This window comes from Cuculus canorus, chromosome 14 (assembly GCF_017976375.1).
Source record: "Cuculus canorus isolate bCucCan1 chromosome 14, bCucCan1.pri, whole genome shotgun sequence".
Lineage (NCBI taxonomy): Eukaryota > Metazoa > Chordata > Aves > Cuculiformes > Cuculidae > Cuculus > Cuculus canorus.
The window spans coordinates 17,497,765-18,030,229 of record NC_071414.1 but is presented as its reverse complement, the minus strand read 5'-3'; the positions used below and the strand labels follow the sequence as shown (position 1 = coordinate 18,030,229).

Sequence of the window (532,465 nt, the reverse complement as noted above, 5' to 3'; positions counted from 1 at the left end):
CCAGGCAGAGTGCCACAACCCTTGTCCTGCTTATTGTCCCTTCTCAGCCTTGGCAAGGGGAAATTACTGCTTTGATTTATGGGTCCCCTGCTCGCTTTCCTGTGTGGAAGCAAACCCTGCAAAACCGAGGCACCGTCACACGGCAAGCAGGGTCACCCACCAGCTGGAGCATCCATGAGCACATCACCCACCCATGGGATGCCACAGACACCCACGAAGGGCTGTCGAGGATACAGCGAGGGAGGAGAAATCCAGGATAAGTACCCATCATTGCTCATCTCAAATTTCTGAACATTAGGCAGGAAAGTGGGAGCTGGGCTTTGATCATGAATGTTCCACGCTGGAGGGGATGGCACGGAGACCTGAGCGGTAAGCAGCGGCTGTCTTCACCATACATTTCCTTCATGAGCTGAAGCAAACCACTAAATAACATAATCACAGCTGTACGATTAACACACACCTATAGCGCTGCATTATTGCCAGAGATCATGTTGGCTCATCACAACTCTTTGCATTTCCACTTTGCAATAGCCTGAGCGTTCAAGAGCAGAAAACTCTCCCAGAAGCTCTCCCTCCTGCACCCAAACACATGAAGCCCAACCTTTAAACACAAGCCTCCAGAGACACCTTACCATGAAAAAGCCTCCAGAGACACCTTACCATGAAAAAGCCTCCAGAGACACCTTACCATGAAAAAGCCTCCTTGCTCAACCAGGCTGAGCTGCTCCCTGGCAGGCACAAGGGGAAAATCTGCCAGATAAAGCTGTCACCACACCTGCAGGGCTTTAACATGCAAATGGACAAAGCAGGTGTTGATATGTGGGAGAAATGAGTGACCATGGGGCAAAGCCCTCAGGAGGGGGAAAAAAAAAAGCAAGAGCTGCCCCTGCAAACCAGTAGAGAGATGCCACTAGATGGTGACAGTGCTCACAGAAATTAAACTGCCCAGGAGAGAGAACTCCATCTCTGGGACAGGGACACAGTGAAATGGAAGTATTTTTTGGAATGAAATGGTTAGCACTTGTTGTTTGTAAAAGAATGAGAATCCATTTAGGCAAGAGCACAAGGAGGCGGTGATTTAGTGATAAATAGAAAACTGAGTGAATTCACCTGCTTGGTGCAAGTGTGAAATGAGCTATTTCTGTATAGTCCACGTCAGCGGGAGATCGAATCCATTTATCTTCATTTCCTTGTGCCCTGGTACCCGCAGGCTGAGATCAAGCATAATCTGGGCTGTGGGATTCACCCTTCGTTCCCAATTGGAGCCAATAACCTTCAATGAGGCAACTTCAGCTGATCCTTCCCTTGTCCCCAGCGTGGGAGGAGCCCACGTGTAGGAGGTACTGCTGTCCATCTGCCCGGATACTGCCCCTGCGCTGCTTTTGCAATATACACTTATGTTTGAAGTTATCACTTTACAGCACGTTCAAAGTAACATTACAGCAGCGTTCTGGCAGCCCCTTAAATCATGCTGAATTCAGTCAAAATGGGTGGTTTCAGACAATCCATAAAATCTGTAAGCACCAGCACCAATAAGCAGGAATCGGATTGAACAGGATTCCTTGGTTTGCTTTGTGTGTGAACATTCCTGGTAAGGGATGTTTTACGCCTACGAAAGCCTCCGTATTCACTTTTTTGAAGTCAGAGTTGTTTAAGAACGGACAAGTTCATTTACCTGCTTCATCTACGAGTGTGACACATGAGAAGTTCCCTAAGATTTATCTTTCATTTTGTATTAATCACCTAAATGATGCGTTCAAGAGAGTGCAAGTTTTTCAGTAAACGAGTGACAGAGGAGAAGCTTTTTCCTGGCATTTAATAATCTTTGTCATCTCTGATCAAATAAAATTACGGGCTCATTTGCATTTGGCGGGTTATCTTGTTCCTGTAGCGCTCTCATCTAAAACACCAGTTAAAGGAGCTCAGCTTGGAAAAAAAGCCTACGATACCCAGGTTTTTAAAAGCTCCACGTGCGTGTTGTAACCTGCTCTTTATGAGCCTTGCGCTAGCTCACAGCTCGCTGCAGCGCAACACTGAAGCGAGCACCGTAATTCCCGCAGAGCAGACAGCAAATCCCCTTTTTTCCCCTTCTGTTCCACGAAGCCACAGCCGTGATGGAACAAGGGAACGGCTGGAAAGGTCACGGAGCTTGCAGAAACAGTGAGGTTTGTAGAAGTGTGGGAAAGACAATATTATCTCAACGATGGAAAGTTAAAAAAAGCCTTGTGGGTAATGCTGGAAAATCAAATTATTATTAGCATGTATTAATAAGTGACTTTGGGCTTTGTTTAGCTGTTCCTTAAGCTGTCAGAAGCTGCTGTGTCTGAGCGCAGCAGCCCCGTCGATCATCCTGTGTGGGCACTGCCAGTCAGGGCTCTGAGTCACCGGAACAAGAGCAAACAGAGGAAAGCTCTTGTCAAGTTGAAATGTGCAAATGAAGAGCAAATCAGATCATTTAGACCACAAATGTAAATGCTGCTCATTTACTGAATGAGAATTCATTTACAGAACAGGATACTAGGGAAGGTGGCCAGTATTCTTGCAGTGATGGAGTATTTTCGCTGCCCAATTAGCCAAAGAAAAAGACATTTAAAACAACAAAATTTAAGTGCATGTGAAAAGAAAAGGGTATCTTCTCTGATACAAACAGGTGGCAAATATAACCCCTGCAGAGCATCTTCACAACCCCTCTTTGGGTGATGCTGCAACCACCGTGGTCCAGCTTTGGTTTTCTGTTTTGTCAAGGGAGGGTTCTCACACAGGAACAAGCACACACGTTTCACTGCATAAACCAAGATATTCCCATTGCAAATCCCCTTTGCTTAAAGATAGGACAAATTTTAGTCATTTCTAAACAAAGCTTCATCTCTTTATTCGCAAATAACTCATTGCTAAATGGAAAAAAAAAGAACACCAGTGAATTTTATCATTAAAAAAAGAAAATCAAGTTTCGGTTTTACAGCAAGTGTGAAATACCCAATTCTGACAATTTTTCACTTTTATTATACATTGCATTTGTTTGCACAGCTCTTCTCTTACCCAGGCCAGTAAGAGGCTGGAAAGTCAAGGTTTCACCTCTCCTAAGACCACATAACTCTGAGAGCAGAAGCTGCCGATGCTCCTGTTCGGCAGTGGGGTTCCCTCCCTGGTGCTATCCGGGAGGGAGCAGCCACCGAGGGGACATCTGACGTGGGGGAGGCCCTGCGAAGGGATGGAGGGGGCTGCAGGAGACCTCCCAAAGTAGAGGATATCCTCGGCTCTCAATGCTTCATGGTGGAGCCACGGGCCTGGCTGCAGGAAAAAGTTCCGTTTTAGAAGGTGCAAACAAAACACGTCTGTTCTCAATGCTGGCTGTACAAGCATTCGTGTGGAAACTGGAGTCCAAAACTCTGCTCATGTACGCAACCACCCACCCTCACCTTGGAAACAAAGGCAGCAAAGAAATTCAGAAAGAAAGGAAAATTGCTTTGTGTTCCCATCTTGGGGCCTCGGAGGGGCAGGCGGGTGTTCCTCTGCTACAACCCCTCTTTTGAGCTCCCTGTTGGTGCCTGCCCAGGGCACGCGGCGCAGTTGCCAGGCGCTGAGCCAGGTGGCAAAGCGAGAGGCGCGCGGATCCCAAATTGTGGTTTCCTGGTAGAGTTCTCCGAATCGCCCCTCGTTCTAACTGTGCTGCTTCTGCACTCCAAGACCTCGACAAACTGTCTGAGTGCTAGAGGTGACCCCTGAGCCTGCCCACTCTCACTGCCGAGCCTCGCAGCAGCTTTAAAAACCCAACGGGAAAACATTGTACCAATTTACAGACAAGAAATTAGCGCTTGGGGTCAGTGCCCTATGGTCCTTCTCGGCAAAGGTGCAGGAGGAAAGAGGCTGATGTCCCCAGGAGCATGAGCCGAGCTTGGGGCCAAGCAGACACCTCATGGAGGAAACCAGAGATTTGGGGAAAATACCTCCAGTCTTTCAAGATTAAAGGCAGGGTTTCAGGAAGAGCCAGCAGGCATCCTCAGCATCCGTGGCTCCTCAGCCTGGCCCCACGCCGAGCCGGGCACAGGATGGTTCCCTGGCCGGGGCTGAGCTCTTGGACCCAGAGCCCCATGGCATGTTGGGGTGCAAGATGGGGGTGCGGCAATGGGAGTTATGTGGCGATGCAGCCCATTCCTACCGCGGCGCAGTAACTGAAGCGCTTAGAAACAAACTGCCTGTGGTTAGTTAAATGGAAAATACGCAAGATCATTCCCTTCCCCACTATGTGGTTGCCCTGAGCCCAGTCCCACGGTAGAGGCCAAGCTGCTCCTGTGCCCCACGCTTTCGGCGGGGCAGGAGAGAAGCCAGCACCTCCCCATCACCCTCTCCTGTGCGTCTCCCAAGGATGTCCATGAACAAAGAGGTCTTGTAATTTTACTCAATTAATAATCCCCATCACTTGCATCGTGGTGGACTCCAAGATTCCCTTCAGGACCACTTTGGTGCTGAGCAGCTGTAGGAGAAGCCTTGTCCTCATAGTAGTTCAGCTAAGTGGAAACTAATCTCGATGTTGGAGAAAACTGTTTTCCACAGTGGCCCGAGCTCAACCGCGATAACAGGAGGGCTTTGTTATTGTACCCCGTGCCACCAAGATGACAATTATTTTTCCAGACTTAGGAAAATTAGAAACCATTTAAATATTGCATCACACAAACAACCTGATTCTCACTCATGGGCTCATTTGTTCCATCCCAAAACAGATGTGCAGTGGAAGAAGACAAAGCAAATGAAAAGGACCATCAAACAAACGTTTCCTACAAGCAGAGAACTTATCTAGGTTGAATTGAAATAATCTGCTGTATCCCAGCACCGAACACTGCAAACTGTCAATGGTTTCCATGTTTCCCCGGCTTTCTGGCACGCACATGGAAATATGTTGTTATAAAACATAAGCAAAAATTTCAGACTAATTAAAGGGATTTTATCTGGTTAAAATCATACCTTGTTTTTCAAAAAAAAAAAAACCAGACGTCTCCTTGCCTCTGTGTTCTAAATAGCATCGTAGATTATTAAAGCAGAAAGAAGTTTTACAAAGCTAATTTACATTACACTGTTTATTGTCTTCTGTTTATTTTTGCATGTCTCCCAGTACAGTCTAGTCGGTGCTACCTTTCTTCACCAGCACTTTCTAATCAATGGCATTTTCAGACTCTCTCGCCCGAAAGCAGGAGACAGGATGGTTCAGTGGTTAGGGCACTAGACAGAAATACAACTCCCTGCTGCCAACATCCCGTGGGATCCCGGGCAAGGCGCTCACCCGCTCTTTGTCTCTGCTCCCCATCTGTAAAACACATCATTTTCTTAACTCATAGGGCTGTCCCAAAGTGCACAACATTTGATTTGAGTGGGGTAATGAGGAACAGACCGAGCTGGGATATGCCTCTGTGCATGCCACCACTGCTTATCAAAAATAGCTACAAAATGACTGATGGGAGCTGTACGTTTTAATTGCAAGCAGTAATGAAGCTGTAGGTAGGGCATATGACTTTCAAGAAAGAGACATGAAAGTGTGCAAGGGCGCTTCAGTCCCTGCGGTGGAATGTAAATACCAGCTTTCCAGGCAAACACCCTGCTCCAAAATTGAAGTAATTTTATTCAAGGCATAAATGCTCTGCTTTAAATAGCTCTGCGATGCCTTATCTTCCTATCTCGACTATTAAGGAACTCTTTGTTTTTCAGCAGACTGCCTCGGTGATGATCTTGCAGCATGTGATGGGTCTGGTTGATATTGGCCAAAGCAGGACTAGGCTCAGCAGCAGGGAACGTCCACTTCTCTCCAGTGGAACCCTCGCACATTGCAGCCAACCTGCCCAGGTGTGGCTGGAGCTGCACAGATGAACGTGGAGGAGAAGAAAAGGCAGGATCATCTTCTCCCCCACCTCACACCATCCTTACATCTTAGACCAAGGTTATGGCCTTGAAGACACAGCACGAGGCTGCTCTGCATCCTCCCCGAAGTGCATCCCAACGCAACCAAACTGGCACAAGGTGGGCTGTGTTTGTCCCCTGTATTTCCCTCTACCCCACTGAGCCAGTGTAAGGGGGGCAGATGCAGTGCTCTGCGAGTCCCTCCCCATGCTGATGCGAGCACAGGTACCATGCTGTGACCTTGGCAAAATGAAAAACCCAAGCATGAAAGAGCAGACAGCAACAGAATCACCATGGATGGAAGACACAGAGGAGCTTAACAGCGCTCCCTCCCAAGGGAGCCCACATGCGGCCACGGAGGTGCCAGCCCTGGTCCCTCTCTGAGCTCCCTTGAAGGGCACAGGGGATCCCCAGGAAATTGCCTTTTGTTACCTGGTGGAGTCTGAGAAATCAAGCAAAGGCTTCACCGTCACTCGTGAGCAGAATCTGGAAAACATCTGATTTAATTCAAGCAGCTGATCTCTGCCTTCTGTGCTGTGAAATACTACGGGTAGCTCAAGGGAGGGATCTGGGTGTATTTTCCATTTCAAACATAAAATCCAACCTAGAGTCCAAAAGAATTTCTACCTAATGGCCAACATAACCAAGTTTGTGGCACTAGGTTAGCTCCTTCTCTGACAAACGCAGCATCAGGCTGCGGCTGACCATGCTGCGGCTCTGGGAGCACAGCAGAGGGAACCACCAGTGCCAGAACACCTAGGACTGACTTGAGAGACCATCACCTGGACAGGGTGGCAATTTAAACTCACAATGACCCCAGTAAATGCATGAAGCATTGTTGCAAGCAGTCAGTTTTTATAATAACTGAATTCCCAGGGCTTCGCCTGTGCTGGTGGGAGCTGAATTTGGTGGCACATCCATTGCACATCACAGGGGGTCAGCAAGATGCACCACTCTTTGGAGTGTGTTGTTAATTCTCCATACTCCTGTTCAGTTTAAAACTCCATAAATCCAAACGCATACCTTTATCACAACTGCTATGGACACTGGGTTACACAAGCATATGCTCCTAAAGCACATGCTATGCTCCAACAAGGTGAACCTCTTGGTTTTCTAAATATTATGGAGTGATCCATCCTCCTATTTGTGACAGAAGCCATAAAAAAGAAAAAGATTACCTGTTTTCTCGCTGATTTATAGGCCAGTAGCAGTAATCAGTCATTCAGTTCCTAGCAAGCTTTTATAACCATAAAAATACATACCACTATATGCTTACTGGTAACTGTAATACTTCAAATTAATGGGTAAAGCTCATTTCCCCCTAAAACAGTAGTTGACTGTAATTACTTATATTTACCTAATTGTAGCTCATCACACCCCTGACTAAGTGGGGATCAGCAGCACTTTCATGAAGATACCTCTGAATATGGTGGTGCACATGGAGCACGCAGTTGCCTTTGGGGAATGTGAGCACTGGGAACTAATCCATTTAAGCAGTACCCAGGGGACACCAGCCGGTTCCCAGGGTCGGCCCATCGCTTGCCATCCTGCCCAACATCGCCCTGCAGCGAGGGACGCCCAATCGGCCACATCTGCAGGATGTTCGTGCACCAGCATCCTCAGAGTCAGGCTCAGTCCCTGGGAAATCATGGTCAGTAGGTAAAGATCCTATAGGCAAAGCGGAGCAACAACCAAGCGGACACATACTGGTATTTTGTAAAGAAGAAGGCAAATAATTAAGAGCTTTAATACTCATTTCTGATACAAGCTGCTGCTCTGAACCACGGGTACTTATTTATTCAGCAGGATGTCACAGCACGTACTCGACTTCAGCCACGTACCCTATGTACATGTTTCTTTTCTGAATCGGGCTTACGAGTAGCCCATACTTGGAATTTTAAATAATTAGAATGAAAACTAGAAAGCAAAGATTTCTTTTATTAAATGCAAGTGATTCCTTTTTTTCTTGCCATGTATCTGTAAGGGTTTAAGGGTTGGGCGAGTGAGAGGTGAAGGTCTTTTCAGGTCCGCAGCTGAGCAATGGGAGCGTGCAGGGCACCAGCACCACCACTGCCAGTTTCTGGGAGCTTTTATAGGTCAGATTTTAACTCCTGGGAAAAAAAAAATGCAATGGAATAAAAATAACTTAATCATTTGGGCAGAAACCCGGTCAGAAATGTAGAAATAAAGAGCAAACAAAGCACATTACCAGAAGGACCTCGGTGTCTTTGGGGGTGCCCATCTCAGCGGTACCCACTATTGCACTCGCACCTTCCCCAGCTCACAACCAAGAAACTCCATGACCCCTCTTCCCTCTGCATCCTGCGAGTCTGTAGCCATCATTTCAGCACACATCACTCATGATATTATTACCAGTTATAATATTATCCAGCTGGTTGATGGGTTTTAAAAAAAATATCAACTATCATATTTAACTTTATGGCTATTTTGCTGTAACAAGGCTTTACCAGATGTTCTGCCCCTTGATTATGCATGCCACAAAGGCATATTTTATAATGACATAAATACAAAACAAGATGAAAGCCGTGGAAATGCCTGTGTGTTCTTTTCTTAACGCAGCTGTATGAGATGGGGTTTGCATCTGTCAAACATAAATCAAATGGGGGAAAAACTATCCTCAGAACTAGCCCATTCCTTGACAGAGTCAGTGTTTTCCATCATAAACGTTATCCCATGTCAAGAATTATTTTCAGTTATTAACTCCCACTTCCCACATTCATGGTGAGGCCAAGTTAAATGATTCTAAAGCATTTCCAACCCTGGACTGGAAAGTGCTGAGAGTTTCAGGTTTGACTGCATTTATTGATGAGTATTATGAAAGATAAGTAATGAGTACAGCTTAAGGGGATGTATAACAGCTACAATTCCCAATTTCTCTTCCCAGCAGTCCCAAAACATACGTGAATGGCTGCAGCCAAATCTCTGACCTGGGCATGAGGTGTTTTACGCTTTTTGGGGACATATTAGAATTGGAGAATGGTTTGGATTGGAAGGGAACTTAAAGCCATCCAGTTCCACCCCCTGCCATGGGCAGGGACACCTTCCACTGGATCAGGGTGCTCAGAATCCCATCCAACCTGGCTTGAACCCCTCATCGTGAAGAATTTCTTCCTAATTTCTAATCTAAATCTTTTCCTCCTTCCTATTTAAAGCCTATCACTCCATGTCCTTGGAAAAAGACCCTCCACAGCTTCCTCGTAGTCCCTTTCCGTACTGGAAGCTGCTCTAAGGTCTCTGTGGACCCTTCTTTTCTCCAGGCTGAACACCCCCAACTCTCTCAGCCTGTCCTCTCAGCAGAGATGAGGTAGTTGAGATGTTTGGATGAAGCTTCCTCATCAGCAATACGAATATTTGTTCTCTTTAGACATGTCACACAAGATCACTGGGGCACTCAGGATATCACATAAATGACAAACATGCTGAAGCAATAAAAGGTGTTATCATGTAAGCACAAAATATAGCAGTACCAGGAGAAAGAGTACCTAGGTTTTTTTCTGACCTTTCCCAAGCAAAGTATGATTTGAAGCGAGCCCTCGGCTGCGCGTTGCCCTATATCCTGTATGAATGAATTCCTTTTTTGTGTGATTGTGCAAAGCCAATAAGTCCGTTTCTATAGAAGCACCCACAGGATCACCGAAAACCACATATTCAGCTCTTGTTAATGTCAGCAATGACGTATCAGAGCAAGTACTTGTTTGTCCTGAAGAAACACAGGACTTCCACGGCTCGAGAGCAAGCCTGCTGCCGAACGCCTGCTCAGAAAAAAAAAGAAGAAGAAAAAAAAGTTGTTGACATGAGAGGAAAAACCAGGTTTCCTGTTTGAACTCTGACAGGTACTGGAAGATATGAGTAACATCAAATCTTGGTCTGCTCTAAAGGCAGTCTGTGGTCAGGGGGTTCTCACATTTGTTTGTGTGGAACAGCTTTGAATTGTTTGCAGATACCGCGCAGAAGAAACTCAGAGATCCTTATCGGGGCGCAGGGCCTGTTATGAAATATATGCATTTGTGAACAGGTTACAGGAGATCAAAACGGCTCCAGATGATCTGCCTCACATGCTGTAAAATGTGGTAGATGCTCCCGAGATACCTCCAAAAATATCACCTGTTGCAGCGTTGTCGAGTACAGGCCGTGGCCACCTTTCTTTCCATTTCTCGCTGCGTGGCAGGCGAAAGGAGCCTGGGGGATTTTTTTTCCAGATCATTCTTCTTTTTTTTTGGTGTATGCAAGCCTGACTGATAAATTAAAACTTGCCTTCGTTATGATTTTCACCAACAGAACTACCCAAACAGTTGCAGAAGAAACTAAGATGCTGGATAAAAGGGTTTGAGAGGTCCTGGGTTTGCCCTGGCCGCGCGCCATGCTCTCCTTCACAGGTGCCACCACTGGAGGGATGGGGGACAATGCCAACGGGACTGCTGGCCGGCTCCTCTGAGCTGCAAAGCCCTGTGTGGAAACCTGCAGCAAGGAGAGCCAGAAGGGATTCTGCAGGTGTGCAGAAGGTTTTGCAGCAGAAAAAGGAAAAAAAAAATCAATTTGGGTGGGAATGCTGCAGGCAGACCCCTCAGTGAGCCAGGAGGACGGGACCAGACCTCAACACCCAGCCTGGCTCTAAGAGGAGCTGGAAAGAATCTTCTCATTTGTAAGAGAAGTCTCAAAATCCGCCAAAACTGCAGGTGAAAGCCCACCTCAGCCCACCAGCCTACGGCACACTGCTTCCTCCCATCTCAAAGATCAACCCCTACAAACTTCTCTTTACTCATAACTTCAGACGAAGTCTATCCAGTTGACCAAACACCTTCCAAGGATCTCAGATACCCATGGACCAGGAGCTCACCCTCCATCCCAGGTCCCCAGGTGTGAAGAGCTTAAAGGGCCCTGTTCAGTCCCTCCCTTGTGACGAGCAGATCTCCAACGCCGACACCCACAGCTGCTCTCACATGCTTGAGACACCTTCTCCTTTCAACCACCTGTAAGGTCACATTATGGAGCCTTTGTATACACAAAATTAAGCCTCAGTTTTCCTTATGCTTTAGTGCAAACCATCTCTTTCAAAAGCTCTACTAATAAAAGTCCTCCCAGATCTCTGCTAAGCCCAGGCCACGCCAGGGGATACAGCCAGTGCATAGCTCCACGTTGCAATGTAATGGATGAACAACTTTGAGCTGTTTTACTCAGCCACTGAGGCAAAACTCCCCTCAAAACTGTGGATCCCAGATTCATGCCACCCAACTAAGTCCACACAAAGAACTTCTACCGAAACCAGAGGCAGTTCTGCATATCCAATGAGGTTGATGTGGTCCTCCAGGAAGAACGCTCTTTTTGGAGAAGACCACCACCTTGATCCATTACCATAAAACTGCCACACAAAGACACTACCAGAAGACTATTTGAACTTCTGTCTTGGGCTGTGTCCTGTGCAGTGATGAAGACCCTCCGGCTGATGGGGGACAGTACTCAGTACCACACAGACCTTCAAAACTGTCAATTTTAGAGCTACCTGCATGTAGCCAACGGAAACCCATAGCTGATGAGATGGTAGCAGAGAGCTCCTCTGAAAAACCCGTGGTCCCTCGGAGCTAAAGGTTTCACCCCCTTACAAGCGGCAGACCCAAGCACTGGAAGGTCACTGCTAGAGACTCACCAAAGACAACACAATCAGATCTGTTACTGTTTGATCCTGTCAGTCCTCATGGATTTATCTTGCATTTTCTTTTTTCCAGCTGCCATCTGTCATCCTCTTCTACAGCAGTGAATGCTCACAGAAAGCAAGTTTTCTTTTTGTGTGTTGCAATACACATGGAAGTCACTTGAAAACTGAAAGCATTTCATTGAGGAAAAGAACAATTCCCTACGACAGAGCTAGCCAGTCGCAGCTAAATAACTATCAGGATTTGGATCCGGACTAGTCATGAATTCACTTAACTTGTAAAAGTCTTCCTTGAGCTCCTTGTAATAACGAACAAGCTCGAAGCAGCGGAAAAGCTGCAAGTTGCTTAGACACCTGATGCACCGCTCAGCCCTCAGAGCACACAGAGGAACAGAAGCTCAGCAAATTATCCCCTTAATACACTGGGTATTGTGTTAGTCTTCATTTCTGAGCAAGAACCCTTTCAAATCAATTCATTATTTTCTATATTTTTTTTTTTTTTTCAAATTTAGTGAAGGTTTTTCCCCGTAAAACAGATTTCGCCAGCTGGATTTTAACTGGTTGTTCCAGTGCGGATGACAAATGCAACAGAAACAATAGGTTCCCAATGGTCTGACACTGAAATTCCCCTGAAATCCCTGGGACCTAAAAGTGAGTGGTTAACTTAATACCTGTGCTTAAGAGCTTTCCTGAATCAGGGCTATAAATCACAAGAGAAAGCTGGAGGAATCCTCCTGTCACAGAAATCCTTGCCCAGCCATTTATTTGAGGATACCAGAATTAAGCCCTTAATTTTTTTTGTAGTAATAGATACCGATGTCATTAGAAATGGACTTAGGTAATTAAAAAGTGCATAAGATAAAACTTAACAGCATCAAGAATTAAAAAAGCCGGTAGAAACCAGAAATAATATTGAATTAATTGAGTATTACATGACAGCAGTGAAGAAAAAAAAAATAGGAACTTTGATGGTTCATGTACAGCACTGCAGCATCAAACACTTACAAAAGAGAAGGATTTGGTTTCCCTGAATACTAATTTATGGCAATTTTTTTTAATAACTTTCAAAGTGAAGTGACTTAAAATAACCCATTACAGGTCTTTATTACTGTGAGTCTTCAAGTACTGTTGTGAATTCTTACATTCAAAGTGCTGTCTCAGTTGATTCAGTATCCTTTCAGCAAATAATAAGGTCAGGGGTGCTCAGACTCTGTAGATTTTGAATATTAATGGACAATCTGGAAGATAATCAAAGAGAGAAGAAAACCAGATTAATTCAATTGTTAAATACAATTGCTGTTCATTTGGTACAACTTCACCAAGGAATTTTCCAGTTTTAACTCTTTATGATTCTACCAAATGTTTTCATAACATCATAGAATCATTTGGTTGGAAAAGATCTTTGAGATTGAGCCCATTAAGGTGGATTCTTATTTAAATAAAATAATTACAAGGAATAGTCCTCTTAACTCTTTTTTCTTTTCGATTTCTCCTTTCAGTTTGGATTTCGAGACAGTAATAAGGTGCCAGAGGGCTCTGTGTGCTCTGAGCAGAAGGTTCATTTACTATATCCAGACTTTCCTGGTACCAAGCACACAATCCAGCCCTGCTGTCAATCCCAGCATCTTGCTCTTCAATCCCAACCATCAGGTGCCACACACAGACTCCGGCTTTGAATTAATATTTATCAGCAATATCACCCAATTTTATATTATCAAATAGCACTGAGGCTGAGAGTGAAAATAGAGCATTGGCTTGTTAAACCAAAAAAGGTGTTTTTAACTGATTTTCAAAGTGTCTAAGTCTTTTTGTCTTTTTCTCTTTTTCTTTTTTAATTCTACACTTTCAGAATATCTAACCACAAGCATTTGAGCAAACTAGAGAAAAGAAACTGTTGGTATTTTCTGCAAGTTTCAAAAGCCAGCAGGATATACATGCCGGTTTATGTTTCTATCTATAGAGACCTGCAGGCAAACGTACAGTGGAACAAAGATAGACATCTAGATAGATTCGTACCTGCCGTTCTGGTGCCTGTATGGAGATAGATTCTTAATTAGATAAGTAAACAATGGAAACTTTCAAAATTCATAGTTTGAGTGCACTGAATTCTATATTTCTCTCCCTTCTTTAGTAATAAACGTGGTATATACTTGCCATGAGTTACAGCTGATGCTGCGCTGCCGGTGTGTGGGACAGCAGCTGTGGGCTTCTGGACCTGCCTTTAGCCTGCCCTGAAGCACAACCAAACACGTAAAAATGAATTAACTGCCTTTGATTCAAATATTTTTGTGGCATTCGGCACATGGTTTATTTGTTTTTAGTAGAAAAATGATTTCTAGACTACTGAGTGAGGCTATTGTGACGTGGACAATCTTAAGCAGAACTCTAGCAGCAAGATGAAGTTGAGGAATATGGGTTTATAATGGGGTTATGGCCAGGGTCCTGTACGGGACCAGCCCACACCCTCCCGAGAGGTCCTGTTCTCCATTGTCCCTTCCCCTCTTCTCACTGCTATTGGGTGAATCCGTGAAGTCAGGGTCATTCTCCAACTAATTCTAGATGGGAAGAGACAAACATTTTCCAAACTGGAGGAAACAGACAGCTATGAGATAAATTTTCAGTCCTCCCTCTGTCATTTTTTTTTGCCTCTCCCTGTCTTTTAGTACTGAGCTGCTGCTCTGATCCAGCCCCAAGCTCGTTGATGGCAACCAGCAGTAGTCGTCGCTGCTGCAAGATGCTTTGATGCAGGACTCTGCTCATACACCCTGAAACCAGTGGCCTCAGCCGAGTTAGATGGTAGTGCCCCCAGCGTGGCTGGAGACTGATCCCCATAGGCTTCACCTTTCACCACGGGGTCCCACTCTGGGGACCGTGCCCTTGGACAGGTGGGGTTTCAACTAAACCCCAGACCTCAGTTTAAGCCTGCAGCGAAGGTGCTCCTCTAACACACCTAATGCCTCCATTTATAGAAAACTAAACACTCATTTTGGGGGAAAAACAGACTCTGTCATCATTCCCATGATGATGACTCCATTCCTGCTCTGGTGGGAATCAGTAAAGCTCCGTTGAGTTCAACAGGACCACAGCAGCTTGCACGAGACTCTGTTCAGACCATAGGACTCTATTCAGAAGCCCATGAGATCCACACGGCAGTTCCCCAGCAGCGCTGGAAGAGCCATTCAGATGTCTGCAGAAATCAATCACTTATGGCAAACTGAAAAGCAATTTTCTTATTAAGGTTTCTTTTCCCCTATACCGGCAAGGCTTTAAGGAAGCAAAGATATAAAACAGAAATATTTAAGAGAACATTCATTAATTTGTAATAGCTACAACATTGTGTGTTTCAAAACCCCATCTCTCTGGGAATCGTGTGTTAAATATTCATCCCAATACTTACGCAGTTCCAAAGGGGTTATATATTTCTTTGCAACCAAACTTTAAAAATTCATCAAGTGAAATAAATCCAATAGAATCAAAAAGATTACTCTAACTTTGCCATCTTAAAGAAATCTGACAGCTTCAAGAGCCTTCGCCATTCCTCATAGTCAATAGAGTTTGGTTTTAACTATAGCTGATGGTTTCTTGATCTTTGTAACAAAGGATTAAAAAGCACAGCTTTGATAACAAAACTTGTCTGCGTAACCAAAACGTGAACCAGAAAGCAATTAATAGGCTGAAGTCTTTTCCACATTGATCAGTCCATTCTCCAGTAAAGTCCCCCAGGTAGAGGAAGGGTTATATGGCGATGGGTTAGGGAAAGAAAAAAATAGAGGATACCCCTGGAGAACAACAGAAAAAAAAGGAATGTGATCCAAATTGCTGTAAAATACCCAACCTGCCAGTGGGTAACAAAACTGTCTGGTGATAAGCAAGATTTAGCGATGGTTAAAACGCCATCCAGTACTCTGGCACAGAGAGTTTATAACCTGTTTAACCAAAGCTTTCCTTGAGATGGAGGTGGAAACCCTCCAGGAGGTTTGAAGCAGTGCTCTGAAACCTCAGTACTTCTTGGACATCTAAAATAGCCTCCAAGTGCGGGGAAAAAAAAATCCAACACACAGCCAGGTACACAAACAACAAAGTCAGCTCTTTTAATATATCCTCTGGGAGTGTTTCATCTTATGTAAAATACAAGTTTGGAGTGTTCACTAGAAGCAAAAGTTGGCACTCAGATGAGCCCACCTCAGTATCTGCTGTTCATGTCTGTCTTCAAACTTCATATGAGCTATAAAAGCTGCACAGATTTTGTGACAATCCTTCGCTTTATTTGATTCCAGCCTGGAAGGATGTTATAAATCAAAAAGGAGAAAAATAAAGCAAAAAGAAGAAAAAATAAGCAAAAAAAGGATTCATGATAGAAAAAAAAAGAAATCCCTGCTCTTAAATGCAGAAGGTTACCATTAAGTTGCAAATGTCACTTTTCAATTGATGAATTTCTGATTCCTAGCAAATGTTTCTGTGATTTTCACTTTCAAGGTCTGTGTTGTGTAAGTATTTTAATTCTGGCCACAAAAGAGGGTGTTCACCACCTCCTTGATGTGTTCCCCCTATTGATGCTATTAGGAGTTTCGTTATCACAACATATTTCTTGCTAATTTTATCAATATCGGTTTTATCGAGCCTATTGTGTGGCTAGTAAATTTGTGAGCACTGTATGAAATCCAGTACTAGAAAATCACTGTGGAATTCTACCTCCAGAGTTCTAACCTAGGTGGAAATCCAGGCTAAAAGCAATAATTCTTTTCCTGCGCTATGATAACCGTGTGTAAGTTGTTCTGAGTACTGCTATTTTTAGCCAGTACAAAGCTTCTACTTCCCCAAATCAAAAAAAAAAGGCAGAAATGAATGAGAATCAACATCCAAGTGTGGGCATCTACAATCCTCTAAGCACATTTGCTCTAAGTGCGTTTTGACAGTCAGGATCATTCCAGTTTTCTGATTAAAATCCACATCAGCTTCACACATCAGGGTGCTGCAACTTCACTTTTTTAGCTTTCTGGCTATGAACCAGCTCTCAGCCACACTTTTTTCTTGGGTTATCTTGACTTAAACTTGACTTTCTGCTTCCAATCCTGGTTCTCGCTTGGCCATGACCACTGAACAAAGTGCCTCAAGCCAAACCCTGCCTCACCCGTAAGGTGGTACCTACGGTACAGGATTCCTCAGACCCAAAACTACTTTGGGTGCAAACTTTCCTAAACCCTTTGATGACAGCAATAGAAAGTGGGACTGCAAGTGCTGATGCGATGCCGCTTGCTTGCGTTTCTCATTACTGTAACAAGCATTCAGTCTACAGGCTTTAGAAACCAAATAGCAGCCGGGGACTAATTCTCCTCCAAGTGCTCCCCTGTTGAGGATAAAACATTACAGTACAGACAAATTCTGTCCTCAGACTTTCATACAAACACAAGTACACATGCAGACCCACAAAAGGCACCGACAGCACCACTTTTAATAGCAATGAGCAAGGTAAGACAGGAGGCAGAGTATTTATCTGTCTGAGGAAAATGCTGCTTCCAACCAGCAACATCACAGCACGTTTGTTTGAATGGGAGAAAAAACACACGAGTGAAGAGGAGAACGGGAAAAAAGCTACGTGGCAGCAGGTCCTGAAGACACACAAAGCCCCCAGCTCCACCGTCCCCGCTGCTGGTGGAGCCCCAGCTCCCACGCTGAGGACACCTGGGCAGTTCCCCCTGTGGCACCAATGGTGCCCTCACTACACAAACAAGAGAAAGTAAGTTCTCAAAACAGAAACGCTGATGTGGGAAGGCTGGCACACAACACAGTTTGGTTCAATTTTTCTAAATTTGTTGATTTCTCTTTTGTTTTTGTTCTGTTGCACCTCCTCGCGCTCTTTCAGGTCCTGTGTTATCATTATTACTTAACTGGAAAGGGCTTTCTCTAAACTTTTCCAGGTAGCCTTTGGAAGAATATCTTTACACAGCCCTCAAAGTTTCTACAGAAATGTGTTTTCCTCTCCTATCTTAATCTCTGCTTCAACAGTTTATTTTTTATTTCTCCGCCCTTCCTTTTTAACAGCCCTCCACATGGCCATGAGCTACCAGTCAGAGAGTTTCCATTGACTTCACCATCCCTTGGTTCACGCTTTACATTCAAAAGTTTTCTGCCCCTTCTTATCTTCAGATTCCTTTACCACAATGCTTCCTACCCACACAAAAGCTAGTTTGTACAAACTGGAAATCTCACAAGACTGTGGCTCTCTGGTTGTTTCCAGTTCCCAAAGAAGGCAATGTTTTTAACCTCCAGTGGGTTTCAGTAAGTCCCATGCTGAATTGGCAACAAACTTAATTTTTCAGGCACAAAAGAGCCTCTGATTTGGCCAGATTTAGGTAGAGCAGATGGGGGTAACTGGCCACATTTAGCCTTGTAGATTCAATAAGGTTTGAGTGATTCTTCTGCATGGGTGCCAAAGTGACTACCCAGTCCCAGATACTCGGGTATCCAGCCATACTCAGAGGGTGAACATCAACAGCTCATTACCAACTGATTCATCAAAGTTCTTCAGATCCAATCCTGTTTGATGTTTCCCTTAAAATCAGCGATGATAAAACAGAAAGGGCACATTTAGATTTTCAGATGGTGGGAATGTGGAAACCATTGATAACAAGACTGAACTTGACCTTAATAATAACAAAGGATGAGGTTCAATATGGACAAGTATCATAGATGAAAGGAGCAACCGCTAATACGCATCAGCAGATGCACCTTTTGAAAGGGTTATCGTGAATAGGAGTCAATAACCGCAGGTTGTTTCCAAAAAAGTAAATATTTGCTATTTCCTGTAGGATACACAATGAAATGCAGCAGCTTCATTCAGCATCGCTATGGTCTCAGCTGCACCGCTAAGCCACTTTGGGGCTTCAACTTCAAGACAGATGTTGAGCAGTCAGAAAGAGTGCAAAAGTCAGAGAGGAATCATCAGACAACCTGAAAATATAGCCCATAGGGGAGGAATGGGAAAATTGGTGTTTCTAAGCCCAATGCTGCACTCAGCTCAATGCTGAGCCCCTGCTCACCAGCATGACAGCAACATGATCACAGTCCTAAAAAGCTACTGAATATCAAAAGAGTTTATTGTGCACATCCACAGAAGACACAATGAGGAAGATAGACAAACTTTCACTAAATAGACTTATGTTAGTCTTCAAGGAAAGCCGGTAGTGAGACAGAAGCACTGAAACAGACTGACTGGAGAAGCTGCAGAGCTCTTGTCATGGGAAGCGTTTAAGAACAGACTAAAAAGTTTTTCACTGGAATGACAAAGGTAGTTTTTCCTGTAGTGGTTCAGGGGATGGGTCAGAAAACTTGAGACGTCCTTTCCTGCCCTATTAAACAGCTAGCTATGGTTAGGTTCTGCAGGAAGATCAAAGCGAATACTTAACCAAGCACAATGCAACTGCAGCTTCGTGGATGTTGTAATGACACAACTTTTCTGGATTTTTAAGCCCTCAACAGTTAGTGGCCAACCTTGCCCAGAAGGTCCATAGAGATGATGCAATCCCACTGTGCTGACAGAGATCTATGGTGGGAACAGGGAACAGTCCACCTTAATTGCTTTTTACTTCCAGACCCACAAATTCACGAAGAACTGGCTTGGCTTGAGGAAGAAGGATGGATCTCCAGTGACAAAGCACTTTTCCCCAGAAAGTTCTCCATGGCAAGCTTGGGCTCGTCTTTTCTGTCTTAGTATTTGTCTAACAACAACAACAACAAACACTGGCAGATCTCTCAGGCCTTATGTCATCCTGTTTCCATCCCCATCCACCATCTGACTGTCCTTTACCTTCTCCCACCACCTTCCTCCATCACCATAACATCTGGGCATTGACAAGAACAGTAAGATTTTGTCCATTACAGAGAGTTAATTTCTGAGATCAGCCTTTCCAAGCACTAAGAGAAAAGAAGAAATAAAGTAGCAAGAAGATGAGGAACAATAACTGCCAAAAAGCAGGCAGATTTGCATCTTCTTTGAGTTAAGTGGCTGGTGTTCCTGGAGCTCCTGCCTTCAATCCATATCCTTCCCTCATTCTCAGCACTGGTCGAGGCAAAAGTAAACAACCAACAGAACATCCTGCACTTCAACTAGGAGCAAGACTTCATAATCATAATCCCTGAGCCAAATCCTCACGTTATGCCAATGACTTATCCCAAAGGAGGGTCTGGCCACCCGTTCCAGTCACGGTCTGACTTATTGTTCAAACACGCTGCGTGCATGAAGTTCTCTCAAGTTTCGCTCCCTTAACTAGCTTGATATTTACTGCCACGGTTATTTCATGTAGCCTTATTGTTCAAGCCTGTTCTTCTGTTCTTGTAAAGATTAACTTTTCAGAAAGATGCTCAGCCAGCAAAACAGTCTGAAATACAATTCTCTGGTGGTCTATTTTCAGAAATGGAATACTTGGTGGTCACCATCTTTCACTACTAGCACTTAGTGGTTTTAAAAGTTGTTTTCTGTTCTACATATTAACATAATTTGTTTACTATAAAAAGACTCCTAAACATATATTTCTCCCATCTTCCTTGTCCATTACAGAATGAAACCTGAATGTTATGTCAAAGGGACGAAGGCAAAATCAAGTCTCAAAATGTTCTTACCCCAAACCAACTTCAGTTGCAGACTGTAACTGCTTATTTTCTAGATAAGCTTAAAAGCCCTTAAAACAACAACAGAGGCACGTACACCACACCCCATCAGAAACGTATCACATTCCATTATTGTTGCAAGAAATACCATGACAGCAAAGAATCCCAGCACGCAGGAGGCAGACACGCTGCAAGCACAGACTCTGGCCTTCTGCGTTCAGCGGGCAACGTCGGTGGAGGATAAACAGCGGGTTTAAAAGCAAATTACATGACTTATAGCTGCGTCTCGGCAACTGCTTCTGCCTGCAAAAGAGTCAGGAAAGGAAAGAACTCCAACACCAGAGGAGCTGTCAGAAAAGAATTTTTAAGTGATCAGGAAAAAAAGTCCTTTCCCTCACCAGTCTTGCTTACCACCAAATGTTTTATTCTGGGTAAATATTTAACTGCAAGTAGTACTTAAGGCATCATTCTCCCATTTGCAAAGCGCGTGATTACATGGTGGGACAGTGCATTCTCTGGTTGTGAAAGCTTCCTTAGCTGAGAGAGTGGGATCAGCCAGGGCTGTACACAAAGCACGACCTCTGGGGACTGCGTGTACACCGGGAGAGGGAAGAATAATGCCAGGAAGGCAGCATGAGCGGCTCCGAAATCATCATAATATAATATTGATAACTGAGAAGCAGTTCAGAGCACAGCTAGCAAAGTAATGAAGAGCCTGAGGGAACGGATGGTAGAGGGAAGATTAGAGGAATTGCATATGTATAACTTTGACCAAAGGAAACAGTCCAGGGATATCTGACAGGTATCAGCTTCACAGAGAGGAGGCGGCGTTCGGTGTGGGGTAGGATGGATAACTGAGAGCAATTATAGGAAACTGAAGAGAAAAGAAATTTAGGTTCAATACGAGGAAAGAAAATTAAAGAAGAAAATTAGAATACGAAATAGTTGGGGGGCAAAGGGGTCATTTATAGAAACTCCTTCACTGAAGAATTGAAAAGCAAGCGCGATAAAGCCCTAATATATATTCAGCAGGGAGAATCATCCTTTGCGAGGCAGGGAAATTGTCGAGGTCACCCACTAATTCTTTGCCAGCTCTAAGATCTCATGCTCTATTTATACCTGACCACACCATGGGACACAATGCAGTGAAGTCCTGGTATCTCCAACTCCACAGGGTCAGTCTCTGATGCGGTTCCATAGCCTCAAGCTTTTGTTGTGCTCCAGGACACTTGACCGCTACTACTAGCAACAGCAGGTGCCGAGGAGAAGCAGCGCCACTCTGAAGAGCAACCAAGGAGCAGAGAGCTGCCACGTGCTGCCCTCTCCCTAGAAGGGTAGAACTCTGGAGCAACGCATGCCACTAGGTTATTCTTTTGCTGAAGTTTACATCTATGACACAAACACAATAGTCTTGCCCTGACATTTACTTCAATGAACACCGGGAGAGCTTCCAAAAGCCTGCTGTAGACAGTTATGAAAATTAAGAGGCATTGAACTGTTATATAAATGATCTTCCAGGCTTTCATTATTATGGTTACTATTGCACAATAATGAGAATTTGAGGGGCTTCCACCATGCAAAGTCTTGGTTTTGATCCCAAAGGCTTCTGGCTCAGCTTCTCCTATTCAAGCACACTAGAACTACTCCAGGTCTGACTGAATTGCAAGACACTGTGGGGTTAAACCCAAGCATTGCATCAAGATTAAATACATCTGTTATGCAAACCTTCTGTGTTTTGCATAAATGATTCAGTAAAGAGTCTTAGCAGGATAATTGTTTTGCCCAGGCTATTAACCGGAATTTTCTCCACTTTTTGTTTTATTCCTCCTCAGAATAATGTTTAAGATAAACAACTCATAAGTGTGCAAGAATTGCATGAAGAGGAATGCTCCATCCTGAGTGCCCATTCCTGGATGTTATATTCAATTACCAAAAGTCACCTTGATACTAGAAAGCAAATTTTATATTCCAAGAAACTGAAGTCAGCACATGTATGCAGAACAACAACAACAAAAAAAACCCTGGAAATTAAATCCTGCACATCAGAGGTGATGTCAAAGTGCAAATTTGGTTTGTGTGAGACCTGAACTCATTGAATGTGAGCACCTCCCATACGAGGACAGGCTGAGAGAGTTGGGCTTGTTCATCCTGGAGAAGAAAAGCCTCTGAGGAGACCTTATAGTGACCTTCCAGTACCTGAAAAGGGCTACTAGAAAGCTGGGGAGGGACATTTTACAAAGGCATGGAGCGATAGGATGAGGGCCAATGAGTATAAACTGGAGAGGGACAGATTTAAACTAGACATAAGGAGGAATTTGTTCACCATGAGAGTAGTGAGGCACTGGAATAGGTTCCCCAGGGAAGTTGTAGCTGCCCCGTCGCTGGAGGTGTTCAAGGCCAGGTTAGATAGGCCTTGGGCAGCCTGAGCCAGTGGGAGGTGTCCCTGCCCATGGCAGAGGTGTTGGAACTACATGGGGCTCTATGGTCCCTTCCAACCCAAACCATTCCATGATTCTATGAATGTGTCACCAGACACAAGCCCAGATTTGCACTTTGCTCCTTAACTGCTTGCAGCAGGGAGTTCCTGCACCCACAGAGAAGCTGGGATTTGCACTTTGCTCCTTGACACTCAAAACGGGAGTCTCCTGCATCCCCAGAGCTGAATTCTTGCAGGGACAGCCAGTGGTGTCCTCACCAGGGTTTGAGCCCTGAGCCCAAAGCCAGCTCACACGTGCCCCACAGAGTAGCTGTGGGAAACAAGCTGTGAAGTCCTATCCACCAGCGCTCCCCTGGTGTCCTACAGCTGAAGCATGTCCAGAGAAAGGGGAGCAGAGCTGGGGAAGGGTCTGCAGAACAAGTCTTACGAGAGGCAGCTGAGGGACCTGGGGTTGTTCAGCCTAGAGAGAAGGAGGCTGAGGGGAAACATCTCTGTTTACAGCTGCCTGAAAGGAGGTGTAGCTAGGTGGGTGCCTGTCTCTTCTGCTAAGTGATAGGATGAGAGGAAATGGCCTCTAGTTGTGCCAGGAGATATTTAGACTGGCTATCAGTAAGAATTTCTTTGTCTAAAGGGTTATTTGGCACTGGAACAGCTGCCCAGGGAGGTGGCTGTATCCCCATCCCTGGAGGAATTTACAAGACGGGTAGATGAGCTACTCAAGGATGTGGTTTAGCAGTGGACAGGTACGGTTGGACTATCTTTGCACCCGAGCAGTCCCATCCTCTCCACAACCTTATCCTCTCGCCTTCCAGGTGGGGAGTGCCCATCCACCAGGGGCACCTCTGGGCAGCAGGAGCAGCAGCAAGGGAGCCTCCCTGTGTCACCCTGCGGTACCCGCTTGGTCTTTCCTACTTGCAAGCAGGGCTCAAGCTCTTGAATCTTGTTTCTGTGGTTTAGTGGAATCCTATGGAATCAGGGAATGGTTTGGGTTGGAAAATACCTCAAAGCCCATCCAGTTCCACCCCTGCCATATGCAGGGACACCTCCCACTGGATCAGGGGCTCCAAGCTCCATCCAACCTGCCATGAAACACCTGCCATCTGCAGCCTCCCATGGCAACCTGGGCCAATGCCTCACCACCCTCATTAGGAAGAATTTCTTCCTAATCTTTAATCTAAATCTTCCCCTTTCCAATTTGAAGCCATGTAGGACTTCAAATAAATAACTGTGTTTTGAGATGAAGGCAAGGGTGTGTTCAGGGCGAGCAAAGTGGACTTTGAGCATCCTGATCCAGTGGGAGGTGTCCCCGCCCATGGTAGGGGGTTAGAACTGGATGGGCTTTAAGGTCTCTTCCAACACAAAGCATGCCATAATTCCATGGTTGAATGATTCCCTGTAGTTTAGGTCACCCAAAAGATCATGAGTGTTTTTGTTCCCAGGTGACATGGAGGATGTAAAAAGCCTGATGGAAAGAGAAGCTTGAAAATTACAGACAAATAAGGAACAAGATGCATAAAGAGGGACTAATGCCAACTTTAAAGCCCAACAGCCAAAACAGTCGTATTCAAAATCCCTCTCCATTTTCAGTTACAAACACAACTCTGACCAGGCCAAACCATCTCAGACTCTAGCTCAGATCTGAGCCCTTAAAAGCCACATCACGCTGGTTGTTATTTTTCCTGGAGGCTTGATCCAGCAGAGTTGTTGGAATATACTCACCAGCTCAGGCACTGGCAGCGTCCCTCTCTTTCCCATAGAAGAATATGGAGGTAAGAACATTGACCGGGGCTGTTGGGAGCATTGGGCCGTACACATCACCTCCACAGGCAGCATCTTGGCTGCCAAGCTGCAGGTTGGTCTGATGGGTGACAGGAGGCTGCACATAAATCCTGGTTTTGATGTTTTTCCCTTACCTAGAATGGAACATTTCCAGACTGATTGGACTGGAGAAAGGGAACAGGATTGAGGAAAAAAAAAAAAAGGAGCATTTCTGCCAATGGGAAATAGCTGCAAAGTGATTTATCCTCTGAACCGAAAGGCTCCAACACCCTCTCCTGTGTTCAGGGAAAACTGCCATTTTGCCAAAAGCCCAATCCCTCACAAGCGTTGCTAGAGACGTCCTACGAGTTTCAGCCCTTCTGCACAGACAGGCAGAACTTTGCCTACTCAACAAATCCTGCCGGGGCAGAGGTGCTAAATAACTACCTTGAACCCCAGTGTCGCAATACTCCCTGTCCTTGCTCAACTGTCACCCAACCTCAGAGACTTCTGGACTGCTGATGCCTTTCTTGACAAACGTAGCTCTCCTCAGAACTTAAATGACCCAAGAACGTGTCCTGCAGTGCTTTGGAGAGGCGCTCTCCCAAACCATGTTTCGTTAAGGGTCATTAGTTGAGTAGCCATAAGGGATGAGATGGATAACTGGGAACGCCACAGCCAAAGCTGAGAGTGACCACTAGTCAGGATCGCAGTCTTTCGACAGAAAACACATTGTTTTCTGCTATGTGGTCAAACAGGTTGGACTAATTACCACATATAATCATTATTATTTATGCTTTACAGACAGAGTTTTGTCTTTAAATGAATTTATAGAGGAGAAAAAAAATCACGAAGCTGAATAATCTCTTTAATTATATGCTTAAAAATCCTGAATGGAAGAAATTAGGAGACACAAAGAAACAAACAAACTAATTATTCCTTGTTTTGCAGCTAACGTATTTCTATGGAAACCACTACAGTCTTCGAAGAAACTCAATGATTTTTTTTTTTTTTTTAATCAGTTCATCAGGGAAGTCACTCAGTGAAGCCACAAAACAAAAATCTTTTAAATAAGTCTGGAGAAGGAGAAAAGCATGCATTTCTGCAGCTGGTGACCATTAGAACTACGAAACAGCATTTTCATTAAAACCATCAAGTAGATTCTCTTTTACATGCTGTGTGGGGAGCTCGGAGGGTATCTGCATAGGCACTCAGGCATATCAGGGTATCGTGTGCCAACACGGCAAAGAGAGCAGAAGACAAGGATGGATGTTTTACAATAGTTGCACTTTCTGTCACACACATTTTTCTGAGATTGAAAGATTCCAACTTAATGCACACAACCTCAGTTTTCCCGCACAACTTCAACTAGATTGTCAAGTATTAATTTAAATGTGGAGAGTCCCAGCTCTCTCTCCAGTACACGGAGAAGCATGCCAGGCAGGTACCATTGTGGTAAGTCAACAACACATGGAAAGTGGTACAGTATTCAGGAAAGACCAAGTTTACACATTTGTTGCCCTTGAAATGTAACGAATTAATGTAAAGCATGCGTTTAAAACCTAAACCAGCCTGTCACCAGCTTTACATTATTCAACTTTAGCTCAGAGGGTGCATTGCCAGAGGAATAATTCAACCGGAATGGTCCACGAAGCAGGCAGATTCTAACTCTGTGGGAGGTTTGCTTCTTCGGGCTGTGCAGAGCTTGTTAGCCAAAAAGACAGTTCATGCAGACATGCCTTACTCCTCATTTGACCACACCACCAAAACCAATGGTTTCCCTATCGCATCTGTGGCCGTGCTGGCAGCTACAGATAAAGAAGTTAACTGAATAGGCGCATACAAAGGGATCCGCAGGTTTCAGTTAAGAGGGAAGTCCCTGCAGTTGAAGCTAAGGATCAGAATTCAAACCTTTTCACAGAATTGAGAACTTTTTTTTTTGCTGCAGGCTCCGCACGGCACTTTTACCACCCACCCCTCTGTGATGCCCACCTCCCTTCTCTGCGATAAAAACAGGAGCTTCACTGCAGAAAGAGGTAAACTGAATGCTTTTTTTCTGTATTGGGGTAAGTTGTCACAAACAGGAGAAATACCAAGAAACTTCAGTGTTCGCAGGGAGTAGAAGGCTGCCCAGCTCCTCACACGTACTGTTTTCTACCCAAAAGCCATCCTCGCTTTTCCACTTCACTGGGATGGCTTTTGCCACAGCTTTGTAAGGACACAGAGACACGTCACATATCCCACGCACAGTCCAGCAAAAGATTCATTCCTGCCTTTCGTTAAGATAAGATTATTAATATTCTTAATAATGGCAATAGAAACTCTTATTAAGACATCCTGCTGGCATTGGAGAACAGGTTTCTATTCTCTTCAGATTCTAATTATAGAAGCTTCTGGGGACTACATAAATACGTGAGCTAGAAAAAAGAGAACCATGTAGATTATTTGCTGAAAGCACGGGGTGGGTGATAAGACCCAAATATCCTGCTGTACTGAAGTCACTGCCCAGGACTTTCACAGATCTGCGGAACACAAAGTACAACGCAGAAACAACAGGGTCTGGCTGGGATGCTGCAAAGAAAAGGGCTTTACCACCTATTTCACTGGGAAACAGCAAACTTAGGACAGATAGAAGTGTACCAAGAGTGGTCAATGCTGAGCAAACACTATCAGGACTGGGGAAAGGCGACAAGAAAACGCGTACATCCCTGTCTGGTGCCTCGCTGCAGCAGGAGAAACTTGCTCCCACTCAATGCAGGACTCCTCAGCCCTCTATGCTCTGCTAGCTGTGGCCCATTCTGCATCTGCTCTGCCAAATCTTCGCACCCACTGCTACGTTTAGAACAAACCGTAGGGGTGAAATGCTGATTTTGCATTTGTAGTAACAGTTTTCTTCAAAAGATAACGCAGCTTTTCACACAGAGAAATCTCTAAAGTCAAGCCCATTTATACACCATTTTTCTTTCTCATTAATACAGCAAAAACATCAAAACCACACGACAAATTTCATCCCACTTCTAACAGACAAAAGAGCTTGAAAAAACTTCATGAGATTTTTTCAGCTCTTGATTCTACAGAACACTTCAGCAGGAGCTTAATTTACTGCAGGTAAGTAGTACGCGGCTCCAGTGGGACTACATATCTGATTAAGGAATAAATGTAATTATCTCCATAGATCAATGCCATAATTTATTCCTACTCGAGTATCAGGTGGATCCTTATATTGTCTGTGATAAACTCATGCAGTCTAAAACATTAAGCGATCCAGCCTATGAAACCACACACACATTGCTGGAAACCTATAAGCAGACACATTAATATAATTGTTCAGGTATTTAATTTCTATTACATATACTAGTTAAAATCCTTGCTTTTTTTTTTCAGAAGTCTATATAAAGATCCCATGGAAGTAACCCCTCACCTTTGGCCACAAAGTCTAGACAAATTCCACCAACAAAAAAACTCCATTTATAAAGTCAGATTCCTTTAGTGAGGACAAGATTTCAAGACCCTGGAAAAATAAGGTATTTAGAAGAACACAAAAATCTCATAGATCAGCTATAGGGTATAAAATTGGATAGTGGAGTTGCTTTTGTTAATAGCTGGTGCTTTGGAGACAAGTTTCTTTATCTGCATTTCAGGAACCATTATTTACTAATTCTGAAAGTTAGCGCATCCATCAGATTTATGATTTAATAGCCTTCACAGCAAACAGTGACCCTACAGGAAGAATAAATGAGTATGTGTTGTTAGCTGAAGGCGAAGGCATGTTTTGCACACATGATGTCACTCTTGCAACTCAGGAAGAACTAATTGCTCGCCTTGTTGTAAAGTCTCATACTTGTTGGGTTCACTTGCAAATTATAGTCGTCTGGAGAGCTGCAGTATGTCATCAGCACACAACAATGTTGTCTGAGGCATAATTAATATCTGTCTTTCTTTTCAAGTTCCTTATTTACCCCTTTTCCCTCATGACAAATATGTTAATGAACTCTCCCAAACCCACAAGTTGTCATTTTCAAAGAGCCCCCGTCTTTCTGCCTTGAGCTGAACACTTTAGACTAAATCACGGTGAGCCTGTTCTTGCCCCCATTAAAGCTATTGAGGGTTTTGTCAGTGACTTCAGTGTAAGCAAACTCTCACAGGCTCTAATGGGAGAGGGACCACAGACCTATTTTGCTTTGCACCTTCAGCCAGAGGAAAAAGAAACAACACACACCAAACAAACAATAGGCAGGGATTTCGCAGGATTTTGAGTTGAATCAGATGCCCAGAGCAACGCGAGGATCATCAAACCACTCAGTCTTACGGGCTGCAAAGTTTGTGTTGAATTACAGGGTTCGAAAAGGCTACTTGTTTTGCCTTTGGTTTTAATTTTGAGAAATTATTTTAGTTCTTTGAGGTTATTTTCAGCAGTATTATCTGCTTACCTGTTTCTCTTTTAAGTACTTATCTGCAAAGGGTAAAATACTGCCCAGAGTTTAATATAGTTGCATGTGAAAACAGACTTACAGAACCTGCTTATCAGTGACAGCAATAACTGAACTGGGACCCAAGATGATTACTGTGGAACATTTTCATTCCAGCTCATGAAGCACTGCTCAAACTCATACAAAGACTTGGATAAATCTAAATGCGTGCCCATTTGGTACGTCTTCACGAATGAGTCAGGTTTACAAATAATAAATGCATTTACACTAAAAACAGAAATAGGATCTCCTGTATTTAATTACCCGCATCCGTATTCTACTTTTCCTTTTTTTATTAAGAAAAAAATCCCCTGATTAAATCACCCGCCATGCAGCAGAAAACTCCATACAACAAAAAAGTACTGTTTCCACTGCTACATATCTGTTAGTTTCACATGAGAATAAAACATTTCTTTTTCCAAGATTTAACCACGTGGCAAGTCCCCATACCATATTTATCAAGTTTTCACATGTTTCTATCCTTTCAAAATTAGCAAGGTTGATCTTCTCGAATTCTTACCATATTACTAATATGAATGTACTTGCAGGTAAAAGACTACAATATAAGTAATAAATTTCTACTTCTTTTGTACGTAGTGCTGCAAAACACGCTTTACACTTGACCATATCCTAATTGCAGCATTAGCTGAAATAAAGTGCACCAGAACACCTTGGATGAGCACAGCCTCCCGGGACCATGATGCAAGTAGGTATTTATTCATCCCTAATACCAGCTCAGCCTCAGTAACGTTCGAGCCCATCAGTAATGGTGCGTTAGATGATGAAAGTCGCATCTGAGGGACACCGTAAGCACAGAACTCCAGTGTCGATGGAGAACCAGCAATGGTGAACCAGGAGGCAGAGCTTTATCTTGGTGTCTTTTGGGGACAACACCTATGGAGAGCACCAAGACCAGCCTCCCAACAGGGATTTGCAAACCCGGGCTATTCTGTAAGCATAAAACACACACAGATCCCACATCTACCCCTTACACTGAAGGCTATGATACAAACAGGTCCTCAGTCCTGCTGACCAGAGGTGAAAGGAAGCCCGTGGTCTGCGAGCAGTGAGGCACAGCATCCCACAAGCCATCTACATTTTTTAAAGGCTTTTATGTTACATAGGTAGAACAGCAAAAAGGAAGCACAGAATATAAACATTGTTGAATGACAGGGAAAAAAATAATCCATTTCAGCAGGATTTTTTTTTTTCTATAATGACCTATATTGATTCTCATTCCATCATGGTTTAGATGTGTTTCTTCAGCATTATGTTAAAATGCTCCTACGTTCATCATTTAATAAAGATAACCCTGCTCTCTGCATTTAAAAGCCTGTATAAGTTTCTAAAGTCTGCCAGACAAGCCCAGTGGATTTTAATGATCTTCTCGTCTAACAATAAAAGGATGGCTCTTAGAACAGGGGCTATGATTCAGGATTCTTGGGTTCTGGTCTTCGTTTTGCAATACCATTGCTGTCAAGCTACATTTGACACCTCTGTGCCTCAGCTTGCCTGGTTCATAAATGGGCCCACAGCAACACCTCCATCACATGGTCTTAAAAGGTTTAGTTAATTGCTGCTCATAAATCATATTGAGAGCCTTGAAAAGGAGAAATACATATATATGCAAAGGAGTTTTGATGTTGTAATAGAATTGCATTGCTGTCAGATGCAGTGTTTGAAATTAAATTCTTAGGAGATTCATATTTCTTGTATCACTCTGCTACGCATTAGCATTAAAGATTATAGCCAGAATATTCAAAGCCTAGGTACAATTTTTGTGCAATTCAAGATGATGCTACTCATGACACTCACAGAGGGAGATACTGGAATAGGAATAACTTTATTTATCCATCTCCCATTGAAGTTGAGTGAGTTTTTGCATTCATTTCAAGGGCATTTCAGAGGACCCAAATCTATTCACCGTTCCTAATCAGCCTTGAAAAGAAACACTGCCACTTTATAAGGCAAATCCTACATTTAATAGCTCAGTTACAAACAAATGCTTCTCCATCCTCTTAACTAGTACATTGGGTGGCTGCGGGATTTAAAATTAGGCACTTGATCTTTGTGAAGTGTTTTGAGATCTGCCAAGTAAAAAGTACAGCGTTAAGATTACCATTTGCACTTGGATTTCCCCCCCCTCCCATGAATTACTTGCTATCAGCTACAGCAGCTTTGGGGACGGGGAGCAAATAAGGGGTTTAGGAACAAACACTGTACCTTTCAGGGCACCATACGCACAAACGTAGTTTGCAGTAGCAGAAATTGGATCAAGCTATGAAATGTTCACATTAGATGAGAGATTCCCTATTTAGACTTCAATGATGTTCAAAGCCTCAGTTTTCCTTCTGCCCGCTAGAAAGACATGGGAACATTACAAACTTCCAATCCATGTCCAGAAATCAACAGAATCCAGCAAAGCTGTCTTGGGCTTTTGGCTAAAGCCAGAGTAAATGATTCCTGTGCCTTTTCCATGTTGCAGTAAAGTGGCATGAAGGGCAATAAAGATTCACAGATGGAGGTGCCTATAGCAACGTGACTCCATCCCTACACATTTCTCCCACTGCTCCCGTGGGTTGGACACTCCCTGTGCTCCAGGCAGAGAGCGTACGCGACCACAAATGGACCTTCGGAGGAGAGAGGAGGACTTGAATCCCTGCTGAGCTGTTCCATCCTAGTACAATTTCTAACCACACAACTTACGACAAAATCCCAGACGATGAGACATTTAGACTCATCCTTCACCCTTACCCAGGGCACCGGGGAACACGAGCTCCATTCCCAGAGCAGCTTAGTCTGTCTTACGACTCATGTCAAACAGACAGGCGAAAGATTTGTGTTTGTTTAATCATTTTTTTTAACCATATTAACCTATTTCTGGTTCTTTCACAGACTGGGTGAGCTCCACCAAGGAAACCTGAGGTTTGCCATGGGGGTGGTTCTTATACACAGGAAAAGAAAGAAATTACTAACAAGCTGGAAATACTTAGAAGTCTTCACCAAATGAACCCAATGTCTTGGCAATAGTGGGGCAACTTGGCTTTGGTGCTAAACTTCAGCTTAACAGAAAGAGGCAGGTGAGGGTATCTTGAGATTTTAGTAGCCACCTACCACTGTATGAACAAATCGAGCTACAAGAGCAGATTTCAAGCAAGAAATATACTACAATCAAGAGCAGCAGCAGGTACACTGGATTGCCCAAATTCTGACTCAAATTAGAAGGAACCAGACTTTACAAGAAGGGGCCTGGATGCTGAATAGAGCTATCAATGTGCTAGAGAACAGAAACAGGGAGAGAGGTAATATAAATAACACATGACTGCAGGATCCGGCCCTCGTTTAGGGGCAGAACACTGAAACTATAATTGCTCTTACAATGAATAGTTGATGAATGAAAACAATTAGTCATTTTATTTAAGCTGTTGTTAGCTCTGCCAACACCAGTTTACAAAAGCCATCAGTCAGACTGCACACAAAGAAAGGAAAAATAGAGATTTGATTAAAAAAAGAGAAAGCATGAACTTAAAAAAAAAAAGACCCAAAACTGATAAAGATTTTCCTTCATTTCTGGCTGTGACATCAGGGTCATTTTTTGTGAACTTTTCTTTGGAGCCATTAAAACTAGAATGGTTATTATGGCTTTTTAACAAGATGGAAAGTAAGCCAAGCCTTAGGACTGCAGGAGCAAGGACTTTGTAGGTTCTCACATGACTCGGGATAAAATTTGAAGTATAGGAGCAGCACAGGATGGGGCAGAGGTGATGAGGGAGGGAGGCACAATGCCTGCTGAGGCATGGTCACCCCACAGCAGCAGCTGCCAGCCCCACACCAAGACTCAACAGCCCACCAGATGGGTTGAGTGTGGAAGAAGGCCAAAGCAAGCATCACGGAGGCAGAAGGAGGGGTTAGAAACAGCTCAGCTCATCCCACAGCAGGACAGAAGGACAGGACTGCCTCCAGGCCTCCTCCTCTGCCAGCCCCACAGGGACAGGTGGCTCCTCAGCACGCGCTGCCTTCCCAGCGACCTCACCGTCCTGCCAGCCCCAGATGTCAGCCAGCATTAAAACCAGTAAGAAACACCTCGCTTTAGTGCATTGAGCTTGGGAAGGTTTGCAGAAATAGAGCTGCCACAAGCACATATTCTCAGCCCTCCTCCCGCCTGGCCCTCAGCCACTTTGCCTTCACACTCAGGGGGTGGCGGGCGCTGGCCTGGAGGGGAGAGGCAGCTATTTTGCCAATCTCAGCCTCACACACGACCCTATGAGGTGGCAGTGCCCCAGCTGGATGCCACACAGCCGACAACAGCCTGTCCGAGGCAGGTTGACCACAGACAGCAGCGCCTGGCACCACTGGGTGCCCGAGCCCCACCACGAGACCCGCCTGGAGACGGCAGAGGGCTGCTGCCACGGCACGAGGCTTACTCCAAAGCCCTGCCAGGAGTCTCCTACTCCATTAAGACAAACGCTGACTGCAAAGAACAAATGGACATTTTATGCCTCAAACGCTCTGTACCTGAGAAGATGGGTGGGAGAGGGTTAGCAGAGCAGGGAGCGCGGGAAACGGGACGGCCCCGGCTCAGAGCTAGCATGAGTCTCTGCAGACTGTCTCCCCATTGCCAAGAGGCTTTCAGCATCAGGAATAAAAATCTGGCGGAAACTTTGCGCTTTCCAATACCTTGAAAGAGAAGAGTTTATGAAAGTTTTCCCTTTTTCTGGGAATATAAGATAGCAGCTCCAGGTTTGTCTCACAGCTATTTGTGGCATCGAAAGCATGCTCGTGAGCTTGTAGTGAGCTACAACAGAGCACCAGCTGAAGAACAGCATGTGCTTCTCTCATTATTACTTCTAATAAAAAAAAACACCAAAGTTTACCAACCCAGAAACTTTGAATTTTTGAAGTGCCACCAACAGAAAAATGGGAAAAAACCCACATGATCACATTCTGGCAGATGTTGAAAGGGACCACATCCCAAATGGTGTCTGGATACAGGCATGTACTTGTTTAACCACGAGGAACACACACAGTTTCATAGCAGATATTTCTATCATAATAGACAAGGTGATCTCGATGTACTCTCTGAACGGTCAACTCTGTATGACTGGTCACCTATATTGCCTCGGATGCTCCAGTCTCCTTGCTTTTCACCTCTGTACTTAGTATTTGAGAGAGTCATTGTGCTCATATTTTCCTAAAGAATACGGTGTCTTGTTACAAAATACACCATCAACTGAAAAGTTACTGGCATTCCCAGCAAGACCTGCACAGAACGCAGATCTCGTCTCGCTCCTCTGCGGCGGGGAGGCAGCGCACCAGTAGAGGAGGCGCACAGTGGTTACAGCTGCCACGAGACCATAGCTTCTCTTCGGCTAAAGAAGGGCAATGAAGCTGGAGAAGAGTCTTAAGAGGAGCGGCTGAGGGAACAGGGGCTGTTTAGTCTGGAGAAGAAGAGACTGAGAGGAGTCCCACCTTATGGCCCTCTAACAACTACCTGGAAGGAGGTTGTGGTGAGGTGGGCATCGGTCTCTCCTCTCAAGTGAGAAGCGATAGGATGAGAGGGAATGGCTTCAAGTTGTGCCAGGCAAGGCTTAGATTGGATATTAGGAAGAACTTCTTTACTGGAAGCAGTTACCCAGGAAAGTGGTGGGGTCCCTATCCCCGGAGGTATTAAAAAAAGATGTAGACATGGCACTTCGGGACTTAGGACAAAGCCTTATACACCACCTCGGCACATGGCGACAGTCTTTTAGTTCATTATAAAGGAGAAAACTGGGATCCAGTTTTTCATTCAGCAATTAAAGCTGCTGCTGAGGAAGAGGTATTTCTCCATGCCCATTAAGAATTACAGCCTGGATGTGGTTTGTTCAGTATACTATGAGGTATTCATGATCTCTCTCCTCTGTCCTCATGCACACATTGTTCTTGCACTTTTATTCAGTGTGCCTCAAAGCCTCAACCTAGATTTTTTCCTAAGCAGAAGTTACAGTTAAGTAGAGATTAGTAGAGCAAAATGTTTAATGCGTTTAATAATAATAAAGAGAAGATTTTGTTAGAGCCTAAACGAGACCCTAAGTCTTAATAGGTAAATGCAACTAATGATTCTTTGCTTTAGCTAAACCATCTCGAGTATCATAACAAATAGCTTAAGTAAGGATGCTTCAGATTATTCCATCTTCTGTGTAAATGGTACACACAGATCAAGAAAGTCACTCTATAGGTCATTCCTTGGCTGTATTTCCACATGCCATATGCTCGGGAGCAGAAAGGAACCTTTCTGCGATCCTCTTGTTTGAGTGAATGCCTGCAAATCTCTTTTGTCTGCCTGGATCTCCAGGAAGCAGCGTTGAATCTCCTCAGCACTGTTTTAATTGGCAATGTGAGAATATGCTGTCATCACCTGCCTTCATTTTCTAATGTATCTTTCCAAAATCACAATGCCTACTTCTCTAATTGTTTTATTTGGCAACCTGGAAATAAGGGTAATTGCAGTGTTTGCTATTAGCTTGTAAGAAGAACAGAGGATCAGATCATTTGGAGGAAAGAAAAATCAGACCAGTAGGTCTCTGTTATACTGAAATAGGAGTTTCCAGAGGAAATGTGTGGCTGTCTGTGAAGCATTGCTAGCAGTTTCTCTTTAGACCAATACTGAACCAACACTCCAGCATGATAGCAGAGGCACAGTAACTCTGGATATGCTATATTCCCAAATGAGATGTTGAACAAATGTCTTTACCACATGTAGTCATTAAAGATTTGATGTCAAGATGAAAGGTGTTAACCTTGGAAACCTGGCCAGCCTCCAACATGGGTAATTACATTCTGCCTCCCTAAGCAGTTCTCTGTAGAGTTTCAGCTGGACATTTCAGATCTTAAACCGTTATGTAGCCTTGCTGTGAGTGGCTTAAGAGAGGGATTTTGTTTGATCACTGTGACAACTCACTGATACTCTGCATCAACGACTCGTATTATAGAGCCACAAAGCTTAGAGGAGTCACAAATCACATCACAGAACAACTATTCCAGTTCCTGTGCATGGCTGCAGCCCTTTCACAAGTGAGCAGCCCTGGGAATGCAGTGAAACCTACTGTGCCGGTAACTTTTGTGGGATGGACCTTTTGCAAAGGAAAAAAAGTAAAGAAAAAATTGTATTTTCACTCGCGTCCCCCATGGAAGAAACTCACACAGGCTGATTTACAGGAATTAATTGTTCAAGTTTGCATTGTGTCACTGTTTCTCTTAAAAGCAGTCCTGCTCGGATCTGTGGGGTACAGGAGAATTTTGCAGAGTCTTATGACGCCAATATCTACTGTCAGCGTGGCATTTGCAGCCTGGCCACTGGATGCTACCAGCACGTTAAATACTGTAGCACTGAGACCTGCTCTGCAAGCAGAGCACTCACACTGCCAGCCACTTCCAAAGGTCCCCTGGAGGCAGTATCTCCATTGCTGGGCTGATGCTCTCCGCAATACACCCCGCAATCCTTGTTCCTGGGTCCACACCCTCACCCTACGCTGTCTGTTTCAGGAGATCCGCGTGCGCAGCTGACCCCCAAGTGCACCAGTTCCCTTTGTAAAGAAACCAGGGCACGCCTGGGGACGGGAGCCAAGCTGAGAGGTCCCCACTTGGTACGATCTGGGGACCAGGGCGGTGGCAGTAACGAACTGCAGCTGCCGACAGCACAGCCATCAGAGGGCGAGCAGAAAGCAGCACTGAAATATTTAGCATAAGTCCCCCCAGTGTTAACAAGGCTGTTGTTATTACCATCCTCATTATTACCATATGCATCTTCTCCTTAGCTAAAATAAGACTCCCTTTTGCAAAGCAGATGCAATTCCTGCGAGTCCCATATTGAACAACATTAGTTCCATGCAAAACCCTGACGCAGAGATTCACTGAAGTCTGTCACACGACTGATTTATACGCAAGTAAGGACTGCAAACTCAGAGCATAGGCAATCATTGTGAAATGTGTTGACCATCTTGTGAACATAAGAGTAGAAATAAATCCTTATTTAGTTAAAAAAAATCTGGAGCCTACCTGATCTTGTCTCGATCGCTGTGCCCTCTCAGATGCACTCACTTCAGAAAACCTTTAATAATACTGTGCAATAACCACAGACAGCAATGATCTCTTTGCAGTTAAATTTCTGACACCGTGAAGAACAACGTGGATAATTTTCAGATATTTTCCCAGTGCTCAACATGCGACTTTATCAAATTCCCTTCAAGCGTTCATCACACCCATGCAAATAATTCATTCTTCCCCACAGAAGCTTTGTGTTTGATCACAATGACAACTTAGGGCTGCTACTCTGAAGCAAATACATCATGGAGCTCCAAACCTCTAAATCACATGGAGGAAACCTGTCGAGGTGAATTTCCATTCCTTGTACACAATTATGCCTCATGAACTCGGTAGGATTTAGTTATGTCAGCAAGGTCTGCAGAACTAAGACCACACTTTGGGAGAATGAGTTGTTAATCCTGAAAAGGATTAACACGTTGGGAGATAAGCAAATAGTTAACTCTAGGTTATTGTTAGAAGAAAGGCACTTTGACTATAAACTACATTTTTATCATGTAGGAGTCACTTGTCCTGCTAATACGCATACACTAATTTGTCTATGAAATCCCTGGGAAACCACAAACAGGTTTTAGAATCAGCTGAGCAGTGTAAGCAGTCAGATTCGCTTTAGCAAATAAAAGAAATGCAAACTACTGAAATGTACCTAGAGGACAGAGTCTCCTGGCTGAGTAGGATTGCAGGCTGACACCCAAATAGTTGGTAATTTAGGGTGGAATGACTTCTACAAATCAATCAGTACAGAAAGGCAACATCACACAAGCTACACATTTACCAGGCAGTGTCTGACAGCAAGAAACAAGCTACAGCACAGAAAATTTCCGTGTGTTTTAAGGCTCCATCCCAAACCTACTCCTCATACAATTCATCTGCAGGCTGTAATTTACTAAATCCATCTGTTGTTCCTACAGCTCGCTTTCTGGAAATGCTGCTTTTCAAGGGTCTGCTTGTTAGAGAAGGTCAAAGAGTAAAGCAGGCCCTTTCATTTTAAGTGACTTGAAAGAAAAGGAAAGGAAATTTATATTTAGAAATAGCAATGATTAACTAGGGGAAATATTAGAGTATTAAAATAAAAGACATAGAATAGCTCTTACTTCCAATTAGGCTGACTTTACTTCAAGAAAAATATTTATATAGAGATATAAAAAGCTGGGGAATGCTAACCTATAGCGAGATGAAAGCATCTCATAACATAATTCATGTTTAGCCATTAAAATGGGTGATCACATTTGTACGCATTTTACTTCTTGTCTTTCTGAAGTCTCTGCCTCTGCGCTTTCTTCTCTGATCACCAAAACTTCTATTTATCCATTACCAAGCTGCCTATCGCAACCGTGCATCTTCCACATCTCCACAGCCTTCAGAGACACATTATCTGCTACTGCTTTATCATTCCTGGATTCATACACACCACAGACAACTAACAGATTCACCACAGAATTAAAGACAGAAACTCTCATGCGTATCAGTCCAAACCTGAGGGGCTTAAGAGCTAAAGTCTGGACCAGCATGCACCAAACCGTACCCTCTGCTCCTGACTGTATTCAGGGCTTCTCTCATCAGCTCACTCAGTTGACAAGATAGGGAGCATCAAAACCTCTTAAGCAAAACAGAAGAGAGCTGGGGGTAACTCCTGAACGTACCTCGTGATTGGTGAGGTGCTGGTGGCATAGCAGAGTCACACGAGACGGCCGAGTCAGCCCAGAAACCCAAAGGTGTGCCTCATCCTGAAGAGTGAGTGAGCTCACACCAGCGCTGCAGCCATTATCAGGGGAAGGAAGGAGCCTGAGATCCCTGCCTAAATACTGAGCAGCTGACGCTGTCGTTACCCAGGTGTTGCCTTCCAACTAACTAGTTAAAGGTGCATCACAACCAGCTACAGTCATCCTTCAGGGCTGTGGTGTGGACTGTGGTCATAGCCTTGGAGGGCGCAATAACTGACACCATACCAACCAATTGCTGAGGGGTAACGCAACTAATACAGCTGGATTTTGATCAAGAGGCTGGAATCGCCATCTGTATGAGCGCAAAAGTCTCCCAGGCCCCTTGCTGTCATAAGCACTCGGGCTTTCAGTCTGAAAAAACACCCTACTCCTTGGGTGTGCTAAGTCATGCAAGAACACTGGTTCAGTCCTGACTCAGAAGAACCCTTGTCACCTACTGAGTCACCAAAACCATCCCTTGCAGCATGACTTTCCTCGGAGTCCCTTTTGTAAGTCCTGCTTCGGCCTGGCCCTGTTTTGCCTACAAGATTTAATGATTGGAGTCAAAAGTCATATGATGTAATAAGCTGCATAGTTTGTTTGTTTGTTTTCTTAGGGGCTCCCCCTCCCTCTGCCCGCAACCCTACCAAAAGGCCTTTCTCTAAGGAGCAGAATAAGGAGCACAACAGAGCGCTCGCATTTACTTATAGAAGAGCTACTCCAGCAACTCCTCTCAAGCCTCTGAAGTCGTCTCCAGAACAGTTACTTGGCTTAAGTTTAGATGAACTAAATGGGCTGACTTGGTTCAAATATATTGCACAACCAAATGATAAAATTGGGGGATGGGTGAGGGGAATGACTGGTGATGACACATGTATTTAACACTGCATGTCTCCTCTTTCCAGATTAGGAGGAGCTGGCAAGCTTCAGTCTGTACACATGCCAACAGCGGATGTCGGCACATATACAACACTTTTCAGAACAACATACTGTTGAAACATGTAGTTCAACTCAAAGGCACCCCTTCTGTTCAGCTAGCCCAAAACAACTATAAGAATTGTCTTCCTTAATATGGTAGGATTTGTAGCACAGCTTTTAATGCCGCTTTAATCTGGTTTCTTTACAGCCACTTCAGAAGTACAGAGAAGTAGGAAGGAGCAACCATGCTGTACTTTGCACAAGGCCCCCCACATCCACTTGAACTGGGGGAAGTGATGAAACTGTTGGCAAGAGGGAAATGACAAGGATGAAGGGGTGGCATAAATGATGCAGGAGCACAAGCCTCCCTTCCGCTTTTACCTTTCCTCACTTCTCTTTCATTTCTCAGTCTGAAGTATAGAGTATGATGCTGACAAGCTCACCCCGGCTTGTTGTCAGCGTGTCTCGAGAAAGACATTCAGTAAAGATCTGAAAGAAATAACATCTGCAAAATAAATAAAAATACATTCCAAGCGGTAAATGAAGTGCTCTGCATTCATTAGCAGAAAGCTCTGCCTTGCTGAATTCAGATCTGTGAATCTGTTCAGTTCTTTCCTCCTCTCCCTTTCAATTATTTTAGAGTGAACATTTATAAATTCGGCATTCCCCCGGACTTCCATGTTCTTTTTCCTGATTCACTTTCCCCCTCATCTTCCCAGTTATTTTTCTTCTTTCTCACAGCACTCCACAATCATCAACTAAAAACAATGCAGGAAAGAAAAAGCCCTAATAAGTGCAGACACGGGCACTTTTGCCGTGAGCCTGGAGTGGTGCTGAATGCATCAGAAGTGACCAATACGCCCCACACGGGTAGCTTTTAGACATTGGAATCATTTTCCTTTGCCTTTTGTGGGCCACCCTATCCCACCACCATTATCCTGACAATCTCCTTTTAGTCTCACTTCCTACCAGCTGTTTCCATTTCTTTCCCCCTTTCCTGCTGCGTAGCACCCGCATTGGGCAGGAGGCGAGCAGACTGCAGAGGCTCAGGGAGGGCTTCTTGCCATGCGACTCGAACGCGTGTTCGTGTAAGGCAGGAGCCTGCCCAAGCCTCCAGCTCGGCTCTGCAGGAGTTTGATGTGCTAATGTGGGGATCACAGAAAGAGCTGCAGTCAAGATTGTCATAATCACCCTAAACCCTTTTCGCTTTTCCTCAGCAGCACCAGTCCCCGCAGGTACCTCTCAGCAAAGCAGACTCCAGTTTGGGTCTCATTCCTTTCACTGCCCTCTTGAGCATCCAGAGACAGTGGTTCTCCATTCATATGTCCCAGGTCACAGCTAAAACCAAGTTAGCAGACCACTCTCTGCAGCTGACCGCAGTAGTTCTTTGCTGCGGTCCAACCCTGTTGTCGATGATGATCCACAGTTAGATTTGTCTAACCTGTTTTATTACAACAATTCCCGTTAGTGCTCTTTTAACAGTAGGGCTGTCTTTTAGAAACAGGCTCATTTGGACAGAGGGCCCTACACGTGAAAATGTAGGGCCTTTTTGCACCAAAAGGGTTCTCAAGCGCTGGAACCAGCTGCCAAGGGAGGTGGTGGAGTCACCACCCCTGGAGGCATTTAAAAGATGGGGAGATGAAGTGCTTAGGGATATGATTTAGTAGTGGACAGGTACGGTTGGACTCAATGATCTCAAAGATCTTTTCCAAACTAGTGATTCTATGATTCTATGAAAATGTACTGCCTCATCCGATAGAGCACAGTCACCTTCAGTAGGAGATGTGCAAGAAGGGAAGAAGCATTGGAGGCTTCCTCGGGATAACCAGGCTCAGCTGCTGCCTGGGTAGCACATCCGACTGGAGCCTAGGCTAAAAGAGCAATATTTGGATTTCCCCTGAACTCTCCTCCATCCAGTGTACAAAGAGGAATCCCAGGACAAAATGTACGTTATGTGAATTGTACCAAATGTACAGCAAGAGGCTACTTCCATGGGCTTGTAAAGATTCTTTTAAAATCTAGAGGACACTGTCAGAAAGAAAAGGAACACAGTACTTTGGTAAAAAATAAGGCTTTATAGACCCCCAAATCAACATACTTTTCCCTATGCTTTACAGAAAAACGGTTGTGGAAGCAGTGAGTGTGATTCTGCAAATCCATCTTCGCGGGTCCTTTCAATTTAGAGGCAATGCCTCATCGGAGCAGGGACTACTTGGATGGTTGTATGACCACAGGATGCAGCCCTGGAAAAGCGTTGTTGTAAACAAATAAACATGCTTCTTCCTGTTTGAGACTCAGATCTTTCAGCATCGGGCAGGCAGATGAGAACCTGACAGTGAAAGCACTAAGAAAGCATTAAACACGATGCCAGTTGTTTGGTCCAGTTCCAACGACGAGAGATGAACAAAACACACAGAGTGAAAAATAGATGAGTCTCCTAAAGTCCTTTAATGATCTGAAGTGTTGCTTGTATTAGGAACAAAGAAAAGACTTTTTCAGTGAAAATTGCCTGAAGAGACAGTCTTACAGCCTGACAAAATTGAAACAGAGGGTATCTTCTAAACAAAGGAAAAAACCAAGGAGTGTGCGGGGAGATGTGACGATGGCTTGTGCCACGTTGAGCTGTACACGCGGGGAGTTGTCCAGAGATCACAGTCTCCAAAATGGATTTCACACTATGGCTTTTGACATCTGATGAAGTCTTTTGAGAGAGATTATCCTCTTTTCCTGGAGCAAGCAGGATGCTGGCCCCAGTCAGCAGACGGCAGTGCCTTCAATACTTGCCTCTCAAGGGGGAAAAAAAAATAGTCTGCAGTCCTAACAGCTGGAAACATTTCCAGAAAAGCATGTAGACATTCAAAAGCAACCTAAATATTGCAATGTCAGGGAGTCAATTTTCTGCTGATATTTTAAAAGCAGTCTTTCAGCAGCTGCCAGTGAATCCTTTAAGTATGTTTAGATCAATGCATGAAGTCAAATAAACACTTAAAATCGTGCAAGATTACGACGGGCAGAGTAAATCAAGCAGGAAAATGGCTGAGCAACTGTTTGACCCTTTTTTCTATCACAGACCAACAAAACCAGAGGATGCTCCAAACAGACCCCAAATCCTGCTGTGGCCGAGCGTGCATGGGCGAAGGAAAAGCCAAAGGAAAGAACACGGGGCTTTGTGCCTGCCTTAGCTGGGTCAAGATGTTTCAGTTGCAAACGATAGATCTATTTTACCTATTAGAGCTTGTCTAGACTAAGGAAATGTTCCTGCTATGACTATGCTGAGGTAATTATACCAGTGTAAACCCCTTTGGGCAAAACAGAGCTTTCAGTGGCCTGATTTACTCTGGTCACTTGCCAGGATTAGTTCAGCTGGTACCAGCCTATCCTTCAGGAGCTCCTGCTCCCAGCTCAAACCCCACACAGGAGTTCTCATTGTCCCATTCCAAACAGTCGCACTGCCAACCCATCAATCAAGACATCCTTATGAGATGATCAGCAAACGTTTTTCTCCTAAAGAATAGTAAATATTTAGAAGGTTGCTCTATTAGCAGAGAATTGATAATTTGGCTACAAAAAAAAGCCCATGCTGAAAGAAATCTGTTTTTAAATTAAAGCATACTTTGATTTCTGTACGCCTGTCAGGGAAATATTTGTTGCAGATACAGCGAACTAGGAAGGCAGACATAGGATGTTCAACCTGGCAGGGATAGGTGGGTTCCTTATCCACATTAAACGAACTTGTATGAGAGGATAAAATGTGTTCAAAGAGGGGAGAATGGGAGCTGCTCCAAAGTGACCCTCTTAAATGGACAAGCAACTGAGAAAAGCAAATAAACTCAATTAAATAAATCCAAGAGCTTTGCTCTGAAGCCCGTTCTAAAGGTGAAACTCTCACCTAAGTTAGTAGCAACATCTACGTTGACTTTAAAGGAGAGTCTTCACTTAATCTAACGTGTACGGTGAAGTCAGTGTGGTACAAAAATGCATGTGCTGAGTTTCACACACAGCATTCCAAGAACGTGGTGATAAATGCAGGGTGAGGAACAGACAGACTGACAGACAGACAGACGTGGTTATAATTTAATCTGGCTTACTGTTATCTGCAGGTGTTACAGTCAAAATGTTCTAAAAAGTTAGTATACACCTTTAATTTTGAACAGTTATTGGAAGGACAGTTAGAAACTCTAATTGTGAAACAAGTGTGCTCCTTTAAAAGTCTTTTTGTTATAATAAAAGAGGGGGGGAAAGTGTTTCTGAAGCACAAAGATGACATCAGAAAAGTTCCTAAACTCACAGATGGCTGCACCTTTCAAAAAAAATTAAAATAGGAACCCTAGATTGATTTAATCACCCATACAAGCGAAAAAACGTAATGAAGATACTTAGTGCCAAATTGGTTTCTTGGGACCTTTTCCATGTAAATAATACAAATCAAACCTTGAAGTTCAGCGCAGATATGATCTGACAAGTAAGCCAGGCTTTTTGTTTTACTTTGATCCAGGTCCAGAAATATTTTATCCAAGGTGAAGTTGTTTTTAAGTGTTTTCCATTAGAGTTTTTAATTTTGGATATTCATCATATAGGAAACTTGCTTATAATGCTTAAAACATCAGCCGGGCTGAACTGACTCACAGCACCCAACATAAAGATTTCCTTATATTTGCTGCTACGAAGGAAAACATAAAGAGCTCCCGATGTGACACGGGATCACTTTCAACTCGCTCTGTTATTTTTAATGGTACAGTGAACGTGGACAACCTGAGTTGAATATTCCCAGCCGACTGGAGCCGACTCCGGTATTTTTAGCACTGTTCCACTTCTCATAGGTGTGTTGGGGAATAAGACTTTGGAAAATAATAAGATAGGCAGACCTTTGGGTTTGGAGTGTTTCCTCAAATTTTCCACACAGTGCCATTCCTTCTAAAAGTCCTCTGGGAGCAACAGTGCCTTCTCTGGGAAGAAAATCTCCACATGTTGGGCTTATTCTGATTTTTTTAGTGTTTTACTTTTACACTTCTGTTTGTTAAAAACTTTAAAAAAGATAATAATTTTTTTTTTCCTCCATTCCCAAACCAGGATGAAGACTCTGCAGTTCAGAAAACTACATTGACATAAAAAAACCAAACCTTGTTTGATATTTTCAGTGTGCCTAGCTATGGATTTAGGCACCTTGCTGTAGGCATGGAGTTTGCAAAGATTCAACTCCGGTGAATAACGTAAAATCCACCGGATTCTTTTACATCCACGAATTGGTATGGAGTATATTTAGAATTACCAGGGCCCCTTTTCCCTTTTCACTCAAATATGCGGCGCAAGGTTAATGAAAATAAGATGGATCTTTTATTTTGGGTCTTAAATATAATATTATTAAATGTGCCCACCAGAAATGTAGGATAAAATATTTGCTCTGCTTGAAGATTATGTGATATTTGTATTCTAAGCCTCACCACAGTGGGTTTCTTTAAATAGAAGCTATACTTTACTCCTAAATTGCTTAAGGCAAAGGAAGCAGAGATGATGTTTTTATGAATGTTTAAATGCAAATGGAACTGAGAGTGAATGCTATGCTAGCTAACATCAAAGGCTCACCAAAGTCTCTGCATTAATGAGGCTCTTTGTTTCCTGGATCACAGATTACAACAGGTTTCCAACTCATTGCCAAGGCTTTATCTCCATTTGGGAGGGCTGTAAATCTCAGACGATTTTTTTCACATGCAAAACAAGAGGATCATCTGAAAGGAGAGAAAAAAAAAATCTTAAAGTAGCAAATATTCCATTCAAATGATTATTACTCAAAGTGGCTGCAGCTTATTTTATTTTTGTGATATTTAAAGGAATAGAAATTTGCAGGTGGAGTTTCCTATGGGGCAGCCTGCTTGTTCGCTTGGATGCGAGAGCTGAGCAGGACAAAAGCAAACGGCATCCTTTCCCTCTCCCGTCTCCTTTAGCCCAGCATAAACCGTGCCCCCTAAATCAGAACAATAATTCTATGTCATGCAAAATCAGCAATTAGCAGAAAGACGGATTTTGCTTCATTTAAATATATTCAGTACTTTTCAAAGTGGCTCCAACTAGTTCTTCTCCTCCCCAAAAAGTAATGAGATTATATCCCTAGTAATAATACCCTAATTAACAAGAAAAATAGGGACTGAGATTTTTAGCTTCCTATTCAAGGCCTGAATGTGACAATATGTAGTATATTGGGTCATAAAAAACAATTTACATGGCGTCATTACAGTCTGTAGAAAAGTCTCCAGGACCCAGGGCTATCTTATGCAATCTTAATTAAGGAAAATAAATATCGGTGTGTTGTTTTAAGCTACCAGAGACATACACAGGACCTGTCGTATGTGATCAGAAGAGATGAAGAGTTTCCTTTTCCATGGGAACTGCTTAAAAAGAAACTCCGACGCTGACACAGAAGTGCCTAGTGTCTTCGAACTTGGCTGCGAAGATGATAATTTCATGTTTCTTGACCCTCGGGGCCAGCCAGGAAAACCAGTAATTTTCTACGATCCGACGTCACGTCTGTGAGGATGGGGATGAGGGAGCGATGGTGGGGAGGTGGGCGATGTGGGCATCACCGTGTGCCCTGGGGTGCACTCCGTGGCCACCAGCGTCCACATGCTCCTCTGTACATTGGGTTTTCCCACAGCGGCGAAGACACAACTGCTGGGTGCAGGCGTGCACCCAGCAGTTGTGTCTTTGCCGCTGTGGGTGCATGCACCACATCTAACTCCATGGACAGACTTCTGTCCTCCACATTTAGCTACGTTTGTTCTCTACATGTGTTCACGCGTGTTGACGAGGGCTCTTGTATGCTCACTTATGCTGGTGGGTTTGTGAACGCGTGTGGATCCCACCAGTGTGCGCACCAAGTTTGGGTGCTCGTGTGTGACAGAAGTGTGCACAGATGTGTGTGCAGATGTGGGCGCAGAGGAGTGTGCGTGTGCAAAATCATAATCATAGAACCACAGCCAGAATCATCAGGTTGGGAAAGACACCTTGGATCATGGAGTGCAACCATTGCTATCTGCCACTCAACCATGAAGTGTGAGCGCACAGATGTGCGAGCGCACGGAGGTTGATGCAGGTGTACACGTGTACAGATGTGTTTACAGAGGTGTGAGCAGAGACACGTGCCTGCACAGACGCACACGCACAAGTTTCTGTGTACAAAAGCACTCAATGGGTTGCCCAGAGAAGCCATGGCTGCCCCATCCCTGGAGGTGTTCCAGGCCAGGTTGGATGGGGCTTGGAGCAACCAGATCCAGCAGGAGGTGTCGCTGCCCATGGCAAGAGGTTGAACGGGGTGATCTTTAAGGTCCTTTCCAACACATACCATTCCACGATTCTATGATCCTACGCACCGAGCCCACCGGGGGACCCCACACCCTCCACCTCCTGCATCCCAGCTGGCACCGTGGGTACCACAGCATCCCTGGCTGCCCCACGGGGATGCGGATCCCGCTGAGGGCGATGCCTGAGCGGGGTTGGCTGTCCCTTTAAGGCTGAGGAGCATGTGTGTGTGTGTGTGTGTGTGTATGTGTGTGTGTGCGTGTGCCCGCCCGCCCCCGGCCCCTCCCCGCGCTGCCAATCACGCGGCGGCCGCTTTGATGTCGGCAGCCCTTGGCCGCCGCGCCGCCGCGATCGCACACAGGCACCGGGCGCTCCGTGCCGCCGCCGCCGCCGCCCGCTGCTCCCAAACAAACTTTCCGGGGCTCGGAGGGGGGGTGGGGGGCGGCACAGGGCCGGGGGGGGCCCTCCCGAGCCCGGCATCCCGAGCCCCGCATCCCGGCATCCCGCAGCCTGCCGAGCCCCCCCGCGGAAAGGAGGGGAAGGAAGGGACAGGAACTGGTTTAAGAAGGAAAAAGAATTGTGAATTTGGTTTAGGAGGGGAATTCGAAAAGGGGAAAGAAGGGAAAAAAAAGTTTAAAAGTTAAAAAGGAAAGGGGGAAAAAAACTTTGAAAAGAAAAAATCAAGAGGAAGCAATTTTTTTTTTTTTTCAAGAGAGAGGGGGGAAAAAAAAAAAGAATTGAGGGAGGAAAGAAAATAATTGCGAAGGGCCCGATCCGGGAAGAACAATACTCGCCGGGAAAGTTGCTGCTTGGCTCGGGAGGGAGGAAAATGCCGCAGCTGGGCAGCGGCGGGGACGACCTGGGCGCTACGGACGAGATGCTGGCGTTTAAGGACGAGGGCGAGCAGGAGGAGAAGATCCCCGAGAACGCCTTCACGGAGCGGGACCTGGCAGACCTCAAATCGTCGCTGGTGAACGAGTCGGAGGGCAGCGGCAGCCCCGCGGCGGCCCCGGACCCCGAGGTGAGCCCCTGCCCCGCATCATCCCCCCGCATCCCCGCATCCCTCCCGGCATCCCCCCCCCAGCCCCCGCATCCCCTCCCGGCATCCCCCCAGCCCCGCATCCTCCAGCTCTGCATCTCTCTCTCCTCCCCATGCAGGCCATCAGGAGAGTGCAGGATCCACAGAGGGTTTATCAGGAGAAGCTCCCGGACCACATGGATGATGGTTAGTCGCAGCGAACACCGCGTCTTAGGGAGAGAGTCCCCATCCCTGACCCCCACTGTTTTTCCCCAGCTCGTCCCATCCGGTGCCTGCCATCCCCAGGGTGGGTGAACTCCTTGGTCCCCTAACCTTGCAACCAGGATGCCAGCCTGGATGCCACAGCCCCCCTGGAAGCCCCTCCAGCGAGGCTTCCCACTGTCCCCCCTGTGGGACCCCACACCCCGGGGTTCCCTCGCAGCCTCCCAACACCTGCCCCAAGGGGTACGGGGCAAAAAGACTCCCAAAATGTGCTGTAACCTCTTCATGGGGTCCCCGACCTGCAGAGGAATCGCCTGTCATAAGGCAAATCTTGATGGGGAACTTTAATTTTAGCAGGTATGAAGCATCAGGACCCAGGGATGTATAAAGGATCTGCGTATTCTGGCTACCCTTTCCTAATGCTCTCGGACCCTTATCTGCCAAATGGATCTATGTCACCTCTGGTGAGTTCATCCTCTCCGTATGGAGAAGTTTTGTGGCCTCTGTCACGGCTGAAGTTTGTTGCAGGTATCGTGCTGGCACCTACATGTGCTTTCTTCCTGACAAAGTGCAGCCTGGTTTCTAAAATGCTCTGTTCTGTCCAGGCATATGGAGGAGTGGGAAAGGGGGGGAAAAGTGCTCGGAGCAAGCGCCTACTTTGCTTCAAATTCACTGCAGTAGGTTCTTTTCCGATCTCCCCGTCTTCTACGTTTGCCTTTACTCCTCCAGCAGTCGGGCTTACCTAAAGTAAGAACGCCTCTTCCTTTTTCTGGGTCGCAGGCTTTGGAGGCGAGCAGCTTGTGGTGTTTGTGTTCAGGGATATGTCCTGCAGCTTAACTTTAGTTTGACACTATCTGCTTGTAAAACAGCCAGGTTTTGGTCTGCCTTTGATTAGGGCTCTGTTGTGAATGATGGTCCAGAAAGTGCGTCTTGTGCTTCTAAATGGCAATAGAGGTTTTGGGGGAAAGGCTTAATGCTGCTGGAAGACTATTCCTGTCTTCTTCCAGTAAAGTTTTTCCCCCTCGGGTCAAATCAGCTTTAATAATTCTGTGTATTCTAATGCTTATAAATGTTGCTATCTGAGTAGTTAAACTAAAGGCTTCTCTACAAAAGCTGTCTTTTCCCGTCACCATCTCTACCAGAACTTAAGAAAACAATGTCCCGGCATTGCAGCGGAGCTGTGCTCGTGTCGCTCCCGGAGCCGGCATTGCTGCATTCATTTCAGTTGTTATTCTTCATTTGCAGCGTGTAAACGAGAACAGAAAATAATTGGTTTATTTCGGGTTTAGCTTTTAACTTGCAAAGGGATAAGGTTTAAAAGAATGTATCGTGCCTGCCTGTTTGTTCACTAGAGGGGTAGGATGTTAAACTGGCGTTAAGAAAAATTGATGGACAATGGGGTATGAGACAAATCGAAGTGTGATGGAGTGTGTTCGTGGGAATCGCTGCCGTACCGTCCTGCTGGACCTGGCAGGAGACAGGTCCCTCCTTAAGCCTGTCCAGACCCCTCTAAAATATTAAGCTGTACTCTTCCTGACAAAGTTTAAATGATTATATTAGGTTTGTCTTCTTTCAACACATTTCGTTTGCTCCCTGGTATAGAATTTGGGGGCGTTCAGAGTTGCGTTAGCCCAGCAGCCATTTGCTGTAGTGGAATATTTCATTTAATCTTAAACCCTTCCTAGACAGGCAAGAAAGTGCAATAGCCTATTTATTAGCAATTAAGCTAAAAAGCAGATTGTGGTTTGTGAATTGCCTTTTCCCCCTGATAATGCAATACAAACCCAAGATGTTACTGTCGAAGCAACGGACAGGAGTAAATAGTTTGCAGGACTGAAGGGGACAAAATTGAGTAGCAGAGGAGTGATCCCGTCCCCTTGAGAGCCGCAGAAATCACCCTCTGCCTCAGCCAGCTTCTCTCAGGCCTGTTCCGATCCTGCGGTGTGGTGTGGTGTGTGATTTTGACAAGTTAATTTGATATTTTCAGCTAAAAATCTGTTAACTAACAGACACTGGAAGATTTCTTCCTTGAGTTGATACAATAGCTATTCTGATAAATCTTTCTGGGCAATTTTGAGTTGTGTTTATATTGACTGTGCAAAGGTTATCACAGTAAATTATGTATTGCTGCCATCCAGATTTATTGCTGCTGTGTATTTTATATAAAGTGTGGGCTGTAATCTGGTGGCTGCTGCCAATAATTGAGGAGGTCAGGTCTGTGCCCGAAGATTGCAGATATTTAACCATCCATAAAAGTGTGTTTAATTAACACTTTAGCACAAGTAGAGTCGGGGAGGAGGGTTGCGTGAGTGAATGGGATTACATATCACAGTCATCCGTGCACTTGATAGTGGAGATTGTATTTTGCTTAACGAGGCTTCCTGGAAGCGGTTGTTTGCAGATAGGATTAATTTCAGAATCTTCAAAAATAAAAATCAAAAAGAAAATTAACCCAGGAGTTCTTTGGCAAACCGTCAGGGGTTTGCATTTAACTGATTGAAAAATTGAATGCAGCTCCCTGAAAGACGAAGGGCGGCCGGCACTGAGGTTGCGGGTTGAACCCCTGCCCTGCCACGCACTGGAAACCCATATTTTTATTTCTATGGGCTCCTTCTGAACCCCATCCGGGTGCTGCGAGCGGTGCTGGAGCCGGCCCGGAGCGCCTGCCCGGGTGGGTGTGTCACCACTGGTGTGCTGTTCTTTTTTTCTTGCTTATTTTCTCAGCAGCATCACTTTTGCTTTGTTTCCTTCAAGGTGGTTGTAGCCCGCTGTTAGGCTGCTCCCCCAGCATCCTGCTAGGCTGCCCATATCTCCTCAGCCAAAATTGCCTCTTTTTACCAAAACACCCACTTGTGTTATTTACATGCTCTGGTGTCGCTCTGGAGTGATGCACTGCTCGTGCACCACCGCCAAGCCCGGCTGATGTCCTGGGCAGGCAGCAGCATGTGGCACGAGCCCCAGCGGCTGTTGGGCTTGGTGGCCCAGCCTTGCTGCAGGTGGCAAGGGCTGGTTTGGGATAATCCAGATGGATTGGGCATGCACAAGTAGCCTGGACTGGCAGGAGTGCTGTCAAAGAGAGAAAAGAGGGCTGAGGGAGGCCAGGTTGTGAAGGTGCTCCTGGAGCTGAGCCCATGTCCCGTGTTTGGGGAGCGAGCTGTGAACAGGGGAGGGCACGCGTTTGGTGGAACGTGTCGGGAGCGTCTCTGTGCAGATTGTGCGTGACTCTGAAATCTCAAAGCTTTGCAAGGCACCAGGAGAACCGTTTCTCACCCGGCTCTCGCATCATAGAATCCCTAGGTTGGAGAAGACCTTTGAGATCATAAAGTCCCACTGTACCTGTCCACTCCTAAATCGTTCCCTGATGGTTCATGAATCTGCTTTGACTCTCCCAACTCTTGAAAAGCCCAGCTTTTCCCCAGAGTGTGGTTTATAGGATTTGCTGGTTAAAAATCTGCAAGAAACTTCCAAAGAATATGAACAAGTTGAGGAACTGTTTTTCTAAATGAAATATAAAATCATAAAACTATATCCTTTTTTAAATAGTACAAATGACTTTAAATCAAATTAAGGTACATCCTTAGTAAGAACATCAGCCTTTTAGGTGGTTACAAACATTAGAGGTCAGACATGGTCAAACATGTTAACACTTTGATCAGATTAAAATATTTTTCTTGCTACAGTTGTTTAATTGAGTTTAGACCCGAGGGGTTTTTCTGAACATTGTTATATCTTGTACCATGTGGTAGTTAAATGGTAGAAGGAGCAGTTATAAGTTGCTTTAAGTTCCCTCTGTAAATGGGTTTATAAAACAGGGGGATGAGCTGTGCTGTCCCGTATGTAGGGCACAAGCTCTCCCCACTGCCGTCGGTGGGAGAGCTCTCGCGGAGCTCTTCTCACCTCCCGTCCACCTCTGTGCGTAGCGAGCACGTGAGGTGTGTGAGGGCAGGATTAAAGTGTTGTGTATATAAAGCTGAGGCACTGGACTTTCTGTCTGTGTGAGGAGCAGAGGTCTGAGAGCCTCTGTTTCCTGGAAAAACAGACACTACCCAATTTCCTTAATTATTAAGTTGCTCAACCAGAGCTGCTGTTGGAGCAGAAGGGTGGTGGTACCTTCCCAAGCTCTGCACACCTAATGTCCCCAGATCAGCCAGCAGGCCTACGAAATAAGGCTGCTGTTCAGCCCCTGGTCCGTGTGGTCCACAGGGCTCCATGAGCTTGGTTTCCATTCAGAGCGTTCGAAATGTCCCCTTGGGCAGGACAAGATGAAAGGGCAGTTACTGCTGGCCTAGAGCCACAGGTCCCAAATGTCTGACACGAGGTCCAAAAGCATGGAGCTGAAAGTCCCCCGCTCCCTTTGTGGGACAGAAGCTCGGGCAGCAGCAGCTGAGCCCTGGGACACAGCTACTCGTGCTGCACCCTCTTCACCAAGGCTGCTCCATCCCTTTGCAGGAGGCTGTTGCCCCCGCAGCAGTTGGTGGAAGGAAATCTGCAGCTCAGCTGCTTCTGCATAGAAGTCTCTCTGTCCTAGCTTGCATTGTCAGGGTAAGAGTTTAGTATTGCTTTTTCCTGTGCTGAGTTCTGATCCTGTTGAAACCGGTGGCAAAGCTCCCTGGAGTCACTGTGTGATGGGGATTTGTTGCCATGAGAGGGCTGCTGCATCCCTCTCCAGATGTTGTGGATAGACGGAGGGCAGCTGCAAGCAAACTAGCTGTGCTCCTTCCCAGGTTCCGTGGCAGCCACAGGACCTCGCTGGGAGAGTACTTTGTCACCATAAATTGTTATATTCCCAACAAAAAGCATTAGGAGTGCGGTGGCTGTTGATGGACGTCCTGGCAGACAGACAGATGAGTAATTTGTTCCCTCCTGACCAGAGCGAATCCACTTCTCCCAGCTCTTCTACCTAGCTTGAAATAGGGTAGTGGTGATTTTTTTTTTATATTAAAGCCTAATGTTGGATAGGTGGAGGTACCCAGGCATAGGGCTTCCAAGGTCATTTATTGCATGTCTGATTCAGCCTTGTTCCCCCCCAAGGAAAATTCTTGTGTTAATTTCTGAGTTCATATCACACCCTCAATTTTGAAGCAGAACTTCCCTTTGAAATAAATTAGAGTTCTGTTTAAGAAGCAGTGACATGATACAGCTCTGCCTGTGTGTGGTCTCATATAACCTTATTTTTAAAATTGTTTGGAATGAAAAAAAGCAAGAGAAAAATGTCACAGGGAAACAAAAGCAAGTTTTATGTAAATCCATGCATATGAATAAGCGTGCGTGTGATTCAGATGGTTCAACAATATCTGCTATCCCACTGGGATTCCTTCGCAGGCTGCCCTGGAACTGGCTTCCCAGGCACAGGATGCTTTGTCGGTGGGGAGTTGCTATGAGATTATGTACGGTAAAGGCACCGTTCCTCCAAGCTTCCAACTGTTGCTGTTTCTGAAATGTTATTAGCTCAGTCGGCTGAGAATTTGGAGAGAGAAAAGCAAAAACCTAACATCAACCCAAGCTCCCAAAGCTCATCCATGTTAATGATTAATATTTTTGCAATTTTAACTGTGAAGAACAAAGTGGTTTGGGGGTTAGCGGCGCACGACGTGTCCGAGATGAAAGAACAGAGCTGGTCTGGTATCCAAAGCTTTAACTGAGAGAAGGGGGGAGCAGTGGGAGGGCAGAGAGGAGCTCCACAACATGCTCACATGTCACCTCCAGCTTGCAGTCCCTCTCCTGCCGTAAGTCTGTGGGCACCACTAAATTCCTGTGCTTGGGTGGAAACTCTGACAAATCTGTACTGTCGGGTGTGCTGGCATTTGCTGTTCGACGGTACCTGCTCAAGTAACCACGCGCCTTCCTGTGACTAAACAGTCATTGCCAGCTCTGTAGGGATGACTCTGACTGCCTTCATGGATCATCTGTGAAGGGCCAGACCCTAAGTGCAGGCTGAATCCTTCTCTATCTGTAGCGTGATCTGCAAGGGAAGCAGGTTTTCGGGTGGTGTGAGCTGCACACCTAAGATGCAATCTGGTCTGGACTGTATGTGTCTGTGTGTGCATGACATGATAGGTGTTGGTAGAGTACAGTCAAGTGCTGAGAAATATCAACAGTTCTGAGGAAACATCTCCAGCTTGCCATTAATTTCAAACCCACAGTACTTCATCTGCCCTTTGGCCATGAGTGATTCAGGAAGACTGAATTTAGTCTTCGTTTCATACATGTTGGCCTTTGAGCCCCCTCATTAATTTACTGTAGAGAAGATGAAGGAAGGACCCGTGCAGCTGCGAGCATTGTGTCTGCTCACGGGGAGGCTGTGCTGGGCAGGGTGGGTTTGGGTGGAGCACATGCTGCCATTCAGTTACTAAGATGTCCTGCACCATGTGTGAGTCACAAATTCCTCATGAAGTCCTCAAGGATTGTCTTCTCCCATCTGTTGCATAGATTTGAGGAGAGACTTAGTGCCAGGCATCCCTTTTGGAGAGGTCATTGCCGCTGAGGGAGCTTCTCTCCATCCCACCCCTCTGAGCTTTGGGCTGTCTGCAGCCATCACCTAACGACTCTTCTTTGCTGCTGCTTTTCCTCAGTTTCCCATCCTGCTCCAGCTCGCTGCTCTTGCTGCCGGGAGATGGCTTACATCAGCATCTCTCCCAGCCTGATGTATACATGCTCTTACCTCATCATTTACCAACGGTGGGTGGAGGGCACAGAAATAGGAGAGGAGGTACAAGTTACTTCCTGAACTCTTAGCAGAGCCGCTGTGGCAGGGAAAGCTTCTCAGCCTGACCAAATCCCAGGCTGGTGCCAACCTGGGATGTGTAGCTCTGTCCTGTCCTCCCCTCAGGCTCTTTCATGTGCTGTTCTCCAAATCTCCCTTTGAAAACTAGGCTATAACATGATACTTGGTCATTGATCTCTGTGTCTGGAGGACGAAACAAAGGTTCGGTAGGAGGACGGGTGACTCAGAGGGTTGGTAACAGGATACAGAGCTGTTTCTTTCCTAGTTTCCAGTTTTAATCCAGCTGAATCGGTAAAGACGGAACACCTGGTCTGTTTGCTGGCTTGTCCAGGAGGGCTCATCCCTCCAGCCACCAGGGCGAGTGTTTCACGGTGTGGGTGATGAGATGCCCCGGGAACCTGCAGAGTCTGTACCAAACCCACTGTGAGTGTCACCAGAGTGTTCACTCTCACCTCGGGACTGCCAGTTCAGCACATGCCGTTGGCTCACAAACCCACCTACTTCATTTCTGAAAGGAAGTGATTGCAACATCATGAGCATCTGTGCCTTGATTACAGCAGGATCTCTTTCTTGGTCATGTCCCAATTATCTTGGACAAAGAGCTCTCGCCTTTAGCTTCTTATGGAGCAGCTTATCACTGCTTTGTCCTGTGGCCCTTCCTCCAATTTTTGCCTTTGGGTCTTTATAGTCTATAACTATAGTCTTCATAACATTTCAGATATATATAGTCTCTATAGTCTTCATCTTCATATATATTTCAGATATATATAGTCTCTATAGTCTTCATTTTCTTCATATATAGTCTCTATAGTCTTCATAACATTTCAGAAGTTATGAAGGACTGTTCCACCACTGCTACCTCTGTGAGATGATTTCATGGAGAAAGTGGGACTTTTGGTCAATACTGAGGATGAGGAGGGTTAGGAAAACTCGACAGAACTAGGAGTACCCATCCAGAGCATTCTGCTGGCTGAAGGCACTGGGCAAGAGGTCACCAAAGTGGCTTTAAACCACTGCTTCTCTCCCATCTGCCACTTCTGTGCTAAACAGAGCTCAGCTGCGAGGAGAAGAATCTCATTCATTGTGTTTCATGGGGTCCCAAAATTAGTATTTTGTTAAACAAAACAATAAACTCAACAATGCTGTGGTAAGTTTTTCAAAACCAAAGTAAAGCTGGATACTAGAATCTGGAGCACTTTTCCCCTCCGGTTATAACAACTTTACGTTTGATTAAATGATAGGCAAAAAAACCCGTCTCAACAGTATCTCCTTTGTTCCATTGAGAATCGGGAACTATAATATACAAAGTACACGTCTGCCTTGAAGAGCTACACAGTAATCATGGACTGACCAGAAAAAGAGACTCTTTTTTAGTGATGCAGTTTGTGTTCTGTATGTTGCATTTGTTTTCTGCTGTGGTTTGCTCTGAGGAATGGCATCCATGAGCGTAAACAGAGGTTCTCCTCTGATTGGACTTAAACAAGAGCAAAATGTGAAAGCCCAGGATTGTAAAGAATGCTTGGTTCAGCACGAGGGGGATACAAGTATAAATGCACTCGTGGATGAGTTCCTGGGGAGATGTTCTTCCCAGGAAAGCACTAAGAAAGGATCAGAAGTGTGGAGTTTTTATACTAAGGCTGAGGAGATGGCATTGTGGAGATTGCTTTCATGTTTAGGAAATAAACCATCATAAGATCTACCACATGAGAACTTGTTGCTCTTAGAACGGATAGGATGATGAGTTGGTTCTCATTATGTTCTGCTGCCCTGGAATTACTGGCACAGGAGCGGAGAGAGTGAGGAGGAGGCATCATCTCCTACAAACCTCCCTTTGTATGGCTTTGCCCTCAAAGAAGAAAGGCTGATTCTGAGAGGGGAGACAGTGCGCAACCTCTGACACCAGCAGAGCAGGGGGTGAAACTTGGCCTTTGAACTTTGGCTTCTTGATGTAACTTACCCAAGGTGGCATTGCCAGCTTTGAAACCTGGGATGTGTGGATCCAGAAATCCAGGTGATATTTTGCAGGATCACATTGTGCTGTGCTGAGCATCCCTTTGGGACAGCCAGTGCTGTCACAAAGGATAAATTGAAGTACCTGTGCGAACCCTAAATCCAAAACAGAAGCAATAACATAAAATAAGCAATAAAAATTAAAAAAAAAAAAAACAAACCAAAAAAAACCCAAACCTTTTTTGTTAACTTTCTCTGATACAAAGCAATTTCGGCAGGACTGTACGCCATATGAAACACATTATAAATGCTCTTGTAAAATCCACATCATTATACCACATGAAAGGCTGGGTCCTAAAAATAGCCATTCAGAGAGGATGCAGGGTAGTAGCAATTTCGGTGATCATGAAATAGTTGTGTTGACATCTCTATGCATGCACACCCACAGAACGCTTTGACTTTTGAATATTCTTAGCAACATTTTTGCTTTATGGAATTTTCCACGTTCTGGTCCCATGAATAGTCCCTTATCCAGGGGTGTTGCTTTCTGATCTTATTCTGGTGCTTCTGACCCTGATTTAATTGAAAAAATGGGTAAATTATTCTCTTTTTTTAAAAAAATTATATGAAACTCTTTCCTTGCTATCATTTTGACAGCAGTTGACAGTACCAGCAGTATTTCTCTGTCTCCTATCAATAGAAACATTTCTGTTTTCTTCAATGGACACCTTCACAGCTGGTGTTTTGGAGGGGTAACTATCAAAATGTAAACCTAGAATGTTAGATGATAACACAAGGAGATGCCACATCTACCCAGCCTTTGTATCTGCCGTAGGATTCAAAAGAAAGTAAATGAAATCTGCAGTAATTATACAGCAATGTATCCACAACAACACCAAAAAAAAATCTCTTCCTTGTCCCAGCGATCAGAACTTGGCTTTTGGTTTGCGATATGAAAGGATGCAGCCTCCTGGCGTTGGTGGGTTTGCAGCAAAGCCCTGGCTGGGATAAACTGCCGTAGCTCTGGGACAGACAACAGGCTCCTGCCAATTGATATCACTTGAGATCTTTTTGAAGAGCTCATCAGATTGTATTTTATTGCTGTTGTGTTTTGGTTCTAGCTTGTTATTTGTTTGAAATCATTACTATAGGGGTAGTTTTCTGAAAACGGTTGAATCTCCAGTGCTGATCTCTTGTTTGCATTTTCCTTTTATAAGTAGAGCTGGGGATGCTGGACGTGTCCACCTTCACACGGGGGTGTCTGAAGGTTGCAATTTAAGTCTGTCCGGGCTTAACATTTAAGCCTGTCTAGGGTTTGTAAATGTGTGGCCCCTCTGAAGCCAGCTGGAAACAGTCTGTTTCCTCAAAGTAAGTTTGCTTTAGGAATTGGAACAAAATCTTTGGAGATAATGAATAAAATAATAGGGTGTTGAAGAAAATGACATTGCTTCTTAAACAGCTGGCATGAAAATCATTAAGTCTGGAGTTTCATTCAAATCGGATGTAGTTGTGGTTGTAATGAGGCAGGACACAAGCTCTGCGAGCACTGCAACTCGGAGTGATTCACACCAAGACTTAGAGTCGTTCTCCAGCTTGTTTTAACTTAGGGCAGCTCTTGTTCCGTGTTCAGCTCTGTCCCATGGAAACAGGCTCTCAAGTTTTTTGGTCCATCAGTTGAATTCTTGCAGGCTGTTAGCAACTTCAAAAAATCAAATGCTGTCAAATGGCATCGCAGGAATGTGTTTGCAGCGGCGAATTTAGCTTCCTGAAGCGACTGGACGGGGGGACGTGGGAATACCTTGACACGGCAATAATTTTATCTACGCCTCGTAGAGTAAATGCATTCATTTCTAAAGGCAGTCAGCAGTAATTTAAGGATAAGATTTACAACTGAGTGCTGAGAAATGTTGGCTCATGTTGGCACACATGCTCTGTCTAATGCAGCAGATACTGGTGTTTAGAAAAAGCCAAAAGTTAACATCATGCCTAAGTCCTTTTATGTTTTCCGTAATTAATTTGATGTCTGGAACCAGGGTTATATCTGGTAATGCAAGTTTTTTACTGTTCTGGTGAGCTCTTTGCTTTTCCTGCTAGGAGCAGAATTAGTGAAAACACTAAATGTGTGCTGGCTGGGACTTCTGCACTATTTGGACACAGGAATTATTGTAGAGAACATTTAATTTCTATACTCGAAGAACAGAAAATTACCTAATATGTCAGGTGCTTGGTTACTGGCATTTACTGGAAATAACATATGACTACAGGCATATATTAAAACTTTGCAAAATTATGTTTTTTGTATTATAATACACTAATTGTTCTGATCTAATGTGTGGCTCTGCATAGAAATGCATAGTGAGGGATGAGGCAGGATGTAGTGAATCCCCGAGAGATCAGCTCCTGCATCCAAAAGCATCGCTCTGCATCCAAATGTTCTTCTGCCACCAGTGCCACGGTCACTGTCTGCCTCCTGGGTGGGTGCGTTGCTGTTTGCCGTGGGTGGGAGCTGCCTCTCACCTGCCTGCGCCCTGGGGGTTCGTTTGATACGGAGCCAGAGAGCACCAGGTGCCGTGTCAGACGCGTGTAAATAGCCAAATAAACAGCCATTAGTAACAGCAGTTGTTTATGTGTTAACACAGGATGTTCTCAAAATCAGGTAAGAAGTGAGGCATGTTACCAAGCTTTATAGCAGAGGAACCGGATAGTCTTGTAACTGCCGTGCTGGGCTGCGGCAGAGGAAGTGCGGTTTTATCCCATCTTCTGCTCCCAGTCCCCCAGGAGCTTATTTTCCATGACTCGGTTTCCCCCAGGAGCATTTTGAAGCTTTATCGTTTCATATGTAAGCGATGTTCGGAGAGCACTGCCAGGAAAGCCACGTTGATACTGAAAAAAAGCCCCTAAAATGCAACACAGGCTGCTTTGAGACGGGATATTTCAGAGAATGACCAGCGAAAAGGAATAAGCTGTGCTGCTTATTAGACCATTTACTTCAAGATATTAAACAAATTGCAATTTCATTGTCTTTTAGCAAGTTGCAGGTGGCCCTAAAACCACAACTCCTTCAAGGCGGTTGGCACCGTGTCTTGCTTTAAAAACAAATTTTCACTTTTTCAGACTAAACGGTAGTTTCAGGGAGTGGCATTAGTTGGATGGGAATGATGACTGGATGGTCCAACACGTTGTTTCAAATACTCCTGCTGCACAAATCCACGCTATTAAACCGAGGACAGAATGTCTTTTCTTATTTACTCGCTTGTAATATGCTGATGAGAACAGCCTCCAGGATTGCACGGCATAGCTTTTGGACACAGGTACCGAACTCTTCGATGCATAATTCAGATTCCTTGTCATGAAGAATGAGTCTATTTATCTTGGAACCTTTTTCACTTAAACAGTGATCTCTAGGAAATCATTTGTTAACAGTAGTTAGCTGCCAGTTTGTCAGTTAATGGCTTGAGGCGAAGTCAGAAGCGAATGAAATCTTTCCCAGTGAGATGCTGCTGTCGCATGTGGTGCAGAAAGGTTTGTAACAGAAAGATTAGAGGAGGCAGTCAGATGAGCTCAGTCCAACTTCTAGAAACATGAGGAAACCTGGCACGACGGGATAGAGATGGCCGTTTTGCCAACGCATCCACTTGTAACGTATTAAAGCCATCAATCGTGCCCGTGTCAACTTCTAAGCCTAAATTTTCTTTACTGGAGGCTCAGGTGTGAGCGTGCGGAAGCCAAAACCACATGTGTTCCTGGTGGCTGGGGCTCGGCCTTGCATCCCAGGCATCTCTGCATAGAATCCTAGAGTGGTTTGAGTTGGAAGGGACCTTAAAGATCATCTAATTCTACCCCCCTGCCATGGGCAGGGACACCTCCCACTGGATCAGGTCGCTCCAAGCCCTATCCAACCTGGCCTTGGTCACCTGCAGGGATGGGGCAGCCACAGCTTCCCTGGGCAACCTGGTTGTGAAGAATTGCCTCCTAAGGTCTAGTCTAAATCTTTCCCTCTCCGATTTATAGCCGTTCGCCCTCTGCCTCGCAGGCACAGGGCAGCCAGGTGGGATGGCTGGGCACAGCCCCCCAGCTCAGCCAGGGCGCTGCGGGGCGGCTGCCAGGCAGCAGAGTCCTCCAGCTCTCAGACGTTAGAATTTCTCTATAAAAGTCTAGCATCAAGTTTCAGTTAGGTAATGAGAGTTATCTGATTTCTCTTTAATCTGAGCAGCATCTCTACATCACGATAACCTCAAATCGCTGTTTATCTCACGCTCGGTGCTGCAGGGAGAAGAGTGGCAAGAAGGGGTGAAAATTGACTGGAAAAGGAGCTGAGAAAAGTCCTCCTAGTCTAGACCAGATCCCTCCTTCTTGCAGCAGAAGCGGGTGAGGAATAACTGCCCCGAGTAGAAACTCTCCCATGAAGCCACAAAATCCAGCTGAAGTAAATACCACTTCCCTGCAGCATTATCTCCCACTCTGTGCTGTCTGCCCACAGAGGATGGTAGGGTGTAGGAACTGGCAGGGGATTAATGGCAGCCTGGTTCATAAAAAACTCTGCTGCCAGAAGGACGTGGGACCCAGACAGAAGTAAAGAGGGGCTGGTTCTCTCTGCAGATGCCCCCAAGTGCTATTTGTCTGAGAGCAGATTTTCCCACAGATCTTTGGCCTTCATATTATTTGAAGAACCCCCTCTGCAGCTGCAATCCTTCCCTCCCCCGAGGGAAAAACAGGGTGGTAACTTTGTGAACTGAATGGTGTGGAGGTTTAGGAGTACTGCCATGGGAGGGGAAGATTTGGCTCATTAGCGTGGAACATTGTGTTGCCAGGAACAGAGTTTTGGGGCAGAACTAATAACATGGAAGCAGATGCAGTCAGCTTTTATTAAACTGGTTTGTAGATGACTTAAAGTAGGCAACAGTTGGATCTGGGGCTCTCCTGGCGAAAGGCAGAGTGGCAGACCCCAGCAGCAGAGCCTGGCTTAGATGTGAACAAGTACAGAGAAGCCAAATGAGCCTCTGAATGTAAGGAAAAATTTCTCCCAAGTGTCTTTTTAAAAAAAAAGACCAAAAGGCTTTGTGGTTGTGTTATATTCTTTAAAACTCTTGCAGTCCACACATCTCACTTGGAGCAAGGAACAGCTGTAGAGTCATAGACTTCATAGTCTGAAGGACCTAATATCATATCATCTGCTCTTTACCACGATGTATCGCCTCCTCTGTGCTGTGGACTCCTGAATTTCCCTCAATTACCCCAATAACTGGACGTATCATGAACTGCCTGACAGTGCTTTACAGGTAGGGATGGATAAATTAATCTCCAAGACAAGTTTTGAAGCACATCTCCCTTGAACCACCCTTTCTGTAGCGCTAATTAACACTGTAACATTCATCTGCATTAGTGATGGTTGGGTGCTGTTTCCTGCCACATGGCATTCCATGGCCACCAGTAACGATGGGTTGAACTCACTGTAGCTGCCTTACCCGAGTAGACAGGTTGGAATGACCATGAGCCAAATACAAATTGCCCATCTCAGCCGGCTATCAGAACTGAGCAAGGCTATTGTTGCCTCTGAGAAGTCACCACAAAGACCATCCAGTCCTCTGCCAGGCCTGGCAATGGCTATTATGTCTTTCTGGCCCTTCACCACATCTGTGTAGCCTGGACTGACTGTCTGGCTTTCATCAGGATGTCAGGAATGATCAGCCTCTGTCAACCCAACCGAGCCTGTAGATCTCTGCACAGGTTTCTGTTGGATTTCTGACTTCTCCGCAGATGTCCATTAACTGTTACCTCCTTCTACACCAACTCCAGCCATCATTTCATAGAGCAAAGAGCCCTGTCCAGAAATCCTTTCTCTGCTCTGCACATCCAGGAGCAGCCTGGCACACGCACCAGGCCTTCATTGATGTGCTCCTCACAGCCTCGTCATCCCAGACTCACTGAATAAGGCATAAAGAATCCCATTTGAATCCTGTGCTCCGTCCTACCTTTGTTGTGCAATACTTTTTTCTCAGGCAGTTTCTAATCTAGAGATTTTCTGGGATCCATGCGTGGCATGAAGGGAAGTCTCCTCATCACCTCAGGTTCTATCTTTCAGTACCAAGTGTTTAAGACATAATTCTAGGCGTCCAGGGCTTGCTTTCTCTTTGTGTCTCCTTTGCTGTTGCTTTCATTTACTAACATGTTGAACTTCAAAGTCTATTCTTTCTCCTTCCTAATTTTTATGGAAAAAATGGTCTGAACCCCATTTGCATTTCCTCCCTGAGGATACTGGCAATCCTTAATCCTATATATTAAAGAATCTCAGTTTTCCCAGCAGCCTTTTATTCTGGGACTACTCTTCCACTCTCTTTTCTCCTTGAAATCCTCTCCTGTGGTTCAAAATTGCTCTTCACGGTGCCCCTGACCGCTGTCACTTTCTGTTATGGGCTATTTTCGTGCATGTTTGATCACTTTTAAGGTTTTTTTTTCCATTCCTATCCTCTCCTTCGCAGGTACTTTGTGAAGTTTTTGTGCTCGTGGTGCGTGTTTGCCCTTGGTGGTTGCAGTGTGGGGCCATATGCTCTGCAACCCACTGATCTCCAGGGACCTGCTGGAATTTTTCAGAGCCAAGAGATAGCAGGATGAAAGCACATATGGTGAATAACTTGGTGTTGGTTTATTAGGGTGATTTTAGTTTCACACTGATGTCTCTACGTTTCAGGAGAGGACGTTGGTCCCAGTGACCACTGGCATTTACCTGCTTGAGAGGTGATTGCCATCCTTCCCCAGCTGTGGTGTGGGAGAGCCCCAGGGCCACCGTGCCTGCCTGTCCTTTGTCCCTCTCCCTGCTTCCATGCAGGGACAGTCGCAATTCCCTCTGTGCTCCCCAGCTCACAGGAGCTGAGGGAAGAAGGTAGGGTGTCGGCTGGCCATGCGGATCCGGGGATTTTAGATCACGCAAACCCAGTATTCTCTCCTGCAAGTCATTCTCAGCTATGTGCTCGGGTAATTAGTATGTGCATAAACACTTTGTAATCTTGTGATCATGGCTTGCAGATTAGCTCTTTTGCCAGCTTTGCGATTTCTTTGCCAGTTTTAGTTTTAATTGCAAATCCATTACTGCCAGCTCCCTTGCATATTGTAGCAATAGGCAAATTAAAACACTTGGACACAGTTGGGCGGGTTTCAGTTAAGAAATTAATTGTTACTGCCAACCAGTGCTTTTTAATGTGAGGGTGGCATTTGAGCTTGTTTTTGAGGGCATAATCTCCGAGACTTTCTTTTTTCCCTTCTCCTCCCCCCTCCCCAGACTGCGTTGCCCTGTCGAGCAGCTCCACAGATGGCATGAAGCAAATGCTTCCCTCTTTGATCTCCTAGTCAAGAAATTTGGAAGTCGTTCTGAATTTATGAGAATCCCGTCTGAAATAAATCTGTCTGTGCACAGGGCCACGCTAAGTCAACCCAGAGCTGCAGGCACGGCTCACCTGAACCTCCCGGGAAAGCGCAGGATTACATCCTACAAGAGCATCGTGTGATGCTGTAGTGATAAAGAGAAACTTCATGCATATTGTTGAACATGAAAAAGTCTAGACAATCTACAATTTGCCAGTCGGGGTAATTGGCTAAAGGCTTAATCCGCCCTGATAATCCAGTAATGGTATTGTTGGCAGGACACTGATGTAAATATCTGTCAGCAGCGCTGGCAGCCGCTGTCTCCTGTGATTGCTGCCATACCCAATTCCTTTTCCACAGTTTCTGGGCTGATGGGGAATTTGAAGAGTTCTGCAAACTTCTTGTCTTTGCTATTCTTCAAAAACTGCCCATGCTCAGTTGATGGTTTTCACTCGTTGTTGAAGAGGTACATTTTTTCATCAGCTCAGAATTTTCAGAATAATATTCATCTTTTTATTTTCCTGATTTTTTTTTCCCTGATGTATTTTCCACATAGCTCTTTCCAGCCTCCTGATGCTACTGTCATGCGGCCTCCAATCTCCCTTCGATAGCATCTGGTTTGGCAGCGAATCTGTGCCAACACTGTAAGCCACCTGCCACCTCCTGTGTCACCTCCAAACCTGGAGGTGATCCCTGAACCTTTAGTGGCATCGCTCTAGACGAGCCCGAGCCCTCACGGGCCACCAGCGTGAATTGGGCTGCAAACATGGGGGGCATTTCTGAGGTCAGTAAGTGGAGCAGGGGTTTATAAGTCCCCCCACACCCCCGTTGTGCAGGGGTGTTTTTAATACATGTCCATTTGCCGTGTGGGGGTGAAGGAGGAGGAGGGGGGGCGCACGCCCTGTAGCAGCAGGGAAGGATGGATGGATGAGTTCCCCTCCAAACATGGGTCTCTCACCACTGCAGCGTTTCATCCCCTTTGGTGACCTGTTGATATTTGGCTGAGATGTGAACAGAGGCTGTCTAAAATGATTGTCTAATTGTGCATGAAGCCGGTTGGTAGGATCAGCTATCCCATTCCTGTTACTTCATTCTCTTTAACTCATTCCCTCCTTTTACCTTAGTAAAAGGGGTTAATATCAGCTGAAGGGCTCTGGTCCTGTAAGCCTGTGCGGTGCCAGGCACAAATCAATCCTGTCGTCTACGGGAGTCTTCGTTTCAAATAGAGTCAGACTTGCTCACGGGACAGCACTCGCTTGTTCCGGATTGCTGGCCTTGCACGTTTAGTCCAGGGATGGAGAGTCAAGTTAGTTTTGTCTTTTTGTGCATCACCACCAAGTTATGCCCTTAGCGTTGTCTCTACAAACGCCTTCAGTCAGGTCAAATTGATCAAAACTCCAAGAACGATTCTCCTGATGACCAAAGCAGGAACACCCCAGGAATTACTTTTCTGCAGCAGAATTGATTCTGTGCTGCCAGAAGGTGTTTTATAAAAAACTTATATGATGATATATATTAACTTTTTCTGGTCACTGAAACCACCTGAGATGGCTGTGAGCCCTTATACTGTTTTCAAGGCAGCCTGTAGTAGCTTTTGTGAACATTGGGGGTTTTTTTCTACTCAGAAAACAATGGAAGAAGCACAGTTCTGCTGCAAACAAAACCTGAACACACTCGAACTTACATGCGAAATATCAAAGAGTGCTTATTCAGTACACATTGCCACCCTTCCGTTTTACAGCAAACACCTCGTCACGGCCGAGAGGCTTTGGGAAAACTATATATAGCGTATTCGGCCGAATGTCTCCCTTGTAATTATGCCATAGCTCTGGCTCCACGGTGTTGTGGCGAACAAATCCAACTTTAATTGTTCGTGATCTCTATCGGAGCAGACATCGGGTTTGAGTTCAGCTGGTATGGAGTCAGGACAAATAAACACGAACCTACAGTAAGATCAAAGGAGCGCAGAGGTGCGCATGTGCTAATAATAATAGCTTATGAAAGCTCATATGTTCCTTCAACAACATCCTGTCATTTGTGTATTAGCTTTGAAAAGGGGAAAAAAAAAAAATTCAGTGTAATTTACTTCAGCAAAAAATGAGATAAGGCAGATACTGGATTGCAGCAGCTCGTGTGTGGTTTGCTGCAAGAACTGTATGTGCACCGCGTCCTCCAGTGCATGTGTGCATGGAGTGTGCAGAGGCTGAGCTGGCTGTGACCGAAGTACCATTGTTATCTGATTTTTATATACAGTCGGTGACAATGTGATGCAGAAAGGAGGATGAGGTAAACAGTCTCAAAGCCGGTAACCGCATCCACACCTGGTGCACCTCGATAAAATGTCTGTAAACAGTTTGTAGAGAGTGAGGTTACGGTGAGGCTGAGGACGTCTAACGGCTCCTGGAGACCCAGGCGAGCGCACGGAGGGAAGCGTAGAGCTTTGGGGATGCTGTTTCTGTCGGGGTGGGATTGCCTGGGGGCAGCCAGTGCCATTGAAATCAGGATTTTACCTTTCCATGGAGTTGGGTCCACGAGTCACCCTGCCGGGCAGCGTGTGGGACCAGCAGAGCGTGGTCAGGATGGCTGTGGCCAGGGAAGCGCTTTGGGACAGCTCAGTGACAGCAGGGTCAGACAACTGGGAGTGCCCTTCCATATGATGTGACCTACTTAGGAAGCACTGGGCAGCCCTCAACCTTGGGCACAGCGCTGACCATTTCCTCTGGCCTCTTACTTTTCATTTTCACCGTTGGCTTTTTAATCCAGTGCAGCAGCTTACACCGCTGGTGGGGTTTTGCCATGCCTGGCACTGGGATGCCTGGTGAGCTGTGGGGGATCAGGACCCGAGAAACTGCAGGAGGAGAGCTGTGATGATTGATGCTGGCCACCGGGAAGGAGACAGCGTGTGTTTTGAATCCGTCTTTCACATTGCGTGCAGTGGTTGTTGACATTGGTCTGTGCCTGTAGTTCTCTCTGCAAGCAGGAAAGGGTTTGGGGTTTTGGTGAAGGAAGGAAGGCTGACCATAAAAGGTGACAAAGTAGCCCACTAAGTACCAAAAATGAGCTGGCTGAGGAAGGAGAAGGTTGTTTAGGGAGAAAACCAAGGGGAAGAGGACAAACAGGAGCAGGTACGCGCATGGTTGCCGTCTCTGCTCTTTCTGCATCGGTGCCGTGTCTTTAGGTACCGCCGTCTCCCTGGGCAAGGTGGGATGGTGGCTGTAGGGTGATAGTAACATCCAGCAGTCACTGCGCTGGGAAGGTGTTTTTCAGGGTTGCCAGGCTGAGCTAGAGTCTATCCAAATTCTGCAGCGGCTGAAGTGCAGCAAACAGGGACTTGTTAAGAAAGTGGAGCAAATAATAATGATCCGTCTGTTTAATGCAGCTGAAAGGCGTACTTCAAAGATAGTGTTATCCTAAAAAAGCCCAAGTATAGAGGGGAATATACTTGATCGCAGCTTCCAAGTTTTGATGGTAGCTTTGTAAGTAGGTCAGCAAACGGTAATATTTAAATTAACTCCTCTTTCTGGCAACTAGATGGGAATGTAGGTCTGGAAATGGGTAAATGTAGATTCTCTTCCCAGCTCTGCCACTCTGACAAGTCACTTCATCTCCTCGTGCCTAAGGGAAGAATACACCTTTGGGCTCTGCCCAGTAATCATCAGCCAAATGCTTCCCCACCTATCTAAAGGGTTTTAGAATATGTGATTGAAAAGTGCAAAGTGTTATTAACATTGAATTAATGTCTGCCATTACAATATGTAATGGAGTATTTCTGCACACACCCCATTTCCTCCTGCTCAAATGTTTTGTCAGACGAGTCCAAGTGTTTACCAGCTTTATAGCTGCCCTAAAACGAGCCAGCGAGCTGTGGCTGCTGGTAGCTAGTGGAGCCGCCAGGCTCCTTTGCAGGATGGGATATTCTGGGTGCGGGAGCCGGCAGCAGAGCTGAGCCACCAGCACCCAACCATGGCCTCGGTTGTTGGCAACGGGGTCGGGGTGGCCTTGCTGCCCCATCACCAGCCGCTCCAGAGGTGCCGGGCACATCTCGTGTGAAGCCTGTGTACCCATAGCACCGTACCGGAAGGCAAGGTGCCTTTGCTGCGGGGTGCACGGCGGGTGTAGATGTGCCCTGCTTCCTGCCGAGGGTGGAGAGGACCGAGCTGGTCTGAAAGCAGGGGGGATGCGCTGCCAGAGCACCTCCCTTCACCTCTTTTCTGGGAGCTGAGAGTCACAGCCCTCCCACCGCCTGCACATCATCGGCCGACAGCAGCGTCCGTGTTTACCCGGGCAGCGCAACAACACCCCGTGCAAACTGCCTTAGAATCATAGAATAGTTTGGGTTAGAAGGGACCTTAAAGATTATCTAGTTCCATCCACCCTGTGATGGGCGGTGACACCTCCCACTAAATCAAGCTGCCCAAGGCCCATCCAACCTGGCCTGGAACCCCTCCAGGGATGGGGCAGCCACCACGGCTCTGGGGAACCTGCTCCAGTGTCTCACCACTCTCATGGTGAAGAAGTTCTTCCTTATGTCTAGCCTAAATCTACCCCTCTCCAGTTTATACCCATTGCCCCTCATCCTATCACTCCAAGCCTTTGTAAACAGTCCCTCCCCAGCTTTCTTGTAGCCCCTTCAGGTATTGGATGAGTACCTTCAAGTACTCATCTTAATATATTGATTTTCTCCATGCAAATAACAGCTGTGTGGTTGTTGACCCACATCTGTATTTCAAGATATAAACCCAGAACTCTCAAGACAGCATTCCTCTTTTTTTCAGTTGTCTGCTCTTCCCATCAGACAGAAATTCCCTTTCTACCGGTTGCTCTTGCCCACCAGCAGTGGGTTCACACACAAGCGCTCAGCAGCACTGCCTCGCTTCTCATTATCACACCCTGCACAGACATTTCACTTCTTTACTAAAATATTTTAACACGTGGTGTGGGGTAGCGTCTAGACTGCATCACTTGAACCAAATATATTCACTAATATAATATATCATTAGAGCTCACTAAAAGTAACAAACAAAGTACATTTCTTTGTTCGCTCCTTAATTGTTTGTTCATTAGCTAGCTTGCTGATTCATAAAATATGAAAACCTCCAATAGGGTATCTAGTCACTAGTGCAAATTAGCTAGTTTCTAATGTACATAAATAAATTATAACCCTGCATTTACAATTTGCCTTTAGTACAAGCGCTGCGTGGAAGGGCTTTATCTCATCAGGAAAGAATGGGATTTGCTGCTATGCGCACAAAATGACAAGTAAAGGCAGAAGCTGCGAGTGCTGCATCCTACACTTGTAAAACACTTCAGCGGCAGAAATGACCTCTTTGCTGGTGGAAGTCTGTTTTCTTTAGCTTCGAAGCTGGAAAATGACATACTTGGATACCTGCGCTTGTAGCTAGGGCTGGACGTTCAGCTGGTGTGAGTTGGCATGGGTACGGGCTGCCTGCTGTCGGCAATTGGGACAACCCTGAAGTGTACTTTATCTCAGGACTCCGTGTTTCCCTCTGGTTTGTGTGATCCACTTTGGCTCTTTCTTTCCACCAGAAGCTCTTCCTACTTTTTCTCTATTCTTTTTGCTTATGGAACGATTCCCGTGTCCTCAGATTCCTCAGAAACTTCCTTCCAGGTAGAACGTGCCCACGTGCAAGAGGTTCTAAGATCATCTTTTTATGGTGTGCCTTTTCAAGCGTACAGAATTCTGTGGCACAGAGTGCAATTCTCTAATACAATACAGAGAGAGAATTCTTCACTCCTTTCTGTACCACAATTAACATGCTCATCACAAAGGGTATCGTTCTCTAAAAATAGTGTAGGTTTTTAGACAAAATTCTGAAGGCGGCTGTTTAATGTCTGCGTATTTTATTGGTTTAAACCCTTTTCAGTTCTGCAATTCTCTTAAATAATGAGTACAGGCTATTGGGGTTATACTTGTGATACGAGTTGTGGCTTACACTGCACAACCCGGCTGCGAGAGAGGTTTGTGCTAGTGCAGCTTCACCATCAGTGGGTAAGGGTCCCACGGAGAAATGACCAAAATCTGAGCAGCACAACCTATATTTTTGTTATTAAAAACTCAGGTCTTATCTGATTTGTATGGACACTAAAGATTTTTGGCCGTAAATGCTTCATGTTGCTGAATTGATGATTACTGCCTCTTCCATGAGCAGTGTTCCCAAAGTGCTCACTGTGGGTAAGGTCCTGCAAACGCTCACATAGGTAAATGGTTTCACATAAATGGATGATTTTGTCAAAACCAGCCTAGCAATTTGTGCTTAAAATTATTTGTATGTATTTGTATTTGCAATTGTTGGATTTATACATGCAAGATCAAGGGCTTAGTTTGTAATTTTATTTTTGTTTTGATACATAAAAGCTTTGTTGAGGTCTCTGCTGCATAAATCCTGTTGAATTTCAATAGGAACCACTCCTATGCCTTGCTTGAGCACACCGAGGTATTCATAAATTTTCAAAATCTATGATAAACTGAAGGATGTTCCAGCAGGTTAGCTGCCTGTGGGATGCAACATTTCCAAGGATGTGTTGCCAGCACTGTAGACTCAAAAAATGTATGGTTTTGACAGAATAAAGTATACGCTTTCCTCAGCTTCTTTCACCGCAGTTGATGAAACAGAGATTAGGATGATGTGGGGTTCGAATCTTCAGTTATTTCACCTCACTACTGTACCATTACTTTAACTGACTTTACCTCAAAGCCTGTCAAACTTCCTTTTCTTTGCTAGATTGGTTCATGAATTCTCCATTTGTTCACACGCCCAACTCCTCAACCTCTGACAGACATGGAAAAAAACCTGCCCCAAGCACCATCATTGGTTTCTTTATCACTGTATGTCCAGGTTGTTGCCAGGTGATAACCCTGGTGCACCTCATCACCGCAGCAGGCCAAAGGCTCCTCCAAACATTGGCCACTGGCACTTGGGAGTGGACTTCATCCACAGACAGAGTAGAGAAAGATAAATCGTAGTCCTGAAGACATTTTTAGGACCTCCGTGGTGTCAAAAGGGGTCATTTTTCTTGGGTGTTTTGAATTTGGGAATCCTAAGGCATGATTTATGTGGTCTGGGAGCTGGCAGGGCTTACGCTGCCATCTCCAGATTCACCAGGAACCCCCAATCTGCTGCGCTGGACGTGCAGGGCAGTCAAATCATCAGAGTAAAGGGAATCTTGCTTTGGAGAGTCAGGGGCACCTTTGCCCCCAGCTTTGAATCTCTCTGCATTTCAAATGGCTTTTTGCTTCCTCAGTCAATCACGGATTTCAGTCATTTTGTCAGTATTGTGCTTCAACAGTAAAAGAGAATTAGTTCTAGTTAATTAACCCACAAATCTCTAATCTCTAGTTGATGAAGGAAGAACACACAAGCGGTAAAATCTCGTGTTCTGCCATTGGAGCCAATGGGTACGTGATGCTGCAAAGGCCTGCAAAACGACTCCGAATGGCGTCATTCAGAAATTCTCTTTCATCTTCATCTCATTCTGCTTGAATTTCTTCATTTAATTGTTCAACTCATTGGCTGCGCTCGGGTTCTTACATCGGTGGTTTGCCGTGTGTGTAATGCTATCCAGGTCTCTTTGCAGATGACCAGATTAGGTAAAAGAAAATGAATTATGCTTATTTCTGTGCTTTAGGTGTTTTTTTCATGTGTACTGCCTTATGCAAAACAAGGATTCTTTAATGTTTTCTTTAGATCCTAACTCTAATCCAGCCTCTCCAGCTCCACCTGAGTTACATGTGAACATAATTTTCTTTGCTGTACAATTTTTCTACTTGGTTGAAGGTAAAGAGGTAGAAAGCTCTAGATCGACAGCTCTTCTTTTAGATTGCAATCACCTTTACTTTTTCTGCCCATGGAGTTCTCTGCCTCCCTCTTGGTGTTAGGAGTAATTGTGGTGCTGGTATTTTCTGTTGGATGAATTTTTGTGAGCATCACAAATTGCTTTCAAAGGCCACCACACAGCTCCTTGAAGAAGACGACTTTCATTCACTGCTGACCCTGTCTGGGTTCAGGACACGCGAAGGCAAAATATTTTGCTGCAGATACCAAGAGTTTTAAAGTCCTCAAGCAAGCTTGCATTTAAAAGGAAGAGTTGCTAAATTCAACATACATAATTGGCATATAATTTGAAATAATAGCTTTACGGCAGTGTCTGCGTAGAATTTGACCTATATATTCCTTAGAATTGGTGACTAGGTGGAGGAAGGAGAGAGCTTGACCCAGCTTGACATTCAGATCCCAGAGGAAGGCTACATGACTAACATTAAAAAAACAGCCATTTAATTTCATACTGGGAATTGCATCATGAAATCACAAGCTGACAACCATAGAATGCAATCTGGGTACTTTTAGGAGCCATTCCACGTGAATTAAGAAAAAAGAGTTAACTAGTGTCTTTTGGAAAATGACTGAATGTATCTCCTTTTAACCACTTGGTTAAGGGCACCTCTTCTGCAGATGAAGAGGATTTCAGATGTACCTTTGACTCACACTGTTGCCAGGTGCTGGTGATCCTGCTTTTTCAAAATACCTCTACATAAAATTATCCCAATCCCACAAACCACTCCGTATTATTTCATTGATGTTCTGGTTTTAGAGTCTCCAATGGAGGCAGGTGCCTTTTTTGTTCTCCAGCCTTCCCAGAAAACCTAATGATGCTGTGGGGTTTCCTCAGTCCTTGGAGGAATTCCCCCCTTGGAGGAAGATACGGGTCAGGGTGGCAGTAGGGGAATTTATTTGCATCTTCCTGGTGCAGAAGGACTGTGTGTCCAGCGCATTCTTCTCCTGCATCCCTGGGCCACCTGGTGCTGAGCCAGAGTGCGTTCCCGGGCCACTCTGCCCTCTCCATTTTCCCATTCCTGGCACAGCGACAGCAGATAGATCATACATGAAGGGAGGAGGTGCAGCAGCACAGTGGTGCTTCCAAAACAGAGAATTAAGCCGGTGACACCAGTATCCTGAGCACCAAACTCCCCAGGGAGCCTAAGGTGCCTAAGGAGAGCAGCATCCTTGGGTACCACACTAGGATTCTGCTGTTTCCACAGCACCACCCATTGCCCTGCATTGTAGCATAGCGTGTTCTTGATCAGCTTTATGGAAAAAGTTTTATATCACTTTTTTTCTGTATCTGTGTTTCATATGTGCGTAATGTCCTGACTTCCCTATGCAGTAGAAATGGCCTTCGGGTTTGTTACTTTGGTTGTAGGAGGTAGTGCGCTATTTAAGGCGATTCACTGGGCTGTATCACCCTGCCCATTGATGTGCTCGGTTCAGATGTAGCACATTCCATGAGCATCAGATCAGGAGAGAGCAGAAAAGGAGCAAAACGTTGTTACTCTGATGTATTGTTTAAAACGCTGGTTCTTAAATGGTGAGCAGAGGACGCTGAGAGCTGCTGGATGTCAGTCTTTGCTCTCCTGCTCCCTTCAACAACAGGTTCACAGAGATTTGGATTTTCTTTTGCAAAGGGGATGAGTAAAATCAGCTGAAAGGAGGGGGAGTCAGCCCAGCTGTGTGATGGAGAGAGCACAGGTGAAGTGTTCTCCTCAAGTGCTGGGGCCACCACCAGCTGTGGAGATCCCAGCTACAAAAACATGCCCAGAGAGAGGGAGGGGAGACGCTGGAGCTGCTGTAATCACAGGCAGGAGTGGAGGTGCCTGGAAATGACCCATCAGCAGCGGGTGGGCCTTTCCTCGAAAAGGCTGGGAATAACTCCTGTAACCTCCTGGCAAATGTGTGCTACCATGGCCTTGCACAGTACTTTCCTTTTCAGCCAAGCTAATCATCTCAGCAACACGTTTAGGTAGATATTTATATAAAAATCTGGTTTTATGTTTTGTTTCCAAGCCACCAAGCATGGATTTACTCGTGAGTAATGGATGAGTCGGCAGGGTATAATGCTCATTACTCACAGGGAGCATGCAGGGAGGTACTTGGAGCCGTGGCGAGGGCCGGGTGTATCCCAGATTCATCCTGTCCCTGAACGCTGGGCATCACCGCCTGGAGCTGCCGCACTGCTGATGCTGCAGGAGCTGGGACAACAAGTTCAGCTCACTTGTCCCTATGTATTTTGTTTGCTTCTGTCAGGGTAAACTAAGCCTTGACCATGTCATAGAGTGCAAGGCCAAAATCAAGTCTTAATTTCTGCATCTTCTACCTTCCACTGCTATTTGTGGAAGAGAGGTGACAATTGACGTTGGATAGCCACAAACTCTCTTAAATGAGGATTACATTAGCTACAAAGAATGTAGGCAGGCCAGACTGAGTGGTGCAACTTTCTGAAGACTTGCAGCCAGCGCTAATGAGAGTATCTGGTCATTCACAAGTGGATTCACCTTCTTTTCCCTCTGTCAAATCTTTCTGTTTCAAGCACTTGCTGTAAAGGCAGCAATGTAATCCGGTGTCTGGGTAGTAAAGAGTGGTTTTAGAATCCTGCTTTTGCTTCCCCTTCTTTAGCCAATGTACAGAACAAAGAATAGGCTCCCTTAGCATGGGAAGCCAGGAGCAGGGATGGGGAACTGGGATCTGTGCCCTAGAGCCTAAGGTACCCAGCCTGCAGAATCTCATGCTGTGGGTTGGGTGGAAAGCAGAGCGATAATTGAAGTGGAGAGACTGAATTTAGGAACAGAGCAGAACAAATTAATGTGCGGTCCTGGAGGGTGATTATTCCTGCTCCGGTGCCTAAGAACGCCAGGGCTCATCCCCTATCACAGAGATGCACAGAGGGAGGGAGGTGAAGGATTGCCTTCTCCTTCTGTTCAGAATACAGTCTAGACCAACCCCAGCCAGACCAGAAAGACAACCTGGCATGGAAATCAAAACCCAGGCTCCTCTTCCACTAATGGTGCACAGAATACAGCGGGGCCAGTGAGAGGTTTTTTTTGCTTGTGGTTGAGAATTTAACTTTCTTTTTTTCTGAATGCGCTTTAACGTAAGGCACTTTGGGGCTGAGGGTTTCAAATGAAACAGGATTCTGTGCATGCAGAAGTTGCTTGTTTGCAAATACAGTGATGTAAACTTAAACCCCTTGTGGTTTACCATGGAAAATACAGACATGGTGTTTTTCACCCAAACTTTGCTACACACAGACTGAAGGCAGAGGAGATCATGTAGCTCAAGCAGTGAAGAATTTCAGATGTGAAACTAAAATTAACTTCCTTGGTGTGCGCGTAGACAAATACAGATAAACACCAACGCGCAGACATGCTGCTGTAGGGCAATTGCCTCCTACCATTTCTGTTTGCGGGGCGGTTGGGTTGGTAGCGAGCAGCAGCGCGTGGCCACCTCTGACCGGTGGGTGAGTGGGGCTCCGGCACCCCAGACGCAGAGTGAGGGGTTTGCGTGGTAGGAGCTCACTGGAGCCGTGGAAGGGAGTCAACACTCGTATGAAGATGGCCTTAGCCGTATTCAGTGCAAACCTGAATAGGCCACTGCATGTCTTTGTAGACAAGTTCAAATCTCTGTAAGTCTTTAACCTATAAGCGCTTTCCCAGAAATCAGGCATTAAAATCTTCTTTACCTTTGGTCATACAAGACCTATACAGTTCAGCATCCCACATGGATGACCGTACCTTCCCACCTTGGACATGGCAGGGAAAAGGCAGGACCCTTCCGCAGGAGATAAGAAAGCCGGGAAGAGTTACTTGTGCACAGGACTCATCCAGGCTATCTCTGCCCTTCTACCAAACACGTTGAAGATCAAGATCCAGAGAGTAAAGCCTGAAAATATAAGGAAGGTCAGGAGTTCTTTCGTGTCTTGTCCCTTAGCAGGACAATTAGAGCTGTTGCTGGTTTTCTGGTGGCTTGTGCCTGTGAAAGGAAGGGTGGGATGTGAGTCCTAGGGGTGGTATTATTTGTTACTCAAAAAGTAAGGGTGAAAAGTGTGGTTGACCAGATCTACAGTGCATAATTTAAAATGGAAAGTTTCTGCTTTGGGACTGGGAATAATGAGCGGTATCTCCCCATATAGATTCTGTGCTTGGATGTATTTATCATTATGCATTAATGGGATGGGTGAGAAAATTGCCTTCCCCATTTGTAATTGCTTTTACTTTTGATTCCTTCTGCGGTGTTGAAGGTTTACAGTCTGTAACATAACATACTCAGTCAACCTGCCCTGGAGGAAACAGATTTCATGTGTAGCTTCTCATTCTCATTTACTCCTTGTATTCTTCGTTGGTGCAGAGATGCACAGTGAGCTGAGTACAGAACGTGAGCCACAACTGGGAGAACCAAGACAGGAGTGTTTGTCACATGACAACAATTTTGTGAGGATTTTTCTTGAATGTACAATTTAGCAAAAAAAGTAAATCTGGATTTCAGTTAGGATGAGGTGTGTTAGAGTTAAGGTTTGGGCTGGTAGAGACCTATGAACTAAATGAGCATAAGCTACAGGTGAAAGTGAGCCTGGGGACCAGACAGAGCACTGATGGGCACAGGGTTTAGGGCTGCGGGGGACACCAGGGAGGAAAGGAAAATTTTAATGTTAAGATTTGGCTGAGAAAAGCCATGAGACAGTGTAGCTGCTTCTGAGTTCCCATAATACACTGTTCAGTTGGCGCTTTTCCTCTGAGCTTTGCCCAATACCTTGAGCGTTGGTCATCAGTGCCTTGCTGGCAGTGGTTGGCAGCATGGCCCAGGGGCACTCAGCAGTTCTCAGGTCACTTCCGTGATCTCCTCCGTAGTGCAGTCTCAGTGGTTTCTCCTGGTTCAAGCCCTAACCCTACACTCATTGTCCGCCCAGCCCTAGGAACGTGTCCCTGTTCCCAAACTAAATATACTCTGAGGTTAATAATGGCTCCAGATGTGGCAGCACATTCAGAACCCCTCTGCTGGACTCAAACTCTAACCCTCACCTCAGCCTCAGCCCTTTCACTCTTCCCATGTCTCCTAGTGACCCCAGACATCAAAGGAGTCACAGATTCAGTCAACATGAGCTTTCAGTTTTGGTGCTGTCTCCACCAAATCCCTTTATTATCCTATCCCATCATTTCTTCTGATATAACTGCAATTCTGGTCCTTCCCAAACTCACGTAGCCAATGCCAGTCCCAGAAGAAGCTGGTCTCAAAGAGCAACGTGTCTTCACCCCTTACTTTGCTCATCAGCCTCTGCTGAACCTTCTCATGACCTGACTTCATCTGCTCATCCTGGTTCATAATCCTAATGCCTAACCAAAGGTCTCACCCAAGCCATAAAGATGCAAGCTATGTTCAACCTGTCTTAAAACAGGATCCAGATGGGGCTGCTACTATGGTTTTTTGCTTTTTTTTTTGGTAGAAGCCATGCTGAGATTCCTTCAGCTGGGACTGGCACGGGGTCCGAGGTTAATATTTTTTTCCAGATTAAGTTTAGAGTTTAGTTTAGGCTCATTTTTCACAGGAGCCATAAGCCAGGAAAAAAAATGGGAGAGTGCTGATGATGCCGAACGCCTCCAGTCAAGGGTGCTGCTTTCTCAAGCAAGTGGGCCAGGAAGCGTCCTGTCCCAGATTTCCCTGCCTGCTGTCACATGGATAAAATAAAAATTGGTACTGTAGGTGCATGGGCTGACAAAAGACTTCCTTGGAAAAAACAGGCTTCAAGGAAGAGTATCATCACTGATGTCATCACTGTGAGATGACTGGGCTACAACAGTTTCCTTGGTTAACCTCCTGTAAATAAGGTGTTTTGATGGACTGCAGCTCAGCAGTGGCACAAAGATCTGTTTCTGAGGAAATTCTTCTGAATTCCAGAAGAGGTAAAGGTGCTTTGACTGTAAAGGTACTGTATCCAATAATAGCTCTAAAGTTCGCAAGTAAATCTTTGATCTCTTCTGTTTCATGACTCCGCATCGCTTTTGAAAGACAGCTGAGTCTTCAACCCCCACAGAAAAATTCACCTTTTTTTTTCCTTATCCTGCTTACAACACACGCAGGCAGGTGGCGTGTCCTGAGGGAACGACCTTCCCTCCTTTACAGCTTGGTGAGAAATGCTCAAGAAATAGGAACAGAATCGGGTAGAGCGGGGTAAAACAGCGTAGAGTAGGGTAGGATAGGATGGAGTGGAGTGGAATGGGATGGGGTGGGATAGAATGTTTCGTTTCAGTTGGAGGGAGTATGACAGCTACTCGTAGTTTACATATAAAAATAAGGTTTGAGATTTAAGTACTGAACAAAAACTATTGAGCAGAGGCTCCAGGCTGTTTTCATGCTTGCTCATAACTGAACATGGAGCAAGTTGAGGCCAAAGTCCACCCCAGGGAGCGCTCCCCCGTGATGCAGGCCACCCCGATCAAAGCTGCGTGAGGATACGCTGCTCCATTTCCAAGGCTGTGCTGAGTGACAGTGGCCCAGCGGTACGGGGAGCGCAGCCATCTGCACGCCTCTCCCGAGGGCTGCACACATCTGTGAGCACATCCTTTCTCATTTGACGCATCACAGCTGAAAAGTGGAGGCTCCTATTCAAACCCGTCCCTGCTGTGCCTGTGGCCACCAGAGAATAAAGCCGCGTACTCAGAAGTTAGTTCAGAGAAGCAGGCACAAGTTTTTCCATGGATTTCCATTCAGACTTCCAAAGGTACTTTTTTCTTTTCTCTCTGTTTTATAACGCACTGCATACACCTACTTTCAGCTATAAATAAAAAATAATCATGTGCATTTAACACTTATTAAAATTCTTTTTAAATTTATATGCAAACGAGGAGCAGCCACAGGCTCCTGGCAGGTTGCCGATAAAGCCCTTTGTTCTGCAAAGATTGTACACCACCGATGAGGCAGATAAATTTGTCTTCAGTGCCATAGCCTTGTCTTTGCTCTGCATCTTTTTTATAACTACTGGAAGGTGTAGGTTGAGAAATGCTGGTTTGATTAGCTGGGCTTGTGGTTGGTCCCTTTTCATGCCAAAATCATTTAAGTGTTCCAGACGTGGCATACACCCATGGAATCTACAAATATATCTCTCCCCAGTGCGTCATAATTCCTGGGGTAGTAAGTGATGAATCATCAGGATCTAATGGGGAGATAAGCTAATTAGTATTAATCAGAGCTCCTGCCCGAGGTGGGAAAATGCTAGGTGAGCAGTCTCTTGGCTGCCATCGGAGTTACTTAATTATTTTATTTTCATTTCTTTCGATTTTACGAATCGGGCTCTTCAAAGCTCCCAAGCTCAGGGCCCGGTACTCTTCAGTGCCATGCAAAAGTTAGCAGCCCTTTCGTGTCCCTCAGTCTCCATCCTGCCCTGATCTTACCCGTTGTCTCGCTTCTTGCATCGCCCGGGAGTCCACGGGCTGGTGTGGGATGGCTGCTGGACTGAGAAGCTTCTTTCTCCCTGCAAGAAATCTGCCTGCAGCCCCTTCCCATTAGAGCTGTTAAGTGACTATCTCCAAAATTTGAATTACTCTTAACTGATTGCAATGTCTCAGAAGAGAGAGGTCTCGTCCTACATAGTAAGTGGTGATGGGAAGTGTTTCCCTTACGTAGAGGAAGGTATCAGGCCGTGTCCCTCTCTTCCTCCTCTGGAGACTAACTTTTTGTAGACATTGAAAAAATGCTATTACAGTGTTTTTCTTCTAGTAATGTACCTTCTAGCAAAGAATCTCAAGCAACAGGGATGTAGATACTTCCTTACGTGTCTTCTGGGTGCCAGCTGTCTTAGCCTGGTCGGGGCAGGGGTGTTGCAATCAGCGTTCACGTCTGTGGTGCAGAAGGATGAGGAATTCAGTCTCAGCAAAAGGCACCATCCAACACCGCCCTCTGTGACTGGTGGCCAGTTTGAAGGATTGTTTATGACAGATTCCTTTCTGTATTGGCATCTGCAGTGTGCCTCTGGATTTTGAAATCAGAGAATCATGGCGTGGTTTGGATTGGAGGGGACCCTCAAAGCCCACCCAATTCCAACCCACTGCCATGGGCAGGGACACCTCCCGCTGGATCAGGGGCTCCAAGCCCCATCCAACCTGGCCTGGAACCCCTCCAGGGATGGGGGAGCCCCCACTGCTCTGGGCAACCTGGGCTGAGGCCTCACCGCGGTGAAGGTGAAGAATTCCTTCCTTCTATCTAATCTAAATCTCCCCTCTTTCAGCTTAAAACCATTCTCCCTCCTCCTATCCCTGCCCCCAGAGCAAGAAAAAGGAAAATATTTTCTTGTTTTTGGGCTCAGGATTCCTGAAAAACTCAAGTCTGTGTGGTCCTTTGCCGTTGTGTCCAACGCACGTCTTTGCCACCCAGAGTCAGAACTGAGGTTATCTTTCCCTGAAACTGCTGGAGATCTGCCACTGGGAATGCCTTTCTTTGCTCTGGATTTTGCCATGATCCCGTAGCTTATAATTACACTGACTCTTCCATTCTGATGAAACCCGCCCCTTCCTTTTTTAACCGTGGCACCACGGGCTTCTTAGAGAAACCACCGAGAAGTTTCGGAGCAGCGTTGTGCTCCGTGGACTGCTAGGGTGGGTTTTACCTCTCCTTAAATGTAGTGTAGTTATTCCTTTTGACATAAATACCATCCCATGGCTCTGCACTGAGCTGGGAAAAAGAAACCCAAACAACAGAAGCAGAAATGCAGGAGTGCACGGCTGCTGGTTTTGCTGTGGTGAATAAAAATCCCTGGGCCAGCTGAGAAGGTTTGTAACCACCAGCAGATGTCATTGCAGCCAGCGCAGCTTAGGACACGCTGGGTGAGAACGGAGGCACTGCAGGTGTTCAGATAACACCCAGTGGAAAATGGAAATCAAAAACTAACTCGTGTAATCTCTGATTGCCAGGCAGCTCATTCTTAGATCACTGGTAGCGAGTTTAGAGTAGATAGAGTAGATAGGAGGGATTAAATTCCACACTACAATTTGTTTTCTGCTGAATAATTATGATTTATTAGTCCCAAGTGCAAATTAAAGTAATTTAAAATATTAATACTTTTTTTAAAAAGGAACTTGCAAGCGGATTGTGTTTAATGGGCATAGTTGGTTCCTGATAACCTGACGAGCACAAGGATTAGTGAGAGGAGCTTGCCTTCTGCTTCACAGTGCCTGTGCTTGGGGAGTGATGGGGTGAGCGTGCCGGTGGCACGGGACGTGTTCCTCCCTCCTTGAGAGCTGAGATGTTCCCGGATCACGTTCTGTAGCCCATGCTCCAGTGCTGCCGCCCACGCTGGCCCCTCCGAGGCGAGCTGGGGGCTCGGGGCCAGCAGCACGCGGGGCCGTGGGCTGTGCTGGGAGCTGGGCTGTTGAGTAGAGACGTGACTCAGTGCCAGTACGTGTTCTCTCGGCTTCCCTCCTTTGTTATCTTCTTGGGTCTCCAGGACCTGGAAGTTTGTGCACATCCCCCTGTTGCAGTCGTGTTGATGTTGGTGAAGCCTCGGCAGGAATTTGGTCTCGTGGCCAAAGCACCCCCTGGCTGCACCGTCATCCCACACCTGCCCAGGCAATGATGTGCTGCCTTTTCCCATGCGGCACTGCCAGGTGGCAATGCTGCTGGACATCGGCCATCGAGACCTTGTCTTTGTGTCACCTCCTGATGTGGGGTTGTGTTTAACGTTGTACTGGAATTGTGCTGCTGGGGGTCACCGTGCCTTGTCTGTAAGCAACAGGTGATTTATTGCCCTTTTCTCACTGGTTCAAAAATGATTTCATGCTTCCTCGGTGCAGGTGCCCTGCAGATCCAGCGTGTGCAGCAGGGCTGGGGTGGCTGAGGGAGGTGGGTCATGGTTGCACCAGCTCCATGTTTTCTCTTAGCATGGAAAACATGGTCCCCAGCACACAGTCAGACTGCGGTGCTGCAGTCGTATGGAAACGAGCCCACGGAGTGGTTTGGCTGGGCATCTCTGTGCCAGCATCACATCTTCTCCAGGACGTGGACCACAGGGTGTGAGACTTGTCTGCACAAAACCGCTGCCTGCAAGCTGGAGATGTGCTGTGACTCTTACTGGGATGGAAGGACGGTGTTTGAGCCATGCGTGTGACAGCTGTGATGTGTTTGTGCATGCGATTGCCTTGACATGCATATATGTGCACGTTTGTGCTCTTTGTAACCCTCATACCTTTTTACGCTAAAGGCTATAGAGTGCCAGGCAATGCGGCTGTTGAAATCAGTGGCAAAATTCACTGTCATAAAGACAAAATAATGAAAAATGCTCATTATCCTCTGTTCCTCAGTAATTTCTCCGCTCCTCTTCTCTCCCTGGGGTGAGGAAACAGACAGGGAAACACCACCGAGCTCAGCGTGAGAGCTGGGTCAGTAGCTGGCAGTCATTATTTCACTAGTGTATAAAATTTATAGCAATATTTTATGTAATATTTCCCGTTATAAGCAATATTTACTGTTTGTGTGAAGCTCACAACCAGAAGTGAGTCTTGTTCAGATGCAGCAGATAACAGACCTCCACCCTAAAAACATTTTACAGTTAAGAAATGCAATAGCTGCTAAACTCTTGCTCTGAATACAGCCCGGTATGAATACGAAACAGTTGTGCTGAGGCAGATAGATGTGAAGATAAGAGAGATCGACTAAAGGCAACGTTTTGCGGGCCGTGTCACCGGTCTCCTTGTAACACAACAAACATTTGTCTGGTGGGAAGCTGCGGGAGGATGCTTCCCACAAGCTGAGGGTGGCTCTCGCAGGAACCCCGAGCACCGGAGGTAACCGGTGATGCTGCGCTGTGGCCTTTACGCAGCACACAGCCCTTCCAAAAGCCGTCGCCTTTCATGCGGTGGGGCTGGGAACCAGGATCGGGGTGGTTCTGCTGCGGTTCTGCTGCGGAGCCAGAGCTGGGAACGTTGCATGGGGCGCCTGCAGCTGCGGAGCCGGCGCGGGCAGGTGCCTCCTCGTGCCGCGGAGTGCAGCCGGGAAGTGAAGCGGGTTTCTGAAATGAGTAAATTGGAGTCGAAGCAGAGGTGCTAAAACACTGCAGAGCTCAACAGACTAAAATTTCCTGCTGTTGTTAAACTTGCAGTTGAAGAGTGATTTTCTTCTCTATGTATTGTGTTTCTACTGTGCGCAGTGTTGCAGAGTGGGTGTCCCTGGCAGGCTGAAAGCACCTTGTGTTGTTCGTGCACACTTACAGAGAGAAAATGCAATAGATAAAACACCTGAAGTCTCTCCGGCCAGGGAGTTCCAAGTGACAGGGGACAGGACAAGAGGGAATGGCCTGAAGCTCCATCAGGGGAGGTTCAGGTTGGATATCAGAAAAAAATTCTTCACAGTAAGAGTCATGGGGCACTGGAACAGCTGCCCAGGGAGCGGGTCGAGTCACCTTCCCTGGAGGTGTTTAAGGAACGGGTGGATGAAGTGCTGAGGGACATGGTTTAGGGAGCGTTAGGAAGGGTTGGACTCCATGATCCAGTGGGTCCTTTCCAACCTGGTGTGATTCTGTGATTCTGAGTTATAGCATTTCCCACATCTACAGTCCCTCCAAACCTGAATGAACACCTGCCAGCACAGGAGATAACGGCACATCTTTGGCCTTAGGTGAGAGAAATCACTGGGAAAACGTTCACTGACTTTGGCATGGATTGAATCTTATTTTCTATCCAATAAATCTAATATCTCAGTTGTTACCCTCTTCCTAAAAGAGATTTAGAGATGTGGTGTGACCTGTCCCTGCAGAGATGCGAGTGCAGGCTGGGGAGCAGCAGCCTGGGCACAGAGGAACTTCATTCTGCCCTTGGGAGGGTCACCCGCAAACACTTGAACTGGAGATGTACGGACTCACCTGTTCTGAGACGGAGTTTCCTTCTAAACCCCATTGGCTGGATCTTGCCTGCATTTGGGGATCTATTTCTTCCGAATGTCCCAGGCTGCTGTATATCCTGAAAGAGTGGAGAGAGCCAGACAAAAAAACGAAAGGGAGGATATTATGTTAAGCATGTGTTTTAAGAAGAAATTGCTTTCTTTGTGTAGCGTCTCGGTTAAAAATAAGAGAGGTGTAAAAAAAGCGTAATTCTTTATAATCTATATGGCTTTTACCTTTTGCATTCTAAGGAGCTTAGATGATGGCCGCAAGATAGATGGGTTTATTTTTTTAAATGCAAACATTGCAGGGAAAAATGTAATTCCTAATCCAATGGAAATAGTGTTTTAATTGGATTTTTCAGCAAATGTACAATCCACTGGTTATGAAGAGCGATTTTACTTTCAAAAATAAAATGCTAGTGTAGGATTTGATCGTGTAGTGATGTCCTGAAGCGAGGAAAATTTTTTTTTGCCGGTGGCTCATTGTCCTGATAGCAAGAGAAGTTTTTCTTTCCCAGGCTTCCAGAAAGCAGATGTGGCACACAAGGACTTCCAGCTCAGGCCCTAAATGATACCTAAGCTAAAAAATTGCACTGTAGGCCTGGGGAGGTGGTGTGCGTGTAGGTGTGGTAGCTATGTTTTTTTGGTATAATTGATGTGCTGTGTAACCTCAGTTTCAACATTCAGCTGCTGCTGCTGTCGGTTATTGTAATAGAGCAGTGGATGTTACCGAGTTAAAGTTAAGTTTAAAAACAGTCTTTATTACAGAATGACCCACCGTTAAATAGCCGATCCCTGGTAGTGGGTTATATTAGTGAATTGTGTGGGAAAGATCTATGCCAGAAGCTTGCTATACTGGTGATACCCTGGGTTATCTTCTCTTCTTCCTCCTTGAATTCTTTCTTCTTCATTTCATTTCAACGGGTGGAAACGCTGCAGCAATTGTAGTGAATCAGCTTGTACTTCATGGCAGCAGCAGGCACAGAATAGGACCCAAATGAGTGAGTTCAGCGAATGCCTCCCTGCAAACCCCAAGGTTTTTGCCGTATCAAAGAGGGCTGAAGGCCCTACACTTTCCCAAGGTGACCCCAGGGGAAGCTGAGAAACCATCGTCCACTTCCCAGCAGACCCCCCAGAATGAGGTGCCTAAAGGGAACCAATCAGCTGCCTTGGGGACATTTGGCAGCGGTGGCATCGTGGGGTCTCACGGCGCAGGCAGGGACAGGCGGTGCAGAGGCTGGTGCACGGCGGTGTTTGGCGATGCGCTGGGACGCAGGCGCCCGCTTGCCGTTCAGCAGCCCTGGTCCCTACCCGGCGTGGGACAGCTGCATACACACCCTTCTGTTTGCTCAGTTCTGCTTTGTTTAACATTTCTGGAAAACTTTTTTCATGGAGTCCCGTGTCACAGCTGACCACAGGGCAGGGCGAGCTCCCAGGGCAAGCTGTTTCGGAAAACAAGTCTGACCTCAGCCAGAAAAGCTGACAGCTTAACATTTTTCCTCTTTACCACCTGCATGAAATCATAGTATCTCAAATTTGTGGTGGTGGGAATGGGCACGTTCTGCCAGCCACCACGGCTGGGCTGCGCTCCCCTGTCAGGGTTGGACCACCAGGACCTTCTTTGAGGTCAGCCAGTGTGGTTCACTTAAAGCAGCACAGTCTGGCAGAAGATTGCTGTTGCAATCATAGAATGGTTTGGGTTGGAGGGGACCATGAAGTGCGTCTAGTCCAACCCCACTGCAGTCAGCAGGGACATCTTTAACTCTGTTGGGTTGCTCAAAGCCCTATCCAACCTGACCTTAAATGTTTCCAGGGAATGGGGCACCTGTCACCTCCCTGGGCAACCTGAGACAGTGTTTCACCACCCTCAGCAAAAAAAATTTCTTCCTAATATCAGGCCTAAACTTCTCTTTTAATTTAAAACCCCTTGTCCTGTTGCTACAGGCCCTGCTAAAGTTTTCTCCATCTTTCTTTAAAGACCCCTTTAAGTACTGAAAGGCCACAATAAGGTCTCCTCGGAGTCTTCTCTTGTCCAAGTGCAAGGACCCCAAATCTTAGCATGAAAATAAGCATTCAGGATGAGCATGGCTTGCCTATGGGTCTTCTGCCTCCCAGAAGGCAAGTGCATCAACCAGGAGGTGGCTCAAAAGTCTGTCCTGGACCTGAACTTCTCCCAACAAAACACCTACAAAGAGTTGTGGTGTCCATTGTTTGTCTTTTCTGACAAAAATAAGTAATGTTGCTTAAAATTCCTGACCCCGTGCAGTCCTGGAAGAAGTAGTGAGCTCCCATAGTAAGAACCAGACCATTAAAACTGTGCTAAGATCCCAGCCCTCGTGAGTTTGCGCCCATGGCTTCTTCTATTCAGATGAACCCCAAACTCAAAGCAAAACCAAGTTGAAAGAGCAAGTTTCATCAATTATTTTTCTCATCAAAACCATATGAAATTGTGACTTTCTCGTTTTTTCGACGTGAAGCCTTTGATCAGTTCTGCCTTGTGAACTTTTCATCAGCCTGGGTTAACATGAAATCCAGGACCGAGCACATTTTGTGTGGTCTCTGGTTTCGAAGTGAAAATTTTTTGTGTTAGTACTAATGTGTTATTCCTGGGCTGTTTCTCCCAGTCGCTCTCATAAAGCCATAGCCAAAAACTTACTGGAGCTCAAGAAATTTGCTGAGAAGCCAACCTGGCCGGAGCAGGGTTCATTTATTATTTATTTCTTAGCATAAAGCACAACATTTTCTGTGTTTCATTACTAGTGCAAGTTCTAATCTCCCACTACAGCACCTCCTTGGGCTGTATTTAGGGAATGAGACTTGCAGACAGGGTCTGAACTTTGGCAACCAGCTCTCTCAACACTGTTTTCCATACTCAGACCCAAAGATGAAAATCGTCTCATGACAATCCACTCCCGTAGTAAAATCTTATGCAATTAAATCTATGAATCTCAATACCTGAAAAACAGGATTAGATGACACATGACAAGAGCCCAGTTAAAATATGTATGACTTAATACCGGCACGGTAGGTAATCTTTATCATCACGAGTGTGGAGAAGATGGGATCGAGGCATGGAGTGGGAATGGCACAGGGCTGGAGTTGCCTCATTTATTCCCATCCTGCAAACAAGCCCAAAAAGTATTGCTAAATAGATTATTTTGACAATAGTGGAAAGAAAAACATGGTAAAAGATCTGTGTGAGCCGGGCATTGCTGTGGTGCTTGGTGCATCCCATCTCTCTTGGCTTGCTCTCTCTCGTTACCTAGTGCGTCGTGGCGAACTGGGAAATTTAGCCTGCAGAGCTGCACCTTCCCTTTCGGTGTGAATGCAGCTCGCTGCCAGGATCAGGCCACTCAGTCCCAAATCTGGTGGCCCTGGTGCGGGAGGCGTGGGGAGCCTTCACCCCATGCCACTGCTGACCCCAGCCAGAGCAGCTCCTCTCCGCTCTGTGCAGGGATTAGCTGGCAAGCCCTTAAACTGCTCCTTGTTTTACATCTCACTGGAGGTAACATTTAAGGAACTTCTAGAAGTCAAGTGGCAGGACAAGATTAATTAGGATTCCTTTCTAATCCTAATTACAATGATATTTGCTTCCCACGATAGGAGACATTCATTACCATATGTATAAGTTTGTTTCTTTAGTCTGTCTGCTTCCCTCCCCCCAGCAAAAATAAAAAAAGGTTAAATAATATTTAATACATTTTTACATTCATTAAAAAAAATCAACTCTTTTTAATCTGGTAAAAACATCAGATGAGCAGAGGAGAAAACCATTCAATTCCCTATTAATTTCCCTTGCTCTCTAATTATATGCAAATCCACCAAGCCCAGGTTTTAATTCAGCCATTCGCATTAAGAGATCAGAGAAAGATTCAAACTGGGAAAGCGGAGTTTGACGTATCGTCGGGGGCTCGTACAAATTCGGCTGGAAGATAAATTCCACATTTTAATTAAAATGTTTATTCCGCTCTGCACAATAACGCTTGCTTGCTTTCAGAGGAAAAAGGGGGCATTAAGTATTAAAGGAACTAATTCCTCCTATCAAGAAAATGAGGATTTCTCCCAGGCAGACACGGGGTATCATCCAGGATTAGCGGCTGTAGCATTCTTTGTAAACACGTCACCCTTGAAAGTGAGCAACAAGGGAAGCTGCTATCGCCTTACAGCTGCAGGGTGTCAATAGAGCATCCCTTCGGCTCTGCTCCGAAGGGGATTATCTTCCCTCTGCGTCCTCCAGAGAGCTGTTTATTATGGAAACTGGGAAATAAGTGCGCGCCCTGATTTGGATGGTGCGGGGTCGGCTCTGGGCTGGGCAGCAGGCAGTGCTGCTCTCTCCCGCCTGGGGTCCCCAATGGTTTCGGGGGTCACAGGGGAGAGGGATGGCCCTCAGCCCAGCCCTCACCCCTCAGGCTTCACAGCCAGGTGGCAAAACGAAGCCACGTCCCGAGCCGCAGGCAGCCATCCCTGTGCTGTCCTAGCAGCGATGCTGTGGAAAGGGCTGGGACAGAGCCCAGAGGAGCCTCGGAGCAGCCGCGGTTCATGCGCTCCCATCCATCCGTGTCAGAAATGTGCTTGACATCCGTATAAATATCAAAGGATTTCACTCTGGCAGGAAAATGCATTCACAAGAATGGTGATAACTATTACAAATTGTCGTCCCCGGTTGTATCATCTTATCTGTTAATTAGCCGATGGTTTGTGCTCGGGCATGGCTGCATCTGACGTGGTAAAAGATCTTCTCTTGGTGTAGTCTGCAAGCGTGTAGCCTCAGCGGTCGCGTACCACGGGAGAAAGCTCTCCCCAAACAAGTCAGCAGCTTTACCGTATCATCATTATTGTTATTGCTGTTATTACTATTATTCTTCCACAGCACAGTCACCGAGTGGGGGATTTACTTTCAGATGGTGTGAGACACTTAATTTGTCTTTTTTTTCAACCAGTAACGTTCTCGCATGGTGAGGTCCCCCTGAGGGATGAGCTTTGAGACTAGCGGATGGAGATGGGATGGGGTGGGATAGGATAGGATAGGGTAGGATAGGATAGGATAGGATAGGATGGGATGGGATGGGATGGGATGGGATGGGATGCGATGCGATGCGATGCGATGATAGTGCCTGCCAGGAGGGGCTGTCAGCCGCCCCATCCTAAGCCTAGAGGTAGGAACAGAAGTTCTGTATAATTCTTCTGTCCAGGTTCCAGAGTGGCGGTGGTGACTCCCCTAGAGCGGTGTCAACCCACGGTGGCCGTGCACCCCTGTACTGCTGCGGCGTGAAGGGGCAGGTTTCACCCCCTCTGATGTTCAGAGAATCGAAACACCTTAAGTCACATCAGAGTTTTTTTGTGTTTTGTTAACTCCCCTGCGCTCTTTCAAGTACATGGGCTGGTTTTGTTTTCATTTTAAATGGAAAGAACAAACCCAGCCAAGCAGCCAGGGGCCCACTCTGGATGCCCAGGGGATGTGTAAGCAAACATCTGCCTCCAGAAAACTGCGCGGCACTGACACCTGGAGGGTTCCTGGTGGGCTGATTTGCTGGCAGTTGCACCCAGAAATCTCATGGGATTGTCCATCTGCTGCTGCAGCGCATCCTTGATGGGGAGGAGTATGACAACCAGATGCCAAAGCCATCTCGGTTCCGATCCGGGACTCAGCTAGGGCTGAGGTTTGCAAATGGTTTCTCAAAACTGATGAAAATCCCCCAAGCTGCCTGTGTCTGAATCTGGGATGTGGCTGTCACAGTGCAAACTACATTTCACTCAGCCACCCGTGTCCTGGGCTGCATCCAGAGCCGTGGGACCAGCAGGGAGGGGATTCTGCCCCTCTGCTCTGCTCTGGCGAGACCCCACCTGGAGCCCTGTGTCCAGCTCTGGAGTCCTCAGCACAGGAAGGACATGGAGCTGTTGGAGCAAGTCCAGAGGAGGCCACGGAGATGATCCGAGGGCTGGAGAACCTCCGCTGTGAGGACAGGCTGAGAGAGTTGGGGTTGTTCAGCCTGGAGAAGAGAAGGCTCTGGGGAGACCTTAGAGCAGCTTCCAGTGCTGAAAGGGGCTCCAGAAAAGCTGGGGAGGGGCTCTTGATCAGGGAGGGCAGGGAGAGGATGAGGGGCAATGGTTTTCAGCAAAAAGAGGGGAGATTGAGATGAGATCTTGGGCAGAAATGTTTTGCTGTTCAGGTGGGGAGGCCCTGGCCCAGGGTGCCCAGAGCAGTGGTGGCTGCCCCATCCCTGGAGGGGTTCCAGGCCAGGTTGGATGGGGCTTGGAGCCCCTGATCCAGTTGGAGGTGTCCCTGCCCATGGCCGGCAGTGGAACTGGATGAGCTTTGAGGTCCTTTCTGACGCAAACCATTCCCTGATTCTATGATTTTTCCCCTGAGGTTCAGCCAGTCCCGGTGCTGCCCACGGGCTGGGCACGTGGAGGGCGAAATCTCTGGTCCTTTTGGAAATGGTGTCTCAAGCCCGACTGCAGGGCAAGCCTTGGCTCGGTGTCATACTTTTGTTTTGCCTTCCTCCCTTGCCCTCTTGGACATTTTCCTGATTAATTCTGGGTATCAGACCAACCACTCATCTTTGAGAAGCCGAACAAAATAAAGGAGGTCAGATATTATCAGCCTCTGTGGGTCAAGTAAGTGCCTTCTCAGTTGAAGTGTTACCGGTAACTCCAGGGTTTGCAGCTTTTGATTCAAATTCGCAGAACCAGGGAGCACAAAGGGGACAGAGATTATTTTTTCTCTGTAGCCCAGAACACGAGAGAGGCGATGACCAGGGCTGGATGTTGCAAAGCAGGGGGAATAGCTGGGGAGGTGATGCAGCCCCGCCGTTATATTGCCCTGACATTTGTTTCCATGAAGCCAGATGTCACCATTGCCTTTGTGGCAGCCCGTGCATGGGGTTCAGGGGGGTGTTTCTGTCCCCTCCTGAGGCAATGCAGCACTGAGAAGCTGCTTTCGGCATCCCAGCAGCATTTCCCGAGCAAGGCGAGCACTGGGCGAGGGGACTTTCTGCATGGTTGAGGACACTTCTGGAGTGAGGTGGCTCTTGTGCTGAATGTGACTGTGAACATTGGGCACTGATGCCAAAAAAGTTCGCTTTTGGGGGAGTTTCCTCTTTCTGGGATGAGGAGTAGTTGCCTCTGTGCTTGCCCCCTGTCATGGTATGAGGCGGCCTCTGGGAGGACTTTTGACCTTTATTTTTCCATGCCTTTTTTTTTCTGTTGTTTCATGAAGAACCTCCTACATCTTTCTCTTAGAAGATAAATACTTGAGAAGTGAAACGGCTCTTCCTGTGCCTGTAAGCGATGAAAAGCTTAGCTATTTCCCTTGCAGAGTTTAACTTAAAAATAATAACCATCATTGCTTAAAAACAGAAACCAGCAGCAGCACAAAAGATCACTGAGAACCTGTAAAAGGGTTTGAAGTTCTTTCCCTGTAGTTGTCCCCATCGTGTCTGGAGTGTGGCTGTCCCTCTGAGTGCCGGGGCAGGTAGGGTGTTAAACACTGGGGCATCTGTCCCCTGCTGCAGCGGGTCCTACTCCAGCGGAGTCCCCGAGCGCCGCTGTGATGCACATCCGAGTTGCAGTCAGCATCACCGGACTGGGTTTTGCCTCTAAGGTGAGCGCATCCTCTTCGATGTGCAAAGAGCAGCGCTGCTCAGGTGCCTCATTAGCAGTTTCAAAGCAGAGCAGGATTTTGAAGAAGCTGAAAGAAATCAGAGGGAAAAGGAAGAGTGGAAGGAATAACACTTCTTCAACCACAAGATGTAGAGTGCAGGGATAAAAACATGAGCACAGACAACGTTTGGATGAAAACCTGAGCATTGACAATGTTTGGAAAAAAAACCTGAACGTGGACAATGTTTGCTTATATCTGTGGTTTAGATCTTGAACCGATCAGCTCCTTACAGCAATTCATATGCAAAATTGATGCAAGCATTAATAGCTGCAAATTATTACTTTCCTCTTTGTTTGCTGCTCTAAGCACTCCCGGGCCAGCCAGAGCTGGGGTGCATGGGCCAGCGGGGCTCTTCTGCTCGTGGGAGATGTGGCTTTCTGGTCCCTGGAGCAACTCTGGATGGTGCTAAGAGTAAAGGCCAGATCAGCCCTCCGTGCTGCAGCCACGCTGGGTGACCCAGCAGGGGCCAAGAAATCGCTGCTGCTGCTAAAATTCGGCTTTACTGGAGGGGTACACGTCTGGGAAAGGGCAGCACCTGAGCGTGGGTGGCTTTAACTTTCCCTGTTTCCTTTCTGCTGCAGCAGCGGGCTGGGGTGATGTGACTGAAGCAAAAGTGAGAAAAGAGAAAAAAGCCTGCTGAGATGAGAAATGAGTCGACGTTGCCTTCACCCGCAGGCTGCCGAGGGCTCCAGCCCCGATGCTTGCAGTGAAAACAGTCCGCAGAGGGTATTTGGGGTGATCTTTTATCTCAGCATCTCCTGGTGCGACACCATGGGAAAATGGGGGATGAAGTTGTCTCCCGAACTGGGAGATGTTGTCAGAACCTGGAGGTACCCTGAAACTGTGCAGAGCTGGGTTTGGGTCACGGGCTGGAAGTGTTGCCCTCTGAGCCATCCCCAAAGCAGATACGATGCTATGGATGTACCTAATTTCCTTAATGATTTGCTAATTTGAATTAATTGTTGGATAAAGAGCGAAGTCCACATCCCCCTGGTAGCGGGTACCTTCCCCAGCAGCGGTGCGTGTTCAGTGCAGCCTGACCTTATACCTTTCTTTCTGTGGCACGATGACTAATTTTGCAGTGAAAAGGAATTAATTCCTCATTGAATCAGCAACAGCAAAACTTTGTAGGTTTTGTTTTTCATAGCTGGTGCCTCTACTCATCTCGCCTTCTCTGAGAAGTGACGTCAAAGCAAACATATTTGGGGTGACTTGGGGTCAGACTGCAGCCTGCGGCACTGTGTGCTGCTCCCAGGGTTCCCACTCTGGAGGCACCCGAGTGGGGCAGAGGAGCACAGAGATGTGCTTGGAGCTCACCCCATCCATGCCAGCTCTGAGCTGGCCCCCAGGGCTGCTCCCAGCAGCCGGACGCAGGGCACAGCTGGTGGCACGGGGCTCTCAGGCTGCTGAACTCCCGCTTTGCCATGGTGGTGACAGCCACCAGCGTGGCACAACCGCCAGCCCGAGCTCCTGTCCCTCAGCCAGGCCCCTCGCCCCACGCCAGCCGCTGCCAGGCTGGCCCACGGCTTTTTCGTTTCGCTATTTTTGGGGCCACCAGTGTGGGAAAATTTGAAAGTGATGTGAGTAATCTCGCCTCGCCACGGCTCGGCTCCCCGGCTCGGCTGGAAACCACAGCGCTTCCCTGGCCGCCGGCTCGTGTGCCGGGGTGCTTCATGCGGCTGTGCTGTGGGGGATGGATCCTGCACCTCCAGGGGTGCTTCCAGCCTCCCCTGGCCCAGGAGAATGCTGCCAAAGCATGGCCAGGAGTGATGGGGCCACCTTGCTCTGAGCATCACAGAGGGATTACAGGGCTTTCCTCTCCCTGCACACTCCTCTGCATCCATGGAGGGGCTGCTGGGATGGATGGTGGCTCCCACAATGCGGAGCTTTCCGGCAGGCTCATCCCTGCTTGGCTTGCTTTTGGGCTGACCACACGGATTCCAGCCCTCCGGGGTGTTGGCCGGTGCTTTTGCACCAGCGAGGTGTGCTTGGTGGCTGGGAGCTGTGCAAGGGGCAAGCAGCACCCCGTTATCCTTCACGGGGAACGCAGTACCCCTTGCGGTCACCTGCCAAAGGTGCTGGGCCCCAGCCGCACTGGTGCAGTGCGTGGTCCTGACAGTCTGTCCCTCTTCCCTGGCCTGCACCGTCCCCATGCACGTGGGATCCCCTTTGTGCGTGGATCCCCTATGTTGGGGGGCATCCCGGAGGGATTGAGGGCACCCTCAGCAAGTTTGCCAACAACACCAAGCTGTGCGGCGTGGTCGACACGCTGGAGGGAAGGGATGGCATCCAGAGGGGCCTGGGCAGGCTGGAGAGGTGGGTCTTTGTGAACCTCATGCAGTCCAGCAAGGCCAAGGGCAAGGTCCTGCGCCTGGAGCAATCCCAGCATAAACACGGGCTGGGTGGAGAATGGGTTGAGAGCAGCTCTCGGAGAAGGACTCGGGGTGATGGAGGATGAGAAGCTCAACATGAGCCGGCGATGTGTGCTCACAGCTCAGAAAGTGCCCTTTACTCTTCACCTTTAATGTATTAAACAGCTCACCGTGGTGCAGGTCGTGTACGTGGCCCCGAGTGCCTGGTGTGGGGACCGATCCTGGGTGCTTGGTGCAGCCATCAAGACATTTAACAAAACCTTTTCCACTGAATGGGACACCAAGTGTTGGCAGGGGCTGCTTTATTTTAGTTTTCAATTGTTGTCTACCAGAAAATGAATGAAAACCAATCCCATCCATAGGAGCAGCCCAGCGCTGGTGGGATGCTGGGATGCCCAGCAGCTTGGTGTGGCCACTGCTGCTCTCAGTTGTAGCCAGGAATAGTTTTCGCAGCTTACAACACATTCCCTTCTTTTATTTTGTTTGTTTCTTTTCCTAAACTGATTCAAGCAGAAAAAAAATCTTTACATTTTTTTTCTCATATATTCACAGAGCAAAAAACGCGAAGAGATTTGCCAGCCATGGGAATTTTTTTTTGATCATTTAACTCCAATTTTGACTTTTGACCTTCTGTGCTACATTTTGCTAGGATTAGCTTTAAACTTTAAAAGAAAATTCCTCGTTCAAGCCAGCAAAGTAAAACTGCTCGTTTTGAGCGTGTCACGACTAAATAGTCTTAAAAAAAACATGAGTCAAAATGCTCGCTAACACAAGGTGCTTTCCAGATAATGTTTGATTGCAATCTTCCGTCATTTCCTAATAAAACCCCTGCATTTTATTTAAAACTAAACTCATTTCTAGTTGTGAACAGCTGGCACCATGCTATATGGGGTTGGATATATCCATGAGGTTGGATAACCCCACGGCTGCCCACGTCCGAGGATGCTGCAGCCCAGCTGGGCACGTGTAAGGTAGGGTGGGAGCAAAGGCGAAGGATGCTGTGCCGGCTCCGGCACCTCGGAGCCAAGTACCACTGCAGCTCTGATCGTGAGGATGATCCTCCTGTGAAAGACCTGCTGGGTTTGTGTTTGCTCAGCGAAAGGAGAGGTTTCTAGCTAGCCTCGAGCTGCTATCGCAATCAGACACTCATGCGTGAGCAGTGAGGTCTCCTAATTTTGCTTTGCCAACAATTAGTCTTTCTTAATAATTAATGCCACGGCTTTTTCTCTTTGCTCATCCAATTACCTCTAGTTATTAAAGTCACTTCTTGGCTTCGAAGTGGCGGCTTCTTCCCTCCCAGTTTTTTTTCGTTTCATTCTTTTCAGGCAGGTTGGTGGGGGTGGGTCGATCCCGGCAGGGTGATGCGCTCTGGGGTCGGTGTGTGCACCAGCGCCAAGTGCCAGCACGAGGCATGTGGAGACTCACCACGGAGGTGGGCACTCAGGAGAGTGGTAATTTAACAAATCTGAGAGGGGAAAAAGGCCCTTTAGGCTTGCAAAACCTATTCTGCTGCTCTGTCCCCACTGGAAATACCATTCTGGTGTTGCTGTAAATGCACCTCTTCCTTTCTGTAGCGAGGTTGTGGCTGCACAGCTCGTTCCCCAACCTGCCCTCAAAGGGCTGTGCTGGGAGAGGTGAGACAGAGCTGTCCTCAGAGCCCTTTCTTGTGCCCCCAACAGCTGCTGACAGGCAGGAGGTGACCTGGGGTGACTTTGGTGACGCTGGGCATCAGCTGTGTTATTTCAGGTGGGTGGGTAGCCAGCAGCTCTGTCACCGCCGCTCCGAGCTCTATTGAGATGTGCCTTTGGGAAGGAGACTGTGAGATGCTTCACCCAACCACAGCATGTCCCCGTGACCACCACCACCCCGTGTCCTCCTGGGCGACCTGTGAGAGGGCAGCAAACCAACTGCCCTGATGTTCAATCAGTCTGCTCAGCAGAAAATATTTACCTCAGGTTAACTTTATGACATAAGGCATAGTCAGCTGGTTAGTTCTGGCTTTGAAACGCCTCTTCAAGGTTCATGTGCTGCAGCTGATGACAGAAACTAAATCTAAACCTTGTGGAAAAGAGGAATTGATACAATTTCTCTGGTGTGTAGAGTTCTATAAATGAGGTGTGATTTCACAGCAAAGATGCGCGTGCAGCAGCCACTGGGCATCTGGTGAAGACCAGGAGCTGTGGACAAGGCCATGGGCTGTGACCGTTGGCAGCTGCAGTGTTTCATAGAATCATAAATGGTTTGGGTTGGAAGGGACCTTAAAGCCCATCCAGTTCCACCCCTGCCATGGGCAGGGACACCTCCCACGGGATCAGGGGCTCCAAGCCCCATCCAACCTGGCCTGGAACCCCTCCAGGGATGGGGCAGTCACCCCTGCTCTGGGCAACCTGGGCCAGGGCCTCCCCACCCTCACAGGAAAACATTTTCACCAGGTCTCTGTGCAACGTTTCCTTCTTCCATTGGTCTGTTTGCTATTGGAGATAGGTTCCTGTAACAAACTCCCAGCTGGAGGAAGCGGGAGGGGGATGAATAGCCTCTTGCAGAAGTTTTTGCCACACCTTCCTCCTGAGCATCCACCCCACCAGCGTTCTGTGGCTTTAAAGAGTGGGAGAAGATTTTCAGCAAGGCAAGTGCACGTGTAGAAGTGATGTGGGGAAGGGCAGCTATTCTCACCGGTGCAACATCTTGTTTCCCATCTGAACTGATGGTAAATCTGAATAACTGGGCTGCGATCTATTTTACCACCAAGTTACCATGTTCTGCTTTGATGGGGAAGAAGGATAGTCCGTGCCTTTGCTGTAACCACATGTGCTTTGTGCTTTTCACTCTTGAGGTATCCTGTGGATCAGCATCAGGACTGTTCACTTGCCTTTGTAGTGGTGTGTGTCTTCCGTCACTGCTCTGAAAGCTGTTAGCAGTCGTCAGGCAGCAGGGCCGGCTGGTGGACGGTGCTGTGTTTTGGATCAGGCACTGTGGGAAGGAAAAATCTGCCCCACTTTGAGCAGCAGAAATGCTTAAGTCAAGGTTTTCAAAACAGCTCAGCATCGAGCTCGTTCTGCTCTGGTGTCATGATAAAATATACACGTAGAACTGCATGTCCTTGATTTAGACTTTCTGGCTCTTAAATAAGCTAAACCATAGCTAATTTTAGAAATATCACTGAAAAGCTGTTCTTCATCTCATTTCATGGGCAAGAATAGTAAAAGCCCAAAGCGGCAAATGTGTTTAACTAAGCCGGATCCAGCCCAGCACCGCTTTCGATGGGAAAACCACAGAGCCCGTGGCCCTGCTGCTGGACAGGAATGTCCGTACCACACCAGTTTGCGCTGGGGATGGGGGTTACATTCCCAGTATCATGCTGTATGCAGTAAATCTACACCTGGTAAGCGTCAGGAATTCAGGTTTTCATTAATTCTTAAATGCAAACCAGCATGCCTCTTGGGTTTTATTTGCATGAGCAAACCTTTGCGGGAGAGACGGATGTAAAGCAGCATCTCCATCGGTCTGTTTTGCTTTCCGCTTTATGGGTTTGCTCCTCAGAGCAGCAATGCAAAACACAGGACTTGCCCAAGGCTCTTGAGCTGCTGTACAAACATCACGGAGCAGCAGGGAGAGGTCCAGGATAGGACCTCTGGAGACATCGATTCCAGCTGCAGCACCTCCACCAAAGCCAGCTGGCGTTTTGTGCTCGCTCTGCCTGAGCAAAATCATTACCTGAGTGTAGAGCACCAGTGAATCAAGACCAGAGATCATAAGTGACTTGTCAGAAGTCATGCAGCAAATCATCTGTAGATGTCCTGGTGGGACACAAGAGGTCTGGCTAGCGATACGCAGCTCCCAGCCCCTGGAGGGCTCTCTTACCTGCTCTGTTCTCATTTTCTCCTTGTTTTTGGGATGTTCTCAGTCCTGTTTCTCTTTATGGATTTATCTGGGACAAATCCTAACATTCCACCACCAAGGCGAAGTCAGTTTGGGTTTAAAGGCAACCATGGGCGAAACCGGGCATGTAGGGAGCAGCTTGAGACGCTCGAGGCGAGGAGGCTGGCGGTAGACAGCAGTGTGTGTGTGTGTTTTCCTTACAGCTCTTTTGAACAGGTTCCCCTCTCTCTGCTCCGACACGCAGACGTACTCGCCATTGTGTTCACAAAAAAGCGCCTTTTACAAAGATGTTGGGCTCCGATGGCCTCGCCATGCTGTAGGCGGGAGTAGCTGCAAGAGAAGACTGGATTTTTCTTGTTTAAGTTTTCCTGGGTTTGTTGCATGCTCAGCAGTGTCTCAGCTCCCTCCTGACCTTCTCCCAGCATTGGAGCTTGGACCGAGAGGGGTTTCAGCCCAGGAGCTCACTGGTGACCACAACAGAGTTTTGAAGGCATTGCCCTCAGCATGGCTTGCGCCGCTTGAGAGCCCCGGTTAGGAAAGCCCAAGCGTGGCTTTCAGAGTGAATACGCAGGATGTGAAAGTCCAGATCTAGACCCTGTGGTAGCCCAAGGCAGAAAACAAGAGCACTGAATTGGGTAACGTGCTTGTAGCATTCATCCTGGAATAAAAGGTACTGGAAATGAGTGAAAAGAACTTCTGACTTTTGAAAACTTCATGTTGATCTGAGCTGGTTTCCAGCTACTCATACAGTCATCTCCAGGTGTTGGGAACTGCTTGGTTTCTGGATTTTTCCTGCAGGATGCTGCAGTGTTTATTTAAGTAGGGAAGGGCATTGTCTGCCTTGCCCTTGAGAGACACTGGGGACTCAGTAATTCCCAGCCTCACTTGTAATGGCAGAACTGCAAAGGGCACCGGCCCTCCTTGCTCATGGAGTTTGGTGACTTCTGAGCCCTCTCCCTCCTTGTGTCTTGCAGTCCAACAAAGTTCCCGTTGTGCAGCCATCGCATGGAGTCCACCCGCTCACCCCACTCATCCCTTACAGCAACGACCATTTCAGCCACGGCTCCCACTCACCCCACTTGCCCGCTGACATCAACCAGAAACAAGGTAATGGAACCAATGGGGACCTGTGTGGTGGGAAGGGGATGGTGTCAGAGACTGCTGGGACCAAGGTGGTCACCTTTCTGGTCCCAAATCAATGGGAAAAGTCAAAAGCTTGGGTCAAGTGGGGCATTGCTTAGCAGCAGGAGTTTGTTTAGCGTGTTGGCAATGCTTTATAGTCCTGGTCAAGAGGAGTTTGATATCAAAAGTGCCATCCCTGCTGATCAAGTGAGCTTAATTCTCCATGTAAGCTGTCCTCTAGCTTGAGGCAAGACCAGAGCCTGCAAGATGATGCGTAAGAGTCAACCAGAAAATGGAAAGTAATCTTTCCTTTGACTCATACCCAAACCTGTTGTCAGGTTGTCATTTTGAGAAAATAAATGCTTGAAACAGGAAATATTGTGACTAAATAGGATCGATGTCTGATAGCTGATAGGATTGTTATGTGTGTGTGTCCGTAGCCACACGTTATGTGGTTGTCACATGGTTTGGCTCTCTGGGTTTCTGTGTGAGTCCAGGACACAGCAGTCGACTGTGGAGGAAAGTACAGGAGGTAGAGGTTAACCCTGAACTGTAAAATATAGGTGTGTGCACAGGAGTTCACCCCAGCCTATCGCTTTTTGAGGTTTACAGGCAAGCTGAGTGTAAAATCAGGCTTTTCTCCGCCTTGCATTAGTGCAACAGAATCTTTCAACATCAGTTCAGATTACGCAGGTTTTTGCATAGATGTGGTCTTGGTTTGACATGAAAGCGAGCAAATTGACAGTTTGTTGTCAAAATACATTCGGGAAGGGGTTTGGGGTTCATCAGAGCCCCAGAAATCAGTGCAAAAATGGAGGCACAAAACCAGCTGCTTGCTTTGGGCAAATGCCTCCACCCAAGAGTGATGCAAACCGACCCAGAGACATCAGGTTCACTTCTAAAAGGATGGGGTATCGAGGGTGTGCTTGGCTGGAGGGCGTGCTGGTTATCCCTGGTCTGAACCCAGAGGCCACGTTCTGGACTCCTGGGGTGCTGATGGGGAGCATTTAGGTCTGGTGTAGCAGATACCCGGCCACATCCTGGTTTTCTTCCAGCCAGCACATTGCTTGTCAGCCACCAGAGCCTAATGAACTCAGCAGAAAAACATGAAGAGTTAACAAAATAAACCTATTAAAAGCTCAGCTAATGGCAGATTTCCGAATCTCAAGAGGGAGCGTGCAGATTTCTAAGTCTCCAGGGAAAGCGACTCGACACACCTTCCTTCACGCTGCCTTTGCAGATGCCTTGCAGATCACAAAAGCCCCTCACGGTGAGCCGCCTCCAGGGACTCACTGTTCGCCTGGAGAGCCTTAAGCAGTACAGGAACAGCTCACCCAAGGGATGAGCTGGTTTTATCTCTCTGTGGAGGCTACAGTCGGCACTGGAGTAGTGCCAAGAATTCATCTCTGCTGTGGGTCAGTAATTCTGGGAAGCCGTCCTCTGGCTGCGCACCCCTCTGCACCCTCAGTGCAGGCACTTTCCAGTCTTCCCTTTCCCATTTAGCTTATAGATGTATGTCGGAGGCAGGAGGAGTCCGTCCATCTCGGAGACCTCCCCAGGTTCTCTTTGTGGAGAGGTTCAGACCCTAATCCTCAGCTGGGACGTGCCTCCTATGCTCAGCTTTGCATGCCCCATCCCTGTGCTGCTGGAGCAAGGGTTTCCTTCCCCGTATATTCTGGATGTGTCCCATCTCTCTTTTCATCACTGAGATATCTCCCATTATCACCTGGTGTAAGCGCTTGAGAGTCACCATCGTACTCATTCTCCCAGCATCCCTTTAAAGTGTTTCACAGTAGCCCAAGGTCATGCAGACAAGGAAATACAGGTAGGATCTTCTGAGTCAGCGGCTGGTGCCCAACCACCGGGCCAGCGAGAATAACTTGTGCTCTGGCTTACACAACTGGTATCGTTGGAGGGTGAAATCTCAGGAAATCCTGGCAGCTGCCTGACGTGGATGCTGGGTTGGTTTGGCCTGCGTTGAGCTGTTGAGCACGGCTGCTGTTGTGTCCCACTTGAGCACGGCTGTAGGTAAATCTCATACTACACTGTATATTCCCTTTGGTTTGGTTATGTATTGATTTTAGCTAACTCAATAAGATGCTTGGAATCTGATGGTGTCATTCCTGATTAATAATCCATCTTTAATACACCTGGGAGAATAATCCAGACTTCTGAGTTTGCTTGTGACTAATCACTGATTTAGAAAATGTATTTATTGTCTGGGATAGCTGCTGGACAACTCTGCACAGGATTTTTTGTCTGGGGCTCATTAGCGGTCAGCGCAGAGCTGGTGCTTTACACTGCAAAGTCCTGCAGGCTTAGCTGGGTGCAGAGGTGATGCGGCGAGGATCCATCCCTGCCAGGGATCAGGCTCCGCATTACACGATGAGAGAGCATTGCTTCCCTCCAGTTTTCAGTGCAGGGATCAGCCAGAGGCTGCTTTTGCCAGCAGCGCCACGCTTGTCTGAGTCTCACCCACAGCCCTGGGCTCCGTGGGCTGGTTTTGAGTCTGAATAAAAACTGAGATGCCGTGGCTGCCTTCTCTAGCCGTGCTGCCTGTGCCAGCAGCTTTTTATTGCAGAGATTCCCCGTGTGGAGGGTGAATTCCCACCTGGCACCTTACCCACCTCCAGTGTTCTTTGGCACCCACAGAGCCCACAAAACAATTGCTTTGCAAAGGGACTCAAATTGATTAAAATCAAGATAACAGTGATGCCTGCTGGAGCATCTCCAGTGCCTGCTCCTGGAGCATCCTGGTGAGGACCGATAGGAAGGGAAGGTAGGAACGGCTTTAACCACCAGCTGTGCACCTGAGCAGGCTCTCTGGGAAGAGCAGAGGGTCCGTCAAATCCTTACCAAAGCAAGCTGCTGCCTGGCCCCAGAGTGGCACAGAGCAGGGATGATGCTTGTACAGGAGCAAGCTGCCATCCCCACCCAGTTAGATGAGTGTTTGTGATTCTGCAGCGATGTGGACAACCCACCACATCCCCACAGAATCAACCACAGCAAGAAAAAGGGCAGTTAAAATATCCTGCCGCTTGCAGACAGCTGTTTCACAGATATTCCCTGCTGCCCACAAGTGCCCACAGACGAAGCAGCCAGGGGTTTTGGAGCAGTCTGGCTCAGCTGGGCAGTGTGGGGCCAGATCCAACTCATCTCCTTTTCCCTTCTTCTAGGAGTGCACCGTCCTTCCCAGACCTCAGACATCCCAGGTTTCTACCCTCTCCCTCCCAGTGGAGTCGGACAGATCACGCCGTCGATGGGATGGTGAGTGTAGAGTGCTTGGCCCCACGGGGCCTCGCTCGGCCGCTCCATATGTGAACAATTGATTGAACAAACTGCGCGCAGCCGTTCTCCATAACCTCCACGGTGCTTTCCCCCACCTGCGTGCTTCATCCCTCCTGCGTGCTGTGTGATGGAGAGGGGAATTTAACCCTGGCTTAGAGATGGGGAGCACATTCATGGAGAGGCTCAAGGCTTTGCGGTGGCTGAGGCACTGCTGGAGTGGGGTTAAAGTCTGCCCAATTCCAAACCACCTCCTGCCTTACATCTACCTGCCTGTGCGGATTAGGAAACCCAGGGAGAGCTCCCTATCTATCCCTCCTAATCACACCAAAAGCCTCTCTTTTTGAGTAGGAGCTAATTTTCCCCCTCAGTGGGGTTTTTAGTACAAACAGGGCTTTCCTTGAGCGTGCTGCCGGTGTGGCGTAATCCAGTGGGATGCTCCATCCACCAAGCCATGGTGCCTCTGACACACAGAGACAAAATACACTGTGACAGAGACCAGCGAATGACCCCAGTCCCGGCAGCCCGGCCATGGCACAGCCGGCTCAGCAGCGCCCGCTGCCCCAGGAGGGACGGGGAAGGAGGCACCGTGAGCTGGAGCACTCCTGAAATGTCCTTCCTGCATGAGCCAGCCTCAAGGAGCATCCCACAAAGCACAGCCTGTTGGGAAACCTGCCCCCAGGACACAAGTTAAAAGTACACCGGTGTGTGCTCCGTGGTCATTGCCACCCAATTTTGTCACCAGGTCTGGCAGGCGATGCTGCGTGGGCATCAGCACTCTTCAGATTGATTTTTAATCGCAGTCAGTGATGCAGGGACCTTGCAGAGACTCACGGGGAGGCTGGTGGTGGCCAAGAGAGGAGGACAGTGCAAGGAGGACAACTGCGGGGGCAGGTAACCCAACCCTGCTGCTAGAAGTCCATCAGAGCCCACCAGATACAGGACTGTATTGCAGAATGGGAGAGGTGAAGCATATTAAAACATAAAGTAAAATGTTAGCTTTTGGGTTTGGGTTGTTTATGAATTTGTTGTTCCAGATATTTAACCACAAGGAGACAGAGGCTGAGGCCTTTGATATAGAGTTTGGCTTCAAAGAGATTACATTTTGCCTTCTGTGCTAAATCTGCTACTCTTGGGCGATGATTTAGCTCCTCATACGATGTGATTCATCCTCAGGAAAAACAAGTACTGGGGCGACATGAAAGAAAAAGTTGGGGTTGAGAAAGGACCCTGTTTGCCAAATGCCAGGGCCACGCTTGGAGTGGGATACTGTTCAGAGCAGCCCTGGGTGCGCAGAGCGGGGAAAGTCTGGTTTGCGCGAGGTTTTGCCGTTTATTTGGTGGCAGAGGGAGTTGGAATTGCTGAGAGCTGCTCCAGCATCTGCCGGGCTGGGCATCCTCAAGCAGCCTCGTCAGCAGAGCTCATTAGTGACTAAGAGAGCAGATAGGTAAAGCAACAAATGGCCCAGAGTGGAGAGCAGCATCTCAGACTGCGTGTGTCTAATGGAGCCTTTGCTCATCCACTTGCCTGCCCAAAATTTACAGGAAGAGCCCCAAAACTTCTTCTGGAGGGCCCAGGCCTCAGCTGAGGCTCAACATGTTGGTGAGGGTGGGTGCAGAAGCAGCAGCGTTGACCTCATGCAGGAGCAGTGGGCAGCAGGGGCTGCGGGCTGGGGATGCTCCGGCCAGGGATGCTCCCACGGGTACTGCCGAGCAGGGGCGGCCACATGTGGGAAGCAGCTTTTCCTCTGCGAGCTGTCGGGCAGGAGCTGGGCAGAAACAGGCTTTGTTCTCACCGGGTGCTTGGGGAGGAGGAGCTGCAATCTTTCTCTGTAATTAGCTGGGATAACAGTGGATAAAAGCCTCTGATAGTCCAGTCGAGTGAGTTTCACTCGCAGGAGCCTGGCAGCAAACATCGGCCAAGAGGCTGCAAACTGTGTTGCTCACCCAGTCCCTGGGCCGAGCAGCAGCGGTGCCCTCACAGCCCCTCCTCAGCCATCCCATGCCTTTTTTCCAAGCCACCCTTCATCATCGGATGATACAGGCTGGAATCATTCATTCCCAGCCATCAAGGACTGAATCTGCAATTGCATTAATTTGCATGTCAGAATCACTTTGGGTGAAGCCACAAGTGCCCGACTCCTTTTCTATCCCAGTATCTCAGCCTCTCCAGTAACGCATGTCACTTCTGGATTAGCTCCGAGTGTTTTCTCAGCCCTGAGGCAGCCGTGTTCAACTTCAAAGGTTGTTTCGGTAGCACTTGGCTGTTTGTTGGTGTGTTTATACCCACTGACATCTAAGGGGTGGGAGAGGGCTTCTGCCTGGCAGGGTGTAAACAGAGCTCCGCCACCTCGCCTGCCTTTTCTACAGCAGATTTTGGTCAAGCCGAGGCACAGCAGCCCCTTGAGCAGCAGCAACAGAAACCTCCTTCCTCCCCAGCCCAGCTCAAGGATGCTGTTGCTATTCCTCTTCGGGGCAGAAACTGTCTTTAGCCCTAAAAAATCCCTGGCATCCAGGAGTGCCTCTGCAGGCCACTGCACTTACTGATAAACAGGCACTTTTTGGCTTATTAGAGCTGAAAATAGCTGGTGCTGGTGTTAGGCACAGCCCTGTGCAGCCTGGCTGGAGGAGCAAGAGCATCTGCACAAGTTTAAGCACCCCATTGCATCCTCCTCCAGCATCTTGGTTTCCATGCGCAGTTTTAGGCTGGGAACATCTTCTGGCAGGTTTGAAGAACAAGGCAAGGTGTTTCTGAGCTGTTTCCTTATGAAAACAGGGTGGGGGTCCCTTCCTAGGAGCAACAAGGAACTTCATGCATAGTCGTTTTACTCTCTCAAAACTCGTTTTCAACTCCAGGTCTGGTACATGCCTGGTCCCCAGTGTGAAAAAACTTTCAAAAGAGATGTAGGATCAAGCTTTTGGCTTGGTTAAAGGTAATGAACATCCTTTCAGGGACGCACTGAGGAAAAGAGAGCATTTTTGAAGCACGTACAGGGGCAGAGCAGGTGCTTTCTTTCTGGACACCAGGCGGTTCCCGTGCTTGGGGATCCTCCCACTGCATCCCGCGACTGCGCAGCCTCTTGTGCATCACACAGAGAGACTTTCGCCAGGCTTTAGGTTTTTGGGTTAGTTTTTGGTTCAGTTTTTTGCTCTTTTAAACAACATCATCTGTGCAATAGCAACATCTCCTAATTTTTCAGCTCACGGCAACATTTTGCATTCTAACAGGATCAACTCAAAGCTGCCGTGTTACTCAACACCGGGGACAGAGGGGGGGTCAGAGTTGGATCCAGCCCTTGCAGGGAGACCCAGCTTGCCCCAAAATAAAGCCCAAGTCCCACATTGCCCCTTGAGCCCAGGCGACAACCCGAGTATCCCGCTAGGCAGAGCTCCTGGCGCATCGGTGCTATGTCCCCTTAGCAAAGGGTATCTTTAGGAAACACCACGTAGCGGTGGATACTTTATAGACTCTTTCTTCCCGATCCCAGGCAGAGCCAGTCTGTCTATCCGCTCCCGTCATGTGGATTTAGACAGCCGTATTCGTCAGCGCTTTCTGCTGGGGCTTCTTTCTCCAGGTGAGTATGAGCTGTGTGAGGCAGGGCAGCAGCTCAGCTGGTCTCACCGCTTGCAGTGTGTGCGGTAGGAGCTTGCAGCAGACCACGGCCGCCCAGGGATGGCCACGCACCTTCCCCGGGCGGCTGCAGGAAGAGAAGGAGCTTTCGGCAGTGCCTGGTCCAAAGAGCGGTCAGGGGAATATTGAGCATCCCGGGAGGATGCACAAGGATTTGGTTTTAATCGGCAGAAGTCTAAACAAAGCCAGAAACCTCTGCCTTCAGCCTAGCTTTGAGTAAAAGAGGTGAAATCCGTTGCTCGGGATTTTGCTCCTTGTCACTAACCCTAATCCTGAATATATCCGTAGCCCTAATCCCTGCCGCCACCACCACTGAGTTTTGCTCTACAGAGAGCGATCCTTTTCATGTGGTCTCAGCCTCAAAAGCAGGACAGGCAGCGATTTGCTGTCCTCCCACAGGTACAGCTCAGCCCTCTGAGATGTAAGCACAGCTCCTGCCTCCCCAGTCCCTCATCACTGCCCTGTGGCACAACTAACCTTAAATATCCTGTGGGTTGAGCCCCGCAGCACAGCCCTAGATCATTTGTACTGCAAGCTTATGGTCACCCAGGACAAATTTTGCCCTCTGTAAATATACCCAGATTCCAATGATGTCCAGTGAGCAAAACACATCCCCTGTGGATGGAAGTCACAGAGCCCAGCCCCTCCAGTGGCTCCAGCGAGGACAGCAGCACCACAGGGACACCCATGCTTGCTGCGTGTGCTCACGCACCAGCTTTTGCTTCTGCTTCGTGTTGTCCTGAAGAGCTGTTAGTGGAGGATTCCCACAGGAAAACCATGCAAACCCTTACCCATGCAAAAACCTCCATCCATGCAACCTTCGACCCATGCAAACCCTGGTCCCTGCAGCAGAGGTGAGGGAGTGCTGCCAGCTTTCCTGGCTCTCCTGCGCTCAACCTGGAAGGCGAAGGCCAGGGCGGAGCTGACAGTTCCCTGCAGAGACCCAACAGCCTCCCTGAGCCTGGTGCAGCAGCTCCTGCTCACAGGATTTTGGGGTGGATTTTGCAGCGCTGCTTCAGCTGAGAAAATACACCTGGTCAGATAAGGATCAGACTGTGCTGGTGGATTAAATTAAACAGCTTTTCTTTTTGTGCCAGCATATCTAATGAACACTTCATCTCCCATGGGCAATTCTGCCATCTCAAGGTGCAGTCATAAAGTGGCAAGCTTGGCAAAGCCGGCTGCGCTGGCTTCACCCTCTAAAACTTGAGAGAGAGCTAATGAAGCTTGAAAGCTAGTGAGACCTCTCGTGATCTCAGTCCCGTGTTGGTGGAGAACATTGCTTAGGCAAGGTGCACCTCCTACAGTTGCAGTTTGGTTCATGTTCAGACTTATGCTGTTTCTGTTAAAAGAAAGGTGCAGGGTGGTCCTAATCTCTCCCATCCAAAGCCTGCGTACAGTTTGTTATTCCTTTCTGCAGTGCAAAGAAGATATTGTAATAACAGAGACCGGAGTAGCTGAAATTGCTGGTTGAAAGCGCCCTTGATCTCGGTCAGGCTGGATCCTAGCGCAGGATGGTTTCCTCGTAGCGGCACCCGGATCCTTTCCATCCGCGTGCCTGCTGCCGGCGTGGTGGGGGTGACCCAGGGGTGGTGGGCACTGCCTGCCCCGCACCGGCCTGGAAGCACCCGCAGGTTCGCTTTCCATGTCGTCTGCTTCTGCCCCGTCAGAGTGCCATCTCGTGAGACGCGCCGCTCCCGCTGCCCGAGCATCCCAAGCATCCCCGGCGCAGCCCTCCCGGCACGGCTCATCTGCTCTCTGTTGCAGGTTCACTCACCCGCTGATGCTGGGCTCCGGCATGCACACCACCGGCATCCCGCACCCTGCCATCGTGCCCCACTCCGGCAAGCAAGAGATGGAGCACTATGACCGGAACATGTAAGTTGGGAGTGCCCGCACGGCTCCTCAGCAGCGTTAGCTCCTTAATGCCCGTTTCATTTATCCCTATTAACGTTGGCATGGGAGGAAGCTGGGTGAGCACCGAGCTCTGCCTGCATCAGGCAAAAGCGTGTGTCCAAGGTGCAGATCTTGCATCCCCCATCCGCTCATGTGTGGGTTTGGCATCGAGTCTTCTGCTGAGCTTTGGTGCCACCAAGCAGCCGGGCTCGAGGGTGGCTCTGACACTGACAGCTCGTCTTTTGGTCCACCAAAGGAAACCTCAACCAGAACCAAAGAGAGAGAAGGAAGCCAAGAAGCCCACTATCAAGAAGCCCCTGAACGCTTTCATGTTATATATGAAAGAAATGCGGGCGAAAGTCATTGCCGAATGCACCCTGAAGGAGAGCGCCGCCATCAACCAGATCTTGGGAAGGAGGGTAAGAGCACACAGGGCTCAGCACCATCATCCCAGGGCATCATCCCTGTCTTTTGCAGCTGCTCTTAAGCGTGTAACAAGCATCTGCTTTCAGAACTGGGTGCTCTTAACCTTTAAGCGTACGGTCTCAGGTGTGTGGGGTGGCTGTGGTGGGGTTGGGCTGAGAGAGGACATCAGGGCTACATTTCACACCCGTGCTTGTCCTTGCAGTGGCACGCGCTGTCCCGAGAGGAGCAGGCCAAATACTACGAACTGGCTCGCAAGGAACGGCAGCTGCACATGCAGCTCTACCCCGGCTGGTCTGCCAGAGACAACTACGTGAGTGGCTGCTGCGGGTCGGGCCCCCTCCCCATCGCATGGCCGGGACTGAGCTGGGGGGAAATGGCAACTGGTGTTGGCCAAACATCCCACCAAAAATGTGTTTTGGTTTCTATAGAGAGCTGACTTGCCTCTACACCTAAAATAGTGGCTCTGTTTGGAGCGGGCTGTGGTGGACTCTCGTTTGGAGAAGCAGGGGCAGCTCCTGGGCTGGCCAAAGGGACAAAGCTGCTTCACGGCTTGTGGTGGTAGGGCCAGCGCTTGAGAAGCCTCCAGGCTATTCCATGGCACATTTAAATGTTACTCTTAAAGCAAAAATCATTTCCTTTAGCTATATTAATCACTTCAGCGGCACTGTGTTAAACGGGGTTGCATAGGTGTAGCAGAGCCCCAGAAGCATGGGATACACTCTGGGTCTTTTCTAGTGGCTTTCTCAACTGTTTTGATCTCACATGCCTAACGAGCTCATTAGAGACCTGAAGCAAAGCACACCTAAGTCTTTAGATGTCTGTCTATCCACTCGAGGGCTCTGCCCTTTGATCTAAGGCTCCAGCAGTTCCCTCGCAGCCACTTTCTTTCCCCTGGGAGCCACACAGTAAGCACCCATCCAGCTCACCCTGACCCAAGCCCTCCTTCCAGAAAGCCCAAACTCCACCAACGGCAAGAAAACACCCTTAAACAGATCAAAAATAAAACAAAAAAAAAAAAGGAAATCAAAAGAAAGGAAAACAGAGGGCAGAGGTGATGCAGAAAAGCAGAGGTTACAGGAAGCCCCAGCCCGTGTGTCTCTGCAGCAGCACAGACATCGCTGCCTTCTTGCAAGTACAGACCAGGAGCTCAGTATCCATATGCAGTTTTGCAGGATCAGTGCTGGATGCTGCCACTCCGGAGTTGCTCTTAGGGACACCAAAGCAGCACCTGGGTTTCTCTAAGGGCAGCTCCGGAGGGCAGCAGGATTGGTGAGCAAACATCTGGAGGGCAGCAGCATCTGGCAAGCAAGGCACCATCTTCTTCCAAGACCAAGCACACCCTCCATGGGAATCTTAGTCCCGCAGCATCCTTCATCTTGGCAAGGGCTGGCTCCTTTCTCCAGAAGATAAAGCAGACAGTGGGCTCCAGCGGTGCTCCTTGGCTCTCCCAGCACGGCAAGCAGCTGCTTCGGGTCTTGTGCTCGTTGCAAGAGATGCTTTTCTGTTCAGAACTTGAGCAGGGAGGAGGAATGTAGGTCACTTCTGCAGCACGTGATGCTGATATCGGGCAGGAAATACAGTTGCTCCCACACTGAAGAAAAAGCTTACCGCAGCTTGGAGCGTTCCACCTTCACTCAAACCACAAGAAGTCATATAAAAAGTCACAGGTCAAAGGCAGCCCTGTGAGCTGCCTGCTCTACACAGGCCACGTTTGCTCTGGTGCTGCTGTGCCCTCGTTAATAAGCTCGTTAGGAGATAAGGAGAGTTATTGCCTATTGTGAATCAGAGGCAGTTTGGGGATAAAATTGGGTGTTCTTGCTAGTGAGAGAAGAAAACAGAAGAACGAGGAGCGAGTCCAGAGATGCAGAACTACTGAAATAGATAAGTATTATTAAAAAATAAAGTTGGGGGAGTTTCGTAAAACTTTCTTTTCTGTTTGAAATCAAGGATGCTCCCCTTGGTAACGCAATATAGAGCAATTTCTGTTCAGCTATAAGGCAGCACATTAAAGCGCATATTGGAAAGAGGGAAGATGCTAAAATGGGCCAAGTGCCTTTTAGAAATGTAAAGAGGGGGGAGGAATAAGAACAGGTCAGGAGGATCAGCTGTTGATCACACTGCCTCCGTTGAATGCAGTAGATTGTTTCTATTCATCTAGTTAATTCATTAAAGTGGTAATGGGTGGGATTTCCAGGTGAGATGCATCAGAGTGGACCAAGGAGGACTGGTAGGAGGTGGCAGAGGTGCCAAGCAGAGTGAGCACAGGAGCTGGGTTTGTTGTGGTTGGTTTGCATCCACTAATGTTTTCTCTTGTGCCTTCTTATGCCACCTGCAGTGTAAAGCAGAGTCTCAGCTGCACATGTAGTGTGGTTCTGGACTCCTAAAACAGGAGAGCAGTGTGTTGGCAAGAAGAACCTGCAGGTGCAGGATGGGGGGGTGGCGAGGACGTGGCTGCCAACTCCTCTGAGTTTCTGTTGCTGTTGCATTTCATGCAGAGTGGTTTTGGGATGAGGCAAAACACCAGTGGTGCCGGATCTGGGGATACTGGAAATGAGAGAAGGTACCTCCTGAGAGAAGGTACCTGCCCAGAGCAATTTGTGCCATGTAAAAGGCGTGTGTGCAAACACAGATTTAAGTGTTTGCTTTAAGAGTTGCTTCTGGGTTTCTTCTCGGGAGCAGCGGGCTGGGCAGCTGGGAAAGGAAAGGGCTGCCCATGTGCACAAAGCTGAGCAGGTGCCCTCGCGGTGATCCCCAGTTCATCTCTCACTGGAACAGCAGAGTTGACGGTGCCGTGGCTGTTGCAGCCGAAGCCCTGGCCGCTCACCCAGGCGGCTGCAGCCTTCCCCGCAGCCCAATCCAGCCCCAAAACCCCTGCACAGCACTCTTGGTCTCCTGGGAGCACAGACTAAATGGCTTTTCTTTGATTTCCTAGGGGAAAAAGAAGAGACGAACGCGGGAAAAGCAGCAAGATTCCAACTCAGGTAAATGCGTGCGGCTCGGTGGCTGTCCCTTCATTTCTGCTCAGAGGGGATAACCCAGAGGCAAAGCTGGTGTCGTGTTTTACTGTGGTTTCTTTTGTTTTCCTGAGTTTAACAAAAGAAATGTGCTGGGTTTTTTGAAGGTCAACATTTTTGTGACTTTTTCATAGACATGTTTGAATTAGAACTCGGGTAGTTCGTGAAAATGGAAAATGTGAGGTTTTGGCAAGTGTATAACTTCATATAAATAATCACTAAACTTTGTCCATTCAAAACATCCGGGGTGAACATATCCCCATCAGCCCTACAGATACTGTTAATTAAAGCAAACTCCTTTTGGAGTGGACCAAATGCAGAGACAGGATTGAAGATCAGCCGTGGGATGACCCCAGATTTGGGTTTCATTTCAAAGTAACCTAGAGTTCAGGCAAAGTGATATACAAACCAGTCCCAGCTGCCTCCTTGCCCCACACTGTTTATTAGAAAGAGCCCTTTTAATAGATTTCAGCGGGTCACATGCACATTCCCATCACCCGAGGCTATTCCTGCACTGGTTTTTGAAGTATTTCTACCATATCAGGAATAAATAATATCAGTACCACTGAATATTCATTATAAAACAAGAGCCTGTCCGTGCCCGCTGTGGCATCATGTGTACATGAAGTTAGATAGCCTGTTTTTTCCAGTATGTCCATTCTGTGATTGACTTACAGAGAGCTTTTCCCACTCTCCAGCCTACCAGTTCATCACTGCGCAGTGCCCTTCTTTACTTTTGGATGAAACTTGGCAGCCAGATGATAGGCTCTGGGCTTTCTAAGCAACACACAGTTCTCTCTTCCTCCCCAGGGAAGGTGTCGGGCCAGCCCGCTGCTCTCCTGCCCTCGCACACCCACGCAAAGACCTGTCCCACCTGAGCTGGGAACCCAAGGTGCACAGTTGGCCACAGCTGGCTACATCTGGGCAGTTCCATTGTTGGTCAGGATGTGGGAGTCCAGCTCTGGTATTGCTGCTGTGGATTACACATCCATGCAAGCATGAATCCTGCAGCCTAACATTAATTCATCGAGATTTCTCATTATTTTAATGAATTGCTGCTGGCTGACCTCTTTGAATTGTCCATAAAAAGCAATTCCATGACTCTGTCCTAGTAATCTCTTCAGTTTAGTTAACACTGTTGATGTCATTCAGTGTTTAGACCGATACAGGGAATACCAGCTTTTAGGCTTATATGTAGAATATGTGTGTATATAGATATAAAAAACATATAAGGTATATATATGTCTTGTCTGGAAAATAATAATTCCACCCGTTATGGACTGAAAAAGCAGCTGCTGGTTGTACACAGCAGCGAACACGGAGGGTGGCTGAAAGAGGGAGTGTGACTCCTGCACAGAAATGTGCTGTAAACCCCATTTACAGCACCAGAGCAAAAAGATCAGGTGCCAGCAAACAAATAGGGCTTCACCCTAATGAGCCCCATAATTATACAGTGAAACTGCAACATTTTAGGAAAGGGCATAGAGAATCGCTTTCCCATTAGAAGTGGGAGGGGAATGGTGAGCGGCAGAGTGGAACAACCCGGGCCTGGGTCTCCTTGGTGCTAACTCTGCTTTCAGCCCGCTTCTGCAACGTTTCCTCCTCTTCTTTTCCGTGTGCAGTCTGAGCTCGTGGCAGCCCCGTTCAGTCGCTGCTGGAAAGGCAGGGAGCAGGTAAGGATGCAGGCAGCGCCTCTGGGATTCAGCAGCTTTTCCAAACTTAAGAAATTCAAAGAGCTGTGAGTTTCCCCGTGGTTGCCCATATTTCCCAGAGCTGAGGCTGGTTCCCAATCCTCCTTCTTCTCCAGCTGCCAGCAGTGATCACTGATATTTGCCTAACGATCACTTTTTTCCAGGAGAAGTGGTGCCGGCACCAGTTTGTTGCAGAAACCACATTGGATTGTAGTCTGTTAGTCGTGTGTTAAAGTGGCTAAAATGATGTTGCCTCTTTTCTTCCTCCTGCTCCTCCTCCTCTTTGTGCCTCTGCCTTGCCCATTCTCCGCCGCGCATGCTTCTCTGTTCAGATCCTGCCTCTCCTAAGAAATGCAGAGCTCGCTTTGGCCTCAACCAACAAACGGACTGGTGCGGCCCGTGCAGGTGTGTATCAGCATCTCCTTGCTGCTGGGGTGCTCCCGGGCGAGCGGGTTCGGCTCCGTGCGTGCTCCTGCAGCCATCCCAGCGCCGGCGCAGGCTGCTCGAGCCAGGTGGGGATGTTTTTTTATTCTGGGCATCAGCAGGAGTCGTTATCCGAGCTGCAAGGGTCACCTGAACCCTGGGGTTCTCACCCTGCCAGGCAGTGGTGGTGTAATGCTGTGCATGTTCCTCAGCTCATGGACTTCCCTGGTGTTAAAAGCTCATTTCCAGGGTGGAGACATCTGCAATGCTGACATGGGGGTTTTTTTCCCCCCTGTTAAGAGATTTTTTTATTGCATAAATAGCACCCGAGAGCCATAAGTCTTTTTTTTTTCCCCCATTTATACTGGTGCTAACCATGTATTTTGAGATACACCTCTTCTTGGCCCCGAAGTCTGGCAGTTTGGGGAGACCCTCAAGCGCTGAGACATTTTGCGAGCACCCTGTGCCTTGGGCTTCTTGGGAATGGACGTGGCCAGGCGATAGTAAAGTTTAGTGCGAGAACCAAGTGCTGCCTGGTGCAGGGGGGCTGTGAACGCATCCAGGCAGAAGAAGCTCCTGAGGGGCTTCTGGACCTGAGCACCAAAGCGGGGAGAGGCTCCAGCCTGGACAGAGGTCTACAATTCATAGCACATTTTGATACCAGTGCCTTGAGGACTCAGGCAGTCTAGCAGTAAAGTGTTGCTTGATGTGCTCACCACAGCCTAAAGGGACTGAAATCACTTAGTCCACCCAAACCTGAGCTCCAAAGCGCAGCCCCGATGGTGCTTGGCCACGGACCTGACGGGCAGCACCAGTGGCTGAGCTGGGATCCCTGTGGCTGCGCCCGGGGTGAGCTCCCCTCCCTGACACCGTGTCCTGCAGCTCCGGTTGCTCTGGGACAGCAAACTGGGTGATGCCATCAAGCCTTGTCTTTATACGGATTAATAATCTGCACAGAGCCCCCTTAACGTCTCATTAATACTTTACCTTGCACGTCCAGCGAGGGGTTTTGTGGCCCTGGTCAGTGACCCAGCAGTGCCACCGAGCCGAGCGCCCCGTTGCACGCCTGCAGCTCTGCGGGTGCTTCCTCCAACTCCACTTTGCCTTTGGTTGAACTCTCTTAATTCAGCTTCTCCTCTGCGCCGCTTCCCCATTAACCCAGGCTGCTGAAGTGCTCGGAGACCTTAGCATGCTTTGATTTTTTACCCTTTGCCTCTCGGACGCTGGGTAGCCCCAGCTGTTCTGCGATTCCCTGTACTAACGTGCTGCTGCCGGCTCAAGGGCTCCATGCTGTGTGCTCCGGTCACTTGCGGAGAGCAACTTCCACGGAAGGGTTTCCACTCCACGGGAGAGTTTTACTCGTTAAAACCGAGTGTTCCTGCTCTAGAGCTTTCACCCTCCTCCTCTCACCTGAGACAAACCGCTCAGGGTGCTGTAATTCCTAAAGAGAGAGGGATAACTCTGTGTAATAGCCACGTCAACCATAGCCCACTGACCAGGTCGCTAGCAGCAATCTGTAGTATCTTCTTTCATCGTTATTTTAAATCAGTGAATCAATGGATGGGTTTGTATCATCTTCAGCAGGTCCTTGCAGCTCCTCATCCTGCAGCTACTCTGGACACGACCACGGAAAATAGAGCATCTCCTCAGGCTCGTCTGCTCTGGGAAATTACAGCCCATGTAAAATAACCTCCCAGTTAAATATTCAGTTCATCAGGGCTGTCGTGTTCCATATCGTGTTAATTGGGTCACCACGGCTAACGATGGCACTGACAGCAGTAACAGCGCTTCTCTTGTTCACGTCCAGTGCAAAATCATGTTTAATACTGGGGCAGTTAATATATATTCTAACGCTGTCTAGTTCTTCATTAGTCAGATCAAAGGAAGGTGTGTGCCCGCATTAGCAAGTTCTGCATTTGATCTGTTTTCCTCAAATGAGGCAGGGAGGAAGATGTTCTTCTTAGCTGATTTAGCTGTCAAGTCATTAATACCATCTCTAGCAGAGGAACTGGTCCCTCGCCTCTATCAAAGTGACATCTTGAGAGCTCTCTCCTTTAAAACTGCTGAGACGCTCCAGGACCCAATGCAAGTGACGTGAAGTGAAGGAAAACCAGCTCAACACAGAGTATGTAAGGACAACGTGAGACGGTGCGAGGGACTGACTCCAGAGAGCCTGGAGTGCTTAAAGTAATCCGGGCATCTGGAGCTCAGAGTAAATATTCCCATTTTCCATACTAAACTACAGAATTGTCAAGGGATGTGGAGGAACCAAGCCCAAAGCCAGCTGCAGCAAGGATGATGTATGACTTGTAGTTTTGTTAACAACCCCCCTTCCCAAATCATAACTTATGAGTAAGGAACCTGAATGTCTTCTCCAGGGGATCAAGGGAGGCCGGTGCTGGTCCCCCGGCTCTGTTGTCATCAGGACCTTCCTGGTCCCAGCAGGGTGCTGCTTAGCGCAGCATGGTCAGGGGTGGAGAGCTGCCACTGACGGGGTAGTTTCCTGTAAAAAAAACTTCCAGTGAGTCCCTCTTCCCCATCCCTGGAAGTGTTCAAGGCCTTGGGAAGCCTGATCCAGGGCGAGGTGTCCCTGCCTATCGCAGGGGGGTTGGAACTGGATGATCTTTAAGGTTCCTTCCAGGCCAAACTATTCTGTGGTGCTATCCAACGAGCTCCGTTTCTTGTGCTCCACAGAAAGGGAACGTGGAACTGAGTCTTTCACAGCCAAAGTCTGGTTGCAGTTCATTCAGGCCCTGCTTCTGCCTCGTCTCTCTGTCCTGTGCCTGCAGAGTGTTTTGCACTTGTGTCCCTGCTTCCTGAGGGAGAGATCACTGCGAACATTCCAAGCCCAGAAGAGCCACGGGCTGAAGTGTCAGAGCTGGTTTTTCCTGAGCTTAGTTAGCAGGTTAAAAGGTGACCTATACCTTCCAAAGACCAACAAGTCTTCTGACCAGCTCAGGGCAGGTCTGACATCTGAAGCAGGACCTCAGCCACCCCTTAGATCATGGCTTATTAGATCTTAGACCAGCAGCAGGCTGTTTTCTTCCCAAGTCTCTCTTGAGCACCTGCAGCTCTGCTGCGGCACCGAGTCAGGAATGAACGTGTGTTCCGAGATGCCGCGATCAGAGGCTTTTGCTGCAGATAGAAGAGCTCATTAGATGATCGTGCATGATTCCAGGAGAGCACTAGGAGATGGACCACAAGATGTTCTTAAGACCTTAAGATTATCAATTTTACTGTGTTTTTTCTGATGATCCCTTGTAGCAATAGGACAGGGGGTAGTGCTTTGAAGCTAAAATAGAAGTTTAGACTGGATATTAGGAAGAAACTCTTTGCTGGGTTCCAGGCCAGCTTGAATGGGGCTCAGAGCCCCTGAGCCACTGCAACTGGATGGGCTTTGAGCTCCCTTCCAACCCAAACCACCCCGTGATGATTTATTTAATCGTTTAGGATTTTTTTATTATTATTCTTTTTATTTTTATTGCGGTTTGGTGTTCCCCTGTGTTCCCCATCCCACTGCCCCGGATCGGCGCCGCCTGGCGGTGACCGCGGGGAACTGCAGCCCCACTGCAGCCGCAGCCTCCACCCGGTTGCATTCCCAACCAAAGCCCTGGTGCAGCTGCAGCCTCAGCCCCGGTTGCATTCCCAACCAAAGCCCTGTCGCAGCCCCAGCCCCGCTGCATTGACAGCCGCAGCCCCGCGTGCAGTTCCAGCTGCAGGGGAGCCCCGGCTGAGGCCGTGGTGAAAAGGGGGTTTGCGAATCCCCATTGGGCTGCGGTGCCCCCCAGCACAGGCTTAGGGCTCGTGCGTGCCCGTGGATTCACGGATGCCTCTCTCCACTGTTCCTAGGAGGAAAAAGAAGTGCATTCGGTACTTACAAGGAGAAGGACGCTGTGCCAGCCCAGTTTCTTCCGATGGAAGTGCTATAGACTCCCCTCCCTCTCCTCTGGACGCGCTCCAATGCATCTCCTCTGCTTTCCCTTCAGCCAAGCTCGCAGCCCCCGCTGACTCCGCACACAGAGAACAGCCAGACCCCTTCCCCGGCTCTGCTCGCCTCCCGACCACCGCCAGCTCCTCCAGGCCTCCCCCCCGGTGCTCCCCTGCGCCCACGGAGCCCCCAGCCCCCAGCCTGGCCCCCACGGGGACATAGTCCCGCGCTCGGGGTCGCCCTGGCTGGGACACTGGGCACACCGCTCGCTCCCACCTGGTTTGCCGCCCACTGAAAAGGACCAGAGCACAGCCAAATTCCCCATCTCCCTGTCAAACGTGCAAAGTTAGGCACCAGGATGACTTAAGGATGCTGGGAAAAAAAAAACTCATTTGGTTTTTGTTTTTTTGGGGGGTGAGGGTTAAAGAGAGAAAAGTGATTGCAAAAAGGAAAAAAAAAAAAAAAGGTGAAAAATGAGTACTTGCCAAAATTTGAAGTGCTGATGAGTAAACAAGCCTTTTGTCCCTGCCCTGTGCTGCTTTTTTTTGTTTGTTTGGGGGTTTTCTGTTTTTTATTTTTACTGCATTATCTTCACGTTTGGCAGAGCGCAGTCGCCTCCCGGCTTGCTGCAGTAGATGGTAGGTGCTATTGGTCTGACTTTGCCTTCCACTCCCTCCGCGCTGCTTTAAATGAAGGCGCTCTCACAGATCTCTCGGAGCTCTTTCATCACAGGGCTGGAAAAGCTGGACTAGGAGCGGTTTTAAAAAGTCAGTATGTCTGAAAATTAAACGTAGCGATGAGAGCTTCCTGATCCAACCGGATAAATGAAATAGCTAAACCCATGAGGTGAATTTTTTAGACTTCTTGTTTGAGAAGAAGGTGGTGGTGTTTGCAAGCAGGCGGTCTGCGTGCAGCCCCAGCGCGGCAGAGGGATGGGGAGCGCTAACCGGCCAGCGCTTGCTTGGTCCATCGGGTGCAGATCTTCCTCGCTGTTAGGGATTGTCCACTGCACACCTGGACAGCCAGAAACCCACCAGAGATCTGGCCCATGGGCGGCGGCCGGGGCAGAGAGCTGTGCCCGCACCGCGCTGGGCGACAGGCTCCTCTCCGCACGCACCCACAGCACCATCAGAACCCTTCTTTTCCTGATTTGGTGCAGAACTTCTTAAAAAAACCTCACTCTAGCTTCTTCTAACAGATCCTCCCACCACTCCCAGGATGATGCCAAATGTTTATGGATTCTCTCCAGCCTGACAACCTTCACCGGTTTCTGGTATTTTATTTATACTTGGACCTTTGATAAAGAGGAAGCACCGCGGACAGATTCTGATCTACCTGAACTGACGTAAATCCCAAATTAATCCAAGTCCTTGATGTCCCTCAGGTTTACAGACTGCTCAGAGACCACAATCTAGTCCAGTGCAGGGGCTTTTCCTGCTTGAAAGAAATATATTTGACTGCTGAAGAGAAAAATACCACCACACAGGGAGAAAGGGGCTATTTTTTTCTACTTTACCGAATAGGTTTTAAAGTACTGAATGCAAATTATGTAGTAATGTTATTGCAGAACTGCAAGAAATTAAGATGACCTTTATAATGTACAAAATATTTTTATATTTTTTTGTTCTTAACGCAAAAAAAAAACCATAATTTTTTTACATTGGACTAAAAAAGAGCTTTTTAAACAAGTTTATGCTTCAAAGATTCAAAACTTAAAAAAAAAACATCAAACCTGATCAGTTTGTAGAGCAGCTTTGGGTTTATTCCTTTTATTTAGGTACTTTTGCTTACAGTAGCATAGATTTTTTAACTCCAGTTTTAGCTTAGAAGATCTAAACCTACTGCTTTACGCCTCTCCTGTGTAAACGTAACTCCAGAAGCACTGAATGAAAGCAACGTGCACAAACCCAAAAAGACTGAAGAGTCATTTTGAAGTCTGAAAGAATTATTTTAACCCTTTGAGAAGTAGCATTACCTGAACTGGCTGCCAACTGTACACTTGCCCGTGTACTTTCTGTGCTCAGAGGGGTAATTACAGAGCACTAGAGCAATATGCAACCTGCTCGGGTTTCAATTACTTTAGCAAGCTCCAGTGCTGACCAGAGGAACTCGGCCGACTCCTCCTCATCTGACACCATCTCTTTTTATCACTCAATTTTAAAAAAAACAAACCAAAAAAGATTGCTAAACACCCCCGGCTATGTCTCAGCTCAGTGTGTGCCCCCCTGAGCTCCTCTGCTGTAGGTGCTGCACAAGTGGCAGCTACTGCAAAAGCCACCGATGACAAATCGGCCACAGTGGCCTTGCATAACGCAGACCTGGGTGCAAAGCAGACACAACTTCATATCCAAGTGTTGTTTTGTGGCTGGATGTTTTCACAGAAAAAGAAAGGCAGGGATAAAAGGAAAAGCAGATGTGTCTAAGGAACATCAAGGGAAAGTCCCAAACAGTATTAAACTGTCTTCTGACCAAGGCCTACATAGCACTAGTGCAGAGAGAACAACCCTCAGTCATTTCAGAACTCACCAGGATTTTTACGCGTTATTTCAAGGCTCTTTTGCTCCTCTGCAGCAGCGTGGGCACCTGACTGTTCAGGAGTCACCAGCAGAAGGCCCAGCTGTATCATATTTGCATTATTCCATCCCAATTCCTGCAAAACCTCTTTAGTGAAACCTGCTGCTCCCTCCCCAGGAGCCTTTCCTCATGTGTTCCTGGGATGGAAGCACTTCCACAGCCCCAGCACTGGAGCAGTTACACCCAATCTCCATCCTGTGCTCAGCAATATACACACAGGTTAAGCCAGACCTTACCCTGTGCTTCCAGCTGCCACAGTATAAACCTAGAACATCCCCTCAGTACACTGTAAGATGTTCAATTTATACTGGTCTAACTGGGAAAAGGTAACCTTTTTTCCTTCCCACAAAACACTCAAGAGAACTTCAAGCTGCCCCTTTCTAGGACAGAACAGTGAGAAAGAGCAGCTTCTGCCACACACCCATGGCTGATAACCAATGCCAAAACAAAGTTACTTAATGCCAAAAAAGTGTCTTTAGAAATGCTATATGAAGTGTTGCTATTTTGTGTTAATAGTTTTTTTTTTTTTAATAGAAGGAAACCTTTACCCTTAAGTTTTTATCGCAGCAAGGATTTTTTTTGTTTTTAGTTCACAGCAATTTCAACTCTTCTTGAAATACAGATTTGAGTTCCTGGCATCAGTTTGAATGTAGAAGTCATGGAAGTACCACTTCATTAAACCAAGTAAAACCACTGTATGTATGTAGCAGGGATAAATGGTTCACAGCTGTACTTTCATTTGTCCAATGCCTATCCATCATTTGTTGTAATTTTTTTACTTCATTGAGTTTGTATTTTTTGGCTTTTATGTTCAAAATATGTTTATAGCTTTATAAATAAAGTAATTGCCAGACTGGCTATTCAAAATAGGCCACTGGAAGTTATAATCCTACCAAACTGTCAAATAACTATTTTTTAGTATTCAAGAGTATTCCTGTCTCGCCCAGTTTGGGTCCAGAGGAGGCCACAAAGATGATGGAGGCTGGAGCACCTCTGCAGTGAGGACAACCTGAGAGAGATGAGGTTGTTCAGCCAGGAGAAGAGAAGGCTCCAGGGAGACTTTAGAGCAGCTTCCAGTGCTGAAAGGGGCTGCAGGAAAGCTGGGGAGGGGCTTTTTCCAGGGGCCTGTAGTGATAGGACAAGGGGGAGTAGCTTTAAAGTGGAAGGGGGAAGATGTAAACATTAGGAAGAAATTCTTCACAATGAGGGTGGGGAGGCCCTGGCCCAGGCTGCCCAGGGAAGCTGTGGCTGCCCCATCCCTGGAGGGGTTCCAGGCCAGGTTGGATGGGGCTTGAGGAGCCTGATCTGGTGGGAGGTGTTCCTGCCCATGGCAGGGGGTGGGACTGGAGGGGCTTTAAGGTCCCTTCCAAGCCAACCCATTCCATGATTCTATGATCTGTATGTATGAAGCTTGTAGAATAGTTTCCAGCAATCCTCAGTGGATAAATCTGAAATAGCAAACCAAGACAAAAAAAAACACCTTTCTCTTAGAATCCCCAGCCAACTCCTTGCCTTCCCTACCCCACATTTAATCACTTTAGCTAAGAGCAGCTATCCCTGATCATGCCATGACTTAAAAAAAGGGTTAAGGTAGCACCATACAAGTTAAACAGCAACACAAGTGTAACAGTGGGAACGGGGACAGTTTCTCCCCATTTCAAGAATTTCAAAGTACAGAGCAGAGACTGTACTAGAGAGGAATGTCAATAAGAGAAAGGAAGCTGCATGGAATCCTAACTACCAGGACTACTAAGGATGTTGGAATCTGTCAAAGCTGGGTACTGCTTTGAGCACCCAGACCAGCCCCTTCTCTCACACACTGCCACACTGTACCTCCACGCTTCCACCACGATACCAGACCTTGGGCAGAAGCGCCACCCTGACAGTGTCTGACCGCCCAGGGCAGTGTTTTCAGCAAGCTGTTACCATTAGCAAGTCTCAGGATGGAAGGCGTGCATTAGGCAAGGAGGGCAGAGCAGGCAGAAGCAGGGGAATGAGGAAAAGCAGCTATGCATTTGTCTCTTCCTCATCCTACAGCTTAGCAAGGCTCAGCATGAGGCCACAGCTGCTAACACAGATCCCGCTCCGATGACAGACACCCAAAGGAATGGATACAGGCTTCTACCATTGAACACAACTACATTAAAAGCTTCTATGTTAGCAACACTGCACACCCTAGGTGCATTCCAAACACTAACTTCACACAGATTATTTCTTTCTCTTAGGAATCCAAGACAAGCTAAATATCACACTACAGTTACAGCCACAGAGAGAACGGTAATCAGATTTTCTCCAGCAGCATTTTTAAACTGAGGTGTATTGTTTGCAATATAGGATGCTGGAAAGGCTCCATCACATCCAGGCCTGGCACCAGTGTGCTAATGCTCACTGACAAGAGAATATCTCTAACACCCATATGACATACACATCAGCACAAAGGCAGGCCCAGCAGCCTCATGAATGAGCAGAGCTGAGCAGCAGCTGCATCCAAAGCATGGGTTTGAATGCCGCCTTAGAGCAAGTGATGAATGCTTTCATTAAGGGTTACGCAGATTACCTAAAAGCTAGTAAGCCATCAAAAAGTATATCCAGCTGGATTGCTTGCATCTAACTTCCAACCGAGTCTGCAAAGTTGCCCCACTGCATCTGACTAGTGGCTTCATTAATCACTGCCTCAGTGCTGTTATCTGTACCCTCAGTAGCAACAGGAAGATTCTCTGGTTTCAAATAACTAGAGCCATTTGCAAACAAAAGTTTAAAAGCCCTTTATTAATGCAGAAGTGAAACACTGATATTTGAAGTGAGATAAGTATGTTTATTCAAGTTCGTTCTACTCTAAGGTTTATACAGAGAATGGAATGCAATACAAGCTAAGAGCACACCTCAAAGATCTACCACACAACCATCTCCTACTCCCTATAAGGGAACTGTAAAAAACAATAAAAATCAGAAAACCAGTTACTGTTTAACTAGTTGCAAGTGGCTTTGTCCAAAGAAGTTAAGCTTCATATTGCATTAGCTTTGTATGCAATAATTAAGTCTCTACAAGCTGAAGTATCACGTACAGAGGCATAAGATTTCCTGTGGACACACAGAACCATGTTTTAAAGAGCTACATCACAAGGGTTGTTTAAAATTGCCTAAAAAACAGCCACTAATGGCATGCACAGGTCAAGAATATTAACTTTGGTAATGTCAGTCATTTTTTGGTCAAACTTGGATTCCATTTCTAACTAACATATAAAAACACACCAATCCTGTGCATAAAGCAACACTTCATCTGCTACCAGCAAGAGGCAGGTCTTCAAGACATGGTTGAAGTATTCAAATCTGTCAGGAGCTTGCTTAGTCCTAGATCACATCTGTCACCAGTCTAGAGGGCAAGGCTACCAGGACAAGAGAGTGGTCACATTTTTCTTTGTTTAGAAGCAGGACAAGAACCATCTTGAAAGTTACCAAGCTCTAAGTAACATTAGCTCTCCACACCACATTTTTGGAAAAAAAATCCAGTAACTTTTTACTTTATCTAGTTCCCCAAGACCCATTCTAATTTCCCTCATGAAGCTATCAATACCCTGTAAATACCAGCATGTTGTTCTTGAGGAAGTGGTCACAGGTGGGTTTATTTACAATGGAGTCAATCCTTTAGCATTGTAACTTGACTTGAAGAGTTCAGAAGCATAATGAAAATGATAACCTTAAGTGTTACTCTCCATACAGAATCCACACTTAGTTGTTTTATTCATTGCAGAGTAAAGTAAAAAGACATCCAATTACACTAGTAAAAACTCAGATTTGAATTTGTACTCAAAAAAAAACCACTACACATGCAAAGGGAACGATATCCTGCTAACACAACTTCATTTGCTGCTGCATTTGTCTAATATTAACAATTATGAACAGAGCAGTGCAACTAGTATTTGGAACAATCCTTACAGTGTTCGTGTCAGGCACAAACTTCACTTCTCTTCGCACCACTGATTCTCTTTGCGTACCTGAAAAAACGGTTTAACTATTAATATGTTGCAGTGAACTTCTAAAGGTTAGCTCTAAATTCACATAGGTGTTGAGGATTACTTTTCAAGGAAGGCATAAACCTGGAAGCCGCTTTAGTTTTCCATGCAAGGTTTGCAATAAAAAAAAGTCAGCCTTCCAAACCAACCTGTTTATGAATATAGACTACAGAATTTATTCTCATGCCTGGGTTTGACCAAAAGTGATTTTTTTTTTCCACCCCAAGTAAAGCATATGGACTCCGCTTCAGATTGAATTGCTCATTTCATGACAGACCTGGAGACAAATGCAAGTGTACAATTCACTGACTTTGTATTTAAGGAAGGCCTTTCATTCTGATCTTTCCCAACTCCGCCCTTTGGCAGTTGGTTTGTTGTTCAAGTTTTAAGATCAATGAGTTCATTAAAGACAAGAATCCAAACATCTTACCTTTCCAGTCACATGCATCAATGCACCTTCAGCATTCTTACTACATCTCCAAAACAGGTAACTAGAGCTGCCACAAACCATCCCATACATTTTCTTAACGGACGTGCATTGAGCTAGGAAGTCAATATGCTTTGCTTTGACCTTGCCGGGTAATGTGCTGCAAGCACTGCAGGCACTGAAAGGTCTTCCAGCAACAGCAACCCAATTATAAGGAGCTGATGCATCAGTTTACATTTATTGTTCACAAACCAGTCACATCACACACTAAATTATGAAGCACCACATAATTCAGCACAAAACCAGCTAAATCATAATTAAATCTAGATCAAGTACCTGTGCTTCTTCCTCCTCAGTGAAGTCATTCTTAATATTGAATGTCTTGCGAATTTCTTCTGGAGTCTTCCCCTTGATCATGTTTGCAACTGTCTTGCATGTGACATCAAGCAAACCTTTGATGTCCAAGTAATTTGCAGCCTGTAGAAGAGTTCCCAAATTTAAGCCTCTATATCAGTATTCCATCTCTGCAGACATACTCCCACAGTTAAGCTTACTACGTAGAATACTAACTGCAAAGAGCCATCTCCACTTTGATAAGCCTCTTAACTAGAAGCCTGAAGTAACGGTACCTAAGACTTGCTTGCCAAATAGAAGGGGAAGTCATTTGTACCATGAGAGACAGCCCTACTTTTCCTTGTAAAGAAGGCTTTCGGAAGAGCCTGCAAACAACTGAGACTTCCAGTTAAGTGCTGTTAACTAGCTAAGACACATAATATTGGCTCACAGTACCACATATGGTGCACACTTTTTAAGTTTTTAATTTGGATGCAAACATCAAACTCCATTTCTAGTAACAATCCCTCAATTTAGACTCAAGAATCATAAGAATGGGAGCCCCATATTCAGAAAAGCATATTAATTAATAAATCAGCAAGTTTAATCTAACACCCAGCATTAGATTAACAAGCATTCCAACATCCTCAACAATTTTAGCCAGTAGCTTACTGGAACTACTAGCCCTTCCCACATTCACCCATGAAGAAGTTATTCAAGAAGCATAAAGACTTGTGTCAAGTGCATGAAGCACACTTCAGAGGCACAGCCTTCACACTCCATAAACATACTTACCAGGATAAGTTCAAAAAGCGTCCCTTGGTCTACTTTCAGAAACTCTTGATCCCACACAGGGATGTCATCTGTTCTTTTTTCCTTGTTCTCATCATCCTCAGGAGGAGGTGGATCGTCCTTGTGATGGGTGCACCACTGAATCACCTAGTTACGGATTTGATATTAAAGTTTTATCCAAGTTGTCCCATTAGGCCCTAACTGTAACAACTTCATTTCAGAGGAACCATACCTTTTTCTCTAAGCTAATATTAGAATCCTGTACAAACATCCTCCATTACCCAGTACTTTCATCTTAGAACAACTGATCCCCAATCCTGAAGTACAACAGCCTTCAAGAATCCCATCTGAGACAGTAGGTACTGACTTAAATTCATAAAAGCCAGCTGCTGGTGTTGTAAAGTTATTAAACCCTGTGCTGACACACAACACTGTACAAAGGAAATGTAAACCTCGTTTTGTTATGTTTAGTAAGAATTGTTTCTGCAAACAGATTAAGCAGAATACTACACAGGGCATGAGTGCAGAGTTTTAACAGCTACCAGCAGGACATGCTCACCACAGTACAAAGTTCACCTGGCAAAAGTTTGCCTCTTTCTAAGCTGGTTTTTTAAAAACACCAACACCACACCATCTCATCACCCAGACAATTAAAGGAGTAGGGTCCTACTGCAAGTAAAATCCTGTTCCATTTTGCCAACCCAAAAACCTTCAAGTCTGAAGTTTTCTATGTGTGTTCACTAGGAAGTAACTCCTAACCCTATATTTACCCCAAAACAGTCCACTGCTTATTTTGGCACAACACTTTCTACTTCAGAGCAAAAGGCATCTTCAACAGCAACATTCTTTCATAGTGCCAGTTACTCTCAGCATTGCCTGTCCCTTAATCCTTCCTCCTAACATTTGGATCTCAAAAAGCCACCCAAGTTCACACAATCCAATTAGTGTGCACAGATGTTCAGCATCATTTCAACTTCTGGCCTCGAGCTGCTGCTCCAGGTGGTCACACCTGTAGGTGACCCTTATCTGCCCCCCAGCCTCAGGTCAGTTCTCAGATACCCTGGATTGATGCACCTCTCAAAGTGGTTAAACCCCGAGCTAGCACATGGAAAGTACCTTTAATACAACAGTTCATAATAACCGCAAAATGAATTCCACATTTTGCTACTGCCACACAACACCGCGCCATTCAGCATCTTACCTTCTTTAAGATGGCTGCGTTAACATTTGGAAGAGGGACTGGGTCATCATCACCTTCATCATCCATTCCCAAATCTAATAAGGGAAAGATGACTAAGCAATTGGAAGGCAAAACCATTCAGTCTGAACTGAGCCACTTCACCCATTTTCTACCATTTTAACACCAAGGCCGAATGGATTGGTAGCAAAGGCTAACCACCTGGAGAAGTCAAAGTTTTCAGAAAGCTTCAAGGAGGCCTTGCAGAGCCAAGGCTGCATTATACCAGGTTATAACAAGCATAGGCCAAGTAGCTAATAAGGCTGCCTCAAATGAGAGCATCAAACCACCAGCTAAGCAGTCAGTGACTTGTAAGAGCAGAACCTGCTACTGGGAATAAGATATGTCAAAGAACCAGACAAATATTAACATATTTTTACCCCTTTCTGGAGTTCATATCCCATTCAATTTATTTAATAAGTACTCCATTCTACTGCAGTAAGTAGACAGTTTGTTCTATACTGTAGCCAGAGATGCTAGTTAATCTGACCTCTTAAAACACTCATACCCATCTTTGCCAGCTGAAGAATGCTAAAGGTGACACACGAGCTGTCAAAGATTAACATCTTTTAATTAGTTGTGTAATTGAGAAGCTAAACAGACCTTCACTCATTACATGCATGGATGAGCCAGTTCTACTTCACCAAGGAACTTGATTTTTAAAAACAGATGATTGTCACCATCACTGACCAAATTTGTACACAATTAAACTAGCATGTACTTCTGTATTTAGGCAAGTCAACTACTATTATTAGTATTACTTTTCATTTGGAAAAACTAGCCTCAGACCCAGACTAAAATAATGACATTAAAGTGTCCTGCATGTGTCACCAATTAATGGAAACTTTAAATGCATGCTTTGAACATGGTGGCAGATACCTAGGGTACGAAGTGTCCAAAACTGTTGGTACAGGGAAATCAAGCGATATCTCCAGTTAAGGGCAATTCTGCTCAACTTGTCCCCACCACCTCCAAAACAGCAATTCTACCCATTATCAGAAAACTGATGTGTCATTGGTGTGATGCTGGACATAACCTCACCTTTAAGCACCAGCACCTGACACTGTTCATTAACTGATGCTTAAGCAGCTGTCCTGCAAATGCATTTCACCTGTACTACTAGGAGACTGGTTCCCACCCAGGTTAGTAAGTAGCTGGTTTAGTGTCTGACTTGCAGCACTTGCCACATGTAGCTTCCCTTTCATCAACAGCCAAGTGTCACTGAACACTGGCAGTGACAGCTCCTGCATGAGGAAACTGAGAAGAATTGTGCTCCCTAATGTATTCCAACTGATTACTGTTTCCTGCTCATGTTGCTGGTCATGTACAACAGCATCTTAGTAACAGAAGGCAAGTGTTCAACAGTTGGAGTATTTCCACCTTTTTTTTATTGTTCTTAAAGGTGTCACAACCAAAGACTTACATCCAAGAACATAATTTTAAGTGCATCTACAAAGATTTTTTTCTAAGCAGACTAATGAATGCACCCAAAACCTGGAAAAACAGACCTGCACACAATGGGGATTTGCACTAGAGGGATTAGACAGTTCATTCTGCATCTGAGCCATCTGGCACACTTCCCCTCCCCCAACACAAGTCCTATTGTTTCAAATTTATGTCAGCAGGAGATCAGAAATAAGTATTTATCCCCAATAATTTAACTGTATCCAGAAGCTTGGAATATAGGCTTCACTTTAGCTCTTTCTTCATTGGACTGGTTTATGATCTCCTGCCCCACTTAAAAGCTATCTACATTGTAAGGCTGGTTTGTATGATTAACTAAACATAAGCTTTAGTATTATTGCATGTTCTGTTTGCTTAGCATACGAAACTGAGGCAGGCTGGAGGCAAGGCAGTAGGGTGCTTATGTTTCACTAGCCTCCCTGAAAGTGCTCTTGATGAGAGGCCTGAACTTTAAGCTTTCTGCAAGAGCACATCCACCCAGAACAGTTCCAGCTACAGCAGCTATTGCTCAGCTATTGTGACACTAGACAGCAAGATGCCTCTCACAGGCCTGGGAATCCTTTTTCAGCACAGTACCAGTTTGTCTCCTGTGGTCACAGTTCCTGTCCTCTTGGACACACTGCTATCTCTGCACAAGACAGTGACCCTCAAAGGCTTTGTACTCTTACCTTCCAGCATGGTCTTTATAGTCACAGACTGCTTTGCAATTTCCACATCAACTTCAAAGATCTCTCCATCTGAACTCTGCAGTTTAATCGAAGGCATCTACAAGAGAAGAACAGTTATTTCCACACAGTCAGCAAGCATTACTAGTTCAGCTGACTCCAAGTTGTACCTTACCTTCACTACAGCAGACAGCCCAATGCCACTTACAGGACACTCAGATTATTCACTGCTTGAATCAGACCTAAATTCATTAATCCTCATGCTTAAGAAACAAAGACTGAAAGAATCCTAAAACCAATTTAAGAAAACTTTTCTCCTAATCTGAAAGCTTAAAACATCAAATTTATTAGTTAATAGTTTTTTCCACTGTGCAACACTGGAACTATCTTTCCCTTGAATTCACTGCCAACATTTCCAAAACACTACTTGTCTTCAAACCCAAACAATCACTACTCACTTTGATACTCAAATGAAGTCAGATCTCAAAAGCAGTTTTCAAACAGTAGTCTCTGAAACAGAATCACAAAGCTGAGGTGGGAAGGAACCCCTCTAGACAGTCTACTTCAGCTGCCTTTACTCCAAACAGACCAGGTTACTCACGATCAAAGGCTTTCCTTAAGAAGTGTTTGGTTTTCCGAAGAGATTAGAAAGCCATTTATCGCTACAAGGAAGGCTTTCAGCACTCAATACGGTTCTTACACAGTAGGAAGTCAGGTTAGCACTTTGTTAGCATTAAGAAAGGCTAAGATGACCACATATTTTAAAGTTCTCCATATCTACAACAGAAGCAGAGTTCAAAGATGTCACTAGCAGAAAAATAACCAAGCTTCAAAAGAACACACCTTTCCAGGTATTTAACAACTCCAACCTGGAGTAATACACTTGATACAGTAGGTAGTGGGTTACAGCTTCTGTCTGAAATTACACATGGAGTTTGTTTGGGTACCACTGCACTTGAACCAACTGACCTGAAGGACACAATAACAGTAACTGCCTGGCCACATAAAATTTTATAAGTCTGTTCTCAACAAACTAGTGGGAATTGTCATAGCTTACTTTACCACTCAAAATATGTTAGCTGCAAGCCTTTGCAAGTTTTATTTTCTTCCTCAAGTTGTAAACACAGCCTGCAAAGCAGCTCTAGAAACAAAGAATTTCAAATCAATTTTGATTAACTTTCAAGTGTCCCCTCCCCATTAAACTTAGGAGCTATACATGCCAGTTCCTTAAGGTAGAACTTGAGCTATCAAAACTGAATTAACTGGACCACTTTCAACAAACTTACATTATCACTCTTTAAGAGCCTTCTGCAGCTCATCAGTACAGCCAAGCCCAACAGTACTGCAACAAACCCAGCCCCATGGAGGCCAGCCAAGGCATATTATTAAGCAGCTCACAGCAGCCCGAGGTCCTCATTGCTTTAATTTCCATTTGGCAGAGCAAGTAGCTAGTTAATGTTTACACAGATACCTAACCCTGCATGACAGTGCTACTTCTAATTAAGATGGCTCTTCTGGAGGGACACGGTCAAGACTGTTCCAAAGATATAAATATATATACGCAACTGCAAAGATAAAATTTGGATTAAAATGTAGTTCTCAGTTGGCAGTTTGAATGTGGCCCTGAAAAAAGCAATCTAGGCATACATTTCCGATTTAATGCATCTGTTCTCACAGTGATTGTTAGAGCACTCAAGAACAAACCCATCTTTACATGCCAGCCTCCTTGTGCTTGTGCCTAGCATTACATAATGCTGTACAGCATAGCCAGCAAAGCAGGGATGCTGTCTCAACCAGTCCAGCCCCCGCAGGAGCATTTGCATCCAGACCCTTCTACCACCCAAACCTGCTTCAATCAAGACCTTTCAGTTACTGTTAACAATCTGAATGAGGCAGAATGAGGTTAAGTTACTGCCTGAGCACTGGTACCAGATCAGGATTTCATTATACCAGAGTTCAGTCCCCCAGAGAAAGAAGAAAAAAAGGTGTTTTTAGCAAACTGAAATACAGCTCTGGAAACAGCTGGGCCTTAGACAGCAACACAACTGGGTGACTAAGCAGTCAGTCCTGAAGGCTTCATTAGACAAGAGTAAAACAGGTTGAGAGCTAGTCAAAAGGCACACCTGAATTACAGCAGCAATTTGCATGCACAAGGCTGACTCGCAGAGCTCAGCCACCAACCAGCACTGTGAGGCAGCTCCAGCCTTCCTTCCACATCTCCTCCATGTTTCCCCTGCTCCACATCATAGAATCATAGACTAGCTTGGGTTGGAAGAGAACTTAAAGCCCCTCCAGTTCCAACTCTCCTGCCATGGGCAGGAACACCTCTCACTGCATCAGGGGCTCCAAGCCCCATTCAACCTGGCCTTGACCACCTCCAGGGATGGGGCAGACACAACTTTCCTGGGCAACCTGGGCCAGGGCCTCCCCACCCTCATTGTGAGGAATTTCTTCCTAATGTCTAATCTAAATCTTCCCCCTTCCAGTTTAAAGCTATTCCCCCTTGTCCTACCACCACAAGCTCTTGGAAAAAAACCCTCCCCAGCTTTCCTGGAGCCCCTTTCAGTGCTGGAAGCTGCTCTAAGGTCTCCCCAGAGCCTTCTCTTCTCCAGGCTGAAGAGCCCCAACTCTCTCAGCCTGTTCTCACCGCAGAAGTGCTCCAGCCCTCGGATCATCTCCCTGGCCTCCTCTGGACCCGGCGCAACAGTTCCACCTCCTTCTTATGTCGGGGATTCCGGAAAGCAGGGCTCCAGCCGAGCTCTCACCAGAGCTGAGCAGAGGTGGCTGAACCCCCCCCCCCACCATCGCCGCTGCCGGCCACGCTCTGCAGCCTCACCTGGGCCGCTCTGCCCATGGGGAAGGAGGGCTGGGGGTGCCCCGGGGTAAGGCCCGGTGGCTGTTTACCGCAGACGGCACCGCCCCCACCTCCCCCACGGGCGCTCGGCCCCGCACTGACGGGCTCGGAGCCCTCGCCGGCCCCACCGCCCCGGCCGCACCGCCAAGCCCGCCTCCCGCCCCCGGGCGGCTCCCCGCAGGCCTCACCGTGAGGCGGTGACGTCCGGCTCGACGGCAGATCCGGCGGCGGCGGCAGCAGCGTTCGGGCCCAGCCGCGGCGGCGCCTTTATACGGCGGGAGGGGTGCGGGGCGAGGACCCGCCTCCCGCTGCCTCGCAACCGTTGGGCTGCCCACCCGAACGCCTGTCTAAAATACCCAGTTCCCCCCCCCAACGGCGCCGAGCGCTGTGAATAGGGAAAAAACGCACCAGCTCTGCCTTTTTCACGGTGCAGAGGGGTGAAGTGGAGCCGAATTGAGGTGAAAGGGTGAGGTGGAGGCTGTGGGGTCTTTCAGGCAGCGCCGCGGGTGCACCAGGAGCTGCAGAGTGGGCGGGGGCGGCGCGCGCGGGCCCAACGGCTGCGCGAGGGTGGGAGGGGGAAGCGGGGGAGACCCGGGGCGGGGGGGATGAGCCGTGGAGGAAGAATGGGGATGGGATGGGATGGGATGGAATGGAGAGAGATGGAGATGGAGATGGAATGGGGTCGAGATGGAGATGGGGGGAGGATGGGGATGGAGAGCCATTGGGGGAGGCTGGGGAGCCCCTGGTCAGCGGGGAGTTGGGGGGTGAAGGCTGGGGAGCCCAAGGGAGGGAGATGGAGGAGGAGTATGGGGAGTCCAGGAGAGGAGGTGGGAGAATGGGGAGCTCCACGGAAGGAGGGGGGATGGAGGACGGGCAGCCCCTGGTTGTCGTGTGTGCTTAAACCAGTAACGGGGAGTAGCGCTGAAAGGAAAAGCCCACAGCGGGTGGGTGCCGGGTGTCGCGGGGTGCTGCCAGCTCCCCAGGAGGAGAGTTGGGTCAGACTGCCTCGGTTAGTGCCGCAAAATCCCATCCAGTGACTGCTCTGAGGCAGCAGGAAGCATTTTAACTAAAAAACTACACTGAAAAACTTGTCTAATTTCGAACGGTTGCAACAATGGGTCGCTCTTCTTGAGGGGCAACACAGCTGAGGGCGGTTCACGGGGCTGGAGGTAGATTTAGGTCTAACTAACTGAACACCTCTCTGGATCCCACCAAGAATTTCAGACCACTACAGCTCTGGTTATGACCAAAGCCTGTTAAAGCATCTCCAGAGCAGCAGTACAAGGAGCCCACAGGCCGGAGGGGCGGACCAGAAGCTAGGAGCCACCAAAATGCAGCCAGCGCAGCGTGTAGTCCGCACAGCCCACCTGAGCATCATACCCAGCGTGGGTCACATCTCCTGAAGGTCAAAAGCATGTGCCAGGCAGCGAGAGGCGTTAGGTTTTCAGAACAGGAGGGATCTGAAGGGTTTTGCCTAGTGAGGAAGACAGACTGGGGTATGACCACCAAAGTCACCCGAGGGTGTTCAGGGTGCTGCTTGCACTGTCACGTGTGGAACTCCCCTGCCGAGCCAGTTTTTCATCAGCTGTCCATGGCAAAGTGGCTTTTAAGTAGTTATTTACACAGTGACAACCCATTATTATGACAGTTTGCTTTACTTTTAATTTAAAATGATGTTAGAATTGGCGTATGCTTTCAGAGTGCTCGGCGCAGACGTAGCCAGGCCACCCAAAAGCAGACTGGTTCTGGCCCCAGCTTTGCACTGCAGAGGACGAGTCCAGCCTAAGTCACAGCTTTCCATATCCTTGGGGTCCCAGAGGGACCCAGACTGTGCGCTGCATACCTTGTGGAACAAATGGTCATCACACCTGCTCAAAAATATCTTCTAAGGTAAAGCATTTTCCTGAGATTCAGGAATTCTCAGTTCAGAGCCCACAGCGCAGGCCAGCAGCCCGGCTGCTGGAGTGCCAAGTACCCAAGTGACATCACCAGTGAGACCACAAATATCAGAAGGATTTAATGTTAGATATCCTGTTGGTTAGGGCTCGCTCTCTGGAGAGACGGGAGACTCCAGTACAGATTCTCAGCCAGCAAGAACCTCTTAGGGCTCAGGTGGCAGTGAAGCTGTTCAACATCAGGTCCCATCACTGAAATAGGTTTCTATATACATTCCAAAGTGCCGTTGGAGATTACTGCCTGACATGGGAAACTTGTTTCATGGGCTTCAGGATGCTGAGCAGCTCATTAGCTACAGCACACGTGAGGATGACCCTGAGCAACCTCATCTGCCTTTGGTAGATGGCTCTAAATTCAGTGTGGTCCAGAGGACCTCCGTGGTCCCTCCCAGAGTGGGTCACCGTACACTTCTCTGACAGTGGGACGCCTGTAGCAGCCGAGGGAGCATCCAAAGATGTCAGGGGCTGCTTCCACAGCGGGCTTTGACGCTAACAGAGGCTCTGCAAAGATCCCAATATTGGTAAATAAAGAAGCCGTTTGTTCACCATTTATAGGGCCTAATTATAATAGTTTAATATATATCTCTCACATATGCCTGTGAAGGTTCCCGCCTCTCCCTAATCTGAGTTTTTGATTGTACTATCATTACATTTCCCTCTTCCCTCCTCAGTCACTCCATCTTCTGCTCCAATGTTGAGAACCACACTCACTGCACTGAAAAAAAAGAAACACCACCGCCTTTATTTTCCTCAAATGTTCTTTTTTAATTATTATATTAAACCTCCTCCATTTAGAGGCTCAGATGATGACAGAAGGTGATCTGTGGAAAACATATCTGCAAATCCTAAATCGCCTTTCCCGGCATTGCCAAAAATGAAGGTTTGTGATTTGGCTCACGACCAGCGAGCGCAGGCGCTCTGACTGCAAAGCAGGCTCGGCAGAGGGGGATGGGTTTGCTCTCGGCACAAGGCAAATCAAATAAAATCTAGGAAGAGGCAGGAAGCAAAGTTCCACGCTGAACCATGGGCTGCGTGCGAATGTAATTGCAAGCAGTATTATTGATGCGCTTTATGTTTGATACAGCTCCCTAAAGGAGAACGTTCAGTCCCCGGTGGACTTCGAATTTAGCTGTTGAATTACAAGCCTGGGAAAGTCAAAACAACAAAACCACCTCCCAGGCAGAAACGCGGCAGGCGGCTGCGGCAGATAGGCTGTAATCACAGGACAGCCGCCTCCCGCTGCGCCCTCCGTATCGGACGATGAGTCCCACCAACCGGACCAGATGCTTTCTGTTATCTCTGGTGAAAAAGCAGCTGCTGCAGCGTTGATAGCCCAAGTCCTGCCAGTCAGTCGGTGCTGATAGCACTAAAGGCCCCCGTCCTTCGCTAAAGCTGCAAGGCAAAGAACCAGATTTTTCAACAAAACGGGGGGTCCTAATTTCAGTCGCTATGCACACAGGTAATCATAGAATCATAGAATCACCAGGTTGGAAAGGACCCACTGGATCATCGAGTCCAACCATTCCTAACACTCCCTTAAACCATGTCCCTCAGCATTTCATCCACCCGTTCCTTAAACACCTCCAGGGAAGGTGACTCGACCCCCTCCCTGGGCAGCTGTTCCAGTGCCCAATGACTCTTTCCATGAAGAATTTTTTCCTGATATCCAGCCTGACCCTCCCCTGGCAGAGCTTCAGGCCATTCCCTCTTGTCCTGTCCTCTGTCACTTGGGAATCACCGCAATGCAAATAATCTTAAACCTAAGCACTCCCCCCTGAGCCATCCGGACGATTGCACGGATAAATTACAGTTAAGGGCCTTTTCCCACCGAGGAAGTAGACGAGGAAGGGGGAAACTGAACCCTAAAGCAAACACCTGGAAAGACTGGAGCAACCAAGATCAGTGCAAGCTTGATTTAATGCTTATCACATCCAGAAGAGCTCTGACCTACATAGTTGCAGCATCCCCAGGGCTGCGGGGAAGGCAGCTGAGCGGTGGCGCAGCCGCAGGGGAAGGGGATTCGAACCGCTGAAGGTTGCAGAGCAGCCGCCCGGACGCAGCACTGCATCTGTGCCACAGCCTCAGATTCTCTTCCTCGCTGTTACTCTCAGGCAAACATCACTGTGCCCCTACCCCTCCAAACACCTCACACCCTCCACTTTTATAGAGAAACTGAGAGTTTTATTTGCAGCTGGTGGAGATTTAGAGATGGGAGATAACACAATACCACAAGCATGACATGGAATTGTCAAAGCCTAAGGAGAAACGGGTTTGAAAGAGCTCAGCTCTGTTCCTTCAACAAGTTGGGAAACTCCACAGAGCTCATCCTGGATCCTCTGAGCCGCGGGGACGGGGGACAGCAAAGGCTGGACTCAGGGGTCCCGAGGGCAGAGCTGCTCTAGCAGAGAGAGCCAGGGGGGATTTGCAAGGTGTGACCCTCGATCTGAACAAGAACCTAACCCCCATGGAGGGGAGGATTGGACTTGCTGCAAAACCCCTCCTTTTATTTTCAGGAATACAAAAGATGAACTTTCTTTAGAACGAACAGCCACATCAACGAGTTAAAAAAAAAAAAATAGAACTGGCTGGATCGGTGTAAAACCAGAAAACATCAGAATTATTCAGGTGAGGGAGGTGGTAGAAAGCACTGCTGAGCTCAAAGCTTGTGCCACTGCTGTTTAAAGAAACCATTCAGCAACACAGCAGCAGCAGCAGAGGAAAGTTCTTGTTCTCAGAACAGCTCTGGAAAAAGCTAATTACTGCATTTCCACTTCATCCAAACCTGTGCTACAGAAGCCTCCTTGAGAAGGCGTCGCTTTTCATCCAAGCTTTGCCCCAGCAACACAAGACAGTGGGTGGCAGAGTCCAGTGGTTGGATGGATACAATTAACACCGACAAACTCAATAAGCAAATCACATCAAGGAGGCATTGATGGTATTTATCAGCTTCCGTTCCTCCCTCTAACAAGATCCACATTGCCTTTACATAACTGCAGGGATTCAAGAGTTTAGAATACTGGAGATGAAGAGGGGAGAGAGATTAAAAATAGAAACACACCTACCTCAAGCATATCTGCAGCAGCTACTTCCTAATCTCAGCCTCGCTCCACCCCCGCACACTTAAACAGGCTGATTTGGTACCAGTTGTGCCCTAGCATCCTTGGAAACGGTTGGGACTGCTCACAAGGAGCCAGGCTTGGATCCTGTGGTTCCTGTGGCTGTGCCTGTACTGGGAGTCACCCCATTCAGCCTGGTTAGGCTGCCAAAAAACAGACAGCGCGGAGCCAAACCGATGGCAGAGCGGCTCTCCAGTCCTGCTGGGTCACGGCACACCATCAGCCACAGTGTGCAAGGAACAGCACACTGGGTCACGGCATGCTGCCAGCCACGGCACACCGCCGGTGATGGCACACAGGTCATGGAGCACCACCAGTGATGGCACACAGGTCATGGAGCACCACCGGTGATGGCACACGGGTCATGGAGCACCGCCGGTGATGGCACACGGGTCATGGAGCACTGCTGGTGATGGCACACAGGTCATGGAGCACCACCGGTCATGGCACACGGGTCATGGAGCACTGCCGGTGATGGCACACTGCTGGTCATGGCATAGCATCAGGTAGGGCACACCACTGGTCACAGCAAACCAGTCACAACACTGCAGTGGTCACAGCACAGCACCAGTCAGGACACTGCACTGCTTCAGACAGAGCACTGGTCAGGATGCAGCTCCAGTTGGGACTCAGCACTGGTCAAGACCCAGGACTCATCAGGACCCTCTCCGGTTGGTCCTGGTGGTGCAGGGTTCGCTGCAATTCCTGGTGGCTTTGGAGAGGCAGGAGGGGACTGGTCCACAGGGCTCAGCCCAGAGGTGATGTCCTGTTGTTTATTCCATGGGCTGAGGGAAAAGAGAGGAATTGCTCTAAACGTTCTGGAGAACTACTCTGAGAGGTGATGTATGAAACGGTGACCATCCTCGACAGCCGTGTGTGACAGCACTGCTTAATTTAAAACCAGAAGTGTTATTTCAGCCTTTTCCCCCTATATATATGCTGAGGAGCTGTGGTCCTCTGCTCAAGAGAGCAGTCTGCCCTTATACTCCTCCAAAGGGAGCACAGCCAAGTGAATTAAAGGGTCGCAGGGCACTGGGTTTCAGCCTTGTTGCTGTTCAAAGTCCAAAATAGCAGATGATTCTGAGCTGGTTCTGACGCCACAGACGATAAAGAGCAGTTGCTTTAAGGTTTCAAAGTCCATGGGAATAAATGTGATGTGTTTCAGAAGTCGGGCTGGTTCAAAGAAGCTTTAAAAGAGAAAAGGGACAGTCCCAGGCTGTTTAGAGCTGCTGAGCTAAACTGGAGACGCTCGCCACCAGACACGACGCAGAACCCATCCCAGCCTTTCTCTGAGACGGGGAGGGAAGGAAAGCAGGATCCCGGGGAGCCACAGCATCCCCCCTCCTGTGTCTGGGTCCCTCTGCCCTAAGAACAAACGCGGCGGTGGAAAAGGAGCGAAGCCGCCTGCAAAGTGGGTCAAGCGTAGAATGAGCTCCATAAGATCCTCTCAAAGCTCCCCTGGGGCCTCCTCTGTATAAAATGAGAGGACAGAAGAGAGCAGCGGTCATTGACCACTCTCGCGTTGATAGCTATGAGAAGGAAGGGTTTTCCACAGAACGTTTTACAGTCAGGGAGGATGGGGTAAAGGTTTTTATTTATTGAGGAGCAGCTTTAGCACCAGCTCAGCCCTGGCATTTTCTGTCCCAGCCTTGCAAGCTCCCCGGACCAGACGCTCTGCAGCCTCACCAGCGAACCTGGCCCAGCGCTACAATGCTCTCCTGTTCTAAAACTACACTGTCCAGCCTGCTTTTAGGTTTCTTATCTGTTGGTTAATTACTTATATACAATAATTTTGTCCTAGTAGCCATAAATATTTTATATTCCAGCAACAATCAGTTTAATCTTCATCCAAAAGCAATTCTGTGCACCATAATTAAGAAATCAGAAGCTGTATTTCAACCCATCTTAAAGCATTTAAGCCACAGCACAGGTTTTAAAAGGCCAAAACACGCAGCGCTGCTTTATTTAAAACCAGAAGTGTTGTTTCAGCCTTTTCCCCCCTATATATATGTCAAAGAGCCCTGGTCCTCTGCTCAAGAGAGCAGCCTGCCTTTATGCTCCTCCAAAAGGAGCACAGCCAAGTGAATTAGAGCACCAAAATAACTCTCAACCAAACCACAGCAGGCTGACTCAGGAGCTGCTGCTCTGCAGGGCTTTTCTAGGGTACGCACGGGGACTGCAAGGGTTCTGCACAGCCCAGTGCAACTTTTATTTAATGCTTTACCCATTTCCAGCCTTCTTCTGGCACTTGCAGGGAATGAACGCTCCGAGCAGAAGTCACCCTGTGTTCCACCCAGCTGCAAAAACTCATTGCCTGCAAACTTTCTGCTTCAACATGAGCTCGCATAAGCCTCACGTACAGCTGCAAAACACAGAGCGCTAAAAAGCCATTCCTCAGTTTGCTTTCAACTATGCGAAACCCCCTGAAGTCTACACCAAATGTTGAACAGGCCACGAAGATGATCTGAAGGCTGAAGCATCTCCCATAGGAGGGCTGGCTGAGAGACTTGGGGTTGTTCAGCCTGGAGAAGGCTCCAGGGAGACCTTAGAGCAGCTTCCAGTGCCTGAAGGGAGCTACAAGAAAGCTGCAGAGGAGCGTTTTCCAAGAGCACGGAGGGATAGGATGAGGGGGAATAGCTTTAAATCAGAAGGTGGAAGATTTAGATTAAACATTAGGAAGAAATTCTGCACGCTGACGGCGGGGAGGCCCTGGCCCAGGCTGCCCAGAGCAGCGGTGGCTGCCCCATCCCTGGAGGTGTCCAAGGCCAGGTTGGATGGGGCTTGGAGCAACCAGCTTCAGTGGGAGGTGTCCCTGCCCACGGCAGGGGGTGGAACTGGATGGACTTTAAGGTCCCTTCCAACCCAAACCATTCTATGATTCTATCCTGAGTTTCCAGGAGTGCTCAGACAGAACAAACACCGATTAGAGAGCAAGCAATAAAGGAGTGTGTGACAGGCGTGAGGAAGCAGTGAGCGGAGGCCCATCCTCAACCAACTGAATCTGGAGCAACGTTTAATTTGAAATGCAAAGTTGTGATTTGATCACATATGCTCTTCTTACAGACCATTTTTCCAGAACTAACAAGTGCATTTGTCTCTCAGCCCCCTTCTGCTCCTTAGGTCATAACTCCTCCCACAGCAGGAACTGCGCTCTGGTATCACCAAGGAAATGAAGGGTCAAGGAGGGGAAAAACAGACGAATGCGTTATGGAACTGTGGAAAAGGGCCCCAAATAAACCCAGCACTTGTGTAACAGGCTTGGTCTGTACTGTCCAGGAAGAAATCCTTGCCTTTAAGATCAGGCTGAATTTCTGAAATGCCAAAGACAATGACTTCATAGAATAGACTGTCAATGTTTACCACTGTAAAAAATACCCCCCTCAGGTAGAACACAGAAGCATGGACTAGCAGGTTATCCGTATCTCACAGAAATGCTTTCTCAAGCAACATTTCCAGATGGACTTTGATACCAACCAGGCTGAAACGTCAGTAGATGAAACGTCAAAGCTTTCAGCAGCATCATCAACCCTCGCTGCAGTTTTCCCAAGGCAGCATTTATTCCATGATCATTCAGATGCCCAGGGAAGAACTGTGTCACTGGCTCGCTCTGTCTTCGCTCACCCATGCGTCGTGTCCTTTTTTCAGGGTAGTGGCAGAAGACCTAGAATAGGGAACGCTGCCCAGGCGTCCGAAGCAGGGAGACTGAACGTGTATGCGTATCAGCAGCTGGAAAACCTGCCGTCAGCTCACACCACCCAACACAGTGGCTGATTCGCTTCGCAGAACACACCCATCCCACCCCGCAGCGCCCCTCAAGTGCCCAGCAGAGCAGGGGCTCTGCAGAGGAACCACAGGGATGGCCAGCAGCGAGGTGACAGGCAGAGGAATCCATCGGAGGAAGGAATAGAGCTCAGGATGGGAACAGGCAACAGAAAGTTGTAGAGAACATGAAGGGGGGGAAAAAAACTGGCAAATTGGTACACTTCAAATCTAACCCATTTTTCCTTTAAAAAACAAAGTTGCTGGATGGCTTCCTGTCTAACAGTGTAAGATTTTGTCTCTCAGTGACTTAAACCTTTAGGTCAGGACAGGCCCCCACAACTGAAGTGTGCATGCTTCAGTCTGATATCCAAATACAGCTACGCGTCCAAGTGACAGGACATCATCAGGTGTGGTTTAGGTGAAATGCAACAGAGAAAGCTCTGAACCCTCTCTCATCCATCCAACAAGAGAGTTCTATTGACTCTGCCCAAATTCTGATAAACAGAAGAAAAGAGGAGGAGTTCCTGGAGTGTGGAGTTTCATCCATGGCTGCCCTCTAGCAAGTCAAATCCCAGCACCAGCCCTCCTAACAAACACTGCATTTAAAGCTCCTGCTTTAAAAATACTGAACAGAGGATCTCTGGCTATTCCCGTCCCATGCTGCGTGGAACCCACCAGCTGGTCGAAAGGGAAGCACCAACGTTGATCTCCAAAATGAGTACAAACCCTAGTTACACTCACTTCCTTACAGCTGGCTTTTGCTCACTCCAATACTAATAAATCAGTCGTTCTCACTTGAGGTTTTCCTTCTCTTGAACCTTCCAAACCAGCTTTTCACCAGGCAAGTACTGCTGGATGCCAGCCTCCATCACACCATCTGTGTTTTGTACACAGGAAGCTTGCTAGTCACAGTGAAATCTAACAGCACAAGGATGGGGGAAACTATAAAAGCTGGAGGTACTTCCAACATTTTCAAACTTTACTGACACTAGAACAACCAAAGACTGCTCCTCTCCGAGAAGGAGATGTGGCATGCCTAGTAAAGTACCAGAGAAAACAGAAAATGGGGCAAAGCGCTCAGTCTTGAAGGAATGGTGTCACCTAAGGCACAAAAACATTTCCAGAGCATGGCAAGCAAAGGAATTTGAATAGAACTGCTCTCTGTAGCAAAGGGGTTTTTAAAACAGTGATCAAAGCAAACATTCCCCATATACTAAAAAAAGACACTTCAGATGCACTTATTTTTAGGATGTGCTTCGCCCTGGAAGAGATCAAACCGTGAAAGAGGGAGTGCTCTCCAGAAACTATCCTGTATTAGAACAGCAACCAGGTGTGTCTTTAAGATATTCCCAGTAAGTTTCAGGCACAAGCCTTAAGGCAGCATAAAACTGGAATTTGTTTTTGAACAAAATAAGCACATCAGGATTCAAATTCTGAAACAAATTAGTAGAAAGGAAATATTTTACCAGCGGTAACAGAAACCACATCACTATTTTTCAGAAGGGAAGCGTGGGCAATACACGTAGCACTAAAGCTCAAGTTATTTCCTTTAATATTTAGAAAACTGGTTTTATTCTCAGTTTTTCAGAAAGTGACTTTAATTATTAGCACCTACATAGTAAATGACTTAAACTCAGATTTACACATGAAAAAAAAGCCACGCTCAATCCATTAAGTTATCTTATATCTTATAGTCTTCCATTTTTGAGTATTCCAGTAGAGCACAGAGAGGGAAAGAGCAACATTGTCAGTAACAAGCAAGCTCTGTTCAGCTGCGTGTGACATCAATGGCCAGACACCACCCCAGGACAGAACGCAGGAGGGCAGAGTTTTCCAGCACACTCCAATCACCTCAGTTTTAGTTATTCAAGGTGGACATTTCTATGCAAGTTGATATAGTCCATTCAGCTACGTGTTAGTTTAATAAACCACAGCTGACCTGAGATGCAATTAGGATTTGACATTTTTCCATACTTAGTTCACAAGTTTATTATGAAAAACACCGCAGCTCTGTCCTGCAGTAACATTGTTTTACAGAAAAAAACAGCTCTGTTCAAAGTAATTCACTATCCTCGGACAATTACAAGGGACAATATGGCAGGGCTGAGAGTGGAGAAGGGAACTGAGTGCAGACAAAAAAAAAAAATACAATTAAATTAAAACAGTATTCCCTGAAAATAAAACAAACAGTTTCAGAACAAATATGAGGCCTTGGTACTTATTTTAAAAATGTTCTTTAAGCTTCAATGATTGTTTGCTGCTACCCTTATCTACAGTCATGCTGAATAAAGCTATAGCTAAATGGAAAGTTAAATGTATTCACGAGGTGTTAATGTCTACATCTTATTATTTGCAGTCTCTCAGAGAAAGCAAAAGTAACTACAAATAGCGCTATGCCAGAAACTGGTTTCTTGACCAACAATGTTGCTTCAGCATGCAAAATGAACTGGTTCATTCTAAAGTGGTCACAGTTGTTGACGACAAGAGGCTCTGTATTTGAATATGGCACGTCTTTTGGTCCATGTGAAAACAAGTTTGAACGTTAAATATTTTCTGACACTTTGGAGTTACTGTTGCTCTTCCCGTTTTCCTTAGGTCAACGTATGGTTCATGGCAATACTGTACAGGTCTAAAATCTCTTTACAGGAAGTAGTCTGGGGTGCGGCGAGTAACATGCGGTTCACCTCTGCGCGGCGCTGGATCAAACTGCAAACTGGAAAACCACAGAGTTAACAGAACCGCAGAGTTTTATACGTGAAATACAGTAGCAGTGGTCTTAACATAGGTAAGTCTTCCCCTGTTCTGTTCAACCAACTGAAGTCTTCTAGAACAAGCATTCAATTTCTTCCACTCCTATTAGTATGTATTTATAATGCCTGTACTTTAAACTCCTCTCACCATTACTGCTAAGGACTGGAGAGAAATCGATCTTAGCTTTGAGACTCACAAACTGGGCTAACATTAGTATGCATTTAGAGAGTTAAGGTCTCCAGTAACTCTCAAAGTGGGTAATTTACGCAGTGCCGTTGCCTCCTTTTCCAGTAAAGCTGTTGTTGAGGAAGTCAGAAACAAAGCCAACATCTTAACATCTGAAGAACTCCAAGATTCCAAAAGCCTCCTGCCCTGGACTGACTGGAGGGCGTTACCTCAGTGGGGACAGAGTACTCCTACTCGCAAATCACATCCCTCCATAGTATTTCATTAAACTCTAGTTACAAAAACAAACCCAAGGAGCCTCACTTTGATCTGACAGACAAGATGTAAACAACCAGTGTTCCAGGTGTTTGACTCCAAGACTTCAGATGCGACTAACCCAACAATTCCACATTCACTTCACCTCCCAAAAAAGTACAGGGAAAACCTGTACTTTAACAGAATAATTAAGAGGTATCTCCCTACACCAACTACCTTAAAATCATGAACAATGTACATCTGATTTTTAAGCATACTTACAAGGAGTATTTTAGAGTATCATCAAGTTCCATAATTGCAGCCTGGTTGCCACAACGGTAACAGTAATTTGGAGCACTGAAAATCGTTACTACATTCCGATCGTGGCACCAGTTGTACCCCTAGGGAGGAAAGAAAGCGTAATTATGACAGCCAAGTCCTGTACCCAGGTAACCATCTGAGTACTACACTGAATTTTTAACATACAAAAGCCTACGTGGCATTTGTAGTGTCATTTTAAATAAGATTAAGGCTATATATCTGTCTCCTTAAGAGAAAAAAGGTAAAAAAATTCTGGCCTTCACATGTTGCTTCTTATTTGTAAGAACAAGCTAGAATTCTTTTAAAAAAACAGCAAAAATTCTGTATTGTATTAGCGTTAAAAAATTAAAATGGCAATTCTGAAGTAGAGTCTCTTCTGAATCTTCAGTTGTCATCACCTAAACCAGAATCCTGACATACATTCAAAAACCCTAACTGCCAGGAATAACTGGAGACCAAGAACAAACCCAAACATCTGAGATAAAAAGGAAAAATACATCTTTTTTCAAGGCATATACATTTGTGTACCTTTTCTTATCACAAGACTTGGCATTTATCCTTAAGAACCTTTTTATCTACACAGAAACACAATACCACATCTTCTACTGAAGTCCACTTTGGGTTGTCACTATAAATTTTCAGGAAAAAGGCAAAAATAATTACTCCACTGTCAAATTGAGAAGTTCCTTCAGCAGCACAAAAATACTGTTAAAATAGAGCTCCTAGAAGCCTCTCAGCTGGATCCCCAGTTGTCACAGCAGAACAACACACATCTCAGAGCACAATATTCATGCCTCAACCATGAACCAGAAGCTTGAACAGACAGGCTACCCTGCTTACCTCCATTACCAACTGATGAGCTCTGGAAACCAACGTAAGGCCGTTAGCGTGGTTAAAGGTTTCTGAAATGTCCTGTCCAAACGTATAACCTGCACCTCGAGGAGAAATGCCCCAGCCACCACGATCATCTGGGTCTGACCATAGCAAGTCACACATTGGACCCTAAAAAGAGATTTGAGACATTTCAGAAATTGACTGCAAAAAAAACCTACACCATGCCACAACCCTCCCTCCTGATGTTGCAGCATCTCCAAGACCTAAATAAATCAACTACAACAATCGACTACAACAGCCAGTGCGGTTAACACTGGAAATACACCCAAGAAGTTTATCTGAACAAAGAATCCTCACAGAAAGAGTTCTCACCTCTGAGGTCATGAAGTGGCAATACCTGCAGAGATTTTGGGCACACTAAAATGTTTCCTACTTTAGGTAAGAACACGGTCCTTAGCTTTCTTTTGAAAAACCCCACCAAAACCAAACCAAGCAACCCAAAATATCCAGTACAGTAAGACTGGCACTTTCATACTGCTATGTTGCTTTGAATTTCATTTTCAGTCTGCATATTCAAACACCCAACAAACGCTGAATCACGAACCCCACCCCGAGCTTAGAAAATTATTTGTCAGTACCTCGTGAGGAACTTCCTGCAAGCGATCAAGTGCTCTGATGTGATCCAGTGTATCTATCGACGGGGAGAGGCCACCATGTAGACAGAAAATCTGGAAGAATCAGATATATGACATTCATCTCATTTGTTTACATTAATTATATCAGTAGAAGCAATTATAATTTTTTTTAGCATAAATGAATAGGAGAAAACCTGCAAGAGATTCTTTCAAAGCTGAGGGACAGAACACAGTATCAACTGCTCCATTTACAACCAGTAAACTGAACGTTGTGGAATTTCAACATACCTGGCCATCCACCAAGGCAGTTAAAGGAAGGTAATCAAAAAGGTCTGTGAAGTATTTCCAAACATTTGCATTTCCATATTTTCTTAAACATTCATCATAGAAACCATACACTTGTGTGATTTGCCTGCTTTCATGGTTCCCTCGAAGAATTGTGATACGTTCACGGTAACGGACCTAAACATAACAGTTTATTTTAGAGTCATCAAAATACACAACTTCCCAAACCCAGAATTTGCCACCCAGCAATCAAAATCAAACTCTAAGACAAAGATTCAATTACAGCCTTTGAGAAAAGGGATAATTCACTCAAATTTTCGGCTGCTAAATGCTTGTAAGATTAATTCCAATTTTATTCATGGTTACCAGTGGATTGCACAACACCAGTGCATCGAGCTGATCTCTCTAAGCAAATTCTTAAAGATTGCTACTTAGGTAAGCAAAAAATAAAAAGAAACTAGAGCACTCATTAAGTTATAAAGGCTTGCAGCTGAACATTAAGTTGTTTTCAGAAGCATCTTCAGAAACCAAGAGAGCCCATATTTCATTTCTCCTATCTAAATCAACGTAGATTTCTTCTACAAAATCGATGTAGAACAATCCATAACAGATAAGTGTAGTCAGGATAGCAATTATGTATGTTTTACACAGAACGGTACAGCTGAGAAGGAAAGTTACCTTTAGAGCTACAAGCAATGTGACTGTTTCGACTGAATAGTAGCCTCTGTCAACATAGTCCCCCATAAACAAATAGTTTGTGTCTGGTGATTTGCCTCCAATTCTGAACAGTTCCATGAGGTCGTGAAATTGTCCATGGACATCTCCACACACTGTGACAGGACATCGCACTTCTTGTACGTTAGATTCTTTTGTCAAAATTTCTTTAGCCTATAAAACAAAACCAGAACACACAAATTGGGAGTCTGTCCATGAACAGTTATTTCATTCAAAGTGTGCTCCATCACTTCCAGCTTTCTCCTACCTGCCCTCTTCACCATCTCTTGTCCTTTCCTTATCAGAAGCACTCAGGATTAAGAGCTTACCCTTACTTAAAACAAAATTGTGCTTTATGTAATCCTGTGTCAGTAGCGGAATTTTGTTTTACAGATTTTTCCCTCCCCAAGGGGGGTACTGTAGAATTGATTTTCATTGTAGAAAAGACAACCCAACCCTCAGATTTTCTATAAAAATAGTTCCATGAAGCATAAAACAATGACCGTCACTGATGGAACTGAAGAAGTTCCTAAGGATTTGGAAAAATTAAAGCTAAAAATCAAGGCAATATCTTATATCCAACCCTTCAAGAGCTTGAACTCTGAGAGGGCCAAAACCAAGACACTCTCTAAGGGAGGAAAACAGCCTTATCAGCTGACAAAGCCCCCCAGGGAGGTCTACGTTTCTGATGTCTTGCTTCAGAACACAGTTTGCCACCATCTGTACATAATCTACTAAGGCAGAGTCCTACATGAAGTAGAAGCTGGAACAGTACTAACATCCAGTGGTATCATCATTGCAGAGCAGGTGGACTATTTGCATAGGCTTTCCAAACAAATTTTTTTGTTTAAGTATGTGTCAGTAACACAAAAGTTGTCTTTGTAAATCAATGTAGAGAAAGATCTTTGCCACCCTCATTTTCTTCCCACAAAATTGTGTGCATAAAAGTTGCAGACAAAAGCAGTTCACATGAAGAAGCATCAGCTAAATATAGCTCAGAAAGGCAATTCTGAAATAATCCAAGAATCCCTTAATCGTACCACCACGCTGCCAGTTGGTACAGTTTGTTCTCAGAACAGCCCCCAAACACATCACAATTCTTTTCTAAATCAAGAGGCTATTAGAAATACAAATAGTAACAAGTTTAAAAGTTGCCATCTACAAAGATTTGTCTTTTAAGTACCAATGCTCCTCTTCAAAAAGTATCCACTTTTTGCCTAATCACCAGAACAAGAAAACAGATGAAAAATATTCTATTTTATAACCCAAGCTGCTTACAAAACTCACAGAAACAGCACCAAATACCAGCTATACGCAGGCCATACTGAATCAAAAAATCACCTCAAGCATATACCAGTATGAGACAGATGTAAAAGTAATGCTACGTTCATTTTAGGGTCACTTCACTTTCTCAAACCCAACTACAGCAGCATACTCATTTTGGGGCAGTTCTGCTAAGCAGAGAAGAATTTTGAGACAGTGGAAAGAACTCATTATCATTTGAGGAGCATTAGATTTTAAAACGAACAAAACATTTGAAGTTACTGGGCAGTGACTGAGCCCACCCCAAGAAGAGGGTCTTGCTCTTCCTGCACATTGTCCAGCCTCATCACCACAAACAGGAGAGGTGCCAGCAACGCACAGCTTAATTAAGGAGATTCATTAAATTCAACAACTTATTCAACACTGGAAAGAAATGCAAACTGGCAATCATGGTTAAGCACCCTGCACAACATGGAACTTCAGCTATTACAGCACAAGCACCAGAGTGACGCGACTCTGCAGACATATTTGCTTAAAAAGTCAATCTCATGTGACAGTTTCCACGTGTGGCCTGTCTCGTAATTAAAGATAGGTCATTGCTGGCTTGTGGTAGATGCTAAAAGTGTAGATTTATTTTAAGATAGCTTGACTTAAGTTCATTTTAATGCAGTGACACTCACCGGATGTTTTGAAAGTGTTTTAGCAGTCTTAGCCTCTTCTAACATGCTGTAACTCAAAAGCATTAACCACCTTAATGCTCTTTTTGACAGAGCACATAACAGATACTTATAGGGCTTCAATATAAAACACCCTACCATTAATTACAATGCTTTCTACGGCCGTATGTTCTTAACATACAGGAAGCATTGCGCAGGGAATGCAGCATTCATTTTTCATCAAAGGCTTGAGACACTTACACTGACTCAGAATAAAACAGCACGGTTCTCACCAACAGAGCTGTTGCTTCCTCCGTTTTTGAAATACTAAATCACACAGATATGCATATGACCAAACACGTAGGTAAGGCAGACAGCTACCCTAATGTGAAAAGACTGTTCCAGGTCAACTTGCAAACCAGCAATCTCTACTTAAATCCTACAGCAGAGGAATGCTGGTGAAGGGATTTCAGCATTTGCATGTTCTGAAACAAGTTGCATGAAACACTGTCTGATGAACTGTTCAATCCATTTACAGTCTTGTCATGTCCCATAGCATCAAGTGGCATATACTGAAGTGCTTAAGCAGTGTATTTGCCTCTACAAAAGAGCTCCAGCAGAGTTGAAAGCGGAAAAAAGTAACAGCCTGAAAACAAGACACCAACACATGGTCCATCAAACACCCCCCAAATTTCCACATTAAATCAATTCCTATAAAACAGTAAAGTAAAAAAAATGTTTTACTACACTAAGATAAAAGACATGTTTGGTAAGGCAACAGTCTGTGTCATAGGACAGCTTCAGAATGCAAGTTCCACGAAGTTAAGCTAGCACTACTGTTACTGAACTATCTGTGACCTGGACTTTGCACAGGACTACACACCAACTTCTGCAACCTCAACTGGTTCCACTCTCTCTTCATTGACCCTTTCCCCAAGACCCACAATGATGCTACTTGCTCAGCCACACGATGGAACGCCCTCCTGATCCATCTCTCCCCAGCACAGTGGGCTTCACACGTCACAGAGAGGAGAGGAGGTAGAAGACAGAGCTCCCTGACCAAACCACCTGATGAGGGAGAGAGGTGCACAGGTGCGCATACACGCAGGCAACATTTTGGAACATCCAGGTTTCGATGCGTATCACTAGGATAAACAGTTGTGCAACTGTGAAACAGATTTAAACACTTACTGCTTTTATTTCTTAGTCTTCATTCAGTTCATAACAGTTCTTAATACTGCAATAGACCTGAATTTCTACATGTCTTCAGTTCTCAGAAGTACCCCATGCCACAGGAAGTTTAGCTTGTGATGGTATTCCACAATTTAAAGAAGACAAATAAACTGAACCAAAAGCTTGACATCAACAGTGTATTACATTACAGTTTTTAAGACCCTACCTCCAAACTATCTCTTCAGCACTACACTCTCAGGTTTCAAAACCAAGGCACAGATTAAGACTGAGAAGAACTCATTATTTCAAAGTAACAAATGTTACATTTACAGCAAAGTACCAATAAAGTCTAAGGCAGAAAAAACACATTGCTGTAAGAGAACTGTACAAGAAGAACTAAGTAAAATGCTGTCTTAAACAATTGTCAAGGTGGAAAATCACATTTTGCTAAAAACAATCTCAAAGTTCAAACAATAAGCATATATCACTTCAGCATAGTCATAGTGACTGGAATTCATTCCTTCTTGGTATCTGAAATAATGGCTTACTTGGCTGTTTCGCTGGAAAGAGGCAGCTTTTACAACCCCAGAACACCCAAAAGACAAGAATAAACCCAATATTGGTTTAAACACACAAGGAAACAACAAATTTTCACTTTATCATAAAGCAAGCAGTACTGCATAAAAACACACTCTTGTATTTAAAAATTAAAACATTCCTGGACCACTGCACATCTTCTAAATGGCCCAACAGTAACACACTGTTTCACTGCCTTTGTTTACAAAGAACATCTTTTATGCACAACACTCTTCTTAAAAATACAAACATCAGCTTCATTGTTTTAAGACAACGCAGGATCTGAGTGTAAACTCTACATTTTGTAATAAGCAGTCAAGGATCAGTATAAGAGAAGCGTATGACCATTAAAGCTACCACATGATTTTCAGATCTTCAGCTTTATTTAATGAAATGCAGGGGCTGTAGGTATGCAGAGGTAACTCCTTCTCTGGAGATACCCAAACCCTGCCTAGACACATTCCTGTGCAACCTGCTGTAGGTAAACCCTGCTTTATCAGGCAGGGTTGAACAGGGTGAGCTCCAGAGGGCCCTGCCAAACCCCAGCATTGTGTGATTCCGTCTCTCCTATTTCCCCTATCCCCTGCATGTATTTCTATCCTGTACGCCACAGATTAAGGCTCACAGTCACATGCTGCAAGGGCTATAATTCATCCACTCTCTCTCAATTCACTCCATACTGAGCACAAGCAAGTTCCCCTCACAAGCAGAGTTCATCATCAACTTCACCTGACAGAGCTAGTTTCAAGTGGTCCATTTCTGAAAAATCCTCTGAACTCAACTGTACCCAAATTCCTTTCTGTTTCCAGAACATACCAGTTATTTCTCAATCACTTCTACGCCTACTGAGATGCACACATTCCAACAGCTCATACCAAATATCTACCCTAAAGAACTCCAGGGCAGATGGTAGTCAGGGGAGAAGCGGCAAGCATTACCGCAGCTTTGTAGAATTGTAGAACAATCCTTGAACTGCTACAGAGCAGCAACGCGGTGCTATAAAGTACTTAACAAAAGACTACCACTAATTCAGGGAAGGAAATACAGCCATTATTTTAATTAGACAACATCATTCCAAAGTCATGGTTGCAGACAGTGATGTGTCATGCTTGGAAGAACAGAATCCACACCTGCAGCCCACCATGCCGTCCAGTACATTGTGTTGAGAAGCATCCATTGTAACCAAGGAAAAAAAAAAATAGGTATTTGCAGTTACCATAAAGATATTTTGATGAGATCGAAGGCTTCAACCACACCCATAATTTCAAGATGCACAGGATGTGACTAAAGGAACAATGATCAGCTAATTGGGATGAATACTGGTTTTAGCTGGCCAAACATTGTGGCCTTGAAGAGATTCCAGTTCCAAGCAAAGTCATCCATTACAGTCAGCAGGTCTTCTGCTGAATGCATGCATTTGTTTCCTCAATTTAAGGGCTTCCCTCCACCCCTTACTTGCAAAGGAAAGAGAACATGTTTAGACAAAAGATGGGCTCACCATCTTCAGTGCAAAAGGCATTTTCATTCACTGTCTGACATCTTAAATAAAAGTAGATAAATGAGGGCTCCATCACCTTTCTGTGAAGAAAGTCCGACAGCAGTCAGATTACATGACACAAATGGGAAACTGATTTATGCTGAACTCCAGAATCCCCTAAGGAGTTCAATGTGAATGTGTAAGTAGGAACAAAATTAAAATGCAAAGCTCCCCACTGACATTTAATTATTTAGCATTCCAAAGTAAGTAAAATTGGCATTTCCATCCACACAGACGCAGCCACAGCAGCAAAATACTCTTTTCTCAGTACTGAAACCAAAGATAACTGATCTGCTTTCTGCCTGGTTTGGGGACTAGCGTCTGTACCTCTGCTTCTAACCTCTTTCACTGCCAGTGATACTCAGGGTTTAGAACTCTGGAAGGGAAACCAAAGTATGCCTGGTCAAAGGGTCACGCTGCAGCTCCTCTGAACATGTGTGTCATAACATGGTCACTACCTTTGTAGCCCTTAATTTTCTCAAGACAGTGCAAACAGAACTAACAAATGAACTCAGAAGTTTTACTTTAATTGAAGTGCACAAAATGAAAGTTTACTAGCTTATGTATCAAAAACTACCTGTCAGTGAATAAGAACAGGAAATTAACTAACAAAAAAAAAAAGGCATAAAATCCACTCAGCTTTGGATTTCGCAACACACAGCAAACGACCCTTCTTCACTGCTCCATAACCCAGACACAGTTGTTCCTCTACTCTTTTAGCCATTTCCACATAACTAGGAGAGAGATTAGTTAAACACAAGATGTTAACCAACAAAAGATCAATCCTAATGCCAGCAAAGCATACAAGATTGAACGAGACAATCACCTTTTTCTCCTGTAAATTCTAGGAGCTCTACAAGAAAGCAGGAAGGCAGTAAACTTTTGCAAAATGACTGATTCCTTTGGATTACAAAGTAATGACTGACACCATTTATGGCCTTGACAGTGCCCTCAACACTTCAATTTTGAAAAATCATTAGCAGTCTTACACACTCAGCAAAGAGTGTTCTTTCCCTCAGAAGCAGACCTGGAAGAGGGCAAGGGGAATTGGTATTTAAATATCAGCAGTCGAGAAGACCAGATAGAAAATGAGGATAGGAAGAGGCTCCTCTGAAAGAACTCAAAGTCATTGTTTCACTTAGCACAAAAGATCAGTGTCTAACTTCAAATTAATGGAAAAACAATGCCTAGAAAAACCTATTTTAAAACATATAGGAAGTCAGATTGCTCAGGCAATCCAGTTGCCTTCCACTGGTACACAGGAGTTCCAAGAAACACAGCCACATCAGTAACGCCCAAAGCTGACCACTTACATAGAGCTCGTCTGCAACCCCCTCTGTAGAACAAGTTGCATGCACTTTGCACTCTTCAAGTTGTTAAAGGAAGAAATAGGCTAAAGCTATTCCCAAACTAGTTATGCCCAATACCTGCAAGCTCAGCTTCACATAATGAATTCCACAGGTTTCCAACTCTTCTGCTCAAAACTCTCCAAACACAGCCAAGCACGTCATGTTGAATGTACAGCCAGAATACCAACAGAGGGATGGGGTACGCATGTGTATCAAAACTCAGGAAACGTGCTTCAAGCCCAGCTGGGAAGCATGTAACACCTGTATTAGAAGGCATGTTCAATACAACCAGCAGAAATATTAGCGACCTGGCTACTGAGCAGTTGAGCACCAGTACTTACTCTTTAGCCAAGAACAAACTACTCTTCCAACTTGAACTACCTAAAGAAAAGGAACCAAGGGCAATGACTCTTACTGAATAAAGGTGCAGTGTTAAAGGGTCCCTAAGCAAAGATGGAAACAGAATCACTGCTCCTCCAAACCTCTTTGCATGGCCTTTTGTACAAGGCCTCTACTCACACCAGACACAGACAGACAGGTTAGGTTATGACACCATGTAAGCCACCCTGGATGACAAACTGCAAATGGCAAAGAAACATGGCCAAGCAGCACTGTCATCAAATCCGAAGAGACAACAGCCTCACCACAGGCAGGGTTGGAAGAGGACATCAACCTGCAGTCTCATTCGCATCCTGAGCCTTACTTTGGTAGAACTTAAGAACTTGCTCTGAGTTTTTACTCCTGTTACCTTAAGCTATGCTCCAAATAACTTCTAAAACAATGCAAGAGTATCTTTCAGTCCTATTTGATCACAACTAATGTCATAATTAGGAAAAAAATACCCCAAACAAACAACAAAACACACGCCTAACTGCCAGCACAGCTTGATTTTACAGACAGAATTTCCTAGAATTGAAAAAAAATAGAAAGCTGCTGATGCTACAAAAACTGGCACATACAAGACTAAATTCTCATAAGCACATGAAAATTTTCTAAGCAGATCAGGAGTAGGTAAGAAGGCTGGCAAGGTTGATGCTTCAAATGCCTTTTGTGAGGAGAGACAATTTCCATTTTATATTACCAATCATCACAACAGAACACTGTGAGTGAAAGGATCTTTTTGTGTGGATGTGTTCCAGAATAATCTAAAACGCAGTTATTAAAATATCACAAAAAGCTTTTCTGGAACTCTGCAGAGACGGAAGGTATAACTGTATGCACTCACCAATGGCAGGATTCCCAGGCAGGTTTAACAAGGAACAGCAAAGGAGCCTTAACCCATCCTCTTGGTCTCCCACTGCCCCTGGAACCACTAGAGAGGGCCCTTCTGTCACTGGACATAGCTTAAGGGTTCCCTTGTTAGTGAACCCAGAAGTGAATGCAGCAGCAAGGAGGAACTGAAGTGCTGTGCCTTCCAGACCCACGTTCTTTTTCTGCCAGGGGTGTAGTGGAGGGAGTAAAAGATGTAAAGATGTGGGAATGTAAAAGCTAACTAATAGAAAAGCCCTTGCAAACACAACTGGAGACAGTTTAAAACATTCATTTCTGATCAAAAATAGTCAGCTAAGAAAAGTAACTTGAGAACAGCAGAGGAGGCAGAAGGGAACATGGGTGTCTGAAAAAGAAGCTGGGCAGACATCTTGGGGTAGTAGTTGCTTAACACAGGAGTGAGATCCACAAAACCTGCCAGTCCTAGGCATCAGAGGAACTCAACTTTGATACTTTGATTGCAGGGGGTTGTCTGACCCAAAAGAAACCTTCACCAGTAACACACTGTCCTCCCAGAACTAAGGCAACTTAAAAGCAGAATTAGTTTCAAGCAGCTCCCACAGCTGCACTGGGTACGTGCATGTTTGGTTAGTTCTCATCTGCAGTCTCACAAAATTTAACTTGGAAGATCTGGTGCTAAACAAAGGTGGAAGTTCTGCAACAGGAAAAGACATTAGGAAACTACACCATTAACAAGATACATAAGAGAAAACAGCATGGCCCAGAAACATTGTCATACTATGAAAATTAGCTCTATGAAAAGAGCAAATGTGACTAAGATCATTGTTAGGGATAAAAAGTCGCAGGAGACAAGGCTTGAATCAAGGTTTCCTGAATGCCTTTACCACTTGGTTTAAAAGATTCTGGACAGCAGCACTGTCTGTTCAGATGTATTTTACCTGTAATTCCAGTACATGGGAAGAGAACTCTGAACACTCCTACACAGCATGAATAACCAAACTGTCATCTTTTTGAAAAAACTGGATGCCATATTCAAATCCATTGAATTACAAACCAGTATTTCCAGGGGGGAGACTGATACCTCTCCCTCCATCTGCACTACATACCTTCTGAAATAAACAATGGTGACTTTATCCACAAATTCAACTCATTCCTTTGTGCATTTTTAGACTGTCGCCCCACGTCCTATGATAAAGGGCGTTTACACACAACAGCCAGGAGACAAGATCATTTCCCTCCACCCTCACAAAGTCTGGAAAACAACAGTACTCCAAACCAGCATCTTTTCATCCTAAATGGCCAGTGGAAAAACCCTCACCTGGCAATAAGTGACCTCCTTTCTCCTCTGTTCACTGATAACAGTCGATTAACAGTCTATAAACAATTCAGTGTTAACAGCACAAACACTGCTGACAAACTACATTTTGACTTCTTCAGAACTTATAATTGGTCACACATCGATCTAACATAAAACACACAGCACACATTAAACCTTGAATAACTTAATTGCCACTCAGAGGTTCATATTTTCTCAAATCATCGGTGAAAGCATTATGCATTATTCATGATTACAAATTATTCTAAGACTTAGGAGACATGTATGTCACCACTACCACCCAGGGAACCAGGCAGAGCACAAGATGCACTAAGAAAGTAACTGGGATGCAGGAATGGCCACACTTAATTAGCATGTTTGTAAACAGCTGTTATGTTCATTAGATATCAATACTGAAATACAAGAGAGCCCTTAGGCTTATTCTTGTTACACAGGCACCAGTCTGTACACACAGAGTTCCAGCAGATCAAGAAATACCAGTCAGGAAGATCATCCCATCAAACAGTGTTACAGGGGAAAAGCCCTAGCAAAGATTTATTTATTTGTTTATTTTAACTAGCCCTAGCTACATCCCAGGGTGGTGAGAAATGACGGTTTCTACCTAGTAGGGTCTTTATCTGTTCTTTCTACCTAGTAGGGTCTTTATCTGTTCTTTCTACCTAGTAGGGTCTTTATCTGTTCTTTCTACCTAGTAGGGTCTTTATCTGTTCTTTCTACCTAGTAGGGTCTTTATCTGTTCTTTCTACCTAGTAGGGTCTTTATCTGTTCTTTGGAACAGGAACTACATTTGATACTGTCCCCAACGCATTAAGCTGTTTACAGAAAAACATAACCTTTGGGTGTGATTACATCCACAAAGCTACTTGAGACAATTCAAACATGAAGCACAACTTAGCAAGGTTTCAGTGCTGGAAGCATGCAAACATGTTAAAGCAAGCGCTGTCCCTCAGCAAGAGGGCACTGAATCCAACTAATGTCCTGCTCTCACCAACACAGCCTCCCATCAGAGAGGGCTTGATCAGAGAGGGAAAATCTGACTTCAGGGGCCTGCTTTCAGTTCCTTGCATCAGCAACCATATAGAAACTTAACTGCTTTTAGCAGGAATTCACAGTAAATGCATCTGTAGTTATCAGCAACAAACCACCTCTCCTTAAGACAAACAGTTCTACACAAAAGAAAAAATACTGACTGCAAACCAGTCAGAGATCAGGATTTCAGCACCAGCACAGTATCACGCTATCTGAAGAAATCCCACCTTTGTCCTGCAGCTGGCTCATATACCCCCAACTGGAGGCAGTTATTGATAAGTGATATTTTTCAGGCAGCCTTCTCTCACATTCTTGTAGTCTCTTGTCTCAAAACACAGCAGTCAGACACACAAGTTTCCATAATTTTTCCTTTTATCTACCATCACTTTGGTGACAAGCATTATATTTATCCAGAAATAATTCAATGCTTCACAGGGAAAAAATGAAAATCTCATCTTGTGCAACAACAACAACCGGACTACAGTCTCTTCCACAAGGAATTTCTATTGGTGTGCCTGCTCCTCACCCATCAAAAACTTCCAGTAAATGGAAAGCTTTTTGTATATTCCTCATGTTCCTGCAAGTTACCACACAAACACAAAACACAGCCGCTCAGGCTATGTTCAAGACCCTGCACCAGGATTGGTTTATAAATTATGGCAACTGGAATACTTGCTTCTCCAACAAAGGAACACAGGGAGAGAGTCGGGTCGCTGTCACTACAGACGCATGAGAAACAGTCTGGCAGCGATGCTGCCGCTTGTCTGCAACACAATTTAAAATGCACAAAATGTATCAAATTGTATGGTAACAATTTCAACTTGCTGGAATACCAGTAAACTAAAATTTGGACTCAAGCAAGAACCCTTGCAGCCAAAGCCAGTGCAAGTTCTTTAAGAAGTTCGTAGACAGCCCTCTGGAAACAATTTGCTTCCACAACAGCATGCTGTAGCATCTGAAGGCATGACACTAAATTTGAAGTATTCTAATTAAGTCTCATAGCAGCTATGCTGGCTTCTTTGGAAGCCCATACATCAATAACTTCCCATGTTCCTTCATTTCCAGGTCCCTAGCAGTCCACAAATATTACTTCCTTCATCCTAGAAATGAAGGAATACATAAAACCTTCAGTAAACAAAAAATCTGCTCAGCTATTAAACTACGTCCTGAATTAGAATCCATTTGGAAAACACAGCTGGATGCCATTAGAACATTTTTGTCCTTGAATTTCTGAAAGCCAATCTAACCTGGGCTGATTTTAATACCTTTCTAAACTATAACTGCCTCAATCAACATGGCAATCCAATATCCCAGTCACATTATCAATCTAAATGCCCAGACGGGCTCTCAACCATTCAAACCCAAAAATCATAGCTGTTATGTTCAAGCGACAGCTCCTTACCCTGTGTAACAGCCAACCGATGGCCACGAGCTTTTGTTTTCACTACAATTACTGCACTTTTGGGGCCGCTTTAGGATTGACTGTGTCCTCGGAGCACGCCGCGCCCACCCCTGGCTGCCCGGCTCGGGCCCGGCCGCTCCGCCAACCGGGGCGCAGCACGGGGGGCGGGCAGGGCCGGTGCCCCGGGATGGCGGGGGTCTCTCCCGAGGATCCTGGCGGCGGCGCCATCTTAGGAGGCGATAGAGAGGCGGAGCCAGGATCGCAGCGCAGCGCGGAGGGGACCCGGCTCGCGCGGCTCCGCGGCTGCTCCCCCGGCTCGGTCAGCCCCGCCGAGCCGCCCCGGCCCTCGCTCTGAGCGGGACCACGGAGCCGCCCGAGTCCCCGGCTCCCTCCCCGCTCTACCGGGCACCGGCTGTGGCCCCGCGGAGCCGCCCCGGCTGCTCCCCCCGCCGCCAGCTCGGGCACCGGCTGCTTCCCCGAACCCCTGCCAAGCCCTCCCGGCTCGCTCCCCCGGTCCCAACCAGCCCCGCGAAGCCGACCCACACGCTTGCACGGCGGGGGGTGTCTCCGACCCGCACCCCTGCCGGCCCTACCGAGAGGCACCGGCTCGGGCCCCACGGAGCCGCCCCCGGCCCCTGCCCGCTCCCCCCGCCCCAGAGGCCCCGCGGAGCCGCCCAAGGGGCCGCTCTTTCCCGGCCCTTTGGGGCCCCACAGAGCCGCTTCCGAGGCTCCATTCCGCTCCCCCCTCACCGTCCCGGGCCCCACGAAGCCTCTCCAGGGACCCCACAGCCCCACCCCACAGCCTCCATTCCTTGTCCCCTAACACCGACCCAAGTCCCACAGCCCCAGAAAGCCCTCCCCGACACCCTATTCCACCCCTTCCCCCACCGACCCGGACCCCACGGAGCCGCTCGAAGGTCCCCACAGCCCGACGGGGCCGCCCCGGTGCCCCCATCCTGCCTCCCTACCCCCACCGTTCCGGGCTCCACGGCCCTACGAAGCAGTCCCAGACCCCCTTCCACCACCACCACACCGTCCCAGGACCTACAGCCCCACTCCCGAGATCCCATTCCTTGTCCCCCAACACCGGCCCAGGCCCCGCAGCCCCACAGAGCCGCCCGCAAGACCCCATTCCACCCCCCCACCGTTCCAGGGCCCACGAAGCCCCCCAAGGCCCGGCCCCACCCCACCGCCCCGGGTCCCTCAGCCCCGAGGAGCCGCTCGAAGTGTCCCTGCCCGCCCACCTCCCCCGGCACGGGCAGCGCTCCTCGTGCCGCCCCCGCCCCGCAGCCCCTCACCCCGCGGCAGGCAGCACACCCCCACGGCCGCTCACCTTTTCGCAGAGGCTCTTCACCTGCCCCTCGGAGAGCTGCTTGCACTCGTTGAGCTGCTCCACCCACTGGTCGAGCTCCTTGGTGAAGACCTTCTCCTCCATCCCGCGCTCTCCCCCTCCTCCTCCGCCCCCTCCTCCTCACCGCCTGCCGCACCACCCCGCGGGCTCGCTGCGATCCGCGTTCCCGGCGGTGGCGGCGGGTGGGGAACCGGCTACTGAGCGCTGCGAATCGATCACTGGCCCCGCCGCTGCAGCTCTGCCGCCCGCTCCCTCGCACCACACCGTGTAATGGCCGCCGTGCGTGACGTCACCGCCTCGGCTTCCACGGCGGGGGGGAGGGAAGCGCTACGGGAGGCAACAGCGCATGCGCAGTGTCTGGGCGGGACCGCGCTTGCGCATATGGCCCGGGTGGCGGGAGGGGGGGTTGCGCATGCGCAGTGTGGGGAGCGCTGGGCAGGGCTGAGTGAGAGCGGTGCGTGTGCCATTGTGGAGGGAGGGGGCGGGGGTTGAAGTGGGGGGGGTGTGTGATCGCCCCGATCGTAGAATCATAGACTCTCAGAATGTCAGGTTGGAAGAGACCTCTAGGATCACCTGGTCCAACCTTTTTGGGTGATTTGTAGTTTAAATCAGAATGCCCTGAGTTGGGGCCCAAAAGGGTCATCGAGTCCAGCTCCTGTCCCTGCGCAGGACACCCCAACACTCACACCATCTGCCTGTCCACACGCTGCTGGAATATTAGAATCACCACAGAACAGAATCATAGAATCACCAGGTTGGAAATCATCGAGTCCAACCACATTGTCAGGCTTGGCGCCGTGACTGCTCCCCTGGGGGCTGCTCCAGGGCTCCACCACCCTCTGGGTGAAGAATCTTTTCCTAATGTCCGACCTAAGGCTCTCCTGGAGCATCTTCCTGCCGTTTCCTCTGGTCCCAAGAGAGGAAACCAGCCCTGCTGCTCCTCCTTCCCCTGTGAGGAAGCAGTGACCTACAATGAGGTCTCCTGTTAGTCTCCTCCAGGCTGAACAGGCCAAGGGACTTCAGCTGATCCACACAGGGCTTCCCCTCTAGACCCTTCACCAACTTTGTGCCCCACTCTGGATGCTCTCCAGTAGCTTAATAGCCTTTTTATACACCCCAAACTGCACCCAGTGCTCGAGGTGGAGCAGCACCAGTGTGGAGATAGTCCCGCACCCCATCAAGCTGAGCTCTAAAAGTGTCGCTTGTGGAGGAATCTACCACTTCCTTGGGGAGTTTATTCCAATGTTTAACTGTTGTCATGGTGAAAAATGTTCTCCTGGAATCCAATCAGAATCTCTCCAGCAGCAACTTATACCTGTTATTCCTGGTCTTTCCCATATGACTCCTTGTGAAAAGGGAGTCTCCGTCCTCTTGGTGGGCACCCGTTATGTACCTGGTATATGGGAATAAGGCCTCATCTGAGCCTTCTCCTATCAAGGCTGAACAAACCCAATTCTTTCAGCTTTGCTTTGTATGGTAGGTTTCCCAGTCCTGGGCACCATTGTGTGGTCCCTCTGGGAATGAGGCAGTGGAAGGAATTTGCTGTTAGATGCTTAGGAATAAATGAAGCACTGGCATGGGTTGCCCAGAGAAGTTGTGTCTGCCCCATCCCTGGAGGCATTCAACGCCAGGTTGGATGGGACTTTGAGCAACCTGATCCCGTGGGAGGTGGTTGGAACTGGATGGGCTTTAAGCACATAATTCTATGATTCTATGAAATCTTTTCAGCTCAAACATGCATTAAATGTTATCTGACTTTCACCACCATGTAGTGGTCAAGTTAGAAAGGCTGTGTTGCATTTCTGTTCTTTAAAACAATTTATACTGTAGGAGTTCTTGGAAAATCTGGGTTTATTATGACCTCCTAAGAGGAATAATTGAGGTGCAGCATAAGCTTTCAGCAAAGTACAGGAAAATCATGCTGGACCTCAGCTACCCCAGTATACTCAGGCACTGGCTTTCTCCCTAAAGGAAAAGATGTCAGTAAGGTAGAGATGAATAAAAGAAATAAGGACATAAATAAGACACAAAAGGAATGAAAGAAACATGCATCTGTGATGTGTAATGGGTTATGTATTTTATTGCAGTTTGTATGCTATAGAAGTATTTGTCAATGCAATATTTCCCTTAATGTACTTCCAAAAGACATTGAATCAATTTAAAAATAATAGTCTTTCAAATAAATGGGTCAAAATTCAGACAAAATGTACCCTGTTCAAATTATCAAATCAACAAGGGCTTTCCCTACTTAATAGGTGTTATTTGTCTCCGTCAGGGTTTGCCTACAGTGTCTAAAGTGCTGAATGCTTTGCCTACTATTGAAGTGGATTAACAATGAAACAGTGAGCAAGGGGAAAATAATGTTTGCTTTTATAGGTCAGTCTCGGTTTCTTGGTGTCATACTTTCCTGGTAGACATCAGTTTGTTTGAATGACCTGACTCAGGTGTTTTGTTTTTCCTCCAGAGTATCTTTGCACTATAGATTTCTTAGTTTTGTGCTTAAAGTTGTAGAAGGAAAATTGTTATTCATTAAATGATAGTGTTCAAGAATTTGCTTTGTAGCTATCTTCCTTAAAACTCCCAAAATGATCTTTAACAAATTAATGCAAAGAACATGAAATAGTAACATCCCATGCGTAACTTGCTGAGCAAGAGTTTATTTGCTTTAATAACAGTTGACTTTCTGGCATAGTCAGATGTTTTAAGACCACATTTAGCTCTGTTTTCCATACAGATAGTGAAATTCTTGGTGAAACTCAAGTAGATTACATCTTTGAACTCTAATGGTATCAATTTTACATGTAATTATGCTTCAGTCTACAAAAAAAATTAACTGATTACTGTTATATTTTACTTATTTTCCACAATATTTGGAAAAATCTGAACCTACAGTTTTGCTATGCCGTGCCTCAGTGTCAAGAGATATGAGTGCTTCAACACTTTGCCAGAGTCTAACTGTAATCCAGAACAAGGTGTTCTCAGATGATGGTCATGGTCACTTTAGGCTGACAGGAGGAGAGCAGTGCTGGCAGTCTCCTCTCAACATTGTTCCCTCTCTGTTGCCAGCAAAAATGAGTGTTCAAAAAAACCTGCTTTAGTTGAAAAAGTGTTCTTTGCTGAATTTGTACCATTGTCCACTTCTTTATGGGCATTGCCCACTGCCGTCTATGTTTCTGGAATAGAAAAGATGGAGTGAGAGAGGAGAAATAAAACCTTCTCAGCAGCAGGAAACTACTAACCTGGCTTGTTTGCTTATGAAACTACAACCAAAGTCCTGTGGTGATTTAGCTGATAGGTATGGGGAAGGCACAGTGGATTAGACAGGGCTCCTTACAGAGGGCAATAACAATCGCTGCTGTCTTCAGAGCAGTTGTGGTGGTTCCCAAACCCACTGCTGATTCACAGGAGCACCTGGTTGAAGTGCTTACCCCTTTTTGTTTGAAAAGACTCAGCCACAGCTCTTGACTGCCACTTTGGAAAGGACAGGTGATTCAGCACTCCTTGCTTGCAGCTGAAGCCCTGCCATTGACTGGGAAAGAAGTCCAGACTCTGCACAAGAAATTCAGGATTCAGTTATCTGGATACTCACAGAAAAGGAAAATTTTTATTTCCATCTCCATCCCAAGCATTAACTCTGTATTTTAGCTTCATATTGTTTTGAATAGTCTGCGTGTGGATCATAAGTCAGATCTTCATTCCTCCCTCCTACTTGAGAGGCATAGTCGGTAGGTTAGAGAATCACGGTTTCTTTTCTCTTCTTTCTTAGATAGTTATCAGACCCTTCAAAGGAGAGTGAAATAATGAAAGAATACCTGCCATATTGCATCAGTTAGGAGTTTGTCAGCACTTCAGATATACAGTAAGATTAAACTGTGAATTGTGAGATGGCAGTAATACTATTTCATATTTAGTATGTGAATTTGTGCCAGGCTTGTTTGTATATGTGTGGTTTGTAACCAAGGAGATGGCCTGGGTGTGGCTGCTGTGATGAGTCAGGGTTAGTCCGCGCTGCTGTGCATGATCCTGGCACTTGAGTTGGTGACAAGTGCATGCTAAGCAGGGCATTCCTTAAAAAGGTTAACTGTTCAAGCTGGCTGCACCTATGTTTACACACATGGAGTTGGTAGGTTATTCAGCTTTTTTGCAAAACCACCTAGAGTGCCAACTAATTCTGCAACGGACTGAAATGAATCTCAAACTCCTTGATGTGTGTGTTATCAACAGCAATCATCTTATCCATTCCTGTTGTAACACCAACATTTCCATTGTAGTATGAGATATACCAGGCAGTGTTTAAACTATGCAGATTTATATTGCCAGGCATCATACAGCTATGTGAATGTAGTGCTGATTAAGCATTGTAGAGTGAGGAGCACGTAAATTAGTTTTCTTCACACTTATCTCTCTCTGAATATTTTACTGATTCTAAGTTATGTGTCAAAGCATGTCTGAGGTGTCTGTTGCTATGGTGTTTCAATATTAAATGCAGAATTAAAAGGCTATACAATATTGCAGTAATGGGTTGCCACCTTTTGATGTAGGATTGCCTTCTTTAATACATTTTTTTGTAAGCGAAGAGTATAGACACTATTTGGTACTTCAGTGAAGAAGTCAACTGTTTCTGTGGGGAAAGGGACTTTTGCTGATCAGATGAAGTTAGAAGTATATATAATGTAATCTCTGGCATATTTGGATGCTGGACAGTTACTACAATGACATATTATATGTTCTGTGTCTTAATAGTCCCATTAAGTCAGGTAAATCTAGTCATCTTTAGCAGGACAATTGCAAAAGATGGGAACCAAAAGAGAAGCTATTTACGTTGGATATTTGTGTTACATCAGCAGCAACAAGTATTATTTGTGTATATTTGACTCATTCCGGAGTCTAGATAGTGCGTGACAAAATCAGTGACATCAGTAACACCATTATCAACACAGGCCTGCTCACTTTTAAAGTTCAATTAAATGGTGTAAAGGGTGGAATCTAGTTATTAATCATCGTCCATACCACAGAACACATTACTTGAAATTTGCTTGTCATAGTTTGCTTTGTTGTTGTAGAGAAAGCAGGAAGTGTATGGTCTTATTGAAAGAAGTTACACGGTAACTGTGAAAATCACATTTTTCAAATCAATATGGATATCGATATTTCATAATCTAGAATCTTTAAAAAAAAAAAAAGGTAGTAAAAGAGCGCTCATTCGCAGATGGTAGGGGTTTAGTATTCTGTGTCCTCCACTCTCCCCACAAGAGTGGCACCGCACACTGCTCTCGGCTCGTGCGTCCAGCCTGGCACTGTCTCCTGGCTGCCTGGGCAGGAGCTGTGGGAAGCAGGTACATCACTGTGTACTCCTCAGTGCCTCCTCAGTGCCTCCTCAACTCTGAAAATGCCACCTATCATCTAACGTCTTTAATCTGTATGGCACTTGACAAATGCTACCACGGCCAGGACAAACTGCCACTGTTGAAGTCAGATAGACAAATACAGGATTTCAGCCCCATTGAGGGAACAGATAGTAAACTTTACTGAGTGGCCAAGAGTAGAGACCTCAATTCAGTAGATACTTGGGCACATGCTTAAATTCACAGAATCACAGAATCACTAGATTGGAAAAGACCACCAGGATCATCAAGCCCAACCATATTTCCTTCCTTCCTTTTAAACACGCACCTGTGAAATGCCCCACTAAGTTTGTGCAAGGAGGCTTTAGGCTTGCCAATTGCATAGTTACAAGCACTTTTCTTTGGAAAAGCTTTCCTGTTGTCCAGGCTTCTCCATAAGATACATCTAAGCACACAACACATTAATTCATACAAGCAGTTGTCATGAATATAATATGATCCAAGGGTTTTTTTTAATAAATCACACAAACTTTGTACCCCCCACATGCCTCATACTGACAATTCCTACATAATGTTTCCTGGATTAGGCATGGGATAGATGCATATATTTTCTTTTCGTGCCAGCACTATATGGACAAACGACTCTTTCTGGCTTCGAGATGGCTGGCTTTAGGAATCTGAAAAAGGTAGGACTTAAGAGGTGTTTCTTTCAAGTTGCAGCATCTTATTACAGGGCTGAATTAGGGCTAAAACCTCTGCAGGATGTATTTTCTTTCCTCACCTAGGTGCAGAGACTTAGGGCAAAACACAATAACGGATCCAAAAGAAGGCAGCTGGCTAATGTACCTGGAGAGGCTTCAGGGCCATAATGAGCATCGTTTTGCTCGGAACAAGACCGCAATCCTGCTAAATGCCCATAAATCCAGAAGGACCCAGTGCCGTACCTGCAGACTTAAGGTTATTAAGCCTAAGCTTTCTGAGACTTTTTGCCCTTGCTTGTCATAATATTTCTGTTCCATAACTGTGCCCTTGCAAAGTGCTGACACAACGGAGAAGGACAGTGCACCTTCAGCCAAGAAATAGGACTGTGATCTGTGCCTCTCTTTCTTGTCTTGTGCTGGAGATCCTGTTACAGTTAAGCCAAGCAACACTTAGCCATTCTGTAGCCTATTTCTTTGAGTGAATGAATGAGAGTCTCTGCATGTAATAGCCATTGCTTTGCTCCCCCCCCCCAGATATTTACTGTTCAGTCAACACTACTTCGCAGTTATTGTCATAATGACCTTCACCTGGGCCAAGCAACTAGAGAGTTAAGCTATAGAAAGACTGCAAAACAGGTTTGCAGCAATAAAATGTGAGGTATTCTTCCCTCACTCTCCTGCCAGGTAAATGTATGTTTTCTTCACAGCACTGCCTGTATCTTATAGTGGAGGAAGCATGAATGCAGTTGGGGAGTACCCGTGACTTCTAGAAGCGTGTTACTATAAAATCCGTGTTGCTTAGGAAATGTCAAAGATGCCTTGCATGAGAAAATAGGTAGAAACAACCTGCTAAAGATGCCTTGGTTAAAGTGCTACCTTACCCTCCGGCTCCGCCTGAGCTCTCAAGCTCAGTTCCAAGCTGTGCTGTGTCCTGGCTGCTGCTTGAATGCTTCCTCTGAATAGAGAGGCTGGGGAGGGAAAATTTCTTTTGAAATCTATTTGTGTATGTGCTAAAGGACAAAGGAGAACCATGATATACTCACTGCATGGACACGCTTATTCTTAGATCATGATTTCTTTTCGCTGTAGTTAACAAGTATATTATTAGTAATAGCTAGTTACAACTAATAACCCGACTTTATTTTTAACCCACACTGAATCAGATTTCATTGTAAAAGGTGAATTCACTGCTGTGGTTTGCTCTTTGAATATTATCATTCAGAATTTCAGTGCCTTCCATCTTAGGTATTAAAAATAGGTGGCAAGTTGGATAATAATTATTGTTCCAAATCTCATTTCCAGCCTTACATAACAGTGTTCTCACCAAAAGCCTTATTTTAAGGGTGGAGTGGAAGAACATGCTGTAGCAACCTGAAATTATTTGCAGTGCTCTAGCTGGGTTATACAGAGCCCAGATAAAAAAGAAGAGGCTGTTCCAAGGAAAGTTTGAGACCCAGTTTAATATTCATGAAAATGAAGATATTAATGAAAATAAAAAAGCATGGACTGGCACAGGTTTGGCATTATCAAGCCACGTGTTGTGAGCACGTCTCAGTCCTGAGCATGGGCATCTGTGGTAATCCTGCATTGCCCAAGCAGAAACTACTACTCATGCCAACACCGTGACAGTCGAAATATTTGTGAGTGTAATAACAGTAAATATATAAGCATGCAAAATGAAATAACAATAGTAAATTACTTGGAAATAGAATATCCTCAGGTGGATGGAGCTGCACTTGATAAACCTGAGCTTCCTCATTAGTAACACTGTGCTCATAGGCAAAGCACTGTCTCTGGTTTTACTAGCTAAGGATATTTACCCTTCCAGCCCTAAGATGGGTCACCTTGCCTCATCATCTCCATCACTCATGTGACGTGGGAAGGCTGAACAATGGTTGGGACGAGGCTGTGGTCAATCCTGAGAACATTAGATACCTCCTATCAGCTGTAACAAACTCCCCACCTCTGCCGGTGATCACAGTAACAACAAACCCTGATTTCTTCCATTTGAACAATAAAGTGTTATTTTGTCGTCTCCTGTGTCATTGTATGCTGTGGCCTCCCTCCTTGATCGATGTCTGTTTTCCATCAACACTAGCATTGTTCTTCCTGATTGCTATTCTTCTCCTCTATCCCTTTTCCTGTGCGTGGTTTCCTTTCTTCCCCCTTTTTCAGCCTCACTGAATTGGATTTAACCAAGTGATCCACAACACCTCATAAGCTCTTGAAACACCATTCTAAATGGAAAAGCTTTTCTCCCTGAATTTGTGTATAAGATAAATATCATTAAAATAAATAAATAAGACACTGTTATAAAATTGACTAATAAACATCTCACATTTGGCAAAAGAGCAAGAAATGGCCACGAAGGGTGACCTGTTCATCTCACTGGGAGGTGGTAATGCCAAAACATCTTGGCACTTCAGCTGAGGCTGGGATCTTACTGACAGAATGTCTAACTTCTTTTTTGATGGAAATAGAATTACTGGTGACTGCTGAGTGTGTTCACTATCCAAGTAAAATGCTCCACGTGTTAGCCCCACCATGCACGTCCACTGTATTGTGTTGCATGTCTGTCATTCATACGCTACACACCCTCAGCCGTTGGAAGCCCAAACCATCAAATCCTAAACACTACACGCTGAACTTGAGCTGTGTTGGCTGAGTAACTGGTTGAATTTCACACATAGGTACTAAGTGCATCTCAAAGCTGTCAGTCCATATGTGTTGAAAGCCAGGAGTTCACACTAACCTTGCTTTCTGCTGTGATATACAGAGATTTACTCTCAGGAGTACATATCTAGTACAAGCATAATGTTAATTTGTACACTTCTCCAGTGTGCTTTTCCTCCTCAGATTACAAACTGAAAAGATTCATGAAATGATGAGTGGTGTTTTCATTGGAGGAATAATTACTCCATAATTAAATCATGATATCAGGTGTATTATCAGAGAGAAGAACTGGTTTCGGAAAACTGTCATTAACTCGAGCAATAAGAATTTTTCAGTTCCATAATGGATGTATATTTATTACAGGACTGACTGCGTGGAGAGGTGAGGCAGGGTCTGTCCCAACAGCGGCTGGTCTCGGTCATGCTGAAGAAGAGGGAGACGCTTGCCCATCTTCCCAAGGAAGGCTCTCCATCATGGAATCACTGTCCCAGTGCTTTGAGACACTGCACAGCAAGTGTAATTTCGATTCACGTTTTATTAGCAAAAACAAGCTTACAAAAATCTCACTGGACATCCTCAGAAGAATGTTTCTTTCAGGAACAGCAGCTTCTGGGGCACAGAAGCTGTGGTACAAATCAGTCTCAACAGCCTAAATGTTAAACCTCCCCTTGTGTTGCCGCTGTTTCTAGATGAAGTCCCTCAATGTACCTTTCCATAAATTGCCCTCTCTGCCTTGACTGTAGTTGCACTTTCCTTAAAAATGGTATCTATTACAGCGGAAAAACATTCATATTCATTCTTCTAGTAGCCCCAGACCCTTTATTGATTTAGTTGGTACTTTTGACAGTGTCCAGCTGGAGACATTCAGCCAAATGTACCAGAATCTATCAAGAATTACTCATGTGTAGATAATCTACCAAGTGAAAGAATTTCCACAATAAAGGTGTGTGCATTACAGTAGCCTTGAGATAGGGCTGGCTCCTTCCAAAACAAGTTCTTCTGGTTTTATGTGGCTATTTAATACAGTTCTGTGTTCAAGAAAACTCTTGCTCTTACTCTATGCTATGAAACCAGCATAGCAGGAGGCACCATGGGCTGGTGAGCAGATCAGGAGACAGGAGGTGTCTCTTGTATCTGTTAAGGATTTTCAGGGCCATTTCAACTCCCACTTCCCCTTCTGTGAAGTGTTGCAGCTACTAAGGATTTTGCTAGTTATACGAGCAGATTTTTTAAACTGAAATATGCTTTCTTCAAAGTAGAAAGAAACAGAAAAGTCATAACTATTACGTGAACAAACTCGTTTTCTTGTGCCTGTGAATGAAAAAGCTTCTGGGCAGTGTCGCAGAATGCAAATACTTGCATTTTGTTCATCTATTTTAAATGTAAATGGTTTCTACATACACCTAAGAGGAAAAAAGCTATATGTTTTTTTTTAAAGAGGATAAAAGGTAACCACTCTAAAAAATACTGACAAAGAGTATCTATAATGTGAATTTTCACTTATCGCATCCCTGTGCCCTCTTTTGCCCCAAAAGATTGTGCAGTAGTCAGTGGCTTGTGGGCATAAAGGTAATTTCAGGTATCCTGAAAAGCAGCTATAGCTGCTTAGAAAGAATCACAGCACCAGACAATAACATTTCTGGGTGAGGAAGGACTAACATTTATCCCCTTGAAACTGCCAATACACATTTTTAAAGTAGGGGTGCTGCCAGCAAAGCCGTTACCCCTTGTCCTATTGCTACATGCCCCCGTAAAAAGGCCCTTTCTGGATTTCTTGTCTGTGTATAATACGTTCCTGTGCATCCAAATCACTTCTAGTCCCCATTTTTTATGATGGGATTGTGAATTGTACTTTTTTGGTTTTGTAATTAAAGGGTGGAACAGGTGGTGAGAACTTGAAGAGCCGCATCCATTAAATTAACATAGAGAATGTCTCCACGTTATAATTTAATATAATGGGATTTTACTTCAGTGAAATGAAACTATAGAGCCTAGTGCTTGGGAATGTTTACTATATGAGAAGCTTCACTGTTAAAAGATTTCACTGAGTCATGCTGTGACTCTCTGCCAAATACCAATCATATGACAAACCCGGTTAAAAAAGGGTGTTTCTTCATGCCAATATATTTCACATACCACCCTACAGTGAACCTTTTTTCGACTATACATCCGCGGATTTTATGCAACACTGAAGAGGGACAATGTCATCTGACTGCATGTTTAGAAACCAATTATTATTAACAAGCACAAGCTAGCTGGTCTTGGATTAAGAATGATGTGACAAGAGGGGATGGGTCCGACGTGACTTCAGAGGCAGAGTTAAGGCAGACAATCCACACCGAACAGTGATACTGGTAAAAATCAATGGATGCTTTGCCAGTTCCAGGAATCAAGATGCTTCTCTTCAGGTGGCAACTGATTCCAAAGGTTCAGAGAACAAACCTTCTCACTTCCGTTGAGTCAGAAGTTTGAGTAACTGTAGTTAAGACAGATAAAGAAAATCCAAAAGTAAAGGCATGAATTTTATGAGCAGCGAAGGGCACTGCTACGTTTTCCTAAATCTCAGAAAATATTTACAGTTAACTGTAAATATTTGAGTGAAACTTGTCTAAGCTGCATTTTGGGAATCCCATGTTTTATTACTGAAATGGTTTTTATCCATGGAAAGTTACAGGACACGTGTTGTCCTGGTGATTTGTTACTCCATCAAGCTCCAGCTGTAGATACATAATACTCGTGTCCCACGCAGCTCCAACCAATATATTGTCTTCTGCGTACAAAGGCTATTCCTCTAATCATCAGACACTGGGATAGGGATGAAATCATTATGGAAAGCAGTCCTAGAAAGAACACAAAGACTCACAATGAGCCCAAATGTCTCTGCTGCAACCCCGGCTCCAGCTAAAATGCACTACAGATTAACTCGTCTCAGTGACCACTGAGTAAGAAAGTCAAAAGGACAAGCACACCTACCGTAGAAAGTTTAAATTACGCTTCCCTTCAGCGTCATCTGTGAACTCACTGTTACGCTGCGTGGGAATAATTGAGAGGTCATAGGGGATTATATAGGTATTTATGTTTCATTCCAGCTCAAGTGTGGTCAACTCCAGTGGTAGCAACAAAATTGTTTCCGTCTTCAGTAGTGCTGCATTTGCTTCTAGGACTTAATGAAAGAATAGCACATTGATTAACTGCACGTATTTATTGCTCGCTGAGATGTCAGGTTTTTAGTGCATGGAAATGAAAACCAGGATGGTTTGTAGTTCAGAACATCCTCTCATCTGGAGTATTGTGTCCAGTTCTGGAATCCTCAACATAAGAAGGAGATGGAGCTGTTGGAACGGGTCCAGAGTAAGCTACAAGGATGATCCAAGGGCTGGAGCACCTCCTGTTAGAGGACAGGCTGGGAGAGTTGGAGTTGTTCAGCCTGGAGAGGAGAAGGCTGCGAGGTGATCTTATAGTGATTTTCCAGTGCCTGAAGGGGCTACAAGAAAGCTGGAGGGAGACTGTTCACAAAGGCTTGTGGGGAAAGGATGAGGGGCAATGGGTATAAACTGGAGAGGGGCAGATTTAGACTGGATATAAGGAGGAATTTCTTCACCATGAGAGTGAGGAGGCCCTGGCCCAGGCTGCCCAGGGAAGCTGTGGCTGCCCCATCCCTGGAGGGGTTCCAGGCCAGGTTGGATGGGCCTTGGGCACCTGATCCAGTGGGAGGTGTCCCTGCCCATGGCAGGGGGTGGAACTGGATGATCTTTAAGGTCCCTTCCAACCCAAACTAATCTATGATTCTATGGTTGTATGATTCTATGACATCCCACCTCTCTCAGGACAAAGCAGAACATTGCTTTAATGGCAATGGGTTTTGTCAGGGAACCTGATACCTGGTGCTTAAGTGTTCACCTAGTGCTGCATGAGACGCGATGTATCACTCCCTTTTCCCTGTTTCTCTTTGCCAAGGAAGGAAAACTTTCCCTTTATTCCCTCTATAAGCTCTCAGCAGAGGAATGTGTCCTGCACTGGCTGATTCTCTGCTTTAACCATTAGCTTATCCCACCTCCCTTTAAAGAGGTGGGGACTTCTGCTTTGGAGAAACATTCCCACGGTTGAAGTAAAGCCTACGGTGTTACGGCACGGTTTCTCCTTTGGCACCACACGCTCTTCAAACTGCAGCAAAATCCATTCTATGGGATAATTAGCGGTTGTATTCAAGTGACTCAAGGGGAGATTCGAGTTCGGAATTTTAAGAGGATGTTTGTATATCTGATGTAATTTTGTCTCATCACAGACTGCGTAAGATTTCTATGCAGAGAACAAAGGAAAGAATTAACCAATGAGTCCAAAATACTTACACGAGGAAAATAACTATTTTGTTTCAACAGCTGGTGCAACGTTTTCTCTGTTAAATCTGAAGAACAGTGTTGCACAGAGGTTTAAGAAGCACAGCTTTTACCATCAAACACCCCACAACCAACAAGAAAGGAGATCTGTTTGCAACACCTCAAAATAACGCTTGATGTAAGTAAAGTACTTTTTGGTGTAACGCAGCCTGTGAAAATCAGACTTTTCACTTGGAAAATACATTTCTGCCGTTCAGCGGACGAGCACACCTACCACAGAAAGTTTAAATGGTTCTTAAACATTTCTCCATATACGCAATAGGACACTTGATAATTTGAATATTTATTCCTCTCCAGAAAATCATTAAAAGCAAACAGAAGCAGATGGCAAAGAGTGGAACTGTTTAAGCTGAATGGATGCTGTGACTGTAGATCCTCTCGCTGGTGGTGCTGTGATCTGGCCGTGCCTTCAGCTGCATCACAAAGTACAGCAGGTGCTTCTGAATTGAGTAGTTATTTCCCTATTACTCACAGGAAGACGTTTTTATTTTCAGTTTTCTTCCTGCAAGGAGGTCCTGCTTGGGTTAGGATTTCCTCTTTGAGTGGTGTTACATTTGCTGACTGTGCAGAGCAGCAGGAGGCACACAGCGTACAGACAAATATTACTGATTTCCCAGGGGCAAAAGATCTAACAGCAGACCTGATTGTCTGGTCTTCTCCGTCCACCCTTCTAACACCTGGGAATTGTTTCTATCTGAGCATATTTCTGAAAGAATTCAAATACCTTTTTTTTTAACAGGGAAAAGATAAAATTTTAATGCCAACTCTAGCACAGTGTTTTCTACCAGTAGCTCTCAGCAGGCTCTGCAAAACTAATACCACTTCACAGAGGAGGAATCTGTAGCCTTCAGCAATGAGGTTATTTACCCCAAACCATCTCAGCACAGCAAGGAAGGAACACGATCCAGATATCTTCTAGGCTCGTGTCAGAACCGCTTGGCCACTTTAAATGGAAAATACTTCACTGTTTATTCTTGGATGATTTGTTAGCTCTGTCTCCCTGTCACGCTGTTTGTTTTGAGCCGCGTAGGTAATGTTTTCCTTTCTGGGATCATCAAGTTACGCTCTTCCATCTCCTGAGCTGGGATGCAGTGAATGAAATCTGCTTTTCTGAGCTCTGCCTCTCACCCCTCACCAATGTAAGCTTTTTCTGGATTCAGTGACTTTAAGCCCCCGGTTGCCTACTTACCCTGAGCCCTCAAAATAAATTTTTAGATAGGATTATATGGGGAAACGCATTAGGAGAGGAAGAGATTTCAAAAATAGCCTGGCATCTAAATCTCAATGTAATCTCTTCTAATTGTCCCAGTATTTGAGAGCAGGACGTGGAGCTGTACCAGCCTAGTGTTGGTAAGGATGAAATGTATAGGGTAGGCACTGTAAAAATACAAATTTATGAAGCATTCCAAAGTGCCGGTTACACCCTGTGATGTTGTTAAAGGCTTATCTACAGTAAATCTGCTTCCTCCAGAGGGCCAGCACGGCTTTTTTCACATCCACACGTGATACCCCATAAAAGCAGCTCTTACAGTTAATATCTGTCAGTTGATGCTTTATCAATCCTGCCACGGCAGGGGCGTCGCTCCTGCGTAAACGGGCTGCCAGCAAACCACAGGCCAGAGAGCAAAATCAGAAGGAGTGCGCTATCCTGATGCTTAAGTTTAATAAACAATGCAAGATTGAATAGAAAGAAATTAAGATGTACCCGAACCGTCCTAATCTCAATGATGTGACTTTTTGTTGCCATGAAATGTTATCCAAAATGCTATTTATATTTCAAGATTTTAGATCGTAATTGCTGCACTTAAGTAGTTACCATAAAATAAAAGAAATATTTATTTAAAACATAAGCACAGAGCTCTTTATTTTTAACATTCCAGGCTTTTCATAGCTTTCCACCGCATCCTGCTATCTCGCTTGGGCTGTCTGTACGTTTTTTCCTTCCTAGCAACGTCAGTGACCACCTGGGAAAGACAATAGAGGAAAACTGGTGAGAAATGTTAACTATGTGACAGTAAAGAGGAGAAGTTATCACAGTAAGAATTGGAATTTGCTTCCTAATTCCTACAATAAACAAAGGCTTCTAGAAGTCACTGCTCATAAGCTTTTCTGGTTTCCTTATTGTATTTGCTTTGCTGCTCAGCGAGATTCTTCAGATGTTTCACAGATCCCTTGCAATTCCAGATAATGTGATGACCGGGCAGACATTGCTTCCGTCAAAGTATACAGGATGGACAAGAGAGCTCCAGTGACACTTTCCCTATAGCCCCAATAACACCATTTCCATGTAACCCAAAATATCAGTTTCGATTAAAGCTTGGAGCAGCAGTTTAGCTCACCTCCATCAGGTATTTTTCTGGTTCCAGTTTCCTTTAGTGCCTCTGTGGGTAACGTATCCTCAGTTCACACCCAGTTGATGCCACCAATCGAGGATGCTGCCTGCTCCGTTGAATCCCGCTGTAGTTACTTGGCTCTTAATGAGTAATGTTCGTCTTTTGGGTGTTGTTGTCTTCACCCAAGTGATAGGATGCGAGGGAATGGCCTCAAGCTGCGCCAGGGCAGGTTCAGATTGAACATTAGGAAAAGCTTTTTCACTGAAACAGTTCTCAGGCACTGGAACAGCTGCCCAGGGAGGTGGTTGTGTCCCCATCCCTGGAGGTGTTTAAAAGACGGGCAGGTGAGGTGCTCAGGGATCTGGTTTAGCAGTGGACAGGGACAGCTGGACTTGATCTCTAAAGTCTTTTCCAACCTAGGGATTCTGTGACCTTTCTGTAGACCCATCACCCATCAGGCCTGGCAACAGAAAACAGCAAGATAACTGTAAAATATCTATTAATTTTCTGCTAGGTTTTTTTTGTGTGTAATTTATGTTCTCTAAGGAGATTTTCCTCCCAGAAATGGATGTTTGCCTGTTTTCCCTAATCCTACATTATCATGCAGGTTCCTCGTACGTTATCTATGTTTTCTAATCCCTGTAGCATTAATTGATAGTACACTCAGTCAATTTAGACATGGATATTGGAGAAACTTAATTAAAACATGACTATGCAATTACTTTTTTATTATTATTATTATTTTTTCATTAGATACTGAACAGACCAAAGTCTTTGTAGGGGGAGTTCAGTTTGTGAAGCCGAGGCTGCCGTTCCACATCCTGGGTGAAGCAGCCCCTCTTTGCCCTGCTCCTCCTCCCTTCCCAGGCTGCTGTCTCACTGGCCGTCATGCAGCGAAGGGATCCAAGTTCAAAATAACCCTCTTTGGTGAGTTTATTTTAGTGCAGATCAAGTCCTTGACCAGGTTCACTGCACAACCCCACGTGCAATTACCCCAGCAGAGCTGCGGGAAAGATATGGGGCTGGAAACAAACAAGAGGACTTTGGGCTGCGTAAGGCAGTGCTGCTGCCAAAAGAAACATTCACCAAGCTGGAGGGAATGTTTGTTTTGAAGCAATTTTGAAATAAAGTTTAAGACGGAACATGTTTCGTTGTTGGGATAAACGGCTGCAGCCAAAGCTAAATACGGTTTTTAATTATAGAGAATAAACAGATACAAAATTAGACTCTATGAAGTCTAAATAGGTAATTTCACAGTGAATATTCAAATACAAGGTATTGAATAATAAAAATATGAAATCAGTATTTTTAAATCCTTCATACCTGTCCTCCTGCTCGCCAAGCTACAGCCTGGTTAGGAGAAAAGGGATTTCCAGGGCAATGCTGGACCACTATCTGTCGCATCTCCTCACACCACTACGAAGTTCAACAAAAGCAGTTGTTGGCTGAAATGTGTCTTCTTACTTTTTCAGATTACCTTTATTTTTGCTAATGACGCTGAGGCTGCAAAACTTAAGAAACAGAGGTAGCAGAGGAAACGTAGCCCGTAAAAATCTGTTGCTTAAAGTTTAGCACATAAAGAAAATACCTTTTGTTTAAACTTCATGTTTGCCATCTGGCAACTTTTTTTCCTTGAAATGATAAAACATTAAAACTTGAACTAAAAATAATCCCGTTGGCTGCTCCATTTCAGGAAATTTCTGAAAGCCAAGTTTTGTTGTTTTTTTACTGACTGTTATTCCAGAGTAACTCAACCCGGCAGTTGCTGACTCCACAATCATCACTGGTTTCGTACAATTTTCATTTACTTTCTTTTATTTTTGGAAACCACGACAAAACATCAGCTGGAACACTCAGTCCAGCATTTTCCTAACATTCCTGGAATAAAACAGCAGATGATCAAGAGAAACGGTTCGTAATAATGCCCAGACCCCCAGAGCACATCCCATATTCCAGTGCTGGCAGATCCTTTTACAAGTGAAGGAGTGTTTGATGCTGGTGTTTAAAACCACCTATAAAAAAGGAACACCAGTAGAGAAGAGAAGTAGGAGAGTATCAACACCATCAGCCCTTTCCCCCTGCACTTGGTGCAGCTCCAGCTGTGCAGCCTCGAGCTCAGCAGCGGGGTCAGACCTGCAGCCCCGTCCCGCCACGAAGCGAGTAAGTGTGTGCTTCAATCCAAGGCTGAATACGTGCTCGATTGTTCTGCTCAGTACGGATGAAACACTGCATTGAGGTCTGATCTAAAATACAAGACAGCAGATGAAAAATCTGCAAACTGTGTTCTATTTCATTTTTGGAAATTCTCCCTTAAAATCACTGTTCAGTTTTCCAGGGCAGTGGTGCTGATGAGGCTCAGCCCCATGGCAACACATCGGATCCAGACCCAGGGGGTTGTAATTACAACAACTGTATGCAGCGAGAAATATTTTAAGGAAAGTGGTTCTCCTTCCCAAATCCTGGACCATCCTCATAGGCATTAAAACCAGCTCTTCTCATCTTTTGGTAGTTTTACATCTTCGTTATTCCCTCTGCACTTGGAAGGAGAATTTAATTTTGTTTCTTGTCAGACTTTGGCTTTAGGTTCTGATAAGAATCTCAGAGCAAAAAGTGATCTTTTAAGTTGTATTAAAGAATATTTTCTCTTAATAATATATACCAACCTCTAAAGCAAGTGTTATTTAACATCTCCAAGAACAAAATACCCTGTGAGTGTTTCCAAGGATAACGCCAACCGTATACATTAAAAATGGAGATTGTCAGCAAAGGACAAACCGATCGTTCCAAGTCCTTTGCAGCAAAAAATACTGATGTAAATGTCTACATAAGAGACACCCGTACCTATCACTCGTGTTTACAGTTACCCTGGGATTTCCAAGGCAAACAGGAAGCATCACTCTGTCCTTGGCAGCAGTGAGTAGAGTGGTGATATCCCTCTGGTGCCATCTCAGCCCTGATTCAGCCTCTGGACCGATGGGTTTCCAAAGGCACCACAGCCACACCTGCTGGCTGGCGGGCTCAGCTCAACAAGGGTGAAGCCAACGGTGCTTTTGAGAGAAATCACTCCAAAACACTTTAATGCTCTGTCACACCGTGATGCTTTCACTGTGTCATAGAGAAAAAACGTTAACCAGCTTTTAAAGTACTCTACAAAGTGCTGTCTGGAGGTAAAAACCTCTTTGTGGCCAAGCACTCAACGAGTTAGAAACCAGAAATTGCATTTTCTAAGCTACCATAACCTATTGGCCTCTCTTTAGTCACTAAAAGGCGACTGCGTGTTATCTGCTGGTTCGCCTGCGGAGTTCCCTTCACTCAGTCTCTGTCTGGGTGGCAGCAAAATGGGGTTTGTTCGCTGAGTGATTTCTCCTCCCTCTGCAAAGGGTCAGATCTGGTGCTATTCCATGATAATTTTATGCCTTTTGAGGAGCAGACTTAGCAGAGTGGAGGCTCGGCCAGTGTCTCTGAATCATCTCTTGTGTAGGAGAACACATAGTTAACATTTTGCGAGAGATCTCTTAGAACTTTAGGGAAATACAGGCTTTTGGGGACATTTGGGGACGGATTCAGTCTCCTCTGAATATCCCTGCTTTGCTGCACACACAGACTGAGCACAGTTTGCAATCGACAGCAGCGACTATTTTACCAGCACATAGTTATTAATTTCTATCTGTTCATATCATTAGATTATTCATAAATTCATGTCATTATGTTATTAAGAATTTTTTTATCTGATGCTCTTAGGTGCTTGTTCTCTGCTTAAATTATCCCATCGCTTTTTTGTCATTGCACCTACTTCAGTAACATCTAGGATGTCTGGATCTTATTCTGGTGCTGCGTAACCTAGTTCAGGATTTTTGGCTCATCCTTCTGAATCGGTACAGCGGGTGGGTGGAAGGTGAGTTATTATTTTAGGTCCCAGTTCTAGGGTAGGTAAGGGCCCCAGAGCTTTATCTCAATTATACTGGAGACAATATTCCCTTTAGGAGCATTCTGCTGGACGAGGACTGTCCCAAAATACTCCTCTAATTTGTTAGATAGGGGTTATGAATGGACTGTCAGAGTAGCTCTGGCAGCGGTCCATCCACTCAAGGCTTTTTCACCTCCCAGGCTGCCCCTTCCTCTCTGTAGTAAACGATTAGCACGGGAAGGACATGGATCTGTCAGAGCTAGACCAGAGGAGGCCACCAAGATGATCCAAGGGCTGGAGCACCTCCCGAGAGGGCAGGCTGAGAGAGTTGGGGTTGTTCAGCCTGGAGAAGAGAAGGTTCCAGGGAGACCTTAGAGCAGCTTCCAGCGCTGAAAGGGGCTGCAGGAAAGCTGGGGAGGGGCTCTGGATCAGGGAGTGCAGGGTATGGTTTTCAGCTGAAAGAGGGGAGATTGAGATCTTAGGAAGAAAGGTTTTGCTGTTCAGGTGGGGAGGCCCTGGCCCAGGCTGCCCAGAGCAGTGGGGGCTGCCCCATCCCTGGAGGGGTTCCAGGCCAGGTTGGATGGGGCTCGGAGCCCCTGATCCAGTGGGAGGTGTTCCTGCCCATGGCAGAGGGTGGGACTGGATGGGCTTTGAGGTCCCTTCCAACCCAAACCGTTCCATGCTTCTATGATTCCCTAATCTGTCCCCATACCTTTGTTTCCAAAGTGCGTTTACATGCCCTTATTTTGAAGGGCTACAAAGACTTCTGAGGAATCGAAGTAGCCTAATGGATAAACTGTTTTCCCTTTCTTCCCTCAAAGCTCTGTTTCATTTTAAGTATTAAACTTAGCAGTCATAACTTAAGACCTTCTGAGTACACATCTGTATCACGAAGTCAACTCGTCATCAACAAAATAAGTGACTCTGGAGATTTGAACACATTTCCCACTCCAACGATCAGACTGGGAAGGATGTAACAGAACCAGAGAGGGGAAGAGTAAGCTCTCTCCAATCCTGTAATTCATCTGTGGGAGGAAAGTTTGGCCCCTAGTCAAATTTTCCCTGTCTGTCAGGAATGAATGAGCTCCTTCATTTCTCTTCAGCAACTGTATTTTCTGTTGCCGGAGACAGAAGGAGTCGGAAGAGCCTGCGGCTGGTGGGAGCTTTGCTGGTCACAGCATTTTGTGTTTGATTCTTCGTGGTGTTAATAGGTTACAAGAAATGCCTGGTATCACCACCAACATTCTGGATTATGAAAGAGCTTTTTGCTTGCCATTTATTTTAAGACTTAATGAACATCATCTCTTTATGGAAGAAGACATTTTAGGTGCGCTCTTAAAAATGAAATAGAGAGAGCTAGTAAAAAAGAAAATGCATCTCAATTAGATTATTCTTCCTCCATCTGCTCCCTCGGATCTTTTTATGACAGGAAATTGCCTATAGGATTTTTGATTTTGCTTAATGGAAACGGCGAAACCTAAACCTGTTCCCATTTCCACTGAGAGCAGGGAAACAAGACTCAGTGTCTGAACAGAACATGTCTTTTTTTAAACCATTAGTTTCTGCAACTGCATCTCGGTGAATGCAGTAATTATATCGTCAGGGAATTGACATTAACTTAAATACTTATGAAATTGTGGACTGGTGCTTACGCTCCTGAATCTCTTTGGCATTTCTGAAAATCCCAGCTTCTCTAATTAGCAGTTTGTGATGTGCCACATTCTTCATGTGTGGACGTCCCAATTAAACCCAATTAATTCCTCATACGAGTGAGGGTGCAGGTTCTAAATGAACGGGTATTCTAAGAGGAAATGCTCTCTAGCATCTCCAGTGAGGCACTGAGCTGGGGAAACCTTTTCCTTGTATTTTTTTGGATGCTGGAATTCAGGAGGTGCCATCCCTGAAAACCCTGGGGTCTTTATAAAATACTATGAAGAAGAGGAGCCCAGAAGGACATTATGAACAGGTAACAAATCAGCTGGGTAAACCAGATGGAAAAATGTTATGCCGCATTCTTATTCTAGTATCCCTATGGAGATGGCTGAAATACATTAAAAATCTCTCGCTGGGAAGTCTGCTGTCTTCAACATGAAACGAATCCAACTACGCGACGCTGCTGTGCTCCTCCCCTGCGCTTCCTCTCTTGGAGAAGGCAACATGAAAGCAGATCCTTCCTGCTGACTCATTCTGCACTATACAGTATATTTGAGGTTTGAGAACAGAGGAATCGTCTTGGCTTGTTAAAAAGCTGTTTGCCTCCATGTTTATAGTTCAAATAAACTATACAAGTTGACCAGAATAACTACGGCGCTGTACTGTTATTATAATTACTGAGAATAATAGCAATCAATATTGCTAAGAGCGTGAATGACAGCATATGGACATCACTACCCTCTGCAATTCCAAACCTTCTCTACAGAATTTCGCAATAGTAGGTGGGCAATAACAGAATTTTATAAAACACAGAATAAAATCTTCAGGGGGAATTAATCTCAGACTTGGAAAACCCCTCACACTTCCATTTGCCATGTTATTAGCCATGTGTGCTACATCGCCCAATCTCCAAATCTTTCTTTCCTCTCTTTTATAGCATCTTCTCTTGCACGGCTTCTTAGGGCTCTTCAGACAACCCGTGTCACTGATCGTCATAGGGGCTCAGCACTGATTCTGCTGGACATTTTTGATATGGAAACCATGGAAAATCAGCTGCAGGGCAAACGGGCACAGGTTAACTAGGAATAACAGATTACCATCTTCTAGATAATCTAAAGAAATTAATTTATGTTTGGCTTACACAATAACAGCTCTGTGAAGAGAAATCTTGCACTGCTTTCATTGCATCTGGACCAGATCACAGTGGTATCTTTGACCCACAACAACAAAAATACCCTGAATCGGTTTAATAAGCAGTGGGTTCTGTTTGTTTAAAAAAAATAAATAAATAAAAAAAAAAGGCAGATCTCAAGGCATGAAAGCATGGACTGAAAAAACCCTCCAGTGGCTTCAGAAGTGCCTCTGAGGCACAGAGCGCCCTCATTTCCCAACGTCATTGATGTCCTGATTCTACTACAATTAGCAACTGCTTAATGTAGGTGATGAGCACGAGTGCGCGGGGGTTCTGCGCACAACCCACCCGTCGGCCGCAGGACGAGCCAGAAGGGACTGAGAGATGACACAGCCCAAAGGAGGAGGACAGGATGGGAGCGGGGAAGGAGAAGCAAACAGCTGCGCCAGCGGGGAGGAGAGCTCCTGGGGTCGTTCCTAACCCAGTGGGCTGGAAAAGTGCTAAATATCTTCAGCTTTTCAGCATTTCAGAGATGGTCCAAAAGTTCTGCAGTGGTGCTTCTACAATCCGCATGCTCCTCTGATTATCTACTCCGACACCTCTTTCTTGTTTCAGTTCTGCAGATCATTTCAAGCCATTTGGAAGTCTTAAACTGTTACTATGAAACCAAACCTTTTTCTCAACAAAGAATTAACACTTTCGATCTCTGTATGACAAAACACTACACAAAAGAAAATGTGTGATCTGAAAGCGCCAACATTTTATTTCGGTTCAGTCTTTCAGGTGAGTTTTTACATCCCTGTTGTGATTGCCTGGAGTAACTGGAAGAGGTGTTTTTGAGCCTTTAATTATCCAATCCATGGCGATAATGCTGCAGCTCATCTGGAATTGTATGATGATAAATTCAAACACCAAGTGAGGTTTTTTTCTGCCTAAATACACGGCAATATCTTATGATGACATTGCTGTTGGTAAAAGAAGAAAAAACACTTTCTACCATGGCTTTCTATTTCAGTTCATGCAGACTTACTCTTTAAAAGGCTGATTAAAAAAAAACCCCTATCATTTCCTTAATTAAGGATTTACATTACTTTGAAAATAAGCTAAAAGACTCTATTTCTGCTCCATCCACCTTCCTCCAGTATTCAAACACATTTATCAAGTTATTTCTCACAACACATCTCCAGGCTCTGAACTCGTCCTGCTGAGCCAGGAACACAGCAAAGAACTGAGCTGCTCTTCCCACTACCTTAAAAAAATATCCTCTTGGATGAGTTTTACTTACACCAACAAAACACGGATAAGAACTCGCATATTAAAAGACTGACACTATAAACATGTACCATTTCAAATTGGGGCCATTGGATTTTTACATTACTATCTGTTGATTTTTTGAAGCAGCTTTAGGTTAAAATCAAAGCTTTTTTGAACTCGGCACAGAAGTACTCGCCCTTTTAATCGCCATAATCTTGGGTTTTTTGATGACTACGCTCCCTGTGGTACCACATCTCCTAAATGCCACCGAGACCCGGGACATCGGTCTGCATTTAGAGCTGAGGTGTCCGCAAACACTACCTTCAAGAAAAGCTGAGGGACCCATGTGGCAAAATGTGCCATTATGCCTCATTAAAAATTGATAAGAACTAAATTTTTAAAACATCCAGTTACTGCACAGAGTGGAAGTGGGCTGAATATGCATCATAAACGTAAGAATCCAAATGTATAACCTTGTAATCTGTCTGCAAGTTATGGTTCCCATGATTTGCAGAAATTCGATTAAATCAGAGTAAGCTCATTTAGAGCTGGTGCTTCTGGCTGGGAGTAAATCCAACCCAACCTACGCCCAGACTAAAACTCTTGCAGTGTCTTCATAGAATCATAGAATCATAGTTTGGGTTGGAAGGGAGCTCAAAGCCCATCCAGTTCCACCCCCTGCCATGGGCAGGGACACCTCCCACTGGATCAGGGGCTCCGAGCCCCATCCAACCTGGCCTGGAACCCCTCCAGGGATGGGGCAGCCACAGCTTCCCTGGGAAACCTGGGCCAGGGCCTCCCCACCCTCATTGGGAAGAATTTCCTCATGTCTAGTCTAAACCTTCCCCTCTCCAATTTATGGCCATTAGACACGGTTCTAAATTCAAATATTGCCATTGAGCTTTTAGGGGAGATCTCCCCGCTGCACCGTAACAATGCTGAAATATCTTTATGAGGAAGTATTCGCAGATAATCCCTCTTCTGTTTAGAGGTGGCACAGAACTGATATGATAAATACACCACCCCTTCCGCAGCCAATGCGCTGCTGGGGATCCAGGGAAGAGAGCCAAGCGAGTGATGTGACGACATCTGGCAGGAACAGCCACCTGGGGAAGGCAGGGCAGGACACAGCCTGAGCTGCACGCTGACCTTTGGGCTGCAGACACAGGAGGGGAAGCCTTCCTGCCCCTCCTGCCTTTCCATTCCCATGTTCTGATGGAGCTGAGGACAGGGAAGATCTCTGCCACAGAGGTACCCAAAGCAACAACACCCAGGAGAGGAAACGATAACTCACCAGAACTCACACATCTTGTGTGAGGCTTTGAGCATCTGGATCCAGTGGGAGGTGTCCCTGCCCATGGCAGGGGGTGGAACTGGGTGGGCTTGGAGGTCCCTTCCAACCCAAACCATTCCATGATTCCGTATTCTTCTGCTTCATTTAAACTAGGACTGCTTCCACCAACATAATTTCCAAATCTTGCCTCTACATTTTAAATTCACTTTAGATGCTCGATTTAATCTGGCAGGAGAATACTGTAGAAATAATTTGTCTTCACTCTGCTTTGTGCATGAAGCAGAGTCACCACATCCCCTGGCAGTGATGCAGGTCTAACTCTCAAGCCATTTACTCCTTATTTTACACATTTCAAGATGCTAACCTGTCAGAACGTTACGGCTTTCACTGTGGTTTTGTTAACAGGTTTTTCTGGTTCCTCATTGCTGTCTGGTGCCCTCGTGCTGGCTCCACACTGATATTCCTTAACTCCCTGTGAGACAAACTCAGGCAAAGCGCAGGAACAGCCATAAAGCCACGGATAAAATGAAAAGAATAAACTTATTGCCATTACCTCAGAATCTGGGGCAACTCTGAGATCGGCACCTCGCAGAGGGAACGCGACGCAGGCACCATGCAGCTCGGTCCTTGCTCATGGTCCAGGGGCTCTGGACACTCGGACAGAGATGCAAACGCAAATGGGAGAATGCAGGCACCGCCGAGCCCAGCAAGCGTGAAAGCGTGAGCGCAAACTGCTGCTTTTCCCCTGCTTATCAGGGCAGAGGCGAGGCTTTTGCCCTCTTTCCTGCCAGAGCTGGAATCTCAACACGTTAGAGTTTCTCAGGCCAGCGTTATCTAAACATAAGAGCTCTGCTTGTTAAACACAGAAGGCAAAACAACAATTAGTACAATATGTGTGTTTTTCTACATCCCAGCTGCAAGGCCAGTTGAGCGTGCTCATCGTTGCTCCTCGCCAATCTGCTGTTATATTCCCACCCTCCCACCTGGTTAAGGACCTCGCACATCTTCATCGGGTTTTATTTCTTCACAGAAGGACAAAAGTTTGAATTACTCTGAGGCACATACGGTTCTTCAAACATGTATTAAAGATGGTGTTTCAAGGGCATTAACACCTACAGACAGCAGCACTCAACGTTATCCTCAACATTCCTGCAAGCTCCTGAGGCTCCTGGTTTTAAACACATGTGGAGCCGGACAGGAATCAGCTTCACACACACACGGCATCTCCAAAGCCACCTAAAGCCATTTAAAAGGCAGAACGAATCATAGAATCATGGTATCATCAAGGTTGGAAAAGACCTCTGAGATCACCCCATCCAACAGTTTCTATCCGATGATTTGGCTCATCCATTTTCCCAGTTTTGGAGTCTTGGGGATGACTGATGGTAAATAATTCTTCCCAGATAGACACTGCAGCAGGAGAGGGTGAGCTGGAAAAAGAATAGCTTATTAGAAGGAGGGATTGTTTTAACATACAGAGAGGCAAGTAATTTGCTTTCACTGTTAATTCTTTAGCATCTCATCTTACAATGAGACAAGGTCACCTTAGTAATGTTTTGGGTTTGCAAAACGCTACAGCAATGTAGTGTTTGCTCAAGATTAAGGTAGAATGAATATGCTGCAAAATCACACCTTTTTATTTAACACAATCTCTTACCAAATACCATTTTTTGAGGAATAAAATAGGGATAAGTACTGAACTTGAAACAGCTTTCTGATCAGGAAGTTGTCTTATCTATTTCAGCGCTATTCAAGAAGTCTACAGAAGGAAAACATTAATTCCTGCTCTAGACTGCACGCTGCGTAAGGACTTTTTCCAAGGTTTTGAGGCACTGTGGACAGTTTTAATGATTTCACATGAAATACACTCCTCCAGACACCAAATGGAAAAGTTAGTTCTGAGAGGTTAGTTCCACCTGCCTCTGGGAGTCGATGGGTTACAGGTCTGTGATAAATTGAAAGCGTTTAAACTAATATGCCCATAGTGAAATTACACAGTAATGGCAGTGATGCATTTAAATTCATTAAGCAAGGAAGTAGAGGAAATAATGATCAGCAGATTTAAATCTAAAGTGGTTGTTTAGTGCAGACTTCATTTTGAGACACATGAAACCACCCTAGCGAGGGCAGAGCCTCTCTTTTAGTGTTGCAGTTGGGACTGATGGCTTTGAAACTAGTTTAGGATATAGTTAACTTCACTTTAAAACCTGCACACGCTGTACAATCAGCAGAGCAGGAATTGCAGCTGGTTCTTCAGAGGGAAAAATAAAAGTTTCAATTTATTAATAAACCTACTGGCCACACCTGTGGAACTGCCAGGTAGGACTGAAATGAAAATGTTCCATTAAATGAGGTCGATGTGCTGCTCCTGGTGGTGTCAGAGGAGAAGACAGACTGTTGCTGTTGAGACCGTGGAATCAGAATGGTTTGAGTTGGAAAGGACCTTAAAGATCATCTAATTCCACCACACCTCCCACTGGCTCAGGGGCTCCAAGCCCCATCCAACCTGGCCTGGAACCCCTCCAGGGATGGGGCAGCCACCACCGCTCTGGGCAACCCCGGCCACTGCCTTCCCACCCTCATTGTGAAGAATTTCCTCTCTATGTCTAATCTAAATCTTTCCCTCTCCAATTTATAGCCATTCCAGGGACTTGAAAAGATCCCTGAGCCAGATCGAGACAACGCAGGATTTCGGATGTAGCCCTTGTTTGATTCCTGCTGTTCGTGGGGGAGTGTTGGGTGTTATTCCCTGGGCAGGCAGTGGCTGCTGCCCCGGAGGAGAGCTCTGAGAGCGACGGGCGCTGCCCTGCGTGTCAGGGATGCTCCCACTGCCCGGTCTGGGCAACTGCAGTGGGCGCCTGTCAACAACCAAATAATGGATGTTCTTACACTGACATTAATTATTTATACAGGTCCAAGCTTGCACTTGTATTTTACAGTCTGCCGTCTCCCTTACGAATTAGCCAGAGCTAAATATAAACTGTGTACAGCCAGAGGAGCAGCGCTGGAATGTAAAATCCAAGCGTCTGGGTGACGGGAGGAGGAGGCAAATCCAGAAGGGCGGATTGTTCAGCAGGAACCATTTCTCACTAGCGTGGGGAGCAGTGTTGGAGTGGCTGGAGAATCACAGAATCATGGAATGGTTTGAATTGAAAGGGACCTCAAAGCCCATCCAGTTCCATCCCCTGCCATGGACAGGGACACCTTCCATGGAGTAGGTTCCTTAAAGCCCCATTCAGCCTGGCTTTGAACGCTTCCAGGGATGGGGCATTCATGACTTTTTGGGGCAAGCCTCTTTCAAAAGCCATCTCCCGTGCAGTATTGGGCTTTCTGTGAGTTCCTCTCTCTCACTTTAAGCTCCTGGGTCTTTCCATTGAGGTGGGACATGGAGTTGACGGTGCTGAGTCCTTGCAGGGTTGCCCTTTCCCTGTGTGCCATAGGGGACTGGAGCAGTGTTCCAGCCAAGCTGTGCCCGTGGCACCCGGGGTCGGCAGAGCTGCAGCACCAGCTCGGGCAGAAAGCAGTGAGGAGCCTTGTGCTACACTGAACCCAGGACTGATGCTCTTCAGGCACACAGATAGCCGGGGGCAAACAAAATGGGCAGAGGATGAGGACAGCGTTTATTTCTGTCACTCCATTAGCAGTCTCATGATGTTTTGACCTCCTTAAAATTGCCTAAGGAAAAGCGAGGAGGCACACGCAGTCACACAAACCCAAGGGCTGGGGCCAGCTCTGAGGCTCCATGCATGAATCAGGTCACGGCTTCAGAGGACTCTGCTGCAGTCTGTTGGAGGAACCGGATTAGAGACGATCCCCCACACTTCCCGGGTTCCCATCAGAGCAGAGCACCTGGGCACAAGTATTTTTCTGAGGTGGTCTCTGACTGCATCTCTTTCTCCAGCGCTGGTGTAAATGGGCTTTTCCCACCCAGCTGCCTGCTCCTGGCCACGCTTCTTGGCTGGAGATGTCCTGTGCTCCTCCAGCCACTTCCTGCTCAATGCTCTCCAGCAATGCCAAACTCGTTTCTGCTGTGCTAAAATCTGCTTTATTTAAGCCCAAAACTGTAATTTTAAACTCCCAAACTCTCTCCTTGCAGAGGGGCGAGGTGGTTCTGGTGATAGAACCACAGTGCCCCATCCTATAGCCTCTTCCCACCGGCTTCCCCCAAAGACACAGAGGCTGCGCAGGTGCAGAGCTGCAGACAGATACACAGACAACCCCCCACCATGCTGGGATTGATACCAAAAATGCTGGCAAATAAACTCTTTTAAGACTCGTTTTGGAGTTTTAGAAAGCGAGCATAATTTATCAGGCCTGGGCGACGGGAGGGAGGGATCTCCCTCAATCGCGTGCAGCAAGGCAAAAGCTGGTTACAGAATATGTTTCCCACTTACATGCACTTGGATAAACTTTGCCAGAAATCTTATGCATATCCTATTACTTTCCAAGGACCAATTTTAATGTTGTTATGAACCTCACAAGTGTCAAAACTCTTGCTAATTTGGAGCTTTGGAGGCAGCTCTGTCTGACCTTGCATTTGAGACAGAAAGGCTGCAAACAGGTGGGTATAGAAAAAAATGCATCTGTTCAGCACAGATCACACTGAACACAAGAACACTGAACACAAGAACATCAGCTTCAAAGAATGAACAGTGTCTGGAAAAAAAACCACTGAAAGAGAACATACAGTCAGAGGGACGTTCTGTCTGACTTTCAGAAAATACAGTTACTTAGATGAAACTTAACTCTGCTTTAGTGTAAAGCAAAAAATATTCCACTTTTTGTAATAGTGACATCTTGTATCAAAAGGGATGAAGAACAAGGGTTAGGAGAGGCAGCTGAGGGACCTGGGGTTGTTCAGCCTGGAGAAAAGGAGGCTCAGGAGAAACCTTATCACTGCCTACAGCTGCGTGAAAGGAGGTTGTGGTGAGGTGGGTGCTGGGCTCTTCTCCCAAGTGATGGGTGATAGGATGAAAGCGAATGGCTTCCAGCTGCACCAGGGGAGGTTTAGGTTGGATATTAGGAAAAAATTCTTCACTGAAAGGGTTATAGGGCACTGGAGTTGTCCAGAGGGGTGGTGGAGTCCCCATTTCTGGGGGGATTTAAAGGATGGGCAGGTGAGGTACTCAGGGATGTGATTTAGTAGTGGATGGGTATGGCTGGACTTGAGCTCAAACATCTTTTTCAACCAAACGATGCTATGCTTCTACAATTCTATAATTCTATGATCTCTGGAGATGTTTAAAAGACGGGCAGGTGAGGTGTTCAGGGATGTGGTTTAGGTATAGTTGGAGTCGATGATCTCAAAGGTCTTCTTCAACCAAATGATGCCACTATTCTATGATTCTATAATGCCACGATCCTATGATTCTATAGTTCTATGATTCTATAATTCTGTGATGCCTGGAGGTGTTTAAAAGATGGGCAGATGAGGTGCTCAGGGATGTGGTTTCGTAGTGGACAGGGATGGTTGGGCTCGATGACCGCAAAGGTCTTTTTCAACCAAACAATTCCATGATCCTGTAATTCTATGATTCTATAACTCTATGATTCTATAACTCCATGATCCCTGGTTGTGTTTAAAAGACGGGCGGTTGAGGTGCTCCAGAAAGTGGTTTAGCAGTGGGCAGGTACCGTTCGACCGGGTGACCTCAAAGCTCTTCTCCAACCCACTGACTCTGAGGCTATGACAGCACACACACCCCACCACCCCCCCCGCCGCGGCGGATGGACCGTGCCGCCCCCCCCGCCCCGCGCCATGGTGTGTCCCGCGCTGGCCCCGCCCCGCGGCGCCGCCATTGCGGTTGTTTGTGCCGGGCGCGGGGCACCATGTCCACCCCGGCGCGGCGCAGGCTGATGCGCGACTTCAAGAGGTGAGCGGCACCCCCGGGCCGGGGGGGAGAGGGAGGGGGTGCAGATGCCGAGCCGAGCCGAGCCGAGCCGAGCCGAGCCGAGCCGAGCCGAGCCCGGCGGCTGGGTTTGTGTCCCATGGGTGTTGGGGTCCTGGGGGCTGCGGGGGTGCTGGGAGGTTGTGGGGGTTCTGTGGGTGCTGAGAGGGGTGCTGGAGCCCAATGGGTGCTAACAGGGGTGCTGGGTGTCCCGTGGGTGCTGGGGGGTTCTTGGGGTCCCATGGGTGCTGGGAGGTGCTGAGGGAGTGCGGGGGTTCTATGGGCCCTGGGGGGTGCGGGTACCCTGGGGGTGTGGGGGTCCCATGGGTGCTGGGGGGTGCGGGGGTGCTGGGGGGTGGTGAGGGTGCGGGTGCTGGGGGGACCTGAGTGTCTGGGTGTCCTATGGGGAAGAGAGGGTGGGCTGGGTGTCCCGTGGGTGCAGGGGTTCTGGGGGGTGCGGGGGGGCCGTGAGTGCTGGGGGCGGTTCTGGAGGTCCCATAGGTGCTGGGGGGAGGTGCTGAGGGGGTCCTGCGGGTGCCAAGGGGGGTGCTGCCTGTCTCGTGGGTGCTGGAGGGTTCTTTCGGTCCTATGGGTGCTGGGAGGCGCTGGGGGTTGCGGGGTTTCTGTGGATGCTGGGGGATGCGGTTACCCTGGGGGTGTGGGGGCCCTATGGGTGCTGGGGGTATCTGGGGATCCTATGGGTGCTGGGATTGTGCAGGTACCCTGGGGGTGTCCTATGGGCGCTGGGATGTTGGGAGGTCCAGGTGCGCTATGGGTGTCGGGGGGTTGTGGGTATTGTGCAGGTGTCCTGTGGGTGTGAGGGCCCTATGGGTGCTGCGGGTATGTGGGCGCTGGGGGAGGATTCAGGGGTCCCGTGGGTGTCCTGTGGGTGCGAGTGTCCTGCAGGTGCTGGAGTGGGGGGGTACAGGTACCATGTGAGTGTCCTGTGGGTGCTGGGAGAGTGTGTGTGGGGTGTTCTGGGGGTGCTGGGAGAGCGTGGATCCCAGGAGTGTGCAGGTATCTTGGGCGTGCATGTGTCCTGTGGGTACTGGGGGTGTGCAGATACCCTGGGGGTGTCCTGGGGGTTGTGGGTGGGTGCAGGTGCCTGGGGGAATGCAGATGTCCTTGGATGCAGATACCCTGGGAGTGCTGGGGGGTGCATGTGTCCTGTGGGTGCTGGGGGGTGTCTGCAGGTGTCGTTTGGGTGTGGGTGCTGGGGGAGTGCGGGTGTTCTGTGGGTGCCAGGGTGTGTGTATGTGGATATTATGCAGTTTTCCTGTGGGTACAAGCGTCCCATGGGCGCTGAGGGGTGCGGGTGTCCTGTGGATGTGAGTATCCTGTGGGCGCCGAGGCAAGGCGTGGGTGTCCTGTGAATGCGGGTGTCCTGCAGGTGCCAGAGGGGCTGTGGGTGTCCTGGAGGCGCCAGGGGGGTGTGAATGTCCTGTGGGTGCAGGTATCCTTTGAGTGCCAGGATCGTGCTGACTGCCCTTGCCCTGGGGGGTCCGGTGCTTCTCGCACCCTCATCCCACTCCTGGCACGGGCAGTTCTGTACCGAAGGTGCTGAGCCTGGTTCTGGGAGCAGCCCAGGCATCAGATGCCTCCAGGGCTCCCTGGGCTGGCGGTGTCTGGGACGGGCACCTGAAAACGAAGCGCTCAGAATTGGCAAACGCTTCATCTGCGTATAACAAAAAGCAGAATGCCCTTTAATGTTTTTATGTACATACTGGGCTAACATTTTCAGTCACGAGGCATCTTTTATATAATATATGCAGTCTGCTGAAGAAGTGTTTATTAGTTGCACTCTTTTAAATGTTAATGGCTGAACCACAGACTCTGCAATAACTTATTTCCAGTCTGACATATAAACACTCTTAGAACAGAGCGTGTGGAAAAAGGGGGGGGGTTCTTCTGTAAGCTTTGCAATATGCCATATGGTTCCTCTGGAATGGAGTCGCTCCTAAATTGTTGGAGGTGAGTCAGCTTTGATAGTGTCTCTTAGCATAGCTGTGTTACACCAGCACCTGAATATATATCAACAAATAGTTGATGTGGACTGTAGTTTCTTTACATGACTGCCTGTAAAGCTGCGGTGATAAAGCCCGACTTGTGACTCCACGAAAAGTCAGGCGTTTTTGAGACGTGGAGCCTGCCTCTTCTGTTGTTTGGGTGTTGGTGTTTGCTAAGTGGGTGTTGCTTGATTCCTGTTCAAATCAAAACAGGATTTTCAGTCGTCGTTATTGTGTTAGGTTACACAGATGACACGAACCAGTGATTTTTCAGGATGAGGAACTAAGTTGTTTTTCAGGATTGCAATCAAACGTGGGTTTATGATTTTATTAAACCAGTCTTTCTAAGATTAGAATAATCTTATTTTGATGATTAGAGATTTTAAATCTCTAATAATTTTGAAATATAGACTTTAAAGCTGTAGAAAAGTATAACAAAATTAAGAGAAAGTAAATCAAACTTACTTATCAAATATATGACAACTTTAACACCCCAGAGTTTATGCAACTTCTTCGTGTCAGGCTTTTTACTGTCCTCTTTCCTACCGTAACTTATATATTTGTTTAGCCTTATGTCACTTGTATCGCTTACTGAAAAAAACAGACCGTGGGCTGTGAACTCTGATTCACTTTGTTAAATATATACCCTTTTTGCATAGTGTGATTGTCTAGAGCAGCGAAGAGAGAACAGTTCAACAGATTTTGATTTCTGTATCTCATCTGCTTTGTTTGAGTAAACTAACAGGAAAATAAGTTAATTTTTTTTATTTTTGCTGTCGGAAAAGGGGCAACAAATACTTTATTTTCCCTAGCTGTTAAAGATTTCCAGGCCCTGTTCAGATCAGTCTGATTTTCAGTCTTTGCCGCAACCTTTCTATAGTTAGACCCTTTGACCGGGAGTGCACGTGAGCTTTTAAATTGATCTGAAACCCAAAGCCATCCCTCAGATATGTTTGTTGAGCTGAATGCTTAGGCATTATTATTGGCGTGCAGCCTGACTGTTGCATAGAAAGAAGTCCTGTTCCTGCTCTCCCTGACCAAAATAGTAGGTGCTGTTGATACTCGGCTGTCTGAACTGTGTGTGCTCAGAGAGCAAGGATGTAAACACAGAGTTCAGAGGGGATGTGAGCTACTGAGTGAGCCCTGCTCCCAGGCTGTCTTTGTCAGGCCGCGCCTTCGCTCCATGTGTCCACATGCCGTTTTATCGTGGACTTGGGCAGTTCAAATGTGGGAGAATTAACTGGCTGTGCACTGGTGTTGGCTCTGAATAAATCTGTTCTGTGCTGACACTTAGTTAGAGCTTGTCCCTCGGTCTGCACGGCTTCTGGCAGCGACTTGCTCATCACATTGTGCCACGATGTGGCCAAACCTCATGTTGATGCTAAAGAATTGCTTTTGTGGCAAGGGTGGCCTCTTCATTTTCTTTGTTCTTGCTGAACTTGAGGGGCTAAATAGGCGGGTGGGTAGGAGCTGTCACTGAAGGGTTTGATCAGGCCAGTTACTCATCAAGTAATTGGGGCTTGCTGGTTTACATCACTCAGGGTCTTCAGTGATCTTTAAGCAGGAACATTGGTCCACAGAAGGATGGGCGGAAGGAGGGTATCTTGGTCCTGTTCTTTCGTTGTGATATATTCTGGATGGTCCGGGTTTATCTGGCTTTCAGTAACTGACATGCTCTTCCCTAGCCCAAGGATTAAGGAGCTAAAAAGAATGTAAAATGCTTCCACGATTACTTTAGAGATAAATACATTTGTTGAACTGGCAAGAGGGAGTAGTACGCAGGCTTTCTCCATGTTCCCTTTTGAAGCAGTCAGCTTCTCAGTCAAAATAGACTTAGACCAAATTTAGCCACAGTGTGCATGCGGATTTGGGAATGCAGGAAAAGCTCCGCTGCCAGTTCCTTGCACTTAGTCCCCGCAAGTGCGCTGTATAAGTGTCTCTGGCTGGTGTTAAGCCCCTGTTGGTAATTTGTTCTCTTCGTTGTGGCAGCCAGCAGCAATTGCTCTTTCATAGTAGTACTGTAAATCCCAGCTGTATGTAGTGCTTTAGGTTATTCTTAGAGTTAATGCTTTGCTCCCTGCACACTTAATCTGACCTATTGCGCTGCTGTAGTGTGTTGTTTTAATACAGAAGAGAATCTTGATGTGCGTCATGTTGTGGGTTTCTCTTTTGGGGTACAGCTGATCTGCATATAATGCTCGGTGTATTCTCTGGTTTGGAATGAGAAAATATTTACAAAATCTGGATATTGCTGCTAAATTCTACTTGCAGATGGAAGTATTTCATTTAAATAAGGCTTGTCATTCTGTATTTGTGATTCTTAGATTGCAAGAAGACCCTCCTGTGGGTGTCAGTGGTGCGCCATCTGAGAATAACATCATGCAATGGAATGCTGTTATATTTGGGTAAGAGGTTTTGATCACTGCATTCTGTATCAAAAAGCTAAATATAACAAAACCTGGGTTTTGTCTTTATAATCATTCTCTTCTTATATGTTTGTCAGGAAACTGAGAAAAATGACCAAATGTGTTGTTATGTTAAAAAGGTGTTTTCAGGGTTAATACAGAATGCGTGGGAAAGAAAAAATTAAAACATGTTCATCTTGTTTAATAAAGCTCGTATATGGCTTACTAAATAGGTTAGACTGTGTGGAATCTGGGCTACAGGAAAGCAGGCTTCCCCTTTAAAGTACATGAGAGCCATGAGTTCTTGGCCATTAAATCCAGATGTATTAGCAGTGATTGGATTGGTTCCCAGGAGGAGGAGGTACAGGTTCATTACACATCCTGCTGTGTTGGGTCTGGCTGGGGTGGAGTTAGGTATCCCCGCAGCAGCCCTCCTAGTGCTGTGCTGTGCTGTGCGTTGGTAGCCAGAAGGGTGTTGGTAACTCACCAATGATGTACAGCACTGCTTAGCAGCAGCTACAGCATCAGGGCTTTCTCCAGCATTCCCCTCACCAGCAGGCTGGGGTGGGCAAGACCTTGGGAGGGGACAGCCAGGACAGCTGACCCAGACTGACCAAAGGGATATTCCACACCGTGTGACATCCACCCAGCAATAAAAGCTAAGAAAAAGGAAGGAGGGTGGGGGGCATTTGTTATGATGATGTTTGTCTTCTGGTGAAACTGCTCTGTGTGCTGAAGCCCTGCTTCCCAGGAAGTGGCTGGACATTGCCTGCTGCTGAGAAGTAAAGAATAGATCTTTTGTTTACTTCCGCACGTGTGGTTTGCTTTTGCTTTAGTAAGCTGCCTGTATCTTGAGCCATTAATGTTTTCCCATCTTATTTGCTCCCCTGCCCTGCTGAGGAGGAGAGTGAAGGTGCAGCTTTGGGGGCACCTGATGTCGAGCCACAGTCAGCCCTCCACACCTACAGAGTAGGAGCTGGCTCAGTGCCCTTTTGCAAATCTGAAACCTGCTTGTTAATAATTTGCTCATTAACTCCAGTCTAGTCACATAATGGCATGTGGATTGTTCGGGATGACGATAGGTATCTCAACTAGCAGATTGACTACAGGAAAGTGTCTTAGATATGACAAAGCTCTTGGAGGTTGCCTCTGGATACTTCTCTACATATTGTAATAATTGCCTCAATGTGTATCTTGGGGAGGATAAGGAAGGGGAGGTGAACTTGTGCCTGTTGAGAAGTATGTAATGATTATTTTTAACTGGAGTTTATTTTTAAAACCTTTCAGGCCAGAAGGGACGCCTTTTGAAGATGGTAAGCCACTGACTTTTATATCCTCTGTCATTCTTATAAATACTGCCAGTATTAACATTGTTCTGCTTTGAAAAAATAATAGCTGTTCTCTATATAGAACTTGGAACAAACTGGGCAAGCAAAAAAGTGAAAGGGTAAGGTCTTGCTGGCTATAAAAGTACTGTATTTTGATGTAAGCAGTGTCTTGCCGTGGTGTTTGCTGATTGGTTAGAAAGCTGTGAAGCAATTCTTATATCAAGACTTATTTATGCATAGAACACTAGTGCTTTTAGGGGGAAGTCGGTCTGATGCTGCCAGACATGTATTCTTATCCCCATAACCAAGATCCACAAGACAGCATGCTTTGCTGTTTTCATCTCTGTTCTTCTGATGAAGAACAGGTGAAAAGTCTTGAGTTGTTCTAAATATAGAACTCAGTGAGGGAGAGGGAACACCAAGTTTGTACATAAACATGAAAGTTGGTGTGTAATGAACCGCCTTTAGGCATATGAGGAATAATGAGTTTAATAATTATAGTATTATTGTAATGATCGGCAGCAGATGGGTTTCTCCTCTGTGTTGGATTGGAGGAATTACAGTAAATTATTCAGTGATCCATAATAAAGGTTTTCAGCGAATCAGTCATGAGCTCCAAAGACGGAGATTGCTGAGTAGGAAATTCCAGTTCTTTGCTGGCACCACGGTGCCTTCTTAATGAAACACTATGGAGTCACCAAAGTCCATGGAACTGGCATGTTGGGTCACAGAAGGAGAGGATGTGCCCAGGGAGTCTCCAAGCTTTTACCTCGCTGCTACTGCTGCTGGGTTTAATTACTACCACAAAGCAGTAGTTCCATTATCACTTGAAATATATAAGACAAAACCAGACTCAGTGTTGTTTGCTTATATAACGGTCAGAAGAAATATTGATCGTGGAGTACATAAATAAACTTATATTGTATATATTCTTGGGAGTATCTTTTGCTGTTAGTTACCTGACTGCATTTCTGTTTGTTTGGACAGGTACTTTTAAACTAGTAATAGAATTTTCCGAAGAATATCCAAATAAGCCTCCAACTGTTAGGTTTTTATCAAAAATGTTCCATCCAAATGGTGAGTAAGTCACTTTTGTTTATCCATAATACGATTAAATATTATGGTGTGGTCACGTCTTCTGCGCAGCTCCAGCATGCTTAACGGCTCTCCATCTCTCTCCATTGGCATCTCCTAAGTAGATGTCTTGGACAGCAACTGCTTGATGAAAAATTAAGAATTATGATACCATTAAGGAGCAGCTATCTGTCTCTTTCTAATCAATATATAGCCTTAGTAGCAAAGCTTGGCAGCATTGTCAGCAGCAGCTGCACTTAGGTGGGCTTAAGAGGGCAATTTTGGTTGCCGATTCCTGCCCCCTTCCATTTAACAGCAATCGTGAATGTGCAGCGACATCATGAACTGGAGCACGGAACCGATTGAGGCAAATGTTACTTATTTCTGTCAGGTGGGATTTCGGCCAAGTCCATGCCTGCATTTGGGTTGCAGTTCCAGCCAGTGCTGGCACAAGGGAGAGGGTGGGAAATCCCAGTTGTAGGGGAGTGCAGTGGAAGAGGCTGACCCTGACTTGTGTAAGAGAGTGCTGTGGTTCCTGCTGCAGCACTTGCTGGGTTTTATACAGTTATCCTTGCATGCAGAACACACAATCTATGCCTTTTGCTCTTTTCCAAGCCCCTCTGTAGCAAAGGGAGGTATAGATTCAATTTGAGGGCTGAAGTGTAAGCCCATTCCAGCATTTTTCATAGTTCGAGCCCTCCTTGCACATTGGTTGACCTTGGCCTTTAGCTCTGTGACTTTTTGGACAGTGCCGTCTAGTGTGCTTCTGCCACATAACGTGCAGGCCAGTGAGCCTCTGGCAGGGTTTGGGTGATCTGTGGGGTTTTATTGGCACGAACAAACCAGAAGTTAAGGATGTAGGAGTTTGTGTGGCGAGTCTTGGTTTCGTACAGGCTTTGTTGAGGCTACTGATAGATATCCTGTCAGAAGTAGGATTTCAGGCACGCTTTCCTGTATTTCCTATTGCCTGCCTTGGTGTGTGTCACAGCGAGTGTAGAGTTTGTGAAAATGCGGCAAGAACTTCCACCACTCAGAGTGTGATGGCTGCAAGATCCTCGGCTGGTGCAGTGGGTCCCACTCCCGCAGTAAATGTCTTGTGGCTCTGAGTCCTGTCCTCTGTCTGTATCTGGGCGAGTCACACAAGAGCAGCGAGAAACCAAGCCTAATGACAATCCTGCGCTAATGACATCCATCATCTTGAGACCTTCATTCTTTTCCTCTTAAGTGTTCTGTTACTTCCAGTAATAATAAATCTTCAAAATACAAGGTGTCAAACTAGAGAAAATGGTGAGGCACGAGTACTGTCTTCCCTAAAATACTGATTTAAACACAGACTGAATTGGAACAATAACTGCCTTGAACAATATTTCATGAATAAACTATAAATGGTTTCTAAATGATATCTGTGTTGCATTTACAGTTTATGCGGATGGTAGCATATGTTTAGATATTCTTCAGAATCGCTGGAGTCCCACGTATGACGTTTCATCTATTTTAACTTCAATTCAGGTAACTTTGCATCTACTTTAGCAAATAATTATGTTGGCTTTGGTCTCTGTTCCAGAAAATACAGCTCGGTGACGGGGCTGGCCAGGTGCTGATAGGAAGGGGGACCTCAAATGCGTGAGAATTAAACAGTAGCTTTTTAGATCAAATAAAGCCCAAGGTGCTGACCTATGCAATTACTTATCCTGAGCTACAAAACCTGCTATTACATATTTTTACAGGAAAACAGTTACTGATTTGGATTATTTAACTGCTTTTAGTTGAGATAGGACATTAGCTGTTGAAATTTGCCTAGAGTTTGAAATGAAACACTAGCCTTTATTGTGAAGCCTTCCCTATGAAGTCCTCAGGGAGGCAATACTGTTGAAGCCCGCTTTACTTGGAATAAGTAAAAATGGCCTGGCACACCAAAAAAGCGTATTTTCTTTTCTCCCACGTGATTGTTTTTCTACAGTGAGGTTTTTAGGAGGCCTCTTAAGCCCCTTTTTAGTTCTGAATGACGGTAGTAGTGTAATTATCAGATAATCAATTAGCATCATACTGCTAGCTGGCACGAATGACCATGTATCTGTTGGGGTTGTGAACCTAGAAGTGTACACTGTGCTCGTGCTTATGCAGTGTATAATTTGAGGTTCAGTAGTGTAATTATGGGTGCCTGACTGTGAGTTTAACTGATTTGTTTTCAATTGGACTCTTGTGAGTCGCATCTGCCTCCTGAAACGCATGTGATTGGAAAGCTGTAAGTTGATTTTTTTCCTTAACTTAAAATGCATTGGTTTGTCTCACGTTTTGTTTTCCCTTTTTACAGTCTCTGCTTGATGAACCTAATCCAAACAGTCCAGCAAACAGTCAGGCAGCACAGCTCTACCAGGAGAACAAGCGTGAATATGAGAAAAGAGTTTCAGCTATTGTCGAACAAAGTTGGAATGATTCGTAACAGCTGCTTTGTTATCTCCATCCTCACAATCATTATGTACAATCTAACTGTCAGTAGAAAGGCTACCAGAAATTTCAAGTGCCACAGTTCTAAGAATTTGCATAAAAACTCATTTGCAAACAAAATTAAGCCCTCCAGTCTAGGAAACTTAAAAGCTTGTGTATCTTGATTAATGTCCTTTTTATTGCATGGTATGAACTAAGTTATTGCTACATAAATTTGTAAGATATCCTGTTTGTATTTTTTTTCCAAGTGTATAATGTTGGTGTGGAGTTTTCATGACAGAATATACACATTTTGTAAATCTGTACTTTTTTCAAATATTGAATGCCTTATTTTTGAATTCTTTAGATTTTTAAATTGGAGAAAAGCACTTAAAGTTTTTATATATAAATATTTCATGTAAAACTGTTAAATACATAACCTTAGTGCAAGACATTCTGCTTTCACTCTGTATCTTTTCCAAAGGGCTCATATTTGGTCCATTTTTCCTTCTGGTACATGCGAGTTATACCATGGACTTTAGAGACAGAAATGTTAATCCATGATGTAACTGTCTTCACTGGATGTCTCTGCTTCTGCACCAGAGTTTAACTTGATTCCATGTCTCCTCAGTTGTATGAGGAGAAGTATTGGTGGCTGCCAGCTTCCAGCTGGGGAAACATGTAACGATTTTGCTGACAGTCCCTGTTCAAACCAGTTGGAGAGTTGCAAACAGGACTCGGGTGACTGGGCTGATGGTGATGTGTTCTGTTAACAGTTTTGCAGGGAGATTGTATTTTACCAAGTTGTAAAGAGTTATCATCTAAAGCTATATTCACATACTGATATTGTAATAGAGTTTGGAATATCTTCTCATAATTAAACAAGTGTCCCGTTAGTTTCCCTTGGATGTAGGGGAAAAAATTGCCAGCAGAGAATGTGCCTGGCATTATTCTTTGGAACCTGACCCTGTGCTGTATGTTCAGGTCTCGTGTCTGTATCACAGAGGTCCACATATGCATAAATTGCCAGTTTTCAAGTTCAGGGTTGTTTCTATAATTTCTTACTGTGTGTTTGTAAGCCAGGCTGGTTGACTACAGTCACGAACTAGGGCTGCTTTTTTTCTTTCTTCCCTCCCAGGAACAAAATTGTCATTCAATTCCAGCTGGCATTGCATGTGAATTGAAACCCCCCAATCCCCTAACAAAACACGTATCGGTGTTTGCCAAAAAACATAAGTTTGTTTCATTTGGAAGAGAAAATGTTGTTTGCAGCAGTTGTTCCTAAACCTTGTTTTCTGTTAATGAGCAGGAATATTGTACACCTCGTAGTTGCTGCAGAGTTGCGTTGGGGCCGGCAGGAGCGGCAGTGTCGAGTGCAGGCGCTGCAGCTGGAATACGAGTTGGACTGTGTCGGGTTCCAGGCTGGCAGAGCATCACCGCTCCCCCTTCGGGAAGAAGAAAGGTTGGAAAGCCGCGCTGGCCTAGAAACACCCGCGCTCCTCATGGAATCCTGCCCCGGGTTGCCTTGGAAGGACTTGGGAGGTCAGCCTTCCCCTTCCAGGGGGCAGAGGGAGAGGCGAGAGGGGGGCGGCGCCCGCACAGGCCGGAAGTCCCCGCGGCCGGGACGCTCTGCGCCGCCCCTCGACTGCCCGGGCGGGGCGGGGCCGCGCAGGCGCGGGGGGGTGGGGTTTTCCCCGTCCTCCTCTCCTGCTTCTTTCTCCCTGCCCTCTCCCTTTCCTTCTCCCTTTCTTTGTCCCTCCTTATCCTTCTCCCTGCCCTCTCCCTTCTCCCTGCCCTCCTTTCCCCTCTTCTCCATTTTCTCCCTTCCCTTCTCCTTCCTCTCCCCTCTTCTCCCTCCTCTCCTCCCTTCCCTTCTCCCCCCTCTCTCCTCCTCTCCCTCAAACTCTGGTCCCAAGCAGCGGGTGAGGAGTGTGGACAGCAGACAGCACAGCAGCAGCTGCTGCCCGTTCCCTCAGCGCCACAAAGAGCGGGAGTCCAGTGGAATTTAAGGGCAAAACCCAAGTACACAAGCTCCCAAGAGCACAGTGTAGTCATGGTAAAGTTTGCAGTACAGCTCATTTCTTAAGTAGTGCACAGGCATGCTTGATTATTTTAATTAATTAACCAGGAAATGTCGTTCATAAAGCCTGCTAAGACAGTGGGAGTAATTAAGAAAGTACAGATGAGTACGCAGATTTTGGGTTTATAGCTTCTCTCAGGGCTTTCATTGATATTAAACAGTTCATCATCACTTCTTTTCCATGGGTTTACATATGAAAATTGAAAATCACTTTGGAGGCATTTTTAAACGATTCATCCCAGTGCTTTCATGCTTTCCACACCCGCCTTCTCCTGATTTTAGAGGGATGAGGGCTGCGCCCAGGCCTGCGTGGTTCGGTGTGGCAGGGCTGTGAGCCCTTCGTGGTGATTCCCTGTTCTGAGCACGAGAGCATCTTTGCCTCCAGGTTTATCGCACTGACGTCAGTCATAAGAAGCATCAAACGCTGCACTGCTGGTACTGCTTCCTTCAGATCTTGGTTCCCTGAAGATGTCTCATCCAAATACAGTCCCAGCCCCAAACTGCGGGACTCAGATCTTCGCAAATGTGATTAACTTCGCTGGTGCGAGTCGTCCCGTTGGGATCCTTTGCCGTAGTACAGATAAATGTGTGTAATTGCAGAATTGAGGCCTTAGGCTGTGAGAAGTGCAGAAATCACAGCTTGAGGTGGTGTATCTGTAGCTTCTTTGTGGGAGGTTTTGTATTAACAGTCAATTAATTCAATGTGTCAAACAAATAAAGCTTTAAATATTTAGAGATTAGGAGGTCCCTGAGAAAAAATGTACAGGAAAAAAAGGAAGAGTCCCTGATCACTCTGGTGGCATTTAGCTATTCAAAATAAACAGGTAGGGTAACACAGAGAAATACTTAAATACTTTGTGTTTGCCCTGTCAAGATTCCATGAGAATGGTTGATGTGTACCAAAAGGCAGAGGAGAGGGAGAGCCCTGCCGTCTGGCCAGGCTTCCCTACCCGCTGTTTGCTGTTGAGCACTTACTGCCTGTGGAAGCTGTCCCAGGCAAATACCGTGCTTTATTTGTTTGGAGTTGTTTTTTGGAAGGGAGAGGATGTAATCAACAGGCAATCTGCTGTCATGTGTGAGTTGGCCCGGTGGCGTTCCCTGCCTCTCCTTTCGATGGGGCTCCGCAGCGCAGGAATGGATGGAGCCCTGCGAGTGGGAGGCGAGTGCCCAGAGACTCCAGCAGAGCAGGCGAGCCTTCGCCTGTGAGCAGCCCCAGCGCCAGCGCTCTCTTCCATTTGTTATTTAAGCCATTGGATAAAACAATTATCTGGCTTTCTCTCCCTGTTTTTTGTTAATCTTTCTAGCGGAGGAGCTTCAACAGAGTACAAAATACATATGTCCCCCTGGAGCATTGGAGTATTCCTCTGGAAAGGAAGAGCTGTGGGTTCAAAATTCCCCAGGGAAGAAATGAACTCAGGTGTCTGAACACTGTAGAAGTGCACAAAGATAGGATGGTGCCTCCTCCCGCGTGTTGAACGCAGCGGCATTGGTCTGCAGAGATCAGAGAGACACAGGATTGCAGTTGCTCTCCTGTAGCGCCCGTGTCCTGCTGCCAGTGCCAGGAAGGGCTAACGGATCCTTCTCTTGGCATCTGACTTCTTTAGAGGGCGTAAAGTCAGCTGTTCAACTCATCACTCTTATCAACTCTGGCTTGGGGCTGTATCGACACTGTGGAGACAGAGTGGAGGGTGATTGAGGAGCCATTCTTCTTATTTCATAAAAGCTTTTGGGATAAAAGCAGTCCAAAAGTAGGAGACCAGAGAAGAATTGTGTGTTGCTGTACGTGTGTACGTGTGGGGGCAGTTTTGTCGAACATGAGCCTTCTTCACAGTTAATCTCTAGAAATCTCTTCATATTAGAAGAAGAATGGTGTAAGAGGAAAAGGAAAAAGGAGCTAAACCTAAAAGAAAATACATGTAAGAAGAAAAAATATCATCCATTAGCAGCCCTGTGCTGCTCTGCTTTTGCTGTGCATTGGAAGGAGAGAAGTTGTCATTAGAGAAATTAATTCTGTAGGTGTAGGTACACAGAAGAGGAGAGGGCTTTTTTACGGAATCATGGAATGGGTTGGGTTGGAAGGGACTTTTTAGCCCATCCAGTCCCACCCTCTGCCATGGGCAGGGACACCTCCCACTGGATCAGGGGCTCCGAGCCCCATCCAACCTGGCCTGGAACCCCTCCAGGGATGGGGCAGCCCCCACTGCTCTGGGCACCCTGGGCCAGGGCCTCCCCACCCTCACAGCAAAACATTTCTTCTTAAGATCTCATCTGAATTTCCCCTCTTTCAGCGGAAAACTCTTCCTTCTCACCCCATCCCTGCACTCCCTGATCCAGAGCCCCTCCTCAGCTTTCCTGTAGGCGGGAAAGAGTTTTGAGTTGATTATTACAGGAACTTTGAACAATTAGGTAGCAGTACTGAAAATAAACGGGATTTGGAGTGTTTTGCTTCGCGTTGTTACCACCCCTGGAGTTGGTCTCGAACCCAGATACCGTGAGCACAGAACAAAAACTGCATAGAACTTTTTAGACTCCCCGATAATGACTGTAATTAGCATCACAAGCTATGGCAATTGCAATATTCCCTAAAGGTTTCTTGTCATTCTCCAGTGTTTCTGCACTGAAACTAAAGGTTTTTAAGACATGGTATCTTTTGTAGCTGGTGCTGTCCCACTCACAGTAACGTTCCAGCCGCCAGGACTGCGTGAATCCGTTTGCAATGCTTGTGTCGGAGCCGGGTTTCTGAGCGGAGCTGTGGGAAGGCAGTATCCTGCCCGAGAATAACAGTGCTACCCTGAAACTGTGTGTGTTGCTCAGCACCCAAAACGCAGCCTTTTTCTTTATGATGTGGTCCAAGCACGCAGCGCGGGATTTCCTGAGCTGCTGGTGAAAGGGGGAGCGTTTTAAAATCCTGCTATGTAAAGGTTTTAATCAGGAATTCAGTGATGTCATAAAATAAATTATTTGTGCCCTTAAACACGTGCCAGGTCTGGGTTAAACTGCAGTAGAAAGGCAGTATTATGGTCTGGCGGTGCTGACTGATTTACGAGAGCCCGTCAGCTCTGGAGGTGGGCAGGCTTCGCCGACCCCAGGCTCCACCTGTAGCGCGGGGTAATCAGTCCTTGACCCGCATCACTGAAAAGATCTTGTGTTTCTCTCCGTGTTTTTCAGTTGTGGGTCATTAACTGCCGTGTCTGATTCATTTCTAGGCTGAAGAGTTTAGACAGCTGCCAATTTGGTACACATACCCCAGCCAGGAGCCGTGAGTGGAGAGGATGGGCAGCCCCTGGCACTGAGGGGAACCACAACAGGAGTTCCTCAGAGAACCAGTTGGTCCAAGTAAGGTCATCCCAAGCACTTCCAACCCGTGCTTGTCTTTATCCCAGCTAAACCTTCGCTTACAATTCAGTGAACGCATCCACATTCTTCTCAAAGCTGAGTTGAACTCTGAACTGCTTGGTCTCAGCGACAGATGATTAATAATTAATAGTAATTCATTTTCATCACTGTTTATTTATTATTTATATTTCTCTTCTTTTTGAAGTTTAGTTGGGTGTGAAAAGAACGTTATGGGTTCAGGAGTTTGTCCAGTGTTCTGCCACGCAAGTACAATGTCCAGTAAATATGAGTATTGTTATTTTTATTAATTCATGTTTTTGCTATTGTGATGGGAATAGAAGGAAAATAGATGGGAAATTTCAGAATTTCTTTCCGAAATATGGTGCTTCACACAGGCTGAGAGAGACATTGTCTTTTACGCCTGACCATACCCAGGAAGAAGGCAGAAATGCCATCTCTTTTGAATTAATTATGAACCACACAGCTCTCGCTATTATCTATTTACACATTATTGGCCTTGTGATGTGCTGGTGAGAGATTTCCTTTCACTGTCTGGTCCAAACGTACGTTAAGTCCAATTTCATTTAAAAGGCTGCTCACTTTCCTTGTTGAAAGGGTCATTGTGTTAGTTATTACAGTGTTTTCTTTGTGCTCGCTTTCCCCCAATTCCAGTAACTATTTTGTAGAAAAGTTTGGAAGTGAACTTTTGATGCCTGTGAAAGCAGCGCCATTGACTTTATTGACTCCAGAGCCTGAAGTTCTTTATCCGCAGAGATCTTTAAAAGGACACTGAAAAGTTTCAGCCAAAGCTTATAGAATCTGGTACTTATGGTTAAGTATTATAGACCCAATACTGTTCCCGTGGAGACCTGAAGGAATTTTTCCATTGAATTAAGCGGTAGCAAAGCATACCCTTTACTAAGCGGGAAAAGGACTAGACTGGAGAACTCCATTTGTTGCTCACAGTTTTGTTTGTGTGCTTGCATAAAGAAATAAGGGGAAATTATAGGTACTCGCATTGCAATTCATCTGCTTCGAGCTTGCTGCGTGTGTAGATTAGAAGGGATGTATGGTTACAGCATGATAACCCACAAGACAAAGGTAGAGCTCTTCTTGCTTCACTCGTTGCTGGCATCTTTCCCAGGAAACTGGGATGTTGAGAGAGTGATTCAGTCTCCCACGTCTCCTCCTTGGGTGAGGTCAGCGTGGTTCAGCTGGACACTGGTGGCAGGCAGCTTTAGTGGCTCCCCGTTGCGGTTCTGTGCCAGCTATTCTTGATCAAACACTTTAACATAAATTTGTTAAAATACCGACTTGTAAGCAGTGAAATTCCAGTGGTTTACTAATACATAAAGAAATCCCAAGTATGCTCCCAATTAGAAAGGGTTTTTCCATTCTGGAAGTTTGAGACATTGCTCAAGGGGTTGATGGAAGCCTCTGGTCAGTCCAAATCCAGGCACGGCATCATGTGGGGGCTCTGCGATAGGCACGTGGCTGGGCCCTGCAGCTCTGGTGTCTGAACATCCTTAGTCATCTACAGAAAAAGGAAATTGAGCCCTCAAATTGTACAATATGATGCTGAAAATTTGCTTCGGTTGAAGCTGTGTCATGAAATCTTTGGCTACTGAAGCTGACGGATTTACGATCGACTTAAATAGAGTGAGGATTTTGTCTATAATGAAGTCCTTTCATTTTGCCTCACTGAGATTTCTCTTGTTCTTTCTTAGTGCCTTATGACACATTCACTCCATCCTTGCCTCAAACAAAAAGAAACTATGCTATCATGGTCTCCCTTTAAATATTTTCTATTTGAAGGCCTACTGAAAAGACTCCAGAGGCAAATTCTTGGCTTGGAATTTGCTGTTTATGTCTAGACACATCTGAATGTCATTACGCTTTGGATGTTCTGTTGCCATTTTCTTCGTAAAGACGTATCAGTCTAGAGAGAGGTTATGTGTTATTTTAAATTAACTTGAAATAAGTTTTAACCAGCTCAGGTTCCACTTGTTACAACAGGCTCCCCTGATAAAAATACAAAATAAGCAGCACCACTAGTAAAATTCTTATTTATTGGTTGTTTAAAGCAGAGTAGACACAAGTTCTTGATGTATAACATTGGATTCTGTTGGTGTGTAAGTACTTGAATTACTACAGTGCCTCAGACGTCTGGTCATGGCCAGGAGCCTGCATCCTACGGGCTCTGCACAAAGCCAGCGCGTTCTCTTTATTCCAAAGGGCTTTCAGTCCAAGTGCGAGGCAGGTGATGACAGCAAACAGCGTCAGGCACAGAGGGACAGAGACCAACAAAATAATAATTACTGCCAAGCAAGCTAGGGCTCTCCCTGTTGCTAATCAACTATCAAACATTCTAATAAATAAATAGATAAGTTTGGCAATTTATGCATTCCGTAGAAAAATGTAAAGTCAGAGTTATACACACCTGACGTAAGAAGCCAGACTGTCATCAGTAGATGCATTTCAGCTCCAAAGCCAGGTTACACAGTATAGTTTTCATAGACTGAGTGATCTCAATCTACGTTTTCCTGCAGTTCTGCATTTGTAAAAGGACTTTTCAATGTATTCTAGAGTACTACAAGTTAAATTGCAGCTTTTTCTCCTTTCTCAGAAACTCTACTTGCTTACCAAGCAGCTAAGAGATCCAGAGGGCCAGCAGGAGAAGCAACCTAGCTCCTCTGCTAGCTCTCTGGCTCTTAAAGAAGGATGGCCTCACAACTCTTGTTATCATGCCTGCCTTGCTGGTTTGTAGGTGCTAATGTCACAGCATTCCCATATGAGTCAATCATTCCAGGTTAAATTAGCAAATACAGAATGTTCTAGTGTTTTTAGGTTATGAGAAGTGGATCTTCTGGGTCAATCACAAGACTTCTTGTTCCTGAATGCCACACGGGCAGGGCAGGGCTCATGACAATATTAGTTGGTGAAACCATTGTAAGAGTTTGGAAGCAAGATTAGATTGGTGTTGAAGTTACAGCCATTTCAACTATTATAATAAAGTCTGAATTTAATAGATGAGAAATATGTTTCTGAATCAATGTGTTTCTTGAGTAAAGAATAACAGAGCATTTTGTTTTACAGTGCTATGAAGATGATCTGAGGGTTGGAGCACCTTCCGTATGAGGACAGGCTGAGAGAGTTGGAGTTGTTCAGCCTGGAGAAGAGAAGGCTCTGAGGTGATCTTATAGTGACCTTCCAGTACCTGAAGGGGCTACAAGAAAGCTGGAGAGGGGCTGTTCACAAAGGCTTGTGGGGATGGGATGAGGGCCAATGGGTATAAACAGGAGAGGGGCAGATTTAGACTGGACATAAGGAGGAATTTCTTCACTGTGAGAGTGGTGAGGCCCTGGCCCAGGCTGCCCGGGGAAGCTGTGGCTGCCCCATCCCTGGAGGTGTTCCAGGCCAGGTTGGATGGGCCTTGGGCAGCCTGAGCCAGTGGGAGGTGTCCCTGCCCATGGCAGGGGGTGGAACTGAATGATCTTTAAGGTCCCTTCCAACCCAAACTATTCTATGATTCTATGATAATACCATTTTTTGTTGAGCAGGGGCAGGATGTGAAGGAAAGAGATTGCCTAGTAACTTAGGTTGAAGGGAATTTTGCAAGAGGATCAGTGAAATGTTTCTACGTGGCCATAGCTTTATGTTTGTCACTGTATAACGTTTGTCTTACACAAGATTTTAACACTTTATTTTCTCTCAATGTTGTCATCAAAACGATGCACACCCTCTCTGTTAACTTAAGTGGTTCAGAGCTCCGAAGCCTTAAATTGTCATGACATTACTTCAAACGTCAGGTTCATTTCACTGCTGGTGGTGGAGACCTAAGCGGCTTAGGTGACGTTCACCTAAGTGGCTTAATAGTTTCATGATGCCATATAACGTACGGGGAATCTCCCTGCAGAGGGGATCTGGAAGGGGAAATCTGAGTCATGGCAACAGCTTCAGCTAACAGGCAGTGCAGTAAGAGAGTGTCTGGTGAGCTCAGAGGAGGTGAGCTGATGATTTGCTATTTATAGACACACGAAGAGGCTCAAAGGCAGGAACTCCAGGCAGGGCCACTCTTTGGTTCGCTGTGAAAATGATTCCTCCTTAGAGCTGCAAGCGAAACACAATTTGTAGCTGGCATAGTCTGAGTGCCCTGATTGTATGAACACGTGGACGTGCCACAGAAGCAGCTTTTGATGAGAGCCTGAAATATAGCACATTTTAGCAATGCCGACACTGCTGAATTTTATCCTTCTGTCCTTGGTGAGCATGTTTTTTTTTTTTATAGAGAAAGAATGGAATGGTGGTGGATATCTTCTTCACCAAGAGCAGTGTCCTCTCATTATTATAGGGTATAATTCAGGAATTCATATGGTCTAGTTTATTTACTGGAAGATTCTTTCTCTTGTCAACCAGTTTTGGAAACTAGAGTTACAGGACTTAAATACAGTGACCTTCTCTTCACAAGAGACATTGAGGATGCCCCTGCCCATGGCAGGGGGTTGGAACTAGATGATCTTTAAGGACCCTTCCAACCCAAACTATTCTATGATTCTATGATCACAGAATCCGGTTGCACCTAACTCATCACCATCAGCTTAAATGAAAACCAAAGAGATTGTGTTTATTTCAGTTATTTGGTAAAAGGGTATCATGTTTTAGCTATTTCCTGAAAAATGGGAGGGGGGCTTCAGAGCTCAGACTGCCAGTTAGAAGCTTCACAATCATTACTCGGAGACCTTGGCAAAAAAAAGGCCACAGACTGTAGCAGAAAGACAACTGTAGAATTGATGTGCCTGCTGCTGCTGCCACCACAAAATCAGCCCTCTGGACAGAAATTTAAACAGGGCACTCAACGGTGGCATAAAAATGTAGCCATGTGTACGTCTGAGAAGCTCTCTGTCCCAGGTGATGGGGCTGTGGGGTGAGGATGCTGCTAGGAAGGAGCTGGCTCTTCCAGGAGGTAGGAACAGGGAATCATGCCATCACCTGTTAGCTGGTCTTTAGCATGGTTTTGACTGGGGTCAGCACTTTTCTAGACCGCTCCTGTCCTGAGCAGGATTTAAGGGTAACTTGGGCCAGTTCCAGGGGTTTGAACACGCTGCTCGGCTCTGAAGAGGGGAAGGCTTTAGTAATAAGGGAGATGATGGCCATGCTTTGCTAGCTGGCCCCGTGCCAGGGAAGGGTCCAGCACGTTCAGTTCGGTCAGAAAGAAGTACCCTTTTTTCTTGATAAAAGAAAAAAACCTAACTAGAAGCAACCATGAAACCATAGGCATTACAACCCTACAAGTCGACTGTTTTGTCATAAAATATTTTGTAAGTAAGGTATTTTCTGCCTTTCTGCTGCTAGAAAAACCACATTGCCCTCCCTAAGTGCCTGAATGTAGCTCTGCCTCTGGCTTAGACCCATGTGTCCGTCAAAGTCAAAGATCGATGTCATGCTAGTTTCATGGATGCTGAATTGAGTACTTAAGGCCCAGCTCCGAGAGCCTGCCTGTTCTTAAATCCTGATGAGCTCAATGAGTGCCGAAGGAGCTCATCACCTCGGCGGATCAGGCAGATATTGAAGCTGATGGAGCCTCGCTGAAGTCCATGTCACATGCTTAAAGAGGTCAGCCACATATTTACAAAAGCCTGCCAGAGCTGAATTGCGCCCTGATTGAGATTATACTGGAAGCGAGACATGTGATTGTGCTGATGTTTACATTATTTCCCGAGAAGGTAAAATGCAGGCATTTATTTTTGATGGTTTTGCACGGCACAGGAGCCAGCAGCCTGATTTGTATTCAGCTGCTGCATATTGAGGCTGGTCATCGGTCTTGTAAATGGTAGATAGGAGGAACTGCTATCGCAGAGAAATGTTTCCTCTGTTTTTTGATAGATTTTAGCCATAGCCTTCCGACTCCTGATAACCGAAGCAAGAGCTGTGTTTCTGCCTCTCTGCCCCACACACCTGGTTATTTATTCCATGATGTTCATGAAGGAAGGAGATGTGCACAATCTCCAGTCTTGTTACCAGGAATTGTGCACCTAATTCTCAGGGCATTGTACTGAAAATGAACTCGTAAGATGCGTTCTGCATCAGCAAAAAGGTTCCCATATTCAGCTGGGATGAGAATATGTACGCTATAACTGGGGAGTAGAGAAAATCACTGTAAACGATTTCCTTTAACAGAGTCTGTTGGGTTTTTCCTTAAATTTTTTGCTGAGAGTGAAAATTCTGCAGGGTTTTTTTTTCTTCTTTTTCCTACCCAATTGCTAACCTTTCAGTTGCATGCGTTTCTGCTGCTTCTAGCACTTTTCATTCCGATGGCAGTTTTTCATCTCTTCACTAGCTTATGGCTAAAACAGTCCTTGTAACAGCTATTTCAGTGACTTACTCCCCAGAATAACTATTGCTATTTGTTCCCACGTTGGCCCTGGGGAAAGGGGTTCCTCCTGTCTTGCTTTGATGGATCCATTCTCCCGATTCCTTTGCTTCGTGTAAATCTTCTCTGCAGGTGTCAGCACCAGGTGATGTACTTTCAAGTCATACTTCGTTAATACATTGCCTAAAAATATTAAGACTCATTATTAGAACTGACATTTCCCTGGTTGGCTCTTCAATGAATAAAAATGCATCGGCATACACACGCATAATTATGGTAATGCATATAATTATGTGACTTACGCTGTCTGAAAACTTTGCAGAGCGCTTCACAGAAGTGCCGTGAAGTACTGTTAATCACAGCGCAGAGACTCAAAACAAGCGCAGGGAACGGAGTGGCTTCTTCTCACGCTGTTACTCAATGTGTCACTGGGGGAACCAGGAAAACCCATTCACACTGGGATCTCCTCACCCACTGCTCTTTGTGTTAGCCACTACCTAGATCCTAGATGTTTTTCTGTAGAGATAATATATTATATAAATACATATAAATATGTATTTACATATATATCTGTATATATGTGTATATACATATAAATATATGTGAAAATAGAGATGATAGAATGTATAAGTACATAAATATATATTTACATGTATAATATAGTAATAAATAAATAATGATAATAATAAATACATAGATTTAGACTGGACATAAGGAGGAATTTCTTCATCATGAGGGTGGTGAGGCCCTGGCCCAGGCTGCCCAGGGAAGCTGTGGCTGCCCCATCCCTGGAGGGGTTCCAGGCCAGGTTGGATGGACCTTGGGCAGACCGAGCCAGTGGGAGGTGTCCCTGCCCATGGCAGGGGGGTTGGAACTGGATGATCTTTAAGGTCCCTTCCAACCCAAACTATTCTATGATTCTATGACTCTATATGTAAAGATATAATTCAAACTCAGAGCTCAATGTTTTTTGCTGAAGCAAAGTCATTTGTAGAATGTGTGTTTTAAAGCATAGACCTTCTGCTTTTTATGCTATTTGGGGCTTCTAAAATTACGTTTATCTATGAATCTGAAGGATCTGAATCTGATAGATGTTAATTAATGAAAAAAATAACTGAAAATAGAGAAAGAGAAGCTGCTTATCTGCTCCCTCCATGCAACAGCTGAACACCATCCTGTACATTCCTTTTTCCTAGCAGTGCTGTGTCCCATCAGAAGGCAAGAGGAGGAGGATAAGGTGAAGGTAAAAGCATTGCAGTTTTGTAAAGACAGATGCTGAGGCTCAGCATGAGCTCATTCACACCAACCATGCAGCCATGTAGCGGGGAGAGAACCAACACTTTGGGCACAAAATGAGGCACGGCAGGAGCGGCAGAGAATTGCTCTGCAGCCGGAGATGGAGCTCCTCATGCTGGCCTCCCACACATCATGGAGATCGTCTACAGGAGAAAGCCACAGTGCTGCAACTAAACTTCTAAGTTTAGATCAATACATGTAATTCCATTTTTTCCTGATTTGGTTGGGAACACATTTGACTAACACATGATAAACTACTTTATGTGGAAATAAGTGTCCAAGCAGCCCTTGCTCCAGTTGAACTATATCGGTTTATGGATTCACATTAAGTTCTGCAGCTATCCAGCTTTCTTCTGCAGCAAAGCCCTTGGAGAGTCATCAGCCTCATATGGCATCAAGGAATGGAAATAGGAAGTGAAGGGTTTGGATATTTCAACTGTATCAAACTTATGAATTCTGCCTGAATTCATGAAGCTGTTGTATTATTTAATGCCTCGCTGTATAAAGACTCAGGCATTTGTTTCAAAATTTATGTTGCCTGCTCCAGGCCTGAGCGTAAAGAGTTGTGAGAGGAGCAACTGAGTGTCATTTATTGTAATAATCTGCTGGAAATAGGCGAGGATGCCAGCCGGGGCGAAAGGCAGAGGAAATCCAGTCTCCGCAAGGGACTGCCGACAGGGGAGACCTCCCAGCAAAAAAGGCAAATGTGTATTTAAGAGCTGCAAAGAGGGAATGTGTTTGGTGATGGGAGAAGAGGTACAAACACATTGTGAGAAGGAATCGTAAAGCAACCTGTGACCGGGGAGCACAGAAAGCGTATGACGAAATTAAAGCAGAAGCCGAGTGATGGTATGTGTTCTGAAGGGCTTGGAATTGCCTGGAGATGTTTAATACACCACTTAAATCTCCGTGTACACTCAGCCTGGGGGGGGAGTAAATGCTTTGTGATCCTTTTAGCCATTCCTCCGAGAGCCCTGTGCATAGCGTGCTGGTTCAGGCATTATTCCTCAAGGGTTAAACTATAAACCAAAGTACCCTTGAGTGTGGAGCTCAAGTGAGGGTGGTTTTGAGTATCCAGCAGTCTGAGAGCAGCTGGAATGCGGAGTCTCATTCCTCAGCAGTAATAGCAGAGCTCATGCACAGAAGCTGTGGTTGGTGCCTGCAGAGACCCATTCACAGCAGCTCCTTGGTTTTACGTAGGTTGTGAGCCCTCTGGTATTGATTGGAGGGGTTTCAAGGATACTACCCTGTGTAAAGGGAAAAGTGGTCTTTAAATAAAAATAAAAAAGCCACTTAGAGTGTCACCGCTGCGAGGATTTTCTGCTTGCTGGGAGCTCATGGACTGTAGAGCTGCTCAAGGAATGAACCATGATGTGATGTGCAGTTCTTGTGTTTCTTCCTGTGCATGGGCATCCAGAAATAAAATCCTGACCCCAGTTCAGAGCTTTTAAATTCTGCCAAAATCCCTTTGCCTGGTGTTTGACACCGACCAGGCATTGCTGATCGCCAGCAATGGGCACAGGGACCAGAGCAGATACGAACAGTGACTGGGTGAAGCCAGGAGGACGTCCAGAGAGCAGATGGCTCCTTTGGCCATTTCCAACTGATAGATGTTCTGTAACACTTAGCAACTGTCAGCAGGGAGATGGTGCAACACGTGCCTGCTTGCACACTGCTTCTGTGCTCCACAAGAGCTGAGCAGGAGATGCCCCAGTGTGAGCTGAAGTCCTATCACTGAGGTCATCAGATAACGCGGCCTGTGTGCGAGATCTGCCTGGGATGGAGGAGCCAGGACAATGACCTCTTCACATCCACCAGGAGCCAGGGCCATCCCACAGCCTCAGAGCTTGCCGTGTCCAACACAAACTCCTGACACGAAGAAGGTGGGTGACCAGGCTCCACAATTCTCTGGTGGTTTTGTGACTAACTTCTTGCCTCTGCATGATGAAGGACAAGCTGCCTTCTGCTTTTCCCTGGGGATTCGTCCCAGACAGGGCTTTTTGTAAATATGATGTAGGCATTTTATCAGCAGCATTGGATCTCCCACGAAACAGCAAAATGACCTTGAGTAAAACTTTGAATGGGAGACAAAGACAGCTCTTCCATGCGGCTCTGCCTGCGTCTCCCACAGGCATGAATTAAACACCAAATCAACCTTTTCTTCCCCGTACAGGGACCAAGGAAGCAAAGCGCAGCTGTGACGATGGTTTATGTCAGGCCCGTCATGCATCAATAAGATACCGATACAGAGGTATCTGTAAAAGCTGGCTTACAGGTTAGAGTCAGTGAAAAGATGATTTTCCTTTACCCTCCAGGGTTTACAGTAGGGATTTACACAGCGAGGCTGGAGAATGGCTGGGGTGTGACCCTGCTCGCCAGCGTATCCGTGCACATTGACCAGTTTTCTTTATTTTTGGCTGCCTTGTGGGTTGTTTTGCCTTTGGTCTGGCGACTCTGCCCTGTGAAGGAAGTACACTTAGGGAGGTACCTATATTGTTACAGTCTTTTCATCATGTTTACTTTCCCTTGTACAGGATATTTACCCGCTACTGCTGGGATGATTCTACAGTTTCTGTTCATTACTGATTATTAAACACCCAATAGAAATAAAGCACCCTCTTCTTTGTAACCCTGGGGATAAATTTTTGACTATTAGATTTATTTTATGTTTTCAAAACTAGTGTAAATCTAAACTTTTTGTGTTGCCCTTGGGCTTTCTTACTGCGGACTTGGTCAGCCAAGCATGCAAAATTCTGGTGAAATAAACCCTAGAGACCAGGTTTGAAATGTGCCTTTCACAAGTCCAGAATTCTCTTCTCCTCAAAGTGGTTGCCCAAACTCAGCACATGAGGCTTAATAATAATTAATTACTCTAAGCCAGGTAATAAAAAACGTGGTATGGACAGACTCCATGCAAGCATATCATTTAAAAGCATTACATTTCTTTTCTTGTGGTACAAACCATCAGTAATCAAATTTCCATTACCCGGCGATGGGTGTGAACAGACAAGAAAAATACTGAGTCAACAGAATACCAGATCTGCAAGTATCCTGCTTTAAATATGGCAAAGTAAGGAGATATTATCCCGAGGGGCTGGTCTTGTAATGAGTCAGCAGGACTCTAAGACCTTCACTTTTTCTTTTTGCCTCTTGAGAAAGACTGTATTCTTGTGGGTGTGCCAGGAGACAGACGAAAGGAAATGGATCTCTTTGCAGCCTGGAGCAAGTATTTGGCAGGGACAAAGATAGTGAAACAAACTTTTCTCAAGTGTCCACTGAAGAGGGGAGGAGAAGTGGTTTCCTTTGTGAAGTAGTCTAGTCAATCTTGCTTTGGAATTGCTCTAGGAGAGATGGAGAAGCTGAACAGTGTGATGGGACTGTCTACCAGAGGTGATTCTTCATGCTGGATTCATGGTGTGACACGGTTTCTTCCTTTTCTTCTGGGTCAGAGACACTGCTCAGCTTCAAGTGGCTGTTGGCATTGGGTGATGGATGCTCTGAGAGGCTACGGGGCCTGAAATGTTCCTTGGGAAAACGTGAGCAGCAGCAGCAGCCATCCGAGCTGCTGGGGAGGAGGCAGGTTTAAGTTTGGTCCCGAAGACAAGAGAATCAGGAGGGAGGAGTTCTTCTTACTTCATTATAATCTTCATGCTTTCCAGAGCGGTGTAACTTGTGGCTTTTGCCTTGAAACTGTGCATCTTAGCTACATCACGCATGAGTTGTGAGATTTAATTAATATTAATAAATCCCATTATGTAAAATTAGCCATAGACAGGAGATTCTTTAAAAGGTGAAATCATAATAGTCATGACCACAGAGTCGGTGTTGCTTGGAAACTGAGAGCTGTCCTGGTTTGCTCCTCAATATTTGCCTTTCATTACAGTTATTTCCCCCCTACTTGTGGAAAAGAGTTTTAAAAAGGACAAATTAATCCACTGGCACTGATGACTCCGGAGAAAAGTCTGAGCTTTATGTTTTTGCAGTTGGGTCTTGGGTCTGACACATGAAGAACACGCAAAGATTTGTTCGCAATGGTGCCCTGCAAGAGCCAGAAGCAACAGCCAGTGGCACAGGTGGGTGTAGAGTCCGATGCTTGTTTGTATCTATTGGCTGATCCTCATTCCTCATTTTTCCAATCTGTCTTCAGAAATTTTGGGACTGATTCCCAATCAGACAATGTTTGTAGCCTTTCAGTGCTTTAAGGGGGCAGGTAAGAAAGATGGGAAAAAAACTTTTTAGCAGTGCCTGTAGCAATAGGACAAGGGGTAATGGTTTTAAACTAAAAAGGGAGAAGTTTAGACTGGATATTAGGAAGAAATTTTTCACGCTGAGGGTGGTGAAGCGCTGGGCCGGGTTGCCCAGAGAGATGGTAGATGCCCCATCAATGGAAACATTCAAGGCCAGGTTGGATAGGGCTTTGAGCAGCCTGATCCAGCGGGAGGTGTCCTGCTTGCTTTCAGGAGGGTTGGACTGGATGTCCTTCATGGTCCCTTCCAACCCAAACCACTCTACAATTCTATGTTGTATCTGCCAACCCATCCGTTTCCCAGCACAGACTTTGGCCATGGATCTGTGAACATGCGCTTCAGCCGGTTCAACAGCTGTAGATGTGCCACCAGCTTTGAGGCACAGCCTTCAACTAAAGCAGCTCCATCCTCTCGAAAAAAAGCCTGCAGTCAAAGTACACAAGCTTAAAAATAAGCACAGGAGTGGTGGATTCATCTCATCAGGAGTTCCGATTGTCTCAGCATCTCTCTGCACAAATCAGCTCGGAGACTAAAGCAGGCAGGCACGCCTGGAGCCTGATTAGGTATTTTAAAAGTGCAGCCTGATTAGATTAAACTTGGTGCTGCTCATGGCTGATTTTGAATAAATGGGAAAAATCAGAGCTGGGATCCAGGCGCGCAAGCCAATCCAAATTTTGAGAATGAAAAATTCAGGACTCAAAGCCAGACCTCGGTCCGGGTTTTATACTGAGGCCTCTGTCTTCAGAGCGGAGTGATTCAAAATGCTGCAAGGAAAGGCTCTAAGTTATTCCCCTGTAGGAAACTTCTCTTTGCTTAGAAATAACTGACTTAAGGACTCTGGAAGGCTTGCGTCCTCAACACTGAGTTCACTTTAAACAAAGATAAAGAGCTAAAACACTGAGTGGTTTACTTACACACAGAAATACGCATCAAAAGCGATTTCATCAGTTCCTAGAGTATGCAATCCAGCATCTTTGCAGGTTAGCACATGTATTCTGTTTCAGGCTTTTGATTAATTACATAGTACCAAAATCATACATATTTATAGCTTGCAGAATTAGATAAATTCTCCAGATGTGGCTCCCTTTTAGTCAAATCAAGATAAATGGAGATCAAAGCCTTTGATCTTTAGCCTGACTGAAACCTGCTGCTGACATAAGAAAACAATGCAGTGCAGGGGACTGGCCACTCTCAACTTTGATACAGAAGCATCTCAAACAAAACCTATGGGAAGAAACTTTGCGGAGGATATATCCATATGCACCATTGAGTCTCTGCTCGTGAAAGTAGAAGGCAGTTTTCAATGAGCCTTTTACTCTTAAACAACATGTTTAAATAGATTGATTTTATGTTCCAGCTCAGAAATGATTTAAGACTTTTCAGCGCACACGTCTCCTCTGTGATACACAGAACTGGCAGAAAATGTCATCATGAGGTAGTTTATAGCCTCAATTAAGGCTATTTCCATTGCTCCAGATGTGTAAAGCAGACTTATAGCGGAGTTCCTGGTACAGCGAAATCCCTGGTGCATCTTAGGATCAGCACTGCCAGCTCGATGATATCTTCTTCATGACCCTTGGAAAAGGTGATGGATAGCCAGGGAGCTATTCAGACTGACTTCTGGCTGCAGGAACACTTCTTACAAGTCTTGGCCAGTGAGGCAGATAGCGCGGTCTGGAATTTCTTCTCTCGTACCACAGGCTGTTCTGGCAGCCGCGGTTGCAGAGCGAGGGACCTGCTGCATGGTCACTGCTGCCTGTCCCTGTAGCTCTGTGAGCCCCACAGCACGGCCACCAAACCAAGAGAGCTCCAACTCCCATGGCCAAGGCTGTTTCATGAGCTGTTTTCTATAAATGAAGCTGATATGATAAAAAAGAAATGGCAAAACCAAATAAACAGCAACCATATCCCACACCCCCCCCCGAAAAAAAAAAGAAAAAGAAAGAAAAAGCTTAAGATTCAGACTTGCCAACATCAGAAGGAAAAAAAATAATCAAGGACACTACAGTATAGATGACCCAGAGCAACCCGGAGTGTCTGTGTCTTTATCAGAGTGAATACAAGGAAAAGTGTGAGGAATGTCTTCCCACTGCAGACTCACCAGCAAAAAGCAATGTTAAGGTCTCATTTTTCCTGTCCAGCTCAGCCTTGTGGAAATACTGACCTACAATCAGAGCATCCTCTCCAAAGGTTCCTTCTGTTCCTCACCTTCACATCATTGCTGTCTCGCGTTTCCCTGACAGGACAGCCTTGCCCCGTAACCTCTCCCCTGGTGAGATGTTTCATCACCAAGATTCTCTGCCCTCTGCAGTGGAAGGCAGCAGCTTGTGATGTCCTACAAAGCAGGTGGAGAAATTCTTTGGTTGGGAAGACATCCCAAGAGACTTTCCTTTTCAGTTGCTCTCAAAGAATTCCCAGGTGGAGGTCATTTCATGGAAGTACGGAATAGCAAATGTAAGGGATTGTGGAGAATGGATGATAATCTTAGATTTGACATAAGATTGACACAACGGTATAGGGGAGAAAAGATGGGCATGGCAGAAAAAGTGAGAGGTAAGCAGAGAGAGATGTGACCAATACACAGCTCATGAGTCAAAGTAAGGCTCTCTGGAGTTGTACGGAGTGACTAACGGCTGCTTATTCCGGATAAAATGCGTGGTCTGAGACCTCTAACCCACCTGGGCTGCTCAGGTGAACTAAAGCGAAGAACAAGATCGGTTTGTTGTCTTCTGTAGAGTTCAGGTATTACCCCCAGTCTGCTGCACACCCAACACGCCTCTCAGCAGGGCAGACTTTGCCCTTCAGCCCTTAATGCGATGTCCATGAAGCTGCTGGCATGTCAGACACAGCAACAAATAATCACCTTCTGCAACTTTATCACCCCATCCACTCCCCCTCTGTCTGACCCCCTGTGTCTGCCTTCAGACCCAGCCTGCAGATCTGGAGCTCACAGTTGCATCATCGTTAGCTTTACCTGTAATGAAAAACATTTACAGTCTCAAAAAGCCCCAAACCCATATGGTTCAAAGTCTGATTTGTTTCAAGTCACTTAAGACACAAGTTGAAAAACCCTTCCTTTCACATATACTTAGGAGTTGAGGTGCGGATTTCTCCAGGAAAAAAAAAGTCGTCTGGCTTTGAAGGAAGCGGCTTTGCCTTTGATGCAGCCATGGGTGAGGAGGTGGCCTCATCTCAAGGTGTGTTTCCTTCACATATACCTTAATGGTTGGACATTATTTACAGTTCATATAGAAAACTAGAAGCAGAATCTTGCAAAACATTGCTAATTCTGACCAGGCTGGATTTAGTATAATTTGAAGCATGGTGCAGGTATAGGTACTGTCACGTACACTGTGCTGTCAAAGAAAGTCTCACTGCGGTACGTTCCAGTGTCAGGTGAGGGCACTGATAGGCAATAATGGCCCTGAGCAGCCTCAGCTGAGCACTCGCCCACACCCTCTGCCCAGGAGCCCATTTAAGCTCGACCTGAGACCCTCACATCCTCTTCAGGCTGTGCTGGGGAGATGGTGGTCTTCATCTCAGTCACAGACGCACTTACCTCTGCACGTGTGAAGGCCATGGACTGCATCGGACTTGATGCCGTTGCGACAGTCCTGATGCTGTGATGGAACTGCTGGATGGTGTCTGACCTGAGTTGCCCTCACTGGATCTGTGGGCTGACGCCATGGCCTGTTCTCAGACCTGTCTTGTTGCCGTGAGCTTGCCTGACGGTGTGGGTTCTTGGTCAAACCTGGCCGTGACCCGTGGATCTGCTCTGCTCACCTTGCTCAGGTACCGAGGGCTTTGCTGGCTCTGTTAGCGAGCTGAGCTCCTGCCTCTCTGTCCCTGCAAACACTTTTAAAGCTGTTTGTTTTAAATTAAGTTTGGTAAGATGACTCATGACAGAGATTGAAGAATTCAGGAAAATGGGACTCTTTCCCAGGACTGGGAATTTGGTGCTGCCTTCTAGATGATAAATGAAATATCTGTAGGCTTTTTGGAGGGGAATAGGTTGGGTTCACTAATGCAGTGTGGGGTGTGACATGGAGCTTTTCTGGCGGTAGACATGTACCCAACCTGTGGGTATTCCCAGGGTAGGGATGTCCTCCCGCAGCAGCAGCTGTGCCTGCAGTGGGATTTAGCATCCCAGGGAGACAGAAATGAGGAGGTCCCACAGGACATGTGAACTCATGCTGGAAATCATATGGGTTTATTCTGGTATGTAATTGAAGTGATGAATCCAAATAACAGAGGATTTATCACCGACTGGAAACTTCAAGCTGAATTTCAATAGCCACTGCCATCCACCACTTGCTTTTATCTTTTCAACTATTTCTTCTGCCTTAACAAGCAGAGGAGCCCATGGCAGCTCCCACAGCCCTTCACCGTTGTCTTGTGGTTAGACAGTCACGCATTGCTCCTTGTCCTCCTGCATCGGGTGCAAATCCAGCACGTTGGGGTTAATCACGAGCTGATAGTAACAGTTTCCTGCAGTCTAACATTGGCACTGAGCTTTGTCAAAGGGGGGGAGTCCTTCTTTTCTGGTTATTAAATTGTCTATCTGAAGTTGAAGAGTGTGATGCAGCTGAAATGCTGATAAAAGCACTAAATGCAGAGCTGCTAATACAAAGCTATAGCAGCAATTTAGCTTGCTCTCACACGGTAAATAAGAGTTACCTGCTATTCTTTGATCAACCTTTTTTTTTGTTACGAGCTGTATGTGTTGACAAACTATGTCACCAAAAAGAAATTCGAGTCTTTGATGAAATAAGAGGAAACACGCGTGTGTTGGAAGTTTAAAAATGCACTTGAATGGGCTGCTGTAGGATTTTGTGTAGCTGGAGACTCACTCGAGGTGTGTGAGACAGAGGAGGGGCAATCTGGGGCCACTGTCCTGCTGGCCGGGAGCTGGTGTGGTGACATCAAAACCCCTTGAGATCCACGCAGGCTTTGAGAAGTGTTTGAAGGCCGGGAGCTGGTGTGGTGACATCAAAACCCCTTGAGATCCACGCAGGCTTTGAGAAGTGTTTGAACCAGAAGACTGGAGTTGTAGCCAGATGTGGCTGACACTGCTTGGGTTTGTACACCAAGCTGACCGCTCCTGTAAGTGGGTAGGAGCTGATGTTCCTTTGGGAGGGGCACCTCAAAGAGCAGCACCGTGCAGTACCGCGCTGTGACAGCAACTGGTCAAGGGCAATGGGGCTTAAAACCATGGCTTGGAGATGAAAACTTGGTGAAACGTTATTAATAAAATATTAACAGTGGTGCTCAAATGATCCTGTGGAGCTTCTACATGAGTCTTGGTCAAATTCCAGGTTTCTCAACCATTTCCCGGAATGATAGAATCAAAACCAAAGGTTTCCACGTCTGCTCCTTGAAAAATACGATAGCAGTACGGAGTGAAATGGGATACCACAAACAGGGGTCTGAGGCTGGAAAGTGCAGATTTAGACCTGAACTTCCCCAGAGTCGGGAGGCTTTTAGGTGCAAACGTCTTGCTGCGTTACGGAGTACGAGGCTGCTGCCCCTTGTACCCTCCTGCTCTGAATTCTTCCCGAGCGCAGGACAGTAAAGCCGGGACTTACTGAGGCCACATTTTTGGTTTCTGATGTAAGTAAACGCCTCTGCAGTCAAAATCTCTACAGTCTAGTTCCTGCTTAGCTATAGGCACGTGATTGCGATTGGCTTTTGTCAGATATATAAGGTCTCAAGCTGTACCCTGCTGTGGTCCAGCTGGCTCCGTGCCCCGTCTCTAGCAGGGCCAGATCCAGAGGGTGCAGAGGAGGATCCAAGAGATGGCAGGCATGTGCACAAATGTCTCTTCCCTTCGATTTCCCACACCCCAGAGATGTTATTCTAGTGCTCGGGGACTGGCTTAAATCTTCGCCTAGGCTGTGGCTCTGGATATACTTATCCCCACAGGACTCTGATCTCACCTTGACTGCTGATTTATGAGCATCCATGACCTCTTCTAGCAAATCTAACAGCGCACTTTATTAATTCTGAGTTTGCTCCTTCACCTTAATGAACATTAATTGACCATTAATTAATCAGTATTACAGTTAAATTAACTTTTATATAGTAATATATTGAAAATTAATAAGAATTAAGCCCAGAGGAATGACATAAATCTTTAAGGTATGTTTCCAGTGGCTCCAGAACACAATGCCTCTGAAAAATGAAGCATAAGTGTAATAAAAGCTCCAAACAAGGTGGGTCTGTGCTGCCTAAACCTCCCTTCTCTTATTGTCATCAGCTGGGACAAACAGCAGGTGGAAAGGGGCAGAGTGTTCCCAGAAAAGCAGAGAACATGGCAAATAAGAGGCTTGGAATATGTGCCAGAGTGGATATTGCTGTGGTTCCAGGTAAAATATCAGGTGTAAAATATGAGAGGAGGGGAGTCTGAGTGTGTCACTCAACTGGAGAGACTGAAGTGCTTATGAAAAACCCTGTTAGGATGTCTTCAATGTCCAAGTAACCTTAAAAAACTTTCTGAATAGTTGATACAACTAAAATTTTCTGTAAGTACAAACTATATTTTTAATGCTAGTATTTCCTCTTGCCTGTAAATAACTGAAATACAGAATACCAACCAAATAATTTGAATAAGCGAGGCACTCAAAAGTTAAATGCTCCACTTTGTGACCGTGTTTCTTCGTGTTACAACAAACCTGCAAGTCTCTTTTGCTGGAGAGAGTGGTTTAATCAGATTCTGGTGCATTAAATACCAGAAATTTTCCTGGCCACATAGAAATAAACACATTATTGAGGATGAGAATTAAAATTCATCATTTTTTCACTGGAGGTTGAGTGTTGACAACTGTAATCTAGATGTTTCCCTGGTTTTTAAGTGTGTATGTACTGTCCTCGCTCTTTGAGGCACCTTCACCAGCAGCTCTGCCCAGAAGCCCACGCTGGAGGGTTGGGCAGACTCTGAGGTTAACGAGTAGAGACTTACAATTCATCTTCATCTCTCTCACACATATGGCCCAATAAGTACCTTTGATAGCAGCTTTGATAAAGCTGCTACAGCTCCAGAGGCCTCATGAAAAAAATCAGTGTTCAGTCATTTTTTAACCTATTGAAGCACCTGGGGAAAAATGTAGATCTGTTTGTTGAGAACAGCTGAATTGGAGGAATTAAATATCTCACGGGACATGAATATTGTTGGATGAGGTCGGGGGTAGCAATATGCTGTTGGTGGCATTTTTCTGCCCGAGGCACCTCCCTTTTGCTGCCAGCTGAGCATACAGGACAGATGATGGTAATACCACTGAGATGGCACTATTGACATCTTTCCCCACTTTTTTTATTCCTTGTCTTTCATCACAGCCACCTGCACAGCACGGGGGGAAAAAAAACACACCACAAAGCTCTTTTGCTGCCTTTCTTTCAAAATTACCCTGCGCAGGGATGGTGATTGCCCTGGAGGAGAAAGGGGATTAGCCCTTAGATCCTTTTGCTCCTCAGACCTACAGGAGGCTTGGGACTCCTCCAGAGAAGTTCTCCACTTGTGGTAAGTGGAGATGTCCATGGGCTCCTTCCAAGGGTCTGAGAAGAGTAAGGAAAGCGAAGCTATTGCAGCCCCTTAGGGGAAACATCAGGAGCTCATAGAGCTGGAGAGGCTGAAGACCACTGCTTGAGGAGCAGAGGTACAACCAGGTGGAGCTCTGCTGCTGTCTGAGTCTGCTTGTTCCTGCTCCTCTGGCTTGGGGCTGTGCTGCAGAGACCTGCCAGCTGTGGCTGCCCACAGAAACAGGCTCCTTAACCTAAAGGGAGAGGTTCGTGATTCCAGACAAGCTTTCCTGCACCACCTGTGCAGGGGCAGGTCTTTCTTCTCCCTTCTCCTTAAGATTCATGTGTTTGTTTTCTCTGCATCTGCTGGGTCTTGCAGGAGAATCAGTCCAAGGAATAGGAGGTCACAGCTGTGCAGGAGTTGAGCACCTTCTTGCTGCAGGAAGAGGGCTAAAGCTGCTGTGGGAAGTCTTGATGGGTTTCTTCTAAAGCCCTTTCATACCACTCGGGTGATGAGAAGAGGAGTTGAAATAGCCTGACTTCAGGAGAAAGCCAGGAGTAGTAAAATGGTCTGTAGTCTCTCAAAAGTTGGCCTAATTTGAACTTGAAAGTGAGCTCAGAAGCCCTGCTGCTTACTTTCGAAACTATAACCTTTTCGGTGTGAAAGTTAAGTTCAACCAGGCACCAGCTTGAAGGCTTTAAGATCCCTGTCTCTGTAAAGAATAAATACCGCCTTCCCACCATATCAATGTGTCCTGGTCTGCAGGGGAACATCAGTGGTTGTGCATGGAGGTCTGGGAGGATTTTTTTCAGCTTCCCGTCGTTATCTCAAGCCTTCATCTCTAAAAGGCAAAGGCTTTTATAGACTTTGTATTCTATTAGTGTAACACCAAATGCCCTCGTTCTTCAGGTATTTATAGCAGCTTCTGCAGCTCCCATAATAACTCTTCGTGGCTCAGCACCTCGCAACACGATGTCTTGTTATCCCTATTTCACAGATGTGGAAATAGGGCACACAGAAGTTAAGGGATTTGTGCAGAATTTCTTCTAACCCACCACAATGCCTTGACTATAACACCACCTTCGCGTACGTTTATAGCTCAGGTAGCATACCGTGGACTTCTGATGTTCTCTTTGCTTAGGATTATATATAAAGAGGCATAAATACTGTTTCAGGAATAGCACCTTGATTTTCAGCAGTTCTGAGGATCCTCAGATGTCTCTGGACTCGATGCAGGCATCTTGGACCTTTGAATATTAGGCTGGGTTTTAGATGCTTAAATAATGTTGTGCTCGCTGGCAGAGCAGGGGATTAACAGGAGGTGGAGGGCTTGATTAATCTTCCAGGTACACTTGTTCTCAGTCAGTGTTGAGCTGCGGAAGAGCCAGGCTCCTGGGAACCTAGGGCAGAAGTGGGGTGCAGGGTTTGATTGCTTTAGTGATAAAGATAAAGTAATTGCAATATGGAGATGGCCTTTTGTAAGGGCCAGATCATGGAATCATGGAATGGTTTGGGTTGGAAGGGACCTCAAAGCCCATCTAGTCTCACCTCTGCCACGGGCAGGGACACCTCCCACTGGATCGGTTTGCTCAAAGCCCCATCCAACCTGATCTCGAACACCTCCAGGGGTGGGGCAGGTGCTTCTCTGAGCAACCCATTCCAGGGCCTCACCTTGCTCTGGGAATGTCTACGACTTCCAAGCCCAGTGTCTGGTGCTGCTTGGTGCTGAACACACGTGTAACGAACTTTCTGCTCCAAAAGAGTTGGCAGTGCAAAGCTGTGCCTGCTTTGGAGACATTTGCTTCAGCACGTGGACATCAAAGGTCCACAAAGCCTTTGGTGTCGATGTGTTACGCAGACACAGTCTTTGAAAACTGGTAGGTATGAACACAGGATGTTTTAAGAAGGATTACGTTTAGTGCAGTACAATGGTCTTTCATAGCCAAGGCCTTAATGTGCTGCAGTTCATGATGGTAATTAGTTGGATTAAGCTGTACTGATATAAACAAAGTAATAATGAGACAGTTACAGTAAATGGAATAAGCGGTGCTTGTCTGGTGCCGGCTGCAGAGGCACCGTCGGATGCAGCCGTGCAGAAGCCTCGGATGTTTATAGAAACATGGAATGCCTTGGGTTGGAAGGGACCTTAGAGCCCTTCCAGTTCCACCCCCTGCCGTGGGCAGGGACACCTCCCACTGGATCAGGGTCTCCAAGCCCCATCCAACCTGGCCTGGAACCCCTCCAGGGATGGGGCAGACACAGCTTTCCTGGGCAGCCTGGGCCAGAGCCTCCCCACCCTCATTGTGAAGAATTTCCTCCTTATACCTAGTCCAAATCCTCCCCTCTCCAATTTATTCCCATTGCCCCTATTCCTGTCACTTCATGCCTCTGTAAAAAGTCCCTCTTCATCTTTCCTGTAGTCCCTTCAGGTACTTTAAGGTTGCTCTGAGCTCTCCTCAGAACCTTCTCTTCTCCACACTGAACAACCCCAACTCTCTCAGCCTGTTCCCATATGGGAGATGCTCCAGCCCTCGGATCATCTTCACAGCCCTCCGCTGGACCCGTTCCAACAGTTCCATATCCTTCTTACGTTGTTGATGGTCCTGGGGAGGGTGTCAGCACCCTTATGCTGCTGGTTTGCAGCCACCTCATGAACATCAGCTGCCGCAGTGGCCTCGGCTGCTCAACCGAGGCAGGATGGGCAGCAGGAGCCCTGATGACATCCTGGCAGGTAAGATGACCAAAGCCCAAATGGGTGACGGCAAGAACCTCTGATGTGAGAGATGGAGAGCTTGGGGGAGAAGGTGAGGCAGCGAGGCTAGAAGTGGAAAATAAGATCAGATTACAGCTGTGTCTTAATTGCATTGTTCAAGTCCAGTTTCTAATGCTCTCAGAGCAGACATCAAATAGAGCATTAAAATTATTTGAAACCAAGCTGCAAGTCTCAACATTAGAATGTCTATTACACTTATCTGTGACCTTCTTAACATGAAAACCACCATATTATTATTTCGCATTTTCAGATTATTATTAGGCTTCTGAACTCTGCTGCAGCTTGATTTATAGAAACTGCTTAGTCACCGGCAGCAGCGCCGCGCCGGGCGCGATCCTCGCTGCTGTTCAGCACAGGCTCCTGCCAAGAAGCAGCTGCTGCCCTTGACAGATCATTGAGAGCTGGTGCGCGTTTCCCTCTCATGTCTAACTTCTGGAACTGCTGCAAGCCAGCCTGACCTCCTTTCCCCGTGAGGAGCTCGGGGTGGAAAAAATTCAGGGCTTAATGAACCCCCTCCAATCAGAGTGGATTTGCTGCGTGCTTTGCATGAGGAGCAGTTTGCCCGATGCTTTGCTGGGAGCACTGCCCTGGGTTTTGGGGAGGTTGGGCTCCTGTGAAGATGGGTTTGGGCTTCAGGAGAAGCGGTTGGAAGGGATGGGAGGCAGGCAGGGGCCTGGCGTGATCCAGGCACCGAAGAGCACTTTCAAAATTAAATACAAGGGGAGGGCATCTGCTGCTTAATCACATTAATTATTGCAATGGTTTCTGTGACCCCACTCATAGGAATAAACGCTCTGAGCAGAAGTTGCAGAACAGGCCCTTACAAGAAGGGTGTTTTCCTAGGTTGTACATGTACCAGGGCATAGTAAATGCTAATAATTTACAACTGTCTGAGCAACCCAATTACGAACCTGTTTCTTTTGGTTATTTGCTGAGTAATGACTATGCGAAGCTCTTTTTAAAGCGTACACAGAATTGCAGACCTCTGCCCGGTGCCACATATGTCCTCACTGGGTAAGGAGCGATGCCTTGTCCACCAGCTCTTCAAACAGCATTCCCAAGGCAGCGGCTGCTGCTGAGGGACTTGTCTGGGTTCCTGTGTCGCTGCAGCCCAGAGCTCTTCGACAGGAAAAAAAGAAAGGGTATCTATATTTCCATCCTGATTTCTTTTGCGGGCAAGTTTAAGAACCGGCTAATGAAGTGTGCCTGTTTGCAACAGGTTGGTATCCTGCAGATTTAAATGAGATCGCTCAAAGAACACACATCGGTTAAGTAGCTTAGCCTTTAATTTCATTCACACTGGAGTAAGCCTTGTAGGGTATGTTCAGGGAGCTAACAGAAGAAAAACGGAGCTAACAGAAGAAAAACAATGGCTCTATTAGGCACAGTCCAGGGAATGAAAAGTATCGAAGGTATAAAGTCCTAAACTGCTGGAAATAGTTGAAAAGAATGAATTAGTTCTTCACTTCTAGGTCAATGCCTTTACTTTTTTTCAATTTTTATTACTTTTGCACCTATAATGCGTTGTGATGACTCAGTGTGAAAGGTCTGTAATAATGTTCCACTGCTATGAAGTCACCAGATAACCACTCTTCATCCTTCAGTCTACAATCTAGGGCTGCAAATGTTTAGAGTATAGCTAGAAATGAGCTGGCTTTGATAGAAAAGGGTAAAATAAGAGGAGGAAAGAGCATATATTAAGGAATTACACACCCAGAACCCCGTTTTTTACCTATCTATTGGAAATCAGAACTGGCATGTGATAATCCAGCAATGTAAGGGGGTGTTTCAGGGGATAGCTGGTGCCACAGCAGCGCGCTTCTGCCCTTCTCCTGTTCAAATAATCCCACTTGCTCACAGATACAGTTCTTGCGTTAATATTTTTAGGGATTTTGCAATTTATGTGGCCTCCGACCGTTTCTGACGCTTCTTGGCACTTGACATAGCAGGGCTTAGTCTTCAAAGAAGTGAGGCTGTGAGCATCAGACCTGAGCTGGGATGAGGCTCTGGAAATGGGACCCACCATCCTGGGTCAGCTTAAGTTTTGATGTTAAGAGGGGGTTGGAGGAGGGAGCTGTGCCTCCCTCGAAGCCTGTCTGCCTAGTTTTGAGTTTACCAGCTCATTCTGATGCCCGCGCGCTGCCCTCCAGAGCAGAGAGCGTGCTCTCACATCTTTGAGTTTCCTCTCCTAGCAGGGATGTCTGAGGACTGTGTTCAAAGCGGAGACAACAAGTCTTGGCCTAATAAACTTATTGACTTGGGGCATTTGGGGGCATAAGTGGTTCGATAAATTGGCGGTTTACTGAGCATAGCGTTGGCCACGTCCCTCTTGCTAAAACATCTCTCCTGAAGCAACCAGAGCCCTAAAAGCAGCAAAATGCAGAGTGTCTAAAAAAAAGAGTGCTGGCTCGACAGTATCGCACTGTTCTGTCCCAGTCTGAATCCAGTTCTCGACTGTTCTCTGCCTTCGGTCCAATAGTAAAGTTATATTTATTTATTTGGCTCTGCTGCATTAATGAAAAAGCCGCTTAAAAAAAACAAATGGAAGGACATTTGCAACCAATTATGGTATTGCTGATCAGTCAAATTGTGCTGGAAGTTAGATGCTGAAGTTCAGCCCGGGCGGCTGATCGATGTACCTGGTAGCTTGGCACCAGTGCGCGCTATCAACTTAATAAATCAATGTAATCTCGGATGCTGTGCCAGGATTTGTGTGTAGTCAATATGACATCAATATTATATAATGATGGTTAAAACTACTTGGCCAAACGCCGTGCTCTTATGTGCTGTGCAACCCCACTGGAGCCCGACAGCGCTCCAGCAGGCAGGGTGGAATTTGGCTAGCTGTTCTTTAAATATACCCCTGGGCATCGTTTAAAATCATGTTTTTAAAGCCTTTCTTTTTTTACAACCACAAGGGAAGTTAGCACTCCAGCATATAATTCAGGGTTGACCAAATTGCCAGCTAGCTATCTGCTTCTCGGGGAAGACTTGCTGCGTGCTCCAGCTCTTGGGGAGGGGTGTAGAAAATAGGTGCTTTCTCTTCTTCATTAGTTCTGGCATTTTAGCTGGCGTAATATGGGGTTGGTTTAGAAATAAGGGCCAAAAGCACTGCTTTTTGCTGAAAATAAAATTGATGCATAGGCAAACTGGGATGCTTCTAACCGAGAGCTCTGTGCTGGAGCTTCTGGAAGTGCTGGTGGTCACTTCCTCCCACATTTTATGACCAATTGGAGTGCCCTGTGCTCTCTTTACTCTTGTTCAGTTCGTCTGATGTCTCTTCACCCTGTTCTCTGCCAGCGGTGACTGCAGTCTGCTGGTGTTCCCAGCTCTCTGCGCCTCTTCTCCAAGGAATGCGCTGTTATCGGTCTGAGTTTATATGTCGGGAGCACGCACAGGAGCTGAGCCATGGCTGGGCTAAGGTGCTTTGCAAAAGCAGGGAAAAAAAGGCAATCCCTGCCCTGAGGGTCTTGCGTTCTGCAGGCGCTAATAACCATGGGGAAACAGCATAAAAAAAATATAGATACGTAAGGCAAAGACCCCTCTTTGGTGCCATTTGGTTTGGGGAATGCTTAGCTGAGAGCAGAGGGAAGAGGAGAGAAAGATCTCAGTTCATCGGTTGCCCAGCCGTAGCCAAGGCGGCGTTTGGTAGGGTTTTGGCAGCAGTGAGCTGTAAGGATGGTTTTGGAGGAGGAGAAAGGAGTGGCTGTTGAGATTTTATCGGGAAGGTTTTCCCAGGCTTAAAAGAAGGCTGGGGAGAAGGCGAGTCGGCGCTTAGGGAAAGAGCTGACAGATGGAGTAGAGAGGCTGGTGGGGTAAAGGTTATGGGCTGGCGGAATGGTAGGTAGGTTATTGGTTCAGAGAGGTAAGAGGAGATGGGGAGAGGTAATAGGAATAAAGAGGAGAAGGCAAGAAGCTTGTAAATAATGTACACAAAGGACCAGTATGATTGTTGGGTGAATTGATGTGGTCTTGAGGGCAGCTGTTAAAACTGAAGACGACAATAACTGATAAAAGAACAGGGAGGCTTGGAGAAGAGTAGGTTTTTCTTTTAAAAAAAAGAGGTTTTAGAGATGTTGAAGTGCAAGCTTGAGACATGGTTATGAAGAAACCCAGTCTGCACGTGGTAGATGAGAGTGGGCCTAGGTGAGTGGGAGGGTGGGATAACACCTGGGTGAGAAGGAAAGGGGGAAAAGGGGGAGGATGGCAGCAAACCACCTACACCTGGCTTACTGGGAGGGATGGAAAGTGGAGATCTGAGCTGTTCTGTAGAGTTGTTGCAGTATCTTTGACTTATTTGTGTATTTTTTCCAATATAATCTTTGATTAATGGATTTTTTTTTTTCGTATTTTTACTGTTTCTGGTAACTTACCCAGTGCCACAAAATGTAAGCGACTGAGTAGTATCCTGGCTATTCACTCAGTCTGATCGTTTGAGACCAGCTTCACGCAAACGAGGTTTCTTTTGCCATTTCCAGAAGTTCATAGCATAAAAATACTCTGAGAAAATTTTGCCTTGTGGTAGCTTATCCTTTCTAACTCTGGCCATCACCCAAATAAAAAATGGCAGTGGTCTGTGGAAAAAAGAATAATAATTAAAAAATAGATGCTTACTTGTATTTTTCCAAACCACCAGACCAGTTTACCCATTCCTGAGAGCAGATGCAAGCAAGTCATGTTCCTCTTAATGTTAGAATTCAGAATGATGCCCAGATGAGCCTTTCAAAGAAGGTACTTTTATATTTGTCCCATTAAATGTGGATGCTAACCAGATATTTCTTTCTCCTACCCCAACTCTAGAAATGTTAAGAAGTAGATTTGTTTTCATTGCTTCATTTTCTTGGTTGGAGAAAAATTCTTTTATATTGATTTTTCTGGTTTGTTCATGTTGGAGTACAAAGCCATGGCACAGAACAGTTGGATGGGGGGGATTCATGTCAGTTAGACTTGGAGACTGTCATATCCTAGTATGACATGATGGAAGGAAGGTGTGAAATCCCAGAACCCTTAGTTTTCATTTCCTTTATTAGATATGAATAATAGAATAATTCATACTGTTTCAAGAGCAAGCACAGACTTCCCCAAAGTGACTTCTTCTGTGATTCTTTCCAAATTAGAAGCCATCTTACTGTGTTTTAGGTCTCAATGCCAGCAACAACTGTATTTCTATCTGAGGAAGCCTTCATCAGAACTTTGGCTCTGAGTTCCTCTGTGCTTCCAGGAGGAGTTCGTGAGCTACGGGCAGGGTGGGATAGTGAGGAGTAGGGCTGCTAGTGAGGACCCTCAAGAGGTGTCCGTCTGGATGGCATCTGGGTTTGTGTGGCCCAGCAGGTGCCTGCTGGGAGGGAGTGGGTGTGCTCCAGTCATCTCCTCCTGACAGCTCTCTCCGAGACAGCTGCGCGCTCAGGAGCTCTCCCGCGGCTTCGCGAATCTCCGTGTGCATCTGTGTTACACCCGTGTGCTCTGACAGCCGTTATTTCCACTTAATCAGATGACTGGAGGTGGAGCGATGGTGATGGTGAAGCGTTGCAGAGCTCCGGTACCCACCAGCTCCTGATGCCACAAGGCGGCAAGTCAACCTGCAGGAAGGCTGCTGAGAAACACAGCCCCAAACGAGCCTGTGGGTGACACACAAGAATGGGCATCTCCAGCAGCCCTTGATTCTCAGGCTCCTCACGCTGCTATCCCAGGGATGGCAGAACATTTCCATAAGAAGCAACAGGGTGAGTAACACCGGCCTCTGCAGACATCAAATGCTGCAAGTATTTTGTGGTAAACCTGTTGCTGCTCTGGGCAGGGAGGATGCACTTTACTCTGAAAGCAAAGGATGAAAGCCTTTGTGGCAACGGCTGTGCTTTGAAAGCAACTGAGCCCAATCCCCTGCACAAGCAACTGTTTTATTATCAGAGTAACAGATCTCCCAAAGCAGGCAACCCCACTGCCTGTGCCAAACGGAGCCAGCGCACGCCGCAGCCTTTTGCTAGCGCATAGCGTCTGAGCCTCGTTCCACCGATCTATTGCTGTTCATTGCAATAAAATAATGGATTTGAGGGATTCACCTGTTTAGGTTGCTTGTTCAGGTAGGCTCAGGGTGGCACACAGTGAATACAAGCACCATTATTAACGGCCAATCTGAGTCTACGTGACTGAAACGGCTGTAGTTGCCCAATTCCTGAGCTACAGGTGTGCGGTGATGCAGACCTGTCGTTGTCATCAGAGCTGAGTCTTAACAATAAACTAGATTTACACCTTGCGTATCTGCAGGTAAGATCATTATTTCAAAGCCAGGTGGTGACTACAGCGGGCGCGCGGGCTGAGGACCTGAGTGCTGGGTGATTCCTGGCCGTGGCCGCGTAGAGCACTGGGGCAAAATTCTCTGTGCTTCGGGTTGCTTACACGGCGATAAAGATACCAGACCGTGGATTAAAAGTGTTATTAAGGAGCCACATTATGATTATCACTATTTTAGAGGCTGAAGAGTGTGCAGAAGCTGGCGGTGCTGCTGCTGAGCTTCCTCAAGGAGCGTGTGTGTGTTAGTAAAAGGGAAGAAGAAACAGTACTGGAGGATTTTCTCTCACACAAGCTGAGGAAATGGATTATCTGTGAAACAGCCAGCAGTTTTTATTTACTCTGAAATTCTGAATTGCACTCTCAGTTTCCCATCAAGATAACATACAGGCATTTGGTTAAAATGGTAACTTAATGCTCCAGAGGTTTAATTACCACCACTCTATAAGCAGAATCAACGCAGAGTGCAATCTGCAGCTCCCGACTTCAACAAGAAATGCATCTCCCCATAAAGCAGTCAATAAAAGGAAGACGTATAGCATGCGCTCAGATTTTGGTCCTTCCCATAGCTGAACTTGCAAATCTGCTATTGCTAATAGTTTTCTTTCAAACCTCAGGTACTCCCTGAGCTATTATCAAACTCTGTAGCTCCTTATCAGTACATGTTACCCTTCTCTGTGTATGTTATATACATATGGTACTGAATTAAGGGTGTTAATAGTGCTGGAAACTAAATTTCCAGCTCTTTTCCTGCATTAACAGAAAGCTCTGATTTGCATTAGTCTCAGTAGTGGTGATTATTAAACCTCGTCAGGGCCTTGGTTGGAAAAAGTGTTGGGAAGGCGGGTATGTCCCGCTCTGGCTGGGGCGTCAGCTCTGGTGCAGGCTCTGTGCGATAAACAACTGATGCTCCTCTCTTGCAGTTCCTGGTGCTTTTCTTCTTTGGAGATCTCAGGACTTGCAGATCAGGCGTAAGGCCAGCCTGGGTGTTACTTGGTACTGGTTTCCCTCTGCACGTTAAGATTTCTCCGGTGCACTTTCCGAACGAGGTCATCTGGCTCAGCCTCTTGGTGTTGATCCCTGTGATAACTCCACGTGCTCTGCATTTTACCCATTACTTTGCAAGTCAGAGTTTGAACAAGCAAAGCTTTTTGCTGTATTGCAGCCACTCTCCCGCCTGGCACTCAGGGAGGGGATTTGCACAAGCGAATCCATCCGGCCCAGGTACCGCTAGCAATGCAGATGCAGTCCTCTGCGTCCTGCTGGAGGCTGAGCCCTGGCTTTACACCACGGGATGCTCCTGAGATGGGGCCATTTCTGCAGGACCTGTGGTAGAAACAACAGAAGTTGCTCTCAAAAACCCCTTTGTGACATTTTCTGCTCTCTAAGCGAGGGTTAACTTCTCTCCTTATTGCAGCCCCTTATAAAGTGCAGCACATTTTGTATCCTGCCCCTACTGACTTGTGGAAATAAGAGATACCCCATTAACAATCCCTGTCCAAACAAAGCATTGGCCCGGTTAGTGCCAGCACTTTCCATCCAGCACTAGTATTTGTTTTTCCATGCTCTTAATCTTATAAATTGAATCGAGTCTGATAAAAGTGACTTCCTGAATATTGCGTAACAGTTTGTGTCTGTCAGGATGGAAGACAAACAAACCTGACCTTGAACTTGGAAATTTTCCTCCCAGCAGGTAGGAGCTTCCAAAAGGCTGTACTGATCTGGGAAATGCCGGAGGGGACTCCTGGTGTCCTCACTGTCCTGGGACAACAGCGAGGCTTCCCTGGAAGCCACCCTCTCCCTGTAAAAAGCTTTGGAAAATGCTTTTTATCCTCCTCTGAGGATGGGAGAATCCCCCAGAAAGAGCTGCAGCAGGCAGACAGCAGCATGTTCTTGCTCCAAAAAGGAGGCAGGGGAGAAATCCTGGCCATATCTGGCATAGTTTAGCCTCCAGGGATTAATTAAAGGCTTCTTCAGTTTTTCTTTCAAACCTTGCAACATTCATCTCTGCCTCACTGAATAGGGAAAAGGGAGAGGCATTTTCTCTGGTGAATCACCAGCCTGTTTCAATTTTCAGTCTTATATTGCAGTAATATTTTTTCCTAAGGGAATACCAGAGGAAGGGCAAACTCTGGCTTCTCACCATTGGAGCATTACATCATTAATAGGAGCTGGAAAGCTGAGTGGCGGGCAAAACAAATATTCCCTAAATTTAGCAATCTCCCCTTTCTTTGGTGCTTTTGTCCCCTCTTTCCTGCCCATGGGTGAGGCAGCTGAAGGTATTGACAGAGCTAGAGTGGGATGAGGAGCCGGGGGGCTGTGGGTGGTGATGCTGCAGGAGGTGTCCTGCATCCCCTGAGCTGCTGCCAGGGCTGCGACTGGAGCCCTTGAGCCTGATGGAGCTCCAGGGAAGCAAAATCCTTTCTTTTATGACTCGGGCTTATGATGATGGATGCAAGGCAAGGGAAGGAGCCACCTGTCTCTCCGGGCTCTGCATGAAGCACATAAGGTCTTTCATGCAGGTTTCCCAGTGGTAAGGGAGGTTCTGCTTGCTGGGCAGCACCTGAAGAAGCACCCCAGCTCCTGGCTCAGCCCGCCCTGGATGAGTGAGTGTTGTCTTGTCCATTGGGTGCTGCAGGCTCTCTGGCTGTAGCATTCGTTTTCTGACCCCCATTACCTATTCCAGTTTGGATTTCAGCTGCTTAGGCTCGATCATTTTAACCACCCCCATCTGATTATCAGCAGACCAGACAGGCCAGATATGAAGCGTCCTGGGGGATCCCCAGCAGCATTGCAGAAGGTTCACTTGCCTTTCATTCATGCTCCTGGAAGGGGTTGGTCTGCAGAGAAGGGAGGGAAGAGGGTTATCAGGATAGTATGAGAGTAGTGGAAAGCAGTGCTGCAGCCTCACAAATCTGAGAAACTTTGCTGTGTGATTGATTACCTTGCTGCTGGCATGCAAGGAGGTGTGAGCTGGCAGGTGCCCACCACCCCAGGAGGTATCGGTGATGGACACCGGCACAGGAAGATGCTTCTGGATCACTAACATGTATGGGCGCAGGAGGATGCTTCTGGATCACTAACATGTATGGGCGCAGGAGGATGCTTCTGGATCACTAACATGTATGGGCGCAGGAGGATGCTTCTGGATCACTAACATGCATGGGTGCAGGAGGATGCTTCTGGATCACTAACATGTATGGGCGCAGGAGGATGCTTCTGGATCACTAACATGCATGGGTGCAGGAGGATGCTTCTGGATCACTAACATGCACGGGTGCAGGAGGATGCTTCTGGATCACTAACATGCATGGGCGCAGGAAGATGCTTCTGGATCACTAACGTGCATGGGTGCAGGAGGATGCTTCTGGATCGCTAACCCACACCAGCACAAGATGATGCTTCCAGAAGCAGAGCAGAGCGTGGCTGCCGGTGCCGAGCAGCCCAGCTTCGTGGGGACAGCAGATTGGTACCAAAGCTGAGCAGCCCTGCTGCAGCCTTCCCAGAGCTGCCTTGCTCTTGCTTTTCGGTTTTCTATTGTTATCCTAAAGCTGTCCTCCTCCTCCCCCCAGCAGGATGAAGAAGCCTCCAGCTGGCCTAGGAGGCTTATCAGCTCTGTCTGGCTGGGTGTTAACAGTCTATTTGCATAAGTACCTGTCCCCGTCATATGCCGCTTGCCTTTGTGACTCACTGGATTTGTTTATTCTCCCTCCAGCAGGCAGGCTTGCGGCTGCTGCTCCCAAGGGATGCCAGGGCAGATGCCACCACCCCGGGCACTGCGCGATGCCACGCACGCTCTGGCCAGGGTGTACACCCTCCCTGGCTCACCCGCTCCTCCTGCCCTGCGGGACCAGCTTGGAAATGAAATGTGTAACTCGCTCAGTCCTGTTTTCTCCTGGCTGTGAAGATAAAATTAAACTGACCCCCCTCTTTTCACACCTCGGCAGCTGTCCCTGGCTGGGGAGAGCGAGGCTTCCCCTGGGACCGCAGTCCCAGCTGGTGTTGCAGGGGATGGGGGATGCTTCTGGGTGGATGCCTGTGATGGGGAACACGCTGTCTCCTCACTGCTGTTGGGTGGGTCCAAGTTGAGATCCCTAAAGCCCTTTCCAAGCTCAGGTCTCAGCTCCAAAGGCAGCGTAGCCTGCCAGAGCAACTCTTCTGGATTTGCTGTGCTACAGCTCTGCTCCAACTGTTGGTCATGACCGTGAAGTCACCTCCTCAGGTAGGAGCTAAGCGGTCTTGTTTCTGCTCATTAGCTCCAAAACGTTTTTCCATCCATAATAAGAAAGTCCTTAATGTTAAACTTCCACTGCCAGGTACGATTGATTTGAAGATTATTACCACTATAAAGGGTGTATGTGTTGCATATACAATGTGTTGAAGTCCTGGCGTGCTTGGATGGTTGCCTGTCATCCCTGGAGCTCACCAGAAAGTGGCTCCGGTGGCTGTGGGGCTGCTCAGCAGCCTGGCAGTACCAGTTAGGAGTGGCTTGTTTTCAAAGGGCAAAGGTAAACTCAAATAAATAGCCGGTATGTCACCTTTGGAGGGGCTGTCCCGGGAGATGATGGACTCAATGATTTAACAAGTCTTCGTGCTCTCTTTGCTGTGATGTCTTATGAATGTGGTGCACATTCTGTGTCCTCCAGACAAGGCTCAGGGTGGGATCCCCTCTACCAGTGCTGAAGCATTTTCTCCTGAATGCAGCCCAGAACGCTGTCCTGCTGGTGTGCTACGCCTCCCCCCATGGCTGATGAGCCAGTGAATCAGCTGTCCATCCATTCACCCACCCACGCAGCCGCTTCTTGGATGTAAAAGTTATTTTAGACACTTACGGAGTGTTTGTGTCAGCCCCCCCCATCGGTTAATACCAACCCCATAAGCAAACCTTCATCATTTTATTTATGACTTTTGGATGAGATAATGGTTTTCCACTTTGAAAACAAAGCTCTCTGCTTCAACGTTTATTTTCTATAAATGCTTTGGCATTTATATTGCAACAGGAGACTATTCGGTGACATTATCTGATAAATATCATGTTATACAGCTGCAATTCACAATGCATATATTTTTAACAGTGCTTCTAAGCTAAATTAAATGCTTCTAAAATATGGTACTTACAGAAAGCAAACGTCTCTTCTAGCGATTTGGGTTTTCAGGGTACACTATTTTTTAAAAATCCGATACCGTCTCTATCCTGTCAGGCAGTAAATTATGCATTTGCACTTTCATAAACTCCCCCCTTGGGAACTTAGTCAATGAAATGGAAATGTCTTTTTCACACCCTCCAACTCCAGAGAAATAAAGGGAAATAGCCAACTGGGTTATAAACTGAATGTCTAGAGGGAATCCATATAAAATGTGGATTAATGCAGTCTTGATGCATGTATTGTTTAGCATATGTACCGTTCGCTTCAACAGCGCATTGAGTTGTGACTCAGATCTTTAATGTCTCTCTTTTTTTTTAATTGAGAAAGTAATTGCGTGTTCTGGGCTGGGATCTGCAGGTAGGAAGACACCCCGTCAACCTCCTTCCCAAGCCAGGGCAGCTGCCGGAGGAGGAAAGCTCTGCTGGCTGCCTCAGGGGAGTAAAACATGACTGTTTTTACACCTAGGCAGATCTTTCCGTGGGTTATGAGGTGGGAATGGGCAGGACAACGGCTTGCGATGACACGCCTTGCCACTGGGATAGCCCTTCATGAGGGAGAGAAGAGCTACTTCGGCAAGTGGACTTGGTGATCCTTGTAGGTCTCTTCCAACCGAACTATTCTAACTCCTCTAAATCTACCACTATTTTTATCGTCCATCATTCGGAACTATGGACTTTGCCCATAGCAGCCGTACAGCTTCACAATGAAACTCTACGCGGTCTAAGTAGCAGTGTTATCCCTTTACCACATGGAACAGGGAACGTTTGAAATGCCAACAAAAAGGGAGCGAAGGAATGAAAGCAGGGAAGCATGTTGCAGGGTTGTCTGCTGATGCCCACGGATCCATCCAAAGCACTGAGGAGCTATAACGGATCTCTTATTGCAGAAGCAGCACCGAAGCTGTTTGGCTGACCACCAACGGTCCTTATTTCCCCAAAGGAAGCATTGGAACAGGCACCTGGGGCCACGGTTTAGTGGGCACGGTGGGGCTGGGCTGATGGTTGGACTGGATTATCCTAGAAGTCTTCTCCAGCCCTAATGCCTCTAAGACATTTACCCGCAAGCACGCTTTGAAAATCCCCTTCGTCCAGTTTGAGGACTGCATACCACGATGTATTAGATGCGCTTTGCAACACAAGTGAACTCACAGAAAATGAATAAATGAACAACAAAAAAAGGAATCTTGAAATCTGGCAGGAAAAAAAAACCCAGTGCACAAACCCCGCAAGAATCTGAGCATCTTGGCACAAACCACTTACGGATGCATTCCTTAAAGGTAATCCCTTCAGACAGAGAAAGGCTGCTCTTTCTTTGAGAGATATTGAAGCAGCAGTTGCTGGAATATAGAGATTTTTTTGAGCTATCCATCAAGGAATGGACATTTGTAATGCTATATCCCTTTTTTTTTTTCTGTTTACAGTTTATTTTGATACTAAATTTCTAGCTACTGGAGGTAATTGAGACTGCAAACAAAATCTCACTATCCACTCATCTGCCAAATCAAATTTTCTTCTCCTGCAAGTATAGTATTTTTCCTCAGCTTCAGAGAGGAAGAGTTACGCAGAATGAATGATAAAGAAAAGGGATTACGTTATACAATGACCATAGCAGCCATCTCTCCCGTGATCTTTCTCTAGCAGTTCATTCTCAAAGATGGGAGCGATTATTATTGTAATTTAGAACTGAGCTTGTTCTTTTTCCTTCTACTGCATCTGCTTACTACTCTCTGAATTCACACATACGCTAATAAAAACTAAATATCCCAATTATAGCTGGGATATTGGCCAACCCTGCCTGGCATATAGATGCAGCAAGATTTTCACCATCTTTGTGTTCCCCTCCCGGACTGGCTGTGTGCTACTCTAGTTCTTGATAGAAGTTAAAGTAGCCACAAGTTTATTTTGACAACTTCTGGCTACCAGAGGCTTCAGAAGAGAGTATCTAAGGCAGTAAATTAGCTGCTGTGTGTCTCCTGCACCGTTTTCAAGTTGTGTGGCGCTTCTGAAGAGCTCCATGTGCTCTCTTCCACCAGAGCATCTCCGTGCCCTGTGGTGGTCCTCTAGCACTCGGCTTCAGGGCTGTGTGGGACCCACTGCGAGGAGAGGCTGAGGGAGCTGAGCTTTCCTCCCTGTTTCTCACTAGCCAACATCGCAAAACAGATTGTTTCTAAGCATCTTCAAAACGACGTTGAATTTTCCTTACGTTTGGGGGCTCCCTTGGACCTGTCCTACCCATGTGTCTGGTGCAACATACCAGGGCCATCAAAAATTGATGAGAAGAAGGCAACTGGCTTTTCCCCTTCCTCTCCCCGAGATCTGTCTGCACCAAGATTTTCACTGGTCTCAAGCTGAGAAGTTTTCTTAAACTGAAGCATTGGGAGAGGAAATATTCTAGATGAGGGGACTGAAGCATCTGTCTTATGAGGAGAAGCTGAGAGACGTGGGTCTGTTCAGCCTGGAGAAGACAGAGGGGACCTCATCAATGCTTATTGCTAATTAAAGGGTGGGTGTCAAGAGGATGGGGCCATACCTTTTTCAGTGGTGCCCGGTGACAGGACAAGGGTCAGCGGTTACAAACTGAAGCACAGGAGGTTCCACCTGAAGGCGAGGAAGAACTTCTTTACCGTGAGGGTGGCAGAGCACTGGAACAGGCTGCCCAGGGAGGGTGTGGACTCTCTGGAGAGATTCAGCCCCCACCTGGATGTGTGCAGCCTGCTGAGCTCCAGGGGGGTCCTTCCAACCTGGACCATTCTGCGAGTTTGTGATGCGCTTGTTCTCCTGAAGTCGCGTTAACAGCTTTGTAATCATAACTGTAGGGTAGGGCAGTTCACCCCTAAAATTCACCCTTAGTCCTGCCAGCACTGCGCTTCCCCGGGGCACGGTAGCAGCCTTGGGGCACGGGCAGTGGACGCAATAGCTCTGTCACGCTTCGGGGGACTTAGGATTACTGACAAGATTCAGCTCTGCAGAACTCGTACAAAACTCCTAAAGACTCCATCCTTCACTTAGAAACATCTGTTAATTCTACTTATGTGCTCATCATCGAAAGCTTGCCTATATTTTTCTTTTACGTTTGCAAAAATAAGCACCGGTGAGTGAAGATAAAAGGAAAACGTTGCTGGTTTCTTCCCTGGAGATCGTATTTCTTACTTGTTGCATAACTGCTTATTTTAGCATCAATCAGCCGGGCCTTTGTTGTGTAGACAATTCTGTCCTTTTAGAGGATTTGTGCAGCATTATTTTTTCCAAAATGCTTTTTTTTTTGGTTTTTTTTGGGTTTTTTTTTATTATTAGATTTATTACTTCTCTTAGCAAATGCCAACTGACAACACCTTGTCAGAGCTCTGTGTAAGTGTTACTTAAATGTCATGCTATGTAAACCAAGTATCATATATATTGTATACGTGACCTTTCTCTATAGCCATCCGTCAGGTGTTATCTCTGTGTATTTTACGTGTGTGTCATGTATACGCATTTGTATACGAGTTTTCTTTAAGTGTGCGTAAAGGGTAGCTAAAAATCCGTTAAGCGTACAATCGCCACTGCCCAGGAAAGTACTCGAAATGCAGAAACGTATGAATTCTTGTTGTCAGTGCAACTTAATCTACGCCCTTTTGTTGAACAAGATTATATTTGCATGTTCAGGTTCTATTTTTCCTGTTCAGCCTGGAGAAGAGAAGGTTCCGGGGAGACCTTAAAGCAACTTCCAGTACCTGAAGGGGCTACAAGAAAGCTGGAGAGGGGTTCTTGATCAGGGAGTGCAGGGATAGGATGAGGGGGAACAGTTTTCATCTGAAAGAGGGGAGATTGAGATTAGATAGTGAGAAGAAATGTTTTGCTGTTCAGGTGGGGAGGCCCTGGCCCGGGTTGCCCAGAGCAGGGGTGGCTGCCCCATCCCTGGAGGGGTTCCAGGCCAGGTTGGATGGGGTTTGGAGTTCCTGATCCAGTGGGAGGTGTCCCTGCCCATGGCATGGGGTGGGACTGGATGGGCTTTGAGGTCCCTTCCAACCCAACCCATTCCATGATTCTGCATCGCTGTGGCGTGGCAGCGCATGAAACGGACGCCGAGAGGCTCAGCAATGCCAGCGTGTTCCCATTGTTCGGCACACGATCCTAGGCCTTAGCTCAGCACATTATTGACATGTCTGACCGCTTTTGGATTTCACAGCAACAGGAAATACAGCTCAAATATTTCTGTGTGCTGTTTTCAAAGCAGAATGAGGCGTTCACCTTCTGCATACCAAAAAAAAGCCATTGAAATCGAGTCTAAGGGATGCTTCGGACCTCCTGTGCGCAGCCCGTGGGATGCGCGTACCTGGATTTTGACACGCTGTGACCTCCTTTAGAGGTATTGTCCGGGAATCCCAGCTGGAGATGGACGATCATAAGGCTGTAGCGGCACACAGGACCGGAGCAGGGATGTTGGCAGGTTCCCCCGAAGACAGAGTTATTATTAATTTCCTCGTGGCTTTTCCTACGGTACTTTTCACTACGCTGCATCAGTGCTTCAGCACCTTCATTAATTCTCCCCAAAGAGCCGTTACGAAGATGGGTCAGGGTGACACGTGGATGGATTAAGGTCAGTTTTGACTAATTCAGGGTACTCCATCTGAGAAGCGTACTGCCTGCTTTTTCAGAGCATTTAACATGATACAGCACTTCACGCGTGCAAGCACAGCTCCCGCTGCTTCCAGCTGTACTAAGACGGATGTCACCAATTCAGGCTAAAGGTTTCAAGCCACGCACCAGGAACGTGGACAAGACAACCAGCAGCACCCAAAAGCTTGGTTTAATGACTTTGTTAGCGTTACAAAGCCTGTGGCAAGGGTAAGGAGAGAATCCTCTTCTTCAGGAGACTTTTGACCTGATCTCTGCTCTCAGGCTCCATCCACGCGTTGCAACCGTTGCTTTCTTCCATGTGCAGTTTTTCACTCTGGAGGTAAGATGAGGATCTGGCCAAAATTTGTTTCCTTTTTGACTTACGGAGCAGGTCCATGGCACACAGGGGAAAAGGGATTGTGACAGTGTAATTTAGAGCCGCATTAGAATATGCGTGCACAAGAACATCTCCTTAAATCACTACAGAATGCCTCACTTTGGACATTTCTGATATTAGAAACCAGGTTGGATGGGGCCTTGGGCAGCCTGGGACGTGGGACGTGTCCCTGCCCATTGCAGGGGGTTGGACATGGATGGGCTTTAATGTCCCTTCCAACCCAAACTATTCTAATCAGGTAACACAGTGATCTTCAAGATGCCCTTCAATGCAGCTGATGAACACAGATGGGGTGGGATTCATACACAAAGAGTCCTACCAGTGAGTGCCACCGGGTGCTGAAGCAGCAGGGCCAGAAGCCACCGAGGTACCCAGGGCTGGAGGGAATTGACAGAAAGGGATCCTGCCCAGAGTCCCACTGCTCCTGAAATAGCAGGAAAAGCTTTTTTTTTACCAAGGGGCTGAAGTTTCCCATGCCATGGGGGACCACTGAGCACTGGAGCAGCACGTGTCCCAAGAGCAGCATCTTGGGGAACTTCAGCAGCCACAATCAGGTGTGTTTTCACTGTGTGTTGTGAGCTGCTCTTCTTCAAAGCCCAACAACGCGCTTAATTTGGGTGGGTTTATCTAAAATACCATAAAAGGCTCCCTCGTGCCAAATTTCAAGACCCGATTTCCAAAGTCACAGTCCAAAAAAAAAACCAGACCAAGCCCAAGAATGGCCAAAACAAAGCTCATCTCCTCCTCTGCCTTGATCTTTGGAAGAGCCAAAGAACTTGGAGCATTCAGAAAGCATCCAGTACAGGCTGCCAAGGCAGAAAGTTGCATTCAAGTTTAAATTCATTCAAGTTTAGCAAATTATAAGGAGCCAGAGCAGGGACGTACAGTGGGGAGCATCTGCCTACCTTCGCTGTGGTGGTTCTACCTGTGGTTCCAATGAGTTTTAACAACCAGTAACTCAGTTTTAGAGCTAACCTGCTTAACGAATTGAAGAGAGGATGGCAGATTGTGATTGAAAGACCGTCTTTACCCTGAATTTTAATCTTCCACAGCAATGTGTTTAAACAGCACAAGACAACTTCTGCAGTTTGCTTGACTGTTGGGCCTCTGGGAGTTCGGAAAGACGTACACTGTGTAGACCGCTCTATGCAATTATTACTATTTTAATTTACGAAAGCATTTCTATTCCGACAGCTGCCCCTGTTGCTGGTTTTTATCCTGGAGAAGCAGGTGGGAAGAGGCAGCCCTGAGCCACACAAAGCCCATAGCATCCTTGTGGGGAGCACAGCATTGATATGGAGAGCACATTACCCTTGCTGGGGGCACAGCAGCCTTGTGGGGGGCAAAGCATCCTTGCAGGGAGCACAGCAGCCTTGTGGGGAGCATGGCATCCTTGTGGGGGGCACAGCAGACTTGTGGGGAGCACAGCATCCATGGGGGGAGCACAGCATCCTTGTGAGGGGCACAGCATCCTCGAGGGGGGGCAGAGCATCCCTCCTGTGGGGCACAGCAGCCTTGTGTGGAGCATGGCATCCATGTGGGGGGCACAGCAGCCTTGTGTGGAGCACGGCATCCATGTGGGGGGCACAGCAGACTTGTGGGGAGCACAGCATCCTTGTGAAGGGCACAGCATCCTCGCGGGGGGCAGAGCATCTATGGGATGCATGGCATCCCTGTGAGGGACACAGCATCCTTTATTGGGCACAGCAGCCTTGTGGGGAGCACAGGATCCTCCTGTGGGGCACAGCAGCCTTGTGTGGAGCACGGCATCCTTGTGGCGGGCAGAGCATCCTTGGGGGGGGCACGGCATCCTTGTGAGGGGCACAGCATCCTCGCGGGGGGCAGAGCATCCATGGGATGCATGGCATCCCCGTGAGGGACACAGCATCCTTTACTGGGCACAGCAGCCTTGTGGGGAGCACAGGATCCATGGGGGGGGGGGGAACACAGCATCCCTGCGTGGTCACAGCATCCCTGCGATACAGAGCATTCTTGAGAGGGGCAAAGCATCCTTGCGGGGAGCACACAGCGGGGTCACCCCGCGGGAGCGCGCAGGAGCCGCGCTTCTCCGCGGAAACTCCTCTAAGTTCTGGGGAGGGGGCTACCATCCATGGGGCACACATCCCCCCCCCCCCCAAACCCTCCCCCCCGTGGCTTTGCCGGGGAAGCCGCATCCCCTGCCCGTCTCTCGGCCGCCCGTTCCCACGCCCCGCGGATGCTGCGCGGGGTGCGGGTCGGGATGCGGGGGGGCGGGGGGGGAGCGGCTGCGCCCCGCGGTGGGCAAGAACCGTCTTTTTGACGCAGGAGAAATGGCAAATTTTAAGTACGTCATTAATATGGCGCCAAAAGGTTGTGTGTGCGGTTTTTTTTTTTTTTTTTAAAGTATAAGCTCTCTCTCTCTTTTTTTTTTTTTTATTTTAAGGTCGCAGCGGCGGCTCCGCGTACGCCTGTGCGGGGCGGGGGGAGTGCGGGAGCGGCGGGACGCGTGCGGGGCTCAGCGGGTGCGGGACGGTCGAGGTGCGGGCGGACTGCGGGGCAGAGCGGGGCTCGGGGTGCGGGGAGAGGGGGGCTGCGAGCTGAGCAGGGTGCGGGGCTGAGGGCGGGGGTGTAGGGCTGAGAGGGTGCGGGGTTATTGGGGTGTAGGGCTGAGAGGCTGCGGGACTGTTTGGGCGGCGTGGCTCAGCGTGGTGCGGGGCTGTTTGGGGGGTAGGACTGAGCAGGGTGCGAGGCTATTGGGGTGCAGGGCTGGGAGGGTACAGGGCTGCTGGGGTGCAGGACTGAGCAGGGTGCGGGGCTCTTGGGGTGCAGGGCTGAACGGGATGCGGGGCGGAGCGGGTGCAGAGCTATTGGGGTGCAGGACTTAGAGGCTGCAGGGCTGAGAGGGTGCAGAGCTATTGGGGTGCAGGACTTAGAGGCTGCAGGGCTGAGAGGGTGCAGAGCTATTGGGGTGCAGGGCTGAGTGGGATGCGGGGCTGAGCGGGTGCACAGCTCTTGGGGTGCAGGACTTAGAGGCTGCAGAGCTCTTGGGGTGCAGGGCTGAGCGCGGTGCGGTGCTGAGCGGGTGCAGAGCTCTTGGGGTGCAGGACTTAGAGGCTGCAGAGCTATTGGGGTGCAGGGCTGAGTGGGATGCGGGGCTGAGCGGGTGCAGAGCTCTTGGGGTGCAGGGCTGAGCGGGTGCAGAGCTCTTGGGGTGCAGGGCTGAGCGCGGTGCGGTGCTGAGCGGGTGCGTGGCGCGGTGCTGAGCGGCGCTGGGGCTCCGGGCAGCGCCATGGGGCCCCGGCGGCCGGCGGGGGGGTGAGCCGGGGGGCGGCCGGGATGGGACCCGCACCTGGCCCTGCCGCTGCGCCCGGGGGAGGGAGAAGGCGCAGGAGGGGAAGGAATTGAACATTTGAGGCGGGGTGGGGGGGGGGGTGGGGGGTGTGGGTATAAGCGCCGCCACCATTATCCGTCCCCGCTCCGAAAGTCGCTTCCCCGCCTCCCTGCCGGGGCGAGGAGAGCCTGAGGAAGTGCGGGGTCAGGGGAAAAAAAAAAAAAAGAGAGAGAGAGAAAAAAAAACAGGCGGGCAGGGCTCGCCCCGCCGCCTCGGAGCGGCCATCTCAGCTGGAAGAGCATCCATGGAGTTGCCGGGCCCGGCAATGACACCGGCTTGAGCCGGCGAGGGGGCTCCCCCGGCCGGGACTGCGGGAGCATCGCCCGCCCCCTCCCCGCCCGCAGCGCAACTCCCGGAGGAGGCTCTGCCGGCCAAGGTAAGGGCTGCCGTTGGGAGCCGGGGCTGCTGCTGCAGCGGATGGGTATTTTGCAGCTCTTCCTCGCTTTGCTCGTTATCTATTTATTTTATTATTTCATGGTTTGGTTTCTTTTCTACCCACCCCCCCCACCCTCCCCCCGGCTGCCGGGCGGGGGATGTGCAGCATTTCCAGGGGTGGATTGCGCATGTTGGTCACTCTTGTTTTAAAGTGTACGAGGGGGAGGCAGCGGGGATGTAAACAAGAACTTTTAAAGGGTCGGGCTCGCAGGCTTCGCTGGTTTTTTTTTTTTTGGTTTTTTTTTTTTTTTAATTCCCCAAATTAATGACTGCGGCAGCAGCTGCCCCGGGGAGGGGGCGATGCCGGGGCCGGGGGGGGCTGCGGGGCCGGGAGCGGAGCCGGGATGGCGGTGCCCGGGGGCGTGGCGGCTGCCGGCTCCCGCCTGCCCTCCCTTCCCTCCCTCGCCGCCGCTCCGGGCCGCCGCCTTCCCCCGCCGCTGGGACTGGGAGGCGGCGCCCCCCCGGCAACCCGGCCGCCAAAGCATCGCTCGTCCCCCTCCTCCCTGTTCCCGCATCTCCCGCGCCCCAGAGCATCCCTTGTCCCCCTCCTCCCTGTTCCCGCATCTCCCGCGCCCCAGAGCATCCCTTGTCCCCCTCCTCCCTGTTCCCGCATCTCCCGCGCCCCAGAGCATCCCTTGTCCCCCTCCTCCCTGTTCCCGCATCTCCCGCGCCCCAGAGCATCCCTTGTCCCCCTCCTCCCTGTCCCCGCATCTCCCGCGCCCCAGAGCATCCCTTGTCCCCCTCCTCCCTGTCCCCGCATCTCCCGCGCCCCAGAGCATCCCTTGTCCCCCTCCTCCCTGTTCCCGCATCTCCCGCGCCCCAGAGCATCCCTTGTCCCCCTCCTCCCTGTTCCCGCATCTCCCGCGCCCCAGAGCATCGCTCGTCCCCCTCCTCCCTCTCCCTGCATCTCCCGCGCCCCAGAGCATCCCTCACCCCCCTCCTCTCTGTCCCTGAGTCTCCTGCTCATCCCTGTCCCTGCATCCCCCAAGCCCCAGAGCATCTTTTCTCCTCCTCCTCCGTGTCCCTGCATCTCCCGCGCCCCAAAGCTTCCCTCGTCCCTCTCCTCCATAGCCCTGCCGGGCATCCCCCGAGCCGGGCACCCGCTCCCCCCGGGGGAAGCCTCCGCTCCCTTCCCTCTCTCCCTCTCTCCTCCGCCGCTCCGGACCGTCGCGCCTCGGGGCTTCCCCCCTGGTTGGTGCCGGGGATGCTGGAGGCAGCTGCTTCCCCCTCCTCCTGCATCTCCTGGGCACGAAAGCATCCTTTCCTCCCCTCCTCCATGGCCCTGCATCTCCCAGACCCCAAAACATCCTTTCCTCTGCTCCTCCGTGTCCCTGCATCTCCCAGACCCCAAAGCATCCTTTCCTCTGCTCCTCCGTGTCCCTGCATCTCCCAGACCCCAAAACATCCTTTCCTCTGCTCCTCCGTGTCCCTGCATCTCCCAGACCCCAGAGCATCCTTTCCTCCCCTCCTCCGCGTCCCTGCATCTCCCAGACCCCAGAGCATCCTTTCCTCCCCTCCTCCGTGTCCCTGCATCTCCCAGACCCCAAAGCATCCTTTCCTCCCCTCCTCCGTGTCCCTGCATCTCCCGCGCCCCAAAGCATCCTTGTGCCCCCTCGCCTGGTCCCTGCATCTCCTGCTTTTGGGCTGCTGGACTGGGAGCGCCCTTACCTGCCGCCCCACTCGTGGGGATGCAGGCAGCGATCGGGAAGTTGGGAAGCGCTGCAGAGGCAGGGATGCTGAATTGTCAAGCTTGGGTGCAATTGGGGGGTGGAGGGGGGAAGAAATGATATGTGTTCATACCTGTACATCCTGAGCCTGTTTTGAGTGGGTAGGGAAGGATGGCATTCGCAGGAAAAATTCCCAGCTCGTTCTTTCAGTACCCACAGTGAAAATTGTTTACTTATTGAGCCTGGACCCTCCTACCGCTGGGACATTTCTAAGAAGGGGTTTTACTTGGGAAAAAAAATTAATGATCTCAGCCTTTCTCCCAGGGGTGAGAAGCCCGGCTCTTAGGAATGGTGTTTGACCTTTAAGCGTTTATTGGCTACTGAGGTTAAAATAAGCTTGAGATGGAAGTAAAAATAGCTTGCAGAAAGGTTAAATCAAAGGTTAAATTTGTTTTTTCCTAGGAAAATTGAGGCTGATGTCCAAAAATGAAGGCTTGGGGCAAATGAAGGGAGGGTCTGCGTTAGGTCTGCTGGCAGGGAGATGCGATTCATCTCAAGTATTGGTGGCTGCTGGTTAGTCTTTGATGCCAAGTTCTGAAAGTTGGTGGCTAGGTGGTCCTCCAGGTGTTTTAAATAAGGTCTGGTCTTTGCCTTTCTCTGGGTATTTGATACGAAGATTGGAGTGACCACAGCTCCTGTTGATTTTCCTCCGAGTTGCGGATGCTCAGGATGGGGTGGGTGGGGAGCTGTGCCCTGTGTCCCTGCCCGCTCCCTCCAGCCCACGGGCAGGGGTGGCCCCAGGTGCCCGCAGTAACCTTTCTGATTGCCTGGGCTCTGCCTGGGCTTGCTGGATCAAAAATGAGTAATTAGAGGGGAACAAATCAGATGAGGCAAGCAAAGCTGTAAATGTAAGTAGTAAAGGGAAAGAATCCCGGTGTGGACATGGAAAAAGGCAAAGCACAGGAAGTAAAGGAGGGCTTGTTTTGTTTTAAATTTAAATGAGATTAATTTTTGCCCCAGGGAGCCAAGAGAGCAGGCAGAGCTGCTGCGGAGGAGAGGAGGGATGGATCTCTCTTCACCTGAGTTTTTTGGGGCTGACGGCAGCCTGTGGAGGGGCGGCTGAGCTCCTGCTGCTCAGGCAAAGAGCATTCCTGGATACCAGGACTGTGGCACTCTGGATTTACGCTTCGCAGGGTTACCAGGAAGGTTAAGAGAAGAGGGGTGCTCTTCCTTTGAGGTGTAGGAGCTGAGCACGTTGACAGTTGGCACAGCCCGGGTGCATCCTTCGGTTGAAAAGTTTGTTCTTCTCTTATTGTGAAATTTGGGCTGTGGCTGCGCGAGGCAGTGCTGCTGCTCTCTCTGAGCCTCCTAGAGCAGCGCTTGGCTCCAAAACGAGCGAGGACAACCCAGTCTGAAGGCTGGGACCTTCCAGCTCTCCACCCTTATTATTATACTTTCTAATAACGCGCTGGTATTCCTCGAGAGAGCAAAGAAATGGTTAACCCAGAGGGGAGGCATTGAGAGCATCCCCACGCCTGCCCATCACCTGTGATGAGCCAGGGGCTCCCATGGGTGCGGGATATCTCCATACCACCTGTGATGTTCCAGGGGCTCCCATGGGTGCGGGATATCTCCATACCACCTGTGATGTTCCAGGGGCTCCCATGGGTGCAGGATATGTCCATACCACCTGTGATGTTCCAGGGGCTCCCATGGGTGCAGGATATCTCCGTACCACCTGTGATGGGTCAGGGGCTCCCATGGGTGCAGGATATCTCCATACCACCTGTGATGGGTCAGGGGCTCCCATGGGTGCAGGATATGTCCATACCACCTGTGATGTTCCAGGGGCTCCCATGGGTGCAGGATATCTCCGTACCACCTGTGATGGGTCAGGGGCTCCCATGGGTGCAGGATATCTCCATACCACCTGTGATGGGTCAGGGGCTCCCATGGGTGCAGGATATCTCCATACCACCTGTGATGGGCCGGGGGCTCCCATGGGTGCAGGATGTCTCCGTACCACCTGTGATGTTCCAGGGGCTCCCATGGGTGCAGGATATCTCCGTACCACCTGTGATGGGTCAGGGGCTCCCATGGGTGCAGGATATCTCCATACCACCTGTGATGGGTCAGGGGCTCCCATGGGTGCAGGATATCTCCATACCACCTGTGATGAGCCAGGGGCACCCATGGGTGCAGGATATGTCCATACCACCTGTAATGGGCCGGGGACTCCCATGGGTGCAGGATGTCTCCGTACCACCTATGATGGGCCGGGGGCTCCCATGGGTGCAGGATATCTCCATACCACCTGTGATGGGCCGGGGGCTCCCATGGGTGCTGGGTGGCCGGAGCAGGCTGTGTGCCACTGGGGGCACCATTTTCTGTTTGTGTTCCTATTTCTGGGCTGGAAGAACAAACAGGGAAGTGGTTTGGTTTTTTTTTTTTCTGCAGTCTCATTGCAGCTCACAAACACAGAGCACAGAATTCAGCCGGCTGTTGCTCAGCTGTCACAGCATCAGAGGTGACAGCGCAGAGCATCCTTTAATGGGTGAGCGCTGGGAAGAGGTGATGACCAAATACTTTCTGTTTTTTTTGCTGCAACTTCTGCAGGTTTCTGTGCCTGTTCCCTGTGGAAGCAGCGAGTGCAGGGAGGTATGAATCTCTGTAGTTTGCTGGTTCGTTCTTGGAAACAGCCCCTGTACAGGGTGCTGTGATGCCCCTGGGAGCTCCAAATCTCACATGGACTTGGTGTACAGGAGAGTTTGCAGGGAGCATCAGTGGATCTCCGTGAGCACAGGGATCCACAGAGGAGGAGTTGTTGTTTGCTGGCTGGAGCATTCTGGTTTGCTGTGGATGGGAGTGTTCGAAGTGCCCAGGTGGGACAGGAGCTCAGGATCTGAGCATCCCTGGGTGAGAAGAGTCCTGCCGCCTTCGCTTTTCCCATGTTGCACGAGTTGGGGGAAATTGCATCTCCAAAGACTCCTCTTCATCCCTCCCCTGCTGGGAGGCTGAACCAGGCACCCTGAGGCCATCATCTCAATTTTATTGCCAATCCTGCGGCTAATTTGTCCGAGGTCTTAGTGATTTACATTTGTTTAGGCTGATGGAGGGCCATCATCTTCCTTGGTTTAGCATTTATCTGCCTTTCTCAGCTTGAACAAAGGCAATGCTGAACATGTGTTAGTTTGCAAGCCATTCTGTTTTCGGGTTTCCAGGCATTAGCAGGGCTATGGCTGTGGATTTGAGTTGCAGACACTTCTGGGGGATGTTCATTTGTTTATAAAAGAAACCCACATCTGTTTCTGTTTGAATTTTTTAAGCAAGCATACATAGAAACCTTTCCTCTTGGTTTCTGGCTCTGTGAAAGGCAGATTTTGGGCCAAGTTTGACCTAACAGTGACCTTTTCAAAGTATTACGAATTTTTTTGGTATTTGTTTATGACTCTTAATAATGATGCCATGCGGAGAATGGGTCAGTTTAAGGTGAAATTAGCTTTTAATGTAAACGGAGGATTAATTTTGGAGCAGAGATGGTATTTTGCGGAGGCTTTCGGTTGCTTGGTAGTACAGCTCCTGGGAGCTTGCTCCATGCAAGGCTTGTCGGGGATGTGGGCAGTGGGTCCAAGCTGGATGCCATTCCCAGCCATCAGCAGCCTTTATAACCCTGTGCTCCAGATGGGGAAATGGCCCAATTACCCTTCTTCTACAGTAAATTCCTTTGCTAAGTACCGTGCGGTTTACTACTGTTTGGCTGCTCGAGATGAGTCCCTCAGGAAACGGCATCTTCTTAGCTCTGCCTGGAAATTGAAATCAACTCTGGTTTTGGCCCCAAATTTCCCTTCCTTCAGGTGCACAGTACCCTGTGGGGCACTGTGTGCCATCCAGGGTTTGCCTTTCAGTGCTGCTGCGCTCAGAGGTGTCTGTACTTAAGCCAAAATGTCACTTGGAGCAACTTTAATGCAGTTTGGTTCAGAGGATGCTCTCCTGGATCCTGCTGAACAGTGGCAAAATGATTTACTGAGGTGGGGCCACTGTTTTACCTGCAATGGGAGCCACTTCTACACGTGAATATAAATTCATGCAGTTACATTGAGTGCGTAAAAGTGTGCTGTGCAGGTAGGAGTAGGACAGAAGCAAGGACCAAGTTCAATTAAAGGGATGATGAGTGCTTCTCACATACCTATCGGAGCCCAAACCAGTCCCAGTATTCTGACACCTGGGCTATACATTAATCATATACTTTTTCCCCTCCCTTGGAAGGAAAATGATGTCAACACCATCTTGCTGGAAGGAGAAAGATGGGAATCACTGGAAATCTCACTGGCCGTCAGTGGCATTCCTTTGCTTGGGCTCAAGTGTTTCTTTTCCGCATTGGCTTTTGCTTGTTTAGTCTCTGCCATTAGGAGCTCCAGAATTAATAAAATCATAGCCCCGGCTTTGCCCTCTTAAAGCCTGTTTGCCACTTCAGACCAGTAGGAACCAGTTTAAAAGGTGCAAGTAGAATTCCCACTAAAAGTAAACTGCAGTTAGAGGCTGTCTTCAATATAGCTCTCCCCTAGCAAAAATCTAATGGCTACTTGGAACAAGGCTGGTTTAATAACATCTGTTTCCCCTTGAATCACTGGGGGAAAGTATTGATATTGCCATATTCTCAAGGAACATTTTTAATCATGTTTTGACAAGGCAATGCCTTAGCACAACACTGATAGTTAAAATGTTTATGATACTTTGTAGTATTATCCCTTATAATGGTGTGATAAAACATAGCACATCTATTGTAAAATACAGGCGTTGGAGGGATTTTATGTGCTTAAGTGGAACTTTTCCTGTTGTTTGAGGGGAAATGGCAAGCTCAAGCCTGCTTTCCAGTCCATGTGCTGCCAGTACCTGCTGCGACCAAGCAGCACAAACCCAGTGTTTTCTTATCATTCCCACTTATCATCTGTGGAAGCAGTGGTGCGTATCCCATGATAACAACCTTGGATTCCTACGGAATATCTCAGAAAGTCCTAGGAAGATTTCCATTAGATTAGCATTGTTTCCTGAGGGCGTATTTTAGCTCAGAGTCTGTTGGATAGTTGTCAGTCCATGAGTAGGGCTTTCCACCCAGAGCTCCCAAAGCCTTCTATTGGAGGTGGGGCCAAATTGATCAGCCACCTTTTAAACACTGGGGCCAAATTGTTCAGCCACCTTTTAAACATTGGGGTCTTCAGAAGGTAAAGCCTCCTTTTTCCTTTCCTTTGCTTGTTTTTGAAAGAGATATCTGGTAGAGATACTCCAGGTAGGTCCGCCTGGCTCCCTAGGGGCAAGTTCAGAGAGAACCTGCTGATTTCAAGTGGTTCTGTGGCTTGTTCAAAGTCACAAAGCAAATCAGCAGCTGAGCTTGAAGCAGGCCTCCTGTCCTCCTAATGGGTGTGGTGGTACCCTCTGCTGTGGGTTTGTCACTGAGAGGATGGAGAAGTCACAGCAGTTGTGCAGAAGCCGCTTGCTCGCGTCCCCTGGGAGCTGCGGTGCGGGCAGGGGGCTGCGTGGCTGCGCCGGGGCAGGCGGAGCGGCTCTGGGTGATGGGAAGTGTGCTTCAGGCTTGGCTGGTCCGTGCTGGCTGTGTGACAGATACACCAGAAGTCTTCAAAGAAGTAGATACTGCCTGAGTGGGAAGATGAGTCAGAGGGTAAAACCCCGGTCTCGTTGTACGCAGGGGTCCTCTTCAGCTCGGTGATGCTCGGACTTCCCCCTGCAGACATACTGAGAGTGCGCGGGGTTTCCATCCTTCTATCTGTGTGCTTCTCAAACTGGCAGGCCAGATGGGTATCCCGTGGGATGTCTTCTGTACCATCCAGCAGTGCTGTGGTCCCCCATGGGGCGTCCTTCTTCCCCATGGAGCATCCTCCGGTGGCGATGCTCTTGCAGAGGGAGGGACATGGGGTTGTGAATCCTGCCCAGGCAAATTGCCACGCAGAGCTGAGTGATCCAAGTGTACTCGCCGCAACTCCTAGGAGCGGGGAAAGCTAGTAGAGAAACACTGATACCCTTAAAGTGTTTTAAAAAGCCCGGTGAGAACTGTTTTCTTCCTTTTTTTTTAAGCTGCTGGCTGAGGGTAAGTCCAGGCTGGTGCTGGGATAAGGCGGGGTACAGCTCTTCGGCCAACAGTGATTTGGTGCTGAGATGAGTTTCCTGGGCATCAAGTGTAACGTTCAATTTCTTTCGTTACAGATGGAAGAAAAACGACGCAAGTACTCGATCAGCAGTGATAATTCAGACACCACTGACAGTAAGATCTTTAATTCACGTCTTTGAATGAGATAACTAAGCCATTCACCTCCAGCAGGGAAAAGCTTGAATAATTACTTTGCGAAGAGGGGAGGAAACCGCATTTACTGGGAAGTCTCCATGCAATGAATTGTGTGCGAGGCTTGGTTTGTCAGAAATGCAGTAACAAGCTGATATCAATTTAAATGCCCTGGTTGTGGCTCCTCTTAACTGATGAGAGTCTCCCTCCTGTGAGCAGTCTGGGTGAGGGAAAGCTGCTGATTGCAAATCTGCTAACGAAGCAAACACCCTTTGTAGACAGGTTGTCCTTTCCTGTGAGCTGCAGCCTGAGACTGGTTAGCTTTGGACTCGGTTGTACTGGGGGAAAGGGAAGTTTTTCCTGGAGTCAGGTTAAAACCGGAGCCGCCTTGCGAGCTGAAGAGTGATGTGGGAAAAGGGATAAGGCTCAAGCCAGCAGAGCTTGCAAGCCCACGCATGCTTTTCAACATCTACCTCACTTCATCCTCATTGAGGAAAGCACAGAAGCATGCGCTCAACAATAAACATGTGCAAATGTGCTGAATTTTGGCTATAAATAGAGCGCTTTCCTCTTCCCTCTCCCACTTATTCCAGGGCTTCACCCACTGCAGACATACCGCAGTGCCTTGGTGTTCTGCACCCTCGAGGCAGGAGTCTAATCCCTTGTCTGGGCTCCCGAGTTTCCTGCTGCTTCCTCTTGGTTTCTTACAAATGTCACAGTAATTTCATCTGGGCCGTGCTGGGAATTTGCTCGCCACACTTTACAGGATCTGGCTGCTGGACAGCCAGGAATGAAAAGGACTTTGCTAAAGACACTGAACTTCTGGGCCTTTTCTTAATGAGACGATGGGAAGATTACAGGGGGTTAGAGAAGGACTGAGCTGGCTGGGTTTGGCTGCTATTCCTATAGCTTTAGCCAAAAAAATGGCCAGCGTGAGCAGAGTTTGCACCGCTGGAGCCGATGGGAGCCTGCAGTTTGGCTGGTGCAGGGACCCCCCGTCCTGCTGAAGCCCTCGGGGGGGGGTCTGGAGGCAGAGCTGTGCCTACAGAAAGTCTTTCAAGCTCCATCAGCACCGCTCACTTCTGGTAAAATAAAACATCTCTATCTCAGAAAGGGGGTTGTTTTGGAAGCTGTGCTCCAAACTCCCATCTCCTAATCCCCTGATGCTCAAAGGCTTACCAAGCCCAGCCGCGCGAGCTGGCTTCTCTGCCTTTCGGGGGTAAGGCGTCTTTAATCACGGTATTAAACGACATGGCCTTATCTCTGTTGGGCTTGGATATTTATGCTGCAGGTGATATCTGAGCTGTTGACAAATGCTCTCCTGCAGGATAATTGTAAACAAAGCGATGATCTTCTTTTCTGTGCCTCCACCAGGAAAGGATGGTAGTGGTGTGTTATCTAAGTCTGCATAGTTGTAGTGCCGCATTGTAGGTTGAGAAGAGGGGGCAAAGTGGAAGTTGGTGACTCAATCTCGCAGTATAAACTGTGGATCTGCTGCTGCAATGCTTTCAGTAGCTCACCGAGTGAAGCAGCATTTCCCGGTGGCTGTAGCATAGGGAATTCTACTGTGGGCTTTGCCTGTTACGTACTGAAATGCTTAAAAAAAAAAAATGCATTTATGTGGAACCCACTTTAATGATGTTGAACCTGACACTGCAGTCAGAAAACCAGCTGTCCTTTGGGAACAACTGGTGCTGTCAAATCTGGTCCTTATTTTATGAAATACAACAAATTGGGTTTATCACGTACGGAGTGGAAGGTGAACTAGTGCCTCCTCCCCCGTGAGCAAAATGAGGCACGCAGGGCTATCTGGGCTCACAAGAGACTCGATTGCCTGAACTGGCAGAGGGAGGGACGTTTCCCACCACATTGGCACCGCAGCCAGGACGGCTCTGGTCCCTGTCCCAGCTCAGCTCCTGGTCAGAGCCTCTCCTGAAGTCGTTGCATGCATGGCCCCATCGTGTTTGGCAGTTGCTTATGTGCGTGGCGTCGTATCCTCCTATTTAGTCACCCAAGGATAAAGTTAATGTTGAATAGCCCTATTGAGAGTTAATTTTTTGCACCTCGGCAAAACCATTTTTATGTAGTGGAATGTGGGAGCTCCTGGTGTAACAGAAAGCCCAGCTGTCATCGTTATTATGAAAAGATCCCTATCATTAGTTTGTTTTTTATTGTTACCAAATACAGATTTATTTTTTAGTGATATTAACGTACATGGGTTGGAAAGAAAGATTAAAAACATGATGTTCCCAGCGCATTTGAGGTTTTAGCTGCTGTTGCCTTGTGGAGGCAGTAGTGGTGGTGATGCTGCTGCTCCAGACAGGATAAGGAGAGTCCATTCATAATATTCCCAGCGTAAAGTAATCCCAAATCCCAAAGCAAATACACTCTTACTACTGAAGAGCGTAAAATGCATTCATTCTGTGTGTCCTGTTGTGTGGTTCCCACTGGATGCTGAACTGCACACAGGCATGGAAGTTATAAAACCTAGCACGGGCAGAGGAGTTTTACCCATTTGGTTAATATTTTTGACCTTGTCATGTGAAGTCCTTGAGCAGTTCAGATGCTTGTCTTTAAGCATCCCTGTTAGAAAAGTTTGGTCTTATCTCCGTAATTCCTGATTTCAGGAGATTCCCGATTCCAGGAGAGCTACCCTATCTTGTTCCCTCTTAGAAACCATTCTTACTCCTGACTTTGGGTTTGCAGTTCTGGTGTCTGCATTTGACAGCAGTGTTTTTACGTTTCAAAGGTCTCTGTTTCATCATCTTCAGCAGCAGGAAAGTGATGTACTTTTTATTGAAGTACTCCGGGATGTGCACAAAAATAATGCCAAGTGAGGGTATTATCACCTATTGGTGTTGGTTGAGGCTGTAGTAACAGCAGTGGAGCTGGAAACAAAGAGACACACAAAACTTTGTCACTTCTCTGGGTAACCAGGTTCTGCTGTCTCATTGCAGGTCACACCACATCTGCCTCCAGATGCGCCAAAATTCCAAATACCAAATCCACCTGGTCACGGCAGAAGGAGAAGAAGCCCTCTGAGGTATGTAGGCTTTTAGGCTCTTGCCGTGGAGAGTTTTCTTCCAGGGCTGTGCTTGCCCAGATGTGGTGGCAACTGGCATGGCCATGGGTGGTGGGTGCCAGGCGTCCTCTGAGAACCCAGAGCCCACAATGCAGGGCCAGCATTGAAGGGTGGGAGGTCCCACTCCATTGGAGTCCTTGTGCCCCCTACATCCCTGTTGAGGCAAGTGGAGAGAGGTCGAGTTTGTTGGGGTTGGGAGGTCCTGCAGCATCGGGGCGGCTGCGTGCCGCGGGTTGGGTGCCCGCCTGGGTGCCCTTTCATTAATGGCACAGGTCATAGCGCTGATGCCAGAGCACGGTGGTGGCTCCTCCCCATGATTAAGTGGGAAGTAGAGAGAGATGTGAAATGCGAAACCGCACAGCTGAGCTGCAGGTCATGTTGTGTTGGTTTCCTTCTGTTCCGGGGCTGAAGGGCATTAAGCTGAGGCTGTTGGTGTCTGACCTGGCTATGGGGTTTTCCCTCACTCTGAGCTGTTAGGGGCACTGCCCAGGTTGCCCCTGCCAGCTCTGCGTTCTGGGGCCTGGCACCAGGTGAGGAGGAGCTGTGTTGGCTGAGGACTGTGCTGGAAGGGACGATGTGCCCTCTTTTCCCTCCAGTGGCTCGGATACATTTCCACTAGACATGGAAACTATACTAGGCATGAGCTGCTGTTGTAGCAACTGCAGTGTTTAGCAGTGGTCGTCTTCATTTCAAGAGCAGCGTGAGCAAAGCCAGAGGGACATTGTTCTCACATTCCCTTTCCTCTGGACTGGGATCCGGTGACAAACAGAGCTAAGTTTAGAAGCAGGTGAATCTGGCATGGCCGATGCCTGCTCGCAGCCTGTAAATTCCTTCCCAGGTCCCCCCACGACGCCTCTCCTGAGGCAGTGGCCCAATGAGCACAAACCTCTCTAACATCCTCCCTTTGCATCAAGCTGAGTAGAGATTTTGAGGTTTTCCTGTGGTCACTGCCTGAATTACAGCTGCACTTGGTTCTTATTGCTGTGACAGGTTTACATTGATACATCTAAAGGGTTGGCAGTGGATGCAGACTTAAAAAGTCCCGAGTTGTTTGTGCCTTGGGTAGAGAGGCTGCAAAGCTGTCATTACCAGCGGAGGTAATTGGAAACACTCCAGAGAGCAAAGAACCAGGGGTGCAGATGTCACTGGCTGCTGACAAGGCTGTTGGAAAGTTGCACATTAGGGCTGGTAATGTCATCTTTTGATTATAGATGTGTCTCTCAAAGTGGGTGAGGGGGTTGTATTCCAAGAGCTGAATCCCTCATTGATAAAGTAAAGCATTTAGTGCATCCTCTCTTCCTGGGGAACTGTTACCCGCTTCCCCCCTCCCCGAAATAACTGCCTGTCCCTGTGCCTGATGTGTCTGTAAAGGCGTCAGATTAGCCATGTAGGAGCCTTCATAAGTCCCACAGCGGTGCTTGGCGTTAGACGCGCGAGGATGCGACTCATACATCACCAGTAGTGCCACACACACTGCCCTGTGATGCCCAGTAAAATCCTTCACCAGAAGAGCATGCGTTGGGAGATCTCTTTCTGCATCGCTGGTACAGGCATGCTTTTGTCTTTAATATGAATTAGCTTTATCAGCCAGCTAGGAGCGTACCTGGCTGCTAATGAAGTTACTGGATCAAGTCTGAGCCAAGACTCCAAGTGAAAACGCTTCTGCACTTCGTGAAGGATGTGCAGACCCAGATGCAAATTTTGGTGTTCTACGACAGCTGGAGTGAAAACTGGATCTTGGTCCACAGCACCGTGGGAGACGTCAGGTGTGGGACCATGGGGGACAGGCTCATACTTTCTCCTTTGTGCTCCGTTATGCCCAGAGGATGGTACTCCATGAAATGTAGCTGTGGAACAAATAAAGTGGAGTAAAAGGTTTACAGCACCCAGCTTAGCAACCGTTGGGACAGAAGGTGAACCCCGGTGGCATATCTGAACTGAAACTCCAGGGGAATTCAGGGAGGTGGTGTGTGATTTCTCTAGTTGGAGTTTGGCCAGAATGTTCAAGCTGACAAATATCTTTTACGAAAGCATGGTGGGAACCTGAGCAGATGTGACTGGTCCAGATCTCAGCTTTACTCTCCTTATCCTGCTTCTTCTCTGCGGCTGCTGGCATCTGGGTCTGCTTGAATCCAGCTCCAGGTGAAACGCAGGGGTCAGGTGAGTGTGGACTGTCCCTGAGGTTGGACAACGGATTGCTCCACGTGGCAGGTCCAAGACCCATAGCAGTGCACAGTGATGGTTTGGAGATCACTCCAATGAGTGCTGGTTTATGGATTTCCAGTACGAGAGCATCTTCCAGACTTTTCCACAAGTGACCCACCTTCTGCTCTGCCTGTGAGCACCCGTGAACCTGTCTGGTCCATGTGTTGGATCCGCTGCCCATCATCTATGAAACAATGCGGGCTCTGGCGCGTCCTGGGGGATTTCTTGCTGGCACCCTGGAGGATTTCAAGCACAGACTGGAATGAGCATCATGTCCAAGTGGAGCAAGTACTGAGAAGTGTAAAACATAAACCGCACAACTGACAAACTATGTCACATGAAAGAGTGAACTACTTTTCTCTTTCCTGTCCCACTGAGGATGGGAACCCCAGGGCAGTAACAGAGAGAGCAGGATTAATCTTTTATTAGATATTGAACCCTTCTGGGCAGCCCCAGATGTTTTGGGGCTGAACAATCCTTTTCAAAAATGTCTTTACGGACAGAGCGGTGAAGCACTGGCAGAGGCTGCCCAGGGAAGAGGTGGAATCACCATCCCTGGAGGCCTTCAAAGAACGTGTAGATGTGGTGCTTCAGGACATGGTTTAGTAGGCGCGTTGGTCTTGTGTTGGTGGTTGGACTTGACAATCTTAGAGATATTTTCCGACCTTAGTGACTCCATGATTGAGTAACTCAAAATCGAGATATACGCATGGCTTGTGGCGTTATCGGGAGCTGAGCTGTTGTCCAAGTGCAGAGGGTCCGGGTGCATCCTGAGGGGTGGCGGTGCTGGAGGACGGGCTGCGGGAGCAGGGTGTTGGTGCGTGTGGGGGAATAGCTGAGCTCTCCTGCCCCTCTCAAAGTCGTGTCCCTGTTTCTCTGCGAGCTGCCGCCTGCATTCCCCCCTGGCAACCCAAGCAGGAGATAAATTAAAAGCATTAGTGTTAAATAGTTATTAGCCAGGTCAGGGGGTGATGTTTATTATGAAAGACTCTGTGAGAAGGGATTAACTATACACAATAAAAACCACCCAATACAAGGCATCTGGAAAAACAAGCTTCTTAACATGGAAAAGTACTGAGCTGTTTGTAAACATCCGCGATGGGGGCCACTGCCAGGGAGGGCGATTAGATTTATCTGTGCCTGTCACCGGGCTCTGCCCAGGCTCTTTGCTGATGTCCCCCAGGCATCTCTCTTGGGTTCTTCCCAACCCTCGTCCTACCTTCCCTGCGCGTGGGCAGCGGAGCCCTCGGGCCGAGCCCTGGTGTGGTGCGGCTGTGCCCCAGGCCGAGGGCATGGCGCTGCTGCCCTGCCTTTGCCGTCAGGCCGTGGGTGGATGGGGGCGGCTGCCGGCAGCTTCTTGCATCTGCAGTGAGCGTGGTCCGCTCATCTGGTCATTTTAATTAATCGCCTCAGAACTCCTTTGTCTCTGAACGTGGCCTCAAAAGGAGCGCGGTGGCCGCTACCCCGCTCCACCTGCCACTGGTTGAGGAGCCCCGTGAGGTGCCGGTTGCGCTCCCTGCGCCAGGAGCTGGAGGGAAAGGGATGCTCGCTCAGGGCTTTGCTGTCTTGGATGTTGAACCTGCAGCAGAGGGAGTAAGATGTGCCTGGAGGAAGGATTTCTACTTCTTTTAGTGGCGCATTAGTGCAATCCTGCCCCCGGCGATAGGGCTGCTGGGGATGTGAGCGCAAGCCTGGCTGGTTAGACTGCAGTCATCAAGCCCTATCTCCTGTTCTGACAGGGAACAGTTGTCAGCGTCGACGGAGAGAATATAAGAACAAGGCAAGTGTGTAATGATAGTCCCCGGTTCTATCCAGCGGCTCCCAGCCGTCAGCGGCCTGGGGACTCCCTCAGATGCTGCCTCTGAGTCACCGCCTGAGCCGCTGTGTTCGTCATTAGCTCCTGGACTGTTTGGGATCCAAAACACTACTGGAATATATCGTGGAGGAAGGAAAAAGCCTGGCTTTTTTTTCTTTTTTTGTGCAAACCGCTTGCCTGGCTCCCCTCCAGCTGTCCCTTTTCGAAGCTAAAGAGCCCTGCGCAGCCTCGGGTTCCCTCTGCGGGTGCTGCTCATCCCACCGGACATCCTCATCGCCCTTCTCCTTCGGTCCGGACCTCGCGGAGGCGAGGGAACCGCAGCTGCAGGCAGGGTTCAAGAAGAAGGGGAAACCACAGATTTATACAATTTACGTTATTTTCTACTTACACTGTTTAGATATTACATCCGCATTTTGAAAGATGTCTTTTTATATCTCTTTACAAGGATTTAACCCTTTCAACAAACATCCTCATTGCTTCCTGTCTAAAAAGTCATTCTTAGTGCATTAGATCTTGGTTTGGTTTTTTTTCCCCTGTGATAGGTATATAATGGCCAAGTGCAATGTGAATTTAGTCCCTGGGCTCTCCGTGCTTGAAGAAGGGCTTTTTTGAGCCAAGCAAGACTGGACATGCTTTTACTGGGCGGGATGAGGAGTAAATCCGTCTCTGTTGAAAGGTTTGGCTGCAGTGGCTTTGTCGCTTTTCCCAGGCCGACGTGGGGATAACAGATTAATACCATTGTCTTCTGAATGCTGAGAAGGGCCAGACAAAAATGCTTCTTGTTCCTCTTTTAAATTCTGTTGTTCATTGAATCTTTAACATTTAGCGTTTAGAGAGGAAACAAGCCTAGATGAAGAGATAGCAGGCTGACTCCCAAATGAACACGAGAGTGTGGATTTTTTTTCCCTACAGGCAGATAATATCTCGATTTACAAACGTACACCAGGCACTGCCGCGTTTCGGAGCCTTGCCACTGAATATTGCCGCTTGTCTTCTTTTGGAGAGGGCTGGAAAAATGGGTTGTAACGGCAGGGCAGCGGGGCTGGGGGCGGGAGGGAAGCGGGGCCAGGCAGCCGAGAGCTGCACCCACAGAGGTGCCAGCTCAAGCTGATAGGAAGACAGTTTGTACAACCAGAAACTATTCCCAGGGCTCCCATTGTTCCTGTTGTTTTCTCTTTCTCTAAAAATCCTTATGACTCATGAGCTACAACAAACAATTTTATGCTTGAGAGAGTGAAGGGCTAATAGCGCTGGCTGGAAATGAGGAGGGAGCCCTGCAAAGGAGGCAGCCAGAGACTCCCTGGTCCTGGTGTGGATTGAGGGAAGGGGGTTATAGGTAAGGGGATTATGTGGGACGTGGCTGCCGGGAGAGGAAAAAGGGTGTTTTGAACCAAAACCTGAAGAAAACCTGTTATCTTGGCATCAAGAAACACTCTCGCATCCTTGGTGCAGTGACCCCTTCAAAGTGATGCTCAGAGTGCGCATCTGTGTGGTCACACGTGCGAGATCCCACATCACTGCTGCGGATGTGAGGGCATCAAGGGAGGATTGCAGATTTGTTGGGTTATAGGAGAGAACAGATTTAAATGAGCGATGTGGGCTGTGGCCAGTCCCCTCCCAGCCCTCTCCCTGGTCAGTGCATTGCGCTTCCAGGCATGCACTTGATTTTGAATGACGGGCTTCATTGCTCTTGTGTTTCCTACCAGTGCTTTGCAGCGTGGAGCGCTTTGGAGAGGTTTATTTTTGCTAAAACAACTGGGGATACAAATATTTCTGCTTATAAACAAAATTGCATTGCATCCCAGTGTTGGAAGCAGGGACGGAGCTTGTCCCTCTGCCATAAGAGCAACGTGTGAAAGCCCCAAGGTCAGCCGAGTGCAGATGTAGGGGAAAATCTGTAACACAATTCCTGCTGGCTCAGAAAGCCTTGTGCGCAGGGGAGCCCATCTGTGTTTGGCTGAGCTGCCGGGTCCCTTCGGAGCTGGTTTTCACCTGGGCTGGTTTGCAGCAGGCACCTGGAGCCAGCAGCCCGACTCTGTGCCCATCCTTATTGGTGGATGCTTGAAGCCGTGCCGCCTCGCCGGGTGTGATCATCCCTGCCGGATCCTGTATGACAATTTCTGGACTGGCTGCAGTTCTAAAAGCTAATTAAACCCAGCGCTAGACAAGATTCTTTTCGTTTCGATTTAAAGCCTAAAACAGATACAGCTTTTTGGCTCCCCCCCCGGAGCCGGTTTCATATGAGCGGAAAGCCGTTACCGTAGGATCTGAATTTGGTGGTTTCGGGTTGGTATTTGGGGCTAAAGGGATAATTGGCAGGCTCAGACCTACAGTGCAGTCACTTGAGAAGCGGAGTCATTGATAGAGCGCGTGAAGTGGGAGCTGAATGGCAGCGAGACTGATGGGCCACTTTATTAGAGGGGTTTGAGAGCGAGGCAGAGAACCTGGAAATCGATATGAGGATTGCACAGAACGGTGGTGGAGAGGCTCGGAGAGGGGCTGGTCGGCTGTGGAGAAGGAAGAGGAGGAATGGTACTGCACAGCAGTGCAGCCTGGGAGTCCTTGGCTAAGGGTTCCTGATGCATTGTAATGTGCCCATCGCAGCAAGGCACCGCACGCTGTGGCGTCTCTAAGGGTTAGATGAGGTTCTGAGCTTGTTCGGGTATTGGACAAATTGATGCTGGTCCATACCAGGGCTTCTGGAGGTGCCTCACAGCCAAGCAGCCCTCTCAGGGGTGCAGGGAACAACTGCGGGGCTGCATCTGGTGGGGGAAGCGGCAAATCCTCTACAAGGTGGTGGCCAGTGCATGAGGTGCTTGTGGCTCACAGAGGAGCTGAATCCAACTCTGCTTTTGCGGGTCTCTGCCATAACCACAGGGGCATCCTTCCCATGCAGACTGCAGTGGGCTGAAGCATTAGGATGTGAAAATCACAAGATGTGTTATATTGAATTAGCTCAGAGGGTTTTCTTTTTTTTTGAGAGAGAGATAAAATCAATATAGCTTTTGCTTCACAACAGCAAATTACAGAAATAACAGAAAATATTGATGTATCTTTGAGGATTGCGATGGCTTTGGTGAATCGGTGACTTTTCACATTCCTGGGCTGCTGAGACCCACTGTCCTGGAGAGGCAGTCAGTGCAGCGCTGCAAACTGGTGGGCTGAAAGGATGGGGAAATAGTAAAGATCTGTAATACAGGCTTGCCGGGTTGGTGGGATGCGAGTGCTGAGGGTGACATGAAGGCTTGCAGACCTTGGAAATGGAGCTGACCCAGAGCACTTGGATTGGTTGGGGCAGGAGGGCTGACCTGGAGTCTGTGACTGCCCAGGAGTTTTTCGGTCCAGGGAGCAGTAGTTGTTTAGAAGTTGGTTCCTGCACAAGAAGATCTGGACAGGACTCTGTGTGTGGTTGGATGGCTTTTTCCACAGGCCTGGTGGAGCAGCAGGACCTCTATGTTGGTGGCCTGAGCTGCTGGGGAGAGGTGAGCGTCCTCCTTGGTCTGCTCGGATAGACCCTGGTCCATGGTGTAAGGTTGCTGTGATCACACTGGGAGTTAAACCTACTGCCTTGTGTGTGAACGATGTGGATGTGAGTGGGAAGCCGAGATGCTAAGCTGATGGGCAGTGGCAGAGGAGGTGAGGGAAGCTGCTGCATCACTTGCTGCTTTCATGTAGTCCTTGATGGTTTAAAACCTACTGCCTCCTTGGATACACTTGTGCTGAGGAATGGTATGTTTTTGTTAATTCTTACTCTTCATCCATCGCTTCTAACATCCACAGACGCCTGCCTTTTGCCAGCTTGATCTGGTCTTCCCTGCATTACAGACAGGTTTTCATTGTCTTCCTGTAGGAGCCAATATACAACCAAGGTCAAAGTTTGTTCAGCTTTGTTTAATGTTTGTTCAACATCTCCTTTCAGTGCTGTTTGAAGCAGAGTGGTAGTGGAGAGGTGTCAATGACTTCAGTGGACTCTGGAGTGTGACTATACATTGCTGGTTTGATAGCAAACTGGGAGCTTCATGGTATGAAGGAGGAGCACTGCACCCTCTTACGCTTGCCCAGGCAGCTCTGAAGTAGTTTTTTACCCACTCCATGCACATATATTTTAACAAGTCACAAACCTCTTGTATTTACAATAGTTGCGTGGCATAAATATCATAAAAAGATGTGTAGATGTGGTGCTTAGGGACATGGTTTAGTGGTGGAGATGGCACTCCTAGGTTAGAGGTTGGACTCTATCCTGGGATAAAGGTCTTTTCCAACCTAAATGATTCTGTGATTTATAATGTGTGGCTCTGTCAGTAGTGTGGGAAGGCGGTGGTGGCTGCAGTGCTGGGGCTGGCAAGGGGGAGCGAGAGGCTGGATTCGCCTCCTTGCTGCAGCTCCCAGGGGCACACTGGGCGCCTCCTTTAATTTTGCCTTTTCCTCACCTTGTCCTGCTGGGAAACACTCCTCGTCGCTCACCCATGCAGCGGTGGGACCGGGAGGGAGGCTTTCTCCGTGTGCCTTTCCCTGTCTGGGGTCTGAGGATGCACAAGCACGCTGACCCCAACTCCTGGTCCCTCTCACTTGGAAGTAAGAAAACAGAATATTTGGGGATTTTGCAATTTCATGTCCTTTTTCCCCATCTTTAAAGCTGATGCTAACAAAGGGTGAGGCTGTGCCCTGGGCATCGGTCTCTGAGCGTTGCCGAAACCTGCCTGAGGTTCCCGAGCAAGCAGAGATAATAAAGTTAATATCTCGGTTTGGCCTTCCCCGATGCTGGCAGATCAATAGGCAATAAACTGGATCCCGCTGCCGGGCTGGAATGGGAGGCCGGAGCCTGGCCAGGGCTGCGGGGGGAGCAGGGAGAGGGGCAGCTGAGCCTCAGAGACAATTTGTCGTCTCTCTGAAAGGGGAGAAACAGTAAACACTCCTATTGAGGAAAAATTGCTTGTTTTCTGGTACCCAACTTTCTCTTCACCGCCAGGTCCTCGGTTCATCAGTGCCCAATTTATCCTTTATTTGGTTTTCATAAATAATTCAGAAGAGTTTGAGTAGAATAATTGAGTCTTTTCCCAACCCTAATCCCAGACAATTCAAAACAAAAAGACATTTAGATTACAATTTGAGCGTATTAGCTGTTGGGAGATTTCCAGACAACTGATCTGCTTTCCTTTACAATTTCTGTGCCATTCTATCATTTCTAAAGTGTTCTGCTTTGATAGTTAATAATTTGAGCATTTCCAGTTCTTCATGAAAAGACGGAGGCATCGCTGTGATAAAGTGTGGGCGTGCGTGCTGCCGTTGGATGGACGAGCTTATCTGTTTTCCAAGAAGGACTAAATAAATGAAGTCGTGAGATTGCAAATCCAGCCTGCGATGTGCCTTATCATCTTCAGGGAAATAGATATGATCGTGCTTATTTAGCTTAAAATTAAAACTAAGCTTCTACGCTGATGTGAGCTGAAAAGCCAGAAGGGATGAATTTGGGGAAGACTTAATGCAGGAAAACACGAGCCTGGGATCCACACCGTGCAGAGGGGAGAAATTAGACTGAGGGCTGTTCCCAGTGCTGCGTTTTCCAGCGCGGAGGCTGCGAGGTACGTGCGGCGGTTTGCCAGAGGGGTTTGCAGCTGATGAGGATGTTGCGAAGCATTGGTTCTGCTGGTTCAGAGCAATGTTGAGCAGCGTGGGATGCACAGCCAGCTGCCCACGGGATGCTGCTGGGATGCCTGGACTCTCAACCCTAGCAGACAGCTGAGAGTGCTAAACAAATTATCTAAACGATAGTTAGAAGCAAAGCAAAATGAGTTTAGTTTATGACAGGAGGATCAGATGGAGCTATTTTGTTTCCTGCCCATGGATGGAAGCTCTGGGGGGGACCCCAGCAGCGCTGCCAGCTGCTGCCTGGACTCGTTGCACAACACAGGCAGCTGAGTTGGTGGTGAGGGAGGTGGAGGGTACTTACATGCCAGCAGCGTCCAATCTGGCGAGTTTTGAAAACTTGTTGGATGCCCAGCATCTTCGGAAACCATTCCTGCCTGGCTTTGGCCACAAATCCCGAGAGTAAGTGTCTCCAGAGCAGCGTTTCCTATAACGGTTTTTCAAATGGAGCGGCGTAGATGTGCTGCGATGCTCCTGTCCCGGTGCCAGTGGGCAGAGCAGGGAGGTGGCACCGGCTCCCCACGCTGCCACGTGTGGTCCAGGCGCGGAGGAGCATCTCAGCCACCAACACAGAGTGGTCCAAAGTGGGGGGGGGGGGGCTTGCTTGGGTTGGTGTTGTCCCCATGGGAAGTGGGCACCAAAATTGGGTAACGGAGATACCGTTTGCCTGAGCGTGACCTTGGCAACGCAGGGGTGTCAAGAATGGGGTGTGTTTTTACACCGGGTTTTAGAAAATGAGCTATGGCGGGGTTACTTTGCTTGTTTTGATGTGCAGACACGCAGCACTGGAGGGACTATGATATCTCACATATCCCTTCTCATGTTTAATTAATGTCTACCTTAATATGTTTTTAAAATGTCTCACACTGGCAGCATATTAAAAGGTTACTGTGGCATCTGTAACCATGCATTTGTAGCGCAGAGACTTAAAGGAACCTGATCTTTCTCAAACTGAGCCTAATTCTGACTGTAATATGTAGGCTGTTAATTATGTTTCTTGAAGGATGCGCTGAGACTGTGTCTGGCCAACTCAAATCAGGTTTACATAGACGTCGTCCAAAGCATCTCCGAGCAGATGCATGAGGAGGAAGGTACCAGTAAAATTCAGAGAGGGTCTCAGCATAGAAAAGATTGTTTGTGTATTGTATTTGTCTCTAATTGGGTTAGCAGCTGAGACTCTTAGGATTAAACAAACTGACCTAAATACTGGTCTCAGGGGTCTTACTTAATATCTAGTTTCCTGTATCTCAGCCGGTTTGGTTTCCCAAGTACTCTCCAAGGCGCGTTATCTTTGTATCGAAAGTGTAAAACCATGTTGTATCACACGTGGTGGTTCTGACAAAGCAATACTCATTTGGAGAATAGATCCTGCAAACAGATTAAAGAGCATCCAAGGAAAACACCTGATCCATCCTGGCCCCGCAGAAGCAGTGGGGATGGAGTGGATGGAGCGAGGTGGTGTCCAGACATGATTGCTGGCACCCTCGGTTGTTTTTTCAGCTCATAGCAGGTGGTAGAGAGGAGAAATCATCCGTTTTCATTTACAATTTATTTTTACGCTGCAAGAAGCAGGATTGCTCAAGTCGTTGCTGTCAGCCAACCCTCTGCATGGAAAGCCTTATTTACCGTAAGGGGTCTTTTTGGAATGAGTTTTTCATCGCAGTCTATTGGGGGAGGACTCGCAGGGCCAGGAGTGAGATGGAGAACGAGTCTGTTCACTGCCCAGTTTTCATAGAGGAGGGGTCCAAAATCAAACTCACAGGAGATTTATTGGGTCAGGAAAAATCTCTGGCTGTGGATGTTTTAGGTCACATTTTAGTCAGGTATTTTCCAGCTGTAGCTGCCTTTATTTTGCCTTTTGCTCCTCAGTACAATCACCACTGAAGCAATTGAGTCCCGGTGGGTACTTTCTGCTTTTGTCTGTCCCTGCTTAGTGAAGCGATAGGGACATGAAGGTGCTCAGGGCAGTGAGGTGGCTCTGTTTCCCACGGCTTTATTCATGTCAAGAACACAGAAAGCATAATTTGCCCCAGCAGGGATGTGGAGAAGCCCAGTTGCTGTACATCCCTTGGCATTTGGAATGGATATTTGTGTGGCTCTATTAAAACGCTGATGCCCTGAGAGAAAGCAACCTGTTGCTACTTCAGTTTAATACTAATTTTTGGTCCGTGTCTCAACTTGCACCCTGTGGCTGGATTTCACCTTTGCCTGGGATAAGGGACCTTGGAGTGGTTGCACCCAGCAGGGCTTGGGCTCTCAGTGCTGTACCTGTGAACCTTGTTTTCCCTGAATCCTGCCCAAACCTCATCCGTAGGTGACATGAAGTGACACCCTGAAGCTGTGCTGTTGGGGAGGACGCGGGCACCCACTGTGCTGTCCCTCGGGGACCGTTTCCCCAGGCGCATGTGCGCCCAGCCTCTGCCAGACCCTTTCATCCTGCCTACTAGACCTTTGGGATTTTTTTCCAATGCAGGTTTTCCGTACGGATTTGATAACGGCCATGAAGATCCCGGACTCTTTCCAACTGAGCCCTGATGAGTACTACATCCTAGCTGATCCCTGGAGACAGGAGTGGGAGAAGGGCGTCCAAGTGCCAGCGAGCGCCGAGGCCATCCCAGAGCCCGTGGTCAGGTAAGCGAGCGGGGTCCTCTCCGCCTGACAGAGCGTACATCATCTCGAAGAGCCTGGAAAGGGGATGCGTGGGGCCCTGGGCTTCCACAGGGATCTCCTGCTGTACCTTACTGTGGGCTATTGCTTTCTGAAAGTCCCTCTCGTGCGTGTTCAGCCTTTCTTGGGTGGTGGCAATAAGCTGTGCGTGGTGGGCCAGCTCCTCGTTTCCTCTTGATCGGGGAATTCTAAAAAAGCCTCGATAAAATCAAAAAGGAGGATTAAAAAAAAAAAATACCCATAGAAAACCACCCAGAACGTCAGCTTCTGCCTGGCTGGTTGATGCATCTCCATCTAGAAACACGTGGCTGTATCGCTGGTAGTTCATGGCAGGGGTGCAGGAGTTGGTCCTTAAATTAAAAACTTCCCCCCATACCACGGAAGCTGTTGGTGCGCGTTGGAAACGTGATGGGCATGCTGAGATATCGGGGCTTGCGAAAAAGAGCCCAGCGAATAGGCAACCATCTCCTGGACCTTGTAGAGATGACGTCTGTCGGTCTAGATCAGTGTCTCATTAGCTATTTTAAAATAGGGAACTGAGTTTTAAAATAGACACTTAAACAGCTGTTCAGGCGAAAAAGAAATGTGGGGGAGCTGCTACGCGTTCACCGTGCACAGGGGATTGTGCCAGGGCGATGGCTAAAGCTGTGAGGGAAAGGCTGGTGCTGCCGGAGGGGAACTGGATGGGTCGGGAAGGAACCCCAAAACTCGCACAGTCAGACCTGAAAACACGTAGGGTCGGACCCCCAAACTGGCAGGGCTGAACCTGAAAACTCACAGCGTTTGCAGGAGTTTGGCATCTCTCATGCGCTGTCTTTGGGGCGTTCAACCCTGCGAAAGCGCTTGGGAAAACATCGTGCCGCCGTGATGCTGGGGCTGCGTGGGGGAGCGGGGTGGCTGCAGGACGATGTGTTTTGCCGAGGGATTTGGGCAAGGCGCGGAGGCCTGCGGAGCCTCCGCTTGTCCCACAGCAAGAGCAGCTGCTGCTGCAGCTGCCGACCCCGCTTCTGAAGTAAACTTTTGTGTACGCTCCCCTTCCTCCCCCGGGAAAAACAGAGAAAGAAATGAAACTTTAATGAGTCTGAACACATCAAAAGGGAAGTTGTAAAGGGGGCTGTTGAGTTGATTTAATCCTTGAGAAAAAAAAAATACAACCCCCAAAAAAGAGAGGGAAAAAAAACCCCTCTCTGTGTGTGGAATATCTTTTTTTCTGTTGTCTTTGATAGCTAACCGCAGTCTGGGCTCACAAGCGCTCTGCTCTCCAGCTGAGGTTCTGTTTCCAGCTGAAAAGTGATAGCTCGGTGCTGCCTGGGCTGCGGTGCCCATGGAAAGCCAGGCTGAACAGCGGGCTGCCAGGCTGCCCACGGGCGCTGCTTCTCCGCGTTCCATCGGGTGGGTTTTGCATCCCCACCTCTGCGCTGGGGGCTGTCGGGGCAGGCTGCAAACGTGCCCCTCTGCTTCTCCCCAAGCCTTGTTTCCCGGGGTTCCCAGGGCAGCTCTGCCCATGCCGCCTGTTCTCATACAGGGATGCTCCTAAAGCAACGCCTGGTGCAGGTCGCTCCCCCCCCAGGTCCCCATCCCATTCTGCCCCACTCTGGCATCAACCCTTTCCCAATATCTTTCACATGTTTTTGACCACTATCGTGTCTCATCAGTGCTCTCTCCTCTAGACTGAACATGTCCATTCATTTTAAGCTTCCCTCAAAGGCTATGTTTTCTGGAGTTGTGAATGTCTTTGTCACCGTCTCCCAGGTTTCCCCTGATTTTGCCCGTGTCACCACAGGGACATGCCCACGGGCTTCAGAAGGGACATCAGACACCCCATCAGAGCCTGGCACTGCCCACTCACCTTGAGCTTGGGTTTCACTTCCACCTTCAGATCCTCCTCTGAAGATTATTCTAATTCTTGAGCTTATTTTGTTCATTTAATTATTCTCCAGCTGGACACTGTTCCATAACCCTTGATGAGCTGCCTCTTGCAATAGTACCAGCTCTTTCTTCAATTCCTCGATCCTGTTTTGAGTTCAAGCCTTGCTCTCCGAAGAGTTTGTGACTTCCTCTTTGTTGGAGTTAAACTCAGGCAACTGAGCAAGCAGAGCCCGTGTCTGCAGGAGGAAGCCTGGCCCTGCAGAGATCTTGGCACAGCGCACACTGGCGAGCATCTCCTGATAGGTAGTGTTGAAGCCTTGCTAAGCTGAGATGGGTCCCATCTGCTCCTCTCCTATCCACCCACTTGCAGAGGTCCCAGCCCATGTTGGATGGTTCTTACCCCTTGTTATTTTCTGTGTGCATGCATTCAGGTTGCTTATGTATGTGTTTCAGTGGTTTTCCCCAACTATTCTTTCTAAAGGCAGATCATGTGTGCCTTCTTTTAGCCATCTGATGTGTTCTCTGTGACCTCCCAAAGATGCTCGTTAGTGGCTCCATTGCTCTCAGCTAATCCCAAGTGGATTTCTACAGCCCCTTTGGGTTTGTGACATGCCCTGCTCATCTCAGGCTGGTCCTCACGGACTGCTGTGGCACCATGCTGCTTGCCCACAGCCTTAGCTTCCTCGGATAGCTTTCCTCTCTCGTTGCTCCATCTGTCTGTCCTGCATCATGTCTCATTTGCCCAAACCATCTCTCTTTGCTGACAAGACAGTGAGCGTGGCCTGAAGGGCTTTTTCCTCAGGCTGAAGCCTGTTCAGGGCATTCTGCCTTCTCTGGTGTGATGTGAGTGGAATGAAGAGCTCATTTTATAGCAGCGTTAATGGTTGCACCTGGTTCGTGGCCATGATGCACATCCCAGGAGAACAAGCGGTGACACTGCCAGGTATTTTTAATCAGGGCAGCATCTCTCTGCACGCACACCAGAAGGCACAGCAGAGACAGGTGTGCTCCTCCTGAGCAGTTCTCTCTCCGTTAGCATCCCTGCCCTCAATGTTTTCCCACTTGGGTCACTGATGCGAAAGCTGAGGATGGAGAGAGCAGCGTTCAGGCTGCCAAGGACAGATGAAGAAGGCAGTCCCTCTGTATCTCCAGTGTCAGACAACTCCCTCTTGCAGCTTGCCCTCCTTTGGAGAAATGTCAAGTATTTTTTCACGAGATGACTGTATTTCTTCTGCCTGAAGAGAGCAGCCTTATAAGGCCCTGCAACTCCATTTACCTCCCTAGTTTAATTGTTTAATTTGTCCCCAGCTCCATCCCCAGATCCTTCTGGCAGCACTGAGTAGGTGCCTTGCTGGTCCTTCCCCATGGGCTTTCCACTGCTTTTCCTCTTTGCTTCCAAACTTGCCTTTTTCCCCTGCTCAAACAAAACATTTCACATAAGTCTGACAGATCCTCCCCGCGTTGGATGTGGACAATCCGAATTCCTTTCCCTGCTGAAAAGAATCCCAGTGCTGATTTTTTTTCCTAGGCCAGGAAATTTGGAGCCCAGCAGCTGCTGCTCTTCTTTGCTGTCAGGGTAGTGTTTGCTTTTCCCCCATCTCAAAGGTGGAAGGCAGGAGGTGGGACAGAGTGTCCTGCCCTTAGAGTTGCAGCAGCCAGGGATGGATGCTCCTGGTGATCCTGGTGGCATTCCTGACAGCCATTTCCATCTGAAATTCCTAGGAGGAGGCAGGGTGGGAGAAGCCACTACAGCCCCTGGAGCTGGAGATCAGGCACTGCCTACTAAAGAATACTCAGCCCATCATCCTGTGACCTCAGGAGTCTGGTTCCCGCACTGAGTTGACGGGCAGGGAGCAGGTTCTGCCGTGGAGGGTGCGACAATCCCTTCCCACTCCCGAGATGGATCTTGCCCTCCAAAAGGTGCCTTCTCCACAGCCACCGCTGCTCTTTTCATCTCCCACCTGGGCGTTTGGATACCAGCTCTTCCTCCCCACACCCCGCCTCTCGGTTTTGTGCCTCCAAAGCTGAAAATTAGGTTTTTGAAACATTTTTTTTATTTTTCTAGAGCTCTAAAATGTCAAAAGCTGGGGGTGAGGCAGAAGGAAAGAATTGTGTTTTAAGGAATGTTTTCTCCAGAAAGCAGTCGTCTCAAAATGCCTTCACTCAGAGCCACCTTAAACTCAAAGGTCCTTTCTAGGTTAGCACAAATCGCAGTGCAGTTGTGAGGAAAGCGGTGGGGGAAGAGGTGCAGCATCTCTTGGCTCGGTGTCCCAGGAGGCACGGATGCTGCCCCGGCCACCCGCACACCAGGGTTATCGGGCAGTGCGGGAGATCAGCTGTTTCCTCTCCACAATCATTTCTGGCTCATCGCTACTCAAAAGGGGTTTGTTTTGTACGGTAACACACCTGAGAGTTGCCCAAAGCTTAAAGGGTTCCAGCGTGGCGAGGAAAGACACTTGCAGTCAGATGAGAGCAAGGGAGAAAGGAATCAAGGTGAATTTCCCTTCCAGCAGGTGGAGAACAGCAGGGTGGCGTCCTCTGTGCGTGGGACGTGGGTGGTCATGAGACTGCATCCCAGTGATGACAGCGCTTCCCACCTCTGCTGGAGCCCATAGCCGAAGGATCTCCGCTGGCTTTCCAGAAACGGAGTCAAGCCTCACAGCCCCCATATGAGCTCTGCGGTTATTTTACCAATGGGTAAACTGAGGCACGGAGATTTCCACCATAAGTCAGTGATCGAGCCAGGCACAAGGTCCCAGTCTGGTATGGGGACACAATTGAGTGCTGGATGCCAGGTTGGAGCATCTCAGCACAGTTTGAGTTGAAGCATTAGGCAAGGTGAAGTAGCAGGAAGAGTCACTGCATCAATCCCGGAGCACTGGGTCTGTGGGTACCACTCCTGTTGTAAGTGGGAAAGAGAAGCTTTTGGTGAGCTCTGTCTTCCCAGAGCCACGCTGTGGAAGGGCAAGGTGGGCCTTGCTGGTTTGCCGTGGGTGCCTGTAGGAGGCTGTGAAGTCCCTTTTGCAGAGTGGGTGTTGGGGAACCTGATCAGGGCTTGTCCCTTCCCGCTGCCGTCGATGAAGGTGCCACGCACAGCGGCGCGTTGAGCCTGCTCGGCAGGGACCATCACTCCGTAAAGCAGCAGCACCTACGTGGGATTTTATGCACCTACATGGGCTTTAATTCCTCTTTTGTTTCATGATTTAACATTTTTGGCGTGCGGCTCCTTCTCCAGGCTGTCAGGGAGGCAGGCAGGATCTCGAGGTGGCTCTTGGATCTCACATTAAGCCACATTAGTATGTGCTGTAGATTCTGTTTCCTGTGAATTTGCACACAGCGGGAGGATGAGCAGGAAGGCTGCTTCTTGCTGGCAGGCTTCCCAGATACTCTTGGCGTTGCAGATCTGTACTTGCATCATTGCTGTGGCCCTGTTTTAACAGAAAACAGAAAGTGCTGTGGCAACAGGAAGGCACAACCTCTGCAACTACCAACTCGGCGATGGCGCAGACGCCATCTGCCATGTCGGCGTGGTGTTTGTGTCACTGTCCTCTTCTCCTCCCTTGGGTCCCCTCTGTCCTTTCTCTTCCAACAGCCACACCCGCAGGGAAAGCCGCTCCTTGCTGCGCTGCTGGGCATGGATCGAGCTGGTGCAGGTGTGGAGCTGGCTGTGCCCGGATCACAATGTGGAGCTGCCCGGCATTCATCTCCTTGGAGCTCTGCTGCTCTTTAGTGAACTCCTGTCCTTGCGAGGAATTGCCTCAACATCTCCAGGAGGTCTAGAAGTTCTTTGAGAGAGTGCAGAGTTGTTGGCAGGGCCATTTGTGTTATGGTTTTGTGATACAGCATCATTACAAGAGGAGGGATACGGAGCAGGTCAGCTGGCGGAGAGCGGTGTTGGGGATGGGTGTACTGGGGCAGGGAGGAGAATTAACTGGTGATGGGTGTAGCACTGGGGCACATCCCCGCCTTTCTTACCCTCTCCTCCAGTGAACAGACAGACACCTTGGCTCATCCCAGCAGGGCTTAGTGCTGCATCCAACACACCCAGGACAGGGAAAGAGCAGTTTTGGTGATGGGGAGAAAATAACACCAGGAGCAATCCCTGCCGCGGCGTGGGGCATGGCAGCGCCGAGGAGCTGCGGCCGGGCTGGCCTGGCAGCGGGGCAGCACGATGCAAATGTCCCGGCAATGGCTGGACTTCACTTCTCCCTTTTCCTCCGCGTGCAGCGGGAGCCCTGGGTGTTGGCCAGGCTGGATCCTTGCAGCAGCGCGGCTCCCAGCCCGGGGAGGGCTTGCCGAGCCTTCATTCTCAGCATGTACTGTATGAACCAGCACACTTTGTTCTCGAGTGTTGAGATTGGACTTCCTTTCCTCGGTCGGAGACGCAGGCTGGCTGTTGACTCATCAGCAGCTTCCCTTGGGCTTTGCTGCAGAAGGGGCAGGCAGGATTCTGCAGCACTTTGTGTATCTTTTGGAGCAGAGCTTTTTTCTTTTTTTTTTTTTTTTTCCAAGATGATCCTCCTCTTTTTCTTTCTTTTTTTTTTTTTTTCCCTCCCTTTGTTTTTTTCCGTCCCTCCAGCTCATGGTGAAAAACGTGTGAGTTTGGGGCTTGCAGATGGCACGCTGGCGACTTTACAGAAGGCTGTTTCTTGGGTCAGTTGCGCCCAGTCTGTGGCTGCCTGCCCTTAGATTGGTCTGGATTCTGATGTGCTGCAGAAATAGCTGTGTGCTTCCCTTTCAAGATCTGAGACTCTTCTGTGATCAAAAGAAATAAAAATCCCAGCCACTGTAGGCTTAAATGTTTTGAGAGGAGCCCTGGGACATGGGAGCACAGGGAGAGGAAAGCGTGCTGTGCTCCGTGCGCTCCCAGGTGGTGCCTGGCCGTGGCGAGGGTGACCGGGAGTGCTTGTGCGCAGGGCTGGCTGGTGGCACTGAGCAAGGACAGCAAAAAAAAACCCCTGGTGATGGAACATCAGTGAGTTCCCTCTGCAGCCCTGCCACCAGGAAAAGGGAGGTTTCCAGTTGGATCTGCTCCGGCAGCAGGGAGGGACAGGTTGTTTGCAAGGTGGTCTGTCCTGGTCTTTTAGACCTGATTTAGGATGAGGTGGATCACCTCCATGGCAGCAGGGGTTTGGTGGTTTAGAGAGTCTGGGCAGTGTAAAGGTAGTATTCAGCTCTATAGAGGGCTTATGCCCTGTGCCTGCGGGTGCTTTGCGAAGGAATAAGCCTGATTTACTCTGTCTGGTGCTTGTAATCATTTCTGTTTTACAGTCTGCTTGACAAGTTCTCATGTGGGCTTTCAGCAAGTCCTCACCTTTATTAGTTTGCTACAGGAAACATGTTAATCCCGCCTGTTCTTACCTAGTACCCAGCCACTTGGACTTTTAGTTTAAATGTTTGCTAATCCTCCCAGTGGATGCCTGTGGTTTATACTGGATCGAGCGCACAGAAGGTCAAGTGTATTTCAGCTGTGAATGTATAGAGGAAGCGGGCATGATTCCTGCTGCTCTGTAACGAGGTTTATGGCTCTCGGGATGCACTCTGGTTTGGTACAGCCTTGAGAACCTCCACAGCTCTCTCCATCACCTCTGCTCTCCGTCCAGAACCATGAATTTCGCATGTAGCAGCGCAAACCGTAGCAGATGTGATTGCTGCTGCTTGCAACTGCAGCAGTAATTAAATCACCTCTTGCTGATTTAGTCCACCTTATGTCCCCATTGAACAATGTAAGAAACTATTACTTTAAATGCTCTTCAGAGTGAAGGAAGCAGCAGGACAGCCCGGCAGCGGGAATAGCTGCTCAGTTCTTGGTGCTGCTGTGGATAATCCTGTTGCATTTAGGGGAAGACTGCATTACTGGAAAGAAAGCATTACCGTGTTCCCAGGACCTTGGTGAGGTGGGGAAGAGCTGGTAGATGGTTTTTTTCAGTGCACTGGATGAAGGTCTGACAAATGCACCAGAGCAAGCGTAGCTGCATAGCGGTACATGGATGGTGCAAGAGGCAGACGGATCCCTCCTGGTTCTGTGGGATGGGCTGTGTGCTGCTTCAAGTGACTCAGCGTCAAAACTGTTCTCATGTGTTTCAAGGTTCAGCCTTGGAGCAGTCACTCAAAACGCATTAAAAAAGGCTGGATCCTGCCTTTTCAAATTCCTCAAAGCTTTGCTTTTATTGGGTTGGTTTTGTGTAAGGAGACCCTTGCAGTGGCAGCGTGCTAATGGTGAATGCTAATCACAGGAATAGTCACCTTTGTGCCTTCATCTGTATTTTGAGCTTTCTGATGCTCAGATCTCTTAGCAGCAGAGTTGGGGATTTGGCCAATTCCTGATGGGCTGCAGCTCGTGCTCGCAGCCCTTGCTTAGAGCCTGGCAGGTGCAGAACTGCTGCTGTCGCTCACAGCCTCCGTCTCTGGTCCCTGTTAGTAGGTGGATGCAAAGACAAGTGGAGCTGTTTGCGTTACTGAAATAACTGTGGAAACATTATCTGGCTGAGATAATTAATTCCAGATGCTTTAATGTTAGTAGCTTGGCTTACGTTACGTAAAGAAGCAACATTTTTCATCTTCTTATATCCAGAAAACATGTGCTCAAACACCCCTGGCTTTCCTAGGAGCAATTCCAAGATATGTATTGCTTAAATGGAAACGAGCAGAATAGTGCTGGCTGGATTTGGAGAAGATTGGCATGCGACATGGGTCCCTGAAGGGTCACCAGGTAGGTCACTGGTGCTCTGGGAGGAGAGCAGGACCAGTACTGGAGCTGGTGCTGGCACTGCGCTGCTTGCCCGCAGGGAGCAGACGCTGCCTGAGCATCCTCTGCAGCTGCCCTGGGATCAGGGACCACCGTGTTTTGTTGGGTTTCGGAGCCAGAAGAGCAGCGCAGGCTGTGTCTGCTCCCAGCAGCCGGTCAGAGCCCCTCCTGCTGCCTTCAATGCTGCTGTTAAGGTGAGCGGCACAGAGGGGAAAGAGGCAGAAGAATATGAAGATTCTTGCACAGCATTAGAAATTATGTGTGTGTTTTGCTCTTCTGCCCAGGCACAGCTTTTGTCTAGTCAACCAGAAAAACATCTGCCTTTTGTTGTTCCAGGCAGCCCACTAGCAAACCGCTGCCTGGCCATCGTCGTCTGTCCGGGCAGCCGTGGTTTTTCTCTGCGCAGAAGTTGTGCAGTTGCACCCCGCTGTGCAGCGGTGCCCATCCTCTCCTCCACAGACACCGCTCTGCAACTTCCCAACGCCACTCCTCAGCGCTTCTTTACCAGGTCCCTTCTCTGGTCTACATTGAAATGGGGTTTTTGGGCATGGAATGAGATTTGAGACTTAAATAATTCATTTGTTGAGCTAAATCTCAGCGAGATTTAGGCTGGAATATAAACGTGGGAAAGGCAGGGACATCCACGCTCTGGTCTTTATCTGGTCTGCTGAGTATCAGGCTTTTATATGGTGATAAACAGCTCCAAATTAAAATTGGAAGAGCTGTCTGGGTTTAACAAGATGGCTGTTTAGTGCCTCCTGTTCACTTGTTTTCCTCTTTTTATCACATCAAAGGAGAGTGAATCACTTTCTCCTTAGAGGATTTCATTATTCCAGAGGCCTGGAAGGACCCAATCTGGTTGCAGGCTGTTACTGGAGGAGATATTACATGAAGAGGGAGAAACGGAGCATTTTCCTTATCGCACCTGTTAAATGCGCTTGGGAGTTTCACCTGCATTTCTGTTTAACTTCCAGAACCTGCCTGTATAAACCCTCACCCCCTGCTGCGAGAGGCCACCCTGCCCCATCCTTGACATTTTACGCAGAAATAGGGTTGTCACTGTAGGATTTCCAAACCCAAACAGCGAGACCCGGGATGGTCCCAGGACCAGAAGGAGTTTCCCAGCTGAGATGAGCGCGCAGTGCGGGCAGCTGTGTGGAGCCGCGTGGCACCGGCCGCTGCCCACTCCCCATCGCTCAGGGTGGTTTAAAAGCTGGTAAGGATCATTTCTAATGTTCACTTCTTGGGAAGCGCTGCGTGGCTGGGGTTCAGCTGGAAAAAATAACAGTAAAGGGATGGTGGGTGTAGCTGAGCCACGCTGGCCCCGGCTGGTCCCTGCCTGCAGAGGATGCTGGGGTCTCCGATAAATCCCGTGGTCCCTGGCACATCCCAGAGTCCCTGACACATCTCCAGCAAAGCAGGGATGGGGTGTGCAGCCTGCGCAGCCACCCAGGCATTACGTCACCTGGAGCCACACTCACTGGCTGCTGGTACCCAGAGGGCAGGACACTGCTGCAAGCAGCATTAACTCCTTCCTGAGCATCTCGAGTGCTGCTTGGGAAGCGCAAAGGGACCTTCACGGGGGGCTGAGCATCAGCCACTGATGTTTGCGCAGTCTGGGAGTGCTTTTTGGGCACAGATGCTCCTGTTGCAGGAGGTTGGTGGATCCTCCTGGGGCCAAATCCAGCTGCTTTGTTCTCCCGAAACAGCAGCAGGAAACCGGATGAGAGCTTTAGAGTTGAACCAAGTGTTTACTGCCTGCGTAGATTTTTTGGCCAAGCGGTTTACTGAAGGTTTAGGTTATGCCAGAGAGCAGTGCCAGCCCAGTTGTGCTTTGCCCACATCAGCAGTGGTGGTGATGAGCTGCGTGGTTACACTAGGCTGCTTGTTCCAACATGGGTGTGCAAGGGAAGGGTTGATGTTATGTTACATCCATCAACTTTTTTTGCTAGAAAAGTGTTTGTTGCAGCCCCTGACACGACAATGCCCTACAGATGGCATGAATCAGGGTGGCAGACTGGGCCACCAGCCCGGACAGCCACCACAAATTCCCTTTCCCAGCCCCAGACTTTGACCCTTGGGCTGAGCCCTGTGCCCACAGCTGCTCTGTTGGATACATATAAATTTTTGTGGATTTGCAGAGGCTCTTGCAAAATCTTGAGGGATTTTGGCTCCAACAGCCAATGAGGAAATAACTGCAAATTCTTACTTTTCTGGCCAAAGTGGCCCCAGCAGTGCCAGCTGAAAATGGGGCTTTAATTCTGTTGAGGTTCTTGTTTGTTTATTTGTTTTCAAATAGAAGAGTTTGGTGCTCGTGGCATGCTGAGACGCACTGTGTCACCACTCTCCTCCTTGGGACCTCCAGCCCTTTCTCTGCTCAGGAGGACACGTTGGCAGACGCTGAGTACCAGTGATCCCTCCCAGCTCTCTGGTTTCAGGCTTTGTCACAACAGGGTGCCAGCAGGGCTGTGAGCTCTCAATCACCCTGTGCTGGTGACCAGGATGCTCCTGATGTTGCCTGGAGCATCTTCAGTGAAGGAGGGGAGTGGCGACTGTGCTCAGGCACCTGTTGACACTGAGATGTGGATCCTAAAGATGATTTTAGACTCCCCCTCCAACTGGTCCAGCCTGCTAATGTGCTAATCTAAACATCAGACCGGTTAATTTAAAACCTAACCTATTTAATATCTTCTTGGCGATCCTTTTCTTCTTTGAAGCCAGCTTTGGGAGTATAGTTTTTGGCTCATGATTTTGCTAGAAACCATAAAAGTGGACTAAATGTGCGTAATTTGTTCAGTAAATCTGGGTCTGGGTATGCTGAGGGTCACAAAATCTTGTGTGTGGGCTGCAGCTCTTTCCTGTGGTCGTCCACCACTGTCTGCAACCCCATCCTTTGCCTTTACACCACCAGGCTTGTTTTCTAACGTCTTAATTCTGCTCTGCTATTGAGATGCAGCAGTGTCTGTGACATCTATTAGCTTAAGTTCATAAGAAGATTGGGCATCTGGTCCGAATGGCCTGCTAGATACTATTCTAATAAACAGAAAATGGAAATCATCCCCTTAAATTGCCTTTTTAAAGTCGTCGTGTGCCGCAGGAGAATTCCCCTGCGAGTGGAGCTGGCGGTAAGAACAGTATCAGCATCCGCTGAAGGTTGCTGGCAGAGTTATCTTTCCACTGACTTTCCTAAGCTGATTTATTTATGGGCAATGGACAGGACTAATTTAGGCTGGGACGTAGGTGAAGAACAGATGACTGACTAAAGCCTTCATTTTAATAAAATGGAGTATTTTCAGAAGAGAAACACTCGACAGGAATAATTATCTCTATCTGGTATATGAAAAGGGAGCGTATAGGAAAAAAACGCCTTCTCCCTTCAGCCAAATGAAGTGTTCGGTTTACAGAGATGATTAACCATGGAAATTTGCTGAGTATATTTTATTACCGCGTAATCTTCTCCAGGGATAAATGTGATCCTCAAGAGTGTTGGGGTCCACTTACGCCTTTTCCTCAAGTGCCCTTGAGACCTACTTTCAGACTAATGGCCTCAGGTTTGTTGTGCTTTTCAGACTGATCCCAGTTTTCAGCCCTTGGTTTAAATAAGCCCTTGATTGATACAGATATTTTTTTGGATGCTGTGTCTCTTGCTGTCTGGATAAATAAGAGAGTAAATGCTCCTCCAGAGTCATTTTGCTTCTGCACATGGTTTGGCACTTCATGCAGCTCTGCGATGCTTTGCTGTGATGGTGCAGGGAGAGCCACAGCATCTCGGTGGTGGCATGTCACCAGCGAACACCCAGACCAGAAGCTGTGATGGAAACATGTGTGGTCCCACCATGAGAGCCCTGCTTGGAAAATGAGTCATCTCAGCAGTGCGTTGCACAGGGGAGCCGCCTCGCTGGGGTGCTTTGGCTGCCGAGGACAACTGACCCTGCCAGCCGCTCGCTGTGGATCGGCCGTCATGACTTACCTCATGGTTGTGGGATTGCTGTGTTTGGGCTCTCTGTGGCGATGCTTGGATGCAGGTAAAGCTGTTGTGCCACCATGGAGCTGGGTGGGTCCATCCCTTCCCTGCTCCACATCCTCTGCTGTAGGAGCTGGAGGAGCTGCAGGGCTTTGGGGGCATTGGCGAGGTGGTGAGGTGGTGCTGAAGAGCACTTGCAGAGTGGATGGCACACGGACATCTATCAGCACTCTGAGCTCTTTGGTGGTGCCTCCAAGAAGCTGCTGCCCAGGACTGTGCTTTTTCCTCAAGAATGGCATCGTTTTGGGAAGGATGGTGTTCCCTGTGCTCTTACTTTCAGTAAAAGTGAGCTTTTTACCTGAGTGAAATGTCATCGTCCAGAGAAGAGGAGTTTGCTTGAATTTTTTTAAGGTATTTTTGTGTTGAAGAAATCCTTGTTGATTCTCTATAACACACTATTTTTGTATTAATGAACTTTCAGGCCATGCTGTTTGTTTCTGTAGTATTTCCGTTTCCCACTTTGGCATTATTTGTCCTCTGCCACCTGCCCAGTTTGGGGCATTTGAGGCATTCCCTGCTGGGGTATGAGCCACCCCAGCCTTGCGGTGCTTTTCATCCTCAACCCACGGTCACACTCAAGTCCTTCTCTCTTCTCTTCTCTTCTCTTCTCTTCTCTTCTCTTCTCTTCTCTTCTCTTCTCTTCTCTTCTCTTCTCTTCTCTTCTCTTCTCTTCTCTTCTCTTCTCTTCTCTTCTCTTCTCTTCTCTTCTCTTCTCTTCTCTTCTCTTCTCTTCCTGTCCCCTGTGCATCACAGAGCCTCAGAAACTCAGGGTCTTGCCTTGTCCGTGTCCTTCGTAACATGTAGCTTGCTACCTAAGTCTCCTTTGCTCTTGTTTAGGTTGAGAGAGGTGGTTTGGGGCTTTTTGGAGCTTGTTCTTGCTTTTTGTGGAGACCAAGTCTGGGTAGGTTGGACCTGTACAGGGTCCCTGGCTGCAGGGATGCTCGTGCGTCACCGTCACCATTTATTTGGAACATGCCAGGGATGATACAGCCTGGGGCTGAGCGAGTCTTGCTTTTTTGAACCAAGACTAGGGGCGAATGACTAAGGCATCAAAACGCTGGGGGAACAGGAAGAGCCCTTTAAGGTGCAGGAAATTCCTGTGGAGATCTGCTGGTGCAGGAGTTGGCCCTGATGGAGATGGCGGGGCAGCACAAACGAGCTGGGCTGATGAGTTCTCACAAATGCCTCGGTAATGAATTTCCTAGCTCTGCTTTTGCTGTTTACACCACTGCCTCTGCTTTTTTAAAAAGGAGGAAATTCTCTAAACAAGCCAGCAGAAACCCTTCAATATGGATAAAGGGCAATGGGCAAAGTGGTAATTGAGGTAATTAAGAGCTTGACTCTTGCTTTCTTTCTAAGAAGGGAAAAATCAATGGAGCACGTGGGTGGCCGCATTGGTGCTGTCAGCAGGAGGGAGTGTGGATGCTCTCCAAAGCCGAGGCAGATGCCAGGGCACAGCACGGCCCCACCACTGGCTTTTGCTGAGAGTGAGGAGCAGATGTTTTCACCGATCTTTGAAAACCATCTTGAGCACGTACTTGTGTAGTGCTAGACTTCTCCAGGCACCGACTGCCCAGTACAGCCCCAGCAACGATGGTGGGTGTCCGTGATCCCCCACAGCCCGCGCTGCAGATGGTGTCCTGCCATCCTGGAGCACTTGGAGCAGGTAGGAAGTCCTGTATCTTCCCCACCACATCTGCAGCTGCAATAGGAGAGGAAAACTAGAAAGCAAGAGTAGAAATAAGAAAGAAGACTCAATTCCTAGAGGATCACCATGCCTGAACCAGGGACGTGAAGAATATTAGCACATCTTGCAAAATTCACTTGGGCGAGTTTGTGCCACGTGTGCAGATGTCCTACCACCCAGCCTGGGTTTTTCTTTGTCCAGCAAGCAGCTATTTGGAACTATGCATGTTCCCAAGGGATCAAGCGCCATTCTTGCATGCGGGCAAGGCCCTGGTGACGTCCCTGCCAGCCCCAGCTCACAGAGCCCAGTGGAAGATGGGCAGGAGGTGCTGGCAAAGGCAGCTGTGGTGGGTTCTTCCCTTCCACTGCGGTGTCTGAGCAGCACAAAGCTTACAGCTTTACAGAATCTGGTTTCCTTGAAGTTATTGTAGATGAGGAGGGGTGCACAGCACGGTCTGTTTTCTGTATTGCTCTGTATCACAGGGCGTTGGTTTCTTATATTAAATTGTAGGATCCCTTCCTTCCACCGTTTCTCCTAGCCCAAGGCAACTGTCTCTGCAGTCATTGATCTTTGTATCGGAACACGGAGAAGCTCTTTGCAGGTGTGTTAGCCTGTGTCAGGGAGGAACAGGCTGCTTTTTATGAACATGATTTTACCCACTATGGCAAGTCCAGGAATTAATGGAAGCCCACACACCTCCAGGCATCACGTTCTGCTTGGTCTTCCCAGAGGCTCAAGGTGTCCTGTGCGAGCTCCCGGCACCCGGCAGCCTCCTGCACCCATCAGGGTACAGTTGTAAGTACGTACAGTTTGCTGGATTGTTTGAGAGCCATAAAAAACCCTTTTCTATGAGGTACCTGTGGAAAAAGGCAGAGGCGGCACGCACACATCGGGGCAGATTGGCCCTGTGTTCACCAGGAACACAGGTTCTCAGTGGTCGGCATCGCATGTACAACGTTGTAGATAACCCAGAGAGATTTCCACAGTCACTGTCAGCATCCTTATCAGCCTAAGTGCATTTCAGGGCTGTCGGTACAGCAAATGACTTGTTCAGGCCGCCCCTTTGATATGTACACAGAGCAGTAATCTTTGCACCTTTATACCAGGCTAAAAATAGCGGCTCCTTTCTCCCGCGCGTCCCGGCTGGCCCTGTGTCACTGTCACCTGTTGCAGCCGGCTGGTTGGTGAGCAGCTTGTGTAACCCGGCTTAATGATGGCTTACAGCTCCGTCCCCATCCTGCTCAGGCAGCTCTTTCCAAAAGGAACATTCATTGCAGTTGGAGGATTATTTTTCCTCCATGGCTCTGAGCTTTCTCCCACGAGACTGCTGTGCCCAGCCTGCCTGCTGATCCCCAGGGCTGGCGAAGCTGAGCGGGACCTGAGATGCTGGGAAAGAGGTCTTCTCAGACCAACACCCATTGCACCAGCGTCTCTTTGTCTATTCGAGGGGGCTGGGAGCTCCTTAGATGAGAGTCCTAGTTGGAGCAGGCGTAGTTTCAGTGTTATTACTGCTGTCTGCGTTAAATACAGACGTTCCTGAATCCCCAAGCCCTGTCCTATATTTCAGGGAACTCGTTGGAAAATCGAGGGACTGAGAGCTGTCTTTTCATGGGGTTATTTTTAGATCCTGAACTACAATTTGGAGATGCTCTCAAGGCGTTGGGGCGTTTCTGTATTTTCAATGTACTGGTGGGGAAATAAGGCAAAAGAGACAAAAAAGAACCCCTTTCTTGATGTTTGCCTCTCTGAGCAATCAGATTATTCCTTCTCCTGCCGATGGCTCTGGAAGTGCCTCCAGTGGTTGCAGCTGTAGAGGACAGCAGTTACACTAGATATCTGGGTCCAGAGAAACTCCAAGTTCATTTTCCTGCCCTGCTGCAGATTTCCTTTGTGATGTTGAGCAAGGCAGGTAGGGCTCCGTTCCTGGGGGCGGCTGCGCACAGATTGCTTCCCTCAGTGGAACATCTGGTACCAAGATCCAGCTGGTTACGTGATGGACACGATAGCTTTGCCGCAGACGCATCACAGAGCACGAGGCACTCGATGCTCTGACGTTAACTTACTTATCGGGGCAGAAGGCAGATAAATCTTGCAGGGGCCAACAGGCTTCCCCGCCGGTACTGGTGCAAGAGGAAGGTTGGATCTTCAGGCTTTTGAAGGGAATGATGCGCTGCAGCGGGATGCTGTTTGTTTCTTTCTTTGCAGTGTCCTTCTGTGCCGACATTGGTAGGGAGAGGTGGTATTTTAGGGAGGAAACGTGAGCCGTGCAAATCCTGCAGCGAGCTCCAGCTCCGCAGAGCTCGGTCAGCTGGCACCACAGGCTGCTTTTCATTTCCAGCTTGTCCTCTGCTTCCATGTCATTACACGCCACACTGTTGACGTGTCCATGGCAAGTGTCGTGCATGTTGCCACAGAGTTGCCAAGAAAAAGGCAGGAGAGCTGACAGCCAGCGCCTGTTTGCTTTCTGAGCAGGGAGTTTGCAGCAGATGAGGCAGCTCCTCTCTCCATCCCTGTGGTTGCGATTAGAGAGTGCTTAGAACAAATCTCCCAGGTCACCATGGGATGTTCTCCGTTACCGAGCCTGTCAAAGTGCTGCCCGGCATGGTGTGAACGCAGCTGTGCGGCAGCCTGGAGGCAGCTCGTCCTGGTGGGCAGCGGGCAGCCTGTCTGCCATGTGGGCTCAGTCGCAGGGGCTTGCTTGGAGGTGTTTTAGATCACGGGGCACTGCAGAGGGTGCTCTGGGAAGTGATACCTGCACACGGTGGCTTGGGCATCTCATCTGGCCCGGATCTGGTCTGTGTTGGTCAGTAAATCAACAGTAATTGCTGGAGGAGTTAATAGTCATAGAATGGTTTGAGTTGGAAGGGACCTTAAAGATCATCTAATTGAAACCCCCTGCCATGGGCAGGGACATCCCGCTGGCTCAGGCTGCCCCAGGGGCATCCAACCTGGCCTTGAACCCCTCCAGGGATGGGGCAGCCACAGCTTCCCTGGGCAGCCTGGGCCAGGGCCTCCCCACTCATGGGGAAGAAATGGCAGAGTCACTGTTGCTGAACCATCATATCTGTTTGACCTCATTTTTCTCATGTAAAGAGTTAATTTCCTTAGATGAATGGGAAAACTATTGTTGTAGGTAAAGGAAAGGTGTGACAGAGCTGTGCTGGGACCAGCTGCCAGTGTGAGCCCGTCATCAACTTTGATGCAGTGGAGCTGGAAGCGGAGAGCCCAGCCAGGACTGCCTGCGTCCTCGGGGAGAGGGCAGCAAGCAAAGCTGGGCAGCACCTGATCACCAAACTGTAACTCATTTTTCCTGCTGTCAGGTCCTACGCCAGGCAAGAGGGGAAACATTGGCAGGTCTGGGGCTTCCTGCAGTCCTTGGAGACCTCCAGAGAGCCTCAACAGACAGCTCTGCTCCCACAGAGCGCTTCGGGCAGAGTTCAGTGGGGAGGAGGTGTTCAGCTGCTGCTGGCTGAGCTCATGTTTCCGAGTGTAACTAGGACAGAGCATTGCACTTGAATTCATCCACTGGGCGAGAAGTCTCATATTCACAGGGCGCAGAGTGTGCGGTGGTGCCAAACCCAGTGCCAGCATGCCACCGTCCTGCCCGCAGGGTGGAAGGAGTTGGTTTGGCAGCTTGACTGTGATAACAGTGGTGAGCAGAAGGCCTTGCCGTAACCCTGTCCTTATGTTTATCCCATGTCTTGGGTACATCCGGCCTTTTGAGGGCTGTGGGATGCCTGCTGGTGGCCATGGAGCAGGTATGGGTTGGTGCCATGATCTCCTGGCTCTGGGCAAGAGCATGGTTATTTGTAGCATGTCCAGTCCTGTGTTTGCATGCGCTTTCCACATCAGATTTCCAGTTTCACAGGCAGGACAGTGGTTTTCTCCCAAAAGGGGTTTCTCTGCCCTGACAACGTATTCCCGTGTGAGCCTCTCCACAAGCCTCCATGGGGAGAAACAACCCTCTAACGTCAGGGGGAGCAACATGAGGTTGATGCCAGCAGCTGTAGCCGTAGGTTGAGTTATTTGACTCGAGAATCCAAACACGTAGGAGGCTGCTGCCACCAGGCTGGTAGCAATGCAAGGCGGGGAGAAAGAAAGGAGCCACACAAAGTCGAAAAATGGCTTAATTTCTCATGATGTGAGGAGGAATTGCGTAACTCTTGAAGAGCAGGCGTGTTCCTGCAGGGAGCCCAGCGCAGAGCCGCCCGCTGGGTGCTTCTGCGGGGCTGCTCTGCCGCGTGGAGCCATGCAGGGCGCAGGCTGGCTCGTACTGAAAAGCATCAGTGGGTGTTGAGGAAGAATGAGATGCAGTGGCAAAGCCTGCATGCGGCACTGGTACCGGTTTTATTTCTGAAGAGACTGGTGTTATGCCATCAGGCTGCAGGGAGGAATACCTGGAGGCAGATTGCTGGTTCTCAGGCTGCTCCTTCCCCTGCAGATCACAGCCCGAGGCACGTGGCTATGGTGCTGTGTACAAAGCTAGCCCGGCAGGAGCTGGAGCCACGAGGGATGGGGGCTGCCCCTCAGCGGTGGGCGCGATGCTGGAGCCATGCCACCGTGCTGCCACCTCCCTGCGCTGCTTTTGCCTGGGACACAGAGGGGAGAAGCTCACGCTCCAGGTTTGAGGTCCCAGGAAGGGGAGCTGGCAGCTGGGCTGTGCTTAGTGTTTTCAGAAAATCAGCTTGTTTTAACGCATCTCAACTCAAACCATCACATAAGGTGCCCAGACCAGCAGTATCTGGGGAGATGCTTGTGTGCAAGTTGTGGCGCTCAGAGCATCCAAGACACAGGAGACAACACCGAGGGCACGAAACTCTTTCTATTTTGCTGGGCTTGCTTTCAGTCTTGGATTCTGACTCGTACACGGTGTGGTCACACCCTGCATGGCAAGAAATGTGATACTTTTGCAAGTTGTAGCTCTTTTTCAACCTGGCCTTCTTTTCTTCCAGGATCATACCCCAGCTGGAGAACTCACCGGTTTCACCGAGTGGCCTGCCTGGCTCCGAGATTTCGGAAGCTACGAGGACTTACTTGCAAGGAATGAGCCGCTATGACCTGGACGAGCTTGATGCTTGCTGGTTGGAACTTGTTAATATGGAGCTCAAGGAGATGGGTGAGTATTGCTGTAGTTTTTCTGCTTGCCTGGGCATCCCAGAGTGGTTGTTTTAAGTCATCATGTGGAACAAAAGGCCTTGAAGAAGAAATCCTCATTCACGCTCTCCGAAAGAGATCACACAGATTGCTGTAGTGTAGGATCTTGAGTGCATTTCAGTGCCTCTCCTTCACGTGGGGAATTTGGGTCATGGTCCAAAAATAATGGAGCAAACCAGATGGGTGGAGCACAGCTCTGGTTTGCAGAAGACCCAAGCAATCTGGATCAGTCATGACCATGCTCTGATTCTATGGCCATCATCATCTCCTGTGCTCATCCCTGCAGCATCTGTACTGCAGGAGGAGGTGTTGCTCAGGATGGGCGTGTGATTCCTCTTCCTTTGACCAGCTACGTCTGAAAGCATTTCTCCTGCTGTAGCCAACTGGGCAGATGGAGTCAGAGGAAAGAGGATTTCCCAGTCAAAGTGTGTAGTTCTCAGAAATGCTCATCCTGGGTTATTTCTCCGTTCCCAGGTGTCTCTTGCATCATTGCCGTTCTATCACTGCACATTCCTAAAATCCGTTAGTGCATTTCGGTTGAGTGCAAGTACCTGGACTTGGAATTTGACCATTGGCACTAGTGCCTAGCACGGTCTGCTGGGCAGATTTGTTGGCACAGACGTGTGGGTGTGTAGTCCTGCCAGACTGTGGAGGGATTTTCCAGTCTTTGTTAGGTGAGGGTTGTTGTGGTGTGGCTGCAGCTACACAGGTAAGAATAACAGCACAATAAAGCATTCACCTTGTGAGGTCAGTGAAAGCTGAAGCGTGCCTCATAAAGCATTACTCCCGGTGGCAAAGGTCTTTCAAGGGTGGGACAAAGTCTGTTACGAAGAGCTCAAGCAGACAGGATCATGCCATGCTGAACAGGAAGGTTGTGCTGGATCTCTCTGTGCTGCAGCAAGATTCAGTGCAGTTGCAATAAGAGTCAATCCAGGAAGCTTGCATGGAGCATAAATGGGCTTAGAAGTTGGCCACCGCGTTGGCTGATCTTGGTTGCAGATGATCTCTATTCTTCTGATGTACTCATGGTGTTCAACCCAATCTTGTCACCATGATCTCCCAAGACCTTGAGAAAGTTGAAGAGGGTACATATGGAGTTCAGCTAATTATCTATTATACTTACCCTGTATATCAAATTTCCCATAATCTCAAAAAACCAACTTGTACCACGATGGACATCCTTCTGACTCCACTGTGCTTTCACTGTGGCTCTCCCACTGCATTTCCCTCCACAGCTGAGTGGCCATCAGAGGTGTCTCTGAGCTCCAGAGAAGGATTATCTCTATTTCCAGTTCCCCCTTGTACATATTTTGTAATTCTTTAGAAACGCAGCGGGCAGAGATTTGGCTTCTCCTGCTCAGTTGGGTTAAATTTGACTCTCTTTATTATTTCTTCAAAATATTAGGTTACAAATGCAGTGTCTTAAACAGCTTTCAGACGTGGAGCTCCCATGCTGGTGGGTGGCTGGAAGGCTGAGATGAGGTGGCTTCTGTTGGATTGCGGGTGGAAGCGTGTGGGGGAGAGAGGCGGCTCTGCCAGCGGTGCTGCCTCAAGAGCAAATTGGATTTAGAAGGGGAGCTTGAGCGTCACCATAGCCATTTACCCATGGTAGCTCCATCCTTGCAGGTGTATTGGATGGGCTGGCATCACAGCATCCCGATGAGCTCACAGCATCCTGGTGAGCACACCCTGACCCTGACGTTGGGATGCAGACAGTGCTTTGCCACTGACCCTTCCTGTGGTTTTGAGCAAACGGCGTTTTTCTTCCTCCAGTTTCTTGTCCTTTATCAGCTTTTTCAAGGACAGTCCTTAGGAGGGGGTTGTACAGCACTGGACCTGATGGGACCATGGTCTCTCATGCAGCCCCTGAGCCCTCTTGCCACAACTGTGGGTGGTAGTAATGAACTGAAGGCATTTCAGAGAGCCTCACTGTCCATCAGCTGATTCTCCAGGCCATTACTGTTGCTGAAAGAGCGCTGTAATTACTGGCTGAGCCTTAAATACACTGGGAGAGAGTAGCATAGAAAACCCAGCATTTGGTGTGTGAAATCGACTGTGGATACAGCCTCAGCCTGAAGGGCTCTGGTATCTCCCAGCCCTTCCGACTTCAACACGAAGTGAGAGCTCATGCATTTTTTTCCAGTGACTTGAAAGGGAAACCATGTGGCATAGATTAAACCCCCCTCCCCGTGCCTCAGGGAGCTGGAGGTCCGGCAGGTAGGGAGAGAGAAGGATGCTGGGGCTCCTGGCAGTAGGACCGTGGTTGCATCACCCATGGCAGTCATGGCTGATGCTCCCTGGTGGACCACAGAGGATGTGGGGCATCAGGGCTGCGCAGGCAGTGGGCGTTTTGGAAGGATGCATTGTCCTTCTCGAGGAAGTGGTGGGGTTTGGGTGCTCAGAGACGAAAGCGGTTGCACCAAATCTTGTGCTGCAGTGAAGGTTCTGCTCCCTCTGCTTCCCGTATGGCAGAAGCCATGCAGAGCGGCACAGCAGGAATGGGTCGTGGAGCTCATGCCCTTCACCACCCAAGGCAGAAGACTGCTGCTTGCCCAGGTTGGTTTGAAGGTAGTCCATAAATAGCGCTTTCTCAAGGAAGCCCTCGACAGTAATGACGCGCTGAGGTTTCCAAACCGGCTTTGCTAATCTCTGAGATCATTAACATGACTTAACTGGAGAATTGCAGCCGTTCCTCCTGTTCAGAGAAGGCAGGAGTTATCTCCCAGCGTCAAGAGATATGCAGAAGTTTAAATTCCTTCTGGGTGTTTAGCTGAGCTGTTGTCACTGGGCAGTCCAGGGACACAGTGTGTCATTCCCAAAATATTTAATATCAGGGAAGGAGCCTGATCTCTCACTGGCTCTTGAGGAGCAACGGGGAGGAGAGCTGGAAAACACCTATGAGATCATCCATCACACTTTGCCGTTAGTGCGGCGCTGATCCACGTAGCGCATAGCACATGCCTTTTCCAGTCCTTTTTAGGTCACCCCAGAGATGGAATTTTATCACCAAGATCAGATAAACCTCCACATAGCTCCAGCTCTCCACATTCTGCTGCCTTCTCTCCCAATTAGGTAGAATTGCTCCAAAAAGCAGGAGTTTTTCATGTAATCCAGTTGTAAATAGTTCTACCGCACCCCCCCAGTAAGAAACCTCAGTAGCCGTTACTGTACTCGATAGAAATGTGCTGTTTAGGGAAGTTCTGTGCGCTAGAGATGAAATCAATATTTAAGCATGCCTAAATGTTTTATTTGTTGCTGCTGCAGTCTGAGATAATAAAAAAGTGGCTTTGAAGGAGTCTGAATGGAAACCTTGAACCAGATTTATGTACATGCCACTGCGGGCAGCGCAGACCTTTCGTTAAGAAAGGAGCCACGCCGCAAGTCTTCATTTTGATATTAACATTTTATGCTTTATTTTGTGATCTCTACTAAATCCAAAGCTATTGTAGGAGCAGGGCTAGAGACACTTCAAAGACTTAGGCTGAAAGATCCGTTTGCGGTGATCAACACTTCATAAACACACGGAAAATCCTCAAGAAATTGCTAAAAACGTTGCTGGAATCATTTTTGCTGAAGGCAGAGTTGAAATTTCTAAGTATTCCCTTGACTTAATCCATATGGTGTACGCTGCTCACATATGCCCACCACAGCTTCTATCTTGGGAGCTGGAGGTGTTCCTGGTATTTTATGGCAGGAACATGCAAAGGTCACATTTATTGCTTTTGAAGCTCCGGGGGGAATTCATCACTGCGTACTTGAGATATGTCTGTGTACTAATGAGATGATACCTCCCTCGGTGGAGGTGAGATTGGTCAAGTAGACGCGGAGCAGAGTGAAGTCGGTGCAGTAACCCCGGGGAAGATGTGCTCAGTGGAGCAGAGGCTGCTGTTAAGTGTACGCCTTGGAGAGCGGCTGCAGTGCTGGGAATCCCCCCCGTCCGAGGCTACCCCCATCCCACCGCAACCTTTCAGGATTCAGGGTGCTCCTTTTGCCCCCCAAAGGCAGCATGTTGGTGGTCCCCAGGCACAGCCTGTCCCCACGCAGCTGCCACCCACCCACAGGTGCCCATCGCCACAGCCAGGCTCCATCCCCTGTGCAGGGCCACCCCAATATCTGTCAGTTGAAGCTCTTCTATTATTTTAACGACTTGGGACGCGATTCTCTGCCGTCCTGTGGTGGCAGAGGCGCAGCCAGCAGGAGGGAGCCCTGCAACGGGGACCATGACCCCCTGATGTGGGGCATCCAGGAGATGTGGGGATGCTCCCCAGCCCCAGCTGGTGGGAGGATGTGCGGAGGTCTGTCCTTTTTGTAGTGGGATCTGTTTCCTTTAACCACCAGCCTGGATTCCCCCTTTTAAGTGTCTTCCCCACAGCCATAAGGGACTGCTCCCAGCAATGACCCTTCCACCCCGGCCATGCCCATACACCCGAGCTGACCCTGCTTGCCGCTCACCGCTTGAGAAAGCTGAGCCCGTTAATAATTCAGGGTCTGTTTGTTTAGATTTTTTTTTTTTTCTTGTTTTGAGGAAATCCTGCCAGTTTGGAGCTGTTTTCTAACATGTCTGTGCTGCAGCCCACAACACACAGCCGTGCGTAGCCTGAAATCTTTGTTCTCCGGTGAGATCATAAGCTCATTGCACAAGGAATCGTTTCCACAGCAGACTGGTTTGGTGCCTGGATAGATGATCCAGCAAATCCTCTGCTGCTTGGCGGTATATTACGAGCGGGAGATGTATTTAATAGATGTACCGATGTACAGCATAGAAGTACCTTGGGAACAGATTTAGGGCTGGAAGCTGTTCTCAATTACATCGCCGTTGATCAGGATTAACACTGTTGGTATCAATGGGAGGAGGACTCGCCTTAGCTGCCCGTAGGCAGGTGCCACGCTTGCTGACAAGCTGTTGCTGTTAACGTAGGGCTCGATACTCGGATTCTATGTGAGGGCAGAACTCGCCTTGTAAAGAGGTGAAGAGGCACAGAAACGGTGACGATCAGAAGCGATGAAGGTGAGAGCCCACTGTGGCCGTCCCGTGGAGGGTTGCTGGGGTGTCCTGCAGAGCCAGAGGTGGGTGCTGCACTTCTCCTGGGTGAAAAGCATTACTGCCCACCACCACCTCCACCAACGGTGGCCAGGGTGCTCCTGGAGCTGTGGGTGCCCCTGTCTGGGTGAGACCAAGTGAGATGCACCAGTTTGCTGGGGCGCCGCGGCGTGGGACGGCGGAAGAGGGGGAGGCAGAATAATTGTAGAATGGTTTGGATTGGAAGGAACCTTAAAGATCATCCAGTTCCAGCCCCGCTGCCATGGGCAGGGACACCTCTCACTGGATCAGATAGCTCAGTGGTTCAGGTATATCACTAGATGAATCATTCGATGTAATAATAATTAGTTCAAGCTTAAATAATCCAGGCTAATTTCATGTGAAAATAGCCTTGGCTTTTAAGCTTAGCTTTAAACAGGGAAATCCAGAAATATTTTCAGGTGACAATTCCCTAAGTTGTTGGCAGAGGTGAAAACAATGCGAGTATCCGGAAAGGAAAGCTGAGCTTAGTTACCTCCTTATAGAAAGAGATATTGCAGGAAAGTTTGTGTTAACGTATAGACTAGCAGGGTTGGAAATCAGCAGGAGAAGCTTTAGACATTTTGCCACCGCGTTTTTCAGCACAATCAGGTTTTATGTCAAGTCGTTGTTTTGCTGTTTCCATAAATTCCTCGCAGTAATCGCAGTCGTTTCCAGCAATATTCAGAGTTTTGCTGCTGGATGGAGCAAGGAGGCTTTCATGACTGGTGCTCCAGGACAGCTCTGTCAGTGCCGAGCATTGCGGAGAGAGACGGCAGCTTATAAAGTGGCTTCTAAAACATTTTGTCGTCTTCTTAAATTTGAGCAATAATTGATGTTGGTGGGTGGCAGAAAAGGGTGATAATTGGTTCCTGTAAATCTTTTAGGTGCATTAGCAGGCTGTGTTTGTAACAAAATATCTCCAAGTTTCTCCGCGGATGCTCAGCTCGTGCAGGTTGCGTGACGCTGTTTGTTTTGTTGGTCACGCTTCACGTTACGGGTCTGGTTATAAATAACACTGATAAAAGATTCATGTACAATTGCTGCGTCTCCCAAGCCGTGTGTGCCTGCAGGGTCGGAGGCAGCGGGGAGGCTCAGGTAGTCTGCTCTGGTGTTTGGGTGGTTGTCTGTCATCTCCTGACCTTTGCAAAGGATATATTCCTTTGGAATAGGACCTGGGCAGGGTGGCCCGTGTCCCCATGGGTGCCTTGAGCACGTGGGTGCTCAGCTCCCATCCTTATTCAGGTGCAATTGGTGCTTCTCCCAGAGCATCCTTCTACACGACAGTGCCTAAACTCAGTTCTGGCATCTAACCAGTGCTTTTTATCTTTATATTGCTTTCATTCTCCTGGCCTCCAGCGGGGAAGGGGTCCTGAGCAGCTTTCTGGAGGCAGGAGCCGAAGCAGGCAGGTTTGAAGGGACTCGTCCAGGGCAAGCTGGAAGGAGATTCAGGAGCCCGTGGTCCCCATGTCCCATCAGAGGGCTGGCATCCCTTTACTCTTCTTTCCAAAGACATTAAGGGACAAACCTACATCATCTCACAAATGCTTTTCTTCTTTTTACTGAATATAACAATAATTTTGCTTGTTAATGTATTATTTTTACTGAAAAATAGATTCCCAGCTTCACAGCTTGTGAATCGACGAACGGCACAGCCTGCAGTCCTGATGACTGTTTGTTCATGAGCTGTTTTATCACCAAGTATCCTCCACAGGTGAAAGGATTTATTGTTTCAGTAAATTGATTTTAGTGGAGCACAGTTTAGGCAGAAATAGGTCTCCACTTTCTGAAAGGTGGCTCTCCAGCTCTTTTTTTTTTCCCCCCACGCAGTGAGTCCGCTCACACCATGATAAGGGGTAGCTGAGAATTCATTTGGCAGTAGAATATTGCTCCTTTATGCCACGTAAATTATGATATTACAGAAATAATTACAGCGGCGGCGTCCTGTAAAGGAATGTGGCTGGTGGTTCTCCCAGACCATGTTGTGTCTTAACTCTCAGTGTTAATGGAGAGAGGATGTGGGTGGCCTCCTGGAAGGGATGATGTGGTGTGGAGCCTTTTACTCCTGCATTAGTGTTTTATAGAGATTATAGAATCATAGAATCATTTAAGTTAGAAAAGACCTTTCAGATCATCAAGTCCAACCATAACCTAACACTGCCAAGTTCACCACTAAACCGTGTCCCTCAGCACTGTTTCTACACGTCTTTTAAATCCCTCCAGGGGTGGCGGCTCAGCTGCTTCCCTGGGTAGCTGGTTCCCGTGCTTGCTAACTCTTCCAGTAAAGAAATTTTTCCTAATATCCAATCTAAACCTCCCTTGGCTCAGCTTATTATGTTGGTGTGAGGTCACATTCTCACTTTTGCCTGTATCCCTCCAGACAGAAACTATGGAGAAGTTTGCAGCTATGTTGTCTTCTCTACACAGGCTCAGAAAAGCTTCATTTTCTCCCTACCTTTCATACAAGAACCTTAACCTTAACCAGGTAAACTGGTAACTCCTGGTCCGCAGGTAGAGCCCACAGTCCCAGTGATGCTCTCAAGTGTGACTTATTCTCTGAATGTGGCTGGATTCATTCATTGTAGCTAAGATTAGTATCTGGGTCTTTGCTTTTCCTTCCCTGGGGACAATAACAGTGTCACTTGTATGTGACAGGGAGTGTTTCGGTGAGGTATTATTTTGGTTTTGCTCTTTAGCTGGCCATGATCAATACAGATAGCGTTTTTGCAGCCAAAAAGATGACAATTTTATGAATGGAGTTTAATAGCACAAACTTTATATGATGCAGAAAGAGATAAATGAAGCACAAATGGAAAAAGCACTTCACCCCCAGGCCCCGTTGTTTAGTGTTTCATAAGCGATTAATCGCTTCATCCCCATCAAGTGCAATTGTCAATTCAATAAGCTCCGAGGTATTCTGAATGGCGCTTGGCAAATGAATTCCTAATGTAATTACATCTAAATGGAGTGTGAGAGCGTGCGTGTGCAGGAGGGAAGGAGGGAGAGATCTATATGTGTCAGTGTAACGGTGTAGTATTGCACATGGGCTGATATGGAGACCCTGCTGGGGGGTTTGGGGGTGGGCAGGGACATTCTCCCCACGGTTAATCTGGTGATGCCAGGACGTTGCTGTGGATGGAAAATGTGGGAGGTGGGATGGAAGCCAGTTCTCTCCACTTGAGGTGAGAGCTGCATGATGGTGATGCCAGTGCGATCCCGGTGATGCCACTGCGATCCCAGCCCCGCGGGCAGTCAGGGTCATGATTCCTGTGGAAACCTCCTTCCCTTTCCTTCTTCGTGCTGCCTGCCACCACCAGCTTCTCCTCTGAGCACAGAGTGGCTCTAGGAGGTGCATGGGAAGAAGCACCAGGAATGCTTTAAAGATCACTTTGCTTTCCAGAAGAGCAGAGAGAGCAAAAGTTGAAATGTTGGAGAAAGGGAGTAACTCCAGGTTGTCACTCAGGTGCCCAGGTTCATAGTTTTAGATGTAGACTTGAAACATTGACCGAGAGCAGCAGATTCTCACTGAGCTTGTTTAATCATAGAATAGTTTGGGTTGGAAGGGACCCTAAAGATCATCCAGTTCCACCCTCTGCCATGGGCAGAGACACCTCCCACTGGCTCAGGCTGCCCAAAGCCCATCCAACCTGGCCTTGGACCCCTCCAGGGATGGGGCAGCCGCACCTTCCCTGGGCAGCCTGGGCCAGTGTCTCACCACTCTCATGGTGAAGAAATTCTTCCTAATGTCCAGTCTAAATCTGCCCCTCTCCAGTTTATACCAGTTCCCCCTGGTCCTCTCCCCACAAGCCTTTACGAATAGCCCCTCTCCAGCTTTCTTGTAGCCCCTTCAGGCACTGGAAGGTCACTATAAGATCTCCTCTGAGCCTTCTCTTCTCCAGGCTGATGCTTGCATAAAGTGCGCATCTCCAGGGAGGAAATGCAGCTCGGGTGGTTTGTTTATAAAGGACCACCATTAAGGCCAGGATAGCGCCCTGGATTTGTCTTTAACCCTCTTCTTGCCTTGTTGCATCCAACCAGCATGATGCCAAGTGCAAGTCGCTGGCTCCATCCCAGCTCCGGTCGCCGTGCCAGCACAGGGTGCTTCGCATCGCTGAGCCCCAGCAGCCCAGGGCTCTACAGAGATCCCGCACCCTTCGCCGAGGCTGCTCGGTAATAAAACAGGTATTGTCAGGTTCCTTGGCGTGTTGCGGCACAGCAGCCCGAGCACTTGAAAGGGCTGTGATAGGGAACAGTGTTGTCTGTCTTAGATGGTATCTCAGACTCGACACAGACGTGTAAAATGCCAGGCTGGATGTTTGCAGAGACTTGTCAAGCCAAGGGAAACCATGCCAATGCGAAACGTTGGGGAAGAGCTTAAAAAGGCAGACAATGGTGTGCTTGCTTGCCGAGCTCGCCTACAGGTTGCTTTCCCCCTTGACAGAGTTTTTTCAGCCGGTCCCTGGCCATCAGGGGGAGGCGCAGCCGCTGCTGGCATCATCCATCCAGAGGTGCTGGGAATGCTGCCCAGGACCCCACAGCCCCAGAGCTCGGTCCTTTGGCTCGAGATACTCCCAGGATGGCAAATTTCTCGCTGAATTAATAACTGCTTCATGTTAGTACTTCTTAAGGCTTTTTTTCCCCTTCTCTGCTCATAAATGAGCAATGTATTTGCTCCTGTTGACTTGCAACAAGGAAGGGTGGGTGGCAGCATGGGTCAGGCTTCGCTGCTGTCTGGGGCTTTCTGGAGCGTCCTGGCTGTCATCACAGCTAGTATATGCAAATGAAATTCGAAGAGTAAATGTATTTTATTGCATCCTGTTGGTATATATGATATATATATGATATATATATATATATGATTGAGATATAGATATATATATATATCATATATATATACCCCTCGTGGAGAACCTCACTGCCGCTGCTGACAGATTTTTTTTTCCTTCTGTTTTTCCTTACCTGGAGCGACTTCACATTGCGTTTGTGGCACCACGATCCTGGTGCGCGGGTGAGAGGCAGCGGCTTTGGGAGTAGCACTCAGCGTGGCACGATTTTAGTGCTGCCAAGCTCCTGGCAGAGCATCTCTTTTGTGAGGGTGGTCGAGTATCCCACTGGTGGAGGTTGCTGCTCTGAAAAAGCCTCTTTGGTAAAGCACCTTTGCCACTTCTTTCCACTAAAGTTCCTGCTACAGGGGGATGAAACACAACAAAGCAGATCTGAGCCCGCCCCGGGTCTGACCTTTTGGTTCCACTCAACCCAACAGGCAAAAAAAGTCTCCTTTTTCCTCAATTTCAGCCTTTGGCATCAGTTTTACGGTTCCGTTTAATTGGCCTTAAAAGGGTCAGTTTTCAGTCCTAACAATTGAAGCATTGACTTTATGTTGCCAAAGCTTGTCTGAGCCCTCACTGCAGAACGCATCTTTGCAAAATGTGTCTCCTTGAACATTTAAACTGTCAGACCTAATTATCCGCATTGCTTCAGCTGAATGGGTTTCTTTCCTCTCAGCCAGCAGCAATGTTTTGTAACTGTCTATGAAACATAAACTGCATCCCGAGTTCGTAGCAGCCGTTTTCTGAATCGCCGCTCTCACCGCCGCCGTGGATTTGCCTCTTGAGTTGCAATTTAAAATGTTCAGCCCTTTGCAAAACGCTCCCCGAAGGCGGGTGGACTCCTGCCCTGGAGCCACATCACTGTCCTCCTCTGCCTTGTGCCTTGCAGAAAAGCCTGAGCTGGATGAGATCACCCTGGAGCGAGTGCTGGAGGAGCTGGAGACCATGTGCTACGAGAACATGAACATCGCCATCGAAACGGAGGAGGGCTTGGGCATTGAGTACGATGAGGACGTGGTGTGCGACGTCTGCCGCTCGCCAGAAGGAGAAGATGGCAACGAGATGGTGTTCTGCGACAAGTGCAACGTCTGCGTGCACCAGGTGAGCCCCCCGCCGTGGGGAGAGAGAGCAGGGGTTGGCTCTAGGCACTTCACGTTCCGGTACCCTCCTCTGGGTTCCTCCCATCCCACCATTCCCCTGGGCTGCTGTAGACCCCTGCTGAGCTCTTCTTCTGATGGATTCCCAGCACGTGTCCAGCTGAGCGAGGATCACAAATGGGGTCTTGGATAGTGGGCAGAATGCACACTTGCTTTTCTTACCTTTTTCGCCCCAACCTTTCACAAGGGCCCTCAGAAATAATCAGCCAGAGGTTGAAATCTGCTTCGTGCAAGCTTGCTTTGCCCCCTCCTCCTTGTTCTCTGGTCTCTGTGATATGTTATGCCTCTTCTTCCATTATTCTTCTTTTTTTACCCCATCTTTCTTTATGAAACTGCAGCTGTGGGACCTTAAGCACCCAGGGGTGAGCGGCACCACGTGTGGGACTGGCTGAGAGGGATGTGGGTCTGCAGCCCTGCACTGGCCGGAGGGATGGGCTTGCCCAGACCTTCAGCCTCCTCCACAGCATTATACTGGGGGTAGGAGGACCTTCCAGCTCCACTAGTGCTGTCTCACATCGCAGGGTTTCTGTCCCAGCTTCCCTGCTGTACGAGTGTAGGATTTCGCTTTATTTTACTGCCTGGAGGAAAATGATTTTATTCTTAGAATTGAATGCAAATGCTTCAAGCCCTTGCTGGGATCTGTGGGCTCCTGTGCTTGGGAAAACCTTGACAAGGAGAAGACAGTTGGGCAAGAGTCTCCCTGTATCCTGTGTGGCTCCAGGCAGGTTTTGCTGGTCGTGCTTCAAGGGGAGGTGCTGTGTGGTGTTGGGTTGCTGGTGGCAGCTCCTGGGCTATGTGAAGGGGCTTTGGTTTTTTTCCCTCTGAAGAGATCCATTTGCTCATCTTTTGGGCAGCTTTTCCATCAGCGCTTCCTGGAGGTGGGTGAGCGTTGGAGATATGTATAGTTGCGGGAGGTGGGTGTTTTGAATGGTTGCCATCAGTGATTCAGATTCCGCAAAATACCAGGACGATTCAGGGATGGGATGGGATGGGATGGGGGGAGGGAGGAAGGTTGTGTTGTATTTTTTTTTAACAAGCCCAAGTGGCAATGCCGGGCTGTGAGCTGGTGCGTGCAGGGGTTCCAGGGCAGGCAGGCAGCTTGCGCAGGGTTCCCGTCGGAGCATGGGCCGTGGTACCCCATGGGCTCCGCTGTTGGCAACAGCCACGGTGCCGGGAGCAGGGTGGTGGCACAGAAGGAGACACAGCTGGCTGGATTTCAAGGCTGTTGAAAGAAATGGGAAGTTTCCTATTGTTTTCAGGGAGCAGAATCCAGCCCTAAATTCTATGCTGGACCGTAAGCTGCCTGTGGTTTAATCTCTGCGTCGATTTACACCCTAAGCCATAAGTCCAGAGCCACAGCTGGAGGTGTTATATGGCATAGTATCATAGAATCACAGAATGATTTAGGTTAGAAGGGACCTTAAAGCCCGTCCACCCCCTGCCATGGGCAGGGACACCTCCCACTGGATCAGGTTTCTCCGAGCCCCATCCAACCTGGTCTCGAACCCCTCTAAGTATGGGGCAGCCACCACTGCTCTGGGCAACATGGGCCATTATCTCATCGCCCTCATTGTGAAGAATCATGGTTCTTAACCTGCCCCGTGCCTTTACCATATCCACAACCTGATGGGGACGGTGCTTTTCTGGGTGACAATGCCATGGGCTTCATGTATTCAGCCAGGAGGGGAGCTTGGGTCCCAGGGAACGTGGCCAGGGCGATGCCTCATCCTCCTGCTTCCCATTGGGAAGGGGCAGAGGAAGGGTTGTGCTCAGACACACATTGATGGGTTATGTGCCAGAAGCGATCATTGTAATCATCTCATCTGCATAACACAAGCCGTGAGGCATGCTATTAATTAATTCCTATGAAGTGTAGCTTTCAGAGGACACATGCAATCTTCCTTTTAGGATTTTCAGTGAGGAGGAATCCTCCCCCCCTGCTGCTAAATCGCTGTGGCTCATCGCTCTCGTGGTGGCAACGTTGCTCTTCTGCTTAGTGCATCTTCAGCTTCCAGCCACTGTGCCTTGCTTCCATCAGTACCAAATTCCCATTCCCTGGCGTGGGGCCATGTCCACGCCCTCCCTCTGTTACATGGACCACACCAAGCTTTTCTGTGGCTCAGCTCCCTGGATTTTTTGGTGTCCCCTTTTTGGGGATGTTGAGCCCATGACAGGCAAAGTGATAAAAATAGCTGCTCTGCTCCTACTGAGCTCTGTGTTCGCAGAGCATCTTCTGGCTGGTGCTGGACAGGAGAGCATGTTTAGCTGATAACCCATCCTCTTTCCAAAGCCCCTCCTTGTCTGGGACAGTGGCCCTTTAGTGTTTGCTCCTAGGTGCAGAATTGCCCCTCCAGCTGCTCTAAACCCTCTAGGAATAAATAACTGAGAGCCGAGAGTGCTGGAGATGCTCACCTGGTCATAACTCCTGGTTTCCCGTGAAATTTGAAATGAATCTGCTAGTTTATTCTCCTGGTAGCACATTCCAGGCTGATTTTGTCTGGTACTAAATCACATTTTTTATAAACTCTCTTACAGTAATGATTTATCGGTCAGATTTGGAGGCACTGTGAAACACACGGTTAAGTCTTTCTGAACCATGTAGACTCACAGCAATAATATTACCTCCCTTAATTCCTTGTTATCCCAGTAATCTGTTCACGGAGTGGCTTTTTCCCCTTGGAAATCACTGTCAGAGTCAATTTGTGCTTTGGGACAAGCTAAAGTCATGTTATAAAGTCTGTTCTTGCCCATTAAAGACTGAGGATACGCTTTTCCCACACTTGTGCATCTCTGCGTGCCCCCCGCGCAGCACTGTCATTGCAGTGACAGTGACCTGCAGCACCAGCACAGGTGTGGGGTAAATGTCAAGAAGTGGAGCTGACAAATGCCGGGGATGAATTTACAGCCAACAGCGCTGGGGATCCTTATCAGCGTGCCCGTTAGCCTTCTGGAGGGACGTCAGAGCAGCCAGATCCAGAATTAATTACATTGCCTCACTTAAAATAATGACACAGACCCACGTTAGCGCCCAAGGCGGTTGTCTGCCACTTGGAACTCTTTTAAGTGCAAGTTATCAGGACCTGCTGGTCAAAAACTGTCTAGTTTTAGCAGAAGCTGTTTAATACAGTCATAAGTTATGGGTGAGGTAGAAAGTATTTTATCATCATCATTATGTGATATGGCTTATCGTTTGGCTTGTCCCCAAGTACGGAAAAGAAATATTTATGAAGTGCCTTGGCTTGGCTGCATCCTGTGCTATTGCAGCAGGTCGGGAGCTCCACGGGCAGCGCAGGTCCTTTAGTTCTTGCTCTCTTGGCTGTAGACTTGGCCTTGCCTCCTTTGGATTTATCATCCTTTAGATTTATCATCCTTTATGGTCTCTCCCTTCTGGGTTATGTTCATGACTATCAGTTTCCCCTTTTTATCTTTCTGTAGTTATTTTCGCTTCCCCTTCAGGCTGTGCTGGCTCTGTAACCCCTATGGCCATCTCTCTCAATCTCGGGGTTGTGGCTTTTCACCTTCAGCTACCTCAGAGGTTTTGTTCGCGTGGCTTTTCTTACACCTCCAAGTGGTCGTGAGCCTGGTAGCTGTTGAGAAACAGGGAGATCAGCGGCACACCACAGAGCTGCTGGTGATGGGGATCTGATGGAGCAGCCTGCTTGCCCCCTAACTCCCAGTCTGGAGCTGGATGGATGCTCGGCACGATAAACAGCGTATTTGTATACTTAGCTTTTTTAATTAAATAAAATTTTAATCAGGACATAACTGATCTGGCATGAGTATCCATGTGAAAATAGGGAAGGGAGCGAAGAAGAAAGAACCTAACCTTGCTGTCTGCAACTGTGAAGCTGCTTTGCATCTGCTGTTTATTCTTAGGATGCCCAGATGTGGTGGCACTAAGCAGCAGGAATGAAAAAGGTGCAAGAGAAGGAGGAGGACCCGGAGGATGCTCTCCCAGGCTGCTGGGACTAACTCACCTCCTTTGTGTGTGCGCAGGCGTGCTACGGCATCCTGAAGGTCCCCATCGGGAGCTGGCTGTGCCGGACCTGCGCCCTCGGGGTTCAGCCAAAGTGTCTACTGTGCCCGAAGAGAGGGGGAGCGCTGAAGCCCACCCGGAGCGGGACGAAATGGGTCCACGTTAGCTGTGCCTTATGGATACCTGAAGTAAGATGTTTTCCAACCTCCTTTTAACACGTGGGTGGTCTGAGCCCAGGATGTTAATTAATGGTCTAAATGCGAGTCCAGTTTGGCTCATCGAGCTGTGCTGAAGTGGGTCCTTGGGCTGTATTTAATTAGCAGCCACGCGGCACCCTGTTAAAGGAGGACACAGAGGTGGCATTCGGGGATGCAGAGGTGGGGACAGTCACAGGATCTGCCTGGGCAGAGTAAAAGCCAAGTTCACGTGCACATTTGAGATACAAAGCAGTACCCAGATGAGGCGCTAGTTCAGAGCATATACCGACATAAATTTTTCCTTCCATTTCATACACATTTGTTTCTGGGTTTTGGGGCTCAGGGTTTTCTTTTCAAATTACAAGTGACCCTGAAAAAACAACAAATAAAAAATCCATCCCTCATCCGGGGCTGCCACAGATATCCCCCTGTAGGAGATTTGGGATAGAAACCAGGATTTATAACTTCTCTTTTATTTCATGACCAGGTTAGCATTGGATGTCCTGAAAAAATGGAACCCATTACGAAGATCTCACATATCCCAGCAAGCAGATGGGCTTTGTCTTGCAGCCTCTGCAAGGAGTGTACTGGGACATGTATTCAGGTACGTGACTTGGCACTGAGGAAACTTAGACCTCCAGGGTTGTGCCTGTAGTAGCCACCAGAGATTCTCAAGCTGCTGGGGGATGCGATCTGGCTGAGTCTTATTCCCGCTCTGAGTAGACCTAACAACTGGGAGTGTGAGCACCCATCAGACATCATCAGATGTTGTTTGCAATCGTTTCATGTATTGAGTGCTAGGAATCTAGATTAACTTTCTTTGCATAACATAGTGATGTTGCTGTAGTGACACTAATTACTGGGACTGCAAATGACCTTTGTTTGAAATCGGAAACCTCCAGCAGAAAGGCTTGGCATAGCTGCCGGAAAAGTGAGATACAGAGCCCAAATATTTCACAAAGCAGTGGGATTTGGCTGAGAAGCTTTGCTGTTGAAGGTATGTCAGGGAACCCAAGGATTAGGTAGCCCTCACTCGCCTGCTGGCTTGCAAAGTAGACTATTTACCATATTTTATGTTCCCACATTTTCTCAACACCTGAGCAAACCACTGCAGACATCTGATTGCCTTCTCTCCCCGCAGCAGCATGTTATTGAGGGGGCAAGATGTTCTCATTTCAGACCAAAAGCAGGACACTGTGGGCTTTCTTATTACAGAAGTGGGACAGAGCTTCCCAGGCTGTGATCTCTCTTCTTCGGGAGCGAAGAGCAGAAGCTCCCATCCAAAACATAGTGTGAGACCATCTAGGGAACGTTACTGGGGATCTGCATCCTGTGATTCCCTCTGCTTCCCCCTGCTCAGCCAGTGTCATGTCCCAGTGGTCCCTGGGGACAGGCTGAGGGATCTGCTGCTCTGCTTTTGTTGGCAGATCTGCTATGGAAGCAGTCTTGGCATGCAGGGGTGGGTGGAATAGCCATTAAGCTTTGAAAAAGTAGGAGTAAGTTTTGGCTGTGTACCAGTCCTGACTGATCAGCTCTTGTACAGCAACGGGAGCTGCACCTCAGAGGTCAGCGTAGGCAGTGGGGACCAGAAGTAGCTGACTGGTTGCAGAAAGGTGATAGGAATAGGAGCTCTACAGGCTCCACTGTGTTTGTGCCACTGCCTTGGGTTTAATACTTTAAAGGGAGCTATTTGAAAGCAATCCCCTTAGCTTGAAATGAAAACTCACAATACTTCTTTAAATCTCAAACGTTGACTCACTTCTTTTTGATGGCTCTGGGTGGATCTGCTTATTCACCCTGCCAGATGGAGATACTGTGTCATAACAGCAACTGCTTTCAAAGAACGGAAGGGCAGGGAAGGAGGCAAACAGGCTTGGCAGCATCAAAAAGAATTCAGCTTCTCTGAGGCTTCATCCTCTTAGCGCTGGCAAGGCACGGGAGCTGTGAGATCCCTGGGACTGAATGGATTTGTATTAAAGGTCACCTGAGATGGAACAGGAGCTTTATTGTCTCCTGCGCGGCAGCTCATAGTTTATAAGTCTCCACGAGATTGTCACCACAGCGTTTGCTGAGGCCACCCTAGAATGCTTGGGATGGTTTTGCTTCAAGGAAGGGGGGGAGAAAGGGGAAAAAAAAAAAAGCAGGCAGTGTCTTTATTTAAGGATTCGTGGGGTAAATCGGCAGGTTCATCCCTAGATAAATAAACATGCTCGGTACTCATCAGCAGTGCAGAGCTCGGTTTTGAAAGCTTATGTTTATGGAGCATATTTTTGATTACTGCCTGTTTATACAGGTGTAATCTTAACTACCTTTGTCAGCATTTCGGATTTATGACCCAGCTCTGAAAGGAGAAGGTTGTTTTCTGTTAAAGCACTGCACTTTTATTCTTGGCAGCGAGAATCAGGTGCTCCAGGTGGGGCAGGGCTGGGGAAGGAGGGATGCTGCTTCCAGGAGGGGGAGTTCCGAGTGGCTGGTTGGAGCTGGGCTTTGCCGAAATGGGAGAGGAAATCCAGAAGGCAAGCTGGAGGAGGGGGAGACAGTCATCCCAGAGGAACACAGGGATGCTCAGCAGCAGCGCTGCATCTTAAGGAAACACCCACCTCGACCACATTTGCAGAGACTGGTGTGAAGTGTTTTTCCATAGGCACCTCTGTGCATCGAGGGGTTTTTCCTCGTGTGAATTTGACCACCAAAAGGGAAACAAACCCAAGGAAGCCTGAGGAATTGCTCCCCACCCCTCTCTGCGCCTCTGACCTTGCTGCTTGCATGTAGTTACTTCCTTTGCCTTTCTGGAAGGGAGCTGTGAACCCCGTGTAACTCAGCGTGGCCATAGTTGACCCAGAGCTCCCGGACACTGGGCAGGGATGGAGCCCTGGCGGCACGCTTTCCCGAGCTCCCACTAAGGGAAAGTCATGACTTCGTGGTGGTTCTTGTGGTCAGACATTAGGAGATGCCAAAGAGAGCTTAGTATCCAGCAGGAATTATCTCATTTGCATTGCTGAGATGGAAAAGAAAAGTGCCAAGAGCTGGACTCCAGCACAGCCCGAGTCCCTGCTAGGCTTGCCTGGGACCCAGCTCGCTCCTCAGCAACCCTCTCCTCGCTTCTGAGAGCAACTGGAAGAGCTCACGAAGGCCTTTCAATGCTGCGCAAAATGCCAGGTCTCTGCTTGGTGCTGGCAGGCTTCTCTAGAGGGCATGATCTTTGCTTTCATCATCTTCCAGCTTTCTTTTTGTTGTTTTTGGAGAAAAAGCCCTGGGAAATGTCCTCCACCACTCGCTCGTTCATTATTGCTCCTCTGCCCGCTGCTGCCGGTTCCCCTTGTGTCGCTGGTCTCCATCCACTGGGATAACTGGTGTGATGGTTCACAGACCAGTTGTCCGATTGTGCCTGTAGCTCTGAAAACATGGGCTTGACATGGGGGGAAGAGCAGTGTGTGTGCACCGTGCAGCCTCCATGCCATCCTCTGCCTCAGCCCCGCATCCTCCGAGGATGTGTGCGACGCTGAAATCACCTATCGCGGCTGAGAAGCGCTACCAGGATCCAGACCATCTGTGGTCTCTGAAAATCACATGTTAGCTTTTGCAAGGATGCAGAAGTGTTGTGGCTGATGGCTTGGCTGCAGTTCAGCACCGGTAATTAATTTTTCCTTCCTGAGTTCTCCTCACAGTTCTGTTGGAGGAGCCGTTTCCTTCCCCTCTGGCCCCAAACTGCAGCACCCCTGTCACCTGGTAAACTGCTTGACAAATAAAATCATCCCTCTGTTTCTTCTAAGAGTGGTCTGAGGGCTGATTAACACCCCGTGTTAATCTATCATGCAGTTTTCACCTTCTCGGAATTCTGTTTGGGGATGGATTTGCCTGGATAAGCAAAGTATGCTGAAGTCCTTGAAGGAAAGGTGCTGTGAGACAACGAAGCGCGATGGATAATGAAGCAGACTTGGGGACCGCCCCGGTCCTCTCAGCTTGTTTTTTTCTGCATGGCTGATCCCTCCCTCTTGCAAAGAGCAGCTTCGTTCCAGCACCGTTCCGGGCTCGATCAATATGTTTTCATTGTCTGTTTGTGCAAGGTCCTTGGGTAGCCGCGGCTGACCAGGTACCTTCTTTGTTGCCCTGTCAGCTGAGCTGCCTAATTGTTTTCTGTTTGCATTTTGGGCACAGTTTCTGCCAAGTGCTGCTTTGCCATCTGTCGGAGGAGAGATCCAGGATGGGTGTTATTCTGTTTGCTTTATTCCTAAGGTAGAGTGATGGTCATTCCTGTTAGCAGGATATTATCCTGGCAGAAACCACAGCCGTTTTGCTAATACCGTTATTAGCACCGGTGACAGAAAAGGGAAGGAGGGGACGTCACTGTGTGGCTTTCCTTAGCTCACATGGTTCACTGACAGCGATAAGTTCTCATCCTCTACTGTAGATTTTTATGTGCATAGCAGCTCAAAGGGATGCTGTGGTTTGAAGCACTCTTGGCTGTTACACCAAAACAGCCAGGATGGAATATATCAGGAGTACATCAGGAATACCTCAGAAGTACATCAGGAGGACGTCAGGAGCTCATGGCTCCATGCATTACCATCTTGGCTGCGGGACAAGAAAGCTCAGTCATGGGAACTTGAAGCTGGCAAAAGCTTCCAACCTGAAAGTGCCGTTCAAGTGAGGAAGAGTGACTCCATCAAAGGGCGTTGCGTCTCCTTCTTGTATCAGTGCTCACCCTGTAGCTGCAGGAGCGAGCAGCAGCACTTTGAAAGTCCTGACTGCGCTGAATAAATTTGGGTGCTGCAGGTCAGGCAGGGTTCTCTCTGTCCTCCTTCATTGCCAAAAGTAAATGCTCCAGCGTGAAGGCAGTGCTTCAGCCTCGTGGGAGGCTGTGATGGGTGCACTGGGGTGGGGAGCACAGACGGGTCCCAGGTGATGCCGGGCTCCGTGCAAGTGCTGGCAGCATAGCAGAAGGAACTGGTTTTTGCACACAGTTGGCTATTATCACAAGTAATTTCAGGTTAAAATTGGGACCAAACGGATATATTTAAACAAGAGAAGTGGGGGGTAGGAATTAATCGAGCATTTGGTGCCTGCAGGAGCCGTGCTGGTACAGCTTGGGGCATGGCCATGGCCGGGCTGCATCCAGCTCTTCCCACTGATTTCAGAGGCTTTGGAGCAGGGCCTGGAGAGTCCTGGAAGTGGAGGACTTGGACACTACTTGTCTGCGCTTTTCTTGGTTCTGGCAGCCGCGCGAGTCTCTCGCTTTCATGAGCACCGGCAGATTCATAAACAAAGTGGAGGGAAAATATCTAAAAGCAGCGATGTCAAAAGTTCACACGCTGGGCGGCTGAGCCGGAATTTAAGGCTGATGAGATGAAGATAAAAAGCTATAAAACTTATATTTTTTCTTTTGGGGAATTGAAGTGCAGAGAAACCCCATTAAACCTCTAGAGCATCCCAAGTGATTTGTCATCAACGTCCAGGAAATCTGACATGCCTCCGCGTGGTCCCTCAGGCCACAACTGCATCTTCATCCCCCGCAAGAACAATTCTTCTATAAACGCTGAAATATGGTGCCTACAGTAATAGCTCATGTTAAATGTCTCATTATTGCAGTTTAACTGGTCATTAGCAGCTGGAATAGACTGATTTCTTATGGGTTATGGTTAAAATAATTACCTGACACTCTGAGCCATTTAAAAACAGTTAATGAGTATAGGAGGAGAAGGTGCTAATGTGGACACGGGCACAGCACGGGCTGGGGAGGGGTTCCTCTGTAGGAGACCAGGCTGAGGTTTGTTGCCTCTGGGGTCCAAAGTAATTTAAATTAGAAAAATTGTTAAAAAATTAACCTGATACAAGTTTGACAACAGTCTAGCCACTGTACCAGTACTAAAAAGTTAATTTCATTATGTTTTCCTCTGTATATGCTGAGTTGCCTTTTTTGCCCTTTTTAAATGGAGCTAATTAGAGGCTGTGATTTCCAAAGGAGAAAGGCATCGTGCTCCAGGAGCGTTGGCTGCTTCTGAGATATGACATTCACTCGTAAATCTTGAGATGTTCTGTAAGCTCTCAATAAAAATGGTGTATTAGCTTTAGATGTGGTGAAAGAGCAGAGTAGTTTAAGGAGGAAATACAGATCATAGAATGGTTTGGGTTGAAAGGGACCTCAAAGCCCATCCAGTTCCACCCCATCCCACTGGCTTAGGTTGCTCCAAGCCCCATCCAACCTGGCCTTGGACACCTCCAGGGATGGGGCAGCCACCTCTTCTCTGGGCCTCTGTTCCAGGGCCTCCCCACCCTCACAGGAAAACATTTCTCCTTAAGATCTCCTCTCAATCTCCCCTCTTTTAGCTGAAAACCGTTCCCCCTCGTCCTATCCCTGCACTCCCTGATCAAGAGTCCCTCCCCAGCTTTCCTGGAGCCCCTTTCAGTACTGGAAGCTGCTCTAAGGTCTCCTTGCAGCCTTTCTTCTCCAGGCTCAACAAGCCCATGTGAAAATTTCCCCATCAGGGAAAACCTGTTGACAGTCTTTTAGCTTCCCATTGACCCATGCTGTTGTCTCTGGGTGTTGACATGTCTTGTTGGAAGAACCATTGGAAGGTCCTCCTTATGGTAGGTGAAAGATGAGCAGGGCCTGTCAGAGAAGGATTAAAGCAGGTAAGGTGATGCCTAGTGAAGCCTGGGTTTCCTCTGCTTGAGTGTCTGGGTCATGGGTGTGTAGGACTTGGGCAATACAAGTCTTCCTCCGTAAGGCTTACCTGTAGTGGAGCATCCACCGCTGTGGTAGGTGTTGTTACTCAGATAGGTGCCACAGTTCTATTATAGTAAGCCGGGCTCGAGCCGCGTGGTCATGTTGTGTGGGTAAACGTCCCCCTCACCGATGGTGCTTTGCCCTGTCCTTCTCCCCACAGTGCTCCATGCCTGCCTGTGTCACTGCTTTCCACGTCACCTGCGCCTTTGACCACAACCTGGACATGCGGACTATTCTAGCAGACAACGACGAAGTGAAGTTCAAGTCCTTCTGCCTTGAGCACAGCACCGGTGCCACCAAGTTGCCCGAGGAGACACGGACAGAGCCTGACCAAGCCCAGCTGGACTTGGAGAAGGTCACGCTGCGGAAGCAGAAGCTCCAGCAGCTGGAGGAGGACTTCTATGAACTCGTGAAGCCTTCGGAGGTGGCAGAGAACCTTGACTTAAGTGAATCACTTGTGGATTTTGTCTACCAGTACTGGAAGCTGAAGAGGAAAGCAAATTGCAACAAACCGCTGCTGACACCAAAAACAGATGAAGTAGACAACTTGGCCCAGCAAGAACAGGATGTTCTCTATCGACGCTTAAAGCTTTTCATGCACCTCAGGCAAGACCTGGAGAGGGTGAGTACAGCTTTTCCCTCAGTGTTACACCCGTATGGTCCGTCAGGGCTGCTTTGATGTGTGCTGGTGCCTATAGACAGAATGAGCGCTGTTCCCTGGTGACTCAGTTTGACTCCCCTAACAGCTGAGTCCTTTCACCTAAAGCGTTATTCAGAGGTATAACTGCGCTCATCATCCCTTTGTCATCACTGCCAGCAACAGTGATGCTGAGGAATAAGTTAGTGGTGGTTTCCGCCGTGGGTTCAGAAGGGCGTGTGTCTGCAGGGAGGGGTGCATTGGTGAGGCCGAGTGGACAGGAGTTAGATGCTGCTGCTCCACTGAGCTCTTGATAGTCTCAAACCACAAAATTATCCTGTGCTGCCCCTTAGGTGCTTCCCAGCAGCACGGCACGGCAACGATTTGGTATTTGCTTATATTAAACATGAAAGACTGGTGAATGGCAGGATGAGCTGTAGGGCCAGCGGGATTGGGCATTCCCTGCCCTGCCGCAGCCAGAAGTGGGTCGGCTCCTCCGGGAGCCGCCGGCACGGAGGCTGCAGACAGGATGCAGGCGCCCGCAGCTCCCCGCAGTCTGGGTCGTCCTGGCACGAGGAAGGGAGAAGCTGCCTCTGTGGCAGCTTTCTGGGGCAGAGCAGCGGGACCAAAGCGGTGCCGGAGCCGTACCGCCTGCCTGGGATTTGGCTGTCATGGCTACACGGAGAGAGGGAACAGGCAGGAGCAGGGATGGGGCAGAGGCAGGCTGGAAAGGAGGAGGGGCGACAAAGGAGCAGTGAAGAGAAGAAGCACAGGAGAAATGCAGCACCTGGAGTGAGATCCCAGAGAGGAGCCAGGGAGGGGATAGCTGTGGTAGTGCCAGTTTTGGGGTGGTCATGGGCACAGCCTGGAGGAGCAGTGGGTTGGGGACAGGCAGGGCAGAGCTGCCTGTCTTGTGCTTAAAACCTGAGGTTTGAACCTGGTTCCTCCTCTCCTGCTCCTGCTAAGGTGAATCCATGGCCCCTGCTTGGATCTCCTCCTGACAGCCCGTCCAGCATGCAAAGCCATGGAAGGGCTCAGGGCGTTGCTGGGAGAATGCAAGGAAGGAGGAAAGAAAGGAAAATAGCATTGCTTTGACCTGGCGAAGGTGGTGCCCTGAGCCCAGGCTGGAGGCTGCTGCAGGGGACGTGTTGCTTCCTGGGAGGCAAAGGTGGTGATGATGCTGCCCCTGCAGCAATGTTGCTTCTGCGTATCCCTGAACCCTCACTCCAAGCTTCTGTGGGTCTGCGGCGTGATTGAAGCCATGGCAAGAAAGCTGGGGCAGGTGGGGAGGATGTTCATGTCCAGGTGGGGTGTTAGCTCTGGACTGGCCCATCCTGGTCCCTACTGCACTGCCCCATGTGGATCTCAGAGCCTGAGAGCCTTCTCCTGTGTAAAAGCAATTGGATTTCAAGCTGTCGATCTCTTTTCTGTGGCCCAATCAGCCTTCATCCCTGCGTACATCATTGTTGTCACCCTGACAGGACCTCCCTCCTTTGCTCCTGCCTTTGCTGCATCATCTTCCCATGCATTGGGATGGGCTGGTGCCACCATTAATGTGTCTCCAGCACCAAACTGTAGGCAACAGGCTGCAGCTGCCAGCTCCGAGGGGGGCAAGTTCAATTCACTTCTTTCCCTTCATCTGGTTCTGTATATTGCAAATCTAAACCAGGTAGCTCCACCTCCCTCTGCTTCCACTTGCTCCCAGCTTGACTTTCCCAGCTGCGGTGGAGCCCTTGTGCATCTCTGGGTACTGCTCTTTGATTTTTAGGAGCTGCCTAGTTCAAAGATGCAGCACGGCAGCTTCTCTTTGATTTCTTTGTGTCAAAACTGGGTTTTACCAGGTTTCTTGTTTTCCACAGTTAATTCCAGGCTTTGTAGGGTCATTTCCCATCGGTGTTCAGCCTCTGCTTAGCAACTCCCTGACGCGTTCCACTGCCGGGCCCTGGAAGAGATGTTTGTTTGCTCTTCTTCCAAGAGGAGGAACAATAAACACTGTCTGGATCAAAGTCCAGTGCTCAGATGGTTGATAGGGGTTTAAATCCCAGTGCTGCCAGCACTCCCAGGTATCTGATCCTGTCCATCAGCGCCGCTCGCAGCCGCCCCGTTTCACTTGCAAATAGCGAGGCATCACATCACATCGGGGCTGGAGAAGAGCAGCCTGGAGGGGTGGCTTTCAGAGAGACATCGTGTTGCTATTTTAGTGGTTTCAGCCATTAATCTGGCAGGAATACTTGTGATTTGGGGGCTGATAATGGTATCTCGATCCAAGAGTTGGGGAGACAGCAGCAGAGCAGGCGATGTGGGGGCAGCCGGGGTGATGGCGTTTCCCTCTGCCATCTTTTATCCACTGTCATTTTGCTTTTTCCTCCTATATTCATAAGTCTAAGACCGATGGCATTAGGGGATGGCCAGGGCTGTCCTGCCTTCACAGCCTTTGGTGGCAAACGTTAGGTGAGCGTGGGACAAGGTCTTGCTTTGCTCTGTGACTGTGAGAGGCACAAAACCATGTAGGGACAGTCCCCCAAGCCTGGAAATACCCCAGCCTTCTTCCACCAAAGGGGATTTTAAGACAAGGACAGGAGGAATCGAAGACATCAGGGTCACGTGTGAGCATGGATGTACCCACACACGTTCCTGGCCATGCCTTCATTCAGGCCACCTCCTCCATACCTCATTGCAGGCAGTTCTGGTCTTGCAGAGCGTCAGGAAGCTGAGTAATCGCTGTCAAATCCTGTTAGCTGCCATTAGCATTTTCTGTTTCACAGCCGAAATCCTCTGTTTCCTCCGAAAGCCTCGATGCCCACCGCAGCCATGGTGACGGAGCCCGGCTCTCCAGCCATGGGGCTGGCAAAAAGCACAGCACTGGAATTCATCACAAGGAAGATGCCAGCGGGTATCAACACACGAGCTCTGTCATCTGGGGCTGCTGGGGGTGTTTTTCAGCAACTCTGTGTGACAAGCAGAGTTTAACCGCTGCTCATGTTTAGGGCTTCCTGCTCGGTTCATAAGATTTCTTGTACCGGGACAAAATGCACCAGTGATTTGCAGGTGGATGTGGGGCAAATGTGAGTAACCAGGCAGAGGGGAGGATGCTGGCCAGACACGGGGCAGGGAATCGCACCGGTACGTGGTGCCTGGTTGAGGAGGAACATGGATCCGTTGGAGCGAGTCCAGAGGAGGCCATGAGGATGATCTGAGGGCTGGAGCACCTCCTGTATGAGGACAAGCTGAGAGAGTTGGGATTGTTCAGCCTGGGGAGACCTCAGAGCAACCTTCGGTACTGAAGGGGGCTCCAGGAAAGCTGGGGAGGGGCTCTTGAGCAGGGGGAGCAGGGACAGGATGAGGTGCGATGTTTTTCAGCTGAAAGAGGGGAGATTTAGATCAGATATCAGGAAGAAGTATTTTCCTGTGAGAGTGGCAAGCCACCGGCCCAGTTTGCCCCGAGCAGTGGTGGCTGCCCCATCCCTGGAGGGGTTCCAGGCCAGGTTGGATGGGGCTTGGAGCCCCTGATCCAGTGGGAGGTGTCCCTGCCCATGACAAGGGGATTGAAATTGGGTGATCTCTAAGATTTCTTTCAATGCTTCTGTCATTTGGTGGCTACTGAGCTGGGCCAGCACCACCTGGGTATTGTGCTGTACTCTCTGTGCTCTGTCCTGGCATTTGCTTTAGGGCAGCACGCAGTTTTGTAGAGCTCTGATGTTCAGCAGATTTGTAGCCTCATACCTGCAGCTCCATCCCAGCTGTGCCTTTTCCCTGCACCAGCTGCAGGAAGAGGGTCTCTTTCTCCCTGCAAAAGGAGCAATTTGTGGACGAGAACTGGCCTGTTGACCCAGGGCACCAAAGTACCTCTTAGCGTTTGGCATTTCTTTGTGCACGTTTCTATGTCAGGTGTGAACGAGGCACACGTGTGATGCAGCTGTTGGGCTGAGGGCGCAGCGTGGTGCTCAGGTGGCTCGGGGCTCTGTGCACCTCTTCATAACTATATTACAAAGCTCCTTCTACAGCATTTTCCCTTCCAAGACTTCCCAAATCCTGCACACAGGACACAGGCTGCTTTTATTTCCTGTGTCTCTGCAGCATTGCCGTACCTGGGTAAGATCATGGAGTAATTAACCTGTTTCTCCTGGCTCTGTTCTCATTTTGTGGGTCTTGGTCACTTTGTTTGCTGATGTGGATCAACAGCGACGTTAAAGTATGTGCTGCAACAAGTGCTGAGAGTTAATCCTGACTCGGAGCAGATTAGCAGCATGCTCAGCCCGTTCGACTCCCTGGGTGCTGTGTTGTTTGGGCTGAATTTCTGCCCTTGAAAGCACAGATGCTGAAGTGCAAACCCTGCTTGTGCATTCATGCCTTTGATGGGAGATGTTACAGTCCTGGTGCATCCAAAGAGCCTTGAAAGGAGTTTTAGTTCAGCGTGGATGATGGTGAGATGAAGAGGACCGTATCCCAGGGTGTGGGGATTTCCCCGAGTGGCAGAAGGAGCAACACAGCTTGAGGGTACCCACTTGGATCCTGCCTAAACCAGACGCTCTTTCTTGTGTTTCTGTAGGTTAGAAATCTCTGTTACATGGTGACGAGACGGGAGAAAATGAAACACACCATTTGTAAACTCCAGGAGCAGATCTTCCATCTCCAGATGAAGCTTATTGAGAAAGATCTTTACCCAGGTCAGTACTGCTTACCAGCGCTTGTTCTCACAGACACGGTCCCCGCTGTCCTCCGAAGCCTCAGACTGGTCCCCAAGCCTCAGCCTCCCACGCCAAGGACACCAGAGCTGCCCCCTCCCCTGCAGTGTTATTTGAGCATGATTCATATGTTGACTCTTTGCACATCTCCAGTTTTGTTAAAGCTATACCCTGGGTGACTGGAGTGCCAGAGCTCCTCGTTTTCACAAATCCCTCTTGATCCTCCTCTCCTTGCTCAGAAAGACCAAGTGTTTGGTGAGGTGGTGATGCTCAGGCAGCGTTTTGATGACTGGCCAGGAGATGCTGGGGCTGGAGCACTTTGTGCCACTGTCTCCTGGCAAAGCCGGGGCGTGGGGCTGCTGACGCTGGGGCTGGTGCACGGCAGCTGGCTCCCTTGGGATCTTTGCAGCTGCCTCTGGCTCTGTCAAGAATAGAAGGTGAAGCTGCTGGTGGGAATGTGTGTTACTCCTAGAGACCCCCTCCTTTAGCTCTGGTCAGCTGCAGTTCTCTGCTCCGGGTTCCTGTTAGTGGGGAACTACTGCATGCAAACTCTCTGACACCTTTTGTTAAGGAACTGAAATAAAGTTGGTGTCCTTCTGTCCTACTTTTTTTTTTTCCTTTTGCAAAAGCGGTGCCGGAACCCACAGCTCCTGCTCCCTCCTCCTTTCCCTTCAGAAGCAGCACAAACCAAACCCCATGGCTGCAGAACGGTTTTTCCAGCAGCAGCGTCTGGTGCTTTGGCAGGCTCTTGCGACAGTTGTTGTGTTTGTGGCTTTGGAGTTCGGTTTGAAGCCATCACATGGTTGAGGTTTCTTCAGGAACTTGCTGGGCTGGACTTTCCTTGAAGAAAGTTTCCTTTGACTGAAGTTTTGGAAGCTGAGAAATATGTACGTTGAGATGTTTGTGACTGCAGATCCCTCTAGATGGCCGGAGCCAGGCAGCAACATGGGGCAGGGGTGACCAGCACCCCGAGATATGCTCCTGGGAGATGTGAGTCTTCTCAATCTGGGTCCCTGGATCAGTGACACTGTGTGTTGCTCCATATATCCTCCCTGAATTTGTGCCAGGTGATGTTCCCAGCAGTGCTGCTGCTGTCCGGGACAGTGAGGGGAGAGGTCCAGTTTGGGAATAACGGGTGGATAAAAGGCGAGAGCAACAAATTGAGATCCTGTTGGCAGCTGCCATGCGCTTTTGCTGCCAGGCTCTGCGAGTTTGGGGGGGATCACAAGGGACCTCATGATGTTCTTCACTTCAGCTGATCAAACCCAGGTTAGTGGTTGCAGCTCTCAGAGGGAAAGAGGTCCAAGGTGATTTGCCAGGAAGGTCTTTTGAGCTCACCTCTCTCGCAAACAGGTTGTTCGATGGCTGGAAATGCCCCTAAGGGCATTAGTTCCCCAGAACACCTTGGAGAGTCCTCTGCTGTGTGCTGGCCTGTCTCTAATGCAGCAATGGGGTGGGAATCAGCAGCTCCTCCTGGGAACGGTTGGCCAGGTGAACGAGGACCCTTTCCAGCAGGGTGGGATGCTGGCCAGCAAGGGTGAGCTGCGCTGGGGCTCTGACACTCCTGTTTTGGGGGTGTCTGCACTGCTGAGTGCCAGCCCTTCCTGAAAACATTACACGTGTACCAGGGAGAAGCACGACTGTGAAGTGTCCTGGATGCCAGTTAGATACTTACAGCTAAAGATGCTCAGCAGGACCAAAGCTGTGGGGAACTCTGCTGCGTTTTCCATCACTAGGAAGCGCTGAGTGGTTTGAAAGCTGGGGGAGCAGCTCCTGTAGCATCCTCTCTGCCCAGTTCCAGACCGAACTGCTCTGCATGCCTGGGGTTTCTTGGAGAAAGGAAAAAGTCTGCATTATTTTGCCTGGATGAGGCCAGTTTTTAACTGCCGCGCCGGTAGTCATTGACTGAAATCTGTTGGGGTTATTCCAGAGATGGTTTTGGCACCAAGTTTTTGTTGGAATGGCTCCCACACAAAACCCAGAACTGGAGGGGTTTATTTTTCCCGCTGACAAATGATCATTTAAGCAGGAGATTTTTAATGAAATTGGTGAGAACTGCCTGTGTAAAATGAACCCACCCCTCTCCCTTGTATTTTTCTTGCATGGCGTGGAAAGTAAATACTGTCTGGCTTTGAAACACGGCTACTATTTTGACAAGTTCCTCTTCAAAAAGTACTGCTCAGGTTTCTCTTTAGTCCCATTGTGCTGTCTAAACAGAGTTAGATTCTTATTTCGTAAGTGAAATGAAAAATGTGTCTGCGTTTCTCCAGTTACTTGGCAGGAACGTAGCAAATGCCACCTCTGCTTTTGCTTTTCATTCTTTCAGTGAGTCCTTTGGTCAGGAGGGGTTCCTGGCTTGGCCGCCCCTGCGTTGTAAATCCTCTGTTAATCCAGACTCAGGCAGGTGCGATGTGAATTCCCTCCCCTGCTCTCTCAGTACATTTCCACTCCTGCAGCAAGGGAAGAGCTGAGGTTATTCCCTCTGACCCATCCGGTCCGCAGCCTTTCTGCTGTTTGGTGCTCTGCTGCTGGCCCATTCCATAGCCTGATTTGTTTCTTAGCTCTTCTGGAACATGTCCAGAGGAGGGCAGCGAGGCTGGTGAGGGGTCTGGAGCACAGGTCTGACGAGGAGTGGCTGAGGGAACTGGGGTTGTTCAGCCTGGAGAAGAGGAGGCTGAGAGGAGACCTCATCACTGTCTACAACTCCCTGAAAGGAGGCTGGAGCGAGGTGGGTGCTGGGCTCTTCAACCAAGTAACAAGTGATAGGATGAGAGGAAATGGTCTCCAGCTGCACCAGGGGAGGTTTAGACTGGATATTATGAAAACTTTCTTTACTGGTGGTGGTGGTGAAGCAGTGGGAGTGGCTGCCCAGGGAAGTGATGGAGTCACCATCCCTGGAGTTGTTCAAAAAACCTGTAGATACGGTGCTTCAGGACATGGTCTAGTAGGCATGGTGGTGTTGATGGTTGGACTGGATGATCTTAGAAGTCTTTTCCAACTTTAGCAATTCTGTGATTCTATGATCATTGTTCCAATAGCTGCACAGCTTGTACAAATTCAACCGAAAAAGTACGTGTCTTGCCTCCACTTCCATCAGCCACTCACATTTAGGCTTAAGGACAATCTCCTTCCCCCTCTCCAAAAACTAATAGAAGTTCTAGCATGGGCTTCTTTGGGAGAATGGCCTAATGGAATAAGTAAATCCTGTTGGAGTATTTCACTTGGTGATGCAAATCGTACTTTTATAGGGTATTTGTGCTGTTTACCCTGGAGGAACAAATCCCGCAGAAGTTCAAAGCCATTTAGGAAATATTGATTTTGAGCTGAACGTCTACATAGCTGAGAGTTATATCCCTGGCTTTCCATAGGTGGTGCTGGTCATCTTTCCTGTTCATTTAGTTACATTTTAAACACTAGATTTTTATCGTTTTGGGTTATTTTCTCCCCGACAAGTGTGAATGCGAGCAGTTACAGTCACCAAAAGGTCAAATGAAAACAAGGTCTGCTTTAAAATGCTGCTGGTCCCGTTGCTGTCAAACGTGGTTCACAGCTGCACCTCTCCAGGAGATGCTGTTGTCAATGATGGTGATGTCCATGTCTCTAGGAAAGTGTCTGAGCAGGGTTTGGCTTTACTCCTTTCTGCTGCTCCCTCAGGAGCCGCAGATCCAGGAGGGCACGTCGGTGGCTGCAGAGTCTCCAGCCAGTCCCCTGCCTTCAGTGGGACTGCTCCAGCCACCACACCGAGGTCCAAACCTCTTCTTTATATGACCTAGGGATTCAGGTTTTCTTAACCTTAGCCTACAGTTGGTCAAAAAGCAGCTGCTGTTCTCACAGAATCACAGAATCACAGAATCACACAAGGTTGGAAAGGACCCATTGGATCATCGAGTCCAACCGTTCCTAACACTCCCTAAACCATGTCCCTAAGTACTTCATCCACCCGTTCCTTAAACACCTCCAGGGAAGGCGACTCGACCACCTCCCTGGGCAGCCTGTTCCAGTACCCAATGACTCTTACTGTGAAGAATTTTTTTCTGATATCCAACCTGAACCTCCCCTGACGGAGCTTCAGGCCATTCCCTCTAGTCCTGTCCCCTGTCACTTGGGAGAAGAGGCCAGCTCCCTCCTCTCCACAACCTCCTTTCAGGTAGTTGTAGAGAGTAATAAGGTCTCCCCTCAGCCTCCTCTTCTCCAGGCTAAACAACCCCAGCTCTCTCAGCCGCTCCTCATAAGACTTGTTCTCCAGCCCCCTCACCAGCTTTGTTGCTCTTCTCTGGACACGCTCCAGAGCCTCAACATCCTTCTTGTGGTGAGGGGTCCAGAACTGAACACAGTATTCGAGGTGCGGTCTCACCAGTGCCGAGTACAGAGGGAGAATAACCTCCCTGGACCTGCTGGTGACCCCATTTCTGATACAAGCCAAGATGCCATTGGCCTTCTTGGCCACCTGGGCACACTGCTGGCTCATGTTCAGTCGGCTGTCAACCAGCACCCCCAGGTCCTTCTCTTCTGTGCAGCTCTCCAGCCATTCTTCCCCCAGTCTGTAGCGCTGCATAGGGTTGTTGTGCCCCAAGTGCAGGACCCGGCATTTGGTCTTGTTAAACCTCATCCCATTGGTCTTGGAGTTGTCTTCTCCCTTTGGCTTGGAGTTGTTTGCAGGTCCGGTCCAGGTCCCCACTGCCGGGGTGTGTCCCAGGGGAACTTGCTCGCCGCAGCGTCCCTCATGCCTCATCTCACATGGAGTTTTCCTTTTTTTCTAAAAAACGCCAGAACAAACTGGGAAGAAGACAAAGGGTAAGAAAAGTGACCCGAGAAGGAAAGGAAGAGATGGTAGAAAAAATAGTCCTGAGAAGAAAGAGGAAAGGAAATCAGTCAACGAAACTGTATTGGGACAACTGGGTAAGTCTGATTTTATGAGCGCAGAGTTGACCCGTGCCGCTGGAGGCTCCCTGTTTCGGGGAGCGGGGCTACAAATCCCAGCTCCTGATCCCTCCCACACACCCGCAGTGAACTGACACCCAGGAGCCTCTTCCATCTTTCCCTTTGGCCATGAATGACCCATTACCATGGTCCAATGGGAGACACCCCATTGGAGACCATCCCTGATGGGGCAGGGGTGTAAAATCCACCCCTGCGGCCCCAGGGTTTGTGCCTGGATTGGGAGAACGCATTACGAAGCCTGTGATGTGCTGCTGAAGAGTGATTTCACTTTCTGGTGATAAAATCAGACTTACCCACCCCACAGTAGGGCTGATCCCCCGGATCTTCTGTGCTCTGCACCGAGGGCGAATGTGGCACACGGGCTCTGCATCTTCATGACATTTACTGTCCAGGACTGTGCTGGTTGTGCCAGCGGTCCAGGAACATCCAGGGCTCCCAGGAGGCAGGCACAAAGCATGGCTGGTCTCTTGCCGTTGCTCAGGAGGCGAGGAGATGCAGACTGACCCTGCAGATGCTTCACTCGCCTCTGGCTTTTCCCCACCAGCTGCAGCCCACCACCGCTCAGCAGCCAACGAGGCTGGGGAAAGTAAAATAACTGAACAAAAATGTCTTTTTTTTGACAATGTCCATGACAACTGTGTATGTTTTTTATATGGAATTGGTTTTTTGGCTGACTTGCTCCGGTGCTGTCACCTCTGCCAGCACGTGGGGCAGGGAGTGATGAGTTGCGCATGCTCAGCTGCTCTGCAGGTGCAGAGCGGTTGCACCACCAGTCCCGTGAGGCTCTTGGACCGTCCAGAGGTGCTATCAAAGCCACCTCGGGGCTACAGAGAGTTTCTGTGAGAGGTCTGGGAGTTTGGGCCGCCCTGCCTCGCTCTGCTTTGCCCATTGCACGCTCTGACTCTGCTGCTTTGCGTTCATCTCAAAGGTGGTGGGCTTTAGGCGGGAGCACTTTGGAGGTGAGGCTTTTGCACTCATCCTGTCTCTATACTGTTCTTTGCTAAAGAGACTTTGGATTTTCTGAGGCAAATTCCATCAAATGATGCAGGGCTGAGGCATCTCTGAGAAAAGCTGCACTTCTGTGAGCCGGGGAGATCAGGCAGCCGGCGCAAAGCTTCACCGGGGCTCTTGTAAGCTCCTGTATTTTATAAAGGACTTGAAGCGTCACTTGGGCTGCAGCAGTTGGAGAAGAGGTGGAGGAAGGCGGGCATGGCAGCACCCTTTGCTGCAAGACCTGGGGCTGCTCAGCAGCAATGTATCACGCGGTGCACTAAGCTCATCTCTGCTCCTGTTTCCTCTCCCCTGCACAGGGCTGGTGGCCTCATGGGGGGCTGTCTTCTCCAAAAGGACCATGGTGACCTGCCAAGAGGTGCAGGATGGCCACCATGACAGTGTCACCTCCGGGGGGGTTTACCTGTCTGATCTCCCCTTGGTCTGAGAAATAATTATTAGGAAGTTTTTAAGCTTTTTCCATTTCAGCCTGTCATCTTTGCTCCTCTTCTTCAGTTTCCATGTCTCTTGAGTACTTGGAGATGTTTTCCAACCTCCCTCCCTGCCTTTGCGCACAGATTTAGCACAGTGGGGTCCCATCACCCCACTGACCATCCTGGCTCTGGTGGTGCCCAGCGTTTTGGCAGCACGTGGTGGCCCGGCAGCAGCTGCTTTTTGGGAAATCCCTCACCCCTCTCCCAGGCACAAGTCCTGCTCTGGTAACAGTCACCAAATTTTGAGGCTTACACCTGGATTGTTTGTCTGCCACCTTTGCACGGGAATGTATTTCCCAGCTGTGCTGGGGTGGGTTGGGGCTTGGCATCTTCGCTGCAGAAAGATGCTTAGTTTAGGTTCAGGGAGGTTTGTGGAGTGTTGGATGTGACAAGCCACGTGGGTTGTTGTGCTATGACCTCAGTGGACCCCAAACTCAGCATTATTGCTGGAATAAACCCTCTTCTGTGCCCTGATGTGGTATGTTACGGTTGGCCTTTTGAGTACTTCTCCTCTGCTGGAGAGTTTTGGTGAAGTTGGTGGTGTTGTCAAAGGGCCACGTGGCTGTTTCTGGCTCCTGACACCATCTTCTGCTTTTGTTTTGTCCAGGCTTGTCAACCTCCTTCCCCATCGATGGGACCTTCTTCAACAGCTGGTTGGCGCAGTCGGTCCAGATCACCGCCGAGAACATGGCGATGAGTGAGTGGTCCCTCAACAACGCCCACCACGAGGACAGCACCCCCGGCCTCTCCGAGGAGCTCCTCCAGGATGAGGAGACCTTGCTGAGCTTCATGATGGACCATTCCCTCAGGTCCCCGTTCAAGCAGAGCGAGGCCACCAAGAAAGTGAAAAGCAAAACGAGAACGAACACTAAGAAAAAGCTGCCCAGGAGCAGCTCCCCAGCTGTGGGTGGAAGCCACCCGGAGAGCTCAGAGCCCTGGACTAACAACGCCAGCGATTTGTCAGATGATTCCACCAAGCCCTTCACTCCCGATTCCAGATCAAGCAAGTCGGAGAAAGGGACAACGAAGCTTCCCAGCGACCGCAAAGGGACAGGCGAGGCGAAAAAGGCAGCCAAGAAGGGCTCTCTCCCAAAAGCCAGCGAGCCTCATCCCCCAGCTGGGACGAGGGGCTGTGTCAGTAAGGAGGAGGAGGAGGAGACGCCGTGCTGCGCTCAGCCGGAGCCCAGCCCCGCGGCCAAAGTGCCTGACTCCATAGGTAGCCCCAAAACCGTCGTGCGGTTCAAATTACCAAAGGAGAGCCGAGGGACTCGGAGGTCGCAGCCCCCCAAGCCCGACAGTGCCGGCGGAGCTCCCTTGCGTCGTTTCGATGCCGAGGCAGATGGCTATTTCTCCGACGCAGAGATGAGCGACTCGGACGGAGAGCGCCGCAGCGGCAGGGCGCAGCGGGGCCAGCTGGATGCGGCTGGGGAGGACATCGTCAGGATGAGCATCCTGGCATCCTAACTCCTTGTCACCGCGCCGGCTCGACAAGGCCTCAACCCAGTTTCAACTGCCATGTCCAATTTCTGCCTGGTATCATAGCGAGGGGGATTTTTACTATCTGTATATAGTTGGAAATTCGGCACTGTTGTCTTTCTCTTCTCTATACGCCTGAGATACAGCTTCAGCTTCACCGACATCGATGACCATGACAGTCGTGGTCCCTCCCCAGCTCCCCGCCGGACCCCACTTCCCAGGAACGCAAGCCAGCACCCAGCGGGACCGAGGGTGCTGGGAGGGCAGAGGGTGCTGGTACCCGTGCTTTCTGCAGGGATGACAGTTTAATTAATGGGCATTATTTAATGAGGGGCAGATTTCTGCCTGGGACAGTTGCCCCTGGAGCAGGGAGCGAGCGGAAGGTACGGGAGCGGCCAGCTGCAGGAGGGAAAATACCCCCCTGCCTGCGCGTATACGAGGAGGGAAAATAAGCGATACTAAATTAAATAATGACTAAAGCACAAAAAGCTTGTTGGAGGGTAGCGCTTGGGGTGGAAGAGAGTGACGTTACGTTTCTATTTTTAGAAAAAAAAGAAAAAAAAACACAACAAACCTTGGTCATTATTTTTCCCCTCATGTTTCCATCTGGTTGGGATCCGTCCAGGGGTCAGGATGCAAAAGTTTCTCCCCACTGCTGCCCCGTGGGTTGACCCCATTGAGGTTGTTCGTTAGCAAAACTGAAGTGATTTACTCAGGTGAATTGATCAGCTCTTAGCAAGCTGGGAAATGGAATTGTGGGACAGGATGGAGGAGAAAAGCATCCTTTAAAAACACCGTGGGGAGTCAGAGTTGGTCCCACTGTGCCGGGGCAGCGTGTTTGAGGTCCCCATTGCACAACGATGCACTTGGCCCTGGGGGTGAATGTACTGTCACCGGGGGGGAAATGGAAATGCTTGCCTTCACCATTTTGTTTTCCTCCAAAACGCTATACAATAAGAATGGTGAATTTATTCCTCCCCATCCTTTTTTTTTAATTATTCTTCCTAAAATCCTGGTTACAAGCTGTTGACTTGTTGTGGGAGGGTGATTCACAGAAGCTGACATTATAAATATTACAATAATTTAATGCATAAAATGTCCCCAATAAGCCTTAAATGTTGTTTAAAAGCCCATGTTACCTACAAGTCAGGCGAATTTCCGTGTTTGCACTTAATTGCACCATTACTTCGGTTTTGGCTTCAAAGGTCACAGTTAAGTCATGCTACGTGTTTTATTGGAGTGACCCCAGTGTGAGCTCAGGGAACAAAAAAAAAAAAAAAGGAATTCACTGAAACTTTTGTTGTTGTTGTTTTTTAAAAATAAAAAAAAATGTTCAAAAAAAAAAACTAAAAAAAAAAAAAAACCACAAACCAAACCTGGGACACTTCTGCAACCGGTTAAACCCACCACTAAACAAAAAACCTTGCAATTGTCAAACCAATCAGTCAAGTAATTTTGTGGATGCCAAAGAATATTTTGACAGTCAAGCAGCACAGCCAGAAACCAGAAACTTGTCATTACAAAAAAAAAAAAAATTGGAAGTTATTTAGCAACAAAGGACTAAAGACACACTCATAACACACTGCTGCGGCGTTAGGTTCCAAGCTTGCTCCGAGGGATGCTGCTGCTCCGAGACCGCATCCTGCCGTTTTGATTTTCCGATGCTTTTTGCTCATTTCACTGTGAGCTTTCTTTTGAAACTCTGAGACTTCTTCAATTGATTGTCTTGGTGTTTTAGAGTAGATCACCTTTATCAGCCTTCCAAAGTCCTTATTAGCGATAAAATTGCAGCAAAGGTAAGCGATGACAGCCTCGCTCATCCCAGGCGTGGTGGGGGCTTCGGGGTGGGTGCACCCAGCTCCGGCCAAGCCCAACACTAACCCGGTTCGGAGTGACCACGCCTGGGGAGGACTCTTCCTTCGATAGGAAAAATGTTATCTGCAGGGAAAATAAAAACAACCCAAAATGAGAAAATCAACAAAATGGGAACTACCTTTGTTATAAATTAACATACTCCATTGAGGTTGGAAATGAAAATCTGCTCATTAATTAAGGCTCGGTATGGTCAGATAATGTTAAATACAGTAAATAGGACTTAGTTTATCTTATCAGGCTTGCTAGCTTTAGCTACAGTATCCTAGTATAAGAGTCATAACAATAATCAATATGCTGCCTTTTAATGAATCTTGCTTCCGTGTGCTTCACTCAATTATGGTTAAAAAAAAAACAAAGCGATCCACAAATTTCACTGTACACAGCTCCATTCATCCGCTTCTGCACTACTTGTCTTCTCAGTACAGGAAAGCAAAAAGGGGAAGACTTTAAAGAACAACCAACCCGGCGCCGCCGGCAGCGGGCAATAAAAGAGTTTGAAATGCTCCCAAAACGTTGTGTTTTGCCATCATTTTGGTGGGGAAATTTAAAGGGGGCTGATAGGGCAAGTCAAAGGCAGGGAGAAGAACAAGATTGGGGAAATAGAGAGGGGAAAAGAGGGTGGTGGGACTGGGACACAGCAGGATGGCTGCATCCTTGCCACTGCCTCGGAGCAGGGTAGCCTGCTGTTCGGGAGAGAAAAATGCACAAAGCAACTATTTTTGATGTTACTGTAAATGTATTTTGAAATGAATAGAAGGAAAAATAAAATATAAGGGTTTATTTTAGTAGAGAAATGTTGTCTTTTAAGATGTCTAAACTGCAGGAATCGACATTTGCACTGTAAGAGCACTGGTTTCCTTGGAGAAGCAGCAGCCGTTGTAGTTGAGATGAGGATGCAAATAGCATCACGCCCTGATCGGGGAGCACAGCCCCAACATCTACCCCAGCCCCGTGGCTGCGGGAGGTTCCCCAGGACAGTTCTGATTCCGTGCCCCCATTTTCCCCACTCCCATTATTCAATTCTGTTGTTGTTGCAACTCTTATGGTTTTGGGTTCCTGCTGTCCCAAGGCGGGCTGCAGCATGGAGCAGGGAGGCGAGAGCGGGATGCAGGAGCAGCCACTGGTGGGAAGATGCTCTCGCAGGGCGTGAGATTTGGTTGTTCTTTAAGGCAATCCCCCCGCGGTTTGCGCCATTCCACATCCAAAACAGACCCACTTCACATCAGTTACAGGAAACGATATGAATGTCGCAGGAGGAGAAACCCTTCTGTTTTCTTTGTTTCAAAGAACGTGATGTGCCATTTGTTAATATAAAAGAGAAATATTGAAAATATATTGAAAAGAGCAATTTTAAATTATTTTTGGCTTATGTTGCAATATTTATTTTCTTGTATTAGAAATTCCTTTGTAGAGAAAAAATGTATTTTTCATTAATGCAAAAACCTATTTCTCCTTTTTGTACATTTTCCATGTTAGTTAATCCTTAAAGCAATATAATGTTATCAAACTCGTTCTGTGTGAGACTGTATTATGCATGCTATTTGTGTTGCCTTGGAATAGCTCTGTATGCCATTATTTTCATCCTGTTTAGATACAGTGTATGCTTTAATACACATTGGGACCATGGCCCATTGCTTATGAAAAAAACCCTTTGCATTCCTCAATGTGTTGGCAAATGCAGTCAATAAAGCAGTGTTTTCTGTGTACGTCTGTGTTGGTGTAGTGAGCGAGGTCACGCAGAGCAGATTCACCCCGGGGACCAGAGGGCCCAGTGGGGCATCCTGGGGGATGCAGCCCTGCGTGTGGGGATGCGGCGCTGGGCTGTCCTTGCTGATGCCCCCACTGGCTGCCCATGAACAGCGAATTTCTGAATTTCCATTGCGTTTTTATTTACTTTTCTGTTGCCAGACCTCAGGGAGCGCGGCTGGAGACATTTGTCAGTGCTGGAGGGGAGACTTCAAGCGAGCGGGTGTTCACCAAGTCCCCAGTGCCTGAAAGTTCCTGTAATTCGAGGTAATGACCTTCCTCTTGGAGCTTTAAATCTTGCTTTGCAGGTTTGTAGCAAAACACCTGGGATTGGGGAGGTTCAGAGGAGCAGCCCCTTGTACCAGGAGCTGTCAGGGAAACGTGCCGTTACCTTTGCTATTCATGGGACTGAAAGCAAGCTGTGAAATAACAACGTACCACAGCGATGTGTTGGTGTTTGGAAGATGCTGCTTGTTCTCCTGTGGGTTGCAGGCGGGTGGGTGCTGGCACTCGCCCTCCATTGCACCTTAGAATGGTTTGGGTTGGAAGGGACCTCAAAGCCCATCCAGTCCCAACCCCTGTGATGGGCAGGGACACCTCCCACTGGATCAGGGGCTCCGAGCCCCATCCAACCTGGCCTGGAGCCCCTCCAGGGATGGGGCAGCCACCCCTGCTCTGAGCCAAGGGTGGTGGGAGAGGCAGGACTCATCCAGACGGCTGTAAGAACCGTTGCTCGAGTGGGGTCTGCATCTCCCTGTGCGTGTATGGCTGCCTTGGAGGCCTCAGGCAAGAGTGCCACTTCATGTCAGCAAATACTCAACTCAGCTGGGTGCCAGGAATCTCCCTGCGAGATGTGGGACCTGTTAGTGCACGGCCACTTCATCTGGGTAGGCAGTCGTCACGGGATCATTGGCCACTGTGGGGTTTGGCTTACCGGTTTGGCATTCCCCGGCGCATTTATTTCCTGTAAAATTGACCAAGTGCCCAAGCTGCTGAAAGAAAACAAGATGTTTAATAGACATGCTTAGTTCAGTTTATTACCAAAGTGATTAATGAGGGAAATCACGGTGCAGAGAAGGGGCAGCGCTAAAGCCATCCATCGGAGTTGGATTTTCTAGGGCTTGGGGAAAAGAGAGAAGGAAATCCACCTTTAATCTACCATGGCCTTACATTTTGCTCTTAAATAAAAAGGCAAAGGATCAGTTTATTGCAAAGTAAGGATTTTATTACTGGGCTGCGTTATTGCTCGTAGTGCCCAAGGCTCCCCGGTGATGAACTCAAACTCCCGACCAGTCCACGGAGCTCCACGGTGCAGGTGCGATGCCTGCAGCATCATGTGTGAACCTGTCTATCCAGAGCCAGTTCAAGAGTCATCTTCTGCAATAAGTTTTTCACCTATTCGAGGCAGGGGAATATTAAAGAGTTTGATTTCATAAGGCAGGGAGTGAGGCCAACCCACTGTGCTCCTTGAGAAAACCCCTTTGGTTCCACTTCCCTGATCTACCCCTCAGCCCCTGGTGATGCCCCTGGGATACTCCCAGGACGTCCAAGGGAGGATGACACGGCCAGGGAGGCCAGGGAGGTCTGATGGGGGACAACATGGGGGAATGTCCTTACAAACCAGCAAGGATTTTTGTCTCCAAAATACCAGAGCTTCGTGGAAAAGAGATCCAACCAAATTCCTGTGAAGATACATCCCAGCCTCTGGCATCTGTCAGCCCAGAGATGGCTGGGATGGTCTGGCTAGATGTATCGTGGGAATGGGCACGGGAAATGGAACCCAAATGCCTGGAAGTAAGAGAAGAGAGCAGAAAAAAATGTGAGGATCTAAAAGGACTACACCATCTCTGTAAATCCCTCTTCATCCCTCAGGTGAGAGCCATCGGTGTCGGTCCCCGAGCCACCAGTCGTGAGGGTCACTGATGGTCTTCCAGGCACCCAACAGAGCTGGGACACTGCCCCCAGTCAACCTGGGGACACCAGGGTTCTTCCAGCAGCACCACATTGTACTTCTCCTACAGCCCCACCTGAGAAAAACTTCCCCATTAAAGTTAGGAAAAGCCATTCTTATTAAAAAATATATGTATTTATAGGCATTTATAGCACGTAGGGTTTCCTTGTGCTGCCTGCACGGGGTTTGCCTATAGTACCCTTGGCACGGACAATGCTAAATGCCTCAATTGGGTTAAAGCAAGCCAAGAATCATTTCAGTTTAATCGCAAAATAAATGTTAGGCTATCCCGTGTATGTTTTGCATAAGGATTGCAAGTGCCACCATAAATACTAATGGGGCAAATGTGCCCCAGTGTCAGTAAATCATCAGCGACAGATGTGAAAATTAATTAATTTCCCTTCAACTTAGCCTGAAAGAACTGCAGTAAGATCTTGTTTTATTGTGTTTGATTAAGTGCTGGTGGTACAACATAATTTCCCCTTCCCATTAAAAATGCTGGTGCTGTACTTAAATGCATAAGTATTTTGTGTGCTAAAAATAATTCCTTGGTCTTGGATTTCCATGTAGGGCTGTGAAATGATGTGTCTGCCGTGATTGCAAGAGATGAATAAGAAAATAACTCCGTTAAAAAAAAAAATACATAAACACATCTATGACTAACCCACAAAACAAGGGAAAAAAAATCCCACTTCAGCCAATGCCGACCCTGGGTTTCACGAGCACTGCTCGTGCCTTGATGCCTTGCCTGTCCCAAACCCCTCTTAATGAACTTATTCCCTGTACATTTAATGCAGAAGATAAAAGTAGGCTCATGTGCAGGGTTTAACCAGGCACCTTTTATGCGTGGAGGATTAGAGTGGAGGAGCAGGAATGGTGAGATGAGGCTGGTTTTGCTTGCAGGCAGCTCTTTCTGCTCCTGTGACAGCCCCATACACTGGAGTTCATCCATGGAGCTATGGTTGGGAGGTGCTCGACCTTCAACCCAGCAGTTTTGGGGGCACAGAGTGAGCCTACAGCTCTGCCCATGTCCATCCCTCATCCATGAGAGGATGCTACAGCTGTGGATCCCCGACTCGGTCTGCACAGAGGTATAAATCATGCAAGTGGCACCCCATCTATAGGGGAAGTAGAAGGAAGTAGGAGGAATATAGCCCCCTTCCAAAGTCAGGAGTCAGGTGCTGGGGGTGGGGTTTGTGCAGTGGTTGCCCCGAGAAACAAGCCCTGGGGGTGTCCGTGAGCTCTGCTGATGGGTGTGTGGTGGGATGGAGTTGCCCAGAGTAGTGGGATGGAGTTGCCCAAAGCGATGGGATGGAGTTGCCCAAAGTGGTGGGATGGAGTTGCCCAAAGCGATGGGATAGAGTTGCCCAAAGTGGTGGGATGGCATTTCCCAGCCAAACCCGCTCTGATGAGTATCAGACATTATGTTTTTGCTTGGGAGCAGCTGCTGTACATTCAGATGTAATAAAGATTAAAATAATTGACTGCCTGTGCTTATATTGTAAGTGGTGCTTTATAATGCCGACACTGAATGCCAGGAGAAAACAGAGGTTAAAATATTGCTGTTCCAGCTTGGTCATTAGCAGCCCTGCGATGAGCTTGAAATGGTCTGATCAATGAATCCGAGTTTTTCTGGGAGGCAGGCATGTCGAAAGGCAAAACAACACATCTGCAGCCATAATCCCCAGGAAAATTATTCTCAGGAGGGAGATGCTTGTTTGTTTAGGACGTTGCTGCCATCAGAGCGGGACACCGGCCATCCACGCAGGTCTGGACCTGCCATGTGCTCTGCCTCCCTCCAAGCACCCCCCTGTGCAGGCTGGAGTGCTCCAGGCATCCTGCAAGTGAGAGAATTCCCTGCGGAAAGCAAGGTACTGAAACCCCTTCCAAGAACACTCAGCTAAAAATAGGTGTTTGTTGTATGGGATACCACAAATAACACTCTGCATGGAGGGACCGGCAGGCGTGGGATAAATTCCTGCCCTTAATAAGCAAGCAGGATCAATAAAGCTTTGCTAAAACAGGGAAATCAGCAACGTCCACAGCTCCAGCTTTAAAAGGACTGAGTTTGGGGGATGAAGAACAGCAGCAAGGATGCCAGTCCTGTGTCACGCATCCCCAAAGTCAGCTTGAGCCAGGTATCAGCCTGGGGGACACGGAGGTCCCTGACCCCCAGAGAGCAGCACATAGACCTGGGGTGGGCCTGCAGGGCTGCTTCTAGAGATCCACTGCAAACGAGCTGATCTAAATCCACTTTTAAATCCTCCACAGAGAGAGCCTTTCCCAGAGCAGCGCAGAGCATTGCCGTGTGGCCAGAGACAGGTGGGGACACACATCCCCTGCGCCCTAAGCATCACCCCCTTGGCGCCAGCTCTTCTCTGGCAGCAAAAGGCACCCATGGCTGAATTTTTTAGGCTTTCTGAGGTGCAGGGATGCCAAGGGCAGGCAGTCGGGCACGGGGCAGCAGCTCCACTGTTTGCCAGCAAAGCAAGAGCCAGATGTGTGCCCAGCCACGAGGCCTTTGGGCACTCCTCTGATCTAAAGCCTACGAGCATCTCCGCAGTCCTCCGCGTGCTGGACAACAGCTATAAAAGTGGCTCATAAACACTGGCTCGGAGGAAGAGGCACTATAAATAGCCAACCGGGAACGTGGGCTGGGAGCAGTGTGGGCACAGCTTGACACCGGCACAGCCAGAGCCCAAAGTGTGCCGAGAGCAGCAGTGCCTCCCCGCAGCCAACAGCAACCACAGCCACCTCCTAACATCCCACCAACACATCTGCCCGGCGTGCGCAACATTTTCCATCCCAAGCACTAGAAAATAGTTGGTGAGGGTGAAGTAACTGCCCCACCTGACACCGAGAGAGATGTCACTGCCGCCTCCGGAAGACAGCTGTCATCTACAGCTGGAAAACATAAACTGAGCTGTGAGATTGGGCAGATCTGGTCCTCCTGGCCCCCACAGAGGGAGCAAAACACCCTGCAAAAGCATCGCTATCCAGTTCCTTTCCATCTAGCAAAGGCAAAGCTGTATGGAAGGAAGCAGGTACACAGCTGGTTTGGGAGCAACCAGCCACAACATTGGCACATGTTATGCCAATAACTGGATATAATTATCAACTAAAGACACCCTCAAGCCAGGAAAAGACTTAAGGGCAGTGCTGACATAGGTTATTCTCAGCATCGGTAAATGGTTGCAGGTAAACCAAAAATCTCTTTGGAACATTAAGTGTTCGCATGCCAAGTGGGAGGTCACTCCTTGGGCCATCACCTTCTCCAGCAAAGAGAAGGGGGACGTTTCTGGAGGGTGTTGGGGAAAAGCCCTCGAGCAGCACAGAGGCAGCAAGCGCCCGGGGCCGGGGGCAGCAAAACTTCCAGGGTGCTTGGCATGGCACCAGCGTGGCATCGGGCATCCCCTGGCAAGCCCAGCTACCGAGCAAACCTGGCCCACCGCGTGGTCCCTTGACAGGGATTGCAAATGTCTGGGGAGTAATTTTCCCATAAAATCATTTATTCAGCCTGTCCCTTGCCAACCTCCTCTGCTGAACAGCTCAACTGCTGCTGGGAGCAAAGCAAGGAGCAGACCAGCTTTAAATCTCAGAGGGAGGATCTTCTCTCCAAGCCTGGCTGGCATGAGCTCTACATATTTTCCAGCACTTTAAAGGACAGTTAAATTGATTTACCTATCTCAGGCCATGCAAAGTTTCCCAGACTGAGTGAGGCTATGAACCCCACAGGTACCGTACACTGTGCTGTTCTTGTTCTTGCAGATTTTGTTGTCTTTTACCTAATATTTAGATGTTAAGTGATTCCTTATTTAACCGCATGATCTTATCGGTGTGATACAAATCTGCAGCTGTGACATTTCAGAGTTATTGCCTTTGTAGCATTTGTAATAACAGAAGGATGAAAAATGTCAACATGTGCACGGGACAAGGCAAATAGACACTGACTGCTCGGGGTTGTTCTAGGGAGAAAATATAACAGCTTGTTTCCCATGTGATGAGCATTGCAGTTGCAAGGGAATAAAAAGGTTGGCTTTGGGTGGTTTTACTGCTCCAGCCTACCCTGTCTCCCCTCCTCTGGGTCTCGGCAGCATCTCAGCAGGAAAGCTGGGAAAAAAACTGTTAAAGGCTGTGCAAAATACCCTCGAACACCAGGAAACCCAGCAAAGTCTGTGTCAAACCCTCTCCTTTGCAGCTCCGCTTGCAAGGTTGCATTTGGGTTTGGTGGTAAATACCAGGAGGTAATGGTAAACTGCTCAGCTTTCATGGTGGTTTTCTCTGAACTTCTTCAAAGAGAATGTAAAATTTGGCTAAGGTGCCTTAAGAAGAAAATTAAATGAACTTCTGAAGGCTGTAAACTAGCCCAGGAGGCTGGTTTGGGACTGGCACAGGGTGTGCGTGTCGGGGAAGCTCAGAGGTAGGATGGGTGCATTTGCAGCCCCTGGCAGAAACACCAAACACCCCAAGAGTGAGCAAAACTGAAACAGTCTGGACAAGCTGCTGAAAAACGTTTGGTCCTTCATTTTGGGGGAAACAGTCTGGATAAATCAATCCGGGTGTTTTTTTCCTATCTTCTGGTTTTGTTCAGCACCAATGATGCCAGTTTCTGCAAGTGGCTCTGCTTTCCCTTCTAGGTGTGGAAGGAAGACGTCAACACACCCAACGGGAGAACATGTCACTCTTGGGCTGGCAGCCTCGTCAAGCCCAGCTCCTCTGGGGCGCAGCACTGATGTTGTATTAATTGCAGTGGAGACACCTCCTGCTTGGGCAGAGACTTGGGGGGGGTTCAGTGAAGGGCTTGGGAACCCCCATATGGGCTCAGGGTCATAAAAGGCAGCAGAAATTAGAGCTAGAAAATACATTTATGTCTGTACCATAAGCTGCTGCAGGTGCAGGGTCTGCTTGAGGGCTGGTGAAGTTCTGCAGGGCAGGTACCGATGTGCCACAGGGTCTCAGTGTGACCCTTACAGCTCTGGTTTTGCTAAATTCTTGGTCCTTGGGCCTGGCTGTTTTTATGGACTGTGTAGAGTAAGAGCAGATTTATTTCCTGAATGAAATATTAACCTCCCCGTAACTCTCTGCCTTCTAATGAGGGCATATAGGATGCCATTTACTGGCTTATGAGACTGCTTACTGGCTTTTTTTTTAATACCTCCATAAAATCTTTGGCAGAGCTGAGGATTCCCATCTCCTTACAATTAAGTGGACAACACCACCTGCTTGAGCAAACAGAATTACCTTACACTAACGAATGCGTGGCCAAACAAGCCCAAAGACAGCGCTGGCTGCTAGCCAGAAGGAGACACGCTTGGACCCTCACAAAAAATCATATTTCAGCTGATTCCCCAGTGCGAAGGTAGTGTTTGCTGGCTGCTGAAGAAGAGCTGGGGTGCCCGGGGCTGGCAGCAGTGGGCTCACCGTGCATTTACAAACCCAGTTTGCAGTTTTGGTTTCTGTATGCGTCAATGAAAGGGATTTGTTGGCAATGAGGGAATTGGGGCATGGGGAAAAGTTTGCTGACCCGGTCTTGTGTTGATGGGAAGGGCTGTACTCCTGGGATAAATAAGCAAGGAATCAGCTCATTAGTGAATGGCAGGAAAGAACCAGGAGCCAGCTCCCAGCAGCGACCGAAACATCTCCCAGGCTCAGACACTGACTAAACGAGCTTTCACAGCTCTCTGAAGGTAAATGGCAGGAGCAGAGGCCTCACTGACTATCTCCATCCCCTTCACTTTGCTTTGGGCCTCTTTTCCTTTCCCAGGAAGGCGTGTGGAGACGGGGCTCTCTCCCCTCCACGGGACACGGTGCTCGGTGAAGGGCTCTCTCTTCCGAGGATGCTCCTTCGAGCTGGAACCAGCAGAAACCCGGCTGCAGGCAGCAGTTTCATTTACATTTTGCTGTGAGATTTTGACTCATCCCAATCTGAAAGTCAGAATGAAACTCTCGTTGGGGGGGGCTGGCACCCGCAGATGGGAGCAGAAGGCAGCGGGGAGGGTGCTCACAGCCTGTGACCTCCAGCAGGCAGTGCCCTCTGCTCCCAAGCCTGGCCCACCTGGAGCGCTGCAGCCCCTTTTAGGATGCTCTTGGACTGATCCAAGCAAGAACACTCAGTGGCTCAGCTCCAACACAGAGGAATTTGTTTTTCATCCTGCAACACCATCAAATGTAAACCTAAAGGAAAAGTCCAGACTGAAACACTGCTGCAGTCCCAACTCTGTTCCTCTAATGACTGGTCCAAATTCCCCAGCCTGCACACTGGCTTTGCCCAACACAAGCATTCCGCCCCGCTGAGCCCTGCCACGGATCAGGGGGATGTCCGGCTCCCACACCACTATTCGCATCTATAACCTCAAGGCAGGGAACACATGTCCTTCCTAAAGGAGACGAGGAGGCTGCAGTGCTGCCTGCCCCGTCCAGGGCTCAGCCTTTCTCCTCCCCAGGGCCATCATCTCCTCTCAGAGCAGTTTTGGCACCGTCACCTGGGGAAGAGGAGGGAGGGGAAGGTCTCACTCGACGACACTGAGAGCATCATCGACACTGAGAGCATCATCGACACTGAGAGCATCATCTTCCCCGCAAAACACATGAGTCATCTCCGCAAGGCGCAGCCGGTGTCAGCCCGAGGCACAGGATCCCAGCGCTCTACCCACACACTGTTGAGGAGAGCCAGCCAAAATGAGTGTGTTTGGCTTCCCGGCAGCGCCTGGCCCCCTCTTTCCTTCCTCCCCCCGCCATCACTTTCGACAGCCACCAGCTCTGCTCGAAAGGATGCTGCTTTTCAGAAGGTTTTTTTTTTTCCTGTGGTTGATCTGGGCCAGCTGGCTCCAGAAAGAAAACTGGGGCTTTTCTGCCCACTCCCTGAGTTACACGCAGCTTTCCAAGCAGTTTGTATTGGGTCTGATGTGGTGGAGAGGGACTTTTCTCCAAGAGAGCTTCCCCTCACCACTGCACAGACGCTCTACGCGGGCAGCACAGCCCTGCTGAGCACCTTCCCCCCTCCTAGCAGTGAGGATGGGGACACGGATGGGGACAAGGATCCCCATGGCACACCAGGATGCTCTGCAACACCACAGCCTGAAGACCATCAGCTTCTCCCATGCCTTGTGCGTGCAGCTCTCTTCGCTTAATGATGAAAATAGAGTGAAGTTGTTTCCAAAATAATTTTACAGCTTCTCAAGTCTAAGTTGATGACAAAGTGGCGCTCCAGCCCTGCAGGCAGGCAATTGTACTGCAGAGCACACCAGAGCCATCGCTGCTCCTCCAAATGACACCGGCCTGTCCTCACGTGTCCATCCTGGTGGCTCACCACCAAGCAAGCCAGTGGGTGGAAGCTAGATTAGACCTGGCAAAATAAACCCATAAAGAAATTAAAACCCTCAGAAAACACAACACGGAGCCTGCTGCAGGTAGCGTTTGCCCCAGGCCACAGCAGCTTGCCCAGCCCAGCTGCACTAGAAGGGATGGAGCAGGAGCAACACAGAGGGATGCGGGGCTGTGCATGGAGGAGAGCACGGAAGAGCAGTGTTCATGGTAGCAGCACACAGCAATTGTTCTTTTCTGCAGGAATACAAGGCCCCAGCAAAACCACTGACAAGAGTCCTGATGAACACCCCACTGGTGCGCGCTCCAGCCTGGGCACAGCCACCTCTGGGCAGCAGCCCCAGCACCAGGAAAAGCACCACTGGGTTGGTTTGAAGCTGCCATGGGGATCCCATGGAGTGCCACAGAGAGGTTTTATTCCCCTGCCATAGCCTCGGCGCAGGTGAAGAAGCCACCCCACCACGGCTGCAGTGCCTGCTGGAGGGGCAGCTCTGCCACAGCTCCCAGCTTTGGCACTGTTATTGAGCACCACATCAACTATGACTTCAGCAAACGATGCAGCAAACCACAGGGGAAGGGTGGGGAGACACTGAAACGTGCGGGCTGTTGTTAGAATTGCTGCTTAGCTGTGTGGCGCTTACTTACCCATGTGGTTTATACAGAGAAATCATGCAAATAAATACAAAGCAGTGCTAAAGAGACTGAGCACAACCTGTTTGATGGGAGAAAGAGCATCCCATTCCGGCCATCCTGCAGCTGGGTCTCCAAGGAGCTGCTGTGTCCCCCAGCTCAGAGTCGGGCAGCTCTGAAGGCGCTTCGAGATCTTTCTTGGGTGGACAACTTGAGCCAAAGGGAAACCGGGGCTTTTGCAAAGAGGCTGAACTCCTCCTGGAAGTAATTGCAGGCGCTCAGTGCGTCAGAGCAGCAGGCACAGATGGAGGCTGGGAATAATACAGTAATAACCCAAGCCTGAGCAGAAGGGGTTTCTATTAAGTGCAATGCTTAAACTGTAAATTCCTCACAATAACCTGCAATACCTCTCTCTGTTTCCTATTGCAGATGTGAACCACAATGTGAAATGCCTTTAACACACAAACACGGCCTCGCACCTGTTCTAACGTTTCCTACCTATCTCTTGCTGAGACAAAAGCACTAAAACAAGGCTGGATGGCATCAACAACAACCAAAAAGCAAAACTGTGGTGCAGCTGCCTGGTTAAAGAACATCTTACACAGCTCCCACCTGCAGGCACAGAAACATTTCAGGCATTACTGCTGAGCATCCCACCAACACTAGCATCCACATCTACCTGAAATGGGGTTTTTAGCCTGAGAGTATCTTACAGGCACAATTATATTCAATATCTTATGGGAAAAACTGCATTCATAGATTTTAAGGTTAAAAAACCCCATTCTACATGAGAAGAGAGAGGTCTTGACTCATGTCTTTTATTATCATGATGCATGGCATTAACTATTGCCAAGGTTCAGCCTTGGGGTTCTCACAGCACGGTGGGGTCCCTGCATCCTTCTGGCCAGGGAGATCGGAACCTGCCACACTGATGGACAGGGACCACCCTCTGAACTCCAATTCCAAGGACATATGATTCTGGAGGGCTACCAAGAAGCTGGGGAATACATTGGTGGTTTGAATAGCGGCTTCCTACAACTACTTTGCTTTTTGCTGACATTCCTGGGCACTGGGAGCCCTCCTGATGGGTACTTAGGACCAGCAGAGGTGGGAGACTGAGGTTTTCCCACCTTCTCACCTCAGGCCAGGCAGGATCACAGCGAGCCCAGCCCCAAGGACAGCTACTGCCTCCAAAGTGAATCCCCTTCTATCCTGCACAAGTTTGTATTTTATGTTAAAACAAACGACAAAGCTCACAGTTGTCTGACATGGAAATAATTCGTAGGACATTTCCTGGAGTGGGGAAGGGAAAATCACTCAAATCCAGGCAGAACACCACAGCAATCCAGTGTCTGGTGCAGCCTCCACCACCCAGGCAGGACTCCTCTCCCTGATCCCCTTTCTCCCACAGGATGAATCCAGTACCTACTTACATCCCCCACACAAACATTTCTATCCAAAGGCCACTGCAAACAAGACTGAGATCACCAGCTCATTTTATGTCAGACACTAAACAGACATAAGATGATCACTTCAACTTAATTATATAACAATTAAGCCCTCATATTCCTGTCATCTGCAACTGTCAACGGCAGCCTGAGCGGAGCTGCTGCTCCTCTGGAAGAGCTGTCACTCATCGCTGATACCTTCTGAGAGGTGTCAAAATAGGGGTAATTTTGCTGCAATGCAAGGTAGCGGCAGTAAACAAGCCATCGTGCTTCACTTCAGGGCACCAGTGCGGAGCAGCTGCCAGGGTGATGGGGATGGAAAAGTCCATCCATAGCGGCATGGGATAACCCCCCAGGGCAGCGCAGGGAGCACAGCAGCCTCAATTCCCAGCACAGGCTCCCCACATCCCAGTGGTGGCATCAGCATTGCATCCACATAAAGTGGCATCACCTCCTTGCCTCGTGCAGGCAAGCGATGTAAAACGTGTGTATTTAAGCCTGTCATTAGGAAAAGCCAAACACCAATTAGTACATACTTTTCCCTACGGGATCAGAAAATGAAAGGCTGAGGAAGGGAACGCCACTTCGTTTACCTTTCACCCCCAAGATAAAGTTCCTCGAGGTGCAGCTGAGCACCACCATCCACTCCAGCATGTGCGGAGAGCGGAGCGCGCTCCTGCTCTGCCAGAGGACGCAGCAATAAGACCACATCCCCTCCCAGCTCCTCTGCTCACCAGGCCTGATCCTGCTCCCTCGCTACATCTTCCATGGCTGAAACGTGTGTAGATCTCCTGGAGAGGGGGACAATACATAACTGCCAGCTTTCTCTGTCCCCTCCGGCTGCCTCCCCTCCTGGCCGAGTCACAGAGCTCCCCAGGCACACACTCACTACTGGAGCTACCATTTTATTACTATTTCATTTTCACAAGCACCGCGTACAGCCTGCAGGGTTTCATTTAGGATTGCTGTGCCGCCTGTCAAAAATCCTGCCACCTTTCTGGTTCCCAAGCGAGTCATCATCACTGCTCCAGCAACGTCCCATCAACCAACAGACGGGTAAGGAAGCATCTCTTATTCAACTGAAATGATTAATTCTTGAAGAAGCATAATGACTTACACGGAGGGTTTCCCTCATCCTTGGCCAGTGCTGTGTGCATTCATAGCTGAGATTTTCTTCCTCAGCCATGCTTTAATGAATTCATAATTAATCACCCCGAGAGGCAGCCGTGACTCACTGCCTTCTCCAAACAAGTGTCCTCCTCGCCCTGCCTCACCAGGAGCCCCCGACCTCTCAGCTCCGCCTGCAGCCAACACACCTTTTGGCTGTTCCTTATCAGCACAGTATGATTTGTTTGGATGAGCCTGGTGAGGCACAGAGGAAAATAAAAAGCAAACCAGACAGAGAGTCACCGCAGCGCACTCAGCACAGTGTTTCCTGGGACGTGCCTACCTAAAACTGCTGAGTGGAGACACCTCAACACTGGCCTTCATCCTTCATCTGCTCCATCCTCAGAAGAAGGGCTGGCTCACGGCACTGCCAAGCCCAGGGCAGCCGTGGTGGGATGCTGCTGGAGATGGAGGAACCAGGATGGAGATCCCAAGTCTCAGAGGTCCTGAGCACGCCTTGCAGCTCGGATTCTCATCACCACGGAGCAGACTGCACTCCACGTGCTGCTAAAGCATGAGCAGCCAGCCCTGCTCCGGGCGATGCCTCACTCGGCGATGGCACTCCAGGCTGGCCCAGGCGGGGAAGAGACAGCCCCAAAAGCGGGCAGAGACCTTCAGAAAACACAGAAGCAAATTTGAGCAAAGGGGATAAATCTGCACACAAACATCATTTTTTGCATCCATGTGTTTTTTCAAAGGAAAGCCATCGACCACATTATTTTTCCCGAGGAACTAATCCAGCAAAGACCCTGCTCTTTGCCAAAGGCCTGGAAGAGGTGCTCATCTGCCCTTTCTTAACCCTTAGTTTGACTTTCTCTGTGTCTTTACAGAGCAAATAACTGAGCAGCTGCAAAGGACATTTTGTTCCATGAAAATAATTCACTCCTCTCACACCAGCTCCATGCACCAAAGTTCCGGAGATCCTTGCACAGCTCCCAGAGCTCCTAAAAAGCATCAACACCGAGAGGTTAAAGATTTTAAAGCCTGCTGCCACCTATGGATGGAAAGCAACGAGAGCAGGGATCCTCCCAGGGGGGCCAGGGCTGAAATGAAGGCTTGAACCCCAAATTAAAGGCATCAGGAGTGGGGAGATGCCAGCAGCCCTGGGCAAGAACTCAGCTTTCTCCTTCTTCAAACAAACTCAACCAGAGGGCTGAGGGAGAGTATTGGGAAACGCGCAATACAAGAAAGGAAATAAACTGGTTCTTTTAATTGCCAGATTAATCCGATTACAGTGTGTTTGTTGACAGAACGTAGCTCGCCCTCCCCTTTTCCTAACTGTTCTGCTTTAATTAAATCCTTAAAAAGTTACACATATTTGCATTCAGATTGCTAAGGTGATAATTTCTGCAATAAACCTCTACAGAATACCTAAAAGGAGTGTTTGTGAGGCCACAGAAACTACAGAGCAGCATATTCCACCCTCACTGGAAGAAGCGGCGTTATCGGTACTAGAGAGGATATGTTATGTGTGTAGCACCACACCTAACGGAGCTTTAGCATCAAGGAAGAGGCTATTTGGTCCGTGGCAGGGGACTTCCCACCCCAAGAGCATCCCACCTGTGAGCCAGGATGGGATACAGCGCCAACCTTTTACCTGCAACTGGACAAAGAGGAGAGGGTAGGGAGCATGATGCAACAAATGAACACATGTCAATACATTATATGCACCATATTTAATGCTCAAACACATGGTTTTGATCTATTTTTGCTCTGGTTATTTGCATACACACTCTGAAAGCAGGCACGGTGTAATCCACTGATCTCAGGCATCCACCACAACCACTGTGTTTTCTTTAGAGGAAGATTGAATACTTTCAACACAGGGTTAAAAGTGTCCTATCATTTTATTACTTTTTGCAATTTCATAAGCTTCAGCATCTCGAAAAACCTGTTTTTCTTTCATCCTGAGTCATTTTGCTTGAAGAAACTATTGTTCTAAACTGTGACTCATCATTTTGCATCACCACTCTCCAAACCCCTTGGGGCATGCAGGTTTGGAAGCGGGCAATGCCAGGCAGCCTTTATTTATCAATAAATAGGCACTTCATCCCTGCATTGACTCATTGCTCTTTAAGTCGCATTTCGTTCCTACTTCCCAACCGCGAACCTGGAGCGATCATTCTCTTTGCTTTTGTAATAGTCTTCTACGAAAAGCTTTCCCACGAGCTGAGCTATGTCTGCCTGCTGTTTAAATGCAAAAACTGTAAGGAAAGAAAAGTATCTTAACGCTAGTGCTGAAATACCTGGAAATACCAGGTTTCTAGAAGCCACCCTGCTATGAGGTAGAAAACACAATCACTTGTTACTGAGACACAGCTTATACACTAGAGCTCATGGGGGGAAGGAGGCCAATGTCCAAATCATAGAATCAAGGAATGGTTTGAGTTAGAAGTGACCTCAAAGCTCATCCAGTTCCACCCCCTGCCATGGGACACCTCCCACTGGCTCAGGGGCTCCAAGCCCCATCCAACCTGGCCTGGAAGGCCTTCAGGGATGGGGCAGCCACCACTGCTCTGGGCAGCCTGGGCCAGGGCCTCCAAACATTTCTTCCTAATATCTAATCTAAATCTTCCCCCTTCCAATTTAAAGCCACCCCCCCCCCATCCTATCACTCCAGGACTTTGTAAAAAGCCCCTCCCCAGCTTTCCCGGAGCCCCTTTCAGCGCTGGAAGCTGCTCTAAGGTCTCCCCAGAGCCTTCTCTTCTCCAGGCTGAACAACCCCAACTCTCTCAGCCTGTCCTCGTACAGGAGGTGCTGCAGCCCTCGGATCATCTTCATGGCCTCCTCTGGACTCATTCTAATGGATCCATGTCCCTCCTGTGCAAATCACCCACTTCACCGGAGCTCTTCCACAGATCATAACAGTATCTCGTTACTTTTTGCAATCCAAGTCACAGCACTGTACCCCTCACAAGTTATTCAGGCTGAACTCCTTTTTGGAGCCAGACTCCCCGCTACCCCCCAAGAGCTGTAGCTCCCCAGCAAACGCAGCCCGGCAGGAGCACGAGAGGAGTGAGCAATTTCTGCATGAGAAAACAGTCTTTGGAGTTTAAAGGCTTGATCCTGCTTTTCTTACACACCTAAAGCTCAGAAATTTTCCTTGGGTATTTCTGCTACCGAATAAGTATCAATAAAACAAAATAAATTAAGGAGTTTCAATGTATTATTTCTTCCTTTCCAACCTTGTGATTCTGTGATTCTGTGATTCTACCCGTCTGCCTGCACAGGCTTGTCCCAACCAGCCTCCGCCTGGTGCAACCCAGCACACAGCCCACTCCATGCTGGCTCATTCCCCTCTGGCAACAGGCTCTGGATCCCAAAGAAGCTGCCTGAGCTGAGTGCAGGTGCTGGGTGAGGAGATGCTGTGCTAGGGCAGACCTATGGTAGCCCCTGAGCATCGGTGGAGGAATCAGGCATCCAGGGTAGGGAGCATCACTGACCTTTGCATCTGGGATGCGGGCTGAGCGCTGGAGCTGGTGCACAGTGGAGATGCCAGGGCAGTTCCAGTGAGCACAGGTGAGGTCTCCTGGAGAGGAGCAGCAGGGGAAGGTGAGGGCAAGGCCACGGCAGGCTCCAGCAGGACACCCAGGGAAGGACCAGCTCCTTCCCCCCCGGAGCCTCGTGCAATGTGGGTCACTGTCGGTACCACTTACTGTGTGCAAAAGCAAAGCGTATGTGATCCATCACTCCCATATCTTTGTTTCCCCTTCTTTTGCAATCTGAGGCATATTCTCTCTTTTAATTTTGCAGAAACGATCCAACTCCCAGCTCCACAACTGTTTTAACAAGAATTTATTTCAAATCTGGGCTGTACAAAAGAAAACACGGGGGTGGGGGGGTTTTGGTGATTTTTTTTTTCTCCTAGATGCTGTCTTTGTGAAGTGCTTTTATGTCCACAAGGTACATGAGATATTATCACAGTGCCTTTCTCTTACCTGGTAGCACAGGCCGTGGGGTTTCTTTGCTTCATCGCCTGACCCGCTTCCCTGTCAATAAAAACCTCCAGCAGCACGATGTTCTGCACTAAGTACAAATTCACTTTGTCCTCCCAGAGAGGTGCAAGTCCAATGACAGCTGACCAGGTCAGACAGGGACTCCACCAGCACCACCTCCACGGCATCCATTTCATAATTCCGTGTTTACGAAGACATAAATAGACCTCATCCCAGTCACATGCGCGAGGATCTGTTACACATTCTTTGCCGCACTCAGACTCGCAGCAGCTCTGGGAACTTCAACCAACCACGGTGATCATAACTTTTTTGGCTTTCCTTGTTTCTCCCAAAATAATAACAGCAAAAGACATGCGTAAACCTTTCGCTGATTCTCTCTCGCCTTCTGCCCAATGAGGGCTCTGAAAATACAAGCTCAGCTACTTCTGTGATAGAGGCGCCCTCATGAATGTCTTGTCCAGGATTTTGAACATTAAACTTGAAGAAAAGCTCTCCCACAACAGCCTGGGAAAAAAGTCTGGTTTTAAACCTGGGAGACAATTCAAATGACAGAGGAGGAAACAAAACGATAGTACAGCAGTGGTCAGAGCAGACAGGAGAATTAGATGAGGAGTAGGGGGGGGAAAAAAAAAAAGGACTAAAAATCAAAAATAATTTCTCTTTCCAGGCAAATTTTTCAGTATAAGAGGATGGCACACATTTCCTAAAAAAATGCTCAAGTAAACATCTCATTTTGTAGGAACTCCCAGACTTCCCTACACCGATGCTAAAAGTGTCTCAGATGCCACTAGCGAAGCACAAGCTCTAAAAAAAGTCAAACTATATTATTAGCTCTGCCTCCTGTTCTAGATGCTGTTTTTCCAGGCAGCACCCAGAACTCCAGCTGCTCACCCTCCTTGAGCCGCACATCTGAATTTCTCCAACAGCATCTCCTGTAATTATTTATCCACCAGTGAAGCAAAAGCTTTACATTTCCTCTACCGCAAAGTTTCTGATTTTCTCAGCCTTTAAAACCCACCATGAGCAGACTTTCACTCGGTGTCCTCTGCAATTTTATGCTAATGCATCTCAGTATCAATATTGTGAATAGATTTCTTTTACACCTCGTGCGCAGGTGCGTGTACACATATACTTAGATAACACAGATAGATTACATGCATACACACAGAGCATGAAACAGAAGAGTTAACCAGCACACAGAGGAGTTTTTCTTTCACAGTTATAATTGATTCGAATATAAACCGAAATCCTGCTCTAAGAAAGCAGAGAGAAGACAGCAGTCGGGCACTGTGGCTGGAACCAACAGTCTAGGCTGAACTCAAAATCCAACTCGGGTGCCAACAGGCATGAGAGAGCATAAAATATGGGTTTAGGTTTTGCAGCTCGTGCTTATCTCTGGTCAGAAGTCAAGTGCACTAAACAAGTGACCTCAGCTTTGCCCTTGGGGAACAGTTCTCAGTGACTTAGCAAAACCCAGCTTGACTCTAGGATACTGGAGGGATTTCAAAATAACCTGACAAGTGCTGGCATTAGCATAGCACTGCACAGACCGACTCAAATACAGCTCCTATCACTCCAGCTAATTTGCCTCCCCCCTTGGCTTCCACAAGCACCAGCGTTTCCAAACACCGGCCCCAGCGGCAGCCCACAAACAAGCTGTAGCGGAGCAGCGTTGGGAGCCCTGTTCATAACTGTTCTCCCTTGTACCTCACTGGCAAGAGGACACTTTCAAGCCATTTAATTTTTCCCCTCCTCCTTTACACAGCCAGGAACGTGGTCGAGTGTCTCCTAGAGGTGCTACAGGGCACCTCAACACCATGGTCCTCAGTGCCAATCCCTCCTCCAGCCTGGTCACTGCCCGATTTCCCACCACTACAAAAGCTTTTTGGGTTCAACAAACCTTTAACAAAAAGTTTTTAACAAACGAACTTAAAACAAATTCCGATCTTCCTTTCAAGGGCCACATTCTTACTGAAAAGCAGCTCAGAGACCCCATGTGTTACAAAGCCTGAGCTACTTCACATCCTCTCGGTAGGGAAAGCTCAGGTTCTCCTGCTCGGCTCAGCTTTCCTACCTGCACATACAACTGTGAGTGCCTGTCCCATCCCTCCCCAGCCCAGCAACGTGTCACAGTACACCCCTCAGCAACACACCAGCTCTATCTCCTCCGGGGATTGGGTACTCAAGTATCATTAAGTTGCTAAGATCAGGTGTCCAACAGCTCATCCCTACCCAAACTACTATCAGGGCTTTGTTCCACCTGCTCCTGGGAGTTAATTGAACCACTCCGACAGTAAAGTAGCACCACTGTGGGGCAAAATCCAACCAAACAACATAAATCCTTATTTGCTTGTGTCAAACCCAGGCATTTGGATCCAATACTGAAAGTACGCCTTTAAATTGCCCTTTTACAAGGACAGTGTTTATTTACGCTGCACATTTAGGAAAGAATAAGCAATTAAAAGATCCAAGGTTGCACCCACTCTGCACATTGCAAGTTTTTGTGCTGTTCTTTTAACTTACCTGCTAAATATTGCCATAGTTGGGCGCGACACAAGTGACAGTGAATGGTACACACTTAGAGCAGCTTTTTGCTACGGACACAGAAGAGGTGACCCAAAATGTCATTGATTTACACACGGTTGGTGCAGCATCTTCGGCAGCTCGCACGTGATGAAGGCTTCAGCCATCACTCTAGGACACAGGCAAAGGGTACCCAGTTTAAAGGATGCATTGCTTCATTCAATGTCGCTGCCGGTTGCTGTGAGAGCTCTTCTTATTCAGGCAGTGACCAAGTACAACCTAATCCCTCTGAACCTCAGCTTTGTCACAGGTTAAAAAGGGACAAGAGCCCTCTGCCTCACAAGGATGTCGAGGCAGCATTAGCGGGTAGAAAGCTTTGAGACCTTGGAATGAAAGGCATCAAAGTCTCTAAAATAATACTATAAAATTTCTTACCCTGATGGGACAAGTGCCATAAGAAACGTCGATACGGCTTTTTAATGCTTATTTTACCATCACTGCTTCCTACCAGACAAATTTATAAGTCTAGTTCAAAAGCAGTCAAGTAAGAAAGAGTTGGAAAAATGTAAACCAAAGAGAACAAGCACTTGGGACTGGAAAATAGTTCCCTGTCACAGGATGTTAATTGACTTTCCCATAGGCTGTGTTATATAGTGTGGAGGGGACTCTGTGTGATAAGCACCTAAACTCAGTGTCAGCTCCCACTAATACAGTCCCACCGAGGGCAAATCCTAGAGGGCAGCGGGATTCCAATACAGCACCACTTGCCAGCAAGATCACATCCTTCCGTCTCACTTTAAAATTGCAACAAAGGAAACATAATTTTTTCCATCCTCAAAGTTTTCCAAGTAGAGGATTTGCTTCCATGGGCACATGACAGCAAGCCTGGCAAAGGAGGGACTGAATTATTACCGTACGCAGCTGAGAAAACCCAAACTCAGTACTGGACCATGTGCTAACTCAGCACGCTTTATTCATGGTTTTGAGAATTCGACAAGAACTACCTGTTTAAAACTCCTTTTCTTCAAACTCCAAGTCATAAATTTTCTATTCCCGATACTTGTCAAGCATGGGATGACATAATAACAAACACCACATTAAGAACATGTTTAAGAACACTTTGATCTTTAGCTTTTCTTCTGCAGTTTATTATATAAATTATGCTTTGAAACATTTAGAGCACTCACATTTCAAAACAGAAAATGTTTAGTTCCCCACTGAGATACTAGTGCAAAAAGTGGTTTATCTAAGTGCAAATAAGTTACACATCCCCACTGACAGCCAGGGGATGAGGCTGTTGGTAATGCAACCCCTCAGTCCATGCCTAACAATTACAGGATCTACGCTACATCTGAGCACGTTCCAGTCAACAGAAATATTGGATTTGGGTTGGAAACAACCCAATACTCTGACAGTACAAACAAGAGAAGAGCAATTTGACTTCAAGCAGACCTGTGAATTCACTGGGATTGGAGACCAACGCTATCATTTTTCCGACCTGACTTTATAAATAAGCAGATGCCAAATGTTCTATTTGACGTTCAATTCCTATTATTAAAACACAACAAAGCTCACGTGCATGCAGGTATTGTATTCCAGTGAATGCCATGGGTCCTCTTTGGCACATCATAGACAGTACCTGAACACTGAATACAGAAATATTAATGAAATCATCTTGGTCTGGCAAAAGGATAAATGAGAAAGCTCAAAGATCCCCTTCCCATCTCCAATGCCAGTACCTGTTGCTGAAAAATTCATTAAACCAAGACATAAGACAAATACAGCAATGCCTCTCAGTTACACAGTACATACTACAACCCAAGTTTAATTAAATCCAAGCAAAATTAATCTTATTCTATCCATAGATGCTAGCGTATGGGGTCACCGCAGTGAAATGCAGGCCACATTGTCAGCAGTTATCAGCATCTCAGAAATCTGCATTCATTTCTCTTAAAGCACTGTTGTGATGTAAAACCAAACGAGACACTTTATAACGCCTTTATTAATGAATTTTCTTTTTCACATTCTTTAAAGTGATGTTTATTTGAAATCTGCACAGTCAAGAGTGCAAAAAGAATATAGAATTCAGACCCAAATGCAAATGTTGCTTTTTTTTAAGTTAAGACTGGTCATAATGGCAAAAATAAGCAACCTCCAGAAATAAATGACTGGAGAGATATGGCAGGGATGGGGACAAAATCACCAGAAAAAGTCTTGTCAGTCTATTTGCCTGTTAATGAAGCCTTCGCACAAAGACACACAACACCCATCCACATTCATGTGCACAACAGAACATAAACTACAGAAGGAAGATGCTTTCTCTAGTGAAGGAAATGAAACAGAGCAAGATTCTTTGTGTATTTAACTGATTCTTTGTGTATTTATCCTACAGCTGTTCCGACTGTAGGAACCATCACAATCCCCAGGTGGATGAACACAAGGTTCAGATTTCTTCATGCCCTTATTACAACCACATTTAAACTAGCACCCTACAGTAGGAAACATGAAATCCGAGTATGTCCATAATACTAAGAATTACTCTTAACACACTTGAAAAGCAATATCACTTCCCTTCTTTTTTAATTCTTAATACTACCATCCCTTTCCTTCCTCCTAATCTTATTTGCAGCTGGTTGGAAGAGCAGCTGAAGAGGACCTCTCAGTGCCCACGGAATGGCTCAGCCTGTGGAAGTGGTCTACAGCAGAACACCAACACCTCCACTTCCAGCTTCATCTCCGTCCACGTGGGCAACACATCCCAAGTCTCCCACTTCAACACCACAGCGTGACTGCAAATGGTATTGTTAATATTTATACCATCTACGAGTTTAGCTGTTCTCCACATTATAACCATCACCAGAAAATCCTACAGGGGGAAAAAAAAAGGAGGCACATCCCCTACATAAGGATAGGGGGTAAAGACTCACACATCATCCACACGCTGGCAAGAGCCATTTCTTACCTCCAGTTTTGATTTATGCGACAGAGATGCTACTCTACAGCTGAGCATTAGTTTAAATGCAGAGTTCTCTCATGCTGGTGATTTGGAAAAGCTATCTGATATCATCACTCCACGCACAAACTAGGTTTAACACTTTACACATGACTGTGCAGTAATAAACTTCAGTTTTAATTAGTTAGGTTCTGATTTATTCATCTATTCAAATGTACAATCTAGGATTGTGGGAACTGATCATCAATATTCAATCGTACAAGTTCAGATCTGGGCAAGGAATAAGTCTCATTTATTTGCTCAGAGCCTAAAGGCTTTAAATCAGAGATTCAAGCCCAGTAAAGTCAATAGAGAAAGTTATTTGTGAAATCAAACCAGTCAAAAATCCATTTGCTGCCATGGATATTGGAAACATAATGCCTATAGTCTTTCAGAGAAGACTTACAACAGTGAGTAAAAGGGATCAGTAGAAACCCTGGCCCTGCTTCGTACTGGTACAAGGAGGAAACAAACTACTCAGCAACACTGAAACCCACCACGGTGAAACAGTGACTCCAGGGCTGAAACCCAACCTGCATTCGACAGATGAGAGTGAAACACGTCAAGCACATGGAAGCAGCACCCACAGCTCCACAGCAGTGCCAGCCAGCACCAAGGCACCGACAGACACACATGCTTCCAAGCCCCTCCTCGGAGAGTAATGCACTCAAAATAGGGCAAAACAGGCAGAAATCTGGCAAAAAGAACTGCAGGTAACCAAATTCTACCCCAGAAATAATCCACGCAGGCAGCCAGCAGCTGCCACGCTGGCTTGGGTTCAGGACAAGACCGCAGAAAACAATCCAGCTCAAAGCACCAAATAAAACCAGCCGACGGGGTGCGGGATGATAAATTCTCACCAGCAGCAACGGCAATAATACTTTTTTCCTGGCAATTTCACAGGCAAATCTTCTAGCAGACCCCAAACCTAATTAAATTAGAAACAGAATACTCACTGCAATGGTTTTCTTAATTTCTTCAGGAAAACCCCTATGTTTCTCGTGTCACTTCAAGGGTTTGATTCAAGAGACCAGTAGAGCGAGACCGCTTTTAACATCAGTTGAAGATTTACATTGGCACAGCTGATTTACATTACTTGTACTTTTTAAAGGTGGTGGTTATAAGGGCATTGGATTAGACTTTTCTTTTACCAATGCAAAATCCGAAAATGAATGCAATTTGGTAGTCAAAACACCTAAATCTAACACACGATCAAACTACTTTGTGGCCTTCTGTGTTTCAGGAAAATATCCCACATATTCAGATCATCAGGCAGCCTCACTAGTTAAGACACATTAAAATGAAACAATTTCCACTAAAGTTGCCAAAAACTGGATTTAAATTTATTGCATGACGTTGCATAAGAAAGTATATTATTGAAAACGGTAAGGCATCATGCAATTATCCATCAGCTAATTATTTATTATCCCTTGAAAGATGGTTATATACTCTAAAGTTATAAAACCAGTTTCAAAAAAGTACATAAAAAAATTTAACATAAGCATTAAATATTTTTCACATGTTCATAGTTTTTTAGCTGTTAAAAAGTGCATTCAAACATACTGTACTGGAAAGTTGCTCTGACCAAAAACGGTGCCTGAAACTTGTTAAATTAAAAGCTGCAAAAGAATGTTGTATGGGATTAGAAAGCTCACGGGTTGTGGTATTTAAACTTACAAACTCGCCTGAAATCATTTTTCAATCCTCACACTTGCAATTTAGCATATGTGGTATAATTAGCTAAAAATGCATATTTTTTTATAACTAAACAGTCAGATGAATTCAAGTTACGTACACTGAGTGATCAAATAAGGAGCAGACTTAATATTCAGACATGGAACAGAATGTACCGATGCGATTTTGGCATTAATTAATGTACTGTGCCATCCAACGGAAGCCTTCCCCGTAGCCTTGTCTCTTTAGCACGCTGCACATAAACACTTCTAGTGGCCTTGCGTTGAGTTCTTTCAATGGTATACTGCCCTGCAGAGACAGAAACATTTATAACAAGTGCTTAATGGCTTTAAATTGGAAGGGAAAAGATTGAGATTAGGCATGAGGAAGGAAATTTTCACAACAAGGGTGGGGAGGCCCTGGCCCAGGTTGCCCAGAGCAGGGGTGGCTGCCCCATCCCTGGAGGGGTTCCAGGCCAGGTTGGATGGGGCTCGGAGCCCCTGATCCAGTGGGAGGTGTCCCTGCCCATGGCAGGGAGTGGAAATGGAAGGGCTTCGAGGTCCCTTCCAACCCAAACCATTCTATGGTCCCAATACCATAACTTAGAAAAGACAGCTGCTTTACATGGACCGTGGTTTCTAGGGAATGCCTTTACTTCACTTGCGTCGGATACTGGAATTTCATAACAAACTAATCTAAAACTTGAACATGTTACTAAGATTAGGGTCACTTGAGAAATGACACTGAGCATGTTTTTCATGTGCATGCACATTTAGAGAAGGTGAAGTACATGAAGGCAGAGTGCAATAGCAAGTATGTGCCCAGAGAATGGGAGAGCTTACGCTCAGTTCCCCTCTCTGTTTCCAAAAGCTTCCCAACCAGGCTGAGAAGAACATTTGCTACCAATCGTAGGACCGGCCGTAGGAAGAGTGTAAGTTGCTTGCTTGCCAAGATGAGTAGTGCAATTAAGCTGTTGCTCAACTGGAGATTCACAACTGTATTCATACTTCACAGACTACAGGTTGTGTCGTAAAAACCAGGGCAAGATACCAAAAAAAAACCAGAAGTCAGTAGTAACCATAAAAACTAACCTGTGCGATCCTTTCACATGGAAAACAAGAAGGTAAAGATCTCTTCCTGCTCAATCTAAGCTCTGACTGGCGCTGAACTTTAAAGAGAACAGCTAAGAATAAATACGCCTAGGGGAGAAGAGGAACTACAAGACCAGGCGCCCACCTCCACAGAGCCACACTGCTGCTCATCTAATGAGAGATGGGACGAAAGCCACACTGGAACAGCTCTGTCAGCTGCTGAAAGGTGTCTTTCCAAGGACAAAGGACAATGGAGCAACTTGTTTCTAGCGCCCTGCATCCAACGTCTCCTACAAGTAGCAGACTGTATTTACTTTACATTAAGAAGAGTTAAGTATCACGAAGATCTGTAACATAAATCTGTCTTGTTGCTACCCATGCCAGTAGGAAACTTTTCCTCACAACCTACAAACTCAGACTGCTACGACGGTGTAAATGCATTCCTAAGCTTTATGTAATTATGTTAAGTAACGCATTGTACCAATGTATCTGCACTTTAAATGAGTAAAGTCACTTACTGAAGGACTTTATCCAGTTTTCTCTGATAGCTCTCTCTAGAACTACAGCCTAAACTTCCTCATCCTTTCAAACTCCTGCATAGGAAAGCTGAAGTACTAAGAATTAGCCCAAGTACAATTAAATTAGCTCTGGAAAAAGTCTGGCATGAAATACAATGTAAAAAAACTGTAGTACTGATGCACACACAAAATGAGAAACCACAATTCATTAATTCCATATACAGCTATTACATATCAGGTATGTTATAAATTAAGAACCATTTATTTTGTGCAGCTGGACCGAACTGGAGTCGGCATATAAATAAGGTAAATAAACATCCTAACAAAAAACCCAAAGCCACCGAAAACAACCAAAAAGGAGCATTACCTTTCCTGTTGTCTGGCCATACAGACCAAACATCTCTCGTAACCTCTCTTCGCTAATGGCTTCAGGTCTGTCAATCTTGTTACCAAGAATTAAGATAGGCACATTAGCAATAGTTTCATCTGTCATTAGTGACTACAAAGGAAAGGAGAAAGAAGGAGAGATTAATTTAGAATACAGAAGGTCAAATTTCTGCTCCTCATGTCCAGGTGGCAGCAGAGCTCTGTTGGACACTGGGAATTTGAGCTTATTTCTTAGAAGCTTCAAAAAATTAAACTTACATCTAGTTCTTCTTTTGATTCGAGCAATCTTTCATGATCTGCACAGTCCACCAAGAACACAATGCCATTAATCGCAGGCAGATAGTTCTTCCACACTCTGCGAGCTGCAGGGAAGACGCAGACATCAGGAAATATTTCAGGGTTATTAGCCACTGGCATAGGCTGCCCAGGAAGGTGGTTGGGTCACCATCCCTGGAGGTATTTAAAAGACAGATAGATGAAGGGCTCAGGGATATGGTTTAGTAGTGGCCAGGTATGATTGGACTCTATGACCTCATTCTACGATTCTATGTGAATTAAAAACAAAAGAAAATTATCCCAAAATCCAGAGCAAGGAACATTAGTAATTAAGACAACCATTACCACCACTCTATCCCACATGTACACTGAAGCTTCCCGCATTTCTCCAGGAACTGTATCACAGGTAAGTTTGAAGCACAAAGCTTCAAGGTAAATATAAGCCATTCAAAGCACAGAATCCCCTTCAAAATACAGATATCCATCAAAAATTTATGCTCTACTGCAGCTCTTCCTAAACTGTATTACATTTGGGATGTGTGATATATAGCTGAGATAAAGAGAGTAGTGGATGTTTTTCATACCATCAAAGCCAGTGTGGGAAGTCAATCTCTAATGCATGGTTGTATTTATGAGTCAAAACAGACTTTCACGAGCCCTAACTCAATCCAGTAAAGTGAGTCAAAGTACTCTCTTACCCTGAGCGTGTCCCCCCAGATCGAAGGTAGTGAACGTCATGCCAGCAATCGTCAGCTCTTCTGAAGCTAGAAATACACAGAATTATGTTCTCTGTGATGATTATGCAGCGCATTAAGTGTCTAATCCTCTAGCATGTTGATTTTACTTGCTGTCAAAATACCTTCAGTACATTGTTATTCAAGAAACAAAATCAGAGCAATCCATTCTTCTCTCAAAATCAACAACACGCATGTTTAACAGTTAATATCATTCTGTTGTTAAAACACATGTGAAGTATCTATAATGCTAAGATTAGCAGAGAATATTTGCATGTTATTTATCCCTAGACATTACACAAACAGTTGGCTCTGGCATCTGGTCTGCCACAAAAGGGGCATTTCATGTACAACACTGCTCAAGGTTTCTCCTCTTCACATCCTTTCCCAGTTTCTCAACTCCTTACTGGACTTCACCCATCTACATTTCTAACCTGTGCTGAACTTTTTCTCCCATGAGACTACCAGGATAACAATTACACAGCAACCTCTGAGCCAAAAAAACGTGAACAGCATACTGAAACTCTAATTTTCCAACTACACAGAGAAGCCGCTTCCAAACACTGTGAGCACAAACTTCCCATATCTTCTGTAATCTGGACTCTCAGCTCTATCATTCTGCTCATCACTCACCTCTTAATTTTAAATCTACCACAGTGAACTATCCTATAGGCATTTATCTTACTATTACCTGACCTATCTACAAATTGCAATCCCAGGAATTCCTCAGCTTCTCCCCAGTTACACTGGTGGGTCTTATGATGCATCATCAGATCCTGCTTCTCAGCAACATTCTGAACACCTTCTAGCTACGGAACTAGCAATATTAACTTACTGGGGTGTAACGTGGGGACGTGTTGTCCCAGTCTGTCATCTTTAAGCATGTGCAGCAGCGTTGTTTTTCCAGCATTGTCCAGTCCAAGAAACACTAGTTTGCCCGATTTCTTGTACAGTCCTAGAACGAAGAACAACTTAGTGATTAATCAGTTAAATTGGTAGGAGTACATTGCTCCTGGGAGCAAAATCATCTCTAGCACTAGAAAAGTGTTACAGTACAAAATACAGACAGGTCAAGCTCTACCATGCACTTAGCAATGCCCTTTATCCCTTTTCTACTCGTACAAACTACACGTACACCTACTCCTGCGCCTGCTGCACAGCATGCACCACGTGGGGCTTATGGGATGCTCAGTGGGGGAGAGGCACACAACTTACGTAAATGTGTCACTCACATAGATGTATTTACATTACCTTGGGAAAAACGCATCAAAACAGGACTAAATTTTGCCAGTGTAGCTTACTCCGCTCCAGCAAAAGGGCAGAGTTGCTCCCAGGTGGCAGAGAGGGGTGTGTGGGTGCAGTGCTGACAGCAGGCGCTGAAACATGGACCATCCTGGACACAGAATCATAGAATAGTTTGGCTTGAAAGGGACCTTAAAGGTCACGGAGAGAGGGTGTTTTGTTCAGTTATGATAAAAACACTAAGGCAAAAAGACCTCAATGGGTATATTACAGAGAAACAACTTTCAATGTCAACAGTCGTAATAATTATGTGTATAAATTCTTCCATGTTGGTTCATGTGTTATTTTGACAAAAGTAACACTCACCCCTACCCCCAACTAAATTGCATGGATATATCCTGAATATCAGCAGGGCAATTCTGATACACTTGCTGCCAGTGTGAGAATGCTTTCATAACAGGAATAGGAAACTTTATTTTCACTGACTGTATTCAATGCAAAAATGCCTTTTCCGCTTTATTTCTCTACTGTAACCCCAGTAATAAAACAGATGCTGAGAAGAAGAGGAAGGATGTGTCAAATGTGAATGCCACATTTTAACTTCGAGGCTATCAAGGGGTGATTCTCTTAAACTTGCCAACCCTACATCCTATGCCAGGATAACTTTTCACTGCTTCAAACTGAACAATTTTCAGAGTAAAATGTTTCTAAGACAAATTTCATGTAAAAAAACCAAAAAAAAAATCATGTTCCATACTGAAAAAAGTACTCGAGCCTTTTGGCTTTGCCTTTTTTAAGCAGAAAACCTCTTATTTCTCCTCAAAAACCTGCAGCTGGATGTTCCACACTGTACATCTCCTTAGGAGCAACTACTGAGCTCACAGCCTTCATGAGGGCTGAACACATATCAGAGTGGGGAAATGTATATACACACATGCTGAAATGACACTTCTTCCAAAGGGCAAAATGAAGCTATGTTCCCAACACAATTCTCTCTCTTCTTTGTAAAAAGAACTGCAAAATGCAGCCAAAGATTGCAACGAGGGAGGTTTTGAAGTCACCAGGATCTTTCACTATATAATTTTACAGTACGCTACAATACACTGGGGAAAAGTTTATTTTACCACCACTGCGATGACACAAACATTTTGTGACGTACACCATCAGACTTAACTGTTAGAGCGCAAAGTGTTGCATCGCTGCGGTCCCCAGACTTAACTGCACCTTCTCCTGCAAACACAACCAACCTTCCCAATCCGCAAAGTCGAGCGCTGTGCCCCGTGCGCAGGCAAGAGCCTGGCAGCCGCCCCACGCGCTCCGACAGCCCCGAGGCCAGCGGGCAGCAGAGTGAGCCAGGAACACCAATTTCTGGGGTCCTCATTTTTAATTCTTACCTAATGTGTTATCCTATATGTGTTTTATTTGGTGGGATTTTAAGCAATGCGGCTGCTCGGACAGCCCCGTCGATGCTGCAGCAGCACCACGGCACACGTGTCTCCGTCTGGCCGACCTTTACACCGCTGCTGTTTGCTCACCTCTCCCCCTGCCTTTAAGCTAATCTCTGGGATCGCGTTCCAGCGAGGATATATTTTGAAACTTGCAGGAATGAATATGTTTTCATATTCCTCAGCCCATTTCATTAATGAACTATATTACTACAGATACTGTACGATGTTCTTTCAACTCTTAGTTCCCAAACTCACCTCACATGCCCAAATATACTTTATTAAAATAGAGTGGAGGGGGAAGTATTCATGTTCACAGACAAAGGAGGAGTAGACAAACATTTTCATATGCTATGTCACATCACAGGAGAAACTCTAGTTCACACTCACCTTAGTATGAGTGAACTCTAGTTCACAAAACTCTATTAAACCACAGTAGAACAATTAGATCTTTACCACTCTCAGCCTGGACATGCAGAAGCCCTTCCTCCCAGATCAGGTGCTGCTGCTTTCTCTGAAGCATTTCATGCTTCCCAAATGTCTTTCAAACAAACAAGCAGCAACGCTTCAGCTATTAGCTACACCAAGACCATAATTTATAGATATATAAGATTCTCTGTGCATTCTAAGAGTGTGCGAAGACGTACTTCCTAAAGAGATCGCACCAACAGGACAGTACTCCAACTGCCAGGAGTGTCCCAAAGGTTAAAAACAACCCGCTTCAACTGCAAAAGGAAGCAAAAAAAAGAGAAGGGAAAGTATTTCTTCTCGAATAAGAGGGATGTACTGAAAGCAACTCTCTTCCCTACTTCCAGCTCCAGTACCTTTCACCAGAATTAGACTTTGCGTGCTCAGGAACGGAAAAGAGGGTCAGTGTGCAGTAATCACTGCTGGGCTCAGTAAGAGGAGATAAGGAAGATTAGCCAACTTAGTTAAAACTTCACCAATATTTTGATAGGAGGCCAAGGGTCTAACATTCAGCAAAAAGGTTTAAACTTTCAACTGATAAAAGGCAGGTGGCACAGCTTGCCATGCTTCATTAGTCTCAAAAGCTTTTTATCCTCAATAAAACCACTTGGAACTTGTAAATTGTGCCTTTTACTCAAATGATCTGCAACTTCTGTTCCTCTTCTTAGTAATCTAACATTCCCTTTCCTCCTGGATTTTTTTCCCCTCCTTCCTGCTTTGTACAAGTCAATATTTCATTTTGGATTGATATGGGTTGCAGACTCTTTTGGCCAGGAAATACTTTCCTGAGGCTTTTCAGCAGATGTCAGTCAAGTCTGGCAGTGACACCAGTCACAGAATAAGGCACTGCTGAACAGGAGCAAGAGCTTCGACAGCCAGCACTAACCTCGTGGAGACAGCCTCTCATATTTGGATTCTCAAGTGATTTCCCCACGTGCAAAAGAGCTGAACTAAAATAACCAAGTTCACTTCTTCACAGCAGAGAAAACCAGGAGAAACTCCATAAAAGTCAACTCAATTACACCGTCTTAAACTCAGTACGATTAGAAAAACCAAACCTATCAGTATTCATGAAAGAAAATGTAATTTTTCCAAGAGGTTAACATAAGATCGCGTGAAGAGCACGCTCTGGAATATTTGGTACTGATGAATGATGCTTTTGTTTGAGTGTTACTGAATATACACCAAAACTACTATTATTATTATTATTATTATTATTATTATTATTATTATTATTTAACCCAGCAGCTATATTTGAAGATAACAGAGATGAACAGACATTTTATACAAGAACAGCAAAGAAGAAAAACCTCACACAACAAAAAACTTACCTAAAAACTGCAATACACTACTGAAACCACTGTAAATCCAATCAAATATGAAGGACATATCTGAATCTTACAATCTGAAATAAACAGAAAACATAATGCATTTAAGATCTGTCAGGGCAGCACATTAAACATTAAGATATTTATAAGTAACAAAAGTAATTCAAAGTCCTGCATGAAGAATAAAAATCAATTTTGTTTTGGTAAACTGTATCATTGACACCACAGCACATAAAAAAATCTCAGTGTAGAAACCGAAAACAGAATCCAGACCTTATGATTCAACAACATTTTCCTCCCTTCAGAAAATGCCACGTGGACTGAAGTCATTACAAAAAGTAAAAATAATTTTATCTTAACTATGGTCTGGTGGAGGCGTTCGATATTCCCCTGAAGACTTCAAATGGAATCTTTCCATCAACTCTTCAACTGGGAAGAAGTGGCGCTTTTGAGAGGGTAAGAGCGGGGTGCAGTGCAGAGGCAGCACCCCTGGAAGCTGCCGGGGGGTGAAGCACAGGCTGAAGGGACGAAGAAGTTTTGTGAAGTTGAATCCAGAGAAGTTTGATACCAAATAAATCCCTACTGTCCACACAGAACCTGTCCCTTTGGCTCGTAACGGGAAGCAACTCCCTCGCACAAAGCACAGGAATTACCATTCAAAGACCATGATCTCCTGTACCGTCCTTCACAGGCGGCTACAATTTAAGCCGTGAATGCAAAACTGATGTTTAAAAAAGGACTCTAGAACACCACGTTTCCCACCAAATTCCTTCAGCTTAGACTGAAGAACAGAAGGTCAAGCTGAGAGCAGTCAGGATGGCTACAGCCAACACTCCAGCTGTGCCATACAACCATCCGTCAAATTCAGTTGACCACCACAGGCAGGACACCCCTGGCTACCAGGATGAAGCTCTGCTACTCCACAAATACATCTTCTTTATGATATGGTTAAAAAAATAGAAGGCTGCTATGCTCATCCCTGGGAAAGAAGCACATGGCCGGGATAGATTGTGCAGACCGACAAATTCAGTTGTTACTGTCCCAGAAAATTCCCTCTGCACCACAGCGGAGGTGCTGGGGGAGCTCTGGCACACCTTGAGTGCCCACGAGGACAGGCAGCGCAGAGCAGGAATCGTGGCTACTGCCAAAGCGATGGATCACGCCATCACTAGGTTCACCGCACAGCCATGAGCAATTAATTTCTTAGCTTTCATCTTAATTTCCTCATAATCTAAAGTGAGGATAACCATGCTGAAGGCACCGGTTTGGCAGCGAGTCTAGCACGAAAACGTCTTGAAAGACTAAAGGGTGACATCTTTAGAAGCATTTAGCCAGCTAGTCCCTCCTAGAGCACATAACCCCTGCCAACATCGGGGGACACTGGGGTTCAACTGCCCTTGAGAAACCGGACTGCAGCTGGCAGAGGTATCCACGCCGCTGCATGCTGTCCTGCCGCTCTCTTTGTGACCTTGAGGGTCACAAGATGACTTTAGGGTATCTCTGACCCTGAAGAACAGCACTCACGCAGTCAAAACACAGGTCAGCACCAGACCCAAAGCCAGGCATTTGTCCCAGCGGTTACACTCATGGACACGAGCAGAGTTTCTCCACTTTGTAGCCACAGGCAGATCACAGAAAGATAAGAAAGAGGAGGAAAGAACATTCTAATCACTTTTGCTTGCACTTTAACAAAAATCTTTTCAGCCACGTTTGCCTCTTTGGTTGAAGACGATGGTTGAGTCCTTGGTTTCTCCATAACTAATCCAAAAGCCTCACCCAAGTCCTACGTGGCTCTAAACAACCGGTCACACGCAACAGGCACAGCCTTTAAGGATACAAATCACATACACTCACTCGTCAATGCATAAACACCCAGTTGCACAACGTCACAAGTGAAACTGTCCCTTGCATGGCTAAAAAGCAAAGGTCAAGACTAAGCAAACACGGCAGAACCTACGCATCAGCAGATTTATTTATTGCTTGAGCAAAATACCGATCGAGAAAAGCCTCTATGGGGCTTAGAAAAACCATAGACTCAAATAACCTGCAAATCAGGGCAAACAGCGTGATGTAAGAGTAGTGCTCACATTACTGAGGTGAGAATAACTCTACAGCGTTCAGTTGTATTAACCTTTTCTATCTATTAAACTCGTGGATAAAACACCACCACAATATCTTTACGCGTTACAGAAAAGATTTTCAGGGGCAAAGTTCAACTGATTAAAGCGAGAACAGGATTAGTCTGCAAATACACATCAATACAGGTTAAATTTCCATCACCACAAAAAAATGGGTTTATAAACAAAGCTCTCCAAATACACGCAGAACAGTCTCTGTATCAGCTGGCAGCGCTTGAAGGGGAAATACTGTTAAATTGAGGGGAAAAAAAACAGGCTGCTAATTATAAAGGCACACTGGTAATATTTGAATAGAGATATTAAATCTACTCTTATCACACAGGAAAGGTAACCACGTAATTCACAGGAGTGTTAAATCAAAGCATTAAAAAGCCATAGTGGCTCTGCACTGGTATCAAGAGTTGTTAACACCGCCGAGACATCCAAATCATGGAATGAAGTGGAGAGCGAAGGCTGCTCAGTGCACACAGACCCAAACTCTCAAGCCCATGTTCAAAATACCAGAAAAGCAGAACAATGAAAATTCTGGCAATGACTGTTCATAAGCCATAAAGACGACAAAAATACTATTTCAGGATTATTTGAAGAGTTCTCCTGAAAAAACAAATCAGCTGCAAGAACACATCAGCTTTAAATGAAAAATTGTACTGGACACAAGACAATCTTCTGGAACCAACTGTTTCTACAGACATCACCACTTACTCCTGCCTCCTTAACAAAACTATGGAAGGGAATTTTCCGGCATCACATCAACAGCTGATGGCTAACACTTCAAAAATGTCTCCAACAACCCTGGCTAACATTATTTCACCAGCAAAGTATCATTTAGTAGCCCCCACGGAGCCCCATAAGCCACCCTACAGCCCATGGGATGGGTTTGCCTACTGGAGATCACTTCTGACCATAAGGATGTGGAATTCCCACCTGGTGGCTTCAGTAACACCTTGAGCCAGCCTCCTGAGGGGAATGTCACTAACAGCAAGGACTTGCAAGTAACTCACTCACACGTCTTTCTTTCATATTCTGAAAAACAAGGAATTTTTTCCCAACTCTGGATGTGCATTTTTCTAGCTACAAATTCATTACTTCACTTCTAAACCAGTTAGAACAACGCTTAATTTCAAAGTCTGTAAAACTTTAGACAGGGGAGGATATTGGCCTTTTAAAGACAGTTTTAAACCCCTTTAGGGAATAATTAGGAAAATCCCAAGCAGAGCAGCTCCTGCAGTACCTGGAAGCGCCCTGTGCAGTGCCTGGGTGGATGCTGTCAGCGGGAGTTGGGAAAGAAACCTCTGTCCAACTCAACCGTACCAACCCTGCTGACGACAATTAAGGCTGAAAACACCACTTGTAAGCAAGAGCCTAAACTCTATTTTTAAGGGTGCATTTGCAGCGGTTCAAGTATGATATAAACACGATTGCTTAAAGCTGTCATTTTACTTACGCTCATTTTAACATCATAAGACATTACCATGGACAACAAAAATCAAAATCCCCGTGAAACTCAGTGAATAAGCTGATATCTGTCCTCTCCAGCCCAGTTCATTCTATACTAAGAAACTGCATTTTGAGGTAGCGTTTTAAAAGCTAAGGAAAAGAACAGAGCGTGAAATCAGGTAATGGCACAGGTCTATGGATATTTTGATCAGTATTTTGACAGCAAAGCACCTTTGAGATTTCAGAACAAACGCTCATCGGGGTGGTCTGTTCCCAGCTGGGCTGAAAACCAGAAGGATTATGTATCGCGTGACAGATGACTTGAATTTAGTTGTATTGCACCTTGTACTCCGAGACCTTACGCGCATTTAGCACGGATCTTAAGCACATCAGAAGCAGCAAACCAGGCAGTGTGTCCGTGCAGACAGCCCTGCAGCGCGCTCATTCCCAAGGGCACCTGATCCAGGTTGACAAAAAAACAGCTGTCACAGCATCACGGAATGGTTCAGGTTGGAAGGGACCTCCAAACCCATCCAGTTCCAGCTCCTGCCAAGGACTGGGACACCTCCCGCTGGGTCAGGGTGCTCAAAGCCTCCCTTCTAGACCCACGGCAGCAATTTAATCACTTATAAAGAACCCTTAAAAGCCATGATTTCTGAGGAGATAAAGGTGCTCGGCCCGGGTCTGGCAGAGCGGAGCCGCAGGAGGAGCCTGGGGGGAGCCCAGGGCAGCCCTGGCACCCAGAGCTGGTGAGGCAGAGCCAGAGAGGGTCCCGCCGGGCCAGGGGGATCCCGCACCCACCGCCGTGGCTCCGGCAGGAGGAGGGCTGACCGGGCATCCCGGCAGGATAAGGGGGGAGGCCCAGCATCCCGGAGCCACGGTGGCCGCTCCGAGCAGGATAAGAGAACGCGGCCCGGCATCCCGGAGCCACTGGGAATCCCGGGAGCCCCCTCCGCCCCCGAGCTCACCCACCACCGCCTCTGCCGAGCCTAAAGTGCGGGCACTATGTGACACCGGCATCGGCCACCGATCACCGTGACACCGGCATCCCGGCACACCGGCATCCCGACACACCGGCACTCCGACACACCGGCACCGGGCCCCCCGACCACCTACACATCGGCACCGACACGCGGGCACCGGCCCCCCCCGATCACCGTGACACCGGCACCGGGCCCCCCCCGACACCTACACACCAGTACCGGAACACCAGCACCCCGACACCCCTCCCGGCCTTACCGGGCGCTCGGCCGCTGCGCTGGGTGCCGCGGGTGCCGCCGCTGCCCCCTTAAGGCGCGGCCCCGCCCGGTGCCGCAGCGCCGCCGCCGGAAGTGCCACGTGTCCCGAGCGCGCCTGCGCGCGCCCCGCGCTTCCGGTGCGCGGCCGCTCCGCCCCCGCCGGGCTTCCACACCGGCCCCGGCGCCGCCGCCATGGCCCAGCCCGCCGGGCACCGCGCGCAGCAGCCCTGCACCAACGGTGAGCGCCGGCACGGGGAGGGGCAGGGCCGCAGCAGCGGGGGTCGCGGCTCCCGGGACTCTGGGAGGGGGGTCGGGATCAGGGGTTGGGGGTCCCGCGGTCGGGCCGGAGATCCTCGAGGTCCTGGTGAGAGTCTGGGATTGCGGATCCCCGGATTAGGGGCTGAGGGTCCCCAGGACCCTGGTGAGGGTCCGGTATCGGCGCTCCCCGGGACCTTCGTGAGGGTCCGGGATCGGAGATTCCAGGATCGGGGCTCCCCGGGGTCCTGGTGAGGGTCCAGTATGAGGTCTCCCCGGGATTGGGGTTCCCCGGGACCCTGGTGAGGGTCTGGGGTCGGGGATCGGAGTTCCAGGGGATTGAGGGTCGGGAATCCTGGGGCCCTGCTGAGAGCCTGGGATCAGGGATCCCGGGGTCCTGGGAAGGGTTGGGGTCCGGGACCTGGCAGAGGTCATGGGCCCTGGCGAGAATACGGGGGTCTGGGACTGGGGCTTCCCGGCACAAGGATTTGGGGTCCGAGATCGGGGGTCCCGGACCCGGTGAGGGTCGGGGGTGCAGGAGCGGGGTGGGAGATCCGGGACCCGCTGAGGGTTGGGGGCTGAGGGTCTGGGGGCCGAGAGTCAGGGATGGGGCATGCAGGACCTGGCGGGGGTGGGAGTGGGGCTCGGAGCTCCCCAGGTCGGGGGTCCCCACGGGCGGAGAGGTAGGAGGACATGTAGGGACCCCAGTGTGTGTTCTCTGCGGCCTCACCATGGCCCGGGCACCCGAGGGGAAGCACAGCAGGACTGGGGGGGCAGAGGGAATAAAGGAGGAGCAGTGGCTGTGTCCCGTGTCCCTGGGAAAACGACAGCAAAAAACTGGGCTCCCTCTGCCACTCCTCCCGTGCTCACGGCCATTTTTCCAAGGAAGATGGAAAAACGGGCCTCGTCCCAGACTGTGTTCGTGGCGTGACCCTTTGGCCACTCTGTACATGTGGCACCACGGGGCGGAACCGGGGCCATCCCTGCAGAACCAGGGCCATCGCCTTCCTGCTGTCCCGGAGAGTCCGGGCAGCTTCCTTCCCTCTCGAGGAGAGATCGAAGGTGGAGCTGAGTAACTCACCAGCCTTTTCAGTTCTGCAGAAAGAAATGCAAGGCGAGCCTTGTCTCTGTACCTGTTTGTATTTGTGTGTGTGGGAATCTGTGCTGTCGGAAGCATTTCCTGATTTCATGTAGACAGACAGCATCATCCTCTGCGCTTGGTTCCGCAATCGTAGGATCATGGAACGGTTTGGCTTGGAAGGAACCTCAAAGCCCATCCAGTTCCACCCCCTACCATGGGCAGGGACACCTCCCACTGGAGCCAGTCGCTCAAAGCCCCATCCAACCTGGCCTTGAACCCCTCCAGGGTTGGGCAACCTGGGCCAGGGCCTCCCCACCCTCACAGCAGAACATTTGTTCCTAAGATCTCATCTCAGTCTTTCTTCTTTCAGCTTAAAACCGTTCCCCCTTGTGCTGTCCCTGCACTCCCTGATAAAAGTCCTTCCCTGTGTTTCAGTAGTTGTGCTGCATCATAATCAATACGATTATAATGAGATCTTTTGATTTTTCTGCTTTATGCTTGAGAATTAAATGACGTGACTTTTCTTGCCCCTCCTCCTTCACAGTGCACTCCTTACCTTTCCTCAAAGTTATCTGCAAAACAACATTTTACAACCAGCTGTGGAGTTGCTTATAAGGGTCGGGACAGTGGGAAGCACTTGGATACAGCCTGAAGAGAGAGCCTCTGTTCTCGAGAGCTTACAGTCTAAGCAGAGAATGTGCAGAGAGAACGTTCACTAATGGAGTAATTGAGTGGGATGCTTTATAGACTGGCATTGCTTTCTGTTTGTTGGCTTCCCTGTAGTTGAATTAAGCACGTAGTGGAAGGTCTGGGGAGGCTGTTGGAGGAGGAGGAATTTCAGGCCACCCACCTGTCAGATGTGCAAAAAATAAAGAACTGAAATTTAGAGTTACACAAATACATGGTAATAAAATTAAATAGTTGTCGTGGCATGTTAGAGATAAGGTTTGGGTTGCTGGCCTTTTGACTACATGAGATTATTCAAGCATGGACTGTACTTAGCTTGCTTGAGATATATGTTGAGAAGGTGCTATGATCCTTGACCTTTAGAGTAAAAGCAAAGCTCTTTCAAAACAGCCTAGAAGGTACTGAGAGCACTGTTGTGGTGCTTGTGGTGGTCGGAGGAAAGAAAGCTGTCAGCAGAATGGTGAATTGTTACCTAGCTGTTAGTGCTTCCTCTCAACTTGTTGCTTGCTTTCCTATTGGCAGGTGACTCCCCAAGCTCGCGTGTCCGTGAACATGGTAAACTGCCACCGCGGCAGGCTGTGCTGACTGGGAAAGCATTCAGCATGGAGCATTGGGTTGCTTAGTAACAACCTTCCGCTACTTCAGTTGTATTTTGCTTTTAATAGGACCAGTATTCTGTACTGATTTAACTGCAAGTTGCTAATTTGCTTTCCATTTAACATATCTGAAGCACAAACAAGAAGGAGGAATGATGCTTTTAGAACTGTTTTGCTCTGCTCACATGATATCTTTGCACGTTGCTATGAGGTCATGAGATGCTTTAGAAGCTGTTGGGCTTGGAAACCAGAGGGTCAATGCCAGCTGCAGTAGGCACTCATGGTGACCAATCCCATGGCAGTTCGGTCAAGATGTAGCTTTTTATTGTGTCTATCCTTGCGTCTCCCTGGAGGTTGGAGAGGTTGTGGCTGGTGGAAGGGATGTATGAAAGCACTGACTTGGAGTAGGTGACAGTGAAATTCTGTATGGTGGAAGATATGACTTGAATCCTAGCCTCCTGCACTAGTATTTTGACCTGCATTTTATAAAACCATAGGGCAACCTTCATACATATTCTGGTGCTATTCCTGATCTCTTAGAAGTGTTAAATGACCTTGTGTTCCTTTTGCTGTTAAGCTCATGGCCTTCCTTGTATCACCGACTCACCCCTGTGGTCTCTGCATGTCGGTTGTTTTGTTGCCGTGCAGGTGCTATAGCTCTTCAGTCTACACAGAATTCTTCGTTGGCTCTCGGCTTCGCAGAACAGCACAGAAAAGCAGCAGCAGTGTTTGGGAAAGCTGGAGCGCCTATGTGCTCTCTTGACAGGCCTTGGTAAAAAGGTCAGGTCAAGCTGGGTACCCCCCAGCCGCAAAACAGCAAGTCCTGAGATGTTTTTGTGCACTGTGAAGCTCTTTGGAAAGGGTTTGTGCCCTTCAGGGCTATTGCTTTAGTTTTGTTTCGGCTTTATGCAGGCTTGTCTTGGAGACATGAATTGTGTGTAGGATATCAAGGCTTTCTGTTGTGTTCCTGACTTCAGAAATAAAATTTAAAACTTGGAATATCGTGCTTTGAAGCAAAGTACCATAGAAAATACCGGGCTGGTCAGGCTTGAATTTCAATTTGCTTTTATTGCTTTATCCTCTGACTTGTCCCTCAAGAGGGAAATATGTGTCAGAGAACAATCCAAGTATCCTGATTCCTGCCTAGGCTAGAGAGTCTTGCTTGAAGGTAAATAATCAAGTTATGAAATCAATTTGTATTTGTTCCGTGTTTTTCGTATGGCTCATAGCAGCGTTATTCTATCAGCATACCTGGTGATGCTGTCAGGAGGCTTGGCATCACACCAGAGTCCTTCACCGTTCTTAGAGCTAGCACGTTTAACTCACAGTGGGTTTTGTACATGGATTGTTGAAATCTCATCTGATACATAGCAGGGTAATTTTTGAAGATGAGTCATAATTGTTAGCGTTTTCGTGTTTGGAAGCTTTTAGTTTAGACACCATTGATTTTAGGCAGCTACCGCTAAGATTGATGAGCAGTGTTGTAAGGATGGGGGGATTGTAAGTGGATTTCCTCGCCGAAAGATAAGTAGGGTATTGAGATTAATGAGTGGAGAATAACATGGTACATACTTCTTTTGCACAGATAATGGGCAGTGAGGATGAGATCACTGGCACTGCAGTGCTGCCCAGGCTCTGTAGAGAGCGTGGAGATGTACAATGCTCAATGAAGTAACAGCTCCATGGACCATAGCCTAAGGGTTTCGAAGGAGTGAGGAGCCAAATGACCTGTGCATTACTTGTCCTGATGGAGTTTTTTGATGTATTCTGTGTTTGGCATTTATGACAATAAATTAAGCTAGAATTCAAAGCTATTTTAACCTGGAAATGTGAACTTCCTCACCTTTTGAAAGATAACCAGAATGCTTCAGTGGGAAACCAGACATCTTTGTTTTAGTGTTACATGAAACTCTGATTTCATTGTGGTGGCAGCTGTTTCCAGCACTTGTATGATAAATATAAATCCTCTCTGCAAGCTCATCTCTGTGCCTTGTTTTTCAAAACTGAAGTGTTGAATCCCACAGGTGTTTCTGGTCTGGAAAATTAAGTGCTTTTTTTTATCTAGGTTCAAAAAAATTGTCCAGATCTTAACTAATTCTGGAAAACTGGAAAATAGTACAGGTTTGCATACTAAGAAAATAATCTTAATTCTAAACCATGACAATGGTCTCTTCTGCTTTCAGGTGTTTAACTGTGTTTGTGGAACGTCTCCAGTATGCAAACTGTGTGTTCAGGGTGGGGGAAGCGACAGTGCGTCCGACTAAGATAAATGATACAACATTGGAAGGCATTTTGTAATTTTTAAGGAGTCGTGGCTGGCTGCAACATCCATTATCCACTGTATTCTGCTCAGAAGGATTTCACTTGAAAATTTACCATCTCCCTTCAGAATGTCCAATTTGTGGCAAGAGCACAAACAACCTGTGATAGTAGCGTTCTGAGTGGAGCTCTTATCAGACTGGAAATCTGATGGTGCTCTGTCTCTCTGTGTTCCTGTGTACAGCAGAAGTCTGACGATGCTCTTGTGAGCATTGTTTGCTGTTTGCAGAGTTATTATTGTTTTTCCAGGTTTTTTTTCCTCCAAATTAGTACAACTGAGTTCAGTCATACCAACCAGTGAACACAGAAAAAGCACCATTTACCCTATCGAGTTATATTTTCCCCAATAGGTTAATTCTTTTATGATAAAAAGATGATGGTCATTCTGTCTTCACAACCAGTTGGCTGCTCACATAAGTATGAATAATTCTTTTACTAAAATTAACAGCAGAAACTTTCATGGACGAGCTCCGTCACTTGAGAAGTAGCACAGTGACCTGTGCTGAAACCAGCTGTTTGCATCGTTGCCGTAAGCTAAAGTTGAAGTTGGTGTCAGTCGTCAAGTGAAACCGAGTCACTACGTAATGGATGCTTCCGCTTTCAGTCTGCTTTCTTGTACGTTTGCCAGTTGTGTGGGAGAGCGCTCCTCTCCCGGCAGCTTCCTTTTGGGTGTTCCTGCAGATGGGAATAGGATCGCGTGTGGATTTCAATCCAGGAGGATGGATTGCACCCAGGCACTGGTATGCTTAGCGGTTGCAAGGCTACTATAAAACAAAATGAAGATCTAGGTGCTAATAGGAAAATACAATCAAATTCCAGTACTTCTGTCACTTACACTTGATTGTTTAAAACAAAATGGTTTGGGGACCGATAAAATCCAAAGGAAAGACTAAGAGCATTGCTTGTTTTCAGAAGTGATAGACAGCACTGATTTTCTAAAGGGTTGTTTGGGTTTTGTTTCTTCCAGGTCCTGTTCAAAATCAGCTGATGCATCCATCGGATGGCCAGGGATACAGCCCTTCTGTTCCAGGATTGTATTCACCTCAGATGCCGGCGAAGGTTCCTCCACACCAGCCTTTTGGACAGTATAATTATAGCGGCACTCAGAATGTTTCTCAATTAAACAATTACCAAGGACCTGGGCAGACTCTCAATAGGCCCCCAGTGGCCCCTTTCCCTGGGTCACCGGTACAACCTGCAGGTCCTGTTCCACAGGTGCTGCCGCCCACCTTGCAGAACTCGGCTGCTGTGTCATCTGCTGCTGGCTTTCCCCCTGGAGCTAGCGCAGCAGCGCTTTCCAACTGGCAGTACGGCCAGGCTCCTGCCAGCCAGCCGGCTGGGTCTCCAGCGAGCCATGTGGCTCACGTGGCAGGGACAGGGTCTGCTCAGCCACCAACGCTAACAGGAAATACAAATCCTCCAGGAAGTCATCAATATCCTGCTTCTCCAGGAGGTCCTCCACTTCAGAACAGCTACATGAAGCCAGGTAACTCTTTGATATTTTACCCAGGTCCCATTTGTCAGCTTCCTTTTTGAGAAAAGAGCGTAGAATTGACTCTTTTGCTCGTCCAACGGGGTTGTCAGTAGGTACTTTGAGAAAATGCACATTGCAAATCATGAGGTGATTTCTCTGGATTAGAAATGGGAGTGCTGTGCCCAGAGTGGGCGTTTCAGTTGGCTGAAGCACTGTCTTGTTCTGGGAAGCTGTGTGTGTGGAGTGCTGTTCCTGTGACCTTCACCATTCCTTGGAGCATCGCACACTTCAGCCAAGTGGGGACTTCAGAACTTCACAGTTGAAAACCTCTAATCCTGTTTAGTCTTCTGCTGCTTAAAACTTGTTGGCCTTTCTGTCAATTGCTTGATTCAGGTGGGTCTCTGAACACCCTCAACCACGATGCAAACTGCTTGAGTGCAGCCAGGAGAGAAAACTGAAAAGCATTCTGTGCCATTGAAATAGAGGCTGGTTCAATGGAAAGCTTCCTTCCTCCAAACTTGTCATTTTCGTCATCCTATATAGTAATTGTCAGTCTTTACAAAGTAGTCTGGAAGCATGAAACTTATGTTCCTGCTGCCCTGTGCAGGTCTATGCAGTGGCAAAAAGCTTTCCTATCCTTAAATAGCGCTATTATGCAACTTGTGATTATTATGGAAACAAAGTTAATACTCAGGTTTCTCTTTGCCCAACTGCTCTTTGTTGTTACAAACGTTTTTCTAACCGAGCACACAAATAGGAGCTACATACAGAAATATTTGAAATGTTAAAACAAATATTTTTCTCTTTGTGAAGTGCTTTAGCCTCATTAGAGATGTTTCATGATGCTATTTTTTTGTTATATGCCCGACTAGTTTTGCTATGATGTTCAGATGACTGTCTTAAGCTTACAGAATTCATGAAACTATTTCTGACAGTGGATGGGAATAAACAGTTAGTGCTTCAGAATTAGGGAGGAAAATGCTGGGAAATTTTGGGAAGAGGCCTATGAAACTAGAGCAAGCATCTGCAGTAAGAGAATTCTTACCTTCGTTCAGTGGTTAATCCTCTTGAACAATTTCCCTGGTGGTTTTTTGTAGAGCAACGATCCCTTTTAAAACGAAATCAGCTCGTTAGGTGATCATGCTCTTGCTCAGAGCAAAGGTCTGCCAGCTCCCTGCCTGCGTGGCCGGCACTGGGCAGCCTCTTAGACACACAGTCTCTTCCAAGTTCTGTCATAGTGTTGCCTGCACGCAGCAATTAGTAATGAGTTTTGCAATATCAAACACTAAATGAGCAGATAACTTCACTGGATGACATTTTTCTCCCCTTTCCTTTTTTTCTTTTCAAATGTGGCCGTACTGTGCAGGCTTATGAAGTTGCACGTTTTGTGTGGTGGGGAATGCGTCAGGATACTTTCCTGTATGGGTTACAGGGCCTCTGCACCATTTGGACCTGGTGATACTGGTCCAAATGGTTTGGCCTTACCTTTTGAAAGGCTGACTTTTATATTAAACTACATTGGTGGCCTCCTAGAGGTAAAGGGCTGTTATTCTGGCTTCTAGTATAATAGGGAACAAAGGGGTGGAAGTGCTCTCGGGATTTGTCTCTGTTTGAAGGGAAGTAAAGCAATTGGGTTTCTAAATGTCTTGGCTTGAGAAAGCCTAGAATTTAAAAATAAAAGCAATTAAAAACTTCTCTGTGACTTTTAATAGGGAGGGTTAAACATTTCAGAGCGAAACAGCTCACACACGCCGTGATTTGATGCAGACTGCACATTGATGATGCTTTCCCAGGTTGTCATTTTTCCCAAGTAATTTTAGCAGCTGTAGAATTTGTACGTTGCTGTTTTGCATCAGATTATTGAAGTGGAAGGTGAGCATCCTGTCAGAGGGCGTCCGTCTAGACTCTTCATAGTTCATGATTCTCTTTCTAATATGGGGCTGTACTGTAACTTCATGAAGTCCAGACCCAGTAAGTGAAGTTTGGACACTTCTGTATCTCTTGAAATCCTTAACAACAACAGCAAAGAAAAGCTGAAAGAGATCGTGGATAATAGAAACAGGAACTGTGTATGAGAAGAGCATGACAGAAACAGTCTGAAGCTGTGAAACCTACACACATGTTTGGGTCTTTTGGTCTAGGTATGTCCTGCTATTTATCATTCGAATAGGAGGAATATTTAAGGTTCAAACTGTGTGGGTTTTACATCAAAACTTGTGTGACTTTTTCCTCCTAAAAATTAATCTCTTTACAGGATCGGTGCCTCCACCAGTGAGTCAGCCTTTAACTCCACTCCACCCTGTAAGGCCACCTCTAGGACCTCCACCGGTTGGTGGCCCACCTTTAATTAGGCCATCGACAATGGTAGCAGGACCACCTCATACGCAGACTCTGCTAAATTCAGCTGCAAACCGAGAAGGTAAGAAATAATGGGCTCTCTTTGTTGAATTGGAATATCGCAGCTTGCTCTAATATGCAATATGTAAAGTCCAGTACTCTGTTCTATTGGAGACTTGCATAGTAAAATTGATACAAATACAGCATAATTTTATCTGAAAGGAGCAGGTAAGGGCCTAGAAGGAAGTAAAATATTTCTTGCTCACAGTTGTTAACAAAATAAAAATAACTAACATTCTAAGTGCTGCTTAACATGTCCGTGTCTCCCATACTTACCATCTCTTTTCAGTTTTACCTTTAGGATTATAAAGTAATATTGAAATTCTCATTTCTCTGCATCCCTGACTGCTGTGGAGGACATAATCTGTGTAAAACTTCCTGTATTGTGTTATTTTGCAGGGTAAACTAAAATGTGGACCCTGCAATTCCTTGCCTGTTTGTGTAGCTTCCCTTCTGTATAAAATCACTGAAACACACCTTGGATTTGCTCAGTTTCTGAAGGTAGTTACAGGGGCTCTTAAGCGTCAGCTGTTGAAGACAGGTATATGACTTTGTCTCCTGCAGACCCTGCACAAATATCATTTAAGAACTCCTCAGAGCTCTGTATGAGACCAACCTGCATTTCTGTTGCATTTAGTGCCCACGCTGGATGGGGCCACGTGGCAGTCAGCAGTTTTGGTTTTATGTATACAGGTCGTTCTGTTGAAGCTGTTGGTTCTTTACGTGTTTGGATCAATGGTTTCTTATATGTGGCAGCTGTGTGAGTACAAGAATAGTATATTCGGATTTAGGTTGGTTTTGAACATATGAGATGTATTAGAAACTGCTTTTGCTTCAAAAGCCTTTTCTTCATAATAAAGATAAACATTTCCAGGGCCCTGGAGAGACAGAAATGTTGAACCTGTGAAGTAGGCTGACTGCTGGGCACTAGCAAGATTCTTAGTTCCTTTCATTGGATTGTCTTTGGAGACAATAAAAAAATACTTCTCCTTAGCAATAGATAACTGGCTTTGTATATTTAGGCAGTTAGCTTACAACAAGCTGCTCTTTGGGAGTACTCTCTGTTTCAAGGCTTTTTGTTATCTCAGCTGGAATTTCTATCTTAGTTGGTATGTGACCATATCAGAACTGTTGGCATTTGGTGAGCAGTATTGGATTAAGTGTGTGAGTGAAGGGAATTTGATTTTTTTCCGTGGATTATCAGTGGAAAAAGTTTTTTGGGGAACTCAGTACTGAAATTCTAGGGTTTGAAAACTGCAACTGGCCTCTTCTGATGAGGAGAAAGTGTCCCCTGGCACTTCGTTGCATATCAGCTTGAAAGTTATGGCTGATACCTACTCTAAAGTAATCTTAAAAGAGCATTCAACCAGAAGCATAGGAACTTCTGTTTTCCTTGAAAAAAGGTAGTGGGTTGTTATGATAACGTCCTTTGTTGAGGTCACATAAACTGAGGAAGTGTGTGCGTGAAAGAGGATGAGTTGTATATTTAATTCACTTTTGTCCTGGGGCAGAAATGGAGTAGATCCAAACTACGCTAATCTTATATTCATCCAGCAAGTAGAATTTCTTTGCATACAACTCATTCTGACTCATTACAACTTCTTAGTAACTTGTGGACATTTTTACTGGGACTCTCTTTCTTAATAGGTGATGCTGCACCTGCTGCCAGTGATGGGTCTGTGGTCCAAAACAGCTATGATGCAATCGAAGGTGGTGGCCTTGTGGGTAAGGCATTGAGATTAAAAATTATTACAGTTACACAACTTTTATTTTTAAGAGTCTGGGAAAGACAGAAGTTTATATGCAAACATATACACTGACAGTTACATGTCTTCGTCTGTAAGTGAGGTAAAGCAGTTAAAAGCACTTTGTAAAACTGACAGCAGTTGCCAGTTGTTGACACTTGGAAACTAAGCAGCAACAAAAAGCCCTCCTGCTCTATGAATGCAGTGAGTGAGCTGCGGTTCTTCAGCAGTTAATTGTTGTGTTCTCTGCCTCTAGGAACTCCACATCCTTCTCCTGCAGCCCCAAATCTTAAGATGAATAGAAGTGTTGGATATTCTTACCCTACCTTACCTCCAGGCTACCAAAATACTTCTCCACCCGGAGCACCAGGAATGCAGCCATCTGCTCTGCAGTATCCAGATGGAGCAAAACATTTCCACCAGGTAAAGATTGTTTGGTTTTTACCTCCTTGCTGCCCATGGTGTGCGTGGGTAAAGCAAAGTGCCAGTTGGTGTGTGTTGTGCATCCGTGGGGTGCTGCTCCTGGGAAATGCCATTTGTTCAAGATGGTAGACGAAACTGCTGCTTTTGCTGACACCCAGGCAAGTTTGGAAAAGCTGTGTGCCAGCTCCTTCTGAAGTGTTCTGTCCTCATTTATTCAGAAAATTTCTCTTCAAACTTTCAGCTGGTTTTGGCGTGTTTTTCTTCCCTTCGGTTGCTATTGTTAGCTGAAGTATCTGTTTTTTTTCTTGAGCTTTCAAAGGGAACTGACCTACACTTTTGCCTGCTGAGCCTCTGTATTTCAAGAGCAACTGCATGCTAATTTTTCCTTCTTATATTACATTCCTAAGTCAAGTTTATGTAGCAAGTAGTATTTCTAAATATGTTGTTGTAATACAATAGCAGGTTTTAAACAAAACAAAAAAATGGAAGAGAGTACGTGTGCTTATTAAATGAACTGTGAGTTTCACCCAAATAATTGGTGTTAATTTCTAAAATGTTATTTGCCTCTAGCCTGCCCTGGGCACGAATCACTTAACTGCACCTATGGCTGGCCTGAGTCTACAGCAAGAAGGATTAAGACCTGTGAATCTTCTTCAAGAAAGAAATATTCTTCCTACGACCCTCTTGAAGGCTCCTGTCCCAAACTTGCATGAAGATATCCAGAAGCTCAACTGTAATCCTGAGTAAGATTATCCATTTGCTATAATTCATCAAAATACATAGAAGTAGGAATTTATACTTCTAAACATAACTCTTAAAAAAAAAAAAATCCTTAGTTTTGTGAGTAGAAAACATTGATAATGGACTACACTGTGTCAAGATAAAGGCAGTAAGTGGTTTAAACATTGAAGTGAGGAAAATTATCTGTGTAGGAAGTATGAGGAAAAATGTGTTGCTTGCAAGGCAGCTATAGATGTGTAATAAAGAAACTTCACAGTGTAGCTGGCAGCAAGTATGATGGAGAAAAGATATAAAATTGGAGTTAACTCATTTGCCTGAGATACACCAAAAAGGTTGTGGATAGAAAAACACGAGTGACCTCTGAATTGAAAGTAACCTTTTAAAACAGTGGAGTAAATGAAATGTCAAACAAGAGGCTGGCATTTGGTTATTCAGGTAATCTCTCCAAGGGAACCAATCAAACTGTGTATAACCAGGTGCTCCTGCTTTGGAAGTCTGTTCATGATAGACAAAGGCAATAACAGCGTCTTTGTGAAGCTGTTTGTGCGAGCCGGCTGGACTGGATTGGCAAAAGCACATCTGCACTGTGGGGTCTCTCAAAGTGACTGTGGGGTTGTTTATAGTTAGTAAATTTTAAGACAACTTTTTAAACTTCGCTGGTTCCAGTTTGTGTAGAAGGCCACCTCAACATGGTATTGCAAAATAGCACTAAGTGTATAAAGACTTGGTGCAATTTTGAATGTTGTTAGGCTTAACTTTGACTTGAGTTCAAAGTTAATTTGACAGTGAGGCTCAGTTCTGTGTAAAAATCACGTGTATAGAATAATATAAGAACTCAAAAGTGTGTGCTGTGGGTCAAGCTCAAAATAAACCAGAATGATTTGGCACGGCTGGAGAAGATCCTTTATCTGGAAACGGAAATTCACCATCACCAGCTCTAGAAAAATATAAAGGATGCTCTGTACTACTGAAATAATCATTTTATTCTCTGAAAGCCTCTGAAAATAACCCTTTGTCCTCCATGTAGGTTGTTCCGCTGTACCCTGACTAACATTCCTCAAACTCAGGCCTTATTGAATAAAGCCAAACTTCCTTTGGGGCTCCTGCTTCATCCTTTCAAAGACTTATCGGTATGACAAATATTCAAAACTTTAAATGTTGAAATATCAACAATGCCTTTATTAAAAAGTCCAGAGCTGGACAATGAATTATAAAAGAAAGTCAAGTACATTGGCTAACCTTGGCCCAGAAAATTTACCCCGGGAACTGGCATTTCCCTGTGCCACACAGATCATTGTAATTTCTCTGATTTTTTTTTTTTTCTCCCTGCCATTTTTAAACTTTCAAGCCTCACTTCTTTAATCGAAAACCTCTCCCAAACCTCAAAAAACCAGAAGCTTAGAGGCAGCACAGCATTTGGTCTGTGGCAGAAGGCAACACATCTAAATTGCAGTATTGCTTAGATTGCTTTGTCTTGTCACCTCTCAGCTTTAGTTACTGATTTATTATAGCAAACCTGGTGCTAATTCTAAACTTAAATAATTAATTACAAATTTAAAGGGGTTTGGATGTCCTCAGATAGCCAGTAGACTTTGTGAATGTAGCAGTGCGTCTTTTAAGCATTGTTATCTTTCACAATTTAAGTAATTTTTCAATGATGTGGGGTTATTTTCTGATTTTTGATTTTTATTTGGTATAAGGCTTGCTCTTAAACCATCAGGGTAAAATTCAAGACTTTAAAGGCTTGAAAAGGGAACTTGTGCAGCCAGTAGGTCACAGCTCGCTTCCGACCTTATTAAGGAATTGCAGGAGTGCTGTGAGGGTGCAGAAAGGCTTCTTCCTTCAGCAAGTGTGCTTGGGCTGGCTCACCGGGAAGCACAGTGTAGGTGATGTTGTCGTAGATGAACGGCTGTAGCGTGGTGATGCTTTAAAACAGGAAGCTTTTCTTTTCCAGCAATTGCCAGTGGTCACTTCCAGTACTATTGTGAGATGCCGTTCCTGCCGGACATACATTAACCCTTTTGTCAGCTTTCTAGACCAAAGGAGATGGAAATGCAATTTGTGCTATAGAGTGAATGATGGTAGGTTTTAAACGTGCATATTTCGAACCGTTACGGTTAACCTGTCCCACCTTCGCCTTTGAGACTCTAACACCATTGGCCATATCAGTGCTAGGGATCGCTGTCAGTCGTCCCGGGGTGTGAGACAGGACAATTGTTTTCTGTGGGCAAAGACGGTTGTGTCAGTAATGAAGTACAGTGAGTCTGACGTGGCCTCCAAGGTACCCTACAGGAGACAAAGTAGCTGCCCTACCTACTGTAGTTCTCCCAACAGGCACAGAAAGGGTCAATCTATTTGTTTTAAAATGCACTACAGCTAATACAAGTGTGAAATAATAATATAAACATTTATCTGCATAGTTCCTGAAGAATTCATGTATAATCCTGTGACGAGAGTTTATGGAGAACCTCATAAGAGACCTGAAGTCCAGAATGCTACTATTGAGTTTATGGCTCCATCTGAATACATGGTAAGATTTTATCCACTCGTTGTTATTATCCCCTTTTGTTTTATTTCCAGAGGGAAGTCAGAAAAAGCCTTGTTATAGAGGATGCTTCTACTCAAGGAATATATCCGAGAACTCTTTGGAAGAATTCCAGATAGTTCTGCATTTCTAAACATTTATGATGTCAAATTTCTCCTGTATTTAGAATATGTAGATATTTGTAGGTCTTATGGAAGAAAACTATCATTCTAGAATCACCTAGTAAGAAACAAATGCATTTAGAAGTTTTAACTATCATCTGTGCGCTCTTTTAATAAGACTTTAAACTTGCAGTGGAATGAATAAACCTGATCTAATAAACGTAAGTTTGAAAATTAAAGGTAACCTTTCCTTTCTTCAGCTACGTCCACCTCAACCACCTGTGTACCTCTTTGTGTTTGATGTCTCTCATAATGCAATAGAGACGGGATACTTGAATACAGTCTGCCAGACCTTGTTAGATAATCTTGACTTGTAAGTACCCTTTTCTTAGAATCTCTTCTTTTTGTTACTCTTGTGGAACTTGTGATACACCAACATGCCGGTACTTCCTGTCAGGAAATTTCCTACGGTTAGCTAGCAATGCCCTGGGTTGTATTAAAATATAGTGTAAAGCTGTAGTCTTTTCCATCACAGCTGCACCAGGTCGTTTTGAGGCTTGTTTGTCAGTCTGGCTCTTTCCTGTCTGCTTCACCAATCCCAAAAAGGATTGAACTGCATCTTTTCAAAAGCTGAAATTTAGATAAGTTTCTGGTGAAAGCAATGCATGTATCTAATAAACTTTTCATAAAATTCATGTCATTTGAACTTATATAAATGCTGCTTGGTATTTTGCAGCTTGGTTCTTCCTTTTCTGCCATTTCTTATTACCGTCTTAAAATATTTCTTGAATGTCTGCTAGGTGACTCTATTATGAGCTCTTTTTTTCCCCAAAACCAACTTACTCAAACTGGTGCAGTGTAGCTGTTGAGCTGACTACTTGGGAACAACCTTAGATAGGTGCAGTGGATGTTTAAAAAAAACCCTGCAGAAATGAAATTTCATCTTGCTGAACACCATATGTCTCATTTTTAGGCTTCCTGGGAACACTAGAACAAAAATAGGCTTCATAACATTTGACAGCACAATCCATTTCTACAGTCTTCAGGAAGGTCTCTCTCAGCCTCAGATGCTCATAGTTTCAGATATCGAAGGTAAGCAGAAATAACTTCTGTGATCCGTGTCTTCTAATGACTGCTGGGTTTGACAGGCTTTTCGAAAACTCTATCTGGTGGGAGTTTCTGGATCGGATCGTTTGTCTCTAGTAATGGCTTCGGAAGTAGCATATGTCTGCGTTCGTACCTTGATGTCTGACTAGTGCTGTGGCTGTTCATGACTTAAAACATGAAGACAGCCTTCCTAGTTCCTAGTTGGATTCGTACAATTATCTCTCTTTTTCTCATGATCTGAAATATTGATGCTTGGTGAGTTGTTACAGATTCTGTGGGGTCTGCTCAGTGCCTGTTCTTCTGCCTTTGGTTTCAAGTCACTGTTCCCTGTATGTTATGGGGCAGGACAGAACGGACACTAGAAAATCTTTGCTGTGTGTTTTTACTTGTCTTGATTATCCTTTCACCCTGATTGCTATTCTAACATGGATTTCTAGCCACAGGGATGCTGAGGAGAAAAAAATCCACATAATTTGTCTTTAAATGGGTTTACACATTGATGACTGTATTCTTTTTTTAATAGATATAATGGTTGGCAAATACTATTGGGGAAGCTTGAGATGTTATTAAAAAAAATAATGCTCTCTTTCTTTTTCTTCCAGATGTATTTATACCAATGCCAGAAAACTTACTAGTAAATTTAAATGAAAATAAAGAGGTAAGAACTACCTTATATAACTCGTGACATTCAAACACTTTGAGATATGCGTGATAATTTTTTGATTACTTAATGCTCTTTAACACCTACAGTTTAAATGCGAAGTTGGAGGTGGAAAAAAGATCTTTAAGTTTAGCAATCTGACTGTAAGCATGTGCCAACAAGACAATACTTGCTTTTGCTAGGGCCTTGTCTTTAATACCTTAATACTAGAAGTGTTGATACATGTTTGTGTGTTCAGCAATCAGCTCTATAAGGAAGACTAAGTCTTAATATTCTTGTTTTCTCCATTGTAGCTAATTCAGGATCTGTTGAAGACCTTGCCACAGATGTTTACCAAGTCCCTGGAAACGCAGAGTGCTCTGGGGCCTGCGTTACAGGCTGCCTTTAAATTGATGTCCCCCACTGGAGGCAGAATCTCTGTCTTCCAGACACAGCTTCCGTCTGTGGGAATGGGAGCACTAAAGTCAAGAGAAGAGCCAAACCAAAGAGCAACCGCAAAGGTTAGAAAAGCAGTAAGGTTGAGAGAACAAACTACCCTGTTCTGTACACGTAGGGGGGTCTGGAATTGCCTGTCCTAGATTAATTTTGTGGATCCCTTGTTGGGCTGACGTTAACTACTTTCTTAACTACTTTGTTAAAGTAGTAGAAAGAACAGAAAACAAAATAGCCCTGTAAACACAGATTAATGATCTGTTTCTTTAAGGTATCGCTGTAATCAGTGATGGAGAGTCAATTATTAGTGTCTCTGAAAACAGACAATAAAATGTGTTTGTGTTTTGTAATCATCTGTGTGTTAACAGGACATACATCTGACGCCGTCAACTGACTTTTACAAGAAGTTGGCCTTGGACTGCTCAGGGCAACAGGTTGCAGTGGATTTATTTCTCCTTAGTGGACAATATTCTGACTTGGCTTCTCTAGGTAAGCCACGTTAAGGTGTTTTGGGGTGTGTAACTCTTGTAGTTCTGTGAAATCTGTAGAATCTGCATTAACATATACTATGTGAACCTGAGTTAAATTAATCTGGTGTGTCAAGATGCAGGTTCACCCTTGATGAGCAGTGACAGGGAACAGAATGTAACCTTTCAGTCTTTCCTGATATAGCTGTTTCCATATTCTCCCTGAGTGAGGCAGGATTCTTGTGATCCTGGTATAAGTGGCTGAAATGCTTTCCTTCTCTTATGGTTTTAAGCATCAGTGTAAATGTCTTTAGAGTGTCATTAGCATTTTAATTATTTTTTTTTCTCAATCTAACCAAAATTTCAGGTGACAAATTCAGGCCAACAGAAAACTATTTCACCTCTGAAAGCACTTATATACTTAAACACACAGTTATGTTACATCTCAGTGTCTCTGTGCAGGCCTATAAGTGTGTAACAGGCCCATTCGCAGGTGTGAACAGTTTAATAATTCAAGGGAGTATTGCATTCAACTGATATATTTAAAGACCGCAGCAGCAATCGTCTGCACTCTGCCAATATGTGTTCGGTTTGTTCCAGGTTGTATATCAAGGTATTCTGCAGGCAGTGTCTATTACTACCAGTCTTATCATCATAAACACAACCCCATCCAGGTGGAGAAACTGCAGAAGGAACTGAAACGATATTTGACTAGAAAGATTGGGTTTGAGGCTGTCATGAGGATAAGGTGCACCAAAGGTTTGAACATTTATTTTTTTTTTTAATTATTTTTTAGGGGGGTGGAGGGGAAGTGGGTGTTTGCTGTTATTTGGGAGCATTTTGATTGGCATTCTGGCCGTTATGTAAGCTTAAATGGTTAAAAGACAAATCCTAGCAAAGTAAAATTCAACACAAGGAGTCAGACCATTCATTAAATACTGTATGTGCAGTATCTTTACTGGCATCCAAGTTCCACTTCACAATGATAAAAAATGGAGATTTTGTTGGACTGCTGTTTCAACAAGGGAATGTCTTTGTCATCCAGAGACTTACTACTACTCTGCATTGATTTGACTGCAAATTCCTGCTTTCTGCTAGGCTTTGTGGATTCTCTGGATTAATTGTCTGTTTAGGAAATTTGACTTTCCTGAAGATGCTTTTATTTCCTTGAGAAAGATCTTAACATTCTGATACAGAGCCGTTGAAAGTGATGGCAGATGTGCAAATGGTGTCTTACTTTATGACTATAGGAACAAAATTGATTCAATCCAACGCTTCTTTTGTAGGTCTTTCCATTCATACTTTCCACGGGAACTTCTTTGTACGATCTACAGACTTGTTGTCATTACCCAACGTAAACCCGGATGCGGGATATGCTGTGCAAATGTCAGTTGAAGACAGCCTTACTGATATGCAAGTTGTTTCTTTTCAGTCAGCTCTCCTGTACACATCCAGCAAAGGTAAGAGGTACAGGTAGAGTTAGCAACGTTAGGAGAACAATATTCACGAGTCTCCTTGTGTCCATTTAACAGCTGCAATTCAGTTGCAGTGACTTACACAAACTATTTTATCTAATACCGAGAACACAGCTGTGATGTGTTAGTGCATGTTGGTGTTATTGCTTCTTCCAGACCAAGAAGTTTCTTAGGAAGCTTAGTTCTGGTCTGAAAATAGCCAAACTTAATCCAGAGACTGAGAACTAACCGTTTTTAAAAGCTATTGGAAGTGGCCTGATTCACCTCTTATATGATAAATTAGTTTAAATCTTAAATTATTTTTGCTGTTGAGTACACACTCCTGTTTCTTGTGTTTCGTAAAACAAAAGTTATGTTTGGAGACTACAGTTTTCTTTACTTACAGGCGAAAGACGAATTCGTGTCCATACCATGTGCTTACCTGTTGTAACAGCGCTGAGTGATGTCTACCTAGGGGCAGACGTACAAGCCATCACCGGGCTGTTAGCCAACATGGGTAAGCGTGATAGGAGCTTGTTAGAATGTGTATGGATGATATCCCTAAAGCTTTGAGCAGTAATCTTCTAGGAAGTAACATCAGAAGAAAAGATTCTAGGTTGCAAACCTAAGAGGTTTTATTCATGGTTGGCTTAAGTGAAGTATATTTATGTAGTCACCTGGATTTCGTCGTAGCCTGGTGCATGATTGTGAGCCCATGGCTTTTTTTCTGAATCGCTTGTCTGGACTCCCTCTGCAGTGCAGTAAAAGCTTACCAAGATCCATGGAATTGTACGTTAACGTGGGAAAGGTTAACGTATGTGACTCCATTCCTAGCAAGGGAGGAAAAGCCTCTTATTTGTGCTTTGTACTCTGGTTTTAGCTGTGGACCGATCAGTTTCTGCTACCTTGAGTGATGCTCGGGATGCCTTGGTCAACGCGGTGATAGATTCCTTATCTGCTTACCGTTCATCAGTCCTAAGCATTCAGCAACCTGGTCTTATGGCCCCCTACTCCCTGAGGCTCTTTCCACTTTACGTACTGGCACTCTTGAAACAGGTAAGAGTTAAAAGGAAGCTGGGCAAGAGGATGGTTGTCTTTTAAGCATGGCAGCCTGAAGTAAAAGGGCATTTCTTTAATGTATAGAATGGCATCTATCTTCTCTTTCAGTATTTTCACAGGACTCAAAATTGAGAAGTTGCTTGATTGAGATTGAGCCTTCCTGAAATTTGCCATTAGAGTACTGAGATGTTTTACAGATGTGAGAGTGGTCCTTGAGGGGTTGTTAGAAGAGACGTATTTTGAGATGCTTTGGCCTCAGCTGTAGAGCTCACTAGAAAGTATTTGATGGTGCAAGGTCAGGGTTAATTCTAGAACCCAGAAATAGGAATAAGGAGACTTGTATGATTTGTATGTGAAACACTGAAGAGAACTGCGGAGAAGTAAAGTAGCAGTGGTAAAATACCATAAAATACCATAGGCTCATCTCCTAAGACTTAAGTAAATTAGAAGTAAGCAATAGATGATGTGCTAAATTCACTTTATCTCACTTAGCTTTAACGGTCAAATTAACTGCCTAATCATTTGCAGAAAGCATTTCAAACTGGGACGAACACACGTTTAGATGAACGCATTTTTACCATGTGTCAAGTGAAAAACCAGCCCCTGGTCTACCTCATGCTAATGACACATCCCAGCCTGTACAGAGTTGATAATCTCACAGATGAGGTATGTGCATTGCTACTTAGTCTTTGTCTGATCCCACAGATTCGTGTGATGTGAAAATAAATTGGTGTGAAATATCTCAAGTTTTCCACATTAAATTTTAGCCACACGGCTTTACTGTTACATATTTTCCCATTTCTTGCAATTATGCGTTTGTTAATTGGGCGTGGATTCTGGAGAGAATTCACTCTGAGAGAAGCTGTACTCAGTCTGGGTGGATGGCGAAGGTTTTCTACCATATTTCACTTATTGCCTTGTCATTATCTTGCACTATAAATCACATGTACGTAAAGACAGTGTAGCAAATGCTTTTTGTACCTCTGTAATTTCATTTTAAAACATCAAAGTAGTTCTGTGAACAGTGAACGTTTACGTAAGAGCCTGAGTAATTTTAGAAATCACATCTTTTGTACATAATAAATCCGATATTCCTGTTCTAGAAGTATTTAACTAATCTTAAGTTGATGAAGTGCACCTTCTCCAACTAAAACATTGAGATCTATCGGTAAATGATAAGCTTGAATTATGACTGAACTAAACTGTGAAAAGGGTCCAGCTTCAGTACACAATGTAATACATCCTGTTCTTAATTAACCTTCTATTCTTGTGGCTGTCTCAGTGCATCAGGATGTGAACCAGTGTCTTGTCTTTGCTTTTTCCTATAGGGGGCTCTTAACATAAATGATCGAACTATACCTCAGCCACCCATTCTCCAGCTGTCAGTGGAGAAGTTGAGCAGGGACGGCGCTTACCTTATGGATGCCGGCTCTGTAAGTTGTGTGGTGGTGATTTTAAAAAGTATCCAGATTTATTTCACACATTCTTTCCAAGAATGTATAGGCGACTGCTGAGGTGTGAGTTTGTGTTGGATTAATATTGTTACTGCTGGGTATCTTTCAGGTAATGTTTTTGTGGATTGGGAAGAACTGTGGGCAGAGTTTTATCACCCAGGTCCTTGGAGTTCCAAATTATGGCTCAGTACCGCAGAATATGGTATGTGTTTCTTTGATCTGATCAGAATATAGCCCTCTAGTTATTTATTATTCACTATAAGTTCAGATTCAGGGAAAGAAATCATTTCTGTTACCTCTCTTGGAGTTTCTCCAGGCTAGAACTTTATAGATCTGCCTATGAAAGCACAGTGAGGAGGCTGGCAGCGATTAAGTTCCTCAGAACTGTGGGAGCAGGCCTGTGAACACTAAGCACAGTGGGTTAGTGGGAAATCCCTGGTTTCTGCAATGGAACAGGTACCAATCACAGCCAGTTATCACTGTTCCGTAGCTGCTCATAGCAGTTTAGAGCTGTTTCAAGCCCTTTCAGAGACCAGAGTAAAACTGTACATCACAAACCTATCTGTCTGGGTTTCATTTATACCTGATGATGATAGAGTTGGGCTATTTTAAGTGTTCCTTTTACTGTTCTTCTGAAAATATCGTGTGTGTATTAATGATACCCTTTGCCTCTTAGACGCATCTCCCGGAACTTGAAACTGCAGAATCCATCAGAACAATAACTTTCATTTCTTGGCTGAGAGAACAGAGACCTTTCTTTCCTATACTATATGTAGTAAAGTAAGTGTGTTTTAACAGTCTTTGTGCTTCTTTAGGGACCTTTTAACAATACCTATTTGGATATCACATCCTGAACTTTCTTTATGGAAGTTTTGATAATGGGACGTCCCGTGCCTAACAGATTGGACAATGGATATGACTTGTGATGAGTTGTCTCCAATTAGAATTTCCACAGACTATGAAAAAGACTAAATGTCACAGAACAGTCTTCATTTAATGACTGATAAATTAAGTAAATGCTGATAAGTGCACTTGTTAGGATTATTCACAAGGGCTATTTGAGATCCTCTTTCATATGTCCTCGGGGTCTTAAAATATCACTTGAGCTGTAACTTTATCAAAGCACTGCACTGTAGATCTTGGCAAATGTTTCTTTCACTCACTTATATTTTCATTTTCAAGGGATGACAGTCCATTGAAATCAAGTTTTCTGCAAAATATGATTGAAGATAGAACAGAATCAGCCTTATCGTACTATGAATTCCTCCTTCATATACAGCAGCAAGTGAATAAATGAAACCCTAGTCTTTGGCTCACTTCTCTATGGAAAGATTTTGCAGTAAAGAACGATTGTGCTTGTAATATCTTCATTAAATCCGTGGCCTGAGGCAGTTGATGAGAAGTTCTCACTGTGATTTCAACGAACTAAAGCAAATAAAGGACCACATCTGAGAATCAAATGTGCAACTACGTAATATTGTACCTTAAAAAAAAAAAATCAAACTGTTGGAACTGGTTGAGCACCTTTTAATTTGCTGCAAATCATGTTTTTACTATAAGTAGTTGCAGCATGAAGTACATTTACAAAGGCAATACTGAAAAGGTGAAATACATTTTGTAAAATAAAGAGTTCTTTGTTGTTCAAAATGTATATTTCTGTAACTCTTTGCATTTATTTTTTTTTCTGCTGCTAGATATAAAACCTCACAATACTGATCACGATTTGCAGGGAGACTCTTTCTAAGTGCAGCCAGTGATTACAGACAGAGCATCTCAGTGTTCAACTTAATGCTTAAAGTAGCAATGAAGCAACTGTTCATTGTGAAACGAACAAATACTTACGAAGTGTAGAATCCAGTGCTTGGATTTGGATTATGGCTGATAGGACTAAAGGTAAGCTTAACCAGAACAAGGTGGCTGAATTTGTTAAAGCTTTTAAATGAGGCAGTATTCTAATTAAAAAATAGTGGGGAGGAGCAGGCCCTGTATGAGACACTTCTCAAAACGTCAGTGGCTGAGTCAGCAGCAAAAGTAGACTTGGGTAGACGGTGAGCTTTTTTGTTTTAGTAGAAGTAATAGTTTTAATTTCAGTTTGTGAGTGGCGTGGGAGGGGAAGGGCAAGGGAGGGTATCACAGATAGTTTTGGTTTACGTGTAGCAAACACTTGGCTCTTGTTTACATTAACTGAATGTTAGACCTCTGACATCAGGTGTGTTTCTGGAGCGAGTTTGTATGGCAGCACTTCAAATCGAGTGTTGAGGCAGCGTTGAATATTCTGACATTAAAATTGGAAAAGAAATTTTTTTTTCCAAAGACAAAAAATGTAATATTGCGTTTGAAGATTTGTTTATGGTTTGAAACGCGCTTGAAGTTGTTTTTGTTACTGCAGCTGTGTAATGCGCCTCGGTGTAAAGGCAGTGTGCGCCAAATAAAAGCTTTAAATATACTTTCAGATCCCTGCTAGAGCTACAGGTGGAAGATGACATTGGATTTGGAGTGAAAATTTATACAAAAAACATATTTAAATGATTTTATGAAAATGTATTGATAATTGTTCTACTGATCATTGTTCTGTTTTGGAGATTAAGCTATCACTGATCGCTACAGAGAGTATTTGTTACTATATCCCTATGCCTGTGGAAGTGTTTTATATGGAAAAATCTTGGTTTGCTTTTTTTATTTAATAGTGGGAAACTTAAAGGTCTTGCAAAAGCTACTTCCTGAGGCAAGTAACTTGAACAAGTAAAACACTTTTTAAGCGGTCAGACCTGTGCTTTGATTAAGCTAGTTCGCTCACATTTTGTGAGCCGGGTGACATCACAGGGGAATCATTTGCCACCGTTTCAGGCTGTAGCCGCACGCGATTGTCAGGAGTTGCCTTACTTCAGGGAAGGAGGTTTTTTTTGAGGAAATCATCCTTGTTGCTTGAGGACAAGAAGCTGAACTTCAGAACAATGTCTAAAATAGCATGAAAAGACTCTTAAAGAACTAGTTTAAGCTTCCCTGTCTGCTGTCTGTCGCAAACAGGAGTATATTTACTTGAACAGCTTTTCAGAGCATTGCACAGTTTCTAGTCGTAGCGAAGAGGTGTTTTACGTTTTGACGGTCTGATTTTTTTTTCCGGGGGAAAGGGGTTTCTTCATTTAAATCCTAAACGGAAGCTATGCACTCACATAGGTTATGACTTAACGCTTGTGTTTTGGGTATATTATGACTCAGATGCTGAAAACCATCCTTGCATCTAACAGCCCACCCAAAGCCTGTTTCTTACTGTGACCGTATTTTGCTACTATATCCCTTATTTTTTTTAAAAACAACATAAATCTTGGACACGGCTTCATTGCTTTATAAACACCAGACTAATGGCTAAGGATGTCAGTCTTTGTGGCAGTGAACAACTTTGAATTAGGGTCCCTAAGTTCTACAAAACACTAAAACCAAGAATCAGACGAACCCTCTTGGAGTTCTCTTCACCTCAGAAGAAATTCTGTGCTGAACTTTGTTAGTTTATCCCCTCGCAGTGAGAAGGGCCCGCTGCTTCGCCTTGTATTGCTGTAAGGGCAATACAGGACAAATGAACACACAAACTACCTATGATGTGTCAGTTTTACCTACAACTGAAAAATGAGGACACTGAGGATGAACCGCAGAAAGAGGCAAGAGCGGCTCTGGTAGTTAGATCTCAGCATGACAACTTTTACCACTGCAAATGTTCTCTATTTTTTTAGTTGAAGACTTTTTTTTAAACCTATTCCTGTATTTGACACATTAGTGTTCAGCCAACATTATTACCATCCATTTTACTTTGCTTTCATTATTGTTTTTAATTTAATATATTTGAGTCTAAGTCCACATAGACTGTGTTGCAATAACTAGAATGATTCACTTCTATTTAGAATTAATTTCTTAACAGAATTTAATCAGAGATGCAGAATGGCTGTTCAGTAAGGGACCATTAAATGTGATTTTAAAGTTCTGTTTATTATTATGGATGTAATCCTTATAGTAAATTTAATTCTGTAAAGTAGTGTAAAATATTGTAATATTAAATCTTTGTTCTCTGAACCCAAACATTTGATCTTCAGTATGAAGTTATAAATCTTCCCCCTTCTGAATTTGGGACAGGATTTACTTGTCCTCCTTTTTACAGTTTGTAATTTTCACTGTTTTATTCCTGTAAAAAGTCATTTGTAACACATGCAAATGCTTATTTTATCTGTGCTAATTTATCAGATTTGGCTACTCAATAAAATTAATTGAAAAACTCATGCAAGTCCATCAGTCCTTTCTTAAAATGAAAAATAGAATGATGTGTTTGAGCAGTTGGGATAAATGCCATGGGCCAACAAGTGGTAACTTCTACTTTTAGCTAAAACTTACTATTTAAATGATACAGAGGGAATTTTCAGAACATTATTACCAGCTGACTCAAACTTTCATTCTGTCACTGGTGCTGTTTGTCCCTCCAGAGCATCTCAGTCAGTAATTTTACTCAGCCCTGCCTTGGGATTTGTTCCTTCCAGTAAACCTGCCCTGCTCGCTGGCTGGAAGCTGCTCTCAAGAGCCAGCTGATGCTTGGAATTTAGCATTCAGCAGTGTTCCCAAGATGGCGATCAATTTTATTGTAGGTAATCCCATATCTTCGTTTGGCATCCTATTCTTTCAGCACTTTTTGTAAAGTCATTCCATCTTATGCTTGCCAATTTTTTTATGAGCTATCATCGCTGCTTCTGGTTCTTCATACACAAGTTGATGCATAAACTTGGTACTTTGACCTCTGTTTTTAACAGGTTTTGAATAAGAGAATTCCATCATTCTCTAATTCACTTAGCATCACAGAAATATTAATTGGATTTGTCAGCACAAAGATTTTCCTTGCTAAATGTAGTGATCTCTGTCCTCCCGCTGCTGAATTTCACCTGTCTGGCTGTGGCTCAGCATTCAACAGGCAGCCATGGTCTTTGGAATTCCAATTGGTCTTGGAACTCCAACTGCAGGATGTCGAAGTCAAGTCCTGCTTTGAATGGAGTGCCTCTGGCATGGTCTGTGAGTTAAGGAGTGTGAATCCTTCAGTAGTGGGTAATTAGTTTGAAGTACAGATGGAAAGCATCCACCTCACTGTCTTCATTTGGTTTGGCTTTCAGTTATTTCTGCGATACGTGTTGGCTATGTGACTTCAGCTAAGGGAAGAATGCTGTGGCCCTGGTTCATCATTTTTTGTCCCACAAGTAGTGGCGCCCTGGACTTCTTATTGCACGTAAATATGGATATTACGCCAACTCTATCTTGCTAGAAAGAACTGAAGTTGCTCACTGTTCTATATTACTGGAATCTTTGAGAGGTCCTTGTTCCTTTGGATTTGTCCTCAGTGAGTTTGTACTCAGCCCTTTCAGCTCCGCAGTGTGTTAACAGCAGCACTGGGAGCGTGTCCACTGGGAACACAATTTGAGAAGCTGACCTGTGCTGCCCCTAGAAGGAACTTTCCCTATGTTGTGTGTCCCTTTCATGTACATCCCTGATTGCTGGCACTCCAACAAAAAGCATATCCTCTTCCCTTGTTTGGTGTGTGCCCAGACAAGACAAACTACCTCCCTAAATTCAGCAAAGCTTTTCCAGCAGGAATCTCCCCCTTGGGACCCTGCTTCGCTCACTGAGGGAGCACAGGGGTGTCTGAGTGCGTTGTACAAACGCTGCTGGGCTATTGCCAGGCCTGGCGCTCCCCTGGGAGCTGCTCCAGTGCTCCACCACCCTCTGGGGGAAGAGCCTTTTCCTAATGTCCAACCTAACCCTCTCCTGGCGCATCTTCCTGCCATTCCCTCTGGTCCCAAGAGAGGAAACCAGCCCCGCTGCTCCCCCTCCCCTGTGAGGAGCTGTAAGCTGCGATGAGCGCGGCAGAGGCTGCGCCCCCCCACAAGCCCTCCCGCCTCCCCACGGCGCGGACACCGCCGCCGATCGCGCCCGGATGTCACTTCCGAACGCAGAGCCGCCATCTTTAACGCGGGAGCCGCGCGGGCAGAGTGCGCGGCCCTGGCCGGGCAGCCCCGCGCGCCCCGGGCTTCTCCTGCCCTTAAGCAACATGGCAGCGCTGGCTTCTCCGGCGGGCGGCGGTGGCGCGTGCGCGCCGGGCCGGGCGGCCCCGCTGTCCGCGGCCTCCTGAGGCGGGGATGGAGGAGGGCGGCGCGGGGGCCGCGTCCCCGGGGGCTCCCGCGGGGCTCTCGGCCTCGCAGCGCCGGGCCGAGCTGCGACGGAGGAAGCTGCTGATGAACTCGGAGGAGCGGATCAACCGCATCATGGGCTTCCACCGGCCCGCGGCGAGCAGGGGTGAGAGGGGCAGCGGCCTCGCCGGCCCCCGCGGGGCTGACAGGGAACGGGGGGGTTGGAGGGAACCTCAGCGCCCGCCCGGTCCCACCCCCGGCCATGGGCAGGGACAGGGCTGCCCAAAGCTCCATCCAGCTTGGCCTGCAACGCCCCCAGGGATGGGGCAGCCACCCCTGCTCTGGGCAGCCTGGGCCAGGGCCTTCCCACTCTCAGCGTGAAGAATTTCTTCCAAATGTCTCATCTAAGTCTTCCCCTTTCAATTTAAAGCCATTCCCCCTCATCCTATCCCTGCACTCCCTTGGGAAAAGTCCCTCCCCAGCTTTCCAGGAGCCCCATTCAGCGATGGAAGCTGCTCTAAGATCTCCCCGCAGCCTTTTCTTCTCCCGGCTGAACTACCCGAACTCTCCCAGCCTGTCCTTATAGCAAAGGTGCTCCAGCCCTCGGATCATCTTCATGACCTCCTCTGATCCCAATCTGACAGTTCTATATTCTTATGTTGGGGATTCCACAACTGGACACAAGACTCCAGGTGGGGTCTCACGAGAGCAGAGCAGAGTGGAAGAATCCCCTCCCTTGACCTTTGAGATCATTGAGTCCAACCATACCTGTCCACTCCTAAACCACATCTGTGAGCACCTCATCTACCTGTCGTTTAAATTCCTCCAGGGATCAGGACTCAACCACATCCCTGAGCAGCTGGTTCCAGTGCCTGAGAACCCTTTGGATGAAGAAATTTTTCGTGATATCCAATCTAAACCTCCCCTGGTGGCACAACTTGAGGCCATTTTCTCTTGTTCTGTCACAAGGAATAGGACTGCTTTTGGGCTGCTCGGGGCCATTGTCCCTTTCTGTGGGGTGTTCAGTGGAGCATGACCTGCTCTGGGCCTCAGGACCCCGTGGGAGGAACATGTGTGTGCTGCCAGCACCAGACCAAGGCTGAGTTGTGGGCCTGTTCCCATCCGTACACAGCGAGTGGATAAGCTGTCATTCCACTTCAAGTGGTTTTTCTTGGCTGAAGAAATGCTGAGTCTCCCACACATCTTCATCCAGTAACTGCGTGCTTTCACAGCTGTGCTTCTATAGAAAAAGGTTTCTTGTGTTTGGATAATAACCAGGTATTGGGTGTTTGTGGCTGGTGTGCAGCATTGTCTTGCAGATTCATAGGTAAATCACTTGTGTTTCTGTATGTACTGAGAGGATGGTACTGCAATGGGTTTGTAATTAATAATTAGCACATTTATTAACCATAAATCTGTCTTTTCACTTGGGAAGTGGTAATATCAGGTCGAGACCCCAGTGTGGTACGGCTGAAGTGTTCTGTGTACCCATTGTGCATAACTCCATGGTTTTGTTTCTCTCCTTTAGGTGACGAAAGTCACACAGAAGCAAAGCTTCAGCATGAACAAGATAAATCAAACTCCCTTCCCATCCCTTCAGTTTCCAAGCGAATTGTGCTTGGTGATTCCGTCTGCAGTATGGCAGGCACAGCTGACCATGCAGGCGGCATGGCAGACCTCAAAGGGGACAAGGACTTGTTCAGTAAAACTCCAGAGCTTGGCAATGACGGTACAAGTGAGCTCCGTCACCGTAACCGAGGGGAGCTGCCACCCGAAGCCGCACCACGACCACCTAGACATGGATTAGAGCAGTACTTGTCCAGATTTGATGAAGCTCTGAAGCTAAGGAACCAGCTGATGAGTGAGAAGCCAAGCCAAGAGAATGGGAATGCAGTGGAGGAGTTTGACTCTTTCCGCATTTTTAGATTGGTGGGATGTGCTCTGCTTGCCATTGCGGTCAGGGCTTTCGTGTGCAAGTATTTGGTGAGTTCAGGGAAACAGTCAATCCTGTTCTGTTTTGCTGGTTTACTGCAAACTTACTGTGAAAGACTATCTGGGGCTGGAGTCTTTCGCTAGTGACTGAGCTGGGAATTTCGGGCCCTCTTTACATTTCCAACAAATGTTTAAAAGCTAAAAAGAACCCTTTAACATTCTTTGAGGTGAGAACACAGATTCTGACTTGGTTATCAGTCTAACACAGCCACCGCAGAACAGCTGAGAGTAGCATGCGTTTGGTCTGTAGTGTTTCAGGAGCAGAAGCGCTGGAATAGTTGTTGCAGCTTAAGTCCCCTGCAAGTTTATTCCCATCTTTGTGAGCGTAAGTCAACTGCTTTTCTAATTTGGAATATGCAAAAGAATAATAGAGTGAAAATGGCAGTAGTTGTCCCAAGATAAGCAGATCCTACTCACTTATCAGTTTTCTGAGAAGAGTCATTCCTCAGCAGTCCAGGTGCCTGCCAGTACCTCATACAGAGATGTGTGGCTGGCACAGACTGCCACCTCCTGGGTTGCTGGCCTCATTTTTACACGCTGCTGTACGCTTCTGCAATTTCAGATACGTAGGCTCAAAGAAAATAAGGCAGAACCTATTTTTTTTTCACACGTAACATCTACTTTGGTTTGTAGTAGTCTAGAATATTGTTGCTGTTGCCCACAAATTATTTTTTTACCTACTTAATTTTCTTTTGTGACTTGGGAAGCATTAAATTTCTGTGTTTTCTTAGCTATTAGTTCTGACCAAGTTAACTTTCATATATTCTTTTCTGTTCCTTCAGTCAATATTTGCACCATTTCTTACTCTACAACTTGCCTACATGGGACTGTCGAAGTACTTCCCAAAGGTAAAGTGTTGTTTTCAGATTTAGATTTAATTTGAAATGTTTTAAATTTGAACTTGTGCTTAGATTGCATTGTTTTAGGATCGATGCACATAAGTATTCTTACCTTGTTTTAAACTGTGGAAATGAGAGTTACCAAATGCTGGTAGTTTTGCTAGTTTTTAAACTTCCCAGGCCTAGTCCAAATCACATTTAAAGTTGCTGCCAAAATGTGGACTAGCAATTTATTTAGCGGTAGCCAAATTAAAAGCATCTGACTGGGAAGTCAGGTATTTTTTTAATGTATTTGGGAAACCTTTGGTTCTCTCTGTGCTCTTCCATGCTTAATGTTTGCACTGTCAGCAGCTGTTTTGCATGCGGTTCCTGGATGAAATTTGGGTGGGTGTTGATAAAAAATCCTTGGGTTTTAAGGCTCTTCACTGCTTTGCTGGTATCAGTTTGAATGGCAACTTGAAATGAGATTTATTTGTGTGGGAAACTTGCTGCTTATTAGAAAGATTTGCTGTATTGCTTCCTTTTTTATATTTACACCAATTAATTGCGCTGAAGAATTTGTTGATGATTTTGTCAGGTCTACAGTGCAAAGCGGGATTGACTGATGCTCAATCCATACCTGAAAGGGAACATTTGCATTTTAAAAGGAATAATAGATTAGCTGCAGGAAATCAGAATAAAGGTTCTTTAGTAGTTAAGTACATAATCGGAAGCTAAACTTCACAGTAGTCATTCCAAGCTGATGTGTCAAAACCCAAATTGGTACATTAGCCTTAGACTTCCACTAGCTCATCTGCTGGGTCTTTTTGATCTTGTTTTGGATGTTTTTAAAATCAGCTCTTCAATTTCAGCATTTAAAGAAGTGGTTCCTTTCCACAACTTGCTTGTACTGCGCTGAGACCCAGATGAGCTCCATCAGCTTGTTACCTCTCATTTTTCTCTCACGAAACCAAGATAGATTTTTGAAAGCTTAATTTAGATTGGATTAAATTAAGATATCCAGCAAATATTATCAAATCAGCAACATTTACAGCCACTATCACCTTTTCCTGCCTGTCAGACTCTGCATCCTTGGGATTTGTCATTTTAAGGAGAAAAGAGCAGCTTTCCAAAGGATTTGGGAACATTTCTGAGTTCAGAGGGTAAAACTATCCAATGAAGCCATACCAAAATAGGAAGAAACAGTTGGTTTTCAATTCTGAATCATTTTTCTGTGTTAGAAAAGTAACAGTATCTTTCACTGAGTAGTGGGATGAGGTTAATCCTGTTCTGCCAGTGGAGATTCTTGGCTTCCCATCTTACACCCAGGTTGCCCTTGTCTGGGACGCTTCCCACTCATACAGATGTGGCTTCACAGCCCCACTTCACACCATGCCCGGAGTGCCAGCGTGAAGTAGGCGTAATATCTGTGGTGAATTCTATATCTGCTGTTAAACAGCTTCTCGCTCAGCTCCATCGAATCTATCTCAGCATGAATCTGTAGCTAGGATAAGCGTTGTGAATCCTGGAGCGTGTCTGGAGAGAATCAATCCAAACCTGCTACTCTCACTGATAAATTTGGAATGTGCCTGGCTGTGTGTGAGATTGGCACAAGGCTTGTGACATGTATTGCAGAATGGGATTATAGCAGAAGAACTAATGTAATGCTGGTGGGTTTTTTTCTTCTAGTGTGAGAAGAAGGTGAAAACGACTGTATTGACTGCTGCTCTTTTACTGTCTGGAATCCCTGCAGAAGTGATTAGTCGCTCCATGGACACCTACAGCAAAATGGGAGATGTTTTTACAGACCTCTGTGTCTATTTCTTTACTTTCATCTTCTGCCATGAACTTACTCTGTTTTTTGGTTCTGAAGCACCGTGATAGCTGTAGTTACACTAGTTACATTAAAGCTTTCCGGACTGTATTCCTTTAATGTCTGACCATGCGGACAGGTTTAAACCTTCATTAAAATTCTTACCTGTTCAAATGCTTGAAATGAGCCTTAAATCCAGCCATTCTGGGAAAGTAAGAGCAGGGTCCCAGGCTGCCAGTTCTATCAGTTGTTTATTTAAATACAGTGTCTCCCTCTTACAAATGTGACGCACGGGAGGCAAGTGTCAGGGGTTTAGTTAGGTGATGCCCTTCTCAGCCTCCTTTACATTTACAAAGCTGTGTTTGTTCTTTTCAGTGAGAACAAAGACAATTCCTTTTTAGCAGAACCGTATGTACACGTATTTTTGTCTCTCCAGTCTGACTGTAGCTGACAAAACCTGCTCATTTTGTGGTGTACCCATTTATTTTAGGAAAGCTCTAAATAAAAGAAATCCCTGTGTTCTGTTGTTCAGATTCAGAATGTGGAACCAAGTAGCTGCTTCTGGAGAATGCTGGTGAAACGCACTGCTTCATTGTCCTAATCCTTGCCTTGCTGTACATTATTTGTCATGATTGTGATACATTTCATTTGATGATTACAATGCAAAACAGCTAAGCAAAGCCAACAGCAAAAAAGTCTTGTTGCTTACAAATGTCAGTAATCAAAAAGGAGGAAGAACAAGACTGTTAATCTCACCTGTTAGTGAGTTTCCAGCGGCCCAGTCCTCATGTAGCTCATACATGGGCTTGTTTTGTATTTTAACAGTTCGCGTTGTGAGGGGAATGTTGTATATTGGCAACGAACCTGCTGTATCGAATGTTTGCTCTGGATATGTAAAACTTAGAAGGGAACTATCGTTTTTTTTCCTAGCTCCTTGCAGGATTGCTTAAGACAAATTGTAACGTGACATTAATTTCTGCAGTTTGTTTTTTGCCAGATGTTTGTGTGTAGACAGGATCTTGATTGCGGAGGAGTTCTGCTCCTGCTCGGAATAGTGCAGCCCAACAGCATGCGGGATTCAGCAGAACTGTTTGTGTTCATGATTTTGGCGTTGGTGTTTTTGAACTTTCCCAGTGGAATCACAGAAGCTGTTCCTGTTTACATCCTGTGTGCTGCAAGTGGCAGAGGAATGAAAAGCAGTGCTTTGAGGTGACTCCCACATGAAGATCAAAGTCTGAAGGGAGAAAGGCATCTTGTATTGCTTCCTGTGAGTGTGCGGCCACAGGTAAATAGAAGACAAACGTGGATGCATCCTGTCATTGGATAAAGCAGCAAGTGACCAAGTGCTCCCAGTTTCAGTCTTGTGGATTTTGCACAGCAAGAGGAAGGCAGCATCATTCCAAATAACCAACATCAATGCCGATCAACTGGAAAAATTCCTATTAAAGTTAAATTTCGGAATATTTTTAACTTGTTTTCTGTTTAGAATCTGGATGTTCAGGTAACCTAGACTAACTAACCTAAACTAGACTGTTTTAGCAAGGGATGATTCCCATTTGTCTTGGCATTTGCCTGCGGAAGCATCCGATTATGCCGCTTTCAAGTAAATTGCCCTGCTTTCTGCTTATTCTTTTCTGTTAAAGCCTGATGCTATGATTTTGGTGGTGCATTTGTGACTCCTCAGTTAGATACATTTGTCTGTGACGTGAAAAGAAGAAGCTTATGTTTTGATTTGACTGTTTTCGTATTTTTTTTAGTTGTTATTTTACAGTGAGTATTGTTACAGATGTTCAGGGTTGGGCTGCAGAAGATTCTGTCTATTAGCACAAATATTTATTCAAAAGCTTTAAATTTGTTTATATTAGACAGGAATTTCAGCAAATTGAAATAGCTGTCATTGAAATTAAGGTTGAGATATGTAAATAATGAGTTATGTTTGTTCTGACTCTATTTATATGCCCAAACATCCTACAAATAAATAGCAAGAATACTGTTTGCATCTGCAAAAGCAGTGAATTTTTAATCCTTAGCATAATAAATTTTAATCCTAATCAGCTGAATACTAAGGAAAGCACCAACCCCCCCTGCTGTTGTTCAACCCCTTGCACTGTCCTTACATGCAAGGAAAGATGAGGAGTAGATTTTCTTCTCAAGCAGTGAAATAATTCTTGCTGTGAGACTTAACCTGGAACTTTTTGGCCTCTAAATGCTTATTTTTGTCTGTCGGCTTCAGTGTGGGCGGGAGGAAGGCTCTCCGCTCCACTGAGTGGGCACAGTGGCAGGAGGGGCTGGTGCTAAGTGAGGCTTTTGCCCCTTCGGTTGAGAAATTAATCCCTTTTAGCCTGTTTTTAACTTATCTCTGTTGGTGTGCATAATTCTATTTGATGTTTATTGCCAAACTGGTTGTTTTCTATTAAAAGTTTATTTGTTATCCCCTTCCTTGGCGGTTTCTCCTGGCTTGGGAAGGGGGAAGCGTGCAGCGGACACCTTGCGCTGGGAGTCCCGCCTGGGCTGGGCAGCCAGGGAGGGCTGAGGCCTTTGCCTGGGCGGTTGTGATGGACGGGACAGTGTGCAGCTGCCCCTTGATGCTGCTTTTGGGGCGCTGCACTGTTTTGGCCCCCCCTCTTTTAGCACACTGCCTGTTTCTGGGCACTGCCCGTTTTGGGGGTGATGCCTATTTGAGCGCATCCTCCCATTTTGGGGTGCTGCCTGTTTCAGTGAGCTGTCCATGTAGGCACACTCTTTGTTTCTGGCACATCCCCTGTTTTGGGGTGCTCCACGTTTTGGGGCACTCCGTGTTTTGGTGCTCTGCCTCTTTCGGGGTGCTGCCCATTTTAGCACGTTGCCGCTTTCGGGGTGCTGTCCGTTTCGGAGCACTCCCCGTTTGGAGGCGCTGCCCGCTGGGGGGCGCTCCCCGCCCGCTCCCGTCGCGCTCCCCGCCGGGTGCTGCGCGCCCTCCGGCCGGCAGGGGCCGCTGGCGGCAGGCGGAGGCACCCCGGGGGCCGCTCCGCGCGCGCCTCTCTCTGCCCCGGGGCGCGGAATGGCTGCCGCGTAGTGCTGTGCCAGCGCCGCCGCCGCCATGGGCCGCGAGTCCAGGTGAGGCGGCGGGGGCGCCGTTCGGCCCGGCCCGGCCTGCGGGTCCCCCGGGCGAGGGTCGGGAGGCTGCGGGCGGGGACAGGGCGGCGGGGCGGCCTGGCGGGGAGCGGGACCGGGGCCGAGGCCTACAGGAAAGCCGGGGAGGGACTGTTCATAAAGGCTGGTGGTGATAGGACGAAGAGGAACGGGTATAAACTGGAGGGGGGCAGAAGTATACTGGGCGTAAGGAGGAATTTCTTCACCGTGAGGGTGGGGAGGCCCTGGCCTGGCCCAGACTGCCCCAGCCCGGGAAGCTGTGGCTGCCCCATCCCTGGAGGGGTTCCAGGCCAGGTTGGATGGGCCTTGGGCAGCCTGAGCCAGCGGGAGGTGTTCCTGCCCATGGCAGGGGTGGGACTGGATGGGCTTCAAGGTCACTTTCAGCCTATTCTGATTCAGTGACACGGGCACAACCCCTGTGCGGGAAAAGCGGACGCGATGGGCCCCGTGAGTGCCTTCCAGCTCGGGTTTGCGGTGATTCTGAGCATCCCCGAGCCCAGCGGGCCCGGCCTGGCCTGGCTGCGGTAGCAGCAGTGGCGGAGCTGGCCAAGAGAGAGCAAACCCGGGCTCTTGTACCGGGATGAGACGGGTTTGCCTGTTCTCTTGGAGTTTATGCAGGGTCGTGTGTCCTTTGTCCTCTCGCGGCTGGTGTAAATCTGTTTGAAACGGGTCCAGAGGAGGGCGTGGAGGTGATGCGAGGGCTGGAGGAGCTCTACCATGAGGACAGGCTGAGAGAGTTGGGGTTCTTCAGCCTGGAGAAGAGAAGGCTGCAGGGAGACCTTAGAGCAGCTGCCAACACTGGAAGGGGCTCCGGGAAAGCTGGGGAGGGCTGAGGGGATCGACTGTAGATTGGAAAGGGAGAGATTTAGATGAGACATTAGGAAGAAATTCTTCACGCTGAGGGTGGGGAGGCCCTGGCCCAGGCTGCCCAGAGCAGGGGTGGCTGCCCCATCCCTGGAGGGGTTCCAGGCCAGGTTGGATGGGGCTGGAGCCCCTGATCCAGTGGGAGGTGTCCCTGCCCATGGCAGGGGTGGAACGGGGTGGGCTTCAAGTTCCTTTCCAACCCAAACCATTCTGTGATTCTATTCTATGATTTTCTGAAACACGGTGTTGTAGCCGGCTCGGCAGTAACGTGATCATGTACTCTCTGTGTTTTGCATTGAGATTGCAGTGCTGGATGATTTGGAGCCACTCACACCTATCAGGCTTTAAAATAACTTCTTAATTTGCAAGAGCTGTTGTGGCACATGTTCATGTTTCCTAGTTTAATCTAAGCATTTGACACGGAAGCTGTGATTAGAATATTCCCCACGTGTGATTGTCCTGTAACACACTGTAACAGCTTCCTAGCTCCGTAATTGAGATATATACTGAGCGAGGCGGATGAGTAGAAATTTTAACGACTGCCTTCTGTTCACGTTAGTGATTAATTGAAGAGCTGGGTGCTCCCATTGATATGTCTTAATTAGTTTCAAACTAGTTAGCGCAGCCATTGTTACCAGCAAGACACTTTTAGAGACTCAGGCTGCAAAATCTCCTGAGAGCTAAATGCCAAACCGCTGACGCTCAAGCTAACGGGACTTCCTTGCTTATCATGACAAATTTCTTCTGTTTGATGTAAAAATAATATAAAAAATGGGTTTAGACTTGTATTAATTTACTATTTTAATAGCTACAAAAAGTTTTGAAAGTTGAGAAATGGTAAGGAGGTGAGAGTGAATGGTGAGTGGAGTGGTTGGAGTGGACTGCGTGTGCTGGAGTTGATGTGAAGCTGTGTTCTTCAGACTAGGGCTTGTGAAACCTCAAATCTTACACTATAAATATTGCACATGGTAGAGGAAAACAAACAAACAAATCTGTATTTTCTAAAAGGAAAAGATGAAAAAGGAGGGAAGTATGGAACTGATTCCAAAGCATTTTGTGACAAGAGATGGGAAAAAAATTAGAAATATCTCACCCTGATAGATGCTATTTGCATTCAGTTGTGCTGCTGATAGACGGTACATGGATATTGTGGTGCTACTGTACGGGTTCCAATTGTACATGGTACCTAATATACCAACGTGCTGAAATAAACTATATTATTTTTAGTGTTGATACGGTTGTAATACAACCCCATGTGACAGTCACAGAAGGGAAGGAGGGAGGTGGAGGCCTGTTCATCCGAATATGACAAATATCCTTTAACTGCAAATTGTTCCCCTGCTCACCTTCATTTGTTTTTTGCTAATTTATGACACAGGCATTATCGGAAGCGCTCTGCGTCACGTGGACGCTCTGGTAGCCGTTCTAGAAGTCGTTCTCCATCTGACAAACGAAAACGTGATGACAGGCGCTCTCGAAGTCGAGATCGAGATCGTAGGCGTGAGAGGTCACGCAGTAGGGACAAGAGAAGGTCTCGATCGCGTGACAGAAAGCGTCAAAGGTATGGCTTATCGACTCCAATCAAAGCAGATAAAAGTGCCTGTGGTCGGAATATCAATGTTCTCCCACTATAATTATTACTTTCATGGTACATTTTACTATGCTTAACATTGTTGGCTAGTAAATGGTTTCTAGCTGCTGGTGCTAGGGTTTGTAAGCTCTTAGTGGTCTTGATAATTTTTGGATTCCTTTTACACCCTGTTCCTCAATAGCAGGCTAAAATTATACTGCGATCATGTGCTGAATAAGTACAATTTTGATCTGTGGCAGACGTTCAAGAAGTAGAGAGAGGGAACGGAGCCGAGAGAGGAGAAGGTCCCGGAGCCGAGAGAGGAGGCGCTCTAGAAGCAGAAGTAGAGGTAGACGGTCTCGGTCCTCCAGCCCAAGCAAGAACAGGAAAACAGAAAACAGGTATTCGTGTTCTCTGATTACAATCAATGTCATAGTGACAAAATATCATAAAGCTATTGTTAACGTGGAAGGAATCAGCAGGCAAATCTTTGGTTTGTACAACAAGGAGAATATTGTGTGAGTGTACTGTTATAATTTTTTTCCCATTGCATAATGATTGTTGTGCAGTTTTTTGTGAGAACATTTCCATAAAAGAAAAATACCCAAGTTGTGGCAGCTAAAATAAGCAGTTGACTTTGAAGTTAAGACTGAATTTCATTCCAGATGCTTTGTAGTGCTTTGTTGTTATCTCAGGCTCCAGCACCGATAGCTAATATTTTGTGTGCCCAGATCAATAACGTATGGGTGCTCCCTGGCACAGGCGTTGCATTGAAGTATGACTTTCTTTCAACTTCTAAATTTCTGGAGAGCAGTAGGTTTTAGTTACCAGACTTGCTCCAGTGCAGTGTTTTTGGTGATGCATGGTATTATTTTCTTTCTTGGATAAAACACTTATTTTTTGAAACATGCAGAGCTTTTAAAAAGTGCAGGTAAAGTAGCAGCAGAGCATCTACAAATGGCATCGGGGTGACATCTACAACAGGAATTTCTAAGCTGTTTTAAGTGCTACTGTTTGGGGTTTTTTTAATTATACCTGTGTAGAGGTGTGTAGTGTAACACTTCAGAGAAGCTCAAGAAGTCTGCTGTGGTCAAGCTCGTAAAGCCACTATCTGTTTATCTGCTGTTTGTTGAATTCTGTGGGTGTGCTTAGTGCTGGGGTCAGTATGGATTTGACAGGTGCTGGTTTCGAGGAGTTGCAGTTGAATAAACTGTCTAGTAAATAGACTTAATAAAGCTGTAAAACTTGAGCTCTTAGATGTTGACTTTAGAAACATGTAAAAATTTACCACAGGTCACGTTCTTGTAAATATATTATAATAGGATTTTCAGATACAATCACAAACAGCGCATAATCACGCTTTGCTGTAAAATGAGTGGGAAGTCCACACATTGCAGCAACAGTTTGTGTAAAGAATAAGCAGGTTGATGACAATCTAGAAATTGTGAGAAGCTGGAATCACAAAAGTCTTGGAATAAATGTGTGATTTGTGTTAGGATAGCCCAATGGAAAAGGATTAATGAGATTTAATTGGCTAAAGTGAATTTTACATATAGTATTCTGAGTTAGCACACGTTTGGTTAGGATGCCGGTTTTTTCTTTTAATTGGAAGCAAGTAAGGATAATAAAACCTGGGGTAAATGGGGTTTGCATTAAATGCGAGTCTGCACTTTACATTTGAGTTGCGTAAGTAGCTTTTCCCAGGGAGAGGTGTGTTTATGTCTTTTGGCCAGTGCTCAGGGGGACAATCAAACCTCCATGGCAAGATGCTAAATCACTTTGCCCCTCTAGAAATTCAACAAACAGGAAATTTTTAGTATCTCTTTTCTAACTGCTGTCTTCAAGGAGGTGTAAAATAAACTGCAGGACCACTAGAGTATCAATTGTAAGTGTTCTGGAAATGAAGCCTACAACTTCCACCTCTAAAGAAGTGAGAAGAACAGAACTAAAGCACTTGTATCGCTGGATTGCAGTAGGTTCTAAATTTCTGGTAGTGAAGGGGAATGTTTCAATGAAATGGAAAGATTCCCTGGGAGGCAGTGTGCTTTGGAAGGTATTTGAAAACATAAACCTGTATAAGGGTGTCGATAGTGCTGTTTCGGTCCAGCACATGTGTATCCCCACCCTGAAAAAACCTGTAATGTTCTAAGAGGTCTTTGATTTTACCTTTCAGATCAAGGTCTAAAGAAAAGACAGACGGTGTGGAAGTTTCCAAAGAAAAGAAAAAAGACAAAGACGACAAAGAAGAAGAGAAGGAGAAAGATGCTACCACAAATGCCGTGGCCACTGAGGTAGAGACTTGAAGTGCTTATGAATTTAAAAGGCAGAATTTAATCTAGAAATTAATTTAGTCATAGATTACTGCATCAACGGAAAAAACGTGTTCTTAGAGCTGGCAAAAATCCCCGCTAAATGTGGGAGCACGGGATATGCTTCCAGTTCTTGGCATAAAAAACATTCTTCTCAGTCCAGATTTTGAACTGCTTATTCCGCAAACCACAGACAACCATGAAGGATCTCTCCTTTTTCACATATTAGGTGTCAGTAGAGGAAATGAAAAGGAGATGAAGGCAGTGGCTGTTAATTTTCACTGTTCGCTTGGTGTTTTTATCATAGAATTTTGATCAGAACAAACTAGAAGAAGAGATGAGAAAACGAAAAGAAAGAGTGGAGAAATGGAGGGAAGAACAGCGTAAGAAAGCTATGGAAAACATAGGAGAACTGAAAAAAGAAATTGAAGAGATGAAACAGGGGAAGAAATGGAGTTTAGAAGATGATGATGGTATTTAACTTTTTATATATAACAGTTAAAATACTTTTGTTCCTAATATTTTTACTACATTATTTTTGAGGCATTTAATTACTTTTCAGAATGCAAACTATAAAATAACAAAGTCTAAATCTGGTCATGGCTTCAAATAGTTTAAGATACAACTGAGGTTAACAAACTGGAGGGATTTGTATGAGGAAAAATGATACAGTAATAAAACTGCACTGTAATTGTTTGGGTAGACCAATAGCTTCACATTTGGAGCACTTTTCTCTTTCGCTGCCTGTTTTATTCCCACCTTTCCTACTTGCATTAGATGATGAAGAGGAGACTGCAGAAGGAGAAAAAGAAGGTGATGAGGTTGAAAATGAAGAGTTAGATCCCTTGGATGCTTATATGGAAGAAGTAAAAGAAGAGGTGAAGAAGTTCAACATGAGAAGCGTGAAAGGTGGTGGGAGTGAAAAGGTAAAATCACTTGCTAGGATTTTTTTAATCTCCTCTTTTAAAAATAGCTTTGTGTTTTAATATCAAAATGGGTTGGGAAAGAAAAGGAAGGGAAGTGCGAAAAAGCAAGAAATAAGCTAGATGCACTTAATGCCTCTTTGCCTTAACTTTAATTTCCCGGTGTTTTTATGAGGCTATTTATCAAACACTATGCAGATAGAATTTCACTGAAGAAAGTGAAAAAACCCCAGCATAATGCATCCAGAAGTACAAATACTCTGTATATTTTATACACCATGTTTGTAATTTTATATGATAATGCAATAATTTTCCTTAATTGTCTTTGTAGAAAACCGGACCAACTGTTACCAAGGTGGTCACTGTGGTGACAACCAAAAAGGCAGCTGTGGAGTCAGAAAAGAAGAAAGGAGAGCTCATGGAGAATGACCAAGATGCAATGGAGGTAGTGGAAGCATTTCATATTTTTACTATGAAGTGGTAGTGTGCTTCTTACAATAGGATAGTTGTTAAGGGTTTGGGGAAGTTGCTGGCCAGGGGCAGAGCTTCGAGAGACAACCTTGCCCGAGTTGGAGACTAGAGATCTAGCACTGTCACTCAGCTGCATCATGCCGAGCTCTATTGCTGCAGGTCCTGCGTCAGTCGTACACAATTAACTTAAAGCTGAATTGGGTGCATCTGGCAGGACTGTGTCTGCAGTGGGATGCAGATCAGTAGGATGCCGTCTACTGGATGTACTGCATTTTTTCCTTACTGTTTTATTCTTTCTGTTGTATGGCGGCGATTGTTTCTGAATGGCAAGAAGGCTGGTCTAGTTTGTGTAAAGTCAAGAAAGTGATGCAGAACATGATGAAAAGAGTGGGAAAAACATGAAAGAAATAGATGAAAGAATAATTTGGGCTCCTGTTAGACTGAGAACAGGTTTTCAGTACTGGTTTAATAGGGAGAGGAGTAGCTTCTGAGTATGGTTCCTCTACAACTGAAAAAACAGAGCCTCTCAAAATACCATTCATACTAACTCACAAATTGTAATCTCTGCAGTATTCCTCAGAAGAGGAGGAAGTTGATCTTCAGACAGCCCTGACTGGCTACCAGACCAAGCAGAGGAAGCTGCTGGAACCAGTAGATCATGGAAAGATAGAATATGAACCTTTCAGGAAAAACTTCTATGTTGAAGTACCAGAACTAGCTAAAATGACTCAAGAAGGTAAGGACAAATACAACCCTGGGTACTGTTGAAGTGTAGTGGATTTAGATGTGCAAAGAAACAATGAATTCTTTTGGAATATAAAGAGCATTTGGAACAACTTGGTATAGAAGAACACTGAGTCATTTAGATCACTGACTCAAAAATTTGTTTGAGTCCTTTCCACCCGCCTCCTGTATTTATGTGTAAGAAGCTAAAAGCTGTTATTCTGGCGGTGATAAAATTTATATTTCACGTTCAGGGACAGATCAAGAATGTTTTGATCAAGGTAGTGGAGTAGTGTCAAACTTGGCTCCGATGGAATGCAAACTCTCTTTCAGAGGTGAATGTGTACAGGCTGGAGATGGAGGGAATTACAGTCAAGGGAAAAGGCTGCCCCAAACCAATAAAAACCTGGGTGCAGTGTGGCATTTCCATGAAGATTCTCACTGCCCTCAAAAAGTAAGCAAACACATTATGAACTATGTCATGCTTGATTTTTTTTCGCTCTGTTCTGTCATATTTTTATGGGGAAAACCTTTTTCTTTGCTGCATAGTGCAACACACCTGTGCTTGTAGGTTTACAAATATAGTCAACAGTGTATTTATTGCTCAGTGTTGAACTCTTGTTGTGAACTATTGCTTCTGCTAGTTGCCATGTATTTGGTGCTCATTTTTGTGCTGTAGTTTTTGAATGGCACTGATGTAAATGTGAATATGCAGAGTCTTTTTCAGTATGACTCTATGATTCAGATCTGTCGAACCCAGTTTTGTTCTTAAAACATCTTTTTTTCCTTTCTTTAAGACATGGCTACGAAAAGCCCACTCCCATTCAAAGCCAGGCTATCCCAGCAATTATGAATGGACGTGACTTGATTGGCATTGCTAAAACAGGAAGCGGAAAAACTATTGCATTTCTCTTGCCCATGTTCAGACACATTATGGATCAGAGAGCGTTAGAAGAAGGAGAAGGTCCCATAGGTATGAGACTTTTCTTTTCAAAATTGCCATTTAAAGAAATAAAAAGCATATGCTTTAGAATTTCTTCAGTTCTTCTTTTGCTGATAGGAGGGAATGCTTACTTACTAATGTCCACTACTGTGGCTTGCTTCTAATTTCATTACTGATCACCGTGTTGTTCAGTGCTGTTTGTGATGACTGTGCTGCCTAGTGTTGCTTCAAGAGTGCTGGTGCAGATATATATATATATATATATCTCTGGCAGGGAGACCTTACTCCTTTGATTTTTAAACTGACCAGAGTTCCGCCCCATCCTCATGCTGCCTTAACTTTCTTTTTCTTGAAACTACCTCTTTAAAAATACATATAAGTGAATAACTTTAAACTTCATTACAGAATATTATTTTTTCTCGTATGAATAACATCGTGTTACAGTTTGTGATGGGAATGCTTTGCTTTTCAGCTGTCATTATGACACCTACTCGCGAGTTGGCTTTGCAGATTACCAAGGAGTGTAAGAAATTCTCAAAGACACTTGGGCTTCGAGTTGTCTGTGTTTATGGAGGAACAGGAATCAGTGAACAGGTAACACAAAAGACATGCCTTACTTGACATATAATTCTTGAACTTTATTAGTTAAGGTTAATTTTGCAGTGAACTTAGTTCATTTCTCTTTCCCATAAATCCAGTACATTTGCAGCCTGGATTTTCTCTATAAGAATGGTAGGAATGGAAAAGCTGCAGCATTTGCATGTAACTTTGCCTTAAGCATGCTGATCTTGAAAATTCTCAAGTACAGTCCTTAAAAGTTTCAGACTCCCCTTCATACCTGGGTAGCATGTCAGTAATTAAACCATCAGTAGGGATGTGATAGTTTGAAATCTATTGAGAAGCTGCATTTTTATATAACAAAAACTAGAAAATGTCAAATATTGCAGGTTAAAGTCATTTGAGATAAATTTTCCCCACTCCCCCAGCTTATGGAAACAACAGGATTCTTAATTTCTGTGATGGAACATGGTGTGTTTACTATCCGTTGTCCCTAATATAATGTGACATTTCTTATAGGCCCTTATAGAAGGCATATCCCCATTCAGACTGCTTCAAGTGGTGGCAGCGTCGGTTGTTGGAGGTTACTCTTTTGGAAAGTAAAGTTTTCCAAAGACTTAAAAGAAATTTCTAAGTAAAATCTTTATCTAAACAACGATTCACGTTAACAGAGTGGCTGCATTGCCATGTATGTTGCTTAGTTTTTTGCAAGATGATGTATGTTTAACCACAAAGCCACCCCCTACTAACATTTTGTTTTAAAATCAGATCGCTGAACTCAAAAGAGGTGCTGAAATTATTGTTTGCACACCTGGACGTATGATTGACATGTTAGCAGCTAACAATGGTGAGTAGAAAACCTTTTCCTATGGAGAATTTTTTATATTTGTTACGTAATTCTGACAAATTCAAAAGATCATGCATTTTGATAAATGGTCTTATGGAATTTTCTTATATCTCTTCAGGCTGCACTCTTGCTGCTATTGAGAATATGTAGCACTAGTGATAGGTTTAATCATATACTGGTTTGACTTCGGGGAGGCCAGGAGATACAACTGCTCTTGAAGAGTCTCTCAGAGTATTTATCATTGTTAGACTTAAAATGTAGTGGTCCAAATTTTTTAACTTCAGGATGCTTAGATAAAGGTTCCATAGCAGCTGCTTATTTTGTCTGCCCCTTGATCCTTTATTGTTGTTAGTGTAGCTCAGCTGTTACCCACTTTTATTTAAGAGCATCTGACTGCCTTTATCTGTTGCTTTTAAAAGACAGACAAAGAAGCCCTCCCTAAGTAACTGTTTGAAAGTAAAAGAACTGACCTTACATCAAATATTCAGATTGATTAAACTGAGCCACTGCAGCTTTAAGAGGTTTTGTCCTAGTGTAACCATTGCATGCTTTATTAGATAAAGTTTTATTATTAAATTATTCCACATCAAAACCTCTACTAAACTGTTGACATTATTTAACTTCTGTGGAAAAAGTACCTTCAAGACATATAGAACTGGGCTTCCAAGACTTAAATCGTCAAAGGTAGGTACATTAATGCTGTTCCCAAGTAATTTTACAGTTATTATTTGGGGATGAAAGTGTTAAGATGTTGACTAGATATGTAGATTTTAAGAAATATTTACTTTATTCCTTAAATATGAATCCCATATCCTACAAAAATGCAGCGCTAAATCTCTAAAAAAATAATTTGAGAGTTCAGCTACAATTTGCTGAAAGGACCAAACTCTGCTGTAGTTTGATAGGCATGAGCCTGAGCGGTAGCTGTAGAAAATGTGACATAGTTGTTCCATTCTGGGAGCATTTGAGAGTGTCGCTCCACAGTTGTGTGGAACTGAATACATTCACATGTTTATATCATTAGAGAATATGACTCTTAAACCCTTGAGTTAAATCCCTCTCATGAGAGGGAGGCTCCTGGCTGTGTGTTTGGGAAGGGTGCTAATTAACCTGTCCATCCTTGTTTCGGAATCGTTCACAGGTATACAACAGGCTTATTTCATTCCCAGCTGTCCCAGAGTTTGGGGTGGTTCTTAGTTTTAAATCTAGTAGTCTTACTGGGTAGGTTTTAATCTTTATATATTCGTTCTGAAAAGACTGCTTCCTCTGTTTCGTGCATACAATTAGCAGTTAACTAGAGTCGGTATGATTATCCTCCAAGAGCTGTCCCTAGCTCCAAGGAAGCGTTGCAGACTTTATATATAAGGCATTTTTCTGAGGCTGCAGCAGTTAGCACTGGACTTTGCCTTCCACACATGCGCTGTAATCTCTAATATGTTTTTTTCTAGGTGGCGCTGTCAGATAATGGCTGATGTGGCTCCTTGCTTCAGCTCAGTCTTAGTTTTATGATGTGTTTTGGCGAGGGCACTTTTCTGAATTTTACAGGTTCTTCTGGCCCTATGATGGTATGCAAGAGAAGAGTTTGACAAAATAAAGGGCCTTGTGCATACTTACACATTTCTCAGAATGTATAAGTGATTAAAATGACGTTAAAATTCACATTTAGTGAATTTCTTAAAAAAATTAATTAATGTCTTTGTTAGAAGATAGTGAGACTATGTAAGATTTTAAAATAATTATTCCTGAGGGAAACTAGATTTCCATTTGATTTTGTTTCCCATGTGCTTTTTTTTCTCCTTTCGCAGGTCGAGTGACAAATCTCCGCAGAGTCACGTATGTTGTACTTGATGAAGCAGACAGAATGTTTGACATGGGCTTTGAGCCTCAGGTAATTAATGACACGAGCGATATTGCTACGAGGTCTTACTTTTCACTTAAAGAACTTCGCAATGCTCCATTGTTGTTACAATGCTATTAAGTGTTGAAAAAGATGTGTTACGTATGGACAACAGTTTAAACTGACTCTTTACTTTTTCTATTATCCTCACATGCTTTGTGTTCAATATGTTCTTATATAGCTTAGAACATGATTTTCTTCTATTACACCTTTTACACACTTGTTTTGGATATGCATGGCCGTGTTGTAGCCCTGTGTAATCCATTGGTGCAGGTGTCATATTAATAGTTGTAGCCTGCTTGCAAAGTTGTTGATGTCTCCTGGCAATGTCCAGCAGGAGACAGGACAAAATGTTGGTGACCGGTTACGTGCTGGCAGCTGTGGACATCCAGGACTCTCAGTTGCCATCAGGCTGTTGCGTCTTCCAAAATTAGAAAAATTCCTTTAATTCATCTCTTGAGCTGTAGGGTTTCTGCTTGCAGGTCTTAAGATTTCTACAAGTTGCATAATGCCACTCAACTCCTGTCAAGTCCAGCAAGTTTTGCCTGTCTTCCCATGCCAGCACCTGAGTCCCATGAAGAAATCTGTAAAGAAATGTTTTGTCACGTGTGCACCTAATTTAAAGATGGCAGCGTATGAGGTTCAGTTACAGCGCTTGGGTGTTAACAGGGAATGTTCTCTTCAACCAGGTTATGCGCATTGTCGACAACGTCAGGCCTGATCGTCAGACTGTTATGTTCTCTGCCACTTTTCCCAGAGCTATGGAAGCGTTAGCTCGGAGAATCCTAAGTAAACCCATAGAAGTGCAGGTTGGAGGCAGAAGCGTTGTCTGTTCTGATGTGGAGCAACATGTTGTAAGTATCGCACACCTGCCTTGCTTATCTTCCCGTTTGCTTGTAATACGCTATTTCCAGCAATATTGACTATAAACCAGTACGCCCAGAGCTTTTAGTTTTGTAAGTGTGGTGACCTTAAACATGAACTCAGGATAAACTCACCCCTTAATCTGCAAATGAAATGTCATCACTTTTTCTTTTAAAAAAAGAACCTGGTTTTATACACCCAAGCTGAACAGCAGTTTTGCCACCGTCTGTGGGAACAGCCTGGAAAGGCCATCTCCTGTTCATTTTTATTCACCCTAAATGTCTAAATATGTTTAATGACTTAAGATACAATTTATACTCTTTCAACTTCGCTTTTGTATGTCTTTTTCCAGATTGTCATAGAAGAAGAGAACAAGTTTTTGAAGTTACTGGAGCTATTGGGACACTATCAGGAGAAAGGATCAGTTATCATATTTGTAGATAAACAAGAACATGCAGACGGGTTGCTGAAAGATTTAATGAGAGCCTCTTATCCGTGCTTGTCTCTTCATGGAGGTAATCTGCAAACTTAAGGACTTAGATTAACAACTCCAAACTAGAATATTGGTATTCGGTACTCAAAAGTTACTCAGTTCCTGGACAGTACCAATTATTTCTTCCTAAGCAGCCTGTGCTGTGTAATTGGGAAAGATGTTTGTCTCTTAATTTGAATTAGACGTGATAGTTTTCTGTAATTACTCTAAATTGTTCCCTGTGAGATGTCATCGGATGCCAAATCTTGTCTCCATGCAAGAGGATTGTTACTGAGAGTTAACACCTTTTGGGGAATGCTACTACACTCCTTGCTATTGCAGAGGAGTCGGTGCTGTTGGAGGAGTACATGATACTTTTGTTTGAGATTCCACAATAGCAGTTGTTGTTTCACTTTTCTGCCAAGAAGGAGTAATATAACGCATGTAGTTTAGTAACAAGGGGAGGAAATCTCTTCAGAATATTGTCCACCCCAGAGCGTTTTAAAACTTTTATATATAGTGCACTTAAAAATACAGTAACCAATAAGTACGAAACCACTGTTCATTTAGTGCGAGTATAGAAGAGGGAAAAGCATTCTTGTTCTTCTGAGATTTCTGTTGCCTTTAGAGAACAGCAAAAGCCTCCAGGTGGGGGTCTCAATTGAATATAAGAAATCAAATAGAAAATCATTAAAGAAACTTTTGAGGATCTTGGAATGGGAAAACTTCTTTTTGTAGTGGAAAACATCTTTTTGTAGTGGAAAAACTAACAGTATTGATACTCTAGGTAACAGACTGCTAGAGTCATTATTCTGGCTCATGTATTTTGCCTGTAAAAATGTGAATGCATTGAAATTTTATTTGCATGAGCTTTTGGATGTTTGAAGTCAGAGGGTGTTTTGATTGGTGTGCAAATTCTTTTGGCTGAAAGCAGAGCTATATAATTAACAGTTTTGTCTGGTTTCTTGCAGGTATCGATCAGTATGACAGGGACAGCATTATTAATGATTTCAAGAATGGAACTTGCAAACTTCTGGTGGCCACGTCTGTAGCGGCAAGAGGCTTGGATGTAAAACAATTGATGCTGGTGGTCAATTATAGCTGTCCCAACCATTACGAAGATTATGTGCACCGAGCAGGACGAACAGGACGAGCTGGCAATAAAGTATGCATAATATGTTGCCTGATTTGATTATTACTGACAATTTTTCCTTATTAATTACTTGATCAAGATGTTCCCAAGGGATAGCTATGGAGGGAGTAGTTTACGTTATTAGTGGGAAGAGGGTTTTCCTTTTGAGTGCATGTAAATCCTATTTGTGGCTCAAAGTTTGGGTGTTTTGCACTGTTGGAAATGTGCCTTACTGAATTTATAAGATTTTATTTTCCAAACTTTTAACTATGATGAGGTTGAAATTAAAGACTTTGGTTTCTACCATCTGTGGTTGATTACCTCTGTAACTTCCTGGGAAATAACTTTATTCATTCTACATTCGTGCTAAAGAACATTTATTCATGCATATCATGGTTGCTGTTATTGACCAGAACAATAGCATCTGTGCAAGGGTGCTTCAATAAATTTGAAGATGAAGTTTATTTAGAGATTTTTTCTTTAATATCTTTTATATTCATTTTGACCAGGGGTATGCATATACGTTCATTACTGAGGATCAGGCAAGATACGCTGGTGATATCATTAAGGCTTTGGAGTTGTCCGGGAATCCAATTCCTACTGATTTAGAGAAGCTCTGGGCTGACTTCAAAGACCAACAGAAGGCTGTAAGTAGTTCTTTCTTCCGTAATGGGCTTTGGTCTGGGTTCAGAGAACACCTACGTATGCTTTGGTAAGAGAGAGTGAGAGAGAGAGAGAGTGTGTGTGTGTGTGCGCACGCGCTATGATTTGCTCTTGGAAATAACTTCAAAGTTATTGTATATTTTGACATGTTTTTTATGGCTATCAAAATTGGTATTTTAAACTTCTACGCATGAAAAGATATGGTTTTGTTTTCTAGGAGGGGAAGTTGATTAAAAAAAGCAGTGGATTTTCTGGCAAAGGTTTTAAATTTGATGAAACCGAACAGGCTTTGGCTAATGAAAGAAAGAAGCTACAAAAAGCGGCTCTTGGCTTGCAAGATTCAGATGATGAAGATACAGCTATTGATGTAAGCACCTAAAAATCATATTTAAGTTCCTTAAGGTTTTCCAATGTATTGTTTTTTTCACCAGTAGGTTACAATGCATTGCAGGGTGCGTGGATTTTTGTTACTCCATGTCCTACATCACTGTCTTAATAATCTAAATTCCAATAGTAGATCTGTATTCTTCAATATAAAAGATTCATAGCTATGAAGATCTATGAAGAACTTGAAAGTCTCTTTCTGAAGACTTAATCATAGTTTATACTTAAAATATATATGTAGTTATGTAAATGTTACAAAGCCTTCTCTTCGTAATATTCTTCCATAAATGACACAGAACAATTGCCCTCAATTAGAAACGTTTTCTTACTTGTAGTATTTTAAAGAAATTCATAGTAGCCTCTTCTGTTTCTAAATCCTTATTGTATTCCTTTCCGAATGTTTTTTAGACCCCTTTTCATGACCTTGAAAGTAAACACTATGTTCAGACTTTTTCCTCATATTAGAGCATCTGTTCCTTTCGTTGAGCTGTAGTTCTGTGCAGACTTCAACCATTTATACAAGATTTATTTCTTTAAAAGCTGTGAACTAAATGCACATTAGGGTTTTCTTTCTTTAGGACGATAGGATTATCTAATAATTGTTCTTTTCTTTAGATCGATGAACAAATTGAAAGCATGTTCAATTCAAAGAAAAGAGTAAAAGACATGGGAACACCAGGAACATCAAATGCTCCTACACCATCAGCTGGGAATGCAGAAAAATTGGAAATTGCGAAAAGATTGGCTTTGAGAATCAATGCTCAGAAGAACCTTGGAGCCGAGGCACAAGTACTGGTCCCATTCCACTTCAAGGTCAGACTTGTGTCAGAGGAATTTTTTTCTGTCCTGTTAATAAAGATTGTTCAGTTCTTTGCTCTGTGGCTGCCATTTTATTCCGTGTTCCTGCATGCTAATAACACAGTGCATTACTTAGCTCGTTTGTGCTGGGCTAAGTCAGTTACAAGTTGTAGGATTTGTAACTGAGCTAATGTGATAATCAGATTTAGTGCGGAACTGGAATGCTTTGTCTGCCCTGGCAAAGAGTTAATTCATTACTGATAATGTGACACAATTGGGTTCTGTCAGCTTTAGCAGAGCTGCAGAACATCCTTTTCTGCTGAGGTGTGTAGTACCTGATCCATTTAGATGCAGGTTACTGTGGTCTGGAATGTCCAAAGGTGTTTGGAGCTGAAGGTATGACAGACCAGTAATATCTTTACTACACAGGTGTGAGGTGGGTTACTGAGAGGAAGGGAAGAAAAGAAAGAACTTTGGAGAGTGTGTTTCTTATGTGGACAATTGTATTACATAAAAGGCCTTAATGAAACCCTGGTTGGTTTATATAGGACTTCTTTTGGCTACTTTGCTCTCAACATGGACCGGTTTTTTTGCAGGATGTGATGCAGCAGGCAACAAACGCTATCCTGAGAGGAGGCACAATTCAGGCTCCCACTGTATCTGCCAAGACCATTGCAGAGCAACTGGCTGAAAAAATCAATGCTAAGCTCAATTATGTACCTATAGAGAAGCAGGAGGAAGAGAAACAGGATGGAGGACAAAACGAGTCCTTTAAGAGATACGAAGAAGAATTGGAGATCAATGACTTCCCCCAGGCAAGTAACCATTTTGCTGCTTCAAGTGTAAGTGACTGTTATTTAATATAGGCTGTCTTCATAGCTTAGACTATGATTATACCAGTAAAATATTCTCTGTTTCTTATCACAGCTAATGGAAATTGTTTCGTTATCTTTGATTACTTTAAGGTTTATTTATTTCTGTCTTTAACGAATGAACTGTGTAGAAATAAATAGCATTTATTTTGTTAAATGGAAGCACTCACACTGATGAATAGTGTGTTTGCTCTTGAAGTCTGTTCCTGTACAGAAGGTGCTAAATGGAATAAAGCACTGCTTCAGAATATCATAAGAAAAAATTAACAGTTTTAAACTTTCAGAGTAGCAGAACGGACGATCTTTAGTGATCTTGCTTCAGTGGTACTATGCGTCCATTCTCTTTTCTCCTTCTTCCGTAACTTTATCTTGCTGACATAATAGGCACATCTTTTACATATACTTGCATAAAAATAACCAGCTAAAATTTCAGTCTGGATTTCTAAAGAATGCCGTGCCAGATTTTCCCAGTGCAGTGTTCCTGGTTTGTCTAAAATGCTGGCTAAGCTTCGGTTGCCGTTGTGTGGTGCCTTCCTCTTTGTTGATCCTCCCATTTCCTTTACCTTGCAGACGGCCAGATGGAAAGTCACCTCCAAAGAAGCACTGCAGAGAATCAGTGAATATTCTGAAGCTGCTATTACAATCAGAGGAACTTACTTCCCTCCAGGCAAAGAACCCAAGGAAGGAGAACGAAAGATTTATTTGGCTATAGAAAGTACGTATTCATTTTATAAATGTTTCAATGAAAGTTAGGGCTCCACTTTTGGAATTAGATACAGAATCTCTATAGTCATAGTGTGTGTATGGTCAGTTACAGACTCACTGGAGTTACTTGGCAAATTAATATAATTACAAAAGCGACTCATTTATCTTAATATACTTTGTCAAATGGTCCATGGGGATCACAGTGATGCTTCTCTTGAGAAGACTGACCTGCCACAGAAGAACAAATGTGCTTGGAATCGGTTTGGAGGAGAAAGAAAGAAAAGCGGGGGCGGGGGGTGTGTGGAAATCAGAATAAGCGCAAAGATGTCTGTGCCAGTGTGCAATAAGGAAGAAAATGGAATTGGATGTGTTTGGGCTGCTGAAAGTATAAGAAACTACATCAACTACTACAACAAAAACTTTGCAAATCTCACAGTGGTTGAGTAGAGGTTTTTCTCAAAGAAACCTGTAATCCTAGGTATTTTGGAATAGTGTGATTTATGACCATCTGGTTTAAGTATCTTCCTTGAAGCAGAACGCAGCCTGGATCTGGCAGCCTGTGCAATACTGGAGTGATCTGCAGCAAACAGCTGAGGATATTCAGCGAGTTTTAGCATGTTCCTGAAAGGAGCCAGCAATGTTTATTCTGTGGGCTTCATATACAGAAAGTCTTGAAGATGGTCATATTTTTTTTGTCTTCAGGTGCCAACGAACTGGCTGTACAGAAAGCAAAGGCAGAAATCACACGACTTATAAAAGAGGAGCTGATCAGATTGGTGAGTGAAATACCCAGAAAGCAGAGACAAAGTGCCATAATTTATGCTTTGAGAGGGATTTCCACAAATCTTCACACTCCGGCATACATTGTTATTAATATCAGGGACTGGAGCCTGTAGATCTCAAAAACACTGTGTCCTCACACAGCCTAGAAAACGTGTTACTGTGTTCGGTCAGCTCCTATCCGGCCAGCAGATGGAGATAACACATTAACAGAGCTTCTAGACTGAAGACCCCTTAAAGAGTTAGCTCTAAAGAAATATCCTCATTTCAGCACCATCAGAAAGGGAGGAGAATTATTCCCCTTATTTGAATACTTTGTGTTAAGAGTTTTGTTTTGGCATAGCTTTACAGCACACCCAGCTAATAATCAGCGGTGTTAGACACACTGTCCTCAAATAAGATACTGCCTTGAAAAATCACATTTTGAGCTCTCTGGTTGAAGAAATCTTGGTTCAGTGACACTCTGTTAGACTTGGCAGAGTCTTTGGCTTTCTCTCAAGTAGCCTTCCTCTCAGCAGTTGGTTCCTTGTGCCTGCTGAGCCGTTATCGATAGGCTTGTTTCTTTTTCAGAATTGTTAACCTCCCTGTATAAATGTTTCCTAAAGGGAAGCCATTGCTAAAGAACTGCTTATGTGATGTGGATTTATTTTTAGTGGGGCTTTATTGCAATTAATTTCTCTATTTTTCGCTTTTAACTATGATTGTTCTTGCCTTTCTTTGCAGCAAAATTCATACCAACCAACCAACAAAGGAAGATACAAAGTTCTATGATTCTATATGGAGTTACCTGTCTGCCAGTGGCTGGTGCGTGAAACTTTGTGGCTTCTATTGTTTTTGCTGTTTACACTGCTTATTGTAAATTAAGAATTTTTTTTATTTTGTCTTGTGGACATTTTTTAACAGAAAATTGATACTTGCTGAAACATCTTAATTCTCTCCACTGAAGTTAGCAGTCTTAAAGCAGACCAGTTTGGCGGAGCATGACTTAATTTCAAAGTGCAGTTTATATACTTTTCATCATAAAGAATATACAATAAAACAGATTTTCATTTTCCTGACAGACTCTACTGTTAAGTAAATTAAACAATGTTGGGGTTTGTATCAGAAACTGCTAGAATGTACCTGTATTTGTATTGTGGGGTGGATCACGCCATCTCAGGTTATACTGGAAAGACTGTAAAACACCAAAATAAAGGCAGGATTTCCTCCTGATCCATAGCATCTCTCCAGCTGGTTCTACACACGTTTGCTCCCTGTACAACTGTCCCACTCAGGTCAGAGAGTCTTGCAGCGATCAGAGAATGTTATCCAGAAATTCTTGAGGTCTAGTTTTAAGATCCTCTGATCCTTCTCATGTCCCATTTTGTCTTTCTCATCCAGGCAGTAGAATAACTCTTTGGGGGTTTTGTAAAGTGAAATGTTTTGTAGTATGAAAATAGTTTTCCTGTTGTTTTCTAAACATCAGAATTTTAGGATTTGATTTATTTTTCTTCGTCGCTCTCTGATGTAAGAATGAAAGCCTGTTTAGTTAAAAAAGAAATTATCAAGAAAAAAAAGAGAAACTTTTTTTGTAATGAAACATGACTTTGTCACTTTTTTATAGCGTTCTTATATATACATTTAATGTGATTTTTTTCCCCCAGGGCTGTCTTTATTATTGTTAGAACATGGCTCTAAGTGAAAATGAATAATGTTTATGAGTGAATTCCACAAATATTGACTATTATCGCAGTCAATAGGCTATTGGGACAGGCAGGACCTTTCTTTCTGAGGTCTTATCCCCACAACCATTAGAATTCATGAAGGACACTTGCTTCTCTTAAGCATTTAACTTTCGTGTCTACTTCTCTGGAGCCTGAGCGGTAGCAGTTTGAACTGTTTCATTCTAGCAGCTGCAAGACTTTCAAGATGATGACTTTCCAAAGGACTTTTGTAGAAAGCCTTTCTTACCTGACACTTTGAGAAGCCGTGTGTCATGTTACAACAGCTGTGTATGTACTGCTGTAGCTCTGGTGAAGACAAATCATACCATCTGCGTCATGGCTGTATAAATGCACAACGTCTCTTGCCCAGCTTCAGGTAATTTAAGTGACTATTTCTGTTTGCATACAACTCTCTGTTACTCCAAGGTCAGGACACTGGCTATTACTTGCAATACAGGAAAGGAAAGTAATGATTTTACCAACCTAACAGTACACCTTGAGGATAAGAACACCCAAAGCTCGCCAAGATTAATACATGGAGTAGAACCAAGAGAAGCAGCACACGCAATAGCACTGCTCAAAATTTAAAACAGAAATCTCAAACTAAAGCCCTACAGCTCCCTTGAAATATTATCAGGTTTCCTTCTGCTTCGATATGTTTTGTACAACTTGTTTGTTGAATTGTCTGACTCTTTGACAGTGCCCTCCCAGAAGAGTGACAGATCTTGATGTGTTTCATGAAGAGCACTTTCCAGTTTGGACAGTCTGACACTTCTTTAAAAATCATGTTTTGAAATGTTCATAGATATATTGGTATCTCCTAAAAACGGCATGATGGAGATGTTTTTGTGATTTCCAGCTTTGCACTGTTGGATTTCAGAGATGCAACAATGTAGAACCTTTAACTTCCTGGGGTTTTTAAATGCAATGTCAATATTCCTATGTTTTTTTTAAATTCCAGCAAAAATAAAAATAATTTCAATGTATATTTTTCAGAAACTGTCTTTTCTGAAGAGCTCATCTGTTTTCTGAACTTACATTGCTTCTGCGTTTTTTCTGTGATGGTTAACTTCATACGTTTTGGAGCAGAGTGATGTGTACAGTAGTAACCAGTGCTTGTGTTTTTCCGCTTGAAATGTGATGAGAGGCAGCTTAGACTCAGTTAAAGCCACAGTGAAGGTGTTTGGATACAGGAGTGAAATGCATGTAAGCCAGACAAGAAGAAACTCGCAGATTAACAAATACACAAGGAAAAAATAGGGGAAACAAGATGAGAATAAAGTTTGGAGAAGACAATTAAATAATGAAAAATGTTACATTTAGTTCTTTTCAGGTGTGTCCGTAGATATAGGCAAGTTCTTCATAAACATCATAGTGTGGCTGCTTTCCAGAGAATCTGCCCTGGATGACAGATTCCCGTCACCAACTGCTGGAAGAGCACAGGGATGCTGTATTTTCATTTTATTTTTAATACACATAAGCAGAGCTTGTTCTGTTTCCTGCCCAAGGTGATGGATCGCCTGCTTTCTAGGTTGCTTGATGCTTCCACTGCTTGAATAAGCAGTGGCAGTTCAAGTGGGTAAGGGATATGAGTATTGGATCAGGAAGGAGTTACTGCTTGTGTGTTGCCGTAATGCAGTGTTGACATCGTGCAGTGGTGGTGGTGAGGGGTGACAGTGGGGCCGTTGCTGTTCTGGGGGAACAGAACTGGCACTTTTAGGTGGCTGTGAAGTAGGAGAGGGAGGACTGTTGTGTAGGTGAAGGTCTGTGAAGCTGGAAGAGATGGGGAGCGCTGGAGGCAAGGGAGGGGAGCCCTGTGTCCCTGTTTTCCTTCACCACAGCCTGATGTCCTGCCGCCAGCCAGGGCAGAGGTTTTGCCGTGTGTCCTACCCAGGAAAACAGGAGATGAAGAGCAAATCCTGTGTTCTGGATGGGAAAATAAAAAAATCACAGCTAGATGAAAAACGTGTGCAATCACGATTCAGAATTCAAAACCCTTGCTCTATTGCACATCACTGCCACCCCTGGTTTTGTTAAATAGGCAGCTTCAGGCCTACTTTCCATCTTAGTCTTTATGCTGTAGAAGTTGTATCCAAAATGTAATCGGTGTAGATCACAGCCTGGCATGTTCCCTAACTGTTCCCTGTCCTGGCTGCTTGGGATTTTAGTTGTAAAATAAAGCAGTGCAGTCTTTAGTATGCATTTGGCTGCTAACTGTAGAAAACATTCTGAGGCTCCTAGTGCTGTCTGCAGGAGGTTTTCCGTGGGGAAGACAAAAAAAGTAAAGACCTTTAGGTAAAGCTTTGCTAAATTCTGCAACTGTGTTAGCCCAATATAAAGCACACACCAAAAGCGGGATTTGGGATCTTCCTAAAATAATAGGAATTCTGGAGTCTCAGGGAGAGAGAGCATGCTTTGGTATTTTCGGCCCTTCAGATGTGTTTGCAGCAAAGGGCTGTTCCCTCAGTGGAATCAGTGCAGGGTGAGACAGGCCTGTGCATCTGCACCAGGGGAGCTCGTCAGGATTAGATGTTCATTTTCTGCTATCAGAGCTGCTTGCTGGACACCTCTATTCAGGAACGCTTTTCTAAATTTGCCTGAATGTCCTTGAAGAGGCCAACAAGTTTGTTCTCGATGTGAATGCTGGTGTAAAAACAGCCCTTGCCAGAAGCCAGCAGCGGGGTCTGGGTGGAGGTGGTGTGCAGCCCCTCACTGTATCCAAGGAGCGCCAGGCCCAGTGTGCGCATTATGGCCTCCTCACGTGATGCTCCAGGAATGCACTCTCCTTTGATTATTTTTCTTGACCTAGATCTCTTCCAAATATGGTCTCGGCTTAAACAACTTTGTGTTCTTAGAGCCCGGGTGTTTGCAGTTCTGGCTTCCAGCTCCCTGTGGCTGCATGGGGGGAGTAGAGGCGGAGAGCAACCTAAAAATGTGGGGATAAAAGGAGCACAGCTGGACTCGAATTTGTCCCAAAATGTACATTTTGTAAAATGTTTATACAATGCTAGGCAGGAAGATTTGTTTTCATAATTTTAGCCACAGTGGAAACAATTGTTTTTAAATAAATGACCATTAGTCTGTCTGAGTGATTGCCACCCAAACATCACTTCTCTGAGACCTCTCATCTGAAACAGATTTAAATGTTTTTCTTTAGTCAAACTGAGAGATACAGAATCGTCAAGCTGACCAGCACAGGCAGAGGTGAATGAATTAGTATCTCAGAACTAATTCTGGTGAGCTAAGAAATTAAAAACCCTGTTGAGTGAGCATATGATAAGTTATTTTCTACTTTGGTCGTTATAAGTATAAAGTTTATCACGACAAACATTTCTCAGAAGAATAAATTCCTCTGGGCAACCATTCTGAAAGTAACTGCTGAGCAAAGAAAACGTTACACTGAATGAAACCCCTTAATTTTCACTGAAGCCTACACTTCCTCTGCCTATGCGTATTAGTAAATGAATTTGTAGACATGATCAGCTCCAATAATTAATAGTTAAATAGACCAGAGGTTGTGGCCGTTACAGGTTTGTGTGGCTGAGGACTGGGTAGAGGCTCCTATGGGAGCAGGAGGAGGAACTGATGCTTGTAGACCCTTCCTTTCCATGAAAATGTGGATCCACTGGTGGGATCTCCAGTGAGGGAGGAGGAGAACGGAGTGTGGCAGTCTGGATGTAGGGAGGTGCAGCATTGCATTGCAGCTTTTACCTTACAGATAATTGTAATCATTTGGTGCTTGTGGCAAGAGTGGTCCTTTAGAGACAGAACAGGGGGAAATGGATGCACAGCCCATGTTAACGGCCGTGCTTCAGGCCTGGGGACCTCTCACAAAACACAGCACTCACAGACCAGTTCATTTTGTTTGATTCCCATTTTCATTAGCTTGGTGTGCAGCTGAGGAAACCGGACCCTGTTGCTACCAGATTAATATTTGAGCACCACAGGCACCTGAGCTGGCTCCTCTGGGTTTGCCTGGAGCACAATAAAGAGCAGCCAACAGCCCCAGCTCCCTCATGGAGGCACGTCCAGCTCCAAAAGTCAAACGTTTGCATCTCACACAACGATAGCCTCAACATCGTTGAGGGGGGCTGTGCCCCCTTCAGGTCTCACAGCTTCTTAGTATGGAGCCTTTTTACGTAACACCATCCCTCCTCTCTTATCCAACCTCTCCTGCATTCTGTTGAGATCACAATTTCTTCTGGATAACCCAGGAGCCTGAGCCCTGAATTCCACCACCACCCAGACTACGATACCAAAAGGAAAATAACAGGATAGCAAAGAGGTATCGAACTCTGCCACTTTTGATTGGCGGCAGCATTGCCAACGAGTGAAAAACAGCAGAAAGATGAGGTTTGTAAATAAAATGAATCATCTGCTAAATTAAGTTAAATAAATGCTGCTTTTCCCTGCTGCTTTCTTATATTGCAAGTGAGGATTCCTGCTTTCATTAGGAAGCACTGGCAAAAAAATGAGCCATCGTCTTGGCAGGATGTTTCACAACAATGTTAGGCCTGAAGAGCTCCAAGTATTGTAAAGATGGAATATTGCAGGGTTGGATACAGCAGTCGACTCCCCAAACAACAGCAGGAGAGGAAAATATTTAGAAAAACAGAATTAGCCATTTCTAAAAGCTGCAGGTTCTTTTTTTTTTTTTCTTTTGATCTTTCTTGCTGTTCTTTTCCAAGACCTCATCTGAATAGTGCAGAATGTTTTTCAGAGGTCATTCATGTAGGGTCTTAAATGATAGTTTAGATCTTGTGATTTGGGAATGGGTGTGCTCCCGTCTGTCAATGGCCCTGCTAAGGGAAAGCAGGAAGGTTTGGGATGAATACACACTGGCACAGATGCCCTTACAGTTGTTAACAAATGTGGATAAAAGGAACTGTTGATCATCTCCCTCCCAAAGTGGGCTGTCATGCTGTTCACTGAAACAGACCTTGGCAAAAGGTGAAAAGCACTGGGCACTTAAAATTCCTGTTTCTATGGGATATCTTTGGAAACAGTTGAAGTTGCTGTTCTTGCTTGAAGCCTTTTTTATTGTGCCATTGTCATACCTGCCATTGTCATACCTGCACTCTTTATAAACTCTTCAGAATGCAGATAGATGAAATAGGGCAAAATTCTTAATAACCAGCAGTTATGGAGCTGCTGCTCTAGGACGTGCATGGAGAAAGGTGTGTGGGCTCAGCCCTGGATGAGTTACCTTGGAAATGGCTGCTGTCTTTACTGCAAAGTCAACAGCAAAACAGAACTCACCCAATACCTTATTTTACTACCACATTAAAGCTTGGTTTTTCTGTAATGGTTCGCAGCATGCGTACTTTTGGATTTAATATAAGAAGTAGTTGCTATTACAAGAAGTGCAATACTTTTGATTAGCTAAAGTTTCATCTAAGTAACTGTATTTTCTGAAAGTTAGACAGAACGTCCCTCTGACTGCATGTTTTCTTTCAAACAGTATTTTTCCAGACACTGTTCATTCTTCGAAGCTGATGTTCTTGTGTTGTGTTCTTGTGTTCAGTGTGATCTGTGCTGAACAGTGCGTCTTTTTCTATACCCACCTGTTTGCAGCCTTTCTGTCTCAAATGCAAGGTCAGACAGAGCTGCCTCCAAAGCTCCACATTAGCAAGAGTTTTGAGTGTTGCAACGTTCACAACAACATTAAAATTAGTCCTTGGAAAGTAATAGAATATGCATAAATTTCTTCTTGTCTGGCTGCACGTGACTGTGGGGATCACTCCCTCATGCTGCCCAGCCCTGATTAAAGGATGTTTGCTTCCTGAAACTCCGAAACAAGTCTTGGAGAGTTAATTTGACGGCACCAGAAGTGTCCTGCTCCTCCATCCAAATGAAAGTAATGGAAAATGGTTGGAATTGATGATCCAAGGTCTTTTCCAACCTAGCGGTTCTATGATTCTATTAAACACCAGGAATCCTGAATCAGCTTTCAAGAATATGCTTGTTTTTTCCCACTATTTACACTATTTAGAGCACTTCAACTGAATGTGACGTGTTCTAGGATGTATTCTCACTGACTCATGGAATGGTTTGGGTTGGGACCATGAGCATCACTCAGTTCCACATCGCAGGAACGCCTCCACTGGGTCAGGCTGCTCAGAGCCCCATCCAGCTCGCCCTGGAACACCTGCAGGGACGGGGCAGCCGCGACTCATCCCGTCCCTCGCACCTCAGCCCTCCCTCCCGCCGCACAAAATGGCGGCGGTTCCCTCCCCTTCGGACTCCACAGCGCGGGAGGGGCCCGCGCGCGCCCCGCCCGCAGGACAAAATGGCGGCCGGCTCCCCTCGCTGAGCGCTCGCCCGAGCGCGGGAGGCGGCCCGGCCCCGCCCCGCCGCCCGCCCCGCCGGCAGGACAAAATGGCGGCGGGCGCCGCTCGCTGAGCGCCTCGGCGCGGGAGGGGCCCGCGCGCGCTCCGCCCCCGCGCCCGCCGCAGCGCCGCTCCCTGCAGGGCTGAGGGGGAGGCGGCCGCTCCCTCACATCCCTCCCGCCCTCTCCCTCCTTCCCGCAGGCCGCCCCGATCCCCCTCAGGTAGGTGCGGGGGGCCTTGGACTCCTTGGTGCGAGAGGCGCAAGATGGAGGCGCGGGCGGGAGCGGGGCTTGCGGCACTCGGGGGGTGCCTCAGGGGCTCCTTGTGTCGCGAGGGAGCGCGATGCGAGGAGAGGGGCCGCGGGGCTCCGTCCTGCTGTGCTGGGCCGTGTGTCTGTGTGCGTGTGTGTCCTGTAGCCCTGAGGGGGGTCTGGGCCTCCTTTGTTGGGGACACTGGGTTAAGGCAGCCCTGAGGAGAAGGGCTTGGGGGGTGCTGGAGGAGGAGAGGCTCGGCAGGAGCCAACAGTGTGCGCTCACAGCCCAGAAACCACCCGTGTCCTGGGCTGCATCACCAGGGCTCTAAGGGTATTCTGCTCTGCTCTCCTGAGACCCCACCTGGGGTCGTATGTGTCCAGTTCTGGAATCCCCAACGTGAGAAGGAGATGGGGCTGTTGGAATGGGTCCAGAGGAGGCCATGGAGATGGTCTAAGGGCTGCAGCACCTCTGCTATGAGGACAGGTTGGGAGTTGGGGTTGTTGAGCCTGGAGAGGAGAAGGCTCTGGGGAGACCTTAGAGCAGCTTCCAGCACTGAAAGGGGCTCCGGGAAAGCTGGGGAGGGGCTTTTTACAAGGGCCTGGAATGATAGAACGAGAGGGAATGGCTTTAAACTGGAAGGGGGAAGATTTAGATGAGACATTAGGAAGAAATTCTTCACGGTGAGGGTGCTGAGGCCCTGGCCCAGGCTGCCCAGAGCAAGCGTGGCTGCCCCATCCCTGGAGATGTTCAAGGCCGAGTTGGATGGGGCTTGGAGCCCCTGATCCAGTGAGAGGTGTCCCTGCCCCTGGCAGGGTTTGGAACTCGATGAGCTTTGAGGTCCCTTCCAACCCAAACCATTATATGAAATCTGCCCAGCAGAGAAGGACTGGAGGGTGCTGGGTGGCAGCAGCTGCACAGGAGCCAGCAGTGGCCAGGAAGGCCAGCAGCATCCTGGCCTGTATCAGCCATGGTGTGGCCAGCAGGAGAGGGGATGTTATCCTTTCTCTGTACTTAGCGTTGGTGAGGCTGCACCTTAAATCCTGGGTTCAGTTTTGGGCCCCTCTCTACAAGAAGGACATTGAGGGGCTGAAGCATGTCCGGAGAAGGAATGGAGCTGGTGAAGGGTCTGCAGAACAAGTATTATGAGAGGCAGCTGAGGGACCTGGGGTTGTTTAGCCTGGAGAAAAGGAGGCTGAGGGGAGACCTCATCACTGTCTACAACTGTCTGAAAGGAGGTTGTAGCAAGATGGGTGCTGGTCTCTTCTCACAAATAACAAGTGGTAGGATGAGAGGAAATAGCCTCAAGTTGCACCAGGGGAGGGCTAGATTGGATATTAGGAAGAATTTCTTCAATGAAAGGGTTCTCAGGCACTGGAACCAGCTGCTCAGGGAGGTGGCTCTGTTCCCATCCCTGGAGGGATTTAAAATACAGGTAGATGAGGTGTTCAGGGGTGTGGTTTAGCGGTGGACAGGTACAGTTGGACTCCATCTCAAAGGTCTTTTCCAGCCAAATGATTCTATGATTTGTCCCCTCAACCCTGCAGGTGGGGTGGGGCTTCCTGCTATGTCTCCACCCAGGCTTTCAGCGAGCTCCCCTTCACTCCCCAGCTTCATACTTGGGACATAATCTGTGTTACCCGCTGGGGTCATGGTGCTGGTGTGTGGTCCAGGGGTGTATTTCAGGGCGTACCTGAGCAGTGCATGCCTTCAGTCACCTGTGTGTCAAGATTGCCTCACATGTGTCCATTCTGTGCCTCCTTCCCTTCTGACATAATGCGTGCAAGTTGTCTATGTTCTTATGGATAATTACAGATGTTTTAGTACATCCTTACTTGTGCCCAGCCTTTCTGGAGTGATTAGTTAGTGAGTAGTTGCGCCTTTAATTGCATGCATTCCTCTCAGGGTCTCTCTCTAAAGAGAGTAACAGTTATTTTGGTCCACCTGCTTTTTGTAAAGTGAAAGAGTAGGAGCAACACTTAGTTAAGATAGTTCTCATGTTATGGTTTATTTCAGTCTTCAGATGCCATGGTTTCTCTTACAACTTTTTGTGTCCATAGCTGTCAGGTTGTAGGTTCAGCCTTAAACACAGTCCCATGTGTTTATCCACTGAGTGTTGTTGAACAGAGTCGACCAGTGGACTTAATCTTTCTCCAGCCCACTGTAAGCACGCTGGCTGCATTTGGGTGTGCTGACAGGCATCTGGAGCCTTTAGCGCTAGTCCAGAGAGAAACACCATGGAAGTGCACATCAGGAAGAGGGTGTTTGATCCATCTCTTAAGCTTCAAAATCCTCTAGAGGGAGGTGGCTGGGGAAGGAGGAGGGGGTAGGTGAGAACACCCACCGAGATGAATGAGAGCCTCTTACCTCTCAGAGCTATTGTTCTAGACTCCAGCGAGGGCTGGGCTGTTCTCTGGGGAGAGGAGCAGGTGGGTGAGAACACCCACAGAGATGAATAAGCATCTCCACCTCCTCAAAGCCTGTTTTAGGCTATGGCAAGAGCTGCTCCTGTTTACCTGGGAAGAGCTCCTGGAGGTGGACAATTTCACAAACACTAATGATCTTTTCTTTATAAAGAACTACCTCTGCCTGCTCCATCATTCATATGCATATTTGCATTGCCTTGAAGTTTGGTAAGTGCAGAACCACAAAATAATCAGGGTGCAGTTTCACATTCTGGCTCTCCGAAGCCAGTCTGTCTGGCCTGATGGCTGCCTCCATTCTGCGCTGCCACATCCCCAGCTAGGGGGGGGCATTTCCCCAATCTCCATTCCCTGTGCTATGTTTGGGACTTGTCATACCCTTCATTCAGGTCTTCTAAGTTCATTAAGTTCTCAAAGACCTCTCTTTGAGATCTGCTTAGTTTTTTAAGTAACTGGGACCATGGGGAAGTTGAGTCAGTGACAGTTGGCTGATAACATGGCTTCAGCTGGCCTGGGATCATAGCCTGTGTCTGTGCTTCTACTGGAAACTTGTGTTTCTGTTCCTCTCTTGCCTCAATGCCAGCGAACTGTTGCTTTTTTCTTGTTGGATTAGTTTTCACCTGGGTCAGGTCCCTGGGGTTGGTTTGTCCTGCTCTTGCACAATAGTGAGCATTGGCACAAGGAGCGGGAATATAAGAGAATAGGAAGGGGTGAGATTGTCCTGTTCAGAAAAGATGTGGATTCAGAGTGGTTTCTGTTTCTACTGATTATGAACCCAAACTGTCATTTGTGTCAGTGTAACTGGAGTTGCACAGTGAGTTCGATCGTTGACTTACTCTTCCTTAATTTTTGTTAGGCTGTCTTAACCCTTTCCGGTGTCCTTTTTCTCATCATCATGTGGTTAAAGGATCTCAATTTTGGGGTAGGAAGAAGTCAGCTGACGTGTTTGCTGATGTTGGCATCTAGTGAAATTCTGCCTGTACATATGACTTCAGTGGGTTTTAAGTTTGGAGAGCGTAACAGTGACTTGTTTGCCTGGTTTTGCAATCAGATCCCTGAAAGTTTGCAGTTTACTTGACACTTAGCCTGGCTGGTGCTTGACAGTAGCTAGTATTTGTGAGAGAAGGGCTGATCTCTGGCTTCAATACAGAGCTGGTGCTTAGACTTTGGAGAGCACTGTTCTCCAATGGTGTCCGAGTCAAAAGATTCAAACTCCCAGAGGCACAAAGATGCACCCAGGCTGCAGCTCTCTGGTACGGAGCAGGGGTCCAGCCCTATTGTGAGAGGGTGTTGCTCCTCCACCTGGCACATCTAGGGAAGAGGAGTTTGAACAGGGTGGGTATTGCTGCTCCGAATAACTCTTCCCTTAACTTCCATTGTGTAGGAAAATGACCCTGGGTCACTGCGGGAAGGACCATTCTTGTGAATTTTTGTCTTGCTTGGGAAAGTCTTAATTTCTTAATAGTTTTGTGCTATGAATAATTGAGAAAACCTTTTCAAGCCTGTATTGTTGTAATGTAGTAGCACTAGCTAGTCACTGCTATAAAGAAAAACTTCTTATAATTTGGTTGGTTTTGTCAAATATTGTTGTCAAATGATGAGAAAAATCACATTGCACAATCAACTGTGGACAGTGCTGCATGAGCACAGTCTGGAGAAACTGGTTGTCAAGCTTCAGAAGCAGGTCAGATTTCAAATGCAGGTTCAGGTGTTACGGTGTTTGTTGTGCCACTGATAGGATTTCGTTCTTCATATTTTTTAAATATTTACACCTACAGGAATACTCAGGGTAAGGAGCAACACTGTGAAAACAAGCAGTTTTTAGAAAACTGGATAAGGCTCTGCTTTAGCAAGAGTTAATATCTACAGAAGGAGCTGACAATAAAAGGGATGCTTAAAAGAATGAGTTACATATATTTAAATGTTTTTCAAGTGAGTGATGAAATTATTTCTCACACCTGCTATCGTAAGGGGGAAGAGCAGAACCAGTACTGTCTCTGTTGCGGTCTAGCATGGGAAAAGACCGCTGCTGCTTAGACTCCCCCTGCACAGCAACAGAGCCCTTTGGTATTCCCCAGGGCGTGCAGCCCCTGTGCTGTCGTGCATGGCACAGAGCCTTCTTTATGTGGAGATCTTGAACAGAGCTGGTCCTGTGCTCCATGCCAGTGGCTTCAGTCAGTAGAAGTGACGTTCAGAGTACTGGTGCAGGAATAGTGCTTGTAGCTGCTTGCATGTTGGAGTACTGTGCCTTACACTGGTGTGTACTGGCTGTAAGCGAAGGTGGACAGTGATGACAATGGACTTACTGGAGCCTCCTGCAACTCTGTCAGCACTGCTGAAATTATGGCAAGCTTGGCAGAGGAAAACGTTGACAAATGAGTGGAGTTTGCATACTAACTCTTGTTAAAAGGAAAATTGTCCCTCTTGGCGGTAGGAGTTTACCTTTCCTGGTATTTGTCATTTGGAAAGCTGTAATATAGATGTAGTTCCCGTTTTGTTCGGTTTTGCTCCAGTTGCCGTGTGGTTTTCCAGAAGTCAGAAGCACTTGCTGAGTCAGGTCTGTGTGGGTGCTAACCAGGCCATAGTTACAGAAAGCAGACAGGGTAGGTGAGACCAGAGCAACTGTCTGCTGCCTGGGTTGGAATTGGTTATTCTGCTTAATGCGGATAATGCGTCACAGGTCCAGTACCGAATATGAAAGACTTAATGATTGAGTGCCTGTTCTGGTGGTCTTGCATATGAAAGTTTTCATCCTATCAATGCTGGCAGCTAAATTCTGTGCATTAGGAAGGCAAAGGGCATGATGTTTGAAAGCTGAAGGCAGCATCACATCACAAACCAAGAGGGTATTTTTACTGTCCCAGATGGATGGTCCTACTTCCTTCTTTATTTCTAGCAGTGGTTGGAGCTTCTGCGCTTTCTTGCTTGGGAAGCTGTAGCGCTGCCTCTGTTTTTCCCCAAATGAGCTTATCCAGTTGTCTCCTCCCTTCCCCAGCTTTTGTGTAGAAAGAAATGACCAGACAGAGAAGGATCCATAAAGAATATCCTCTACAGCCACTTTCCAGAAAAGATCTTTTGGAAATAGGACTGAATTCCATTACTACAGTGTCTCATCTTAACTATTTATTTAAATAGAGATGTTCAGGCCGTCAGTTAAATCAGTTTAAGTAAACTGTTGCAAGTATCTTTTACATGTCTATTTACAGGTTTAAAACAAGTAAGTTCTATTTTGCTGAAAGCTTTTTGGCTGAGTTTATTTAAGAATGTTTGCACACAAAGTTGTATGTGTTTGGCTGTACAGTTTAGCTAGAGTGTGAATTTTAAATTGGCATAGCTTTGCATTTTAAGCCAATTTTCATTTATGATTTGTATCCCCCTGCCAAGAAACCTGCTTACACTCTACAGATAGACTCACCACATTCTTTTATTCCCCACTGTAATGGGAACGAAGTAAAATTATGCTGGAGATGTCCATTTTAGGGTAATTAAGCTTGGTTACAGATTCCCTTTTTAAAACTTTCCAAAAAAAGCCTTAAATCAAAAAACACAGAATATGAACTTTGGCTGTGCCTTGAAATTTTCATGGTTTGATGAAAAACGGTGCAGAGAGGGGGGGGAAAAAGGCATTATAAAAAAATCTTATTGGCAGTCTTCCACCAAGATTGTGTGGGTTTTTTTTAGGCTTCCTCCTGTAAGAAATTTTAAACAGTTACTGATTTGTGCATCTGTCTTCTTTCATCGGTTACAGGGATCCTGGCTGTTGCCAGATGGAAGGTAAACTCGCATCAGCCAGGTTCTGTACCTGAGCTTCATGTTTGTTGAGAGCTCTCGGGGATATCATGGTAGACACAAACCACATGCAGATGGTGATGGAGCTCCAATGCTTGCCAGTTACAGCAGGATGTGTTCACTGGCTAGGAGTGCTTGCGAGGAAAGATGGATGTTGTCTACAGGAGAAATTTCTCCTGACTGTAAGGAGGAGAAAAAGCAGAGAGTAGGAATGTAGCATAGACAGGAACAATCTGAGGGTGGTCGGTGTCTTGAGAAATACCAGGGGCCACCACTGTTTTCTGGGCCTTCTCCCTGCTCTAGTGTGTTCCTTGGATATGGGGCAGCTAAACTGATCCTTCCTTGTGGCAGTTGAGTTTGGAGAAGGTTTTTGGGGCTGAAGCCAGTTTTCCTGCGTCTCAAGTGAGTACAGAGACAAGAATGCTGCTCGCAGCTCCAAGTGTCCTCTGGTGTATCAGCAGGCAGATGAGAACGGCCTTTCGGAGCACTATCGGAACCCTTGAGTTTACAGTTACCCATCATGAAGAATCTCTGGTATTTTCTGTGGGCTCTGTTCCAGTGCAGTCGAAGGAAGGTGACAGTGGTAGAAACTTTAAGCTTCCTTTTTATCGCTGTGCAGAAAAGTCTGTCTGGTCTCTTGACCTGTCGCTTCCTTTGTTCTTCAGTAAGGGCAGGCTTGCTAATTATTCTTACTTGTTTCGTTTCCTAATCAACACTTGCAGTTAACAGTGGTTTCTCATTTCTTTTACTGCATCTTGTTCAACACACCAGAAGTGTAGCACTCTGGTAATCTCTGCTGGAACCATCCAGTATTTAACTACTTTACGGTCATAATTTTGCTATTTGACATAAACCCATATTCGTATATTTGCACAAGAGTAACGCACATACTGTAACGTGCTTGACAAGCCAAGGTAAATTGGGTGTTACAGCAGGGGATCGGATGACAAGGGCATGGAGATTTACTCATCGGTAAACAGTCTCTGCTGTACACGTTCACTCTGGCTGGGAGGAGAAAGTCATAACTGCCAAATAAATTCAGTAATCAATGGCAGAATTTAAATTGAGTTGCTGTAGGTGATGTTCCAGAGCTACTGCAGGGAAAATATAATCAGTCTTCCAGACCTTACTAGAAAAATTTACACAGGAGGAAATATTTGATGTCCTAAGCATGGCTTAGGCACAGAAGTACTCCAAGGTGTTGAGTGTAGCTCGGTTTAATCCTGTCTTCAGTATGGCTAAATATTATTATCTTTCACTGAATGTTTTCAGCTTTTTCAGGTTGTAGAACTGATGTAGTTAAATGGGTGAAAGTATCATCATATTGCTTCTTCAATGGCTTGAAGGTTTCTTACAGTGTCGCCACTATTCAGACAGCTGAGGCAGGATCTGTGCAGTTGGTTTCCAGAAGCGTTAATACCAGAAAGTTTTAGGATACCGGTAATATTGTGATTCTGCCCCTGTGTGTATGCCACAGGGATTTGATATGATGGATAGAAGCACAACCAATTTACTTACAAATAGCTGCGTGTAGTTTCACTGCTGACTGTTCGTGGTTTCAGGCAGCTGGGCGTCAGTCTGCCCATTGGGCCTGGGCTAAGCCTGCAGTAACATGTGGGTGAGAGTCACCCTTCCACCCTCCTAAAGATGGGGCTTTGCCTCTTGTTTGAACAAGAAAACCTCTGTAACCAGTACAGCTCAAACTGTTTTTTTCTAAGGAAAAGAGCAGTCTCTATAAAACAGTTGTTGGCCCAAATGGGCTGTGTTTGTTTGCCAGAATATTTGGAGGTGTGTGACAGTGTGCAGCCTGTAACAGGAGTGGTGTTTTTTTTCCCGAAGTTGTTACCTTAGAGTAGGAGTTACTGGCAATTTGTACCTGCTCTTCTCACTAGGACAGCAGGGGTGTTTCTGTAGTGTAGCATCTTGTTCTTTGTAACAGATTAATTTCATACCTCTGCTTTTCCAACTATGGCACCGTCATCTTTGCTGAATGCCTTAACTGTTTCTTCCTTCACGTTAATTGTGATAAGAAATGTCAAAAAAAGATTAGCATTTTATTAATTTGGAGTCTATATCTACTAAATGAAGAGAATTATACCATATTTTTCCTTGGAAGACTCACTGGTAACAGGTTAATCTTACAACTAGGATGGCTTCAGTTTACATGAGATTCAGTTAGAAAGGTCTGGAAATCATGGTGTGTGAGCAGGTATTGTTTATCTGGGTTGCTGAAATGCTCTTGTTGCAGTTCTTTAATGTGCTTCTTCCCTAGTCATATCTATCTGAATAATGCATGATTTAAATTGTCATTTTTAACTGTGTGTAGATGTTACCAGACAGACTCTCAAGTGAAAGCTTAATAAAACGTATTTTAAAAAGTCATTTACTGCTATCAATGCTGTTTAGTAAAAATAGACAAAGTAGTTTGGGCTAATTTTAAGAAACAGAGGTAATTTTTGACAGATTCTCTCTTCTGGAAAGCTGCAATATTATTGTATGTTGATACACATTTGTCTTTATTTTTGGTAGAAAATGATGCACCCTGTTGCCAGCAGTAATGCAGCCTTCTGTGGAACCGGCAAGAGCTCCTGCCTTAATGAAGACAATGTGAGAGCTGCCGATCAGTTTGACTTGTATGCTACGCAGCAGAGCAAATACAGCCACGCAGTCGGCCACAAACCGATTGCTTGCCAGAGACAAGACGCATTGAATGAATCGCACTTGCAGACCACAAGTGGCAGGAATATAGAGACAAAAGACGAACTAAAGAAAAAGAAAAACCTCAACCGATCTGGTAAACGTGGAAGGCCCTCAGGGACCACAAAATCAGCAGGGTACCGAACCAGCACCGGCCGACCCCTGGGGACCACCAAAGCAGCTGGATTTAAGACAAGTCCAGGCAGACCCTTGGGTACAACTAAAGCCGCAGGATACAAAGTCAGCCCAGGCAGACCTCCAGGTAGCATTAAAGCTCTATCACGACTTGCAAATCTAAGTTATACTTGTGGCAGTGCAGCTTTTCCCTATCCTATGGTGCATAACAGAGGAGTACATGCTGCTGGTGAAACCAGTAGCAATATGAAACAGCCTAATGAATGAGAGGAGGAAATCAGAAACTCCTTGCTAATCTGCTTTACTCTGAATTTTGGCATGTTTCTTGTGTTTTGCTGTAGTGTTTGCCCAAATCTGAGTTTCTAAATTTTATTTTTATGCAAATAATGCCATAGCCTACGGGTACAGTTCAGTAACTTAAAGCAGTGTTGAGAAGGCACTGGTTTAAAGGGGGTTTTGTTGACTTTAAATCATAATTTATAAGAAAGTCTGAAGTGATGCATATGCCTTGGTGTCAATATTTAAGTAATGTGTGTCTCCCTAGTTTTATGTTCAGTTTCTGGCAAATCTAGTTGTGTGGTTACGCATTGAATAATTGAAATAAGGAGGAGAGAATTACTTGGCTGTTGGTTCATGATGCAGCCTATCCTGCAATAAGGAACTTAGCCAGGCAAGTGATTACATGATAAGAAAAACTGGTAACGAAAGCAGCAAGCTGTGTTTTCCAGCCTGCAGGAGCTTCTACAGACCTCACATAGATACTTAGACAAAAAAACAGACTTTGCTGAATTCAGGTGACTTTTGTTTCTGGAGTTGTAGCATTAAGTCAGTTTCAACTCATGCTCCAAACTTATTTTTTAAAAGAAAACCGAGTATTTGTGCAGTGTGTTGCAGCTCCGCAGCGCCTTATTAATACAAGCTTATTTGCCTTTGGGTGATAGCTGTTCTTGCAGTTACGCTGTAACAGGGCTGTGCTGTGTAATTTTGAAATGCCTGATAGCCCAAATACCAAACCAGAGAGGATTCTTTGCAATTTGAAATATTTTATAAGAAATTAAGTACTGTTCATTTGAGTTACGCACTTGGTGAATATTAAACAGTATGTTCATAAATCTGTAAATAGCTGTTTACACTGGGTTTTGCCTTCAAAATCCGTGCTTAGGTGGTGACAGTTTAATAGCTTTTAAAGTATTAATCTATAATGTTTACAAATTAAACTTTTTAAACAGACACTGTTGCCAAGTTTTCAGACTTAGTTTTGCCAGATATTCCTGGAAATACAGTTATTTCGTTGTTTGACACTTATGCTATATTTAAGTTATGGAAGCTTATATATCTACCAAAGGACACCATTTTCACGATTTATAAAAGCAAACTGTATAGCTGATGCAAACAGGATGCAGTTTACTGCACTGCCAGACCCCAGATATAAAGTAATTTATCTATGCATGCAAGCTGAGGGAAAACGTTGTTGGTTAACTATAAATACCTTTCTTGACTCAAACTAAAACCTTCCCTCCTTCCAAAAGAAATGTTCCATTTTTCAGCTGGATATGTTTCTTTTTTTTAAGCATGAGAGAGTGTGTGAGTGTGTGTGTAAAACACTTTAATCTAGGCTTAAAAAAACCACAGCCCTCAATGTTGTGTGTTGTCTGTTCTGAATTTATTTTACTGGAATTAAAGCTCTTTTCTTTCCCCCCTTCCCCTCCCCCCCACAATCTGGAAGAAAGTTTATCTTTAAGTTTTCATGTATGATATGACACAATGATAAATTTGTAGCTTCGGATATCTAGGAGGAGGAAGAATAAATAGAGTTGTGGATTTGGGGGAGCAGAAAAAAGTGGGTTAATTGAGCCTGTGCTGATTGAGTAACGATGCTGATGATTATTGTTAACATAAGCGCTATTCTGGCCTGCTGTCATTGTGCTGAGAGCTCTTGATTTCAGTGATGACAACTTAAGAAACAGATGTTTCGTACCTTTTTTATCAGGAAAAAAGCAGCAAGCCTTCAGGTGTTCCAGTGATGCCTAACACCTATCGAGTGGGACTTTGTGCTGTGCTTTACGATAGGTGTGTTGAATTGGTTTTGGGGAACTGTGTGTGCACTGGCAACTGAGACAATGAACCTCAACTGTACTGGATGGCTCCTTAGGCAGTAGATGAACTAACGGCAGCTAAACTGCTACTAAATTTTATAGTTTCTCCATGCGGAAGCTATGAAATCCAGTTACATGTTCTGTTCCTCAACAAATGCGTCGATCTGACAGTTAGCAATCTTTCTCAGAACGATGTAACTTCTGACACGTGCAAAATGCTGACGTGAGTTAATTCACCCTCAGGATCTGTGCTGTATTGGCTGTTTTTAATCAGATGATTTTTCAACTAAATACTGCTTTGAGCTCTTTCCTGAACTCAGCTGGGGAAGCAGTCCGAATGTAAGAACTGCAGGAGTGTCCCACCTCGCTGACCAGGAACGCATTGCATGTCACCACTGTACCCTGGAGAAGCTCCAGCTCTTACCTCCTCCTGTTATGCCATTTGCTCCCATCCGTTTCTCACCTGTGCGTCCCCTCGATTGTGCTGTGTTGGGAGGCAGCGCAGATGGATCGCTGTTCTGCGAGTGTAATGGACTTTGTGTTTGAGTACGCTGATGAAATCATTGAAGCAATTTCTGTTCATTACAGTGTTTATTAATTACATCAGGTGGAATATAACCCTGGTAAAACCCCTTAATGTTGTCAATTGTAAATGAGCATAAAGTAGGAGAGCGTTGAGGACGTGTGGAGCTCTAGGTGCAGCATGTTCTGCTTCACATTATATCTGATGGGAGTTGACTGGTGCTGTGCAGTGAGGGGAAGACTAGAGGAGTTCAGAGATTCCAGGTGAACTAAAAATGGAATTTTCAAGTCCTTCTGCTTTTCCTCTATATAATCTGCCAAATGCATTGTGCTCTTTTCAACACTTTTCTTTCTGTGATAAACACTGAAACAGCATGTTAATGCCTAAACGTTCTTAGTACCAATGGGAAAACTGGCCTTTTCCCTCCCGTAGTAGGAAACCATTACTTGTAAGGTAAATTGCTTACTTTATATTACATATCATAATTCAGCTATTCACAAGCTAGGATTACTGTTGTGTGTTCGCACTGATCAGAAGATCGACATGTTAAGTTTGAGTTTTAATAATTTCTTTTAATTATCAAGTTTCTAACATCTTATTTATACATAAATGAAATGTATTAGCTTGCTATTATTCCTTAATGATGCTATACAAGTTCACTGTTCAATATACGTATAGTAACTACTATTGCGTTTCAGATTAAATTTACTTAAACTTTAAAACCAAATAATTTTGCTACTATAAAGTCTTGCACTGGACGTATTCAAGATGCTAGCACCATATTTGGGCAGGAGAAAATGAGATACCATCGGAAGTGGCTAACTTCGATATCAAAAATAGTATTTTTAAAATCAGCAGTTAGCTTTTTCATTAGAGCAATGTTCTTTGTATCTCAGATTAACGTAATCAAAATAGTGATGTATCAAGAGCCATTGAAGATCTCTGTTCTGAAAGAATCTATTTTCACTTTGTCTGAAAGGTCGTAAGAGTTTGGTCAGGACAAAACCAGGCCTTGTCAGTGAAGTGCTGTGTCTGTGACAAGAATTCCATGGAACTACAATACACAGAGTAGTTCAGATGAGAATTCAACTCCTTCCCCCATTTTTGAAGAGCTTTAAAAGGCAGAGCAATGTGAAGTCGTTTGTCGGATGGTTTCACGAGCTGTAGCTCTGCTGTTCTGTGATTATGTATATTAATGTTTCACGCTATCCTTAGAGTTGACAGTTAAAAACCAGTGATAACAATCATAAACACTTGGAACTGCAGACTTCATTTCTGACCACAAAAGAAGTTTATTCTTCTCTATTTTAATGCATATATTTTAACACTGCTTAAATATATTTATGACTCTAGTAGAGACTAGACCTTTCTCCTTGTGGCTTCCCCCCCCCCCCCAAAATAGATAAATCTGTATTCTGAAATTTGAACCACTTTCTGATACTTTAATCTCCCACCATTTGCTTTCCCACAGGTTACTTTGGTCAAAGCAGTACTATCTGTTAACTAACTAGTATCAGCACCCCGTCCTCTGCTGTAAAAAGCCTGATTAGATACTGTGTATGTTTTTATGTCCATGAACTTGAGCTACTCGTGTGCAATTATGTGTATGGGAATGGAGTAGTGTTCATGATCTGTATTTACATCATCATATGGATGTATATTTATTAATAAAGTTAATACTTTAAAATCTAACACTTTTTTCCTCTGGGCTTTAATACAGTTTAAGTTCTGGATGAGGGTTCCTGTGGGGACAGCGTGATCAGAGCCATAGCCTCAGCCCTTCCCTCTTGGAAATGGTCTTTGTTTTCTGATGTGTCAGTGGCTGGAGCTGACACTGAGGTGTTTTAGTACAGCTTGTACAGACTGCATGGGGAGATCCAGGGGGGCTCGTGTTTGTCCCTTACCTTCCCTGAAGTGTAACTGAATCCCACTGAGTGTACTTGTGCCTGTGTGCACTCCAGAATACACACAGGATTTGTGAGAGCTGGGAGGCTATGGCATTGTGTGGGTTTTAAATGGAATAAATAAGCCCAGCTGTAAGGTATACTTTGCTCTCTGAATTCAAGTGAGAGATGTGTATTGCTTGTCGTAGGCAGAAAGCCTGGATGAATTGCAAGGTATCAGAAAATAGAGCAATGTTGCTTCTTTTTAATGAATTGAAAATGCTGCTACAGTAACTTAATTATTCTTATCCTTTCACTCAAATAGGAGAAGAGGTGGAGGAAAGGACTTACAGCATCGTATGTATATATAGTAAGCTGTTAACTTTTTTTTTCTTGGTTGCACATGGAAATCGGTTTGAGAGTACTCATAAACTAAACTTTTCATGGAATGGTGGTCATTATTCTGTGGTGAATAAGATGGATTCATCCCCATTTCTAGCAATAATAAAAGTTATCTTTGCTGGTAAGATGTGCTCTGCATACCACCCATTCCCAGTTTGTTGTTTTTGCTGGCCATTCTGGTCATGCTAGATGTTGGGTTTTCAAGATGACTAGATATATTTGAAACGGGGTTTGACTCCAGTCTGCTCAGTCCTGGTCTAAAAATCAGTTCCTGGGTATAATTTCTTGAGCAAAGTGGATTATTTTCTTGGTTGTAATGAAACCTTAACTAGCAGATAGCTAATCAGTCATAAATTATATTGCACAAGAATGTGGGCTTTTCTGCTGTGCCGGAAGTCACTTGGCTGCTCTGTAGCTGCCGTGTTCTCTGCTGTGTGGCAACTGAGTGACGAGCGTAGCAGCGCAGCCCATTCCTCAGCACAGGGTCAGAGGCCATTCTGATGGCAGGAGCAGGTCATGATTCATTCCTCCTGGCAGAGCAACAGTGCTGCAGTGTCAGCTGTGCGAGGTGGACAAGCTGGAAGAGTCTGTAGGTTGTATCTGTTACTAATTTCACTTATGCGTACGATGAGGCCCCAAGGCTCGTTGTGGGCATTTTGATGGTTTTGTACTCCTCGATGTCATCCCTCCCACTGGCCTGTTGTGCTGCTTTGTATCAGTGGTACTGCACCTATGGAACATGCTGGCTCCACAGAGCCAGAGACCAGTGCAGATTGTTCTTGACAGCAATCACCTGCAGCTGTAGTGCCCAAAAGTAAAGGGCTGACTTGCTGACTCATACCGCATGCTGTTTTTTACCCTGGTTCTGCCTGTGGCTCTGAGTTTGTTTGAAAGGTGTGGCCTGACCATGAGGAATTGGCAGCCCAAGAGCAGCTGCATTCTGACGCTGGCTCTCACCCAGGTTCCCTGCACAGCCTAGGGATGGCAATGTCTCCTTCTCCCCATTGGAAAAAAATATGGCAAAAATCCCTGCTTATCTTGCGGGGTTGCTGGAAGGAATCATTAGTTAACAACTTCTAACTACTTTGAAGCTGAAAAATGTTGTGGAATTCTTAAAAGTCTTATTTAAATGCTCTGAGGCAGATAAATCATCCTTTTATGTTGGTTTTTCATACCACAAAAGCTTGTTCTAATTAGTGAAAAAATATGACAGTAACAATTAGTGCCAGTTCGATTACTTAGGATAGGCCTTGGAGATACGCTTAACACTAAAACATCCATTTACTGCTTCAGGTGGTCATATTCTTAAATAAGGAACAGGAACTGGCTGCCCAGGGAGGTGGCTGTGTCCCCATCCATGGAAGGATTTAAAAGATAGGCAGATGGGCTCAGGGATCGGGTTTAGCAGTGGACAGGTATGGCTGGACTCGATCAAATTGAAGGTCTTTTCCAACCAAGTGATTCTATGATTCTAAGAGTGTTGAGAGACCTGGCTGATGTCACTGCAAGGCCACTCGCCATGATCCTCGAGAAGTCATGGATATCAGGGGACATCCCCAAAGAGTGAAAGAAAACGGATGTCACCCCCATTCGCAGGAATGGCTCCAAGGAAGACCTGGCCAATTATAGACCCATCAGCCTTACTTCAGTGCCTGGGAATCAGGGAATTGATTGGGAAAAGACCTTTGAGATCGAGTCCAACCATACCTGTCCAGTGCTAAACCACATCCCGGAGCACCTCATCTGCCTGTCTTTTAAATCCCTCGAGGGATGGGGACACAACCACCTCCCTGGGCAACTCCAGTGCCTAAGAACCCTTTTGGTGAAGAAATTTTCAGGATGATTATGGAGTGAACACTCCCAGTGACTGATCCAGGTCAGCTGAAGCATGTGACTGGGAAAAGCCAATGTGGATGCACTGAGGGCAGATCGTGCCTCACAAACCTGATCATCTTCTACCACAACGAGCGGTGGACGCTCTGCCTGGACCTCGCCCGGGCTTTTGACGCCTGCAGGGAGGGGGCATCTACAGCTCCCCTCGGCAGCCAGGGCCTCGCTGCCCTCATTGTGAAGAATTTCCACCTAAGATCTTATCTCCATCTCCCCTCTTTCGGCTAAAAGCCGTTCCCCCTCATCCTGTCCCTGCTCCCTCTCCAGCTCTCCTGGGGCCCCTTTCAGGACTGGAAGCTGCTCTGGAGCCTCCCTGCAGCCTTCTCCTCTCCAGGCTCAACCTCAGCTCTCAGCCTGTCCTCCTCCGGGAGCTGCTCCAGCCCTCGCATCATCTCCGTGCCCTGCCCTGGACTCGCTCCTCCAGCTCCACGTCCTTTTCCCACGCGGCAGCAGCCAGGCGATCGCTCCGCCCCGGGCCGGGACAATATGGCGGAGCCCTTAACCCCGGCGCTACGCTTGCACGCACGGCGGTAGCGCGCCGGAAGCGGAAGTAGGTTGGTGTTCTGGCGGAAGTGGGTCGGGGTTGTGGCAGAGGTGGCCGTTGTCTGGGGAGACGCCGCGCTGCGGTGGCGGCAGGAGCGGCGGCCGCGCTGGGGATGTGGCGGCTGCTGCTGGCGCTGGCATGGCTTGGCAGGGCCTTCCCTGCAGGTGAGGCTGGCGGGGATCGGCTCTGGAAGATGGGGCGGGCCCTGGGGCCGGGCAGCGTGTGCGGGGCTGCCCGGAGCTCTGGGGCTGGGTGGCATCCGTGGGGCAGCCCCGGGGGCCAGGACGAATGTGTGAGTGTGTATTTAATCAATGGAGCTGACTTCTCTCTCTTTCTGACACAGGGATGGCGACAGAGCAGAGTGGCGGCGAGCAGCCCCGCTCCCCCGTGGGAGGCTCCATGCAGGCCAGCAGCGAGCCGGTGCGGTACCGGACTGCGGAGATGGCAGACGCAATGCTGGGCAGTGGGCTCCCCGCTGTGGAGCTCTTGGTGGTGCCGGGGGAGCCGGGGGAAGGCCAGGCCCCCACCGATGCTGCAGGGAGTTGTGATAGTGCGGCCGGGGGTGATGCGTGTGGAGCAGGGACTGGGGTGAACCAGGAGCTGCCCGCCACCGAGCCCAACAGCACCGATAGCGGCAAAGGCCCCAAGGTGAGCTGTGAGGAGAGAAACAGCACCGGCACCGACTGCTGCACGCTGCAGATCCTCAACGCCTCGCAGGTAAGTGGCTCGTCTGCCACGCCTCTCAGTGTTTTGGGGGTGCAAGGCTGGTGGCAGGGGCCTGTTGGCACCATCCGCCCATATGCCTTGGTGAATCCCCTCGTGTAACATCCTCTGGGCTACCCAAAAGAGAAAACAACTGGGCAAGGAGGCTTCTCCTGTCACCCTGAGCAGAAAACAGTGGAGACACAGCCTGGTTCACATGTCTGTGCCTCGCATTGATGGCTGGCAGCTTCCGTGATGCATGGATTTATATCTCTCCCTGAAATTGTTCAATGCAGTTACTGCCAACACCTGCCCCTGGCTTCTTGTAGTGGTTATGTGTGTGTGTATATATATCTTTAAGTAATGAAATTTTAAAACATCCTTTAGAAAAGGTTAAATAAAATTCTCTGTCTGTTCTAAAAGGGTTAAACAAACATACAGGTACTTGATTGTACCTACAAACATACAGGTACTTGTCAAGTGCTTAATTGACTGCTGAAAGATGTCTTCCTGCCTGGAGCTGAACTCCTTTAAATGTGTAATTGTCCATGTTTGTTTCTCTTCTGCTTTTTCCAAGGATCTGATGGAGTACCTAAATCCAAACAGCAGTGACTGTACGTTAGTCTTGTTCTACACACCATGGTGCCGCTTTTCTGCTCGTCTGGCGCCTCATTTTAATTCTTTACCTCGAGCATTTCCAACTATTCGCTTCGTGGCACTGGACGCATCTCAGCACAGCAGGTACCTTATGCTTCCATGCTCTGGCATCAGTTGATTTCTGTTGGTGAGTTGTGTGTTTCAACAACAGGAGGGATTTCTTTTTATCAATGAAGTGACTGTTAAATTTAATGAAACGGACACTTGCCACATTGTGATTCTCTGTTTCTCTTCCAGTGGCTTTCTTTTCTTTCATACCTGGTATTTGCTTTATATCCTCCAGTTTATCAACTAGATTTGGAACTGTGGCTGTGCCCAATATCCTCCTTTTCCAAGGCGCTAAACCTATGGCAAGATTTAATCACACAGACAGAACGCTGGAAACGCTGAAAGACTTCATTTTCAATCAGACAGGTATGTAAATCAGCCCTGGGGTGTTTGGTGGGAAGAGCAAGTGGCTTTCAGCTTCAAGCCAGGCTTTCCTCTCCCTGATGTTTGTTCTAAAAGGGAATTTGATGCAGATGCTGGGAGCACCTGGCAGTTTTGTATCACCAGGGGCTGCGGTGAGCTGGTTTTCAGGGTGTGCTGCAGGGGTGTAACTGGAGCAAGTTCCAGGAGAACCGAGCACAGCTTCCCGCCTGAATGTGTTATTTGGGAATATGACCCTGGGCATCATTGCCTGTGCCATGGAGGGCTGACAGCAGAGAGGCGCTAAGACAGTTTCAGTCCAAAACAACTGCAGTTGCCACACTCTGGCTGTCCACATTGTGGCTTGGCCCAGCCAGCTCCTGGCCCTTCCACGCTTCTGTAAAGAAAACCAAACCCAAACACTGTGCGTAGGCCTCTGAGAGCCTGTTGGTCAGGCTGAGAACAGGAACAAACTCCAAACAGAACCAGTCTCTCTGTGTGTAACAATTATCACCGGGGCTGATCGTGTGCTCTCTTAGGTATAGAAGCTAAAGGCGATGTGGCTGTGACAGAAGCCGACTGGGAAGGGCCCCTGCCCAGCGTTCTGACCAAAGGCATAGACTGGCTGCTGCTGTTCTCTTTGCTCTTCCTGGCAAGCTTTGTCATGTACGCTACCATTCGGACAGAGAGCATCCGGTGGCTGATCCCGGGACAGGAGCACGAACATCAGGAGTAACCTGGGATACTGAAAAAGGGACAGAATTTCCTGCTTATTGGTGAAGTGGGAATTTGTACGGACTAGAAGTACAAAACAATTAACTGTGGAATTTGTTGGTTATAATTTATAATATTGACTAAAAATCAGTTTTATTTATAAGCTGCTCAATATGTAAAAAGCAAATTCATGGTGATTAATGTGGGAAATAAATATGAAAAAACACGAACTGAAAATATTTATTAAGCTGCTGTGATCAACTTATTCTTCACGGACCTCGCTGTAAACAGGTGATACAGGTCCAATTTGCTTTTCTGAAGAGGTCCCTGACGTTTGTAGCTGGAGTGGGATCTTCCCAGCATGCTGGTGCTGCTTGGCACAGGAGCAGAGCTGCTTCTCTGTGGTGGAATCCATGGATCTCCTACATCTCCTGCAGGTGCAAGGACTGAAGCTCGCAGAGGGACAGGCTGGTGTGTGATGGTGGTACTAAATGAGTTTGGTTTTCAGTAAAATGAACTGTGAAGACGGACATGGTTTTAACAATTGTGTACCTGAAATGAGATATTTCATTGGTGAAAAGATTTTAATACTGAGAGCGTGTGTGGCAGCAACAATAACGGTTCAGAATTGCGTTCTGTGATGGGGCAACTGCTTCCTGCTATCCCCTGGGCGCAGGTGTTTGCATTCCCTGTGCTCAATGTGTTCTGACTGCAATGGTTCTCTGCCAGACCGATGACTTCCAAAGCTCACGTAAGCATGTGTATGGACACAACTCACCACGTTCCTCTAGAATTAAATTGCGCTTGTCATTCTTACTCTTTCTTAAATAAATCAGGTTTGTAGTGCAGACTTTTCATTTGGTGCCCTACGAGGCTAAATCCCTGTCCACCTTGGGAGTGTGGGTCGCCTGCGAAATCAGCACAACCGGCCTGGAGATTGAAGTTGTGTTTGCTGGTTGCAAAGTCCGGAGCTGAGGCTGCCTAAAGGATGGATGTGGGTTTACTGACAGTGTGGCACACTGAATAAGCTGTAAACTGGTAAGTTTTATGGGAGCTGTTTTAATTATTTAGTTGCAAACCAGTTACACAGGGTGGGGACTTGCTGTGGTAATTGGCAGGGAGCTTCAGAGTGGGGCTGGAGGAGAAGCAAAGTGGTAAGAGTTACTGTTTGGCAAAGAGCTTGTATTCCTGCAGCATCTTTCTCTGGGTATTTTTCTGGTGGCCATATCTTAAGCTGAAGAGTGGAGATTGAGATCTTAGGGAGAAATGTTCTGCTGTTCAGGTGGGGAGGCCCTGGCCCAGGCTGCCCAGAGCAGGGGTGGTTGCCCCATTCCTGGAGGGGTTCCAGACCAGACTGGATGGGGCTTGGAGCCCCTGATCCAGTGGGTGGAACTGGATGGGCTTTGAGCTCCCTTCCAACCCAACCCATTCCGTGATTCTATCATCTTTTCCTTTTGGAAAGCTGAGATTCTTTATTTCTGTACAGCAAAGAGAAACCGCGCCGATAAACTTCGCGATCGCTGAGGATGTATCACAGAATCACGGAACGATTTGGGTTGGAAGTGAGCTTGAAGCTCCCCCGGTTCCACTCCTCGGCAGGGCCAGGGCCGGGCCCGGGCCATAGAGCGGCGTGCCCGCCCGGTGGGGCCAAGTGCGGAGGGGGCGGGGCGATTCGGGGGCGTGGCCATTCGGGGGCGTGGCCGCGTGTGGGAGGGGAGGGGCGATGCGGGGGGCGTGGTCTCGGGGGCGTGGCGATGCGGGGCGGTGGGTCTGCGCTGCGGGCGGCGCTGCGGGCAGCGGCCGGGGGCGGCCGGGCCGGGGTGAGAGGGGGCACCGGGGGGAGACGGGGCGGGGAGACGGGGAGGGATGGGCTCCACCGCGTGTCCCGCATTTCCCAACTCGTGTGCGGGAGCCGGGGGGGGGGGGGGGGGGGGGGGGGGGGAGGGGGAGGGGCCGGGCAGGGACACCGGGAGGGACGGGGATCCACGCGCTCCGCCCTGTGCGTCCCATTTCCCACCGCAAACCCCTTGTGCGGGAATGGGGGAACGGGGTAATGCGGAGAGATGGGAGGGGACGGCACAGGAGCACCGGGGGGAAACGGGATGGGACGAGGGGTGTGCGCGCTCCACCGCGTGTCCCTCCTTTCCCACCCCCTGTGCGGGACGGGACGGGACAGGGACACCGGGGAGAAACGGGGGTTCCAAAGGCTCCAGCCCGTGTACCCCCTTTCCCACCGCCATCGTCTGGATTGGGGGGGGGGGGGGAAACAGGAGGGTTCAGGTGTTCCACCCTGTGTGGGATAGGATGGGGCGAGGAGAAGAGGGTCCCCCTGCTCCCCCCATCCCCTGCCACCCCCCCGTGCGGGAGCGGGCGAGATGGGCTCAGAATCAATAAAGAAACCCAACCAGGATCAAATATTATTTATCTCCATAGAATGGTTTGGGTTGGAAGGGACCTCAAAGCCCTTCCAGTCCACCCCCCGCCATGGGCAGGGACACCTCCCACAGGATCAGGGGCTCCAAGCCCCATCCAACCTGGCCTGGAACCCCTCCAGGGATGGGGCAGCCCCCACTGCTCTGGGCAACCTGGGCCAGGGCCTCCCCACCGAACAGAGGGGTGTCTGTTGGAATATGGAGACCAAGTTTGATGCAGGCAACCAGTTGTAGTGTTTGGCTTAGGAACAGGTTGCAATGGTGACATCCAGGTTGACCTCTCCAACCCATAATGTACAGAAACGCAGCCCAAAGCATCAGGATTTGCTTGCCGAAGAAAAAGGAGAGGTGGGAGATGCTGCTGGCATTCTGATGCAGTGGGACGTGTCCCTGCCCGTGGCAGGGGTTTGGAACCAGATGGGCTTAAAACTGGATGAAACTTAAAAGATCCCTTCGAATTCAAAGCATTCCATTATTTTTGTCAAAAAAAGTACGCTGTAAATTTGAGTTGTGGCATTGTCTTGTGACCTGTTGTCTTGTCACCTGTGAGGCCTCAGGAAGGTGACTGCCACGTCCCTAAAGCTGACGGGGAGCATCCCTGCAGCCAGCCCGGGCGATGAACTTTGTGCAGCCTCCTGGTCGCGGTCCTGGCCTTTGCCATCTCAAAAACCTTGTGATTTTTTTGTTAGTTACCCTACTGAATTTAATCTTGTGCCAGATAAAAGAATGTATTTCAAGGCAGTCATTAGCTTTGGCAATTTGTGTCAATGTTCAAGAAGAATGTAAGAAATCCACACCTGCAGCTGAGGTACAGCAACAACAAATCCGATATTGGTTTTCTTGCAAACCCAGTGCTGTGTTTGTAGCCTAAAGAGACCAAATTACCTTGATTTGGGACTTGTAAAGCGTATCTCCTGGGCTGGATGTATCTTACTGAGCACAAGCCCTGGTGGTGATGCTGTTAGGTGGATTTATGCAATTTGGGGTTTTCTGTCCGTTATGATTGGTAAAATGTTGCTCCTCGACTGTCCCGCATCTTAAAGCCTTGCTCGGGTTGCATTAATTGCCCTAATTGCTGCTTGGCTCGGGCTCGCAGCCCCATCTGGTGGCACCGGGGCTGCTGCTGGAGCAGAGCAGGGGAGGGCATGGAATTCCCTGGAATGTGGAGCTGGCGGTGGGTGCTTCCAGAGCTCCTGGAGCAAAACTGGTCAGCCCTTTTCTGGACATTCTCCCCAGGCTGTATGAGTGCTGGTGCAAAGCCTGAAGCTGTGTAAGGTTTGCTCTGCTGGGGAGAAGAGCTCTTCCCCTTAAAGCACTGTGTAAACTTAATAATATATGTAAATAATGTGCATTTGAGGCCAGTCTTTAGGATATATTGCCGAAGCTATTGCTCCTGCTCTTAGTCTTCTCCTGTTAGGAAAAGATAACTGCTGTTAGGAAAGATATCAAACCTTCTCCAAGTGCCCGCAGGACTTTCCTCTGGCTTTGGGCTCTGCGCAGTTCAAGCGCTGGTTCAGATATTGAAGCAGATGGTACAATCCGTTATGTCTGTGCTCCCAGCATCTTTAGGACTCCTTTTGCTTCAAATAAGCCACATTTAAACTTGCGTGCTTTGCAGAATGTAGTGCTTATATCTGTATCTCAGGACTTCTCGTCATTGTGGCTGCATTGTCAACTTTTTCCCTTTTGATTGTTTTAATTCTAAAAAGCTCTTTGGTGCTTGTAGAACTCCACGGTGCCTGCTCTCTTTAAATCCATTCTTGCTTTCTTAGGAATAGTAGAATATAAGCTAGAGAGAACAGAACACAATCTCCCTTTTTGCTTCTGTCTGTTGAAATAATATGGTGAGGAGGCCCTGGCCCAGGCTGCCCCATCCCTGGAGGGGTTCCAGGCCAGGTTGGATGGGGCTTGGAGCCCCTGATCCAGTGGGAGATGTCCCTGCCTATGGCAGGAGGTGAGGCTGAATGGACTTTAAAGTCCCTTCCAGTCCAATCCATTCTATGATATTCCCAGTATATACCCAGGCTTTTTTTTTAGCCTTACAGTTGTACATTTTGTGTATAATGTAAAAAAAATCCTTTATTTTGATGGCAGAGTGGAATGTAAAATTAATTCAAATGTTACAGCCCCTGGATGGTTGGGATGACCAAGGGATGGGTACAGGTGTGCTCGTGTCCGTGTTCATTGCTGGGACAAAGCCTTTTGCTCGTCACTGGTTTTGTACAGAAGCATTAACCGAACTCACTGACCGAACAGCATCAGTCTTGGCTGGTTTGATTAAGCTGATCTGTGAAATTATAAGCAGTAAGAAACTATAGAGTGACTTTCCCACCTTCTTGTCTTCCTACAGTACATAACCGCAATGTCATCATGCAGTTTTCTTATTGTTGTACAAAAGAGAACCTCAGCCTCACTCGTGGCATGGGTTTGTCTTTTCCCTCAACAGTCCTCACAGTCTCCCGGGCTGACAGTGGAGGAGAGGAACCGAGTTTTACTGGATCTCAAAGCTGCGGGCTGGGCTGAGTTACGCGAAAGAGATGCCATCTACAAAGAGTTCAATTTTAAAAATTTTAATCAGGTAATTACTGTGAGCGGATCCTTGGTTGGATCAGGGTTTTATGGGAATAGCTGAAGGCAGAATTTCACCTACTGATTTTTATGAACTAGCTGCCGTGTCCCCGTTTGCAGTTGTGGAGTCAGAAGCTGTTCCTGTTATCGCAGTCAAGGAAAGATCCCGAGGGTATTTGATCCCAAGCTGGTATTAGAGGGCAAATATTTGCCTTTCGATAAGTTGAAGCTGGAAGTAAATTAAAATTATGCATGTATGCTTATTGATGCTTGTGTTTATGATGACTGTTAGTAGATATTGTATTTATTACGACTTAGGGAACAAATGACAAAAGCGGAGCTATACCTGCATTTAGTCCTGCCGTGAAAAAATTGAACTTGCAGGTACCATTCTGTTCATTTCACATCATAAATGTTCTGTTTACATTATTTAAAGTGTGAGTATTTAGTAAAAGTCAAAGGACCGAGAAATATCTTTTCCTCGGTGCTCTTCCTGCTGCCCTTTGGATGGCGTAAAATCAGGTGTGGGGAAAACTGAGCAGCGGAGCTGACATGAAAGGTATTTCAGATTTATGTTTTGCAGATGATACTGGTGTGATTAATGTATTCATTGCTTTTTTTTTATTGGTTTGCACAGATAATGTTCATGATGCATGGAAAATTCTGTGGCTTTAAAATCTATGCCAGGTTTACAAAGTCTGTGTATGTCAACAGATGTTAGGAATATAAACACAACTTGTATTATAAAGTCTTGCAAATGTGTAGACATGAACTTGGTTTATGTATATTATTTTCAGCATGAGAATGAAATGAAACTTCTGTGAAACAAGAGTTATTTAGATTCCTCAAGCTTTCAGGCTGAGATTAGCTCGGTTAAAAGCGATCAGCAGTGGACTGACTTTGTAGGGCTGACAAGCTAATGACACTTCTGGCTTATGGAATTGGTTTGTAACCCAGAACTTAAAAGCGCTGGTGCTGTTTGTTAGTCAGAAGATACATTTTTATGAAAATGGGCTTTAGAGGTACAATTCTCTGAAAGAAGCTGGAAAGCAGCCTGGGGTCACAGCTGGAAGCCCTTAGTTTCGTGGCTGTGGGTGCCCACCATGCACCAGTCCTGGTGTGCTGGACTGGGTAGTGAGTCTGCTTCGTGTTCCCATTGTCGTTAGCGTGAGACAAGGCTCTTGATGGGTGCATGTTCCAAATCTTGTATAAAATATTAAATGCACCAATGGTAGGGGAAAAATGCAAACACAACTTGCTGGTAGAAGAGAGCTCCTTGTCTAGAAGATCTGTGCTGATCGCATCGATGCATCTTTTCCACTTTATGCCTTGCGATTGCTGCGCGTTATTGCCACTGTTGTGCAGCAGGTAGGCAGCGATGAGTTAAAATTGGAGTCCTTTCCCTCCAGGACTCTGACTCAAGAGCTTTGTGGTTGAGTCGCTTTTCCTGAGCAGCGTGTGCTCAGCAGAAACCACTGGCTGTGGTCAAGGTCTTGGAGAGCAGATGGGCTCAGACCACTCCGTGGCAAATCTCGAGCTCTGCCATACGTCTGGGTGCTGATGAGCCTCCGTAAACATCACCGCTGTATCAGGGTCCTTATTCAGGGCCTCCTTCCCTGTCTGCAGGGAAGAGTATAGCAAGTAGCAAGGCTTTTGGGTCACCAGGAAGGATCAGGAAGGCACACCCTTGTCCGTTCATGTCTTTGTGCTACTGAAGGAAAACATCTCTCTTGCTGTGGAGCGTGCCCTCTGCTTCCCGTCAGAAACATTCAGAATTAGGGTAGAAAGTTAATTTACACCTCCAGGCTGTTTCATTAACTTCTCCCAGTTACTGTTCTGCAAACTCAGAAAAGAAACTGCAGAAATGTTGGGACAAATAGCTAAAAGTTGGTCATTGAGCAAGGGAAGTGTTGCTGAGGACATCCACGTCCTTGGGAATTTCGTGGGATCTTCTCAGCGTTCTATGTCAGTGCAGCCTGGGAGGGGTGGTCCTGCAAAGGGGACAGACCTGGCTTCAATATCTGAATTTCCCAGATTTGTTGCCATCGCGGTCCTGTCTGGGCAGCGGCGGATGGCTGTGAAGGGCTCCAGGTGCGGAGCGCTTGGTTTGGGTCCCGTACCCAGCTGCTCATTTTCACCAGATTTGCAGGAATACCTTAACTCTGAAACTTCCATGTCTCTTGTCAAAGTTGGTTGGATTTGACCAGAGGGTTTAAGGGGCAACTGCCTGTGTGATTGCATTTCCTTGGGTAATCACGCAAAGGCAGAAAACGCAGTTAGGAAATTACAAAGGTGGGCATGGTTGCTGATGGTCAGGTTCAGCATTTACAGCTGCTTTCTTTTATAGGGTAAGTTTTTAATTAAGGTTGTTTTTTTTTTTAAAGAAAAAGTCATGTAGGAAGTCTCCGTAAGAGCTCAAATGTCATTTTTTTAAAATGACAGGAAACCAAATGCTCTAAGAGTTTAAAAAGCTATTTTAAGTACATTTTGTCTTTTGGGCTACAGGACACAGGCGAAAGCTGAGCTTGAGTGGAGGGGACAGCGAGGAGATGCTTTGGAGGATGGTATGCGGGGAGAGCAGAAGCACACGTGTTTCATCGCAATTGTGGAGTCTTGGGTTTTGAGAACTTATTTAAAGATGTGCAAGATGTCTAGAACTATTAAATAAATTATTCTCACTTGGCATTTCCTTTCGAAGTTTGCCAGCTCTCTTGCTTGAAATCCAGAAAAAAAAACCCAAATCAGAGCATATTTTGGTAGATGCCTTTTTTTTTTTCCTTATTAAAATGGCATTTATTTTCCTTTAGCTGTAGGGAGACGTACTCACATTTGCCCTTTTGATTTGATCGTCTTTGTTGTATTATCACAATTGCACATCTGAACGAATTTGGTTGGATAAGAGATGAATACTCTTCATTTGTGTTGGTGATGGTACTTGGTGCCAGTCTGTGATGTGTAATCGGTGTCAGTGCTTCCTTTTGCTACTCCTGGCAGTTGCTTTTTCTTCTGCGCTGATCAAAGATTGGGAAATTTGTTTTTATATACATAGGCAATGTCTTTCATTGCCGCTTTATGTCCTTAATCTTTTGGCTGTTTGGCTGAAATACGTCCACACCTTTTACGTATTGAAAACATAATATCCTTTAACCTACAATCTGTAGAGTTAAAATGAATTTTATGTTAAATATTTGGTTGTGGACCACATCTCCAGCTTTTTATGTGCCACAGCGGCCTTGTGGTTTTTTTTTCTTCTCCATTGTCTGATAGTGAGGTCATTTTCAGTCCTCTGAGAAATTTTATTCCCAGCCAGATGCGGGCCATATATTAAAAGTAGCACCTGTGGCTAATATCACAGCAGCTTACCATAAATTTACATGGTAACTAGGATTATATCTGTCAAGACTGTTAAAAAATGTCTAGATTTAATTTGATTTCCAGTATTGAAGGAGCTCTCCAACATTTTGCTTCATAACTATATTTTAAAAGTTAAAATCACTCCATTGTTAAGTTTTATAGCACTCCCAGTGCCCATTAAGTTGATTTGTTCAATGGGGGTCAGAATAAAGCAAGTTGGCTACAGGAGGATCGGAAACCAACCCATTTGTGACAAATTTCGTCCTCGCGTGTGAATCTTCTCGGAGCCCGGGGACTGATTGGATTCAGGTGCAGCTCATGTCAGTTGTGTTTAACCTCAAAGCCTGGGCAGCCTCAGCCCCTGACTGTCACTTGCGCTCATCAAAAGATGGACCTGTTTTCATTCATTTTGGGGTGAATTACTATTTTTCATGTAGTATCAGTCTCCTTGCTCCCTCCGCTAGAGTATTCCATTAGATTGCCTGTCGAATGAAAAGAAATGTTGGGTTTTATCCGCCTAGGTAGGTGCTGGTTTTCATATAGTCTTTCCTAAACTGCTTCGTTTTCCTTTATCCTTTGAGTCCTCTCACATATGCTGTGATTTGTGCACCTGCGAAGTTATGAAAGTATTTCTTTTGGTAGTTATGTTGTTCACTAACTTCCCTGCGTTTATGAATACAATAACCGATTTACAATAAATCAGAATTATTTATGGGTGGATTTAGAGTTGAGAAAATCTTTGTATCTGAAAATAATGAATTTCTGGCATGTTTGCCTGTTGACATTTTCCTTTATTAGAAGCTGGTAGTGAAGTTTTGGGGACTGGCAGAGGTTAACCTGCAGGCTGAAACGGAGTGAATGAACTGGCTCAAGTGTCTCGGAGCGGAGCACAGTAAAAATATATGATTCCTGGATGGTCACACCTTCCTTGAGTTTATTCTTGTGATTGAGTAAATAACACTCTCGCCTCGGAGTCAGCGGGTCGAGATGCAGCTGCGGGACCCAGACACCGTCCTCCTGCCTGCACCACTGCCTGGCACTGCCCGCAGGAGGCAGGCAGCTCCGGGGCTGGGTGAAACGGAACGAGAAGTTGTGGGGAGACGGCTCCTTTGGAAGCCTATGAGTCTCCTTCCCTGCCCTTGGAGGAAGATGAGATGATTCAGGTGTCCTGCTCAGCGTGTCCTGTTTCCAGTGATGCTTCCAGTTACTGGGCAGCCAGTGGTTTGCTACAGGTGGGAAACTCTGCAAAGCTGGGGAGTCTGTAGCGGTGGAAACAGGGAACTGGATGGCATCTAGGCAGAAATTAAGTCCTTGATGCTAGGAGTTTGGAAATAAAGGATTTGTTTTCTTCCCATGGCCAGTGTGGCTGGAGGGGTACAAGACCATATGCAAAGTCAGCCAGTGCTCCAGAATATTTTTAGACCACTGTTTTGTGGTTGGCAATGCTTTTTTTGGTCTGAAATATAGTTGCCTTAATGCATCAGCAGCCTCTTACGTCTTTTCAAGTCCCTCGCAGTTAACCTTTCTTTATGGTCTGGGGTCCGTTGTTTTGTCCTTCAGTCCCTTCATTAAAGCTTCACAGTTGTAATGCGTACAGGGAATTTGTGCTGGTACAAGTCAGGCAGGTGGTGAGCAGTGATTGTTCCTCTTAATGCTCTGGGGTATCTCATCTCCTTTTCAGCCAGATCCCACCACCCTCCTGTCCCACCTGCTTATGACAAGTCACAGTGCCGATGTCACCACTATAACACCATCATGTCAGTGCCACCAATATCGGGCTGCCAGAATTATTTAAAATGTTACATTAATCATATTTAAATAAAATTGATCATGTTTAAGCTGAAGACTGGGAGTGAAAAATGTACCCTTCATCTCCAAAATGTCCCATCACAGGTGTCGTAGATGTTGCATCAGCTTAGTTTTTGTTGTGACTTAACTATAATTAGGGCTGCCCGTTTTCTTGATGAGCTAAATCATGTGTTTCCTTAACAGAAATCATTATTTTATTGTTTATAATTTTTGGGAAGAATGGCTTTTCTAATGTGTGGGTTTGCCCCACCAAGTAGACCTGTTGTGTCTGTGTTTCAGCAGGCCACTGCTTAAAGCTGCCCAGCTGACCTTTGGGCTGCTCTCCACTTGGCTCTAATACAAACGTTTCCTTAAAAGATGGATTTATTATCACTCAAGCGAAAATTATTACAGCATTTGCTTTGTGCTTGTTTCGTGCGCTGATCTGAAAAGAAATTATTTGTCAGAACGCCTCTTGGATTTCACAAGCTGCCGTGTAGATTTGGAGTAGGAGAAACGTTTCTCCTTTTTTTTTTTCCAGCTGCACGGATTGATTGTTCACTCTGTTCAAATTAAACAGAACAAACGTTCTATCAGCCATGCAGGCAGGGCTGCCCGACGTGTGTACCGAGAGAGAGTGAATGTGAGCGGGTCAGTTTGATTTTAAGTGAAGTTCAGATGTTTTCCTTGTTAAACCGCCTTTAAAAAAGGGCATAATTTTGAATTCAATCGGACACCTTCATTTGGGAAAACGCAGTGAAGACTGACGCTGCCTTTTCTGAAGAGCATTACTCACTCTGAGTAATATTTTAACTTTTCAGTGAAGGAAACCCAGTGTCTTCAACTCCCAATGCATTAAAATTGATTTTTATGGGGGTGCTGGAAAGATGCTGGTTCAATGCAAACATCCCCTCTCCCTGTCTTGGTTGTTTAACCTTTTGCATCCCTTTGCTTTTGGAATAATGCCTGACTATGTTTTCAAACCACTAATTGCCTTTTACGCTAGCAGCTCTCACTTTCTCGTCCTCCCAGGGAAGAGAGGGACGCTATGGGATATTGTCCTCTGCAATTGTAATTAAAAATGGACTCTGGCTGGCAGAGTAAACTAAAATAAATCTACGACGCCCCTATTTAAAAATTAACCATTACTTGCCACAAGCACATCAAACCCACTTAGCGGACATCCGTTAATCCCGCGGTGAGCCGTTTCAGGCTTTAATGCACACTGTTTTACACGTTAAGGGTTTTGAAGTCGCGGGCCGGCGCTGACCTTTCGCATCTGCTCCTCTCGCAGTAGGAATCTCCGCTCGCCGCTCCCCGTCAGGGCGGATTAACATGATGAAGTGCAGCGCTTCTGCTGGCTGCAATTTCGGGTTTTGATCAGAATTATTTCTTTCACAAACAATCACGTTTGGCTAAAACATTACATCTGCTCTGAAAAGCCACTGGCAGGGCCGCAGTTTATCGGGGTGAAGCGAGCGTAAGGTTTTTTTCATTCCTTTTTTTTTTTATAAAGCTGCAAACCTGCTTCGTGTAGGGTTTTTTTTCCCCCTTCTTCCTCCTTCCCTTGCTGTTTTCTTCCTTTAAGTTTGGTTTGGCTGAGATGAAAAGTTGATGTGGGCAAACACAGACATAAGGAGGAATTTCTCTTAGACGTAAGGAGGAATTTCTCTAGACGTAAGGAGGAATATCTTCACGCTGAGGGTGAGGAGGCCCTGGCCCAGGTTGCCCAGAGCAGTGGGGGCTGCTCCATCCCTGGAGGGGTTCCAGGCCAGGTTGGATGGGGTTTGGAGCCCCCAATCCAGTGGGAGGTGTCCCTGCCCAGGGCAGGGGTGGAACTGGATGATCTTAAGGTTCCTTCCAACCCAAACTATTCCATGATTCTATGAAACGTAAAGCTGGCTGTGATGTCTTGGAGTGGTTTGGTGAGGAACGCGCTGACAAGCGTGGAGGCCCGTGCTGAGTCAGCATTGCACCATGGGGTTTGAGTGCTGAAAGTGCTTTGTAGGAAAACATTATTTTATTCCAAGGAGCAGAGGGAAAAGTCCTGATTTCACGATCCGTTCAGTAAACTGTTAAATGTGTGTCTGTGTATGACCAAGGTGTCCCTGGTCAGGAGAATCTCTTCTGTGACGTAGCGGGTTGGCGCTTGTAGCGAGCACAGACACTGTTAGTTGTACAAGCCCAAGATGTTGTGTTTATGCGTGTGTCTCGTAATGCCCAATCTGGTGGGAAAACAGAGGTGTACAAAGGGTTTCCCTTTGTGGTGTGCTTGTATGGATTTCTAAAAGAGAGCTGATGTTCACTGGAGGACTTGGAATTAGGATTTGTCTCCCCTTGTGAGCCCACCTCTCTGTTCCCATGTGTACAACGGTGTGGGTTGCCCAAAGGAACCCTCGTATCTTAGTGAAAAGCCAACCAACGAGAAAAAACTGTGGAAGCTCTCCATATATTGTGTATTGAATGTACTCTGCCACTTGCGGGCATGTGCTTGGAGCACACAGAAGGGGCTGAAGACAGCTGAAATTGCCAAGTATAGGTTGTCTATCTAAATTGGTGGCGGTTAAATGAGCCTGGTTCTTGATAATGTAACTTCATGTAGCTGTCTTTGTCCATTTCTCCATGACCTGCTCCAGCCGTTCTTCCAATACCAGAGACAGAAGAAACAGCACAGGTCTAGGTGACCCACGGATCACACAGGGGATGGTGGCCATGGCAAACCAGGCAGGGTACCCAACTGCTTAGAGGCTGAAGGATGCCCTGAAGAGAAACTGATTGTCTGGGAAAATGCTTGATCTCTCCTACTCTTTTTTTTCTTTCAGAGGATCTGTCACTTCTAGACTTGAAATGCCTGTCTGCAAAATAGTATTTGAGTTTTATAGTGCAATATAAATTAAATGCCTGCCAGTGCTGGCCCAGGTAAGTCTCCTGCTAAATTCACTGCCCCCATGTATCCTCTACTCTCTTCTAATCTAGAGAGCATGAAGACCCATTCTCAGTTGAGTGACACAATTCCCTGACTGGATCTGCATTAAATGTTCTTCAGTTTGCTTTATTTCATAGCATCAGGTCTTTTTAGATTCTGGCTTGGCCAAGAGGGTAGTTGGAAGTCCTCTCCAAATTCCTTGTGCCTCCATCATGATTTCTGCGTTGCATGTTTGAATTGTTGACCTGATCTTTAAAAAAACAAACCAAAGCCAAAAACCCAATAGGGTAGTGGGTAGGAGGGTAGTGGAAGATGAAATTTTCATGAAACTGGCTGGGTCTTCTCCTAATCTGTCATAATGCAATGCCTTTCTTATCATTCCCTGATGTTTTCTGAGGATCATAAATGGCAGAGATTTAGAGGATTCTCATAGACAGGATATGGTTGTCCTTGGATACTCAGCGGAGAAGATTTTGGGGTTTAAACTGGTAGTACTGGTGTAATCTTGGCCAAAAGACCAAGGAGAATTTTGTCTGAGTGGTCCGTAAGTAATCAACAGCGTGTACGGTGTGTCTTCCGAATGAAAACATTCATCTGCATACAAGTAAAAAGAAACATTGGGGGAAATAGTTTTGTTCTGCTGTAGCCAGATCTGTTCCAGCCATAACGTGGTGCGATGGGATAATGAACTTCACTGTTCTTCTACACTATACCCAAGCTCTGTAAAAGTCAGAGGATTTGAGCACCTTTGTGAAGTGAAACGTTCATATAGTTTAATTATTGGACCTGTTTTACACTGGCTTCATGTCGTGGGTGGGCACGGTGCAACCAAGGATGGTTTATTGTCCAGGCAGCAGCATCCTTGTGCAGCACGAAGCGCGTTGGTGGGCAGAGCCTTGGCAGAGGGTTTGGATGCTTGAATTCAAAACTGGGGAGTAACTGCACCTTGTTAGTAGTTTGTTTTTATAGTGGTTTGCATGATGGCTTTATTACAGTACAGCCGGAGTTTGATTTGCTGGGCCAAACATTTGCTTTAACAAGTAAAATTATCATTGTTCTCTCAGTTGCACAGCCAGGAGAGTTTATTATTTTAAGTGACTGATTGCTTTAGCAGGTGCTCAGTTAATGGAGGCTTCGCTGTATTATTTAATGGTTTTAGGTAGGGTGCAAAAAGCTCATTTTAAAAAGTCATGTTTCTTGAAATAGTAATTTTATGTGGTGTAAACCTCCTAAATGTAACATTTATATCCCATTTTTGAGCACAAAGCACACAAAAATGGCTTGAGAGGTGGAGAGCCACGTTTAGCTGACTATGAGTAAGAAGAGAATTTCTTCCATATTTGGGTTCAGTCCTGAAACCTGGGATTATTTTCCTTCTTTTTCTCTGAAATTTCATTTAGAGATCTACATTTTTTAATAAAGAAAATATTTATGGGGCTATGATTACCCAGAGTGCTAAGGAACTAGGAAGGGGAAAAAAAACCAAATGCTTATTTTGAATATTTCTGTAAGAAGTGATGGATCACACCCAGCATGGGACCTTGTTCCCAGTTTGGTTGGGATTTAGGACGCCTACTTATTTTGCAGTAGTCTTTATGGGCAACTATAATAAGCAAATGAATATATTTTGTATTAGGGTTGTATTGAGCCAGCGAAGTCTCGGTTTGAAACTTTTATCGCTTGCAGAAATAAGTTTTTATGCTGCTTTAAGACACCTCCGTGTTCTCTCACTTCTACTCCGTCAAGTCTATAAATCTTTTTGGTGGAATAGGCGGTTAATTTTGATGTGAAGTCTGTTCGTTGAATCACTGAGAATATTATCTGCTCTCTGTTCGTGAAATCCAGGTGCAGCCACTTATTGTAATAAAAATGAGAATAGGAAAAACGATCCTCAGCACCGAGGCTGCTGGAAAAGTCAAGATGTGACCAGGAAGAAGGTAATAGATGTAACATTTTGTATCATATTATCACCAATGAGAGAAAAATAGGTCTAAATTCAGCAGTTATGAAAATCCTGATAGGAACAGGCTTAGAAAAGATAAAGTTGAGGTTCGTTGTGCAGATTGCACACGAGGGTATTTTACAGACTTAGCGAGCACGAGGGGGAGAGGAAAACAAAGCAAGGAGAAGGCTCTAAGGGCAAATCAGTGCTCTCTACCTTCCTCTTAGTCCTTTTTCTTCCATTGATCCCCATGCCCCTTGGCTTAGCTGAAAATTTGTATTTGTTTTTCAGACCAGTTGAACCTCAGATGGGGCAAATTACACTTGCACCTGCTTTATGGCCACCCTAGGTCACTGCTGAGCTTGGGATATGAAGCCTTTGACTTAATCCTCTTTTGGAGAGCTGCCTTTCGAGCATCGTCCGGATGGTGTCGCGTCTAGTGCCGCACCTGGTCTAGATTGTGCCGGGCGAGGGTAAACTTCCAAGCGGCTTGGGCTTTTCCTGGGACAGCATTCCTAAAATTGCCTTCTGTCATCTCCTGCGGCTCTTGACATTGTACCGGTACCCGCGTGAGAAACGTTCCCGTTGAGGGAAGGCCGTGCCTCTGAGCTCCACTTCTCTTTGCCTCCATTTATTCTCCGTGTTCTTCAAATTGGTAAATCATATGACAATAAGCAGAAACGCCCTCAGTGAAGAGAGAAGGGGAAGCTGTTGTTTATCTGGTCAGGTGGTTTAGATTAGCAGTGATGCTGGTCTGTATTATGTTACTTTAAATCATAGTGTCCCAACAGGACATAAATTATGAAGATTGTTACAGTATGTTTCATCCAATGTAAGATCAACAAATTGCAATAATTTTTTTAATAGGAAAATCAGTGCTTTGGCAAGGTTATTGTTGAAGAATTTAATTTAACTTGAGCTTTGCTTGCGTTATTTCTTAATATATAAAAACTATTTGCATAATGTATGAAGTATAAACATTTTTAGAATCAAAGGCAAGAATGCCTTTTCCAAGATTACATAGAGTGGCAAACTACTTAGAATAGATCAGTGTTTGTGCTTTTGCTGTCAAAAATGTTTGATATAGAACTGGTGAGCTAGTTTCTTCACGGATATAATTGTAAACAAGTGTTGGGAGGCAGAAACAGCGTTCTTTGTAGGACATGGTGCAAAGGTTTTCATGTACGCTGCTGCGGATCTAACACGGAGAGTAGTGTTTACAGCTATAAAATGAATATAAATAGGTAACTTTTTTTTGGAGAGCAAAACAGCATTTCACTTTTGTATAAATGATGTATGCAGATAAGTATGGGGGATGCAAGCAGTCGGCTCTGGATGTTAAGAGAGTATTGTAAACACAGAAAAGCATAGACAATTAAGCTGGAAATTGTAGTTGTGGAGTTTTTTTAGTTTCACGTTTCATTATGAAGACAGAAATGGCACCTCACTGCTTGCCAGTATGTCTGTAGTAATCCTCTTCCATCCTTTCCCTTTATTACTGTCTATCAGAGTGAGGTGTCCTGCATTTCCCCAGCCGGGAGCGATACCGGGGGAATGGGAAGCTTGGCTCCATTCACAATATTTTGCTGCTCAAGCTATTAAAGAGGAGAAAAAAAACTTATCTACCTGTGATTTGTTAGGTGGTGTTCACCTTCAGGCCCTGCTGGCTGCCCGTGCCGGGGTGGAGGGGGATGGAGGGAGTAGGGAAATGCAGTCCCAACGCCTGAGCCAGCTTGTCCGTTGCTTGCATTCTTTCCAGAGAGATGGGGACGTGAATAATCTGAATTTAGCTCTGTTTTGGGACATGATTTAGTTGCATTCTTAAGCACTGTTCTTGGAATGGCATTGAAAAAAAGGAAGAGCGGTGGGAAGGTGTTCCTGATTTATGTTCTGAACGTACCCAGACAGGGCCAGAAAAAAAAAAAAAAGAAGAAAAGGGGAAAATCTCTAATGCCACGTGGATTCAGTGTCCCTGGGGATGGTTCAGGCAGGATGATGATGCCAACAGGGAAGAATCCCAAAATGGGCATGTGTTTTTGAAAATGAATACCTGTCCTCCTGGGCTGCCATCACCTTCCTTAATATTAATACTAGTTGGATTCCTCTTTTTTTTGCTCAAGGATGGCAAAAATTGTCACTTTCAGATGAAGAGTGTGACCTTGTGAGATGATTTTTGCACGTTTGTGAGGTAAAAGTCTTTCTTAGTGGAGTAAACAGCATCAAAACGAAAGAAACCCTGGATTTTTCTTGAGAGCACAACAGAAAATATCATGAGATTAAATCAAACCCTCGTGCCTTAACTAAACATAACTTAAAATAGCTCAACATTAAAGAGCTTTTCCCTTTTATCTGCGGCCCTGTAGCTCACTGTTAGGTAGTGGTGGCAGCTGAGTGTGTGAAAGCTGCTGCAGTTTGGAAGTGAACCTTAATGATGTGAGTTTATTGTTGTTCTAAGTGTCAAACTGCTAAGGACAACACGTGCTGTGTAGTGGGTGGTTTTTACTCGGCTAAATGGAAAGCAAATGTGTGAAGCATAGTCATCTCTTGCCTTGCATGTCGCTGTAACTTGTTTTATTTACTCATTTCCCACTGATAACTGATACAGATGCAGCGCGGGTGGGTGGGGAAGGGAAGACAGGTAGCCCTCACACTGTAGAAGGTCAAGGTTAACGCTACAGATGGGAGGCAGAAACCTTAATGTACTTGTCATTAGCATTGTGGTTTCCTTAGCTGAGTGTCCAAAGGATTTAAGAAGCCCGAGTACGCTCTTTGTAGCGCGTGCATTTTCAAACAAACAAATAAAAAAAGTGGGTATGGTTGTATTATGGAGCCTTTCAGCTGTTTTTCTTGAGTATCTCCACTTTTGAGTCAAATACTGTCAGCTGCTTTGTTCTGGAGATGCACTGGGGTAATCCATCACCGGGGACTCGTGGGCGAGTGATGTATTAGCGCGACATATCGACCTGTGTTGCTTTGATGTATAACTCATCAAGATAATGTTGGCAAGCATTGTACAAAAGCAGAGTGTTTAAAAAGTATTAAGATGAATTGATTCCTTGCTTAAGAACTGTGAAAGGAAGAATAATAGCAGATTAGCTGTGGGATCCTGTGGTTCTCCCGGCACTGAGCTTTGTGCAGTGCAGAGGGGTGGATGGAATTTCAGCTTTCCTCCCACTTCTGACAGCAGTGCCTGGCCCTGGTTTTCCTATTCTCAGGCAACAAAAGTCGCCTTAAATCTTATTTTGTGATAGCGTATTTTGTTCCTTTCAAAAGCAGTTTGACCAGTTCTGAAACATTATGTGATAGCTACATTTTTTTGAAGTATGGTTTGGGGTTTTTTACTTGATCAGGTCAACTTGTTCTTGTAGGAATAGCCTGGATTTTTATCTCATGGAGACGTACTATGGCTGCTAGTATTTCAGAAATGGTCTAGAAGTGATGTTAAGGCTGAAACACCATTAGTTTTTAGTTCCTTCTTTCAGGATCTTAAAAAACATGAAGGGAGGAGACGTACGGGTGTGCCTAAGGCATCTCCTTGTCTGTGCAGGGTTCCTCCACTCATTACTTCTTCTGTTACTCTTTGTGGTTCGTTACAGGGACTCTGCAGTCTGCCATCACTTCAGTGATGCAATGTACTTATTTACATTAATCAGGATGTTATTTTAGGCCAAATGTCCTAGAAGGATTAAAGGTTTCGACCTAGAAGGTTGAAATTGTCTGCCTAAAATGCCTGTTACTGAAATCCCGGAATGCTTTACAATATTTAATACATCAAAGCCTCTTTTACTACTTCTTACGGCTTCTGGAAAATGCACAAATCCTTTTTCTCCCCTCCCTTTTTGTGTTTGAAGGGAAAATGTGAAGAAGTTCATCTTAGTGGCTGAGGGGCTGCAGAACTCTGTTACTGATTTAGTAAAAGTGAAGGTTAATGTCGTCAGTGAAGGACTTGCCCCACTTTCATCAAGAAAAGTGTGATGGTCTGATAAACTCTGCCCACCAGTGCGGTCTTGACAATGATCTTGCACTGCAGACTGCTTAATAATTTTCATTATTTTTAATTAAAGTTGAAGAAGTGCAGACTCCTGCTCAAATTAAGGTTGGTTGTGTTGCCGGAATGTGGTAATTACTTTAATTGATCACAAGATAGTTTCCTTGATCACCAATTAGACCAAATTACCGATCAAGTTTCAAGACGTGAAGAAATGTCCAAACTGATTTTATGTAATAGTGTTTTCATATCTATTCAAACCTAAATATCTTTTCCTTCCAGAGCCAATTGTATTTTCCCAAAGAAAGGTTACGACTCTGCAAATATAAAGGTGATTCATAAACAATAGCGTTCCAATTAATTTAATTAGCAAAGGAAGTATTTAGGACCTTAATGGAGATTGCACTGGCGAAATTGCTCGGTAGAACTGTAGCTCATTTTCTTAGTGGGAGATGCTGTTCACGTACAATTAAAATAAACCAAAATGCAAGAAGTGATTTGCTTTGGGGAATTTGCAGTGAAGGAGAACGTCAGGGTGTGCAGAAAGGTGGGCACGTCTGGTGGGTGTGCATGCTTCGTCCTTCGCTGTAACACCCAGTTGCCCTGACTGGGACAGTCAGGATCAACTGGAGCAGCAGGACCTGTCCTGGGGAGGGTTCTCTGCACCATAATCCATTCCTTTTCGTGACTCGGGCAGCCCCAAGTTGAGCAGAAGATACACAGTGTTGAGACCAATGGCTTTTTTATCCAGCTGGAGGCTTTTTCCCATCTGCAGGGGAAGAGGCGGTGGTTTGGCGTGGTGGTCCATGGATCGGTGAGGATACGATTGTCCATGGATGGATGAGGATATGGTGGTCCATGGAGCAGGAGGATTTGTCATCACAAAGCATGAAGGAAGGTCTGCAGAGCAAGCAGACTTGTTTGCTCACGTAGTTCACTGTCTGCTTTTCATCGGAGCAATGATTATTGCCGCACAATCAATGAGCTGTGATTGTGTAGTGTGACCTGTGTATATCCATAGGTGGGTGAGTCCCTGGGATGGACAGACAGACACTGGCAGGGCGTGCATGAATCCAGTAGGGTTTTCATACATTTAATGTCTTTTTTCCCTTGCTGGTTGGTTGCGCAAAGGCAATGTAGTTGCAGACGCAACTGCTGTTTGAAATTGTTGGAGACATTTCAGTGTATAGATTATTGGAAACAGCATTCTTAAATAGCATTTCTGTTAAGCAGGAACACTCTAAAAACATTTAAATTCGGAACTGTTAATGCAAAAGTGTTCCATATCATTGCTAACATTGATTGCACCAGTTGCAACTTTCTGCTTCTAACTGCGCTGCTGTAACAGTTGCGAATTTTTAAAAGCAGTTGTTCACTCCAAGTAAAACTAAACCAAGCTTCAAGCCAGGGAAATTAGATTTTCCCGAATTTTGGAATGCTCTTGGGTCAAAGAAAAAAGCTTTTTAACTGCTGACAGTTTGGTGATTTCCAACTGACAAACCTCATTGGAATGATTTTCCCTGATTATAACGTTTGCATTCATTTGACTGGCAAAGCGTCTAACAAAGTCATACTTCATCCAGGCTCCGATGCTTTTTTTTTTTACTTAAAGGTTTTTGTAATTTGTGAGAGGAAAAAAAGACTTGAAACTATTATCAACCATTATACGTTATTCGTACACCACATGTTTGTTTGAAACGGCCGTTGCTTGGTGGAATGCGGGGATACACTCTCTTCCATAAATTAGCACTAAAAACTACCTAAATCAGGTAGGGTTTTGTTGAGCTTTTTGTGTTGTAATACGAACCAGACTAGAACGTGGACGTTGCTTTAGCTCTGCACGTTAATTCGGATCCTGAACCCCTGTGGATGGAGCTCAGTATGAACAAAGCCCATTGACTTAGAGGCGATCTTCTCGCGCACCAAGACCCTTCAAGCCCCGCTGCATAATTGTGTTCTTGATTTACCTGGACATTCTAATTTTTTTTTTTATAATGCAATGATTTGTTCATAAATGTTTTGGCAAGGACTTGCTATTATTTTCTTCTGGAGCCTGTGATAAAACCCGTGCCCCGGGGGAGCGTGCTGTGTAGAATGAAGGGGCAGAGGATTGGGAAAACTCTTTTAAATCATTTCAAGGGAAAGCCCTTCCTCATAAAGCAGAGGGGCAAACCCACCCCAGTGAAATAAATAGCAAAACAGTTACGAGAAAGGAGAGGTTTCTGAGAGCTGATATCCGTCTAGCACAGGAATACTGTGCCGTGATGCTTTGTTACAAACAGCGCGTTTCTGAGGTGGGATAAGAGGTTTGGGATGGATGTTTAAAAATCATTGTTGGATGCCAAAGGTAAAATCACTGCTCCCATGCAACAGCTTTGAATCCTGGAGAAAGTATTAATAACATTGAGCAGAGTGATATACCGGGCTCTGAAGGGATGATCTGTCTCAGGAGATGCATCAGTGGGATGGGAAGGTGAAATGCTCCTTGAACACTCACAAACTCGAGGTGCAGCGATCTGGAGCATCTCTAGGAGTTTTTGACATTTGGAAGTGAATCTTGCAGATCTGCCAGCACTGGCAGGTGGAGGAGTATTTTCCTCTTTGCCCTTTCTCTCTTTAGGCTTTCGGATTTATGACGCGTGTTGCTCTACAAGCAGAGAAGATGAATCACCACCCAGAATGGTTTAATGTCTACAGCAAGGTAACGTGTTCACCACCCCTACTTACAGGCATGGCAAGTTAAGGACACCAAACCACTGGCCCATCCTTGCTGCCTTTTTCTGTAGCTTATATGTAAGGAGGAGTAGGGGAATGGAACGAGACTGTGTCTTTATAAAGAGATTTTAAAGACATTGAGGTGTTTGTCATGGTGATGTGGCCCCAGGAATCAAGCTCTTTGCCGCTGTTTGCTACCAGCTGTGATTCGGACCTGTCACTTCACCTCTTTGGCCGAGATCTAAAACTGAAATAGAAGCCTTTAAACTCTTGTTTGGCCAACCTGAATAAATGCCTGTTTTGAAAGTACTGAACACTCAGTGATTTTCATTCCTTTCTGTGCAACAAGTCGGGAGCCCAGCGGTGTAGGGTAGCCGACCATCGATGTGGAGGAACCTAAATGAGAGCCTGGCAGTCACAATTTTGATTTTTTTAAAAAAAAATGTAGATTCCTATGTCTCAACATAGCAGCTTATAAAATTTGTTTATACTATTACCTAAGTGGTGGTGGTCTCCTATTTACAAGGGTTACAAGGTACACTGCAGCCCTCGAATGAAAGGTGCTGTGTGCAGGGGGGAAATTATTGCTCTGCCTTTATTTTCTAATGCTTCTCATTGCATTATATTGAGGTGTTTGCTTTAGCATTGGGTGAATATATGTCAGTCCTGCCAAAAATATACTAAAAGTACCTGTGGACGAGCAGCCTGCGGCTGGGAGCCACCACCCCCAGGGCAGGACATCCCCAGGGTCATCCCAGCACAGGCTCCTCCTCAGCCCTTTAGGTCACCCTGTTTAAGGGGACATTAAATCATCACTGGACAAAGTCCTGATTCACTACCCTTCATTATTTTCTTGGCTTTCCAGAATATTCAGAATTTCTCTTCTTTTTCCTCTTCTCAAAATCTCAGTCAAAGGTGAGACAAAGTAACGCCCAACTCGTCATCTGGCTCAGTCTAAACAAACCCGTGCAGGCGGCTGTGTCACAGCAAAATGCACCAGTCTGTTTGTTTTTCTTTTTGAAATTAATCTGCAACAAGCTCAACATTTTTTTTCACCTTCAGGCTGCTGGTTTCTAACAAAACGCTTGAGCCCCTGACTCGGCTGTTGGCAGTTTGGTCACCGGCCCAGGTTCTTCGTGAAACCCGTCTGTGGAATTTAAATGTAAAGAATGAGTTATTTAATCAGACACCTCTTCTTGGATGAATCCCAAAAATGCAAAGCCTGTTTTATTCTGCGGAGGGGCTCGCTTTGATTCAACTTCAGGCTCTGTTAAGCCTCCTCACCTACGTCTCCTGGTTTAGATGAGCAGGGAGCATCCAGCTCACTGCTTGCAGGGTGCGTCATGTAAAGCCCTTTCAGTACAGAGACACACAGTGCTCCTGGTGAATTGCTGCTCAGAGTACGTGGACAAGATCAGAATGGCTTTGTAACCACTTTCTTTTCCTTTTTGACAGGTTCAAATAACTCTGATTTCCCATGACTGCGGTGGACTGTCCAAGAGAGATGTGAAGCTGGCTCAGTTTATTGACAAAGCTGCTGCCTCGGTGTAACCAAGATGAGAAAGGCTTTTATACAGTGTCCACTAATATTTTGTATTTAAATGGTATCCCCGTTCCTTGTAACTCTTGATTTCACAAAACCCCTGAGACAAAACATTTTGTAAAAGGAGTGACTTAGCTTTGTTGGTCTTTGAGACCTCAGACTGAAACCCCTCTGCATGTCTGTGCTTGTCCTTTGCCATTGCTGGCTCTGCCTGAGGATATAGCAGATAAACCACCAACAGATAAGTTTGAACAATCCTACTCCAGAAAGTAAAACCAACTGGAATGAAAGCAGGAGCCCACCCACACGCGTTGGTGTTCCTCGAGCCCCCAGAAGCTGAGCCCGGTGGCAGCTACTGTGCAAGCGTGCTCTGTGCCCAGCCACTTCCCTCCTATAGTTCTGTACATCCCTGCATTTCAGACAACGTAAAACCATCCAGGCCAGGTCAGTCCCCTCTGGTTTGGTACCTCAGTCTCTGCCGGTGACCAGTGGCAAGTGCAAGGGACACTGGTGAGAGCAACACAAGCAGCTTATGATGCTTCCTTGAAGTTGCAGCTCAACCAGCAGTTACAGCTTTGCGTTTTGGTGTTTATTTTGTGCTTATCTGATAGCTCCTCAAACCCATCTGCCCTTCTGGTATCCACAACCTAGCAGCTATATCCACCAGAAGTCTTGCTATGTGCTTGAGAACCAACTGAGACGCAGGGCCGCATCCTGCAGTTGCTGAAAACTTTAGCTCTGGTCCAGCAAATATAAAAAAAAATCCCAGTGAGCTTCTGGCACTCACATCATTAAATGAAACCTGTGCTTAAGTGCTTGGCTGGGCTGTGTTAGTGCTCAGCACCTTGCAGGATCACGCCGTTGTTTGTGTTGTAACGCTCCTCTGCCTTCCAGATCGGGGAAGGGGTAGCTTGGCTGAGCGCCCGGAGCCACTGGCCGGAGCTGCCGGCGGTGAAAGAAGCGGCATTAGCAGGATTCTTGCTAAGCTGGGCTCGGCTGAAGCTATGCTCACCCTTTTCTTTCTTCGTAGCCACAATTACTCATCGCAAATGTTGCTCCAAGAGCTGCACATCCCACTGATGAGGCTTAAAATAATTTCTTTCATGGTTTAAAAGTCTTTGGGTTTATCCTATGATCCTCACTGCTGCCGGCAGGGAGATTTCAGCCTGTGTCAGGCTTACAGAAGGGCCGCTCGCTCTGCTGTGCCGCTGCGATGTCCCTGCGAGGAGCTCTGGGTGCGGAGCTCCCGGGAGACTGACACCTCCGAAATGCCTGAGTGCATCGCTCGAATGACACTGGCGGCGCAGCTACTGAGAAGTGAGATACTGAAGTGAGCACCAAAATCTATATCGGGTGTGTATGCGAGATGTGTGGTCGCTCAGATATTTGGGATGCAAAATGCCACCAGCTGCCACGCAAGGATTCGCGTGGATAAAGTGGAAAGGTATTTTGGGTTAATCCTTAGCAAGTGCGCTGCCACATGCTAATTGGTCGCAGGCAGTGTGATGTTGGGGTTTATTGTTTGTAACCATCCTTGGGAGAGCAAGTTAATACCTACAAACACCCAAATTCAAGCTACGTGCTCAAATGTTCTTTTCTTACAAGTGCCTTTCCCCAGCGAAGCGGCACATTTCCCTGATATGGTTTGAAAATGGTCACTGGTGTGAGGAATGAGTAAAACTGAAACAAACGAGCAGGCTGTGATGTCTCCGGTTACTGGTGGGGAAGTGAAACGAGCTTCACCCAAAGTTTTGACAACATCTCTGATGAACTGTGAAAACTCTGTTGTTCGAAGTTGATATATGAGGCATGCGCTGTGAATCAAACCAATAAAATCAAATTCCTCCTTTGTAATTCGTTTCTTTATTATTATACATATGTGACAAAGCTGTTTAGTTTTAAGATAAATTTAAGATAAATAGTATTTAGTTACTGGGAGGTCTTTGGTTTAGAATGTTGATATTTATTTACATACTCAGGGGAAAAAAATCCTCACCAACTAATGTAGCTCAAAGAGCTGCACTGCCCAGCTATGGCATAGGGCTGTGCAGCTGCGGTGGTTTGCGGATCCTGATGGGCAAAGAGGCAAAAATAATCAGAAAAGAGGAGGATAGCTTTGAAACGCTCGTAGTTTCTAGGCCAATACTTGTTTAGCCACAATTTCTTGTTAACTTCTGGGGCGTCTTCCAGACCTGTGAGTGCCTTGTGTGAGTGTTGCTGGGCAACACTTAATAATAGAATCATAGACTGGTTGGGGTTGGAAGGGCCTGAAAGCCCATCCAGTTCCACCCCCTCTCCCACTGGATCAGGGGCTCCAAGCCCCATCCAACCTGGCCTGGAACCCCTCCAGGGATGGGGCAGCCACCCCTGCTCTGGGCACCCTGGGCCCTCCCCACCTGAACAGGAAAACATTTCTTTCTGAGATCTCATCTCAATCTCCCTTCTTTCAGCTAAAAACCATTCCCCCTTGACTTATCCCTGCACTCCCCGATCAAGAGCCCCTCCTCAGCTTTTCTGGAGTCCTTTTCAGATCCAGAAGGTGCTCTAAGGTCCCCCCAGAGCCTTCTCTTTTCCAGGTTGAACAACTCCAGCTCTCAGCCTGTCCTCATACAGGAGGTGCTCCAGCCCTTAGATCACCCTCTTGGCCTCCTCTGGATTTGCTCCAACAGATCCATGTCCTTCCTGTGCTGAGGACTCCAGAACTGAACACAGGACTCCAGGTAAGGTCTCAGGAGAGCGGAGCAGAGGGGCAGAATCCCCTCCCTCCCCGCTGGTCACGCTTTCTTTGATGCAGCCCAGGACGCGGTTGGTTTCTGGCTGCAGGTGCACATTGCTGGCTCATGCTGAGTTTCTCATCCATCAGCACCCCAAGTCCTTCTGTTCGGGGCTGACCTCAATCCATTGTCCTTGGGATTACCCCAACGCAGGTGCGGGACCTTTGGGGGGGTTGGAGCTGCTCCCCATGCGCCTGCAGTGAATTCCAGCGCAGGACAGTGCTGCTCCTGCAAACCAATCCTGTTTCCTGGGTCGCTGCAAAGCGAGGCTCATGGCCAGCAGCCTCCCAGCTAACTTTTCCTCTCGTGTTTGGGTTTTTTTGCTTTAAGGCTGATTGTGGCTAGAAGGATTTGGATGGTCCATCATGAAACAGCCTTCTCCTTGCAGGTAACTTTCCTGCGTCGAGACTGATTTAACTTTGTGTGTGTGTGTGTGTACCTAATCCAGTCCATGGTGTGTGGGAAACGCCGTCCCCGGGACCCCTTCTGATGGTGCTCTGTGGCCACAGGAAATTAAAACACAAAACCTCGAGGCTGAGAAAGCAGAGTAAGAAAGATGCCTGCATCATGCTCTGTGGCTGAGATTGCTGCTCAGGTCCTGCGAGGATGGTGATCACACCTTCACAGGACCGTCTCTGAAACAGAGCCAGTGAATAATCCTTTCCTTTCCCTAGAATGGGAGCTCGGGTCCAGTAAACAGCAAAAATCACATTGGAAGGGGCAGAGTCAGCATCGGATGTGCTCTGGGGGCCTATGGATGGGGTCCCACAGGCAACTCTGCAGGCGTGTGTTGGAAAACAAGCTTCTCTGTCTCGGTTTGTGAGTTACGGCTCCATCCAAACACGTTGGTTGGGATTTCTCCTGCTCTTCCTCCGGGCTCTCCGGACTGACGGCCGTGGAGTGGCTGAGGGAGAGCAGACCCTGAGAGGCTAACGCTGTGTCCTCACCCAGCTGCTTCTTGAGGCTGGAACCACACACTGACAATGTGATTACTTTTCAGACGCTTCTCCTCTGTCTGTCCCCAGCTCCAGGATGGAGGAATCACAGCATCCTTTGGGATGTGCCCGGGCTGCTGTGCTCGTAGCCACTGGCTCTGCCCCAGCCCCACCTGGAGCCTTGCGACTTCAGCAGAGGGAAACCAGAAGGTGGATGATGTTGGACTGGAGTTTTCTGTTTTCACGTCCCCCCGATGGCGTGGCCCTGGGTCGGGGACGCTTGCAGCATCCCTAGTTTTCAGCGGTGAGCACAGTTTCTGGGTTCGCCCCCGTGCCTGCTCCGGCGCTGCTTCACGCTCAGCCTGGCAGCCTGCCGGATCCTCAGCCCCACTCTGACTTTTCCTCATCCCCAAATGCTTTTCCATCATGCAAACTACAATTTTGAAAGATTCGCACTTTCTGCAGCTTCCTATAGGTGCGTACATCTGCTCTGGCCTTTTCAGCCTCAGGTTAATGAAGGGATTGCCAATTAGCTGAAGCTAATGAGTTCTTCTGCATGAGCAAGTTTTGTTTTTCACAATTCTTTGATCCAAGAAACAAATAGTTGTGGCTTACTTAAAGCTGCACCTTGGGATTAGCCAAACATGTGTGTGTCCTGGAACAAGTGCTCGCACGGCGTCCAGACCAGCGAGCACAGCGATGCTGACTAATTGAAATAAATTGGCAATTGCTAATTCTCTTTCTTCCTAAAGAACCAAGGCAAAAAAAGCAAACATGGATATGTGTTATCCTGCTGACATCAAAGACCGAGTTTACATAAGTGCTGCTCGCACTTAAGATCTGTTGCAGACTTGGACTCTTCGGTGAGGAACTGACAACTCGTTTACAAACGAACTTTGGAAGGAGTCCAGGCACGGCTGCCAGCGGCGCTCTGGTTGGAGCCCCGGCAGCCTGCGCGGGCTGGGGGGGTGCTGGAGCCCCGCCAGGGGTCCCCAGGACAAGCAGAGGTGTGTGCTTAGGCTCCTGCACTGTTTCCAGACCCACGGTGGGTGCGCAAAGGAGGATTAACCCCCTAAATCTCAAATGCACACCTGAGCGTAGCTCATCATCGTTTTGCTGTTGGACATCAGCGCCAGGGTGACATGGTAGTGTGATTCTCCTCTGTGGGCTGGTGGCATTTCACCGTCGGCTGCTCCTGTCTCAGCATGGAGATGGGCTGTTCCCTGGGATGCTGGGACGGATGGAGCCCAGCACCCATGCAGCAGCATCCTGGCTCGCCTCCTCCACCACGTAGGAGTGGATGTATGCCTAAACAACTCAGCAACGCCAACCCAGTAAATTAAGAACAATCAGCATCTGCAGAAGTTGTGTTTATCCAGGACATGACCCCAGAACTTGCCCATGTGGTTTCTTCTTCTAGAAGTGACCTCATAAGCTGGAGACATTAAACACCAAGTTCCACCCTCCAACTGATGCTGAGGGTCACTTGGAGAAGCTAAGGAGCACCTGGCTATTTCATGGACGGATCACGGAAGTGGCACATGGGCCATCCAGACCCTTCCCAGAATGGATGAGTCGCCTCCAATTTTCTTACTAGATCCCTCCAGCATCTGCCGGCATCCGCTGCAAGGTGTTGGGCAGCCGCAAATTCACGATGCTCATGATCTGCATCACCTCCATCGACGCCATCTCCCTGCCCATGGAGACCAGCAACCACTGCTGGTTGCACCGGGTACCTTCTCAAGGTGAGATGTGGTGGCACACTCCCACGTGCCACGGCCAGGAGGGCAGGGGTGGAGGGGATGCGAGTTCAGCCTCCAGAGCCGCTGAAGGTGGCTGCCAGTGTGCTGCCTTCCCTCGTGCCACTGCCTACACCAGCCCAGGCCCTGGCTGTATTTCAGCTTCAGATCCCTTCACTTATTTGATAATTATCGTTCTTAAGATGCAATTATTCGATCCTTTCCAGGCAGCCCTTTCCCCCCTCACGGTTTTAGCACAGCTAGTTTTAAGCACCCTTTTAATACTCAATTTTCACATTGAAAAATCCCTGTTGGTCACACTCTTTGATTTCCTTGTCTTACACAAGCCAGCTACTGTACGCAAACCTCTGAGCCTTAATTATATATCCCAGTAATATATAGCCAGGCCTGGCTAATGTCAAGAAACCCAGTCACGAGCGTTGGAGGTTTCCAAGAGCTCTGGCTGCAGGAAAGCGAGTGGCGCATGCCCAGCTCTGTGGAGCCAATGGGATGCGTGATGCGTTGGGATGCAGCCAGGCTCCTCTCGTGCTGGGCAGTGACCCGTGATGATGACTGCAGCGGGCTGAGCTCGACTCGTGTTTGAAATGGTCCCTGTGGACAGACAGACGTTGTTTGGGATGTTTAACATCAACGTGCTGGCTTTGTGCATGAGGTCTGGCAGCCACAGGCAGCTGCCCAGGCTCATCTCCTCCTCTTTTCCAGGTCACAGCCGTGCTGTTTACACCACCAAGCTTTTGCTGAAGCTGCACGTGAATCCCATCGCCTACTGGAAAAGCAGCTACAGCTTGGACACCACCGTCTTCCTCACTGTCCTCTTCCCTCATGTCTTGCCTGTGGACACCACCGCATGCACCCACCTGCAGGAGACAACCAAAGGTCTCCAGACAAGGAGTATACTCGAGCTCATCGAGTACAACAGCAGGATGAGGGTAATGCACCGATCGCTGGTTAAGTCACAGCAGAGAGGGGGGATCCCAAGCCCAGGAGTGGGGGGAGGCTTTCCTGTACCCCAGTGTTGAGGGGTGTCTGGCCCAACAGGGGACCTGACGCTTGTGGTACGTCATGAGCAAATGTGAAAACTAATAATTCCTGATTTTTCAAGAAGTCCATGGCTTGGCCGTTATTTTTTTCCCCATTTCTCCTTCCACCAAGGAGAGGAAAGATTTTCTTTTTTTTCCTACAGCAGAGTAGAAGCAAACAAATCCGCTATAAAACATGGGTCACGTCTTGTTCTTGGTCTGTGTGTGTTTTCCTCTCCAGCACACCATCTCCTACTCAGTTCTCTCCTGACAACTCTGGAGGTTTGGTTTTGAGCAAAGAGCTTATGTGGTCAATGAATGCTCAGCCAGCATTTCTGCATGTAATTAATTGGCTGGGTAGCCCCCCAGAAGTGGGATGTTTATGGGCACAGGGCTCTTATAATGTTCACTTCTGAGCCTTCGTTCCTCTAGTTTGGATCGTAAACTTCACTTATCACCAGACTTTTATATGTTAATTATTCTGTGTCCTTGGGAAAAGGGATGACATGTAGAAGTGGGTGAAATAATGAATGGTTTAGGCATGGTGGATAAGATTCTCCTTTTGACCTGGCTGATTACATGGGAACAAACTGATGCCTGGCAAAATGGGGTGACATTTAAATCAGGGGGTGTGTTGGTTTGAGCCTCACACTATGAATTTGTGGAACGCACCGACAGGAGATGCCTCGTCTAGGGACCACGAGGGAGAAAGGCTGTAGGATAAGATTTGGCACCGTTCTCCCCAGAGACACTTAAAAAGTAGGGGTGCTTTGAAAAAAATCCCACTCGGCACAAATCTGCAATTTTAAGAGCCTAAATGCCTTTGACAATCCGTGCAACCCTCGATTTAGATGGGAGTTGGTTGGACTTAACACCTAAGGGACTGAGGTCGCGGGGAAACTGCATCCTGGCTTTGGGTGGGAATGCCTAGAATGGCATCACTGGAGGGAAAAATCTACCAAAGAGGAAAATTCTTTCTGCTCTCACAGTCCCTTCCTGTTCCAGGGATGCTATAAATACCCTGCAAAGCCCTCCCGCCCCGCTGTTTTCCAGCTTAGGGGTGTTTGGGACTTGCTTTTGCATCCTCACCCGAAGGGATGAGAGCCCTGAGCCTCTTGGCATCCCCAGAGACAACACCTCTTTGCTTAAAATTGTTTTTTCGATGTGACGGGGCTGTCTAAATGCATTTTGCTGAAGGTGCTGAAGGTTGTTTATGCCTCTGTGTGTAGTGTAATTTACTAATTGAAGCCTAAATTAGCCCTCGACAGGTTAGCAGTATTTAACGCAGAGAGCTCAAACATGCAACACATTCTTGGCACGTTTCCCTTTATTAATTAAAAACCTCTTTAAAACACTCTGCCTTCCACCTTGGAGCAATAAATTTCCACCTTGAGGAAATAATTTCCGTGTTGTATTCCATACAGAGACGTTCTGTTAGCTGCGATCCCTGTTTCCGTCGAGGCCCCATTCATCCTTATTTCAATTTCAAAATAAACTTTAAAAATGCCAGGTTGTTTGGTGTAAAAAAAAAATTAAAAGAAATAAAAATAATAGAATTTACTTTTCTGCTTTTTAAAAAAAATATATTGGGGATTAATTCTGCTGTCATTTACTACGTGTGCAGACTGCGAACCACAAAGCTCCTTCTGAATAAAAGCTCGCGGGACTCCACAGCAGTTGCTGAGGCAGCTGGAGAAGCCTTGGCAATCGAAAATGCGGTGATAGTCCTGCACGGGAGGCACTCCTGAGCCTGCAGTTGCTGGGTGTGTTTTACGGCCCTCCTGTCACCCCGGCTTTGGGTGGTTTCCTTTATGACCACGTGCCACAGCCCAAACCCGCCCAACGCCATGACATAACTTGGCAAAAATGCCACCTGAATTTGGAGGTTGAATGGCTTTTGTTCTCCTGCTGATCCCAGGCTGTGCCTGATGGAGAGACCCTGCGTGTGCAGAGAGCCAAGAAAACCCGCTGGGTCCTCCAGGGATTTGTACAAACTCAGTGGATTTGGGTTTTTTTTAGTTGGGGCTTTTTCAGTTTGAGATTTCGTATGGCTTGTGAGTTATGCTGTGGTTTGGAACCAACTCTCCGGTCTGCTTAAATACATTTACAGGTGGATGGTTGGACCAACTCACAATGCGAGATGGATCATTATGGGTTTACGAGCAGCCACGTGTTCACCTTGCTGGGCAACTTCATCTTCTTCACTTCGTTGGTTGCACTTGTGATTACCCAAACTCAGGTAGTATGAGCCCTTTGCATTAAATGAGCGGGCGTGAGTGTGAGCAGGCGTGAGTGTGAGCAGGCGTGAGTGTGAGCTGCTGTGCTTCCAGCTAACAGGTTCGGATTGGAAGGCTGGTGCTTGGCTGCTTGCAGAATTTGGCTTCTGGTGCGGCTAGAAACATTCTGCATGCAGAAATCTGCGGTCCCTGAGCACAATAAGTGTATCTTTCCCCACAGTCTCCTTTTTGGGTCGTCTCTACACTCCTGCTTTGACTGTTCTTCCGTAGCTGCCGAAAGCTGCCGTTCCTCCATCGCAGCCAGTGCCCAGGTGTCACTTTGCACGCTGGTTCCCTCAGCCATGACCCGTTTCTGCCTCTGTTTAACCCAGGGCTGCTCTTGTGGTCTGGATCTCCTGCGAGGAATCCCTGGGTGGCCCCAGGGCCCGCTGGGTGTGCCAGGGGAATGCAGCAAATCCCATGTGAGAGGCATCTGCTCCCCAGTACCTACCAGCTACCAGCCCCGAGGTGATCCTGCTCGACACCTCGTGCTGCTGCACTAGGGGTTTTTTGAAGCCCAGCTCTTCTTGACTGATTTCTTACCCACCAGCTGTAAGCGATGCTCAGGGACTCACTCGCGTCCCTGTGGTTTGGTGTTGGGCAGGGCTTGACCCAGAAGAGCAAACAGGACTGCGAAGCAGTGAAGGCAGCTGCTGTTCGGGCCAAGAAACGGAAGATCCTGAAGAAGGCAGGGAAGAACGTGAGCAACTAAGTGACACAGGAGCAGGTGGGCTGTGGTCAGTCATTGGTGAACATCCCTGTCTGCAAATGTCAGATGCTGTTAACCGGGGCAAGATGTTAACTTGCCTGAACTGCTTTCAGTGGAGGAAAAATTTCCTTCTCTTTCCTTACCCACTTTAATAATGATCCACGCTGTAGATCCTACGTGCCTTTTTAACAGGCTCATCGCGTGCACAGCTACAACTATTCTGACGGCACAGAGCGGTTAAAGTATTAAAAAGGTGGAGAAAAACTCTTACTTGGTTTTGATGTGTTTTGTCTGAGTTTCTTTAACTTCAAAGAGAGGTTTAAAAAGAAATCCTTGTAGATCACATCAAGCCAAGGGCCCTGTCCAGAAGCAGCTTGGACACGCTTTCTGCAACTGCTCGAGGAGGTCGTGCTCCTTCCCATTCTCTTGCAGCCTGTTGCAATGCATCCAAAATGTTACTGCGGGCTTGAAACTCATGCTGCAGCGTCTGTAGGAGAGCTGTGCACTGCTTGATAAAGAGCTTTTGCAAAGCTGAGTTGAAATAAATGCAGTAAAGCTGTCATTGAAATGTAAATGGTTAGAGCAACATGATTCCGTTTCCCCCAACTCTTCTGCTCATTCTTGCTTTTAGCATATGTAATTTAAAAATAATCAGTTCAGGATGGCTCACTTGAGAGAGTTCTTGCCTTTGGGCCAGAAAATTGCTAGTTTAAGTAGTAGACTGAGCGACTGATTTGGGACAGTGGTTTGGGTCCCAGGACATTCAACGTCGTGCCAAACGTGGGATCTTTCCATTGCTCCTTGCCCTGCCGGGTGAATGGAAGGGTGCTTGCAGAGGGTGCAGTTCTCCATGGGCCTTAGATATGGTTCTTCTCATTTTCACATGATATTTGGGGATCTTTTTACCGTGCTCTTCTCTCACTGCAAGTTGCAACATCGCTGTTACCAACATACTGATATATTAAGTGAGATTGTAGAAGTCATGAAAGAAAAATCTTTGTCAGATAACGGAAGGTAAAAAGTTGGAAGATCTTTAAGTGAATCATGATCTTTGTTGCTGTCAGAGCTCTGCCTACAACCTCCTCTTTGAACTTCCATTAAAATAAACTAGAAACATCTACAATTAAGAATAATACACAAAATATCTGCTCTTCTTTCTCCTTGCTGACCAGGTGGAAGCACAGCCTCTGATGCTGGCTCTGTGCGGCTGATGGAAAGAAGCACATTGCTGTTCAGAGCTGGAGAAACTGCGAGCTGGGAAAGAATCACAGCTTGGGTCTTTTTCCTGGAAATGTTGTGGCAAAGCTGGGACCAGAGCCCAGGCCTCTGGTGCTCTCCCTGCCAGCTCCTTCTTTCTAAGATCGAGCAGCCTCGGCATAGCTCAGGGGCTGCTCTGAGTCAGAGCAAAGCGACCCGTGCTATGGAAATGCATCACGATATCTCTAAAAGAAGGAGCTCGTTTGTATGCTCTGATGCTGATTAGCATCTTGGAACAACCCCCTTGGGTTCGTCTGGCAGTTTTAATACAAGCACACCCACACGGCTTTGGGTAATTGGAGAAGGAAAGAGGAGACCTGAGGAGTGGCAGCCGTCCCTCCGCAGAGCACAGGGTGTACCAGGCACAGCCCCAAACCTGGGTGTGATGGCTGTGATGGTGGAGGTCCATCTGCCTGAGATGATGGGGAATGAGCGCACATTGCCGGCTCATGTCGAGCTTCTCATCGACCAAAACCCTGCTTTTCTCTGAGAGCTGCACAGAATGCCGTCCTGCGCAGCATGGGGTGTCTCACCTTCCCCCAGCCGTGCCAACACTGTTCACTGCTCCACTTTGCCCTGGGATGGCTCCTGCCAGGGGGATTTGGTTACTTTGCTTCGGCTTTCCACAGGGAACCCACCCTTGGACACTTCTGTGCGTATCCCACATTCAGCTTCACCTTACATCCCAATAGAGTTGTTTCTTGCTACTTTTCCCTGCACCTCTGTGCACCTTTGAATGGGCTGACCTGGACCAACAACTACTGAAACAATTTAAGAAACACTCTAAGAAACACTCTAAGAAACACTCCGAATGTGTCAGGGCATTGCTCGACCCCTTTGGCCAGGCTAGGCAATGTGAAGTGACCCTCTGGCCAGTATTTTGGTTTTGGGAGGTACTAGAAGTCTTTCTGGTGCCCAACATCCAGCGTGATGCTGCCTCTCGGCGTTGTCCTGGGAAGAGCAGCCAAATATGAAATGGGGGTTCTCGGCAAAAAGACCCTCACGTATTGATGAGGGAAATTAATGTACTTTGTGAGTTGATTTCTCCTTCACTTTGAGCTGGTGTAAATTAGAATGAGGCTAAAAAAAGTCAGAAAGGCTGCACCAGTGTAAGTTGGACTTCATGAAATAAAAAGGAGAGGCCCCTTTTGTCAGGCGATGGCTTTGCCTCAGAAGCTAAATGATACATAATGTTTATATAGCGTTTTGCCTCTCCTAAATGCAGGCTAGACATTAATTGATTCCAGGTTTGCTCGGTGAAGTAGGTCAGCTCTTTCCATTTTGCAGATAAAGGAGTGGTGGGGATTGCTGTGGGGTGCATGGAGGTCAGCGCCGGTGCCGGGGCACCCATACGGATCAGCAGCCTCGCCGTCGCACCACGCTGCCTCCCGGAATATACACCGCTTCTGATGTATGTCGAAGTCAGCTGTGACTCTGTAAACCCAGTTACATTAAGCCTGGTTCAAGTGAAATCTGTTTATGTCTCCAACGCTCGCTGCTGGTCAAAGCAGGACTTAACTAACCTAACGCTGTTTGTGTTCAAAGCCTCTTAAACCTCCGCTCTGCCCATCTTGAAGTCAAATATAAAGTACTCGCAGGGACCTGGCTGGAGTCCAGGGAACCGTTTCAGCCTCCCGCCTCTCTCTTTCTTGCTCGTGGGGCCGCTTAGAGAAAGCATCGCACATTTTAAACAGTGATGGAAAAAAATAATTTCAGTTCATTTCTGTTTACATAGCGCTGGAAGCTTGTGAGGGTCTGTCGAGACAATTATTAATGGTTGAAACTGGTGTGGTAAAATTGTTGCCTTGGTCTGGGAACACGAGCTGGCTCCTGATCCCCTGGCGCTGGTTTAGTCAAGCTCTGGCCCTGTGTGATGTGCTGGGGGAGCCAGAGAAGGACAACCTAATGGCTTGTTGGGTCCCACCATTATGTTTAATTTTTGACCTCTTGGAAACAGCCCATTCTGCTGCTGCTGAACTATTAAAATCTAAAACCTTGATCTGGGGAAACACCTGGCTCTTGCTGGTTGCCTTCATTGCTGGATGCTCAGCTTGGAGGTGTTGGGTGGTCAGACCACCGGGACGTGGGGCGTACCCACACTTGGAGCACCGCTCCTTCGCTTTTATCTCAAAGCTTTCCTGCAAAGCTTAATTTTGTAAATTTGCTCCAGCTTTTTGGGAGCATATTCTGGACATGGCATGAATTGGGCTGTGGTCCTCTGAAGCAGATGGAGTCACGCTCAAACACACACCAGGTGGATGCGGGAGGGGAATCGGGTCCTCACCTTCTCCTGACCAGCAGAGGAGGTGGGGATGTGGGGATGAGCAGGCACAGTTGCACTTGTATCATGAGCTCAGACCACGTGTTACTTACACACTTCCGTCAGAAGACTCAGACACGATTTTACTGGTCCGTCACACAGTGGGATCTTGCACTTATAAAACTACTCTTAATTACTTCCTAAGTTACTAAGTGGAGTGATGTTGATTTTGTCTTACAACTCAATAGGGTTTAGTCTATTTAGTATAAACCCGTGCCCACTGTAACTTTCTTGTCTATGTGTATAAGCGTACGATGCACATGTCTGTGGTGGGTTTTTGGACACCCACTGACCTGCTGTCTGATGCCACCAGTGCCATTTGTGCTCTCCAGCCTCTGCCCACCACGCTGCAGCACTTCCACCTGCAGAGCTTTGCTGTTCTAGCAGGTTGGCAGGCACCTGCACGAGGGGCGACGCAGGCTGGGGAAGAGTCTGGCAGCTTGGTTTGGAGAGTGACAAGCTCCTGGTCCTCCCTCTCAGTGTCACCAGCTCGTGTGTGCACAGGGAAGAAGGATCATCCGCGATAGATGCTTTTGCTTTGCCAGCTGAGTTTGGAGGAAAGGCTGCAGCAGCAAAGGAAGTAGTAGAGAAAATGATGGTTGGGAACCAAGTCCATGCCAGCATCAGTTCCTGCAGCATCTAGACTCTGCTTTGAAGCTTTCCACTCGAAATACTGCCTCCGTGATCCCTGGGGATTACCCTGTGCTGTGGTACTCGTCCGAGTGCCAGCATTACAAAATGCATAAGCATGCAATTCATCTGCCTGCTTTGCAAGTCAACCTTGCACAACAGATTCTGGGTGTGCTTAAGGCATGTTTGAGACTGGCTCACTGTTATTACTGCCACTCCGGCTCTAGCTGAAACAAGCGTTGGACTAATCTGACCTCATTAACGAACCCTGATGTATTCTAAAATCCAATCTGCAATGTGTGAAACGTATTTAAAAGAGAAAAATTAATTTATAAGGATAAAGAAGTTTGGAGGCTTTTGCATACAGACCGGAGACTGGTCTTTTCTAAAGGAAACCCCTGAGGTGTTGTGACACACATTTCTCCAAGGCTGCAGACCCTGGAACGGCGTAGTTATGTGACAGGAGAGACATGGATAGAGAAGGGGCTTCCCTCTGCAGTCATAGGGTTGCAGTTTGGTTTTTGCCTGCGCTGGGAGAAAGCGTTGGATGAAAGATCTGTTGAGTAACACTCTGGCTGAGGGATGCTTTGTGTGCTTAATCATCACCTGCATGAATCAGGCAGGGAGAACGGCCTTTGTTCTGCAAGACGACTGCATCCCAGAGAGATTTTCCTTGAAAAAAGTTCAAAATTTGTTCCAAAAATGTGTTGCTGGGTAGAGTCCAGCCTCGTCCTGTGCAAGAGCTACTCCTCAGGTGGATGCTGTATTTGATATCAAGCTCACAGGTAGCATCGTGCTCTGACATGTAAAAGTCAGGAGACCCAGAGCATCCCCACAGCCTGACCCCAGAAAGGAATATTGTAAAGGTTTGAACTTAGTGACAACTTCACTGAGAACTTTAGAGAATCCAGTTAGAAAAGGCCTGAAAATGGGTTTCTTTTGTAACAGGGATAATTACCTGAATCCTTCAATTCGTGCTGCTCTTGCACGGCCGTGCACCGGGGCTGATTCCAGCGGGTGATGTTATTCAGGCCCAGAGATTTGAGACCTGACATTAAAGTATGAGACAGCATGTGGGAAAAATGCACCTGGGACAACCGTGATAGGAAGCAACTCCAAATCTCAACTCAGCACAGAAGCTGCCGGTAGAAATGTTTCATTGCTTACCACCCTCGACACACGGTCGATGGGCACGAGGATTTGTTTTCTATCAGGTTTTCCATTTTGCACTGAAATTAGGCACTTCTGAAGGATGCTTTTCTGGTTCCATTGGCCTGATTAGCTGCTGGTCCACACGGCATACCTTAGTCTGAGATGCTCTCCTGGCGGGCTGTGCCCTTGCCTGCTGCCCGTGCGTGCAGGGGAGACCTTCAGGAGTCAGGTCCCCGGTCTCTGATGCTACGAAGAAGAAAATAGGAAAACAAAGCGTTTGGAAATCTCTTTCTTATTTACTGGACTGCTAAGTTGTTGTAAGACTTGCTGGAATCACAATCCCAGAAAAACAGAGTGGAAAGGATTTTCCTGAGAATATTTTTGGAGGTGGGAGAGACCTCACTGCCTCCTGTGGGCTGGGACAGGTGGGGATGGTCTTTCTGCTTGCTTCTAAGGGTGAGCAAAACATTTGCAAATGTCTCTTGTTTCTCCTCAACCCTTTCCAAAAGGAAAGTTTATTAAATATGATGAAGAACTGAAAGCAGACTGGAATACTTCGGGAAGGGATACTGAGACACTTGACATGTTGGTTTTTGGTGGTGATGCATGAGAAAAAGCATCATGTGTTCAGGCCAAAGTAAGTTTTTCCTGGACGTTTGTGTGCTCATGGCATCACCTGAAAGGATCTCCCAACACTACCAAACCATGAGGCACCGAGGGAGATGCCAAGGCAGTCTCTGCTCTGGGGCAGAAGATGTTTTGTGGTACCAAGGAGCTTCTTCCCAATGCAGTAAGGTCTAACATCTGGCATTTCCACCTACAAACCTCTACATCTCTCTCCTGGGAACACCGCACATCACCCCAGCCGCTCGCGTGCACTGCAACCAGGGGAAGTTTCCCAGAGACTCTTGGACCGTGACGCCAGGAGTCATAATTGCCTTGGCACAGGCCACCACAGTTGTTCAAACCTGCCCTCTCGCCCGTGAGTCAGAGTGGAAGTGCCAGAGTTATGGGATGGCTTGGAGCAAAGATGCAAAGCTGGGAGTTGCTTTCAGAGCTTTTTATTTCCTCAAGGGCAAGTCTGAAAAACATTAGCGAGGGAGCGAGAGAGGCTCCAGGAGCCTCAGATCCTGCCTGCAGCCTGTGAAGACACGGCCAGCTCTGCCAGCCGGGACCACAAGCGGGCAGCGCCAGGGATGGAAAAGCCCCGGGGCCCCCCGCGATGGCAATACCGTGGCAGTTTGTGGCACCCATGGGTGAAGCGGGGGAGCCCTGGCTCCGGTGACACATCCCAAACGCTGTTCAGGCATGTCTTGCAGAGGCAGCATTCGCTTGGCCACCACCACCCCGCTTGGAATGCAGGGGGACGCGGGCAGTCCCGATGGTGGGACCGAGCCCTGGCTCGCACGGGGAGGTTCTCGGGGAGCACTGAGCCCCCACGTAAATGAATGAATACATGAGTGTGTCCTGTTTAGGTCAGAAAGCACCAAGAGATGGCTCAGCAGGGTTTCTTGAGAACAACTGGCTTTGGGCATCTCTGAGACTCTTCTGCAGTGAAAGCACTTTTGTTCTCAGGGTTTTCCAAGTTCCCCTCTGGTCTATGCAACAGAGCAAAGAAGAGAGATGAGCGGAGTAAAACCTCAGCACCACCGGCTCAGGGAGAAGAGATGGGAGCTGCTCTCTCTCTCAGCATCACATCCTTGTCCATGACACCCAACTCCATCAGAGCCCAGGGAGAGAGGCAGCAGGATGGGCTGGGAGCCCTAGGAGCGTGGGATGGGTGCTGATGGAGCTGGCGCTTCACAAAGCCTCTGTGGGGAGGACTTAGCATATGAACAGCTTCCAGCGCATGGAAATCATGATGGGTTACAGTCAACCTGTCTCCACAGGAGAGCTGAAGTGGTCGGAAACTGGTGATAGCAGGGATGTTCTGAGGTAAGTGTCGGATCTGTCTGGAGACAGGTGGGAATGGAAACTCCAGGACCATGCTCTTCCCAACCTTGGGGAGGTCCTGTCGCCTCCAGACTCCCAGTTCATGGCTCAGAGCCATCTCTCGTTTAGTCCCAGTGAATTACCGAGCCCCAGGAAGCCTACCTTACTGAGGCTTTTGTAGAAGTCAAGGGCTCAAATTGAGCAGGAGCTTGGGGAAACTTTCCCTTGTTAAAATAAATGTATTAGTTTAATACGTACCAGGAGAGGACAGGGAGTTCTCCTTGTTAAATATTTACCAGTCAAACCCTGCTGAGGACTTACTTGGAGCAATTCAGCTTTAGTGATTTCCTTCTATTGTGGTCTAAGTCTCCAGCATCGCTTGGAAACCGCCCGGCAGGGCCAGGAGGGCTGGCGGCAGAGCCGAGCCCCGGGCAGTGAGACCATGGCCAGGACGGCCGCCGGACACCGTGAGGACTCAGCAGGTGCCCAAAGCTGCCCTGAGCCCTCCATGGGGATGCCGGCATCAGCCCAGAGCGATGGAGCGAGCAGCCTTGGTTCCAAAGGCGAGCAAAGCAAAGGAGAGATGTCCAATGACCGGGCAAAAATAAATGATAATAAAAGAAATGTTGAGTAGAGGCACAAAATGTTCTTTGGTGCCTTACCTGTGCCAGCAGCCCCTGAGAGCATCTCAACAGCGCTTTCCCAGGCGCGCAGCGGTGAATTTTAACAAGGAGTGTAATTTCCATGGGGGCTGATCCCCTTGGGATTGTGTATCTTTGAAAAGAACACAAATGATGAATTATCTTCATTTCCCTGCCGCTGCTTGATGGTGGAGTTAAGCCATATTCCAATAATCTTCCAGTTCAGGATTTCCTGGCACAGCTATTCTATTTATAGGAACAATTTTGTATTTATGTTATTTACATCTATATGTACTAATTTGACACACATTTACATTAATAATGTAATCACCATTTACAAGCTTATATTCCAGCAATCTCTGATGGTTTGAGATTTTTTTTAACACTAGTAACACTTTCTTTTTAAAATCAAGCTAAATTCAGATTATTTGCATTTTCGTTCACTCCACATCATTTTGTAACCCTTTTGCTTCCCCTTAAACTCCCCAGAATTAAAATGGAAAACATGGGCGATCTCTATGGAAATGCTCGGGACCTGTGGGTCGCTCACACTCCCGAATGCAGCGACTGCAGATTTTCGAGGATCGTGTGTTTTTCTAAAGAATGACTGTATTAATAACATTAAGAGAAAGCAGATGCTTCAGGTTTGCAACCAGAAATGTGGATATTCTAGGAGGCATCAATTGTTAGAAGTAAACAACAGCCCTGATTCAACAAAGCTCTTAAGCAGACACTTAACTTTAAGCATGCACTTCACACGGCTTCAGCGGGCGATAACATATGTTCTGCTATATAAGGAGGGACTTAAGTATGCACTTACAGTTAAGCTTGCGCTTAAGTGCTTTGTTGAATTGGGGCCAATACTTCAGCTCTCCCTCTGTCTCCCTAACACTAACTATCCCTGACATCCAGGAAATCCCAGCAGGGGCTGCTCCATTCACCTACCGGCGTTTCTTTTCCCCTTCAGGCAGAGACTGCATCCATTCTGCAGAACATCCGAAGCGCTCTGGGTGGTTGGACCAGGTCATCCCATGCTCCTTCATGCCCCCCGTCGCTCCCCATCTCGTGCCACTGTGCCCATGGGGTCACCTGTGGGGAGATCGAGAAACGATCACATTTGTAAGTCTTTACAAAGACCCCACTTAGAGGTTTACTGTGCCTTTTTTTTACTGTTTTTTTAAATCAAGATATTTTTCCATAAAATGGTGCATGTTCATAAGATACGCTTCTGTCTTTGTGCTTATTTTCAGGTGGTTGTTGCTGTTTAGCCCTGAGCATCAAGAATTGTACTGGTCAGCCTTTATGCACGAAACCCTAATGTTACAGTTCTTCGCTTGTGTGGCTTTTACATCCCCCATCCATGAGTTATGCACAGCGATGGATACATGGGAAAGGCCTTGGTGTCTTCGAGGTTGCTGATGACCTCCTGAACCAGCTTGGCTACTCTGAGATGTCCTTCTAATTAGCTTAAGACTCTTCTTCTTGGCCATAGGTTATCTTCATTTCAGGCTGAAGTTAGTGAGGATGGAGGTCTTCTCATTCTGGTCACCATAACGGGACTTTGAATCAGCATCACTGGAAACCCCAAAGCCCAGCTGTCCGTCTTTTCCATGACTTGAGATCAAATCATCATCATTTCTCAAATTATGTTTGCTCTAAACCAGATTTCTCTGAAAAACAGGTCTTTTTTCATGATTTGGGAAGAGCTCAGGGAAAGTGGGAACAAAATTTGGTACATCCAGACCTGAATCACAGGAGTCAAGTCCTGAACCAAGCATTTCCCAAGTTTTCCTGGTTTTCAGGTGAAGTTCTGCTGGTTTTGCAAGCAAAAGAAACTTTTGCACTCACTTCAATGGGGACAGAGAAGGTTTGACCCCAGGATTTTCCTTATGGACTGTTTTTAAACTGCAGGTAAGGCAGAGCTGTCAGAAGAGAGGAGCCAGTTGGACAGCAAACCTGCTGCCTTTTCCAGCCCCAGCTTTCTGTCTGCACCACCTCTCCACCCAAAAGGTCATGGATGGAGACACACGGTCACTGCAAAAGAGAGGATTTTGGTTTCCCAGTCAAAGCCAAGAGCAATGGATCTGTGGCCTTCAGTTAGATACGACTTAGGGAGCGTTACCTGGACATTCAGCTAAGTTGTCTCGAATAAAAGAATGAATAAAGACCTCAAGGACCAGCTCTGCGCTGCTTGTTTTCTTCGCAGGTGGCAGCATCCAAGTTCTAGTTATTTCTGTCTTGGAAAATAAAAATCGCTACCAGAAGAAGAGGAATGTGAGTTGCAGCACAGTTTGGTACCTGGAAGACTCCAGGCTGGAGTGCACGCTCCTGATTTATGGTGTACTTGTTAAAACCACTTGTTCTTGTCATAACAAAACAGATTGAAGTGAAGCTGGGTAGAAGGTCCCCTTCTAGTTGGCACTTCATCATGGCTTCTTACTCTGTCTTAGGTTCTGGGGGTTTACAGTTATATAAAACTTAATGAATCAGTATACTTTAGATTTCCTTCCTAATGCATATGGGTTCAATTAACTGCACTGTTTGCTTATTTAAGCGTTTTCATTAAATTGCTTTACTATATTTTCCCGCAATTGAAGGGGAACACGGTGGGGCTGATGCCATCTGCCACCACCAGTTTAGCAGAACCTTTTTCTTTGTTCAGACCCATTTGTTTTTATTAGAAGAGACCCTCCTTCCCCTAGTTCCCTGGGTGCCACACACTTATTGCGTCCTCCTCTTCTCATTGCAGACTGATAAATAAAAAGCTTGCAAGGACCTTCATCTATGGTATTTTTTAAGGCTTTCTTTTACAAGATCAGGTTGTGTTTTGCTCCCCCTTCTCTCCCCCTGCTTGCAGATTCCTTTTTTTTTTTGCTCCAGCTTGTGAATAAATAATAGTTGCTATTACAATCGCTAGCAGCTCTTGTTGCCCTGCTCTGCGGGGTGGGGGATTGCTTTGGCTAAAGCACCCAGCCAGGACACAGGCTCAGCCCAGGACAGTGAGGACAAAGCTGGGGAGGTTTTTCCTTTCTTTTCAGAAATAGCTGATCTTAGACATCGCACCAAACTTTCCTAAAGTCTTTCTCATGGCAGGGGGCGGTGTCCTTGCTGCTGTCATCCCTGCTTCACCTGTGGCTTCGTTGTTGGATCTGGTGCTGTTAGGACTTCCCACATTGTCCTCCCCCCAGCACAGAGGTAGAGGTCTATTACATTCCTTCTTCTTGCTTTGCTCCATCCTTCTGGGCTGCATCTTGCCAGGGTAAGTGCTCACCGTGAGCAGCGCTGCGCTCCCCAAAGGGCTGGCGGTCCCCAGGGGGCTGCTGCCAGCATCCTTCCAGCACCCTTTGGAGATGCCAATCAGGGGCTAATGATGCTTTACCCCCATTTTACAGATAAACCGAATGCACTCACCCACTTTCTTTGGGAAGCAAACTGCACCTTATTACAGAAAGCAAGTGCTTTACAGACATCCCTGATAGGAAAAACACCTCCTGAAGAATATAATGCAAGAAGGGAAAACGTTCATCCTCAAGGACTCTGGTCCGCAGATCAGCTTTTTGATTTGGAAATGCAATGTTCAATGCTGTATTGGTTATCTTCCGTCTCCAGTTTAGGGAACAGAGGAAGGTATTGGTGCTCCTGGAGCAAAACCACCCTAGCGCTGATTATTTTCTGTTCCCTGTTACAGGCCTTTTATGTAAGGGAAGATGCAAAGAGAAAAAATAATTTGCCCTAAAGGTACACAATGAATCTGTGACAAAGTCGGCAAGAGAAAAACTTTTAATCGTTGCTTGCAAGAGCTTTGCTCAAACGGTACTTTCAGTGAGGGAATCGCAGCTCCTTGTCCTCTCAAAGTCTAAGGAAACTGCTGTGGCTGTGGAGGACCAGAGGATGATGCTGTGGGACCCTCACCCTGCCTGAGTCCCTGTTTGTTTCTGTTTGTGCAGCAATGTACCAGACCAAGCAGCTCCAAGAATGAAAGGAGAAGAGAAGAGAAGAGAAGAGAAGAGAAGAGAAGAGAAGAGAAGAGAAGAGAAGAGAAGAGAAGAGAAGAGAAGAGAAGAGAAGAGAAGAGAAGAGAAGAGGAAAAAAGAAAAAATAACATCCTCCAAACCCTCCACTTTTCACTAAATTGAAATTTAAGAGAAAGCAAAATGTGGCAAAATACATTTAAACTGCAAGGAAAAACATTCCTGCCTGCAAGAGTGTATGGACTTATTTTCTTTTCTTATTTTCAGAAAAGTTTTCTGATTTCCGTTTTTTTTTTCCAATGGAAAAAAAAAGGAGCAAAGGCAATACAGATTTTGCAAAACACTAGAAATTTGCCAGGTTAACCTTTGCAGGGGTGGAGGGGAGGAACATCAGCTAGAACCCTCGGCTGCGTCTCAGTCGCCTCCTGCTCTCCCTCTACTAACAGCCCCACAGGCTGCAGGGACCGCAGCCTGGATTTGCCAAAATCGTAAGGAATCACCTGGAAAAATCAAACTGGTGCAGAGCCTGGGCTTTCAGAGAGAGTGGCTCGACAGACCTGCCAGCTCAAACCTCTCTCTGGTGCCTTTTCTTCTTGAAGTGAGGCATAAAATAAATTGAAGCTGCTGGCTGTGGTAAACATTCCCTCCAAACATGCCTGTTCTTGAGAGCCTAAATGCAGATATTCAACTGGGGAGGAAAGCGGAGGAAGAAAAAAAAAAAGAAAAGAAAAGAAGAAAAGAAAAGGAGAGAGAGAAAAAACCCGACGCTTCCAAAACACTAAAAATAGACTCTGATCACTTACCAAATGGTAAAATGAAAATTATTTGCTTTGAATAGTCTCCAGAAAGGCTCAGATACAATGTCTTGTGGAGCAAAATTGAATCAGTTGAAAGTGCAGACGCCAGCTCAGCCTAATCCCTCCCAGCTGCTTTGCTTTGCTTTTTTTCCAACAAGCAGCCCCTAAAAGTCGTCTCCCTAATCCTGCAAACTGAAATTCAATCTTGTATTTTTTTTTTTAAATCAAGTTTCAAGCCTGGGGCTTGCAGGGTGGGGGAAGAGGAGGAGGGAGGGCTTTGGGGTTGCCTCCTTCCCCTCACCCTGACTGCAGTAAACACAGCCTTGAATTCAAGGAAAAGCTTTAGACTACAATTCGCTTGGTTTGAGCCAAACACACAAATCTGGTGCCTTTAAAGCCCCTCCAGCAGACGGTAGATAGCTTTGAGATGCTCACTAAATGACTGTCTGGTTGCTGCCTTTTTTTGTTGTTGATTGGGGGCCCAAGGAGACCTTGTCTCTGGGTTGTTTTTTCTTTCTTTCCCCCTCTCCCCCTTTTTTTTTTTCCAGTGTCTGCTTTTATCAGTGAATTTGGGTTGGGCATTTACCTAATGCAAAGACCAAGACAAACAATTTCTCACACAGGCTGGTGATTGCGGCCAGCAGTGCATGTACACGCTCTGCTATCTCAGGGAATAGCCAGAGGTATTTATGACACTTTCCCAAGAGTTTCCCGACTCCTGCCCTGCTCTCCCCCAGCTCCTGCCACGTGTATGACTTGCAAGGGCTCAGCAAACACTCCTGGTCCTCAGCTCCCTCTGCAGCACCTGGAAGCATAACTCCATGCACTTCCAGACTCACCTTATTACTCTTTGCCACTTGATGGTTCGCTGATCCCAGGTTTTTTTTTTTTGGCATCAGGTGATACTGGTTTGGTTTTGGAAAGTAATTGTTAATAAAGAAAATAACTCCAAACCAAATCCCACCGCTCTGCATCTTCATAATCCAAATTCCTGGGTCTGAACAGTTTCAAACACAGAACTTCAAAGATTTTTCAGCCTTTCAGCCATGCAGGAACCTTTGCTGGAACCCAAGTCAGGGGCTAGAATTTCAGTGGAAGAGAAATAAAAGATAGCTAAGAGCAAGAGGGGGTGGTGTGTATCTATTTTACAGCACAGCTGCAGGCAGGTGTAGATTTGCCTGGTCAGGGAGAGATTTGGAGCATCATGAAAAATTGGAAATCAGACTTGTAAGGAGAGAGTGGAAAGCTCAGGTGGGAACCTTTGATATCATTTTTCTTACCCTGACGCGTATGAGAAATGACATACCTGCAAAACACCACTGCAGCCACCACACCCGGGCAGATATTTCAAGTTGGGGAAATTGGTCTCATACTACAAAAAATGACACATTTCACAGATGCAGAGATGATGATTTTGTCTGTTCCCACCGCTCTGCCTTTCTTCAGCTCGTCGGCATAACGATCTTGACCCCCTCCCCACTAAAACAAACTCCTGCTTTTTTGCAGCTGTTATTTCTGCTTCGAGGCACCTGGAATTACATGACATTTACTCGATGTCCGTTCTTGCTCTCTACATCGCTGTACCCACCGTTCTGCTACAAGGCTGGGTCACCCTGAGAGATAAAAGCATTATTATAGAAAGTTACTTTGAACTAAATTACCTCTTGTATAACGAGGGACAGCGTGTGGAGCTCCTGGAACGCATGGTTGGTTGCTGGATTTTATGGTGTAAACTGATGGGCAGTTTAGATAAACATAGAGGAATAAGTGGGTAGAGCTATACAGGCAGGTAAGGGGGTGGACAGAAGAGTGGAGTAATTGGCATCATTAATAGGTTCATAGAGGGGCTGAGCAGAGGATGGATAATTTGATATTAATACAGAAGATGTAGTGATAAAGGGAAAATGTGTATTTGACACAGACCAAGCGGCCAAGCCAGGGGTTTGGTGAGTGCCGTCCGGTTGCACATCAGCACAGTAACTCGAATAGATGTGGGGTGTGCTGTGTTTGAGCGAACCCCACCTGAGCGGGGGGAAAGTTTAGGTAGGAGCTTGGCTGGATAGGGATGAGGTGGCTGATGGGCTGCACAGTGAACCCATGGGATAAACACATGGGCAGGAGAGGCACTGGCTGAATTTGCCCTAAAATAGAAGTATTTAAAACTGTAGAGCAAGGTATGGGAGAGAGAAAGAAGTAGAGAAAGAGAAAGTAAGAGGGAAAGAAAGAGAGAAAGAAAAAAGAAAAGAACGAGACAAAGAAGTGAAGAAAGAAAGAAAGAAAGAAAGAAAGAAAGAAAGAAAGATAGATATGAAGAAAAAGAGATGAAGAAAGAAAGAGAGATGAAGAAAGAGATGAAGAGATGAAGAGAGAAAGAGAGAAAGAAAGAAAGAAAGAGAGAGAGAAAGAGAAAGAGAAAGAAAGAGAAATAAAGAAAGAGACAAAGAAAGAAAGAGAGAAAGAAAGAGAGAAAGAGGGAGAAAGAAGGAAAGAAGGAAAGAAGGAAAGAAGGAAAGAAGGAAAGAAAGAAAGAAAGAAAGAAAGAAAGAAAGAAAGAAAGAAAGAAAAAAGGAAAGAAAGACACAAAAAGCTTAGAACAAGCCTGAAATTAGCTAGATATTAGCTATTAGCCAGATAGACAGGCATGCGGTGAATTGCAGCATACACAAGCCTGATAACCATATTAAAATGAGCAAATAAGTGTCTATATATCACATATTGATTTGTTAAGTGGGTGTGGAACAGATAAACGCGGAAGAGAGTAAGCTCGATTGGATTGGTAAAATAACTGCGGAGTGGCTGGGAAGTTAAGCAGAGTGAATGTAACGTGGACAGCTTAAAACACGGAAATGTGGACTATCAGAAGTAGATATTCTAAGTGTGTACCTGTAATAGGTAATAGGTAGATAAGTACAGATATAATAGAAAACTTAGCGAGAGGTATGGAATAAATGGAGACATGAACTGATATCTGTATCAGTTAACATGTTTAGGTAAAGAGATTCATAGAGATGTTCTGGGCTAAATAAATTAAATAAAAATGACATGAGCAGCAGTGACACTGACAAATGTAAAACGGGAAAATGGATGTAAGGAGGAAGAAGTGATCCACTGGGAGTACGTGGAATATTCTGGGGTTAGGTCATCTGAGTAGAAATCGCATGGATGGGTGGATGGAGGGACAGGTATATATACTGACTGAAGAGATTATTAACGGAGCTTCTTCTAGCTAGAAAGATTGACCAGATAAACCTGTAGAGAGCAGATTGATAAATTAAAGGCCAAAAGAAAAAAGAAAATAGATTGAGATAAACAGGTTTATGGTAGCAAGAACGTGTGTTGTCTGGGTAAAAGGATTGGAAGATAGTTGGTGTGATGGAATAAATATATGACTAATACAGACAGAAAATATGGGCAGATAGGTGACTAGGGCACTGATTACGGGGAATGTGGATAGAAGGAGAAACAGATAAAAGAAGAATAACAGAGTTAATAGATGAGTAGTTAATGGAGCAATAGATAAGTAACATACCCATAGAGAAGGTACCTAGACATCGAGACTCCCTGCGAATACAAAGACAGAGAAGTGTGAAGAAGGTGACATAAAAGACATAGAGGAGTGAAGGAAGCACTGGATAGAGGCACACGTGAAAAGATAAAGCTTAGAGACAAGAGAGAAGAGTAGGTATGGAAAAAAACTGATAAAACAAGCGTGGAGTAAATAGATCTCATATAAAATTCATAGAGAATAAAGAGATGATGCTGAAAAAACAAACTTGGAACAATTAGCAAGCTAACAGGTTGGACTAGGTATGAGGCAGATAAAGAGACAGAGGAGTATTCATGATCTGGGAGTGTTGAGAAATTAGCCTGATGATTAAGTATGAATTAGAGGGATGTTAATTGGGAGAGTAAATCCTGGACAGGATGATTGATGGAGAAGGATGTGGATGCACATAGAGATGAGTGGGTACCAGGAAGCTTAATGGAGTGGGTGCAGGTGAGCAGAAAGATGAATATGGATGGGACAAGGAGGAAGATGAAAATCCATAGTTAACCATGTTCTATGAAAATCCAGAGAGATTAATAAAAATTTGCATCAGGTTGATCAGATAGGTGAGTAGTCACAGGCATTTGTTTAATGAGTATGTATATAAGAAACTGCAAAAAGTCATCAGTTAATCGTGGCGTTAGTTGCACTGATGTCTTGGGCATGACAAGAGAAAGCAGAAGCGGTGAATACATTAATGCTCTAAGAAAGGGTGAGAGTGATTAGTAGATGTGTGATAGACTAAATGTACGAGACATGCATGTATGCAAAATAGGCAAAGAGGTCAGGTAAATGAGAATACATGGGGAAAACGGATTACGAAGTGTTATGAAAGTGAACTATAAACACCTACCGAGATGTGTGGGAGAGAAAATTAGGTGATCTGCAGTCATAAGAGAGACAGAAAGAGAATAGATCTGTTTGCACAAGCAATAAACACAGAGAAATGACATGATCAAGGCTGAGACGGGACTCCAAATCAATCCTAAAACTACCCCTAATTGTAAATTGCAAACCCAACCCTAAGATTAAAGCTTATTTTAACACAAAGCTAAGCCAAACCTAACCCCTAACAGTATCTGAACATCGCACTAACCCATAACCCTGACCTCACCTAAAATTCTGCACGTAGCGCCTGACCTGAACACAAGATGAGACCCTATCACTGCCCCTGCTAACGACCACCATCCTGTCCTAAACCTAAACCACACCTCACCGTAACCCAGCCAGAACCCAAACCCAACGCTAAATGCTGAACCGACCCTAACTCTAAACCGGTCTCAACCCAATCCTAACCTTAACCAAGCCCCGACCCTAACTCCAAGCACTTAACCTACCCCTAACTACATCTTAACCTTGTACCTTAGAGGAACAGATAGAAACGCGCGATATATTTGTATTTAGTTGATGCTAAACCGTGTTAAAACAAAAGAAGGAAGATTAGGTAAATATGTCAAAGGAGGAGCTGTCGGGTTTATGCATTATAAAGTTTTATGGTGTTTGTTGGCTGAGGGGAGGTAAGAGGGCTGAATAAATGAGTGGGTATCGGGTAGAGATGAACAAATAAAATATGTGTAGGTAGAACACTTAGACCAGAGGGCTCGGAGTGTGCAAGTAAATAAGAAATTCAGAGTTATGATCTCGGATCAGGGGTCAGGTAGATGAAGGTACATAAATAGAGAGATGTGTGCGACCTGACGGTGTAATCGCACATCCAGGTGGGCTTCAGTTAGACAGGTACCTGTGTGGGGTAACAGGTAAGGGAGGAGGAGGTGTAAAGCACGTGAACACACGCGGGGCAGGGGAGCCATGGAACGAAGAGATGTGTATGCTGTCAGAGCTTGTTGAAATGTATGGGGGGGACAGGTAACGGAGTGAGTTCAGGTCAGAAAATCCAACAAGACCATAGACTGGTTGTTTCTGCCTTTTTCAAGTTGTGACTCCTTCGGCTGAGCTGCCAGCCTCTGCCAGATGATATTTAGCCCATGAACCGCAGGTAAACACTGCTTACTGCTCTCCCTGAAGGCCTGGGGGTGAGATGGGGGCCAGCGGCCGTGCATCCATGGCACAGCCCGGCTGGGGACAGCGTGGGGCAGACGCGCCCACCTGCCGGGGGTACAGGACGTGGGAAGGGGCTGCAGCCTGACCTGCTGGGTGATAAAACACTCAAGGCCACTTAAGGCAAGAGGATGAGCTTCCAGAGGACAGGATCCAGCGCAGCAGGCAGAGGGGTGGCGCAGGTGCCCTGCTGAACCCAGTTCAGCGCCACCACATCGGTCCATGGGGCTGCAGAGGTCAGCGGAGCAGCCCAAATATCCAAATATCCAAATATCCAAATATCCAAATATCTGCACTGACTCACGGTATTTTATTGTCCTCACCCCAGGGAACGTGGTGGGGTGGGCAGAGACCATGACAGCCCATCCCTGGGTCTGCTGCTGAACCCGCAGCAGGGAGCGATGCTCCCACATCTGCCTCCTGCATCCCAGGGAGGCGAAGCTGCTGCCCGAGTCCGCTGGATCCTGGGGAGGGGAGAGCAGGCTGGCCTCCAGCCTCCTCCAGGTTTGCTTTCAAAGGTTCAAAACCTGCCCCTTTATATGTTTACAGAGTGGGGTTTTACTTTGTGACAGCATAAGATTAGATTTAGGGCTTGACTTCAAACACGTGCTTGCGAGAGCACAATTCTTCAAACCCCTTCCCTCACCTCACTTGAGGCTTAACTTTATGCTTCTCCTCTTTGCTGCCTTCAGTGGAGGGTGAGCGGCGTTGTGGTTATCCACGGGGCAGAGCCCCACTCCTCGCAGTCTCCGGCTGTCCTTGGTGGGACCAGGGCTTCCCCTCATGCCCAGAGCTTTTTGTGTTTCTCTGGGTGGTTTCCTTGCGTGCTTAAACATTTCCTTGAATTGGCTCTTAAATGAGCGAAGCCTCCTTCTAGACTTTCTGGGAAAAAAAAGAAAACAAGGGGGTGGAGGGAGAATGAGAATTTTTGGGGGTGCCTAAACGCTGAGAGGCAGCCTTTGGCAGGGATTTGGGTTCTCACAGTTTCACCCAGGCAGTGAGAGGAGCCTCAGGAGGAGCCAGAGCGGATACCTCTGACAGACACTGGGTGCTTTTAAACATCCCACTACGTGCTCAGCTGTATCTTCAGACATCTAAATCCCTCTAAAAGTCTCACTCTCGGTGACTAAATCCCAGGTGCCTAACTCACTCCTAGGAAAATCTCGCACCAGGACTGATCCGCTGCATCATTTTTTTTAAATCTGGTCCTCACTCACATAGGGCTTTTGAAAATCCCGCTGCTAATCTCCTGTACCCAGGCACGTATCGCTTTGAAGCCTGTAAAATAAATTGCTTTGTGCTCCTGGGGGACAGCAGCTACTTTGTCCCTGCTCATATACTAAGTCAGATTTTTGTTTCTTGCGTATTAACACGTAGATTTTTGGGGGAAGCTCTGAAGCCGCAATGAGAAACTTGAATTAGCAACCTGGATGGAGAACCCCTTTTACGTGTTATTCTGGGGAGGCATCACACGCTGTCGTGGGTTGTAGGTCTGCAGCGAGGGGTCGGGAGGAGCTGGTTCTGGGATTTACATCCGTGGGGTTTGCCCATGGGCACAAGCTCCACTGATCTCCTGGGAAGATCGGTGAGCAAATTTGCTCGTCTCTAGCAGAGACTGAACAGGGTGATCTGGGTTTTTGCAAGAAATGACTTGGATGGAGAAGGGGGGGGGGAGAAAAAAAATCAAATACATATGTTCTTTCATTTTTTTTTTCCCCTTTTTTAAATTTCCTATGGGAATTTTTATTTGTTGGGAAGGGTTTTGGTAAATAAAAATTTTGTTCGTGTGCTTTCTTCATTAGAGAAATCGCAGTTGGGGATAAACAAATTATTTTTTCCTGTTTAAAAAAAAAAAAAAACCAAACCATGCGGGAAAAGAAAAGCCTGGCTGCCATTGAAACATTTTTGATAGAAAATCTGCCTGCAGCCCTACTGCTTAATCAGTTCAGAGCAGAGCGTAGCCTGTAGCTTGTTAATAGGAGCAGCTTGCCCGAGCGGCTCGAGCAACGGCGAGCTGCAGAGGAGCCTCGCTGCATAGCTGTGGATTTCATTTTGCAGCTTTGTTAATTAAAACATATTTTACTTTGAAGGAGGTTTTTACTGTTTTCTATGAGGGTGAGCAGAAAGCTGTGCTCCTGCATAGATTAAAGAAAGGATCTGAAGTGTGTTGTTTTTTTTTTTAAAGTAACAACTTAACGTTGTTTGAGGGGCAAACTCCTGGCAAAAAAAGAAAAAAAAAAAGATGTGTAGTTTCTTATTTTTATTTGTTCTCAGCCTTTGTTTACAGGCTGCTTTATGAGTCTGGATATCTTGGCTGTTTTGATAATACCAAACTAAATTTTCACGTACAAGTTGCCAGGCTGGAACAGAAAAGTTGTCACAGATTCTTGTTTAATCGGTAAAGTAATTTTTTTTACTTATACAAGGGTAAGCTAAAATAATAAGGCCTGGAACTGTGGCATTGAAGTTAATGACAAAACCTTCATAGGTTTCATATGAAGCCTGTATTTTTATTATCCCAGTTCCAGCGACTTTTGTTGCGAGTTTGCAGCAAAATGTTAGGGCATTTCTAAGTGTTATTTTTATTATACAAAATCCCATTAAAATCAGTACTGAAGCATCCCATTAATTTAAATGGGACTTTGCATAGTTTGCTGAGTTCCAGGCCACAGATAAAGAAAAATATGCAACGTGGAGTTAAACTGACCACAGCTTTTTATTAGAAGGCATTTAATCTCAAACGAACAGCGCAGTCTGAGGCATAAAGTGTTTGTGAACTTCATCTGGTGCAATAGGAGCCTCCACCGTGCAGCAGCTTCTGGGTTGGTCTCCTGGGACCTCTCCGGACTGTGAGGGGTCCCAAGCAAACCCCCAGCCCAGGTAGGTATGCGAAGTGCTCCCCAGGCAGCTTTGCCTTGGAAAATGTTAATAGGTAAGCCAGCACACCCAGAACAAATGGAAAACTTGATTCAGCTCTTTCTCTGGCTCCAAGTATTTGCTCTCCTTGACAAAGCTGCAACCAGCGGGCAGGAGGCTGCTCTGCAGCACCCGCTGGAAGGCGAGAGTCCCACCGGGATGGAGCCACGCGAGGCCCAAGCGATGCAGCTCCAGAAATCTCTTCTTGAGCTTCGTGCACTGGAAACCACTCGGAGGAAACGTGCAAGGGTGAGGGATGGAAAACCATCGCCTCCGGTGTGCGGAAACACCCACCAGGCAGATGCTGGCACAGGGAGTTCAAAATCCGAACCGTGAAAAGCGTCAGGGGGAGCTGTTTTATATAGGGGGACCCCTCTTTGTGGACTCGGGGGGGGCTGAGGGACCATTAAACCACAGCCCTTTTGGCCTCTGCCAGCATGGGCGCACACCTGGGCACCTCCAAAGGCACTTCCCGAAGGAAGCTGTGCTTGGGCAAGGTTGTCCCAAGCCCTGCTTCAAACACACCAAATAATCGAAGCTGTAACCATTGTGGGGAAGACCTAAAAGCCTCTGGAAGCAGAGCATCCGTAAAAGTGCGCAGGGAAGGTGTAGGAGCTGCTTTCCGCTCGGCGTCTCCTTGGAATTTTCCTTTCCCTGAGCCATAAATGTGTCAAGATGCCCGAATTACACCGCGTCCCCACTCCCCTGCCCCTTCCTCGCAGGGAGCTTCGGGACTCCCGCAAGAACCGGAGCTCAGGGCAGAGCTCGGCTGAACGCGAACCCTCTGGTTCGGTTCTAACAGGACCTCCAGGGACCGGAGAAAACGAACACTGACGATCCAGGCTACCACAAATCCCCTCCCGGATGGAAAACGGAAGGGAAAACGGGTCTTTTTCCCGGTCTAAGGGATAAAGTCACGGAGGAGACCCAGCTGAGCTCTTGGGTCGGGTGCAAAGCCCAAAGCAGCCCCGAAACCCCTCGTCGGGGACTCCGCGGGAGCGGATCCGCCGTCCCGCAGCCCGGGGAGCGGCTCCGCGGGGCCGCGGAGAACCCGCGGGGGCCGAGAGGCTCCGCGCAGGGGCTGCGGACCCGCAATCCGCGCAAACAACGCGCAGGGGCTGCGGAGCCGCATCCGCGCAAACAACGCGCAGGGGCGCGGGGGGGCGGCCCGGGAGAGGCTCATCCAGCGGCCTCCGGCCGAGTGGAATTCGATGATTTCGTTGGTTTAATTAAAGCTTTATTATTATTATTATTATTTTCACAACATAGGGATAGTCCTCCTAATAGTGATGAAGGTGTCATGAAATCAGAGCCTTTGGCGCTCGCAGCAGCGTGGGGGAAACCAAGCAAATAGAAACGCATCAAGGAACAAATCGAACAACCTTTCAAATTCGGGATATCGGGGAATCGTTAAGAGGAGGAAGAGAAAAACGCACCTTAGCGAAACGGCTGCGGGGGAAGGAGCGGCCCCAGGGCTGCCCCAGGCTGAGAAGGGGCTGCAGGATTAACCCTTTGGGGAGGAACCCAACCCACCCCCCGGCTCCGCGCGTTCGGGTTCGGTGGGAGCAAAAATCCGGGAGGCAAAGGAGGGCTGCGCCTCGGCCAAAACAGCAGCAGGAAAAGTCTGTCATAAAACTGGAGGTGGGGAGGATTTCCAGTGCCCCTGGGGATGGCGGGGAGCGGGGACGCGGGGCCGGAGCGCAATTCCCGCGGCTCCTGCGGGGACAAAGCTGCTTTTCTTCTTCTGTAGTCCATCTCTTAAACACAGCCAGAAAAAAAAAAGAATATTAAAGGCATTTCTACATTTCGTTTCGTTTTGGATTTTGTTGATTTTTTTTGTTGTTTTTTTTTTTATTATTATTATTATTTTTCCCATGCTCTTAATTTTGGAAAGAAAAAAAAAATAAACCACAAAACATAAGTTATAAAACAATATATATACTGCATCCTTATCCACAACATCATAACTGAAACATCCAGCGTAACGTTTACCACAGGTGTGAAATACACTGGGAAAGAAGTACCGTGTGCATTTTATATTACGTTTCTTTGTCATCTACAAGTAATAAGTATCGACAAAAAAATAAGCAACAAATATGCCTGCAATTAAACTTCATATGCGTTTTGTATGCTTATTAATAAAGTCCATATTTATCATTTCCATGATTGTGGGGTTTTTTTTGCCAACAAGCACTTGTTAAAGTATCTACATTTACATAATAACACCTTAAGATAATAACACCTTAAGATCATATATTTTTTCCCTTTTTTTTTTTGGGGGGGGGGGTGTCCTTGTTTTTCCTTCAGAGTTCGAAAAGCAAGGAATGCTTTCAGCTTCACTAAGCAACATTTCCAGACGCCGAGGCTCACTGTTTCTCTAGCAGAAATGCAGTATCTGGATTCGCTTCGTAACAGACCGTTTTTCGCCTTTTTTTTGTTTGTTTTACGAGACTCTCTAGAGGTTCGGGTTTTTAATCATTTTTTTTTTAAGAGAAAAAAAAAAACCCAACTGCATTTAAATAAAGACGAATGATAATTTCATTATCAGGATAAGACTTTGGACGGGGAGAACGGCTGAGCAGTTTTCGCATCCTTGGAGGGTTTCTGTGCTCTCTCCCAACCGGGGATACTGCAGTCTTTTGGAAAGGATGAAGAGGTAGGAACCTTGAGCTGCTTAGTATCAGGAATGACTGGATTATAGCTTCCAACTAAAGAAAAAAACATCAAGAATCATGCATTTTAAAAACAGTTTATTCAATGGCCATGGACAATGATCCGGCACAATGTAACGGTAGATATAAATATAACCTTATATAAGTGGTTGACCCTTGTCATTATTATTTTTAATAGTTTCATACCTAATATTTTAACCATTTTTTTTTCCCCCCGCAGAATCGACTCTGCGAATTATATTCACCCCCCCCTCCCCTTTTGTTTTTTTTGTTTTTGTTTTTGTTTTTCGAGTGTGATTCTGTTCCTCAGTGGTAAACATTAACCAAACTCTTCCCGTGCGACAAGCGGCCAAGAACCGTCCCACCAGCTCTCACCACCGAGCCTCCCCCCGGCCGCCCTCCCCGCGGGGAAAGGGCCGCCTCACCAAACTCCTGTGCAAGTTCAAGTAAACACATACAACCCGCATAAATCCAGAGAAAAAAAAAATTGCAACTCATCCATGTACCAGATTTCCGTGTCTCTTGCAAAAAGTTTTCTGGTCCTTTTATGGGTTTTGATGGTTTGGGTTTGATTTTTTTGTTTTTTAAAGCGCTGTTTTGTTGGTTGCATCAATATTTTTTTTTCTAAGTCCGCAGAGTTTTTGGGGAATATATTTTTTTTTTTCGTGCTGTTTTGCGTGTATTTTTTTTTTCCTCTCTCTCGTGCTCGGGTTTTGCTTTTAATCGATCGGGTTTAATATTTTAAATTTTTTTTATTTTTTTTTTTTTTTGTCTTTTCCGTTAAACGTCGCTTTGCTTTTGTCGGCGGTGTTTTGTCGGAGGTGCTTTGTGTCCAGCCCGTCAACTGTTGTACTGACAGGCGTTTAGACTCGAGCCGGGGCTTTGCAAACTGCTGTAGCCGAAACTGGAGTGCTGCTTTGATTTCAGTCTGAGGCTCGCTAAGCTCGAGTTGCAAGTGTCCCGGTAGACGCTGTAGGGCGAGCCCGGCGGCCCGTAGGGACAGGCGGGGGAGGACATGGCCGAGTTGAGCGAAGAGCCGCTGATGTTGTTGATGTTGTTGAGGCCGGAGTTGGCCATGCCCGGCACGGCCGAGTGGCCCATACTGGAGGGCATGTTCATGGAGGAGATGCTGCTGGGCGCCGAGAACATGGACTGCGAGGAGAGGGGGCTCATGGAGTTGAAGAAGGTGAAGCTCTTGGTGGAGAGAGGCGCCGGGGTGAGGCTTTTGGTGGCCCAGTTGTTGTAGGGGTAGCCGGCGTACATGTCGTCGTAGGGCTGCATCAGCCCGCTGAACTGCGGCACGTAGCCGTTCTTGCACAGGTCCATCTGCTGGTTCCGCTCCCGCTTTCTCCACTTGGCTCGGCGGTTCTTGAACCAAACCTGCGGGGGGTCGGGGGTGGGGGGGGGGGGGAGGAAACACACCGAGGGGGAACGGTGAGTGCGGGACCACCGCACGGCCCCGGGGTGTGAGGGGAGATGGGGGTCACCAAACCTCCCCCAAATCCACATCTCCGTACCGGGATGCGAAGGGAGACAGGGGTCACCAAACCTCCCCCGATTCCACATCCGTGTACCGGGATGCGAGGGGAAATGGGGGTCACCAAACCTCCCCCGATTCCATATCCCCACACTGGGATGTGAGGGGAAATGGGGGTCACCAAACCTCCCCCAATTCCACATCCCCGCACCGGGATGTGAGGGGAAATGGGGGTCACCAAACCTACCCCGATTCCATATCCCCGCACCGGGATGAGGGTCACTAAACCTCCCCCAATTCCATATCCCCACACTGGGATGTGAGGGGAAATGGGGGTCACCAAACCTCCCCCGATTCCACATCCCTGCACCGGGATGAGAGGGGAGATGGCGGTCACCAAACCTCCCCCTTCACCAAATCCACAGTCCCGCATCCAAGGGGAGGTGGGGAGTCATCAAACACCCCCCAGTTCCACATCCCCGCACAGGTACACGACCCCCAATTCCACATCCCAGCAGCAGGATGCGAGGAGAGGATGTGAAGGTCATCAAACATCCCCCAATTCCACATCCCCGCACTAGAGTGGAGCTGGGGGGGGTCCCCCATTTCCACATCTCTTCACGGCCTCTCCCTGCAGCTCCCCCCTCCCCGGCATCCCCGCTCCGCGCTGTGCCTGCATCCCTCTCTCTTCAGCCGGGATGCGCGCAGCCGGCTCCCCGCCAAGGGTCCCTGGGCGAGTGTCGGCGGCTCGGCGCTGGCCACGTCGCCCCCTGTCTCCCCCCCCACACCCCCCCATCCCCGTCCCCGGAGCAGGGCGAGGGGCGCAGGCACGGCCCCAGATGAGGGCTGGCTCTCCCGGCTCCGCCGCGTTTCCGAACGCTAATGCTGTGTAATAAAAGTCCCCTGTTACAGATCATAAAAAAGGGGATTGGATTAGTATGTTTAGGTTTAAGAAAAAAAAAAAAATCAGTCCCCGCATCGCCCTTGGATGGATGCGGCCTCTGCCTCTATATCTAATGAGAATTTACAGCCCTGCCTGCGGAACAGAGGAGCGGGGGCCGCTCCGGGTGTTTGATGCAAAAACCTGATCCAGGTTCTTTCTTATTTGAATATATATTTTTTTTTAACCCTCGGAAAGCCTTTGAGCCCCCCGTGATGCAAGCCGGGCAGCCCCAAATTCCTTTTACAGGTTAAACGCCGGGTCCTGCCTGCTGCCTCCCCCTTGCAGCATCCCCCCCCGCCGCTCCCATCCCGGCTTTCTCGGGCCGAGGAGTCGCTCCGGGCTCCCTGCGGCCACCGCAGCCCCCGAAAAGATGGGAAAAGTGTGTGGGGGAGCAGCTCTTTAGGTCACCCCTCCCGGCGCAGGAATGGCACAACTCTTATTAAACCCCGCTCTCAAGGATGGAAACTCGGGGGGCGCGGGGGGAAACGGATGGCGGAGTCTACTTTAAAAAATAACAATAATAAAAAGAATCTCGTAGAAATAGGAAACGAAAGCCAACATGTCCGAAACCTGTAATATACTCCTCGGAAGGTGCTTCCAGACAGGAATTTCCTGAAAATGAGGGTAATAGTTTTAATTATGGCTCCTAGACATTTTAAAGGAAGGCCCTCATACCAAATTAAGGTTAGATTTGCAATCTGCAATCTCCGAACATCAACCCAAAACATCTCCACTCGGAGGGAGAACGAAATTACGTTAATGGCAACTCGTATTTTAGTTTTATTCCCTTCCTGAAATATTCCAGCAAAATTAATGAAGTTTAGCCTCCGCTACGGCTTTGTTTTGTTTTAAACTCAATTAAAACAACGCTTTCAGATGCATTTCCCCCGTTGCGGATGGCTATTTACTCTTGAAATGTTTTAAGCAGAATCTCTGTAATCCAGTTTGGTCACTCGCGGTTTAATTGCCAAGAGGAAAAAAAAAAGTGGTTTTTTGGGCTGTGGTTCCCGTTGTCTCCCGGGTTTCTCCCTTTGGAGGCAGCAGGAAGGGGGCTCGAATGGGATGCGCGGCCGCGGCCAAAACCGCGCAGGGAAATATCCCGGGAAGGGGGGAAATACAAAGGGGAGGTGGGGAAACCGTGACTTGCGGATCAATAGAGCCCGAGCCGCTCCGGTCTGGTCGTTATTGCCAGGATATTTCATCCGTAAATCTCCCTAAGGAACTACCGAGGCTATATATACCCCTATATATTTCTATTTATACGGTGGCATCGGCTCCGAGGCGCCTTCGCAGCGCAAGTATGTGTCTACAGCGCTTATTGACTTTGGAAAGCAGCCTCTCCGCAGCCCTTGTCCTTCAAACCCCGCGGAAGATGCGCGGCCGGCGGGGGCGGCAGGACAGCCCCGCTCCGCGGCTGGGGCTGAGCTGCGGTGGCATCCAGCGGCGGTTTGAGGGGGGAGACGATTACTCACGATTCCTGGGATTACTGGGAATCACCAGGGCTGCTGGAGCTGGCGGCGGGGCTGCTCTGTCCCCGCGCTAAGCTTAGGGGGGGACCTGGGGGGCTCTTTCCTCTCCAATCCGCAGCCCCCTTCTCAGCCCCATCCTCAGCCGCGGAGCCGCCTGCATCTCTCCGCTGCCGGGAGCTGAATTTCTCCTCTCCGGCCTGGATGTGAATTTGAGGAATTCAAATCCAGCCCGCAGCTCCCAGGTGATGCCCATGACCTAACGCAGCGTTCCCCGAAAAGGGTCATTTCTCCACCACACGCATCCCCATCCCCCGTTTCCCTCCGAGCTCCGCATCCTCCCGGGGCTGCCGCCCCTCTTACCCGCACTCGGGGCTCGGTGAGGTTGGTCCAGACGGCGATCTCCTCCCTCATGCTCATGTCCGGGTAGCGGTTCCGCTGGAAGGTGGCCTCCAGCTCCTGGAGCTGCTGGCTGGTGAAGTGGGTTCGTTGCCGCCGCTGCTTCTTCTTCTTGGCCGGGTCGTCGGCGGCCCCGTCTTCGTTCTTCTGCTCTCCGCTGCGCTCTTTTTCTGGTGGGATGGCGGGATAGGTTTGTTTGGGTGGTTTTGTTATTTTTTTATTTGGTTTTCTTTGTTTTTTTTTTCTGCTTGGTGTTGTTTTGGGTTGTTTAGGGTTTTTTTGTTTTTGTTTTTTTTTTTTTGATTATTTAGGGTTTTTTTTGTTTGGTTTTTCTTTTGTTTAAAATGTTGCAAACAGAAATACGAACCCCCCCAAAAGCAGTTACACCACCCTCGCACCGCGGGGATGCGCGGGGGGCACCCACCGAGCCCCCAACTCAAACCTCGCCTCTCCCGGGGCGGTTGGGGAAGGAGAGCGGAGCCCTTGGAGAGGCGGTGGGACCCCCGGGGGGGTGGGCAGCGGCCGTGGGGAGCGGGTTCCCCGCAGCATCGGCCGCTCTGCCTTTCTTTCTAAGGCACCTTTTCATTCCCTTCTACCTAAGGCGCGATCTTTGCTCCATTGTCTTTGTTGTGCCGGGCCGCGACAGGAAATTATGGAAGGGCAGCGGTGTAAAACCCAGCAGCGATTAATTGCAAAAGGCACCCCCTCTCTTTGCTTCGACACCCCTCGCTTCTTCCTTTCTTTCCCCCCTTTTGCCGCTTTTAGGAATTTAGTGTTTATTTTAACCCGAGGCTGAGTGAAACCCTCTGAAAAATCATATCGAAAGAAGCAAAAGCGGAAAAAAAAAAAAAAGAAAAAAGAAAAGAAAAAAGGAAACCCCCAGGAATATTTTCGCGGTGGGGATTTGCGCGGAGTGGAAACAGGAACGCAGCCCCACCGCAACGGCGGGATAAACCCCTTCTCCCTTTTCCTAAGGGCCTTTCCCGCTCTCCCAGCCCGATTTGACTCGGTTTTAGAGCTCGGTAAAGGACTCCGAGGCCTGAACGCAATGTGCTCCCCCGGGCAGGAGCGGGGGAAGGAGCTGCCATCCCCGCGGCCTCGGTCCTGCTGCCCAAGGGAAACTCGCAGCAGTTTTCTCTTTTTCTCTCCCCTTTTTTTAAGCGAGGTTTTACCCCTCGGCGCAGGGCCCGGGGCCGTTCCCCCAGCGAGGCAAGCAGGAGGCTAAAAATAATCGCGGGCTGCATCCAAACCCTGCGAGGATTCGTCCTTGCAAAGTCACCCCGCTCGCTGCTCGCCCGGGCGCGGCGAAAAGGGGGGAGCGGGCTCGGTGGAGACCTCGGAAAAGGAAAATAAAAATAAAAGATGGAAAAGGGGAGCAGCTTCTCTCTGCTGTGCGTGTTTTGAGGAGCAAACAAGGCCTTTGCAGCTCAGATCCCATCGCTCCTCGACAGCCACCCCCCCCCCCGGCTCCTGGACCCAGGAAATAGAAACCAAAATAACCCTGAGAAGAGAAATCCTCTCTCTTTTTCGGCCGCGAGAAAAAAAAAAAAAAACCAGGAGGAAAAGGGCCGAGGGGGAGATGGGGGCGATGGATGGGAAATCAGCCTCGGAGGGATTCATCCCGGCCCCTCGTCCCGCTCCGGGATTAATCCCGATAGGATTTTAATTAAAACTCCTGCCTTTGCGCCGGGCTGCGATACAATTTCAAATCACAACTCGCGTTAGCTTTAATCGGCATTTGTACCTTTTTTTTTCCTTTCCTCCCGCATGAAACAAAAAGAAAATGAAAAAAAGGTATTTTGCAGTTTCTGGGAGAAGAAAAGCAGGCGGGTCCTCAGCCCCCCTCCAGCACCGAGGGGTCACACGCAGGGGTAGGGCAAAATGGAGCAAATCTCCCTCTCTAATCTCAAATAATCCCCTCTAATCTCGGAGTCCCTTCCAGACGCCGATCTCTAACTTTGTTTGCGGATCAGGCTGGGAGGCACAACCCAAACCTTATTTATCATCGAGTGCCACTTCGGCAACAACTCCTCGCCTGAGCCAAGGGCTTGCTGAACCCCGAGGAGTAACACCGGACACGAAAAATTACAATTAAATAAGAAATAAAGTTCCCCCTGAAAGGCTCTCCGTGGAGAACTCGTATCACGCTCCTTCCCGCAGCTTTTGTTGCTTTCTCCTATCTTCCCTCGTCCTTGTCGAAATGTTACCAATTTAATGAAACACAAACTGGGAAACCGCAGCTTTCGCTGCCGCTTTCTCACATGGTGGTCAGGGAGCGGCGAGAGCTCTCGCATCCCCTCCGCCGCAGAGCTTTTTCCTTCTTTTTTTTTTTTTCAATAATATTTCTTTTTCTCTCCCTCCCTCCTTTGACAGAGGGATCTTTTTTTTCCATCCCTGCACCACCCCAGCTGGAAAATAAACCCGGGCAGAGGCTGACATTATTTCAGAAACATCCTGCAAAACCGCACCGCCCGAAGTGCCCCCCTTTCCTTTCGACCCCATCAATTAAAAACTGGGTTTTTTTACATAATAAAAAATAGAAATAAAAATAAGAGAGCAGCTCTTGGGATGGGGCAGGGAAAACTGTGTGTGTCCTCCCTGCGGGCTGTCAGCGCCTACCCCCGCTCCGCTTCTCGGGGTTCGCTGGGGATGGAGCCACCGGGATCACCGACATCTCTTACCCCCCAACCCCCCCCCGTCTTTGCCCCTCTCTGGATGCGCAGAGGGTGCGGGTCCAGCCCCACCGACTGCCCCGACAAGGGAAGGAGCGATGGGGAGGGGGAGGCGGGGGGTGGGGTGGGGGGAACCGGGTTATTTTTGGGGGGGGGGGGGGGGGGGGGTTACCTGGCACCTCCGTGTCGGAGGATTCACTGGCTGAGTTCTCGATGGGATCTCTGGGTTCCGAGGATCTTTGCAAATGGAAGCTGGAAGCCATGTCATGGGAGGGTTGGGGTCTCAAGCTCTCGGGCAGTCTCTCCAAATTCATTCCACCTTTAAAGGAATCCATGGCAGGGGCGCCGGGCTGCCTGGGGGAGTTTGCAGGTGTTTATTCCACACAGAAAGCAACAAGGAGCGCTTTCTTTTTTTTTTTTTTAAGGGAAAAAAAAAAAAGAAAAAAGAAAAAACAAAAAACGACAACAAAACGAAAATCAAATCCACTTATTACTAACAATATTATTTTAAGGGTGTTGGAAGAAGCGATCCCGGCAGTGCCTCGAAGCCGGTTGTCTCTGCTCGGGGAAGGGCACGGCAGTCCGGCCGCATAGGCAGGGAAGTGGTAAAGATCCCTTATAGAGAAACGCGAGTTGCGAGTTGGACAGTTTAAAGCTAAAGAGATTAAAGTGACCTGCCCTAGAACAAATGCCTGTAGTTAAACGGGGCTCCTCCCCCTGAAGGTTAAAACCTCCCCGTCTCGCTAAGGCATCACTCCATCTAGCGCTCGCCCGGCCAGGCCGCGCACGCGGACCTGCCTCCGCGCCCCTCTGCGCACCCTTTGCGCGGCCCTTGCGCGGCCCCCCGACAGGCCCCTGCCTCTTCTTTAAAGGTGCCCCCCCTTCTCCTTCCCCTCCCCCGCAGCCTCCCCACAAACTCGGGGAGGTATTAAAATATTTCATAAACGAACGGAAAGGTGGAAAATCGCTCCCAGCCGCGCAGGGGGGGGCTCAGGGCTCCCCGTTCCCACCCAGATCCCCCTCCCGGCTCGCCCTCCTCCTCAGGGTCCTGCCAGCCGGCAGCGCGCAGGTTGCGCCCCCGCGCAGCACGGCATTCTCCACCTCACTGAACTCCGCCAAACTCAATTCTGCTTTCGCTTAAATGAAAAAAACCCAAAATTTCCACTTCTTGCAATAGCAACTGCTTCTTGGATCAACTGCATCCCCGCACCCACCCGCGGAACCTCCGCGGAGGATGCGCACCCCTCAGCATCCCTGCGCGCGGCTGCGTTCCTGCACGAAGCGAGTTTCAGTCCCGCGGGGAACAAGTTCCTCCGAGCTGGAGGGGATTTCTTTTGGGGACGGCCTCCTGGAATTTGTGTCTGAACCGGGTTTAAAGTTTTTTAAACATCTTTTTTTTTCCTGCTTATAATCAATAAAGGGTTTATAATCGCGTGGCTCTGACCCTGCCCGGCAGCCAGGGGAGCAGCGGCAGCGTGAAAGCTCCCATCACAGCATCTTTCAGCACATGATTAATAACAAATAATTGTCCCCCCTCATCCGAACTCGCCGTGACCCTCGGGAAGGGCATCTACGGCTTAAGGGGAGTGGGGAGAACCCCCTCCTCCCACAGCGGACACCGTTGCGCAATGTCCCGGGGTGGGTGGAACGGGGCCTTGAGCCTTCCCGGATAACACCTCGGGGTTTGGAAGGTGGAAAAAAGCCCCACGGGAAGCCCTCAGCCTTGGGGGGGGGGGTGTGTGCAGGTGGGAAGCGGGGTTACCGGCGGGGAGCTCCGCTGCACGGCGGATGGGGGAGAGGGGAAGAGCGAGAAAGAACCTGGCTGTAACTCAGCTCGGGGAAAGGACCTTCTCTCCTCTTTATTTTCTCGACTCACTTTAACTGATCCATCCTGACACTCTATTTTGCTTTCAAATCAAGTAAAGATGTGGGAGAGAACTTTTGAACCAGTTTATGGAAAAGTGGAGGGAAGAAACGTTCCAGCCGTGCAGGCTTTTTCCTCCCTCACCGCCCCTGGGCCTGGGGACACCCCAACGCTTCCAGCCCCTGCACCCCTCCTCTCCAGCGCCTTTTGCACTTTAGGGGATGCTCAGGTGGGTGCTGTCAGGTCTCCCTAGCTTTCTCTTTTTTTTTTTTTAATTTTGTTGTCATCCCCCCCTTCCTTCCTCCCTTCCTTTCTTTCTTTCTTTCTTTCTTTCTTTCTTTCTTTCTTTCTTTCTTTCTTTCTTTCTTTCTTTCTTTCTTTCTTTCTTTCTTTCTTTCTTTCTTTCTTTCTTTCTTTCTTTCTTTCTTTTTTTTGGAGTAGAATATTGATGTCCGTCTGTCCGTCCGCATCTCCCGGCTGAATTTGGCTCAGGAATCTGTAAATGACGGGGAATTTCGGGTACCCGAACAATCTCGGGGCTGCTTAAGGTGGACGTGGCTTAAAATGCAAATATTTACCAGGGCCTCTGGGCTTCGAGGGGCTCAGCTGATGCGCAACCCCGAGGCAGGAGAGGGATGGAGACCTCCTCCCGGGGGAGAAGCGAGAGGTGGGATGGCCTTTCTCCCGAGGAGGAGGAGGAAGCTGACCGGATTGCAGACCTGAAATCCTTCTCAGTGGCTTTTTCTCCCCTTATTCCCGTGGCCGGCAGCGGGGCAGCCCCGGGCAGGTCTCGGGGGGCTCCTTCTGTCTCAGGAGTGCTGGAGGGAGGCAGCCAACAGCCCGGCTGCTCCGCTATCTCGAACCTACTGCTCACAGCAGCCTCAAAAACAGAGGCAGTGGGTTTCCTTTCTTTTTCTTCTATTTCCTTTGGGGGATTTTTTTTTTCTGGGTTTTTCTTTGTGGCTGTTTTCTTTTGATTTATTTTTTTTTTCAATGCACCTTATTTACAGTTTTGGTTTTGCCTTATAAAGCCTATTTTTTAACAATACTTTCTAGGCTCCCTCCCGGTCAGGATAAGGCTCAGCCCCGGCGCAATTTCGGCCACAGCAACGGCGGGTCCAGCTGCTCCCCCGTCTCCTTCTGGGGGGTCCCTGGGGCAGTGACCCCCCCCGATACGGGCCTGAAGCGCAGAGCAAAGGGCCGGCGCTGCCGCTCCCGGCGCATCCCATGGATTTTGGGGAGGCGGCTCCCTCCTGCCCCCCCGCGCGTGCCCGGGCTGTGGTCGGCGATGTATAAACGTCCTCTGTGTGCCTCGTTTGTGTCTCAGGTGGAATTAGGAGCATCCTCTCGCTCCACGCTTCGGGGAGCGGCTGCACTCCTACCTCACAGACCCAAAGCCACCCGGTTCTCCCAGTTTATGGTCGCGACAACGCGTGTCGCGACAGCAGAGCGCGCACACAGGGCTGTCACCCCTCTGCAAATGCATGTTTTCTCCTCTCTCCCCCCCGCCGGGTGCGCTCCGTTTCGGGATGCTGGGGACACCTTGGCTCTATGTCACGGGTCCGCTCGTGTGACGTCATGCATCCCTCTCCTGACGTCACGCCTCGCCTTTCAGCCAGGATCCAAGGCAAGCCTTGATGCCCTGCTCGGAGCCGGCTGCTCTTCCATCCCCACGGGCCTGGCAGGACGGTGACCCCGGAATGGGACTGTCCCCAGGAGCCGGAGGGAGCTGCGGGGATGGATGGAGGAGAAGAGGGCATCCCGGCCTCGGGGGCTCCCGTCCAGCCTCCCACCAGGATGTCCCTGGGGAGTCGCGACATCCGTGGGCGTGGGAAGGGTTGGGAGAAGCAGAGGGACCGAGCAGGACCCGCGTGTGAAACCTCTGCCCTGCGCCCACGCAGCCACCGCACCCCGATATTCTCCCCCAGCTGGGGATCTGTATAACGCTGGAAACCCGCAGATAAACCGCTCTGCTTCCTCCTGCTATAAATAACCCAAGGATGGTGCTTATAAATAAATCAGTGCCGGCCACGCCGGTGACAGCCCCGTGAAGAAGAGGTGTCTGAACGAGAACGGGACTCCCAGTGCCCCCCGAGGGGCGGACAGACCCCGCCGGGGCCACTAAAGGTACGGGGGACGGGGCTGTGTCCCCCCCCGGCGTGTTGGGGAAGAGGGGGTCTCTGCTTTGGAGAGAGGCTCCCACCCCCGCCTGGGCGTTGTAGCCAACACAAACCCACCTGGGCCGTATATCAGGCAGTGAGGTTCGGTCTCTGCCAGCTTTTCCTCTTCAGATTTATTAGAGTTGTATGGACTCAGATTGAGTCTATAAATTATTGGGAATTGTTACGAAAATGAAGGCATCTCCTCCTAGGAGAACCTCTGCCCAAGAGGAGGGGGAAGCCCTCGGAAAAAGAGAGTTGCAGTGAGGCGAGAGAGGAGGGAGAGGTTCCCCAACCCAACCCAACCCAACCCAACCCAACCCAAGGAGACCCAGCCCAACCAAACACAATCCCAAGCCCAGCCAACCCAAGCCAACGCAACCAAGACAAACCAAACGAAACCGCGATCAACACAATCAAAACAAGCCAAGCCAAACCCAAACAAAGCCATCCTAGACAAACCAAGGCCAAGTTAAGCCATCCAACCTCCACCTGGTGCCCCCTCCGCGCAGCCCGGTAGCTGCGAGCTGCTGCGGGAAAACAACTTTTAAGAACAAAACCATTCTAAAAGTGTCCAACGGGCATCGCCAGGGTGGTGAGAGCGGCTGGAAGGGCGCAGCTCCCCTGTGTCCAGCGCCTGCAGCGCCGCGACAGCGCGCAGGGGCATTTTTAAAGCCTCCGCCTACGAGAGTGTCCCGAGCATGGGGGGATGCGTGGTTTTGGGCCTCCAAACCCCCTCTCGGCCTTTGCTGGTGCGTGGCTCTGCCCCGCAGGATGCCCAAGCGGGTTGGGAAGAAGGAGAAGCCAGGGATGCGCGCAGGGGAGAATCAGAGGCCCGGGATGCGCGCAGGACAGCGCGGCGCCCCGCGGAGCACAGCCAGGCTCGAGGGGTGGGACAAAGTCCATCAGAGCAGTGTTCCGGGGGGTCCTGCCCCGAAACAGCATCTCCCCGAAGGCCGCCTTAGGCGCAAGGTGGAGACCCGAGTTTCCGCCCCCGCGCAAAGCTCAGCATCCCCGGCGCGGATCCGGCCCCAAGGGAAAACGGAGCAAACCCCAAGGAACGGCGACCACGAAACGAGCCTCGGCACCCACCGACCCCCCGCCAGAGCCGGTTCCCCCCCGGGAGGGACGGAGCGGGCAGCGGGAAGCGGAGAAGGAGCAGAACCCCAGCCCAGAGAGCGTGTTAAATCGCTCAGGAGAGGAAGGTGGAAAATTTCGCTGGCTCCCAGCCGGCCTGTCCTCCTCTGCGCGGCCAGGAGAGCGATTTTCCTAAGAAGTTGAGCAAAACGAAAGGAGCCCTTTTTGCACCCGCAGCTTTCCCCTCTCCGCGTACCGGCCGAGCCTCCCGCGGGCGCGCAGGGCTTCCGAACCGCCCCACCGCGCTCCCCTCGGCTTTCCTCGCCCCTGAAACCCAACGGGAGAAACGGGATTTTCTCGGGGCGTTTGGTCCGTGACCAACACGGGGCACCTGGGGCACCGGGGGCTGCGGCTCCTGGCGGCTCCCCCCGCCTCCATCCCGCCCCGGGGCTGCCAGCGGCAGCGCTGGCAAAAACTGGGAATGAAAAAGTTGAAGGCTTAATGTTTTCTGACAGATACAAATGATACCCCAAGGCTTTCCTGAAACGCGGCGAATGACGGCTGGAGAAACGGTTCTCCCCACTCGGTTTTCTGCAGCTGGAAGCAGACCAAGGGGGGTTCCCCTCGGCTTTCCTTCCCCTACCCTCACCCCGAAAATAAGAACACCTCCTGGGTGCCCGCTGCCGGCCTGGGATGGCTCTTTTCTCCCCAAATTCCTGGTGGCACAGTCCTACCCCGGCCCAGGGCTGCTTTCCAGCTCCCTCCGCATCCTCCAGACCGCAGACGCTGGACTCTGCTCTAAGAAGATATTAATTTGCTGTGCCTTGGCTTTATCCCTCAGCCTGATGTGAGCTCGAGAGTGTCAGCGCCCTGCGATGCCACCGCCAGAGGATGGACAAGGGCATACGAGGGGCTGCTGCTCTAGGTGTGAGAGGGAGAGAGGGGAAAAGTCCAATATAGTTCCACAATTCCCTCTCTGAGCAGCGGGAACATGCCTTTCTTATTAATTGTCGGAGGAAGGGGCACCGGAGTTTGCTAGGCAGGCTGCTCATGTTACTCTGTGCATCTTTAGATCCAGAAATGTCCCTCTTTTGTGGACTAAAAAAAAAAAAAGATGCCTCTGAAGCAGAATAATCAAAGGCCCGGGAACTCCGTTGGCATTTGCTGAAGATCCTTCTTCAGCAGAAAAAAAAAAAAAGAGGCTGCGTTTGGAACCACCGATATTATGTTTCCATGTGGGTTTCCCTCATCATCATTTTTTTTTTTTTTTCAGGCTAGCGACTTCTTAATTGCTGCAGCATTTGGATGGGGGAAACACATTTCCCTTAAACAGGACATTTCCTGAGAGCCTGAAATATTCTAATAACTCGCTGGGCTCTTTAATGTTCTCTGAACAGCAGTGAATCTCTGCAGAGCTGCACATTTCCTGCTTTAAAACGCAAAAATCAGAGAAACAACTAACCTTTGTGTGCATTCAGCTCCTCCTTCTCTATATTATTGTATTTATTTTTATTTTCTTCTAAATTTTTCCGTTTTCTTTAAAAAAATATTATTATTTTTCCTCCTTTTCTTTTTTCTTCATTTTTTTTACTCCCCCTCTAAAGGCTTCTTTCTCCCCGCTGCCCACCGCACCTCTCGGCTCTCCGCTACCCGCGGAGCAAACACCGCCGGGAGAAAGGCAGGGAACACTCTTCTTTCCAGTTTCATTGTGGGAACGGCCCTATCTTAACGGGCACATCTCAGGGAGAGATAAGACCGTGTTGCCTTCCAGAGGGCTGTGCTAATCAGCACGCCGGGTTAGATATAAAAGTTCAGGGCAAATAAAAAAGAATTAGTTTTATTAGCACGTTTAGGAGGCGGTCTAACGAAGGAATTCAGCTTGACTAGAGAATGTTTTTCTCCTCCCCTTTTGTTATTTCAAAGCAACATGCATCCGAGCTGCTCATCACGGGAGGGGAGGGATGCACCGTTCGGTTCCCGGAGAAAAGCGCTCCTTTCTCTAAACCAGACAAGAGGGATGGATTCTCTTGGAAAGACAAGATTTCATCATAAAACCTGCGTGAACAATAAAAGCCACTGTAAAGGAGAGGCGGAGGAGTCCGCCGGTGGGGTTCGGTAGGAAATCTCTGCCTTTAACCAGGGAGATGTGACCACCGCTCCAGCGCGGGGGTTTCCAGGGACTTTATCCTTATGTCGGGCAAAAGAAGGATTTGGGGAAGGTTGTCCCGGTGAAGTAACTCTCAGTTTTTAGCTCAGCGGCTGGAGTTGGCGCAGGGGAATGACCTGGAGAGCATGGACCTTGTTTTGGGAAAATGGAAACCATATATATATATATTAAACTGTTATAAAAAGCAAACAGCGTCTCGGTGCTCCGTTCAGGCACAACAGAATTGGTTTATGTTCAACCCGTGCCTCGGACTCTGTGTTGCGGTTGGCAAAATGCGGGGAAAAGGGACGAAAGGATAGAAAATTCGCCTGGTGACAATTTCTTTAACGGAGAGCTAAAAAAAATTCTCCGAAAGATACCGTCGTCGGGGGGTCCTCACGTCCATTTAGGCGGGGTTAATACGTGAAAATAAAAAAGGTTTTTTTTCCTCGCACACCGAGGTTTTCACTCCGCTGTAGAAAGCGTTATCCCGGAGCGGTGCTGCGAGATATTTGGGTGGTTCCGAGAGACGGCGCCTAGTATTGAAATAGGGAAAAAAGGGGGGAAAAAGCCAAATAAACCCCCCCCCAAACAAACAAACAACAACAACAAAAAGAAAAGCAGTGGGGGTGTAAAAGGTTATTTTTTTTCCGCAAAGGGAATTCATCGACGGCCCGGGCTCCTTCTCCTCCGCGGCCCCGACCCCCTCGTTCGTCCCGGGACCCCCCCAGCCCCGCCGGGGGCATCGAGAGAAGAACCGCGGGAGGCTGGAAACGCTGCGGCGAGTCAAGGGGGAGTTTGGGGGGAAAATTACAAATATATATATATATAGAGAGAGAAAATAAAATGAGGTAACCCCTCTGGAATTGCATTTCCCAGCGCATTTGTCAGAGCTGACGAAGCGCAGAGGCCCCCGAAAGAATTTATACACGGTATAAAGATGTCAAGGACTGCGCGGAGAGCGGAGCGCGGAGCGGAGGCGGCGCGAGGCCGCGGTGAGGGGCGCTTCCCCCCCCCCCCCCCCCCCCCCCCCCCAACCCCGAGCTGCGGTTATTTGTCCCGTCTCGGCTTTGTTTTCCAGCCCCGCACCTCCACCCGTGATCCGGAGGAGGCGAGAGGGGTCCGGGGGCTGCGGGACACCCGTGGGGAGGGGTTGCAGGCGCGAGGGGAGGGACAGGAGGCGACACGAGTGGGGAGGGACGAGCGAGGGGACACGGATGGGGAGGGATGAACGAGGGGACGCGGGTGGGGAGGGATGAACGAGGGGGGACACGGATGGGGAGGGATGCACGCAGGGGACATGCGTGGGGAGGGACGGGCGCAAGGGGACACGTGTGGGGAGGGACGCGAGGGGGACACGGATGGGGAGGGACGGGCGAGGGGACACCCATGGGGAGGGACAGGCGAGGGGACACCCATGGCGACGCAAGTTACATGCGTGGAGAGGGATGAACGCAGGGGACGCGGATGGGAGAGGGGACACGCGTGGGGAGGGACGGGCGGGGGGGGACGGGGATGGGGAGGGATGAGCTGGGAGGACACGGACGGGGAGGGGACACAGACCCACGCCGGGTCGCGGGGGACACGCGTGGGGAGCCCCCGAGCATCTTACCGGGCGGTGCGCTCGGCCGCGGGGGGTGCCGAGCCCGGCGGGCGCTGTGCGCGCCCCGGCCGCCGCTCCAGGCTTTTCTTGAGAGATTTCCCCGTCTCCTCCTGACGTCAGTCCCGTCCCAGGGTGCCGCACACGGGGGAGGGCCGGGGGCAGGGCCGGCCGCACCGGGAGACCGGCGGCCCCGCGCCCCTCACCGCCGCCCCGCCGCCCGGGGCATCCCCGGGACCGGTCCCGCCCCCGGTGAGCCCCCGGTACGGCCCCCGGAGGGGCTTCGTGCTCCTGCTTCCATGGCCTCTGCCCTCTTCGTTTCCTCCCGTCTGGTGTTCTTGTGGGGGGGGGTAGGGACAAGGAAGGACCGCTTCCCACCCCTCTTTCCCGAGGAGAAGCTCTTAAATACGTCCCTGGTTCGGAATTTTAGTGTGGAGGTGGGTGTGCAGCACCGAGCATCCCGGGGCAGGTAGGAAACTGCACCAAGGGATGCCCGGGCGGAAGGATTCAGGGCTCCGTGAGGGTGCAGGGGTCCAGAGGGATGCTTACAGGGGGGTGCAGGGCTCTGTGAGGGTGCAGGGGTCCAGAGGGATGCTTACAGGGGGGTGCAGGGGGCCAGAGAGTTGCTTACATGGGGATGCAAGGCTTCATGAGGATACAGGACTCCGAGAAGATGCAGGGGACTAGAGGGATGCTTACATGGGGATGCAGGGCTCCTTGGGGATGCAGGGGTCCAGAGGGATGCTTACATGGGGTTCCAGGGGTCCAGTGCAGGGCTCTGGAGGGATGCTTAACCGGGTGACAGGACCCACCATACCGTGCTGCCCAGCCAGCCAGACACCCATTCCCAGGCCCTCCATCCAGTTTAATTTTCCAGAGATGCTTCTGGAGCTCCAGATGCTTCACTTCTCACACCTGTCCCCTGGAAAGTCTCCTTTCAAGAGAAGAACACAAGAGTCATGGCAGTGACCGAGTGAATACCGCGGTGGGGACGTGGCTTGTGCTTTCCTAAGCAGAGTGGGTCACACGCACATATAGAGACGATAGCTGCAGCTGAAAACCAAGGACAACGAATATGGAACGGATCAGAAAGATAAATAGCATAAAATCAGGAACAGTCCAGTCCCACACTTGCCATTTGTTATAGAGAGAAGAAGTAAATGGGATTCACATGTCGAGCATTAGCTGGTTGTTAGTCTGTAAGATAATATTAACTTTAGTGCTTGCTGGTTTACTCCAGTTTTCCAAAGGCAGTTCCAGGAGGCGCCCAGCCTGTAATTTAGGATGGCACATAGTGTGTGAAAGAGGCTTTGGCACCGGGGCCTACCAGCACATCAAGGTGATATTAACATAATAAAACATTTGGAGAGGGAGTTGGAGCTCATAAATTAATGCATTCTACTGTTTTAATGCTAGGAGCTAACAATGCGTTTCCTGTTCGGCTGATCGTCCCCTCTGCAGCCTAACAGCTGTTTCAAAGGTGCTGTGAAATTAAAGAGAGGGAAGATGATTGTCTTTAAATCAATGTTTAATGATGTGTTATTAGGAGAAAAGTCTTCCTCCAGCAGATGTTTACATGCTGAGGATAGAGCGGATCTTCCCCGGCTGCCTGCTTGCCGGAGGAGCGAGGGAGGCATCCCTGTGTCCCATCAGTCTCACAGATGGCCCTGGTGTCCCCAGCAGAGGGTCACAGCTTGCTCAGCACCGGGCTTGGCTTGGGACTGGTGTCAGGAAAGGCTTTGCCCAGTTCTTTGAGTGGATGCTGAGGAAGATCCTCCAGGATGCTGAATACCTGCAAGGTTTTCAAATAACTTGAGTTGTGAATACGAGCAGGTGACTATGGGAAATGTTGAGAACATCCTGCCCGTGATCAGCACAGGTCAGGGATGCTGGGATCCTTCCCCTGTAAAGAGCAGATATGGATGCAGGAATATCGCCCCGCTCAGGGATCTCTGTAGGGACGAGCTCTGAGTGATGTCCCTTTTAGCGAGGGATCAGAAGAGCTCTGGATTAGCAATCAACTGGGCAAAGACCGCTCTGTAAAGGAATGGCCCGGCTGGCCCTTGGGCCTTTGGACCGCAAGGGCAGGTTATGTATGGAAGCCATCCCTTCTAGTCTAGGAGACGATCCTTGCTGAATGTCTATAGTGGGCTGGAAACCTGTCTGAGCTCTCGCTTATTTGAACGTAGACACCTCTGGCCGCACGCTAACAGCAGGGTCTGGGTACTAGAAAAAACAGTAGCTCTGAGGCAAGATGTAAGAGTGAACTTCTGGATGTGGTGGAAACAGAAGCTATGAGTGTAAATCTTTCTGTAGGTGCTGAAGTCTTGTTATTTCCTTTGTGCTTTGTCCAAAGATGGATTAATTAGTCACAGTGTCTTCAGCTCCCAGTGTGAAAGATGGCAAACATAAAGCTTCTGCTCCAGGCAAGACATCAGATGGATTTGGATGCCAACAACACACAGGGGCTTGTGCCAAAAAGACACCAAGGAGAGCACAGTGTTGCTGGGGGTCAGGATGGAAGAGCATCTCGTCACCAGGTGACCCTCCTGCTGCCAAGAAGCCAGAATCAAATCATCGGTTTCCACAGCCACGCTCATATTCCACACGATGGTGGCACAAATTATTCCTATACAAACAGAAGAACCTTCTGCAATTGCTTTTTTTTAGGCATCACAAATATTCATTGAAAAAAGTCTCTCTGTATTTTAAAACATAATGAAGAAATGACTCTCCAAGCTCTCCTATTCCTTTTATTTGCAGCCTTCCCTGTTAGTGCATCCTTGGAACAGCGTTTAAGAGGCCACACTGCTTCTTTGGGAGAAACTGGGATGTTTGGAACATGTCTGGATTGTAACATTTCTAAACTTCCCAGAAGAGGCAAATTGTAAAGGAATAAGGTACTTTCTATGCACGCACATTTGTTTCGGAGCCAAATGGAAAGGAGAGCTCAGAAAAAAAAAAATGACAAATTGTTTGGAAAATATTGTCCTTCCCAAGACAGACTGAACCATATGGGGGGAAGGGAGTCAATACTGAAATTTTCCCTTTATAGTCGAGTCCAGCAGCCCTCCCATTCACTCCGCTGGGAGGTTTGTGTGAGTCAGACCTGCAAGATCATCCATTCAGGGTAATATTTCCAGCACTTCAGTCCCCTCCCTGTTTCACTCCTATTCCCCACTGAGAGGAATAGGAGTGGAGAGGGGTGTCCCCCACCTCGGATTTATGGTAAGAGCAACAGAACGGGACCCAGAGCTGTCTGTGTCCCTCCTATCCTCATCCCCAGCCTGGCATCACCGAGGATGATGCGAAGGAAAAGGCAGAGCAGCTCCATCATTTAGAAAATATAAGTTTATGTAGATAATTGGGAAAAGCAAAAAGCACACTGGAGCAAGAAAATTAAGCATGAGGACTGGGAAAAGTCCTCTTTCCAGCCCTGCCCAACCTCCTGGTGTGACTCCAGCAAGTCATATGAGGTTTATGTGCCTGCAACCAACTGCCCCGACTTCCCCCCAAGGGCATGGGCAGGTTATGACAGGAAAAGGTGTTAAGCAAATGGAAGAAGCTATAAAAGAGCAGAGTTTATTGGCATTTTGATCATGCTTGTGAAAGGCTGCTGTAGCCACGCTGGATCGATAGCGCCTGGTTTCTTTGTGCCCCAAACGGGAGAGGCGTCGCTGCAGAAAATACTTGTGGCAAGGAAATCCCTTCAGTCCTTCTAAATCACTGCATTTATCATCATTGTCAGCTTGAAGTAATAAACAAATGTGATATTTATGCATCCCCAACTGCTCAGGGTGACATTTATGCCACAACAAAAAAAAGCTGCAGCAATTGTGTACGCTGGCAATTAGCGGCGTGCGGAGTATGAGATGCTTTGAAAGGAGATGTTGGGAAAGAGGGTTTTGTTTTTGTGTGTGTGGTTGTGCTTATTCCCTGGTGACACGCTGCTAATAAGCTGCAAACCAAGGATCGCCCACAACAAACAAAAACAAACAAACAAAGCTTTCTGGAGGGTGGTAATACTTAGTTTAATTCTCTTAGGCCTTTAAAAATAATTATAGCCCTGTTTGTGACAACTGGAAAGGCCACATTTACTCCAATAAAACTGCTTGTTATTCCTCAAGAATGACATTTGGAGATGTTTCCCTATACAATGGAGACATTAATGGGCGTAGATCTCAATCAATGAAATATTGATGTATTTCTCATCTTTGCACTAGCAGCGTTTTTGATTTTGCAGCTTGTGGTCAGCTGTTTACTCGCCGGTTAAATCACAACATATTTAATGGCTTTCTAGAGATCTGCCTGAGGACTTACTGCCAAAGGACAGGATCTTGGGGATTTGGGCATTAGCGCAAAGTTACTTAAGGTCTAGACATCGATCCAAGTATCTCTACTGCAGATTATTCCATGCGTTATAGATTTTAGGGTGAAGTGATAAACGGCGCAGATACCTTCAAACTAGCTAACACGCCCCCGATGTTCTCACTAGGTTGTTGTTCCATCTGACTCCAAATAATCTGCTATGCTTACTATTATTCTCCTGTGCTTTGACAGCTCAGCTGTGTCATAGCTCACGCGCTGCTGGAATGTCATACTGGAACTTAATGTGCCATCGATTAGATCTTGGCACCTACTTAACTCAGCTTCTTAGGTTTGGGGGGAGAAATCCATACAGATATAATATAGATGCTCAAGTCTACCCTGGGTTGAGAAGCTTTGGCCTTAACAGGGACCACGCGTCTATTTAAAGGTAAATTACTGCTCTTTCATGAAGAGGTGGCTGAAGGCAGAGATGTGCAGTTTTCTGTCACTGGGTATGTACTTTTCTCCTCCATTTTCTCTAGGGGTTGGCTTTGGGCCATGGTGAGAGGCAAGAGAAGGGATGTTGGCCTGGCCACTCTTCATTCCTGACATTAAACTGTGCTGTGAAGCAAGATTTTCTTAGAGCCTCCTCTCCAGCCTTGTGGGACCTTCTCCATTTTGTATTATAATTACTGTTTGCATTATGATGAATGACTTCCGAAGTTGTTCTAAAGCTGTTTAAGTGCCTGATGATCCATCTGAAACTCGTCTCCATGTCATGCGCAGGTCCCAAGTGTTAATCTTTATAGGTGACCACGCTGGCCTGTGAGTGGAAATGAGGAAAATACCTATTATTTGGCAGGAGCTCTGTATCGGACAGTGCTTTCTGGCAGTGTACACAGAGCCTCATACAAATGAAAACTGATGGCTTAATATTTTGTTACATTTTTTCCCACTGGAGTTATTACCGCCTAATTGCAGGGATGGATTAAACCAAAGAGAATGTGCTCGTCCAGGGAGAGGCTGTCCCCGAGGTGTCACCCAGGGAGTGGGAGACAGGGGTTTCCCCTCCTGCTCCCACTTTCTGCCCTGGCCGTGCTTGCTGCGAGCACATTCCACCACCAGCGGATAAAGCTGGAGTTAAAGACAGGCTGGCATCGCACTAGAGGTGACATTTCCAAGGGAATTTGTACTTTCTGTGCAGTTTCAGGGACATGGGAAGATGCAACCAACTCCGCACCAATTTCTCAACACGCATCTCCTTAATCATGGACCTACTGTAAAAAGCTGTATTTAGATGATCTCTTTAATTGTCAATCCCATCCCTGAGGTCTGCTGAATTCAGTGAAGCAGAAAGGAGAGGCCGCTTCCAGAGGGAGCCTGAAAGCGGCCAGTGGAGCCGACGTGACAAAACAGTGTTTTATATGCTTTTGTGTGTTTTACAGCAGAGCGAGGCGCCGGGGCTGAGGATGCTCAGGGTGGATTTGGTATTTGCACGTGTAAAGACCTGCTGGATCTTGTTATTCCCAAAAACTTTGCACTGCATGATCTTCCTTGAAGAGCTCTCCTGTGCACCCGTGGTGCTCCTCCTGCCATCCTGCCCTGGCTCTCCCCATGGGCCAGAGGACACCACTCTGCCAAAGGTGCCCAGACCACCACACTTCTGCTCTCCTGAGATCTCTCTATGTCTTAGGCCACTGTTTCACAGCTGGGTTGCCAGCTTTCTGGCCACAGCAGATGTTTCCATCTCTGGTTTACCATGATCAGCAGCGTGAGTTCAGAGAGACGTATCTACCTCTGAAGAGGAAACAGCGTGGAATAAGGATTTTCATCTCCATCCCTCTCCCTGCTTTCAAAATCAGCAGAGTGTTTAGGTGAAAGAGAGAGACATTTGTAAAGCCTTTTTTAACTGTGCAGACAAAATGATGGTGGACCTTTTACAGAGACCAGCTTGGCCATGCCATGGGGCACGGGCATGTTTTTATACTCTGGATGGTTCCTGGAGCAGGGTTGGGCTCCCAGGAGATGCCAACCCAGGCTGGAAACCCATACGGGGTCAGAAGAGGGAAGGCATTTCTAGTCACTGAAATATGGCATGTGAAACATGATGTGAACATATTTTCTCCACACGAGTGAAAGGGCTGAGCTCTCTCCTGCCGAAACACAGCTACGCTAAATCAAAGATGCTCACAGCAATGGAAAAGCAACAAAACGAATGACTTTGAGTACAAATATTTGGTGTTCAGATAGCAGATGAATTGTCCACATATGCATACTAAAAACACCTTTAGCATTTTCGCTCTCCCAAAGGGAACATCTACAGAAGAAGACTAACCTGGAGTTCTCCCAGGGACCAGGCTGCCCACAAGATAATCACCCAAACTAGGTTTAAGGTTAAAATTCAATGCCTGTGTGGAAAGTATTTGCAGAAGAGAAGTCCTCATTTGCCTGTAAGCAAGAGAACAAAGGCATCCATCCAGCTCAACGAAATACCGTGAGATCTGTGGGTGGGAAGTCTGAAGTATTACAATTATTATTTACTATATATTAATATATTTGTTATTCGGGAGGGTTGTGTGTGGAGGGAACTTGGATGATCTGCTCTGGCTCTGTGTGCACTGAGGCTCTCGAGGGATTTTTTAGTGTCTACCACAATTATAGATGAGGACTGAGTGAAACCTTGTGGTTTTACTCTGCAAAGCATTAAACTCAGCCACTGCCCATGTTTTCAGGGAAAAAAAACACAAATGAAGAAAAGTCTTTCTGTGTGTATTTGAAAGGTATTTCAACGGTGTGGCTGGAGCAGAGGCTTTTTAAAAAGGGATCACACATGGCTACAAGGGTGAACTTTAGGCTTAGGCTCCTGGTCATAAAGTCAAGCACTGTGCATGAGGGTGTCAGGTATTTTAATCCTCATTCTCTGCTTCCCTCAGCCTGCAGAGACGATCGACCTGCACGTGTGTATTTGTCACAGTGTTGTTCATAGTGGTTGATGCTTTGTGCGGAGATGCACCTGGCTGGGGCTTTTTTTGCTTCACCGTTTGGTACTTGAAAAGGAGAAGAGCAGAATGCTTCCCCATTGAGTTGGGGAAGCTGGATTTTCATGTTTTGAAAGATGACACGTCTTTCTGGATGAACTACAAAAATTGCCAAAAAACCATTTAAGGTGTGTTTGTATAATTGCTTACTGTACCTCTCCGGATTAGCGAGTGCATTTAGATGTTTAGTTTTAAGGATCAGAGTTTATTCTGCTTCATGCTTAAGTAAACACTGGAAGTTTGGATCCTCCAATACCGGATAAGACCTCTGGTTCATCAGGTCTGGTATCCTGCCTCTGGCACTGACTCACATCTGATAGTGGGAGAAGCTGCTGTGCCGGAGAGCGTCGGTGCAGCTGAGATGTGTGTGCTGGGATGCAGGGACCAGCTGGGCACCTTGTGCTCCAATCCTGCCTGTTCTGAGCACCAAACCCTTTGCTTTCATGTTATTGCACCTTCCTTAGTTTTAATACACCATAGAAAGTAAGAAATGCTTCTTTAAAAGAGACTCATTGTCTTCATCGACAGTGCCTGCAGAGCTGTTGCTGCTCGGTCTTTTCAACGTCATGGCCATCCCGGCGCTCTGCCATGAGAAACCTCCTGTGGTTTCTGCTCTTGAACACCAACATGTCCCTGCACAGCACCTCCCTGGTGTGCTGGCGTCCTCGGTCACGGCTCGCACATACAGAAATTGCTGGCATTAAAGACTGCAGGTGGGAAAAGCATTCCCCAGGTCTACTTTCAGTGTTTATAACCGCTCCTCCCATTGCCGCGGTGTATCTGAGCCGAGCTGCGGTTTGGTTTTTTTTAAGCTTCAGCCCTAACGTGACTTATAATAACTCTAAAGGGCTTTACAAGCCAAGATTACAAGGTATAACATGAGGTGAAACGGAATATGGGAAATAAGGATGCATGAAACCTTTTGTACAATGGAAGTAACCCACTGTACATAAACTGGGTAGTTGCTCAGGTCAGACCTCTAGGATATGATGGATTATTATCCCTGGGATCCAGTGTTAAACCGTGTTTGTTTATTTATTATAGCTCCCTAGTCCTCTTCCCCCCACCACGTCCCTGCCTTGGGGCTCTGAAAGACTCAGAAATGGCAATTCTCCCTGACTGCCTTTTCACCGATCCTCACCCCTTGGAGATGTCCATTTGAGGCTGGAGCTCAGACCTGCGCTGCTCTCCTCCCGTCTACTCTAAATAAACAGGAGAAACAGGGTTCAACTGTGGAGATTTAGCACTCCTGCCCTCAGGAGATGCATGTGCTCCGTCCCCTCATCCCTGTGACCGTGTATCTCAGCCCCTCCATCCCGCTGAGGGCTTGCCTCTCAAGCTTTTCGCAAGACTTATGAAGATGATATTGTTCCAATTCTGTTACCACCTAATGCTACTGCTGAGCATTTCCAATCCCCTAATTACAAATCCAAATGCAGTGGGTCAGACCCTGAAGGATGGAACTTCCCAGGTATATTCCTCTTCATTGAGTGTCTCTGACTCTTCCTCATCAAGGCTGGATGGAAACTCTCCCATTTCTGGAGGTGGTCAGCGGTTGGTGGAGTACAAAAGCTTCCTAGATTTGACTGAAGGAATACTTTGATGCTAAACTGAGGACCATCCGGGTCTCTCCATAACAAAAGGAGCAGCAAAAGAACGGGGATAACAGCTGTGAGCTTGCAAGGCTCCCCAAAAACAGTGCAAAATTATCCGGCCCCACTATTTTTTTTTTTAAGCCCAGGTTGTATTTGTTTTGGTTGGACTTTGGGAGAAGTGACTGTGCCCTAAAGGCAAGAGGCGTGACTTGCAGAACAGGGTACATCTCTAATCTGCTGACTGCAGTGACACTCCTGGCAGGGCTGGAAACTGGGAGTCTCTTTTGTCTCTGGCAAAGGCAGCATCATGTTAGAAGCATGTACGGCTTGATAAGATATTCCTCCTGTAGAGATGGAAAAGAAATAGCCTTGGAGGCCAGAGACAGAAATTACATTATCCATTATGCCTGGCAGCACATAGCCCAGGGTTTAGTCATGGGTAGTCGTAACCTCCTAAACTGCTTTGCTTCTGTGGCTCCCCTGGAAGGATTAGTCCTAACACATTTCAAAGTTGGGAAATATTGGAAATATTTCCTGCTATTCAGCCTAAACCCTTCCTTTCTTAATCTCGTCCCATTACTCTTAGTTATGCCCCATGTGTAGCTGTAAATAATTCCTCTCCTTCCTTGATGTTTACTGCCCCCGAATACTTGTCGGCTGTTATCATGTCCCTTTAGTTGTCTCCTAGCTAAGCTACATGCATTTGGCTCTTTTAACTTCTCCTTAGACCTCAGCCCACAGTCTCCATCCCTGCTGCCTTCTTCTCCAAACCCCTTCCAGTCCCGTCCTCACCGCTGTTGTGCCATGAGGGCTCTGACCGGGATGCAGCCTTTCCCACACACCTCCCAGCAGAGCTCTGTCCTCTGGGACACACACCAGTCCCCACGCCCTGGCCAGGTTGTCACCCTCCCACACCTCATGATGCTCCTTTCCCTTCTCTTGCAGCTTCTTAAGATGGAGCCAAGCTTGGACCAAACTGCGTTTTAAACCCAATTTGTCTTTCTTCTTCCAGCTCCTCTCCTTTATCCCAGCGAAAAGGTAGCCAGGAACCACCTCTTTCCCTCTTCTCTGGGCAGCAGGACTTGCTGAGCTGCTGTAGATATCCCATCTTGCCACGGCTTTCATTTTCTGGAGTCTTTTTCTCACCCAGAGGAGAAGTTAAACCCCACAGGCTATTTGTAGGGTTATTAGTGCCAAAGCTGGTGCCTGGGGAAGAGTCCCTGGATGTCTGCATTTGGCGACGCCTGGCCGCGCTCTCTCGGGAGCCCTACCGCAGGCTGCCCATGGGCTCGGCGGCCGCGGGAAGATGCTGCGCAGTGCTGGGTTCCACTTCCCCATCATTCGGCTCACCCAGCAGCAGCCGTGAAACCTGAAACGTCTCCTTCCAGCCCAGGGCAAGCTGGTTGCTAATTCCTCCCAGTGTAAATTTACACCCAGAGTTGTTTTCTGACAGCAGGCGGAGGGCAGGCTGGGAGAGGGCTACCCGGCCTCTACAAATTAGAGCGTTGAGTGGCAGCTCTCGCAGGGATGCTGCTCCCTTCTCCCGACACGCCGGGATGCCTCAGGCTGCGCGCTCTTGATGCTCGTTGCAGTCATCATGGTATTTTCCCCTCAGTGCACCGCAGTTAATTACTTCTGCGTTGGGTTGCAGCTATCATCTTCCCCTGACCTGCAGGGCCTGCAGCAACGACACGAGCGAGAACAAGCAGATGACTGGGAGCCCCTGCGAGGTGAGAACGGGGCAGCTGTCGCCGTGAGAGCCCTTTCTCTCCAGGACTGCTGTGCCAACGCCAAACTGTAAGTCTCGGCTGTGGGATATTTGCCTTCCTCCTCCATGAGGATGATTCAGATGCACCTTGTTGGTGGTGGGATGGGTGTGCTGGGGTGGGTAAAGGCCCAAGGGCAAGGTCACATCTTGTGTCACCTATCGATGATGCTCTTTGCCCTACAGCAAGCATCTCTAGAGGCAAGACTGTTACGTCTTTCATGAAGCCGGTGAGGAGCTGGGCTGTGAGGGGACTGTGAGCTTTTGCTCGGAGCAGCAGGGGCCAGCTGATACTCAGCATCATGCTGGTGATGGCTGCAGAACACTGATATTCCTCCTGGATGCAGAAATCTAGCAAGATCAGGCCTCGCTGAGGTCCTTTGGTCCAGCCAAACCAGCCTGTGAGGATTCACTGCAAGCCATCACCCGTACCCCACTAACGGATGTCTAATGTCTACGGTTAATGTGCTGGGGAGGAGCCTCCCTCCAGGAGAACCCATCCCCCCTGCCAGCACCTCCTCTTGAAGGGGGTGGCTACAAATTTGTAGCTCCCTTGCCAAAGCACTACGAAATGGAGCTACCGACCTTCCTTCCAGCCTAACAGCCAACTCTCATTTCGGGGGAGGCAACATAGGTGGGAGTTTGTTGCATTAAACATCTGTGTGAACCCCAGACAAGGTGTGTCCTTGGAAAACCCCATTTCTATTGCTAATCCCTCAAGCAAAGGCAGGATCTCTCTGCAAGTCTGTTCACAGCCTAACACCCACCAAGGTCTGCACCACAGCGTCACAGGCTGTCACCAGTGGTCAGGGAGAGGGCGCAAGGTGGGCACAGCTTCGTGGGCTTGGTTCTGTGGTAGTATGGGTGGTGGAAGAGAAGGCTTGCAGCTGGACATGGAGCATCGCTCCATCCTGTTATGCAACCAGCTTGCAGCAGAAATGCTCAGCATCACGCCCACAGCTCCACTCAGACCGGTCCGTGTTGCAGGCAGGTCAGCTGTCAAGCCAGAAAGCATTTTACCCTTCAAAACGTATTTTGAATGGCACAAAACTGGCACCTCCTTATAATTACAGAGTTGGAGAGTTAAATTGATAATGTGAGTCATGTATGCTTTGTGAAGTTGATTGCCCGTGTTACGTACACACGCAAACACACGCCTAGTGTGAAGGGCTGCTGTCACGCTTTCTTTTTCTTGATTTTAGCAAATTAACACTGTTAGAAATCCACACAAGTTAACTGTGAGTGATTCACTGGTTTGGGAAGCGTAACTTTGTACAACTCTGCCTAAATTCGCTTTAACCCTGCATATATTAACAAACACCATCCTGTGACCCTTTGGTTTGCTTGTTTTAGGCTCATAGTTTGCAGTCAAATAAATCAACAGCTGTGGACAGTGCTTGGTTCTCTCTGCTTTATGCATCTGGACTTGACTAAATTTAGGATTCAATTTGCGTTTTTCTATGTGGCAAGAAAAGATTTCAGTTTATAGCGGACAATTTTATTAACATCGATCAGTTTTGTACAGAAAATGGTTTGATGTTCCATGTGTCCTATTTTTTTCCGAAGGTTTTGCTCAACTGCGTGTTTGCATAGCAGAATACTTTTCGCTGTTCTTCCTTGTACCCATTCTTTCAATAAATACCATTTCACTGTGATCTGACAAGCTCATACTGCTCCGGTGCAACAACTTGCCCATACATATTGTGGTGTTGTATTAAAGAGCTCCCTCATTATTTCAGTGCAGTGTGTATCTCCCAGCATTTGTCAAGGCTTGTTCGATTCAAACGTGTTTGTCTTATCAGAGGGGAAAAAGCCAACCAGCGCTTTAGAACTGCCATTGAGGACAATTAATAATGCTAAAAAAAAAAAGCAAAAAGAAGAATAGCGCACTGTAAGGAATGTCTTGCTGTTATGGCATCAAAAAGGAAATAAGGTATTGGAGCCAACTTGGAAATGAGGTGCGTGTCCCAGGCTGAATGCGTGCCCAATGCGTCACATAAGGAGATGGGTGATGGCTGGAAGCATCAAGGATGTGTAAGCTCCTGGGTGCTTTCCTTCAGGGACCAACCCTGGTCCAGGCACCCTGCCTTTCATCCAGGCAGGTGCGTTCCTGAGAATCACCCACTCCTCCTCAGCGCCATGGAAGTGTCATGGAAGTATTCAATGAACATTGAAAGTCATTTGCAAGGAAAAATTAAAGTCCTAGTGAAAAATCGCCAGTGGCGTTCAAAAATATCCCCATGTACCACCAGCTCCATGACTGTTTGGAAAACACATAAAACATTTATTAGGCATAGTTTTCCTCATTCAAAATTCACTATTTTAGTCAAAAGTAGCAAAAAAATTAATTTCATGCTTTCTGATGATTTTTTTTTTTAAATTTTCATGCCCAGAGCTGAAACAGAAATGAGAAATTAAAGTCCTTTACCTACAAGATTTAATATTAATCTTATATCACTAATACTAATACTATACAGCCACGGATTCATTGACATCAGTGACGCCATAGAAATCACGCAAGTGTCAGCTCTGCTCCAGAAACCCTCCACAGAGCTTTGGTAAGGTGAGGGTGATATGTCAATCTTCTGTGGTGGTTTTACACCTGCAAAGCCGCTGGATTGCTCTCCAGGGTGTGTTTGGACTGTCGCTTCTTGCCTGTTTTGCCTCAGGAGCTCATCAGTAAAAGGGATGTCACCGTATCCCGTTTCACAGTGCTCTATGGTAACTGCTGCTGGTGTTACAAGGGTATTCCCAGGCATCTCTCATAGTGGATTAATTTCATTTTCAGATGATGAATATCTACGGGCTTTTATTTCTCAGGATAGAGTTTAATTTCTCACTGCTTTATTCAAAACCCTGCCGTGACCCAAATCTCAGCTGGTCCGGTGAAGAGTTTCAGCGCTAAACCTCAGAGGATCCAAATATGATCATGCAACATGAATAGCAGGAGGTGAGCGAGATGACTTCTCCGGCGCTAGAAAAAAGCAGGTCACTGGCTTTTGCTTAGCACTTGCTTTGCTCTTGCTGTCATACGGTACAAAAGCAGGAGCTCCCTTTCCCTGTGGATGTGAAGCAACTCAGCGTTACAGTATTTTGAAACTGCTCTGAGGAACAGAAAACCAAACTTCGCCTTTGTTTAAATTAGATGATTTCTAAAAAATATAAAGCTCGGCCAGCGCAGCTTTTTGAGTGTTTGGAAGTGTTGAGTGTGGTTGTACACCCCTAACTTGCAATGACTTTAGTGCTTTTTACCTGCTGGCTTCTGTCGAAAGTGCTTCTTCTGTGCTGTGTGAGAGCTCATGGGGTCCCTCTGAAGACAGAGTTCCTTTCTTTTCAAGATAGACAGTGAACAAGACCCCAAGGAGGGAAAGAAGATCAACCTGTGAGTACCATCCTTTCTAAATTGCGAAAGACAGACCAAAACGGCTCGAACCAGATACTGTAACACGCTCAAGAGTGTGCATGGCTTCTCTTGAGCCTCTCTTTCTTCTCCTTCCTTAGCCTGCAGACATTCCTGGCAGTGGGACGTGGAGCTGTGTGTACTACTGATGTAGCGCTCTTCAACTCTCACTAAATGGAGCAGAGCAATTCCCATCGCACTCAACCTGGATTGTGCTGCCAGTGCTCTGTTCGCTTGGAAAGCTTTGGTCTGATCGCACACATTCAGCACATGATCTTTTAAGTGGTTTCCAGCACTCTCCATAGAAAGAAAGGGAAAGGATAATGATCCTGTGGAGACTTTGGAAAGAATTGAGCATAACCTCAGTGTCCAGGCTGACATTCCAGATCTTCAAGACTCTGTGCTTTGCTGTTCTTTTGTCCTGCTCCAAGGCAAGGAACCAAGGCAAAGATAATCTAAGGTCATTAAAGTCCTCATTTCCAAGTACATCTCCACATACAGACCCGTCTTTTCATTGGTATTTCACTTATTGTTCTCAGTGTGTGCAGCGATCTGTGTAAAAGCAACACCTACTTTTTCTTCTTTTCAAGGATTTCATTCCATTATATGCATTCTTTCCTGAAATGCTCTGAGACTGCGTGATTCCAAACTTTGACACACTTGGATTTTACTGGATTCTCTGCACACGTCCCTGGCAATGGTCTGAAATCCTTGATTATGGCTGCTAGAGGAGGTTCGGTACAACTGAAGGCAAAACTTGAGCCCCAGAGCGGTCTGCCTGCCTGAAAACATGATCTCATGACTTTTTCATGTAGGTATGGCTGCCAAAGAGGTGGATCTGTGCTTCTGAAAGGTGAGCCTGCTCCCCGCTTCTCCATGACCACCCCTTTGGTGCCCTGGTGAACCACCAGGTCCAAAAGAACCAAACTGGCTTAAACCAAATGAAGTGTGAGAAAAAATGGGGAGTTTCCTAACACTTTTTGCCAGGGCTCTTAGACATGACATGTAAAAATGTGCCCCCGGTGGCTGAGCATCCCTCTTCTGGAGACGTGGAACAATCCAGGGCATGTTCCCATCTAGGGACGGGTTCCCACCCTGCAGTGTTAAAGGCCAGTGCTGGATTACTCAGCCCTCCCTTTTTTTAGCAACCAGGACATTTTCCAGTGTGCCCCATATACACTGCAGTGCTGCTAAGGACACACGGTGAGGGGTGACTGTTACAGAATCACAGAATGGTTTGGAAGGGACCTTAATGGGTTGGAAGAGCTCACTAAAACTTTTGGTGGGTATTTGGGCTTATGCCCTGACGAGCATTTCTGTCTTTGTTGCTCTTTCTGCCCCTTGAACCTGTAGTGACTGCTGAATCCTTTTCCCAGTTCAGGTCCCTGTTCCCCGAGGAAACAGGTCATGATTGCTCCTTGCTTTCTTCTGAGAGTCGCCCTGTATGAGCTTTGAACTTTAGAGGAAACATGAGCAACTGCTATAAAATCTCAATCTCCCTTGTCCCTGAAATAGCACCATGTGTGCAGTAAATGTCATATCCTAGATTTTGCATCTTTAAAGCTGTAAGATGATTTGTGCCTTCTCTTCCTAGACATCAAGATCAGCTCTGTCTTACTCAGGGG

At 46.9% G+C, this 532,465-nt stretch overlaps 14 protein-coding genes across 31 annotated transcripts; 10 read left to right on the top strand and 4 right to left on the bottom strand.

Moving 5' to 3' along the window:
* The first annotated feature begins 47,286 nt into the window (after positions 1 to 47,286).
* Positions 47,287 to 122,313, top strand: TCF7 (transcription factor 7). Of its 9 annotated transcripts, none has more exons than XM_054079393.1 (12): positions 47,287 to 47,848; positions 47,986 to 48,052; positions 48,425 to 48,531; positions 98,701 to 98,833; positions 102,025 to 102,115; positions 105,621 to 105,707; positions 107,531 to 107,641; positions 107,916 to 108,078; positions 108,288 to 108,395; positions 111,018 to 111,066; positions 113,123 to 113,195; positions 117,063 to 118,482. In XM_054079393.1, exons 1-12 carry the CDS (start codon positions 47,657 to 47,659, stop codon positions 117,361 to 117,363), a joined length of 1,482 nt encoding a protein of 493 aa, XP_053935368.1. In that variant the 5' UTR covers positions 47,287 to 47,656; the 3' UTR covers positions 117,364 to 118,482. The 9 variants fall into 9 exon arrangements, with proteins under 9 accessions (XP_053935368.1, XP_053935367.1, XP_053935370.1 ...); XM_054079392.1 differs by having other exon boundaries at positions 48,422 to 48,531; XM_054079396.1 differs by having other exon boundaries at positions 47,289 to 47,848; positions 48,422 to 48,531; positions 118,340 to 122,313.
* Positions 122,314 to 122,465: 152 nt separating this feature from the next.
* SKP1 (S-phase kinase associated protein 1) lies at positions 122,466 to 399,360 on the bottom strand. 2 transcript variants are annotated; one of them, XM_054079407.1, is made up of 6 exons: positions 399,353 to 399,360; positions 128,650 to 128,747; positions 126,482 to 126,555; positions 125,284 to 125,427; positions 124,492 to 124,632; positions 122,466 to 123,710 (listed from the first exon to the last, which is right to left on the bottom strand). In XM_054079407.1, exons 2-6 carry the CDS (start codon positions 128,744 to 128,746, stop codon positions 123,675 to 123,677), a joined length of 492 nt encoding a protein of 163 aa, XP_053935382.1. In that variant the 5' UTR covers position 128,747; positions 399,353 to 399,360; the 3' UTR covers positions 122,466 to 123,674. The 2 variants fall into 2 exon arrangements, with proteins under 2 accessions (XP_053935382.1, XP_053935381.1); XM_054079406.1 differs by lacking the exon at positions 399,353 to 399,360 and adding an exon at positions 131,689 to 131,839 and having other exon boundaries at positions 128,650 to 128,746.
* PPP2CA (protein phosphatase 2 catalytic subunit alpha) lies at positions 141,892 to 159,444 on the bottom strand. The gene is made up of 7 exons (XM_054079401.1): positions 159,178 to 159,444; positions 146,258 to 146,467; positions 145,583 to 145,756; positions 145,298 to 145,387; positions 144,666 to 144,827; positions 143,787 to 143,905; positions 141,892 to 143,046 (listed from the first exon to the last, which is right to left on the bottom strand). The coding sequence occupies exons 1-7, from the start codon at positions 159,277 to 159,279 to the stop codon at positions 142,974 to 142,976; spliced, it is 930 nt and encodes a 309-aa protein (XP_053935376.1). The 5' UTR covers positions 159,280 to 159,444; the 3' UTR covers positions 141,892 to 142,973.
* UBE2B (ubiquitin conjugating enzyme E2 B) lies at positions 189,635 to 199,464 on the top strand. Its single transcript, XM_054079408.1, has 6 exons — positions 189,635 to 189,757; positions 194,103 to 194,183; positions 195,471 to 195,496; positions 196,499 to 196,588; positions 198,006 to 198,094; positions 198,900 to 199,464. Exons 1-6 carry the CDS (start codon positions 189,714 to 189,716, stop codon positions 199,026 to 199,028), a joined length of 459 nt encoding a protein of 152 aa, XP_053935383.1. The 5' UTR covers positions 189,635 to 189,713; the 3' UTR covers positions 199,029 to 199,464.
* Positions 246,521 to 328,487, top strand: JADE2 (jade family PHD finger 2). 2 transcript variants are annotated; one of them, XM_054079390.1, is made up of 12 exons: positions 246,536 to 246,806; positions 254,752 to 254,809; positions 257,785 to 257,870; positions 270,050 to 270,207; positions 289,524 to 289,687; positions 300,503 to 300,714; positions 304,767 to 304,934; positions 305,431 to 305,547; positions 311,831 to 312,292; positions 316,857 to 316,974; positions 321,763 to 321,891; positions 324,025 to 328,487. In XM_054079390.1, exons 2-12 carry the CDS (start codon positions 254,752 to 254,754, stop codon positions 324,879 to 324,881), a joined length of 2,529 nt encoding a protein of 842 aa, XP_053935365.1. In that variant the 5' UTR covers positions 246,536 to 246,806; the 3' UTR covers positions 324,882 to 328,487. The 2 variants fall into 2 exon arrangements, with proteins under 2 accessions (XP_053935366.1, XP_053935365.1); XM_054079391.1 differs by lacking the exon at positions 321,763 to 321,891 and having other exon boundaries at positions 246,521 to 246,806.
* Positions 348,454 to 364,598, bottom strand: SAR1B (secretion associated Ras related GTPase 1B). 2 transcript variants are annotated; one of them, XM_054079403.1, is made up of 7 exons: positions 364,482 to 364,598; positions 359,671 to 359,744; positions 356,020 to 356,139; positions 355,149 to 355,214; positions 354,433 to 354,536; positions 354,155 to 354,286; positions 348,454 to 352,487 (listed from the first exon to the last, which is right to left on the bottom strand). In XM_054079403.1, the coding sequence occupies exons 2-7, from the start codon at positions 359,726 to 359,728 to the stop codon at positions 352,371 to 352,373; spliced, it is 597 nt and encodes a 198-aa protein (XP_053935378.1). In that variant the 5' UTR covers positions 359,729 to 359,744; positions 364,482 to 364,598; the 3' UTR covers positions 348,454 to 352,370. The 2 variants fall into 2 exon arrangements, with proteins under 2 accessions (XP_053935378.1, XP_053935379.1); XM_054079404.1 differs by lacking the exon at positions 364,482 to 364,598 and adding an exon at positions 360,028 to 360,206.
* SEC24A (SEC24 homolog A, COPII coat complex component) lies at positions 364,589 to 389,746 on the top strand. Its single transcript, XM_054079384.1, has 23 exons — positions 364,589 to 364,718; positions 370,386 to 370,904; positions 373,147 to 373,311; positions 374,937 to 375,014; positions 375,291 to 375,457; positions 376,028 to 376,200; positions 377,226 to 377,328; positions 378,153 to 378,279; positions 378,619 to 378,728; positions 379,105 to 379,217; positions 379,818 to 379,936; positions 380,554 to 380,609; positions 380,906 to 381,112; positions 381,413 to 381,533; positions 382,112 to 382,270; positions 382,798 to 382,971; positions 383,372 to 383,482; positions 383,846 to 384,021; positions 384,553 to 384,690; positions 385,353 to 385,457; positions 385,588 to 385,680; positions 386,155 to 386,258; positions 386,661 to 389,746. Exons 1-23 carry the CDS (start codon positions 364,673 to 364,675, stop codon positions 386,773 to 386,775), a joined length of 3,279 nt encoding a protein of 1,092 aa, XP_053935359.1. The 5' UTR covers positions 364,589 to 364,672; the 3' UTR covers positions 386,776 to 389,746.
* CAMLG (calcium modulating ligand) lies at positions 391,487 to 398,695 on the top strand. Its single transcript, XM_054079402.1, has 4 exons — positions 391,487 to 391,799; positions 393,162 to 393,616; positions 394,408 to 394,473; positions 396,133 to 398,695. Exons 1-4 carry the CDS (start codon positions 391,643 to 391,645, stop codon positions 396,322 to 396,324), a joined length of 870 nt encoding a protein of 289 aa, XP_053935377.1. The 5' UTR covers positions 391,487 to 391,642; the 3' UTR covers positions 396,325 to 398,695.
* DDX46 (DEAD-box helicase 46) lies at positions 399,250 to 419,852 on the top strand. Of its 4 annotated transcripts, none has more exons than XM_054079389.1 (24): positions 399,250 to 399,352; positions 401,631 to 401,813; positions 402,083 to 402,223; positions 403,996 to 404,113; positions 404,439 to 404,604; positions 404,909 to 405,057; positions 405,386 to 405,499; positions 406,096 to 406,261; positions 406,582 to 406,702; positions 407,046 to 407,221; positions 407,664 to 407,785; positions 408,518 to 408,596; positions 410,402 to 410,484; positions 411,183 to 411,347; positions 411,710 to 411,872; positions 412,801 to 412,994; positions 413,471 to 413,608; positions 413,842 to 413,991; positions 414,624 to 414,821; positions 415,403 to 415,621; positions 416,249 to 416,393; positions 417,086 to 417,159; positions 417,887 to 417,967; positions 419,053 to 419,852. In XM_054079389.1, exons 1-23 carry the CDS (start codon positions 399,336 to 399,338, stop codon positions 417,932 to 417,934), a joined length of 3,129 nt encoding a protein of 1,042 aa, XP_053935364.1. In that variant the 5' UTR covers positions 399,250 to 399,335; the 3' UTR covers positions 417,935 to 417,967; positions 419,053 to 419,852. The 4 variants fall into 4 exon arrangements, with proteins under 4 accessions (XP_053935364.1, XP_053935362.1, XP_053935361.1 ...); XM_054079387.1 differs by having other exon boundaries at positions 418,807 to 419,852; XM_054079386.1 differs by having other exon boundaries at positions 418,067 to 419,852.
* A 5,364-nt stretch (positions 419,853 to 425,216) lies between these two features.
* On the top strand, positions 425,217 to 439,360 carry C14H5orf24 (chromosome 14 C5orf24 homolog). Of its 2 annotated transcripts, XM_054079305.1 has the most exons (3): positions 425,220 to 425,416; positions 434,188 to 434,617; positions 436,481 to 438,775. In XM_054079305.1, the coding sequence occupies exons 2-3, from the start codon at positions 434,191 to 434,193 to the stop codon at positions 436,519 to 436,521; spliced, it is 468 nt and encodes a 155-aa protein (XP_053935280.1). In that variant the 5' UTR covers positions 425,220 to 425,416; positions 434,188 to 434,190; the 3' UTR covers positions 436,522 to 438,775. The 2 variants fall into 2 exon arrangements, with proteins under 2 accessions (XP_053935279.1, XP_053935280.1); XM_054079304.1 differs by having other exon boundaries at positions 425,217 to 425,416; positions 434,188 to 439,360.
* A 2,495-nt stretch (positions 439,361 to 441,855) lies between these two features.
* TXNDC15 (thioredoxin domain containing 15) lies at positions 441,856 to 445,347 on the top strand. Its single transcript, XM_054079303.1, has 5 exons — positions 441,856 to 441,992; positions 442,172 to 442,545; positions 443,108 to 443,271; positions 443,471 to 443,601; positions 444,135 to 445,347. Exons 1-5 carry the CDS (start codon positions 441,941 to 441,943, stop codon positions 444,329 to 444,331), a joined length of 918 nt encoding a protein of 305 aa, XP_053935278.1. The 5' UTR covers positions 441,856 to 441,940; the 3' UTR covers positions 444,332 to 445,347.
* Positions 445,348 to 446,057: 710 nt separating this feature from the next.
* Positions 446,058 to 469,419, top strand: PCBD2 (pterin-4 alpha-carbinolamine dehydratase 2). The gene is made up of 4 exons (XM_054079306.1): positions 446,058 to 446,129; positions 449,188 to 449,319; positions 465,928 to 466,008; positions 467,478 to 469,419. The coding sequence occupies exons 1-4, from the start codon at positions 446,064 to 446,066 to the stop codon at positions 467,571 to 467,573; spliced, it is 375 nt and encodes a 124-aa protein (XP_053935281.1). The 5' UTR covers positions 446,058 to 446,063; the 3' UTR covers positions 467,574 to 469,419.
* A 1,083-nt stretch (positions 469,420 to 470,502) lies between these two features.
* LOC128853582 (uncharacterized) lies at positions 470,503 to 479,380 on the top strand. 3 transcript variants are annotated; one of them, XM_054079302.1, is made up of 4 exons: positions 470,503 to 473,019; positions 473,737 to 473,963; positions 476,164 to 476,292; positions 476,934 to 477,624. In XM_054079302.1, exons 1-4 carry the CDS (start codon positions 472,929 to 472,931, stop codon positions 477,039 to 477,041), a joined length of 555 nt encoding a protein of 184 aa, XP_053935277.1. In that variant the 5' UTR covers positions 470,503 to 472,928; the 3' UTR covers positions 477,042 to 477,624. The 3 variants fall into 3 exon arrangements, with proteins under 3 accessions (XP_053935277.1, XP_053935276.1, XP_053935275.1); XM_054079301.1 differs by lacking the exon at positions 470,503 to 473,019 and adding an exon at positions 478,211 to 479,380 and having other exon boundaries at positions 473,581 to 473,963; positions 476,934 to 477,056; XM_054079300.1 differs by lacking the exon at positions 470,503 to 473,019 and having other exon boundaries at positions 473,581 to 473,963.
* Positions 479,381 to 501,660: 22,280 nt separating this feature from the next.
* On the bottom strand, positions 501,661 to 516,862 carry PITX1 (paired like homeodomain 1). The gene is made up of 4 exons (XM_054079722.1): positions 516,747 to 516,862; positions 508,061 to 508,242; positions 505,181 to 505,386; positions 501,661 to 502,311 (listed from the first exon to the last, which is right to left on the bottom strand). Exons 2-4 carry the CDS (start codon positions 508,221 to 508,223, stop codon positions 501,772 to 501,774), a joined length of 909 nt encoding a protein of 302 aa, XP_053935697.1. The 5' UTR covers positions 508,224 to 508,242; positions 516,747 to 516,862; the 3' UTR covers positions 501,661 to 501,771.
* Positions 516,863 to 532,465: the final 15,603 nt, after the last annotated feature.

Coding starts and splice junctions, on each gene's coding strand:
- TCF7 (XM_054079392.1), top strand. CDS start 47,657: ATGCCGCAGCTGGGCAGCGGCGGGGACGACCTGGGCGCTACGGACGAG. Junction 47,849..47,985: donor CGGCGGCCCCGGACCCCGAG/GTGAGCCCCTGC, acceptor CTCCCCATGCAG/GCCATCAGGAGAGTGCAGGA. Junction 113,196..117,062: donor GACTGGTGCGGCCCGTGCAG/GTGTGTATCAGC, acceptor CACTGTTCCTAG/GAGGAAAAAGAAGTGCATTC.
- SAR1B (XM_054079403.1), bottom strand. CDS start 359,728: ATGTCCTTCATATTTGATTGGATTTACAGTGGTTTCAGTAGTGTATTG. Junction 356,140..359,670: donor TAGTGTATTGCAGTTTTTAG/GTAAGTTTTTTG, acceptor TCTTCGTTCTAG/GACTGTACAAGAAATCGGGC. Junction 354,287..354,432: donor AATCAAAAGAAGAACTAGAT/GTAAGTTTAATT, acceptor TTTCCTTTGTAG/TCACTAATGACAGATGAAAC.
- UBE2B (XM_054079408.1), top strand. CDS start 189,714: ATGTCCACCCCGGCGCGGCGCAGGCTGATGCGCGACTTCAAGAG. Junction 196,589..198,005: donor AAAAATGTTCCATCCAAATG/GTGAGTAAGTCA, acceptor TTGCATTTACAG/TTTATGCGGATGGTAGCATA. Junction 198,095..198,899: donor CTATTTTAACTTCAATTCAG/GTAACTTTGCAT, acceptor CCCTTTTTACAG/TCTCTGCTTGATGAACCTAA.
- PITX1 (XM_054079722.1), bottom strand. CDS start 508,223: ATGGATTCCTTTAAAGGTGGAATGAATTTGGAGAGACTGCCCGAGAGC. Junction 505,387..508,060: donor CTCCGACACGGAGGTGCCAG/GTAACCCCCCCC, acceptor CCATCCCACCAG/AAAAAGAGCGCAGCGGAGAG. Junction 502,312..505,180: donor TCACCGAGCCCCGAGTGCGG/GTAAGAGGGGCG, acceptor GACCCCCCGCAG/GTTTGGTTCAAGAACCGCCG.
- DDX46 (XM_054079389.1), top strand. Junction 406,703..407,045: donor ATTCTCACTGCCCTCAAAAA/GTAAGCAAACAC, acceptor CCTTTCTTTAAG/ACATGGCTACGAAAAGCCCA. Junction 410,485..411,182: donor ACATGGGCTTTGAGCCTCAG/GTAATTAATGAC, acceptor CTCTTCAACCAG/GTTATGCGCATTGTCGACAA.
- PCBD2 (XM_054079306.1), top strand. CDS start 446,064: ATGCGGGGCGGTGGGTCTGCGCTGCGGGCGGCGCTGCGGGCAGCGGCC. Junction 446,130..449,187: donor CCGGGGGCGGCCGGGCCGGG/GTGAGAGGGGGC, acceptor TTCCCTCAACAG/TCCTCACAGTCTCCCGGGCT. Junction 449,320..465,927: donor ATTTTAAAAATTTTAATCAG/GTAATTACTGTG, acceptor TTCTCTCTTTAG/GCTTTCGGATTTATGACGCG.
- C14H5orf24 (XM_054079304.1), top strand. CDS start 434,191: ATGATGCACCCTGTTGCCAGCAGTAATGCAGCCTTCTGTGGAACCGGC.
- PPP2CA (XM_054079401.1), bottom strand. CDS start 159,279: ATGGAGGAGAAGGTCTTCACCAAGGAGCTCGACCAGTGGGTGGAGCAG. Junction 144,828..145,297: donor TGCAGGAAGTTCCTCACGAG/GTACTGACAAAT, acceptor ATCTCTTTTTAG/GGTCCAATGTGTGACTTGCT. Junction 143,906..144,665: donor CTCATCAGTTGGTAATGGAG/GTAAGCAGGGTA, acceptor TTTCCTCCCTAG/GGGTACAACTGGTGCCACGA.
- CAMLG (XM_054079402.1), top strand. CDS start 391,643: ATGGAGGAGGGCGGCGCGGGGGCCGCGTCCCCGGGGGCTCCCGCGGGG. Junction 393,617..394,407: donor CTTTCGTGTGCAAGTATTTG/GTGAGTTCAGGG, acceptor CTGTTCCTTCAG/TCAATATTTGCACCATTTCT. Junction 394,474..396,132: donor TGTCGAAGTACTTCCCAAAG/GTAAAGTGTTGT, acceptor TTTTTCTTCTAG/TGTGAGAAGAAGGTGAAAAC.
- SKP1 (XM_054079407.1), bottom strand. CDS start 128,746: ATGCCTTCGATTAAACTGCAGAGTTCAGATGGAGAGATCTTTGAAGTT. Junction 126,556..128,649: donor TATAAAGACCATGCTGGAAG/GTAAGAGTACAA, acceptor TTCCCTTATTAG/ATTTGGGAATGGATGATGAA. Junction 123,711..124,491: donor CTGAGGAGGAAGAAGCACAG/GTACTTGATCTA, acceptor CCGTTTTTTCAG/GTACGCAAAGAGAATCAGTG.
- LOC128853582 (XM_054079301.1), top strand. CDS start 473,619: ATGGTCCCTGTGGACAGACAGACGTTGTTTGGGATGTTTAACATCAAC. Junction 473,964..476,163: donor AGTACAACAGCAGGATGAGG/GTAATGCACCGA, acceptor ATACATTTACAG/GTGGATGGTTGGACCAACTC. Junction 476,293..476,933: donor TTGTGATTACCCAAACTCAG/GTAGTATGAGCC, acceptor GGTGTTGGGCAG/GGCTTGACCCAGAAGAGCAA.
- SEC24A (XM_054079384.1), top strand. CDS start 364,673: ATGGCCCAGCCCGCCGGGCACCGCGCGCAGCAGCCCTGCACCAACG. Junction 375,458..376,027: donor GAGCAAAACATTTCCACCAG/GTAAAGATTGTT, acceptor ATTTGCCTCTAG/CCTGCCCTGGGCACGAATCA. Junction 381,113..381,412: donor ACCAAAGAGCAACCGCAAAG/GTTAGAAAAGCA, acceptor GTGTGTTAACAG/GACATACATCTGACGCCGTC.
- JADE2 (XM_054079390.1), top strand. CDS start 254,752: ATGGAAGAAAAACGACGCAAGTACTCGATCAGCAGTGATAATTCAGAC. Junction 300,715..304,766: donor GCAACGTCTGCGTGCACCAG/GTGAGCCCCCCG, acceptor GTGTGTGCGCAG/GCGTGCTACGGCATCCTGAA. Junction 305,548..311,830: donor GTACTGGGACATGTATTCAG/GTACGTGACTTG, acceptor TTCTCCCCACAG/TGCTCCATGCCTGCCTGTGT.
- TXNDC15 (XM_054079303.1), top strand. CDS start 441,941: ATGTGGCGGCTGCTGCTGGCGCTGGCATGGCTTGGCAGGGCCTTCCCT. Junction 442,546..443,107: donor AGATCCTCAACGCCTCGCAG/GTAAGTGGCTCG, acceptor GCTTTTTCCAAG/GATCTGATGGAGTACCTAAA. Junction 443,272..443,470: donor GACGCATCTCAGCACAGCAG/GTACCTTATGCT, acceptor TATATCCTCCAG/TTTATCAACTAGATTTGGAA.